A 515,320-nucleotide genomic window follows, 5' to 3' on the forward strand; every position below is an offset into this window, starting at 1 on the left:
GGATTACCCAACAGTCTCAAAAGGAGAAGTGACTATTAAGCAGACATCTCACATCTTCTGGGAGAGTGAATCTTAGGATAACGATAATTATAATATTCTTATAATGAGGTATAACACTGTAAATAGTAAACCCAGTGGGATTTGGGGTGCCAAGGGATTATTGATAATGGAGATTTAAAAAGGAAGCCCTGTGGGGAAAAGTTAGGGATGAAAAAGCAGAAATGAAAAGAATGTATCTCTGTATTGTAAATACGTCAGATTTTCACTGGTTTATTCAGTCTTGATCATGCTATGACAATAACTGGGTTTCTTTTAGAGACTGGGGTTTCACTCAATTGGTAGGAAGGTAAAAGTAGTTCTTTCTCCTTTATTTCCTCTCCTGATTGGGAAAAAAGCTGATTGTATATGAGATTACTGGGAAATAATTATTTACTAGAATTTTATTAGGGTCTGGTGATTTGAGATCTTCAGGTGGTGTATTTTAGGTAAAAGATTATTGGCCAGGGTTCCAAGTATAGAGTCAACAATTTGTTCAATAATGTCCACTAAAACTCAAGCCATTCTGCAAGTTAGGTGACTTGTGGCTTACTGCTTCACAGCTTTCTCAAATATTACTTGAAGTTGAAAGAGTATCTTTTTCAGTGATCACTGTATTTCAGGTGGACAAGTGGCTGCTTTGTGATGTTCAGCTACTTCTATATAAGCATTGCTCAAATATTGCTAGATGGGATATTTTATAAGGTCTTGGGGTGCCTTATCCATTCAACATATGTATACAACTCAGCTAACAGAGCAAATACCAGTATCATGAGGCATAATTTTTTTTTTTCGTGAGGAAGATTGTCCCTGAGCTAACATCTATGCGAATCTTCCTCTATTTTGTATATAGGCTGCCACCACAGCATGGCTTGATGAGCAGTATATAGGTCCACACCGGGGATCTGAACTCATGAACCTTGGGCCGCTGAAGTGGAGCATGGAAACTTAACTACTACACCACTGGGCCAGCCCTGGGATGATTTTTTTTTTTTATTACTGTTGCATATATCATTGCAAAACCCAAGTATATCAGATAAACAATTATCTGAATAAAGTCTATATTAAATTCTGAAATCATATTGAAATATATCATTTTAGGAGCCTTGCATGATTTTTCAATTCCATGTTTTTTTGCTGTATGGTACCTGGCTGAGTCACTTGGAATACCCAATATCTGCCTAATAGGTGCTCTGTTTGTGGTTATCTGGTAATTCCTAGAAGTTTGGGGAAGGAATTTATTGTTGCAATTTTGAATGATGGAATGTCAAGCCTCCTCTTATTTCTTGTGATAATAGAGGATGATGTAATCATAAATATGTCCATCAATGATAATAGTGAAATCTTACACAGCTGATTCAGTTCATAAAAGCATGAAATGTGGACACTAATACAGTTTTCTGGTATTTTTCTTGTTCTGGAAAGATGCTACCATTTTGGCATACTGTCTCAGGATGCAGTAAGTTATGAGGAAGCTTCTACTACCCGTGTGTCGGCTCCTTTGTCTGGTGGGCACATTCTAGAACAGTGTCTTTCCCAAGTTGCCAAGTTGTATAAAAGCTCTCAGTTTTGTACACATCTTTTCCTGACTTATCATTAAGCCATACTGCCATGCTCTCTCTAAAATAGCTAAAATCTCTTCTAGCTATTGCCAGCGTTTCTTATGTCCTTCTCTCTCAGAGTAATACATCCACAAGGATAGTTGTTTTTCCCTTTGTTAAATCTTTTGAGCATTTTCTTTCTACTTCCTTTGCCACTGCTTAGGCTAAGACCCTTGTAACCTACTACTCAGTTTATCAAGAGCCCATTAACAGGATTTTCTGCTCAGTCTATTACAACATTCCATGCAAGTTGTTCCCTACATCACGGTCCTTCAGTTGTCTCCCAGTGCCTGTACCACATTTACTGTCTGCCTGCCCAGTCTAATTCTAACTTATTTTTCCATCTTTATTGTTCATAATGTCGTTACACGAACCATCGATTCCCAGTAAATTGGTTCACTAGAACATGCCATGCAGAGTCTAGACTGTCACCATGCTTTTGGTTATTCAATACCTCTTTCTAAAATATCTTAATTCTTCCCATCCTTCATGGCTAACCTCAAGCCTTATCTCCTCCATAAAGTCTTTCTAAATCCATCATTGCTGGCCTAACAAAAGCTGCATTCATAATAGGCTTTAAATAAAATAATGTGGGAGACTAACTGAATTTATAACATAGAAAGTGGTCAATACATTTGAGTTTCCTTACCTCCGCACTTTTCATTATATGTCTCAGGATGATGATGCATTTCTAGTTTAACCTTGTAGGTGACTATCTCAAGGACTTTTGAAGACTCTTAGAGCCCTACACGTAATGTGCGAATTACAGTTAGTCTAAAAGTGGAAACTGGATTGATTAAAATTGCATTACCTGGGTGAGGATGTGAGGGCTGAGTGGACTCAGTGCTCTCATGGAGTGTGGTGATTCTAACTCATAAAGTTGAATTTAATGAGTAACTATCAAACACATACCTGTGTATTGTACTTAACAACTTTATAGGGTCAATAAATACAGAACATTATCTAGGAGTATCAGTCTTTTGCCTTCAAGCAATCTGAGCTATACATGACATTTAAACATAATGTCATTGTATATACTCTCCTAGATTTATTGTTGAGTACTAGTCTACTACCATTTATCTTTCATGAAAAAATATTTATTGAAACTAGTCCCTGTCCTTGTTTTTTATATTTCTGAAATTCAGAATACCTTTTCTTTATAATTATTCTTTTGTCTATTGTGTTTTTTTATACCAAATATGTTTCTCAACCACTAAGTTTAAAATGTATGCAATTAGTTTGAACCTTTGTATTAAATCCCAGATATCAATGATGGATATTTTTAATGTAATAAAACGGAGAAAAATGAACATTCACAGCCTCCCTTTTCTTCAAATAGGATGATTCCCGTAAATATACTGAGACATGCAGTTGGGGTGGTAAGGGTGGTGTTTTGTTTTCAGTGCGGAAGAAAGAGATCACAACCTAGCACCGAGGATGATTCATACAGTGCAGTGTTTCCAAGAGCTCCACGGTCATGTTTATAGCAACTGAGTGTATCAAGGTTCTCAAGGAAAATGAGAAACTAAGCACAACTGGTGGAGTGTGAAGCCCAAGATTGGTTAAATCTCCTCCGGCCGGCAAGAGAGTTACTACCCCAGACTCTCTCCCCGGCTCACTGCGGGGATTGTTCTCGATTTGGTGGTAAGGTCGATACCTCATTTATAATATATTATGAGCAGTGGTGTTTGAAATGGAGATATTTGTGCACATGTCTCAGTACTTGTTGTTTCTTTGCTTTTATACTGACTACACCAACTAATGAAAGTGAAATACAGCCTCAATGCACACATATGTCCTTGGCCAAAATTTGCAGACTGAAGGATAGATGAGGATGTAGACTAGAGTGTTATATTTGATTTTTTAAAAGTATTGTTGTCTTGAAACTGTAGCATAAGGTGCACTATTTTTCATAATAGATAAAAATGTATTAATATAATTGTGCTAAATTATGTCTCTTGCTTCTATCATTCTAATTTTAAATTTCTGTGTCTGCAACACTGTGACTAGATAGTGATATATAAACAAACATTGCATACTATCGGGAGTTTTGTATTTAAAGAAAGCTAGTTGTGAATCTTTTTGTAAAGTGAAATTTTGGTAATCTAAAAAATATCATTTTATTAAACATATTCAGAATTTCAGACTTTTCTGAGAGATTTGCTTAAACCTTGGCTCTAAGATAATCACTAAAGGTTGGCTTTAATAAAATTTATGTAGTCATATATATATGCGTATATATTTATTTATTATTAAATATATATGCTTAACAGCATATTGCTAATTTCCAAATAATAATTTATATGAATCAAGCATCATTAGGGCAGCATTTCAGTTCACTGATAGTCACATGAGACATAACTCTCAAATAGATTCGTAATTTACATGTAAGTAAGGAAACCATAAAAATATCAAACAAAAAAATAGATACACCATTAACCTTATGTTTAATATAACTGTTGCAAATAAGTTCCACAGTTTAAGTTCTGTGCATGTAAACATATGTATGACTGTAAACATATACCTGAGAATATATGCATACAGTTACTTTTCTAGAACTTTGCCTTGCAGACAAGTTATATAAAAAGTGTACATAAATATATACCATATCATATTTAATATCATTTTAAAAATTTCAATATTTATCTTGAGATGTCTTTGTATTTTCCAAGTTTCTTCAATGAACTTGCATTTCTTTTATAATAAAAACAATTTTTTTAAGGAGGATAGATGCAGAATGTTTAATTCACATTTCAAATCCAGAAGAAAATTTTGTGGTTAAGAAAACCCATTAAATTAACTTTTAAAAATATTTTTCTTTTGGAAATTCACTTCAGTATTGTTCTCATTATTATTTTTAAAATGCCAAAATATAATAGTGCTTTTATTTATCTTAGCTTCACTCTAAAATAGAACATTTGGTGTATTTAGTCACATTTGGATGCAATGTAGTTGTTATCAGGTAGTTTGTTAAAAAGGAATTTTCTTCCTTTTTTTTAATCTCTGCCACTACAATTTTGTGTCAAAAAGCCAATCAATTCTGTCAGGGACCAGGATGGTGCTTAAGAAATTGAAAACATTTCTGCTGGCAGCTTTGCTATTCATTTCTGACACTCTGCTGGTACAATATTGAGCACTTTAATTTATTGAAGTTGCTATTCGGAAAATACAAGCTATACGTTCTCCTACATGGAACCTATTTCAACATTTCTTTACACCTGTTTGGACACAGTTCATAGCTTTGTAATAAAACATTGCACATTAATCCTTTTTAAAGTGCAATATTAATGATAGGTAAAACTATTAACTATTTTGAATCCAAGATTCACTTTTAACATTTGCATAAATCATGCGATACCAAACTAAGAAGATTTTGCATGTGTGAAAAACTGAACTTTTGTTTGATTTGGTTTTGTTACGTTTTCAAAATTTGGATATTTTGAATAGGATTTAAAATGTAGATGCCTGCTTTTAAAAAGCCCACTTTACTTATTTGATATCAAAATTACGATCTACTTCTTTTTGCAAGGGATGAGGCAAAACCTATAGATATGCTAATCACTGGGATGAATGCTAAGAATGAGAAGGAAGATGGTCAGAAATTGAATCTGAGCCATTACTGTAGAAAGAGCCAAGGTCAAGGCAGGGGAACCAAGATAAGTCCATAAAGCTAGAGACAGAAGCATGTGGTAAGAGCAAGTACAACTTAAAAAAGGAGTGAAGGGGGCCAGTCCAGTGGTGTAGTGGTTAAGCTCGGGCTCTGCTTTGGCAGCCCGGGTGACCTTGGGCACAGACCTATGCACTCCTCTTCAAACCATGCTGTGGTGGCATCCGGCATACAAAATAGAGGAAGATTGGCACAGATGTTAGCTCAGGGACAATTTTCCTCAAGCAAAAAGAGGAAGATTGGTAAGGGATGTTAGCTCAGGGCCAATCTTTCTCTCCAAAATAAACAAATAAATAAAAATAAAATAAAAAAGGAGTAGGGGAAGAAGACTTCTGAGCGATTTTAATGAATGGCATTGAAGTTTAGGACTTACCTTTATGGCTATTCATTAGATATATATGGCAGATTAAGCTGGCATAAGGGCAAATCTTCAGGCATATTCTACTTGGTGGATTCTGGTTTGTTTTGTTGGAGACAGTATAAACAAACATTTTTTTCACTACAGTTTTCTAATTATGAATAAAGCTAAGAAAATCTATCCAATTTTGTAGAGCATGTTGGTGAATTTCTTTTCAGTACTAACTTGATTATTTTGTAAAAGGCTCAATTTGAAATTATAAAATCTTATACTCATTGCATCAGACATTAACAATCCTTTATTTTGATGTGATATCTGAATCATTAACACTGTATACCATTATGTGACAGGATTTTATTAAATTTTACCTATACAGGTTGCTGATTCCAACTAAATTGGACACTACAATTGTTATTCACTATGTAAGATAAAAACGAATTGTTTTAGAAACAATAATTTAATTGTAATCCATAATTTACATGCAAAGATCTGTTAAAAATATCACCCTTGTAAATGAAATAAAGTAGCTCAAAAATTTCTATTGTCGTTGCCATTAGTGTCATCTTTAAATGCAAACTGGGTATACATAGATTTTAGAGTATGTGAAGGCAAAAACTCAATGTGCTGAATCCAAAAATACAAATTACTATTTTGTACCCATAGTTAATCTCCTCTGTCGTTACCCACAACTGTAGTGATTCTGAAATTTTAGGGTGCAGACTTACAGGTACATACAAATGTCCATTCCTGACACAGTATGCCTTCTACATACATGTTGTTACATACATGCTGGTGCAAGACATCCACAGACGACATTTTGAGAACATCACAGTACAGACAACAGTCTACAATTAAACTGTGGGTCATGAACAGTGTCTCCTGGTGGCTGACAAGAGGAAGAATTTAACCTAAGTTTGAACACATAGCACGTTTTCTTTTTGCCCATTCAGAATGCCATTTGCACACTTCCAAGAGTGTGGCTAAATCCATCTTAAAAACACTTTTATTGCTTTGTACACTTTTGTCCTTCATCTTTTTCTACTGGTTTGCCTCGTTAAATCAGGAAAACATCACATTCTAATTTCACTGGTAAGAAAAGAAGCAACCCTTACCACAACTGAAAGCATAAGTAGTTTTAGTATTAAAATTTTATTAGGAAAAAATACAGCCTTACATTTTGAAATGAATTAAGGTATAATAATCAAGTACTGCTGTAAAGAAGCACTCAAAATTCTCTTTCAATTTTCCATGAAAGTTTCTAGCTACCTCCTCCACATGTATCTGCTTTTCTTATAATTATAGGTAATAGAAAATGAGTTAAAACATCCAATGATTCATATTTAATTCATAAAATGTTTTTTATTTAAGCCCAAATCAACTGGAATAGTAGAAGGTTATATATGAGGAAATGTATTGGGAAGTGTACAACATTGATTTTTACATACTTTAATGTGCAGAATTTGTAATTTAGGAACTGTTTTATTTTGCCAGATACAAATAGTTATGTAGTAAGCAACTATTTTGCTATTAATGGTGGTGAGGAATATTTAAAGCTTCTTTGTTTGATTAATGATATGAGCAGAGAACATCGTTGCTAATCAAGGGAACTTGAGTTTGCTTGCTGTCATTCTAGATACAGACTAAGTTTTTTGAGAAAATCTGTTTATTAGAAATGATCTACGTCAGTGGTTCCCAAAATGTGGTCCCCAGACCAGCAGCATCAACTTCATCTTGGAACTTCTTAGAAATGCAAGTTCCTGGGCCTCACTTCAGACCTACTGAATCAGGAACTGCAGGCGAGGTGTAATGATTCCGATGCATATTTAAGACTGAGAACCACTGATCTCCGTAAATGGAGATGTCACTTATGATGGGGAGTGTATGACCAGTTGTACCATAAGAAAGCAAGAAAATTCTCAATGAATCATCTCTCCTAAATGATACAGGGAAAATTCTTCATTAAGGAAAAAATCAAGGATCCAGCAGAAACCGGCAAGGCACAGGAGTGTGGAAACCACATGACGCAAATGGAACAGAGATTAAAGTCAGGTGTTAATCAGTCTTGGCGGTTGCCATGCTTCCGTACACACAGCCGATTGTGATCCATGAACAAAATCCAAAAGGACAAATAGAAAGAAAAAAATCTCTGCTTTCCTTTGTCAGAGTGTCTTACTGCTTAGCATTCTTGGTGACTATTCATCTGTTTCCTTCTTGTCAACATGCTGACAACCAGCACCAATCAACACTTATTCTTGTTTCCTTGTTTTTCTCCCTCCTTTGTTTTTCATTCTAAAACCTTCTTTGTCCCAAATCAGAGTTTTAGATTCTAAGAAAATTACCTGTCACTGTAGCAGAGATTTTTAAAAAATAAATATATATTCCACAATTCAAAGCTTCTAATATATTGTAAATCCTCCAAATAAACTATTATTTTTCCACTTTTGACTTTAAAAAGTCCTTAGACATTGCATGACTGGCGAAGATACAGTGATACATAAGAATATGAATAAAATGCAATTAGTGCCATGAAATGTGTCTATATTTTGCCCTTTTTCTATGCCTGCCTTTCTTTTCTTTTCTCACTTTCTTCATTTCTGCCTACCTACACACATTTACTTCTTGTGACTCTAGGATGTTATCTTTCATTTTCACTTCATTATCTCATATCCTTTGTTCCCTTCTTTTCCAACCTTCTGTTTTAAAATGAAATTTTTTTCCCCAAATGTCAAGTATTCTTGCACAAAATTGGGATTCTCTTGCCTGATATGCATTAGAAAATGCCCAATTATTACAGCATCAGCTTTTGGGAAAAGAAATCAACTTTATTCTGTGAGATCAATCTTCAGGGAGACAGAGGGCATGCACCCTCAGATCTGTCTCCTCCATTCAGGATTTGGGGTGAAATTTAAGTGGTTAGGGAGAATGCGCTGCCACGGGGAAAAGCTGGTGGGACAGGTTTTGATTGGTGGGCTTCAAGCGTTTATGGTGAGGTTTAAACATTTATGATGAGGTTTTAAACATTTATGGTGAGTTTCTAAACATTTATGGTAATGTGGGGGAGGAATTTTAACGCCATATCTTCCTGAATGATTGACCCCTCAGTTCTGATAAGAGTCCAACTTCCAAATGATGGTCATCCTGATCCTTTGGTTCCATGGGGAGGAGAATCTTTAGTTCCATGGTCATTTCAGGTCAAGATTTCTTCTTCTGTGCATGCTCTGGCTACATGACTTTGCAAATTTTCTGAAGACAATTTCTTAATCACTCTGTTGATAAGAGATGGGGTCTGTTTGAACTGGCTCTAAATGTGCCTGTGGTTACACAAGTCTAAGATTCTTTTTTGATTCATTGTCTCATTTACTCATCCACACATTCATTTCTTATTTCTTCATGTTCATTCATTTGTGTCCCTGTTCTTTCATCCACATCCTCTTGTCTCTCCCTGCTGTGCTCTAGCCTCCTCTTTCTGCTGGGCCTTCCCTAATTATCTTTTCATCTTACCCTTCTGAGCGCCTTCTATATCTTAACTTTTTTCTCTTTTTTTTACTTTCTTTTCCTTTTCACTCTTTTTCAATAAAATAGTTAATGCTCTGAGCAAAACGCATATGGTATGCAAAGTTCTAAATGTATATTCATCATAGCAAGATGAATAAGGCATAATTCTCACCCACAAAGAAGGCAATCTTGACAATGACTTTTGACTCATGCCTCTAAAGTGTATCTTTTCCATTGTCAGCTGGACCCTCAATATTTGATGATAATGATTTTACTCATTCTTAAAACAGTTTCTCATTTGCCTCGTTTTCTTTTCTCTCCTTGAGCCCTGTCTCAGTGTTCTCTACTGTTAAAAGGTGGCCTTACCTCCAGAGTCCCCCAAAATAGATGCCATTGGTCATATATTTTATCAATTTTTCTACTCCTTCCCCTCTCTCTCCTCAAGCCCAACACTTCACCAGGTAAACCTTCCAATATATGTCAAGTTGGATACATTCCTACTCCATTTTCTATTATTTCAGGGAGTGGCCCACTTTATTTCCTGGGTCAAACTTGTTTTGGTATGTCCAGTGCCTGGTTCACAAGAAGAATTTAATAAGTGTTTGTGGACCCACATTAAAGTATATTTTCCCCAAACTGTACTCTCCATACCATTTCCTCCCATCCTCTATGTCCCACGTGCTTATCCTTGCCAAGTTGCAGTTTACTTGACTCTTATTTTCCTTAGTTTTTGAGGGCAGGATTTCCATCTCTGACTCCCAACATCTTAGTATCTAGTACATAGCAGAAGTTCTCAAAAACAGTTTTGCTAAATGAAAGAATAAATATTGAGTGAATACACCATTTTTCCTGCTATAAAAACTGAAGGCATATCTACCTAACTCCACTTCTGGCACTCCTACCATTCTTTACATTTTTACCTGGGTGACTGGGAGTGATGCTGAGCTATAGTTTGTGTAGGCTAAAGACTGGAATCCATTTATAGCTAAGTGTTCTCTTACTGTCTTCATACACACACATACAGTTGGACAGCAGTTGTATTTATATTTTGTGTAAGTATTGATATCAGCTCATCTCTTCATTTTCTTTTCTTTGTCCTTTCCAGTTTTCATACCGTGTACATTGCTAGAATAAGTGGAATCAAAATATGTGTGTGACCCTCCTAAAATCCACTGTTGTTTCTGGGAGCATTGGGTATTATTTTGATGAACAATGTAGATGGCCTTAAAGTATTTTTTAAGAATGCCTCATAGGTGGTGGAAAATTTTCCCTGGAACTTCAAATGTCTGAAATGTAACAATAATAACAAAAAAATGTGAGCTATAGGAATTTGCTTTTCTGATGAGCATTTCACTGTTTCTGATTTTTTATTTTAGCTCAATAACAGACTCCAAAACAGTTTTGGGATCTCTTGACTACAGATAGTTCCTGGGCTTCAGAGAATGAATTACAGTTCAGGAGTTAGAACCAGAGACTTGTATCTAGGATCTTTGCCCACTTCCCTTCCTAGATTAGGAGCTGCAGTCTAAGAACAGTCTTGGAGTGGGAAGAGATCAGAAAGAATTATGTTCTTCCTGCCCTTTCTGTTTGGAGCATTTGGTAAAGCTGCCTGGAAACCTGGCTTCAAAACTAGGCAAAAGATTTCAGTTATGTTTCATTTATTCTCACTAAAATATGAAGAGCTTATTTTACTGTGAAAAGATCAGAGACACTGGCTTTTGCATATCTGTTCTTGTTGTTATGGTCGCTGCTGCTGTAATAATGATGTTTCTCCTAATCACCCCTGGTTTACTAGATGCTAAACAGAAGATATAAGAATATCATATCTCTCAGGGAGCTCATATTCATAATATGAGATAAAAACATACACACACACATAAAATGCCTTTTGCTGAAATCTCAGAGAGAAAAAAATCTGCCTTGTCTTTGCTGTTTTTGAATCTCTTGTTTCTTTTATTTCTTCTCAGTGGGAGTATAAAAACAGATTGCCCAGAAATCTCTAAACCATAAAGATGAAGGCATACCTACTAATATGGCACACAAAAGAAATCAGGGTGATAATAGTGACAATAATTATCAACTACCATTTAGTGAATGACTTTGTAGTGCCTCTAACAACATGTACTTACACAAAACAGCAAGACAGAGATAGTTATCCCTAATTTATATAGCTCAAACTGAATCTCAGAATGATGAAGGGACTGGCCGAAGGCTACACATATGTAAGATTCCTGTGTATCTTTTGTCTAGCAATTTGGAAAACATCAGAAGAAAGCAGAATTGCTTGCAGAGAACAATATTGGGAAATGTCTTATCAAAGACGCATTGTAAAGTTCGAGAAAAATTTTTGAGAGACTAATAATTTTGAAACACTATAATTCCTTCTCTAAAATGAAAATTGGCTCACTCTGTGTACAAGTATAGCAACATCTTATTTATGAAGTGTTCAAGTGCTGGCAGTGGTGGCTCACCAACTTGAGATCACATACAAAATCAAGTATACTGATGCGAAAATTTAAGTCACCTCTTTGGCTCCAAAACTTTACTTTTATACAGGTGACAATAGATAAGAAATTAGAATTGGGAGTTAAAGGTAATATGCTAACAGTGAGTAGATTCAGATGTATAGAGTAGTTTTGAAAGCACTGTAATGTGTTTTATGTCACTCAATTATGTACAAAAATGTACAACAATCCTATGGGATAGTCAGGATTTATACATGCAGAAATGGAGAATATGAATAGCTAAGCAACCAGACTATAAATGGTGGACCTGGAACAAGAATCTAGATCTTCTGATGTCTACCGTGGGCTCTTCAAAAAATATATGACCATGAGTCATTAAGAAAAGATCAAGTACAGTGTTTTGGTTGTCTGTTATCCCAAAACATAGTGGCTTAGAAAAACAGCAATCGTTTATTTGCTCCTATGTCTGTAACTTGGGCATGACTCTAGGGGCTAGCTCATCTCTGCTCCATGGGAGGTCAGCTGGCTCGGCTCAACTGGGACTGGAGGATGCACTTATAAGGTATCTTACTTATATGCCTGGCAAGTTGTTTTTGGCTGTTTACTGGAAGCTCACCAGGGGCTGCCAGCCAGGGATTTCAGACCTCCTCACTGTGGGTTCTCCGTGAAGCTCAGGGTAATTGGACTTCCTATAGAGTATCTGGCTTACTCAAGAGCCTCAAAGCGAAAGCTGACAGGCCTTCTGAATTCTTAGGTGTAGAACTGATACAGTATCATGTTCGCCACATTCTACTGGTTAAACTCGGTTACAGGGCTGGTACAGTCTCAAAGGGAAGAGACTACACAAGTGCATAAATAAATGTAGGTGTGGTCCTTTGGGGACCACTGATATAACTGACTATTACATCACATAGAGTTTAGAATATTCTGATTAAGAAGGTTAGGGACATAGCATACATTTTTTGAAAGATTTCCAATGTCAGATATTTACAAAACTAAATTTTAGTTAATAGGATATAACCTTTACTTCCTCCAATGAGCCAGGTAAAAGAATCCACTATAATTTGAAAAGGATTCTAAAATATTATGTCTTAATTATTATTTTTCCCTATTATCAATTTGGTAATCTGACTTCAAGTAGATCTTTTCAGTGGGGCTGTGATGGATTACCCATGGCTTAGTTTTGGATCTTCTTTGGGAGAGTGTCCAATATTTTCCAGCATTCTGTGCTAGATATAGAGCCAGGAGAATAGCCTCTTAGTCATATTACTGTGTTGCTTTGGAGAAATCACTTGTATTTCATCGAGGACACATTTTAGAGAATAAGCTAATAAAATATCTTAGAGATGTAGGTTTATGTGTTATGTATTTGGCTCTATTCAGCAAGAGGAAACTGCAATTCTATTAAGGATTGAAAAATCAACTATTGTCACCAACTTTATATCTGGCAAAGGCAATGAGGTTCTTTCCAGTTAAACATATAGACTGGCTATAGACTGGCCCTGAAGGAGTTTGACCAAGAATTTGAACATTTATTTGCCAACCAAATAAAAAACCACCCTGCTCTCCCCTGAGTAAGACTAGCGTTTTTCGTGGGATATTCATCAAATGCTATGTCTCCCTTGCTAACATTCCCTTACACTATTCTAGTCATTCTTTAAATCATAAATAAGAATCTCTGGAGTGTTGCAAGGCATAGCAAATCAAATATAACAGGACTTCAAAAGCAAGAATTTTCCCATTTATTCTTCTACCAATCTTGTGAGCAGGAAAAAGAATTTTCTGTCAGTTAACACTAAACTGGAGCGCTTTGCTGTGAATGCTCCTTCTCTTAGCAGCCAGGCTGAACAGCAAGAGGACCCAATGGCTATAAGGAACACTTTTCTCCAAGAATGAGAAAAGTACGACACCTTCATCTCAAGTAATCTATAGACCAGAAAATGTGATGATTCTGGAAGCAGTTAAATAGGAGCCTGGAAAAAACTAATCTGAGAGAAAACTGTCTTCTGAAGTGTATGACCAGTGTGCTCAAGTTCACACAAGTTTCATCTTTGGGTGCCTTGAAGTTTTGTCCCAATTTTTTTCTTTTATGGCTTTGCTTAACAGTATAAGAGATGTGTAGTTTAAGTCCAGAAGCTATTAAGAAAAATTAAATTCTATCGAGTCATTATTGGTGCTGAAACGTAAATCCTGAGGGTTCTATTTAAATTTCAGAAGCCTTGAATCTGACAGTCTCACCCCGTGATTTCCATGTGCCTTCTCCCTATTCCCTTTACCCGGGTCCCTAGATGGCAGGAGTAGCTAAGGCTGTTATGCTCACATCATGGTCATACACAAGCTATGTAAGTAAAATAAAATTCTCAGCCAGCATTTGCTGTACAAGGTTCAGACAACCCTCGTTTTCCAGTTCTGTGAGGGTCTGGCGCTTCTGTTGCTCCTATTTGAGTAGTTTGCAGAGAGCATCACGTTCACGTGAAACACCTGATTAGGAAGTGTTAATTAAGACTTTATATGATTTACAATTAAGTCTCTAAACTTAACCTTGTGTATGTCCAAATAAATGTTATCCTTACTGTCTTGCCTTGATAGGCCTGCTCTGAATCCATGCTCCTTTGAATCTTAAAAACCCTGCCTCTCCTCTGCCACAATGCAAAATGCTGCAGTATTTTCATATGGCCATTACTTATTACTTCTCCCTCCCCTGTCAGTATTCTTAAGAGAGTAAATGGGATGTAGAGCAGCCAGTTTAAAATGAAGAAGCTCAACAATAAATCAATTATTTACAAGGAATTCACTTGACTTTTTTATCACAAAATTTACTTTTTCAACCCGAAGTAATAAGATATTATTGTATTGGATAGATACAACTCATATCTTCTGTGTGTGTGTGTCTGTGTATGTGTGTGTCCTCGGCGCCTTTCAACAGGAGAAAGACCGGTCTATTTTTGAATGAGCCTAGCTTTGCACACAGCAGGGCCTCTGGGTGCTGGTATGTCCATAACAGAATATACTATCTCCACAATCAGAATAGTGGGAAAGAGTGAGGAGTGGGATATTCTATGACTTTGAACCACAGTGTGGAGAAATCAAATCACAAGTTGCTAAGTGTTTGTAATATCTTATATTTACTCATTGTGTTACAGATGGAAGAGGTTTTAGCAGGAAAGGGTTGTAGCATAGGCATTTTATTTTGAATGATAATAAACAAGATTAGAGTTTGAAGTACTGCATGGAGTAAGCTAGGGATTGGAAAATCTTTGACATCAACTCACAACCACATCAACTGAGCTGTGAAATAGTTGAGTAAAAATATATACCTCACAAAGGTAGTGATAGTAATACTCAATTTTGTTTTAACCATCCAAGCATAGATTGGAGTACATTAGTAGAGGAAATGAGGCTGGGGGATCTTGTAGATCTGGAACAGGATTGCTTTTAGTTTCAATGCTGTATGTGCAGCAGCCAACAAGAAAAGGACTATGTGATATTAAGTATAGTAGTGATTGTGATTAAATAAAAATCAATTTTTAGAGAGTATCTTAGCAGGATCATATTGGACCAAGGAGCAAAGTGAAATTCAGCATCGTGCAGATAAAAATATTATCCTTCATGGAAGTTTTTAAAATCTATTTATTTATTTTTAGAAGGTGCTAAAGAATTTTTTTATTGCACTAGTTCAATTAACAAAATAAACCAGAAGACTTAGTTCCATTACTGAGACTTGGTAATCCTCTATGGGTTTTTATTTGTTTGTTTTTTGGTTTTTTTTTAAATAATGGAAGCAGTGATGGTTGAAATTAACTGTAATTAAATGCAAAGCAGGTTAGTGTTAGTTTTTTTTAAGCCAAAGTTTCTATTACTGTACAAATGTTAGTGCATTCCCATTGCTTGTATTATGAGATTTTAATATAGTTTACAATGATTATGTGAACACCTCATTACTGTATATACATAGGAGTTTAGTTTCGATTCCAGTCTCTTAAAAGACCAAAATCGTATCCATTTAACTGCTGAGCCTGTGCACATGATAGTTCATTTTGTTAAGCATATTTCTTGCGGAAATATATTATACCTAATGGCAATGTCTGCAGGGACTGAATGACAGAACCAAGAATTCCTATAATGCTTTCATTCAACAAACATTAACTAAACGCATACTCTGTACCAGCCCAGTGCTAGGCCCTGTGGGAAGAAAGTGAAGACGATACAGCCAGCCCTCCAGTAGAGCATACACACACTCAGGCTGTGTTTTGGTGCATTTAAGATGGGAAGTTTAATCTAACGGAGGAATTATAGAGTTAAAGGATGGCTACTTCTGGTAGAAGGACATTGAGGTGGGGTAAGGGAGTGGAAAACATAGGTAGATATAATGGATAATATTCTAATTATTTGGGTTGGGGATTTTATCTCCATGGCATTATTTTTTAAAATAAAAGAAAATACCTAATTGGTCAATTGCATGAAACAATAATGAAATTGTATCATCAACCCTGAATTACACAATTTCAATTTTATGCACCAAATATTGTCACTAGGAAGTGGGGCAGCAGAGATGTAGTAGAGATGGAAGGAAACAGAAAGCATAGCAATCAATGGAAAGGGTTATTGCAAAATTTCTACTATGAGTCAAGAACGTCCAAACTAATTCACTTGTCTCGTCCTTCTCATTTGCATTCATGAGAATATTCACTCTATGTGGGCGGGGTTTTGTTGTATATTTTTGTTCACTACTGTATCTTTGGTGCCTCACACATAGTATTTACTCAAAAATATTTTTGAATGTTGACATAGTATGTCATAAATTTTTTAATCTTTATAAGTCAAGCATCTTTAATTTTTTTCAAAATTTAATAAATATGTTCCTCTACTAATGTTTCTAAAAAGGCAAGACTTAGATCTTAAAGATCTTGTTTGGCTTTTAATAGCAATGCAATTAAGTAGATAATACTGACTCTCCCCTCCCTATATATGTTGATAAAGTCCACAATTGCCTAAGATGTTCTTGTGAAGTACTTTAGAAACTCTCAAAAATAGATTTAATTAAGATTATTGGCAAGCTAAATTTATTCAAACTTTAGGCAAAGCATTTAATACTTTATCTGAAGAATGTAATAGCATAACTTGGAGTTAAGAGGCTATCATAGCTGTGTGAATTCTTAGAGATTATCTAATCCAATCCCTTCATTTCAAAAATTAGGAAACTGAAAAGAAGGGTAGAAATTATGAATTGCCAAATTACATGTATTCTTAAGAGGAGAAATAAATTAATGCTTTTCATAAGTTCTTATGGCTTAATTCTGAAGCTCTAATAAGAGAAGAAATATTTAAACAATATTTATGCTATATCAATTCTAAAATTTCCAATCAGAGATGAAATTTTTGGAAAACTAAAGACTTTAATACATTTGGTAACATAAAATAGATTTGATCATCTAACTTTTAAATATAAAGATTTTGCAATAATTTTTTCAAAATTGGTAGTCTACTATAAAAAGAGTTAAAAGATATGATTAAAATTATAAAGTAAAGTTTGAAAAATATTGAATGGAACTTTATCTATTAAAGAAGCTAATTTTATAATAAAAAATATTCCCACAGAGTCTGGATAGTTTTATTGGTTAATTCTCTTTGCATTTAAAGAAGAAGTAATACCAGTTTTACACAAACTCTTTCATTCTTTTATGAGGACAGCATAAGTTTCATAACAAAACATGAATAAGTCATTAAAAGAAAGGAAAATTATAAACCAATATCCCTCATGAACATAGATGGAAAAACTCTTAACAAAATGTTAGCAAATTGAATCCAGCAATGCATAAAAAGGTAAAACATCATGACCAAGTGGTATTTATCCCAGAAATGAAAAGCTAATTTAACATTCAAAAATAACTTGCTATAGTTTGCTATAATTTACAGAATAAAAGAGAAAAAAATATATAATCATTTCAATAAATGCAGAAAAAGCATTTGACCAAATTCAATACCCCGTTATGGTTAAAAAAAAGAAAACCTGTCAGAAAACAGAGACTAGATAGAAGTGTCCTCAATCTTTTGAAGGGAATCTATGAAAAACCTGAAACTAATATCATAGTAAATGGTGAAATATTAAACGATTTCTCTAAGACTGGGGACAAAGCAAAGGAGTTCATTCTTACTACTTCTACCTTTTGTGGCAACTCAAGCCAGTAAAATAAGGGAAGGAATAAAAGGCCTACAGATTGGAAACAAAGAAGGAGCAAAAACATGATGGTTTATTTAGAATGTCTTAAAGAGTCTAAAGAATAACTTCTAAAATTAATGCATGAATTTAGTAGGATCAGTTTAACCAGTAAATATACAAAAATCAATTATATTTCTATATATCAAAAGCAATTAGAAAATGAAATTTTAAAAAGTCACATACAATAATATCAAAGCAGAGGCATTCTTAAAAACAATTTAACAAAACGCATGAAAGGCCTATAAACTAGAAACTATAAAACATTGCTGAAAGGAATTATGAACTACCTAAATAAATGAAGAGTTGTATCATATCCATGGATTAGAAGACTCAATATTGTTAAGATGTCAATTCTCCCCAAATTATTTCACAGATTCAACACAATCCCAATTATAATCTCAGCAGACTTGTTGTAAAAATGTATGTCTAAAATTTACAAGGAAGTACAAATAACCTGATCTAAAATAGCCAAAACAATTTTGCAAAAGAAGAAAGTTATAAGACTCATACTACCTGATTTCAAACTTTAAAGTTACAATAATAAGGACAGTGTTGTATTAGCATAAAGATAGACAAATATATCCATGGAATACAATATAGAACCCAGAAATAGACCTACACATATATGGCCAATTGATATTTGAAGAAGGTTCCAAGGTAATTGCATTGAGGAAAGAACATCTTTTCAAGAAATAGTTTTGAAACAATTGGATAAGTTTATGGGAAAAAATGAGTCCCAACTCTGCTACACATCATATTCAAAAATTAACTCAAGATGGATAATACCTAAATTTAAAAGCCAACTAATTTGAAGCTTCTAGAAGAAAATATAGAAGAATATATTTAATCCTTAATATATTTAATCCTACTTATATCCTTTGCGATAGACAAGACACAAAGCACAAACCATGCAGGAACATAATTAATAAATTGGATTTCATCTAAATGTAAAACATCCGCTCTTTGAAAGACACCATTAAGAAAAAAAGTGAAAAAGTAAGCCACAGGCTGGAAGAAAATATTCTCAATATATATATCAGGCAAAGAGCTCAATATATACATCCAAGAAAGGACTGTTATCCAGACTATATAAGTAATTCCTATAAATCACTAAGAAAAACAAAGACGAATCAAAGAAAAAAGGAAACAAAGGACTTAACAGACACTTCATAAAAGGAGCTTAATATCATCATGGTTTAAGGAAGCAAAATGAGGATAAAATTAGAATTCAGGTGTTGACTTATAAATGCTTTTGTTTTCATGTATTCTTTTCCAAATTATACTCTGATTTATCAGAAATATCTGAAATGATCTGAAATTTTCAGTGCTGGCTGCATATTGAAATCACTTTGGGAGCCTTTAAAAACACCAGCGCTCAGGCTCCATCCCTGACCAGAATTATTGATGGGAGTGTCCTGGGGACATCACCATTTGAAAGGTTGTTCGTGATTCTAATGGGCAGTCAGAGTTGAGAACCAATGCTCTAACTGATACTTACAGGATGTGTTACACTCTGCCTCTAGGTTTGAGGGAAGCTTACCTAAACCATGCTGAATTGGTACTGTGAAAATCTGATTTACCATTGCCAATTTTATGAAGATATATTAGGCATTATACTACAGGAACCTATGGGGAGCAAGTAACATCAGCTGTTCACCAGAGAGGGACTGTCCTTTTAAGGATCACATTAAAGCCTTTGCTGTGTTGAGGCTGCAAAATTGGCAACCAACGTATCATTTAATGGTTTATTTACCTACAATTTTGATCAATTTGTCTTTCTTACTCTGATGATGTAGACAGCAGGATCCTGTTTAAATTTGGATCAAATATGTTGGGCATAGTCTATTACCCCAGTAACCAGTGCTGCCAACTGTGTTTTATTGGAGGTTGATGGTGTGAGCCAAAGGTGGCCGGTTGTAACAACGGTAACAGGCATAAGTTATTGGGCTTAAATTGAAGCTATTCATTTTACAGTTGCAGGATGTCATTTTCCCATATCTCCATTTACAGACTTATCAAGTCACCTTTAAGTGCCATTTATACAATGTCAGTGATTCCACCATTAAGTATTTTTTTCTCACATGGCCAAACTTCATTATTGTTGTTAGAGTCAGTGGTCCAATCCCAGTTTTGGCTCTAAAGCGCTTCTTATTTCCATTCTACCCTGCTGCATGAGTTGTTTTCTCCCTTCTTTGTTTTCTTCCCTATAAATTTTTAATGAACCCTCTCTTAACCCCTTCACTACCTTTCTATTACTTTTTTCTATAATTAAGGATGTTTCTTTGGGTTAAAAATTGTATTTTAACTGGGTCCCTGCCTCTTTCTCTCTCCCTCTTTTTCTCCCTTCTTTCTTTCTTTCTTTCGTCCTCCCTCTGGCCCCTCATATATTTGTTAAGAGCTCCTTTAGGAAGATCATTCAAGATCTAATTGTGGTTTTATCTTGGAATGGAAATTAGTGGTTTTAAATCAATCAGTTAGAAATAGAATAAGTGGAAGGAACTGCAGTAAACTATATTCCTAGACGTTAAATTTGATGAGTATGGTACATGGAAATCTAGCCAACCTTCCTTGCAGGTGAAGTGAAGGAAGAGTGAGGGTGACAGGTAGAGAGGGGAGCAAGTCATGTCTGAGTTTTCATGTGTGCCAAATATTGCTAATACATCATCAGGGAGGATTGCATCTACCTAAATCTTAGATGCTGTACCCTATACCTATTTATAGCCACCTTCTGGAGTTCCTAGGTTCCTTATGTATACACTGAAAGGTTTGGATTCAATTCCCTTCCAACTCTAGCAATTTATAATTCTATGTGCAGTGCCTTATTTTGACCGGAATTCATTCAGTAACTTCTTTACCAAGCATTGCCACCGGGGGACAGGGGCACCTATGGTTCAATTCCGAGTAATTTCTAATCATAGGAGAAACAGCTGTTCAAGAAAGGAGCTCCAAAGTAAGTCAATATGATGGGTCCAAATCAGAGATCTGTCCAGGAAGTAGGAAGTTTCCAGAGAATGGGAAACAGGCCTTGACAGTTCCCACTGTTTAACAATATGCTTGCCCAGCTTTCATCCGGGTTAACTCCTACACATTTTTCAGAATCAGGTCACCTCCTCTGCAGGCCTCCCTTAGCTCCAGAGGCTAGGTTAGGAACCACTCCTCTGAATTTTCTCCATCATCATGAGTAACACATGGTATTACAGTAATAATTTCTTGTGTACTTTTATGACTTCTCTGCTGGATTGGGATCAGAGATCATATTTTTCAGCTCTGAAGCACCAACATATAATGAAACACATTGTAAATGTACAATATGTTTTTTAAAACAAATGCATGAGTATCCAGGTATTCAGTCTGTCCACAGTTCCCTTCTTCTGGTGGTCACTTCAGTACTGGTGAGCCAAGCACTTCATAGCTGTTTGGTGTATAAACCTTCAGTCATTGCTGATGGCAAAGTTTTTCTCCACAAGTTCCTAATGCAACGCTCTCAGGTTTCAGGTTTTATGATTAACGTTTTACATTGTATGGCTAAAGTTTTTATTGTGTTTTAAAATGTAGTATAACATTACTAAAACACTTTTTAAAGCAGATGTCATACTTCTAAAATGCAAAATATTTATATATGCATGTTCACATATATGCTAAATATGTAGTTATAGTTCGAAACAGTATGCATTAGTGTAAACAGCACCAGCTCCTTTGGTAATCAGCTATTTGGACTCAAGCAAACCTTTCCATTTTAGTTTTGCAATGCAGTCATGCATCACTTAACAACGGGAATACATCTAAGAAATATGTGTCATTAGATGATTTCCTTGTTGTCCGAATATCATAGAGTATACTGAAGGGGAACAAAATTTGCCATCCCAAAATGTACCTCTTTAACGTGGGGATTATTTTCAGCTGATTATTTTTACAAAACAAAAGACTGAGAAAATTTGTCTTGTTACTGCCCCTTGAACTGCCTAAAAGAATTCAGATGAAAAAAACCCGTCTCAGGAAGTGAGCTATCACCTTAGCATAACATGAACTAGGTGGTGGACAAGGAGGATCCTAGAAAAGCAGGTTTGTTGGGCTCCCTTCTGTGTTCTTCTGTTCCTGTGTGGCCAAACACTTATTTTTCAAATGTTTGCCACTTTTACCTACCTGTGAATTGCCTTCCTTCCCTTTGAAGTCCCTGACTCTCCCCACCCCGAACGTCTTTTATCTTTAGTTCATGATGGTATTTAAGATGAGGGCTCTGGCCATTTTGGAAAGTTGCTCAGTTTTCCTGAGTTTCTCCCATGTGTGCATTTTATTAAACTTTCAGGGGTTTTTTTCCTGTTAATCTGTCTCATGTCAATTTAATTCTTAGACCAGCCAGAAGAGCCTAGAAGGGTAGAGGAAAATTTCTTCTTCCCCTACAGTACTTACACAAACCTAGATGGTACAGCCTACTCCACACCTAGGCTATATGGTATTAATCTTATGGGACCACCATTGTGTACGTGGGCTATCACTGACTGAAACATCATCATGCAGCATGTGACCATGTTAGTGACAAAATCTGATCCTTTTAATGGATGGAACGTAGCAAAGCTTGGATGAGATAATGAATTTGGAAGAGTTTGAAAACAATGAAGACCACACAGTATTAGTGAAATGGCACTGTCTGATGATCTTTTCTGGATTCTTAAAGATTTGGAACAGTACCAGAAAGCATCTGCTTCCCTGGATAGTACAAACACTTGCTTGGTAAACCTTGTTTACTGAGACACTACAGTTTCCCTTGAAGAAACTAACATATTATGTGGTGAACATGTGTGCTTTCTCAGGGGATGCTCAGGAGATCCCATAGGAAGCTTGGGCAGTTTAAATTCTAGACTATTATTTTCAAAATCCTCTCTTGAACCCCACCAACTCATTCCCTTGTACACACTCCTATGTTCCCTGATTTCCTTGTCAGAATTCATTATCCCAGTCAGCTTCCCAACCTAGAAACCTCTGATCTGTCTCCCCTCCCTCCTTATACCAGTCACTTGGTTCCTCCATAATGTCTATCTTATTATCTCACTCTCTCCATGTGCACTGCTGCTGCTCTACAGCCAGCCTTCCACATCCTCTTCCTGCACTATTGCCATAGGCCCTGCTCAGTCTTCCTATAAGCAACTGGCCTTTCCTTTCTCTCATCCATGCCATCAGACATACTTCACACCTCTCACCCATGTATAAAATCTCCATCTCACCAGTTTCTGTGAAATAAAATCCCAAACTTCATCTGGCCCAAAAGTTCCCAAAAGGAGGTGGTTGGTCTCCTTTTTAATTTTTCAGCCCCATCTTCCTCCAAATCATCAGCATTGATATTGATATCCTCAATATCATCGACATCATTCCCACCACCACCTCAGTAACAACTTAACCATGTGCCAAGCACTGTGCTCAGAACCAGAGTCATCTCATTTAATCTTTGCCATGGTCAGGTGCAGGGGTGGTGCAAGGAAGGAAACTGAGACTTGAGGAGGCTAAGTAAAATCTGGGAAGCAAGACCCCAGATGGGGACTACTGAGACCCCAGAGCCAGAGATTTAACACTGCTTCCTTGCCATTCTCCAAAAAGAGCAGGCACTCTTAACCCCACTCTGTTCATCCAAGCTGTCCCAAGTACTCTCTCCTCTTCTCTACCTGTCAACTTCCAACTCATCCCTGTAAGATATTGCCAAAATTCTACCTTCCTTGTGACAGGTTGTGGAAATTGCCAAAATCCACAGTGCTAGGAAATAACATTGGAACTGAAAATGAGACAATGTAACTATAGCTTTTTTTCATCAGAATAGTTGCTTTGATGGTTGCCACTAGCACAGGTTTGGAAATCTATCCAAGACAAATTGTGACTACTGTAGAATTCTACTTTGCAGTCTAATCTCAGATTTCTTGGAGGATGACCTTTATAAGAGCCATCTATCAACCCATCTCCCAAATTTTCCATCCTGCAAACACAGTAATGATTGGAAGGAGGGCTGTTTATAAATTTTCATTGACATTCTTGAGGAACATGTTCCAGGTAAAGCAAATGATATCCAGTTTCTTAGGTCTCTTTCCTTTCTTACTTGTCTTGCAGTATGCAGCTGTTAAGTCAAAACAGCTACAAGAGGACTCCAAGCCTTTAGTGGCTTTTGCTAATTGAGATAGACTAGAATTGAGGTAGATGCACAGTGGGAAGTCCAGTTACCTTTTATTCAGCATAAAACTAACATTATTGTTCCTTAGAAGATACTAATAAAGTTCAGCTAGGTTTTGAGAGCTCTCTTGGTGCCTGGGCAGGCCATTTTGTGCAGGATTGCACTGCTCATTCTTTATGAAGGAAGTTCTTTAGTGTAAAATGAAAATTCTGCTTCCCAAACCTAGTTGAGTAGATTACTGCAGGTGGTGATATTAATTTAATGATGGGAAGTCAAATAAAAAACTAAGGAGTGAAAACACATACAACAATAATGCAAATAATGCTTCTTAATTGAAGGTGAGCAGCAGAATAATTTGGGAACATGTTTTCAAAATATATACCAACACAGCCATCTCTCCTTTCCTCCGGATTCTGACTCAGTACACCTGGGATGTTGCCAGGAATTGAAAATTTTTTTTCCAAAAGCTTTTAAAGTAATTCTTATATACTTATACTGTCTTATAAATGGGAATGATGGTTCTCAAACCATGTTACTAACCTTATACAGCCATAAGATTTCATCCTGTAATATCAAATTTCAATACAATATCACTGTGTGACATGCAAATTCAAATCTCCAGTCAGAGGTTTAGGACACAGGACCTAGGAGCTTAAATCCTATTGTAGAATGTCTCTCTACTTCGGGAATTGGACGAGACTTTGGTCCATCTTTATTTTAATGCTGTTTCAAATTAGTTAGAAACTGAAAACTTTTTTTTTTCCTAATAAATGCAGTCTTAACCATAAAATAGATGAAAGAGGAGATGAATTTGATGAAGTGGGGGCTGCATAACTACCCCTCCACTTCCTCTGGGCTTTGAGTGACCTTCTTGATTCCATTAGAGCTCCACAGTTTCAACCACTGGCAGGCTAACCATCCCATTTCAGAGGTGAGGAAACTAAGGCCCAGTGAAATGAAATGATTTGCCTTGGAAACCATTGTTAGAACATGAGAGTCCTCACTGCCAGTCTAATGCACTTTCCGTTATTGTATTTATTTACTTCTGCTAAGAGATGACATTAAGAGGTATAATGGGCTGCCTTGGTCCTCATTAACATTTTTGATCAACAATAAGCCATTCCCAAACTTGGGTTTATGATTGCTAAAATAAATGGAAAAATACATGTAAAATTAAATTAGTTTTATTATCCCGTTAAAGGAACTATTTGATTTTGTCAGTTGGGAAAAATCTAATAAAATCAGATGTTAGATTAATTAAATAGAGTAATATAATGAAGCTTCAAAATTGTACAATTGGTTCTGGATAGGGCCCTGTAGAGGAGGCAATACGTTATGTCATCATATGAAATCTCGTGGGGGTTTCTCTCATACATATTCTACTGTGTAGAAATTAGTTAAGTCCCTTTCCCTCCAGTCAAAAAAGACTAAGGAAACATTACCAAAGGAAATTATGATGGTGGGGAAAACCAAACCATTTAATTCAGATTATGTCCTTACTTTAACAACTTCCAGGCTTACCTTAAAAACTGCCAGAGAGGCTGATTCAATTTAAGTTGCTACGAACTTGCACATTTCATTTTTAAATACACTTATTTGCTAGTTAAATCATAGAATGTGTCCATTTACATGCATTTAATTAAGATAGAATATGTCAAAACCTTATAATATTGTAGACGTATTTTATTTGGAAAAGGGAAAATGTAAATCTTGACTGCCAACCCTCTCCTAAAAGGCTAATAATGCTTTCTTTTCTGCAGGTGGCAGAATACAGAATATTACATTTCAAAATTCAATTTTCTTTATTTCATGAGAGCATTGAAGCATGCTTGAAAGGAACATATGTAACTTAATGGGATGCCACCTATTACATCACTAGTAGCGTTTCTTAAAGAGCAAAACTTGAATACAAATATGAAACAAATATCGAATATTTTTGAATAGCAGGTGGCATTGGACAGAAAGATACCTTTTCTGTCAGCAGCATTAAATATAATTTTTTAAAGAGAGCATTCTAGATGGAGGAGAGATTGTGAGGCATTAGAATGCTAAATCCTGCATTTATTGGGAGATGCAATATGACGAGATAAATAGATATCACAAAATAAAGGGAGAGTGGACTTGGTGCCATGTAATTCACTGAGGAGGGGAGAATACACTTTACATGGTAGGACTTGAGATTGCCTTGAAACTCACTGAAGGCTTCTTTGAAATCCGAGAGAAGAATCTGGCCTTAAATCATCAAACAAATTAAAAATAGCAAAATGTTTTGTGAAGACAATCCATCTGTTCCAAAGCATCAGAAGGAGAGAGACTGAGGAAATCTCCAGGAAGGCTCCTGGATTTAGGAATAAAATGACGGTCACAGTGCAGCTGATGCTCCTCTGGACCTTGCTCAAGTTCGTCATTGAGCCTAAGCTAGCCAGCCGTAAGGGGAATACCTGGCCATTAGAAGGTGAAAACACTTTAGGTCAATATTCTGTCCCGGTAACCAGGATTCCAGTGCTCAATTACAAAGAAAAACAGACACAAACTGACCCTGTAGCCATGGTTCTCAACCCTGGCTGCACAGTAGAATTGCCTGGGAAGCTTTGAAAAACAACCCACTGCCTGGGTGCCACCCCAGGTCATTTAAATCAAAGCCCCTGGAGGGTGACACATAGGCATTAGAAGCATTAGTTAAAGACTCTGCAGGTGATTTAATGTGCAGCCAGCCTTGAGAACTTCTGTTCTATAATAAGAATACAATAGCAACACATCCCGTAGAAACAGGAGAGCCATCTCCCTAATAAAAACGTACACTGATATTTAGCAAATTTGACTTCTATAAAAATAAGAGAATGACAAAGAGGCCTTGTCCCTTAAGGGAGAATGCGTCTGTTTCTTTTGTGGACAAAATAATTTCCTAGAGTGTAAATTATCTTTTTTTCTTTTAATTCTGGAAGAGACATTTCCAAGAATATATCAGCTTTTTGGCTGGCAGGAAGAAGTCACAATCTGGTTACAGAGAGAGCCAGTATGTTATATAAGAAGAACATCTTGTTATAGACTTAATTCTGTCATTCTGGTGTGCCCATGAATATTTTTGATGGTAAGGACAAGTCTTAGATTATTTTTTCCCAGCACATAAGCTTTGGCTACAAGGAACTTGAGATTTTTCTGTGTTAAGCTTTCTAGTTCTTCTGTTTGCAAGTCAGAAAATAAATTCAGATGTATAGACCTTAGTAATTTCATTCAGTAGAAAGCAGAGAAAACTGGAAAATGTCAATGAACCAAGCACTGATGAGACTCAGGTGGTTTTCAGTGAATTGGTGCCATTTTATTATAGTCACATGCTGCACAACTGTTTCAATCAAAAACAGACCACATATACGATGGTGGTCCCAAAAGCTTAGTACCATATAGCTTAGGTATGTAGTAAGCTACACTATTTAGGTTTGTGTAAATACACTCTATGATGTTTGCACAATGACAAAATCGTCTAATGACACATTTCTAACAACATATCCCCATCATTAAGAAACACATGAGGGGCTGGCCAGTGGCATAATGGTTAAGTTTGTGCACTCCGCTTTGGTGGCCTGGGGTTCACAGGTTCAGATCCTGGGTGTGAACCTGCACACTGCTCATCAAGCCATGCTGTGGCAGCATCCCATATACAAAATAGAGGAAGATTGGCACAGATATTAGCTCAGTGACAATCTTCCTTAAGCAAAAAGAGGAAGATTGGCAATGGATGTTAGCTTAGAGCCAATCTTCCTCACCAAAAACAACAACAACAACAACAACACCTCCAAAAAAGGAAGAAATACATGACTGCATTTCAGTGTTAGTTTGAGTAACTGGCATGCCTGTTAACTACTCTAAGAGTAAGATGAGCCACATTCAAAAGCATCTGCTGAGGATTGTGCAAATTAATCCGCTGGTGATGCTACCTAAAGTGAGGTCAACCAAATAACTCAAGGCATAATAGAAGGCAGCATAGGAATATCCTATGCATGAACAGGACCCAGAAATGGGAAAGTCTGGGTGATTGTATGGTCAACTTCAATTGCATCATTGTTGTAGGAAATTTGCTTATTTGTAAAAGGAACCTAGTCAGAGACCAGTGGCATGAGAAGCAAATTCCTGCCACCTACCGGAAAAGGCAATGGACAGGTGAGTTATCTAGAGAACAACCCCATGAGAAGAGGTTCTGGAAATGGCCCCATTCCAAGAGAGACAGCAGCCATATTAAGGAGAGATCAAAGCAGAATCCCAGACCTATACATGGGACCATTGTGGAGGAAAGGATGAAATATCAATGAAGTAGAGCCCCAGGACTAAGGTTATCAATAGCCTCCAAGCTCCAGTAGAAGGTAAGACTAAGGCTATTCACATGCTTGCTGCTCCACTAGGATTTATCCTGTGGACCGGAACTAGACTTGTGTGCAGCTGGGGCTAAATAGTTGATTCAAGTCTGAGGGGGTATAGAGATACAGAGGAAATGAGGCAAGAGCTAATGGAGTTGCTCCCAGTGTACATGACCCTCATCTTGCCTCTTCCAGAAATTGCCAGCAGTGGTACACCACACTTCTTTGAAGAAAATGAGCTTGTTCTCTCCTGCCAAAATAATTTACTTTTTTCCTCTCCTGCTCTTCTGATTGCCAGTGGAGACGGAACATCAGGTATATTGAGAGAAGAAGGTTCTCTTTAAAGCTCTCAGGCTTTGACCCAGGCTCCAAGCAGAAACCATCATCAACTGGAGTGCACATAGTAGCATCACGTTTGGAGATTGTTCAAACTAAACATCACTACCTTCTCTTTATCACCATGTTTTTCTGGATATTCTGTTCTTATGTCCTTTTCTTCTATCCCTCAGCCCCCCTATCCAGGTCCTGGGCAAAATGGAAAAATCTTCTCTATTTAAGATCCTTTTTCTATGTAATTCATGGCACTGTAATTATGTATGTATATGTAATATATGTACAAATACATATATGTAATATATAGGTATATGTAATATGAAACTTGCTTTGAGACAAAATTTCTCTCCTCTGTCATTGTGAATTACTGAAGGGAGAGGAATGTAAATACTATGTGAAGGAATCTGGTTTGTTGGCTTCCCAAAGATGGAGATTATTATACTCAATCCTATCATCTACCCTCATAGGCATGACTAAGTTCTATTGTATTGTAGAAATTCTGTCCCTCAGAATACAGCAATGCTATGCAGATGAGTGAGCGAACTGGATAACAGTATATTTATGTGGCAGTTGTAATTATAGTTCCATGGTTACTGTATCATGATTATTTTTTAACTTTGTGAGCTCCCTGGAGCTTGTTTTTTGTTCCTTTAGTACAGTTCACTTATTATTCAGAAACTTTTACATAACAGTTTCACTGCTTTGATAAGACTTAGAATTACCTTATAATACTGGGTTTTAGGCCTAATAAATCAGTTGATGAAGAACACTTGTACGAATCTTGGGAATAACTGATGAAAGAATAATGAATGTCTTTAATGATAGCTTTCATTAGGTGGGTGTAATTTTGCTAAAGCTCAGTCTAGATTAACTGGATCTAATAGATTTTTATGGCAAATGTGAGCTTTCAAAGTTTCCTGTTTTTACAGGATCAATACTGTAGAGCATTGTCCTCCCAACTACCATTACATTTTTTTGGTTCTTTGTCTATGAGAACTTAATCCCCATTTTTCCAATCCTAGTTGTGGTTTATTTTGCATCCTACTGTAAATGGACTGTAACTTCTATAGGGAGAGTGGGATCTACTTTGTCTCAACTTTTGATCTCTGGCACCTAAAGCAGACCTTGGACAGTGAAAGCGTGCAGTAAATGCTTGTTGAATTGTTAAATGATGTAACCTTAACTATCATCCCACTTTGAATAAGGTGAGGGTGAATCTGATTAGCAAGTGTACACGTTTTAAAAGTGACTAAATATCGACTCTATCCTACAAACTTCTCAGACTTGATTTTTTGGTCTCTGTGGAACTCCATAGTCTTCGTCAGTCCTGTGCATAGAACATTCTTCTGTGGCGTTTGCTCTGTGCAGCCAGACCACCGTTGTTACTGTGACCTTCTCATTCCTCTCTTCTTCCCCTAGGCCTGCAAGTAACCTAGACGAGAAATACCTTTCCCCCCCTGCTCTGCAACTGACAAAAGGGTCGGGAATATGGAAGAATCTGAAAAAGGCCAAGCAAAGAAAAAAAAAATCCCCCAAATATGGTGCTCTGTCACTTTACGGATATATACGTCTTTTCAGTGGGTTGATTTGCTTCTTTCATCTCTCTTGTTTAGAATGAAAGCTCATTGTGCACAAGAATGTCATCCATTATATCTCAAACTGCTCTGGGTAATTTTGATGCTCAACTCATGGTAAAAAAAAAAAAATAGTCTCAGTGGTTGTGGCTTTAATATTATCCATGGGAGGGAAAGGTCAGAGTTAAAAGAATCATTATAGATTTTAATTTTTGAAACATATCTTGAGATGTATTATCGTTGTTCTAAAGTTGAATTATTTTTAAAATCAAATGAGATGTAATTAAAATTACTTGGTTAATAAATATTTTTAAATAGCTACTCTATCTTAGACAACTTTAGTTTTTCGGAAAACAACATAAAATAGCTCAAAAGAACATTAAAACTTAAAGATAACAGAGATGGTATTTTAATACATTTTTTGACTCAGCATATTGCTTTTTATTTTAATTCAACATAAATCAGTCATGCCAAAAGTAATTTATAATCCATATGATATCAATGGATATCTCATAACATACTCTCCTTTAGAATGAACACTTCTAAAAAAGCCATAAATTTCTAGACTGGAAGCGAATCATTAAGAAATATTTCTATTGGTGGTGGTTTTTGTGTTTTGTTTGTTTGTTTGTTTTATAAACACATCTGTGATCTGGCAGAAACCCTCCTAAGCACCAAGGTTCATTAAGAGTGGTTTAGACAACACCAAGATGTTCAAGGGCAGGGAGAGTGTGGATGCTTAGAATGGATTCTGGGTTGGAATTGGACATTGAAGTCAGCATGGATCTCTTTCACATTTTGTTTCTCTCCTGACAGAAACATACCATGAAACAAAGACATAGTAGAAAGCAAAACAACCACAGGTCAGTCTACATAGCCCTTACTTCTTTTCTTTAACATAAATGCCACTGTACAAGCCTTTTTAAAAAGGTAAATGATTATGAAAACAATTTAACTTCCTACATTCCTCCTTTTGAAATTAGGGATTATTCTGTCTCACTCAGTAAAGATGCTCTGCTTTCAACGAGACAAACCCACAGTGTAACCTTTTGGAGATCATCTCAACAAAATCTTCTGACATAATGTGGTATTTTTTTCAGCTGCAGGCCTATGTATAACGCCTGTTAATGCTCATTACATAGGATAGGAGTTTAAGGCAATAAATGGACTGGACATGTTTTAAAGCCCTTAGCCACTTCTTGACTTTGTTCTAATTTATTCTAAATTGGATATGGAGTGAACAATATTGTCCTTTATCATTATATTTAAATATAATAATTTATTTTTTACAACTTATTACTCTGCATATGTCATACGACCAAATTTCCCCTTCTATTACTGGAGCCAGCTTGTTGAATTAGAGGCAGAGATGGCTCCCATTCCACAGACGTCACAACTTTGTTCTAGTTACAATTCTTATCTAAAATAAACAAGCCGTTCTTCTTATTCAATTCTAGCTGTGAAATTAATCCAAAGTAAATAGCAAAATAAATTGCTACCTTAGTGTTTACCTTTGAACAACGAAGGCTCCATCTACCTCTGAATTTAAAAGATTTGCAATGAGGTTGTATCCCACAAATATTTGGGGTCAGAAAAAATTTTTAAACTAACTTCCTCCTCCTTTGATTTAAACATTCATAGTTTTAGGTCAAACATTTTGTTCTCTGTATCTATGCAGAAGAGTTTGGGCAGTTCTAAATTTCGTGTGTCATTACAAAAGCCAGATTATCCCAATGTAATCATCTCATTTAGTTCAGAAATAAAACTGCCCTAACCAAATTTTTTATTACACGAGGTGTGCTCTGCTGTGTTTCTGAAATAGTATATAGTTATAGCGACAGGTTTTTAAAAAATGTATTACTCCAGATGTGTACCTGATATTTTGCTACTGCAGCTCTGATGCAGCCCTATGGAAGCCGGGGTCTTTTTATTGGGGGGATGCTTTGAAGTGGTCTTTTTGCTAGGAGCAATTTGATCTGAGGACATTTTTATACGTTGTACATTTTTTTAAAAACCAAGCATTATTTTCAGCATTTTATTAGTATGTGGTAGGCAGAATAGGCATTTTCCTTTTATCCCTGAGGCACATGCCACCAAATACTCCCTACTCCCCCTCCCACCCTCATGGAAATTGGGAATGAGGTGGTTTAAGGGTGGAGTAAAGACCCAGAGGGCAGAAGTGCAAACCACAGAGGATTATTCCCAGCCACTGAAACCTAATGGAGTTTACCCAGTTGGATTTGACATTGCTTAGGACCAGTGATTCCTTTCTTTCTTCCATTTTCTTTTCTTTGGAATGAGGATGTCTAGAACTGTTATCCTGTGCTCTTCTACTATTGTATTATGGGAGAAGATCCTTTATTCTCTAATTTCACAAGTCCATAGTTAGAGAGGAACTTTGCCCCAGAATAGCTCATACCCAGAGTCTCATCAATACCTGATTTAGACGATTTAGATGATGAGATTTGGGACTTGTGAGCTGATGATATTTAGATGAGAGTTTTTACTTTGAGTTGATGCTGTAATAGTTGAGACTCTGTGGGATATTGGAATAGGAATAGAGGAGGAAGAAATTTTCCTCTACACTTCTAGGTTCTTCTGGCTGGTCTGAGAATTAAATTCACATAAGACAGAATAATAGGAGAAAATCAAACAAAGTTTAATAACATGTATACATGAGAGAAACCCAGGAAAACTGAATAACTTGCCAAAATAGCTGCAGCCCTCACCTTAAATATCATCTTTAGCTAAAGACAAAAGAAGATGTTAGGGGTAGTGATTTGGGCCTTCAAAGGAGAGGAAGGCAATTCACAGGGAGATGGAAAAGCAAATGTTTGGTAAACAAATGCTTGCCATGCCTTGCATGCAGAGACAAAGAGACCTGGAGAGGACTTTGATCAAATGGGCCTTGCTAGGTTCCTCCCTGTCTACCACACCCAGTTCATATTATACTATAGTTATCTATGGTGATAGCTCCTTCCTGGAACAGGCTTTCTATTTCAAATTCTTTTAGGCAGTTACGAGGAAGGTCAAAGTTTCTTCCTGAGTCTTTTATTCTTAAAAATAAGCCAAAGAGATACTTTTTGGGGTGACAAATTCTGCTGTCCTACAGGAGTGAATGTATTTGCGTGTAAGATGGATGTAAATCTTTGGTAGCCAGAGTGTGGACTATAATTGACTAAATAATGATGGATATATCTATGTCCCAGTCCCTGAAACTTGTGAAGATTACTTTATAAGGCAAAAGGAACTTTTGGAAGTAATCAAGTTAAGGATTTTGAGATTGAGATATTATCCTAGATTATCTGAGTGGGCCTGATATACTCACAAGGATCCATGTAAAAGGGACCTAAGAAGAGTCAGAGTTAGAGGAGAAAGTGATGTGATGATGGAGGCAGAGAGTGGCATAATATGTTTTGAAGATGAAGGAAGAGGCTACAAGCCAAGGAATACAACTGGCCACTAGAAGCTGGAAAACGCAAGGAAGCCAATTCCCCCTGGAGCCTGCAGAAGGAATGTAGCCCTGCGGACAGCTTAAATGCAGCCAGTGAAACTGATTTCAACTTCTGACATCCAGAATTCAAAGATAACAAATTCTTATTGTTTTAAGCCACTAAGTTTGTAGTAATCTGTTACAACAGCGATTGGAAACTAAGAGAGAGGGTCTACCTGAAGCTGATTTATAATGACGGATTCTGGTAGAAAACTGATGATTCCCCGGATATTAACTTCATACTTCTTGAAAAACTTCAAATACAGAAAATAAAACCCTGTGTAATGGAGGTGGGAGCTGGAGATGAAGTAAAGGTCAGGGATGTCCACTGTATACATTATAGGGTAATAAAGAGGAGGAATTTTACAACTTGACAAGGCTGATTTGACTAGTGTCCAAAAAATTGCATCAGCAACCATTTTCATCTTGGTTTTCCGGGATATCTTCTGTCCTGAGTCATCCACCCCCACTCCTCCAGAGCATTTCAGTTGGACCCGCAGAGACCCTTTTGAAAGTTAAATGAAGTTCAAGGGCTCAACTCTTAGTTTCCCTGCTGAGACAAAAGATACACTAATTAATGGTTTTTATGAAGATTTGGCTTTTACTGGAAATAAAACCAAATAATTCCTCTGAAGAGTTTATAACTAATTGCTATTTAGCATAATTTGATTTGAATTTCTCATAGAAAGCAGTTGAATGGAAACAGAGTTGATTATTATAAATCCAGCATTTTCTTCATCCTAAGATTAGTCATGCTATAAAACCAGTATGTCATTTATACATTTTATTGCGCAATACATTTCCTGTTTTGCTGTACCCTACATGTGGGACTGCTTATTAAATAGAATGAGTCTTTGGAGGAACAAAGGACTTCCTTCATTAAATAGACTAAAACCTTTACTACCTGGAACTCTCAGAAAAATAAGTTGTTCCGGATTAAAACATTTTCTGGGTAGAATTTTTCCTTTTAATCAAAAGCCCTGTATATATATTTTTGTGTTTGCTTTTTGATTTTAAACATTTTAGAGGGAAACCCTTATAATATATAAATCATAGTTATTTGTGATTTTAGAATAAGATATGGAATATAAATTAACTTTTCTTCACTGATACCATATTAGCAATAAGACATATTTCCTTGGACCAAAGCACAAGAACATAAGAACAAGCCAGGTGAGATGGGTAAAACCTGAGCATACACGAGGTCTGGGACACGTCCAAGGAGAGCCACAGATACGGCTGTGACCTTTCTAAAGTGTAGTACAAGGAAAAATGATATCATCATTGATATCATGTAGTATGTATGAAGATAAAGGAGAAACACAACTTGTATTGTTACTACTTGGTGAAGAAACTCCTTCAGATGGGCCTCATAAAAATGTCACGCTCTAATGCAATGAACAAAATCCTCAATAGCATCCTTATGGTTATTATCACAAAGATTTTATAGGACTTTTTCAAATAAAGAGCCTTCATATTCTCTAATGGTTTAAAGCCAAAGTTTAAATAAAACAATCTTTTTTTTTTTAAAGATTTTATTTTTTTCCTTTTTCTCCCCAAAGCCCCCCGGTACATAGTTCTATATTCTTAGTTGTGGATCCTTCTAATTGTGGCATGTGGGACACCACCTCAGCGTGGTTTGATGAGCAGTGCCATGTCCGCACCCAGGATTCGAACCAATGAGACACTGGGCCACCTGCAGGGGAACACACGAACTTAACCACTCAGCCACAGGGCCAGCCCCCAAATAAAACAAACTTAATCAGCACCTCCCAAGTCTTCAAATCTAAGACTTCCTAAAAGACTTTGAAATTGTATCTTTTTAAAGGTAAAATGATATTTAGAATAAGATTTGTATTTGTTGCAATGAAATCTGAGTTTTTTATCCTTAGTCATCTTTTATTTAGATTGATGTTCCTGCCTTCCTTCATTCATCTCTTCCTCTTCCCTCTCTTCCTTTTTCCCTTTTCCCTCCTTCCCTCCACCCTCCCTTTTTCTTTTCCTCTTTGCCTTTGTCCTTCCCTCTCTTCCTTCCTTCCCTCCTTTCCATCCTTTTTTTTCTTCCTTCCATCCCTCCTTCCTTTTACTATCTAACAGGACAAGTCAAAGTTGAATCTAAAATACTTAGCCCATTTTTCTGTGGCAAATATGAAGAAAACTTTTAAAATGATTCTGAAGTCATTGAAGAGGTGAAAAGAAAACCTTATTACTCTCAACTCAGAAAGCATTGTGTCAAAAATCTCATTAATATGGTTTGAAAACCTCTTGGAACGTCTTATTCTCACTGGCTCCCTAATTGCACTGACCAGCCCTCAGTGGAAACAGACTCTTAGACAGTTAAGAAAGGGAAAGGAGGAGAATTAAGGGGGAATGATCATTTTCTACTCAAATGTTTCATATTGCATATGAAATGAAAGTTATTAAGAAATATATCAGTGTCTTGTCTTTTCTTGATATTATTGATTAATCACCTAAAGAATGAAAACTTGTTTTCCCCCCTGCATGCCTTTGTGTTCTCTGGTTCTGGATTTTTTTGTCCTGTGGGTGGATTGAGTTTACCCTTAATCCACCCAAGAACGTCTTCATCAATTAAAGACAGTAGATCAATGAGCAGAATGTCCTCTCCCCATTTTCCAGGCAGTGTAATCCTAGGTTCTGCCACAACCTAAGAAAGAAGGAAAGAAGCTCTGAGACTGGGCTTTTTATTAAACTAGATAAATAGCTTCAGTTCTAGCTTTGATTTGATTTTTACAAAGGCAAAGTACTGTGACATTTCTTGCACCTCAAGTGTTGTGGAGCAATTAATTCTTTGTTGCCCATACAAAATAATAACAGGGAACATTTTGATATACTCTTTCATTTGAGATCCAATTCACTGGCTTGTAACTATAAATAAATGTATTTTATTCACTAACTTGAGCAAAGTTTATGGTTCAGTCTTTGGGGATATAATCAAGGTCAGTTCTAGCTAATAGTAGTTATACAATTGAATGGATTAGAGTCCAAGGAATGACCAAAAGTCTTGGCTCTTCACACTCTTAGTCTGGGCCTGGCAGTTACAAATTCCATTAGGTAATGAGAGAAATACTTGATTTGATTTTGCCTCTCTAGTCTCTCTCTTCTCTCTCCCTCTGTTACTAGTGCTATATCTCTCCATCTCTACCTCTATCTTTATTTCTATCTCTATCTCTCTGTTATTCTCAAACTCTTAAAAAATAATAATAAATAGCTAATCTTTATTGAGTGTTTAATGTGTGCCAGGTATAATTCTTACATGAATCTTATTTAAATTTGGAGGAATGGTAAAATGGAGAACAAAGCAATTGTTGTACTTTAAAGTGTTATGAAAAGTCAATGTCAATATATGTTTTAAGTGTTAACCATTCGTAAGAGGAATACCCAGTAAGAATATTGATGAGAGGAATACACACTAAGGTTATAGGTCTGACTAAACTAACTATCTAGAATATTGTTTGCTCAGTCACTCATTTAATTTATCCCTCCACCTCTTCATTCATCAAGCATATCTTAGGTGCCCACTGTGTATCAGGAGTTAGACCAATACTTGTAGCTACAAAACAAAAGTAACGTAGTTTTCACCCACTACAATCTATGTCCTGTAGTGGGTGTTGCATTTCTATGCTAGAGCTCTGTCTTCAGAGATCTCTGTTCTGACACCAGTCTATCTAATGCCAAGGTGACATCTGCCAGCACAGACCTTCATGTGCTAAGACTTTAGTGACTGCAATCAATCAACAGGGTTCAGAGCTCCCAGCAGTTTGAGGCCCTCTAGATGTGGCAAACTGCCATAGCCATGTCTGGCAGAAGCATTTTTAACACCGTTACAGGACAGGCTTCTCATTTAATTGAGATGCCTTAGATAGCAAAGGTGCAGGTGGCTTCATTAGGTGTGTTATGGAAGGCAGTCAGCCACAGCCCTCTGAAATTCTAGAAACACGTGGGCCAGCAGGCGCAGCCCACACTATTAATTGAGTTGAAAGCCCCCCATCAGGAATTATCTTCAAAACAAGTAACAAGTGTTCCTTAGAGTGAACCAAATATCTTCTGTTTCCTAGAGGTCCAAATAGTTGTTAATTTATAGCATAAATAGAAATGAATTGGATAAAACAAAGCTTAAAAACATTTTTTTCCCTCTAAAGTGTAAATGAGGCCATGTAAGTCTAATGTAATAACACCTGTGCCACTTGAAAGTACATATTTCTAGCATGAAGGCCAGGAGGCTCATACTCATTGTTTTTCTCTCTCTCCTTCATTCTACTTTTTCTTTTACGTTCAATTGTTTAAAATCGTGATATGTTATAATTATTTCATATTTAAACACATTGCTTTGCTTTCAGTTTTTCCTGAGACTTTTTATTGCCATTGTCTTTTCTGATTCATACAAGCAATATATCCCTTTATTTATTCTTGAAAATTATTCATTTTCAATTCTCTTATGTAAGGAATTCTTGTTCCTCCCAGTGAGATCTCTTCGGTAGTCCTTGATCTCCTGCTCTACCATGATTTATTTGTTTTCTAGGCAAGCTGCACAGTTGTCATTATGAGGTTTCTCTTAGATTTATTTCTGTGTTAGAGGCACTGTTTCTGGGATTTTGTACTTTCTTCTATCTTGTTTGGCCCTCATTTTGCTAGAATATATACTCAAGTTGGTTTCTCAGATGCAAGTACTGAGGAGTAAAGAAGTAAAAGTTTGATAGTTGCATGTCAGAAAATGTCCTTATTGTACCTTTATCCTTGACTAATAATTTCATTGGACATAAAATTATAAATCCAAAATCATTTTCCTTGATTCCTATTGATTGGAAATTCCTAATGACTTGGAATCATTTTCCAAATTCCTAAAATTTGAACATGTAACTCCAGTATTATCTAACATTTATTTTTGCTCATCAGAAGTCTGATACCAAAGTGATTCTTATTCTATTACAGGAAATCTGATTCTTAGTCTTTGTAAGTTTCGGGGATTTTCTATTTCTCCTGGGATTTGTGAAATTCATAAATATGTGTTACAATGGGACTGGCCTCATCATTTCCGCTTGGAAGTTGGTGAACCATTTCAGTCTAAGGATTTGCTTTTTTCAGTGCTGTGTAAAATTTTTTTCTCACATCTTTCATAATTTCTTCTCTATTTCTTCTGTCCTTCTTTTCTTGAAGTCTTTTTAGTGAGATCTCTGATCTCTTGAATGAACTCTTTCTTTCTTTTTGTATTTTGTTCACATTTTCTATCTCCTTTGACATTTGATATAAATTTTACCCTTATGTTTTATCCATCAGCACCTCTCTCTCTACTTCCTATCTGCTTTTCCTGCTGATTCTCTCTTAGGCTTTTTAAATTAGGGGTTGGGTGGGGGGCTATGGGTCCCAGTACTCTGACTAGACCCTGGAAATATACCACTTTCAGAAATTTGTTGTAAACTCATTCAGTGAAGATCTCCCTCTTAATTCTATTTTCCTCACTGTTGTAGGTTTATACTCTTCCTTGTGCATCTTTACTGTCAATTCAGTGGGATTTGGAAAGGGCTGGAGGGAAATCTTGTGTAGCAATTTGGCCATCTTGAACCAAATAGGCTGCATAGCTTCAATAGCTTAATTGGATGAAAAGCCTACTAGAAAATCTGGCTTTGTGTAGGAAATCTATCCCAAAAGATTGCCATCACAGACAGGAAATAGAAACTGCAACCTAAACTTTCACAGATCTGAATTAAATAGGAAATTCTCATACTCAATCCAATAGCTAGAACTTCTAGCAGATTTGCCAATGACTGATATAGAGTGAGAATTTTATTTTGCTTCAGTCTGTGTTTTTAGTTCCCCTTTTTTCATGCACACATATGTAATCAGTTTGCGTAGGCAGGTCTCATAGGATATAGTTAGAAATTATCGTTACTTTTGTCTTTCACTGTGTCCTTAAATCTCCTTAGTGAGTGACTATATGTTCCTGACACTGGAAAAGCCCAGGCCAAACCAGGAGTCACTTTAAATTACCAAGAGTCTCGATTAAATAAGTAAAATTACTTGGTCCTGGATAATATGGAAAATCCCAAACTTTATTTAAAATTACTCTTCCATCTTTTCTTGCTCCTCTTCTCTCAGGAGAATAACCTCAGTTTTCAACCGAGTGGGAGTTAGAAGAAAGCAAGGGAAGGATGATCTTGTATTCTCTGAGTTTGGCAGATATTTAAAACTGACTATCTCATGGAAACTCTGGTGATTCTGTGAAGAATCCCTTACTGGTTCTCTTTCCTTGAAACTGCCTTGAGGTGGGCATCGCTCCTCCTTTGCCCAGCTTCTCCTGAGCTCCCAGCTTTGATCCCTACAGGATAATCCACAGGCTCTTGCCATTGAGTCCTCTAGCCATGGCAGGCTGCCTTCTTTAGCATGATCCTTTTAACAATGACCTTCTCACTAATCCACTGCCTCCACCTCTGCTGGGATGCGCATCAGGTACTGTGAGCGATCCCTTAGAATTCTCTGTTACTTTTGCTTAGGGTTAGAAGATAGCACCTCCTTGACCTCTGCCTCAGGGGATCAACTCCCAGTCCCCGTTCTCTTCAAATAAATTCTCTCAAATTTCAGCAGTTGTGGTGATTGCTCTCAGAGCTCTCTTTGGCCAGCATTGCCTATGGCCTTCACACCTCAGCCAAAACTGAGGGGAAAGTCACATTTTAACAGCATGTTACACACAGGTCAATACTTCTTAGGATGCAGTATTGAGGACAAGTTTGAATTACTTTTGGAAAATTCTGTGAACTAAGGAAGATGACTTAGGCTTGAATTCTGTAACTGAAGTAGAATCTCATTAAAAGCAAGGAATTCAATGGAAATGAATGACTTGTTTCCAGTAAATGGTTTGAGATAGCCACTAATTTGGAAATAAAAGGTTCTGCATGAAAGTTGAGAATGGACTGGCTTTTAAGAAATTTAGACAGCAGATATTTGAGTAAGAATTCGCTCTGAGTTAAATTAAATTATAAAAATATAAACAATTTCATTAGGGGAGCTAAATGGAAGGAATTGTTAAAAATATCTGCTAATTAACTTTATCATTAATATGATAAAATAATTTTAATTTCTAGAAAAAGTTCATAAAGAACTATGCTTGATTTTGATCTTTATAAATAAAGGAAAATCATCAGCTTAGAAAATTCAGAGCTGTAACAAAAAAATTTCTGTTGGCTTGTGTGCCTGTATATACTACTTAAAAAAAAAGTCAAAAGACCTAACAAATCAGCTGGAACCTGGAAATAGGCATTTGGTCAAGGTGATTCATAAGCATAATAAATTCTGAGAAAGGACGGTCTTACATAATACATAATTGGACCAGTATTCTGATCTCAGTTCTGACAAATTGGTTGCAAGTTAATAGCTAAACAGCTAAGGCTTGCTATGTACTAAATGCTTTCTCATTAACTAATGTATTTTATTAAATGAATCCTCACAAAAAAAACCCTATGAGGCAGGTATTACTGTCATTTTCATTGTACAGATAAAGAAACAAGGCATGGAGCGTTTCGTTAAGTTCTCAACATCATACAACTAACAAGCAGCAGAACTTGAATTAATGATCAGGCTGTCTGGTGCCAGAGCTCTGATCTTAATCATTATGCTGATGGAAGTGACCAGACCCTGTGAGAAGTGGAAGTTAACATGACATTTGAGTTGGCCAACACATAGGGGTCATAAGTCAGATTTCTGAAGTTCCAGAGTTAGTCACATTTCCATGGCATGAGATTTTGGAAGATTATTGGAAGGTATTGGGAAGCACTTAGCAATGCAATTCTGAAAGTGCAATTAAAATTCGAAAGTTTCTAATAAGCGCAACATGGAATAGTAGGGAGACCTCCTACCATTGCATTTGCCTGTAAATAATGTGAGATTTGGCCAAATAGAAGCATTAAAAAAAAAAAAAAAGGCAGCATGTTTAAAAAAAAGCAACTCAAAGATTAGGTTGCAGGAATGTGACTTCAGTTGAGTCTTTGTGAAGCCAGAGAGTTGTGTGATCAATATTACGATGTGGCCAACATAGTCTGGTGATGGCTGTATGAAAGTAGCTAGAACCGGGTGACAGAGGGCCTGCTTGGTCTGCACTGGAATGCACCAGAGTGGAATACCGCACACAATTATGGACAAGCTGGACATAGTCATAAGGGAGACGACTCAATGTGGAAAGAACCTGAAACCACGTTGGTGAGGGATAGTTGACTAGTATCTTGGAAAGAGTGGAAGGAAAGAGGAAGACATGATTTTTTGTTTTCATATGTAAAGGTTAAGGTCTGTTCATGAAGAAGGATTGGATTTTTTTTTTTTTGCTTGATCCCAAGAGGCAAGGACAGATGAATATAAATTAAAAGTTTCCAGGCAATACAGGAGGTACTTTGTCACAGAGTTGACAAAAATAAAAGGGACTGCTTCGAGATTAGTGATTGTTCAAGTATTAAGCTGGAGAAAATTTTGGTTAATTAACAGGTTGTTCTGTTTTGTTGTTTTGTTTCTTCACTGTTCAGTACAACTTGTTTGCCTGGTATTTTTTGGCTGATATGCCCAACTTGACTAATTATTTTGAAATCGTGAAAATGCATCACAGACAATATAAGTATGTTCACTGTAATGTAAGTCCTCTTTTCATACTGAAAATTGATGTTAGGTGGCACAGTCATTCTTCACTCAGTGTAGTTTGCTCAAAGACATCTCCGTTAACGAGTGTCTTACCTGAGCGTAGATTTCAAATGCTTTGGTGATTTGTACTGTGCTTAAATAAAGCACATCCTGGCGTGAAAATAAATGAATGCCTCCTGGCACTCTGTTCGTGTATTCCTCAGAGTTTATGATAATTAGGATGCTTGTTTAATTGCTGTCCTTTTATTTCCACTGGGTTGTGGCAGTTAAAGAGCAGCTTTCAAACAATGTGTGTTGCATACACAGGTAATTTATAAACTCGTTTTTGCTGTTATGAACACAGGAAAAAAAAATCCTGAATGTCAATAAGTCAATGTTTTAATCATTTTGTGTTCACTATTACTAATGGTACATTTGTTCTACTCCTTAGACAGGAAGGGTGACCCTTTGAGTGACTGCATTTCACGACTGTGTCACTTCAGCCGTGATAAGTAAGCATCGTATTACTGCAATAATTTTTATAGAATAAAAGCTCTTGAGATTTCTTATAGTTGCAACCAGTTTACAAATGCAGTTATTTAAATATCTGTATGTATAAAGTAGCTTTCAATTACATTAGGAACAAATGTTCTATTCTATATTGGTATTATTAAATAATTATCATCACTTAAAGGGACCATATTTTAATAATACCTTTAGTAATTCTAAATATATCCACTTTATTACATTAGACCAGCTTAAAAGGTACCAAATTTCTGAGTGTTGTTAATGTTAACTATTACAGTGCAATAATTATTTTGCAAATACTATTCTTATTATAGCAATTATTTTTTTATTATAATGAGCTCAGTTTCCTGTGGTGTTATTATTGGATCAGAATGGATTAAAGCTGGCGTGGTGTTGTTCCTTATAAGGAAATCATTTGCAAGTTCATATTAAAGGCAGGATGAGATCAAGATAAAGAAAATCTGACTGTCTTTGTTACATTATCAGACAAAGGGTTTTCATCATGTATATACATTTAGAGCTATAGAATTACTTAATGATTAGATTCCTCATGCCTTCTCTTTTTATGTGAAATATTAAATATATTGTGTCTTTTGATTCAGTGTCATTTTAAACTTTATTTTGCTTTTGGCTGTGATTTAAATTGAGTTTCCCCACAGAGAATCAAGAAATAAACAAAGCAGACTATTATCTGGAAAAGCTCAAGAAAGCCGTATTGAATTATACACTTTACAGACTCAAATAGTAGAATTCTATTAAAAATTATGGTTGAATAAATGAAATATGTAAACAAGTATGGATAAGTAAGTTAAAAGAAAGAAAGAAAAAGAGTGAGAGAAACAACGGGAAATGAAGCAGCTGCTGTGTATAGATGGTATTTGGGGAAATATTTTTATGTTAAGTTTTAGCATTTTTATGTTAAGTTTTAGCAAAATTGAAATATTTTAAAGTAATCATTTAAAATGAATACTTAGTGCAATGTCTTGCCTTTAAAGAGGGTGGCATCAAAAGCTCAAGGAGGGAAAAGGTTAGAACTGGAAGGAAAGATCTTAGCAGGGACCTGGATCAAAACCCACAGATGTCATGGCTGAGGACAGTGATGTCCAGAAACTGATTTGCTTCAATTTTGACAGCTGTGGTAGATGAAGGATCACGTGATTTCAAGTCCAGCACACTATAGCATGTCCTTGTTCAAAGAATACTGAATTTTATGAGATGATTTCTAGGTTTATGCTATTTTTGTTACGGTATTTTATACTGATGGCACCATGCAGTATTTGCTTCAAAACTGAAAGTAATACTTAAAGCTATACCCCAACTTCACAAAATTGTAAGTTTAAAAAAAAGGGGTATGTTGACTCTACCTTATACCATATACAAAAAGCAACTCCAGATTGTAGAAATAAATGTGAAAGGTAAAACATTAAGGCTTTAAAAAAATCATAAGGGAATCTTTTCATGACATGGTGTTGGCAAAGATTACTTAGTTTATGAAAAGCACTAACCACGTAGAAAAAAATGAACTAAACTGTTACATTTTAACTACAAATTTCTGTTCATCAAATGACAGCATTCAGTAGTGAAAAAAACAAGCCATAGAACTGGAGAATGCATTCACAATACCTTTATCTAGAAAGGACTTTTATCTAGACTATGTAAAGAATTTCTACAAATCGATAATCAAAACACAGACAAACACATAAGTGGGCAAAATCTTAAACAAGCACTTTGCAAAAAAGGATATCCAAATGACCAATAGAAATGTGAAAATGTACTCAACTTCATTATAGAAACAAAAATTGAATTTTTAACATAATACCGTCTATACTCACCAAGTGGCTACTACAAAAACGAAAAACCATACCAAGTGTTGGCAAGGATATGAAGCAACTGAAACTCTCGTACATTGGTAATGAGTGTGTAAACTGGCACAACCACTTTGGAAAACTGTTTAGTATTATTTACTAAAGTTTAACATGTGTATACCTTATAACCCAACAATTGCACACCTATATAAAGCCAAAAGAAATATGTATGTCTCCTTACAAAGTGGCATGTACAAAAATGTTTGTGGAGGCACTGGCACTGCCACTAGCTATAAAGAACTCAAATGTCCACAAATACCTTGTGGTATATTTAAATACCTTACAAAAATGAGAGTAAAATAAAAGGAAAAAAATGAGAAACGTACAAACTGGATGGATCTCATGAACATAATGTTGAACAAAAGACATCAAAAGCAAAAGAATACATATTATATGACTCCATCTATTCTATTAGAAATCAGGATATCCCTTGCAGAGGCATAACATCTAGAAGAGGATAAGAAAGGGGCTTCAGGGGCCAGCCCTGTGGCCGAGTGGTTAAGTTCGCAAGCTCCACTTTGGTGGCCCAGGGTTTCTCCAGTTTGGATCCTGGGCGCAGACATGGCACCGCTCATCAGCCATGCTGAGGCGGCGCCCCACATAGCACAACCAGAAGGACTCGCAACTGAAAATACACAACTATGTACTGGGGGGCCTTTGGGGAGAAGAAGAAAAAAAAAATTTTGGCAACAGATGTCAGCTCAGGTGTCAATCTTTAAAAAAATAAGAGGCTTTGTGGATTCTGGTAATATTCTATTTCTTGTTTGGAAGACTGGTTACACTGATTTGTCCATTTTGTGAATACTAATTGAGTGTACAATTTATGATTTGTGTACTTTTCTATGTGTAGCTTGTGCTACAATGAAATTTACAGATAAAGGGAGTGAGGCAGGGAGCAAGGAAGGGAGAGGGAGAGAGACAGAGACAGAGGGACAGAAAGAAAGACAATAGATGGGAATGGAAAAAAATGGAGAACATAGCATTATACTGATCTTTCGTAATTTACTAAGGCTTTCTTTTTGACTTTTTAAGTGGCCAATTTTGTAAATTTTTATGTGTGCTTAAACAGATTGTATATTCTGATTTGAAAGACAGAATTTCATATATATTTAGTGGCTCAAACCTAGCAAGAGTCATAAAGTTGTTTTGTTGAGGTTTTCTATATCACTGCATATTTTTTTTTGCACGATCTATGTTTTAGGAGAGGAGTATGATAAAATCTTCATTCCAAATTTTTAATTTATCACTTCTTTCCTCTTATTTTGTCAGTAAATCCTTTACATGTTTTGAAGATATATTGTTGGAGGCATATGTATTTATGATGAATGTACCATGTTCTCTATTGCTCATTTTTCAAGTATATAACGTCTTTCTTTGTACCGTATTTTTTGCCTTAAATTTTATGTTTTCAAATATTACTATTACTAGAGCTTTCTTTAGGTTCATATCTGCCTCATATATCTTTTTTCAATTTTATTAATATCAGTAGTTTCTATGTCTTTTTGTTTTATGTCATTTGCGTATATTGTAATCGCTGTTTTATTAGGACTCAGCTTTGCTTTCTTGGCCATATTTTCAACTTTTTTTACTATCATTTTGTTTCATTTTTACTAATTTTTGCTTCTTTAGAATAGCTCAAGTTGTTGGGGTTTTTTTCTGATGGTTTAAAAGTTATGCATTCTAATTTCGTTATAGTTGCCATAAACTTAAGAACCATAATCAGTCTATTTACCCCATTGTTGTATTTAACATGTCAATATCTTACTCCTAACAAGACAAGCACTTTAGTAGTTGAGGGAAAGTATTGTTTAGTGATTTGATATTGATGTGCATTTGTCTTGGATCAAGATGTGAAATCTATTTCTCATTGGGGCTGACGATCAAAAACTTTGAAAGCCACGAATCTCTTATATAGGCCATTTTTAAAAGGTTGGTATATTTCTTCTGGATCTTTAGTTTATTTCTCTGCCTTGGTGCATTATCAAGATCATTTTTATTCAGATATTTACTGCAGCACACACGCAGCAGGGAGTGGTTCTCAGGATGATTGATGAGCATTCAAGTATAAAACTTACAATAAGAATGTCTCAACAATCAATCTGCTGTATTTCTTTAACAGAGCTCTAGACATTCCAAGTATAATGACAAATTATTCAAAAGAGACAAAGAAAAGCAAAAATTATTAAAAATTAAAATTGTTTTACTTCTTATGTTTCTTTTTAAAAAAAATCTGTATCAATGATCTGAAAGAGTAGGAAAGATATAGCCAACCTCCTTATGCGTAATCAGTAATGGTTAAGGGAAGCAAGATGACATTCAGGTTAGAGGGTGATTTTGATGAAAGAGGAATGAGAAAGACTTACTACTGATACCTAAGCATTATGTTTACATTGATTTCTCATTTTGCAACATCATTTTAAAATCTTATCTTTGTGTAATAAGTTATTGCACTACGTATAATTCAGTGACTTTAAGAATTGGTAACATTAATTAAAAATTGGAACAAGTAAAGTTTTATTTATAAGTAATAAACATGATTGTTATTCACTTACTAGGGAGACTGAAGAAAAAGGGAGAAATTCACATTTTCAAAAACAGTCCTATTTTTCTTATAGATAATACAGACAGTGAAGACAATTTCTTTTTGCCCAATCTTGGGTCAATGAGTTCTAGCAATTCCCATGAAAAGCCTGAATACCACTAGTTTCTTTTTCTACTTCTTAGAAGAACACAGCAAATAGAATGAATATTAACTTTGAATTAAGAAAACTTGAGCTTAAATCTTGACTTGACAACTGGCTGACCATGTAATTCTGGCGAACCGATGTAACCACTCTGAGATGTAAAAATTTCCTTTTGCTAATTAGCTCTAATTTATAAGGTGCAAGTAACCAATTAGGTTATAACATTCACTTTAAGAGTCATTTTTGTTCACTGTGTATTACATTTCTCCTAAAGTGGCACATAATTAACTATGTGTCCTCTTGTTGGTTGAGTGCTTTTTATAAGATCCACAATAAATTAAAGATGCCAAATTCTAGATTTCAGTGCAGAAAAGTAAAGTGGGCTTTCTCCCTAGAAGCCATTTATATGAACTGTGGGATCTTAAAAAGATAAGCTATGTTAAAGATTCGTTACATTTGAAATAAATGCGTACTCACTCTTACGAACCTAGGGTAATGCCCATTGTAAACACTGCTGGAAACCATCAATCGACAACTCCTTTGCATGCCACTAAGTTGACAGTGTTATGGGTTCATTCAAATATGCTTTCATCTTTCACCAGGCTTTCAAAAATATTGTATAACAGTCTTGGCAGCCATAAGTGTGAGAAATATGAGGTATATTCCCTTAATGCACAGCCCAAATCTCTGTTTTAATTTTTTAACAGACATTTTTCAAAGTAATATACATTTAATGCTTTTCAAATGAGAATAAAATCCACCTTTACTGAGTGTTCATTACATGTCTTACATGCATTATCTCATTTAATTTTGTAGCAAATCAATGAGATAGACATATTTTATCCTACCTTTTGTAGATGAGAAACTGCATCTCAGAGTTATGTCACTTGGCCAGATTTACATGGTCAGTCAATTGCCAAGTCAAGATCTGTGGTCTCTTAAGCAGTAAAGGAAACTAGTATTATTAGAGTTTTCCTGGAAATTTCTAGAACTCATTGGGCCACCATGGGAGGTAGCTTCAGGAATAATGGTTAGTCTACAAGTGAATAGTTTCATAATTTTGCTTAACCTGTTAGGCCCAATGAATCAACAAACTATCATAGTCATGGTTACTGAAAGTATTAAATACTCAAACAAATACTAAGTTCTCTGGCAAAACCACAGTTTTCCTGTTGCAGTGGTAACTCAGATGCTATAATTAGCATTGTGCAGATCTTGATCCAGTAATGATACAATATGAGTTTCATGGCATAATCAGTTCTGTGTATGGCAATAGTAATTCCTGATGCTTTTATGATGTTAAGCACTATTTACTCTGTTGCAAAAGTTCCAGTGTGTTCTGCAGTTTAAAAGAGTTTCTTAACTTTTGAAAATGGCAGATTTGGGTCATAGTTTAATATTCACTTAGACAGAGTTTGCATGCGACTTATTTCCATTTTGAACCTCCACCTTGTGGCCACTTTATGCTCCTTTGGTTGAAAGTAACTTCAGGATAATCACTTATATTTGTTTTCATCATGCCACTGATTCCCAAAGTGGCACACAGCTCTTGGTACTCCTGCTTTCCAAGCACCTCTGGAAAGCTCAGATCTCCAGAAATCTGTGAATTAACTCTCCGACTATTCCTACTTTCTTTCACTTTCTCTCGAGTGTGAGTATAAAAGCAGTGACTTACCTAGGGAAAACAGCTTGATGCAAAGTCTAATGTTGTCCTCAGTACATTGGGGGAATCAAAGGGCTATAGGGTATGAGTGTGGAGAAAGGGTGATGAAAAAGGAAAGCTAATGTTTTTTCTATGGTGGTTGAAGGGAACTTACCAGAAGAGAAGCCAATTGCCTCAGTGCCATAGAAAACCAACCTTCCATTATTTTCCAATACCTTAAATGGTATTGCAGAGCTTCCATAGACTCCAATGATCCTAAAAGCAACTGTAGAATGGAGTTTGTACTTAATAGTGCTTCCCCAACCTTCTCTCATACACAGGATTGTTATTTTACCAAAGGCTATAGCTGAAGCCCCTTTCCCAATTTCTTCCTCCTCTCTCTTTTCCACCCATCTGAACAAGGAGACACAGGATGCTTTATTGAAGGGTGAAGTTGCTGTGGTGGCTCTCAGTCCATTGGAGAGTATTGTGTGTTTACTTTTGATAAGTGGCACAGATACCTGTTGGACACAGATAGTCCCTGGGTGCCAAGGTTGCCTCCATTAGTGTCCCACTGTAGGAATGGGATGGTTCTATGTGTTAAATAGTTTTCTTACTTTTCCAGAAAAAAAAAAATCATTAGGAAAGTGACCCTGTGCTCTCTGCTTTAGGAATGCTACAATGAAATGAAAAAACAGGTTGACCAGAGCTCAGGAAAGTATCCCTAAATGAAAAGGAGATCCATAGTCTTATCAAATAAAGAACTAGTAAACAAGCCCCAGAATTTAACCTCTTGTGAGCTACTGTGCTTTCAAATACGATCACACAAAAAGACAGTTGCAGTTATTTAAAGCAGAGTACCTTACATGAGTAAGTGAGGTGTTAGTGCTTAATCACTGCCCATAAAATACAATGACTTTTAAATCTAAGTTCTCTTTCCGCAAGATGGTTGTCATTATACTTAATACTGATAAAAAAGTATTTATTGGATGCCTTTTATTTGCCTAGCACCATGCTAAGCACTGTGAAAAATGTAGAAAATGTGTGAGGCATGTCCCCTATCCATAAGCAGAGTTCGTGTGTGAGCGGTGATAATAGAAGACATCATTAAATTGCCAAATTGTATAATAGCGACAAGTACCACAGGAATTTAGAAAATGTAGAAGGCTAATACAAGATGAAGCAGCTGGGACGGTCTTTCAGAAAAGCTGGGACAGAATGCCTTTATTCATATCATCATTCATACTCAAAGAATGAAAAATTTTAAATTATACCTGAGTTAATGTGCTATAATGCCCCAAGATGCGTCTGATACCTTCTTCAACTCTGAAAATACTCAGTGAGAATTGTGCTTGCTATCTTCAGTGGCTGTTGGCTTTTTCACCACCTTTAGTCTGAAACAGTCCTGTGGGCCTGATTGTGTCAAAAGCAGTGAGTCTGATAATAATGTTATTTCCCAGCAGATTCCACCAATACTGCATCATATAAGTTATCAGAATAGACTAACACTACTGCTATAATGAGAATACTCGGTGTTAAGAGAAACATTTTTTTTTTCCCCTTTGGAACTTGTTCTGAGGATTTAAAAGACTATTAAATATCAACTTGATGGGATACCTCCTATAAGATTAGTCCCAGAAAATTGATATCTGGTTTCCCTCCATGCCTTACAGCATAACTCCAAAGTGAAGTTCTAGAACAAATTGAAGGTTTTTTTGCAGCAGTCTAAAGGGCTGTAAATATTGGAGATTTAGAAATGATTCAAAATTTGTATATGACTTCTGTGCATTGTCATCAGTATTACTTGTGTGTCATCCCTTCTTTCAAATGACAGAATTAGTAACCAACGAAATCCTGCAGAAAGCTTATAGCATATCCACTGAAGCTCATTGTCAATGACATTGTACTTGGACTGATGAATAATGAATAGAAGCTGGATGGTTTGGCAAACTAACAAACGGTAACTACAAAAAATAACAAGAAGCAGAAATACTGTACATTTGCTAGATGAGCTGAAAGTAATGTGAGGGGCTCCCAGGAAGCTTCAGGAGTAGCTAGTTCAACATAAAGTAGAGTTATCCGAAGTAGGACAGTTTTGTTTGTATGAAGATTAGGGAGCACTGCATGACTTAAGCATGTCCTTTGCATTTCTAGAGCGTTTTGAAATAGATATAAATTACTTCGTGCCCAACATGGCCATTGCAATCCATATCTGCCAATGGTGATTGGCCTTGGAAATCATATGAGCCGTTGTATCCTGGTCCATTCTACCAGTTGCACATACACTCCATCTCAAAATATATATAGTCATTGCTCGAAAGCTTCTTCTTTGAAAAATAAATGATGCACACTGTGTTAAGTCTTACCTTCCAAAATTACTTTATTTCATGACGTAGAAGAAAGACAGAGGCATAGTTAGGTAACAAAATAGAAAGGGACATCATTTAGTAGTGGAATATTATCAAAAGTAAGTGGCTTGTACTACTATCATCAGCTATACATGTTTAAGTACTAATCTTTGCTAATGTGAAAATGATGAAATAATAGTCATTGAGTATTTACTGAGTAGAATAATATAATGCACTCTAAGGAGGACATCATTCTGGGTATTGCTGTACAAGGGAAAAGAATTAGAGATCAAGATCCCAGTCATTTGGTACTGCACTATCTGATATGGTAAATACTAAATATATGTGGCTATTTAAATTTAAAGTTAACTTCCTAATTTTATTTAATTTTAATTAATTTTAACTTAAATTTAATAAAAATTTAAATTAAATAAAAATAGAAATTCAGGTCTTTAATTGCACCAGCCACATTGCAAGTGCTTACTAGTCAAAAATGGATATTGGCTACCATGTTGGACAGGGGAGAACTTTCCATAATCACAAAAAGTTCTATTGGACAGATTGTTTAGTCCAGAGCTAAATGATTTCTATATACATGAAAAAGACAGGGAACACAAAACAATAAAGCAAATGCAAACAGTTAATATCACATATAAAAATATTTAGGAAACTCTTAGCCTTTGCTAAGCTTATTGTGGTTGCTCTGTGTGTGGATTTTGTCTTGAAAGACTTCATAAAGGTGGAGATGGATATTGATATCTAAAAGAAAAGACAAAACTCTACAAATGTAAGGAGGTTAGTTTTTCAAATAGTCATACGTTTAAAAGGATGTTGAAATGTTATTCTTGTCTCAGCGTGTCAGAGGAATCCACAAAGCTGAGAAAAATGAATCTAAATACCTTCAACAAAAAGGGAGTTCCTAAAATGTACACGCCGTTTGAAGAACAAGCAGTTCTTCAAAAGCAGTGATCAAAAGATGGTTTTATGAGTGTTAGCACATCACCCTCTGCTACGGAATGAATTATGTTCCCCTAAAATTCATATGCTGAAGCCCTAACCCCCAGTCTGATGGTATTTGGAGATGGAGTCTTTGGAAGGTAATTAGGTCATGAAGGTGGAGCCCTCATGATGGGATTAGTGCCCTGAAAAGAAGAAACACAAGAGCTCTCTCTCTCTCTCTCTCTTTCTGTCTCTCTTCCATATGAGGACACAGCAAGAGGGCCACCATCTGCAAGCCAGGAAAATGCTCACCAAGAACCAAGTCTGCTGGCACCTTGATCTTGGACTTCCTAGCCTTTAGAACTGTGAGAAATGAATGTCTGTTTTTTAAGCCACTCAGTCGCTGGTATTTTGTTATGGCAGCCCGAGCTGACTAAGAACGCCTCCTTCTGGCTTGCAGGTTGATGAAGCATGGTAAATAGACAGAATTTCTTCTGAAACAAGCTAGATGTAATGCTGTGGCATTTCCCATCTTCAGTGTAGGGGAAAGGGTTCTTTCCTCTTTACTTCATGCCAAATGACGGAGGATCCCAAAGAAACCTTGGGCGTGCTTCACTTGAATCTCCTGGAGATTGGGGGATGAGGTTGTGGATATGTGATTCATGCCTACAAAAGTGTAAAGGTCAGTGGCTGGCAGCTGGCAGGGCAGCTCTGCTTTGACAGCAGAACCAAGAGCACCGCTTTGGGAATGGCCTCCCCTTTCAGAGATTGGCAGGGCAAAGGTGCATTTTTCCCATCAGCCTGATGTGGACTCCACAGAAGGGAGCCAAGCTGAGGCCACGTTGAGGTGGACACCAGCCAAAAATCATGGGGTGGGATCACCTTTGAGGGTGAGGTGTTATACTGAGGAAGACATGTAGGGTAAACTACTGCAAAATATGGCTGAGGAAAGACACAGAAGCATTAGTCAGAGGAGACCCTTCCATGTCAGAGAATTGGAGCTAGAAGACCTCTAGAATATAAGTCTGAAAATCCCTCAAAAGCATCCAAGAAGAGAAAAAGCAGCATTTGGACATCAAAATCCATAGGACACCTGTACCAGTCAAGTGAGACCTATCTGCTTTTTGCTTCTCGTTTGTCTCCCCACACTAACCTGAGAGATTAAGAGGCAGCATTGTAAATGAGGGAAAAGCCTAGAAGGGCCAGAGGTGGGAATCAAGAAGTTAACTGCACCTCCTATCCATACGGGGGTGTTGAGTCCAGGCTTCAGATGGGAGAGGGGAGAAATTTTCAATCGAATGGGCAATTACATTAAACTGGACTGATCTTTGAAATACCAGAGAGCTACTTAAAGAAGCAGAAGAAAGGAACAAAGATGTTATAGAGGTTGTTGTAAGGGGACTTAGAAAGAATCTATTTGCTTTCTGCTCACAACCTACCAGGACCAGGTTATGCAATAAACCAGACACATATACCAAAAGCATTTCTCCCCAATACAATAAATACTTCTAGATTCTTTAGTGTAAAGAGCATTTAAAAATGCAATGACATATTGTCAAGCACATGCTGGGGGTTTCCATTCAAATTAGCAATACTGAATATTTCTTCTCAGAGTTTGTCATGATCATTCTCCGCAGCAATTAGCACCAATCCAAGACAGGTTGTGAGTAACCTGGGAACCAAGAGCAGGACCCAGAAGACCTGATTACTACTCGTGTCGCTGCAACTGCTTACTAGGGGCCAACGTTTAATTCTCGGTGCTTCTGTTTCCACATTTGCAGATTGGCGATGATAACCTCTAGAATATAATCCCCCTTTCTTAAAACAGGGAAGTTTCGTTTATGCATCTCTCTATTCCTAGTGCCAAGAACAGTGCCTGGCACCAAGGAGATACTCCGTAAATATTGAATGAACGCCTTTCCTGCCTAGCTCACAAGAATACTGTGAAGATCAGATGAGGTAGTAGACATGACAACTTGTTTTCAGCAATATAGCAAAGCCAAAGGTATACACAAAGTATCGTTTTGCAGGATGGAAATGCTTTGAAATGTCCAGATGCCATCTTTCCCAGACACATTTGGCATCTCCAACCATTCAACTACAATTTATTGAATGCCTAACATGTTAAGTTTTTTGCTTTGATGTGTCTATTCCAGTCTTTCTTGAGTACTAAATGTGCCATAAGTGAAAGGGTCTTTAAAGGAACCAAAGAGGAAAAGAAAAAGAGATTTTGGAACAAAAAACGTCTCCCTAAGAATAAAATATGAGGGAACTTCAGGTAATTCTCATGCTACAAAATGACGAAAGGTGCCAGAAGACCTGGTTTTTATAGGCATCTAAAAATGATGGTGACAATAATGTAATTCTAGATCAGTGGACTGGCAGACTAGCAAAATATACAAGGAAGCGCAGATGCCAGAGCTTCATTGATCACTGAAATGCCACCTGCTAAAATGCCAGAAGGAATACATAATGAAAATTATGTAATCTGAGGAAGAGCCTTTTTTTTTTTCAACTTGAAACTTTCAGAGGCGTTCTCAAGAGTAATGTGCGTGTATGTGTGTGTCTGTGTGTAGTGATTTCCAAAATGATGAAGCAAAAATAGTTTGCAAGCCATATTTAGTTTGAGGCAAGTCTGTAAGTCTTAGGGCTCTCTCATCCCCTGCTCGTTTTTCTATAGTTGACAATGAGAATTTACACTTTTGTAGCAGCCATTCCCTTTTATAGCCAGGGGGTTGTTATGAAGCGTTGTGGACTTACAGCAATAACAGAAGACTTCCGTATACTACATCTGATTTCTCACAGCAGACAGACGATGAAATTTGAAACTATCCTGTTTAGATTCTGTGCCTTGGGGTGGCATAGGAGAAGGAAGAGAATTCTTTTCCCATCATTTTGAAGTCAACATTGCATTTTAACCAAATGCACACACATATGCCTGCACTTCTTTCCCCAGCTGCTCCTTCTGGTTGATTTGTTTACTTCTACAAGCTACATCTTGCCAGTGGTTTTATCAGCTTCTCCTACTGCAATAAATCTATCCTATTACTTAACATGCTGCAGTAAATAATTTGTATTTGTGACTGTGAACAGTGCTGCCAACATTTCTGAATGAGAAGCACTTGACGGAGCCTGCAGAGTCTTTATTTGTCCGTAGCAGACAGAACCCTGCTGTTTGTGCCCTGTATTGAGTGCAAATCCACAGATGTGAGGTTTATACATTTACCTTTCTAAACTAATTTTGAAGGCCACAACTGCTTTGGTTGTTATTTTGTATGCAACTCGTATTTTTTTCACATTTTTTGGAGTAATACAGTGACAAGTTGCATGGAATAACCAAGAGATTGCATACAGGTTTAAATGTCCACCATGGAATATTAAAGAACAAATCTCACCAAAGGAAAGAAAACCCACCTATTTAAAAGAAGCATTTATCTCAAATAATATGTTTTAAAGGATTAAGAACAGTGTGGCAATATAGTTAAGAAAAATCACTTTTTCGACCCTCTCCAGATGATATATAATTCTCCAACTGCATGCTGTGCGGTCCACTGCCAGACTTGGGTTATTGGAATTAACTCCTCTGGCAAATTAGTATGGGAATAGGAGAATTGCTATGCTGCACAGTCTTTTACTTGATATTCAGTGCCAGATTTTCTCAGGTTCTTTTTTTTTCCTTTTCATTCTGCATTTAGACACACAAATGTATATTTGTATCTGAGTACCAAAGCTATAATGATCCAGTGCCTTTGTACGTGATTTATATGCACTAATTTTGCAATTATGAGCACAGTAGATGCATGCGCAAAAACACAGGCACTCAGAAAAGTGTGCCTATTGAATTTAAATGAAATCAGAATTCCTATTTAAAAGATGAAAGGATTAAATATTATTCTGACATGAAGCATAATATCCCATTCGTTGCTGCTTTGAGGCACCTTTTCTTCATTCCATCAGTAATTTGTCAAGCTAAGACATGTAACCTATAACCTCCAAAGCAATAATCCAGGAATTGTTTCCTGTGACATGAAAGAAAAATATTCCCCATATTAGATGCACATCTCCAGCAAATGGAAGTGAAGCTGCTGGAACTGCTGTTGATATGATCTCTAATCATTATCAGGACGACGCGTTAGACTCCTTACCTCCGCAGTAGGACTCTTTCCTGGAAAATCATCTTCATAGTTTATTGGCCCATTTGAGTGTGAGTAGAAATTTGAATCCTAAGGGGCATTCAGGATTTATCATTATTTCAGTTTATAATGGACACAGTAAAACAGTGTCTGTTGTACTCACCTTTTTTTTTTTTTAAGATTTTTTTATTTTTTCCTTTTTTCTCCCCAAAGCCCCCCAGTACATAGCTGTACATTCTTCGTTGTGGGTCCCTCTAGCTGTGGCATGTGGGACGCCGCCCCAGCGTGGCACGATGAGCAGCGCAATGTCCACGCCCAGGACTCGAACCAACAAAACACTGGGCCGCCTGCAGCAGAGCACACGAACTCAACCACTCGGCCACGGGGCCAGCCCCTGTTGTACTCACCTTTTGTTCCCAGTGCCTAGCACACTGGCTGGGACATAGAAAGCCTTAAAAATTATTGAATGAATGGACAGATGGATGAGTGATTGAGTATAATAGCCTACGTAATCTGACAAATTTACACATCTAAGTAGTGACAGATTTTCAAGGATGTTCATGCACTGCTGATAAGTGTATAAATTGGCAAAACCACTTTGCAAAAGGGTGTAGCATTGTCTGGTTACCTTGATGATATGTATCTCCTGTGACCATGCATTCCACTCCTAGATATATTCCAAGAGCAATGCATGGTTACGTGCTGCAGAATACAAGGAAAAATATGTTCATGGCCGCATTGTTTAATATATCCCCAAGCTAGTTTCAACCTAAATGTTCCCCAGTACTGGAATGGATAAGTAATTGTGGTATAGGCACATAGTAAATTATTGTACAGCAATTAAAATGAAAACTCTGCTATGGCCCAATTTTCCAAAAAAAACAAAATTCGGTTTTATGTTGAATAAAACTAAAAAACACAAAGGAACACAAAATACAATTACATTTATACAAAACTAAAAAATAAGCAAACTATATCATCTAGTTAAAGTATATGGGGGCAACACAAGCTAACGTGGATATTGAGCATCTTTTCATGTATCTATTGGCCACCTGAATATCTTCTTTGGAAATGTCTATTCAGATCTTCTGCCTGTTTTTTACTTGGATTATTTGTCTTTTTGCTATTGAGTTGTATGTGTGGAAGCCTCCCAAGGAGAATAAAAGCACCAAGACTTGAGTTGTACTTTCTTCATCTATGAAGAAGATAAATTAAAAAAAAATAAGAAAGTACTGTAAAGTCATGGTAGTGACTATCCCTACGGGAAAGAAAGAACTGTGATTGGAAAAGGATCCATGGGTTGAGGTGGGGATCTGAGTGTCAATGATGTTCTGTTTCTTGACCTGATTGGTTGTTACACTAGTGATCACTTTATAATTATTGACTAAACTCTCTATGAAGGTTTTATGTACTCTGTTATAAATATAACATATTTCACAGTAAAATATTCAATCCAACTTATATTTACCAAAATCTATTTAAAGCAGTTGGAAAGTTATTGGTCATGAACTCCCCTGCAAGGAGTTGTTGGTAAAAAGCAGCATTTTTTCATGGCTTTATTGAGTTGTGATTGATATATAACCTTGTATAAGTTTAAGGTATACAACACAATGATTAGATGTATGGGTATATTGCAAAATGATTACCCCAATAAGTTTAGTTAACACGTCCATCACCTCACGTGGTTATAGGTTTTTTGTGTGTGATGAGAACTTTTAAAATCTTATCTTAGCAACTTTCAAATATACAATACAGTATTGTTAACTATAGTAAATGACAGCAACAGATCACTAATAATTTTCTCTCAACTAACATTATACTAAAGTCATCGTGACCACTTTTAATGTTGGGACCGTAAAATAGTAATGTCAACAGTCAAATAATCCAATCCTTTATACCACTACTCAGATGAAGCCATTGAGACCAAAAGGAATTGGCTAAGTTTAGAAAAATCTGAGAAACAAGCCGCAGTCTTGTTTCTCTCTAATACTGTGGCATGTTATTCCTAAATTTCTCTCATCTCAATAAAGTTAAGTGAAAAATACTCATCCTTCCTTCCCAATCTGACTCCAGGTGTCTTCTCTTTGAGGCCATGTGGCTATTCATCTCATAATATTTCTTATTTTTCCAACATTTTTCCCTCTGTTGTCTATCTGCAGTAGGATAAATAGGATGAGGCCATGGTTTAATACTACTTACTGTTTCCGCTATAAGCTAAATTGTGTGCAAAATAAATCATTAGTGTTTTGGAGTAGAGAGGGGTTCAGGTGGAGATTTTGATAAAGATTGAGATTGGTGCAGAAGTTCTTGACCATCAAGAAGCCCATTAGACTAGGAACCTAAGGTTGGAATTAATAGTTTGAGAATTGACCCTATAATCCTCCTTCTTAACAAATATCCACAAGATTCTGATGCTGTGGTCCAAGATAAACACAGATTGGGTTTAGTTGGCATGGAACACAGTGGGTTGAAGAACTCACCATCAACAAAAAGTTTCTTAGTCTCTGAGTTAGGGAAAATTTCTCTAGAAACTTTTATGAAGTTACAGATTGACCTTAACCTGAAGAGTTTAGCTTTTTATTTTTTAGTGTGAATTTCTACTTATTTTTTTTTTTTTAAAGATTTTATTTTATTTCCTTTTTCTCCCCAAAGCCCCCCCGTACATGGTTGTATATTCTTCGTTGTGGGTCCTTCTAGTTGTGGCATGTGGGACGCCGCCTCAGCGTGGTATGACGAGCAGTGCCATGTCCGCGCCCAGGATTCGAACCAACGAAACACTGGGCCGCCTGCAGCGGAGCGCGCAAACTTAACCACTCGGCCACGGGGCCAGCCCCAATTTCTACTTATTTTTGAATCTCAAAAAATATATAACATGACATTATAAATTTTAACATTTATAAAAGGCACAAACCATGGAAATGACAAATAAAAATGCCATTTTCTACTACAATAGCTCCTCTAGAGTTTCTATAAATAAATAAGAGAGTTTAGACCTAAAACTATAACCACTTTGAATGTTTTTAGAAAGTCTTTATGTAACATTAATTAATTTTTTAGCTTAGCTGTTTCATTAAAGAAAACTAAACTTTAAAATGACTCAATAAACTGCCTGAAAGCCAATTTATTCTGAGACTTTTTTAAACCGGAAATCAATATAGGATATTTTGGCAGCGCTGTACAAGACAATGGATCTCAATTTTCCTTGAAAAGAATTGTGGGCACAGGTAAGAGGACAGTACTGTGGTAACTACATTTTCCAGCCCCACATCCCTAAGAGAGATCAAGAAGCAAAGGCAGATTGCCCTAATAAAACCAGTGAGAAAAGCGGATTTTATCTGTGACCCTGCATTCAGGGAATGTGCTCTTCCTGCTTAATGGAAGTGATCTAGCTTTCAGACGTAACATTCCAGAATGATACTGAAAGTGGAGTTAGAAAGGTACTCAAAGGGCTATAATGAGCTTGCAAAGGTGTCTGTTCTAAGCATACAGGAGACCAATGTTTATGTGACTGCTGTAATAGTAAAATGCATGTTAACATGGGATATCATGTGATCAATTAACCTAGCACATGATGTCATCGTTATTATTCAGTTCCTCATGTGCTGCAACCAGTCTGAAAATATGTAATTAATAATAGTAACAACTATCTACCAAGGATTTAGATTAATAAAGTGGTTCACATTAAATTATTTGTTGTTCCTCACAACTGCATTAAGATGTATAATATATCTTGCAGGAAAGAGAAATTTGATAGAAGAGAGTTTAATTCAGCCTTCAGGGTACTCAATAGAATGTCATTTAGAGACTATACTTCAAACCTTCAAAATAAAATCCCTCTAACTCCAAATTTTTTATCTTCCACTTACATTGCTTTATTTTCATGTTTTTTCATGGTTTATGTGTTTATTTGTCATCGGGTTGATTGGTTGGTTTGGACTGTGCCTGGTTTCAAAAAGAACTTGTAGCAACTTACATATATGTAGGTCCACAAACACAGTTGTGCAAAAATGTGACTTTTTAAAAGATTATTTTCTCTGACTCAACTCAGTTTCTGAGCCTGAACCCCTAGGACCTGGTAGAACAATTAACTTCAGTGCTTCCCACATTCTCACTCATCCCTGGGATGATGGCACAGCTCCAGTGTCTTTCAGAGTGCCATAGCGGTTCTTGGCAGGTCATCTGAACAGTTGGCTGCAGGGAAGCTCCACTGCCCCTGCTGCGTACTCGCTCAAGTCCCCACTGCTTCTAGGTTTACCAGGGACCCTAGAGATTTTGGTGATGCTGCGTGATCTAGCCTGCCTCGAGCTCTCTGGGGTCTGGCTACCTTCCAGTGGGGCCACCAGAGGCAGGGCCCATTTCCGCTGTTCTGGGGCTCATTGGCTATTCTGTAGTTTCCCTCATTCCCCTTTTTTCATCCACAAAAGCCTCTCCTTTCCTTTTCTCTCTTCTACAAACCCCTCTATGTTCTTTTGAGGGTATAGACATCTGGAAGGAAAAAAAAAAGCAATACTTGCATACTATTTCTCTTTTCTGTTCTGCATGAAGTACAGAGTGTGCTACCTGCTAGGATGATGAAAGGGACACAAGAACACCTTGGGAGAAAAAAGTGAGGTTTTGGCTCTCACCTGGTTTACCCAGCCATAGCTAAATATGGATAATACTGTGGGATAAAAAAGAAAGTGAATGAAAGATCAAATTTATGGGAAAATAAGGATAGGCAAGCAATATGGAATTAGAAATAAAGTTAACGCTTTTAACAAGATCTTACATAACTGTTAGAGGTGAACAGGAAATTTAGCTTTGAATAAAGAGCAAAGCATACAGCTGTGACAGCCTGTGAGAGAAAAGTGTACCACTTACTTGGGAGGCTCTGCAACACATAAGAAATTTACCCTGGCACTCTTCATTCAACAGAATACTGGTATTAAGTGGACAAGGTGCTGTACGACATTTCCTGCATAAATCGAACATACACAAAGGTGCAGTTTACTATTTCTGTTGCTGTTGTTTGTTTATTTTTGTTTCATGGCTGCTCCTTCTAGTATCTCAGCCACAACAAAGCCAAGAAATAACGCTAAAGGACAATCGAGGAATAAGCAGTTTCATAAGAGGTCAAAGCAATTTCATGCAAGAACACAACTGATTTCATTTATAAATAAATGTATTTCTTTCCATGTCATCTCATCCCAAAGGGGATTTGAGGAGTTTACACAAATACTGCGCACTACAAAAGATAAAATACATAGTAAAGGAAATTGGAGTGTTTGTGAAAATGGGAGTTTTTAGAAGGTATTATAAAGCCAAGGTTAAGATTGGCACCCAACATTACATGCTAAACCTTAGTGCAAAATTTCTCTCTGGGTTTCTTAGTGAAGAACCCAGATGGGAACACAAACATTTAGATACTTAAGAGGATCCAAAAGATAAAAATGAGCCAAGTATATAGAGAAACATAGCTTGTCTGTTCTTGAGACCTAAGAGAAATCTCTTCCATGGATCTACATGAAGCAGAAACTCTCAAATGGTGAACGATGTCCTCTACTTAAAACACACACACACACACACGTCAGGTGTTGTATGAGTTTCTGATAAAATCAAGGACAATGCTGTGATTAAGAAAGTGGAGGCTGGGGCCGGCCCGGTGGTGCAGCAGTTAAGTGCACACGTTCCACTTTGGTGGCCCTGGTTTGGATCCTGGGTGCAGACCTACGCACTGCTTGTCAAGCCATGCTGGGCAGGTGTCCCACATATAAAGTAGAGGAAGATGGGCACAGATGTTAGCTCAGGGCCAGTCTTCCTCAGCAAAAAGAGGAGGATTGGTGGCAGATGTTAGCTCAGGGCTAATCTTCCTCAAAAAAAAAAAAAAAAAAGAAAGTGGAGACATGGGAGACAAAGAGACTACTTATGGATTTCATCTCTGCCACTGCCACCTGGGTGACCTCAGTTAAGTTTTTCCTATGGAGAGCCTCATTTTGCTCCCAAGGAGACTAAATGTAGCACCTTTATAGGTTTGTGAGTGTAAATAATTCCTGTAAGAAATGATGTTTGGCCAATAGAAAAAGGCAACTTATATTAGCCTTTAACATTGTCATTGTTTTTCATAGTCATTTATTCAACATATATTTATTGAATGCTTGCTATATGCAAGTCACCATAAGACACAGGGAATGTAACAGTGAACAAAACCGATCAAAATCTCTGCTTGTAGAAAGCTGAAATTAAACTAGGAGGAGGTAGACAACATTCAAAATATAGAAGTAGAATGCATAGTATGGTAGGGGATCATAAATGCTATGGGGGGAAAAAAAGTAAGAATGAGGATAAACAGTGCCAAGAGTGAGTGTGCGTGGTCTCAATTTTAAATAAGGTAGCTGGGGAGGACTCTCCTGAAAGGTTAGAGAGAAGGCATGAAGATATCTAGGGGGAGGCATGCTAGGCAGAGGGAGCAGGATGGCTGTTCATGAGTGTTTGAGGAATGACAAGGGGACCAGTTTCGCTGAAGCAATGGAATGAGGAGGAGAGTTACAGGAGATGAGCCAACAAGGGGCCAGACCCAGTAGGACCTTGGAAACCCCTGCTGCTTTCTGAATGCGATGGGGGCTACTGGAGAATTTGAGCAGAGGAGCGATATGATCTGATTTTAATGACTCATCTGATTCCTCTGTCAGGAGGCTCTTGATTTATGCAGGTGAGTAGCAATAGAAGTCTGCATCATGATGGTGGCGGGGCAGGTGGTGAAAATTAGTCAGCATTTGTATTTTTTTTCTGAGGTTGGAGGCAACAAAATGTGATGAAGGATTACATGTGGGATATCAGAGGAAAAGAGGAGGCAGTGATGGCTCCAAAGTTTTTGGTCTGAGCAAATAGAAGGATGGAGTTGATACCAACTGGATAAAATCAGAGAGGTACTAGGGGAAGATTGTGGGAGTAGCCAATTTCAGGGACGATAATATCAGCATCAACATTATCATTGTTATTGTTAATACTTTTACTATTTTTCTCAGAGCAAAGTGATGACATATTTCCAAAATGTAATTCAGGAAAAGCGCTTCAGCGAGGATCTGAGAGAATGCAGTATAAGTGTGCAGCTTTTTGATGGTCTAACTAAAGTGAGGATAAAGTTTAGGATATTAGTTGGAATTTAACAAACTGCTTATCCTTCAGGCAGCCTTCCATGTTATTTCTTGCAACTTCAATGTTGATAATATTTGGACAACAGGGAATTCTTTGGCATGAAACTGTCTTGTTCTTTATGCTACTGCTAGGGAAAATCCATGTGCTTTGATGGTCAGTTGAGTGGACTGCGTAATTAATTATCTACAATGAAAATGAAAAAAGAGTTGCGGTTGAAGAGATAGTCATTCTACCTTCACATAGAGGAAAGTGAGGGAATGAGTGGTCAGGGTAAATATTTTCCTCATAAAACAACACTTAGATAAATGGAAAAATAAAGTCCCCCAAATTCTTTTCCATGGAACTTTGCTTTAATGACTTTGGCCTGGCAAAATTTCAAAGCAGTATTACCAGCCCACCATAGAAGAATTTCATTAATGGACCCATGAGAATTTTAATTTTAAAGTAATGTAACTTCTTGATGAATTCTCTGGGACTAATTAAGTTGCAAAAATGCATCTCCGAGTAGCTAAGTGGCTTAACCTTCTATAAGATGTTATGTTTACAAGACAATTTAGTGTTGAAGGACATCTCTTTCAATAGAGATATTTTGCTTTGGAATATTAGTCCTTAAGTCATTTTTCTTGACAATAATTGGATATCATGTTCAGTTGTCTATTGGGACTTCTCTTACTTTGAGATAATAAAAATGCATCATTAGCCACTTTTTATTTACTGTAGTAGCAGGTCTGGGATTCAAATCAGCCAAAAGTAGTTTCAAGTCATTAGGATACCTGTTAAGAAAAGATGGGCAAAGTGCATTGCTCTTTTAGACTACTTAAAATTATTATCTGATATTTGGTCAGTCTTTCTGGAAAAAATGATTGCTCGAGAATTTTTTGGGAGGAGTGTTTCCTTCTATTTTTAGAATAATATGTAGAAAATATAAAATTAGAGGGAAATCTACAGCAACCCTAAAAACTAGGGAATAAAACCATAAAACCGCCACTAACTTAAAGTGCTTTCTGCTAGAATCAGTGTAGATGGGGCATGAATAAAAAAAACCTACTTGTAAATCACTGGGCCCGAAAAGAAGGATTGTCTTGTAGGAAGTTTGCAATTGACATCCTGGAGGACATAAGCCTTCCTGGGCTTGGAGGAATGAACTGAGAGACTGACCAGGCAAACCCCAGGAGGGCCCTGTTGAATCACATGGGTCAACAGAAGTCCTTTACGTTATAGTGGCACTGGAGCTGAGAACTCAGAAAAGTAAAAAGAACAGAAAAGCTGCGGTAATGATGACTGCAGTGAGTTGGTTCAACATTCCAGTGGCTTCCAGATAAAATTGAATTGTCTCTCCAGAACCTCTTGATCTGGAATAGTGGTTTCCTGATACTGAGTGGGAGATTTTGTTAACTGGAAAGTTAGTAAGATTGGTCCAAAGAAGTAAGACTATTTGTGCACCTCAAAAAAAGCTAGATCTCGCCACATCTGGCTACTGACCCAGAGGCTTCTGCAAAGACAGAGGAGAAAGCATACAGAGATGAAGTTGGCCTGCTGGGATCGTTCATAGCCTTAGAGGCCCCACTCTTACGTACTATGTCAACACATTAGCAGCAAGCTCCCCCATCTGAGCTTTAAAAGAATTTCTCTAACAGCAGGCAAGTGGAAAATAAGGAAGCCTAGGAAGAATCCCCTTGCCCTGTTTTTTTGGGGAAATATCAGGCATAGATAGCCTTGCCATCTTTGAAAAATAAAAAAAGTTCAAGGAGGGGCCTATAAAAAGATTTTTTAGTAAAATGGAGCATAAAGCATTCAAGAGGCAGAAGAAAAACATTTTTTAAGAAGTAGACTTTATTTTTTAGAGAAGCAAAATTAAGCAGAATGTACAAACATTTCCCATATACCCCTGGCTCCCACTCATGCACAGCATCCCCCATTAACAACACCCCCCACCAGAGTGATACATTTGTCACACTTGATGAACCTACATTGACACATCATAGTCACCCAATGTCCATAGTTTATATTATGATTCATTCTTGGTTTTATACATTCTGTGGGTTTGGAGAAATGTATAATGACGTATATCCATCATTACAGTATCATACAGAGTATTTCCACTGCCCTAAAAATCCTGTGAGCTCCGCCTACTCATCCCTCCCTGTACCTCCTACATCCTCTGGCAACCATTGATCTTTTCCACTGTCTCCATAATTTTTTCTTTTCCAGAATGTCATAAAGTTGGAATCAAATAGTATGTAGGCCCTTCAGATTGACTTCTTTCACTTGGTAGTATGCATTTAAATTTTCCCCATGTATTTTTGTGACTTGATAGCTCATTTATTTTTAGCACTGCATAATATTCCATTATCTGGATGTACCACAGTTTATTTATCCATTCACCTACTGAAAGACATTCTTGGTTGATTCCAAGTTTTGGAATTATGAATAAAGCTGCTATAAGCATCCAAAAACATATTCTTGAAAAAGATTTCGTACATGAGGAAGAAATTTCAGATTCCATTTGCTTTGTCATTTGACAAAGGAGGAAAGCATAGACTGTAAGGCAAGAGATAAAAGCTAAAAGAAGAGAGACTGTTAAAATGGAGCTGTTTGCGAGGCAAATAAGTGTGAAGAAAGATCAGTAATATAGATGAATAAGGTCATGATATTACGAAAAATTTTAAAACGTTTTAAAACTAAGAGCAGAAACTATACCACAGAAAATTGAATGTGTTATACATCTTAGAATGCAGATAATAGCAGCAAACATTTAACTGAGCAGAAATAAGCTAAGCCATGTGGAAAACAACATAGAATTGCCAAAGAAATCAGAACATATTAAAAATAATATTAAAATATAATAGAAGAAAACATTTCATAGCTGAAGGTATAATTTGATAATTAACAAAACTTATAGAATTAATTTTAAGAGACTAAGACATGGATGTAGTAGAGATATTGAAATTTAAGCAAAAGAAATCCAACAAGCATTACAGTATCAAGTCATGAATAAATAACTTCTTTCTTGCCAAGGCAGCTGTATTCTTAGATCTCTCCTCCATGATTGTAGAAAAGAATAAACAATAGCTAGCCTTTTTTTCTCTTCTTATGCCATTATGGAAATTTTCAAATATATACAAAAGTAGGAAAATTTGTATAATAAACCCATATGTACCCGTTCCTCAGTTCAAAATTTATCAATTCATGCCAACCTTGTTTCATCTGTATCTCCACTCACTCTCTCCCCAACCCCCAATATTGAAAGAAATTCCAAGACATTGTATTACTTCTTTCATAAATATGGCAATACATATCTCTAAAATAAAAGGACTCTTTTTAAAAATGTAACTAAAAACCATTGCCGTAAAAAAAACCCTCTGTAATATCATTCTATAGCCAATCAATGTATAAATCTTCCACAATTTTGTATATTTACTTTTGGTATGTTCAAATCAGGATCCCAAATATATTCACAAATTGTTTGGTTGATTAAGTCTTTAAAGTGTAATTAAATCCATAAATGTCGCCTACCATTCTTTTTTCCTTAGAATTTATTTGTTGAGGAAATAGTTAGTTATTCATTCCACAGAGCTTGAGGGAAAACACTGATTTAAAAATTCTTAATTTAGTCAGTTAGTCATTTATTTGTCCATGAGATTAGAAAATGTATCATCCATGTATCTTTCCTGAAGTGCAAGCAAACAGCAAAATCTTTGAAAATAAAGAATCTCAAGTTGGAAACATTGTGATATAGAACTGGCAATGGAAATAAGATTAAGTCTTAAAATTACAAGTGTACCTTACCAAATAAAATGAAAATATCACGACTGGTTCTTAAAAGCAAAGATACATAATGTATGAGTCTGCAATCCTAGATGATTTCAATAAAACCACATTAAACTGATTTTTTTCTTTCATAGTAGATAGTCAACACACTTCTTCATGCTTGAAGTGGATAATTAGAAAAGCAAAGTTTAAGGAACTGAAAGCAGATTTTAGGAAATATATACTTTTTTTTAGTTTTTTCAATGGCGTTTGCTTAACACAAGTACAAACATACTGAAAAGGATTTATCTAGTTGTTTATTACTAGTTTCCAAATTCTGGACTCAAGGTGTCTAAGAGTACCACATCTTTATCCTACATTTTTTTCAATACTAGGTCATTCAGCAAAAGTCAGAATTTTCTGCACACTTGAGTGATAAAGGGTTTTTTTTGAAATACTCTTTGGTAAGGAAGATTGGCCCTGAGCTAACATCTGTTGCCAATCTTCCTCTTTTTTTTTCCTCCCCAAAGCCCTAGTACATAGTTGTATATCCTAGTTGTACGCCATTCTAGTTCTTCTGTGTGGGATGTTGCCTCAGCATGGCTTGATTGTGTGTAGGTCCTTGCCCAGGATCTGAACCGGTGAATCACAGGCTGCTGAAGTGGAGTGCACGAACTTAACCACTACGCCACCAGGCCAGCCTCTAAAGGGTTTTTTAGTTGAGTGTATTCCCAGTATAAATATTCTTATGTGAACTCCAAATGCAATTTTTCCCCTTGACTTTAGAATTGATATATCCTCAGTGTGAGATCTTTAGTGTTGACTAAGGAATGAGTGATCATCCAACCCATCCTTTCATTTATGACACAGAGAGCGTTTTATAATGTGTGGATCCTCACATGCTCTACAAGTGATGCTCTGGGAGTAGTGAATTCCCAACGTTTACATCACTGAATTGCTTCTCCAGCATGAATTATATGGTGTTCCCCAAGACAATTCCCTCTCCTGATAAATAGAACTCACATAGGAGAGAGAGCCTATGTCTGTAAGAAATGTGGTAAAGCCTTCAGTAATCATTGATCCTTCAAGTGACATAAGTGAACTCATACTGAAGAGAAACCATACAAGTCTCTATGTGGGAAAGCATTTAAGGTGTGCTCTGTCCTTAGACAACGTGAGAAACTTCACACTGGACAGAAACCTTATAAATGAATGTGGAAGAACCTTCTTCCAGCGTGAGCACCTACATAGACACCAGAGAATTCACATGGGGAAAAGTTATATAAATACCTTGAATGTGCAGAAGATGTCGGCCAGACAGCTAACCTGTTTTCACACCAAGAACACATGGTAGAAAAACTATATCTGTAATCATTGTGGAAAGGCTTTCATTGATAATTTGTCTTTTAAAAAACATGAGCAGATTTGCACTGGAGAGCAGCCCCAGCTCTGTCATCACTGTGGATAGATCTTCAGTGGAGCTCAGACTTGATGTGCACAAGAGAACTCTGAATCAGAATAACATGGAAAGTAGGAAAGAAGGAAGGGAAGACTTTACCAAGAGATAGACACTTTAAAAACATATACTTACCAAAAAAAGAGATGTATACTTTTAAAAATACTGAGAGATAGAGCGTGGGGAGAAATCACAAGAAGTCCTGGACTTGGGGGAAAAAATTGTACTGAGACACACACCTGAGAAATGTACGCCTCCCAGTTCTGCAGTCTTACTTGACACCTGGTGAACAAGAGGACTGGCCACATGGATCCTAGTTTAATAAGGACTGTCAGTCAAGTAATAACCTAAAACTTATACAGATGACTTATAAAAATTTTCCAGTGGGTTAGATTTGTCATCTAGTCTATCACTGTTAATACTGAATTTAGTTTCATTGTGATTGAAGAATGTTGCCTATTTTTATTCTATTTTTTAGAATTGATTTTTAATTGATATCCTAGTACATGATTAATTTTTATTAATGTCTCCTAATTGCTTCAAAAAGGATGTGTAGTCTCTGCTTGATGAGTATGAATTGCTCCATCTTGGTCTCTGTCTTTCTCCATCTCTACCCTACACAGACACTCACACACATACACATGTGTGCTTGCACACGTGTGCATGGCTTAGTCCAGGTTACCATTGCGTACCATCTTGACTACTGCAATAGCATTTAACCAATCTCCCTGCCTTATACTTGACCCCTGTAATATACAAGATCAGAATAATCCTTTTCAAAGTGGCTCATGTCATGTCACTTCTCTGCTCAAAACCTTCATCTCAAAATAAAATTCAAAGTGCTTACCAAGATCTAGAATGACATACACTATCTGGTGCCTGATGACCCCTTTGACCTCTCCTATTACTTTTCTCCTTTTGCTAGCTGCCCCACTCACACCCGCCTCCTTACCCTTCCTTCAGCCTGCCAACCTTCTCACTTCTCTTATTTTGAATGTACCACTCCCTCTCTGCTACGCTCTTCCCAAGACATGTGTATGACTTGCTTTCTGATTACTTTCAGGTCCCCACTAATGTGTGACCTTACTCAGGGGTCGTTTGACCAACCAAATAAGAATAACATCTATCCATTTCCTTACTCTGATTTAATTTTCTTCATTACTCTTAATCACCACTTGGAACACTGCATATTTATTTATTATCTTCATATTTTTTATTTAACATATTTGCTTATTTTCTGTCTCCTTCCACTGGAATATAAACTACATTGCTATATCACAGGTCCTATAACAATCATTTACTCAATAAATATTTGGTTATTGAATGTGACCCACTCTCATCTCTCACTTAGCATGCAGGTAAAATCTGCACCACCCTAATTGAGACATGCTGTGGGCTTCTAGTTGTCATTCATTTTGCTTTTACACTATAGTCCCCAATTCAGGAGCATTCACTCTAGTTTGATACCATGGTCAAGTAGCCCAATTTCTACATTGATACTTAGAGGTGTTATTTCTGAAATTTGCCCCTGAGGCTAGCTGCATACTGGTTTCTTGTATCTAATTTCCATCACTCATACTGTACAGATAAATGGCAGCTGAGGTATGTTCTCCAAAATGAAAAACAGAGGTAAAACCAATGGCATAGTTCTGGTGGCATTATGGAGGAACACTCTGTATTGTATCCCCGAGATATTTAGTAGATTTTCATTAAATCTCTTTGGGGATGGAAGGTTCCAGATTTCTGAACTCCCACTAGGTGGAACACTTTGCACAGCAAGGGATTCTGGAACTCTTCCTCTATGAGTCAGAAGCTCATACAGTCTCCTAGGATAAATGAGCATCTGTTTGTGCCTTCTGATCTTGGGTGGGATAAATTGGCTCTAGAAGGTGAAGTGTTCAGCCACTGTAAATGTAGTCCCTGGTTAAGCACAAGGGTCTATGCACACTAATTCCAAAGCTTCCTGTTTGAATGGTTTTCAAGTTAAGCTGCCTGTGTGGGCAGAGCATTCTGCTAGAAGCAGCAGGCGCAAGTTTTCCATTTGGATCTGATAACTTCTGTAATTGGGGAGTGGGGGGAATCACCGTGTAGATTATTTTTAAAATTTTTGTCCCCATTCAGATATCTAAAACCGTCATGTAATATTCTCAAAATCAGGGAGATGCTTATGGAGTAAGGCCAACTCTATCCTCTGACCTTGAACTGAGAAAGGCACAGCTTATTTATGAATTCACTACTCAAGTAACATTTTAAGTTGTCCTGATCTATTTGTTCAAATAGTTTTTCTCTTCTGTTTATCACCGGACATGATGGAGGCAATGGAGATTTTCCCAGTGTCACATATTTCTCTGTCATAGTCAAATCTCCAAATGCTCAGCTATTCCTTCTTTAAGATTATCACATGCTACCATTGAGTCCTCGATTGCCTTGATTCTCATGGGAAACAACTTCCATGAGCTGAGCTGGAGAAATTCACATTGTCATTGCTGCTGTCTGATCTACAGTAGACGCTGGAAAATTATAGTCTGCAGGAGTAGACCTGTTGACGCCAGTACCAACTCATTCTTTAACAGGATGTTAAATGGAATGTTAGTCTTAGTTTCTGGTGAGGCCAAAATGACAGAGTAGAAAACAATAGGTGACAATTTCTCCCATGGTCTAAAGTAAGGTGTTAGACCACTTAACCTTGCACTTGTCTTGCAAAGGAAGGTTTCAACTTCTAGCTGATTGACCACTTATAAAAGAGGATAGAAAGGATGAAAGGGGGTTGGAGATTGGAGAGAGAATTTCTTTGTAAAAAGTCATTGGAATGCTGTGGCATGTCCCCACATATAACATGATAGGAGTAGGGAGGCGCTCCTCCTCTAACCTCAAGTAGATTGTGGGAGGTTTAGAAACCATTCAGGAAACGTCATATTTCTCTGGAGGCTTGAGCAACACTGTTGATTGGTGCCTGACGTGCCTGAAGGAACCAAAGAGCAAGAAATGGAAGTCTCTTGATTTCCCATAGAATGCTATGATTTGGAGAATGCTTTCTCAAAGATTGATTAAAAATGTGTGTTTCTTATGAATATGCGCCCAGAGAGATTTGCCTGGGGTTCTCTTATTGGTATTATTTCCAAGAGTGCAACCTGGAGATTTGGTGGAATTCAGAAGGAGAGCCTTTTGAGTGAACTTAGACTATTGAGAACCAAAATATCTCAAGCTGGGGCAGTGGGTGGTGGGAGAGCGAGGTCAGCATAAGCAGCCGGCTGGAAAGTGCATTAAAGAATTTCAGTGAGAGATTCCAAAAAATGAATATTCTTCATGGAATCCACAAAGCACACTGAGGAGTGAAATTCAGTATTTAACATATACCAAGCTAAGAGAGTACTGACTCTAGCTTACAACTCTTTCATTTTAGGAAACTATTCTCTGCTCTTTGCTTCTCCCCACCACCTTTCAAACTTCAAAGAGCATTGACAATCTAGCAAATTGATATAGGGGAGAGAGACAGTAGCTTCAGGTGGAGTCAATAGAGAAGAAGTAACTATGCCCCCCTTTCCTTTTGAAGTGTTTCCGTCTATAGCACACAGAAGGACTTTGTATTGTCAAAAAAGGAACAAATGAGAGATGAAGTCTGCCTGAGATTTTATCCAAGGACAAGGAAAGACCTAGCCCCAACAAGTGAGTTTTCAGAGGTGAAAATTAAGTTGCTTTATTTTGCCCCTTTCTTCTGCCCTTTGAATATATCACATACATTATATATAATACATGTATTATATATATATGGAATATACATATACACAATATATATTATATATACATTATATGTTGTATATTAAACATTGTATATATACACTTTATGTATATATATACAGAGATAAATGGCAGCTGAGGTATGTTCTCATATATATATGTATCTCAACATTGTTCATTTTGTTATTCAAATACTTTATATCCTAAATAGGTTTTTGCCTTCATATTCTGATACCTGAGATAATGGTGTTAAGTTCAATATAATTGTTGCTTTGTCAACTTTCTTCTACACTAACAGGTTTTGCTTTCTATACTTTAAAGCTATGTTGTTTGATACATAAAGCTTGTAGTCATTAGATCTTCTTAGGCCACTTTAATTCCTTTGAATCCTAATTTTTATATCAATGTTATCAACTTCTTTTTTTCTATTAATATTTTCCTAGTATATTATTTTGCGTTTACTCATTTTCAAATTTATATGTTATTTTGTTTTAGATCGCTGGATTTGGGTGTAAATGTATATACTTTCTCCAATCTGAGAATGAATATTTAAAATTGCAGGTATGTTTTGGTCTTATTTTTGCCATCTTATACGAGCTTATTTCTCTACTAGTAAAAATTACCTTTAATATTTTAATAGACACATTTAAACATACTTTTGGTTATCAATACCTATAACTTTGCCTATGAATGAGAGAAGATGTTTAGCAAAATTTTTACCTGTCTTTTTCTCCCTCTTTATTTACCTTTCAGATTTTGTAAGAATTGTTTACAATTTTAGTTCCAAAATTTGAATAGTTATACTGTGGTTTTCCATTATGCCTCTTTTATGAATTCTTATGTAATAAAAGCAGTATATTTCACAGCTACAATATAAATAATTATTTGGAATTAAATAAACATTTTCCTGAGCTCTTGGCTTACCTTTCTTTTGCCTCATATATTCTTGTATCTTGGATTTTTATTTTGTTATTTTCTCAGAAATATTTTTCATCAACAAGAAAAAAACTTAAAGCCCCATAAATCATAACATTTTAAGGTGTTAAACGCATTATGAATATGAATATGAATTCAGAATACTAACTTAACTAGGCACAAGAGTTGAGGTTTAATTTTTTAGTTCTTGGACCTAATAAACATTGTACTATGTTTTTCCTGAAATTTCAGGTTTTAGTTTACCTCTGGAAATAATATATTTTTTAAATTTATATGGTTTTATGATGTTTTACTTTATTTTTTTGGTTCATAATTTAACTTAATTATGTTCAAGTGTTTTCTTTTTTTACTGTGGGCCTTTATTTTTTCTTTGATTATTTCTTCCTCTCTATTAGCTCTATCTCCTTCTGGGATGACCATTTTGCTAGTTATAAGATTTCTTCAATTGATCCTCCATATCTCATGGGTTTTCTTTCATAATTTTCTTTTTTTCTTTCCCTTTGCATTGTGTTCTGACAGAACTTCCTATTTAAGCTTTCCAGATCCCTAACTTGATTTTTTTTAACTTTAACTTTTTTTCTCTATTTATTTCTTTCCGACCATAGCCATTAGTTTATTCAACCTTCTTATTGGGTCTTTAAAAACAATAACCGTGATTAATTTTTGAGAATTCTAATTAAACATGATTGTCATTGATATTATAAAGGGTAGAGTCTAGATTGCTAGACGGGGTTTATTTATTACCAGTGGCCTAAGGGCAGTGGATCTAGACTCTGATTACAGGATCCCTGTCTGTCATGGGTTGGACTGGGCATATGTTTGGTCAGGTGGACTCTAGTATTATATGCTCTGAGAATAGAATTTCAAGGTTCGTGAAGAGATCCAGAAGTTGCCTGGACCATGACTCCACTTCTAGCTTTGGTCCTAACACCCACAGTCTGAATCTCTGGTGGCAGATGATTGTTTACTTTTGAGGCTGTTTCATCTTTATTTGGATCAAACTCTAGAGCCAGTAATTCTGACAGCAGGGGTATTAAACAGGTTTGTGTAGCCTTTTTATAAATGGGTCCACTGATTGCTCCCAGTTCTTGCTGCCCCATCTTGTGTTTGTTACGAGGGTCTTCTGAGAAAGCTCACTTTTTGGCAGTTTTGTTTTTACAGCATTGTGAGTTCTTAAATTTTGCATGGTTTTCCACCAATCTTTTATCACATATATGTTATCTTCCAGAAATTCTTCAAGATTTGATTTGATGGTACCCTTCTTTGTTAACCATTAGTATACTGGACTTATTCTTACTTTTATTTATATGTTAACATTTCAGTGGGGTTTGGGAAGAGCAAATATAATCAGATGCTCTTCTTGTTTTAATCATCCAGATTATTGGATTTAGACATCTGATTATTAAAAAGCAGATACATCTTTTTTTTAGTGTTAAGGAGTCTTGTATTATTTACAAAATAATCATTTGGAACAATTGTGATTCTGATATCTAGTTCATTAAACTATTTTACTTGTATTTAGTTGAAATAGGATGTTTTGCTATTTATGGCTTCTTTTTCTCACATTTGTTAACTTTTACTGGGGAATTACATTGAAAATCTGCCAGGATAACATATTCAGAAGCAGAGATATTCAGGAAGAATATCAGCTGTGTTGCCTTTGCTTCCTGAATTCAGATCAAAATAGTCAGTCAGATGCTTCCATCCTACTCAAACAACAGAGGTTGCCAGGGTATATAGAGTGGAGAGAATCATCCTTCTGTTGATTCTACTGGCAAATAACGGCAGTGACCCCTCCTCATAGCTGCATCTTATAATTCATTAAAACAACCAAACATTAAAGTTATGACAAGATGGGAACTCTACAGGAAAATGGTCATGGCATGGCATCCTAAAGATAATTATTCTGTTATCAAACAGTTGTGTTTCGGGGCATCATATCCACAAAGCTTGTTTTCAAATCATTCTCCAATGTAGCTCTTTCTTTCTGAGTCACTTCATGGGTCAAGTTCATGGACTCCTACTGATGACCAGGTGTTCCACTTTTAACTGTTCTCTTAAATGATGGGAGGATCTTTTATTCCCTTGCTCTACAAAAACATGAGCATTTAGGGACTTGTTATCTACTGCAGAAGAAAGAAAATGCATGAGCCCTGTGTAATTTCTGAAGTATATCATCCTTTTCCTGGGAGGAACTCCCAGCCATGCAACTTCCAGAATGTAAACAAAAATGAATGAATGATTTAGCAGTAATATTGTTTTCAATTTTGACGTGAGTTAAAAAGTGAAAGTTATTTAGAATATTCTTTCATTCAAATTAATCTTCCCTGGATCCCTCATACATTATTCAGAATGCTGTGGTAGAATGACCAATTCCATATGAATGCTGAATGGTTTATTTTCTTCTGAATAGAGCCTTTAGCAGCTGCATGAATAACCATAACTCAATGACAAATTTTTTTTATGTAAAATATATTTTTAAAAATATTTTTCCTATTCCTTTTTAGTAACTACTTTTATGGCCATGCTGGTTTCTAACTTGGTGAATAACAGCATGGATTCATCAAAGAGAGAATTACCACTCTTTCAGCATTTTTGAACTAGATGATTAATTTTAAAGTATTTCATATTTTGTAAACAATTCATGATCATGATTATCTGTGTCTCTCAGGAGTATTTGAAATATTTATTGATGATGAAAGAGAAAGAGGTGACAAAGTAATCACAGTGGAAACCTGCCTGGCTGCAGAGTCAAGGAGCTTATTGTGTTCAGTCTGGGTGGGGCTCAGGAATGTATATTTGTAGCATTATTCAGATATACAGGTGTAAGAATTGTATTTTGAGAAATATTAAAGCAGAGTGCTTTTCAAACTTAATGAGAAAACCAATCAATTAAATATCTTGTTAAAATACAGTTTCTGATTCAGTATGTCTTTTGTCTGCCCTGAGATTCTGAATTCTAAAAAGCTCCCAAATAATGCCAACACTGCTCATTCAGAAAACCACACTTTGAGTAGCAAAAGGTCTAGAGACTAATCTTCAACTCTGCAAATCCAAAATCTCAGTTTTGCCAATTCATATAGAATTTGGTTATGAAAAGACAACACGCAACAACCAAAGAGACAAGAGGCTGATGTATAAGCCAAATGACCAGTTTAATTACGGCACTGGTTCTTAGCCATGAGTGCCATGAGAATCATGTATGGAATGTCAATGCTTAGACCCGGTTCCAGAGAATTCTGATTTAATTGGTCTGGAATGGTCCTGACATCCATATTTAAACATCCAGGTAATTCTAATATGCAGCCACATTGAGGATCACTGATTTACATTGAGAATTGTAATGTCAAGTAGATAAAATACCAATCTTAGTTGATCAGCACATTCTCTTTCCTGAGAAGACGTCTATATACGAAGCCAATATGAAGTTGGTGGCTTGCTTGAGGAATACAGAATCACAAGGGAAGGGGTTAAATAACCTGAGCAACAGCCTCATCGAGCCCAATAGGTACATCTTCACGAGAGGACACACTTCCCAGGGAGGCAGGTGTGCAGGGAGACCCTTCAGTGCCGGTCTCTAGCTGATAGATTCTTGCATCCTGAGCTCCCATTTTCTACACTAAGGCAGCCTATCCCACTCATGTTATTTTTCTCCATTCTTTAAAACATATTTTCAACATTTTACACACTTTCACTTTATTTACTTATTCCTGTTTACATAAATCATCTCTTTCCAGCTCCCTAAAATTCTTAGTCCCATTGATTTGAAAGTAGATGCTTTAGCATTTCCTCCATGGTTTGTTTCATAGTTCCTGACTTAGAGTGAATTTTCTTTATATATGTCTAGTATTTCCTGTTATATTTTCTACTTTTTAAGTTTTTTCCCTAGAGAGTGAGCCTTATTTCCAAATTGTTGGACAGCCCTGCTGACTTTATATTTCTTAAATCATTTCTTCACTGTCAGGTAGATGAGTGTATGAAAGGCAATATATATTCTGTTAATTTTCACAAAGTTAATGCAAGAGCTATAATATCTGAAGACAAAGCTGAAATGAGGCTGAGCAGAAGATTTTTTGGTTTAGGGTCATAGAACATTCCTACATTTCTCGGTCATTTAGGAAAAAGTGTTTAACATAAAATTGAAATTATATGTACAAAGGCACTTTCTTACAAAGGGACTTCAACCTGAAAACTGGATAGTTGTCAGTGGAATGTTTAACTGACTTTCTATTTTAAGTGGGGTAATGTTTGACCAAGAATTATTCTCTTTTGAGGGGCAAACTTTTATTATCATTACACTCAATGGAAATTTTAACAACAGATCATTTTGGAAACATGTAAAAGGAAGGAGGTAGTAATCAGGATATCTTTGTGCAGTTCTGTCAGACTAATTGAATTTTCCTCTCTGTCAGAATGATAGGACTGATAGATCAGTTTAAGTAACAGCTGTAATTTACCTTGACTTTAAATGAACTTCAGCTTCTACTTGTTTGGCATACAAATTACAGATTTTTAAAGAGTAGTCTAGACTGGAATCTTTCATGGTTAGAGTTTTGTTTATCCACACCAGAGATTTATCCAAAATTATGTAAGATTTTTGTATCTGTGCACTGAATTTTGTTAATGTCATAACCATGCCTATATTTGTATATTCTTGACACATAAACTGGAAATGAACCACAGTTATCAGATACAGTAATAACAGAATATTGTGTGTGTGTGTGTGTGTGTGTGTTTGTGTAAACCACAAAGCCAAGGGTCTGTAAGTGAAATGTTAGCTTAGCTTGGGGTATCAGGACTGACCTTATGGAGAATACATAACATATGGTAATACAATAATATAGCCCATAATATAGCCCATAATGGACATATATATATGTGTGTGTGTGTCTGTGTGTGTGTGTGTGTGTGTTAATCAGGTTTCTCTAGAGAACAGAGCCAATAGGATAGATATATGATGGAGAATAGCATTGTTATTTTGCTTTCCTATCTTGAAGCCCACTCAAATCAACAAAACTAAAATATATGGATGCTTGGGGGTGAGTGAAGCCTAAATATTGCCTGGAAAGTGGCAGGCATTCAATATATGGACGTTAAATTGATTAGTTTTAGTAGAGTAAAGATATATAAAGGAATTAGCTCATGCAATGATTATGGATGCTGAAAAGTCCCACAATCCGCCATCTGCAAGCTGGAGATCCAGGACAGACAGTGGTGTACTTCAATCCAAGTTCAAAGACCTGAGAACCAGAGGCGCAGACGGCATAAGTCCCAGTCAAAGGGCAGGAGAAGACTGATGGCAAGGCTCAAGCAGTCAGGCTGAGAGTGAATTCTCCCTCCTCCACTTTTTGTTCTTTTCAGGCTCTCAGTGGATTGGATGATGCCCTCCCAAATCAGGGAGGGCAATCTGCTTTACTCACTCCACGGATTCAAATGCTCATCTCATCTGAAATACACACATAGACACATCTAAAAATAATGTTTAGCCAAATATCTGGGCATCCTATGACCCAGTCAACTTGACACATAAAATTAACCGTTACAGATAGCTACTTCCCTCCCAGCTCTCCCCAATGTCCTTCCACTTCATTTCCTGCTGGTCCTGGAAGACCTAAAATCAACCTCATCATTTCAGAAAAGAAAAAAGAACCTGGGGAGCTATATGGAAGGGAAAATGCTTTAAGAGTTCAGAGACCAATTTCTCAAATATCACTGACACAGCAGGAGAGATGTGGTTTGGACTTATGCCTCATGTAAATATCATCTGCTTATTTAAGTGTCAACCTTGTTCTCCTGGAAAATTGAATATGCTAAGAGAGGAAAGCAATGTTAGAAATAATAACCCCTTTAAATAGGATTTTATAGTAATAAATAAAACAAAACTCCCATCTGTTATCTCATTTGCTACTCAGAACATCCCTCTGAAGTGAGATGGCAGTTGTTACTGTGATACCAGGTTTTCATATGAGAAAATCAGGGTCAATAAATGTTAGTCTTTACCGTGCTAAAAACAATCAATTTAACGTGCAAATACTGAATGCCTGCCTCTTTCCAAGCAATGTTCAAGCCTCACCTACCTCCAAGGATCGAGAGGCACATGCAGGTTGTGCATTCCTGTACCTAAGACTAAATAAAGAGCAGCAAAAGTCAGGGGAATCTCCCTGTGGAGAACATGTTTCAAGATGCCAAACCTTTATTTCAACTGACTACTCTGTTTGCAAGAATTTCATGTACCTAAGTTCAACATTTCCAAACTGAAACTTAGCCACACATGAGTTTCCATGCATTGGACATTCCATACTTTTCCTATGTCCCAATATTCCCCTAGATTAAGAACATCTAAAAAATATACTCATGCATTGGACATTTCAGAATGAAGACATTTACTTTTAGGGAGAATTGTAACTGGATCACAGTTAGCTTTTAGTGTTTTCCCGGATTTAAATCCAAGTTTCACCAGATTTGGAAAAATATACCTAATATCATTTGCGGGATAAGGTCAGTGCCTTATTTCATTAAATATATATATATATATGTATATATATATAATATTACATGTAGGCTTTTTTAGTTTTGTTGATTTTGGTAGGCTTCAAGATAGGGGAGCAAAATAAAATTGCCATTGCTCCATCACCTTGAAGCAGAATTCAGTCCTTTACTCTTAATGAGTCACTCTAAATGCTGTACTCTTAGTAAATGTCTGTAGAATCATTGAGTACAGCATATCACATTCGCTTAAAAATGAGGTCCAACCAATATATGATATATGATCACCTGATTTATGGCAAAGAGACCATATAGTACAGTGGAGAAAAGATCATCTGTTCAATAAATAGTCAATCTGATATAGTAGTTCCCCCTTATCTGTGGTCTTGCTTTCTGCAGTTTTGGTTACCCATGGTCAACTGCCATCCAAAAATATTAAATGGAAAATTCCAGAAATAAACAATTCATAAGTTTTAAATTGCACACTGTTCTGAGTAGTGTGATAAAATCCTGTGCTGTCCCACTCCATCCCGCCCACGACGTGAATCATCCCTTTGTTCAGCGTATCCCTGCTGTATATGCTACCCACCCATTAGGCACTTAGTAGCCCTCTCAGTTATCAGATCAATTGCCACTGTATCACAGTGCTTGTGTTTAAGTAACCCTTATTTTACTTAATAAAGGCCCCAAAGTACAAGAGTAGTGTTGCTGGCAATTTGCTTATGCCAAAGAGAAGCTGTAAAATGCTTCATTTAAGTGAAAAGGTGAAAGTTCTTTACTTAATAAAAAAAGAAAAAAATCATATGCTAAGTTTGTGAAGATCTACAGTAACTTTTATCACAGTATATTGTTATAATTGTTCTATTTTATTATTAAATTGTTAATCTCTTACTGTGCCTAATATATACATTAAACTTTATCATAGGTATGTATGTATAGGAAGAACATAATATATATATAGGGTTGGTACTATTTATGGTTTCAGGCATCCACTGGGGATCTTGGCTCATATGGCCTGCACAGAAGGGGGGACTACTGTATAAGATAAATAAATCTGACCCTTAACTCAAACCATACATATAAATCAACTACAAATGATTTCAGATCTATATACGATAAGTAAAACAATGAAACTCTTAGAAGAAAACATACAAAACATCTTCCTGACCATGGAATAGGCAAGGATTTCTTAAATAGGAAACAAAAAGTGCTAATAATAGAGGAATTTTAAAAAGGTAAATAGGGAGTCTGTGTGGTGGTGCAGTGATTAAGTTCACACGTTCTGCTTCTGTGGCCCAGAGTTCACTGGTTCAGATCCCAGTCATGGACCTATGCACCACTTGTCAAGCCATGCTGTGGCAGGTGCCCCACATATAAAGTAGAGGAACATGGGCACAGATGTTAGCTCAGGGCCAGTCTTCCTCAGCAAAAATAGAGGAGGATTGGCAGCTGATCTTAGCTCACGGCTAATCTTCCTCAAAAATAAATAAATAAATAAATAAAGTAAATGGGACCATACTAAGGTTAAGAACTTTGGTTCATCAAAGTTCTTAAGTTCACTAAGAGAGTGAAAAGGCAAGGCACAGACAGAGAGAATACTGTAGATATATTTGGCTTGTAGACTATGGTTTGCTGACCCTTGGTTTAGAAAATGGAAGGAAAGGAAAGGAAGACAGAGAGATAAAAGCATTTTGTCAAAGAAAGAAGACATTTCCTTACTAAGCCGTTGGAAGAGAAAAAACTTGAGAAGGACTGGCTCTTCAAATATAAGCCCATCATGTGTCTCAATGGAGATAAAAAACCCCACAAAATTTCCAAGGTTACCAAATTTATAATCAGTCTGTTTATGGTGGAAGAGTAGCATTTTTTTCCCTCAAATGAATATTATACCACAAAGTTCAAGACATATCTTCAGAAATCCACTTTACAAAAGTCAAGGGTTAAGTTCTTTTGTTAGAGTGTGTAATCCTTAAGTTTTCATTTATTTGGGCAACTTCCATTATTCAAAGTGATCTTGTTTTTTTTGTTTTTTCTTAGAATGCAAAATGTAGATTCACAGTTGGATTGTGATGTGCACACTTTTCCTTATTGGCAGCAAGACAGAATGTTAGTTTTGCATCCACTTATGAAGGATGAAAGGCCCCCACAGTAATATCTCAGTTTATAAAGATTATTGCAAAAAGCATAATGGTTTTAGATATATTTCAAGGGATTTTTAAATACTTTCCTTCATCAAGGATATAGGTATACTAGTTAAGATGGTTTTCACTATAAGGAAAAGAAAATTCAACTCAAACCAGTTTAAACAATATTGAGAATGCTGGGGGTCTCTACTAACTGAATAAAGTCAGAAGCGGTTCAGGGAACAAGTTCATTTCTCTGTTCTACTATGGCTCTGCCTCTTCTGTGTGTCAGTTTCATCATCAGACTCTTTACAACAGACACTGTACTCATCTTTCACATTTATAGTAGATCAAATGCAGAGAGAGTGACTTTCAAAATTTGGCCCATAGTTGAAGCTGCTTTCCCAGGAGCCATCATCAAACCTGCCCTTATATGTCTTTGTTCTGAAATCTATCATGCATCCTTTTCTTGAGCAAATCCTTGTTACCAGGGAATGGCCCTGGCTTAAGCTGTCCATCTTGAATGAATCCCTGGAGCAAGTGGCCTGGAGTTAACCTGAGTAACTTAGCCCAAGACTTCTCAAAGTGTGTGCTCCCTGAAGCAGCAGCATCAGTAGCACCTGAGACTTTATTAGAAATGTAATTTCCTGGACCTCATTCTAGATCAACTGAATTAGAAACTCTGAGGGAGGACCTGGGCAATCTGTATTTTGTCAAGCCTTCCAGGAGATTCTGTGTACACTAAAACTTGAGAACCACTGTTTTTGATTCATCAGAGGCTACATCTAGAGCTGGACTCAAACCCTCAAACTAGACAGCTACTGATTAATTGGGAAGGTGTGAAATGTATTATAGTAATAGCCATGGAGTCAACCGCACATGAAGTATTTATGGTATATTTATTTGATAGTAAAAAATTTCTAAAAGCATTATGTTTAATCAATTAAAGTTGTAAAATATCATTTCTTGGAGGAGATTTTAAATGGGATAAATTCTTATCTATTTGGATTAGTTTATTTTTCATACTTTGGATTATGACCCATTTAGATGATTGTAGAAATTACTTTATAATCATGACCAGATATTTTCATTTATTAGATTCAGTATAGAGAATAGAATAGAAAATAGAGTGCAGCAATGTGAAATTTTGATTCAAATGTATATCTACATTTATAAATATGTATGTGCTAGTAGGTTGCAATATAAAATCCTTAACAACGAGCTGTCTGGGGGCCAAACGCTCTAGTTTATAGTTTGCCAACTTCTATGATGTAAATCCTACCCCCACCCCATAGCAGACGTCAAGCTACCACTGTGACACCATTGAAGGTGGAGTTGGGCAAGATGTACAATACATGCCATTATATAGTATTTTAACCATGAAGGTATAATATATGTAAATAAATTCAAAATAAATTAGAAAATGGTACGTTTGGAGTGTTTATTACCTTTATTTTTAATATATTGTATTTTATTTAAAATTATATAATTTAATGTTTAATGATGGCCATCTTCAACAACTGTCTCACAACATTCCTGAAAATTTAACAATCATCTTTAATGAGCTGATGTGAGCCAGCTCAAATACACAATTAGACTGTGCCAGAACGTTTGAAAGCTGCTGGTTTAGGCCACTCCCCATGCTTACTGCTGACTCAAAATGTGTGAGAAAAAGTGGCAAATGTAATAAGCCATTTCAAGACCTTTATCCTTTCTCTGGACTACCTAAGCATCTCTATTAAAAGAGGAAAATCTGATGTCTATCTACTCCTCTTTTCCATAATCAAATTATTTTCTCCCTAAAAATTGACAACTGTATCTGCCTTTATCCTAATGTACCTGATGGATTGGATTTGGGTACCACAAGGAAGAGAGGAGTTGAAAACCATCTGATATCTAAAGGTTGGTGTAATTTTGTCATTAACTTCAGTGAGGAATACTAATAATTTAAATGCAGTTAGCTTCTGTTGGCTGGATTGTGTTCACCATGCTGAGAATTCTTTCAATATAAACTTTATTCACAGTAATATTTAGTTCATGATAGTATATTATAAAAAAATAAATAAATACTAATTAAACCCATTCTGTCTACATATTGTCTCTAATATTTCATGTAAAGGATATCAAAGGAAGTTACCTTATTCAGGGAACAAAATTTCAACTATGACAAAGCAAATTGCCATATAAGTTTCTTCTTTAGCACTTCTCCTTAGAATTTTTTAAGCCTGTTAATTATGAGACAAATGCAAATTTATTTGTGAGTGAAATTCAATTTCTACTTAAGCTTCTGGAAAACATCATAAGCCTTTCTCTCAAGACACAACTTAAGTCCTATCTTCTTTGCAAAATCTTTCCTAATGACTTGCGCTAGTTTATTTACTTTTTTCATTTTCTGACATCTAGTACACTTATTTTCTTTGTGGCAAAATTAGAACTCCATTGTTCTCTCATTACCATCTTACCTTCATTAAATTTTAAGATCCATAAGAGCAGCATCTTTTACTTTACTTTTGTCCCTCATAACCCCTAGCAGCATCAAGAACACAGCTTTACCCAATGCCTTTTAAAGTTTATTAGAAATAAGTGTAAGGTTCTGCACATGGGTCTCTATAGAAATCTCCCCAAATCATCTTAATAATGTATTAATAGTATTATTTAGTGCTTATTAATGCTAAGCACTATTCTAAGTATTTTACATGGATTATTCACATAATTCTCACCACAAATTCTAGGTAGTAGGAAAAAAAATTATTCTTTGTTTGCATAGTTTAAGGACTGGCATCCAGGAAGTTTGACTCTAAAATATTCACCAATAATCGTTTACTATACCACTTCACATACAGATATGATTAATCAGTAGCAGCATGTTTCAAATGTCTGCCAACAAAAACTCCAACATTGATGGATTTCAATGCTTTTAAAATTATCTAAAAATGGAAAAAGGGAATTTGGAACTTTGGAAGTTCTCTAAGATAACCCAGTAAAAGATATGAAAATGGCAAGTATAAGACCAAATGTAAGTGTAGATGTGAGAATAAACTATGAATAATACAGACATTTGATTTGAGCTCTTTAGAAAGTAAGAAATAAGAGATGTAGGGTACTTCATTGAAAATTTACTATAAAGACTGGAAGCATTTGTAAGATCAGACCTGACATTTTAAGAACTATAGTTTGTGTCTTTGGCAAGGCCTGTCTAACCCAGAGGATGTAAGCAAGCTGAGCTTTGGGCTGGGCTATCCTTTCAAAGCTCTGCCTTATTCAGCCCTGAGAAACTTAATTATTCCATCTTTAATCTTTAATATAATTTCTAAAAAAAAGTCAAACTGAAAGAGAGGGGCTTTCTGAAACATAATTAATTTAAGTGATTTATATGAGGATTTCATTACTAGAAACCAGGAGTCCTATGTGGTTTTTTTTTGTAAAAGATCTCTTTTTATTTAAAATAAGGGCTTGGAAAACCCAAAACATCAAGATAATAATCATATAATGCCCTTATTACACTGCTTCAGCTGTTACTTAAAGGAAATAACTTGAAAATAAAGACAATAGAAATGCAAGTTTTGTCCTCCAGAAAGTAATCATTCTTCTTTTCAGACAAGGATAGAATTTATAATGTTTAGAATGGGCTATTTTCTCCTTGTAAGAAGTTAAAATTGTGGTTTCATGCAGCAGATTTTATTTGGCCATCTGAAAGTTCTATGACTTTCCAAGTAAGAAGAAAAATGTAATCCAACCTCTTTCTAAAAAAAGAGAAAACTTTGAGTGCTAATAGTGACCTGTCTTTATCTATTTTGTAGCAGGTGGGGGTAGGGGGTCAGTTGAAGTCAGATAATCTTAAATTAGAAATTCTGCGTTTCTAATTATTAGTTGAGTGACCTTAGGTAATTTTCTCTAACCTTCGCTTCTAAATCTTTGACTTGGATATGAATGGAAATATTGACTCAAAGGATCATTGCGGGAAATAGATGATCTCATAGATATGAGGTGCTGAGTGCAATAAATGGAAGTTATAATGTTATAATATAAACTCAACACTCTACTTTTCATTCATGTATTATTCACAGCATAATTGATTACAAGAACATTTTTCAAATTTGTATTGGCATTGTAGTCCATTCTCAATTCTTTATGTGTTGACATAAATAGCATACTAAAGTGTTCAAATGGTTCTTGAGAGGGAAGTTCTTTTAAGCACAGATAGATAGATAGATATCTTGGTTTTCCATATAAAGCATTTCCTCAGTTACTTTAGAGGTACCTACTAACTGCTCTATTTTAGTCCTTTGTATGAATCCAAGCTTTTCTTTCCATTCTGGAATGTGAAGAGGAAAATGTTTAAAAATATTTAAGTATTAAGAAAGAGGAAGGTATGTAAGAGAAAAACATCAGTCCATTCAACTTATTTGAATGTGTGTTTTTAATATGGCTTAAAGTGTTCATAACAGGATCAAAGATGTGTGTATTCAAATGTATTTCAAACAGAACTCCAAAAAGCAAATATACATTATTTTTAATTATCTAAAACATTGTCCAGTAATTGAGATTAAACTGTAAAACAGAATAGTGCCAAGTGATAAAACAAAAATAACTTCCTATCACCTAAAGGGACAGTGGACAACTTAATGAAGATGTCACTAGATTTTTTTTTTCTCCCTCCTTTCAATAAGGTTATTTCTTTTCATCTCCAAGGGCCTTTCTCACAATGACCTTTGTGAAAGAAAAGCTCAATGACATTGCCTGCAGAAAGCGTCTGCTGTTTCTAAGTCAGTCACAGGTTTTGCTTCAAGGCAAGATAGCACCTTGCTCCCAGTCACTCCTCAGCGTGCTGTCTTCAGAGAGCCTCACCCTCCTAAAAATGCAAGCCCATCGCTCCCAGTCAGACTGAAATATTTCAGTGAATTCCTCAAAGGCAGTGTGACTTATGGCCTCGTTTCATTTGTATGTCTAGGGAGTTGTGGGGTTTTTTTTAAGAAAAGAAATAAGACACTAAAATATCAAAAAAGAAAACACTAAATTTGATAATCAAATATGGAGATATTCAGCATATATTAAGAAATATGTATGTTATTTATTAATATTTTAAGCAGGATGGTCTTGAAAATTTTAAAAAGCTGCTAACTTGGTCTCAGTCATCTTTGTACCTTATTTGTATAATTATTAACTACTATCATGTTCTTTTATATTACAAAACTGGTGCCATTATGCAGTAGCAGTAGGCCTTTGGTTGGATGCAAATTCATCTCCACTTCCCTTTAGTCAATCTAGTGACCAACATGAAGAGGACACATTCACATTCTGGAGATGAGAAGGCAGATTTGAAGGGAAGGGAGGCATGCTTAGCAAGGAAAAGGGCAAAGCTGCCTCACCCACTCAGGGCCTCATTAGTATCAAGCATCTTCCTCTAAGCTAATCTATAACTATTCTTCGTTCTCCTAGGAAAAAGTAAAAAGAAAAGTACAGAAACCCAGGTATTCCCTTGGCTTATTACTTAATGTAGGGCCACCCTCAGGCCTTGCTTTTGATAACTCATAAATAGTCCTCAGCAACCAAGTTGAGTTAATGTATTCCTTAGGAGAGCAAACAGTAAAGAACAAATATGTCACATTCAGATTCTCAAAAGATTGCCTTATTTCTTTGAATTATTATTCCCACCTGTTTGTGAACTCAATGTTATAAACTGTCGGCTGGTGGTCCTTTGCTTTGTCCTGTCAGCCAGTGCTCTGACATGATGACATATGCCAGGCAGAGTTGTGTTCCTTGTAGAGGATGAGAGCAGAAGGCCATTCCATGGTAAAGATAATGAAGAGATTAATAAATTGGTTTTTACCTCGAAATGCCATTTGTGTAGCGTTTGTATTTTGTTTGTCAGAAATATTTGTTTTCCACAACTGGAAAAAAGCAATCAAGTAAACAGATAATAACCACACACTTTATAAACTTGGTACAACATACGTGCATATATACAATCTAGAGGATACAGTATGAGATTAATGTATTTATTCAAAAAATATATATTAAGTGTCTAGTATGCCCCAGATGTATAAGGCATTGGGGTAAACCAAAGGCCCTACTTCATGTACCTTCTATTCCAGTGGAGGAAAATAGACAATAATCATCCAAACAAATACACATATAATATGTTAGTTGGTGATAAGTGCTTGGAAAAAGTATAAAGCATAGTAAGAGGGTAGAAAGGGACAGATTATTATTGTTCCCTGGGAGACTCCAGGGCCATGAAATCGTGGAAGCGTAAATCTTTCTGGAATAATGCCAATCTTGGGAAAATTCTATGGACTACTGATTTTCACTATCTGAAGGACAGTAATATTATAGAAAAAAATTTTATGCCTTTAGGTCTATGATAAACAATTTTCAATATAAATTACTTTTGAGAATGGATTATAAAATGGTTTTTTAATCACATCTAATCAAAATCTGACAAGGACTTACAAGAAAAGATAATTACATACTACTCTTTCTCATAACATAAAAGCAAAAATCTTACCCAAAATATTAGCAAATCAAATTCCACGATATGCAAAAAGGATAATGCATAGTGATCAAGTTGGGTTTATTCCCATGATGCAAGATTCAAAAATTAACCTTTACAAGATTTACAAAATAAAATTTACACATTTATAAAATAAACAAGAAATGAGATGTTCATCTCAATAAATAGAGAAAAGGAATTTGATAAAATTCAACATTTCTGTTTAATAAAAATTAAAACTGTTAAACTAGTAATAGAAAAGATTTTCTCAATCTGACAAAGTATTTCTGACATTATGCTTAATGACAAAATGGGTAGTATTTACCCCATAAGATCAGGAACACGGCAAGGATACCACTACAGTCATGCATCACTTAATGACAGGGATATGTTCTGAGAAATGTGTCATGAGGCGATTTCGTCAGTGTGCAAGCATCATAAAGTATACTACAGGGGAAAAAAATTTGCCACCTTAAAATGGGTCTCTTTAACATGAGGATTATATTAGGATGATTATTTTTAAGCAACAAAAGACAGAAAGTTTGCCTTCATTACCTCCATCTTAACTGCCTACAAGAATTCAGATAAAAACATCTGTCTCAGGAAGTGAGCTATCACCTTAGCACAACATGAACTAGGTAGTAGTTAGGGAGGAACTTAGAAAAGCCTGTTTGTTGGACTCCCCTGTGTGTTCTTCTGTTTCTTTAAGATGTTTAAACATTTCAGATACAACAAATAATGTTGATATGAATTGCATTAGTTTCCTGGGGCTACTTTAACAAAGTAACAAAAAGTAGGGGGCTTAAAACAGAAATTTGTTTATCACACAGTTCTGAAGGCTATGGTAGAGCCATGCTCCCGCTGAAAACTATAAGGGAATCTTTCCTTGCCTTTTCCTACCTCCTCGTCGTTTGTGGGCAATCGTTTGTGTTCTTTGGCTTGTGGATGCACCACTCCAGTCACATGGTCCTCTTCTCCCTGTGTATATTCACATCATCTTCCTTCTGTGCATGTCTGTCTCTGTGTCCAAATTTCTCTTGTTTTTTTCCTTTATTCTTCTCCCCAAAGCCCCCCAGTACATAGTTGTATATTCTAGTTGGGAGTGCCTCTAGTTGTGCCATGTGGGACGTCACCTCAGCATGGCCTGGTGAGCAGTGCCATGTCCATGCCCAGGATCCGAACCTGCGAAACCTGGGCCCCTGAAGCGGAGCACGTGAACTTAACCTCTTTGCCATGGGGCTGGCCCCCAAATTTCCCCTTTTTATAAGAACACCAGTCATCTTGGATCAGGCCAACCCTAATGATCTCACTTTAACTTGATTACCTGTGTAAAGACCCTATTTCCAAATAAAGTCACATTCTGAAGTGTTAAGGGTTAGTGTTACTGGAACATTGGGTTCTTATTGTCCCCCATGGTGGAAATCAAGACAGACAACAAATGGGAGTAGAAAAGTAAAAGTTTATTAGCTTGTGCACAAGGGAGGCACAAGGGAGCTGGTGCAGAAAGGAAAGGGGCAGGTGACTGGCTCATTAGGGACCGGGATTGTGGAGCTTTTATTAGGCAAAGGTTGGAGAGGAGTGCCTTGTCCTGGCATGTAGAGGTGGGGTTGTGCTTGCGCCTGCACTGTTGTTCAACATGCCACCACATGCATTGCATATATCATTAGCATGCTAGCTCTCCACCCCTGGGTGTGATTTTTACTATGCCAGTGGGGCTAGGGTCACCTGGTCAGTAGACTCCTGGGTACTAGGGTCCATGCATAAGCACAAGAAAGTCCAGAGGCTGTGGAATGTGTATCTTGGTGGCCTCTATCTGATTCTCCTAGCTTGTCGATTGATTAGGGGCCTTATCTTGTTGGGTCAGCAGCTGGTTCCTGTCTCATCAGAAGTTCAACATTTCTTTTTTATGGGACATAATTCAACCCATAACAAAATTCTTGTACATGTCACATATACGTCACACACACACACATACACACATATATAGTTGGTGACCATCTTTTCAAATTCATTGCAATGTTATATAGAAATATAAACTTTTTTAGATGTTGACTTCAGGTCCAGAGATCCTGCTAAATTCACTTATTAATCTAATAATTTTTCTATCGATTCCTTTGTCTTGTCTTCTTATACAACCATGCCATCTTTTTTTTTTCTAACCCCTTGACATTAGTTTCTTTTCATTTTATTCACTGGATGGGTCCTCCAGTACAATGTTGGATATAAGTGGCTATACAGTCATGTACTGCATAACAACATTTCAATCAATGACAGATCACATATATGACAGTGGTCCCATAAGATTAATACCATATAGGGGCTGGCCCCATGGCCGAGAGGTTAAGTTCGCATGCTCTGCTTCAGTGGCTCAGGATTTTGCCAGTTTGGATGCTGGGCGCAGACCTGGCACCACTCATCAAGCCACGCTGAGGCAGGCGTCCCACATAGCATAAGCAGAAGGATCTACAACTAGGATATACAACTACGTACTTGGGGCTTTGGGGAGAGGAAGAAAGAAAGAAAGAAAAAGGTTGGCAACAGATGTTAGCTCAGGGCCAATCTTTTTTTAAAAAAAGAAAAGATTAATACTATATAGCCTAAGTGTGTAGTAGCCTGTACCATCTAGGTTTGTGTAAGTAATGTAGGGGAGGAAGACATTTTCTTCTACGCTTCTAGGCTCTTCTGGCTGGTCTAAGAATTAAATTGACATGAGACAGATTAACAGGAGAAAAACAAATGAAAGTTTAATAACAAGTATACAGGGGAGAAACCCAGGAAAACCAGGTAACTTGCCAAAATGGCTGAAACCCTCACCTTAAATATCATCCTCAGCTAAAGACAAAAGAAGATGGTGATGGAGAAAGTCAGGGACTCCAAAGGGATGGAAGGCAATTCACAGGTAGGTGAAAAGGAGCAAACATTGGGAAACAAGAGTTTGTTTGGCCACATAGAAACAGAAGAACACAGAGGGGAGCCCAATCAACAGGCTTTTCTTGGTTCCTCTCTAACTACCACCTCATTCATGTTATGCTAAGGTGATAGCTTGCTTCCTGAGACAGGTTGTTTTTTTTTTTTTAACCTGAGATTTTCTGGGCAGTTAAGTGGCAGGTAACAAGACAAGCTTTCTGAGTCTTTTGTTTCTTAAAAATAATCAGCCTAAAACAATCTTCATGTTAAAGAAACACATTTTGGAGTGGCAAAATTTGTTCCCCTTCAGTACACTCCATGACATTAGCACAATGATGAAATCGTCTAACGAGGCATTTCTCAGAACATGTCCCAATTGTTAAATGACACATAATGACATATACTGCCTAAATATTTATTTAGTATATATTTATTAAACTAACATTTAATATGTATTTATGTCTAGTATATATTTATTATGCATTTATTGCATATTTGTTAAATAAATAATATCTTGGAAAAACAAAATTTCAACTATGAAATTTTGAGATTTCACGTTTAGAATTAAATTGGTTTTCTCCATTTATCTAAAGTCTTTACCAACTAGTAAGCAGTACAGGGGTACACTTAAGCACTAAGCAGTACACATGAATAAATATGTCTATGATAAGAACACATTCTAAATCTTAATAAAATGTATCTTAAATCACTATTAATAGTACTGAAAATGTGTTTTAACAGTTACTGGCAATTATTGTAAAATAAAACAGTTAAAAATATTATCTATATAGAGTAAAGAGTCTGATAACATGCTGTCAAATTATACTTGTCTTTCTAGAAACATGAAACTATACTGGAGTGCAGTTTCTAATTATCATTCATATTTTTAGATATCAACACTTGATTTTTTTAATATGTGTGATCATTAAAAATTCATGGCAAGTAAGAAAAAACTATTGCTAGCATTAAAAAGTGACTAGCCTTTTACATCTCCAAAACCTACACAAATTGTCAAGTATTCTCTATTTCCTTATTAGTAACAAATTGTGTAAAATTATTTCTGTAGGATTTGCAACAGAAGACTGTCTTCCCACAGTGTAGATTCTCAAGAATAGAATTATTATTTTTTTCTGAGCACTCATTTTGTCCACTTTCAAAAATAAGCTCCCATCACAGTAGCTTTCCTCTGAACCATAATCCTGATATATATTCATGAGTTCCAGGACCAAGGGCTCAGCAGTACATCTCATCAACTTCAAACCCAATGTCTCTCTACTTGATTCCTGCTCTATCTCAAAGGGAGTTTATTTGGTGCCATTAATTTTATAGTGGCAGAAGGTCCACTAAGTTCACTGGTATAATCATGTCCAGGAATGGGCCCATTAATCATTTTCTGCTGTCAGATCAATCCATGAAAAACTAAAAATCAGTTAACTCATTTTTATGGGTTCTAGCAATTAAAAATTAAATAGAAATAGTAGCGTGAACATGTTTTGTCTTCCTTTTCTCTCATTAAGAAATAGATTTTGGTCTCAACATCATAACTTTAAATTGTAAATAATATATAGATATAGCTGTAATCTAATGAAATTTATTGGAATGTTGTAAAGATTTGGATTTTAGATAATACTTTATAGAGTGATATGAGATTGTTTTAATAACTACAATAGTTATTAAGTATTCTGGGTTTTTTTCTTTTTTAACGTTGATTTCTAAATTGCAGTTGGAAACATAAGGAGCTGGAGAGGGATTGGAACTCATCTTTATGAGTTGAAGTTGCCCCTACCCCCATAACCTCTACAGCCCACCCCCACTCTACTGACTGCACAGTATCACGATTCATTCAACTCATGGTGAAGATTTTACAGTGTTACTTAAGATTATATTCACTAGTATTTTAGTTTTACTTTGTGAGATATAGTAGACTGGTTTCTGGGAGCTTATTTCTATTTACTGAACTTTGAAAAGCATTGAGGAAATGTAAAATTAAAAATAAAATATGTACCTACTTTACCAACTAGCTTAATTAGTTTCGTTTAGCTATTGAAGGGAACATTCAGAGCCTCTGTCCCAAGGATTCATTATTCTACATAGAAAATAGGCTTCGTGGCTCTTGGCAGCTTGATATTTTGTTATCCTTTTTGCAGGTAAGAAAGAGCGGGCTGATTGAAGAGATTCATTATAATGTAGTTTCAGCTCCTTGATCCCGTCCATTGGGGAAAAGTAAAGAGGAATCTGCTAAAAATAGATAAGCAGAATACTGGATAAACAAGATGAAGAAACTCTTTCTTGTTTAGGTTTTTCTCCTGAAAAAGCCTGTGGGAACTATTACGTCTGAATAGGACCTGCTAATTAATTAAAACACATTAAATACACGTGCATTTTGTAAATAAAAATCAACACTTGGTTCATTTATGTCACATAAATAGAACTAAGACTTAGTGGAAAGACACATTCTTATATTCAAACTATCCTTTTATAGATAGAATAGTTTTATCCCTTCACAGTTAGCTGAGAAGGAAAAAAAAAATAATATACTAAATCCCATCTTCCAAATTACTCCCATTGAAAATGAAAGATGGGTTTTGGAGTTGAAGATTTAACAGAGCAGATGTAGAAACTGAGATTTTGGCAGCCTTTGTCAGAAACTAATGAGCATTGGGGAAATCCAGCTGATACAGAGTTTGGGTAGATTGCTATCAAAGCTATAGGGTGTCTAACACCTACAGTGAATTGGTTTCAAGGTGGCACATGGAAACTGACCAGAGGTAGCCTTTCCAAATAACTTATAGGATTATTGAACATTACAAAAAACTACCCAGTGTAGTATTATTCAATATATCTAGAATTAACATTCCTGTTAATATATACACCACACATACTCCTCTTGAAGCAGGAGTAAAAGTTCCTAGTACTTTAAACTCTTGGTAAGTGCCCAAATGATCCATTAGTCACTGTAAAACTATGGATGACCTTTCATTCATGGTGGCTATCCAATTCCAGGGCTCTCAGTGAGAGGCCCAGAGTCTTCAGCCAGGGGTTAGAAGAGCAGAGGCATAGTATGAACCACTGTAGTAGGAGAAAGTGCTATCAGACCATGAAAGCTCAGGGTTCCTATACTCTATAGTAAGGAACTCCCTTTCTGTAATCGGCTCTTCTAGTGGTTTTGCTGTTCACTTTCTTGCTATGATTGGCTATATACTAACCAGCTAGTTTCGGCGTTTCAGTGTCTATTTCAATATGTTTTCACTGTGTAAATATAATTAGTGCATATTTAACTCTGCTATTCCTACGCATCTGGGTGTAGGTTTTACAGGATTTACAAATTAGCCAATCTTTATATGCTGATGCTGATAAGATGCTGTCATAGGACTTCAAGTCAGAATTCATACATATACATTTTTCAGTTACTCCTATCTCAGTGCATATGTTTGGAAGGCTGCAGAATAAAAGTGGAGTAGGAAATGTTTACAAGAATGAACCGGAATCTCTTTGCCAAAGGCTTAGCCTCTGAGTATATTAGACCTTTCCAAACCATCTCAGCACCCTCCCACTCATGAACTCCCAATTCATGAGTTTAATCCAGTCTTCCCCACAAAATCTAATCCTCCTACTTCTTGGGTCTGGTGGATCCAGCTTGGTGACTCACACCCTGCTGAAGGTTCAATGACTTCCCACGAAACTTTAGGATAAAGTTGAAATCCTGATCATAGCCTAAAAGATCCTACACAGATTAACCCATCCAGCAAACCCTCACTATTGTCTGGGAAACACTAAATTATCCTTTCTCTTGTCTGACCTTTCCAAGCTCCTCCTGTTTCAAAGCCTTCCCCTTGTTTTTCCCTCTGCTTGCTATGCTCTTCCTCACTCTTCATTTTTGTGACTGAAGTATAGTCTTTATTTGGCAGCATCAAAGGAACAGAGCTGCCATATACGTGTGGTCTAATTGTCCTTCCTATTTTTTGTGTGAAAAAAATGAAGGAATGTTAACTCATTTTCTGTGTGAAACATTAAAATTGCCAAAAGCAAATTTTGCCTGAATTTGACTACTTAATTATATAATTAATTAAGAAATCAGTATTGGGTACATTCTGTATTCAGAAATCTGCAATGAGTTCTACTTAGGGCCTTAAAGTCTATTTGCAGAGGTTAATTATCTGCAAGCTCAAATAGTATAAATTCATTCTTTCAATCAATAAATATTTATTGAGCAACTACTATATGCCTGCCTCTCTAAAAGTTAGCATAACACATTTCCAATTATCATATATATTCTAAAGAAACAAGACTCAAAGGAACTGACACATTGGGAATAAGCTGTGGAGATAACACTTTCTTACAAACAGTACCTGAGAAGGTATTGTGTGCCCATCACTATACTAGGCACTAAGAATATAGAGTCCCTGATTTCAAGAAGTTCACATACTTTGGCAGAAACAGACTTAAAAAAAATAAATTTCAATATATTATCAGCAGTGCAATAACATAAACATGTTAAAGGTACAGAGGTAGTAAAAAAAAAAAAAAAAAAGGAAGGGAGAGTGATCAGTTAATGATGAGAGAGGCAGCAGTGGGTCATTAAGGAGGTTTTCCTGGAGTGTCTGAGAGTATTTGGGTTCTGCAAAGAGACGAAGCATGTATTATCAACATAGAGTGTCCCCAGCCTTTCCCTTCCACCTGGAGCTAAAGGGGGTGTTGTTAGTTTCTTTCCCTCCGCTGCCCTCCTCGAAAGGTTCTGCCTTTGGCTGATCAGTTCTTTGATTACGCAAATCAAGTGAAGGAGGAAGGGGAATATATGAGAGAACCAAAGCTGCGGGAGGAGTTTGAGGATAATTTAGAAGGAAGATGACTAGGGATTGCTGTTGCGTGTGAGGAGAATAAACAGGAAAGAAAGGTGGAGACTTTAAAGTGTCTCTTCTTAGACAATGTATCACATTTTATGGGTTCAAGAACATAACTATCCTGGAGTAATGTAGAGTAATGAAAAGAAATGGAAGCTCAACCCATTATTTTAAGGTCTGGGACTGAACCATATGGGAAAGGTAAGTAGACATTTACTGGGAAGACAAAGAGGAATGATAACCAAAAAGAGAAACTAGAAAGGACAGAGGTGTAAGCACATGAAATAGCACAGGTTGTTTAGCTGACCTTAAAAAGGCTCGGTACTGAATATTCTACAGAGGGAAAAGGACAGAATGGAGATGTTAGTATATGAAACTGTGTCCATGAGATACCCAACTGGAATATGGAGAATTTCTAATCAATCAGTTGTTTCATATTTCAATAGCTGTTTTGACTTACTGTTTGCTCTAAATTGCCAAACTGGACCACTAATTGATTTGGCTTCTCATCAACACAGTCTTACTCATTGTCTATAGAGCACAATTGCTTGTCGAGAAATGATGACGTGAGATTAGGCTGGATTGATCTGTCTAGAACTTTTGCAGTATCTTTTGGCATCATTGTCTGTCTTTTCCCTTGTGTTTCCACTTTTGTTTATTTCACAGTTATAGTCTAGCAAAATTGTCTTACATTACTGCATCCCTGTGAAACTGGTTGTGTGTCTCTGGACCGTGTTGTCACTGTCTTATCTCCAGAGATTGATTTAAGGTGAAGTTAATCAAGACTAAGCTTCAAGGACTATCACTACATGTGTCCATTCCATATGAATCTAACTTTTGACTTATAATCTTGTCTTTTTTTCTTAAGTAGAGATCCCAAAGTTGTATAAGATTCAGACCCCATAAAACCTGGATCCACTGCAGTTAGCTCAGATGCAAATGATGTGGCACAAATTGAACTAGCTGTCAATAATACTTTAATTGGTTCTTGAAGCTATCTTGTAGTTTCTTTCTATCACTATTTGGTAGACTCTTAAAATTTGATGGGATTTTGACCCAGATGTTAAAATGTAAATTATTCATGGTGTAATTTGTTCTCGAAAGGAAGTACATAAATGTGATTCTAAAAATTTTGGATTGCCAATTCAGTATAATTACTGGATGATTGAAGATTTTATTTCCTTGTAATAACAAATAAATATACATGCTATGCTTTGTAACTATCACATCAGATTTTATATATCTTCTTACTAAATAACTATTAGCTTGCTAGGGCTGCCGTAACAAAGTACCACAAACTGGGTGGCTCGAACAACAGTAATTTATTGTCTCACAGTTCTTGGGTCTAGAAGTCTGAGATCAAAGTGTGGGCAGGGTTGGTTTTTTTGAAGGCTGTGAAGAAGAATCTGTTCCATGCCTGTCTCCTAGCTTTCGGGGGTTTGCTGGCAATCTCCATTGTTCCTTGGCTTCTGCTGCATCACCCCGATCCCTGCCTTCATCTTCACATGGCGTTCTCCCTGTGTATCTGTCTGTGTCCAGATTTCCTCATTTCACAAGAGCACAGTCATATTGGATTAGGGGCCCACCCTACTCCAGGATGACCTCATCTTAACTAATTACGTGGGCAACAACCCTCTTTACAAGTAAGATCACATCCTACTGTACTGGGAATTAGGACTTCCACATATGAATTGTGGGGGAAAGCAATTCAAACCATAACAACTCATGATAATAAATGGATCAGAAAGAACACTATGGCATTCATGCAGTTGGCTTACTTCTATTGTGGACAGTGCTTAGAATTCAAATTAGCAGCTCTAGGTATTTATCTTGGATAAGCACAGCCAGAGTCAGGACAGCTAGAAGTATTGAGAATTTTTCTAATGTCAGTGGATGTGGTTATAAGTATTTATTATTTTTATGATCTGAAGTTCAGAAAATATTATATCTTGACCACATGGTTGTGGCCTCAAGTCACATTTCCCTTTTGGAGTCTGCAGCTTTACAAAAGCAACTGATGTTGAAAGATACAACACATGATCCTTTTTGTCCTGTTAAGCCTTGACAGCTTCTTGGGCTTTTCCTTTAAGCCAGGAATACTGTTGACAGATTTGAAATTCTATCAGCTGTTTTAGGGTCTTAATATCTTAATAAAACATTCTATGAAAAAGTCTATTCCTTCATTTAAAAATATAGGTACTTATTAAAAATAAAATTTTGAAATTCCATCCTCTACATGTCTCACTGAGATAATAACTTCCTTAACTTTTTGAGCAAAGTTGAGCAACTTATTTTATCACTTACAATTCATATTTAATTTTAATTGATGAAATGGAATCATTAGCAAGAAGGAAATTAAAGAAGAGGAGGCAAAGAAGAAAAGAAAAAAGAGAAAGGGAGGGTGACCAAATATGAAGAAAAGCAGAGAAAAAAGTTTCTTCTGAATATTCAGAAAGCCTCTCTTCAGTAAGTATTGTAGTTTTGTAAATAATTCTGTCTGCAGAAGATAAAAGGAACAGATTGGCCAATTACTTTAAAACTGTTTGATCATATCCATGTTTTCATTAATTCTTCAAGCTTTAGGAGTCATCAAAGGATCTTAATGCTCAACTCAAAAGGAGGAGCAAAAGCTAAGACCTTGGCAAATGCTTTTCATGTTTAAGATTTCTCCACTTAGGAGTATATGTGCTTTTGAATGTTGGGCTGATTTAAACCCTGTACGTGGGAAGGAGGGTGACATGTTAGCCTTTCAGAAAAAGTGGAAGAAGGACATAAATTAAAAGTGCTTAAAAAGACATGTCGGCAAGTAGAACTAGAGGGCAGGATGAAATGACATCCTTGGTGTTATGTGACCCACTCTCAGATTGGCCGCACTGTGTTCACATCCTTGACTCGGCTGCACATTTGTTGCTCCAGGCTAAGCAGTGATTGACCATAAAAAATAACAGCACCGAAGTCTTTAAACAAAAACTAGCTGCATGAACAGTTTAAGGATGATAAGAAGAATGAAATGAGATTAGACAGAAGAGAAAGGATGATACAGTGAAATCCTAAAATACTGTGAAAGTGAGTTCCAAAGAAACATTTTTACGAAGTCTGTAATATATTACTTTAGTTTTTTTCCCCAATTGTAAGTTATCAGACCATTTTATGGGCACTATAATGTCACTAGAAGTGCGTGTCTAACAAAATAATAGAGTGCATTACCAATTCTTCAGTGATGACCACTGCAAAGAAACTATTAGACCCATTTGTCAACGTACCTTGGTGTCTAATAGTTTTAAAGAAAGGATGGTTGTAAAAACTATTCAACATTTTAAAGATATCATTTCTCCTCATACACATTTGGTTGAATCATCAGTTTTGAATACATCTATTTGTTCACCCTGCTTTTTGAGTAAGCTGATTGAAAATAAACAACAAAAACACATTTTGAATGACAGAATAGAAAACACCAACATGTGAGTGGCATGTGGAAGATCTATTTATTATTTCAAGCAGAATTGATCTTTTATTATATTTTAGGTATTGTGCAAGTTGACCCAGAACGTTAAAATAGAATATAAACAAAATAGATCTTCAAAATAGGAAAATCTGCTTTGCAATAAAATAGCCCAGAGGTCCAAGATAATAGTATTCCTGCTATATGAAGAATTCCTTTACGATGGATAGATTTGACAAGCTCTTTAAAAGCATAGCTTAAGATACTATTTTTAGTACTATATTTATGCAAAGGAGTTTGCTTTGCCAATTCTAACTTCAACCTTCATCGACTGATCTCTTGTTCTCAATCCTTCGCAATCCTAAACACCACTACTCTTCACCACTCCAACTCTTTTAACAATTAAAATGGGCAAGGAAAAAAGAGAAAATATTGAAGGAAAATAGATTAGCAAGAGGGTTTTTCCCTAAAGGAAGAACACTTAGTTTGTTCTGTGCCCTTGAGTGGGTCAATTCTATCAGTTGTTAACTAGGAGACTAAACCAGGTGATTTATATCTAGAGTCCCTCCCAGATCTGCCATGCTGTGATACTAACCGAGGGCACTAAAATAAAAACTGTAAAGACAAAAAAAGCAAATGATAATGTGGTACCAACTTTCCAAAATTGCTTCAAATATTCAAAAACAACTTTTTTTTTTTTTTTATCAAGAGTCACCTCTGTAGTATTTCAGATTGTGCACTCTTACATCCCAGATATGCTACTTACTAGCTCTGGGATCTTGGGCAGGTCATTTAACCCCTATAAACCATATTTTCCTACTCTGTTAAATAACAATAACAATATTACTTACTATATAAGTAGGTGAGGATTAAATGAGGTGGTACAGACAAAAGTTTAGTACAACTAAGTGATCACTAATATTAGCATTTATTATTATTATCCAGATGTGTATTGGCAATGATTAATTTATTCTTCAATTACTTATTCAAAAATATTCATGCGTATTTTATGTCAAGCATTATGCTGAGGATCCAGTAATTGCAGAACAATCTCTTCTGCTCTCTGTTAGTTACTATTTGATTATTTAAATGTGGATTATTATGTGTTTGTGGGAGAGCATATATTTTGTATGTATTAGCTTTTGTGTTAAAAAATATGTGTGACTGAGAAGGAAATGTAACAAGTCACAGATTCAAGTGTGTAACAAAACAACTTTCGTTTGTCTATTAGTAAGTGTAAATCAACTCTCTGGTCCTTTTTTGATTGGCAGGAGAAAATTTAATCTTGCCAGTTGAAAGTAACTTGGTCATCTCTTATTTCAAGCTTACTCACTTTTGATTTAATTCACAATTTTCCATCACCACTTTTTCCTACCCCTTCCTTCGTTTTCCTACTGAGTTTTTATATATTATCCTAGAATCAGGATGTCTGATCTATGGTTGCATCTCTGTCATCTGTGGTTTTGGTTGTCATTTGACTTCTGTCGTATGGGCGTTGATAACATGGAAGATGTTCTGTGGGACCATGGAATTCTGCCCCTGCAGACCTAGGCTCTTGTTTGGCTTTTACTGGCTTTGTGGTACTCTGGGACTTAGCAGCACCTTCCGTCTGACCCCTAGCTAGAGCTGCCCATCCTGCAAACTTTCTTCAGCTCTGGAATCCCCCCACATCCAGTAAAGTAACACTTTAGGCTTAGTGATTCTCAACTCTTAACTATCTTTTGTTCCTCAGTCATGATCTTGAGAAATCTGTTGTTTTCTTCATACGTCTTGACAGCTGAAGGAAACTTGGGTAAGATAGGGGTCCTTCTCAGTCGCTCTCCTTCCCTAGATCTGCCTAGCTGACATTTCTACCCTCTGCAGCTAACTAGTTCGATGAAGGGTAACTGGTAAGATTATTTTCTTCTCAAATTCCAGAGTAGATATGGGATGAGTCACCAGTGCAAAAGTTATTAAATATTCTGTGGAGTTTCTGTCACCGAACTCTCCAGAGTTTCAACCCAAAAGTAGATTCAGAGAATATGGCCATTCATACTATTATAGGAGGTCAGAATTGGTCATCCCAAAATGTGTCTCTTTGGCTTGAGGATTATTTTGGGCTGGTGACTTTTAAAAACTGCAGACGTGGAAGAAGCTCTGAAAATCAGAATTTGCCTTTTGTAAGAGATATTTACATTTGTAAGGGAAATCTCCATCTGTAAAGGTATCTCTCTCTAGGTATCAGGAAGAAGGCCACATGACCTTATCTCTAGAAACTCTCATCAATGCAGAAGGCAAGGACTTAAATCTGCATAATAGCTTTACTTTTGCTTACTGTGCTTTTCTGGTAATCTCCCATAACTGACCCTCCCCACCTCCAATATCCTCCTTTGTCTTTAGCTGAAGATGGTATTTAATATGAGAACCTCTGCCGTTTTGGTGAGTTGCTCAGTTTTCCTGAGTGTCTCCCATGTATATGTGTTATAAAGCTTTGTTTGATTTTCTTCTGGTATTCTGTCTCATGCCAATTTAATTTGTAGTGCATCCAGAAGGACCCAGAGAGTAGAGGATTTGTCTTCCTCCCCTACACTATCTATACTCATTTTGTTCTCCTTTCCCTATCTCTCTCTCTTTTCTAGTCCAGAAAGATTTTTATTTTTATCACCTCTCTGTTTTGTAGGAAAACTGTTCCTATGGCATCACTGATTTTTTTCCACCCTCTCTGTGGCCTAAACCCTTTGCTCCAAGTCCTCCAGGATTTGGCTCTTGACATTTAAGTCCAGGCTTTGGAATGTTTTTCCTCTCAAGCTGCTGGTGCTTGCAACTCAAAACCGTGGTCTTAAAGACTATTGTCTACATTTTTGACTTAAAAAGGTCAAATTAATTGCTCAATGACCAAAACTGTGATTCTTTTTTCTCTCTGAGGCAACCATACCCTGAAGCATAGAGAAAGTCCTCTCCGCTACTTAAATATAGTGGGAAAATAGAACTAAAAGAAACGGAAAAAATCAGCATTTAGTTTAATAGCAAAATACCCCACTACAGAAAGAAATACACAATTGAATAAAATGATAGGTGTGACTGTATATTTATCTATGTTTGCCTATCTTCACGCTAAAACAAAAACAAAACAATAAATGTGCCAGTTATATATCTTTATATTCTAACTTAAATAATGTTCTTCAATTAAAACACAATTAATGCTAAAATATTTTTGTTATAATAGAGCTGCACATGCTATCACTAAGTTTGTTTTTAAAAATCTTCTAACATGAGCATGCTGTCTTGGTCGAACCCTCCTAGTTGTAAACTGCATTGATTCATTTATTGAATGCCTACAATGTGCCAGGAACTAGGGATAAATAAGTACAAAAGAAAAATGGACATGTCTCTAATTAGCTAAATGCTGGGGATTCCTCAGTCACTGGGTAGATATCAAAAATCCTCAAGCTTACATTCCACATGGTATTATCTCCCAAACTCTACCTTTCCAAGAAGTTGAAAGCTACACCTGGAATCTTTACTTGTTCTGTCTGGTGGAAGATTTAACTAGGTATTTGGTATTTCCTTCTTCACCACTAGAGAGAACACTCTTTTAGATCCCCAAAAGAGTCAACTCAAGATATACAATTTTAAGACTGAGTTCTGTAAAAGCCTCTTTTAAGTGAAAAGTAGAAAGAAATGTATTTTTTAAATAACTAAAACATACTTCTCACCTAGTAGCTATCATTTCCCAAGAGGCTATTGGTTTTTAGAAGAGTAGAAACTGACTGTATTGGTTTAAACAACACAGATTGGTATGCAGTCATGTGCCACACAATGACGTTTTGGTCACTGACGGACTGCATATACAATGGTGGTCCTATAAGATTAGTATTGTATAGCCTAAGTGTGTAGTAGGCTGTACCATCTAGGTTTGTACAAGTACTGTAGGGGAGGAAGAAATTTTCTTCTACCCTTCTAGGTTCTTCTGGCTAGTCTAAGAATTAAATTGACATGAGACAGATTAACAGGAGAAAAACAATCAAAAGTTTAATAGCATGTGTACATGGAAGAAAGCCAGGAAAACTGACTTGGAAAACAAATGTTGTTTGGCCACACAGAAACAGAAGAACAGAGGGAAGCCCAACAAACAGGCTTTTCTAGGTTCCTCCCTGTCTGGCACCTAGTTCATATTATGCTAAGCTGATAGCTTTGTTCCTGAGACAAATTTTTTTAACTAAATTGTGGTAGGCAGTTAAGGGGGAGGTAGCAAGAAAAACTTTCTGAGTCTTTTGTTTCTTAAAAATAATCAACTAAAAATAATCCTCATGTTAAAGAGACACATTTTGGAGTGGCAAATTTTGTTCCCTTAAGTACACTCTGTGATGTTTTCACAATGACAAAATCGGCTAATGATGCATTTCTCAGGACGTATCTCTGTTGTTAAGATATGCATGATTGTATTTCCTTTCTTCTTGGGTTTAAAATGGATACCACATCAGTCCATCTCTCCTTGCAGTTCTTTGCTAATAAAATAATCTCATACTCTAATTCTAATATTACTAAACTCAAATTAATAATATATCAAAATCTGAAGAGATGAATGATATTTTACAGCTACACAGGAGAGCTTTCAAAGCTCCATTATGACTAGATTTTTTAAAAATAGTGACATTTATTTTGGGCCTTCTTTGTTCTTATACTACATGATCTGATGGGTACTCAGGAAGAATCAAAAATGATCATGAGATTGAAATAAATTAACTCTTTCAGGACACCAGAGCTTAATCTCTTAGATGCTAAATTTCTGCAAATGTGAAATTTGGAATATACATTTTCCACAACCTTTCAAGCCAGTGTTTCTTAGACTTGTATAATATGTAGAGTCTTTTTAAGGGGGAAAAAAAAACAAGGGCAAAAATCTTCTCTTCGAACTCCTGTATAAAATCACTTTTATTGTAATATTACTTAATAATATGCAAACATAAAACCAGGCATAAATGCCTTATGCTTCTGCCTCTTACAAAACATAATTACAAATAAAATACAAATAGATCTACAAATCTGAGCAATTCAATTTCACAATATTGGTTTTTAATGTAACAGGAGAAGTTGTACGGAAATGAAATATCTGTACAGCATGTGAATATGGCATTGTCTTTCTATGTACAGATTCTTGTATCCAGCATGGCAATAGTGTACTGCATGGCGACAATTCTCCTAAAATTTTGTTTGTGGAAGTGCTCTTTGTACGGGGTTATCATTGACGTTTTCCTATCTCTATTTTTATTAATACTTCTTGGTGCCAAAATGATTGTATCTACAAACATGAACACTGGGTTCATATAGCAGTACTTGGTTATAAGGTAGTAGTCTAGAAGACACAGAAATCACTTAGAGATTTTTTTTAATTATTAGGGGAAATCAAAACATGAATATAAAAAAATATGATTAAATGATAATTTTTTAAAAGCACCCTCAAGATCGTTACACAAATATGAAACAACTGTCAAAAATTTTAACTCGGTTATTAATGAGGAAACTAATAAGATGTTGACTTGTACATACATAGTTGAGCCAGGAATGTTGAAATGAATCTACAAATAGATGCAAAACTAGCTTTTCCCCCTAGGGTTGGAGCTGGGAGAGAAATCAACTTTCTTTTTACCAGAAGGAATTTGTGCGTCTTTGGATAAGTATCCTTTTAACTGCTATCAGTTATCTATAATGTACAGCTTTGCAAAACAGCTCAAATTGCCCTCCATAGAATCAAATAACTCAGAAGTGTGTGCTAGATAATGCTTCCTTTTCACTGAAGAATCCAGTCTTCTTTTGGTCCATTTCAAAGCCTTTCACAATTTGTCTATCCATTATATTTAAGAGGAATATACAGACCCCATAGAACCTATCCATGGATATCTGGAAACCTTGAAGACCTCCTCGGCTCAGCTATCTCCCCTGAGAACTGATCTCTAGCCACAAATGGCTCCATATGAGACTTTAGTGTTAGAGGAATATGTAGCTCTCCCCTCAGATATAGACACCAAACAACTTATTTGGACAAGTTGAATGTCTTCTGAGGAAAGAAGAACTGTGATAACAAATCCCATATCTTTTATGCATGAAAATTTTGCCCAAGGGCAGACAGCTAGATTGACAAGCCAAATCTTCAATAAGTATGGCAATTACTACATACCAGGTATTGCACTAAATATTTTACAAATATTATTTCATTAAATATCACAATAACCCTATAGGTACTTGCATTTTCTGGGTGAGAAAATTCTGCCTGAAGTAGCCACATGGTAAATATTAACGAAAATATTAAAGAAAAGATTATTGATTGAAAAACAGGGCAAAACCAAGTGTGTATGTGTCTAATGAGATATGCAGCTAATAATCAGGACAGTATCTTAAGGACTGGTTTAGGTGACACGTTATTGTCCCTAAGTTAGACACTCAATCAATATTTGTGGAACCCATCCTAGTGCTTCCCACCTCATCTGGGAAATTGAGTGTCCAACCTACATTTTTTTCATAGTCCAGTGTCACACATTTGTCACAGCACTTGCCAAATGGCATTAAATTATCTTTTTATGTGTTTTTTTCTCCTTACCTTCATTGTCTTAGCTATGAGTTAGTTTAGAGGGAGGGCTATGTTTTATTCATGTTTCTGTAGTGCCTTGCACAGTGACTGGCACATGCTAGAAGCTAAATATATACTTTGAACTTATCTAACGTGTGCATATGCAGTAAAGCTCATTCCTAAAATTAAACCTGTGGAAAAATTCAGTCCTAAGTCACTAGTTCCAAAGATTTTAGTTCCACTTTCAAACTGTTTCAGTGATGTTAGATAGATTTTAGTGTTTAATAGATTTAACAAGTTTGGAGCTGCTTAAAATTTGCTCTAAGGACCAATGGAGAGAGCTTATCTTATTATTGGATGCAAGCCTTCAGACTAAATGTCATGATGTGACATCTTTGAGAGTTAGTGGGGAAGAAAGCTGTAACAATGTAAAAACCATTAAAAATCTTCTAGAATTTTGCACCAAAATAATGTATCCAATGGATTGACATTGAGGAAGTCTTATGTGCCAGTACTTATGTGCCAGGGTTCTTCAAATCTCACAAATTCAATATCACATATTTCCTTAAAGTATTCCTTAAAATACCAGTAAATATCAAAAGATGACTAAGAAACTAAAAGCACAGGGAGCTGATATTCACATTGGCAGAAGGAAAGAATTGAAACCAAAACTATCTAAAATGGGGTTGGAAGAGTAAAAATTGGAGAAGTGGAAGGAAAGATTATATTAAAATGCTAGGAAATTGTTCCATTGTGTTAACTATTCTAATCATCAACTATTTGGTTAAAATAAAAATAAAACATGGGATTTTAAAAAATGTATTACTTGGTCAAAATATAAACATTTCTTAAATATTAAATATGTTAAACCTACACAAACAGGAACCATAATTCCTAAACAGCAATAGAGGATTTCTGAATTTATCACTGACCAGAGTAGGAAAGTAATTAGAGTGTCATTCTACAGTTTGGATTGCAATCTGACAATGTTTTCTGTGGGTATATAGAATGGTTCTCATATTAACTCTCTAGAGAGAGTTATTTAGAGTCCCAGTTACTTTAGGGTTTAGTGGCCATTTTCTGTCCTGCCAGTTGAATGCAGCCCACACCCTAAGTTGTCTGGTCAGAGACTGGGAAGGTCAGTAGAGAACAGTAAGAGGTAATGTTGTGGATGTTTGGTTAATTAAATACAAGGCATTCAATATCCGTTATGGTCTTGGTTTAAAGTAAGCGGCTCATTCCAAAGCTAATTTTTTAACTACTCACTGTTTCTAGCATGTTTCCTCTTAGAGCGATCTTTAACAGATCATGTTGGTTTTCTTCTAGACAGTTTTACAAAATAAATAGTAGCCTAGTCTTCCTTAGAAGGCTTGGAAATTCAATCATTTGATTATATGGTTCGTGTTTTATTTTTTTGCTTTTTAATTATGATCTTTCATTTATTTAATCTTATAAATTTCTCCTCTCATTTTGGAAAGAATTTTGGACTAGAAAGCCATAAAAAGGAACAAAATGATTTTTGATACCAGTTAGGCCAAGGAAAATGTTCATGTGCTTTAAAAATTGGATTTCCCACAGAAGGACTTCATTTAAAAGTGTGTTTGAGGGGTTGATGGTGAGGAAGATATATTTACCTGAAAGCATTTTATAGAGGAATGCTGCTCTGTTCATGGTTATGCTTTGTTTGTATATCAAATACTGCACCTGTCACAAGCTTGGATTTATCATGAGTACGCAAAATGCTTGTTGTTGGGAGAGGCAGCAAATCCTTCACTGGCAGCGGAGTCACCAGAAGTAAATGCACCTGTCTTCCCAGCTGGGATCTGCTCATGGGAAAGAGGGTCATTTAACACCATGTTATCCTTGTGGACAGCTGTGTATATAAGCTGCCTTAGGGAGTAGAAGACCTAAATTTTGTTTAAAAAAACTTCAATGTCCAAATGAAATTTGACATGAAAAGTATTGTGATGTTTTGATTCAGTAGATTTAGAGAATATATAGGCTTGATTTAATAGAAAAAACATTATCTGGTTTGCTTTGGTCTGATCACTCTAACAGATTTTACAGACTCAGTGAATACCAACGTTTTCAGCTCAGACTGGCATGGGGTTTAGGATAAAATAGTTCATTCTGTTTTGATGCAAGCCCTTGGTTAAAACATGGGCCTTCTCTCAATGCTGCAGCCATAACTCGTTGTCCAGTTTAATTGTCTATTTTCCCCAACAGATTCCAAGCTCCATAATAGGGGTGGTTTTTGTTTTGCCAACTATTGTTTTCTCTAGCACATTGCCACTGTGTTAACTCTGGATATATTTGTGCTTAATGAAGCTTTGTTAAGTGGATGCACGAATAAAAGAATGAAGAATTGTTTTTCACTGTCCAGGAAGAAGGTAAAGATGCCATCTTAAAAACTTCCTGATTCAAAATAATTCCAAAACTGACAGGTCTCTTTGAGTCCCATTGTTTGTTTTTATTGAGGTATAATATACTTATAATAAAAGGTACATTTTGAAGGCATAGTTCCATAGAGTTTTTTCAAGTGTATGTACCCAGGTAACTACTATCCCCATCAAGATATAGAATTTTTCCATATTCCAGAAAGTTCCCTCTTGCCACTCTCCAGTTAATCCCTTGCAACACTGTTCTAATTATCACCATAGCCTTTTCTATGTTTTTGCTTTTCTAGAACTTATATAAATGTAACCATAAAATATGTACTTTGTTGTGTCTGGATAATTTCACACTACTTTATGGTTTTTAGATTTATTCATATTGTTCTCATTGGCATTTAATTGGGTTAATGGGAGTCAAAAAATTACCCAGGTTAAAAATAATAAGATTAATAAGGAAGGACTGCATATTTAAAAAACTACTGAATGCCTCTGCTGGGAGGATTTGTTGGTCCCACTTTCTCCAATCTCCAACTATTTGCTCTTAAGAATTCCAAATATATATAGAATATGATTCTTAGAAATAGAGTTCAGAAACACTGTCCAACCAGTATCATGAGCCTCCATAGGCAGATTATTTGACAAACCAAACCCATAAAGAGGGGCACATTTTAGAGTTGGTGACACAGCCTAGACTTCCCGACTTCTCTGGGCCTTACACAGCAATACACCACTGGTTTCCCTTAACCTTGAGACAGTTTTGTCGGTAAACACCATGTGCATAATAGGTTTCAGAGGTTAAGATGGATTTATCATGAGTACACAAGCTTGTGTACACAAGATCCAAAATTAGGTATTTCCACTAAAAGTCTTCTTTAAAATATATTTTCAATAGCGTATAACTCTAGGATGTAGAGGGAAGTGTTTGGGTAGAATTGCAAAGGAGGTTTGCAAAGAATCATAGTCAGTTCACAGGCAGTGGAAAGAGGCTTGCCAAGCAAAGCCTGTAGAAAATGGATTCATCGAATTAGAGTGGACCGTGATCGACTGCCAAAGACAGCTTATTTTCTTTAGTAGTTCCAAAAAAGAATGCCTGAAACTTTGTGGTGAGGGAAGGCAATCCTATTGAACATGCAGGCAGAGCACCCTTTCTCACTGGCTCAGGTCAGTGTTATTATAGACTTGATGGGGTACTTAGAGTTCTGGGAGGGATTTTTAGGTCAGAAAAAAATTAGGCATAGGAGATTAGAGACCAAAATGTGTTCGTTTATTTTGTAGCAGAGTAAAGCAATAACACAGTTTTAGCGAAACCACTGACAGGACTGTTTAAGCCTACCAATTTTTGACTTCTCTTGCAAAATATTTGCTATTATTCAGACCAAAGAGTAAAATTGTAATTTAGGGAAAAGTAAGTAAATTGCGCAAAATAGTTAATATGACATTATAACAGGTAAAGAGTCCATTCATTCAAAGATGGATAAGGGGGGGTTCTAAGTGATTTAAAGAAAGAAAATTTCCTCTTCAAATTGTGTTCTTTAAATGCTGATTATTTTGTATGAAACAATTTGATGCGAGATACGTGGAAATTTCATGAAATGGCAAAAACAGAATCTGAACAACTTGAAACCGAGTGTTAATGTTAGCTGAAGCGTCTCAAGAGGGTTATTTATATATTTTTCTTTTTCCTTAGACCCAGTAGAGACGCTTCAAGAACTGCTCAGTCCTGGAGTGGAGGAATTGTGTGAAGACGCAGACGCTTTACCCTGAGACGAGGGCAGAAGTTTTCGTTACAGGGTAAGAGCTGATTCCTGCTTTTGGTTTTGCAATCTTTGAAAATTAGCAAAACTGTGAAGTAAAAATAGGCAGTATTATCAAAAGCATTAAGGGTGCTCTATATTTATTTATAGCTTCGTGGTAGTTCACGCTTTTTATCTTTCATGTGAAGATGTTTGGAAATAGTTCCCTGGCAAATATTCTTATGTTTGAAGTAGAATGATAGGTAGAAACAATGAGAATCGCAAAGCACCAATCTGGCCATTTTGGATTAAAATATCCTTAAGCACAGATACTCTCTGAAGATGGTTCTCCGCCCTTTTCTTCTTCAGCGCACATGGAAAGCACGGTATTTCCACAGTACACAGCAGAGGCTGAGCACAGCCAGAGACTCCTGGCACGGCTGCGCAGCTCCAGAGCAGCTCCGGGGCCGAAAGGATCAAATCTCACTACATCTGTTTGGGGGAGCTCTGCGGGGAGCAATAGAAGCTTTCCTTTTTGAAAATCCTAAAATGTTCCCTGCTTTTTATGCATCTCCGTGATTGGAGTCTGGGTTTAGAGGAGCTTTTCTTAGGGAAAAAAAAAAATGATACTTTGGGTCTTAAATTTTCATGTGAAGTTGATTTTACCTCAAGATTGAACAGTGTCCCTGATTTTATATCAAGAAACTTGAACTTAGACTGTTTTCCTCCTTCCCATCCATTAGCACAGTGACAAAGAAGCCCTCTGCTAGAGGATTCACGGAGGCATCTCAGTTCTGGCAGGACTCCTTGTTGTCCTTGGGCTCTGGGGAAGTTTCCATAAGACAAAATCTGCCACAAAGGTCACCAGGAGTCCCCATGGTCTGGGGTAATTGTATAGTTTAGGCCTTACCTCAATATTTGGTCTAGTCTAGGTAAGTCCTGTTTTTGTTATTATCTTAGTAATTATGCAAAAAATGATTGAGATTTTCACAGATTCGAGGCCTACCTAAAACTCAGACTTCATATTACAAAATCATAGGTTTCAGGCTAATGGGACCTGAATACTCTCTAGTGTTTCCTCTGTGCCTTATTCCAAATTTGTTTCAGGTACCACCACAGTGACCACCCAAGAAGGCGAGATAACAGCTGAGCTGCCCAGCAGCATCACCATGAAAGACTAGCATAAAATACCCTTTGGCCACAATTCTAGAAGCAGTTTTAGCTTGCCAGGATTTTTTTCTTTTGTTTTGATTTGGTTTGATTTATAACCTCTGTGTCTTAGGTTTTTCTTTTGTTTTGTTTTTCATCAACAGACATTCTTTAGAGAATTTTAGAATTACTGAAAAATTAATTGCAAGCTACAAGTTCCTACATACTTCCCTCCCTCAAATGCACACAATTTCCCCCATTATTAACATCTTGTATTAGTGTCAGGTGTTTGTTGTAATTGATGAACTAATATTGATACATTTTTATTAACTAAAGTCCATTATATAAAGGTTCACGCTTTGTATTGTACATTCTATGAGTTTTGAAAAATGTATAATGACATATTTCCATCCTTACTGTGTCGTGCAGAATAGTTTCACTGCCATGGAAATCCCATGTGCTCCTCCTTGTTTGCCCTTCGCTCTCTCGCTGAAACCCTGGTAACCTCTGATCTTTTTACTGCCTCCAGAGTTTTGCATTTTCAAGAGTGTCATATAATTGAAATTGTATAGTATATAGTCTTTTCAGATTGGCTTCTTTCGCTTAGCAATATGCTTTTAAACTTCCTCCATATCTTTTTGTGCCTGGACAGCTCATTTCTTTTTATTGCTAAATAATATTCCATTGTACAGATGTACCACAGTTTGTTTATTCGTTTGCCTATTGAAGGACATCATGGTTGCTTCCAAGTTTGATAGTTATGAAAAAAGTTCTCTGCATACTGTTGTGGAACATAGTCCTGAACTCATTTTGGTATATTCCAAGGAATGTAATTACTAGATCATGTGGTAAGAATATGTTTAGTTTTATAAGAAACTGCCAAATTGTATTTTGAAGTGGCTGTACCACTTTTGCATTTCCACCAGTAATGAGTGAGCGCTCCTGTTGCTCCATAGCCTCTCCAGCATTTGCTGTTGTCAGTGTTTTGGATTTTAGCATTCCAACAGGTTTTCTCATTATCTTAGGGTTTTTTTTTTCTTTTTTTTGAGGAAGGTTAGCCCTGAGCTAACATCTGCTGCCAATCGTCCTCTTTTTGCTAAGGAAGACTGGCCTGAGCTCACATCTGTGCCCATCTTTCTCTACTTTATATGTGGGACGCCTGCCACAGCATGGCTTACCAAGCAGAGTGTAGGTCCACACTCGGATCTGAACCAGTGAACCCCGGGCTGCCAAAGCAGAACGTGCCAACTTAACCACTGCACCACTGGGCTAGCCCCAATCTTAGGTTTTTAATAAAATTAATTACAAAAGAGATTGTTACTGCCCAGAAGACTCTAGAAATACTCTAGAACGTAGCCACTAGAAATTTCTTCAGTATTTACTTGGTAATGACATTGATTAAGAATCTGAGGGCCAGCTGTGGTGGCCTAGTAGTTGCGTTCGGTGCACTCTGCTTCGGCAACACAGATTTGGTTCCTGAGTGTGGACCTACACCACTTGTCTGTCAGTGGTCATGCTGTGGCGGCACTCACATACAGAGAAAGGAATATTGGCAGTGGATGTTAGCTCAGGGCAAATCTTCCTCAGCAAAACAAAAAGAAGAGGAAGAAGAAGAATCTGAGCTTTCCCCTGGCAACATCCACTGTGGTAAGGCAAGTTTATGAGATAAGTGTGTGTGTGTACATAAGTGTGTATGTATGTATGTCTGTGTATACCTATTATTCTCTATTATAGGAAGAGGTCATAATAGGCAAAGGCTTTTCTAATAATACACCATTAAAGTGAAAACATGCAGAGTATATCAAAGATACTTTTGTTTGTTTCAAAAAAATGAAATATGCATGTTTTATAGATTCTGATATTAAAACAGGCCATGCTTGGTGTTATTTAAAGCTAGCTTTCAGCATGAACAACAGTGTTATATATAAGCCACATCAAATTAGGCATTTCTAATTTTTGTATTCAGTTAAATTCAGCTATGCAGATATAGTCATAGGAAGAGATTCTTCACAATCCTTTCAAGTTATAGTAATTTTTCTGTATGCTTGGTCTATGTTTCTGCTTTGGATTTGATTGTATTATTTTGTAAATGTTTCTGATAAGATAAACTTTCATACTAGAGAGTTATTCTTCAGGATAAGGACTGCTCCTTTTATCTTTCTATCTTCAAAATATAGCATAATGTCCGTGTTAAAGAAAAGATTTTCATGGCAGTTGTTAAAGGCAGAAACGAAGACTTTATTCAAGAGGGACTAGTGAAATGGAGTTTTCCAGTAGGGAAGAGAGATTGGGCTCACCTCCAAATACAACAAGGATGAGTGGAGATTTACAGCCAAGGAGCTGAGTGGGGATCAGTGCATGGAAAATTACTGAGAGACTAGGGGATCCTTGCTAGACTGACTCAACAGGATTCTTGCCGAAGGCAGACCAGGTGATAAGATATGGAGGGTGGGGATGGGGAGTGTGATCAGATGTCAAGGGAAGAGAATTTTTGATAAATTGACTCAGCAGGATTCCTTGTTAACACTAAATTAGGCAGGCCAGAGAGAACCCAAGGTCAGGGCCTGGTCAAGAAGAGAATTCAGAGGCTGACCCAGATAAAATAGACATGTTCTCAACTTTCTAAAAAACATGCATTGTAGTGGAGGGGAGTTGAGAGAGAGAGGAAAAGGAATTGTGTTGTATTAGTAGTCACATTAAATACGTATACGTATACAGATTTTTATAGAGAAGTAGAATGGTAAGAGGTGTGTTGGCATTGGATGTACCTTAAATCTAGGTTCCTAATTCATTGCTATCATGGTATATGGAAGACTGGTTTTTCAAACAGCAATGTGCATAAAAATTACCTTGAGTCTTTGTTTAATTTTCGTTCTCTTAGACCCCACACCTAGATGTCTGAGTAATTGGAAGTGTCCATGATTGTTCACTTTTAACAAGCACCTAGATTATTCTATTACAAGTGACCTGTAGGCTGCACTTTAAAAAACATTGATCTGTACCATTTACAATTCTCCCTGCAGTGTGGTTGATGTTAGAAAGTACCCCTGAGAACTGGGTGAGAGGGAGATCAGGCCCAAATATAGGAGCCAAGAGAATGTGCTAACAAGATTGAGTAACTTCATGGCCCCTTACAGTGGAGTGGTTGATGAAGGACTGCCTTAAGAGTCTGAAAATGAAAAAACAAGCTAATTGGAGAAATCAGCACAAAAATTGTGTCCAAGATTACAAAGTTTAAAAAAAGAATGAAATGCATATTTTGTAAAGAGAATATTTTCTAAAAAGAAAAAATATAATAAATCATATTAATATTCAATGAAATGTTTATTTCATAGGTATCAATTATGATATTTACAATTACAGGGAAATGATAAATATCCAAAAATTCCAAAAGTGGAGAAATGATTAAGTTAATCATCCCAAAAGACTATTATTTTCACTGTTTTGAAGAATGATGACATTTAGAAAGTGTCTAACGTGATGTTACATCACAAGAAAAGTGAGAATCCACAACTATATGTTTGATAGGCTGTTTCCACATAAAATATGTATGTACATGTGCTGAAATTTCAGATATTTTGAATTCTAAAATTTTAGAAATAAATTTCTAAAATTCATGCATCACTTAACAATGGGGATATGTTCTTAGAAATGCGTCATTAGGCGATTTCATTGTGTGAACATCATAGAATGTACTGAAGGGGAACAAAATTTGCCATCCAAAAGTGTGTCTCTTTAACATAAGGATTATCTTAGGTTGATTACTTTTAAGAAACAATAGACTCAGGAAGTTTGTCTTGTTACCTCCCCCTTAACTGCCTAAAAGAATTCAGATAAAAAAAAAAAACCTGTCTCAGGAAGTGAGCGATCTCCTTAGCATAGCATGAACTAGGTAGTAGACAGGGAGGAGCCTAAAAAAGCCTGTTTGTTGGGCTCCCTTCTGTGTTCTTCTGTTTCTATGTTGCCAAACACTTGTTTTCCAAACATTTGCTCCCTTTCACCTACCTGTGAATTGCTTTCCTTCCCTTTGAGTCCATGACTCTCCCCACTCCCAAAATCTCCTCTTGTTTTTAGCTGAGGATGGTATTTAAGATGAAGGCTTTGGCCATTTTGGTGATTTACTCAGTTTTCCTGTGTTTCTCCCATGTATACATGTTATTAAACTTTTGTTCATTTTTCTCCTGTTAGTCTGTCTCATGTCAATTTAATTCTTAGACAAGCCAGAAGAACCTAGAAGGATAGAGGAAAATTTCTTCCTCCCCTACACTACTTACACAAACCCAGATGGTGTAGCCTACCACACACCTAGGCTATATGGTGCTAATCTTATAGGACCACCGTCGTATATGCAGTCCGTCATTGACCAAAATGTTGTTATGCGGTGCTTGGCTGTATTATATGGTACTCACAAAATCAAATACTAGAATCTGAAACCTAGATGAGATGAATCAATAACATCCAGAATCACAAGCTTTGGTCATGAATTTTTAATGGTTAAAAGTAAATAATTTTTAAGTCAAAAGATGTTTTGAGATTACTCTACTATTGAGCCCCAGGTAAATTATCTAAAGCAATGATACCCACATCTGGCTGATGATCAGAATCATTTGGGGGCTTTTTGAAAATATGGATTCCATAGAAACTAGATAAATGATCCAATTCGTGCAGGTCTGAGTATAGGGTCCCTCAAATCTGAATTTTTCAAATGCTCTACTGTTAGCTTTATTGATTACCAAGGGTTTGCAGCCATTGCTGTGGGGAAAAAAATTTATGTCTCTAAGAATTTCTGCAATGATCAACATGTGACAAAATAAAAAGATACGACAAAATAATGTGAAATTCTAGAGTGTTTAATGTATATAACATAGTAAATAAAGTTGAAGTTCAGAGGAAGGGAAGAGTAGCATGAAGAGGATTATTTGTGAAGGCCTTCTAGAAGAAGAACATTTTAAGCATTAGTGGCAGAGGTAGGGTAATGCTGCAGAAACCCAAAGCTTCATATCGTCTTAACAACGTCATGTTAAGACAAGAAGTGGTGAGAAAATGAGACCTTGAGACACTTAGAGATGGCAGTGAAAGAGTGATACAATTAAGGGATGCCAGTTTTCTCACCAGTCCGAAGTGTAAGCCCTACACTCCTTCCCTAGAGGCCCAGGTCCCTTCTCAGCCTTTTCTTCCCAAGTGTGATGCTGGCTTTGGGCAAAAGATGCCTTCTGGGAGAAGAGGCTTCTCGGCATTTTTGGATGGAAAGGCATGTGTATTCTATAAATCAGTGTTTTTTAAGATGAAGGGAAGGAAACTAAGGAAAGGCACATTTGAATATTTGTGGGAGGACGAAACATTTATTATTTATGTTTATTAAAAGGAATTAACACTTTTGAAAGGCAGAGACTCAATCACGGAATAAGTTGAACTTGAACCTTTACAAATAGGTGTGGTTTGCTTTCCAAGAACTTGAAAGGTGGAGGGGAGAGGCATTTCAGTGATGGGGACCACAGGTAACTGAATAAGTCAGCCAAGTGTCTTTCTTCTCTGGGCTCAATTTCTTCTTTAATATAAATGCTGTTATTTAAACCTGCGTTCCTCTAGATCATGTTGCCTAAACTGTCAGTAAATTAGTTTTATGCCACATATGACCTAGGAATAGGAGGTCAACAAATATTTCTTAAATGAAAAAAGCCAATGCTAGCTTGACTAGAGTTAATTGAGGAGTGGGTGTAGATGAGGTTGGATGTGATTGGTAGTCATACTGAGCTCGGCCTCAAGCCCCAGAATAAGGAATTTTGACTTGGCCTTATAGTGAAAGTCTCTGAGAAGGATGATGAGAAGATAAATGTAGGTTTTGGAGAAAATCAGCCAACAGTGAAGGAAATGGATTAAACAGAGGGGGAACAGGAAATGAGATTAGCATGGTAATTAACTAATTATCATGAGAGGAAACCTGGACTTGGCTGTTGGCAGTCAAAAGAAAAAGAAGGTAGTGGATAATAAAGGGAAGTTTTTTAGCTTAATTACAGTAATATTGATTAATCACCTGCTAAGTACCAGTCACTGTTCTAGGCCACTGGGACGTGAGTGAACAAACTAGAGCATATATTCTATCAGGGAAAAAAAAACATAAGGAGCAATAGCTAGTAAATAAAATAAATAATTTGTATAACATGTTGGAAGTTGAATATGTTGTAGAAAAATGCAAGTTTGAACAGAGTGTGGGGACTGGAATTGGCCACCCCAAGATATGGCTCTTTGGCATGATGATTATTTGAGGCTAGTTACTTTGCAGACAGGAAAGCAACTGAAAAGTAGAATTTACTTACCCTTTGTAAGAGACATTTACATTGTAAAGGAACTCTCCATCTATAAAGATATCTCCCTCTGTACCAGGAAGAAGGGCAGATGACCTTGTCTCTAGAAACTCTTAATCAATGCCAAAGGCAAGGACTTAAATCTGCATTTTGTTTACTGTACTTGTGCGGTAATCACCCATGATAGACTCCCCTTCCACCCCCAACATCCTTCTTTGTCTTTAGATATTTAAGTGGTGGTTTCGGCCATTTTGGCCAGTTGCTCAGCTTGCCTGACCTCTCCCATGTATACATGTTATAAAGCTTCGTTTAATTTTCTCTTAATTTGCTATTCTGTCTCATGTGAATTTAATTCATTCTCCGGCCAGACGAACACACATTAGGTAGAGGAAAAGTCTTCCTCCCCTACAAGAGTAAAGCAAATCAAGGAGAAAAAGGGCAGCAGTTTGCAGTATTACATAGGATGGTCCAGGCGGGGGGTGGTGGAGGGGAAGTGCTCATTGAGAAGGAGCAAAGATTTGTGGAATGTGTAAGAGGGAGTCAGTAACCTGAAGGAAGAGCATTCCAGGGATCAGGAAAAGGAAGCGCAAAGACCCTAAAGTGGGAGTGTGGTTAGAGTATTCCAAGAACAGCCACATTTTGAATTTAAAATCTATCTCAAGCCAAAATGCTGGATTATACAAATCACCAACTACTGAAATGGAGGATTTTGCTACTGGAAAGAGTCTTCCTCTGCAGTTCTGCTTCAGGCCAGATGGGATTAAATTTCTAAAGGACAAAATAGATGGAAAGAAGAGTGAATTAAAGAGTCAGACTTGGGCCATGCCATGGTTAAAGTCAGTTAGAGAAAGTGAAGGAGATTGGAGAAGTCAGAGAAAAACCAGGATCCTGTCTGTCCTTAAAGCTGTAGAAAGAGGGTTTGGCTAAGAAAAAGAGGCTCACAGGTGCCAAATGCAGCAAAACAATTAAGGAGAATAAAGATAGCAGAAACACAAAACCAGTAGGGTTGAGAGAAGAGGCAGTGGGGTCACAAAAGCCAGTGACGACCCTAGAGAGAGCAGTTTCAGTTGACTGAGAGCATGGGATTACTAAGTACCCAACTGGTCATGTTCCCTATACAGACACAATGAAAAATCTGCACTGTTAGGAATTAGTAGTCTCCTAGACAAGGAGTCTATTAGTTTTCCACTATGCATTAAAGATATTTTAGTAACATTTTGAAATCTGTCTTTGCTAAAAAGTGTTGACAAGTTTGAAAGACGAAAATTAAATGTGTTGGGCTTCAAACTGAAGTAGTATGCACGCGACTTCTCATCCCCTTTGCTCTCCTCGTCTGCTCTGATTTCATAACAAGGCGTAGAATTGACATGTTGAAGAACTGAGGTCCCCACATGCTTTGGTGGGGTGATGTTGCAGTACTGCTCAATTTGCAGAAAGCCTCGGGCCTGAAGAGTGGTTTTTTTCAGGTCATCACCAAAGCTTGTATTTTATTAATGCCTCGAGCATTTTTTTGTTAGGACACGTTGATGTTCTGGTTTCAAAAAGTTAGCAGAAATACATGGTTATCATAGCATTAAGAGTGGAGCCTGTCAATATTTGATAGTCTCTTCAATTGCTCCCCTACTGGATATTTTTAACAAGTTTGTAAGAATTAAAACATAGCAATAAGTAATAACTCAATATACTTCTGTCAGAATGTTAATAAAAAGGTATAGAGAAGTCAAGAATTTATAAAATTGGTACAGTCAGCTGTGGTGTCTGCTCTCTCTGCTATGACCTAGAATTCATTTTTTGAAATATCTTTTTATGTTATGTAGCGAGCCTACTAGAAAAAGTGCTTTGAAAGCAGTGGGAGATTGGACATTTAAAGAACGGAAAAAATCTTAATATAAGAAAAGGGATGGGCTTGTTCCTCTGAGAAACCAATTGGGAGAGTGTGTTAAAGTTGATGTGATAGATGGCGGAAGTTATTTGGAATTTCAGGACCCGTTGTGAGGAACTTTCTGAAGGAGATCAGATTCACATTTAAGGCCAAGACTTTGCCCCTTATTCTCCTTTTTCCTCTTCCTTCCAGATTCCCATCATCCTGCCCCTATTAAAACTTGCCCCCAGGAAAGGATTCATTGTCCCTCTTTTAACTTCACATGAATTTAAATCACTATGATACTTCTCCCAAGTGTATTCACATCTTAAACAGGAAAGGAAGGTTGTGTCTCCATTTAAAATAATTACAAAACAACCTGCTCAGTTTGTTTGTAAGACCTGGGGAATTTATGGGTGGTTTTCTGACTTGGTGGTTACACTTTTACAGTAGTCCCCCCTTATCCATGGGAGATATGTTCCAAGACCCCCAGTGGATGCCTGAAGCCACAGATAGTACCAAACCCTATATATACTATGTTTTTTTCTATACGTACACACCTATGATAAACTTTAATTTTGAAATTAGGCACAGTAAGAGATTAACAACAATAACTAATAATAAAATAGAATAACTATAACAGTATACTGTAATAAAAGTCACCATAGATCTTAGCAACCTCAGCACACAGTTTTTTTCCTTTACTTATTAAGTGAAGAACTTTCACCTTTTCACTTAAAGGAAGCACTTTACCACTTCTCTTTGGCATATCTGAATTGCCAGCATTGCTACTCTTGTGCTTTGGGGCCATTATTAAGTAAAATAAAGGTTACTTGAACACAAACACTGCAATAGCTGTATGGTCAATCTGATAACCGAGACGGCTACTAAGTCACTAATGGGTGGGTAGTGTACACAGTGAGGATATGCTGGACATAGGGATGATACATGGACATAGGCAGGATGAAGCAGGACTACACAAAATTTCATCACGCTACTCAGAACAATGTGCAGTGTAAAACATGAATTGTTTATTTCTGGAATTTTCTGTTTAATATTTTTGTACTATGGTTGACCACGGGTAGGTGAAACTATGGAAAATAAAACCATGGATAATGGGGGACTACTTTATATTTATTTTTGGCATCCGTTTTATATTAAAGGAAATGTGTAGTTCCCATAATAGTAACGTGATGATATTTTTGTTGCTTTTCATTTACCTGCCTTTTTCTTTCTCAACTCCACAATTAATCTGGTTAAATTTGTTAACAAAGGAAAAATTCTAACTGTATTAATTGTGTGTGCTTTTACTAGTTACTATTTGATACTTCATCATTATATTTCAGATGAGAAATATTTTAAAATAAAATCTAGACTTTATATTCTGTGATAAAAATCGCCACTTTTTCCTTGAAGACATTGTCTCAGAATTTTTTTTTTCCTGAGGAAGATTCACCCTGAGCTAACATCTGTTGCCAATCTTCTTCTACTTTGTATGTGAGTCACCACCACAACACGTCTGCTAATGAGTGGTGTAGGTCTGTACCTGGGAACTGAACCCAAGGTGCTGCCAAAGTGGAGCATGCCAGTCTTAACCACTAGACCACAGGGCCAGCTCCAAGAAATGGTTTTTTAAAAGGTAGTGCTATTGGTTTCATTTTTTGGAAGGGGAAAGCATCAGTTAGAGTAGTAAGATAGTAATCTAGTATATTTGGCATTGTGGAACTCAAGGATTTAGCAGTAAAAAGAAGCCTTTGCTAAAGAAAAAATTGACATATTTTGTTAAGAGGACAAGAGTTGAATTGCTATATTTGACTGGAAATCTGCAACACTAGAAGTAGTTACTTAGAAGTAAAAGCTTTTCTAAAACTTTTTATTTGAATTAGTCATTGTAATTGCATAAATAACAGAATTTTTTATTTTTATAAGCACAGAAGTATGCAGGTTTTTCTAAATCTTCAATATCCAAAAATACCTAAGACATATGCTTTATAGAAACAGAATAAGAAAGAAAATAACATTTTATCAAAGTATCTCAAAGTTCTACATTAAAGAATGAAAGAAATTATGTTTTCCCTTCCCCAGCAAAGAGCAGCAAATGAACAATTTAGATGAAAGAAATAAGCAAACCAAGTAAGAATGTGTGGCTGGGCTGGAACCTGGAGATACTATAATTAAATTAAATTGATTGTTCTGGTATTTCAGTAGTTTAAGTAAAATCTTGGGGATGAGGGATAGGGGTTAAGGAGTCTATGTGTATGTGTGTGTGTGACAGAGAGAGAGAGAGGGAGAGAGAGAAACAGTCCAAGAGATGGACACTGAGAACAAGCTCAGAAGGAAGAATTCAAGTTCCAAGCAGAGGGAGATTTTTGATTATCTTTCAAGTTTACGATTTGACACTAGCAATGGCCTTTGTTGCTTTGGAAACATCATTTCACCTTCCTGCATCTGAATTTTTCTGAGAAAAACATCTCCTTAATGTCACAATAGCCTCACAGAAACAATTTAATAGTTCCTGCTAAAAGCCTCTAAGAACTCTCAGGATAGGAGATGCAGTTTTGCAAAGGCATTCTCAGCCTCTGTCGATCTTAATTTAGCAGATTGAAAACATGATGGGTTTATTTACCAAACCATCAGTGGTAGAGAATAGGAGGCAAGAATAATTCTTTCAAAATTGTTAAAATGCTAGTTAAATAATGACCAGAAAATTACAAGTTGACCTTCTTCAGTGTGGCACTTCTAAAATATGGCTTCTAAACGCCCAGTTTTATTTTACCACTTTAAATGATAACTAATCAGGAAAAAATCCCATTGGGTGCCATTGATATGATCTTCAGAGAAAATTTTCTTCCCTACTATATTTGTTTTATGAGTCTGGGGTCCTCTCTTGATTTGACCATATCTGGATGATCTGGCTATATCTGTCACTTATAAGAACTGCAAGCAACTAAGAAACTCTGTGCCACACTAGGACCCCAGGCAGAACTTCACTTAGGCAGGAAAAAAAATGCCCATATTGTGCTTGTTATAAAGATAAGAGTGTTTTCCCATAGCTACATTTTTTGTGAGCATCAGTCATTCTTGAACACATTGCTATTACATAAATCTAAAGATGGATAAGCTGACCATCTCTTGGCTAATGTTATTGGAATTTTTAATTCACTTGCTGATTCTACCGTATTCCTGGGGTAAAGGTAGAAAACTCTTTTGAAGAATGATTTATAGGAAGATATTGATCCCAATGAGATATTTATAGGCTCTTTAATAATAGTTGATTGTTTGAACCACAATCATTTACTCATAGTAGGTCTGTCATACTATCTAAGATGGTGAAACTATTAACTATCAATTGAATAATTAGATTATTTCATTGGTTTGCTGCTAAATTCCTAAACTAGAATAATAAGATACCCTTTGAAAATAGACATGTAAGGAACCACTGAGGTAAACAACTTCATGCTATTTTAATGAATTAAAGTGCAGCAACCATAAAATTATTGCCCTTTTAACTAACTTTATAAGATATTGTGTAGTGGAAGCAAACGAAAATGAGCCTTGAATTTACAAAACTGAAAAGCTCAGGGCCAGCCCCATGGCTGAGTGGTGAAGTTTGCATGTTCTGTTTGATCGGCCCAGGGTTTTGACAGTTCGGATCCTGGGCACAGACTTAGCACTGCTCATGAAGCCATGCTGAGGCGGTGTCCCACGTAGCACAACCAGAAGGACCTCCAGCTAGAATATACAACTATGTACTGGGGGGCTTTGGGAGAAAAGAAAAAAAAAAATGAAGATTGGCAACAGATGTTAGCTCAGGTTCCAATCTTAAAAAAAAAGACAACTCCTTAAAGTGGATTTTTTGAACTAATTTGTTTTTCCCTTTTGACAATGTATCTGTTAAATGGTAAATAAAAGCAAATAGAAAAAGTTTATTAACTCAAAATTCAAAAATATTTATGTTATTATCACTTTATAATTGTAATAATAGTGTAATGTTTTAGTCATACTAATATATAAGATATGCAATAACTATATCTAGTTTTCAAATCTCAACCTTTCAGGTTTTTACACTTACACTTTTAAATACGTTTTAAAGTTTTTTCTGATTTTAACTTCAAGTTCAAACTTTAAAGAGCAATGAACCAAAATGAAAAACACCAATACGTTTTAGTTACAAAACAAAACCAATGTTTTAAATGTTATGCAACAGTTTATAATTGCCTCTTAGTTGTAATGTAAACACGAAATCAATTAGATCTCTTCCAAGTTTGGAAACCTTTTTGCCCATAAAGACAGCTCTCAGAAATATTTATTCACTCATCTGTAGCAGCAAAAAGAATATCAATGAGGTTGAGCCACCACTGGGCTGCTTTTGCAGTAATTAAATATCTTGGACTTTACCTTGAAGTGCCTGCTTATTTATTGGCATTTAGCCTTCAAAGTAGTGTTGAGTTTGAGACAAGTACGTGAATAAATTATGTGTAACATTTATGGTAAGGCTCTAGAGTCTCATTTCCGCTCTAAAATCTTCAAGTATTAATTCCTTTGAAGTTTTAAGCGTCCTAGTGAAATAAACTTGTCTTGCATCACCTCTACATGCCATTTTTCTCTGTTACTATAGAAGGAAAAGACAAAGGACCACGAGTGGTTCATTCATTCATTCAAGGAACATTTACTAAAAGTCTCCTTTGTGTTAGGCAGTGAACAAGGTGGTGAAGGCTTATATTTTCATAGTGAAGATAGACTAAATGCAACATTTCACCTATCTTTGCATAGGTACAATTATAAGAAATAATTATAAAGCAAAGAACAGGGTGAGAGAACATATAACAGAATGCCTTAACATAGTCAGAGGGGTCAGGAATCTCCGGGAGAAAGGTGAAGGTAAGGGGAACATCCCAGGAAAAGCAACAGAATGTTCCAAGGGTGTATTCATTAGGATGTTTCCTGGACAAAACTATAGGGCCACAAATATAATTTTATAGATTTTAATAAATACTTTATAACAAATAGATTGTTTCATGATACTTTTAGAGTTAAGGTTATTGACATACTGCCCACTAAAACTTCTTAAATTTCTCTTCATAATCTCTCTTCCTATCCAATCTCATGAATTGACTCAACTCTTAAGAAAGTGTGTACAAGCAGTGAATAGACCTTATGGGTGTTCACATGTGATTATTTGTGAAAAATCCAGGGGATCCGTATACTTCAAATCAAGATCTGTAGCGTATCTGGCTGCCTCAACGCCTCTCTTCACTTTACTATCACCCAGGCTACTGCAGGATCCTGAACACTTGCAAAAAGTGAAAAAGCTTATTGTTAAGTTTTTATTATGTTAGACTCTTTAAAGCTTCCAATAGCTGATGCATTTTATGTGATAATGTCAAAATATAGTAGCTTGGTGCTAAAAACTCTCAACAATCAATGTGATTTCCAACCTCCATTTCTAGCATCATCATCCACTACTTCCTGACACAAATTCTGTGCTTCAGCCAAAATAGTTCATTTACTTTCCTCCTAATGTACCTTAAGTTATCTTGCTTCTAAGAAGTTTACCCCATCTTAAATGCTTACCCAATTTCTCTTCTTCAAAAATTTATTGTCTTCATAATAACGTCACTGACCACCTTACTCTAGAGTGCTTTTTTATCTAAATTTGAATTTTAGAAATCACATAAGCTCTCGAATACTGTTCCATATTCCTGTCTGCCCATCTGCTTGGTAACACTTATGAAATTGTCATTACTTTCCTTGCGTTAAAATTTCAAGTGCACTTTGTTATCTTTCTTTTAAGCATAGGTTCCATTTACATAACAGGTCTATATTGTCCTATATTCTAGGTATCGTTTTTATATTTCAAATCCATCTTTATTTTGTGCTTAGGTTCCATTTACATAGCAAATCTATATTTTGTCCTATATTCTAGGTATACATTTTATGTTTCAAATCCATCTTTCTAGTTTATCTTTATTTTTTATTTATTTATTTATTTTTTTTTTTTGGAGGAAGATTAGCCCTCAGCTAACTACTGCCAGTCCTCCTCTTTTTGCTGAGGAAGCCTGGCTCTGAGCTAACATCCGTGCCCATCTTCCTCTAGTTTATACGTGGGACACCTACCACAGCATGGCTGCCAAGCAGTGCCATGTCCGCACCCGGGATCCGAACCAGCGAACCCCGGGCCGCCGAGAAGTGGAACGTGCGAACTTAACCGCTGCGCCACCGGGCCGGCCCCTCTAGTTTATCTTTAAATCTTTAAAGTCAGGGTGCTTTTCCCATATTCAGTGTTTAATAAATGCATGTTTTTGGTTGACGAAAAAGAACGAACTCTTAGGAATAATCACCAAGCAGAGTAACTGCTGTATCATCACCAAGAATTTTCTGGCTCCCTGAATTAATATGCAGTGGGTTCAATTCTATAACAGGTTAATTGCTACCAATCATGAGGAAGTTAAAATACTCTCAGAATTTAGAAGCCAAACTTGAATCATAATGAAGCTTCTTAATTCTGTGCCAAGCCCACAGATTGAATGTCTACTATTATTTAGCTGGCCTTATTTATTTAGTGGTAATCATTTCCTGAGACTGTGCAGAACATTGAATTGGAATGGATACAATTCTAGCCTAGAATCCATATCCTCGTATTAGTTATAAGTAGTTCACAATTGGATATTGTATGCAATTGTATGTCAACCATGAAAAGAAGCACTAGCTAGTTTTCAGGATCTCAAAATAAATCATCTCAAAATTTAAGGTACTGCTTTTTTCTGTTTTCATTGTGATTGGTTTTCATGGCAAGGCAGGTTATAAGACTATTTCCTACATAAAGATGCCTCTTTTCTCTTAAACTAGTGATAAAGAAACAACAGAAATAAAATGGCTCATCAGAAAGGAGTAGCTTCCTTCAATTTCCATTGATAGCTGGCCGATTAATTAAATTATGATACATCTATGCAACATACTATATACAGCCATAAAAAAGAATGAATATGTAATTCTCTATATACTGATATAGAGAGATCTCCAATATACATGAAGTGAACAAAGCAAGGTGCAGATCAGTGTGAAAAATATGCTACCATCTGTATAAATATAAATAAAAAAGAATATGGGTGGATCTACATGCATGAGCAAAGGATGTATCAGGAAGACGATACAATGGGATGATTATGCCACTGACTCTGGAGGAGAGAGGAGGTGATTAAAATGAAGAAGTGAGAAGGAAACTTTTCACTGAATACACTTTGTATTTTCTAAATTTTGGACCATGTGAATGTATTAACTATTGAAAAATAAATAATATTTAAATTTTTAAAATAGAAATACAAGAAGAGAAACAAAGGAAAGGAATAATTTTCTTAAGTGTGATGTAGCCAATGAAAGTTTTCTGAAAACAATAGGCTTATATCAAGCCTATAAGAATCTGAAAAACATCTTCAAAGCTCCTCTTTTTGATATTGTTAATACTCACAAATGCTTCAATGTCAGGTTCAAGAAATGTGATCAGAGATTCGAAGGAGAAGGGAAATGGAGCAGAATCTCGTCAACTCCCTATGGAAGAGCGTGAAAGTAGTCATCTATAAAGCCAGCATATTTGATCATGAGATGTTCAGTCAGCTTGGAGTTTGACCATGTATTCAAGTCTGATGGAGAGCTACCCAGAACTCATCAACCCCTACTCCCTTCATAAGAATGTACGTTAGATCCAAGTATATTGAGCACCTTCTATGTATCAACCACTTCTCTGGAATCTGAAAATAACAATAAATGATATAGCAAACAACAAATAACAAAAACCTGCTTTCAAGAAGTTTAGTGGGAGAGACAGATAATAAATATGATGTATAAGGAAATATATGGTATATTAAAGAGTGATGATTGCTAAGGAAAAATACGAAGCAGGGAAGGTGGATAGGAAATGTTGAAGGTAGAATTGCAGTTTTATTAAGGTAGCCAGAGAAGACCTTTCTGAGAAGGAGACATTTAATTAAAGTCCTGAAGAAAATGAGACATTAAGCAAGCCATGCAGAAATCCAGCTAAGAGCATTAGCAAGTGCAAAGACCTTGACATGAGAGAATACCTGCTATGGTCAATGAACAGTAAATCCAGTGCAGCTGGAGCAGTGAGTTTGGGGAAGAGCAATAGAAAATGAGGGCAGAAAAGTGAAGATGCAAGAGATTGGAAATCACATAGGCCTTTGTAGTTCTTTGAAAGGAACTTGGCTTTTACTCTGAGAGAGATGGGAAGCATTTGGGAAGTTTAGAGCAAAGGATTGACGTGATCCATTTACATTTTTTAAGGATTATGACTCTGCTGTGTAGAGAATGGAATGAAAGAGTTTGAGAGCAGAAGTAAGGATGCCACTTAGAAAACTACTAAAATAGTCCAGGAGACAGATGATGGATGGTCTGCTGGGAAGTGGAGAGAATTAAGAGAATAGCAGATACGTTTTTAAGGTGGACCCAGTAGGAGGTACTGACTATCAGATGTGGAGAATGAGATAAAATTAGTGTCAGATTGTCAAAGCAGACTCAAGATAAATTGTAGACCTTACCCCGTATCAAGTTTACTCATAATTCATGGATACAGACAGTAGCTAAACACAAGCCAAGCATTCTTCCTGTGGAAAGGTGTGGAACCATCAGTGCAGCTCTCCATAAAATGTCCTTTTCATGCATGGGGACATGCTGTGGTTCATATTTAACGTGAGAGGTTTAAATAATGTATGGGATGTATTGCTTGCACAGGAGTCACTTCAGTTGTGAGGCATCTTCATTTTATATCTCTTTAATTACGTAATGTAATCTTTTTCATGAAGCCATACCTTACAGAGCGTGGAAACTCATAAATTCCAAGATGTTTTGTTCTGTTGTGGTGATAGTTTTCTCAACATAAACAATCCTAGACAGGCCAGATGCATCCTACTAAAATCATTCCATAAGTGAGGACTCTGCTACTAGTAAATACTATTTGTATATTTGCTATGATTGTCATTGGTGTGTTTACAAAGGTCAACTGGGCCGTCTCTTTCTTTCCCAGATTGGTTAAAGGGGCAAACAGATTGCAAGCCTGATGCTACCTCTTGCCTTCCTAGAGAGTCAAAGATGATTTCCAGGGGTTTTCACATCAAAAGAAAGAAGGACGGAGTTGTCATTTACTGTGATGGGGAAGAGAGAAGAGCAGTCCCTGTGGAGTAAAACTGAAGAGCTCAATTTTGCACATTCTAAGATGTGAATTAGGCATTCATGTAGAAATGTCAATGAGTCAGCTAGCTATATGAATCTGGAATTCAGAGAAAAATCTGGAATGTAGATACAATTTGGGAATCACTAGCTTATAGACAGTATTTAAAGCCATGAGATAATATGTGATCACCAGAAGAATGAAAATAGATAGAAAAGTAAAAATTAAAATAACAACATTAGAATCTATAAAAAAGGGAAGGGTAAAATATTAATTAAGAGCCTTAAAAATAAGCATACTATTTCTTTCAGAACTTTCAGATAAGTACTTTAGCCTGTGGGATAATCATAGAAGTGCAGAGGGATGTTTATTGTAGAGTTATTTTAAAAAGAAGACATTGAGGGGGCCAACCCCATGGCTGAGTGGTTGAGTTCACATGCTCCACTTCAGGGGCCCGGGGTTTCGCCAGTTCGGATCCTGGGGGCAGACATGGCACCGCTCATCAGGCCGTGCTGAGGCGGTATCCCACATAGCAGAACCAGAGGGACCTACAACTAGAATATACAGCTATGTACTGGGGGGCTTTGGGGAGAAGAAGGAAAAAAAAAGAGATTGGCAACAGATGTTAGCTCAGGTGCCAATCTTAAAAAAAAAAAGAAAAGAAGACATTGAAAACCACAAGTGATGGATGATGGTTTCATGCATTAAAAATAATGGACGCATGGAAAATGAAAAAAGTAAAATAGATGGGAATCTATATGACTTTAAATAGACCAAAAATATAGTTTTTCACCTAATTTTTTTTTAGTCAGGAAATTCTTCCAAATGTTAGCAAACAATTACCACTGAATGGTATGTTTTCCTTTTGCTACTTTTCTGTATCTCCCAGATTTTCTACATAAATTACATATTCTGAAAAAAAGTCATCTGACAAGAAGGGAACAGTGAAAAACATAAGGACAACTAATCAGGTGGACTTGAATTTTGGTAAAAAGAGCATTTTTGACCTTAGTACCTTCACTCACTCAAAATGCATTTATTATTGAGCACCCACCATGGTCCAGCATGGGGAGTACAGCAGTAAACATAAAAGAAGATGTCCCTTTCCTCACGGAGCTCACAGTCTGAAAGTAGACATAGAAATAAAGATAAGATCTATTGGGAAATGATAGGTACTATGAAGAGAGCAAAGCAGGATAGAGGGCAAGTTGTCAGACTGATGATACACTTTGAATTAAAAGTACAATTTGAAATAGAAGCTGTGACAGCAAGCATCCTTTTCTCATTCCCCATATTAGGTGAAAAGATTTCAATATTTCACCATTAAATATGATGTTTGCTATAGATATTATTGTAGAAATTTTTGTTGATTATAGAGTATTCCTTATATTCCTAGTGTGTTGTGAATTATCATGAATGAATTTTGAATTTTATCAAATTCTCATGTATTTGTTGTAATAATCATAATTTTCTTCTTTATTCTGTCAATGTGATAAAATATATTACATAATTTTCAAATGTTAAACCAACAATGCATTCCTGGAATAAAGCCACTTTGGTTTACATTTGTTATATAAATTTATGTAATATTTATGTATATGTATATTTATAATATAAATGCTAATTTATATTACATATATGTTATTTATTAAAATATATGTACTTATATTTTAATTTTTAAATATATTCATATTCAGTGGGAAAAGATTGAGTACAATTGCTGTTATTTCTTCCTTAAATATTTGGAAGAATTCACAGCACCATCTATGAAGTACTCTTGCCAAAAACCAGAAAAGTTAAGTGAAACCTCTTAAATCTCTAGATCTAACTACCAGTTAACAGAAAAATTTAGGAGAGTCAGGAACAAGTTAAATGACACATGAAAAAGTAATCAGCTATTTATAAAATAGAAATATTGCAAGATAAATGACCTGGTTTCTTCATCATATTTAATGTTGAAATATTAAAATTTTGCTATCACAGCTTCTATTTCAAATTGTACTTTCTACCCCCAAATACAAAGAGAGGGAAAGGCAAGGAGGAATAGCTACAAATGCAAGTGTAGACTACATATGGGATTTAATTTGAGCAAATCAACAGCCGAAGACATCTTGAGACAATGTAGAAACTTGAACATCAACTGGCTATTAGAAGACATTAAGAAATTATAATTAATTTTATTATGTATATTAAAGGTACTATAGTTTTTTAAAATGATTATCTTTTAGAGATACATATTGAAGGATTTCAAGTGAAATTATATAATTTCTGGAATAAGAAAACTTTAAAAAAAGTAAATAGAATAGAAGTGGAATAGATGAGCCAAAGTTAGCATCATACTATTCTTTTCTATTTTTGTGCATACTGAAAATGTTTATCATAAAAGGTAATTTTTTTATAAAAATGAATAAAAAGTCATTGTTAGCTTACAAATGTACAGTCTTTGCTTCAATCTTATTTCTACTGCTGCTATAAACTAACACACCTTCTTCTTTCCTGTTATACATGGTTTATTCTAAACTTTGAGAAAATTTTCAAAATTGGTACATATTTTATTAGCTACTTTTTAAAGACATTTTAAACATATTTTACAGAGGATATCAGTCATCCCATTTTGTAAAAGAAAAACATAAATGTTTAGAACAAATGAGTAAAATCACGGCAGTTTTAAAAACATTTCTTTTTGAACGTTGGATGTCTGTCAACCAGCAATCGTCCCCTGCAGACACAGGAAGAAGGATTGTCCTTTCTCTCTTCTTTCTGCCCTCCGATCTGTCTTCAATGTCCCTATTGAAAGACTCTAATCGGAAGCCATGAGACAAAGGAGAAATAAAGTTCACAGAGCCCTAGTCCCAGCATCGCAGAGCCGAGGACAAAGGGGTGAATTTGCGACTGAGACTTAAGAACTGGCAAGCAGGGTACCTATTATTTTATGCACTAAAGTTTAGTCTAGTATTATTTTTTTGTTGTAGTCAAATGATGTAAACTATATAGAATAATGAATATTAATGTAGCCTTTTTCTCAAGCAGCTAAATCCTGGCTCCTATCTGTGGAAGTATAAGTGAATTGCTGAAACTCTCCGAGCCACAGTCTTTTCATCCATAACATGGGAATAATAAGCACACCTACTTCACACAGTTGTGAAGGAAAGGGGAAATATAAAATGAGTGGCCTGGTCGCATAGTACCTGGTTAATAAATGTAAACTGCTATAATTTTTTAATGATCATCATTTTGCTGTCATTATCATCATTGTGATTTGTATTTTTAAGTTAAAAATACACAGAAAGCTTAGAAAAAAATAAATGGGCACGAATATGTTGATAATTTAGTAACTAATTTGACTATTTTTAATATTGTCACTCACACATTCAATTTACAAGTTATTGCTTTGAATGATATTGTATTTAATAATCAAGATAGTACTGAGGACACAAAAATAATTGATATCTTCAGCTTGAACTAACCTAATATTGAGCTTGGAAAACCCAGAGATTCATAAGAGATTTTCCTCTGGAGGTAAGGGGATATGTAGATTTCAGCTAGGTATCTCTAGATTTGATGTACGTATCTACTTCAAATGTTATTATTTCATTCAGGACGTTTAAGGTCAATCAAGCATCCTTCAAGAAACAAACTTGAGATAGAGAAGATGTTCACTTCAAATTGTACTCATATTTATGTTGGAGTTTACAAAACAGTTCTTAGTGATGTGTGTTAATTAACATAGCCTTACTGATTAAGCATCAGCTGAGAAACCATAAAATTATAGTGAAGCATAAATCGAAATGCTGAAAAGTACCCCTGTGAACAGATTATACTGTCTCAAGGATGATGCGCAGCTATTCATTGCTCTGCCTTTATGCTGAGCGTAAAGCTACCTCCATTACTGTTTATTAGGATGGAATATTTGTGTTGTCTTTGTTTTTGATCTTACTACCTTCAGTTACTTTATTTTCCTAGGGTAGTTAAACTCATCATAAAGCAAGTTCATCTAAAAATTTTATTCTAAAATGCATGATGTCAGGACTTAAAATTCACAACATATTTATATAGTGAATCTCCTTGTCCTTACTGGGCAATCAAGATATTTTTATTATAAAGTAAATTTTATGTTATATAGTTGAAGAATATTCTAGTCAAACAAGCGACTTTTAAAATCCAACTTTATTTGGTCACAAGACAAACTATATAAATTTTCCAGGCCTAGCTAGGTATGAACATATTGTCACAAGACCTATTCTGAAGCAAAGATTTGGCAGAATGGACTTTATCTTCTATTTGCCATTAATTTTGTGTTTTTTTTTAAGATTGGCACCTGAGCTAACATCTATTGGCAATCTTCTCTCTTTTTTTTTTCTTATTCTTCTCCCCAAAGCCCTCCAGCACATAGTTGTATATTCTAGTTGTAGGGCCTTCTGGTTCTGCTATGTGGGATGCTGCCTCTGCATGGCTTGATGAGTGGTGCTAGGTCCATGCCCAGGATCCAAACTGGCAAAACCCCCGGCCACCGCAAACCCAACCACTCAGCCACAGGGCCGGGCCCTATTTACTCTTAATTTTAATCATATTTTCCCACTTATGGTTTTGTCTTTTGCCCTACTATGTCCTTTCTAGACACCCCTATTTAACTGCTGCGATACTATACATAGCTAGACGATTCTGTTCAATATGCTGAAAAATTAAACGGAATTTTTTTTTCTGCCAAGGGACATTTGTCATCTGCCATCAGGCCCTTATTATTTCTTATTTGGACTGATGCAAGAATGTCTTTAATAATTGCCCTGCCAGTGTCTTGCTTCCTTCCAAGCCATCCTCAACACTTCTGAGAGAGTTCTCTCAAGTATAAATCTGAATTCTTTCTTTTTTTTGCTTAAAATTTTTTAGTGGTGCCATATGACCCTCGGAATTAATTTCAAACTTTACTGTGATATATAAGGCCATGCTTCCCCTCTAATCTTGAACTCAGACCAAAGTGTCAAAGGGAGCTTAAATTACACTTCAGTAATTAGTTAGCAGAGTCACCTTTGGCAAATCATTTAATCTCTATGGACCTCTATTTCCTCATTTGTAAAATGTTGGAAATAATAGTACTGTTATTGACAAGGTGTTGTTGAAAAGAGAGAATGAGTTAATATATGTAAAATGCTTAGAACAGTGCCTGGTGTGAAATAGAAACTATATAACTTCAGCTATTATTATTTTGTTGTTGCTGTTGTTGTTACTTTCTAAAATGTTTCCTGTCACGGCCCTATCAAGCCCTTGTACAAACACACGTTACACTGCAGCCACGATGATCTGACACACCCACTGAGCACTCTTTGTCTATCTCTATAACGTGACTTGCTCCTCAAGATTTGCTTGATTTTTCAATCCTGTGACCACTCCCCATGGAGTTACCTCCCTGTTCCAGATGCCATCTAAATATTTATTTTAAAAGATAAAATTTAATCTTCTTGATTATCTATACTACAAGATTGTAAATACTTTAAAGACAGAAATTGGTTGTTTGGGATTTTTAAAATTTCTGTATCTCTAATAGAACAGACACCAGCATATATTGGGTGCTTTATAAATATTTGAGGAATTGATTTTGGAAATGGAGGCAGATTCTCCTCGAAAGGATTTTCTTCTTTCTGTAATATAAAGGAAGTTATCACTTCCTACAGTGGGATGTTATTACTGATGGGTTTTTTTCTGTGCATTTAGAAAGAATAAAAGAACTTCATATACAGAAGCTGCCTTTCTCTTTAAGGCTGACAGATTAGTAGCAGGAAGCCTAGGTCATGAACAAAGCAAGCTTTTGTAGTTTTCTAATGGCGACATTATTTGTTTCTAGGAGTTATAAGAAAATCTTCTCAAAGCAAATAGTTTTCAGTCTGAAAGAGTTAAAAATATAGCAAATATTATGCTGAAGTAATTTCTACTGTTAACCAATTCTAGCCAATTAGTAGTATACTGCCCAGATAATCAAAAATTGCTTTCCTGAAATTTTATATGCTCTTTTTGTTTCCTATTTCACAAGTAAGCCTCTTGCTTTTTCATTGATTTCCAATATAGTGAGAAGAGCAATGGTCCAGAAACAACCCGTGAATTACAATATCTAATTTAATTAGGGTGAACTAGATATTTCTCTAAAGATTCAACAGTCACCAGATAACTAAAAATGAAACTTTAAATTAGTCTTGTAGTGGACATAAGCTTGTTCCATTTACCATCATTGTCTACTCTTACATTCCTTGACAGGATTTTGTGAATAATTCCACAGACACCGCAATGCTGGATTTACATAAGCAAAGCAGATGTTTCCACATGTTAGTCTACTGCTTGGTCCCAAACGATCCTAGGAAAAAATTGTTATCTCTAACTTTATGAACCATACCTCTGATTGTGTGGCACTCAAGTCTGTAGAAACTATTTTATTATACCAATATAATTTCATTTGATCCGAGTATCTGTGAACTCTCCTTGCCATAGGGTTTCCTGGTCAGAGGATGCAATGTGATTCCATCAATAGAACTTTGATCATAAGTGACTTTCTGGGAAAAGATAAGTTCCTGGGGCAAGGAGAAAGGTTAAGGCTGTAAGAAGAGAAAAGCTCAGGCGTTAACTATTTTCTTTCAAGTGCATTCATTGTAGCAAGTTGGCACACCTGGGAAATCCTAACAAATGGAAAGTCAGAAGTTGACTGATCGACTGCAAATCATGAGATTTTGCTCTAGATTTTCATCTGAATATAACAGACACCCATCTTTCAGAGATAAAATATTGCAAAAACAGTTCCTAAATTGATGTTTATATTACCTACAGAATGCTGAATTCTTACCAATAATTTGCTTTCTGTTCCCTAGACAGAGCAAATATTCAATATCTAGTGTTTATTTGTTTTACCTCTCTCACATTTTACCCTAATATCCCAAGATTTTTCTTTTTTATTCAGTTATTCTTTAAATCAATTTTTACATTTATTTCTTGTAAGACTCCAAACTGCATGTGAAAGGGTCTAGTAAGTTCAATATCTTTCATTGTTGTAAGCCTTTTGCTGGAAAGAATAAAATGAGTAGTGTGAATTTATATTAAGCTTGAGAAAATAATTTTCCATTTGCTGGTTTTTGAATAAGTAGACTAAAGTCAGCTAAGTTGGTTAATATATGGTGCTAATGAGATTAAAATTGCAGGTTTGATTCCTATATAGGGTAATTAATCTTATGTGGAAGAAAGCTATTCAGAGGCCATAATTTTGGTTCCCAATGGAATTCTTATGAAAGGAGGACCAAGATATGAGTTGTAAAGGGCTCATAGCAAAGCAAGCTTTCCTCCTTGGGTAAAAAAAGACAGATACAAAAATTTAAAATAATTTAGAGCATGTAGCTTGTCACCTGGCCAATAGCATCATCATTTTATATGAGGCTAGATATCATGATTTAATTGAACACTTAGATGCACTATGGACTCAGCTCATTTCTCCTTTATCTCCACACCATTGGAAATAACTTAGAATCAGCAGGAAGACCAAGCACAGATCAGAGCTGCAGAATGCAAGGAATAATTAAGAAATGGCCCCCTGCTAGAAGAATTGTTAAGAATTATTCTTTAATTGCTGCCAATGTTCCATAGAACTGAGTAATACCAACTTGAAAAATGTATGTATATTGTCATTAGATACGTATACTAAGAATTATATTAAATGTAATTTTACCTTGTTTTTTTCTGATACGGCAAATCTTAGCTAATCAACATGGATATTGTGAGTATAGTCTCTATTTACCATATGTTTTATGCATATTAGCCAGCTGTTGTGGTACTAAAAGTAAGATTGACAAACCCAACCTCATTTTAGGCTTGTTGAATATATTAAGTTACTTTTCAATTATTTGATAATTTAAATTAAAAACTCTATAGTTTTATTTTAAAAGAAATATGTGATCATTGTAAGGAATTTGGAAAATATATAAAAGTTCAAATAAAATGAACATATGAAATATTTATAATCCAAGCCAATAAGCATAATCATGTCATTGTATTTCTGTTTGTTTCTTTTACTTTTAGAGGAAAAATGTATTAATGTGAAAAATGGAATCAAATATACATGCAAAATTGTAATCTGTTTTTTTCCCACTTTCCTATCAGTTGTTCTTCAAAAACACTACTTTAATGACTGTATATATTTCCTCTTAGGTATATACTATAATTTGTTTACTGTTATCCAAATCTTAGAATTTATGGTTGCTTATGTTTTTTCATCATTAGAAATAATGCTGCAGCGAACATCTTTGTCTACAAATCTGCCCAATTTGTATATAACATAGTCTGCATTGGTTTTTAGATAGTTTTAGGGCTGAGGTTGTTGGGTAAAAAGGTTTGAATGTTTTAAAGTCTTTTGTCACAAATTGGAAAATTTCTTCCCTCCCCCTCAGATTGTCCCAATTTGTCGTGCCACCATCAGAATACAACGAGACAGTTCTTCACAGTCTCACACATCTGCTATCATCATTTTTAAATTATAATTGCTACGATTTTATATAATTCCTAGAATTTGCTTTCCATAACCCGCTTTATTTCTAGGCCAATTTATGTTTTAAAGGCCATATAATTTATGTATATTTATTTCATTGTACTAAAATCCTACAGGTATTATTTAAAAAGATCTATTCTAGCCACAAAGCAATATTGGTTTTTTGTAAATTGATGAACATAGACAAATTATCAACAGAAGATGTATATGTATCTACGTGTTTTAAAAGGTAAGATTGTTTAAATGTTGGCCAAGATATAGGAATATTAACATAGCCATTGTACCACAAAAATGACAGCTTGTAATGTGACTTCTGCCGTAAGATTTCTAGAAAGCAAACGGCAATCTACCTTTTATGAGATAAGCTTTTGGTATTTGAGTAGAGTCATTAAAGACACAGCCTCTTGAAGAACAGGTCTGAGAAATCTACTAGGATTCTTTGAGGGGACAAACTAAATGTAAAATTCTTCTCCAAAGTTGGCCAATCACGTATTCCTCAGTTTTGCCTCTTCCAGTTTTGTTCACTTGTGATTAAAAAGCATAGCTCATTATAAATGCTTCATTAGCAACAGATTGGCACATTTTCCAGATTTCTCTAGAATTTTTCACAGCTGCACCCCATGATGTTCACAAAAGTTTCAATGTTGGGCTAATTTTTTGATATCCAAAGATATATTTGATCAGAAGGAAGAAAGAATACCCAATAATATGTTTTCCAGTGTTTCTTGTGTATTGAATTCACAAATTAAATTACCTTGCTAATTAGCAATTTTTAAAAGTTTATTTCAAATGAAACGTAAACAATTTTTTAGAATCTGAAGTAGAAAAACATAGCATATGTTAAAAAGAACAGACCAAGTCCTTACATGATCTTCCTGAGTTGAAAATGGAATGTATTTCCATCAATTGTTATTAATGTGAGATTTTAAGCGGTTTCCAATGTTTTTCAAATTAAAGAATGAGTTTCCTTTCCCGAGAATAGGTTCACTGGAGTCCTTCAGGTGTGCCAATACATTCCTACCGGATGTAAAGTAAAAATACTGTAAAGCAGAACAGTAATATGTTTAAGTAGGAGGAACTCTGTAAGTGCTTTAAAGAGGATTTCGGTCTAGGATTAGCCCAGAGCATAATGGTAAACCAGGGTTGTTCACGTTGGTCATGTCTTGTCCCTTTTCCCTTTAAATGCCCTTGAATACCTGCAGCTCCCTGTCAGATGCGCCAGCTGTCCCATGGGCACCCCATACACCACACTTCTTTTATTCCCCGTCTTAATCCTATCCCAATTTAATCTCATTCATAATTCCATACTGTTAAAACTGAGATGTCTAAGATTTTTAGCATGACATCTTAACCCCAAAAGAATGACTTCTATGATGGCAATTGTAATCTCATAGTCAAAGATATATTTTGGACCAGTGCTTCAAATCACACCAATTACAAAAGAGTATACAGGTGAAAAGTAATTCTCTCTCCCACTCTTGTCCCCTAATCATTCAGTTCCCCACCTCAAGAACAACCACTGTTAGAAGTCTCTTGTGTATCCTTCCAGAGACATCTCGTTCATTTGCAAGCATTTATGTGAATTCCTTATAATTTTTACACAAAGGAGACCAGTATATACATAGTATCCTATACTTTACTATTTAAAAATGTAACAATATCACGAATGTTTTTTATTTTATTACATATAGAGCTGCCTCATTCTTTTTAATGGCTTCATAGTCTATTGGATAGATTCAACATCATTTATTTAATCTATCATTATTAATGGCTTTTATAAACAATACTGCAATGACTGCTCTTGTATAAAGGTAGGATTTTCTTGATCATAAAATGTGAATATTTTTCAAACTTTTACTATATAATGTCAAATTTCCCTCCACTGAGATTGTTTCAATAGATCACCAATCAAAATTTGTCTTTACCCTCAACAACTCAGCACATCAAACATTTTGATGTTTGGCAATGAGAAGCAAAAATTACATGTTATATTTAAAGTATGAATTTCTTTTTGTGAGAGGTTGGACAAATTTTTGTCATTTTTTTTCCCTTCAAATCATACCTATTTTAAAACTGACCTTCTCCATGCACCCTTAAGGAGAAAATTTCATGATGTTTTTTGGAATCGAGGCAACCATTAACCACCATAGAAAGAATGCAGATCTATTGTGCATAACAGGGGAACCAACCACTGTTTAGTGACTTCTTTATAACATGAAAATACGTCTCAACATTTTCTTCTCCAGGATAAATAATTCCTTTCCTAGTGGTTGTAAGCTACTACATTAATTCAGTTCATGGCTAATTAATTAGTTAAAGCTGTTAAAACATGTGACTGATATGTAAAAATGTGTACTCAATTATCTAACTTGTCAGAATACTAATCAAAACTTTATTCACTTTATTAAATAAATTGTGTGTTTTGAAGAGATTGTGTTGAGATTTTCAGTTTTTAAAATAGTTAATCCATGCACATTTTTCAAAATTCAAGTATGAAATAGCGTACAGTGAAAGGAACTCACCCATCCTTCTCAATGCCCCATTGGTCAGTTCTTCCAGAAGAGAAATACGTTTAACCAGTTTCTTAGAGAAGTGTGTGTGTGTATACTGTTATCAAGCCAGATAGACACACTATTAGCACCTTGCGTTTGTTCCTCTAGAAAATGTATTTTGGAGAAATTTTCTTTTCAGTATATATAAAATCATATCATTCTTTTTAACAGCTATGTAGTAGTATTCTATTGGTTTTATATACTCTAGTCCATAATCATGGGCATCAGGTTATTTGCAAACGTTGGATATTACCAAGATGCTGCCGTGAATTTTCATGTGCACATGCCATTTCCACATGTTATAAGGATCTCTCTAGGATAAATTATTAGAAGAATTCCTAGGTAAAATAGTAGGGGCATTTTCAGATGATATATATTGCTGCATGTCCCTCCATAACACTTTATGCCAATTATACTTCACCCTCCCCATGTTTCTGTGAGAATTCCTGTTTCTTCATACCCTAAACAACTCAGGATTATCAATATTTTGACATTTGTCAGTCTTGGAAAAAGGAAATTGTGTTTTGTTGTAGTTTTTGTGTTTGTTTTGGCATATTTTCCTAGTCATTTTTTAAATTGGTATCGTATTGTTTATTCAGTTTTTCAGTTTACTTTCATTCATTTAACAAAGTATCCAGAGCATTTCTCATTTATTAAATATTCTTTATAAACATTGTTTTTATAAACATTACTTTGAAATAATTTTAAGTTTACAGAAACATTGCAAAGAAACATTTATCTTTTGTCTCTCTATTTATTCAGTCATTTATGTGTATCAGTATAGACAATTATATTTTATACTTTGGGGTATAATCCAATACTACATTATCTTTTTACTCAAATTCTTCCAGATTTAGCCATTGGGAGCTCTTTCAGGTTGCCCCTTTGTCCCTTTGACATAGCCCTCAACCTTTTGTTAGTTGACCACATCCTTATTCTCTGGTATAAGATGCTCCAAGCTCATCTCGCATTTTTCTTGCCCAGGCCTAGAATCAGCCATTTCTCCAAGGACTCTCAGTTCTTTCAGTGGAAAGCAGTATCTAGAAATGAAGATTGAGGTACTGAGTATGTTTGTTGCTACTGGAGTGTCAATGCTGCAAGGCCCTCTCAGTGGACAGAATTGGGTAATATATGTATATACATATATTTATAATTATTTCTCTATCTAGCCCTCCGTGTTTATATTAAGGTAAACATGAGTTTGTGTTTATGTCTCCAACTCTAATCCAGTGGTGAAGGGTTCACTCAAGTCTTCTTTTCTTGTTTATCTGTGGCTTCTCTCTCTGACGGTGTGAATAACCTGGCTCTCACCACCCGCCATCCATTTACTTATTTGTTCAACCCCAGAGTATACAGAAAGCAGTTTCAGAATTATTAACCTATATCCAGATGAGAAGCAAATTTACCAACTACAATTTTTGTTGTAGTTCTGATTTGCATTTTTCATATTATCCATGAGACTGAATATCTTTTCATATAAGAAACATTTGATTTTTCTTTTCTTTTGTTATACTTAGTGCATTTGAAAATTTTGAGATATTAACCTATTATTATTCATTTGTAAGTACTTTTACATTAAAGTAGTTAACCGTTGATCAATGATGTGAGTTGCAAATGTTTTTGTAGTTTATCATTTGACGGTATTTATGTATATATTTTATTGATGTAAATACTTTTATTTTACAAAGTTAAATACAGCAATCTTTTCTTTTATGCCTCTGGATGAAACATTTTTTTCAACTTGACCTTTTTTTTCCATTTGGAGGATATGTTTATACACAATCTTCTGAATGATTGAGCAAAACAACTACATATACTATATTTTTTCAAGCCAAATTATATAAAGGGATAATTTCACCTCTTTTATATCCTCAAATCTTATACTTTCATGTATGTGTCCAAAAATCCCCCTTATATAAGTGAAAACTGGTGTTTTCTTGATTTATACGTTTGTGCTTATTGACTCTGTTCCTGGCAGAATATATCCTAGTAAGAGCATAAATTATTGGAAAACTTTTTTGTTGAAACATTGAACCAACATTATAACTGATCCAACTCAAAGCATGAGATAGCTTCGTTTCTAGGGGGAGACACTGACAGTCTTCATTTGTAAGGTTTCCTTCTATGCATAATTACTTAATTCTCAGGGCCACCCACGGCATCTTCTGCAAATTAGTTGCTCCTCAATCACGTACTGCAGTTACTGTATTTTGCAGCACAGGTTCGATGCCTGTTATGGCTCTGAATTTTTATTACAACAGGACTAAGCAGTGGTTAACTATTAGGAGATTTCTTGTTTGACAGGCATCTTACTATCATGGATATATCTTCTATGTTAGCACTCCCATACCTTCAAGAGATTTTTAAGCTTAGCTTATATAAAATAAGGAAATCCCTACTCCTATACGTGAAGTATATAGGCTTTTTTACCTTAGGCAACGAAGCTATGCTCCTGTCAAGTGTTCATTTAAGGCCTAAATACTGAACTATGGGTTGTAGACAAATAATTAAAAAGTTAATTGCTGATCGTAAGTTATCTATTATCTTTCTTCCCCTTGGCTTCTTTTAAACATGAACTTATGCAGCATACAGTCCTTAAAGGGCTCCAGTACAGACGCTTCATTTAAATTTCCCTATTTCCCCTCAAGAATAAAACCTGTTAATAAACTAGCTAGCATGAAATCATTTAATTCTCTAAGCTAATTATTTAACATTCAGCTATTTCATTTTTCAGTCTATTCTTTAATTTCTAAAAATGAACTTTGCTTTTTAAATTTATGGGTATGCTACAAAATGGATCTTCTTGATGTTATATCTTGAATTTTATTTTTATAATGAATTTATTTAACATTTTCTCTATTGTGAAAGCTAAAGATATTCCTTACGACATATTTGAGAAAAATAACCTGAATTTGGAAAAAAAAAAAAAGAGAGAGAGGGACATCACTCATATTCCTACCTCTCAAAAATTAGCACTGTTAATATTTTGATGTATCTTATTTCAGTCTTTTTTTATTCATAGGATTATTATCTTTTGATTCAGTTATGTATACAATTTTATGTTAGCTTTTTAAACTTAATATTATCCTATAAATATTTCTCATGTTATTATAACTATTCATAACTTTATTTTAATACATATACAATAGAAATCATGTGAAAATATCTTTTTCAGCCTATTTAATATCATTAATTTTTACTTAGGGGGATATATTATAGATCAGGTATACTGTTAGACCAGGAGTTAAAATATACTTTTTGTAGGGGGCTGGCCCTGTGGCCAAAAGGTTAAGTTCCTGTGCTCCACTTCAGAGGCCCAGGGTTTCGCTGGTTAGGATCCTGGGCATGGACAGGGCACTGCTCATCAAGCCATGCTGAGGCAGCGTCCCACATAGCAGAACTAGAAGGACCTGCAACTAAAATATACAACTGTGTACTGGGGGGCCTTGGGGAGAAGAAAGAAAAGATTGGCAACAGTTGTTAGCTCAGGGCCAATCTTTAAAAATATATGTATATGTTTTTCATAAATGACCAGATAGTAAATATTTCGAGTATTGCAGACTATGAAGTTCTTTGTCACAACTGCTCACTCTGCTGTTCTAGTGCAAAAGCAAATATAGATAATGTATAAACAAGCCATTGGCCAGATTTAGCTCATGGGCCATCGTTTACCAACCCCCCTTATTTTCAAGCTATTAGAGAAACTTTACAGTAAATGGAAGTTGAGATATGCATGTCTATAAAAAACAGTTAAGCCTATTTTATGATTTAAATGCTATAAATATGTATTTATATTTATATAAATATATAAATATACACAAATATATATTTATACAAAAAATACAATATCTATATAAATACTATATATATAAATACTATATATAAAAATATACAAATATATTGACATGTGTGTGCACATACAAACATAATTTGCATTTCTATTTTTAGGGCTCCTTCAATGAAAGAATTCAATGTAGCCAGTTTCAGTCTTGAAACTGAGAATTTTGGCTACTTCACTTTAATAATTTGTAATCATACACCATTTTTTCCTACTGTTTAAAAAATAATTCATGGTCTTTGTTAATGTTTTAGAAAATAAAATAAAGATAATACAAATTACCAATATTTCTACCACCTACAGATAGTCATTAACATTTTATTGTATTTCCTTCTAAAACTTTTTCTGTGAATATACATTTTTAATGGATTTTATTGTAAAATCTGCCTCCAACTGTATATACAGCTTGTAAATACTATTTCTAATTGATGGTGAATACAAAACATTTCTCTATTTTCTTCAAATATATTTCTTTAATATTTGGATTTTACATCCTTTGAATTTATCAGAATTTATACAATCATTCCTATGATACAATGTTTACATTTCTTCCACTTTTTTTTCCATTTCTGATTTCTTTGGGGGAAATTCCTAAATGTGAAATTACTATGGTCAATTGTATGAAAGATTTATGTCCTTTGATATAGATTACAAGATTTTATTGCAAAAATAATGTTTCGTTTTGCAACCATACCAATGGTTTTTAGGGTTGCCCATTTCACACGACCCTCTCAATATTGTAAACTTGGAAGAATCTATTATATCTTGTGCCTATCTTTTTCTACTAAGGCTTCAGTATTTGGTTGATTTGAATCCTTTTCCTTCTTATTAAGGATATTAAATCTCCATTGTTTTTGTTTGTTTGTTTTTGGTTTTTTAAAGGATTGGCACCTGAGCTAACAACTGTTGCCAATCTTTTTTTCCTTTTTCTGCCTTTTCTCCCCAAATTCCCCCAGTACATAGTTGTGTATTTTAGTTGTGGGTCCTTCTAGTTGTGGCATGTAGGACACTGCCTCATTGTGGCCTGACGAGCGGTGCCATGTCTGTGCCCAGGATCTGGACCAGCGAAACCCTGAGAGGCAGACGCAGAGCACGTGAACTTAACCACTTGGCCACGGGCCGTTCCCCATCCATTGTTTTTGAATGAGTAAGTTTCCCCTTTTCGTGATTTACACCTTCATTTTATGGGAATGGAAAAAGGCTAAGGAATTTATGATTACTTTTTCAGACTAAAATTGAAGATCATATTTTGTCATTTAGTTATAAAAGATTGATTTATTCAGATGACTTTGACTAGTAAATTAATTGACCTCCTTTTCACAAGATAACAAATAATAGAACTTTATTTCCAAACACAAGTATACTCACCCAGGAAAATGTATTTGAATCCATATTACAGGATGCACAATAATAATTATAATAGTGTACTTTTGTACATAATTTAAAAAACATTTTTCATTCATAATCTTATCCTACCTCCCTACAACCTTGTGCTTTTGATTCCTAAGAATTGAAGAAATGAAGGCACCATAAATTTAAGTAGCTTTCCAGATTAGCTGCTGATGTAGCGGCAATAACAAATTTAGAAACCAGTCTGCCAACTCGATCCAGAAAAAGAATTTTTTAAAGATACCTGTTTGTAAGTTTTTCTCGGAATTGCTTTAAAAAAGGAGGCAATTCAAGGGTCTGGCCTAGTGGCATAGTCAAGTTTGTGCACTTGGTTTCAGCCCCCAGGGTTCGGATCCCAGGCACACACTTAGCACTGCTTATCAAGCCATGCTGTGTTGGCATCCTACATGAAAAAGAGGAAGATTGGCACAGATGTTAGCTCAGGGACAATCTGCCTCAAGCAAAAAGAGGAAGATTGGCAACAGATGTTAGCTCAAGGCCAATCTTTCTCACCAAAAAAAAAAAGAAGGAAAACAATTCAAGAAATTGTTCTTTTTGGATTTTAAGTTAAGGAGAAAACTGGATGAGTATGAAAGATAAGATTAAATCTGATGTGAGGTTAGAAAAGAAAAAGCATGTTGCAAAATACTATATACCACAGAGAGATGGGCCGTCCATTGTGTTTCCAGCTTTGTAGCAGCCAGCACAAAGAAGTAAACATGACCTTCCACCTGCGCTTAGAATAGAAGCCACTCTGTTTACTGTGGTCCATAGGGCAGATGTAGTCTAGCACCCCTCCATCTCTCTAAGCCCATTTGTTCCACTTTCTCACTGCACTTTCATTGTTCTTCAAGCTCCCTGAGCTGGCCTCTGCTCTTTTTCAAGAAAATGTCAGCTTTTTTCCTGTATTAGGGACTTTGCATTTGCAATTCTTCTATCTGGAGAACTCCACCCTCAGGCCCCTGCATATCTGGCCTCTTTCTATCCTTAGGTCTATTTTGTGCCTCTGGAGTCCCTCGCCCTCTATAAGGGAGCCTCTCCTCCACTTATTCACTATCACATTGCTTTGCTCATTTCCTTCACAAGGCTTTCCATGATCAGTTAGGGAAGGACCACATTCACTCCTTCAGGGAGACACTATTGATTAGTGTGAAGAGTGTATACTCTATAGGCAGGCAACCTGGATTTTAAATTCTACTCTGCTGCTTATGGTTGTAGGACATGAGGCAAGTCACTTTCTCTGTGCCTGAGTTTTCTCACATAAACTGTCCTGTCCTTTACTAAACACTCTTACATGAAAAAGAACTACATACTTGTATATGGTTCTTTTTGTTGTTGTTAATTCTTCTTTCATCAGTGCAGGTCTGTGAAATAACGGGAAAGTACAAAGGAGAAACTGTGTTCCATTTGACATCAAATAAGGCAGTAATTGTTGCAATAGCTTTTGTTTTGTTTTGTTTTGTTTTCTAAGCATGAAAATCCTAGGATTCCTAGGACCCTTGTTTTCTAGCTTTGTGCTCTTGTCTCTCAATCTGCTTCTCTCTTCTCTGACCCCTTTTCCAGTAAAACTCTTCCAAAGGGTTGTCTGTCCTCCCTAACATTTCCCTTTATGTCTTGATCCCATTTCAATTGGATTTTCTTTCCTACCACTCCATTAGAACTGCTTTAGTCAATGTCTCCAGTGGTCTCCACATCATTGAAACCCTTATCATTTCTCAGTTTTCGTTGTACTTGACCCGTCAAGGATTTGGCACATTGATTACTTGATCTTTATTGAACAAATCCTTCACCTAGCCCCCAGGACACATTCCCTCTTGGTTTTCCTCCTATTTCATTGGTTGTTCCTTCTCAGTTTTTATTACAACTTTCTCCTCATCTTCCTAACTGTAAATGCTGACATTTCTCGAGGGTAAACCTGTGATTCCATCTATATCTGCACTCACTTGCTAGGTGATTTCCTTGTCACATTTCTTAAAATATCTTATCTATGCACTGGCAACCTCCAAATTAATACTTCCAGCCCAAACCTCTACCCTGATGCCACATTCTTAACATTTGCCTCCTTGACATCTCCAAAAGGATATCTAATAGAAGTCTCAAACTCAGTATCTCCAAAACTTAGTTCCTGATCTCACTCTCTTCCCAAATGAGTACCACCAACAGCCACCCCCATTTCGGTTGGTAGCAACTCCCTTCTTCTCATAGCTCAAGCCAAAACAGAATCGTCCTTGGTGGCTCTCTTTTTCTAATCCAATCTTTTAATAAATTCTGTTGGTTGTTTCTTAAAACATATCTGGAACTCATGCACTTCTCACCCCACTTAGTTACTACCACTCTAGTATGAGTCAGCATCATTTCTCACCTGGATTATTTCAATATCCTCTTATATGATCTCCTTGTCTCCACCCTTTCCCTCAAGTCTATTCTTCATAAATTGGCCAAAGCAATTCTTTTAAATGGGGAAGCAGACCATGTCACTCTCCTTCTCTTGGCTCTCTAGTGGAGTCCCATTATATTTAAAATAATATCCAAAACCTGGATTAGACTGAATGATCCATTTTATTTGATATTTGATGTTAGTTTTAAGTGAGGCTATGAGGCAAGCTACTAAAACATGTGAGAATTGAGGCTAGCCCAGTGGCATAGTGGTTAAGTTCGGTGCATTCTGCTTTGGTGGCCCGGGTTTGTGGGTTCAGATCCTGGGTGCAGACCTACACCACTCATCAACCATGCTGTGGCACTGACCCACATATAAAGTAGAGGAAGACTGGCATAGATGTTAGTTCAGGGCTAATCTTCCTCAAGCAAAAAACGAGGAAGATTGGCAACAGATGTTAGCTCAGGGCTAGTCTTCCTCAGGGGGAAAAAAAAAGTGAGAATCCAGGATGGAAGAGAACTCAAAACCTTGTGTGAATCAGCTACCACCTTCTAGCCTGCATAGCACTCAGGCAACCATCCATCTTTATTGAATGTTTGTCTTAGTTTTACAACTCTTTCAGCATTTCACAGCCTCGATAGGATACCTTTTCCAATATTTAATTATTCTTTCAATTGAACATCTATTTTTTAAATCAGACCAGATTTGATCATAGCAGTTTAAGCTCATTTCTTTTGGAGATCTTCTGGAGAAATAGAAAATTAAGTCTATATACAAAATGCTTAAGTAGATTATCCTGAATATTCAGTATAGGGGTACATAGTAGGAACACTAATGCTTGAATGTTGTTAAATGAATCATATGTGAACAAGAAATATTTTTTGAGCCATTTTAAGTACTTTAGGGTTTTTGTGATGAGACTTGTTTTTATTTATTTAATTATTTTTGTTGTTCAGCTTTATATATTCTCTGTTTCATTCTCCTACCAAAACAGAAACACCAAAATTCACATTGGCAAACGACCAACATTACCTTTAAGGTACCAATTGCAAGATCTTGCATATCAAAATAATAGTTCATTTCAATGTCATGTTATAATCTTAAATACTAGGTCTTCTGTTTGGCTCGTGGAGGTGCTCAACATAAATCTGTTTGGGGAAGGGCTGGGGTGGAGATAGCAAGGGAAAGGAAAGGGAAGCAGAGCAGAAGAAAAGATAAGATGCATGTTTTGGTCTCATGAATTCCTCACAATTTTATTTTAAATTGCTAATTTGAATATATGAATTGATAATTGTCGGTCCCTTTCTATGTTTGTTACCTTGAAAAAATTAAGGGGAGGGTAAGACCTCTTTATAATTCAGCCTTTTTTTTTTCATAATGTGTTAGACTAACCCAAATAGATGATCGGCCATCAGATAGGAAGATTTAAGCTGACAGTGTGAGTAGAGCTACCCTTTGGGGACTGCGTCACTAGAGCCAGTCACAAAAGCATATTTCAAGGAAAAGAAAGTCTAAGGCAATTATTTTTCATTTAAATAGTGCATGGCTTACTTCTGATAAATAAACACACTAAAATAAAAATAATACATGTTGTTACAAAAAATTAAAGACAATTTTTTATTGAAGTAACGTTTGTTTATAACATTACATAATATATAATATTATATATATTATATAGTATAATATATAAGTTTCAGGTATACAACATTATAATTCGGCGTCTGTATATACTACAGCATGCTCACCACCAAAAGTCTAGTTTCCATCCTTCACCATATAATTGACCCCCTTTACCCATTTCACCAACCCCGTAAACCCCTTCTGCTCTGGTAACCACCAATCTATTGTTTGTATCTATGAGCTTGTTTTTGTTTTGAAAAACATAAATTTTTGAAAAGAAAGTAAAACACTATGGTGTCACCACCTAGATAGAATCAATATTAATATTTTTGCACTTCCTTCCTGTCTTTCTCCTATGCATATTTTAACGTGTTAATGAGAGTATAGCACTAACTATACTCTATAATTATGTATCAGGACTTTTAATTAATATTGCAATACATGCCTTTTCCTTAAAAACCCCTAATTTTAATGGTCACTTAATAGTATCTCATAATTTATCAAGGTATGTTAATTTACTTAGCCATTTACTTGTGAATATTTTGATTACTTCTAACATTTAATGTGATACCTTTTTGCACAAAATTTTAAAATTTTTTTTTGAGATAAGTTTCTTTAAAAAAAACAATGTGAGACAAGCGTTCTGAAAACTTACCTTCATACTAGTAGTGGATGTTTTGCTCTCACGCATTTCTCACAATTTCATTTTAAATTGCTAATTTGAATATATAAGTTGCTAATTGAATCTGATGGTTACTTTAATTTGTATAGTTTTGCTTACTGCTGGAATTGAACATTTTCTCATGTTTATTAGCCATTTGTCTTTCTTCTTTGAGGACTTTCTCATGTAATATGTCAATTTATCTATCTGTGTCCTAGTATTCACATTCTTCAGTAAACAGTTTCTGTAATCAGGACAAAACTATCTAGTCCACCATCTATTTCTTTTTTCTTTTTTCTTTTTTTGCTAATCAGTTTAACTTAGTATTATAGAATGGTAAAGAAATATTCAAGGCCATGTAGCACTTAATAGCTTAGAAAATATTCTTTTTTAAGGCCCTATTCAAACATTTTCTAAATAAAATGTCAAGAATCATTTTATTTATAGGCAATACTGTTCTACCTAGATTTATTTTATAAGATAAATCTTTTTTTGTTTGTTGTTTCAGATTAAGTAAAATAATATGGTTCTCTGTCCACATTTTCATATATTTTCTTAATCCACTCTGTTCTCACCCACAGGCGCACATACAAATTATGCATTTATTTACTTCTCTTACTTTTAGGAAAAGAGGAAAAATAAAAATAACATTTATACTCACATATATATTGCGTTCATATATAAAATGTATATGTTTAGTACTCTTTTTTAAATGAAGATATATGATGTTTGGGGAGGAAAAGGGAATAAAGGATAGGATATTGAAATTTTGGAGGAGTGGAGGATAGAAAGGAATTTGTGCAGAATCTGCCTTGTTTTTAGATGTTAAATATATTAGTTAGAAATATTTATGTGGGTGAGTATTTTTTTTTGTTTTGTTGAGGAAGATTAGCCCTGAGCTAACATCCACTGCCAATCCTCCTCTTTTTGCTAAGGAAGATAGGCCTTGAGCTAACATCTATGCCCATCTTCCTCTATTTTATATGTGGGATGCCTGCCACAGCATGGCTTGATAAGCAGTGCCTAGGTTCCAGGTCAGGGATTCAAACTGGCGAATCCCGGGCCGCTGAAGCAGAGCGTGCAAATTAACTGCTGCACTACTGGGCTGGCCCCTGTGGGTGAGTATTTTTAATGGAAGAACCTTTATAAGCCATGGTAAAATGAAAAATCTTTTCCAAATTGAGACGATAAATATAAGAGTATCATAGGGAATGGATCAAAGAGAGACCCCAAGATAGTAATCAAGCTGATTCATAAGCTACACTAGGACCTTCAATATCTCTGTCAGGCAATCTATGAACACAAACACACACACAATATATGTGTGTGTAGGTATGCATATTCGAGGATACAACTGCAGTTAAATTGGGTGGTCCTGGGGAAGTTTGTTAATTGTTATTAATATTCGTTTTCCTACAATTTTAGTAATCCAATCTGGACTGGCAAATATGACAGAAAATGAAATCAATATTCATTAAGCATTTATGATGTCCTGCATTTGACACTATATAGATTTAACCTTTACAATGGTCCTGAGAAGATTCTGTTATCCTCATTTTACAGAAGAAGAAACTCAGCTTAGAGGACTATAGACACTCATGATTACAAAGCTAGCAATTGGCAGAACCAGATTCAAACCCAAGTCTGACTTTCACACAACCATAATGTTTTATCATTGGTCCTATTCCCGAAGTCATCAAGGAAACCAAAGAAAGAAAAAAAAAAGATTATCCTAGAAAAGTTAGCTGGAGAGTGTAAAGAATCAGAACAGTAAATCACGGAAATATAGATTTTTTTGTATTGGAAGAGACTTCCATTTATGGTAGAGATGAATTGGCAATAGGCCACAGACCACGGCTGCACAGGTAGAACTCTGTACGTATCTAGGGATGTGGTGAAAATGGTACTCCCTTGAGTTCTCCAGTCTACAACCTACACAGGGCAGCCGCCCATCATGGGAAAATCGTGACCATCTGGTCTGCCTAGCTCTGAGGTGCAACTTGCAATGTAATTTCAGGAGTGCACTAGAGGTGGGGATGCTGAGTCTCAGGGAAAACCAAGTTTGGTCCTCTGAGAGAGTTAATTTAGTGCTTCAGTGTTTTACTGTCTGGGCCTTACAGAAAGAGATAGCTTAATTCTTTGAATTTGTTCAGTCTGGGAAGAAGGCAAAAAGCACAGCAATATGAAGGAGAGGTATATCTCATCATCCCCCCAAATTTAACCAGGGCTGTGTTACTTCTCAGCAATAAATGGCTGCTATAAATGGTGTTTTCAAAGCAATTCGATTAGAGAACTTTTCTTCTATATTAAAAAAAAAGATGCTGTTTATATAATTTCTACTAGACAATACTTATTATATAGAATACAATAATGAGAGCCATTATGAGTTAAAGTACATTTTGCACTTAAATAGTATGCAAGGTCAAAAAGTTCCAGTTTTAAAAGTGTCTTGCTCAACAAATTTTTCGATGTAGCAGCATTACAATTTTATACTGCAATTTGTCCTCGATATGCACTTTTTAAAATGTTAGGAAGGAAGGGAGAGAGGGAGGGAGAGAGGAAGGGAAGAAAGGAAAGAAGGAAGGAAGGAAGGAAAGCAAAAGGAAAAGAGGGGGAAAAAGAAAGAGTACAAGAGAGAGAACAGGAAAGATAGAGATTTGGGAAGAAGAGAGGGAAGGAGGAAGGGAGGGAAAGAGAGATTAAGAGAAAAAGAAAGAGAGTGACATGATAAAGAATTCTTAAATGGCATCAAATCAACTGAGGTATTTGTCGTTTAAAAAAAATATAATTTCTTTTGTAAAGCAGACTGCAAAATATTTTATTTGCCCTAAAATGGTAAATGTGCAAAAAGAAAGATAAATATACCATCTCATCCATCATTGTTCTCTAAAGTCTTCCAACCTATGTTTGAATTGGCCTCAGGGTCACTTCCTGCCTCTCTGTCTCTCCAGCCCTTAAGGAAAGCAATTCTTGTGTTAGGGACAAAGATGTGCTTGTGTATTGAGAGGAGGGTGAAGAGAATGGAGAATGTGGCAGAAAAACAAAGCATTTCTGGTCCCTTCTATAAAGGATATGTCCTCTGAAGACTCCAGGAGAGTCCTGTAGAAACCAGTACACCCAGGCCCTTTCTCCCCGTTATCCTAACCATGTGGACTAAGGAACTGGAAACTGACCCAGGATAGTTGCAGAAAAAATGAAAGTTTTAGCTACACTTTTACCTCAACATTATAACATCCTCTTTTGGAAGGCAGACTTCATTTGCCTACTTCTTGCCAAACTTGGGTGTGTAAAAGCCTGCAAAAAGTCCCAGATACCTGATGCAAGTAACTGGAGGCTGACACGGTGACCAAGAAGTCAGGGGAAAAAATCACAATATCTATATAGACAGTACATCTCCGAGAGAACGGAATGAAGATAGAGTGGGAAGGGATACAATCAAGAAAAGGACTTAAATCTGGAGATGGTAGTTAACTATATATGTCCTTCCTTCAATTTCTCCATCCACTATTTCTGTAAATGGAACAAAGATCCACCGAGTGGCTGAAGCCAAAACATCAGTCATTCTAATCCTTCTCCTTCCCTGTCTTCAAGCCCCTCCCCCACCCCATTACCAAGCATTGGCAAATTCCCTCAATTCGACCTCAAAACCTTTCTGACCTCTTCTCACCATGTATCTAAACTGTTTCCCTGCTTCTTCTCCCATTGGCAGTTCAAAGTAATCCAAAATCTGTGATCTCTAGGATTCAGAAGCCTTTTCCAAACATTTTTTTTTTAATTCCTTGATGCTTGTTCTGAAGTCAGCTCTGCTCCCAGCTTCTTGCCTTTGTGAATGCTTCCTCTAATCCACATGACATTAACTCAGACATATTAAGACTTATGCTATATCTGGATAATAGAGAGCTAACAAACAAAAGATTTAAAAAACTGTACATAAAAAACTTGGTATAGATGAGTAAACCACTACATGTATGCATACATATATGTACATATGTGTCTGTGTATGTTTTTAAGATGTGCATATCCATATGCACGTGTGTATATACGTATATATGTATATGCATAACATATATTTGCAAGACTTCAAAAACATATATGGCAACATATATATGTGTGTGGATATAGATACATATGTTTTTAAAGTCTTGTGAATACGAGGTGATTGAGGATATAAAACCTGCAGTAATGGTGAGAACATATTAAGGGTGTCATTGTTGTCTCCAACTGCTTAAGGCTTTAACACGTTTGTGAGCATCTTTGCCTTGAGTCACCCTGCAGGGGGCAGCAATCTTCTCACACTGTTCACAGAAGACATCTTTGCGTATTCTCCAAACTGAGTTTACTTTGCTCACCAAATAAAAAATTAAAAGAGAAAATAACTTAAGTTCATCCTGGTATAACCCGAATGGTATTTGAGAACATTGTGTAAAATAGAAACCGCTGAGTTAAATATGAAACTAAAGAGATTTTTAGCAGGAACTTCTTAAAAATACTTAACTGAGGCTTCTTCATTTTCATGAAAAAAATCTATATCTGCTTCCAGAGCACTGATAGATATTATAATTGATGTCAGACTAAATAATGTGGAAATGTAATTTATCCATTGGACCTAATTGTACCTCAAACTCTATGTGACAAATATTTTTTCTACTCCAAATTATTGCCTTATTACTGGTAAAAAGAATCCAAAGGCAACAGATCTGATTATACTTAATTTATAGCAGTTAATGTAAAAATGGTAAAAAGATAAATATACTTTTCTTTTAATTGTTTAAGGCACGGTGCTAAAATTAATGAGAAATGAAAGCAGTCCAATAAAAGTAATGAAAGTAGGTTAAGCTCATATGAATTATGTCAGCCTCTATTCTTTCCCCAATGGTATAAACATGATTAGGAATTCTCAAAAAGAGCTTAAGCAAAATATAGTCATTTCTTTTTCTATTTAAAAAAGATTTGGACCAGACCAGAGTTAGCTTTATCAATGAAAAAAATCTTTGTGATTCAATACAAAGCAGACAAATGAGACCTCCAAGGACAAAAAAGAAATCCAAATATGCAAATATTTGCAATTTCCCAGAGTGGTACAGGTCTACACTTCAAGCAAAGGTTATACAAAAATTATTTATTATCCCAAAAAACCAGAACAATACATTACTTTGCAAAGACAAGTTGCCCTCTTTAAAAAAAGTGATGTATTTTGAACCTCAGCCTGATATGATTTATGGTACTGATATATTTTGTGAAAAGAGAGGATAGTTCTGATTATTCCTTGACATTAGAGAATAAACTGTAGGTCATATAAACATGTGGAAATTTAATTATAGTAAAATCACTTATAGAACTATACCCATTTTCTTCTCATATAACTCTGTTCATAGTTAACCCCAAAATAGCCTTCATTCTATTTTTACAGCTTTATTTTTGAGATGGTCAGAAGATAGGATGAAGCAAAGATAATATAACTTTGTTTACACAAATATTAATGAAAACAGAATATCATCAGGTATAATTTTAAATTGAATTTAAGTCAAACAATTTTTTGGGAAGCCTTTAATTATTTTCTGTTTTCCAAACCTTGGCAAATAGTCAAATCAATAAAGACTTTCTCTTTCTCCAACTGTTAAAAAATAACTTTATTCCTTAAAGGAGAAAGGGCATATTGTATATGATTCAGATTTTTATTTATTAGGAACAAGTAGAACCCATTAAAACAGATTAGTCTAAAGCAATTACAAAATGGTCATTTCCCCACCCTTGTGGTTGGTAGAACACCAGTCATCTTTTCTCTTTCCAAAAGAACCCTGCTAACTCTAACTTTCTTTCCCCTCTGGACACTTAGACACCCTAGGGCGATGCCAGTAAAAAAACCATTTAGGCCAGAAGTTGCCCAGATTGCCTCAATCCCAGGTTAGCTCATTCAAACCATGGACCAAAACAGCACCTGCACCTGTTCCTACTCCATGTCATAGCGCCCTGCTTCTCAAAAAGTGGTTTCCAGAGCAGCAGCATCCTTCTCTGATGGAAGCTTGTTGGAGATACAAAAATCTCAGATCCCATACCACCTATTGAATGCAAATATACATTTTAACAAAATCCCTAGGTGATGAATATGCTCATTAATGTTTGAGAGGTGCTGCTCTAGGCTATTTATTTGGGACCTTATACCTCTTCCTGGTAATAACACTAATGCTCATTGGTTTTCTTTTAAGTATTGAAGCAATGGATTATGCTTTTTAGATCCAAATTATGGCCAAAACTAGAGAATTACTTTCTGTTACATCTTAGAGATGCCAATTCATGTTAAACTAGCCTATCTGGTTCTTGTGGTTGTTTTGTTATCCTAATACCATTGTCTATAAATGGTGGGCAAGTGTGTTTCACCTCACATATGTCTATTTCTAAAGTCACATTAAATCTACTTTTATATTTTATCTCATTCCCAATTAAATCTAGTTCTGAAGAATTAAATTATTTTCTCTATCAAACCTTGAGAAAGAGGATGCAGAGATATTGTGAATATGAAGTGACCTCATTCAAACAAGGCCACCAACCAAATGGCAACAATTGGTATTAATATACAATCATTGAAATGATCACTTTTCAATCTTGGCACATATAAATTAATCATTATAAAAACCCAATATAAAAGCATGCTTTTATTTTGGTGAAATTCTGAAATTCCTTTGAAACAGAATTATTTGTTATTGCCAAGCAGTGGCATTTTTATAATTAATGGCTGGTTCTCTTTTTTTAATAGTCTCTTCATACATATGATTTTTTTTACTGAAGAGTAAGTTCTGAGGCCTTAGTTTTCAAATATTCTATTTATTTTGCTTTCTTATCCTGCATCTTCCCTGTAAGGTAGAAAAAAAATTTATTCCCCTTTCTGATTTTATTCTGAATATATGATCAAGAGGATAGACTGTTAGTTTTAGCTTTTCTGACTTATTTTGATTAAAGGTGCTGCTTCTTACCCAAGCTATGTTTCTTTTATTTCTATTCTTCTCATCTTTAAGTACTAGTTTATTTTATAGCAGCCAACTTATATATAAACAATAGCAGATAAGAATTAAAAACTCTTTTTTGGGTGACTTGACCTTGTACAAGTTTTGTAGGTGGCCTTTTCCCTGTTTCACCTCTTTCTTGTAGATATTTAAAGTTGTCTTACAGGATTTAAACCATCTGCACACAGTGAAGTAGATGAAGTAATTCAGGTTTTTCTAGAGTAATCTATATTTCAGTTTTGACTTTTGGAAAAGCCTGAAATATTTAAAAATCACTTCAATTCACTACTTCCTTTTAATCCCTCCAGACAGGTTTTTTTTTTGTTTTTCAAGCTCTGCAGTAGTCCTGCAGAACATTTATTGAAGTTCTATTAGATTTTTATATGTGATGATTATATCATCCTCCATGAATGTCTCCCAGTTGACCACACTTCTAGTTGTGGAGTTACACAATTACATCAGGCTGTAATTATTTAACTCATTATTCCTAATTAACCTATGCTTTGAATTTCCATAGTGGTTAATCTCTTTAATATGACCTATTTCCTTAAAAGACAAATCATCTAGTGGAAATGCAATTGGGTTCAGAGGTCACAACACCAGGCTTTTGGTCCTGAATCTGCTATGTGCTGACTGATGTCCCTAGAAGGAGCTACCTGAGCTCCCTTTTGTTAGGGCAATGTGAACTGATGGTGAAATTAGAGGGATATTTTGAAAAGACATTAAGTGCATTTTTATAAGTTCTTCTGAACCAATGTTTAAATTAATCCAAGTTCTTAGCTGTTTTCTACTGCTTTTATTGATTCTCTACATTTCTCTCAGTACCCTTTTAAAATGTGAGACAAACATGTTTCACTTGCTATCTTGTATAAATGATGTAAAATGATTTTTCTACTCTGATAGAAGAGGAAGGATCTACCCTTTCATAATTTATCTGTAGTCTCTTCGTGTTAGCAACAATTTCGCTCAGTTGTATTCAATTTTCTTTTCTAAGTTTGAAGATTTAAAACAAGGCTTAAGGAGTGATTCTGCTGTGAGGTATCCTGTAAACCATGTAACTCTTTGTGCTGGGGAACCCAGATGGTGGTTTTGCTGTGTGCTTGTTCTGTTAAAATGTGGGCAAGTCAGGGTCTATCTTTTCCACCTGAAAATTTCCATATTTGGAAGAAGGAAAAAGCAGTGGCACAGTTTCTTCCTTATGGACAAAACTATATATAGCGATTTAGAAGCTTTTACTTGTTTTTATGCCAATAAAATGAGATATAAATTCAGCAGAATGCTTTTACAAAGGAATGCAAGAGTATTTGGAAAGACTCTAGTGATCAGTGACTGGTCTACTTGTATAAGCGTACTTTATTCTCAAAGATATAACCATGATGTTGATGGAAAATCAAGTCCACAAAGTGGAATTCTGCTTTCCCTGTCTTGTTTTTCAAATGCATGAGTTACATAGGTTAGGTGGAATCTTTTCAGTGCTGTAATGTTCTAGAGATCTGTGTATGATCTGGCATTAAGACCTTTTCTTTTGTAAGATGAAAAGAAAAAGTCAAGGAGATTCTAAAATTGACAGTGACATTTTTTACATGCATACAGTCTCTTAATTTTTACACTGCACGTTTAAAAAATACTCCAGAGTAGAACATTTTGAAGTGTGAATTTAAAGTTCTCGGTGTGGAAACATAGCTGTAAATAGTCTCATAGGAGGTTTCCTCATTAAACATTAATATTAAGAGATTAGAAAGACTGAAAACTGATTGATTTATTAGTTGTTATTTAGTTCAGACATTTTGGAAGAAAAATATATACTAATTATGCTCTCAGCTGGGTCAATAACAGAGAGAAATTTTAATTTATGGGATGTATTCTCTAGAAAAGGCGTGCCTGTTTTTGTAAATGAATAGAACATGGTCGAGGGAATCTATTTAGTAATTACTTAGAAATGCAGTGAATTTAATATTTATTTTAAATCACATAAGAAACAAATTCATTTTGAGCAATGCTTTTAGGCTGCTGAGATCAGAATAATAAACTTTTTAAACTTCTTTGAAAGGGTTGATACTTTGGCGGATGGGATAAGATTTTAATACAAATGAATATAATGTGATTATACACATATGCCACATGTGAATCCATAAGGTATGATGGGATGGGAGCTGGTAAAAGTCAAGAGAAAAAGATGTATTAAAAAATTAAGAAAATAAAAATTATGAAAAAAGCAAATCGATCATTCAATTTAAATTGCTGTTTTGAGGGTCTGGTAATGGAACATTGAGCTGTATATAATTTCAAATGTTTCGATAACTGGAAGGTTATTTCATTTACCATACAAAATAGTATGTAGAATATTAAGCTCGTTATGATCCGTAAGATAAGGGACAAAAGAAAAGAAGAAGCATTGGGAAAGGCATTGGGGTGGGAGTCAGGAAAACAGGGCCAAGTCTTGGTGCAACCTATGACTTCGAACTTGTTGCTTCACCGCGTTCTTCCTTCTGTGGTGATTTGTACCTGTTATATGTACATTTGGCTACAAATAATAGAAAACCAGATATACCAGCTACAAACAAATGCAAGTTTCTTCCTCTGGATTGCCCCAGGCTCAATCCAGCTCTCCTTAGCTTGTTGGCTTGTAGCCTTATGGTCTGCCCTCCAGGCATTATGTCACATTCAAGGCAGACTAACTAGCAACAGGAAAAAAACTGTGTACACCCTCTTATCAGGAAGGCAAAAACTTCCCCAAAATACGTGCACTCCCAGCAGAAATCTGGTTAGGGCTCAATGGCCAGAACTGGGTCTCATGGAGACACATAGGTTAAAGAGAGAGCAGGAAACAGAGTTGTTATGATTGACTTTGACCAAAGTTGATCCAACACCTGTCCACATAGGTATATTGGCTGCCCTTAAAAGTGTCAAGAATAGGGCAATGAATTTTGAATGGGCAAATAACAGTGTCAACCACAATGATCCAGCAGACCCTAAAGAGAAAGGAGATTAGATGAGAGGTACCTAGAGTTATTCAAACTGAGTTAAGGGCACAGGCCTCCAGACTGCCCCATCGGCAGAAGACATCTGACACCAACTACAACGAGTTTGCAAAACAGCAACAGGGTACAATCCTCCGCAAAACTGCTCTCACTTCAGAAGCTGTCACAAGTTTGGAGGTCTCCAGGGCTACCCTCACTTCATACCAGCTGGCTACAAATTTGGGGTCCCCACAGACTCCCTTGGGTTAAATAATTCACTAGAATGACTCAACTAAAAGAAAGTGCTATAGTTAAAATCACAGTTTTATTATAGTGAAAGGATACAAATGAGAACCAGCCAAAGGAAGAGACACGTAGGGCAAAGTCAGGGAGGAGTCCAAACACAGAGCTTCCACTCATCGTCTTCTCCCCATGGAGTACTGGATGGCATTACCTCCTCCCAGCTACTTGAGAGACTCAAGACTCAATTCAATGACTCAGAGTATTGGCAACCAGGGAAGCTCACTTTAGCCATTGGCGCCCAGAATTTTTACTGAGGCTTAATCACACTCTACCCACTTGGCTGACTTTTAGTCTACAACCCCTCCTGGAGATTCTGGATACACCTTTAGTTTGTAGTTCCTCCAGAGGTCAAAACTGATATGTTACGTCTCCATCATATACCACACTGCTAGACTGTCTGGTGACCCCAGGCAAACAAAGACACTCCTAACAGGCAAGGACATTCCAGGGGCATAAAGATCACTTCCCAGTAGCCTAGGGCAAAGGCCAGACCTCTTGTAGTAAAGGTCATCCTTCACTACACCTAGGAAATTGAAATGAAGGTCTGATGCAGCTCTCATACAATTCTGACATCTAAATGTACCGCCAATTTACAGTGTTAAATTCCTGCTTAATTTAGAATGCCTGTCTCCACATCACTGCTATAATTATTTTGACCTTGAATTTTCTCTACCACTCACATTTCCCCTGTGGTGCAATCAAGCATCTTCCAACAACACTAGCCTGGAGGAGTATGAAGCATTCTTAGCACCAGAAAACAACTGTCATTTTACTAGAGTGTTTCTGCGTTGAGCCCAGCCTACTCAAGGTCAAGATGAATCCTCATCCTTCACATTCCTTTGCCCCACCATGCCCCCTGTCAAGTCCCCAGCATTCAGCATCACATCCTGGACTCTGCTACTCAGCCTCCTGTGAGCTAGGCACACAGGCTGCTGGAAATGATCGCTCACTAGCTCAGAAAGCTGAGCTCTTAGTTGTGCTGGCTCAGTTCCACCACTGCAGTGCATCCCTGGTCTTCTCAATGCCATACAGAGTTGCTCTGCCTCAGATGCCATCCTGCTATTGCTGCCACTGCTGTTACTACTACTGGAAGCTTCTACCTAAGGAGCAGCCACATGGTTCGCCAGATCATTCAGTAGTCATTTTGTTTCCCACATGGCCAGCCTGTCTGGTACATCTACACATTAAAATCTTTGTCAAATCCCTGAGTAGGAGGGAGCGAGACCTCTGGTTCTCTACACTATTTTGTTGGGATAACTACAAAAAATTTGCATTTAGTTAATCTGAGACCCAAAGAAGTTAAATGATTGAGTGAAAGTCCTGGAAGTGGTGAGTGGCCAAGCCAGGACAGGAATCAAGGTTCCCTGACTTCTTTCCCTGCTTCTCCTAGGCTGCCTGCCAAAGAGAATTAGATCCAGCACACTTTGCTGCATGAAATTTTCTGCTTGCCTAGGCTCATGAAGCATCAAATCAACAACCTCTTGATTGTTGTTGTCACTGCGGACAACAATTTCCACTGGCTGCATGTAATAGGACCAAGATCACTGAGGAAGGAGAACCACTTCCTTCATGACTCTGGGACTGTAAATGTTTCTCTAGAGCAATGGCCTAATCCAATCTTTTAAGTGTGAAACCCTTGAGCCTTTTCCCTTTTATAAAGTCCCTGGGTCCATCAGTGTGCTTTTCCCCATGATGGAATTATAGCGTTTCAGGTCAGTTAAACTATCTAGCTCTTGTTTTACAGCTGAGAAAAGGAAGTGGAGAGAGATGCAACAACCTTACATACTTAGCGAGAGAATGAGAATGGAAGCCCATGCCTTCTTTCTCTCTGCCCACTGTCTTCTAGGGGCATGTTTTAGTTTTCTGCCTCAAGAAGGAAAAACAAGATAGAAATCAAGCTTACCAGGAACTCACTATCCCTGCTACCTCCTACTCTCCCACCCAATATCCATTCTTTTTTGCTCTCATAAATGCTTAAAGACTCCAGTTCCCAGAGGCTTTGCATCTCGATATTGGTCACAGGACTAAGTTCTGAAAATGAGAAGTAGATGGAAACATAGTTTATTTCTAGAATGTCTTCTTTAAAGAGGTAGTGTGGGCCCTTCTTCATCCTTTCCTCTTTCCTGCTGTCTGTACTGCAGATGTACAGCGGGAGCTCTAGCAGCCTTCAGGGCCGCAGAAGTAGAAGCATCAATATAGAAAGAACTTGGGGTCTGACAATGAGTAGAAGCCATACTAGCCCTGGATTGCCGATCCAGATGTGTGTGTGTGTGTGTGTGTGTGTGTCTGTGTGTGTCTGTGTGTGTGTGAAAGAGAGAGAGAAAAAAATTTTTGTCTTAAAGCAGAAATTAAATTACTCTTATTTGGGTCTTCTGTCACATGCAGCCATACCTATCCATCTAAATTTCTAGGATTGAGGTAAATCTAAAAGGACTTAACGTGAATGGGCTCCTTTTAAAATTTGTCTCTTGCTTCTTAATTAATATTTAATATCTCTTGTTCAGGAATATATTTCACCCAGTTCAAATCCTGCCTCTCATTTTGTGTTATTCGTGATCTACATCCCACATTCACTCTTGATAACATACGATATTCTATTAATACTTATTGCTTCCTGAGTATATCATGACTCCTCAAATAGTTGTACTCTCCTTGAGACCAAGGCCCGCCTGCTTCTTAGAATCACTTATAGTTTCTAACTCGATACTGAGAACACATAAGCCTCTCAGTAAATACTGAGAGAATTGTGTTTAATCACTAACGTTTGCTGTCAGTGTAAGTTATTTGTACTAGTTAAAACCAGCAATGTGTGTGTGTGTGTAGTTCACAAAGTTATGAGGCAGATATTAGTATCCCTATTTTGCATAGAGGGAAACAGAATCAAAGAAGTACATAAGCTGTGTAATAAGCTTCCTCAGAAGCTCTTCTTAGAAGACAGAGAACTGGAACCAAACCCTGGCCTTCAGAACACGCATGGACTTTCCACTGCCCCCTGCTGCCTTCACTTCACAAATGACTGTTTATGTCCTTCACTTGGTGCAGCATACCTTGGATGGGGTCCCCGCCATCCAGGAGCTAACCATTAAAATCATTAATATGATAATTCCTTCATATTATCAAATAACTATCCCTTTCCCTTGTCGTGTTCCACTCTCAGCCACATCCCTGGGGACAGCAGCAGAAGTGGCTTAGCCATAAACAGCAAGCATGCTTCCATGTCCCAGGTGTGGAGCTGTCACTGGAAGTTGGTAACCAGCTTCTCTCCCTGCTTGTGATGCCATCCAGTCACTAGGCTGCCATTTTTGAGCACCGAGTGGTCTGGGGTCCAAACGGTTTCCTGAACCTCACATAGACATAAGTGTCAATCAGTGAGTATTTTATATAATCAGAGACAATGAATCTCTATGATTTAAAAACCTTACAGAAACTTGCTGCCTTCTCTCAACTTAATTTTAGTCTCAAGTATTATTACCTCTAAAAGTTTGTAATTTCATTTTCTCTTTTAGTGTTTGTATTAGGTTATTCCAAAACAGAAATAATTCCAAGGAAAAAATACTTCAAAAGCACTCTAAACTCTTAGTATTTGCTCTGATGAACAGCTGTGCCAGACCTACCTTGCAATTTGATATATTCTCCATAATATTTTTAAAGATTTTTGGTTTTTAGGTCTCAATTTTCAACTCTAGTCTTTGATTATCTACAGTAGAATTTCCTTCCACTTTCTACTTGGTTGTGAACCTACTTATCTTATCACTAGCTCAAAATTAATCATAACAGGTGGTTCTAATCTCAAAAGTAAACAACCTTCCCATTTCTTTGCATCACTATCTACTAAAAAAAGTGTGAGAAAGCAGATAGAATATGCAACTTAATCTCAGATAATGAGGTAATTCTGTGTGGTGTGTACAATTTCAAAAAAAAAAATCATTAACTACATTTATTATCCTTGAGATGAAAGTCTGACTTCTTGGTGGAGAAGTTGTAGGATTTAAAGCATACTTACTGGATTTTATGATCTAAAATTCAGACAGTCTCTGGAAACTTACTTTTCTTTCAAGAATAGCCTGTGGCAGTAAGACTGAGAACAGAAAACAAACTCCATGTGTTCTTTGACAGTTGTAGGGAGGTACCTCAAATCCAGAAAGCTGAGTCAATTCTATGATGTCAACAAGGAAGGGTAGAAATTGCTTGATGATCTCCCAAATGTTCATTACCTTTTAGCCTCAATGTCTTTGGGGGTAGAATGAGAAGGCATCATATCATTGACTTTCCTGTACCACTTAAATAGGCGCCACTAATGGTTGTCTGACTCCTCACTGGAGCCTAGTAAGTGTAAGAAAGTGATGCATTTTGCAGGGGAGTTTTGGTGGCCTACTGTAACAAATAACTGCAAAATTTCAGTGATTTAACCCCAAAATCTTTTTCACTTCTATTACAGTCCGGTGAGGGTTGGCATGGGTGGTCAGCTCTACAGCTCTTCAGGGACCCAGATTTCTTTGATCTAGTGACCCTAGCACCCCAGCGCCCACAGACCTCTACTGTGTCTTCTGCTCCCAAGAAAAGATGAAGAACATGGTGGATTGTGCAGGAAGTTTTATAGGCTAGACCACATGTAGCTTATATGTTTCTGTCCACCTGCCCATTTGTCAAATCATAGTCATAAGGCACATCTGACTGTAAGGGAGGCTGGAAAATGTGGTTTACATGTGAGCCTAGGAGGAGAGGGAAAGAGTGTTGGTGAACAGCTAGCCAGAATAATTATAAAGAGGAAAGGAGTCAGAATACAGAAAAATGTGAAGATAAATAAACAAAAACAGACTGTTTGATTAAATTGGGAGGAGATGAGATAAAAGGCATTGGTGGAGATGTTGCCTTTGAACAAGGGGTAGAAAAACACATTCTCTGAGCCTAGAGAGAAGACAATGTAATGTTAGTAGGTACTCAATAGAGGACTCTAAAACCACAATATTTTATTCTAATCATCCAAGGGAACTCATGAGGCAGACAACAGATCCAAAAGCAAGATCACTGCAAAGAGTTGTGCAGTTTGTATATTGCATAAAAGTGCCCTGCCAAGAAAGCAAGAAGGGATGAAAAAGAGCTATTGGTCGACTCTCTAAATAGTGTGCTCTGAGAGCATCTGCATCCTCCTGGAAGAGGGGTACATTTTCTTGGCACAAAATCGTCTTATGTCTGAGGGGCTACAAATCGCCCACATGAGGTGCCTTTTTCTAATTTAACCACCGAGAGGGGCCACCTTTTCCTGAATTTACACAAGGCACCATATGGGCTAAGAGTAGGAGTGGCTCCACTCAGGAGTAGGAGTGACTTGGACCAGACTGAAGCAGATATGTAAGCAGTGTTGCTGTGCCTCCCCTATGTGGGGGTGGAGAAGGGTTCTCATGTCCCCAGAGCTGGGTCCTTACATTAACTTTATGATGTTATTTGAAATTACTCTTTTTTTCCAGTATTTTAGACAGACTAAGGAACATTTCTGTAATGACCTAAGGTTTTAAAGATTTATGGTAAGGAGGCTGTTTGTTCTTCTTAGAATCTTACCTTCGTTGCTAGTTCCTACTAAGAGCTTGCAGCTACATGGATTTTGCTTGTACTGGAAAATTCTTAGTGCTGGAAGTGAAGAGAAATAGATCTAACTTTGTTCCTAACTAATTAGATCACCTTGAGAGTCTTTTCACATCTTCCACTCTGCATTGTCTCAGCTGTAAAATACTTTCATTTTGTTAATACTATCGATGACTTGAGTACATGATTACCAATTTCCCCTTCAGTTCTGACATTTCTAGATTCTAGAGTACATAGTAAGCACGATAGTTTAGACAAAGATATTTTCATATAAAAATTTAAGAAACCTAGAAATGTACAACCTTGCATTTATCAGGTTTAATGAAAATAAGCAAATCTACTTGTTTAGAATACAAAAGTAAAATATCTTTGTAAAACCTTTGTAAACTACTTAATAGCACTACTATAAGGCAGGTAGATAGTAGAATAAATTTATAGCATGAAACTTAATCTCTGTTTCTATATATATATATATTAGAATAGTACTTATCACATAGTAAACACCACGTCGGTGTATATTATTGTTATTATCATTATCATTATTACTATTATACCTTTTTCTCATTGAACCCAATATTATAGTGTAAATAGTTCAGTTGTAATAAAAATATTTCTTCAAAAGCGAAGTTGCATTTTAGTGAAGTTTGGAATGTGTTTCTAGGTCTCTTCATTCTGATGCAACTTTGGCCTTCTACAAGGATACTAGTGAACTTTTACTGAAATATTTTCCTTTGGGAAAACCAGTTGAAATGACAAAAAAATATTAAAATGGCATGGAGTTCCAGGGAAGATACTCTCTTCATGTTTTTAGTTGTATAGTGTATCTTATTTTGTTGTTCTTTTAAATGTGCTTTGAGTCTCTGAATTTCTCCAGTGGTCACCTTTCTCTCTCATTTCTTATTCCTTAATAGCAGTCTTAACCAAGCCTTCAGTACTTGAATATGTTTTTCAACATCTTCAGGGGGGTACTATTTTATCCCTGATTGTGTGATGAAAACATATCATCAAATATTTATGATATCATCCTTATTAAGATTTTTAATCTCTATACCAAGGAGAATTTTTAAGCTACCCCAGTAGATTTTTTAGAAGGCTTCAAGAATAGCCAAATCCAAAACAAAACTCAGATCTTAGCATAAAAGCTATTTGTATCAAAAAAGCAAATGAGGGCAATATTTGCATTATGAATCAGAATGGTGGTAGGCTGAAACTTGAGTGAATAATAGTGATAGACACCATTATTGTACGGTATCATACATATTGTGTGATATCAGACTTAACCAAATTGTGATGAAATTCAAGATTAAAAAGCGTTAGAGTTAGAAGCAAACTAAGAGAGTAAATAGTAAGAAACCTTTCTTTTCATACTAGGAAACTGAGACCCACAGATCGTAAATGACTACCTGAAGAGAGCCCAGCTATTAAGGGGCAGAACATGAACTTAGGGGACCCTTGACTACTTGTCAGGCTTTCTTTCTATTTTATGCGCCTCCAAGAAAACATGCAGAATCCTGTGGCTGCATTCCACTCCCAGCTCCACCTAACACTGGGACCTGGGCACAGTCAAGGAATGCTTCTGGCCTTCCGTCCTCGTCTGTAAAATGATAAGGCTGGACCAGACAGGGACTTAGATCTGTTTTAGCGCCAAATTGCTCTGATTCCCTGCCGTGGTTCATTTTTCTTAGTAATGTAAACCAGATATTTTTCTTATGCACAATTTAAACTTACAATTTTGGAACTATAACTATGAATATGAGGCTTTTAATCATCAAGGCATTTTTTTCCAAACACTTAAGCTGATGCAATTTTCAGAAATTCAGAAAACAAATTTTGCAATCACTTTCCCTAGTGATTGAAAAGAAGGTAAAAAGACAGATATGAGAGGCATAATTATATGGTACATTTAGTCAACAACTGTGCAGGCAAAATGTCAAAAAATAAGGGCATCCATCAGGCATTTGAACTGTACCATGACTCACTATACAGTGGATTTTCCTGGATGGGATCTATGTTGATTGGGAGCATGACCTCTGGTCACTGTCCTGGATTCTAATTCCAGCCCTTTACCTGCAAATAATATGACTTTGAGCAAGTGATGTCTCTAAACCTCAGTTTTCTCATGTGCAAAATAGGACCAAGAGTAGTATTTACTTCATGGCGGTTAAGGGAATAAATGACGATAATGTATGTAAACATTTAGTATGCTTAACATGTAGTAAACACGTGAGAAACATCTTTTCTGAATAGTTCCAATGCTGTAGAAGTTGTTAAATAATTTGAACATCACCCTCTGTCTATAATGAAGAGTACTGGGAAGAAAGACAACATCACCAAGCAGAGAAGCTCCTGAGCCGGTGACAGCTCACTGGGAGAGTGCTCAGTAAGTAGTGACTGGATGAACCGAGGGTTAGATGGCCAGCTAATGGACCGAAATAACACTAAGGATTGCTTCAAAACCAATTCTCTTTTAGGAACAAGTATTAAGCAGATAATCTGCCTATTGTTTTCCTCCTTCGTATATATACTCTTAGTTTTCTTCTCTTCCTTCCTCTTCAGTTACAGAGCTGGTGTGAAGAAAAATGAGTGTATGAAATGAGAATATATAATATTTTATAAATTTATATTTTACACTTGATTTTCATTGCTAATCCATAAAACTCCTAGCAAATCTTCCGTAAGAGATATTTAGCTTAGTTGCCTGAAAATTAATTTAAACTTATCATTTATGTCATCCTTACCAGAGTATAAAACTATATTGCTAGTCAAATTATCTTTTGAATTACTTGGAAGGTACTTAGTACCTTTAGTCAACCGAGCTAAACTCTTCTGTTCTTTCATAGTGTTTCTTTATATGTCTTGCTTTGCAGTTGCCATTCAAAAGATCATGCAATTCATCATAGAACTTTTATTAAATAATTACACACATGCAATTGGGCAATGAAACACAAGCCAAGAAGCATGTGCCTACCTTCTGAGTCTTCTACCTTAAAATAGATGACACAGAGATGGCATAATGTGTTGAGTGGTATACAAATCCAGATTTATATGGTAGACGTATTTCAACTAACTGGACTATGCCAAGACAATGCACAAGAGATTTCTATCTGTGTAAGCTTTGGTTTTGAAAGTCACAGTTTCTATCCAATGTATCCGGGAAATCCCAGGGAAGCATTAGAGTGTGGAGAAGGCACGGGAACAGACAGCTATTAAATGTATTGCCCTCGAATCTTGTGCCATGGCACTATGCTCTGGAAATTTTGTACACAATATCTTACATAAATTTCACCACAGTCTCATAAAGTGAGTGTTCTTATCTCTTAAGTTCGGAAATAACTTTCCCCCAGGTCACGCAACGAGTCATAAGCTGAGAAAGAACTGCAAAGTCCCTGTTGTTTCCACTATATCACGTTTCTAGGATAAAGTAAAATTCCATCTTTTATGGGCATTTTCTTCTTACCAGTGTATAGCTCAACTGCTTGTCACTGAATTACCACATCTGGAGCTATTTCATCTTTTTGCTTACATTTTACTTTTATACACTGTTATAAAAAAGCTGCATTCCAGGAAGAAACACAGGCTTTTATTCAGACATAAAAATAGGCTAATAGCAATGACAGGGATGACTGTGAAAGGCGAAGGAAAGCAAGCGATATTGCCAAATCTATATTAGGAGTTACAGTGTTCATCAGAAAAGAACTTGAGCATGTCATATTGTGAAATAGCACATGATAGAAGATACAGTGTGGGGCTATGATTGATTCCATTTACCATATGGTGTATGGCTATATCCTATTTCCTTGGGGAATGCCCTAAGGATGAAAGGAGAAAGGAATCCTTCGAAAGTGTATTGAATAATCATCTGAGTCTGAATGGATTTTGATTATACCACCACGCACAATGACTGCATGAGAATAATGAAATACCAGACTCTTTGAATGCATTTTGAGGCATTCTCCAGCTATTGACATCAGTAAAATATGAATTATTTCAACAAGATGGAATCTCCAAGGATTATTCTCTGGATCCCGAGGACAATGTGGAAGGGATCAAGGCCAAATGATACTTATTTGTAAATTGCTGTTTTTATAATTATAACACAATAAAGCTTCACATTTTCATTGGTAATCTGAGGAACAAGTAATAAAAGGAAAAATTCCCTCCATATGCAAAGATTCAGCAACATTGTATAGAACATATTCCAAATCATAATTATGGAACATTCACCTACTCAGAAGTTAGATAAAAAGAATACTGATTTAATCGTGATGCTTAAAATTTAGCACAAATGAGGCATTGGAATAGAAGAGGCTAAACATTCCTGTAAGAACTGAACAAAGCTCTTAAAATTTGTTTAATGGGAAGAAGCTCTACTTATCTATTTATCTGTCTGTAGTACACAATGGTGGGAAGCTATGATTTTTTGGGAAACAATTGTTGTCAAGCATGCAAGCTGAAGTATTAAAAATGTAATATAAGGACACCATGGGGAGATTAACGTAAGGAGGTCTTTTTAGAATCTTTCATAAATTCTACTTTTTAACAGATTCTCTTTATTTCAATAAAAAATGTTTTATTTTGACCAAGATATTTCAACTCAAGAATCTCACTGCTTTATTAAAGTCTGGAGCTAAGACAATGAAGGAGTATTCACCAAAGCATTCTAGAAACAGACATAGTGAGTAGACTATTCGTCTTTCATCTCCACTAGTCAATGATGCCCTTAGTTGGGAAGTTTTCCTTTGCTGCAGCTTCAATGAGGTATGCACATTTTAGGTACGCCTCTCTTCAGGATGCGATTTAGGAATAATTGTTCTCTTGTGGAAAAACTGATTTACTCCTTACTACGTAAAGTTCCTATAGGTAATATTGTGCCTGTTTTACAGTTGAAGCTTAGGGAAGTGGAAAGACTTGGAGAAATGAGGAAATGTGCCCTTGGGTCAGGCCAGGGTTCAGTTCTGGATCTCTGCAATTCCTGAGCCCATCCATTAAAATAAGCCATTTGGTTACACATTGTAGATCACTCTTCATTGTAGAATAATAATCTATACCTACTGCCAGAATTATTGACGGTACAAGCTAGCTAGCTATATAACACACACAACTTTTTTTTTTTTTTAATTCTGTTAGTATACCACTAAATGAATTGTCAAGTGAGTTTGGAGATGAATTATCTAAGCCAAGACATTTTAACTTAAACACCTTATTTCGTGTATTTTTATGAATTACAAACAGTGACCAACAAGTAGTCTTTGTTGCCAAGAATTTCACCTTTCTTAATAAAACGTTATGGATATTTTTACCTTCTGAACTAAAACCATATCATCTTAATGCGAAGTAATAAAATACTTGGCTACAGAATGGAAGTTACTTTACCTGATTGAAATTTTACGTTGGTTATATATTATTTAATATCCAAATTGTTTGGCTCTAAAAGTTTCAGTAAAGCAGAGAAACATTGTATCTTGATTTCAGAACAAACCAATATTTGGAAGAACACAGGGCAGCCCCTGTTTTTTCTTTCTTCTCTTTAGAGGGCAGGATACAAGAACGGAGAACCCTGTGTTCTAGCCCGCGTTCTGCCGCCGAGTATCAAGGTGACCATGGACAAGGCTCCATCACACAGCCCACAGATGCTTGTTGTGTTTCCTTGGTAGCTGGTGTAGGAGACAAAGGGCATGTGTTGGTTTCTTTAGCTCACCAAAACAAATGAACATTATGTACTTCTCTGTTCCACATAAACAGACATCACTGGCTTGACTGAAGACCAAGAAGAATGTCCATTGAAATTTTATCCTTGGAAAGGAAAAATCAAACCTATTTGCTGGTGTCACTTTCACAGTAGTTTTAAATTCAGTCTAAATCTTTTGCAAACTATGACGTTGCACCTACATTCAATTGCTTTGCCTGCGTAAGAAAAAGGGGGAAAAATCCCTCAATGCATTCAATCACTTTTTTTACATTTGTTGTTTCCTGCTTCAGGATACAAACTTTTTTTCTGGCCCAGTGGACTTACCTAGTCATTCATGAATCCAAGTGAGGACAAGAGGAGTAATACTGAGTTCTGATTAAAGTCGCCATGCTCTCTAATTTTCTAAATTTTTTTGCATCTTATTTCTGAAAAAGAATGGAGACAATGTGTGGGACTGTGAAAAAAGACAAGTCTGGGGCTGGCCCGTGGCCAAGTGGTTAATTTCGCATGCTCCACATCAGCAGCCCAGAGTTTCACCGGTTCAGATCCTGGGTGCAGACCTAGCACTGCTCATCAAACCATGCTGAGACAGTGCCCTACATAGCAGAACTAGAAGGACCCACAACTAAAACATACGACTGTATACTTTTGAGAAGAAGAAGCAAAAGAATAAGATTGGCAACAGATATTTTAAGATCGGCTCAGGGTCAATCTTAAAAAAAAAAAAAAAGACAAGTCTTAAGTTATCAGTAAAACTGCCTTTAAAGCTCATTTTGAAAACATATGCTTAGATAAAATAAGAGAGAAAATGAAATGAAATATCAAGGTTTGCAAGTGATTCACAGAATTTTGAAGCTGATTGTGATTTTGGGAATAATGTAATCCAGTCTACTATTTGAATAACATGAGGTTTAGTGACACTATGGAGTTTGATAATTGGGCCATATAACTAGTTAACAACAAGGCTGGGCTGGAACCTGCATTTCCAGGTAGAACAAAGTGTGCTTGAGTATAGATGGAATGGGAATTAGAAGGCTTTATGAAATAAAGAAGGGTGGGCATTTCTATGCTGAAGTCCTGAGTGACCTGTAAGTCCTTTCCCAAGCACTGCTGGTGGCTGTGGCCTCTTGGAGTGGGAGGGAAATTCAATTTAAACGCAACTAAAGTTGGTCTCTCCTGGCAGCATGCTTTTCAAAGCAATTTTTGAGTATTGGACGGTGGTTCATCATCTGAATCACTTGGGGGACTCAATAAAGATGGGGATTTCTGAACATCATGCAGCCTTACTGAATCAGAAGCTCTGGGAAATGTAGAGAATCTACATTTTTAACAAGCCTGTTGGTGATTTAGTTGGACAAAGGTTTGAGAAAGTACTTGTGAAGAAGCTGAGTTAAAGGAGTATGATGTTCCCCTCCCTGCATGGGATCTGAATATATATATATACATTTTTTTTGCGGGTGGAGGGGAAACTGAAGAGAGTGTGGCTATATTAAATTTATATTAGAACAGTGGCCTTGGTGATTAGGAAACTGTATTTTAAAACTTAAAAAAATAGGAAATAGAATTAATCTGCAAGACTGTAGTTAATAATACCTGATTATTTTTCAAATAGTGTTCCAATGAATGTAATCCTTTGATTTAAATATAAGAGTTGTCTTTTGTTATGCATGGAATTTTTATTTGCTTTGGATAATCCAAGGCCATCTCAAGGATGTAGTAAGCTCTCTGTATCATTTGAACAAAGAGGTCATTCTTGAAGTTTTGTGTTTTAAATAAAATGAAATGATAGTGACAGTGATGAGTAAATTCATTTTTGAAAAAAAGCTGCTGTCACTATGCATATATTTTGTAGCATTTTCAATAATGTTATAAATGTTTTTAAAGTTGCATGCATTTGTACCTTATTTTTGTTTTCAAGATATTGTGGTGGATAATGACAAGAAGATTATAATTTTTAATGTTATGGAGGAATCATATTAACTAAAGAGGTATTTTGATACTCTGATTGAGTGATATATTTCGCTTTGGGCTTCTTAGCAGTTAAGGGAAAAAGGGAATGCAAACAAGTTACATCCTAGTATTCAAAATCATGCTTTTTATATTTTTCTTTAGTTTTTTAATTATTTGGAGAGATTTTAATGGTGTTCGGAAAACAAGGGTTATATCTTCTAGTGAGCTTGGGAAATGAGGCTATTAAATCTCCTTCTAGGAGACTCACAGTACACATTAGAAAATCAACATCTTGAGAACATCCTACAGTTAAAAAGAAACCTGTTCAATTTTTGAATCTTGGTTCAATTGTTAAACAAATGTAGTTTCACAGGCATAGACTTTTTCACTTTGCACACATAATAACATCCTCCATAATAATTTTCTTTTAAGACTATTTTGGAAACTGTTAAGTTACATAACTCTCTGTCTAGTGAAAGGAAGCATTCTATTTCTTCAAGAGATACATGTCTCCCAGGTATCACACTGTCAAAGAAATTTACCATAGAGGGGAAAGGAGATTAAACAACACAGCAGATAGGAACTTCAACAGAAAACACAGAAGAATTTTGCACCTTTCCAATCACGAAACTTGACGTAAGACTGGAGCTCAGACCACCTAGGAACAGGATTTTCCCTAACTTTCTTTATTAAGTATCACTTCTGGTAGCCAGACGTTTGATAGGCCTGGAGCGAGCAAATAGACTACAGTCTCTGAGTGTTCTGTGTTTCTGATTGAGGGGCAACAAGCAGACAAAGGCAGGATTCATACTGAATTAGGAAAGAAGAGAAATCTCCCTGGGATCTTACCCAGAGCACCTGTCACAGTGGGGTGCTGCAAAGTTTCCTCAGAAGCACGTGGATTCTGATCAGGTACCTGGATTAGGGTTCAGTTAAGACCCCAAAGTTCCAAGCTGTGGAACAGGATTTTTTAACCTGGAATTTTCAAAGATCAAGAGTAACTGGGAGTTCTAATCAACCATAACAATGTCAGTACTACTTCTACGACACTTCTGAATGTAAGCAAGTTTTTTTTGTAGTATTACTGCCAGCATGAGTTGGCCAAAACATATAACTCCAGACAACTGAAAACAATTGACCTGCTAATTGAATAATTTTGACACTTGAAATTTTATAAAATTACAATTATGAACACTGTAGGAGACAAGGAAGAAGAGAAAAAGAAGAATCCAAAATCAGAGTAGAACTTAAGTTTTGAAAGAAATAAACAAAAAGATACCATAAACTACTTGTGTCAGAACCATAAATAACAAGAAAGAAAAGGTCATATTATATTGATGCAACTTGAAAACAGTGTGGAATCTAAGTCTTGACCATTACCTCATTGCGTTATTATAAGTCAATCATGAACACAAACACCATCAGCAGAAATGAAAGTAAAGGGGAAAACAATAATTAAAATGAAGGTCATCCCATTTACATTATCAATAATAAAGGCAATTAATATAATGTTCTTTCCTTCTCTAATTGTCTGCTTGCAGTAAGCCCCTTCACTTTGATAACACTCCATGAAAAATATAAAAATGCTATGCATTTAGAAATATTTCTAAATAAGTAACTTTGCTATGTCTATTCAAGTTTTTAATTATAGGGCATAGATCCTTTTTTTATTCTTAAGTTGTTGACATTTTCAGCTTTATGGAAGACTCTTCCAGAAAACATTTTCCAGATTTGGAGTTTAGTGTGAACAGATGCTTTACTTCCTTTCTTAGTTTATTGAAGATTAACTATCCTAGTACATTAAACTTGCCACAAACTCTAAGCATATAAAATGAAATAAGACTTTAGAGTCAAGTCTCACCAAGCAACCAAGGATTGGGATTCATGAATGTTTAAGTAAAGACTGTGTGTCTGATTAAGTATCTGGTACACATGCGCCTATTGAGGTCACAATCTCTGCTTTGCACAGTGTTCATTTATTTGGAATTGGATCTTTTGTTGTTAATGCTGCCTTTCATGTGATCCTCTGCTAGGTGGCATAGCTCAGTTTACAACAAACACATTCATTTGTTTCAGTCTTAAGGTCACAGTCTTGGTGCCAAAAGGAGCCCTCCAATGACTTTTGAACAGACTTGGTTGGTTGGTGAATAATGCTGCTGTATGCATGCCTTAGGTTAGAGGGAAGGAACATGGCTAGTTGCCCCATTAATTAGCAATAATGAGGGAAAGGAAATTAAATCCTGCTCCCTCCTTGCCCCGATTCAAAGAGACATTGATCAATTGAAGCTTCTGAAAATTCCTTCTCAAATTATCTCAAGTCCTAATGATGCTTACTCAAGTTCCTGCTCCCAAGATTTTCTTCCGCATGTATAATATTTGCTGTGTCCAAAGGTGATCTATGAGTCAAAAACATGTGCTGAGATAAGGCAAGTGGGAGGTGAGATGAGGAGCTTTTCCTTGTCTTCAAAGACACAGATTTATCCTGAAAATAATTTCAGAAGAAAAAGAAAAGCTTTTTAAACCAAAAAGATGCAAATTCATATTTTACATAAATACACTTTGGGTGTTACTTGATTATCCCAGGAAACTGCTTTTGGTTTCCATTAAGTGAATTGAAACATAAAAGGTATAAACTTTTAAAAACTATTTAGAATATTATTGAATTTTGTTTGACACTAGAGATGACAGCAAATGTGATTAATTGCCACTCATAATTGCAGTTTCATTCCAGTGGTTATTGCTTGTCAGTATCAATTAATAGCTCAACCAAAACCTCATTCATTCCAGAATATTAAAGAATGATGGCTTGTGGGAATTATGCTAAACTAGCACTTTCAATTAGATTTTGAGTTTTATAGGGTACTGAATAATAGTTTATGAGTTTATAATAGTAAGTACCAGCGAGTTATTGTTGAATTGTAATTACTATAATTATGTGTGTTTATCTAGAGAATTGTAATTAGTATTGTCTTCATATTTAAAAATAGACTATTGTACTTAATTTTTCACTTAATGTATAGTTTCTGAAGTTCATTATATAAGGGAATGGGCTTCAAAAATAATGAGTTCCAATAACCTGGAAGAATTGTATTGATCATGACTATTGGCTTATCGGGGGAAAGAAGATTGAAGGGAAGCAACTCGATGAGGTGCAATTCAAATGAGGCTTCTGTGCATCTTATGAGTAGGCTGAACTCTGTGTTCAAGTTTTCTTTTTCTATTGTATAAGTAATTTGCCATATGACTTTATAAAAACAAGGATATATTAAAAAAGTAGCAAAATGGAATGCAGTACAACTTCTTAGTTGAAAGGATTGAACCTTGAATTTCATTTTACTTCCAGAATCTTTTTTAATTTGCTTCCAAAACTATTTTGTTTACAGAATTCAGATCTTCAGAATATTATAGAAGGTATATAAATTTCAAGTTTGATGCCACAAAATGTAAGATTTGCACTTACTAATACTGTGTAAACAGCCTCATGAGTGTTTAGCATTTAAATATCTTCAAAAAGTAGATTGCAGAGAATTCAACAATCCAGTCATGAATTTAAAATTCAAAACTAAAATCTGATAAAATTGTTAATTTGGAATATTCAGAATAGATTGAAGCCAACTAAATGTAGATCCAGTTCCTTTTTTCTTAGCATAATCGAATCACTAGCATTCAACTATAAAAAAAGAAAAATTAGGTAGTATATGATCAAATGAAGTGAATGTTGAAAGAAGGTCTGCTTATTTGGGAAACAAGAAGATTGTCTCAGTTCACCCAGTTGATCCAAATGACTGTAGTGATTGTAGGTTAATGTGATTGAAAAAGAAATGAATGGACTAAGTCACAGGCTTCAGTTTCACTTTATCTAGATTGCTGCCTTCATCAACTTGCTTTTTTGAATAATTGCTCAAACTGTTTCAGAATTTTGTGTACTGAGCTCAACTATGCTATATTTTATTTTATGTTATTATTCTTCATTAATGAGTTAAGTACCTTTATCAGTGTCAATATAAATGCAGGAAGTGTGGAGAGCATGAAATTAGATTATGGATGAATTTGAAACAGGATGACACCATATGGAAGAACAGGAATATTATCTCTCTTGTTCTAGATAAATTTCTTCCACAGATGCTGCTAGAGATACCATTAACCATTCTGGCAACACTGACACTTCATGTTGAACTCTCTGTCAAGGAAGACTTTCACTTACAGGCTGTTAAACGATATCTCCCCTTGCAACTTGGGCTATGTATTCATTTTTTGAAACCTAAGTGTGAAATTTATGACATAGTGCTCCTTGAATTACATGGCCTGTGCTCTATTCTCACCTCCTCTCTACTTACTGGTTCTATGACTTACAGAAAGTAGCTTTACTTCTCTTTGCCTTGGTTTTCTCATCTGCAAAATGGGAATGACAATAACAATCTCATAGCTCCGTTTTAAGAATTAAATGTACAGGTAAACATGTGGAAGAGTACCTGCACACAGTAAGGGTGAAAATAAAAGTTGTCATTATTATTACTGCCTTTTCCTGTTATATTAGGGATTGGATTGTCAAAAGCTGACTGTACAATCTTGGCTTAAACCTGGATATGGTCTCTCTCAGAACCTGATACACTCCTGTTAATTTCAGCCTGTTATTCCAGCCTGTCAATTTGCTTTAGGACTCCGATGCTGTTTTACAGTTTTTAGCTCTGTGAGATCTGCAGAAATGACAAGATTGCCTTTACATCTTCATACAAGTCATTCGTAATAAGGTTCAGCAAGACATGGCTGAGTACAGAGCTCTTTGGCACACCAAGAGGGGTGTCCTTGCCAGGGTGAAACTGATCCACTCATCTCACACTCTTTACACAGTGGTTCAACCAGCTTTGCATCTGTTTAAACAGATTATCATTCTGCTCACACATCTATCTTGCATATCAGAATATCATGACAGATATTGTGGTATGGCTTTCTGAAATACATTTTTATAAAACTAACAATGCCTTTCTCCAAATCACCTCTTAACTGAAGTTTAATATAGGCAGTTTGTAGGTTTACTCAATTATCTCACTCATTGCAGAATATCTCTATCCATATGCCCCACATTAAAAGAACAAAAGAAGCTGAACCAATGGAATTGTTATTATCATTATTATAACTTGACTTTCATGGATTCCCAAATGTTTCAAAAACAGGAGCTTAGAAGTTTTTAAAAAGTTTTTAATTTCTAGGATACACATGAAATACATGTGTATATCTCTTTGTTTTGCAGTGCCTATTCAACCATGTATAATTATCTCTAAATAATCCTATACTTTTAATAAACCCCTTAAATGAAAATTTCCTCACCACCCTTGTATGATGGTACTATTCTCAACCTCCAAATCACACAGCATGTCAGGGGAAAGTGCTGGAGAAAAAAATTTCTCCCTCTGATTCTTGCACCTACCAGTACTCAAGATCCCCAGGAGCACCAATCTTAGTGTACTCAAGGACTTTCATCATGTCATTGTCCCTTGTCTCCCTTCTTCCTCCTCTCCTCGTACACGAAGTACTCTCTTCTTGAACAGGCTACCACTTGGTCACATAAACAACTTGTGAAACTGATGGCTCTTTGCTATCAGTAAATATGAAAGCTTAATAACGTCAAAGGGCAATAATGAAATCTTCTCTGTCTTCGTATGATATATAATACTTTCACCACCTTCTGCACCAAACTCATCCCCCCACAATACTTAATAAATGCCTGGTATAGAGAAGGCCTTGTATGATCGGAAGACAATTAAATTGAAACCAAGAGATGAGAATTCTAATACTGATACTAACAGTATCTGAATTACATTGAAAAAGTTCCTTCTCTGTGTCTCAGGACACATTTATAAAATGGAAAAATGAGACTAGATCAATGACAGTATATCAATCAATTAAAAATGAACACTTTTATTTTGATTTTGATCATCAGCATCTGTATAAAGTGAGACAACAATATGCTGAAGCTTAAGAACAATAAGAGCAATAAGGCATTGCTTTCAATTAATTAATCCATATGCATAAATTGATCACTTAATCTGTACTTCATAATGCGTTTCATGATGAATATATTTCTTTTCCTGACTCACTTGTGCCTCGTTAAGCTCAATCATATTTCTGATTTGTATATGATGTAGCAATATTCTTTCATATGGAATATGGCTTCAGGGATTACAAACATTGAAATGAATTTCCTACAGGTCCCAAAATGTTTTGGAAGGAACGTCAAGCAGCATGCTAAGTTTGCTTCATTTAAGAGCATTCTTAATCAGTGAAATTAACTTACAGTCCCCATAGTAATTTAATAAAAAATGTTGAGAGAGGTCAAGCAAGATGTTTCCTAGTGAACAACAACAACAACAGAATCTGCCCCTATAACCCTATCAGACACTTAACTTTCAAATTGTTCTTTGAAAATAAGTATATAAAAATCCTGCATAAATGAAGCAATCAAATATGTCCCCTCTCATGCACAATTCTATTCAGAGATTTATTATCTACCATAAACTTTAAGCATCGGAATTGTTAGTGAATACATTTCATTCCTTTTTTTTTTTTTTTTTTTTTGGTGAGAAAGATTGGCCCTGAGCTAACATCCATTGCTAGTCTTCCTCCTTTTGCTTGAGAGAGATTGTCCCTGAGCTAACATCTCTGCCAATCTTCCTCTATTTTGTATGTGGGACGCTGCCACAGCCTGGCATGATGAGCAGTGTGTAGGTCAATGCCCGGGATCCGAAACTGCAAACCCTGGGGTGCTGAAGTGAGGCAGGTGAACTTAGTCGCTATGCCACCAGGCCAGCCCCTATTTTTTTCTTTTTGTGAGTGCTCAGAATTATATTGGCATGTGAAGAATCACTATTGTATGCTTTCACACAGCATTAAGTTAATGGAAGGGACCATTCCAAAATTACCTAGCCTTGCTTCCTGGCAAGAACTGGCCCAAATCATCTCAATGGAATAAGAGGAAAAATTGCCCAATTACAGATGTGAAAACTTGGTGAAGGAAAAGTTCTAAGTCTTTCCAACAACAAATGAAAATGCGTTGGTGGCAATAGGTTGTGTCCGTGCTGTGTGTTCTGCAGACCCACATTCTGTACATTGGCATTACTTCTCTGATGAGAAATAGAATTTTAAAATGCCACCGGAATGATGTCTAAACAAACATTAGGCCAGGATTTTTTCCTATTTGCATCAATACAGTCGTACAAAATTTTCCTTGCAGTTTTTCGGGGGAGAAAAATCTTCCCTTTCAAAATCAAGCAGTTATCTTCAGCTTCCATAATAAATGTATTTGCTGCAGAGAACAGAGCAACTGAAATCAGATGCCGTAATACAACTTCTCTTAAATTCATAACAGGTGTCCTGACAGAGGTGAAGAAACAAAAATAGCCTGGGTTGGAAGGTAGGTATGCTCATGAGCTTTAACATAATCTTTTTTCTCCTTTCTACGTGTTTCGGGAAAATCCCAGAAGTTGAAAATCAGTGATGCTATGGAAGTTAAAGAGTACTGAGAGCTGTGGGGACATTTGGAGGGCAAATATGCTGCCTTTTACTTGAAAAACTCTGATATTCAGACCACGAGATGGGATGTATATAACAGGAAAACTAATAATATGGTGGGAAGCATTTCCTTTCAGCAGAAAGAGAAGAACATACAAAAGGAGCAGATGGTGATAAGTTTGTGGTAATAGGGCGAAGCACTAAATAGTCTTTGCCGGAGCTTGCCCCAGACAGAATGGCAGTGGCGGGGCTTCAATCATTTTTCACATTGCTCATCAACTTTCTTTGCCTACTAATAAGTCTTCAGAGAATAAATTTAGTTTGCGGCATGACTTTGCCTTTCTCTGTTCCTGTTACATGTCCTATGCTGAATTTGTTTAACCCTATGACCCCAATTTTGGTTTCAAGACCCTCTTTTCAATCCTTTCCTCTCTTAAAATGAAATTTTATAGAAAGCAACTATTTCCCTCAACTATTCGCTTTTAAAATTTTATATAATATCCAGAAAAACCTGGAGAAAGAAGTGGTTCTCGGCCTTAACTGCACAGCAGAAACAATTGGGGAATTTTTTTCCCTTTAAATGTTGATGCTCTGTCTCCAGTCAAGAACAATGAAATCTCTAGAAAGCTGTAGATTTCTCTCTAGACTGAGCAGTCTGGACAAAAGGTATGTTTTCAAACTGTCATCAAGGGATGCTAAAGTTCAATAAGCGCTGATAACCTTTGGCTTCAAGACCTCAAAAATGGGAAGCTGTTTACACAGATTATAGTAACTGGCCATTTGCTGCACTGCTGGGAAAAGAAGGAATTTTGCTGAATTGGAAGCCATTCTTCCCTGATGTTACAGTAGCTTGGAGCTTATTGTATCATAGTGCTTAGCCTGTTTTATTGCAATTGTTGCTTTCTTTGTCTCGCTCTCACACTGCAGAGGGCAGGGATTAGATTTTAATATCTCTGTCTTTCAAGTTCCTAGTCTTTACAAAACATTCTTGAAAACCAACTCCCAAAAGGCAGGGGCTAGGGTTTTTTTTTTTAATATATATTTTTTCTTTCAATTTTCTAGCCTTTATATAGGTGATTGATGCTAAGTAATCGAAAAATAGCAGAGTTCAATTTTTTTAACTGAATTTAAGCTGTTGCAAATGACAAATTAGATCAATGCTTCACAAAAATCAATCATGTTTGCATCCTCTTTACAATTTTCGGAAACACAGTGCTGAATAAAATAAAGACAGTTTGACGTAGTTCCTCAGTATTGTATTGCATCTTCTTCTGTAGCCTGGCGAGTCCTATGGTCAGCCACAAATGGACTCATGAAAGGACAACTTTTGAAATATGTTTCTGCTTTTACTTAAATTAAGTAGGACAGTAAAATTTGTAATCTTTTTAGATGATGAAATTGAAACAAAAATGCTTTTGGAAACATCTTTTTCTTTATTTCCTCTCAAATAAAACCTGATCATTAAAGCAGACGTAGCCTATGGATCGGACACCGTCTCCTTTCCCACTCTTTTCTTGTCTAACTGGACATTGAACTGCTCCCTTCTTTCCTTCTCTCAGTCTTAGGGACAAAGACCAAGCTCCACACCTCCCTTTTCTTATACTGTTCCCCAGCCTTGAGACTCTAAGGAGAAAGTCGTTTTAGCCCCGGTGATAAATTGTATCTGACTTCACAAGGAGAGAGAAGCCCCTGCATCCTCCCCACTCAACCACAGTGTAGAAATGCAAACTACTTGTCACTGGGTCTGTCCTTATATCACCATATTCATAAGCTTTTGCAAATTTCATTGCTTTTCAATTCTGTTAGCTTCATTTCAACTGATAAAAAATTTACTTCCTGGCACCAGACCCATGGCCTAGTGGTTAAGTTCACCGTGCTCTGCTTCAGCCTGGTTTTGGTTCCCGAGCACAGCCCTATACCACTTATCAGCAGCCATGTTGTGGCAGCAACCCACATACAAAATAGAGGAAGACTGGCACAGTTGTTAGCTCTGGGAGAATCTTCCTCAAGCATAACAAGGAAGATTGGCAGCAGATGTTAGCTCAGGGCAAATCTTCCTCAGCAAAAAAAAAAAAAAATTTAATTAATTAAAAAAGTGTACTTCCTAACATGCAGGGTGAGGGTGAGGAGAGATTGGATTTTGTTCATCAGATCTCTGTAGTCTTGTTTGAAGGATACACTCATGGTCCCAGATGAGAATAGAGTAGGGGTCCTTCTAGGAGACTTCTAGCCTTGCAATCATGCGGCAATACGATGGAGAAGGCTTCAAGGGACTAAAGAGGGAGGTCTGTAGAGACTCTGAGAAATGTTCACTGCAGTTTCTATTTTTATATATATCTGATTTAAAAACTGAGGGGGATCAGAATGGCCTCTTAAATCTTGTTATAAAATGTGCTCTCCTCTTCCATTCACCCCCTTCTGGGCTCAATATAAGAAATACTATATTCCTTTTACCCAAAAACATTTCATCTTAATAAGCTTTTAAAATTATTCAACAGTATTCCAATTTGATTCATCTCAAAGGTTTTCCATTCCTACAGAGCAAAGGAAAATGTGTTATCATTCAATAGCATTGATTGAAGGCCAGCATCATAAGATTTAAAAAACTGTCCTTGTCCAAAACATGCCTACATTTACCTATGGAAACCAGGATGTAAATAAGTAGCTTCAATACAATATCTTATGTACTGTAGTAGAAGTGCATACAAAATGTTTAAGGGTGCTATGCCTTAGAAATGCTAGGATAAATTGCTAATCATCATTAGAATCATACTTCTCCTACTGACTGCTCTATTATTAATTTAGTCAACAATTTATAATCTTTCCCTTATTCTTCCTCTGAGATTTTTAATCCACTAGAAAATATACTTGCCTTGAATACAACTGAAACGAACTAAATACCTCCGCTGGATTAGCTGTTGCTTTAAAACATGTCTTAAGCAGATATGTTTGGACATCATTAGATCTCATAGTTCTTGTGAACCAAGCATTTTCTGATTCCAGCCCTGCCAAGCTTCCTGCACCATTCATGCAATTATATCAAGTGAAAATCATGAATATCAAGGTAATGACAGAGAACTGTCAAATTCTCTATTGCAAGACTGACATAATGTCCATTAAATTAGAACATTAATTTCAGAAACACAGAGGCTTCTGAAAAACCATAAAGGGGTTTGCAAATTGCTTGAGGAGCCACACTCCAAATATTTCCAGAAGGTAGCTACCCTTCCTATTTGTGTATTTGTCTGTTGGGAGTCACATGGGTCCTGCAAATTAAAGCACTCAGAAATAATTTTGGAGGTCTGCATTATGTTTGGGTTTGTTAATAACTGTCGAACTCGATGTGCTTTCTCCTCTGTGCATCTGTGTCGTGGTGATACAGCAGGGCTCCCTCTCTGCCACAGGTTATCGGCAGCTTGCAGAGTGACAGTACTAAGATAGAAGGATAGCTCTTCTCCAGTGAACTGATTTAAAATGAGACTAACACCAAGCCCATGTTTTTGGTCCATCTCCCAGATTATAGAAACTGACTATCTCATTAGTTATTAAAACAGCAGCTGTTAATGTCTTGGAGCTGGTTGGCCAGTTTAATTATCTTGGAATCTGGCTAGATTCCTCTCCCTTTAGCCAACATGAGAATTTCATTCTCTCTAAACTCACCCCAAAGCAAAAAAATTTCAAATGGTCCTGAAAAGTGAGTGTTGTTGTCTGCCGTGGGATTACAGACTTGGTGTGCTATTGTTTTAGCAGTGGTAATAAGTGTTGTGCAACTGGCTTTGTGGTTAATACTGCAGTGGCATCATAAATTTACTCACACTATACTCAGACGTGCCAAGAAAATACAGTGTTGTTATTCTGTAAAAAGGCTCTTATCTCTTTCACTAGCCGCTACTCACTAAGTAGTAGAAAATAGAGACACACTAAAGTCAGTCCAAACATAGCCTGAGCCAATAATTTAGTTTTTCTAGATTTAGCGGTTTCTTTTGAAAAATTATTTAGTCCCACCATTTTCTCTCTTTTTTATTTTGATGCTTTGTAAGATGGTGTTTGGGCTACGGGAGGGTTAGGTGCTCTAGCACAGTGTCCAGGAGGGCTCCTCCAGGCCCCTGCTGATCCTTGGGTTTCTGCTGACAGGAGTCCACAAACAAATGACCCATCCAGGCCTGTCTCTGGGCATCGTCCAGGGACGTGCTGCTGAATTTAGAGAACGGTACATCCATGGTCTAACCTCTCACGTCTAGATCAAGGCACAGGGGTGATCCCTCTGTCTCATATTCATGTTGAGCTTTGGCCATATTCTCCAAAGTGGCTCACTGGTTCTCAATCGGCATTCCTGCCGTGTGGACACTGAAAGAGCCATGAGACTACACAGAACTCTGTGGCTGGCCATTCCATCCCACCCTAGTGACCTGGTTGTGGCAGCTCCCTGTTGGAAAGATTTTACCTCAGGGTACATTTTTTTCCCAGGGCACCTTCAGGGAGAGAGACAAGAATTCCTCTACTCTCAGTCTTCCCTTAAACTTCTCTAACACACCTGCAGCTTCAGCTGAAGAAGCAAGATTAGGGCTCAGGAGTCTGCCATTCTACCACCTTTATCACTGTTTTTTCCTTTTTTTTCATCATCCCTTAAATGGCAAGGGGCAAGCTTTTCTTTTATTTCTGCATGTCATTTCTTCCTTCTACCACATAACTGCAAACTTCATGGTATAGTTACAAAAGGAGCATCTTCTCTACATTAAGGGAGAAATTCTATGATCTATCACTTTCATGATGAGATATTCCAGTTCATATGTTAAAAAAATTTAAGAAATTCATTCTCTTTCTCTCTCCCTACATCTTCCCTCTCTCTCTCTGCTCGTCAAGGTCATTTTTTTTTTTTGTTAAAAGCATTAAATACTTGCCCCTTCTCTGGGATGTCAGAAGATGGAGGGAATGTTTTTTAAAGGATAAATTACAATGCACTAGAATATATTTACAAATATTATATCTGTTACCTTATTCTACTTTCAGTATCATCTTAATATATCAAAACTTAAAACTACTATGAATTTCTCCAGATGGTATGAACAGCATCTGAGATATTTGATATTTCCAGACTTGGTATCACTATACTTAAGAAATTGTGTTTGTTATTGTAGGGGAGGGAAAAATTTCCCCCTCTACCCTGCTGTATTCTCCAACTGAGTCTCTGGAAATGAGACTGATAAAAACAGATTAATAAGAGGAAAGCAGAGTCTTAGTAACATGTGCAGCATGCATACCTGTGGAAGAACTCAGTGATGAATAACTCTAAGGTGTGGTTAGAAGTTGGGGTTTATATAACATCTGAAAAAAGAATAATAAATTTTTGGAGGAGTGACAAGACAAAAGAAAAGGGTTTAGCCTCTTAGGGGTGGCAAACCGTGTAAAGATTAATATATAAGGAAACTAATAGAAGGTAAGAGTTGTTTTATTAAGGTTTCTTATTTAGATTCCTCTCAGTGCTGTCTCTGGGCTGATAAAAGTCTAGAGTTCTCTGCTGTGGTTAAGAATCACCTTCCCATCCTGGTAGAAAGAGAACACAGAGGTTCTTTTGTGTGTCTGCTTCTTTTCAATTGCCTTTAGCTCAAAATAATCCTTATGTCAGAGTGTCATATTTTGGGGTGGCGTACTCTGAAACCCTTCACTCCCACATCTGAAATTTTAACAGGTTTCGTATGTTAAAAATCATGTTGGTAGCTAGGGAGAGAGATTTGAGTTAGAAGTTGTAACATAAGAGATCTATAAAGGAGGAGAAAAACATAGATTTGAAAAAGCAGAAAAGAACAAATCTAAGTATATTTCTCCTCATCTTATTGAATCAGCCTCTCAGTCCTGGGAATAGGTCAGTCCAGATAAGCAGTTGTGTCTCGTTTCTGGAGGCAGTGGTGCAGTTGGGAATCGGACACCCACTTAAGTTAGACTTCTATAGGGTGTGAGCATTCAGGCATTTAATGAGGGGCATTTCTGTGAAAACAGAAGAAAAGCAAAGTTAATGGTTAGAACAAACTGTAAACCTAGTTTTTTAATCCAGAGGGAAATTAATCAAGATTTCTAGATGTTGGCCTTGAGACATCCTTAGATGGTATAGTCAGAACAAGTAGTGACAATCTGAAAAATTTCCTGTTTTGCAGTTTAAATGTCTCTGATGTCACATCAGTGTCACAGTCATTTTTTTTTTTTTTTCAGATCACAGCATGGAAGCACCCAGGGTCAACTTACAGGGATTTTTTTAGATAGTCGCAATAAGGATCCAGGCAGTCAGATTTTAGTTCCCAGTGACACCAAGTTAAGAGGATGAGAGAAAAATTTGAAACCTTAATTACTGATAAAATGCACAAAGATGCAAGATTCAGTTTACAAAGAGATGAAAACAGCTCAAAGATGTGAGCATACATAAGGGTAGATTATAATTTTTCACTGAAACATAGAATTCCTCCCTACAGTCACCCCCCATTTCATTCAAAGATAGTCAAAATAAGACTAATTTGTTTACAAATACATCTATTCTGATTAAACTTGGCCTTATTATTTACATAAGTGCAGTAAGCATGGGGATTGGCCATATAGACGCTCCTTATTTTTTTTAAGTATGCTTTTCTGGAACTTGTAATAAGGAATATCAGACTAGATTTTTAAAAGCCTCTTGAGGGTGGAAAGTCAAGCCAAGAGCTTGCCCTCAGACTTTTCCTTCAGTACGTATAGATTTGGTGAATTTCTCTCTTCTCGAGGTCCCCAAAATATTTTAAGATTCTTGAGCCAGGAAGTGACCTTTCTTACTCACTTGTAAGTCCAGGAACCCTGTAAGCCAGTACCAGACAGCTCAAAGATATGAGCTTTTTTTTCAGGAGCTTTGTAAACATTGGCACCATAAATTAATGTTACTTCCTTAAATCTGTCTGCTCATGTCTGATTCTGTGTACATCATTCTCAAAGATGACATTTTGGTCAAAGCCTTGGTAATATAAGCAATGTTTTCAATTGTGTCCTGTTACAAGGAGAACAGATTCTTATTGAATTTATGCAAATAACTATATTACCATAAAGCCGAGAATATTTAATAAGAGTTTTCTGAATTTTGGAGGGATCAGGCAGGGAGAAAAATGAATGCTTCATTTTTGTTTATAAAACAATAATCCACCAGTTTTTGTAAGCCATAGATAGCCTAAGAGGAAAGAGCAAAAGGGTCCCTTAAATCTGGACAACAAAACATTAAAGAGCCAGTAATGTTTTAAACAAAAAGTCATAAAAGTTATAATCATCTTCATTAGTCATTCAATCTCATGTAATTAATCTTTATTCTGCTTGATCTTGAGTTAGCAGTTTTGTGGATCCATCAGTTTCTTCACCAGAGTTCTGGAAATTCTTACCAGTTCAGTGGCATGATCATAAATGTTATCAGAAATCTGTTCTCTAGAGTACTTGTCAGAGTTTTTTCATGAATCTCTTTGAAGACAAAGCACTTTTGGAATATAGCTAATTGCAAATTCTTTCAGAGAGAATTATTATTTTTGTGGTATATATCACTTTAAGATAACTGGAATTATGACTGATAACATTATATCAGGACATATGGGCAGGAATGACAGTGACAAATTTCTAGGAATTTCACAAGAGTTTTGAAACACTTGTATTAATAACATATATTCATGCAAATATAACCTAAATAAAGTTAAATATCACTTATTTGGCAATGCTTCCCACATAATTTAATATATCAAATAAACCTAATTAGTTTAACATCTCTCTTTTTACAAAGTGAGAGAACAAATCCTTAGAGATTTTCCAAGGGCCTTCAGGGAAATCTCAAAATCAGTTCAAAGTCAAAAAGAGTGTTTAAAATTTGATTTTATCAAACTTTAGAATTAGAAGTTTGTTTAAAATGTCAAAAGTTTTGAACCCTTGATTAAATAGGATCACAGATCACTATGAGACAATACTTGGTTATCTATTTAACAAAAGTGACAATTAAAGAGTTCAAATGCTAAGATAGTAAGTAACATATTTGAAAAGAAAAACAAAACCTTAGCTCCTTCAATAATAAGACTTCGTAATCAAAGACCTGATAATGACAACGTAAAGCACAGAGAATTATCCTGATAAGACACAGAATTTTGTTTTCTAGGCAGATTATTCAACAGGTAAAGAAAAAAACAAATTATGTTTCTGGCAGATGAAACAAGTTAAGCTGTTAAGAAGTCAGCTGTTCAGTGAGGGATAAAACTTTTTACCAATATTTGTGGAGAAGACTTAAGATTTCCATCTACCCTGATATGTAATCTTATGAAGACTGGACTAAATTTTGGGCTAAGGTCCCTTTGGAAATACCAAGTAGCAGTGTGTTTTCAAAACCTCTTCTTTCCTTTTCTTTTTTTTTCCTTTGGTATCAGGCAGTTGTAGGTGGTTGCTTTGCCAGGTATTGTCTTCTTGATGTTTACATTTTAAAGACATGCTAAGATTTACATCTTAAAGGACAGAGAAAGGCTCTAGGTGTTTTCTAAGGAGTTCAGGGCATATTTCCTTATTATCAGAAATCTAGGGCAGTTGCAATTTTCCTTTTCCTTAAGTGTAGTGAATTCTTTGCATGGGAGATGATTCAAAATACCTTCGCAAAGACCTTTTTATGGGAAGGACTGAAGCTGTTGGGGTCTGATTATAGAGTAAGAGACAGTAAAACTAGGTTTGCTGTGTGTTCCCAGGACCTTAGCTAAAGCTATTTCTTGGCTATCAGGATGTGCTCACAACTGCCTGAGTGCTTTTTGCAATTCCTAACTTTTCTCCTAAGGCTGATCTCCACTTCCTAAACTTGTTAAGGGCCAGGAAAAGGACTCCCCTGTGTCTTCCTTTCCTTTGTTTTTTTCCTTCTTTTAATCTGATCTTCCCATAGGTACCAATAGGACACTTGTTTAGATTGAGAGCTCTCTAAAAGTTCTTCTAGATGGTTCTAGATATCTCTTTCCAAATCGAAGATCCATCATCAGACCTTCAGTGAGTAGGATCTTCAAATGTATACCCATTCCAAATGCAGCACAAACCAGAAAGCCTTTTTATGGGAAGACCCAGAGGTAATTTCCAGGCTTAGAGTAAATTTTTACCATGGATGCAAGAGGTATCCTGGAATGGGTGCAGATAAGGTAGCCCCATGATCGAAAAATGTCACTCCCAATGATAGTAAAAGAAAACAAAGACTTCGTCATCGCAGGCAGTGAGAAAACTCCAATCTCCCACAAAAATGAGATTGTTCAACCACAGACCCTTTAATCTATGATACCCGGTAGGCTATACAGGGATGAGGTTTTCCCAGCACTGACAAGGCAATGAAAGGAAAAGATGACAAAGGCCCCTTATGAGATGAGACCACTTCTTCAGACAAATTCCCCTGTGGGCTCTCACAGACAGTAGGGACATGTCCTGGGTCCCCAGCTTGACAAATGGCTACCTGTAGATGCAAACCCAACAACCTGTACCTCCAAGCAAGCAGAAAAATCAGGAAGAGTACACTTTCACTGGATCCAAGCGAAGCTCTCAAGACACAAAACAAGACAGAAGGAGAATCGCATCTTTTTTTTTTAATTGGTGACCCACAGAAAAGTTTGCACAACAGACCCCAGTCTGGGAGAACCGTAAACTCACCAGTCTGTGAGCCTGGCTCAAGCAACAGGCTTGTGGGATTTATGCCAGTGTGTTATCCTACGATTCTCCCCCTTATGAAAAGATGACACAAAAGACAGAGACAAAGAGACCCTGTGGCTATCCAAGAGAGAAATGGATCAATAACAAATGGCCAAAGCCATATACACCAAAGAAAGTAGCTCACACAAATATTTTCTCCCGTTAATCTCAATTTGGAAGGGAGAAATTTTTACCGCCCTTTTTCAGCTGGACCCTACAGACAGAAATCTGGGAGGCTAGTTTTGGTAAGAATTCTTCCCTTTTGCCAGCTTGATCAGTTGTCCTCACATTTAGCTGTAGCCTCTCGGGTAAGTGGAATGTCCCAGGCATCCCATCAAGGTCACCAAAATTGTAGGGGAGGAAAAATTTCTCTACTGTCTTAGGTTCAGTGGCTGAGCCTTCAAAATAAACTGATGAAAGCTAGATCTACAAGAGAAACACAAACAGTTTATTAACGCATGTGTTACACATCAAGGGGCAGGTAGAACTTGGGGCTTATATAGTATCTGAACAAAGAACAATAAATTTTTAGAGAAGTGACAAGACAAAAGAAATGGGGTTTAGGCTCTTGTGGGTAGTAAACTGTGAGAAGGTAAATAAATGAGGAAACTAATGGAGTTAGTTAAGAGCTAGCTAGTAAGGTTTGTTATGTAGAGTATTCTAGTACGTTCTTCAGGCTGATAAGAGTCTGAAGGTATCTGCTGATTAAGAATCATCTTGTTCTTTCTGGTAGAGAGAGGGAGGGCATAGAAGTTGTGTGTATGTGTGTCTCCTTCTTTTCAATTGCCTTTAGCTCAAAATAATCCACATGTCAGAGTGGCATATTTTGGGGTGGCATACTCTGAACCCCTTTGGTGTTGAGCATATACATTCTGTTTATGAGATTTTAATGTCACTTTTTAAATATCCACAATAGTAATTCTTAATTATTTTTTGTGTCATAGTATTTTCAAGAATTAATTAAAAATTATGGATTTTCTGACCCCCACAATATTTTCACACTCACAAAATTCTGCTTAAATTTCAGAAATAAAACCCAAATTATGTGTTCTACATTGAGTGTCAGCTCCCAATCATGACAGAATAGCTTATATTAAACTACCCATCCCTCTAAAAAGAGCTACAGTAGCAAAATAATAATAATAATAATAATAGAATACCCAGCTGTCTGAAGGCATTGGAGAACAACCAAGACAGCCAAGAACAGGGGTATGAAGATCCTGTGGAGAAGGGAAATGCATTTAACTGAACTTGGAATTTTTTCCCTCTTTCCATCCCAAGATAGTTGCCATTCCTTAAGTGTCATGAGCTGAGAGGTGGAGCAGAATGTGATAAACTGGACCTTTCAGCAGCTTCACAGGACTAGGGACATGAAAATTAGAATTCAGAGCAACAGTGATACCAGGATTTATGGGGCCAATAGTTCCTGGAAAAAGGAAACACAGAGACATGAGCCGTTTTCCCACTGAGGCATTTGCTAATAACTAAGCTGAAAGGCAGAGCAGAGCTCTTCGTGGTGTCATGGTTCTGAGCAACTGAAATTGGAGTTCATGGCTCATATTCAGGATGGACAGAGAATTCATGTCCAAAATATGTTAGTAGGTCCCACAAATCAATTAAACATAAACAATAGAAAACCCTTTTAAACATTAGACAAGTAATTTGACCAGGCACTTCACACAAGAGGCTGTCTAAATGGTTAATAAACACAAGGGACAATACTCATCTCATTACCTTGTTGGTCATTGGGAAATTGCAAATTAAGTCCAAATTAGATAAAACTATGCACCCACCAGAATGGCTACAATTTTTTCTAAAAAGACAGTTCTGAGGATTTGGAGCAAGTTGAACACTTACACACTACCAGTGGGATATAAATTTGTCTATCCACTTTGGAAAACTGTTTTGCCAAATCTATCAAAACTGAACATTCATTTTATATGACCTTATGCTGTACCCAACAGCAATGAATGGCTCCAAAGGAGAGATATAATTTTATAATAGCATTATTCATAATATTGAACAATTGGAAACAACTCAAATATCCACCAATGACAGAATAGATAAATAAATTTTGGTATATTCACACTATGGAAGAACATACAATAAAAATAATGTAGGTGCTTGTCTTGAACTTAGTGTTGTTCAGGTTAAGCAAACACATAAGAATTCATACTGTATATTTATATGTATGAACTCAAAAACAGACAAAACTGATCTACAGTGAGAGGTCAAAATCGTTAGTTCCACTTGGGGGGAGTAACTCTCAGGACAGCACAGGGAAGTATTTGGGTTGTGGACTGTTTCTTGAAGTGGGCAGTAGTTATACAGGTGTGTTCACTTGGTATATTCACTAATAAAGCTATATACTTTTGATTTACTCATTTTTCTTTCTTTATATTATTATTCTAATTTTAAAAAGTTTTTTAAAAAGAGTTTTCAATTTACAGGAGACTATTTGTTTTGAACAAAATCCTTTAATCCTTCTTTATTCCAGGAAGCAATGAGCAAAGTCCAGAAGGCCCTTTTGGGGCACCCTGTACAATGATGAAAAAAGCCGTATTTTCATAGATGCCTCTGAACTATACATTTAAAGTTGGTCAGGGTCCAGGCCCAGTGGCTCAGCAGTTAAGTTTGTACCTTCCGCTTCGGCGACCCGGGGTTCGCCAGTTTGGATCCTGGGTGTGGGCCTATGCTCCACTTGTCAAACCATGCTGGGGCAGGCATCCCAAATATAAAGTAGAGGAGGGTGGGCACAGATGTTAGCTCAGGGCCGATCTTCCTCAGCAAAAAAGAGGAGGCGTGGTGGCAGATTTTAGCTCAGGGCTAATCTTCCTCAAAAAAGTAAAAATAAAAAAAATAAAGTTGGTCATAACAAAGAGCCCATTGTTGAATGTTATGTGTTAATCAGTACGTTACATGGAACAAGACTGTCAGAATATCGATAATCAGTTTGAAGCTGAGTTAAGGAACATTATATTATTTTTCTACTTGTGTGTGTTTGAAACTTTTCCTAAATTCTTTTTAAGGAAGGAAAACACAAACATCTGCCTATTCAATAACAAAAACCAAATCATACCACAAATGGATTCCCGTAGAGGAGAAGAAAGAAGAGTCAGAAAGAGAAATAATATGCAGTATTAGATGATAAAATTTGGTTTGCTTCAGCTACAAATTTCAATTAAACATCTTATACTCCTACCTTCTTTCTAGTAAATTAAGTCCTGTTCCTATTTGTAGGGCTTGTTTTAGCCTCACTTTCTCAAAGAAGCCTTAATTACTACTCTTGCCTCTGAACTCCAATTGCTCAATTATTACTTATCATTAATCGATCCTCATTTTATTATACACTGTGCTGCCCTAGTTATGTTTTTATGCATGTTATTTTTGTTTGAAATATTTTAGTGCATGCCTGGGAACCTTGTCGTGACTGGGAATATTAAATATTCAATATATTTTTATTTGTAATTTATCAAACTTACATTATCATTTTATTGATTATTTATTGAGTACTTATTTGTCAGCACCTTTTTAAACGTGGCTTGTTTTTCTTAGATGGCGCATATTAAATATCTTCATTAACTTACCCCTTGTAAAACCTAAATGAACTTGCTATTATTATCCTTACTTTATGAATCAGATAACTGAGACTTAGAAACTAAGTTATAGGATGTCACACAGTAAAGTATAAGACCTTCAGACCTAAATTCTTAAATCTACCTGATGCTGCCTCTTAATTGTTTATTGGGCCCAGTACAGCGCAGTAGGAAAAGAAACCTTCCAAAGTGCTTCAAGAATCCAAAGCATTTTCTTTAGAGTGTTGATTTTTTCTTAATTAAAGCAAAATTTCCTTTACTTCAGAAACTATGGGGCGTAGTGTCTGTTCTCATTGAATACTGAGTTTGTATTTTTTTCACAAGACTATTTGAATTATATTATTAAAAGTTAGGCCTGAATTTCTGCAACTGATATTGAACTCCTCATCACTAATTATTCTATTTGCAAATTCTCTAGTCTTGTACTTCAACATATTTATGTTACCTCAGAAAAAAAATTCTACAACCTTGTGAGTATAAGTGAAGAGGAATCTTAACTAATTCTTCAACTGTCCTTCAGAAAGAGAATTCAGATCCCGTTGTGGAGTTAAAGAAAAGCTGCTATGCTGTATCACAAATGGTCCTTTGATGGAAATTTAGTGCACTGTTAAATATTTGAGGACCAGAAATTGACTGGCACTGATGAGAATTTGCTCAGTGATCCTGATGAAGTCATTGCTCCTCTTTAAGCATGCTTTGCTCTTCCTAGCTGCCACATACTAAATGTGCTCAGGAAATCCACCAGGCTTCTGAATTTAGCCATCTCAGGACTATACCCAGAGAGGTATGCCTCTTGTTTCAAAATAAGGCTTCTAGTCCAAACATAAGGGCACACAAATAGAAAACTAATTTAAGTCACCTGAGATCTCAAAAACCCATAATTACCATGATAACATTTTGGCATATACTTCCTATCTCCTTTTCCTACACAAATATGAACCTTTATGTTAATTAAACCAAAAGAAAAAAAAGATTATCATAGATTTCATAGGTTCCACATAATAGCTGCATGATTGACAAATTATTATGTGTATTAAATGCTAAAAGACTTATTAGAACCAATGCAATTTTAGGCTTTATGTAGACACTGTTAAATTGTTTTCCTGAAATTTTGAACGAGTTTACACTCCCCACAATAACATAAGAGCACCAGTTTCCAATATGCATACCAGCAAGGGTTATTATTATTCAATATTTATCATATTCGATGGCATCTCAATATTTTACTTTGCCTTTATTTGATTACTATGGTAGTTGAATGTTTCCATGTGTTTCTTGACGCTGTAATTTCTTTTGGGAAGAATTATTTATGTCATTTTTTTTTCCTGCTATGCTATTTAGATTTTTGGTATTAATTTGCAAGCTCTATTTCACTTGTTCTGTCTCTCTCTCTCTTTCCCTCCCTCTGTGTGTGTGTGTGTGTGTATATATATATATATATATGTATCCATATGTCCATTTATAGATGTATATATATGTATATAGTTATCTATATATGTATCCATATATACATATATCCATTTCCTAAGTATGTCAGCCATTTCTTTGTTATGCTTCCGATATACAGAAGTTTTAAATTTGTAAGTGATTAGACCTATCACTCTTTCTGTTATGGCTCTGGCCTTCATTGTTATGTCTCGGAGACCTTTCCCTACCCCAAGTTTTAATAAAAGTACACATTACTTGTAATTGTTTTATGATTTTATTTCGAACTTTAACTTGACTAAAATTTATTTTGTTACAAAGTGTAAGGTAGAGATCAAGCAATTTTTGTTTTTTAAAATAATTATCTAACTATTCTAATGCCGTTTATTAAATAATCCATACTTTGCCCACAAATTTAATATCCCAATTTTATCACACACTTTTGATATAATTGAATCTCTTTCTAAACTTTTATTTCATTCCATTAATCTGTCTTCCTGTCCTGACACTAGTACCACTCGTTGGGATTTTTATTAGATTGCATTAAAATTATATATTATTTTGAGAAAAAAATCACCATAACCTACTTTAAATTTTTATTACAAATACAATAAAACACTGGCAGATCTCAAATAGCACAAAATAGAGAATTCTGTTCTTATTTCATTGGTATTGAAGGCAATAATACTCTGAATACTAAGAAGCTTAGCAAGAGAACTTGGGTCCATCTCCATTGACTGTGCAGGGCTTTAAGGAACACATTTTGTACATCGACACAATCCGTAACTTCATCATTTTTCCCATCTTTATTTCTTCTCCATCTCTGTTGCCTAATTTGATTATTTTTAAGAACTTTTGTATTGTGTTTACATCTGCTAACCACCTTACTCCTGTTTTGAAATGAACTGCAAGTACAAGTAAAAGCTTTCAATAGATTCTCAAAGGAATTGATGACCATAGAGATTAAGAACCATTGTTCTAGACCATTTAAAGTGATTCAGTGACCAAATGAATACAATTTTACTAATTTCCTGACACAAAATTATTTTAAAAATCCACATGACCCATATGGCACTGACTTTATTTGAAGAAATATATGTGAAATTAAAATGTCTATGTCTAGAAGGCTGATGCTGAAATAAAATACCACCCACAAAGTCCATAGCATAATGCTTATGTTTCAGGATAACTACAATGAAAACACTCAACTCGAAAAAAAAATAGAATATAAAACAAGAGAGAGTGGTATCTGGGCTGTATCACATACCATAACCTGGCTGACAGGACATCATTCATTCATGCATACATAAAACTTATGGAGCTCTTCATCTGCCTCACACTGCAATAGGCACTGGATTTATGGCAATGAATGAAACAGACAAAAGTCTCTGCCTCCTTGGAAATTTTTTAAAAAACAATAAATTCATATGTATTTGTGTGATTAAAAATTGATCAGAAACAAAATTACTGAGGTAAATTGATGATAGTAGAAAAGAAGAAATAGGTACAAGAAGCAGTGGAAATCAGAATCCACTAGCATGTGGTGATGTGGGGTGAAGAAGGGGATAAATCAAGGGCAGTGCCAAGGTCCTCAGCCTAGATGATGGGTGGTGTGGTCCAAACACAGTGAGTGTGGGAGGAGGAGCCAATTGTGCAACTGAGTTTCAGGAATGATCCATTTAAAGTAACGCAGAAAAACTGAAGTAGAGTGAAGTTGAGGGAGGAAAGTACCTGAGATATAAATTATCGGGAGGAGATGGGCTGAAGCCATAAGAATGGATAAACCACCCAAGGGATAGAATTGAAATGAAACAAACAAAACAGTCAAATTCTCCACTTACTCCTCTTTGACCATAACTATGCATTTATAACATGAAAATGAACACTTCATATGTTCCTGGCTCACCAAAAAAGATCCATTTCTTTAAAGATGTATAACACAAGAAGAAGAGTAAGACTAGAAAGATAGAACACAATATGTTAATAGTGGTTATCTTGGATGAAGATAATTTTTGCTTTGAGAGGCTATATAGTGCAGATGTCAAAATCATAGACTGCTACCTCCTACTTGAGTGGCATTAGACAAATAGATGCAAAGCAAGTCCTTAGTATATAGTGCTCAATTAATTGCATATTGTTTGCTAGTTTTATTGGATATATATTGTATATTTCCATAAGTTTCTTTTTCAATGAGGACAGTATCATTATAAATACTATTCTGGATTAATTGATTGACTAAAATACTATGACAGTATAGTAAAATAATGCATATGTTTCCTGATATGTGGTATGGCCAAACTATGATTTGATGTATATCGTAGAACCTGATTTGTCATCATATCAAGACAGTTTTTCCCAGAGTGATTTTTAAACTTTCTGAAATCAAGTAGCCACTTAATCTCTTATGCCTTCACAGCTTTACATTACAAATGTGTATGAAAAACCTAGATAATGAACAAAGGTGTAGGCAGCTACTCGCTCTGAACTTTAATGGTGGAGCTGGAAGCCAGGCATACAGGAGAGGATGCAGCAGGTTGAGTCAGAGGCAAAGCAGGGGAACTAGGACAGGGTGCCCATGTTGTGGGGGCGAGGAAAAAATTGTGATGGAGGTAACAATGAAAGATCAACACCATGGGGCTAAAACTGGTTGTAAAGCTCTCTAGGGGTTATAGAGAAAAAATATACAAAGAATAAGTCATTGTAGCTGTCTGCTGTAAACCACTCACCCACATCATGTCTTGTCTCATTAATCCATTTTTCTATTTTAATTCTTCTTGGAATTTAACATGATTAAAGCAAAGACGGTCCTGTTAAATCATAGGTAATTAAAGCCCTCAGGTTGCCCAAGAATATTTTGAAATATTATGCCTTCATCCCTGTGTGTATATAGATATATATATATATATATATTTGGCCAATGTCTTTCACTGATGCAGAGAAGGAAAAAGGTTAAATTAATCACTTTAGAAATATAATTTCCAGCATTAATCCCACCAAAATGGGACTAACACACCATTCAATACTTATGTGAATTGAAGTATAAGCTTATGTATTTGGGTAGAATAAAAATGAAAATTGTTCTATGTTTTAAAATATCAAAGACCCATGCAAGAGAGATAAGAGGGCTGTTTTGTCTCTTTCTGTGTTGGTATATGCATGTAATGGTTATTCTCATTCATTCCAGGGGGATTTAAGCTTTTCAATTCTTCTGACTCTGTCTTTGTACCTTCTAATACTGCTGTTTTGTAAGAGGAAGAAAAGCTCTTAGGATCTTTCCAAGAGAAGATAATTGGGCAGGACTCCACAGTCTCCTTCTTCAGTAGTGTAATGTACATCAGTTGGTAATGGTTAATTAGTTTGTACACTTGCAGTTTGGTCTCCTGAGGAGGGAAATTGAATTTCTTCCTTATAACCTAGAAAAGCATAGATACTTTGTGAATGTGTTTATCTTTTCTAGACTTTAGGGCAATGCCTTGAACATCCATTGAGGGGAATGAAATGAGACCAACCTGAGCTCAGAGAATGATGGGTCGTTTACTGAACACACCAGTTGTAATAGGAAATACCCAAGATGTTAGGTGCCTTATTTAACTGTGTCTGTTGGATTTACCATTGGACTCCATATATAATCACATTTTCACATATTTGTTCATATGATTAAAAAAGAGAGTAGTGTGCCATTGTTGAGAGAACACCAGCTTCCGAGTGATTTTTATCCAAGTTCCAAACATGGCTCTACCACTTACTAGTTGCACAGTCTTTGAAAAGGTACTTACATTTCAAGTCTCATTTTTCTAATCTGCAAAACAAGGATAATGTTATTACACATTTGAAGAATATTTGAATTAGAGAGAATCTATATATAACATTCAGTATAGTATATGCCACAGTAAGTTTTCAATAAATTATTGAATTTTTATTGTTATTGTTAATTGTGATCCACCTAATTTCTCTTTTCCTTATTTTTTCCCTCTAGTATAAAAATTAACAGAGAAGATTCTAGAAAACCTAAGACATTTAAATAATAAAACATGGATTAAGATGACCACATTAATGCCCAGAGCAGTTGAATCATTTTAAAGGAAACTTAGATGACACGTTTATTACAAGGTTTTCTTGGAGGAGGCCTCGATGTAGTTATTTATAAAATAGGAATGGCATAAATTCCAAAGAGTTGTATGAGTTAAATGGCATGAGATTTGTAGAAATATTTTGCAAGCTAAAAAAGATTATGTGAAAGTCAAATTGGTCCTGGAAAGCACTCCAGAGTTCATCCAAATCCCCGTTTTTTTTTCCTTTTGAGGAAGATTAGCTCTGAGCTAACATCAGCTGCCAATCCTCCTCTTTTTGCTGAGGAAGACTGGCCCAGAGCTAATATCTGTACCCATCTTCCTCTGTTTTATGTAGGATGGCTGCCATAGCATGGCTTGACAGGCAGTGCGTAGGTCTGCACGGGGGATCTGAACCGGCGAACCCCAGGCCACCCAAGCGGAATGTGTGAACTTAACTGCTGCGCCACCAAGCTAGGCCCCCAACGGCCACATTTTAAGGATGATAAAAGTGAGAGAGAGAAAATGTATGACTTATCCAAGGGCCCACAATTAATGAGTGGCAGAGCAGAACTCTAGATTTACTGACTACTCTTCCAGAGCATCATCCACTATTGTTGATAATGTATGTCCATTGTCATGTTTTAATGGGCCATTCAGTATCCTTCTAGTTCTCTAGTACTCCATTGCTATAGCTACATTCAGGGGCAGAATGTGTAAAATGTGTAAAATCAGAATGAAATAGTGCTGTCAACTGACGTTAAAGAGGATCTGGTTTTGTCTCAGAGAAATGAGGGAGCTGGGGATTTCCATATCTTGCCACATCACCTGTCTTCCCTGAATTAGCTCCAGTTTGCAAAGCTATTACCACTTGTTGTCTGGTACTGTTTTAGAATGAGGTGTTATTGAAGCTAAAGCCCTAGGGTTCCGTAGTTTCATTCAGGAGAAAAATTTAATTCCAAATCTATGCAACCATTTGTGGCTATATGCTGAGGTCACTCTTTCTGCTACTGGGGAAAAAAAACACATAAAAATGAAAGTCCAATAATGCCATCTTTGAATATTAAGAACAGCTTTGCTTCTCCCAAAGCAATTAGCATTTCCAAGCTATGTTCAAAAACTTAAATCTCATTAGATGTCTTGATATTTGTGTGAAGGTGTGAGTAGCGGGAAGAAGGTGGGATACAAGATAAGACTGCTTACTGAAAGCTGCCTGTACGAACTAGACCATTCTAACAGATAGCAAATGGACAGACTGACAGATGGGGAATTACATTTATTCCATTACTGGAAAATTGAGGCAAAACTGAGATAGATAGCCAGATAAATCAACAGTGTAAGCCACCTCTATGTTTAAACACTCAGTGCTGGTTTTGCCCGTCTTTGCTCTCTCTCTCTTTCCATTGTAAATGTACATGAATACATTATGTACGTAAGTATACAATCCATATCTAATATACATGTATTTTTATGTGCATAAAAGTTAGGGAGACACAGCCAATGTGATTGGCAAAAAGAGTCAGTGTAAATTGCCTCAGATATCAGATGTGATGCAGAATTTAGATTTTATCCCTAATAAAAAACAATACTTATGAAATGGAGAGAGAAAACTATTACCAAAGAAAAGAACCTCAAAAGCAATATTTGGAAAATGTTTGTATCCTAGACCTAGATATAGACTCAAGTGTAATCAACTTAGTCTGCTCAGAAGAGCTAAAGCCAACTGGTTTCCTCTAACAAATTTTCAGGTGGTGTGTCCGGTGTCAGTGTCTTGTGAAATAGGATTTCCTTTATTAGCTTTAGGTGTTTATTGCATGTATAATAATCCTCTTTGCAAAAATACCTGAACTGGTTGCAGTTATTCCATTTGTGTTGACTTAAAATCATGATTGCTTAAAACTCTTAGCAGATAAACTCTATATATTATAAAGGTGGCTTAATTAAATGTGGTAGAAAAGAGCGTGGAATCTATTTTCTCTGTTAATCTTTTGGGCTCTCCAGTGCCACATCAGAGAATCACCGACTGCCAAAGCTCAAAATAAGCGTTATGTTGATAGAGGCCATCTGGTCCAAATGGGCTTATCTTTACAAATGGGGAGAATGAGCTCAGAGAGGGATGAGTTGCTCAAGGTGAGCAACACAGTAAGTAAAATTAGGGCTCCTCAGTTCACAATTCTCACTATTGTCCAAGTTGCCTGTATCTGCATGTGTTTTCGACTGGTTATTGGCTGCAAAGTATTCAGTTCTCTCTGATTCAGAAATTACTATAACTAATAATATTTTATGATGAATAGGATTTAATTCTTTTTCATTATGTTTTGGGTGACTTTTGGAGTTCGTAGTATAACTCATAATAGCAGATAAAATAATCAAAGAAGTGAAAAATAATGAGATTCCATTTTATAAAGATAAATCCAAAAACAGATCGCATTTCAGCGTTTGGTTTTCAATGATATTATCAAAATCTCCATCTGTACAGCACATTTAGGAGCCCATTACAAGCTTTGTTATGAATTAGACTTCACATTGTATAGGTAGCAAAAGATGGGCAATTTTTCATGAGGCATGTGTTGGAGAAAGCTGTGATTTTTGTTTTATTTTTTTTTCTAAATGTCATAAGAATATCCCCAAATTAAATATTTTTGTTGTGTGTCACCAAACTATGTGTCAGTTTGTAGTAGAACATTTCATTTTACATCTTATATATTCCTAATTTTAGATAAACATAAACTAAAATCAGATTTTTTGTCATAATGTACGCTGCTTTACTGCTAAAATTGCTATTGCCACAGAATTCAACAGTTCTGGTGCTCTACCAACTGCACTCGTGTTTTTTCCCATTTTTGACAGGTTATTTCTGTAGGAAAGTTAGTTGTACCCAGGGTATTAAGCACTTGGTTGTAGATCATTAATTATAGATATGGAAAAAGACAGCAATAAGCAGAAATGGGACATTTATCGCATTTTTATCTGTATGTACCAGAAATGTGTCTCCATATGATGCATGCCTTTGTAAACATTTGATTTGTTATATATTTGTTATACACTACCAATCTGCTTTTGTGTTACTTGATGCATTATTTATTTCTCTTCTGCATGGAGAGAACCAATTCGGGTTAATAGTAAGGATAATATCCTTAAAGGGGGAAAATTCTATAAGTATGGTCAAGAGTGAAATGATCTACAAAACCAAAGTAGGATAAAATTCACCCAAATACCCACAAGAAATACTCACAAAGGCAACACCCCAGAATCAGTCATCGCCCCTCTTTTACAATTTCAAGGCCGCCGTGTTGTCGAGAGGGGCCAGCCCTATAAAGTATTAAGGTTTTATAGCTTATGTAGCCTTTCTCAATGTTTGGCCACTATTTTTTATAACAATTTAATTGAAATATAATTCACGTATCATGCAATTCACCCATTTAAAGGGTACAATTCAATGGTTTATAATATGTTCACCGAGTTGTGCAACCACCACTACAATCAATTTTCAACCACTCTCATCACTTCAAAAAGATACCTGTACCCTTTCACTATTACATCCGAATGCCCCCATTTCCCCAGCCCTAAGCAACCACTAATCTATTTTCTATCTCTACATATTTGCCTATTCTGGACATTTCACATAAAGGGAATCATATAATACACGGTCTTTTGTGACTGACTTCTTTCACTTAGCGTAGTGTTTTCAAGGTTCATCCAGATTTGTCTATAGTATATATCAGTATATATCAGTATTTCATTCCTTTTTATTGCCAAATAACATTCTTTTATATGCATATACCACATTTTGTTTATCCAATCCATTGTTTATCCATTTAAGAAGTGTTTTTACCTTTTGTCTATTATAAATAATGCTGCTAGAAACACTCATATACAAGTTTTTGTGTGAACGTGTTCCCATTTCTCTTGCATACATATATATATACCTAAGAGTTGAAGTGCCAGGTTGTGTAGCCACTTTTAAATTTTTTAATAAAATTTAATTCTTATATCTAACTAAATTCTCTTCCTGTCAGATAATGTTGCTTTGAGGAGGGGGGTCCCAAATGACAGTTGCCACAAAAATAGGGCAGATAAGGGCAGTGGTACCTCTTATATAATATTCCTTTAGCAAGAATTATTCTTGTTTGGCTGTGCACCACATCCATGAGCGAGGTCACCGCCTTACTCACTGATCACTCATGATCAGATAAAATGGCACTCTTGCCTGATCTCCTGTTTGGAGGGCTTCCTCAGCTTTCCTCCTGACAGCAAACATGGATTGCACACAGGTGTAGTTTTCAGGGCACATGTCATCAAGATTTTAACAAAGAAGTGTTTGCAAAATATACCTCCTTTTAAGGTAACCAATTCTTGTAAAATGTGATCTTTCATGTGATTTCTAAACTTTATCCACCTCCACTCACAACTTTCTATATCCCAAAGTTTGAGCCATGGAATGATGTGGTAAAAGGAATCTGAGCTCAGAAGTCAGAAGACACAGATCAGTGCCAGTTCTGTCTTATTAGCTATGCTTGAATTGCCTCCTAATGAAAGTAATAGTATTAGGAAAGTCAACAATCTCTCTGGAACTTCAGTTTCCTCACAGAGCAAAAGGGAAAGCATAACTATCCCAGTCTCAATCATCAGACTTTTGTAAGAACTGAATGAGGGGCTGGCCCGGTGGCCGAGTGGTTAAGTTCGCATGCTCCGCTGCAGGCGGCCCAGTGTTTCGTTGGTTTGAATCCTGGGCGCGGACATGGCACTGCTCATCAAACCACGCTGAGGCAGCATCCCACATGCCACAACTAGAAAGACCCACACGAAGAATATACAACTGTGCACCAGCGGGACTTTGGGGAAAAAAAGGAAAAAAATAAAAATCTTTAAAAAAAAAAAACTGAATGAGATAAAGGAGGTGGAAGTTCTTTGTAATTTGAACATTTCTACACAAATGTAAGGTGAAAGGAACCTCATTAGGCAGCCCCTTCCTTCCCAGTTGTGATCCTTACAAGCTACTCAACTAAATATTTCTGCCCATGATACTAACAAGTTGTTAGAACTGCTTTCTTTGCCTCCCTGTTCAAGACCATATTGACAGCCAGTTACCTCTAAATGTGAGCCTTGCCTCTTTGGTTCCCTGGATCTCAGCTCGAATCCCCTATCCTTAGAGTTTGAATTGTCCTCATTGGGTGATGTGCTATTGTCAAATGCAAAAGACTGCCACCATGTAGATCGAGGCAACTGAGACACGCATAACTGAAGAGCAAATGCGTAAAACGTTTCTTCAAACTGAAGTCTTTAAAAGACAAAGAAAAAGTTCAAATCTACATAGAACAAAAACTGCTGCAATTTTGAACAATTTAAAATTTCTATGGCTTAATTGAGTTATCTCAATTAACACAATGAGAAAATTTCAATAGAAAAATTGCCAGAAAAGAAATAATTAAAATAATTACTGTGTTTAAGAGGAAATTTCCTGAACTGAATGTATTGTTCGTACTAAAAATCTTAAATCATTATAATCTACAGTAATCATTTTCTTCACTTTGCAAATATACAGTAAGTACTCTGTTCCTAAATTGGTTGTGGCCTCTTTGTTAAAGGAAAGGTAGTTCTCCAAAATAGGGCAATTTTAAAGGACCGATGCCAGGCATACCATGATAATTGCTCACCTGCCCCCAAGTTATTAAATTTGATTACAAACTCACCAAAGATGGCAAGTATTTGCTCCCCTGGAAGTAGGAACTTTCAAAGGATTCAGGAGGTTGGCTCTATATCAAAAACAGAGTATGATTGGTTACTGAATATGCAGTTGTATATTTTCATACTATCGCCTCTGTTAGGAAATTTACCTAGAATCATATAATCATTTTGTTTTGTAGATTACTGTAATTATGATTCATGTCCTGGGGAAGGAAGACATTGTGCATTTATACACCTGCAATTAAGATAATACCATATCTAGTGCCACACTGGGCAGTGCAACAATGATTCGGCGTAGGGCAAGAAAGGCCAATACTGGAAATCTAAAAGTAGTGTCGATTAGTTGTAGTAGATCTAAGGAGATAACCAGTCAAGGTCAAGGAGCGGGGAGGAAAAGAGACAGTAAGCATATGGAGAAGTTTAAAAAATACTATAAGGAAGATAGAGGAGGTCTACAAATGTGGGAAATGGGGGCAGATGGGCAAGTTTGGTGCTCGTTCTATGATGTCCACAAAGATAGATGGGATGAGGATCAGGGAGGCAAAGAGAATATAAACCTGGGAAGGACATAGGCAAGGAAGAGCAAGTGAGTCTTTGAGAGCTGCACCCTTTGAACAGGTTGTGATATCTGATTTTAGGACATATTCTCTTTTCCACAATTTGTAGTCATGTAAGAGTTCACAGATATGTGTGATATAATGAGAGGATATGCACTACAGTGAGGATTACAATAGAAAGAAAGCACTAATCCTTCTAGAGGTCCTTTATATAAGTAAAATTTTCCTTCTTCTTCTTCTTTTTATTTTTAATTTTTGCAAAGCATCTACTTTTTATTTCCCCAATGCTTTGGCTTCAAGTAGCAGTACAGGATGTATGGACCCTAAAGTCTAAGTAGAGCAAAGAAGCACCAGTGTATGCTATTTTCCCTCATCACTGGGGAAAAAAATGATAATTTCTCCATTTATTCAGTGCTGTTTGGGCTATCTATTGCTATGTAACAAACTTAAAAACTTAGCGGCTTAACTTAGAATTTTGTTCCTTAAGAAAACAAAACTATCATCCCTTGAGTCTGTGGCTCGACAAGGCACAGCTTGATGGTTCTCCTTTTCCAACTGCCTAGGGCTGCAGTTATGTAGAGGTTTGACTGGCCTGGAGTGTCCAAGATGGCTCATTCACATGGTTGGGGCTTGATACTGACTACAAGCTGAAATGGGTTGTCAGCCCAAGTACCCTGAGTCTCCTTCACATGGCCTTTGTATGCCGCTTGGTGGGTGGGTTCAAAGAAGGTGCCTTCCTAGGATAAGAGTGAAAGCTGCATATCTCTCAAGGCTCAGCCTTTGAAATTATGCAGCAACATTGTTGCTGAATTGTTTTGGTAAAAGCAAGTCTCAAAACAGGCCCAGATTCAAGGTGGGGAGAAATAGACTCTGTTGTTAGATGAGAGGAGTGGCAAACAATGTGCAGCCATATTTTTTTTCACCACAATGATCTACTATGTTCCAGGCACCCTGGTAAATGCTTTATCCATTTTATCCTGTGCAAATCTCAGAATCACAGAGTGGGTTAAATATCCTTATCATCAGTTTGTCATTAAGAAATTTGATGATCAGAGATATTAAACTACAGAGTTAATAAATGGATGAGATTGGATTTGGATCCAAGTCTGTCTGTTTCCACAGTCCCAACAAGTCAAAGAGAAAGAGTATGGGGATGACAACTGCTTATGCATTTGTTAGGTAAGTTGTATGGCTCTATTAGTGGATCCCAAACTGTTGGTTGAGTTCCTTTCCCACTCCTATTATCTTAAGATTATTAAGACATTTTTTTAAGCCTATAAGGCTAAGTTGGTTAAATTGTCTAAAAATTTCCATGGTACAATTTTCTGTACTAGCTCACTTTTCTTCTCCATAAATGAGTGTGTTCAGTTCTTACCACTCAGACAATTATGAAGATAGATTAGAGCAAATATGCCTCTAAGTTTTTCAATCATGTCCATTTCTGGTGTGATCAAATATGCTTAATTGATGGACACCTAAGGGGAATGTGCCAAGCTGAATTGAAAGTAACTGTTATTACAACTAAATTAAATCCAAACAAATTGTACTGTAAACTATGAATAGACACCTAACACTTTAAACCCATAAAAAATTATTCCCTTAAACTCATTCATTACAGTTTTCCTTGAGTATTCTGTCTGTTTCAGATTCTATTCTTTAAGGCTGTAAAAACTATTTGAAAAATAAGGAGCATTCAATCAAAAGTAGTTTCATCTATATAAACAGTTGGTTAGATGGCTTTCTTTTCTGCTTCAGTTTACTTTTCCACCAAATAGATCAATTATGTGACTATGGCTTATGAGAAAGAGAAATAGAAATTTGGAACTGTTTGAAGTTTTGAAACTCATTTGTAACGAAAGATTAAAAGACTGGTGTGATTTAGTTTAGCTCAGAGAAGAAAAGATTGGGGAAAACAAAGTATTCTTTCTGATAGAAAGAACTATGCCCTCTTGAAAGTAAGACAAATGAGAATGTGTTGAAATGACAGTTATGGAGTGGTTAGACTCTTTACAGGTAAATTTCACCAAGAACAGTATTGTAAATACTGTATTAAACTCTGAAATAAGGATCCAGACTCTTTTACCATAAGCTTCTTTAAAAACAGTAAAGATTCTCATATAGTTTGTAGCCCTGAGGGGATGGAGTCTACAGGAACGTATGGAGATGGAGTCGTCTGCCTGCAAAGTCCTGTGAGTCATGGTTTTGTGAAAGGCTTGAATACGTATCCTTGAGTTAATGACTGGGAATATGAAGCCCAACAAAGTTAAGTAGCTTAATCAAGGTCATTGACTGAATCAATGATAACAAAACCTAGAGTATTAGGAGATGATTTTCTTCCTTCTTACTTCAGTAGGTAGAGTCTACCCTTTGTGGAAAGATGAAAGAAAAAAAGGAAGGAAGGAAGGAAGAAGGAAAGTCAGGATTATCTAAGTGCATTGCAATTAGTTCTACATTCACAGAAATTTAGCGGGATAATTTTTCTTTTTTGCTAAGAATGCAGTATGCGTATTCAGCAAGCAATAAGCTTTGGAGTCTTCTTCTGGGTCTTCTGTTTCATGCAGAAAGAATATGAACAGAACCTGTACAATTGTGGAGCAGCTTATTATGGGTCATGACTTCTGCCCACATTCATTAGTCAGAACTCAGTCATGTGACCCTACTTTACTGCAAGGGAGGCTAGCACATGTCACTTAGCTGTGTGCCCAGGAGTGCGTGTATGTGAGCATGCAAGCAGGAGGAAGAATAACAAAGCTAAGAACTGATCCAAACAGCATTTCTTTCAAAGCACTTGTTAAGCGTGAACTATGGCACTGCCCGTGTAATACCAAAATGCATTAGTGCTTCAAGCACAAGACCATTTTTAATCCTTTTAAAAATATACTTTAAGAACAAATGTTGAATTTTTTAGTGTGGACTCCTATTATAATTTCTCTTGAAAATCAAACTTGCTGTGAATTCCACTAGAAATTCTTAGGGCTGAGCAATGAAATAGTGTAATTTTTAGCAAGTGCCAACAATTTCCATGTGAATGGGGCCTTTATTAAACATATTTTAACACTCCTGTGGATTAATAATGTGTTAGCAGAAAAAGACATGTTGAGCTTAGCGCAATTATCCTTCCATCCCAATTATACTGTGACATTAAATCTTGTGACATTTAATAAGAAAGGCCATTTCACCCGTGGCTACCTCTAGCGCAGACGATTTATGCAACAGTGTTCCCACAGACAAAATTATGAAAAGAAGGCATTCCAACATGCTGGTATGTCTAACTACCCATGTAAACTAAATAAGGTGTAGCAAAATATATAAATTGATAATATTATGATTACCTGGTACCTGAGACAAAAGAAAGGGAAATTAACAACACTGGCTTTTAATAGATCAAAATTAAACAAATGTAAATGGATAACGAATAGGAGAAGAAGCTGCTTAGTAAGTAAGGATCAAGAAGGTAATTTTCCCCATGGGAGTCTTTTAAAGCTTTTTTCATAATGTATATCCATCTGGCATATTTGACCTATAACATAGCTTATTATTTGTTGAGACAAATTAATTTGACATTAGAGTTGTAAGACACCTTGATTATCTTAGAGAACTGAAACTCTTGTATTTAAGATTGAATTCTTGATCTTTTAAGTTAGGGTGTTTTGATATCTTAAATGTCTAAATTTTATATTTTTGTGTATGTGTTTATGTGTGTGCTTAATCTGCCAGTGATGGTATAACATATTCCCTTCCAAATTGTTGGTATGTCTAATACTGATTCTGAATTTACTGTGAGTCTTACTATTAAACTATTCCTATAGGATTAAACAATAAAGAAGAGGAAAATATAAGAAGTGCTGATAAAATATTTATTAAGGTACATATTTACTCTTATTTCTGATCTTAACGCTATTGACATGATGGAAAACATCAAATGTGATAGAAAGCAAATCATCAAATCAGACATTTAGAGGACTGCATTAAATCTTGAATGACCAGAATGAATTTTTTATTTACATAAATAAATTTCCCAATTGTTTTCAGTTTGAAATGCAGAAACAAAGTTTTCAAGAAAAACTACTAGATTTACAAAGAGCTGTATTTTTGTTAAACTAAAAGATATAAGGGAAGAAGGTTTTTCTCCTCTACCCTCTTAGGTTCTGTGACTGGGCTTGAGAATTAGACTGACAAAAGACAGATTAACAGAGAAAAGCATACAAATTTTATTTGTTGTTGATATTTTTTTTTTTAAGATTTTATTTTTTCCTTTTTCTCCCCAAAGCCCCCCGGTACATAGTTGTGTATTCTTCGTTGTGGGTCCTTCTAGTTGTGGCACGTGGGACGCTGCCTCAGCGTGGCTTGATGAGCAGTGCCATGTCTGCGCCCAGGATTTGAACCAACGAAACACTGGGCCGCCTGCAGCAGAGCGCGCGAACTTAACCACTCGGCCACGGGGCCAGCCCCTGTTGTTGTTGATATCTTTACATATACACTTCATATATAAGAAATGAAGACCCAATGGAGCAGGTGGGTCTAAGAGCTTATATACCATTTTAACAAAGAACAGTAAATTGTGGAACTGTGATGGGACAAAGGAAAAAGGGGTTTGGGCTAGGGGCAGTAAATTGTGGGAAAGTGTCTAGGAACTATATGGGGGAAATATTGGAAAATAAGAGTTATTTTAGTGGGTTTGTTTGTACAGATTCCTCTTGGTGTCCACTCCCCATCTCTGTGATAAGCATGTTCACCTCTTCCTGGTACAAGGAGGGCATCTTTTTCATGGGAAATTTGCGCCCTGCTTTTAAGTATAAAGGCAGAGGTCAGAAAGCCCTTCCTGCATCTGCTCTTTCTCAATTGCCTTCAGCTCAAAATAATCAATATGCCAATGTGGCATATTTTGGGATGGCATGTTCTGATCCCCTTTAGAGTTTTGCATTATTTAGTTAGTTAGTTTGTATGTGTGTAATTATACATACATATAAATAGATAGATAAGAAAGATAACCAGTTGAATAAGGGCAAGTCTTAATCAAATGGTCTGGAAATTACTATCTTCAAATTTAAAACCTTTATGAATTTTAGACAGTGCTCAGATTCAAAGACAAGAAATGGTCTTAATCACAGAATCTTGGAATTGAAATAGTCCTGGTAGCCCCAAGTATGTTAACTATTCTGATAGCAGCCCATATCTATGATAGAAGTACAGGACCATAATCTTAAAATTAAGAACTGTCCTCTACTATCAATCCCATTATCCCAGTATCTCTCTCTCATTCACAAATATAAGTAATACTATGCCCTCTAGTTGGATTTGGTCTCACCTGGCAGATGAAAGTCTCTCACTGACTCAGTGATGGGATTGGCTTCTAAGGATCTTAGAGTAGTTCATCATAAGAGGAGCAGATTATTTATTGACATATCTCTTGCCGATTTTCATCCTAAATGCTGCTTCTTAAGAATAGGACCCATGGTTTACTTATCTTTATAACCTCATAGCTACTGTCTGGTTTACTATTGTTGACCTAACCACAGACTGACCAATTGTCATGATCATGTAAATATTTTTGAATATTCAAGCTGTTTAGACATAGAGACTAATAATAATCTATTTTCTTCTGTGTTTTCATGACTTAGGTTTAAAGGGAAACTATAAAGAAGTAAAACGCTAGCTTCCACTGAAGACTGTCCTTATCACTGTGACTTTTTTCTGTTGTTCCAACTAGTAGTAGGTGGAGCAAAGTGTGTCAGTTTGGGTCCTTTGGACTACAAATAGCAGAAAAGCCAATTCAAGTTGACTTAAGCAATAAGGAAGCAGAACATAAGATAGGTTGGGTCCAGTAGCTCCATAATGTCCTCAGGTCCTCAAGGTTTTCTGTCTCTGCTCTACCATCCAGTGTTGTTTTTATCCTGGGGCTCCTTTCCCTTTGATTTAGAATGATTTCCAGTGGCGTTTCCATACTCCCTGTGCAAGTCAAGAGGGAAAAAGAGAGCTTAGCTTCCACTGTTCTCTAGTAAGAGATAGGGAGAATGTTCTCAGAGGTTACCAGCACACATCCCCTTAGATCTCATTGTCCATCATCGTGTCGTGTACTGCTCATGAACTCGTCACTGGTGAAGAGAATGGATGCCCAAAGGCCAATCACAGTAAAATTAATTCCCCCAGTTGCTCTTTTGCTTCTCCAGGGAAAGGAATGGAACAAATGTTGTGACCAACCACACACAGTATTTACCACCATGAGATAAGTGCAAGGAAAATGAGAAGGGGGACAATGGAGAAGCAGATGTGGAATGAAGGCATTGGAGGCCAAATGGGACCACCCATCTGCCAGAGACAAATAGAAATAACACAAACTAAGCAAAATAGTGAAGTTAAAAGAGGAGGTGAAATAACAGATCAAAGATAGATAAGAACTATTTCATTAAAAAAAAGTGGAGTGATAAACTTTTGCAAAAAATTTGTTAATAGAGATATTTTATTTTTCTGAGAGGAAGATGAGGATATACTTAAAGAGGATGAGAGAAAAATAAGGAGAGAGTGCTGTCTTTTAGTTAATGTTAATTCACGATTTGGGATAAGGCTTACATATGAGAAAGACTAACCTATTGATCCTCTTTCTTTGGAGGTACTTTGTTTGTATGGAAAGATTTAACCACACAAGTGTTGACATATTGGATGGTTTGTTACTAGTAGGCAGAGCATAGATAATGGGAAATTCAACTGTACTTAAAATCAGTGGGCTTGTCTTTTTAATGGGCTGTAATGAGCCTTCTACTACATTGGAAAACGCACGTTCTTTATAGAAAGCCTACCTCCACGTCCTTTGCTAGATTTCTGTTCCCAGGGAGAGATTTACCATTTCATAATCAAAGTGACGTGCAGCTACCAGCACCAAAATGTACACTATCACTATCCAAAAGTGGCAATACATAACCCTAGAAGACTGACAAATTCTCCTGACCCAAGGAAGAACTGTCACGAAGGCCGGCTGTAGTGAAATACAGATAACCACAAAGTTTCCTCTAACAGCATTGCTAGTGGGAAATAAGAACCCACCTGGTAGTGGCAATCATTCCAAAATGTCTGCCTATTTAGCAAGTTTAATCCTGAACCAACTCAGACCTCAAAAGCTAGGGAGAGGAACAGATCCTTGTGTTTGGAACAAGTGTCTGTGTCTATTGATAGGACCAAAGAGGAAACCACATCTGCCTCCAAGACAGAATCTGGGACCAAAATCTGTGTCACAAGCCAAGCAAAGTAAGATGCCAGGGGTCCCAGAGCCAATCCTAGGGCAAAAGTTATTTTTAGGAAATTCTCTTCCTGCTTTATTTGGACAAAAAGGGAAAGCTTACTACTGAGACCTCAATAGTCTGGTTAATTTTTATATTGATTGAGTTTGCTATTATAAGTGCTTCCCCTATCATATTGCCTGTGTAGAATAATCCTAGGCATATATACAGTTTCACAAAACATACTTATTTTAGAAACTGGGCCTTTTATGATATAAGATTTTATACCTGTTAAATTATAGCAAGCTGTCCTTTCTGGAGGTTACCTGGAGGCCTTCATCATTTCTTTCATTTTCTTAAAATTCTCCTTCTGGCCAAATCCAGGCTGCATGTTGGACTTTCACTTATGAAAATGTTGAAAAGTCACATAAAATCATTTTTGCATTAAGGCCCTAGCAAGATAGCTGGTTTCTGTAGAAATATATATATAAAGATTATTTATGGTGTAAATAGCAATTGCCAGGGAGTTGTAGTTAAGAAATGGTGTGGCCTGCAGTGCTCCATAAGAGGGATATCTGTGAGAATTTCCATGTACCAAGCAAATTTTCAGGTAGAAAGGCGCCCTAGGGTTACACAGTTCCATCTTGGCCAAACAAGCTGAAGCTTTGTGGAAATGAATTAACGACAGTATCACAGACCTGCAATTCACCAGAAGGCAATTTTCGTTACCTAGTAAAGCCTAATCTTTTAATGTTAGAAACTCATGGTTTCTAAGATGAGCATCTAATATCCACCTCTTAGTTCTCTCATATTCCATTGCTGCTGTGGAAAATTGGGCGTGTGCACCTGCAGCACATCTACTTTAACCTAAAGGATGACTTTGCCTTACGAAAGTTATTTTTTTTCCCCTTGTCAAGTTTAAGCAGAAACATTTCAGACGTGGAGACTCAAAAATCATTTATGGTCTGGGAAATAGAATCCATCGTATTTCTTCTCTGATGGAAAAGAACATACAACAGATTGTTTAATTTGAAAAAGGGAACAAGTCACCTGTTGATGAATTGCTTTAGTTCCTCATGTTACTTGGAGAAGGCTGATAAAAATGGCTTTATAGATAATCATTAACAGTGGGACTTTTTTAGGGGGTTGAGGATAGCCTGTGGATAAACAAAAGAATTAACTTTATTTCATTCTAAGGCTGCGTGCAAATCCATCTTTCATTGTTAAAGGGCAGTTAGGAAAATTACCAATTTCTTTGAATGATCTAGTTTGTAGCCTTTATCACCAGATAGTTAATTTATGAATAGTGGACCTAAAAAATTCAATATTTTCTTCCCTGTGGTAATATGTTTGCAATAAATGAGACATTAACCTTTTAGAATCTTTGCCTGAAACCAGGATTCAAATGGTTTTAACAGACATTATTGGGACCTTTTTCCTTTCTTTTTTTCTTTTCTTGTAGTGGCAAAGTATGCTTCCTACTACAGCTGGATCACTGTGCTTTTGCATTATGAATCAGTATAGAATTCCGTAATGCAAGCTAACCGGTTCTCTGATAATCCTCTATGTTGTAATTCTCAGTTAAACACTGCATCCACTCGGCTCTATGCTTGCTTTGCACAGGATGAGTGATCCAGGTTTCTTTATGTCTTGAAGTCTGATATTCGAAATTCCAACATCTTTTTCATTTTTTTTCAAAAATATCAAATAATTTGTGCTGTTTTTCAGATATTCTGTAATACTTATGTGTAAGTCTTACAAAGGGAAATTTTTTAATATCCTTTTTGCCTTGAAGAATAACATGTTAGTATTGATGACAATGTCAGACCCAGACAGTAGGTGGGAGAATTCAGGAAGATTTACCAATTTGAATGTCTAAACCTTATTTTTGCATTTTCTACCATAACTCTTACTTTTTTATCCTGTTTAGAAAGCAGGATATAAAATATATAATTCTATTATAGCATATTTTATACACATATATTAGAAAGAGGAAAGAAAATATATGAAAAAAAACACAAAATATTAACTAGTAATTACCTTTTTTAAGAGAATATGAGTTTTTGCTTTTCTTTTGTTTATATTTGTAATAAATAATGGACACATGTTATTCTGTAGGGAAAAATAATGTTTTAAAATTATTCTTAAGCCATTTTCCTCTGGGGATGTCTGTCCTAATATGTTGGATGGGACACCCAGATTTGACAGACCTGGTAAGTGGAAATTAACTGATTTCTTTCAGTGTTTTATCTTTTGGGAGGCACAATAAAAATAGATTAAGATTGGGGCCAGCCTACTGGCATAGTGGTTAAGTTCACACGCTCCACTTCAGTGGCCCAGGGTTCATGGGTTCAGATGTTGGGCACAGACCTAAACACCACTCATCAAGCCATGCTGTGGCAACATCCACATACAAAATAGAGGACGGTTGGCACAGATGTTAGCTCAGCAGCAATCTTCCTCAAGTAAAAAGAAGAAGATTGGCAAAAGATATTAGCTCAGAACCAATCTTCCTCACCAAAAAAAATAAAAAAATAGAAAAGGTTAAAATATTGCAAAAATTCTCTATACTTTTTATTTTCTGAAATATTTACAATATAATAAAGATCTTCCAAGAATTTAAGATAAACATCAAGATATTTTTAATTAATTATAAAAACATCAACATCTATTTCCATGAATTTCTTAGTAAACCATGAATAAGGTAATTTTTCTTGAAATTATAATCTACCAGAAACCAAGAAAGAAAGAAATATTAAAGCCATGTTCATAAAAGGTGAGGATAAGACCAAGCTCCCATTAACACTATTATCATTCAATATTTTTGTGGAAGTTTTAGCAAATGAAATAAAATAATAACAGTAAATAAATGTATAAGTATTGGAAAAGAAGTGGCAAAATTATAAAAATTATTATTATAGATGATGTAAATGTTCACTGAGGAAAACCTAAGTAGATCAGCTTATAAATACGTTATAAAATAATTGAATAAGTTGGCTTTACTTGATTACACAAAAATTCAGTACTTGCCCATATGTTTTGTTCATAATGTTAATAATAAGAGAATGAAAAAAAAAAGCTCTCCTAAACATGTGAAAAATCTAGGAAGAGACTTAAAAGAAAAGAGGCAAAGACTCTGTGAAGAAAATGGCAAAATCTTGAGGGCAGACATTAAAAAACAAAACTGGGAAGTTTAAATATTTAAAAGCTATCAATTCTCCCTGAATCCATTTGTAAATGAAGAGAAATCTTCATGGACATCTAGTAGGATTGTGGGGAACTGCAGAGTTCTTAGAAAAAATGAATCTAAAATTCATCCAGCAAAATAAATATTAAAATAGTTAAAAATTCTAAAAATAAGATTAACACATGTGGGCTTGTTAAAATGTATTCTAGAGTTCTAATAATTAAAAACAATGTGGAACTGATAGATATTCAAGAAATTCATATAGTTCATTGGGACATAATGCAGTATCCAAGAGTTGACTGAAGTTCAAATGCAAATTGACAATGTGATAAACATAGTTTAAATATAGTAGGAAAAGATGAAATATTTAATATATCAGACTGAGACAATTGGCCAACAGTAGATAGATAGGTAGATAGATAGATCAAGAGAGAGAGAGAGAGAGACAGTTATAGTTGTACCCATAGGTTACTCCTAAATAACTTCCAGATTGATCTGAATGTGAAAAATAAAAAGATAAAAATAGTAAAAGAAAAATATAGGAGTTAAAAAATAAATATTGGACTGAGAATGAACTTTCGAAGCCAGTGCTTCCATAGTACCAAAACCAGAGATGATAAATGAAGATTGTTGATCTAACCAGAGGAAAACGCAAAATTTTGTGTGTCACATATGACACCATTTAAAGAGTTGAAAAAACAAGTAATACACATTAACAAGATTTATGACAGAATACTAATATCTTCGATAAGAGTAGTAATAATAATACCTAGCACTTAGGTAGTGCTGATCACATGTCAGGCAGTATTCAAAGTACTTTACATGTTGTAACTAACTTAATCCTCCTAGGAGCTCTGAGTGGAAGGTGAATTTGAACCCGGGTAGACTGCATATAGAGACTGCGCTCTTCCCACTCTGATGTATGCCACTTAACACTGAAGAGTTGTTAACGATCAGTAAGATAAAGATAAGTGTTTAAATAGAATAATGGGCAAAAAAGGGCATTTACCAGAAAAGAAATACTATAGTCAATAAACACTTAGAAAATGTTAAACAGTAATGGCAATCAAAGAAGGAAGACTAAAAGGGGATCGAATATTTGATTTTCAGACTAGTAATGATTAAAATGTTGATTAAATCTCCCGAGGAGTTAGGTGTGAGGAAACATGGACTCTTATGTTGTGTTGATAGATGGGTACATTTCTGGAGGGCAATTTTGCAAACTGTATCAAAAATAATTTTTAATCACATACTTTGACCCAGTAATTATTGCCCTAAGGAAACTATTAAGCAAAGTTTTGCTTATGTGTGTGTATGCATCATGAAATAAACATCAATTATATATCTACTGATACAGAGATATGGCCATATTATATTAACTGAAAAGGCAGTTTACAAAGCAGTATGCGTGCTTTTGTGAATATATATACACATGTGTGAGTGTGTGTAAATATATATGTATGTATATAAATTTTGTTGTATATTCTGGATTATTTGCAATGAGTGTAATTCTTATATAATCAGAAAAATATAGCTACTTTAAACATATTTTTATTAGTATTTTGAATTAATTCAAATCTCCTCTGTCTAGAAATATTATTTATTAATTAAAGCTTTGAAGCAGAGAACCGTATCAGTTAGGAATGCTTTTGGCTAAAGGAAACAGAATAACCAAACAATGGTGACTTACAAAATAAAAGCATTTACTTAACGTCACATAATTTGACCTTTGGAATTAGGCATTTCCATGTGTGGTCCCGTGGCTAGCAATGTCATTAACTTCCCAGGTGTCTTAGTTCGGGCTGCTACAACAAAGTATTACAGGAGGCTTATAAACAAAAGAAATTTATTTCTCATGATTGTTGAGGCTGGGAAGTCCAAGATCAAAGCACTAGCAGATTCAGTGTCTTGAAAGAGCTGGCTTCCTGGTTCATAGATGCCATCTTATTGCTCTCAAGGGTTCCCTTTTGTAAAGGCACTAATTCCACTCACGGGAGCTCCACCTTCATAACCTGATTACCTCCTAATATCACCATGTTGAAGGTTAGGATTTCAATAAATGAAGTTGTGGGGGCACAAAAATTCAATCCATAATACCAGACATTTTCTGTTTCTCTTTCTCTCACCTTCAGCATTTTGGCTTGTCTACTTTAACTTAAAGCCTCATGGTCATAAGATGGTTGCCTCAGTTACAACCATCACATTCACCATGCAACCACATTAAAGGCAGAAAAAATAATGGAGGGGGGGATGAATGCTTCCAGCTTGTGTGTTTCCCTCTTTTTATCTGAAAAGAAAATCATTCTCAGAGTCACTGTCTCAGCAAACTTCCCTTATGGTCTTGGGAAAACTGGCATGTCCACCATTAGACCTATAGCTGGCACAGAGGCATGAGATTCACACTGTTTGCTTAGAACAATCATGAGTCAACCCTTGCGGCTGGAAGAGGATCCACTTTCACTGTAATTAAGGGATAGCCCGTTACTCCACCCTCACCTATACAAAATTACGATTCTGTTAGCAGTGAAAAATGGGTGGAGGCTGTTAGGTAGGCTACTAGTAGTGTCTGCTATAAAACCTGAATCTTCTTGTTAACACAGTAAAACAAAACATAACAAAACCTTTGTAAGACTTTTATTGGAGAAATAGGCTAGCCCACATTTCCAATTAACGACGTTCTTTTCTCATTTGTAATTTGGGAGATACAGAATTACAGAAATTTAGAACTAGAAAGCAACTTAAAAATTACCCAGACTAATTTACTTAATTAATTGATGAGGAGAGTGGGGTCCATCAAGGTTAATCAACTCCACATCACTTGGCTTTATAATTAAAGAGCCAGGCCCAGCCTCCTCATTTCCTCTTCAACACACTGCCTCCCATGTTTTTGCTGCTGGCATGCTGGAATCTAGATAATTAAAAGCAATGTTTTAATGGACTTCTCTTCATTTATCCTGTTTTGTCAGATTTTTTGCTATTGGGTTAACATTTTTTATTTACCATTTCATAGCTTTCTCTTACTATGTCTTTATTAATTCCAAATGAAAACTTGTTACATTTTACCATGGCAAAAAACAAATAAACAGAAGCAAAGGTATAAACACTTTGGAACTTCCTTTTCCTTCTTGTTACCTGTCCCAGTATGAAAATCTCTTCTTTGAGTCTCTATTCCACCTCTTTGCTTGAGACTTTTCCTGAGTTTCAGATACTTAATAGTTATTTCCATAATTTCCTCTAACAAAATTTCCAAAAACATATTGGACCACAGAATATGTTTTTAACTTTTTATTAAATTGAAACTTACAGAAAGATTGCAAAAGTAGCGCAAAGGATTCCCATGTATACTTCATCCGTATTACCCAAATGTTAACATTTTAGCACGTTTGCTTTATGTATGTATGTATGTGTGTGTGTGTATAAATTTTTCTGAATCTTTTGAGAATGTTAGAGACATGATATCCCTTTACTCCAGAATACTTCAGTATGTATTTCCTAAAACAAGGACATGGTCTTACATAAACCCACACAAAAATAATCAAAATCAGAAAAGTAACACAGATACAGTTCTACTATCTAATGTACAGATCTTTTTCAAATTTTACCAATTACTCCACTAATATTCTTCATAATAAAAGAAAAGAAATTGTTCTACTCTAGACCAATCCAGGCTCACATGTTGCATTTTGTTGTCATATCTTTTTAATCGTCTTTTATCCAGAGCAATTCCTTAGTCTCTCTCTCTTGTTTTTGAAGCATATGGATCCTTTGTTTTGTAAGATAGCTCTCAAATTTGGTTTGCCTATATTAATCATGATTGGATTCCAGTTAAGCACTTTTGGTAGAAATACCAGAGAAGTGAAGTTGCATTCTTCTCAGTGCATGAGGAAACAAATGATGTCAACTCTTTCCTTTATGGATGATATAAATATTGATCATTTAATTAAGGAGATGTCTTGCCAGGTTTCTCCACCCTAAAGTTACTTTTTCTTCTTTGTAATTAATAAATATTTTATGGGGAGATACTTTGATACATAAATATTCTGTTTCTTATCTACCAAACCCACTACTTTTGCCTAAAACAATTATTGTTATGGTGCTTGTCAAGTCATTTTCTAACTCTGTTATTCCTAGTACATTTATTAGTTGGCCTTCACTATAAGAAAGAGCTTTCCCTTCTCTCTCATTTATTTATTTATTTGTTTGATCAGTATGGATTCCTGGATTTTTGTTTTTGTTTTACAGTTTATAGTATCATTATTTAATTTGACGCTCAAATCGTCCCAGGTTTCGCCAGTTGAAACCCCTTCAGACTGGCTTCTGTGTCCTTTCCATGTGTCTTAATCATTCTTTGAGCACTTTGCCTCCCACCCCTCAGCTCTGAAATCAACCATTTTTTAAGGGTCCTTATTCCTTTTAATAGAAAACTGTGTTTAGAAACTAATATCTGATTGGTAGGTGTGTTCATTGTTACTTCGGTGTTGCTGCTCATGGCAGTTTTAAAGTATAATATACCAATGGAAAACCAACTGGAGTTCTTAAAATAGTACGCATGCTTGAATTAAAGTACACAGGGAAATCTCCTTAACGAATTAATTGGTGAAAGAAATGTTCAAAATTTTGTTCATGCAAATTTCTATGGCATTACAATTCCACAAATTCCATAGAATCAAATCATGGAATAGAAGATGGAAGGATAAGTGGATGGATGGATGAAGAGAAGGATGGATGATCAGGCATGTTTTATAGAATATTGTTTGGAAACTAATCACCAATTCAATCCCAAGCTCTAAACCAGTAAAATGCTTTCCAGTTCTTCCCCTTTCCTTCGTCAGCATGTGAGGGTCGAGCTGACAGCATGTTCCATCCTAATGTCCCTCCTTCTTTTCTACTTCCCCAGTGTTAGTTTAGAATTGTCATTGCCTCTCTTCACCACTAAAAGCTGGATAAATAAAATTGTTTTTAAAGCTTTAATATTAAAATGCATCAGTGCTTCTTTTCTCAAGCTTTACTTTATGGTAAATGATCCAGCAATGATTTCAAATATAGTAGGCTTTAAATTCCAAGCTAGTAGAAATGCACCTGTATGTTAATTAGGTGTTTATTGTTTAAGGTCAGGAAAAATAATATTTCATGGATAGTTGAGACACTTGTATACGTATCAGAAAAAAAAACGCTATGTAGATATCCTTGTTCTAAAGATTATTTTACAATAATATCTTTTAGAACTAATTTTTGGATTCTCAACGTTGCAATTTTGTTTAAACCCTTTACCCTACAGCTACTTAACTAGATCTTAAAAAGTATGATTCCTTCATAATGCCTTTTACTAAAATCTCAATTTTATAATACTTGGTAACATGTTGACAGCTGTAATTCAGCACACATGTGCGCGCACACACACACACCTCAATAAGAAAATGGCAGAAAAATCTCCGTTTTCAGATGACCAATGATTTATTGCAATTACTGAAGACTGTGGATTGTGGCATCTGTAGGAGATAGGTTCCCATCCCAGCTCTACCCTTTACTGGCTGTATGACCTGGGCGTAAATTAATTAACTCCTCTACACTTCAGAGTCCTCATCCAAACGGTAAAGTGATTCAATGTGTATAGCACTTAACACTATCTCAAAATATCATAACAAAATAGCATGACATCATGCATATAAACAGTTGGCTCTAAACCTGGCTCATTGCAAATGTTCAACAGTCTTCATTATTAGTATTTACTAAGGATATTTCTGTAGAAATAGGGCTGGGATTAATGAAAATTCAGCTTAAAGGTGAGCAGGCTGATTTTTTTCTTCCACTCCATGTCCTGTACATTTTCAGAATTTTAGAACAAGCTGCTATTGGAATACTATAATCCAGTTGCTAGAGGCCTAGCAATGTCCTCCCTTGGGTACTTGTGGAAATTTTTGCCTTAGTTCTATTCTGTCCTACACATGCTTATTAAGAACTTACCCTCTCCCATGGCTTTAAAACTAACCACCTGGATATTGATGATTCTCATAAACACCACCCCAACTCAGAAATATCGTTGGTTTCCTCTGCTCCCTCCACATTGAATGCCCTCTTAGCACTTTTACTTCACTCTCTAGCACTTATCACAATTTGCAATTATATATTTATATATAATCATTTGTCTAATAACTGCCCCCACCATCACTGTAGATGCTAAGCTGCATGAGGTCAGGGACAAGATCTATCTCAATTACCCAACATCTAGCGGAGTGCCTGATCATTGCAGTTGCTTTTTGGAAGAACCCTTCTGTGTTTGAAAATATTTTAAGGATGTAAATTCACATGTTCATTGTTCTGTGCCTTTTCTTCCTGTTATTATTATTGAGATAATATGGCTTGAAGTGTAAAGAAACAAATTAAGAGGTAATATTAACTGGTTCCATCTATGTGATAAGGTGGAATCTGCCAGATATTTTGTAGTAGTTCAACCAAGTGTTTTTATCTGTGGAGATCCCAAACTATAGAAATAACAACATTGTTTCTTGCTATAGTGCAACATGATATTGGTGAATTGTTTGTGTTATGTTCTATCCTCAAGGCCTAGCACAGTGTCTTGAGAAGGATGGTGCTCAGTAAATATTTGTTGAATGACTAAGTTTGCACATGAAGCTCAAGAACTTTTTGGATAAATGGCAAGGGCAGGCATATATGTGTGTCTTCCCTTAAAACAGCCATTTGGTTTCAGATAATTTTACTCCATCGTGTTCTGTCTGTACACCTTATTCTCCAGCTCTTAGCAGTAATGATCTTTACTTGTTGTAACAGAAGCACAGTGCAAAGCAGGTGCCTGTGTGATGGCATCCTTCTTCCAACAGTATTAGTGTCCCACTATTATATGTTGCAGATAAATGTTACCAGCTCAAACTTCTGGGCTGTGTGTAGGACTGATGAATGGTTTAAGTCTTACAAAGATGAGTTTCTCCCGGCTATTAGTTGTCAATTGCCAGATTTTCGTGTGGTGAAATAATTAATCCTTTAAAACACTATTCTGTTATCCAGTCAGTCAGTTGGTCAGCTAATATTTATTGAGGGAGTACAATGTCTAGACACAATGTTAGGGATAGGCATACACCAGTCATCCAATAGGCTATCTTCATGGAGTTTGCAGTCCAGTAAGCGTGCTAGGCATTAAACAAATAAATACCTAAGTACTAATTATGTTAAGCTGTTAAAAAATCTCAAAAAGAATATTATGAGAGATAGTAACAGTAGGAACCTACGTTAAATTGTATGGTTAGGAAAATCCTTTCTGAAGAGAGGATATATTAGCTGAGTTTTCACGTAGGGCATCTCATGATTCAAAATACAGTCAGTCTTCATTGTTCACAGATTCTGTATTAGCGAATTTGCTTGCTTGCTAACATTTATTCGTGACCACAAAATCAATACGAGATGCCTTGACAGTCATTGTGGGCATGTGCAGAGTGGTGAAAACTTCAAGTCACCCAACACACAAGTTCTCAGCTGAGATCAAACAAGGCAATACCCTTTCTTCAGCTCTCATTCTGTAAACAAGCGTCTTTTTCACAGCGTGATCAGTGCCACATTTTGCTCATTTGGGGGCTTTTTATTGGTGATTTTGCTGTTGAAAGTGGCTCCTAAACACAGTGCTGAAGTCCTGCCTAGTGTTCCAAAGTGCAAGAAGGCTGTGATGTGCCTTATGGAGAAAATATGTGTGTTAAATAAGCTTCATTCAGGCATGAGTTATGCTGCTATAATCATGAGTTCAGCGTTAATGAATCAATAATATACATTAAATAAGGAGTCTTTAAACAAACACACATAAAACAAGATTATGTATTGATCAGTTGACAAAAATGTGACCAGAGGCTCCCAGAAACCTAACCGTGTACGTACTCTAGGAGCAATGATTCAATGTTTGCTAATTCAGTGTTTGCAGTGACTTTATAGACCTTAACTACTATGAATACCATGAATTGCCTATATCTGTTTAAAAGATTACCTTGGCTGCAGTATGGAGTGTGGGGTATGGACAAGAGTGGAGGTAGGAAGCCTTATTCAGAAATATTTCAATGGCCAATGTGGGAGATGAAAGTGACTTGTACAGGGATTATGGTGGATATAGAGAAAAGAAGATAAATTTGAGAGACTAGGATTACCTGAAGGTAAAGTTCATCATAAGGTTTCTTTGAGCCCCTTTCTGACCTTGTCGCTTTCTCTGCTTCAAGTACCCCGAGTGCTCATGATTCTACCAGCCCATTCTCTCAAGGAAGTTCTCCATTATATAATAGCAGTTATGTTATAAGCTAGTCAGATTCATGCCTGTAATTTAACTGAATACTTAACTTCATATGTAAATATGATTCTTTAAAAAAATCCTTCAAAGAATGATGCTGATATTGACCATTTCAGATAGACTATGTTTGATTTTATTTTTTAATTAGTGTGGGCTCAATTAATTTATTCTTTTGATATATATTTAATAGGTTTTTCAATGGCTTACAAATCATTCTCTATGAGGGAATGTCTTCTTCACTAACTTGTAATACTGACACCAACAAGCCTATAAAAGCATGTTTTTTACCATACCTTCATCTAGAGAGCCTCAAAAAGGTACTCTTCCTCTCGCCATCAAGTTGAAGGATGCTCTTCTTTCCATAGTGGAGGATTGGCATATTAAAAAAAATAGTTAATGCTAGGTACAATTGTGACGCTTATGAAGTGTCCATCTGTTATATTTTTATGAGTTATCAATCATTTTCATTAATTTTTAATTTTAGTTTATTTGATCAGAGGGATTTCTAAGAAGAAAGTACTTGTTGATGAGTCTTTCTACTATAAATCATAAAACTTCCTTTTTTGCTTCAAATAAAATCCAAGAGCTTCCAGGTATAAAGATTAAGCAACCCATGCAATCATATTACTGTAGCAAACAACTGACTTTACAAGTATATAGAGAGAGCAGAGACATAAATAAACAGACTGCAGCAGACACTTGAGTACGTACTCAAATAGATATCCCCTATATTCTTGTTAGTAGCACCTCAATATTATGCACATGGTTTTCTCTTCACATCCATGTTCTCAGGAAAGACGATCTTATCACCAGCCCTAGAGGTTTGGAACTTGAACGGCTTTAGCCGATGATGATCATTTCATTCCCTTTGCCAGGGATTGACTTGGGAAAAATAGTGTAATTCAACTCTGCCCAAAGTACTATGAGGAGAAGTCTGCAGGGGTAGCTTCTGACAAAAGTTTTCCACTGTTAAAAACAGACATCTGAAAAACAACATGTCTCCGACTGTGGGGCTGAGTGAAGCAGTTGTGCCAGAAGATATGTAAGCCATCTTGCAGCCATAGCACCTCAAGCACAAGGACAAAAGCTAATGCCCTGAGGAAATATGTTAAAAACCTGGGTGTGTGATGTCACTGCTGACCCATTTAATTAACTAAACCTATCAGAGGAATTTTGTTATCCGAAGTTTATTGTTATTAGCGTTTAAGTCATTTTCAATTAAATCTTCTGTAACTTGCAATCAAATCATCCTCATATGGACTACCATGAAAGAATTTATTGTTTCATACTTCATCAATTATAAGAAGTGCATATTTGCACATTGTAATATCTCTGAAAAGAGATGCACCTTATAATTGATAGCATCTTAAATTCAATGAACTAAACAAATTTTTTTCCTTGCCAAGTTTAATATTCAACATTAAAGTATACAAGAGTACTATGTTAAACAAGGAGGCCCTGGTGACATTCTGAATTTTATCTAGTCATTGGTAGAATTTGAGGCAGTCAATATTAACCTGATTTAAAATGAGATAATTCATCATCCATTGCGTTAGTTACAAAACATGACTATAGAGAGTGAAATATAACAGTGAACTCAAGATAAAGCAATCAAGATTATAATATCTTTTCATTCTTCCCAAATATATTTTTATATTTAAGTAACATTTCTCTTACTGATAGCTATTTGCTTTGAAAATACAAAGTCATTTCAGATTAAGTGAATATAAATTATCAAATGCCAACTGTGATTACTATGTAGCAGGAGATTTTCACTGGGCATAGGGGATGAAATCGAATAACTCAACATTTTAGGGAAGCTAAGACATGCAGACAGGTAGCTACAATACACAGCAGCATTTCAATCACAGTATTAACTGCTACCAGAACACCAATAAAGTAAAAACAGATACTCTGCAAGGGTATTGGGAAATATTCACAGAGAAGAATCATTTGAGCTCAGTTCTGGAGTAGGCACATAATTTAGACAGGTCAAGATGCAGCAGGATAAGGATATTCCAAACAAAGAGACCTGTCCCAACAAAATCATAGAACCTTCAATGGCTGGAGTGTTTTCCAGGAAGAGAGAGGCCTAAAACTAAGATGTTAAAATGGATAGAATAATGGGAGATAGGGTTGACAGGTAGGCTGAGGATAGATGTATGCTCACCACCAAGTTCTTTCTTCCAGGTCTTCTACAACGACTTAGTAATGAAATTCTAATCTTTGACCCCTGGCTACCTTTCCACTCTCATTTATGTTGGAATCCTTCAAAAGGAAGAACTGGGCCTTCAACTTTCTTTAATATGTTTCCTTAAAATTTTCCCGAGAAAGTTAGGACAGCACAGTGCAAAACTGGAAAGGAAACTACACTTAAACACTCACAGTAATTATAGTTAAAATGAAAATCAGACAGTTCATGGGACCAGCCCAGTGTATGCATAGTGGTTAAGATCATGTACTCCACTTCTGAGGCCCAGGTTTTTCAGGTTCAAATCCTGGGCGTGGACCTACACAACACTCATCAAGCCACACTGTGGCAGCATCCCATACAGAAAGTAGAGGAAGATTGGCAGCAATGTTAGCTCAGGGACCATTTTCCTCAAGCAAAAATAATAGGAAGATTGGGAACAGATGTTAACTAAGGCCCATCTGCCTCACAGAACAAAACAAAACAAAACAAAAAAACAAGTTCACTTATGTTATGTGCCAGCACTGTTCTAGGCATTTTATGTATTACTTCATTTAGTGTTCAAAACAACCTTACAACATAGATGTAATCTTCATTTTATTTGTGAGAAAATTGAGTTTAAGTACTTTGCCCAAGCGCAAACAATGATAAAATAAGAACTAGAATTTGACTTCAGGTCTGTCTAACCCTTCAATTTAAATTTACATTCACTGTATCCGTGTGTTACACTGTCTTCCAATCTCTTTTCAAGCATGGCTTTAGGTAGGCGGGATTAGCTCTTGGGTTTGCCATGTTGGAAAAAGGATTTGGAGGAATTTTTCTCTTTCAGTTAGGCGTTTGGAGGCGTTTTTCTATTTCTTTGTTCTTCTTGCAAAATCTTATTTGCTTTAGCTTGCTATTTGCGTTAAATTATATGAAGAATGTTCATGAGAGACATCTAGTATTTCTTACTAGGAAATAACCTATAATTACCTATTTCATTAAAAAAATTACTGAATAGCTGTCTAAAGATTGGTCAATGCCAACTGATCAACCAGCCAGTGATTTTCTATCAAGTTAAAATATTTACCATTCCCTTGGGCCAAATTTCACTCCGTAAGGAACAGAGGGCAGAGCCTAATTGGAGAATAAATCTCAGGCATGCATCATGAGGAATATAGATTTTATTTTATTTTCTACAAATAAATTGTCATGGAGATGCCTTGAACTTCAGAAGAATGTTGGAGTTTTGCAGACTAAAGTGCAAGTAACATAGAAAAATCTGAACCCTTCCATCCTTTTCTTTCAAACAATTTAAAATCCAAGTCGTGTACTTTTTTTTTTAAGTATAGACCAGTCTGCAACTCCAAAGGCCACAAAATGCCATAGAAATAAAAATGGATGGCTAACCTTTGAGGCAGTGCCAACCTGGCCACTATCATTCTGACCTTCACCAGTTTAATCCTTTTATAACAGCTTTGTTATTCTTTATTTGAAGTGCTTTTAAATATTATATAGTACACTAAAACATTTGTTTTAACCAAACAGAAGTATTTAATGCAGCAATACAAAGCAGATATCTGTGCTCACATAATATTATTTGATCAGTAAAATAAAAATAAAAAAAGCTAAATATCAGAGGAAGAAGTTGGATATTAAACATTAAACCAAATCAACCCACACACTGATTTGTACTTTCACATTCAGGAGGAAAAATCTACTAACACTCATATATTTTTCATGTCAAATGAGAGCTTTATACTAGTGTTATAATCAAATGGATGGCTTGATTCATTCCAAACTATAGTTTCTCTGCACTTTGCTTGTAATTAATTTTTTCTTTTTAATCTTTGGAAACTGACTTTGTTTTCTTTCCCCATTTAATTTCTCCACCTTATGTAATGACTGCCTATTGACTTCAAAATTATCTCTGGGTGTGATAAATTAAGGTGAGGCTGTAGAAATCAATGAGTATAGAGATATTTGTAATGTTTGCTTTCTGCTTGAACCAGGTTATATAAATCAGAAACCACCAAGGTGACAGAAAACTCAACATCTAAGCTCCTTTATATGTATATATAGACGTATATGTATATGTATATATATATATTTTGTTGTTGTTGTTGTTTTCACATCAGGAATTTCAAAGTCTAAGCCGTGGCAATGGTTGCTGAAAACTCTAAAACAATTTCATTTGAAGGGAATAATTTTCAGCTCAACCAAAACTGCAGCAATGGGGTTAGAAAAAAGAAAAAGAGAAGGTGATTTGAAAAGAAACATAAAGTTGGTTGTGAGTCGAATCAAAAATATATTACTAAATACCATATTTTTCTTTACTTTTTCAAGTGAAAGTGACCCCCAGCCATATCAATAATTTTTTAAATTATAAATTTATAATGATAGCTTTAATATTAACCCAACCCTTCATGGATCTTCTCTTCCTTCCCCCATTAAGTATTTGTCTCTTCTTTATCCCACAGTAAGAAGCTCTGCACTCAATAATATTGGTATATTAACTTATTTCTTCCATCCTGCAATATACCACAACAACAAACCTATTAAGTTAGAGTCAAGATCTCTTAATGGTTCTATATCAAGAAGTTTAGGGGCCGGCCCAGTGGTGCAGTGGTTAAGTGCACACGTTCCGCTTCAGCAGCCGTGGGTTCACCGGGTTCGGATCCTGGGTGCAGACATGGCACTTCTTGGCAAGCTATGCTGTGGCAGGTGTCCCACATATAGAGGAAGATGGGCACGGATGTTAGCTCAGGGCCAGTCTTCCTCAGCAAAAAGAGGAGGATTGGCAGCAGATGTTAGCTCAGGGCTGATCTTCCTCAAAAAAAAAAAAAAAAGTTTGGCATCTGGGTATTATATCTTGAAGCTGAAAATGTTGCCGAACAGGCAGGTTTCATCAGAAATTGATCTGGAGAAAGTACACAGGTTTTTTTAGTTCCTGATTCATTCCCTTATTCAAAGACCAAAAAACAGAGAAATATTGAAGAAAGGTATACTTTTTCCTCCTAGTGGTTTTGGCTTGCCTTCTATTTTTTCATTAACATCAATTTAGTGAAGAAAATTACAATAATTAAAAGATATGATATGATTATTTATTCCTGTGTTTCTTTACATATGGTATTCTGTGAGACGCTAATAGACAAAAAGCCAAATACATTTGGTAAATATTCCATTAATGTATTTGTAGTCACTGTAGAGAGTCTTGGGCTTCTTAATATGTTGATATGTTAATAAAGGGAGAATAAAAAGGTGTGCATGTGGCGTACAGGGTCCCTCAGACTTAGTTGACCGTAGAACCCTTTCCTCATGCAATTTTCTTCAAAACACAAAGCAATTATTACAGTGTGTGGTTTCACATTTATACAGTTATTTAATTAATATCTCTCCTCCGCTAGATGAATGCTCCAGGAGGGCAAGCACCGTGTCTGCTGTTCCTTGTCATTTTATCTCCAGTGCCAGCATAGTGCAGGGAACATGTCCTTTTGATGACTTCATGATAGAGCTTTACAATACCCTCCACCTCCATGCCACTGGCTCTCCTACCCCTGGCTCTGCTTTTTCTGTTGTCTCCATTGCACTTAAGACCATCTGACATAAAATGGATATCATCTAGGTCATTGTTTGTTTCGAGAGCAGAGGTTTTTGTCTGCTGTATTCACTCTGCCAACTAGCATTAAAACAGAGCCTGCCATGTAGTAGGTCCTCAATAAATATTTGTTTAGTTAATAGTATATCCTCAATTTTCATCCTTTTGGCCAGAAAAGGAACCTTAAAAATTAGTAATATTTTCTCAGTTCCTTTCTTAACATTAAACAATAGCTCTCCCATTGGTCAGAAAACATTCCAATCTCAAGCAAAAAATGACATAGATACTGTTGGTCTGCTGTTATTGGGGGTCAATAAGGCTCACACCTCAATAATGCAAGTATATCCATCTGTGATGGCGTGTATGTGTGTGTGAGTGTATTTGCATTTGTGTTCGTGTTTGTCAGATTTTTAGGTATAATTTACATATAATATTGTTTTGCCTTTTTAATATATAGTTCTGTGGGTTTTGACAAACCTATACAGTTTGTAGTCATCACCACAATCAAGATATAGAATATTTTCATCATCCCCAAAAGTTTCCTTATACTCCTTTATCATCAATCTCCTCCTCTCCTCCATTGTTACTCCATTATTCTAGATAAACAACCACTAATTCATTTCTGTCTGTATCATTTTGCCGTTTTTCAGAATGACCATATAAATGGAATTGTACAGTACATAGCCTTTGGAGTCTGGCTTCTTTCTTCTAGCATAATACACCTGAGATTTATCCATGTTGTGACGTGTACCAGCAGCTTATCCTTTTTATTGCTGAGTAGTATACCACTGTATGAGTATATATAATTTGTTTGTCCCTTCACCAATTAATGACATTTGAATTGTTTTCAATTCGTGAAAATTATGAGTAAAGCTACTATAAACATTTGTGTACAGGTTTCTTGTGGACATATATTTTCATTTCTCTTGGATAAGTACCTAGGAGAAGAATGGCTAGGTCATATGATAAATGTATGCTTAACTTTTTAAATAAACTACCAAACCATCTTCCTATGCGGCTGTACCCTTTTCCATTCCCACCACTAGCAATGTATGCAAGTTCTAGTTGCTCTTCATCCTTATCAGCATTTGGTATTCTCAAAATTTTTAATTTGAGGCATTCTAATAGGTGTGTGGTGATATCTTGTGATTTGAATTTGCATTCCTGTAATGACTGATAATTTTGAATAACTTTTTAGGTGTTTATTTTCCATCTGCATCTATTCTTTGGTGAAGTTTTTTCTGTTTAATTTATTTGCCATTTTTTAAAAACTGGGATGGTTGTTTTCTTCTTATTGAGATTTGAGACTTCTTTACATATTCTGGTGAGCAGTCCTTTATCATATATATGATTTCCAAATATTTCCAGCCTGTGTCTTGTCTTTTCATTCTCTTAACAGTATGTATTGTGTTTTTGACCTCACGTGATTTTTCTAACATAGTATCCTGTTGTGAATCGGAGATAATAAACTAAAACTATTTTACTGAGGGGCCCTTTATATGTCAATATACATATTGATTCCACTTTCACTCCATTTAAGTCTATGAGAGCAAACTTTTGGGGGCAGAGCTGGGATAGTTGCTTCTACAATCAGTCCACTTAGTTGGAAATTTGGCTTACTATTCCATTCAATCAAAAACTCAGATTGTATCTCTAGCCTCTGCCCTAAACATAAGTCGATATGTGGCCAACATTTGAAGATGGACATACCTGGCCTCTAGGTTTCATCTGGATCCACAGCCACCAGCCGCATTTATCTCAAATGGTAAAAATAAAAGACAAACTGGCTGGTCGATTTAACAATCTTCCATTTTAAATCTTTCGAATGAGTATAAAGAGTTAGAAGAATTCCCTTAAACTCCTTTTGTAATATCTATTACTGAACTAGGTAAATGTAACAAAAAAGTGGGAGAGGGAACAATAGCGGGGGACAAATTATTTAAACTTTGTGGGACTACGGTAGCAAATTACCATGCTTCCCTCTTTATTGTATTAACTATAATGGTGTTGAGCATCTCTTCATATGCCTGTTGGCCATCTGTATATCTTCTTTGGAGAAATCTCTGTTCAGATCTTTTGCCCATTTTCTACTTGGATTGTTGGTTTTTTTGTTGTTGAGCTGTATGAGTTCTTTGTATATTTTGGATATTAACCACTTATCTGATATGTGGTTTGCAAATATCTTCTCCCAATTGTTAGGTTGTCTATGCTGAGTGAAATAAGTCAGAGGGAGAAAGTCAAATACCATATGATCTCACTCATAAGTAGAAGATAAAAACGACAAAAAAAAAAAAACACATAGCATTGGAGATTGGACTGGTGGTTACCATTGGGGAAGGGCGGAGGGCAAAAGGGGTGATTAGGGTCACATGTGAGGGGATGCACTATAATTAGTGTTTGGGTGGTGAACATGATGTAATGTATCTAGAATTTGAAATATGATGTACATCCGAAAAAAATAAAAATTAAAAAGAAAAAAAAGAGTCATTTAAATAATTTTCCTTGTTTTAATTTTGAGGTCTACCTACAGGCAGATAATTTACCTGTACATAGAGGAGAGTTCCAATGGACAAAACAGTTTTATTTCTCATCGTGAATTAATAAATGTACACTGTCATTTCATACATGATTAGGTTAACATACTCACCCTGAAAGACAGAGCTCCTCTATGGAGTCATTTCTCTCCATCATGCTGATTTTTTTGCCCTAACTATATGCCCTCTGTACCATTATTTTTTTTTAACATTTTTCTTTAAAGTGACTTGAAATTAACTCACTTTCTTTTTAACTGAGACTCAGGCTAAAGAATGATATCTGAGGTTAGTGGATCAGTTATATCATTTCTCTAACTACGAAAATAAAAATTGTGCCTGGACCTAAAATTGCCTTGGATATCACACTTTGTAAATACTGCTCTGCACCTTGGCAGGTTTACAAACGTAACACCACCCTGTGAGAAGCCAGCTGACTTTCCCCAGTGATACCAGCTTATTAAGTGCTTTTTACATTTGAAAATTATGTACTAAATAATTACATGACTACGCTATCACACAACTAGTCTCCCCAGGCCTCTTTTTCTTCTGTGTAAAATTAAGGCTTTTCCAAGTCTAAATGTTACAGTACTGGACAAAACTATGTGAGACACATAAAGAACAGAGCAGAAAACACAGACAATATGTGACCGTAGAGATTTGAGTTTATCTATCTCACTAACCTCCATTTTCTCATCAGTAAAATAGATGTACCGGTATTGCTAGTGTCTTAAAGCTGTTGTAAGGATTAAATGAAATTAAATGCATAAAGTATACTTAGTGTAGCCCATGAAATGTAGGCACATTGGTTAGTTATGAAGAAGATGAGTGAGTAGAGGGACAAGTTAAACAACACTCTGAGGAAACAACCAAACAGTGTTCCAGATTATAAGAGATTTAAAAGACTTGACATTCAAATTCAAAGTGTGATTCTTAATTAAATACAAATTCTCAAAAAAAGCTTATTAATGACATTTGGGAAACAACTGGAGACATTTTAGTAGTCACTGAATATTAGATTATATTTGAGAATTACTATTAATTTTGTTAAGTACAAAAATGGCTGTACAGGGTAATGTTCTTATTCTGAAAGTATTCAGAAACGAGGTATTATGATATCTGCAGTTTGCTTTGAAATGATTCAGCAAAAATATAGAGGTAGATAGGTAATTGAAAGATGGAATAAAGAAATTTGGCAGAATGTTAACAATCTTAATCAAGATGGGAATATTGGGAGCTTATTGTACCAAACTTTATACTTTTCTGTATATTTGAAAATTCTCATACTAAAAACTTTGAAAAAAATGATCTAAATAGGGGAAAAGTTCCAAGATATATTATACAACAAATAAAGCCAAATACCAAGGAGTGTGCAGAATAATCCCATTGTATACATCTTTTTCTTTTTGCTGGGAAAAATTTGCCCTGAGATAATGTCTGTTGCCAATCTTACATTTTTTGTCCCTCCTCAAAGCCCCAGCACATAGTTGTGTATTCTAGTTGTAAGCCCATCTAGTTCTTCTATGTGAGCCACCCCGACAGCACGGCTACTGACAGACAAATTGTGTGGTTCTGCGACTAGGAAATGAATCCAGGCCACCGAAGTGGAGAGGGCTGAACTTTAACCACTAAACCATCAGGGCTGGCTCTACACATCTTTTTTATTCCTTCCTTCCTTCCTTCCTCCTTTCCCTCCTTTCTTCTTTCTATTTTTCTCTTCCTTACTCTGGAAGAATAAACAAGAAACTTTAAAGTCACCGTATATTTTTCAGGAGAGAATTAGAATTGGGGAAAGAAGATTTTACTTTTCATTTTATTTTTTTCAATATTGTTTGAATTTTTATCATATTCATATGTAGATTTAACTTAATTTTTTAATATTTAAGTAAAATAAAGTCACAGCCAGAAATTTTTAGGTTTATTATTACTATTAGCTATTTAACCAAAATTATTAGTGTTTCTCTGAACTAGAATGTCGGGGCACCAAATTCTGAAACCAAAGCTTTTGTACAAAGTACTGACTGAAGATGCTGATTTGACCCTAAAGAAAATGAGAGTTTAATTAAAATGCAAACAGCTGAGGAAGGGAAACTATTGGCACTACAACACTTGCCATTTATCTGAATACAAGAAATATCCATATTCTTGCTCTTTATTTTCTATAATTTTCCTTAAAATATAGATTATTTGAATGGTTGTTTTTCACTGTTTCATTGTAATTTTGACATTTCTCTTGTGATATAGTTTCTTGGCATCTAAGTTGAACAGCAGTTCGTTTAGAGTGTGTGTAGCACAAGTATCTTAAGCCTCTTTTCTCTCTCTCTCTTTCCTACCTCTCCTTTTCTGAAGAGATTAAAAAAGAAATTGAACTGAACTATGTGGTAATGGGCAGACTAAGAGCAGCTTTGTCAGCAGCTGAAGAGATTGAGACTCTCAAGGCAATATTAGCTCTCCATCGCTGGTTCTTATCCTGCCTGCTCTAAGCGTGGGAGGGCAGGAGCAGGCACCTTCTGGGAGCAGTGGAATAAAGAGGTTCAGTCCAGCCCCACTGAAAAAGCAGAGAGGACTCTGTCTATACCCAACTGAAAACATCCTCTGAGGCAAGGTGGATATTCAGCAGTAAGTCTCTATGGCTGTTCCCACCCACTCTGATTGGTTAGGACGCAGCCTATTCCAACATGTTAGATATTTTGACTAGTCCCCGTGTCTGCAGGAATGTATCTGGGGAACAAAATCAGATACCCACTCACATATCAAGATGGATTTCTCTTGCTTCCATTTCTTCTAGTCTGGGGTGCATATGGTGCTTGAATGGCATAGAAGGGCCTGAAATTACTCTGTCACATTTTAGGAGACTAAAACATTATAGGAATTCTTCTGTCACCAATATCCTGATAGCCCCACCCACGAACAGCACCATACTGGTGCTCAGAATGGTCAGATGCTTCCACCTTTGATTCGTTCCTGGTTTGTATGCCTACTCTGTACCATCCTCTCTAAAATCTCTGCCCAAAGTCACTAGGTGGATAACGGAAGTAAATTAGAAGATAAATCAGTAATAGTGCCAATGGTGACCAAGGCAGGAAGTCAGAATCAGGCAAGCTGCTTCCTTTATTAACCTGTGACAAGTATTTGTCACGCACAGGACACTATGTAATACTTCTTTGGATACCGAATAAGAGCAATAAATGGTATATCTGTAAAGTCCAGACCTGTAGCTGTGCTATCGAAGTGTATCCATGGATAGAGAAACCTGTAGGATTTTATTTAATCAATTTCAAAATTAAGCTTGGGGATCTATAATTTCATGGATATTTCCACAAAATGTAAGTAAAATGTGTTTTGTGCTATTGTATTTTAAAGAGACATTTTTATATCTTCACTGCTAAGATAAAGTAGCATTGGCATGGCAGTCATATTTCATAAATGAAAACACAGTTTAATGAAATGACATTTTATGAACTTAAAGCAAACTGACTTTTAAATGATCTTATTTAAAGCAAGCTGCTGTGCTCTTTGGCTTTCCATGGTCAACAACTGTCCTGTTTCGTGTTTCGCTGCACCATGCAATGAGATTCATGTTTGAGGCCTTGTAAGTCAAAGAGAGAGGAAAAGAAAAGACAGGACACATTCTTGAATAGCTCAGAGGCCTGATGTGGTTGAGCTCAATGTAGAATAATTTAGCCATCTTCCAAAATGATAGTGATGTAACATGCTAAACTTTTGCTTTTTTGATCTATAATTTTGAAATCACACTAGATTCAAGTTTTATGATTTTAATGTATATTTTTGTGCCTTCATCAAGGAGAACAGTTGGGCTAATATCCATAGCAAATAAAAAAATTAAATTAGAATTTTATTTCTAGTTTTCAAGTCTTTCTTAAATATCATGTTTTTACTTATAAAAGAGTCAGTTAACACAGTAAAAGGAATACCAATCCAGGATTCTAGTTGCAACCCTGCCGTTGATTACCTGCAGAAACTTGGGCAAGTTACTTTTCTGTCTCTCGATTTCCTGGTCAAATGATTCTGTTCTAACAATCTATAGTTATATTCTTTAATTCCATTGGCCTGCCTATGGTAAGAGCATATGCTTGGCTAATAGTCTCACAAGTTTAAACTTCTAATTGACACCTAAATTTTATATATGCTTAAAAATGATTAGAGTTAAGAACTATCCGCAGGAACCCAAGCAAGTAGTTTGTATGTATTCTTTCCTTCCAGGACATATGTTATCGCTGGGAGACACAAAGATAGAAAGTTACACATTGTATGTATTGTAAACCTTGATGGGTCATTGTATATAATATTAGACCTAAGAAATGTCATGTTACAAGTTTGACTATTTTCACAGTACTGTACTAGGTGTCTAACACCTGATTTATGTATGATTTCAGAATTAATCTACATTTTAGTAATCAGTTTGCATTCTTAATTTGAACTTTGAGGCTTATTGAAATTATTTATTTTTAAATATCAAGTAACAAATCTATAAAGATTATTCAGTCAAAATGGAAACACATTAAAGAAATAAAGCCATTTCTTTTGGATAACTTCTTCACATTGTTCATTCATAATCAATTTGTGAGTAAATTGAAATTCCATGTTTATTTGTTCATATATTGTTATTGGCTTCATTTAATCTAGAAATTATATATTAAGCAATTACTGTAACTTAGACAGACAGGCAGAGGGATAGATAGGCAATCTTTCTTTGGTCTGTCTGTGTGTAAATGATATATCATTCTACGGATCCAGACAACAAAGCACACTGCTGCCTTGTTGATCAAAAGAAATAATTTAGTTGACATCCAAATTGTTAAAGAATTAGCTGGTCCCTGCATATAACACTTCAGTTCCACTCTCCCTTGATGTCAAACCCCAAAGATCCCACCAGGAGAAAAGGTGCGATGTGTGAAAGTGGATGAAAGAAAACCTCTTTTGAGGTTACCTGGGAGACACTGTAATTTGAGATGCTAAAAAAAAAGTCATTTTAAGACTAAGTGATGGATTAGAATGTTATTTGTCAGCATTGCAACTCGCAATAGTTTTGTATAATATGATGTTCTAAATTATTTTTCTGTAGGTATATTCTTTTGATCTAAGCAGTATGCTATGAGATGTGCCAAGCAGTTATAAAATATTTACCTGACGATAGAAGGTACTTTTTCCCTTAGAAAAAGTTGACCTCACACCCTCCACTTCTGTGAATGCTGCCTCAGGCTGTCACCTCAACTGGGAGAGAACAATAATACATTGTATGCCATACAATGGTCCTCAGAGCCATCCCCACTCATTGAGGTTTTCTTTGGATCACAGTTTTTCAGGCAGATCTGCTTCAAATACTAATTATGACAGGTTACCTATGCTTTTCTTTTCTACTCTCATTGAAGTCCTTGAAATATAGATTTTCCTCCTGTAGCTTTTGTTTTAAACTATCGGCTGTCCTACTATCTAAAATTCTGATACACTGTGTCAGAAAGTTCTTTAATTCATGTTTTACTAATCTTTCCCTAGAATCAACTCTCTTGATTAGCTGGGTTGACAGTGTGCAGACCAGAAATCATAAATTAGTGCCCTTTAGACTGGGTGTATCCCACAGACATATTCTTTTTACACTGAACAGTATCATCAAAAAATTGAATAAGATGCCAGCTTTAAAAGATGGGGAAGATTTCATATAAAAATTCATGATTTCTGACTTCTCTCTGGTATGTTCTTATTCTGAAGCTTACAACTGGCTCATTTTATTCCTTTGCAACCTGATCTCTGTAGATTTTGGAGCTTTGGACCTCAGGTCTAGACAGATAGACCTATCATCTTATAAATGAACATTTTGGAAAAATTGTTGACTTAACATTTCATAAAATTTTATATATTGAGCTCAGCAATAGTCTGAGCATGTTTGGTGATATTATATGACCTTCCTATCTGTTCAAACTCTACCTGTCTATAAAGCCATTCCAAAATGAATTTCTTCCATTAACCTCTTCCTTACCCTAACCCTAATCAACACTAACTTAACACTTAACAGATGAGAGAAATTGGGGTAAGGGCTGAAATATAGAGGTAAAAAATACAAAATGTGCCTTCAGAGTCCTCACAGTTCAGCAGAAAAGACAGTTATCTGAAAGAATATTGTTAGCATGATTTTAAGAATAGCATCAATTATTGAAGATTCTAAGCAGTAGGCATAGTAACAGTGGGTGTCTCTACATCCACTGTCTTCACTTTCTCATTTCCATTTGCTCTGCAAACCACTCCAGCCAGTCAGGTTCTATGCTGCTCTGTTGAAATATCTCTAAGTCCATCAACTGTCTCCATCATCCTGAATGCAGTAGTTGGACTGCATGCCCAGGGGCAAGTTATTAGTATTCTGTTCCACAGTCTCCTCATCTGTAAAATTATGACAATATCAGTACCCACCATGTACAGTTGTGTGGGATAATCCATGTGCGGATGGAGTGTATGGGATATTGTGAGGATTGTATGGGATAATCCATGTAAACCCTTAAAATAATGTATGGCAGTTAATAAGGGTACAACATGTTAGCTGTTATCATTAACCATTACATTATTACTATTGCTAGTTTTAGCAGCAGTGTTTGACACAAATGGGCATTCCCTTCTTCTTGAAACACATTGTGTCCTTGGTTTGTCTTTCCCGACATCACATTCTCCTGGTTTCCCTGTGTGACTGGTCTCAGTTTTCTTTCCTGGCTCCTTTTTGTCAGACCTGCAAATATTAGAGTGTTCCGGAGCCTGGTTTGGGGACTCCTTCTCTTTTCTATCTACTCTCTCTCCATAGTAATCATGTCCAGTGCATGCCTTTAGATGCCATCTATGATCTCATAACTATAAAATTTATATCTTCATCCCTGATTTTTTCCCTAAATCCCAGGCTTACATATCCAAGTGCCTTCTCAACATCTATCAGGCATCTCCAACTTGAATTCCTGATTCCCTTCATACATCTGTTTCTTTCAGTTTGACTCTTCCTCCATAGGGTCCATTCTCCATAAAGCGGCAGAATGGTTTTTTTAAAGTTTCAAATTACTCGGTGCATCTCTGTTGGTTGACATTGCTGTGAGCACCATCTAGTTTGCTGACATCTCTGCTGGTGTGTGACAGCTACTGACTCTTACTGCAGACTTGGGGAGACAGAATTCAACAGCAATCACTCTTTCCAACTACTCTCTGGGCTTATCACTTCCTGCTGGAATTCTAGAATAGAAAACAGTGATAATCACCAAAGATGATTCACTATCAGGAGCTCCAGCCATGGATTTTTTTTTTCCCCTGGGAGCCAGTGAATCTAAGGCTATATTTTACTTTGTATTCACATACCATAAAAACAGCTGGTGTAAAGAGTGAAAATTTTAGATGACCAATCACTTGTTTTGTCTCTGTTTATTAGACCAAGTAGTTGATTTACTTTTATTTTCTGATCATCTTGTTGGATTAGTGTTGTGTAAATACAACCTGGCAGAAGATAAACCTTCTTTCAGTGAATCTCAAACTTATCCTTCCTGAGAACGTCATTCAAGTCTCTACTTCAATATCACCGTATTAGGGAAGCTGTCCCCGATGACCTCACCTGAAACCACACCCATCAGTGTGCTCGCTCTCCCTGTTTTATTTGCCTTCTAATATATTATATGTTTATTTTTTGATCTGTTTGTCACTGCAGTTGTTGTTGTTACCTGTCTCTTTCCTCAAGAATAGAAGCTCCACAAGAAGAGGGCTTCATATTTTGTGCTCCTATTGTTCCTACCACCTCAAACATTGGCTTATAATAGGCTTACAATAAATGAGTGCTCTCAGAGGGCTCATCCTGCATCATTTTCTCCACGTAAGAATCAAAGCCTATAGGGACCAGCCCCGTGGCCAAGTGGTTAAGTTCGCGCGCTCCGCATCTGCAGCGCAGGGTTTTGCTGGTTCGGATCCTGGGTGTGGACATGGCACTGCTCATCAGGCCACGTTGAGGCAGCATCCCACATGCCATAACTAGAAGGACCCACAACTAAAATATACAACTATGTACTAGGGGGATTCGGGGAGAAAAATCAGGAAAAAAAAAAAAGAAGATTGGCAACAGTGGTTAGCTCAGGTGCCAATCTTTAAAGGAAAAAAAAAGAATCAAAGGCAATAGTTACGTGTAAGGACGTAAGTAACCTACCCATTATAGCATTGGTTGGAGCTGCAGTTTACTTTACAGTATTTTTTAAACATACCTTATAATCATGGAATGGGATAGGTTGTATGAAAATAATTCTTCATATAGAAAGCTTTGTGCACATACCATCTCTAAAATTCTCAGTTGAAAAGGAAATATAAAACTAACTTACATTAAGTCTATCTTGAAGATTTATGGGAAAATGGCTCATTTGCATTTAGAATGAGAAATTCACAGCCTGTCCTTTATGTTGATGACTCAAATATTATTAGTATATTATCTCTTTTTATCTCTGCTGCCACTAATCACATTTGGAAGTGGCATGGAATACAGATTTGGATTGGATCAAAATCTGTGACATCCATTGTTTACAACATTCCCCATCTATTGCACTGGCACGATTTGTCCTTCTCTTGTGACGTGGTAGATGCAAGAAAAGAAAAGCATTAAATTAAAGTTGTCTATGGAGAACTGGAGTGATCATACTGAAGCTTGAATTTGGAATGCTGACCCAGGCAACTAACAACAGAAAAAGACAGGAGAAGAAAAATGCAATAATACCAACTTGCTAGAGACTTATACAAACATGTCATAACTCCTTCTCCCACAGTTGTGATGCTAAATCAGACAGATTCCCACACCTACCTAACTCTTCCAAATATAACACACTCTCTCTTTCATCAGGTTCATCTGAGTTGAACTTGTCTTTTTACAAATGTATAAGGTGCGGGTAACTAAGAACATGATTTACAGAGGTCTGAGAACCTCAGGTGCCACGTACAGACTGGATTGTATTATCATAGAAGTTTTTATGGTTAAAGTTCTTTGTGCAAAGTGGACTAGAAGACTGAAGCAGTTTTTTTGAATTGGCTTGTCATTACCTTCACCTCTCTTTCATGTATAGACCCGGTCAATGTCTATAAATTGGGTGAGATCATCTTCACAGGAAGAAGAGAGGAGAGGAGGAAAATTCAACCTAAAACCAAAGTGTAAAGTAAGATAAAAGAGCACAAAATAACCACTAGAGTCCAGGGTTCACAGCTCTGAATGTGGTCTTTAGAATTGTTAGCAATAATTGTTTTTTATATTGTTGATTATTTGTTTTGATGTTGGCAGAAGTGGGCAGTCATTGGAATGCCAATTTTAGAGTGAATGGCCAAAAGTCCAAAAGTCAGATCTAAAGCAAGAATGTGGAATGTGTATGAATGAGCTTAATTGAGATGTTTCAGATAAGAGAGAACTAGTTCTTACTGGTAGAAAAGAAACAAAAAACCCTTATTATTTGGCTAGAGGGTTTGAAAAGAGTGCCACCATTGATTTGTCTTACATCGTTCTCCAGTAAAAAGCCCTGAAGACCCCGTACACAGAGTAACTAAAAGAAACATCTTTCAAGATCACCTATTGAGCTGATCTTAAAACATTTTACTGGCTTTTCTTCTGACTAAAATATTCCTAATAGATTTTCTTTTGCACTTCCAAACAGGAGTCTTCTTTCCAGAATTTACCATATTGATTTTGTTATCTAAGCTTTATCACCATTCAGACTCAGAGCCGTGTTCACCTAAAGTGCTTAATTGCAACTGAATATTTACTGGAGAAAGTTTGAAACTTCACTTTCATCATATTTTCCAATGTATTTCCCATTTATTCTGAGTACAGTACTCCAGAGAATACTAGGCCAAGAGCTTTCTTTATCTTCCACCATAATCCGCTCCTTCTGTTATCTTTAAGCAAAACTCCTGTTGAAGTAGGCAAGGCTTAAGGGGCTGACTTGAATTGGACCCAGCCATCCACTGCTGTTTAGGAAAGGCTGCCTGCAAATTGACCACCACATGCTCATCACCATGATTTAGTCTTCATAGCCCTTCTGGACCTTTTCTAGCAATAGTTAAAAATAAATAGAGTTACTATAATGAAACATAAATGTTGAAAATTTGTGGTAATATTTTGCATAAATTCTTCCCTAAAAAACCACTAACAGCTTTTTGCAGAAGCAGAGTGATGCAGACAAGATATAATATTTAACTGTGAAATTATGAACTCAGAAGGTGAAAGCTGTGGACATTATCAGACATAAAAGGCACTGCTGCACTGAGAACTAAGCTGTTAACAAGTTTCATACAGTTTCAATGGTTTTAGGAGTCTTTGCTCATGTTCTACCGTCAGCCACTACTGATAAAAATTTATAATTGGGGACTTGTGGCACTTGTGAAATATCTGTGGGAGTTTACTATCAGGAGATGGTCTGAATGAAAATGCAAAATTCACTTCTGAGTAAATTATATCTGCCTGAATTCCCTTTCCTAGTGAACAGTTTTCTGTACCTTTTCTGAAATCATGGAAGGTTAAAATTGAAAGAAAGCTTAGAGATTCTTTCTTCTGACCCTTTCATTTTACAGAAAAGCACCCGAGGCTTGGTGAAAAAAGAATGGTTGGGTACAAAGAGTAGATTCAGTTTCCCAAAGATAAATTTTGAAAGGCTACCATAAGTTCAGTAAGAGCCACCACAGGCCTAATAAAGATCTGAGAGCAGTTCTGCGTGGACCAGGCAGGTTGGGGTAAAGAAATAGAAGGCCTCGTTGCGTAGACTCTTCGGTCTCTCATGGCCAGGACCTGAGATTTTCTGCCAACTTTGTCTCAGTCTGTCTTCCTGAACAGAAAGGAGCTGTTCCCTGAGGTGAAGGGAGCAAGAGGGAACTGTTTTATTATTGCCCTGTTCCTCTCCCTTCTCCCGCCTTCTCCTGGTCCCTGTCCACTTCACTTTCTGTTGACTACCCCCGTCCCCCACCCGCCAGTTATAATACAGGTGATGCTACCTTTTTGTGAGTTTCTGATTGCTGTTTTTGTTTGTTTCCCACCTCGACCACATCCACCATCACGTGATCCAATTAAAGCCGTAGCACAGCAGTGGAAAATCAGATTTGCAAAGATGCATTCAGCAAACAAATCTGAATTGGCCCAATTCTAAAGCCATCCATTCATTTAGGGTGAATGACGACCCACCCAGGCTCGTGAGAAAAAAATAAATAAAAACGGCAAGGGAAGAAAGAAATAGCATTAGGCTAGTCAGTGATCATTCGTTTGCTAAAAGTGCCATTTTTGTAACAATGACTTTTGAAAGCTGATGAATTTTATTAACAGATTTGCATGGCATTTTTTGCATCATTTATAAGATCTTACTCTAAAAGTTTGATTTTCCGTCTTCTGTTGACTCATTCAATAGACATTGTTGTGCCACTGGGTCTTCAGAAGTGTTGTAGAGATCCCTTCTTTGAAAGCCTAAGTGTAAAGTCATTTGTCTTAGTTTAGTTTGTCTTACTGTGTTTGCTTTTGACACTCAGTGTCCTCATCTCACCTTCTATACTGGAAAACTGCCTTGATTAGAATAGACTTCTCTCAAGACCCCTGCCAGATAAGCCAGCTTACAATTGGACATGAACCTTCTCAACTGCATTCAATGTACATCTCAAAGAGGAAATAGTTGGGGCCGGCCCAGTGGTGCAGTGGTTGTGTTCGCCTGCGCTTGGCTTTGGCCCGGAATTCACTGGCCCTGATCCTGTGTGTGGATCTCACAACACTTATCAAGCCATGCTGCGACAGGCGTCCCACATACAAAATAGAGGAATATGGGCACAGATGTTAGGTCAGGGCCTGTCTTCCTCAGCATAAAAAGAGGAGGATTGGCAGTGGATGTTAGCTCAGGGCTAATCTTCCCTCACTCCTACCCCAAAAAGAGAGGAGGTGGCAATGTTCCCCATGAAGTCACCCCACATCTTGCATGATGGGGCAAGTAGGGACTCCAAATGCACTTATAAATTTTCCTGAAAATCCAACTAGATTGTATACATTTGAGTTTATATTTCCTATGTAGATTTTCTTTCTTACTGTATCAAACACCGTCTTACACAAAAGGCTTCTCCCTGGTCTTCAGAACTGAAGGGAGCCTGAAAAGGAAAGCAGGGAAGCCCAGGAAAGGAATCCTTTAGGAGAAGAAGCAGCTTACCTGTTGGGTGGTACTCCGTGGCCCCACTGCTTTCCATCTCATAACAAGTCTCTTTTTCTTTATCATTTTAGTTAGAATACACAAATGGAAGAGTAAAGGCAAAGAGTCCCTCCGTTAAATAATGCTGGAATACACTTAAATCACTTATGACAGTATCACTAAAATTTGAAACCCCTTGAGAGTACTACAAGCAGCCAGACAATGGCTTTCAAATCCATATCTCCTGACCTGAATTCTCTCTTTACTTCCTCTCTAGGATGTTTGCCCTACAGAAAATCTCTACTCTGATAGGCTCCTGTGATCTCAATTTCTGAATGTCCAATTGGACTCATTGTTCACGCCTCAAATCTAGTTCTTCTTCCCAATCATGCCATTTTTTTTTTTTTGAGGATAATTAGCCTTGAGCTAACATCTGCTGCCAATCCTCCTCTTTTTCTTGAGGAAGACTGGCGCTGAGCTAACATCTGTGCCCATCTTCCTCTACTTTATATGTCGGACACCTACCACAGCATGGGTTGCGAAGCAATGCCATGTCTGCACCTGGGATCCGAACCGGTGAACCCCAAGCTGCCAAAGCGGAACGTGCCAACTTCTCCTCTGTGCTACCGGGCCGACCCCTAATCACGCCTTTTTTTAATAGTATTTCCACTGTCCTTCTAGTTTTCGTCTTATAAACCTTGGAATCATGTAAGAATTTTTCAGTCTAACTCATCCCTTAGTTATAGGTCACTAAGTTTCACATCCATATAATCCTTCCTTTCAATCTCAGTATAATCATCCTAGCCCCATGATGATCTTGCCTGGATTACTATCAAAACCTCCTAACCAGTCGTCTCCTTATTATGATTTCCCATGTTTTTAATTCATCCTGAATACAATTAAATTTATCTTTTTAAATTCTGCTTTTATAATTTCATAGCCTTGCTCAAAATTCTCTAATGGATCCCATCTACATGTAGGATAATATCCAAACTCTTCACACCAGCATTTAATGATGTCATTTGTCTGGTCCTAAAATGGATATCTAACCTTAATTTCTTACCCTGTACAACATAAACGACTACACTTAACGTCCTCACTGTCTCATCTATCTTCCCTGCGACGTCCATCTCATCCTGCTCCTTTCTTGCAAGTAATGTCTCTACTCATGCCATTTGTGACCAATTCCTAGCCATTCCTTAGGATACAATATAAATTCCATTTACCATATGTATTATTCTCACCCATCTTTACCCCACACTAATCTATACATTCCTCTTGTATTCACCAGTGAAGATATCTGGTTCTGAGCTTTTCTTTCTTGGGAGGTTTTTTATTACTGATTCAATCTCTTTACCTGTTATAGATCTGTTCAGATTTTCTATTTCTCCTTAAGCCTATTTACTAATTTCCATGATTTTTGGATCTTTTGCTTTCCTTAAGTAAAGTTTATTTTTTATTTTTCCCTCTTATTTTCTACATTTTATTTTTCCTTCCATCTTCAGAGGTTAAATAAAGCTGAGAGAGGAAAGATGCTCCCCCTTTGAAATTAAATCTAAATGGAAATACGTTAACTAGAGTTAAGCCAGTTTCCTCACCAAAACCAACTAAATGAGACAAGAAAATGTCTCCACCTGCCATGTAATAAATGCCCTTCATTATATGTTCCTTATGTTTTGAAACAAAATTCCTAAGGAAAACAGGTGTTAGACTTGACCTCTCAAAGCCTTTTCTGGATCCATTGTTTTCTATAAAGGTGAAGTGTCCTTAGATTCTAAGTGAGAAAAGTACTCTTAGTATCTTACGCAGTGAACTTTTGCCAGGGAACTCACACCACAGTTGCTCCAGAGCTTTTCTTGTCATGTTACTTCTGCTGGAGCTTGTATATCAGCTTTATATGCACGTGCGAACGTTCCTGGAAGAGCAAAAATGGTCTGTGTGTGTGTGTGTGTGTATGAGAGAGAAAGAGAGAAAAAGAATGACTTTATTTGTGATTATTAGTCACCCTGAAAAGAGATAGACTTTAGTCAGGATAGTATTACCCACACCCTAAAATGTCTTCTGATCTAACCTAGGTCTTCATTATTTTCACTATACCTCCATTACTTCTTATAGTCTGAGGCACCTAAATTATCTTTTAGTCTGTGCAATCAGCATAGATAATTATGTTTCTCCATTCACGGGGAAAAGGAGGTACGTATCTGCTGAAACATACACACACATATGCACACACACACACACAGCAGCTGCTTCTCCAACTTCATTTATTCAACATACATTTATTGAATACTTACCGTGTCATGCATGTACTATGTCAGGCTTTGAGTACACAGTGTGAACAAAACAGACATGTTTTGTCAAAGATTCAGGTCATGATTCCTTTCATCAAAGATCCAGTTCATGAGAATCTTACTTTTATCATGTGCAGAGTTCAATAGTGCAGTTGAACAAAACAGTTGAGGGCTCACATACCAGTGTAAGTTAAATGGTAATTCAGCAATGACCCCAGAGCTTCTGCTGCCCGGGAAACATTTAATGGTGGTACCCAGGGAGTATCATGACACCATACAAAGGGGCATCTGTTTGCAACTCTAACCTCGACAAAGAAGCAATTCTTCTTGCCAAAGGGAGTAGAATAAATCCCTTCCCTTTGCCCCAGTGTGCCCCACACCGCTGATCCAGCGGAGAATGCTGAATGCTCACAATAGACAGAAGGCTGCAGGGTCAACCAAACCAACAAGAGCCACACCAGGGGTTAACAAGGAAAGCAGGAAGCCAACACTTTGCTGAGCATATTGAGGGGAAGCAAAACCTCGAAGCCACTGGTAGAGGCTGTACCCAGCACAGTCACAACAGCCAAGAGTGAGATAATCTACTAGCAGCTCAGAGTGCAGAAACGAGGAAGCCCCCAATCTCAGAACAGACAGCCTGGGAAAAGAGTGGCCCTTGCTGCAGAAAAGGGGATCAGCAGAGCCAAGGAGGGTTAAGCTTGTTCTTGCTTTAGTGATGTGGAATTGTGGCTAGATGTAGGATTGAATTTCAGCTCTGCCACTGACCTGCTGTGACATTGTGTAATTCACTGAACCTTTCTGAAGCTTAGATTTCTTTGCCTGTAAAACTAGCTTAGAAGATCATGAGAATTAGAGAAAATGAATTTAAGTAGGCATTCAATAAATGACAGCTACTTTTATTTTGAAGTGCATATTCAATCATCACAAATGAATCCCTTGATATCCAACATGTCTTTGGCTGTTAAGAGTCTGCTGTCAAATGAGGATGCGTGCCTTACAGTTGCATTTTAAATGGCTTATCTGTGCCTAAATGTGGTACACCTGATGATGCCGTTATTATATATTAGTTATACATTTATCTGTCTCCCTCACGTCTCCTACCTTCTGTCCCCTTCCTACTAAAAGCTCTTTGGGATCGGACCCATGCCTCATTCATCTTTGTCCCCAGTGATTGTCATAGGTTATATGCATAGTAGGTACTCAATAAAATTTAATACTATGTATGCCTCTTTCATCACTTTGTGTGACATTTTCATATATTTTTGACTCAAAAAGTAAGATCATAAGAAAAGTATTTTGTGTGTATATGTGTGTATGAACATGTGTATGTATGTGTTTCAAAAATAAAATGCAGTCATTTAATGTGTTACTATTTGTGTATTTATATCTTAAAAAGAATTTAATACAAGAAAGTCTAAAAAGATTAGGATTCAAACCAGCAGGCAGTTACTCAACTGTGGCCAATGTGGACATTAACCATTGTGCCTCATTTTCAATTCATTGTTCCTAATTTTAGTCTTCAGGCTCACATATAGCAGTTTTGAAACCCTGAAAATTCCATGAACTCTTTTGTTAAAACCCAGCCTTGCCTGTGATGATGTCACTGTTAATTATTTTTTAATAAGTAGCTTCACTGCAGCATTCCAGAACCTGTTTGAGCTGCCAACATTAAAAGATAAAAACTGCAGAAATATCTCCCTAGAATCAGAGAATTGTCGAGCTTCTAAAATGAAGGAACTTTAGAAGTCAGAAGGCTCAGTTTTTCTCCCCACACTCCAACATCCTCTACCAGGTTATTTACAAGAGATGTGGCAGACCCAGGCTCCTAATAGGTGTTCTCATTTGCTGAGCAGTGCCTGCATCCAGCATTGAGGGTCCATGCTTGAGTCTCCTTGAAACCACAAGAATTAAAGTATCAAAACTATTGTAGTAGCCAAAATTTGTGTGTGCCACTACAGCCCTTGCTCTGGTGGGAGTTCATCAGTTGGCTCCATCTAATCCTTACTTGCCCAATTCATCACCACTGCCAGCTATCCAACGTCCCATCCTGCATCCTCGGAGGTTTATGAATGATTATCCTGGGCCACTGGAATGAGAGCTATCCACACACAGTAGACCTGTGGGATTGGTGGGCAAATCTTGGGTGTCACTCCTACTGGATGAAAAACAGACAACACATGGGCTGGTTACTTGAATGGACCATCCTGAAGGGGTGGTAGAGTGGTGGTTAAGAGCGTGACCTCTGGAGTTAGGTTGGCTGGTTGACAGCCTGGCTTCAGTGCTTATTAGTTGTGTGATCTTAGACATGTCACTTTTTGTGCTTCCGTTTCCCCTGTCATAAAATGGAAATAACAATAATAGTACCGGTTATAGGATTCTTGTGAGGATCAAATGAACTAATACTCATAACACACTTAGACTTCATGGCATTTAGGCTATACTTAATAATAATATTAGCTATGTTGATCTCATCAAATGGAACTGAAAAGAGCAAACCATATAGCTGCTTATTATCAACTTCTGCTCTGTTGGCAAGCTGTGGTGCTGGCTATATAGGCTGAGCTCTGAAGTCTCAGCCTGTGAAATCTTTTCCAGTCTTTGTGCTTACCACCTCTCCTAGCCCAGGGATGAGATAGAAGTGGGAGTTAAAAACTTACTCTCCAAATCTGCATCAGAACTTTTTCTCTTCTACCTAAACCAACTTCTTTTTTTTTTTTTTAACTTAGGACTTTATCATTTTTGACTGGGAAGTTCTGTAATGACACCTTTCATATTCCTCCTACCTTTAATAATTGGTGCCTCTTTCTAATTGTCTGTGGAAGAAGAAAGCGCCTCTGTAGGGAAATTAATGAACAAATTCCATGAGTAAAGGGAGACAAAGGGAATTGATTAATATTCTTGGAAACATTATTCTGTCATATAAATCTGGAACTATATTTCTTACTCAGAGATTTATGTTTCATAGTCAAATCTACTTAATCCTAAAAATTTTTTACTATACTCATGGAGATACACAAATCCCATTTGAATACTGGGACGGACTACACATGTTGTTAAGTTGTAGCTTAAAACAAGCAAGAAGATCAACAAGACCACTTAGCTCTGTAATCTGGAATCTCACCGTAAACAACATTCAAGCCTGAGGCAGGCTGGCATGTGTTACATTCCATAATATAACTCAGGATAGTAGACATTAGAAACCCAATGGAAAAAGGTGAGCATCCAAGAATTCAGAAAATAAGTAAAACTGAAGAAATAGCCCCTGCATTTGACCTGACTAAATCACTGCCTTTTGTTTCTCAGCCACAAACAACACTGACTAAATTTGATTATGCAGTCTTGAAAAATAATTTGAGTCCTGAAAATTGGCATATTGTGATACATTTATAGAAATTATAGAACCACATGGAAATAACATACCACCTCTGCAAGGGAGCTCAGAAAATGTATTTGGGGCATTAGAAATTTTATTTTGAAGTGAGAGCATGAGAATACATTTAAAATTGTTTATTGGCAGTTGGTAAATCATTTTTTTCCCCATTTTTTCTCTGTGTGGTACAGATGGGAGGCTAACATCTTCCAAATTCCTTTCTCACTTATACATATGTGTAAATTACTCTGTGAAAATTACAAGTTTTCTTTGTGTCCCTTATTAAATTCTGTCAAAGCTGTTATTAAGACTGATTTATATTGTCTGGTACTTGTGAAAATTGACAATGTAGCTTTGTGAATTAGTCACACCTGAAGAGTTTTAAGTATCTGATCAAATGTCAGCAAACTAATGAAAATGTTTGAGTCTATAAATATCCATGCTCTCACACCACTAACATTTTCATTCATATAAATACAGTACTCAACTTCGAAAGAGTCAAAGTATTTCATCCGTTGGGCCAGCCGCTCTGTTTCTCCTCTCCCGCTGTCGACACAGACAGTGAGTCTCTCTGTCAGTTTAAATATTAGGCAGTCTAACGGACTCAGATAACCCTGTTGTTGTCTATTCCCATCCCTTACATACCTTCTAGATTTATGTGAGGGAAAAGTGTTAGGCATTCTAAGACAGTAGAAGTCTGCAGACTGAAAATCGCTTAGTACTCGTTCTCCTGCTCATAATTTCGCTATTCGGATAGTGTTCTCCCACCAGCCCCAGGTTATCGCAGAGCCCAGTTTCAATTTGAGAAGTTAATCATTCATGGATCTTCCCCATGGCTCAACATTTGGGTCTAATCACACAGTGGAGACTTTACAACAAAGAGCAAAAACAAGCAGAATACCGCAACAAATTTAAAATATAAAACCCGTTGTTGAATAGAGAAATTTTTAGAGTCTGACTTTTTTAGAATTGTACTTAGCAGAATTGAATTTTCCTATGAAGTATTAACAACTTTTTCAATCCTCTTCTGTATGCATTTCCCTAATTCTAAAGAATCTAAATTTAAACCACCATGACATTAAGGAAGAAGAATTGTACTTCAGTATGTTGTGTTCAAGCATGTAATTGGAAAGAAAAAGGCATCAAAAATGAGAATAATGACAAGGCATTCAGGCATTGAATTGGCATATTTGAAAGTTGTGACTTATACTGGATTAGCCATCCTAAAGCTTATTGTTAGAGAAGCCAAGGGAAAACTGATTATAGTGTATAATCTATACAGAATTTGACCACATTCCCTTAATAAATTCTCAATTTTGGCACTTCCTTAATAGATGCAGTGTCTGGATTTTGGAGAGAGATGGAAACCTAAAAGGATCCATAGATCTTTTCTCTAATACCTTAGGGAAAAATAGGTTTCAATGAATACTTACTGAGAACCTATATTTGTTAAGTACAGTGCAGGGTGCTGGAGATATCACAGTGAAGAAGATAAAGCTCAACTCTCTAGTGAGGAGATAATAAGGAAAGAGGCAACCCACAAAGAGTGTGATAAAGTTCCATAATAGGGGGGAAAATGTTTTTTCAGCTGGATAGAGGGTGGTACCATTCCCTGAGATAGACAAAGGTGGGAAATAGAAGTATGCTTAGTGGGAAGTGGGGGGAGATGTGTTCAGTTTGGTATCTGTTCCTTTGAAATACACATGGGATATTCAAATGGAGATGTCTGGTAAACAGTTGAGTTTGCAAATTTTGAAACTCAAGAAAGATATTTGGGCTAGAGATTAATATCTGGGGAGTTGTCAGCTTTATCATGGAAACCTCAAGACTGGCTGAGATCAACAGGGGAGAGTGTGCACAGAGCAAAAAGCAGAGAGCTCAGGAAGAAGCCTTAAGGGTCACTAATACTTAAGGAATGGGATGGGGCAGGAAAGCCTACACAACAGCCTGAGAGGGGGCAATAACAATGCTGAAAGATCCAGCCAGCATGAATCCACAGCAAGAAGGGAGCAGGGATCATCTTAATGAGTTGTTATGTAGTCATCTGTTACCAAAATGTTTAAGAAAAACTGTCTGCTTGGAATTCATATAAAATTTTATCAGTTAAATTTAGTTTCTAGTGTGAAAACATACAACATTAAATTTGGACAAATATCTCATAATTCATTTGTCAAGAGTTATTACCAAGGAACAAGTAATAAGTCTTTCCGAAAACTTTCTTCAATTGTCAGGACATTTACCAGTAAACATCAATTAAATTAATGTGGTATATTTTATAAGAATGTATAATATAAGAATAGGTAAGCATGTATTTTATTACTTTCAAAGTGATATGATTCCCTCAAGTAATTGCTTAAAGTATTTTGATGATCCGTCCATACACTGTCTTTTCCCTACTCTTTAGAGAACATTCATGCAAACTGTATTCATTTGTCTTGATAGTCAGGGCATATATGATGCCAGCATGTAAAATTAAGAGATAACTCATCCCTAGCAACATAAAGAAGAAATTTCTCACAATAAGTGCTATCAAAAACAAGACACTCCCCTGAAGTTTTCTATAGTTTCCGTAAATCTGCAACTATTTGTTGAGTATGTACTATGTGCCTAGAATAGAACTATTGTAGGTTCTAGAGATAAAGCTGTGACTAAGACAAAAGGGGCCCCTGAACTTGTAAGGCTTTCATTCTAATTAAGAGAGACTGAATATAAATACAATTAAAATTTTAAACACACAAGAAAAACAATCAAGCAGTAATGAGGGTTATTGAAAGAATAGAAGATGGTGCTCTGATCATACATATCATGTTAGATGCTGGTAGCAAAATTCCTCCAGAGATGGACAAATTGATGATTTAGGAGAGAGGAACTTTAACTGTGAGTGAAGTTTTGAGAAAATAAGAGGGGATTGGATCCAGAACTTGAGAGATTGGCTTTTGACAGAACAACCTCATCAATGTAACAAAAGGGAAGGACTGTTTGCTCAAGAGAACAGATTCTGTGCATCTCTTCCCAACTCCACTGTCAGGGTACCTGACTTCAGTATTTATACCATGGGAATCAGCAGATGTTACAAATCCAGACTTTTATTTTTCACAGACTACTGTTTGTTAAACATTTACCAGCACATCACAGGCAATGTGTATGAATAGGTTGATATATTTTATTACAAGAAGATAAGGCATTTCCTGCCTAATGATATCTGTTTACTTCTATGAAGTATGAAAGGTTGTCAACAGAGTGGTATATGGGAGATTTGAGACATTTAAATAAAATCTAACGGCTGCTGTCCTTAGTTGCTATATAGATTCAGGGATCTGGTAAGAGTTTGAACGAGATGATCCTCAAAGTCTTACCCAACTCTAAAGATAGATGATAATATTACAAAAGTGATTGCTAAAGGGCAAAACAATTCTAATTCACTTTGTATTTTTAAACTAGTTTTCCAAATTTTCTCCCAGAGCCATAGATACAAATATAAGTATCATTTGTCATTTTTCTTATTTTAGTTATTTTTTATCACTACTATTCAATTGCTTATTAAGCTTCATTTTGAGAAGTCTTTAATTCTATGATTCAAAACTTGATTACAATTTGGAAAAACAAAAGAACCAAATCAGAGGCGGAAACAAGAGGTGATATGAATGGTCAAAATTTGTGGAACTGGAATAAAAGCTTTAATTAGAAAAGCATCCTGGACTAGTTCCATATATTTTTTGTTTTTAACTTATTTCTTGTCTGTATTTTAATTTTTGGCCATTGTCAACAGTCGCTTTGTTATGCTTCTTTGGCTCAAAGTTGCAATGCAATTCTACAGGGTAGTTCAACATGTGTAATTACACAGTAGTCTTTTGCCAAATGACCAGTCAGGTGAAAACTTTAATATTGAAATCTTACTAGATAGAAGCATTGAAATTTTATCAAAATAAACCGTAAGGGAAGCTTTGAAAATTGAGACTATACATATTAGAAATTTTCTTCTAACCCGTTGTAGAATGTTTATTTTATTTACTATTTCTTCGACACTGTCTAGATGGCCTTCATTCCTCAGATATTTTGCATAAATTGTAAAGACTCAGGAGAAAAATAGTAAAGCAACATAATGTTTTCAGTGGGTTGTAGGGGGTGATGCAAATGCTGAAAATTCCACCTGTGTTAGGTTTGCTTGTCTTGCTCCATTAGCAGCATATGGTGAGTTCAGAGAACTATTTCCAAATAGACCATTTTAACCATTCCAGTGGTAAAATATTTTTGTAGTATAATGTAGATTACTTATGTGAGGGGTCTTTTGCAAAAAGACACTTATAAATTGATATCCCTCCCAAGTCACCAATAGTTAAGCCCTATTAGGACATTTCAGAGAGAGAGAATCTCCTCCCTTCTTCCTACAGTGGAGAAAAAAAATTGCTCCTACCCTAGAACCAGAGCCGCAGCTGTTCCTGCTGGTGAATGATGATTAGTAATGATGGTTCCCCAATTCCAGAAGTGAGTGGTACCCAATTCCAATTTTTATGCCAGTTTCAGGAAGTCTGTTTTGTCTTGCTCTGAGTTTGGTCTTCTCCAAGAAAGTTATTTCCTGGGAAGAGCCCTTACTTTCCTCCATATAATTGGCCCAACTCCAGATAGAAGGTCTTCCTGTTTGTGAACTAAGTGACATTTCATAAACGTGGCAATGCTTTTTGCAAGGAAATTTGAAGTTTATGTAGCATGTTTGGGAAGTGGATTTTGTCAATTGAGCATTTAGAGCTGTGTCTTCTTATGGCTGTTCCTAAGTCAGAACAGAGATGCAGACCTTGGAAGTTACTACAGGAAACTGCCTTGAGTGGTGTTCCCTCTCTCCTACTTGTGTGGTTCTCTACATTATGGAAATGAGAATAATGATGGGTACTGTGGGATGTACCTGGCCTGTGTTTTATGGGACCAGAAACAGTCCAGTAGGTCAGGGAAGAATGGTAGTGCAGTTCAGATAAGTTCAAGTGAGATTCAGCAGAAGGAGCAAGTTTGCTATTCTCTATTCTTGCAAAGGTATCTTGAGGGAAGATTCTATTATTGTGATCTGGCTTTTCAGGTCTCAGAGGCCTGAGTACTTTCCATATTCTAATTGCTTGCCTACTATTTCTAGAATAATTCATGAAGGGACTGTGTGAGTTAATAATCTATGAAGAAACTTTCAAAATACAATTTGTGAGGGTCTGAATCCTCCTTTCGTTGTGCATGTGAGTCTGACTGTGGCCAGAAGGTGTTGGCTATTCCTCTTAGCAGACTTCTAGGGAACCACCCTTACTTTATCGAATGAAAGATACACTGATTTTCTTTATCTCATCTGAAGATTTTCGCATAACAGCAGCATGACTGCTACCTGGCTGACAGGATTGCACGATGCATTACATTGTAAGATAAATCTTGTTTCAGAAGGTTAAAAAGTGACAATATGCGCAGCTGAGAATCGATGAAATAAAGTGATGAGGGAGAATTTCCTGGACTGCCCCATCACATTTACAAATTTGATAAACAGCCTTTGAAGAATTGTTCCTGATAGTTTGTCGTTGTTAATGCAATTTGTAGTCTTCAGATGTGTGTTTGATCAACTGGAATGAAAAGAAAGAAGGATACACTATAATCTCTGGATTTTCTTCGTCATGTGATGGAGCTTAAATCTGCCATGCAGGATGGACATTTACCATCATCACTTGGGCTACAAAAGAGATTAATTGAATAAGTGGGAAAATATTCCTTTAAATCTGGGAAGCAATGTTGTCACCCTCTTATCCCTCAATTACAATGTGCGAAATCTCGTTAGTATTTTATTGAAGATGCTTTTATGGCTCCTTGTGTTTCATTAAACCCCAAAGCAATTTCTGTAATCTACCATGGCAGGTGCTGAACTGCTGCTTGAGTTACTCTATGGAAAAGCCCATTGTGAAGAGCATTAACTCACTGTAGCCCCAGGAGGACCAATCTGTACAGTTTGATTTCTTCACACTGATGAAACGTTCTGTCTGCTTGGAATGCCACCCACCCCATTCAAGTGCTTCAAAGCTGTTGTTCTAGAGCATGGTTTCTCAGTCTCACTACTGACATTTTTTGCCTTTGTTAGTGCCTTTGAATTAATTCCAACTCTTAGCACTACTGTGTACAGCAGAGCAGAACCCTGACCGGTCTTTTTGCACCATCTTCTCATCTTCCAGTGTGATATCAGACAATTCTCCAAGGCTATAATGGTGGCATAGCTTTCAGGCTCGCAGCAACACACAGCCACCAGAGAAAGCCAAACGACAGATGGGTGGTGTGGTTCTCTGTCCAGGAAAGGAACCTGGCCTAGGTGGTGAGAGCACCGTATCTTAACCATTGGATCACCAGGGCTGGCTATTGACATTTGGGGCTAGACAATTCTATGTCAATGTGAGCTGTCCAGCACCCAGTACGATATTTGGTAGAATTCCTAGCTACTAGGTACCAGAAGCACTCTCCCCAAAAGTAACAATCAAAAGTGTCTCCAGAGGGGCTGGCCCAAGACACAGCGGTTAGGTTTGCCTGCCCGGCTTCAGCGGCCCGGGGTTCGCTGTTTCGGATCCTGGTGTGAACCTACGCACCGCTCATCAAGCCATGCTGTGGCAGGCATCCCACATATAAAGTAAAGGAAGATGGGCATGGACATTAGCTCAGGGGTAATCTTCCTCAAAAAAAAAAAAGTCTCCAGACATTGTCAAATGTCCCCTGAGGCACAAAATTGCCCTGGTCGAGACCATCGTTCTAGAGTGCTTTTTTCCAAGCTAGAGATGCCCTGAAAGGACAAGGATCAAATGCTTCAAGAATTAGTTCTCATCCATGTTAAATGTGGGGCCAAAGGAAGAATTAGGCAGGAGTTACAGAAAAGCAGTAAAACAGATGTTTTCAGCTTATGGACTTGATATTGCAACATGCGGCTACACTATGAGATCATCTAGTGTCAGGGGTGGGTTTGAAGACATGAAGGATGACATATACTTCTCTCCTTCTAACACAATTTCTGTAAAGGAAAAAGGGAAACTTTAATAAGTGTGAGAAAATTGCCAGAGGCACACAAAATCAGTGTTATTCATTGTAGACTGTTTCTATCCCACGTATATTTTTAAGAGATAGTACAAAACTATAAATTTTCATGAACATAAAGAATGAAAACAAGGAAAAATAATGCACTCTGTGGCATAATTCAAATGAAAATGTTATGGTAATAGCATTACTCCTCCCCCATTAGTGCTTTTCTCATCCACATGAAAATATTTGTCACCTAGATGCTTGCCCAGAAGTACAGCTTTTTGTATATAAATGACCTATATATGTGATGAATATTTATATTTATAAAGAGATTTATTATAAGGAGTTGGCTTATGCAATTATGGACACTGAGAAGTCCCAAGATCTGCAGTCAGCAATGTGGAAGCCCAGGACAGCTGATAGTGTAAGTTCCAGTTAGGAAGCCAGCAGGCTCAGGCCATAAGAAGAGTCCATGTTTCAGTTCAAATCCAAAAGTAAGAAAAGGTCAATGTCCCAGCTCAAGCCATCAGGCAGGAAGGGTTCCCTCTTACTTGAGGGAGGGTGGTCTTTTTGTTCTAGTCACAGGCCTTCAACTGATTGGATGAGGCCCACCACATTAGGGTGGGCAGTCTGTTTTACCCAGTCTACAGATTTAAAGGTTATTCTCACCCAAAAATACCCTCACAGACACACCAGAATAATGTTTGGCCAAATCCCTGTGCACACCGTGGTCTAGTCAAGTTGACACATAAAATGTACCATCACATGGGGTTCCAAATTTCTTTACAATTTCCTAAATACTAAAGATTTTTTTAATAGTGACTCTAGAATAAAACTGCATACATCTTCATTGTCTTCAAAAGTAAAAGCAATATGTTGTCTATTATGGGAGAGATGATATTTCAAAAACTCATTGATATAATGTCAAAAAATTATCTTTTTAAAGATCTCTAAAGGTTTTTCTATTGAAAACCCTTCATTTAAAGAAGAATGCAAATTCTGAATGGAAGGATTATGACAATTTTAAGATTGTAATTATGTTTCATTGTAAAATCAGTAGAAATGTAATACTTCTTTTCAAAGGAGGGGCTTGTATATTATTAAATTTTATTTTCGTTTTTTATACAATACTTGAAAGAAAATTAAATTTCACAACTATTTTTTAAAGGAGTGACAGTCAAATATGTGAAAGAATTCAGTGTCCCCAAAACAAATACATTCCCACAAATTGGATTTTCTCAGAACTACACAAACTTCAACTTCTATAAGCACGTTCTTTTCAGTGCTCATTCTATTTCTTCAACTGATAGTTGTGTTTTTGTTTGTTTGTTTGTTTTTCATGAAATCCCTTAGTCTTAGAATCACTGCAAGCTGCTTCGGTTCAGTTAACCCTACAGAGAAACTGGGTCTCCTTTTACCCCCCGTGTTGCTCAATAACATACCCAAACATCACAGCAGGGAAGAAGGACTCTGTGACTTGACTCTGAAGCAAGAATGGATCTGTATGGGGCAGTGTTCAAATCTTTAACAACTGGTAAGCCATAGATACCAACCACTCAGAACACATGTCACTAAGTGGACGTGCCTGGAGTTCTCAGTGGAATCTTGGAAGCTATTGTCACATAAGAAATTAATCATGTTTACTAATTTAATCTTGCCTATACAAATGTTATACTTTCTTTGGTACGTCATCACATTTTTGCATTTCAAACTCTAATTTATAGGTCCTAAAGCTTTCTGAGGATATAACAGTTTGAACATGATGTTTGCATTGTTGCTGAATTTATAATGGAAATTGATGTTTTATGAAAATACTCCAAACTCAATGCATCCGAAAAATTAAAGCTAAAATTACTCAGAAAGCTTTGTTAAACCACAAATAGGTTCTGTTGAGAATAGGCCAGGAGTGTGTGTGTGTGTATTGAGGTGTTTGGTTGGAGGGGTGAGGGTTCTAATAAGGGTACATAATAAAAACAGCCCAGCCCTCAGAAAAATAACATTAGGAGTTGGGAAATATACATACATAAAGAATTAGAAAAACAGATCAAATGTGATGATTCTTGTGAAGTGATATGGAGAATGTAGGGAATATCAAGAGGAGAAAGATCCCTTTCTACGAGCAGACCTCAGAAAAGTCTTCATGGAGAAGGTGATGGCATGCAGTATGAAAGGAGAAGAGGAAAATGAATGAAAAAGCAGGTTTGGGATCATGTTGTTGTGAACCATAAATGGTAAAAAGGCACTGTACTTGTTTATGTGGAGTATAAAGAAAATTGAAAGAGTGTTATCCCAGGCAGAAAATAAGCTAGATTTTTAACAAGAAAAACTGATACTAAGTCTTATAAGAGATCGAGGTGATACTCATTAGATCCTGTGATCCTTGGAAAGAGTAATTGCTGTTAATTAGATTAAACTCCCTAGTTCCTTCCATTTATTCCCAATGAGCCCCTCACTTAGGTATAAACTTGAATGAGATTAGCACTTTGCACACTGCCTTGCTCTTAGTGAATGAATATTTTAAAAATGTGTATTTATAAAATTAAGGCCTAAATCCTTATATTGGAGAGCCCAAAAAACTGTCTAAGAAATATTTTTTCAAGATACCAAATTGTCTAATTAGAATTCTTGAGTCACAAGAATTATCTACTTCAGAATTCTCTAGTTAGATATTTAGAATATAATTAGAATACAGTTAGATATTATTATCTAGTTAGTTATCTAGGAAAGCCTTTTTCCTTTTGGGGTGAACTATTTCTAAGCACCTCTGAATAGTCAGAAAATGTGTTCCCCTCGTTACATGGCTGAACAAAGATTAAAAAATAATGACTGAGTATTGTAACATTTGCTTTGCATGATTAATCCTAATAGATAAATTGGAAGTTAGATATTAACTAGTTCTAATTAAGCTTTGCTGTTCTATTTATCCATGGAAATTATTGTTTTAATTAAAGATACAACCACAGTAAATAGCGATAAGTGGTCTCAGGATCTACACAAACTACCAGTTACCAGGATTGCGTATATATTAGACACAACTAATACTGGTATTAAAAGGGGAAGAAAATTTACATCCACATTCAGGATCTCTAGGACTGTGAATCAAGTATTTTTACTTGTTATTAAGATAGTGCCTGCCAGCAAGCTGTTCAGAAATACCCATTAGAGTTATAAAGCCAGAATTTATCCTACTTTATTAAGGGAAAGTTAATGAGTAGAAAACATGGTCTCTATCTCTGCCTCTGCCAGCTTCCTATCCCATTAGAGATGCACATCTTTTCTTCATTTTCTGTTAGAAAAAAATGTTAATAAATGTTCCAATTTATTTTATGTAAGCAAAAGATTAACACTTAGAAATGTCCTTGCATAAGATGACCAGTTAGTGAGCATGAGGCCGCATCTGGACTGAAAAACATTTTGACGCAGTCTCCGGAGAAGCTTTTGTCAAAGAAGAACAAGCATATGAAATAACCAAATGGTCCAGGCTGAGTTCAATTTGTTCAGAGGTGTATAGACACAAGTTAAATCAAAAGAGTCGACGGCATCCTGCTTTGATGTATGGGAATGACATGTGGGTAAATGCATTATTGATAAATTGGAACAATTTGATGAAAATATTAGGCCAAAGAGATGAAGAACTGGAGAAGTAAAACCAAGATTGATCTGTTTTTTAAGAAATGGTAATTTTTTAAAAGAATTTGTATTTTGACTATTTTTAAATGCTGGGCAATTTGGCCTTAAATTTAATGAATAGTTGCAAATTTGTGATTATATGGATACAAAACATATTAACAAATTATTAAAAGCAATTTGCCTCCAATACAAAAAGGCAAAGTTGTAATATATCACTTCCTGAAATTACTTTTGACTGGGTGTCAAGACAAGCAGCTGGCCTGGGACCTGACGCTGGAAATGTGTTTTCCCAAATTACAGACGTACAATAACTTCAAGCATCTTGCCCAAGACTGTGGTCTGGACCCCTCTGCGCCTTGATATTGGATCCTTGTGTGGCATACCTGAGGGGTCTTCTTGCTTTTGGCGTGCTCTATCATCTTCCATTTTCTGCAGCATTTGAATCAAAATGGGCTCTGCTTGGAAAAGTAAAAGTCAGATCAAGAAATGAGCTTGATTCCCAATCCACCGTAAGAGAAACTGAGTGGTTTGAAAATGCCTTTGTGTTCCTTTGACACATGGGCTCTCAACCCTGACGTGCTCTAAGCCTCATTTTTTATAGCACATATTGTATGAGACATCTTTATTCACCTGAAAGAAATTCCGAGATACCCTACTTGCACAGACTATTCCAAAGAAGCAAATGCAATGGCCTACATGTAATATAAAGGAAAAATATGTAAGTGCCCTGGAGCTCAACAAAAGTAGTGACATAATGAAGTAGCCAGACACTTACGTCTCTTCAGAGGCAGACTCGCCATAGGCTCATGGCAAATGTGACAGCTACAAAGGCTGACGGATACAGGTGAGAGTGTTGGGACTCAAATGCCATGAGCAGTGTTACTACCTCATGATATTGTTTTCAAAAACAGGAAACAACTCCTGGCTAAAAAAAAAACAAAAATAACTGAACAAAATACAGTGTTTCCTCCATTTCCACAGTAACTCCGTTTCTGATAAATTTGGTATGTGTTCAAACTATGCCGAAAATACTTTGTAGGTTAAAAAGTTTGGCCTCTAAAAAGTTTGTCATTACAGGCTTCTGTAATTACACCAGGTATAATTCATTCATGCAGGATGGGGAGCTACTTTATGCATTGCAAGGTGTCTAGCATCTCTGGCCTCCCCACTCGCTCAATAGCAGTAGCACCCTCTCAATTTGTTTCACAACCTAAAGCATCTGCAGAGATTTCCAAAACACCCCCAAGGGGTGGTACCCATGCTGTTGAGAGCCACACCTGGCTCTCAGCATGGCAGGCGACCACCCATCTCTTCAGCCCCGCCCCAGTCCTGGTAAAGTCTAAACTCCGCCCAGACTGACCTCCTGTCTGTCGAAATACCTCCTACCGAGTCCAACACGCAAAATAGTGAAAAATGGTGTTATCCCCCAGTTTTTTATAAGTGTGCTCTCACAAATACGTGAGGAAAAATGTGAGTTTGGAAGAAGCAGAAAGTACCGATAGTAAAGCGCTTGTTTTTTAAGCGAATATGTAAGGGCTCTCAGTGCTAAAGGCGCTGAGATTTGGGGGAAGTCCTTCGTCTTATTTTTTTGCCTCTTCCTATCCAAGTTCTATTAATTAATATTCATAAAATGTTTAAAACAGTCTCTGGCACATTGTCAATGCTATATAACCTTTGCTAAATAACTAAATAAGCATTCCCAAAGTTACCATTCTAAGATTCGAAACTTATATTTCTTCCTTGATCAAAAGCTTCGGTAGATCTTTATTTTAAATTCAAATTCTTTGAAAGAGCAGATCCTTTTCTTCAAATAAAAATCTTATGAAGAAGCACAATATGTGAAAGAGATAAAAGCAGTTCCACTTGGATGAGACCTAGGGAGGGGGCCCAGCATCATGCCCACCCAGGCCTTTCCTTAGCAGTGTCTGAGGCAATCCCACGACCCGTCCACCACAGGGCTCTAAGGAACACTGTTTGGAAAACACTGACCCACAGGATTCACAACTAGCTGTTATTATGGCTCTGTAAGGCCTTGAGGCTCTGGCCTCAGAACCCCTCCCTTGCTGTAGACATGCTTGCACTATAGGATCCAACCGTACTCTGCCGAAGACAGGTCACTAAATGCCTCCAAATATCTCTGTCTTTTACTTTCGGTTTCACTGCTCCTTTCCCCCTGGACCCCTCTTGTCACCAATCGCTCAGGTAGAGGCCTACCCATCTTCTATCAGCTCTCAGCTCTCTGGGATGCTTTCCTTCAAACAGCTAGAAAATCAGCCTCTCCACCCTTTGTATTACCATCCCACTCTGTTCTGCCAAACATCACAGGTTTAGTAAGATCAGTTGACATTGATTGATTGCTTGCAGTGTACTAGGGACTATTTTAACCCTTTTCCTGTTTTAACACAGTCTTCCTCTTAATAACCCTACGAGAGAGGTATTAATAGTGTTCCCATTTTACAGATGAGGAAACTGAGGCCGAGAAAAGCTAAACAACTTGCCCAAGGTTGTTCATGACTAGGAAGTGGGGGCACTACAATCTGAATTTACATAGTCTGCTTGATCAGATTATCGTGTGTGTGTGTGTGTGTGTGTGTGTGTATTTTTAACATGGCTATCTTCCTCCACACTGGGAACTCCTTGAAGCATCAGTCACATTACTTATCTTCCTGTACCCAGCACTCAACTAGCCTCAAAAATGCTGTTGGAAGATTCAAAACGAATGGGCTCAACCTGGTGAGAGACTTTAACTCAAAAATCTGTTAAATGTTTATTGGCTTTCCTATAACGGTTTCTTCTTTTCCCACTTTCACATAGAAAGTGATAAAATTAACAATGCTTGATCACAGTGCAGCAGCATGCAGCTCAAATGGTAATAGAAATTGAAAATATTTAAAAGCAAATTCAATTAACAGATTTATAATTGTATTCTGAACAAACAATGTTAATATATTAAACATGCTTATTCAATAGGGAATCTGTTTCGTGTAATATATATTTTTCATGTTGTTATATTAAATAAGCTTTTTCCTATAAAATATCCTAAAATAAGGAATGAATATATTTCTATTTCCATTTCTCCAGAGATTCATTTTTTATCTTTATTGTGTGTAACTTCAACTTTTCCAACCTTTTATACCTATTCTTTTGCTCACCCACTTATAGCAATTATGTTCCTTTTTTCCAGAATATCTTCTTAATTCACACCTTTGTAGTGCTAAGAATTTTCCAGATCTTGAGATTGCAGAGCTTCCAGTAGTTAAGACTGTGGGTCTCAGAATCTGTCAGTCTCTGGCTCTGCCTTTTACTGGCTGGCTGACACCAACAAAGTTACTCAGCATCTCTGAGCATCAGTTTTCTCATTTGTAGAATTGGATAATAATTGTCCCTATCTCAATGTCTTTAAAAATGCTCAACTCAAGAGTGGCTCATACTAGATGCTCAATAAATGTTAGTTATTTTTAATTTTCGTGTTTATCTTCGGAGGAGAGGGTGCTTTTTAAAGAAGTGTCTCAACTTTCTATTAAACCGACCACCCTTTAATAATTTCCCTTGTGGCGAGTGGCATATATTTCTTTCTCAGTTTCCCCTTATCGATAGAATGTGTTATCTGATATTGGTCTTGCTAACTCATAAGCAGATAAGTTCTTTCTACTTAATAAACCATATCAATGTCTAAATTACTTTTTTTTTCACTGCTCTTTGGTGAAAACTTGGAGCCTGGCATTTTCTAAATGCTAATTGCTTTCTTTTCTCATCCTGCTAATTTATTCCAAACACACACTTTTGATGAAGAATTAGATCTACATAAATATTTTGTGAATGAAAAATATCACGTAAAAAGTTAAACCTTTGTTTTGGATGTAGGGAACAGATTTATAAATATGCATCAATGATTTAGCGTTGAGTATTGTCAAAAACTGAGAAAGAGGGCATTTCTCTTCCTACAGTTTAGGAGGCCAATATGTAAAAAGTTATTCGCAACAAGTCAGTCTGTTAAGATGTTCTGCGTTAACATCCAGAAATAAAATAGAACTTTCAAAACACACACACAGAAGATAGTTCTTTGCATACCGTCATAGGCACACAGCAAAATCTACTAGCGGTTTGCCTGACCCATAGGGGCAGGTGAGAAGGTACACTTCCTAATGGGTGAATGACTAAATAACCACCTCTCCACAGCATTCAGCTCACCGGATGAAGATTTTTTTAAATGGGGAAAGGGTATTGGAAGCCTGTTCCTTCCATTTTTCTCTTATGTTTCTGTGTATTAAAATACTTTTCCAATATTCTCTAAGTTCACAGATTCTGAAAGAGCTAGGTATTTATGATTCATGTGGTTTTTAGTGAGTAAAATGGATATCTCAAGAGGTTAAGGGATTTGTCTAAGCCAAGGCAGCAGAAAATGTCAGGGCCAGATCTGGAAGGCAGACTTGGAGACATTTCTCATATCTTCCCTGATTATTGGTGCAGAATTTACTTCTTTCAAAGAACGGAAAGCATTAGGAAATTTTTCTCATTAAACTTCTGGTAAAATAAAGTATATAAAATATAATGAAATATAATATGAAGTAAGTTGTATGTATTTGAGAAATCTGATCTAATATATAGAAATAAAGTAGTTTTTTGACTTTTCAAGAATGTTTTCAGTCATTTAAAAAATTCTGAAGCTAAATAATTAAATTTTTTTGTTTATAATTGCAAAGTTGTTGATGTGTAGTTTAACCTGAGGGTGTAAAATATGACAACAAAGGCTGTGACAAGGAGCCCTGCCTGACCAGAAATGGGGTTATGAAGGGGATGGAATGAAAGTGAGAAGAGGTCGAGTCAACTGCACTGTGGCAAGCGCAAAGCTTGCGAAAGGGCCGTGTGATGTGGAACTATTAACCTGGATATAACGTTTTGCTTTCAAGGAGTAAAGCTGCAGCCACAAGATACAATATTTTTCCATCCATCTCAAAAATTTGTTTTACATCAGCATTTTCTGTGGATAAAGCGGAGAGTTTGAGTAGAACTATTTTTCCCTATCTCTGTTTTAATGATCCACATAGTCTATGAAGCCATCTCCATTGTGAAATATCTCCCAGCTCTCTCACTCTCTGTGAATCTTGTTGACCCTCTGAGAGAGGATCCACATGACAGCAATGGGCTTCTCAGGAGTTTCCATAATGGGTAAGGGTGGGGACTGTGAGGTCACGAAGCCTCGGGTCCTGAACCATCAAACGAGCTCCGTCACTTTTAATGGTATGACCTTGACAAGTTATTTAATATTTCTGGGCCTCAGTTTATTAGTGTGTAAAGTGAGAATGATCTTACTTACCTTGTACGCTCACCATAGGATTAAATGTGAAGATATACATGAAAGACTTAGTACAATACTAACATTTAAACAAACGGTAGCTACAAATGCTTTTCACTGACTTGAAATTAGACCCACTGAGTCATTTTCACTGGACCATGAAAGTTTCTTTCTCACTTTTACTATGTACCCTGGATACAATTGATTTACATAGAAATGGACTTGGTGTTCACCAAATAACCAATAATGATATTTTCTAATTTATAGGGAAGTCACTCCATTTTATTGAACTTTATTAAGCCCAAATCATGGAGAAAATAGAGATGAGCACTAAAGAAAGGATTTTAAGAAGAAATGGGCGATTGGAATAAGTGAGAAAGTAAAATAAGCACTTACCCAAAATAAACCTAAAGCAGAAACCTTATCCATTGGACAAACTAACATAGGAACTGGATTCTGAACCTCTGCACTAATGAGCCACAGACCTTACACATCTCACCCAGCTTGTGTGGATCCGAGTTTCCTCATTTGTAAGATAGGGACTGGACTAAATCACCTTCCAGATCCCATTCAGCTCTAATATTCTAGAATTGCCTTGAATTGAAGAATGTTAGCAACTAAAGACTTGAAAGCAAAGGCGAACTTTAGAAATTCTTATATTTTTAAATTCTATTAAGCAAATATAACTGTAACATTTACACATAGCAATACTTTTGCTTTTTTATGTAAAAGCTTTGCAAAATTCCATCTGAAAGACCATAGGCAAACCCAGGTCAGTTCTCCAAAGTCAAACTAATGGCAGCTGTTAACCAGGAAAAAATATCTGGAAAGCCATCTGCTGTAGTTCATGCGGAGGCTCTCAGACTCACACAATTCCCTGATAGGACATACACTATCCTAACTTACTGTGTGACTGGCTAGAGCACCTTTCATTTGGATTTTCCAGGATAAGAATACTGCCAGGATAAGAATACAGTGTGTTTAGGGATGGCCTTGTTGGTAAGCAGAGGTAACCACTAAGGGTTCTCTGGAAGCTATTTTAAGCCATAAAGTACTACTTCCAATCAGCACAACAATTAATTAATCAGTTTGTGTGTTCTAAAACCAAATATGGAGGGCCTCCTATGTGCACGTCACTGTAGTGATAGAAGAGCATGGATGCTACCACTGAAGTGCTCATAGCGCAGTGTAAGAGGCAGGCACATAAGCACACACCTGCAGCACAGCGTGGTGAGGCCCAGAGCAGAGGAGCAGGGCTTAGATCCAAAGCTGACGTCCAGACTCTATCATCAGTGCAGTCCGTTTTCAGAACAGTGAAGGATGATACCGAACTATACTTTCTTTTGGCCTGCCTTCCAATGAACCACTTCTATAAAGTATTCTCATTAAGGAAATCATATTGAGTCAGTTACATATTCCAATAATCACAAAATAATGAATTTTTATGTTTTTAAAAAAGGCACAGCCAGCTGGTTTTGCTCCTTGTCTTTTCCGTCCAATTGGAGAACAAGTCCTTTCATTCTTCCCTTATGGTTGTATGATTTCCTTCTCCTCATCCTGTTCTTATTGCCATAGTTGTCATCCTCTTTAGCTCTTGCTTAGACTATTACACCTGCCCTGTCTCTATGCTTGCCTAGCTCCAATTCATTGCTGCCTTCCTTACCTGATATTTTAACTAATGCTTTTTGATCCAATTGAATAAGCTTTTACAAAAAGACAAAATATTAAGCTTTAAACTAATTAAAATTATTAAATAAGATGTGAAACTAATTCTTCATCTGAGTCCTAAATGTTGGTTCATCTCTGTGCATCTCCCCATCCTTCATCCCATAATTGATGCCATGTGATCAAAATGGTCCAGTTTGCATTGCAAGATTAAAATGTCCTGCTTCCCTCCACAGGGCTAGCAGGGCACTCGTCTTAAAACACTTAACCTCTCACCCTACTCTTCCTTAAAACTCTTCAATGACCTTCCATTGCCAAAGCAAAGGTTCTCAAACTTGAACATGTGTGGGAATAACCTGAGGAGTTCTTTAAAAATGTAAGTTCTCAAGGCCAAACTCTCCTGAGATTCTGATTCGTAGTTCTGGGGTGCAGAGCCTAAAGGAGCCAGCCCACCACAGCACGGGGCCCCTCTTTTCTGGCAGCTTCTCTACTTCTTCCCTCCCCACCCTCCAGTCTCTCCCTCTTGCTGTAAATTCCTTGCCTGTAGGAACCTGACTAAGCTCCCAGTACCTAGCAGAGTTCTTAGGAAATGGATGGCTCTCCATAATTACTTTCAAATGAAGGAAAGAAGCAATATGTATACTCAAAATTATTCTGCCTGGTTTGATAACACTAGAAACGTGAGATTTTGACAAATATCTGAAATGAGTGCATCAATTGATCAAAGATTGAAAGAAAACATACAGAGCATTCAGCTTTGGTTTTAACATCTATTTCTGATTATCCTTAGGTAACAATTCTTGGGAGAAAATTCTAATTTATGATTATTATGATTATTGTGAAGATGGTTCATAAACATGTAGATTTTTAGAAAAACAATTCACGTGCTTTTAATTTTCAGTGTTGTTAATTTACAAAGGCACAGATTCCCTAAATGCTTTAAGGCAGTTAGAGCAAGAATAAAATTGCATTGCTCATTTTTGACAGTGTATTAATAGTGTCAGACACAGTGCCTCCTCAATGTGTTTATTTTTAATTATATAGTGGTAGCAGGCACCAAAGGCTTTCTGAGGGTGGTGTGGGGTGATCTTGAGGAATGCGGATCTTCTTCAAAGTTCATCAAGGCCTGTCTCTCTGCAGTTCCGGCCAGTGGAGTCTCGCTATAGCCCTCTTTGCCAGGGTGTTGAATCTGTGATAAAGTGATAGTCCAGACAAAAACATGACCAAAGCGATCGAGGTACTGAGGAACTGTGGTTCACAAGATCACAGAAGAATAAGAATAATGTTATTTTATTTTTGTGTTTTGATCATGGTAGATGGGAAGATGCACTGATGCATCCACCTTGATGTACATGCTCTTCTCTCGACCAGGAACGTTTTCCCTCTCCACACAACTATTTCTTGTTGTCCTTCAGATCTCAGCTTTGAAGCAATGTTCTCCAGGAACCCTTCCTGGCTGCCACCACTTGGATTGGCTGCCACTTCTCTGTTTTCCCCAGTGCTTTTCTCTATCATAGTACCTAACATAGTGCATTGAAATTACGCATTCACTGATGCTCTCCCCATTTGACCATGAAAGAGAAATGCTATTATATTCCCCATGGTACCCCCAGTGTCTAGAATAGAGCCTACAATAAAATAGTCATGGAATAAACATTTGTCAAGTAAATCAATGATTTATGTATATTTACTCAATACAAGTCACTGGGTATTATCACAGCCAACAAATTACTTAAATTTTTATCTTGTTCTCCTTGTTTTCATACCTCACGGTCTTAAAAAAATTACCTGGTGTCTGAGTTAATTTCAAAAGAGGCATGAATTGCATAGCCTGAAAGGACTAGGGGGGCTGGCCCCATGGCTTAGTGATTAAGTTCACCAGTTGGGATCTTGGGTGTGGACCTATGCACCGCTCATCAAGCCATGCTGTGGCAGCATCCCACATAGAAGAACTAGAAGGGCCTGCAACTAGGATATACAACTATGTACTGGGGCTTTAGGGAGAAAAAAAAAGATGAAGGTTGGCAAGAGATATTAGCTCAGGGCCAATCTTCCTCACCAAAAAGTATACTTTAAAAAAAAAAAGGACTGCAAGGGCACAATCTGTGTTCAATCCTGGCTCTTCCACTAACTAGAAAGTGATTTTTTTTAAAAAAAAAAGAAACTGCTTTTTTACAGATCCCTATGCCTTTCTGTTTCTTATTTTCCTCACCCAGAAGAGCTAATTTCTAGCCCAATGGTGCTGTGAGTCCCCAAAGAAAATCTTTACATTTCAGGAAAGTACCTACTTCAAATGATAAGTATAAACTTTGGTTGTTCTCCTAGGGTGTGATAGAAGTTTTCACGATGATGTTTCGTAACACTAATAAAGATCCAATGGCTTTGAAGCACATAGCATTTTTTTTTTCTTTTATTGTAAGCAGAATTAATATAAAAGGAGGAAATGGTGACTTTGTGCCCAATGGTGGTGGCAATGGCTTGGTGGTCAGATCAGGTAATGCTGATGCCATATGCGGGTGGATTAGTTAGGAGAGTCTACACAGTCATCTGTGGTACATGTGTTGCTGTCATCAGTTAATCATAGCCATCTGAGGCTCTCGAAAAATGGCCAAAGGACAGTGAAGGCCATGAAATTACCATCAACTACACCACTTAAATCTAGACAGGAGTCACAACATGGCCAATTCCTACTCGAAACTGTAGAAATTAGTATAATATCACCTTACCTTAATTTCCTCTGAGATTGTATAAAGTTCTAACAATATAAAAAGATATTGTACATGGAAATCTTGGCAAGTTATAAAATGATTATTCAAATGGTAGTTGTTAGACAAAATTAGACTGTCACAGAATCTTTGAAATAACCTGAGGATCAGTCAGTCTATAAATATTCATTGAGTACGTAATGGGTCAGACACAGTTCTAGGCATGATTCTAAAAGAAGCTTATCCAGTTTTCTAAAGTAAACAGAAAACAAACACATAGGAAAGCAATCAATAAACAAACAAATTATCAAAATAACTTTCTGAGCTTCTGAGAGAGCTGCTTTAGCAGTGAAACTCAGGAAAACCTAAAAGGTATCACTTGATTTGAGAGCTGTGAAGATGTGAGGAAGAGCATCCTACACAGATGCAAAGGCCCTGAGGCAGGAATGAGCTTGGTGTGTTTCAGGAATGGAAATAGGCTGCTAAGTCTAGAAAATAGAGAATGATGCACAGGAGGTGGAATATGAGTCAGAGAGAGAGGCGGGGGCCAAGGGCAAGAGTTTGGGATTTATTTCATGCAGTAGAAGATCATTGGAAAATGCTAAGGCAGTGTAGTCGTATGCTCGGTATTCCCAGACTGCTGCTCTTTAAGCTACTTTTCCACTTTGGGGGAAAGGGCCAGGCAGACCGGGAGGCTCTCAGGCAAATTCAAACCAACTAAGGACACATACTATTCTGTTTGCTTCCATCAACCTCTTAAATATTTTACTTCACCTGCTTCACTCAAATGAAAAGGTCACTTTTAATTTATATATTGTTGGTTTGCTTTATGGAAAACAAGAATAAGATCAGGAGTCATTTGCAATAAGTAGTGACCATCAGGCTGTGATCCTGGAATTCAAAGTGAAGGATTATTAGAATTCTTTTTGTCTTTGATTTTTTCATTATTTTTAGTATTCTGTTTTGAGAGAAACTGAAGGTAGGAAGATTAGACAGTACATTAGGATTTATGAGCAGCTCATTTTAATAAAAACTTTTAATATTTGACTTTATGCAAAATTAGCTTTCCTAATAAAAAACATATGCTGCATGTCATCTCAATACACGTGGACATTTATCTGCAGTTATTTATGGGGACTTACAGTTTTATAGCTATTTAGAATTTGATCTTGTAGTTTTCATCTAGGCAAAAAACTCATCTCTTTCAATTAAGATTTCTTAGTAGAGAATGAAATAATATTAGAAAATTTAGCAATGCTTATTAATTTGTGTATATTTCTCTCTGAGTAGCCATTAGAAGAATCTAGAGATATTTATTGTGTTTTAAATGCATAAAACTTAAAGAAATATGTTAAAGATCAAATCTAAGAATTATCAACATCAATTTTTTCTTCTTGTTATACTGTTACTTATTTAAAGGTTTTGTTTTGGTTTTCAGTTGGAAAGAATAATATTTGAACAAGATTAAACTCCTCCTCAAAGCCAGTCAAGTTTTTAAAAAAATAGTATTTAAGCAATTTGAAGTATGCAAAATCACCATGTAGGTCCTATAGCAAGCTTATTCCAATGTGTCTGCACACACACACACATACGTGCACACACACAGGCACACACCACACAGAGTAAATTCATATCTTCATTCTGTACAAGTGCGGTTCCCAGAAAAGAAGTGACCAAGTATAAACTCTTGGGTGCTGACTATTCATCATTTGGGGCCACTGCTTTCTCTCTCTGCAAAGCTCACCCCTGGCCAGCAAGTTAGTGTGGGCTCCCTGCAGTGTGCAACAATCACACCTTCACACAGAGAGGGGATGAATGGGGGCCATGTCCAGACAAATATTTCTAAATCAGCCAGGAAGAGACCTTTGTTGTCATCTCAGGTTTTTCAATATTCTGGTGTGGGTGTGGGGGTGTGTTTAAGAAACCTCAATATCAACCCAGCCATCTTGGAATGTAGGAAAAGCTTTCCAATTTATTTCACGATTCATAAATTTTGCCGTGTACGTGAGTGACAAATTCCTATATAAAGTTTGAAAAGCTCTCTTAGACAAGGGTTGGCCTTTTTTAAAAAAACTGCCTTCGGAGGAATTATGAAGCAGAATAGATGTTTTATAGCCAGAAACTCTCTGGCATTATTCTCATTAAAAGCGTAAACTTGAGACTTATCATATAACCAATGTTTTAAACAAAAATTCTAAAGTATCTCAAATTGCTTAAGCTACATCTCTAATTTAAGTGAACATATTTAAATGAAGATGAGCTAAGGGGTTTGGTAGTCATAGCAACATGATGTGAAAATATATCATGTCATTCAAGTCTATTAGAAAAAAATATATTATCATTCCAAAGGTTTTGTTGCTACTTTAAATACTGACTGTAGAGAAGGAAAGAAAAAAGATGGGAGAAGACAGGGGCCATGGAATATAGTTAAATTTTTTGGTCACAAAAATGATAGTTTGAAAATAATGTGATCTAACTTCTAAATAAATTTGACTGCAAATTGATATTAAAACTAAAGAATATGAGAAAATAAACATAAATCAAATTTGCTACCTTACAAAAATATGTTATATCTACTTCCTGCAAGTAAGAGTCTAAAAGTCAAGACTAATTTCATTTTTTTAACGTTTAAATGAGTTACTTTTAGAGCACAGAATTTGTGACTATTCATATGAGAAACAAATCCTCAAAAACACAACTTCAAATGAATTTAAACAAACATGCAAGATATTCAGAGCTTTATTCAAAATCATAATATGGACAGGTGATTAAATTGAGATTATTATAGACAATTTAAGGCACAGAAAGACAAAAATGGAAATCATCCAAATATTATATTCATTAAAAATTCCAGCTAAAATTTTGAGGTTTATTCTTAAATTTTTTTTCTCTACTAGAACTTCATTTCTAGCTGTACAGTTTTTCTTGTAAAAATAGAATCACATAATACATATTTGTCTATAATTTGAGAGCTTAGGAGCATGTCTTTGATGTCAGATACACCTGGATTCTGGTTTCAGCTCTCAATTCCGTTCCCAAAGATGTGTTTTAGGACCCATCTGAGCCTCCACTCCCTTATGTGAAAAAAAGCCATAATAGAAGCACCTCTAGCAAAGGACCATTGTCAGACCAGAAGATATCAAACTGAATGAAAAAGAAAATCAATAGATACCAAAACAGATATGACAGAATCTTAGGACTTTCTGCGAAAGATTTTAACACAGCCATCATAAAAATGCTTCAACAAGCACTTATAAGCACACTTAAAATAAATGGAAAAAATAGATTCTCAACAAGGAAATCGAAAATGTAAAGAAGAACCAAATGGAAATTTTAGAACTGAAAAATGGAATAACTGAAATTTTTAAACCTCAAATGGTGGACTCAATAATAGGATGGAGGCGGCAGACGAGAAAAAAAATCAGTGAACTGAAAGATAGAGCAATAGAAATTACTCATTCTGAACAAAAGAGGGGAAATTGGGGGACCTGTATGACTAATACAAAGATTTAACACTCATATCATCAGATTTCTGGAAAAGAAGGCAGTACTGAAAAAGTATTACAAGAAACAATGGCTGAAAATGTCTCAAAATTGACCAAAAGAAAACCCCCCAAAACAGGGGCCAGCTTGGTGCCATAGTGGTTAAGTTCGCATGTTCTGCTTTGGCTGCCCAGGTTTTGTGGGTGCAATTCCTGGGTGCAGATGTACACACCACTCATCAAGCCATTCTTTGGCAGCATCCAACATACAAAACATAGGACGATTGGCACAGATGTTAGCTCAGTGACAATCTTCCTCAAACAAAAAGAAGAAGATTGGCAACAGATGTTAACTCAGGCCAATCTTCCTCACCGAAAAACAAACAAATAAACAAACAGACATAAACCTATAGATTCAAGAAGCTAAACAAATCCCAAATAGGATAAACCTAAAGAAATCCACACAAAAAAAATCATAGCCAAACTTCCAAAACATAAAGACATAAAATAATCTTGAGAGCAGCAAGAGAGAAAAACCTTACTTATGGGGGAAAACAATTTGAATGACAGTGAACTTCTCATCAGAAACCATAGAGGTCAGAAGTAAGTGGTACAACATTTTTAAAGTGCTGAAAGAAAAGAATTATCAACCCAGAATCCTATAACAAGTAAAAATATCCTTCAGGAATGAAAGGAAAATCAAGACATTCTCAGATGAAGGAAAACTAAGAAAACTTGTCAACAACAGATCTACCTTAAAAGAACGGCTACAGTAAGTTCTCTAAACAGAAAGGAAACAATAAAAGGAGGAATCTTGGGGCATCAAGAGAGAAGAAAGAAGATGGTAAGCAAAAATATGGGTAAATACAATAGACTTTCCTTTTCCTCTCAAGTCTTCAGCAAGGGGTGAGGGCTAATCTCCTTGTAAGGATTTCTGGAGTCCAAAAGATATGGAGAGCTGCTGGAAGGTCTAATGCAGAGGAGTGATGTGATCTGACCTGGCATTTAGGAGGATCTTCCTGGCTGCTGTAGGGACACCAGAGTGAAAGCCAGAGTGAAATGATGAGACCTAGACCAGGGACTATGCAGAGAAGTAATACGAGGTGGTCTATTTCTGGATATATTTTAAAGGCACAGTCAGCAGGATTTGCTATTGATGACTGTACAGCAAGAGAGAAGGAAGAGCTTCATCATGGACGATGCCAGGATTTTTGTTCTCAACAACTGAAAGCATAAGGTTGCTATCAACTGATGGAAATGGCTACTAGTGGAGCAGATGTGGAGGAAGATCATGAGTTCAGTAATAAGCCAATGAGAATTACAATCTGAGAACACTTAAATTCCCTGATTATCTTCTCATACAAACATCCAAAAGCTACATTTATTGGTGCACCTTAAAATTTAGAGATTTGAAAATATCAGGACCATTAACTATGATTTGAGCAATATATGCACAATGGTGCAATACAAGAGAAAAATGACAAAACTTGAATTTTTAAAGATTATTTTATTGAGGTCATATTGGCTTATAACATTGTGTAAATTTCAGGTGTACATTATTATATATCAGTTTCCGCATTGTGTTTACCACCAATGGTCTAGTTTTTATCAGTCACCATATATATGTGCCCCTTTACCCCTTTCACCCTCCCCATCCCTCCTCTCCCTCTGGTAACCACTAGTCTATTCTCCTTATCCATGTGTTTATCTATCTTCCACATATGAGTGAAATTATACAGTGTTTGTCTTTCTCTGTCTGGCTTATTTCGCTTAGCATAATACCCTCAAAGTCCGTTCATCTTGTCGCAAACAGCATGATTTTGTCTATTTATGGCTGAGTAGTATTCCATTGTATATATATACCGCATCTTTATGCATTCATCCATTGATGGGCACTTGGGTTGCTTCCATGTCTTGGCTATTGCGAATAATGTTGCGATGACCATGGGGATGCATAAATCTCTTTGAATTGTTGATTTCATGTTCTTTGGATTATACCCAGCAGTGGGATGGCTGGGTCACATAATATTTCTATTTTTAATTTTTTGAGAAATCTCCATACTGTTTTCCATAGCAGCTGCACCAGTTTGCATTCCCACCAGCAGTGTATGAGGGTTCCCTTTTCTCCACATTGTCTACAACATTTCTTATTCTTTGTCTTGTGAAAACTATAATTTAAAAGTATTTAGAATCCACAATTTTAAAAAGCAGTGAAAATAAGTATTTAATACTGTTAAAATATGAAAATATGAAAACATTATAAAACATCAAATAAAAACTAACTATAAATATGAATGATAGGCATACCTTAAGATTCTAATGAAAATAATTATTAGGTTAAAGTAATTACAGTAAAACGTTCAAAAATAACAAACTATTTACAGTGTAAAAATGAAAAAAATTCAACCAATAATTTTTAAAAAGTGAGATAATATTTATTTTTCCAAAAGCAAAATCCTTAAAAAACAAAGGGAATTAATGGTGTAATTTTTGAGCTTCAAGTATATCTTTGGCGAACATTTTCTAGCTCTTGCAAAAAAGTCTTTCTGAGTCTAAAAGGGTTTGGGGAAGAGTGAGGACACAGTTATAAACCACCACCAAATATTTTCCTTTGACTTTTCCAAACAGTTTTGTGCCTTTTTTGATACCTTTGAAGACTGCTTTTTAACAACCTTTTGCTATTTGGGAGAGCCCAAATGTTTTTCTTGAGTGAAGGTTGCAATTTGTGTTTCAAAGAATATATTACAATTTATCTCCTTTAGTTTCATCACTTACAGATGGATATTCTACCTTTCAGAAAGCCTTTGAACTAAAGTAAGAATTGTTTGTGCAATAGAAGCTTTGCTCTGTCACTTTTCATTCTTCTCTTCCTTTCGGAAATTATTTACATCTGGAAGAATGCTTTAGCAGGTGCACTTTTGTTTATGTAAAATTTTAATCATTTTAAAACTGCTGAACTGTAAGATGAAAATGATTCAAATTTCAGCTCTTTTAAAAGAGCTGAAATAAAAGTAAGAATACCAACAAGAACATCAGTATTTCAATTCGTTAAAATAGCACAAAATATCAGAACACTTGATTATAGAAAAGTGATATTTAAGTTCACTAATAAATAACTTTCTCTTCTAGTGTCTTTTTGAGTAATTACAGTTAAGTTCTAAAAAACTAAATTCCTCAGTAGTAAGATAGTATAATACACTCAGTAGTGTAAGATAGTGTTCGTTTCATTTTTTTTCCTCTTCAGGGCTAGTAAAAGCTCACCTTTATAGTTTGCATCAGTATCACTTTTGTTCCAAAGCGTATTGAATTTCAACCGGCTTTAGCTGGCCCGTTTAATCCCTCCCACGTGGAATGGGGGCTCTTTTTCTAATGACAGCTAAACATCCCATCTGTAAATGTTACATTTACCTATATTGAAAAGTTACGTTTTACTTTAACTGTGTAATCACTTTGTTTTCACCATGAAAAAACACTTAAAATGTAATTTTAGGCTCACTTGTATTTCTTCACATCTAGTAAAGATTAATACAAACAAAATAAAGATGATTATGAGAAAATCTTTTAAAAAAATATATTGTCCCATCACCGTGAATAAAAAGTTTTGACCACTCAAAATTTATTAGAAGTCTTTGTCTCTTCACTCTCCACTGAATAAGCAAAACTTTTTGTCTGTTTTGTTCTCTGCTCTATCACCAGCACTTGAATTTTGCCTAGTACATAGTAGATGTTCAGTACACACTTGCTAAATAAAGTGTGCGATGTCCGTTTGCTGTATTTGAGAATATTTAATTCTGCTATGGAAGACAAGAAAATGGAATGGATATGTTAAACATAGATAATGAATAACTTAGTATCTTATAAGGCATAGGCAAAATTCATAAGCTGTGCTAGGTAAAAATAGTAAATAATAAGCAAGTAGCTTGTGAAACAGGCAGAACATAGATCTAACTATGGACATCGATGTAGACGTAGACATAGACATAGATATAGATGTTAGTTACCTATGACACAAATTAGTTATGGATAAAGTAAGTAAAGCATGTGAGTACTAAACACCTAATATGCATCATATGCTAAATATATGTGAGACATATAGGGTGCTCAATATTCAGATGTATTAAGTTGGCCACCTCTAATGACATACAGTCTAGTAGATAAAACCTGTTGCTGCTCGTCAGGCTAATTGGCCAACCTCACAGGCTAATCTTTAGCTGTGGCTGGGCATACTTGCCTCTGTTATAAATTGTGCATGTGTGTGTTGGTCTAGGCACCTTCCACCAGCCAAGCCCCTTTGCTCAAACAGCATCCTTGGGCCTCATAACCACATCAGCAGCAGCAAGAGAGATATAAGAGATATGATGTTGCATAATCCAGAATTCAGGTAGAAGACTCCTGCTCTGCCCTCACTTTTCCTATCTCATCTTTTGCCTCTTTCTTCGTGCTATGTGTTTAAATTGATTTAATGAACCAAGTGATTCAAGAATCTTAATTTGGTCTATGAGTCTTTCTGCTCCGTGGCCTTTAGGGTAATTTACTTAATCATGTACGTAGAGTCTACCTTGCATCATATTCATATGGCATAATTTTCATAATATTAGTGTATATGGGAGTATGTATTACTTTATAATAAAAAGAGCATGCATACTCATTTTTAAAAATTTTAGAGCCCAGCACAATTCCCTCTTCTTCTTCCCAGTGAGTTGGTTTGAGAAGCAAAGTGTGCTCATTATTAATGTATTGGTACAAGTTTTATAAGTGCCCCATGGTTTAAATTTTATGTCTTTCTTTGCACTTAGATCTTTTCACTTTAATGAGTTTGGATATATTTCTGACTAAAAATAACTTTAAAATAATAGAATTTTTCATGAGTTTTTAAGTTACCCCAAATCATAAAAATCAAATGCCAAATGTCATCTAGTTGATAACTATAAATAAATGATCCTAAATGAAAACCATATCTTAATTTTTTTTGTATCGTTGGGCCCTGCTATTTTAACTCACTGAAGACATCATAGCCTGTGGTAATCCAGTAGAAAACTGATGAGATGGGCTCTTTTTTCGAGTTCCCTAGATATGCAATTCAGGCCAATTTCCAACAAGATTGATGAGCCAAGAAAAGGCAGGAAGTCTGCAAGAGCGAGACTGACAGCATGATAAGTAAAATTATGGCCCTTAAGGAAGCAAGATCAACAGAAAGGGTTGCTGAACTTGTGATTGAATTGTCTGGGGCTCTCAATGGGAGCATTGAGATGTTGGTAAGCCAAATGAGAATTCACAGCACAAGAGTGCCCAAGGTCCTGGTGAAAAACCCTGTAAAGAGTATGGGTAAATGGTTATCTAATCCCAGTCATTTGAGAGGATTTTTTTTTTAAAGAGCCAGCCTCACAATTGAATACCAACTTGAATATCAGCAGGAGATAGAAATAAAGAAAGAGAGATTAGTAGATGCTGCACCAGATGCTAATGAGCATGGTAGCCTCTCTGAGCTTAGAAAGCAGAAACCTGATATTTAAAAGGTACAGACCCTTGGGCTCATCCCTTGTTTAAGCCCCTTAGTGGAAGACTATGAGTGAACTTGAAGAGATAAGGCAATCGATAGAACTTCAGGCTTCATCCAGTTTTATGAAGAGTTGTGGGGGTGGGGGAGGACTGTCTGCTAGCGGGTGCCCTATCTACAAATGCTCTCTTTTGAAAACAGTAATTCGAGGGAAAGGAATTGTCACAGTGATGCTTCATTCAGTAGGTGAAAAAAAGAAAATGCCCCTTTTACAAACTGCATACACTAATGACAAGTTTAGGTATTTCACTTTGCTGATTGGTACCACAGATAATGCCTATGCTTCCTAAATGTGAGATGCTGTCTGATTTCTTCACAATGTTTGATACTGTAGATTGTCCCCTACTTGAAATGGTTTCTTTCCTCTGTTCGCATGACACTACATGATTCTGATCTACCTCCAGTCCTCCTAGATTTCTGTATCTTCCACTATATTAGTTAGCTATTGCTGCATAACAAAGCACCCCAAAATGTAGAGGCTTAAAGCAACAATGTATTCTTTCTCACAATGCTATTGGTTAGCTGCTCTAAGCTGAGTGGTTCTTCTTTTCCATGTGGTGTCAGTTGGAGTACCTTACACAGTTATATTCACTAAGAGCTCAGGTGGAACTGGAACATGCAAGTTGGCCTCACTCACATCTTTGAAGCCTCATCTTTGGTGACTGGGATTGGTTAAGTTGGCTGGGCCTTTCTATCCATCAGAGTATCAAGTATAGTGATGCAGGCTTCTAAGATGTCAAGAATGGAAACTGCAAGACCTTCCAAGGTCTAGGTCTGAAAATCCTCCAGTGTCATTTCTACCACATTCTATTGGTAAAAGGAAGTGACCAGATTCAAGGGACAGCCAAGATTCAAGGTAAGGGGCCATAGACTGTACCTTTTAATGAGAAGAAGGGCAAAGAACTTGCAGCCCTCTTTAAGACAGCACATCCATCTGTTCCTCTTTGTCTTCCCATCCAATAAGTATTTCTATTGTTGAAGAGTTGGACCCTAGCTCTCTACTTCTCTTTTTAAATTTCTTCATCTAGAGAACTTCATGTGAAAGCTCAGGTACCCCCAATACTTTCTATGCTCTGACCCTGCTTGATTGCTTTTGTTCCCAGATGAGCCGTGCTGTCTGACATGACCTCTGCTCCAAAAATTCTCTACCATATCACTCTTTTCTCCTCCTGTGACTCACTCCTAATCACGCTGTAGGTCTCAAATTAAGCATCCCTTCTTCTAGAATGCATTCTCTGATCATCCAAGTCAGAGTTAAGTTTTATCCTGCACACTCTGATAACTTTCCATCTTCTCTCTTACTCTCAAATTCAGTTCATTCTGATGAACTTTCTAATCTATATATCAACACTCCCTAGTAGAGATCATTTGTATCAAGATTATTGAATAATCTTCTAACTTTCATTTCCATTTCCTGGCCATTTCTTACTATTCATTCCCCAAATGATTAATTATTAGTTATCTTTAATTAATGATTCATCTTTAAGAACAGTTTTTAATATATCAACACAGAATAGATAATTAACACATATTTGCTAAATGAGAGAGCTAATGAATTAATAAATATACAAACCCTTGCTCAAAACCCTTCAATTGCTCTTGTATACTAAAATGTACCTCCTCAGCCCAACCAAGGAAATCCTTTCACTACTTGACCCTGCTATTTATCTCAGAAGATTTCCCGCTGTTTATCAAATGCACCTGTGGCCTTAACTCTTTTCTCAAACACGATTATGTTTATTGCTGCTTCTGCCTCTTATCCTTACTTACCCTACTTGATGAGTCCTTTCAGATGCAGGTTCCTGCAGTATTAAAGTCTGAAATGACAGCAACTTAAACAAGTTAAAAGCTATTTGTTTTTTACATAGTAACAAAACGTAATGATTCCACGGCTGATACTGCAACCCTGTGATGCTGGAAACCTCTCTTCCTCTCACCATTCTCAACATGCAGCTTTCATCTCACAACCTGAGGTGGCTTCCCTAGATGCCACCAGCATGTCCACACTCCAGCCAGAGGGAAAAGAGGCAGGGGAAGTGAAGGTTGTATACTTTCTCTTTTAAGAAGTTGCACACACCTCTTAGCTCATGTCCCACTGGCTAAAATACAGGCACATGGCCATATCTTGCTGCGAGGCATAGTATACCTGTCATAGGTGTACCTGTTAAGGCTAGTGAGAGGAATGTGCATATAAAGCACCTAGCAGAGCATCTGACATGTAGTAGGTGCTCAATCAATGATAGTTACTATGGTGACTATGTTGTACTGCTTCCTTCGTTAAAATTTGCTGAACGCTTCAGCCCTCAGGGAATCTCTTGTCCTTACATCCAGTTTCCCGCATGAAGCAGTTAGTTCCATGACACCAAACAGATTTGCCCTTGTGTTCTATGTAGTATTTGTCTCTCCAACTAAGAACAGAAACTATGTCATATTTTTGTTCTATAGACTTTCTCCACATTGCCAACTCCACACATAATAAAATAATTAGTCAAACAATTTCATATTCAAGGTCAATGTAACAACCTGAAGCTGGGATCAAGAGACAAGAATATCAGCCACATTATAGGTTTTCCACATTATACTGAGAAACATGTCAAAGTCATGATATAAATAGGAACATAAGTAAGAGCAGTGTTGTATATCAGGTTTTTATAGATATTAATACTTTGAAGAAGACCTGTCCATCTCTTTTATCAAGAGATAAGAAATCTTGGCAATAATGACCTTTGATTTACTTAACCCAAGTTAAAACAGTTAGTATGTACAACCACAGAGATTTAGTTACTTTCTCTGGGCCTCTGTTTTATGATCTACAAAATCAAGTATAATGATTCCTAATACATTGGGTAATTGTGAGGATTAAATGAAATAATGCACATAAATTGCTTTGCACAGTGCCTTGAACACAGTAAGAGCTTAATAATATTGAGCAGTTGTTACTGCTGCTGGTGGTGTTCATGCATTGCTCTCATGATGGATACTGACTTAATTGAGTGATCCAGGTGTGATAATTTCCAAAAAGCTGAGAATTGCCCTGGATCAAATAAAATTTAACATGTTACACGGAAATGAGTATATTATAAAATTAAATGATCGTAACAATTATATGCCCATTTCCAAAGTTAAAATATGATAATTGCAGTCACTCATTGGAGGGTTAATAGAGATGAGTAAATAAGGAGTCAATCAGATAGGAGAAGAAAACCATGCCTTGAACAGCCAGGCAGTAGTGAAGCACTTACCCTTCCATCCTAGCACCAGAGATTTTTTCTTCTTCTTCTTCTTCGATTCTACTTTATTTAGTAAAACTTAGAAACTAACAACAAATTCACACATACATGCCCCCCACTTCTCTCTGGAGAAGGCAGTTCCCCAGAGACAAAAAAGCTATGGCTTGGGATCATCTACCATCTGCAGGTTTTGAACCCAGGCAGCCACCACCTGGTGGTCAGGCCTCCATACCCAAAGCTCTCAGAGGCAGTAGAAGAAAGTAAAGAAAGCTTTCATTTCAAAAACAATGAAACCCTCCCACCCCTTTTCTCCACTACCCACAACCTCTCCACACCTACTAATAAAAATATAATAGAAGACATTGCATGCATGTGAGACATGCACACACACAGAGCTTCCTTTCAGCCAAGCAGCCACAAACCGCGCCCCCCTCCCCACCCCGCCGGAAGAAGGACAATTGGCTACACCAGTCAAGGCTTGGAGGTCCAAGGTGACGGTTGGAATCATCCATCCATGGGCTGTGATAGTTATTTGTACTTCAATGTGATGGCTGAGCTGGCCAGTTTGTGGTCCTGCTCAATGAGGTAACCCACTGTCACTGGTTTCCTATGTCAGAAATGCATTGAGTCCCCTACAGTGACAGATTTCTTCCAAACAACTTGTTGTCTCTTAAAGCAGGTTTCTCAGTGAGTCCTACTTGATCCGCCTGTGTAGGTAACAAAGCTTCTATTTGTCATTAAAGTTAAAGCTTAATTCCTGCCCCCAAGGAGTTTACAGATGGTGAGAGAGTTAGCCAAGTAATCAAGCATTATGATACAGTGATGTAAGAGTAATAATACAGGTAGGTACTTGTTCAGGGAATAAAAAGAGTACCAGGGGTGAGGTGCCCTACGTTTTTCCCAGGAGAGCCTAGTTCAAGAAGGATATTAAGTGAGGGCATTAATTAGGTTGCTACTGGAAAACAAAAGAAGTGCCCCCATCCCCCAACCCCCACTCCCCCCCAAAATAGGGGAAGTTAGCTCGGCAGTCATCAGGAAGACACAGTTTTACCACTTGATTTGATATTTCACTTATCAATATCAATATGTTTACTTCAGAAACACTTCAGTTGTGCAATTTCAGTCTTGCTTCATCTGCTAGGGAAAAGCTTTTAAAATTTAAATTATATAGCATTGAAAATATATTTACTTGCTGGGAATTATCGTGATTGCACTTCATAACTGAATTTTTAAGATACTATGTTCATTTATGCCTGCTCTGTGCTTCCTGGGCTGGCCTTCAAAAGTTTCACTTTTTATAGGGAGTTAGTTACATCACTTAAACATGTGGGTTTGTAAATTAGTAGTTCTTATGGAAATAAGGAAAGTATTTTGAATTCTCTTGGTCATTGTGAATATTTTGTTTATAAGCAACTCAAAGGTTTGTGGTCGGAATTTTGTTTATGGCTCATTAAGCCATACTTTCAGGTTCAACAATGCTCAGAGAAATAAACTTAGTGAGGACAAAATAGAAAACGATTTTTAAAGCACTTATTTTAAGGTCATCTGCTTCCTATTCTGCAATCCATTAGTGTATAAATGGATTTAGATTTAAGAAGATATAAAAAATGGGGCATTAGAGATTATGTCCATCTAAATCCCTCATTTTACAAATTATCTCAGGAATTCAAAGTCAAGGGACCCCCCCCAATCCAGGCAGAGGCAGAAGCTGAATCACTGAGACCATCACCTCCCGGTCTCCTCGGCTTTTCTCCACATCAACTCATCATTCCTGATCAAGGAGAAAAGAAGAGTAAAATGGACTCAGTGGCTCTTATGAAAGTTGTATGAAGGACAGGACCTTGACAAGTTCATTCAAGGGTAAAGCACTCCAAGGAAATTTTGTTAAAACAGATATATTAGAGAATGATTATTCACAATTAAAAAAAAAACTAACAAACACTGCTGTTCAATAAATCTTTGGATTTTGGAGGTTTAGCATTTGTGTTTTTAACCCTGTAGACTCATAAGATGGTGTAAGGCAGGAATTTGGGTCTATTCAGTATGGCTGTATTTTTCTTCACCTATCTTTGAATACATAGTAAATCTTCTGTGGATGAAGATGTTATTTGTGGAATTTCCAACCCAAAAGGGAATCCATCTTTAATATTCGGAATGAAAAAGAAGAGAGTAAAGAAATCTAAAAGAAAGACTCTTCTTAGTTTTAAAATAATTTTTAAATTATTTTATTCTGAATTTAAAGAATCACTGGGACCCAAAGGGAATCTCGAATATTTTCAGTTAAGGGGAAAATAATATGTGCTAGAGTTATTGTCATTTGCAAAGATCTGGATTTTTTCCCTGTTAAGATATAATCATTCATTGTGTTTATAATGATATTAAGATAATAATTTAATTTTTTGTTTTTCACACAGTTAAAAAAATACCTGCTTAATAAGGGCATATCTGTGTAAGGATAAATATCATCATTTTTATAACATTGCCTTACTAAAGTTGCCAAGACATACACAATACATAAGTACCTTGTTGTTGATTTTTTTTTTTGGCCATTATTTCTAATTTTTTTAAAAAAACTATTAACTAGGGCCGGCCCAGTGGTGCATCGGTTAAGTTCCCAAGTTCCGCTTTGGTGGCCCAGGGTTTGCTGGTTCAGATCCTGGGTGCGGGCATGGCACCAATTGGCAAGCCATGCTGTGGTAGGCATCCCACATATAAAGTTGAGGAAGATGGGCACAGATGTTAGCTCAGGGTCAGTCTTCCTCAGCAAAAAAAAAAAAAGAGGATTAGCAGCAGATGTCAGCTCAGGGCTAATCTTCCTCAAAAAAAAATATCTATTAACTAAAACCTCAATTATCCAGAATATGATATACTCTGCTTTTAGGTGAAAGGGTAAGTGACCTAAAAAGGTGAATATGAAACTTTTGCAAAAATTGAGGAAAATTTCTCATACCACCATACCAAAATTTCTTATACCACCATAAGGACACATTTAATCTGCTATAATTTCTATGTCTAAATCTTTAAAAGTAAGATTGAATTTCATGAAATTACTTTTAGTCACTGTAGCATCTTGATTATTAATGAAATATTAGGGAACATTTTAGTACACTTAACCTAGAAAGGCAAAATTATAAACCAAAGTAATTAAAAATTTAGACAAATTTTTCATTTGAGTCTAATATAGAGTTATTGCTATATAATATTTTATCAAATATAACATTAGTATAAAAATCAATATGACAAAGGTTAGTTTTTCTTGATCACTTAGATTTTTTTTGTTTGTTTTCCTAGTTTGTCATCACTATAGAAATAATTTAGAGAAAATAAGTCCTCCTCATTCAAAAGGAAGAGTATATCTTTATTATTGCCCATATAAAAGATGTGATCTCCTTTGGAAATAACAACTTCAGGGATAGATATGCCTAGAAAAAAATGTGCATTTTTCTGTGATTTAACATATAATTCTCAATGGATAAGCTTCTAAAATTTATTTGGGACATAAAAATTTATTCAAAGAGAAACACAGAGAATAAATTAATGGAACACTTGTTTACTCTCACAATGCATGTGGGTTCAAAAAGCATGTTGGATTCTCAGTAGAGAGTCAGAAAGGTCAGTGACCCACAGGCTAAGTCAGGAGCCACACCTGGTCCAGCTTGGCAGTGATACTCCAGGGGTCACCTAAGGGTCATGGTAGGAGTGAAGAGGGGTTCAGAAGAAGGTATCTCCAAGAAAGTGTAGCATTGGTATTCCCATAGGGCGTGTTTGTTTTTCAGTGAAAACATTCTTTATTGGTAAACAGACACTTAAAACTTTTTGATTACATATATCATGCAAGACAATTGACCTCACATATGGTTATCTAACTGCTCATTGTGACATAATCTTTTTTGAGATGATTATAAATTTTAAAAGTTACAGTGACTGCAGTAGTGAAACAGGATGAGCCAGCCCAATGGTGTGGCTAAGTTTGCACACTCCGCTTCAGCAGCCCAGGGTTTGCAGGTTCAGATCCTGGGCACAGACCTACACACCACTTATCGAGCCATGCTGTGACAGCGTCCCACATATAAAATAGAGGAAGACTGGCACAAATGTTAGCTCAGGGACTATCTTCCTCAAACAAAAAAAAGCATAAAAGAATTCAGGAAAATGGCTCTAAATGAAACAAAACATTATGTAGCACCATAATTCAACAGGTTGTACTTTCTCAGAATCAAGATCTTAGCACCTGCCTTCATAATAATAATAATTTCTTGAATTTTACCATTTACTGTGGATTGTGCCTAGCACTTACATGAACATTCACAACAACATTACGAGACAGGCAGTCTTGTTGTTTTTATTTTATCAATGACAAAAAACAAACAAACACAAAAGATAAAGAACCACCATGAGGGAGCGGAGTATGCAAGGATCACACAGCTTGGCAAGGTTCCACTAGTGCAATGAGTTCTAATGGGACGGGGGCTAGATGGAAATTCAGAAGTGTCTGGAGCCTGGAGGGGCATGAAGAAAGCTAATGCTGAGCACTTCATCCTCATCCTTGCTCATGGGAGGATGAGGGGTATGGCTATCAGAAATGATGTGTGGGAGGAGGTTCGTGAAGAATAGCCTTGGTGCTGGGGGTGGTGGAGTAACTAACTGAATGTTTCCAGTGCAGCAGCCCGTGGGCAAAAAGACTACAGACACGGATGCTTGTAGTAAGCAAAGCCATCAACATTTTCTTTAAGAAAATTACCAGCTTCCTATGAAGATACATATGATGGTCATAAAGTTTCCTTTCTAAGTGCATCGACAGAGAAATGAATGCTGGGTTCCATAATGATAAAAATAAATTATGTCATGAACCTGATTTTTTTCTTTAGGGTTGTTAAATTGAAAAAAGTTTTAAGATCGTACGACTTCTTTATGTTCCTTTGTTTTTACTGAAGCAGATGCCCTTGATCAAAAATTAATTAGTCCCAATATAAATCTTTTGGTTTTGATGACTGCAAATAATATGCAGCATGCAAGGTTATCTCCTTCTTTGACTAAAATTCAGTTTTGTGTTTAATTTAGCATAAACTTTTCCAGCCGGGCGTTTTGAGGACAGATACTATTTGACAGACATCAACACACCACTTCCAGCCTCTTTCAAGTGCTTTGTGAGAGCTTGGGTGCTTTACTACTGCATTGCATTTGGACCTGTTAACATCTGTGATAATTTCTCATCCTTTTCAAATGGTGCCCACTAAAATCTGGCATGTCCACTACCAGCAGAGTTATGATTGAGTTTACAAAGAGTTGAGGCTTTTGGGAATCTTTGCAGAATAAACGTTATACATTCGTAACATTAGGACCCGCAATTCTTTCAACTAAACTCCGTAGCAGTGGCTTAGAAGAAGCTCTATGTGGTGCAGTCCTCTCTTTAATGGAAGTTCCCCCTTAGTGGCTTCCTGAGGAGCTCTTAGCCCAGTTACTTTCCTAACATGCCAAAACCCAGAATCTTACCTGGTCACTTACCAGCAACTCTGTGAAAAAGCAACCAGGGCAGAAGAGAAAAGATTTCATTTGTCAAGTCTAAGTCAGATCCATTCCTGTATCCACCAAATATTGTACACTATCTCTGCATTATATTATTCTTTCTGAGAAATGTTCTACTCAATGAAGCAATATGCTCTCATCTTCAATTTCGGGGAGAGCGTAATTAAAATAATGTGCATATATGTGGAAGGGTAGAGGAAGGTATTGTGCAATATAGATGAAATAGTCATCGGTTTGTTTTACATTCTATGCATTTTTAATAAGCAAATTCCCATTTACAGGAATTAAATGTTCCAGATATTGATTTCAGAGGAATAATATATAATAAGGAAATAAAATTTGGTAACATTATGTGATGATGTGTAATTCAATATAGCTAGAACCCTGGAAAGTGAAAAATGACACTATTCTTCTTGAAATAGTTCAGAAAATCAAATTCATTCCCTGAAGTACATTGTAATAAAATTGAAACAATATTACATGATTTATAGTCTTCTAATTCTGATTTTTAAAGTGATTTTCATGTCAAAAACAAGGCCCCTTTTAATCAATCATGCATAGATTCTATTATGACATAAAATCTACAAAAGAAGCAGATGTATAAAGCAGATGTGCCCCAAAGTTTGCTCCTGCTGAAACTTCAGTTTTAGGTATCCTGTGGATGTGAAATAGTCATGTAAATGACATAAGTGGATCTAGTTTAGAGCCCAGTCACTCCTGGGTTTTCTCACAAAGTGAAATACTGAACTGGAGCCTATCCATTTTTAGAGAGGAAAGATTCACTTGGTGGATTTTGTACTAATCCTTTCAGGCCACGAGGGGGACAGTTAATTAGTAGAGAAGCATTAGAAGGATGAAGGGTTATTGGATGTCCCTACCAGCCAGTCATTGTCCTGGATGCTTTTACATGCCCTCTTATTTCACCCTCATAGGACCCGATGAGGTAAATGTCATTTTTACCCCCACTTTGCAAGAGGCAAAAATGAGGCTCAATAAGGTTTTAGTTACTTGCCAGGGGTTACACAACCTAGTAATGGAGAGAGACAGGTTTCAAACTCAGGAATCAAAAGGCCTGCTCTGACCACTCTCCTCACCATTAAGATGCCCAGAAAGAATGCAAATGGCCAGAGTAGGGGGACTGACTCCCATGAATGGTCAGGAATTTGATTTATGAAACCTTGACACAGGTTAAAGTGACCAGTGAGGAGCCCGGTCCTGGGAAATTTGTGTTTTGTAACTTTTCTTTTTGAGAATTGGTACTGAAGGATTGAGATTATTTTAAGCTAAAATCAGGAATGTTTGAGCAATGCAAAAAGAAGCTTTTACTGTTAGAAGAGATGACATTTGTTGCCTGGCTACAATTCATTTTAAGATGACACAAAATGATGGTACAGAGACCATAGAGCTTTCATAAAGAAACAGAAACTCTTGGTCATTTTTCCTCTAAGCGACTTCCCTTTTGTGGGAAGCTGAGCTCAGCCTGGAATGCTTAGAAATGGTTGCAAGGATGGATCATTTTAGAGTAAGTGATATTTAGAAATCAGGGACTAAAGAAAAACTCAATTGAAACTGGAGAAATACAAAATAAAATCTCCTACTGAGTCCTAAAAGACTCCCACTGACAGCTCAAAAGCACTCACACCTCTTTCTATCCTCCTCTGAAAAGGCAACTCAAAATTAGAAACTTGTGGAGCCAGCCCCGTGGCATAGTGGTTAAGTTCGCACACTCTGCTTCAGCTCCCTAGAGTTTGCCAGTTCAGATCCCTGGTGTAGACCTACACACCACTCAATAAGCCATGCTGAGGCAGCATCCCACATACAAAAAGTAGAGAAAGATTGTTACAGATGTTAGCTCAGGACAATCTTCCTCATGCAAGAAGAAACAAAAAAACCAGAGGAAGGTTGGCAACACATGTTAGCTCAAGACAATGTTCCTCACCAAAAAAAAGAAAGAAAAAAACTTGTAAATAATGGAAATATGAAGTTTCTTTCTATCCTACCAACCATGAGAGCCTGTCAAAATATCTGAAGTATGATGATATGGTTTTCACTTTTAACAACTTTTTGTCATAAAAATAATACTTGCTTACTGAATAATAATCTAAGAATATGATAGTATGTAAAGGATAAAGTGAAAATGAGATATCACCGCCTCTCCCCAGAGGTAACCAAGACTTCCCGATCTCTCTTAATCACAGGGGAACACAAATATTATTTATATAAATAGTGTCATTCTATTTATCTATCTATCTTTTTCTCTAACCTACTTTTAAAAATAACAGTACCATTAATATTAAAAATTTGTCTTCTAAAAATTTTGAATGGTTCAGACCAAGCTGGAATTATGTTAGGCAGATGCCATAGAGCTCCAGGTGGGGCAGCTCCAGAGAGACTGACTGTTAAGTTATTTTGTTTGTTTCTAACTAAATGGACATCACAGGCTTTAAGAAAAAAAGAAGACATAATAAAATTGATACGTTAAGATTCATTCTTCTGTCAGATCACATTTAGAATATCAAATAAGCTATTAAAGGTCACAATTACTAAACAAGTTTCCAGATAACTAAATTTCTGATGCATTTGTCATAAAAAAAGTGACAAAAAAAAATTTCCCAAAGATGGAAGTAAAAAAGAGGGGAGTCAAAGCATTGTCTTTCCAGATACAGAAAGAGTTTTTAAAAAGCATTGAATTTTTTACCACTACCAGAAAAGTGTGTGTGTGTGTGAGAGAGAGAGAGAGAGAAAGAGAGAACAATTGAGTCTGAAGTAAGTGTGGTACATAGAATTAGTCATCTTAATTCTTCCCTTTTTGTAGTAACGTTCTACATCCATACCTTCTCCATGACTTCACAGTGGGACCAGAGTACCTCTCCACCCTTTGAGTCTTGACTTGGCTATGTGACTTGCTTTGGCCAATGAGATATTAATCTATGTGACTTGAGCAAAGACTTGAAATGTACTTGCAAGCCTGGGCTTTCTCTCTCAAGCTTCCAATGTTTTTCTGAGAACATGTCTACAAATATGCAGAGCAGACCTGAACCTATCCTGTAGCTTAGAGGCCAACTCAGCTGTATTCAGTCTAGAGCAGCTGAACGCAGCCAACCTATACTTGTTTGTGTTGTAAGCCAGTGAGATTGGGGGCGCTGATTTGTTACACAGCATTATTGTTGCCATAGCTGACTTATTGGTAGTTATAATTGACCTAGAATAAAAACTTGTCTCAGCTTGAAGCCCTGAAGAACTCTTCTTTGGACTCTGCTGAGATGGTCATCATGTTAGAAAAATTGAGAGAAAGATGATGCAGGCCTGAGGCAGATTTTGCCAATATCAAAGCAAGATTTGGGGAGCCGTATGAGAGGAATCTGGATGCTCTTTCTAGTAAAAGCAGCCATGAGATCTATGATCACAAGATAATCAGCATAGCCATAGCTTTCGTTAATGAAGCTAACCTTACAAAATAAAACTGGTCAGGGATAAAGCCAGAGTCCAACTCAACTTCTCATACCTTTAAATTCAGAGGCACAACTAGAATCAGAATCATACATAAAAGCCTTACATGCTTCCAAATCTTCTTAGGGATCTAATTGCTTTAAACCTCGTACCTTGGCTGTGAGGGAGCTTTCACACTAGAAGTCACACTAGGATTCCATCATTTAGAGTCATACTATCCAATATGGTAGCTAGTAAATACATGTGACTATTTACCTTCAAATTAAATTAAATTAAAATTTTAATTGCTCAGTCACACTAGCCACATTTCAAATGCCTAATAGCCACATGTGGCTCGTGGCCACCATATTGGACAGCTCAGATATAGGTGACTTTCATCATGGCAAAAATTTCCACTGGAGCATTGACTACAGGCGAGGACACTTTCATTAGTCATCTTCTACAGTCAGGAAGCTGAAGCCATTTGGAATTGTGGCCAAAATTTTGTAGGCCTGTGTTTGAAAAGGAAAAAGCCCAAAAGAAAAGGGTGGTTATAAAGTGTGAGATCTCCAAGTGGAAGCTACTTTAATTGACATAAAAAAGCACAGGATATAAAAAATTTAATATCTTCCATTTTACCTATTTTATCTAGCTGAGTCCCCCAGCAAGGAAAGTCAAAGATAAAGATATTGTGTCAAAGATGGCAGAGGAGACCTTAACCCCTGTAATTGCCAATCGGCTAAGAGTAGGTGGGATCATGCACTTTGAGTAATTAAATTTTCCAAAGGCTATCTAAATCTTAATTCTGTTATTGTGAGCCTGAGCCTAATATATATACTTCAGAGTTCAACTAGGTCTTGACTTGTTAGATTCCATTTGCATAAGAGACTGAGGAGCTTCTTGAGAAAATAGTGTGCTATTGGGTATTCCTTAACGTAACAGCAAAAACAGAGAGATCGAAAGCTGCCGTTCCTCTTTTGTTATAGCCTAACGTATGCATTTGGCTCCTCAAGAGTGATAATGCAGTGGGAATAACAACAAACCTTCCATTATCCAGAAGACACAGCCGTACTCAGAAACAAAGCTTGGAAGCATGAGAAGAGGAATAAAACTTCATGTATCAGATGGCACATACAAGGCTTATTTTTAAACACACATGGGAAATACCTTTCAGTCTTCCAGAAATTATTTGGGGAGATAGCTCACAAAGGGCTGAGATTTCACATAAATGAGAGTGTATCTTTCGAAGATGGCCTCACTAATATCTCCCATCTCACAAACTAGAAACTTGACACTCCCTGTCAAGAGGTGAGTCTGGGTCGTCTCCCCTTAATCCTGAGCTGGTCAATCGAGTATGGCAGAAGTGAAATTATGTTACTTCCCAACCTAAGTCATGAAAATGTCATGCACTTCTGCCTTGTTTTTCTCCCTTGTTCTCTTGGGCTGCTTGGTCTTGCAATCATCTCACATCATGCCATGAGAAACCCAAGTGGCCTGTGGAGAGACATATGTGGGAAGGGAATGAGTTCCCAAGCTCACAGTCCCAGCTGAGCTCCCAGCCAAGCTCCCAGCTAATACAACTTACTCTGCCACAGGAGTGAGCCATCTTGAAAGTAAACTCTCCATCTCCTAAAAGAAGCACCAAGCTGACAGTATGTAGATCTAAGATAAAGTGCCCTGTTCAGCCCTGCCCAAATTGCAGGTTCACAAGCAAAATAAATGCTTATTGTTATGTCACTGCATTTTCAGGTGGCTCATTATGTGGCAATAGATAACTGACACATATATATTTTGCTGTCATAACAAACTTACGGCTTAAAACAACACAAATTTATTATCCTGTTTTTCTGTAGGTTAGAAGTTCAAGATGGGTCTCATTGGGCTAAAATCAAGATGTTGGCAGGGCTGAGTTCCTTTCTGCCCACATTCCTTGGCTCGTGCCTTCCTTCCTCCATCTTGAAAACTAGAAATGGTGTGGAGTCCTTCTTTCACTGCATCTTTCTGACCCTTGATTCTGCCTTCCTCTTCCACTTTGAAGGACCCTTGTGATGACATTGGGACCACCCAGCTAATCTGGGATAATCTCCCTATTTTAAAGCCAGCTCATTAGCAACCTTAATTCCATCTGCAAACTTAAATCTCCTTTGCCATGTAACCAACATCTCCATAGGTTCCAGGGATTAGAATGTGGGCACGTTTGGGGGGCCATTACTCTGCTGCCACAACAAGTAAGGACAGGAATCAATGAAATCTGTATCATAATTTTAAAATAGCAGTTACATTAGTTAATGGCCTCTAGATATTAACTGAGGCACCCCATCCATTGAGATTGAGGTGAAATCAGTTCAAACATCATGTACGGTGAGAGCTTCACATTCTTTACAATCATGCCAGCAATTCTGGTGGAGGAGAGGATGGCTTACATTGTTCCTTGTCACCTTTCTTTTTACACTCCCACATCTCCTAAATTGGTTAAGTTTATGAATTTTCTCACTATCCCACACATAATGTCCCTGCTCTGTACTGTGTCTCACTTAGATATAATAGCCCTCCTTTCCTGGGTTGCCACCAAAGAGCAAATCAAATCAAACCAAATAAAATTTTAAAAAAATAAAGGACACAGATTTTACGAAAAGTTTGAGGAGATAGAAGGAACACACATTCCAAGAGAAATTTAAAGTTATACTTTAGACATTCTGATCAAATGTCAGTTCTACCAACTCAGGTCATCCTCCCCACATGGCATAGCTCTCCCTTCTGGAGCAAAACAAAAGAAAATGGCATCATCTTATTACTTCATGCAGAACAAGGCAACTCCCTCCAGCTTCTGAGCCCAAGCTTCGCTCCAGCCCCCCCATATATACACAAAGTTCATCCATGTGCCCCATTTCTCATTTCTCTTTCCATCATCAGTGTCTGTGAGAGGATGGGAGAGAGAGACTTATTTCCAGAGTAATGTAAACAATACCATTACTTCCCTCTACCCCCTTAGAGGGCAGGAAAGCTTATTGTCTGTTTTGCTTTAAAATGTATTTTCCCCTCCATTCAGTTATATGAACATAAAGAAAATATTTATGTAACACTGATATTTAGGAAATCCTGTGAACTCAGAGATCTGGAGACCTCGGGATAAATGTTTTTCTGACATTTTTGCTCCTGACCACCTCATGCCCTGCAGTCACCCAGAGACCAAAAAGCAGACAAAGGAAGCCAACAAGGAGGCTGCTAATAAGCACAACAAAGTACCTGGTAATGTGTGCTTGAGAAACAAAAGGAGATGCTCCTGCCAGGAGCTGGCCTCTGCCCAGAGCAGTGTGGTGCCAAAGGCAGGAGGCCTGACAAGCCCAGATGTAACCCAGTCTGCAGGAGCACTTCAGACTTCCCCAGGAAAATGAAAAACTAATAACCAGATAATACATTCTGAGCTCTGTGCCCTGTGGACTTCTGCAGAATTTCGGATAAGGTTAAGGAAGAGGAAAAGAAACAAACCTTTCACAAAGGCCAAGGGTGGAGCATAAACCCTCTTCTAAGTGGTGCCCAAGGGCTCAAGAGGTCACTGGGGTTTTCTGTATGCTAAAATTGTGTTAATATTTGTTTGGGAAGATGTGCTCAGCTTTGATAGAAAATTTCAGCGGGGCAGAGTTATGAATAATTTGAAAAATTTAGAAAGACTGCAGCCTCACAGAGCATAAAAGGCATAGTGATGGCTGCGCAGGAGGATGCTACTTAGAACAGCTCGAGAATCTACCTGGGAGGGAATGAGCTTGGCCACGGTGTCAGGCAGAACTGGCCTGAAATCCTAGCTCACCTGCACGCTGAGGTTCCCTTACCCGAGCTGTGAAGTGGGATAAATATGCCAACCACTTCTCGCCGTGAGGATTAAATAAGTTCCTATGCGAAAATCACTTATCACAATGCAATGTGTGACCCACAGCACATGCTTAGTAATGGCAAATATATGTTACATGATATGTGTGTAAGTATAGATAATATGTATTTTCCACTCAGGAGTTGATCCTGCAAGAAAAAATAAGTGCTTATTACAATGAAGGGAAACCTTCCAAATAGGGTTTATGTACCTCTGAAGAAAATAGTTTTGTCCCAGGTGCAAAGACAGTCTTAATATTCAAGCAAAAAGGACTTTACTTGATATCACTTCAGAAGAACTATAAATGCTAAACCAAAACAAACATATTTTTAAAAATCCAGAATTAAGTGTAGGAATGAAACAATAAAAAACACCTGAAGTATCTTTATTACTGTAACTTACTTATTATATATGACTTGTACACCCAAGATCCTGGAACAGACCCAGCAGGGTTTCAAAACACAGGATTTTAAAATTAGAAGTAACCTAAGAGAACATCTAATTTAAAACTTCTTGCTTTACAAAGCAGCTGTGGCTCTTCAACAGTGAAACTCCTAGCTGTGTTTCACAGCTACCCACTGGGTGGTAAAACCGCTGGAAAAGTTTCTGTTCGGAGCTTGCCCTGGCTGCCTTTTAGAATTGGGTGTGCTGCTCAAAGTGCTGTGTATGGGCCCTCCTCAGCAGAAGGCAGACCAACCTCCTGGGGCATTAATGTCTACAATAAAATGCATCTGCCTAATGCAATACAGACATTGCCTCATTGGAATTTCATTAAGTGCAGCTCCCTATTTCCCGTTAGTTTTAGAAAGTTGGGAATATTTTTCCTGATTTTTTAAGTATATTTAACAGGATCATCCTTGATTTTTCTCTTTCTTTTACCCTTCACCACATCAAATCAACCAGCAGACCCCGTAGAATCTGTCTTTAAAACACTTGGCAAACCCATCCACTCCTTTCCTACTTCCTGAGAGGTTAGCTGCCCAAGTTGAAGACACTATCATCTCACACTTGGGTTCAAACAATAGCCTCCCAGCTGCTTTCCTTACTTCCATCTCATTTCCCACAGTGACAGCGATCTTCTAAATGTAGATCACATTGTAGTGGCTCTGAGTAGTGGCACTGCGTACCCCTATGGTTTCCCACTGTCTTTAAAATAATATCCAAATGCTTCCCACTGCCTACAAGACCCTATGTGATCTGGCCTCTGTCTCCCTCATCAAACTCATCTCCCACCCATCTTCCACTCAATCCTAAACTCCAGCCATACTTGCCTTTGTTCTAGTCCTTGAACATCCCCAGTTCATTCCCACCTTATGGCCCTGGTACTACGTTGCTTCTACTTGGAATGCTGTTCCACCCAAGTCTCCCATATCTACTTACTTGTTAATCACATCTCCACTTATATGTTTTATTTATCTGTTTGGTTTATCATTGTAATCCCAGCAGCTTCATCAATGTCTGACAATAGCAGATGTTCAGTAACTTCTTGCAATGAGAGAATGAATGAATGAATGGCAGTACAGATAGAAAAGGTGGTACATGAAACTTCTCTTGGTCACTGAAGGGGTTCACAGACTGACAAGAATGTGTGAGAAAGAGACTTGGAGCACAAATGGAATTCTGATTTAAGGGACAAAATAAAATTACTAGGTACTGTTTCCTAAGCCTAAACCTGCTAAAACAATTTTCAAGTGGTAAGAAATTTCATCACCTTCAGTTCTAGATAGGAAGCCTAAATCTTGTTAATAAAAATAATAATTTAAAAATTTTTCAACATTTCCTTGGAAATAGAATGCAAAATTTATTAGCTCTTCTATATAGAATTTTTTCCCAAAGTTCAGTTTATTTTTATGTTTTTGGCTTTCATCTCTTACTTGTTTTAAGCCTTTCAGAAGCATTCCTTTCTGAATGTTTATAGCTTTCAAATGTGGGTCAATTTCCAACTTTTAATCCAAACTTTTAATAATGGACAGTGGGAAAACAGAAAGAGATCAAGGAAATAGGACCCAAACCTGGATTCGCCTCCTTGATTTGACCTACTATTTGCATTTTAAAGAAAGCTTCTAAATATACTGCAGAATGAAATAGCATGATGGCTGCCAGATGGTTTCCAAAGTACAAACCAACACATGTGATTAAGAAGTGAGATGAAGACATGAGAATAAAAATAATGTGGAATCCACAGAGTTCACCTGCCTGCAAATAGCGCCTCACATTCAGAGTTTCACAACAGCCAGCCCTACCGTAGACTGCAGCCTGCCATCAGCCTTGAAGAAAGCAAAACCCAGCACTTCCTCTGACAAGCCTGAACCTCAGCTTGGCCCATGCTTGAAAGAAGACTTCCTTAGTCTTAAGTTTTGTGAGTTTTATTTTTGTGCTTTTTAAAAAATTGACTCTTTTTTTAGAGCACTTTTAGGTTCACAGCAAAATTGAGGGGAAGTACAGAGATTTCCCATGTATTTCCCACCCCAATACATGCGTAGCCTTGCCTATCATCAACATACCCCACCAGAGTGGTACATTTGTTACAATTGATGAACCTACACTGACACATCATAATTACACAAAGTCCATAGTTTACATTATGGTTCACTCTTGGTGTTGTACATTCTATGGTTTTGGACAAATGTATAATATGTATCCACTATTACAGTGTCATATAGAGTAGTTTCACTGCCCTAAAAATCCTCTGTGCTCTGCTTATCCATCCTTCTCCCTACCCCAACTCCTGGCTGCCACTGATCTTTTCATTGTCTCCACAGTTTTGCCTTTTCCAGAATGTCATATAGTTGGAATCATGCAACATGTAGCTTCTTCAGACTGGCTTCTTTCACTTAGTAATATACACTTCAGTTTCCTCTATGTCTTTTCATGGCTTGATAGCTCATTTCTTTTTAGCACTGATTAGCATTCCATTGTCTGGATGTACCACAGTTTATTGATCCATTCACCTACTGAAAGACATCTTGGTTGCTTCCAAGTTTTGGCAATTATGAGTAAAGCTGCTATAAACATCCATGTACAGTTTTTATGTAGACATAAGTTTTCAGCTCCTTTGGATAAATAGCAAGGAGCACAATTGCTGGACCATACAGTAAGAGTATGTTTAGTTTTGTATGAAACTACCCTAGTGACTGAACAATTTTGCATTTCCATCGGCAATCAATGAGAATTCCTATTGCTCCAAATCCTCACCACATTTTGCATTGTCAGTGTTCTGGATTTTGATCATTCTAATAGATATGCAGTAGTATCTCACTGTTGTTTCAACTTGCATTTCCCTGATGACATATGATGTGGAGCATCTTATCATATGCTTATTTGCCATCTGTATATATTCTTTTGGGAGGTGTTTGTTAAGGTCTTTGGCCCATTTTTTTAATCAGGTTGTTTGTTCTTATTTTTGAGTTTTAAGATTTCTTGGTATATTTTTGATAAGATTCCTTTATCAGATGTGTTTTTTGCAAATATTTTCCCAAGTCTATGGCCTTTCTTCTCAGTCTCCTGAGAGTGTCTTTTTCAGAGCAGAATTTTCCAGTTTTCATGAAGTCCAGCTTATCAATTCTTTCTTTCATAGATCATGCCTTTGGTGTTGTATATAAAAGTCGTCACCTTACCCAAGGTCATCTAGTTTCTGTCTGGTATTAACTTCTAGAAATTCTATAGTTTTGCATTTTACATTTAGATCTGTGATCCATTTTGAGTTAATTTTTGTGAAGTATGTAAGGTCTGTATCTAGATTTTTTTTCTTTTTCTTTCTTTTTTATATGTGGATGTCCAGATGTTAAGCATGCTTTGTTGAAGAGACCATCTTTTCTGCACAGCACTGCCTTTGCTGCTTTGTTGAGGATCAGTTGACTATATTTATCTGGGTTTACTTTTGGACTCTCTCTTGCTCCATTGATCTGTTTGTCTGTTCTTTTGCTATCACCAACTGTCTTGATTATTGCAGCTTTATAGTAAGTCTTGAATTTTGGTAGCATCAGCCCTCCAACTTTGTTCTACCCTTCAACATTGTGTTGGCTATTCTAGGTTTTTTGCCTCTTCATGTAAACTTTAGAATCAGTTCATCAATACCCACAGAATAGTTTATTGGTATTTTGATTAGGATTGCATTGAATCTATAGATCAATTGGCTTGACAGTATTGAGTCTTCCTATCCATGAACATGGAATGTCTCTCCATTTATTTATTTCTTCTTTGATTTTGTTAATCAGAGCTTTGTAGTTTTTCTCATATAGATCTCGTATATATTTTGTTAAATTTACACCTAAGTATTTCATTTTTGTGGTGCTAATGTAAATAGTATTGTGTTTTAATTTCAAGTTCTACTTGTTCATTATCAGTATATATGAAAGCAATTGACTTTTGTATATTAACTTTGTACCCTGTTACCCTGCTGTAATCACTAATTAATTCTAGGAGTTTTTTTGTCAGTTCTTTTGGATTTTCTGTATAAGTGATCATGTTATCTGTGAACAAAGTCAGTTTTATTTCTTCCTTTCAACAATATATATGTTTTATTTCCTTTATTTGTCATATTGCATTAGCTAGAAATTCCAGTACACTGTTGAAAACGAGTAGAAAGAGGGGACACCTTTGTCTTGCACCTGATCTTAGCAGGAAAGCTTCCAGTTTCTCACCATTAAGTAGGATGTTAGCTGTAGTTTTTTGGGAGATATTCTACATCAAGTTGAAGAAGTTCCCCTCTATTCCTAGTTTCCTGAGAGTTTTTATCATGAATAAGTGTTGTGTTTTATCAAATGCTTTCTCTGCATCTATTGATATAATCATGTGATGTTTCTTTTTTAAGCTGTTGATGTGGATTAGTTGATTTTCAAATGTTAAACAAGACTTGAACACTTGGGATAACTCTTACTTGGTCATTGTGCATAATTCTTTTTAATCTGAAGGTGGCTTGATCACTAGCTATGACAGACTAAATCTCTAGCAGATTAGATTACTCTGTGCCTTCTTGAGAGAACCTGAACTTGAAACAAGGCCCTTTCACTTTTGTTCTTTTTCCAGAACCTCTTGTATATTCTACTGCATACGTGTTTCCTTGGGCCATGAAGAGTGCATGGGTCAAGGGGTGGGGTTGTCTCCATTGCAAACTCTAGGGAAAAGTGTTGCTTCCTGTTGGGAGTGACCCCATCTATAGTAGCAGAGATTTAGGGAAATACTGTGTTCAAAGTTAAATTTGTTTAAATAACTGCAGTGAATAGTGAATAATTTCTCTGCTTTCAATAGAAAAAATGCTGTATTAAGGGGTGAAATTAGTGACCATTTTGATAGAAAATGTCCATGTGAAAATGATTAGATAACTAGTTATTGGAGAAGGAGGCTCCGTGAATTTTGCAGGTGTATACATGGCAATTATTATCCTTTCTGAGCAGAATAGAAAAATGCATATATGCATCCTCAAATTTTAGTCACAATACTTACTATTAATGAAATCCAGGATCCATTTACAAACTCTTGTACTCATTTCCAAAATCTAGGACTAAATTAATGCACAATTTATTAACTTATTACAAGTAAACTGATAACTATAATGGAAGAACATATATAAATTTCAAAAATTAGATGTAAATAAGGTATTATGAAAATTTTCTTGGAAGTGGAGCTATTTGAACTGGGAACTGAAAAGCAAATTCCAATTATTATAATTAATTATTATCATAAAATGACGTGAAAATATTATAGTGTTTGGAAAATATGCATAATTCCATCATCCAACAAAACTATTATCTGTGTTCTATATCTTTCCAGCATGTTTTCATATGTATACATGTTTTATACAGTGATAATCACACTGTATACATACATTTTTAACTTTTTAACTTAATTATAAAAAGTATTTTCTTTGTTGCCACACCTTTCCTCATAATCATCATTTTTTGGTTGCAAACAATATTCTATCGGGTAGCTTTACCATAATTTAATTAATATTTCCACTATTATTTGCCATTTAAGTTTCTTTCAATATCAAGAATGATATTGAAAGTGGACACCTTTACAGGTAAGAATTTTTCTCCTCCTTTGGTTTCTTTCCTTAGTATAAATTTACAAAGTGAGATTATCAGGTCTATGCTTCTGAATATTTTTTACAACTTTTAGTATATTATGCCAATTTATTTTGCAAAGGCAAAAAATCTTTTCTCCAGCCATGTAAGAGGGTTCCAGATTCACCTCAACCTCTCCAGCAAAGAGATGTCTATCCACCTGTTTCTCTGAAATTTAATAGAAAAAAAATGGCATTTGATTCATGCTTCCATTTCCATTTCTTTGATGACCAATGAGACTATTTTGACATGTTAAGTAATAATTATATTTTCTCTTCTTTGTATGATCTATTAGAGTTTTTAAATGAGTTTTTCCAATTGTGAGGAAGTCTTTTAAACAGAGAGTCAAGACTGGTGAAGGCACAGGGGCATAAATGCACAGTGCATTGATTTGTTTGGATTCCAGCGTGCACAAGCAGGGAGAGCAGAAAACAAAGATTTGCATCAAGCTGTGACCAAATCACAGAGGTCAGAGAAGGGGGAACAATTTCCTCCACAAGACTTAAGGCTTCTTTTCTTGCAAGAGTTGTGTCAGATATGAATTAACAGTTCTGAAGATTTATCCACCTTGGTTCATAAACAAAAAAAGGTAATAAATCCCCAGTTTCCTTTCTGCTTCATGACTCATGAAACAATTAAATATGTTCTTTGTTCTCCAGGACAAAGGTGTTATAAAAGTATGTTCACATCTTTCTGCATATGGTGAATGTATTCTTAATAAGTATGGTTTTAGAATGTCAGTGTTAGTTTTTGAAATCACTGAAATTTAAGTGTAGGTTAAGCAGACAAGAATTCTAGCTTCTAGCTGACAACATAAACTGAATTATGTAACATATGTGAGTAATGCAATATCATCCCGGTAGTAGATTAATTATCAATATATGAAACAACTTTAAAAATAGCATTAGTTAGAGCAATCAAGGTCAAGTAAAATAGTACCATTTCAGTATGGCTACCAAAGCACCCCTACTCAGAGAGAGTTTGAAATTCTCTCAGGCTCCATGACTATAATTTAACTTGATGTTACTCATTTTCTATGTTTTCCTGTCCAATGTGTGTGTGTGTGTGTGTCTGTGTTGGTTTTGAGATGTTTTTAAAATGACATATAAATAGGTTTTGCTACCTTAGGTATTAATTTTATCACGTAATATAATGTTTGATGTACAGGCAGATTTGGTGAATTTGTTCTTGATGTGTTGTAAGAGCAACAATAAACACTAAATGATTACAAGTCCTCTTTTTGCACTTTAGTTCACATAATATAATTTAACATAAGCTTATCAAATCTATATAAAAGAGGATTCATTTCTATGATTGCCATCTGTTATAACAGAATCCCAGTCCCTACCTCATACCTCAGAGGAAACATTTGTTGATCATTAAACACAACTCCTTTTTTGAGAAGCTTGGTTATTTATCAGAGCAGTGGGTGATAAAGGTGGAAAGAAAGTCTAAGAAGTCAGGCTTGGTGACAGTTTCCTTGGTAAAGGAGAGGAAACAGCCTCTGCTCTGGAGCAAAGTGAGTAGTACTTCTGCTCTTGATTTGCCCAAAGATGTAACTATCAGTACAATTGCATTATTGAAACTCATGAGTGAAAAACAGCAGTGTTATCCCATGTCTTAAATTCTAGCACCCTAATTCCCTTTTCTCTTCAAATGGTGGTTAAAATGTAATTTTTTAAATGGATTTTCTTGGTAATGCAATTCTGGAGATACAGTGGGACAGACCATTTTGATAAAAATAGTACTTGTTTTATCTCAACATTTGCCACTTAGGAATTGGCTTTTATGGTAGAATTGTTTTTCGTTCACTTGTTTATTTTCGTGGTTTTATATTGGCTATTTATTAATTTAGTCACTTATTTGGTCTTTGCTGGTAGAGGGTATATTCTGGAGATATCTGCTAAATCATCTGGAAGGAAATTGAACATTCAGTTATCTGAATGCTTCACCTACATCATGCCAAATATCTGGGCACTGGAAGTCATTCTCAATTTCTATTCAGATGATTATAAATGGTACCAAACTCAATCACTGTCAATAAATATTGTTTGGATTAAAATGCTGGGGTCATTCAACTTGTAAGGCACCTATGAAGTGGATCCCATTTGGGGAGTTCAAGAAAAAGAAGGCTGCTGAACAACTGCGGAGTCACCAAGAATTCTAGGCACAGGACATGGAATTCTTGGGACTTCTTGGCCCTCATTTGATTCACTCATTCGCTCATCCAGTAAGGATCTGCAATACTGTTGACACCAGAGTTTGGTTTTGGAAATGATGCATTGGAGTGTGACATTATTTAAATTTCCTCCTAAAGAATATTTCTTTGCTATACATTTACCCTCCTTATTACCATTCTTGAACTTTTAGTTTGGTTAGTTTTTGACTGAATATATTATTCAGGCTTTCTGACTGGCAGGTTCCTATTCTTTATGCACTGAGAATAAACACATTATTCTAACAATTACGTTAGAGAAAAGGAGCAAAGGATGTGCTGAGGATCTCAAATGAGTCATCTTGTAGGATCAACTTTCTGTTGTGTTTCGTTGTTGTTGTTATTGTTGGGCGTTCTCTTGCTTCTTCTCTCTCTCTCTCTTACATCTCAACCAGAAAATGCTGTGCAGGTGTTATACATCATTGAAAATACATTCTGTTACAGACAATTTAGTTTATGTGCTAGTGCAAATACACAGAGTTACAGACAATTTATTTAATGCAACCAGGAAGTTTTGGTATCTTATCCCAGCTCCTAGTTGGAGCAAGAAGAGCTAAGGACAACAGGGAAAAAAAATAGCAGGTTTATATGCAGTTAAAGCAGAGGAGAGGGAAACAGTCTGTGAGCAGCTGAAACAATGTAATGTCCATACTGCCTTTGATCATTCTCTGTTGTAGAAATTCTTTTCGTGGACAGACAAGGGCAGAAGAAGAAAATAACAGCATACAGTAGATTTTTTTCCCCTGTTAAAGAACAACAGCCATGTCTTAAGAGAAGTATACAATAGTGTCTGTTTTCTGGATGAGCAGCCTATGGGAACAAGAATCCAGGCAGCAGCTAAGAATTGGTAGGACTAGAATCAGACCTTAAAATGGGGAAGGAAGGAAAAAATTGGAGAAAGCTTTGTAGAGTACCAGGGCCCAAGCCAAGTTTTCAGAACAGGAAAGATCCTACTCAGGACGAAAGAGGAAATCAGGGTACAATCTCAAGGGTCCACCTGTGACTGACACATCTCAAGACTCATAGCTGCCCAGGGCTCCCCAAACACACTGGCCATCAAGCAGAGCAGGGTGGTCCTGGAGGCAGATAAAATCCAGTCCTGTAGTAAAGTAGAGGTTGAGAGCAGGCAGGGACTAGCATGAGTCATACTAGTGGCTTGATCTTTTTCAATTTCTGATCTCTTTTGGGGTAGCCTTATGTGCCCCCAATCTTCTTCTTATGACAAATCCTATCTTTTTCACTCATTTTGATTGTCTTCCTCAGGAATATTACCCTTGGCTGTAGTATTCTCTCTATTTTGCTTTTGTGGAAAAAGAACTCTGTTTTGTGTAAAGAGGATAAAGGAGTTGACTAATTACTCTTCTCAAATGTTAATTGTAGTACCAGTACATGTTTACTTGGGATCTTTGTATAATAATCATAGGCTTTGATGTAGGCTACTGTATTTATGTACTGTCATGTCGATATAAATTCCGTTTGTATTAGAGAATTCCCTGCACAGCTACTCTAAAGTTAATGAATCTGTACATTACAGACTGAGTATTCCTTCATCCTTTTGATATTATATGAGCGGATTATAAGTTATATAAACAATTGATGCCCTCTTCTCAAAGTCAGGAAGCTGACATTATCCCAAGAAAAAGACTTTAATGTCTTTTACCTGACATTGACCACAGTTTCCAACTTTCCAGATGTACTGACTAAGTAGAGAATATCAGATATTCAAAAATCCTCATTCCTTTTAATTAGCTTTTAATTAACTTTCTATGTTCTTTAATGAAGACTTGAGTTTCTTGTAATCATACAGAGTTCATGACTTCTGCATATCCTTAATGCCACTGAACTCAAACTTTTACATAATAATCAGTTACTTAAAATGCAATCGCATAGTGAACAAGCTTTAAGCTGATGACTTTGAATTAGCATGGTCTGATAAGATTTTTATTCCACTGCCTTGAGAATCATGTACTTTAGGAAAGGGTTGTTTGGAATTGGATAACACCCAGAAGTAGTGAAAACTGAAATTCCTAAATCAAGTGACAGAAATTTTTGTGAACCAGAGAAATAAAAATTGAATTGGCCCAAGAATTATTCCTTCCCCTCACCTCTACCTCTACTCTACTCCCACCATCCCCAAGATAGCCCAGCAAACTATGTAAAGGAAAAAGAATACTCAATGATCAAGTGAGTCCAAGATTATTTTATTGAAAAATCTAAATTCTTTACGGATAAAAATTCTACTCTTACCTGAAATATCATAATTTTCTGTGAAGATAGTCTTGAAGCCTTCTACAAAATGTCACTGAACTGTTCACCGTTCTCTATTTTGTGATGATTGATCTAAGGTTGTGATGAATTTTCCCTTTGAACTTTATGGTAAAAATAGTTAATAGGGTAAACAAAAAGAATTATAAGATTCTTTTTCTGTCAGCAGGTGACATTTTTACTACATGAGAGAACAAAATGTACTTAGGAAAACTACTTGATTTATGGCCTACTGTGAATGAATGATTACTCATGCATTCTCCACATTTAGTAGATGGAAAAACTGAGAGACTCAATGACTTGCTCAAAATCACAAAGCAAGAGTTTTGCTTTCATTAAAGTAAGTCCAGGGTCCGGCCCCGTGGCTGAATGGTTACGTTCCCGTGCTCCGCTGCAGGTGGCCCAGTGTTTCATCGGTTCAAATCCTGGGCACGGACATGGCGCCACTCATTGAGCCATGCTGAGGTGGCATCCCACATGCCACAACTAGAAGGACCCACAACTAAGAATATACAACTATGTATTGGGGGGCTTTGGGGAGAAAAAGAAAAAAATAAAAAGTAAATTTAAAAAAAAAAGTAAGTCCAGTAATACATATATTTTTTAAAATTCCATTATGTATTAACTGGAAATATGACATATATTCCAAAACATTAAATTTCATTTTTTAACATTTTATTTGAAAGTATTTTCATTCAAAATTTATTTTCATATATTTACTTTGGACTTCATTTCAATTAGCCTAGTTTACTCACAATCATTCATAGCCAAAGATAAAGCTTAAGAGTATTGTTTGCTTTTTCCTGTAAAGTACACTTCAATGAAATATTGAGAGATATGTTTACATTTGATACATCTAAGGGATAAAGCTTCAACCAGTTACCTAGAGATAATATTTTAAAATGTAATATTTCTCACCAACATCAATAGATTTTTCCTTCATTTATCCGAAATTTTTTTCATTCAATTCAATCATGCCTGGTTGCAGGATACTTTCTTTCATTAGTGGGTTCGTCTAGAGGCTGAAATGTAGGTGAATAGTGTGATGCCCATTAGTTTTACCTGTCAAAACTTACTCCAAAGCTCAAAGTCAGCTCAAGACGGACAGACTCAAAGCCCTGAAAGGGAGACCTCACATGCTTGATGGGTCAGCCCACATCAAACCAACAAAAGAACTCAGTATCCTGAGGGCAGCCCCTACATCTCCCAGACGACTTAACATCTTGTATAAACTCAGAGACGACAAATCTTCGCTCAGTTTTACTCTGTTATTAAAAATAATTACCTATTCAGAAAAACTTGAATTCTAATGTCTCTGCAACAGTGGCTGTCATACATTTTAATCTCTTTACCCTATTAAAAAATCATCCAAGACTTATGAAGGACTTTGTATTCTGTGGGTTATATTTATCCATATTTAGCATATTAGAAATTAAAACTGACATTTATGACATTTTGTTTAATTAATTTTAAGAAGCAATAAAGTTGTTACATATTAAAAAGAGGTAACATCTTTTTTTTTTAAAAAAACTACATTTTCCAAAACAAATTAGTGAGAAGATGGCACTGTTTTGTATTTTTGCAAATCTCGTTATTATCTGGCCCAAAACAACTGGATTCTCATATCTGCTTTTGCAGTCAATCCGTCGTGATCCATTATTTTGGTTGAAGTATAAGAAGAAAATCAGGCCTCATAGAGATATGTAGTTGGAAAAGGGAGGATATTATAGACCTCCTAAAATGATATAAGAGACAGACAGGGGTCCCAGGACCACACTTTGAGAATCGCTGCTCCAGTAAATACAAGGCCTTTTTCCATCCAGTGCTTGGAGAACATGACAACTGAGGAGCCCAAATTTCATTATTCAGAAGTGACAATAAAACTTTTTTCAAAAAAACATGAAACCTCATCCACCAGCCAAACATTGCTTTGTCAGAGGGGTTCCTGTAATTCAAAGCTTGTGTGTCCCCACAGGGTCATTTTAGCCCACAGCTCTCTCCTGTATTCTGGTACACTGCGGTTGAGACATTTTGGGCTTTATAAGACTCTATGTTCTGTCACCTAGAAGCCTTGAAACTTGGAGGACAGTTTTCAATTTAAAGCAATAATGTAAAGAATGTATTTCTACCAATTCCTCATGTAGAAGATCCGAGGGGCTACTCCAGTTCTAAGATGTCATAGTACTTTGCAACCAAATGCCTCATGGTTCTTTCATCCCCTTGCCAATGATACCTTGATTTTTTTGTGGTCCTAGAAGTGCTTGGTTGAGTTCTCATTCTGTATATCTTTGCAGCTGTTCTCTTTTTCTTCAGGGATATATTTTGTATCTCTGGAGTCTCTGAACTAATAACTTTAAACCAAACACTCCAAATTACTTCATTTTTTATAATAAAATGGAAGATAAGGTAAGAAATCTTCCCCTCAGCTATTATAGTTCAATGCCTTTATCTTTGAGATAAGAAAACAAACACCAAGAAGGACCAAATCACTTTCCCAAGGGTACATAGAAAGTAAAGCAGAATATTTATCCACTCCTTTATGGACCCTTAGCAGCAGTGTGGCTAGACTATCTAATGGGCTAGAATAAATATGGCCCTAGAAATACACACCTGGGAGCTGTCTCCCACACTCATGACCTCACATAGTTGAACCATTTTACAGTTGACCCTCCAGTAACCCTAAATTCCAACATTGTACTAGTCTTAAGGGGGTGGGGACCTTCCTGATGGAACCATGAATTGGTTCAGGATCTCCATGAATGAAGAGCAATCCTAAATTAAACCAATTAAGGTCACAGTAGATTCTCCTTCTCAGTTCTGAACAGGTCTATCCAGAAATTATGCTATTGCTGACCTATATTTAGAAATACTGAATGGATAAAAATTTCCTCTGGTGTTAGGGATGAAATATACCTTAATAGATCTTGGTCCTTTAAGGCAAAGAGATATTGGCTACTCCATAAAATTGATTTGCATAATCCTGAGTTGCCTCCTTTTCAGAGAGGAAGAAATGGCTTCTCTTGGAACTATCCACGGTGCTCATCTCAGGGCATCATTTTTCAGCCTGCTTTGCCAGCTTAGGTCTACCCTGCTGCCAAGTATTTCTAGAACACCAAGCTTCTTTGTGATTCTTGCTATGATTATTTCTTGACACGGTACCTGTGTTTTTCATACTCAGAGAGCTTACACTTCAAGTTAATATTAGCAGTCTACCTCCTACCTGTTTCTCTTCTTCTCTGTGGAAGATTTATCTTTCTCAGGAATCTGCGCACCTTCTTCCGCTCCTGGCTTGGACACCACTGGTCCTGGCACATTGCCCTGCCTGAGACAGAGCAGCAGCCAAGAGTCACCTTAAGAGCAAGCAGTAAGCATGATTTAAGGATGACAGAAAAACCTGCCTTGCCCTAAAGCATCTCTCCCTTGTATACATGAAATGTGGCAAAACTCACATTTGATGATATAGCATCAAAGAACGAAAGTGACTAGATTTACATAGGGCACTGGATTAAATACTGTAGATAGGTATTTTGTCTAATTAACATTCACAACATCCCCATGAAATACATACCATTATCCCTCAATTTACAGTCAAGAGAACCAAGATTCGAAGTAGTTAATAACATGTTGAATTTAGCACAACTAGTATGTGGCAGAGGCAGTTTCATCCTTAGGTCTATCTGACTCTATACCCAATGCATGCTGCCTTGCAGAATGGAGTCTAAAAGAACCTCAGGATCCTTAAATTCATTGCTATTTACATGTAAGCAACATTTGGCATTTGGCCTTTAGGATCTCTATGATTTAGGCACTTTATTGTTTCTACGTCACGTGTTCATTCACCCTTGACTGAGGGTAGGAAAGGTATATGTTCTTTACAAACCAACTGATTGAGTGCAGGTCCAAAGCTATGTCATCACAAACATCTAACCTATTTCTCTGTACTGGGTAACAGGTAATTAAATGAGAGTGATTTGCTCAAGACCAGAAGCTCATTGACCAGCACAAGGCATCTGTACTTTTTTTGAACTTAGAGATACCACTAATAGCACAAAGCCCCATAACCAGAGTGAAAGAAAGTTTTGCAAGTGACGGATTTAAGCTTTGTCCGATGGGAGCTGCATGTGATTATCTCCATCAGCTTTCTTCGCACTTCTAGAGATCATCTTCTAGTTTCACTTGATCTTCAGCCTCTTCTAATTTCAAAGTCCAAGGGCTCAGTCCAAGGCACTTACTTGACCAGCCAGCCTGTATTTTAACCGGCGATATAATGCCATTGATGAAGAGTCTTCCTCATTCTTCTTTAAAAATATTCAACAAATGGCCTTTGGTAGATATACAGAATCCTCTCTCGCCTCATTTTATAGGGCTTTTATTTTCTTTCTTGTACTGTTTTTCTTAAATATTACATATCCACTGTAAAAAGAAAAAAATGTGAAAGATGGCATCCATTCTCCTCTGTCTCAAGCTGAGGACTTCATTTTAACTGCCAAGTACGGCAGTCAGAGGTTATCCTCACCACTCCCACAACACCGGTACAAAGGTTCTCCCTACTCTTAAAGTACCGCAGGATGTCCTAACGTCTCTGGATGGTGGCAGAACAGGGACTTTTGGTATCTGCCAGACATGGCTCCCATTCCTGTGGTATAATACTCACCCAAAAACCTTGTAGCCTGCTGTCCCAGATCTGATCCAAAAATGTCTCTAGGACTCTAAAACAGTGCCCCTCTGTAAGCAGTGGTCACACTTTCCGCACACTGGTTCAGCATTGTTCCCTGTTATACTACTCACCCTGCTGGGATTCCCTCTCCCCTCACCCTTCTTCCGCAGCCTCCCTTTCTATTCATACTTTCATTGCTTTAATCCCTATTCTCTTATGATTAGTGACGGTTGGGTTATCTGGAAATATCTGAAAAATCTATTAAAACCAGAGAGGACATCATTAACAACACAAAAAATTTTTCCCCTTCTCAAGGACAATGAAGCCTTTTCTTCAGAACATAACCTTTTTTCTCTGTAAAGTAAGAGAATTGCCTCTTTTCTTTCCTGGAGACTATTGTATTCCCCCCTGAATAAGTCAGACATCACTTCAAAGGAAAGAGTTATTTTCACATCAATAATGGGTTAAATATTCACGTCCCACTATGTATATACATATAAAAGAAAATGATTAAATATCACCTAAACTCTCAGTTTCCGGAAATATCATGTAATATGGTATTATGGACTGAATGTTTGTGTCTGCCCAAAATTCTTATGTTGAAGATGTAACCCCCAAAGTAATGGAATTAAGAGGTGGGAGATTTGGGAGATAATTCGGATTAGATGAGGTCTTGAGTGTGGGGCCCTCAGAATGGGATAAGTGTCTTTGTAAGAAGAGGAAGAGAGGTCAGAGCTCTCTCTCTCTCCTCCATGTGAGGACAAAGTAAGAAGACTGCAAGCCAGGAAGACGGCTCTCACCAGAACCAAACCATGCTGGCACTCTAATCTTGAACTTCCAGTCTCCAGAATTGTGAGAAAAAATTTCTATTGTTTAATGCCCATTTCATAGTACTTTATTATGGTAGCTCAAGTAGACTAAGACATATTTTCGTCCAGATGTATCCCTTTATTTTTTATCCATTTATTTATTTGTTACTTTTAAATTAAGATAGCATTATACTACAGTGTCTTTTTAACCTTTTTTACTTAGCAAGTCCTAATAATGCCATACCATGCTATTATATACCCCTGTCTTTTGCGTTAGTTTCCTGGGGCTGCTGAAACAAATCACCACAAACTTGATAGTCTAAAACAACAGAAATTTATTACCTCACAGTTCTGGAGCATGGAAGACTGAAATCAAGTGGGGACCACACTCTCTTCTGAGGTTTCAGGCAGAAACTGTTGCTTGCCTCTTCTAGCTTGTGGTGGCTACAGGTATCCCTTGGCTTGTGGCTAGGTCACTTCAACCTCTGCCTCCATTTTCGTAATGCCTTCTCCACCGTATGTGTGTGTCTATCTCAAAATCCCCTCTGCCTCTCTCTTAGAAACATGCTTGTGAAAAGCTTTAGGGCGCACTCAGATAAACCAGGCTAAACACCTGTTCTCAAGATCCTTCATTTAATCACATAGTTTGCCATATAAGATAATACTCACTCTTTTGCCATGTAAGGTAATATTCACATGCTCTGAGGATTAGGATGAAAATACACCTTTGGCAGGGAGTGGCATGTTTTTCAACCTACCAAAGTCAGTCCTCTGATCCCCAAAGATTCACATCTATCCCACGTGCAAAATACATTGCAACCCGTCATCCTGCCAAATTTCAACCAATAGCATCATCTTAAGTCCCAAATCTCACCTAAATATTATTGTCTTGGAAGTGCTGAATCTCATCATATAAATCACCTAAATTGAGTATGTGTGAGGCTAGAAGTGTTCCATCATGGGGCAAACTTCCTCTCCATCTATGGACCTGTGAAACTAGAAAAAAATTTTCTATTCCAAAATACAGTGATGAGACAGGCATAGGATAACAGATAATAGAAACTTCCATTCCAAAAGGGAAAAAAATGAAAGAATTATGGTTCAAGCCATTCATAGTCATAAGCTTTTGCTTGCCATGCTGGCCACCAATTGTTCTGTGTTGCTTCCCAGTGTGACGCTGATTCTCATAACGCAGGTATTGACATCTTTCCACCTTCAGGATGGATATTACAATTTTAAGGCAAATCAAAGGCCCCCCAAATCCTCATAGGCTGTGTTTTTTTTTTGGGGGGGGGGCAGGGGTTGCTTACTTTAGTTTTGTTTTCCACTTAATTGTATTATAAACGGATGAAAGTTGAACAGCTTCTCTTGAAAGTCAGCCAGAAGCTTTGATATGTTGGCGTGCAAGTGAGAGTCCTCCATGATGTATGAATCAATCACACTAGCTTTTCCTGGCTTTGAAAATTCTGTAATCTGTTCTTGGAGATTTGGCTATTTCTAGTGCCTTTAATTGCATTGTCTGGCATGCAGCAGACACAAGCTTCTGCGTACAATATTTTTCATGTCAAAGCTATATCAAAGTGTATTTTAGAACAATTAAAATGACAGCCAAAATGACGATTAGAAGTACAAACTTAAGTTAAAATTCAACATATATGATTGTACCATTACAAATAACTCAACCAAAGTGACACACAGATAAACAGAAACCTTTCTCTTTAGATATAGCTGCATTTACACAAGCAGGTGACATATTAAGTCACAGCTTACTCATCTGCTTAGTAACTTGAATTGTTTCAAGATTGTGAGATACTTCCCAGTTTCAGAAATGTCAAAAAGCAAACCATGTCTATCTTAGACTTAAGGTAATATAGTATTTCCATATAATTAAATATTCTTTTATAGTATCATTTTTAATGGCTGTATATTATTTTGTTGTATACAACCAGTCTTTTCTTATTGAACATGTAGTTTGTTTCCAATAAACCTTCTCTAATTAAGGTTTGCAATAAATATCCTGGTACTTAATTTCAATGTACTAGAAAGGCCCAAGGAATGGGGCTTGGCCATGGTGACTGTGGGAGACGAGGGATTAAAAAGAAGAGCCTGGGCCGTGAGGGAGTGTCAGTGAAAGTTAGTCCTGCCCACTCAGAGGGCCACCTAAGGATCATTAGGGGATGAGCTTGTTGAACGGACAGGTGGTGCCAATGAGAATGATGGAGGATGGTGGAAAGCAAACTTTGCCTACTTGTTATACGCTATGGATTCAGCTGATCAGCATGCATAACACACTCAGCACTACCCTTTCTCTACTGTAAAATGGCAGGTGCAAACAGTGAACACAAAGGATGATGTCAGGGAGTTAGGGAAGAGCTGTGGAAAAGTGGAGGAAGCGTCTAGGTCCCTGAAGCACCAGATTGGTGAGTGTATTCATAAGTACAGGAGGAAAGTGACAACCTGGGATTATGTACAGGGACACACCTCACCAGGGACAGCCATGGATCTTCCTGCTGAGGGTAAACGTTATCTGATCCATATATTTTTCCCTCTCCCCATTATTTAAGGCTTTTCTTTAAATCTTAAATAAATAAAGTCTGGGTTTATTCTTCAACATAGTGCCTCACCAAATGTTAGTATTCATTTTTATCAATCATTATATCCCTCCAACCTTAATAATGTTTTCTCAATGGTCTCCTCTTTCTTACTCTCTTTCTGTACACTTAGATCAGGTTCAAGCACATCCAAAAGAATCGTGTACAGAGGTGACGTAGGCAAAATCCCTTTCAGAAAAGCACAAAAAGAGCTAAATGGCATTCCATTGACCTGCAGAGCTGCAGGAAGAGGCCAAGCCCTCCCCAGGTCTTCCTCCTCCAATTAGACCCATTTCTTGTTCATAGACAGAATCCCAGGTTGTGTGTGTGTGTGTGGTGGATGAGGTATCCACACACTGGCCTTATGGCTGACTTGCAGTGCCCAGAAGGGTGCTCGGCCAGCATTCTCCTGTCCAAAAGGAAGAGAGGAGCCCATCGTCTCTTGATAAAAGCCTAAAACAGAACTGCCCTTTTAAATGGTGCATGACATTGTAAAAGCTCAGATCTATTTTCTGACTTACTATAACCGCTGTGTCGCTCATCCACAATGTTGTTCTCTAGATTACTCTGAATCTGTTTGAGTCCTTTCTTCATGTATACCATGTTACATGTTTTCGAGGTTGAATCACATTTTTTTTTGTTTGTTTTAAACTAAATTTAGTATAGTGTGTCTCAGTTCCTAACGGTGCCTGTAACAATTCCCAAATTAGAAAGCTCTTCAAACTTCACTAGCGATGTGTTGTTTTCTTGCTTTTTCCAAACCATCTCACTGTGTTAATATAATGACTAATATTTGTACAGTGCTTTACAGTTTACCAAATATTTTCAAACCCATCATCTCCTCAGAGGGGGTGTTATGAATATCTCTTTTGCCAAGGCAGAGACTGAGGCTCAAAGATATAACTGGGTTGTCAAAGGCTACTCAGCTACCAACAGAGTTGAGATTGAAGCTGGTCTTCTGGCTCCAACACTAATGCCCTTTATACTACACAGTGCTGCCTCCCTGGTGCCTGTCTATGTGTTTCCACACAAGAAATTCTAGATAGCAAATATAAGTATTATTAAACAATATTTCCAGTGTCTAGAAAGATGTTCCAACCATAGGTTTTGGTCCAAACTATGTCTTTTTGTTCCTGTTAATATGAAAGCAATACACACAAAAGCAGTAGCTAGTGCTTTTAAAGATAGTAATAGCTATCATTTATTAAGTACTTACAATGCCCCATAGTCCAGACTTAGTGCTTTGCAAATACTATCTCCATCCTTATAACAAACCTAAGAAGAAAGTACTAATGTCTTACTCAGTTTAGGCTTTTATTACAGAATACTGAAGACTGGGTGGTTTAAATTATTTATATATATATATATATATATATATATATTTTTTTTTTTTTTTTTTTTTTTTTGAGGCAGATTAGCCCTGAACTAACATCTACCAATCCTCCTCTTTTTGCTGAGGAAGACTCGCCCTGAGCTAACATTCGTGCCCATCCTCCTCTACTTTATATGTGGGATGCCTATCACAGCATAGCGTGCCAAGCCGTGCCATGTCCACACCCGGGATCCGAACCGGCGCACACTGGGCTGCCAAATGGGAACGTGTGCACTTAACCACTGCGCCACCAGGTCAACCCCTTGTTTAAATTAACTATTTCTCACAGTTCTGGAGGCTGGAATTTGGAGGTCAGAATGCCAGTACGACTGGACTCTTAGTGACAACCCTCTCCCTAGTTCACAGACAGCTGCCTTCTCACTGTATCCACACATGGCAGAGAGAGTGCACACTCTGGCCCCTTCTTCTTCTTATAAGGACAGTAATCCTATCATGAGGGCTCCACCTTTTTGACTCATCTAAACCGAATTACCTCCAAAGTCCCCTCATCCAAATACCATACTATTGGGGCGTAAGGCTTCAACACTGCAACATAGGAATTTGGGGAGTGGAGGGAGACGCAATGTAGTCCATAGCAACTGGTATCATCTGCATTTTGTAGATGAGGAAACAGAGGTGTAAGGGATTATGTAAGTCACTCAAGCTTGTAAGTAGTGGGGTCAGGGGCTAGACCCCAGGAAAACTGGCTCCTGTGAGCGCATTCCTAACCGCTAAACCCTGGGGATTAAGATGTCTGGTTCTATCAGCAACCTTAGGTTCCAATTTCAGCTGCACCAGTGACTAGTCACGTTACCTTGGGCAAATATTTAGTCTCTCTGAAGCTTAGTTTTTCCATATGTAAAACAATTAAATAAGTTAACGAAAATTAGCACCTAATTAGTAGTCAATGAATATTAACTAGTATTGTTCTACTGATGCTACCTACAGCTTCATTTATTTCTCAAATATATATTGAACCCCTGCTATGCGTGACTCTATATTTCTCTGCACACTCAGTTTTTAGAAGCTCCATCTCCTCTGTACCCCCAGGATCAACTACATCCAAGGCTAACCAGGCACCTTCCCTTCTTTCTTGCGTTTGAGCAATTCTTTCACCATATGGGGTCAGGATTACTCACTTTTAGCCTTGTGTTGTTTCAAATGATTCTGTAGCTCCAGCATCTTTTGTTTTGCAGCATTACTACTACTCTGTCTTCTGCCAATATCTCCTTCTTCAAAATGCCCGAATTCCTTTGACTATTTTCTAGGGCTGAGTATACTCTCTCTTGTACATGAAGCCGGTCTGTTTCACTGGAGACCTCTCCCATTTACACAACGTGATTTAAAATCAAAGGCTTCCATCTCAAGGCCCCTTTTTTTTCTGTTCCACTTTCTTTTCTGCTATTAGACTGGATCATGAACTATTACGTCAGAGGCAGAACGGTGGTACTTGATGATTCTCTACACTTAGTGGATTTGTTTCCAGGCCCCTTTGCCCTGACTGTGAAGTGTCTTTTCCCAAAATTCTGTTTTTCCCATTCCTCAGCCCTTAGAACTTACCTGACAAAATTTTGCTTTGCTTTTGTCCTAAGACAATTTGGTGAAACACTTCTGTTAAGCCTTGCTGTACTCACTCAGAAAGGCCATGTTTTATACACAAGATTGCAACTTATTTAATGCTTTTCTATATAAGTATGGCCAATAACAAAAACTCTAAGCTCAATGTCAAACCTGATGCCATGGTGATAAAACAAATACAAAATGCCTCTAATTGGAACAGACGTTTTACGTTCTGAATATTTCTGTAAATTCAGTCCGCACAGCCAACGAAGCCAGAAGCAGAATACATTAAGAGACATAAAACTGTAAAGTGGACATGTGGATAAGCTTTATTGATACTCTAAAATATTGTGATAAAACTTTCTCTCAGGTCTGCTCATTTTGGGGCACCACATAAAACAACACACACACAATAAGAATTGTGAGTAGTACTGACACCATTAGAAGTTCAACCTATTTGGACCCACAGCACTCACTCTAGACAACTGCAGTTTTAAACTTTGAGCAGATGGCCAGAATTAAGTCCTGGTGATCCTTTTCCACAGCAGTGAAGCCGACATGCAGTAAGAACTACAATGGCGAGGATTTAACTTCACCTGGAAATAAGCTAGTGGGACGGAAATGGCAGGATCTGATAGTGATGTGGCTGTAACTTCAGCAGAACAGCTGCTTCCACTATAAGTGCCTAGTGCCTCTGCATAGGACTAAAACGATGGTCAATTTGGTGGGAAAACTATAATTGAATAGACTAAGGGAAAGAGATAGAAAACGGAGGTAAATGAATCGGTTGAATTGGTTATTTACTTTGGGTAAGCAAAATAAAATGTTCTTTAATAGAAGGTATTGCACTTATATACATGTAGCATTGGTACTCTGTTGACATAACAATAATCTATGATGACCCTGCATTGAGGATAATTAAATGAAAGGAAAAAGAGGGAGCAAAGAATATTCTCTTGGAAATTCATGAAAATTATGCTGTGGTGACAGTCAATACTGTTTGAGTATTTACTGTACGCTGAGGATAGTAAAAGCTCTTTAGATATATTAGCTTTTTTAATCCTCATAACACCCTGTGAGATAGATACTGTCCTTTTTTCAATAAATTTTATTTTTTAGAGCAGTTTTAGATTCACAGCAATATTGAGCAGAAAGTACAGAGATTTCCCATATGCCCACTGCCCCCATGTGTGCACAGCCTCCGTGTTATCAGCATTCCCCTCCAGAGTGGTACACTTGTCACAATTGATGTACCTACATTGACACATCATTATCACCTAAAATCTATAGTTTACTTTAGAGTTCACTCTTGATATTGTGCATTCTATGGGTTTGGACAAATGTGTTAATGGTATGTATTCACCATTATTAGAAACTATTTTTATTCCCATTTTAGACCTGAAGCAATTAAGGCAAAGGGAGGTCACACAGCTGGTAAGTGGCAGAGCTGGACTGAAAAGGATCTGCTGGATCTTGCCTAAGGAGGTTTACCTGAGACCCGTGGAGTTTTAGGAGAGTTGGGTGGGGGTGGGAGGAGAGCCTGATTTTCTTATTAGCAGGAACTCTGGAGGAGGCACCCGAGGGGAGTCAATGAGCGCCTACGTATTCACATACAGGGATGACAACCTGGATGTTTCTCATCCAGGGCGTTTGGCTCCAGTGTGCTCTTAACCATTATGGCAACCTACCTCTTGGAGCATTATTTGTTTAAATAGTTCCTAACTTTCTAAAACCATTTCAATCAAATACAATTTGATTGCCACAACAATCCTGTAAGACATACTATCTCCATTTTACAGACTAGTAGCAAAGGTACAGAGAGATTTCAAATGACTTGCCAAGAGTGTAAAGCTGGTTGCTGGGGAAGTCAATATGAGAACTCAGGAACAGAATTATGCGATTGAACTTAACCTGCTTCAAAGCCATTAATCTTTGTCTCAGGTTTCCACAAACAAGGCTGATGGGGATGCCTCATGTCTCTCATGATCTTGAGGAGATCTTCCGTGGTGACTGACAGGATCCATGAGACTCTGTCGTTAGCCCCACCTCCCACCCTCAGTGTGCTAGGCAAAGGCTATTTACATGGTGACGTTATTGAACTAAATTCACTTGAAAGCACCAGGAATTTTAACGTTTCCTGGTTTAACCTAAGTAATATCACCCAGTTTACTAGGCCAGGAAAGTGAGAAGAAGGTGGTATAAGTTCAAGGTCATAGAGTGAGTCAAAGAGAAGAGCCCAGGCTGCTCAAGTCCTTAAGAAACATGTCACTCCTTCTTGTGCACAGGCAGACCATTTAACTCATTGGTTTATTGGCATCTGAGAGTCATATTTATGGATCTATAAAAATTATCCATTGCTACAAAAATTCAGGAACGTAAGTCCAGGGAATGTTAAGTGGAATAAACTTGCCAGTGATATTTTCTAGAGCCAATCAGTAAAGAAGTAAACCTATATTGATCAAGTCATTATTCACCCAAGCCAGGATGAAGAAAAGTGGCAGTGGTCTTTGATCTCATTTCCTACCAGTTTACAAGTTTGTTAGCTTGTGGCTGCTACTGTAACATCCAGTTAAAGCAATTTCCAGGCCATTATTGCTCTAAGGCAACAGCAACTTTTCAGTTGATGTTGACGTGGCCTGAATGTGTGGGAAAACTTCAGAGATTACTCAGACATAAGAAAAAATGAATTATATGAGTGAGAGTCCCATGCACCACACCAGTCCTCAGCTAGGAAATCAGCGGCATGATCCAGTTGTTCCTAAGGGCACCAAAAGTTGTGCAGGCAGTCCCCACAGCCTCAATGGTCGCTCTTAAAAAGTACTCAGATGTGGATCTCAGAAAACTGAGAATGAATTATGAAATGTTCTCTTTTAAAATTTCCTTCTCTTTAACAATCTAGTACCTCAAATATCGTTCCTACACCTCTTTTCTATTAAATCAAGTAAATAATGTAAAGAGGGGATGGAAAGATGTACTCATCTTTCAAAGTCAGTTGACTTCTTTGTATCGCATTATTTCTGCATCTTTGATTCTCCCAATTTTTCTCTTTCATTTTTGTTTTTCCATCCATCTTTCTTTGCTCGATTTTCAAAGACCTCATTAATACTTGCCATTTTTCTGCTCCTTCTCGTTTTTAATATGTTCAGTATTTTATTTCTCTTCCCTTTCTGCTCATGCTGCCATCATCTTCTTAGTCTTTGTCCAAGTAACTGAGTTTGCACATGGTTTTATATTTTTAAACAGTCGCTCTGACAATATTCCAACTGTCTCTGGAGAAAGGAATACCATCTTAAATATAAATCAGCCTGAGCCAAATGAAAGCATACTCAAGCAAGGCATCAAATCCCTACTCTGATTTCCAAAACCATACTGAGAAATAGCTTAGGTCAGCTGGAGAGGATGTGGCAAAGGTGAAAAATGATAGTGTGAAGAGCCCCTGGTTATGTCAAATTTTGCTTTTTTATTACTTTAGACTCACCAATAAATTCTGGGAGCCATGCCTTTTTAATATATTTCCTTGGTCTCTGCTAACTCCAGCATTTGGCAGATAAAATTCCAGTAGACTTTCTAGAGACCTCTTGCCCCTACAGCAGCTAAACTTCTCAATGCACCAACCATGGAGCAAGAGCAATGAGAGTGTGAATTCCGATCTATTTCTACCCTTGCCTTGCTGTCTTAGCAGGGACTGCTTCTATTTGATAACATGTAGCATAATATTTGAGAAACGTTTTCACTGGCTCAAAGCTAGTTGTCCAAAAATAGGGGGAAAAAAAGCACATCTCTCGTACATATATTCCTACAGATATAGACAGATGATGAGATGTAGATATAGATGATATAGATACAAATATAGATATAGTTATAGATATAGATAAGTGAGGAATGAAAGATGGATTGAGGACAGGGAGGGAAAGAAATGTATGATGATTCACTGAGCCTCTACTCTGTCCCCAGTGCTTTAGATATATTACCTCATTTAATCTTACAATTATCTTATGAAGTACTTATAACTATGCCTTTTAAAAAGATAAGAAAATGGAGGCATAGGATGGTTAAGTAACTTGCCAATGGTCAGCTAGTAAGTGGTGGAGTTATCTATGAATCCAAGTGAGGATGGTGATGATGATGATGTTGAAGAAGGAGGAGGAAGGGAAAGAGGAGGGGAAGAATTTTATTGAGCCAGACTCTGTACTAAGCATTTCATACATGTTGTTTCATTTGTAGCAACTTTCTGAAGTAGATAATATTATTACTTCCATTTTATAGATGAAAGACTAAACGGTAGCATAGATAAAATAATTGGTCCAAGTCACAGAGCTAGGGGGTGGAGGCTCCAGGATTTGGACCAAAACCATAGCCAACTGACTTTATATCCCATACTGCCAACTCCAAATCCTCCTGCTTTTCAGTATGTAACCATGTCTCTTGAGACATTTGAAATGGAAATTTAACACTAAAAATATATTTTAGTGCCATATTTAAGAAAAGTAAAAATTCTGTTTCATTCGAGATATGACTAACGTGCCAATGTGCCCAAGTATTGAAAGGGTTATGTCAAAAGATAATTCAGCCTGCCTGGGAAGTGTTCACGACATCTTGTCATCACTGCAGTACATGTAGGACTTCTTCAGCATGCCTTGGGGGTTCAAGGTAGTATCGGTGGGAGAAGGAGAGAGCAGTCTTACAATTGCAGGGTTAATGCATCCAGTTAACTCTATCACTCTTATAGAATTAGATTGCTGTTGAACTGGATTATTAAATTCAAAGGACTGCATGAACTCAGCTAGAATTAATTTCACGTTAGGACTCCAAACTGAATAAAACCAATTAATTCATTTTAATAAATCCCTTTTACATGGTTAAAGCAATTAATGATGGTCTCCCTTTCCTTTGATAAAACTATCCTTATAAGTAATGCAGATAAAAATATATGTTATTCCAATAATTATTTTCCCCTTTAATTCTTTAGATCTCCTTGTCTTTTACAATGTCAATTTTGAATAGGTGGGAAAGTATGGACTTACAGGAAGTTACATTAATTATTTAGGATGTGCCAGGCCTTGTGCTAAGTACTTTACTTGCATTCTGTTATGTGAGGTAGGTACTACATAATCTCTAGTCAATGGATGAGGAAACAATGGCTTGATGAGATTAGTTAATTTTCCTGTGTTACATAACTAAAAAGAGCTTGGGTTCAAACCCAGGTCTTTCTGACTACAGAGCTGAGCTCTTAATCAATATTCATTGAATTTGGGGCCACCCCGGTGGAGCAGTTGTTAATTTCGCACATTCCACTTAGGTGGCTCAGGTTCGCCAGTTCGGATCCCAGGGGCGGACATGGCATGGATTGGCAAGCCATGCTGTGGCAGGTGTCCCAGATATAAAGTAGAGGAAGATGGGCACAGATGTTAGCTCAGGGCCAGTCTTCCTCAGCAAAAAGAGGAGGATTGGCAGCAGATGTTAGCTCAGGACTAATCTTCCTCAAAGAAAATAAACATATATTCATTGAATTCATAGCTAGTCAAATGATCATATCCAAAGGTGTAGACTAATAGGTGATTGTCAGCATGGGAGGGCTGTGTATTGTTCAGTTCTAGGTCTTACAGTTTAAAAGAAATATAGATCAATTGGAGTGTGTTCAGAAAAAAGCAACTTGAAGACCAAGGGTCCACAAACACTTCCTTTCAAGGGGGATCTTAGAAGCGAGCAATGGTTAGCCAGGAGAAGAAAAGACTCAACATAGTCTTCTCTTCAGAGATTTGAAGAGCTGAACTAAAGGAAGTGAAATGATCCTGTGAATACAGGGGCCTAGAAAAGACTGTTTCCAAGGTTCTTTAACATTCAGTGATTCTATGATATGTTCCTCATTAATTAAAGGAGTATGTCTTAATCAGTTCAGGCAGCTATAACAAGATACCATAGACTAGGTGGCTTAAAGAACAAATATTTATTTCTCATGGTTCTGGAGGCTGGAATGTCCAAGATCATGGCACCAACAGAAACATATTTGGTGAGGACGTTCTTCTTGGTTTGCTGTTGGCCACCTTCTCTGTGTATCCTCGCTTGGCAGAGAGCAGGGAGGGCTAGCCCTCTTCCTCTTTTAATAAAGACACTACTTCCTTAGGCCCCGACTCCCAATACCATCTCATTAGAGTTTCAACATATGAAGTTTGGAGGAGACACAAACATTCAGTCCATAGCAGAGTAGAGGCAGTGGAAGCTGCTGGTCAGTTCAGCTTGAGGAGGAATTCTCTACTAGAGCAATCTAATTGTGGCAGTTGTGCCTCATCATTGTGATTCCTAGCCTAGGTCAGAAAAACGCTTGGCAGGAATTTTGTAAAGGAAATTTAAATGTAGGGTGATTGAATAAATTAGCTGCCTTTCCCAGACTGGCGAGTCCATGAATTGACACATAGACATTCAGTTTTGCAAGATGAAAAGTTCTGGAGATCTGTTGCACAACAGTACAAACATACTTAACACTACCTGACTGTTCCCTTAAAGTTAGTTAAGATGGTAAATTTTATGTTATGTGGGTTTTTTTACCACAATAAAAAGTAAAAGAAAATCTATGCAAGAACTAATGAGATAAATCATAAGAAAATGTTTTGAAAAGAGCAAAACTCCACTCAAGTTTGAGGGAATGTAAATAATATCAACAAATTAGAGGGGCAACATTCCTAATTGATAGGAAATCTTTCTTGGTTAAATGCAATTATATATGGATGTGGGTTAATGAGTGAAAAGTTCAAATTAATTGATAAGATCAAATTTATTTTTAAATTGCAGTAAACAATCTTAATAAACACAATGAGAAGGATAGGACCCACTTAGCAAATATCCTAAAGCTGGGGTCAATTTAATCATTAGCTTTACTCAAGTGATATTTTCCTAAAGAAGAAGTCTCTACAGTGGTGTTCTTTTTATAGTTTTTCTTCTTTCAATCTCAAATACCCCTAATATCTTCTACGTGAAACAAAGTCACATGGATACGCAAACACGAAAAATAGTTTAGAATCCCTCTCCAGAAAGAGAGGGTTATAATTCAAACCTGTGAAAAGAGAGATTTCAAATAACACTTTGAGGTTTCTTAGCCTTTCAGAATAGCTAGAAGTTTCAGAGAAAAGTCAAACTCTCTTTTCTGATTATCTTGTTGTTTGTGTTCTTTCCATTGTGGAACCAACTCTTGCCTATATTTGAAACCAAGAAACAATTGCCTTTGAATTCTGTGTATCCTTGACATCTTCCATTTTCTGACATTCACTTTCTTTCTAGGTTTCCCTTGATAGCTCTTGGACTGAAATGTAGAAGTATTTAGATAGTATTAGAGGCAGTCATTCCTTTATAGTTAGGCATGAAATACTCTGTCTCCCTAAGCTCAACCTACTCTGCTTTTCAGTTTCATAAGGGTTAATTCCAGTCCAAATTCCATTCCTTTGCCCTTCTTTCTCTAGGTTGCGTTGATTTATTTTCAGCTGCCTAAGCTATAACAATTGGGGGTGTGCAATGAAGGATAAATTAGCTGTGATTCTAAATTGCACCGGATCAAATGGGGATATTTTTAAATTAAATCGTTGTTCCCAATTTTTTTTCTAAGCAACTATAATTTCTAAATTTATGACTCACATATAGCTCTGGTGTAACTTACAGGAAAGTTTGATGCAGTGATGAAAAGCTTAAATCATCTCTAAGATAAAAGATCAGAGAGCTATCCGTAAGGTATGGTAGCTTCCTTAGTCCAAAGCAGGAAAACATGGGGGAAGACAGTGGAAATGGGAATCAGGAAACATTAGTCCGTAGTGCCAAGGCTAAGGACTTTTCCTGAAGGCTATTGTCAAAAGGATTGTGGTCCAAATGGCTTTATTTACCATATTTAGAAAAGCAGGGGAAAATGATTTGTGTACCCTTCAACAACATATTTTCTAGATATTTAGCATTTTTCTCCCTTCTTTCTGATTCTAGCCTACCTTATTTTCTCCATAGCACTTTTATCCACCTAACATATGATATATTTATTATATCTTTATTATCTGCCTCCATATCACTAGACTATAAACTCCCCATCATTCCAAAGATTCACCCCATAGTTGGAGTTCAATAAATATTTGTCAAATGAAGGAATGAATGAATGATGAGACAGCCTTTTTAAATTATAATTCACATTGCATTAAAAGTGATTCTATTGGGGAAATTTATAAACAAATGTGTTTGGTACTACTCAGAATAGGGTAAATGGAACACACTTAATAGTTTCTCTGATGTGTTCACTTTTTCCAACAGTGAAGATGGATGATACCTACAGTCTCTCTAACTTCATGCCAGAAAATGAAGCATGTATTTTAACATATAAATCCAGAAATTTTAGAGTTCTTTGGCCTATTTATTTCCAGGGATATTTGTACATGCTACTCTTGAACACCAGTGAAAACTCGTAGAGTGAGATGTCTTTGGCCTATCTGGTATTATTGGCTTGGATCCAAAATAATACTGAATAAAAGTCTTTTGTGGACTTTCTTTCAGCCGAAGTCAAATATGGCAATTAAAACAATATTCTTACAGTATGATAATGAATAACTTTATTGTTTTTAAGATACCTCACAAATGCATTCCAGGAATAGCCCATATAGTAAATTGGAATAAAAAGGGTACAGAGTGGAAATATCTTTCCTGGTTACCCCTCTGGATGACAACAAGGAACAGATACTATCATCTTTATGCAAATACTCTGAAAAGTAAAATATTACCACTATAAATAACAAATATATAAATAATAAAAAATTTCCTAGGAATGGTTCATATGCTTTTGATAATTTTTTGGTTTTGCCCAGTATCATAAGCTCTGTTCCAAGCCAAAACCTGCCTTCCAACCCGACTATACAACCAACCACACTTCATTCCTTTGGTGGGCACTGTGGTAGCCTCTCAACTTCCATCATACTTCACCTGGTAAGTAGTCCAGTTCTCCTTCCCGTCTCTAGGAGGAGTTCCCTTCTTCGCCGGCTTTAGGTGTCGTTGATTCAGGATTGAGCACATGATGCAGGCCAGGGCAATGAGAACGGAGAACAAGATTTTGAAAAGAAGCTTCCTCGCTCTCCTGAGGGTGCTTCTGGAATTGCTTTCTTTATTTCTCTCTGTCATGAACAAGGACTTGTACCCAAATTTGTTGGCAGCCGGTTTGGCTCTATATGGGTGATCTGACACCCCAGAATGTAGAGTAGAGAGGCAACAAAAAAGTAGGTGGTTGATAATATTGCTTGGACTGAACCAAGTTCTCTCCAGAGTCAATGTATTTTTGCTTCATTGTTAATATCAATGTAAATCAGATGTTTGGTTCCTTGTCACCAAGAACATCCTAAGAAAGGAAATTCCTTTCTTCAATAAACACCTGCTAAGAAACTACTAACTGTAATGCTTTGCTGTCCAAAAGTAATCAAGATCTTTTTCACACCCTCAAAGAACTCACAATCTGGCAGGAGAAACAGAAAGTAACACCAAGCTGAGGTGGTGATGCAGTGAGAGTGGGCCATCACAGATGCAGGCAGTAGGTGGGTGCATTGTTTAAAGAGAATTTTGAAAGTAATAAAATCAACTAAAATTTAAATTTCTTTTTATTATCGCCATGCACTGCCAATTCTAAGTAATGTCAGCACAGGGATAAAATACTTCTCCCTGCCAGGGTGGACAATTCCCACTGCCTTCGGGCCTCCAAACCTTGTCTGTTAAATGACTACCTATGAATCACACTAAATCATCTTCGTAGCTTGGAGTTCACCCTTACGTAAATAAGCCTTCTAAAGGATGCTGCTCTTGGATCATGTGGGAACCAAACTCTTGATTGCATTAATGGGCTAGAGCTATCTGATTATAACCGTGTCAGCAACGGGGAGTGTTTAATTCAGTACTGTATGAAGGCAACTTAGGAACTTATTGAAACTATATGAAGGTACATCATGGGATAAGGAAAATTACATGACAGAGAACATTAATGTGATGAAATGGAGAGCTGATATATACTTCTAATTTGTTCTTACTGAGGAACTGATGACATCTCTCAGCCAGATGTGGCTAAGAGAACAGACTCAGTAGTGACTCCAAATGACTCCAGAAGTTTCTACTAAGGTAGTTTAATCCGTTGCTAGTCTTCTGTGCACCTCTCCTTCAGGCTGCAATCTAACCCTTGTTGGGAGGTCACTTTATCTGTGCTTTTTCTCTCACTTTCTGAGGAAAAATGGTTCCAAGATTGCTTTAAGTAAAGTCTTTATCCATTGTGGTATGAAAGACAGCTGTTTTACCATTACTGCTTGGCTATTTCCTACCTGATTACACTGCAATGTAGGTACAAGCAATGTGGAGCAGGATAACTAGGGCTGGTGAAGTCAGTCCTCACTCGGGAGGTGAGGAAGAGCTGGGTCCTGACAGATGAGAAAGCTCTGTGTAAGCAGGGGGAGAAAGTGAAGGCATTGAAAGCCGAAGAAATAGTTTAAGAAAAGATACAAGAGTATAAAAATGTATTGTATATTATGTATTCATTAAAGGACAATAAAGCAGCAAGACTTTTTTCATGGCTGAGTAGTATTCCACTGTGTATATATACCACATCATCTTTACCCAATCATCCGTTGATGGGCACTTGGGTTGCTTCCAACTCTTGCTATTGTGAATAATGCTGCTATGAACATAAGGGTGCATATGTCTTTTCAAATTAGGGTTTTCATGTTCTTTGGATAAATATCCAGTAGTAGAATAGCTGGATCATATGGCATTTCTATTTTTAATTTTTTGAGAAATCTTCATACTGTTTTCCATAGTTGCTGCACCAGTTTGCATTCCCACCAACAGTGTATAAAGGTTCCCTTTGCTCCACATCCTCTCCAACACTTGTTATATCTTGTCTTTTTAATAATAGCCATTCTGATGAGTGTGAGGTGATATCTCATTGTAGTTTTGACTTGCATTTCTCTAATAATTAGTGATGTTGAATACCTTTTCATATGCCTATTGGCCATTGTATATCTTCTTTGGAAAAATGTCTGTTCATATCCTCTGCCCATTTTTTGATTGAGTTGTTCATTTTGTTGTTGTGTTGTATGAGTTCTTGGCTTAGTCACAAGCATATAAGGTTACAAAGTTTCATTGAGTACTATTTCTGTATAACATTAACATTCCGTTTAAATAGTTTAATTTCCATTAAAAATGTTTTGACGTAAGTTATTCAGAAGTGTGTCTGCATTTAATTTCCAACTACATGGAGATTTTTATTAATCTTTTGGTTATTATCTTCTAATTTATTTGACTTGTGGTTAGAGTAAGTGGTCCGTACTGAATTTCAACGTTGAACTTTGCTTAATAGCTTAGCATGTGAATTTTTTTTAAATGTCCCAGGTTTTTTACTAAGAATGCAATATCTCTGGTTGTATGCAGGATTCAATAAATCAAGTTTGTTATTTGTATTAATCAAATCTTTTATATTCTCACTATCTTTATCTGCTTGATCTATTAATAATTTAAAGGTTTGTATTGAAATCTTTTATTATAATGAGAGATTTCTCCTTGTAGTTCCAACACTGTAGCACTAACATTACTAAACTGTAGCTCTACTTTTTTCTTTATGTATTATTTTGTTGTTTTATTAGATACGTACAAGTTTACAGCTATTATTATAGCCCTCTAGTAAATTGATCCTTTTTATCACTAGGTACTAACACTTCTGATTTCCCAAAGCTTTTTTTCTTTAAGTTTAAGAATACTTTATATTCTCCAATCTTTTCTTGGTTAACATTTACCAAGTATGCCTTTCCCATCCTTTTATTTTCAATTTTTCTGTTTCATTACAGGCGTGACTTTATACACAGTACATGGCTGGTTTTAGGTTCATCTTCATTCTAATAAACTCTCCTTTTAGTTGGAAATTTAAGATTATTTACATTTATTGTGATGATTAACATATTTGGACTTATTTTTATCATTTTACTTTACTCTTTTTCTATGCCTCTTTTGTTTCCTCCTCTTTTTGGACCGTTATGTTTTGGATTGGCAGAGGGTATTTTTTTCTTATTGCTTTGTTTTCTGTCTACTAGTTTGGAAATTATCTTATTTATATTATTTTAGTGGTTGCCCTAGAAATTTTATCATGCATACTTAATAAAGTCCAATGCTAATCAGTATAATAATCCTATCCTAAAACTATACAAGGATCTTGGAATATTTAATGTTGATTATTGCTTATTCTGTCTCCTAAGTTTCACATTATGGTCTATCTTTTTTTAATTATTATTCCCTACATTAGACATGACTACTGTTATTTATAAAGACAGTGTTTGTTTGCAGAGCATTGTCTGATACAGCGCCAGAAGGTGAGCAGATAGAGCAAAAAGACTGGGCAGGGTTCTGCTTTGCTGTACACAGGGTCACTAGGAGTTGGAAGAACTCCACGGCGCTAGCAACAAAAAAGTATATAGCATCAATATTAGCTTCAATATAGCTTCTCATATTAGAAACTCTATTTTGTTGTTTGTTTTGTTTTTTAATGAAAATGCCTCTATTTTTATCCTCATTCTTAAAAGGTAGTTTTGATATTTACGTTGAGAATTATTTTCCCTCAGCACTTAGAAGACATTATTTTATTGGTCTATGGGTACCATTGTTATTGGGAATCTTACCATTAAATTTTTATCCTGCATAGCTGTTCTGTCTTCTCCCTCTGGCTATGTGGAGGACCTTCTCTATCTTTGGTGTTCTGCAGTTTCTCTGGATATGTCTAGGTGTGGATTTCTAAATGTTTACTCATTTGGCATATGGCATGCTTTCATTATTTGTGGAGTCATGTTTTTCATCAGTTCTGAAAAATTTTGATGCAAATATTCAATTTAAATATTGCATCTCCTCCATTATCTTTAGTTTCTCTAACTGCACTGCAGTTGTATATATATGATTAATATTCTCATATTATTCTCCATACCTCTTAACTTCTAATAATTTCCATGTCCTTGTGTCTACATAACTGTATCAAATCTAAGTCTTCTGCATCTAATCTGCTTAGTCTCGTTAATTTGTTGTAGATGGAAATGGAGAAGTAGAGTAAAGGAGGATTTAGTAAGTGCTGGAGTCATTTCAAAGATAGAGAAGATAGATTGATTCCTAAGTAACTTACATTAATAACCATTATCCTTACTGTTCTGTTTGTTTTAGAATATCTATCAAATGCATGCTGTACAATTAACTAAAGTTTTCACTTTAAAAGAAATTTTAACTCTTATATTTCCAATTGTTCCATTAATTTTCCTTTTTAAAAAACAAATAAATTGGGATCTTTAATAAGTTTCAAAGTTCAGTTAAGAAACTTAAGAGTCAGTGCAGTAACACGCATTTACAAACTCACTGCATTGATTTCTTTGATGCGGGATCCTCTCCCAAGCCCTCTCAAGCCTTTTACCCACGTCTCTAAGAGGGTATGCATGACCTAACCAAAGGCCAGCACCATGTTCTCTGAGTGCACTACTTATTGTTTTCCAAAAAATCAAAAAAGCCATGAGTTCAACAATAGCAGCTGAATTCTCCTGCTATTGAGCAAATTCATTTTTTATTGACTCTCTTCAAAAATATGTGACTGTAGAACTGCTGTCCCACTATTCTTAGCAAGGACAAATTGATCATACACTTCAATTAATAATCATTTGATGCAAAGCCCTGAGACTCCTGTTTGTCAAAGTTAGTTTCCCTTGTTCTACACTAACTTAAGATGCAGAGCCACAAGTGTGAAATTAGTTTTTAAATGTTAACACATCACATTTAATAGCCCTTAAATTTGTTGGGTCTTTTAAGTCCCCTTTCCCCACAGATTGAGAATTGATGTTTTTTTATTTTATAAAAGATTAGATTAATACATACAATTTGATCTCAGAAGTGATATTAAATATACGTACATTCTATATATCTGGTAATATATCGTGATCACATTCAGAATAAAGACACACTTCCTTCATTCCCTATGTTGATAGTCCTTCTCCTTTCCTGCCTTTCTCCCTCCCTTCCTGCTTTCCTTTCTTCCTCCTCCTGCTCCCACCAAATACAGAAATTATTTGCAGCCACTGTGTTGACATTTTTCCCTTTTATAATGAGTTCAGCATTTGCCAGTATGAGCATTTGGACTTATATAGAAAATAACTTCTTGATTATTCATAATGATAAAGGGGGACAGCATGTGGGAGCAGAAGTCCTCTGCACTTTTAGAGCTGACAACCGGTATGATGGGGTTGGAAGGCTTTCTGACCCTTGATGCGATCCCTGAAGGCTTAAATTCTACTACTAGCAATTTGATCCTTTGGGTTAGGGCATGGCCCCTTATCAAAATGCAAATCCCTCTGGGCCAGAAAATGCCTTAAGCTGCTATCATTCATTAACATCAGATGACTAATTCATATATTGGAATCTTTCCAGCAGAACTATGCTGGAAGCTGATTTTGTAAGGAGAACTAGACACATTCAGTGTGAAAGCGATTCAGGACTAGATGAGGTCACGTAACATCCAAAGCAGTTGGAGCAGTGGGAGACCATTGCAGGCAGAAAGAAAGAACAACTAGAGATTGAGGAGACTCAAAAAAACTGATCTAATTCCCATTTTTGCCCATCCTTATTCTTAAGTATAATTTTTTATTTTTTAATGAAGAAAAAGATCCTATGAACCTAGACCAGGGGACATAGGTTCCTGCATAATTTCATCTGAGATCACATTAGGCAAAAATCATGGAGAGTGGGAAGCATCAATAGAAATTAACTTGTAGGTGATCAAAAATATGAAGGAGTGTGGGCGTGGGAGGTAGAGGTTATTTATTGCATTTATAGGATTTTAGAACACATTTGTATTTCTGATAAGTGACTGCTAAAACTAGGCACAAAAACTGGTCAAACATCTCATTTCAATCCAATATTTAAATATTCATTTCACCAAATTAGAGTTGGATATGTTTGCACATGCTCTCTTTTTCTCTTCTTACATTTAGTAAGCAGTTCTAGTTTCCTTATTCATACAAGTTTCATTGCTAATGTTCTGGGGAACACATTGAATGAGGAAAAATAAAAGAGCTGTCCCCAAGTAGCTACCAAAGGGCTGCAAGAAGGAAATAAAGCAATAAATATAACGCAAGCTAGACTATGATGTGAGCTCTCTGGGAAGTACAGGTGAAACACAATGTGGTATGCAGAGAGTGTTAAACAACCTTCGACGCTTTAGTTATAAATAACCTGTTTGGCCATTGCTATCAAGATTGGCAGTTGGGGTGACAGTTACTTCCATGCAGATCACCTAAGGCAAGCCATCAGTTATCCACTGAGGTGAGAGTTAACCAGAAAATCCTGGGAACTCATCATTGATGAAAAGAGTCTCTGCTCCCAGCTTTGCTCTTGAAGATTTCTCTGAGACTATTCCTTCTGAGTCAGGATCCTTTCTTATCATAAGAGTAGGGTTGGGGGTTGGAAGATGCCAAAATGCTAGAAGTTAGAGGGACTTTTTGAGCTGAGGTGGCAGAAGGCACCAAGGCTAAGGAAAGGTTCAAACTGGACAACTATGTGGAATTGCGTGATCCAACTTTTCAGAAGGAGAAACTTCATGGACCGCAAATTAGAAGGAGCCAGAGGTGGGTATTGAAGCCAGGGTATGAAGCCAGAATTCTGTGAGTTAGTCACGTTGGATCTCACAATAAATGTTAGTGTTTGTGACTGACTTTTACTTTTACAGAGTATATGGGAGAAAGGTCTAAGGTCAAACTTATTGGGCCAGGAGTTGTGTGGACATTGCTAGATATTGCCGGAGCCAATCTTCTCTGGACAAGTCAGACTCTCTATCTTTGCATGCTCACACTGCTTAATAATAAGTGATGAGAATCATTCTTGCCTCATCTATGCCACATGCATTTATTAAGCAACTACTGTGTTCCAGATTCCATGATGAGTGTGCATGGAGAGTCAAATGGAAGTAGTTGGTGCTCTAGAACCTAGAATCCAAAGGGAACATACAAAACACTGGCAAGCCAGACAGAGCTAAATTACATGTATTTTTGTGAGGTTGGCCAAGGGCTGGCTTTAGAAGACTAGCTTCAACTTTTAAATAGTCATAATTAAGCTTCCCACAGAACTCACATGATAAATCATGAAAGTCCTTTGGTTCACAGCCTTCTCATAGACTGATGTATTGTAACAAGTTGACCTTGAGAGCACATGCCTTTAAAGTACTGATAAGCAGAAAGTAAGTGGGCTCTTTTCAGTTAACACTCAGGAACCTTTTGGATTTTCCTATCTGTTCTCCTGCACCTACATATGCCATCCTCCTGCCCATCTGTTCCTTTCACTCAAGGTCCTGGAACCCTACACTGTGGGCAGGATTTTCACTTCTCAATATAGAACCTTGTACCTTACTTCATGGTCCAACTGACTTCCTGAGAATAAATCATTGTCCTTGTATTTTGTAAGAGACAACAAACATTGATTTTGTTGTTAACGTATGTGAGCCTCTGTTCATTCAACAGACTATATATTTTAATCACCAATAAGTGTCCTAAAATTACAGATTATTATGCCCCGAAAGATCAACTTTTAATGAGTTATTGGTTACAATCTGAGGGGCCCTGTGTCCGGATTAAATGCAGTGTGACTTAATCCTATGGTAAGTAACTTCTCTTCATTTGAAGTCTTGAAGTTGTTTTAAATGCTTTAAACCAAGTTTCTCCAACAGCAGTGTCAGGATTGTGACATGTTATGCTAGTTTTACAGCGAAAAGGATTCTTTAGCAATGTGTTGAAAGGCAATGTGAGTTCACTCTGAGTCTTTGATTATGTTTAATAGCTTCGCTGTCAGACAGTGAGTCATGATCTTTTTCTTCTTCTTTATAGTTTGTATTTACACCTCCTTGCATTTGGTAAAAGCAATGTAACAGGCTCTGCCCATTGACAATTACGACTCCTTTATTTTAATCAGTGCAAAGGAAAAACATAACACTTGGTACAATAGGATGTAAAACCTTTTCTTTCAGCCATTTTAAATTTTAGTAGTTAGATGTGTAACCTTGGAGAAAGACTGCTTTTGAAACTAAATGTCAGCATATCCAGTCATCTGATTTACATGAAAAATTTTGCTTTCTTTCTATTGGGTTCAATTTAGCAAGTAAGGCAAAGACTTTTTTTTATGTTGTCTATTTACAAGCCTTGGTGATATAACCATTTATAAGCACGCCTTTGTAATATTTTATTTAATGGAAGAAAATCAATGCTAATTATCTCTCTTATCCAGTGAGGCTGAATTTGTCTGGCAGCAAGCTGTGGTCAAAGTAAATGACCAGAAAGAGGGCATCCACTAAGGCGTGGGATTGGTATTTCTGAATCCCTATTGGACTACAATAGTTGCTAATAATTTGTCTCGTTTGCCTCTCTAGGCTGCATTTTTTTAAAGTAATTTCTTCTAGAGCTCTTTGAGCTTAGTTTTGCAGGAGTTTTTTCCACCTATGCTAATGTCATTAGTCAGATGTCACTAATTTGAAAATAGGTTTCATCTCTTTGGGTGAAAACAATTTGGAGTTCAACCGAGTTGGTACCCGACTACCTGGGTTCTTGCCCCTCAGACAGGACTCTATTTAGGATCCAAACAGAGAGATGAAGTAATGGGTGAGTATAAGGTGAGCATTGGCAAATTTTTTTCTATAAAAGGTCAGGCAGTAAATATTTTTGGCTTTGTGAGCCATACAATCTCTGTCACAACTACTCACCTCTGCTGTTATAGCACAAAAACAGGCATAAACAACGCGTGAATGAATGAGCAATGATTGTGGCTGTGTTCAAATAAGACTTTATTTACAAAAACAGTGAGCAGGATAGATTTGGCTTATGCACCATAGTTTACTAATCTTTGGTATAAGATAACAGCCCTCTTGGGGTCATATTTGGACACGATACTAAAGAAATAGTGACCGCATAAATTTTCTTTACGTGTCCATACAGAGAAAGTGTTGGGGTTGCTTTGGATGCCGAAGTTATTTAATTTTGCCCTAACACCAGCAAGCCCTTGCTCAAGGCTTACAGGGTCCTAGGCAACAGGTATTTGAGTAACAGGCAGAAGACAGAAAAGACCTGGGCAGAGGTATCAGACAGTCATACCCACCCGATATGTTTTCCCAGGTATTAATAATGTGAGGTGGAATGCATTGAAGTGAGAACAGAAGAGGGAACCTGGCTGTGGAAGAAGTTCAGACCAGACACTATTGCCAATATGTCCATTCCAAATAAGAATCCATCCAAAAGCTTAGGAAAGTAGGAGTTATCAAGATAATGGGCTCCTAGCCTACTAGACAGTTCAGAGATGAGTGTCAATCCCAGTTGGGACATTGAATTGCTTGGTAGGCATCACTGTGGACTGATAGAAGGTATCTGTGTTGGAGGAGAATGTTGGGGGAGCTGATGGAGGAGAAGGCATGGAAGGAAGCAAGGAGTGGTTGATGAGACATTCAGAAAAGTAGAAACATGTTATTCAGCAGCTATATCAGACACCCAAGTTTTTCCCAGATAATTTACACCTGGGGTATTGCAACATTTAATTAAGGCACCTCTGGAGTGTGTGACCACATTTGTGACGTACAGATCAGGTATGTGTCTGCAGATAGCAGTGCAGAGGCTGGGGTAGGGGGTCATCAAGACCTAGAAACTAGGCAGCAGCTGACCAAATTAAGGTTGTAGGCATAATGCTCACATAGATCAAAAACTATGAGGGCCAGAAATGAACTCTTTCTCTATAAAGTCTCGATTATACCTCTGCAGGAAAATCAGACACTTTCCCTAACACTGCATTGTTCCCTGAGAGTCTTAGCTCCTGAAAGCCATGTTGTCTACCTTTTTTTTTTGACACATAAAGAACTTTTACATTGTAAAAAGATTTTAAAATATGCAGTGAGAATTTAACTTGAAAATGGAAGTATTTTCAAGATGAAAAGTAGAAACAAAGATCAGCATAATAGATATTATGTTCACCAGACATTTCAAGTTAGGATGAGTTATTGTATTGCAGAAAATTTTTAAAAATAAAGAGAACAGTACTTTTAACCTTTATGTGTATATTTAAACAATCATAAAACATTTCTACTTTTATGACAAGAATTTCAATATGCTTACAAAGGAAAGTAAAGAAGAATACTTGATATTAACTGTATAAAGGCAATGTAAATGTAAAACATATTGCGTTTACAGTCTCGAGGAGACCCATGTGACTTTGTATACCATTTGTGTAGGTTTATTGTAAATTTTTCTGAAAGAGGTGCTTTATTTGTTCTTTAATAAAGTACAGGCTTGGCCACTGGTGGAGAATAATAGCGACTCTTTAACTTCACAATTGGTGGCTTCTCTCGATAAGATTTGCCTGAGAGGAAAAGTGCATTCCAAGTCTAAGAAATTAACATCTCCTGGGTGAACAAAGCTCTAAAAAGAAAAAAAAATCTTAGCTCAGAACGTCACAATAGCTGGAAACAACAGGAGTGATGCCTAAGTCACGTGGCTCTTTGGCAACTACATTTGGGGAGCTGCTGTTTGACTGACAGAAGCAGAGGAGCTGAATTTGAGATAAACAGAACTGAGGTGCTTCCTAAGTGAGCCAGGAGAGATGAGACAGCTAAATGCAAGCAGCGCTGATTGTACTCAGAACCCTAGACTCCCAGGATAAATCTACATGTGAAAAGTGGGGTCTGGGTAGGAGCCATGTTAGAAGGTATACCTACCTACCTGTCCAAGGCTGATTCTGGAAAATAACCATCTGCCAGGCAGCCCACCAGCATTGATGAAGGTCCTACCGCATGCAGAGCATTGGAGAGAGGGGCCATTTCATGGAAACTGAGAACCCAAATCCAAATTGACACCTGAATTTGAAATTTAGGAATGTGCACTCACTTTATGTAAAGAAGAAAATTGAAAAACTAAGGTAATAGCAAAGGCCACTCACACTTGTCCAGATTAGAGGAATACCCAGAGTCAGGCCCCTCTGCAGAAACTGCTAGGGAGCCCAGAGTCCGTCAATGTGTGCCAGCTATTGATCTAAAGTCATGCTAGCCTAAGAGAGTCACTGACCAGCAGGTGAAACGCAACCACATAACCTGCTGAGTGAAAACTTGGGTCCACCTCTGAGGTTCCCAGTCCTCAAGACACTTGTTTAACTTCCCATTTTCCACGCAGAGGGTTGAGTTCAGGCACTGAAAACACCCTAGTGAAGTGTTTACATTTCCAGGAGCATTGGTGTCTCTACTCAGCCAGCATCCTGTAGAGGTTCTGAAATGCACTCTACCTCCACAGTCTCCATATTCCTCCCTCTGCCCTTCCCATGAAAATGTGGAAAAATTCACTTATTCAGCAGGTGGCAAACAACTCACTTGGTAATTGGTTTAATTGCAATAAATTAGCTTATCAATGATTTTGGAAGAGTTATAGCTCGGTATTGCAGACTTCTTCACTCAAACTGCTTCCCCACAGACCCATTTGAGGGCCCTTAGAGAAGACGAACTCTTCTGATTGCTAATCTGAGGGGGAAACGTGCTAGATTGCGTTCACTTAGCCTCTCTGTTCAATTGCCACTGTGATGAACTGGGGTTTGCTAGTTTTCTGCCTGCTTTATACAATAGGGATAATGGAAATAAAATGAGTACTTCAGAACAAAAGGCAGTAAAGTATTATTACAGCTAATGAAGGAATGATTTGTTTTGAATGCCGATTGCTTAGAGGCAAGGATTTTGCAAAAATCAAATAACAAATGGTTACCATATTGGCAATGTAAATATTCCCTTATTGATCTTCTATGGAAATCAGATTTCAAATAGAAAAATGCCCGACATACTGGAGAACAGTATGCATCTCTGATGAATTGTTACCAAGCTCCTAACTTGCTTACATTGCATTTTCAGAAGCCACCTGATGCTTAGATTTATAATTTTTCCTACGTTATTTTAATTTCTAGATTCCAAAGGTTAGTAAAATTGAAAAGGGAAAGTTTCATGAGTTGCAACAATCAGAACGAGGCTATCAAGCACAGCACTAGACTCACCTGGAGAGTTTATTTAAAAGACAGATTCCCAATAGGTGTCCTCCAGAGACTTTGAGTCAGAAGAGCTAGGAGGGCCTAGGAATCAGCATTCACACTACACATCCAACGTGTTTCTATGCTTGTGGCCCTTGATCATATTTTCAGAAAAACTGCAATAGAGTACGTTCTGCTTTTGAATCAGGCTTCACAGGACACATATAAGGAAGAGGACGGAAAGTTAAGAGGCTTAAAATAGCTGAAATCAGAGCTGAGATCAAGCCTCTGATTCCGAGTAGACTGCCAAAAGGAAGGAAAGGGATAAAAAGGAATATATATAGCCAGGCCATCACCTTACTCCCCTTTTCCTGATCCACATCAAGTCCACAACTAACAAGGGAACACAGAGCTAATCCCCCACAGTCTCCAATGCATCCACTGAATTCAACACACTCTATTTGTCGGGAATAAAAGCAGCTTTTAGTTAGCAACACTGCAGTTACAGAGACTAGGGCTACCCAATATCAAAAAAAGAAGAAAAAGGTAAAAACGTCAATTGCACAAATGCATTGTCTGTCCTACTAATGATTTTAAAACATCTGGATAGCATACTTAGGCTATAGTTCATCCAGATGTTTCAGCTTTAGCTACAGAGCCATGCAGTGCATTCAAGCCTTCTGTTTTCGTGTGTGTTTGTTCCCATTATTTCAACAGGCAGTGTCTGATGAGCATGTTCTGGGGTAGAGGGTAAAGACACAGCCTGAGGACACTCCCCAATTTCAAACAGATTCTGTCCCAAAGCTTGGTTTCTAACTTAGATGTTCAATATTCAGAGCATAGCTTCCTCTGGAAATCATGTTACATGCAGTGGTTAACTGCTCAAGCCAGTCCACAGAAGGCTCTTTAATCCATAATACAGCTAAAGTTGGATGTGGATTAAATTACCCTGCTGAGTTATGGAAGCAGGCTGCCCCATGAAGCTCTCTAGAAGAGGAGGAGGAAAGGAAGAATTTTTTCTCTTTCCTGCACTCAAGAATGACCTTGGGCTACAAAATTCATTGCCTTCCTCCCCCATTCTCTGTTAAAACTCATGTTCTTAAATTCAATTTGTCTGAACCAAATGTAACGGCAAGAAATTTGGTCAAATTTGATTATTAGACAAATAACCCCAATAACTCCTTACTTTCCAGGAGACATTTCCCTTTTAAAAGAGGTTGTTTATTTTTGTTGTATTAATTTCTAATTGTTGAAATGGCAGATTATTAGAACTACATGAACATAAGAGAAATATTCAGATTCTTTTGGAGAAAGGGAGATTATAAGCAGGCTGGACTTGCCCAGGAATCCCCTCGAGTCTATGCCCCAGACATTTATACCAACAATTTCTATTTCTCCACTTCCAAATATTCACATTTTCCAAAGGTTATACATTATGTTTTCAAGCGGCCAAATAAAGACAATTAGACCACCGATGTGCACATGGTGGGAAGGGATTGGGTAGAGGCCAAAAGGACAAGCATTTGATCACATGGATCATTTCTGAAGTGAATTCTGCCACTACTGGAAAGTGTATTGGTCTACGTAGACAAATGCCCATGCTGATTGTATATAAATATACTGAGCGTTGATGGTGAATCATGTTAATTAACACAGACCAACACTTCTTAGTGATAGGCTACAATCATTGCTGTTCTATTATGATATTCATCTCTAATTAATTTTGGCTCAGTAGGCTAACACTGCAGACTGTGGCTACTCAGGGAATGGAATTTGAAATATGTATTGCTTTTACTTGTGGACTAAACTAGTGAATGACTAAGCTTTGGAAGCTAGAAGAAATTATTTCACATCAGTGCTCTCTGTTGATGAGTTTCAACCAGAGAACAGCCACAGAGACAATAAAACAAAATCACTACAGGATTACTACAGAGGTAGAAAGAGAAAGAAATGACGTATATTTCCAAGAAAATCTTGAGGTTTGATTAGAAATCAGCCAGAAGGACTGGCCAATTTACTGGCATTTACTGCAGAAGCTGGACACTCATTGGTTTCACTCCATTCTCTGTGTAAGAGAGTAAAATACGTCTTTCTAAAGTCGGAAAGCAGTGTATTAGAAGCAGTGTATTACCCTGCCAATAAATAGAGGGGCTTCCCAAGTCCAAATGAGTGGATTTAAATCCCATCTCTTCACTACTAACCAGCCATGTTGTTTGGGACAAGTTATTTATTTTCTCAAGTATCTTTTTTCTCACCTGTAATATGGGGCTAATAATAGTTATCATCATCCACTACTTCAGAAGAAGTGGTAAAGAAGAAGACATGCCTTCAAGGGGCCTGGCACTCCATGAGCATTCATAAAGTGTAACCTGTTATTAGGTTGAGGGACATAATTTGCTTTTGTGGCCATTCAGTTCAGTGTAATAATGGGCTTTGTGTAATAGCTTCCTAGTCTACCCATCCCAACAAAACCATTACACTATAGTCCAACTCTGACCCCCGTCACTCTGGGATTCTAGAGTGGCAAGATACACTATTTCTCAAAGCTGCCCTTCAGTGACTACAGGTTTCTGACTGTATAGGTAGCTTGGTCATAGCCTGGGAAAGAATGACTAGTTAAGTTTCTGGAAGAATGTGGCCTTGTCCACCATAATTTTAGGACTGGACAGATCACAATCTGAAAGAGGAAAAGGCCTCTTTCTTACCCAGGCCTTCTATATACAAAAGTCAGCCTGTGGTTGATTTTATTTGATTTCCTATTTACTTCATAACCGTGAGTCAGGTCCAGCATTGGGACATCCAGGGAGCACATTTTAAAGCCAAAGTAATTCAGGGTGTGATTTCAGTCCCCCAGATGCAGGAGGGGAGCAAATTCCCCAGCTCAGGATTGAGGAGTCATCACAGATTCCCTCTTCATTATGCAGTGCTATAACTCATTTGCTATTTGTCCCTCACTCTAATGAGCACTGAACTCCCTCAAAATATACTAAGAGAGAGTTTTTATTAAACATGATATTAAGAAAAAGGTTAGGTTTTCTTTTAGCACTGCAGGCAATTACTGAAATATATGAATTCAAATGGGATCTGAATTATAATAGGTTTTCGCTTTTTTAGTTTCCTAGATTCCACCCTTTCACTTCCTTTCCTTTCCCTCCATCCCCAGCTCTGTCAAATAAGCCTGAAATTAGAACATGTAACAATGTCCCAGGAGCCCTTTGATAGATAGTCCAGCCCATCCAAGCGTATTTAGCCATGGATTATAATCACCTGAGAACATCTCCGTCTGCCTCATTAGGTCATAGCTCCTTAAAGACTGGCATCATGTGTTTTCATTATTTCCTTACTCCTGGCCCCTCACCCCTTCCTGCCTTGGCAACTGGCTCTGAGACATTCTGAATGATCACAGTGATGGGGATATGAAGGAAGGAAGGAAGCTCAGGAGGCAGCTCAGCGCCTGCAGCCTGGTGCTTCCTGGAGAATGGGCTCGTCAGTGGGGACACTCCAGCCACTCTGCGGGGCCAAACAGCAACCCCGCCTCCTTGTTGACTTTGCTGTCTCTCCTTCTGCTCTCTACCTCTACGCTGCCCAAACTCCCGCTCCCTCATGTCTTCTGTTGTCTCCTAACCTCTGTTTAGTGCATTTTTTTCTGTATATCTCTTGGTATTAGTTCCTTCTCTGTGTGTCTCACATTCAAACTCTCCAGGAGAGGATTTGATGAATGTCGTTATTACACAAGGCTCTCACATCAAGTTCTCTCATAAGCCACACGCTGGTCTACACGTGGTGGGGCTCAGATCCCTAACCCAGTCAGCTGTGGTTCAGGGTCACTGTGTGACCTGTGACAAAACATGTCCTCCTGGGCACAGTGCACTCGTGGCTACTCTGTACGGACAGAAGCTTTCGGTGTGATAGGTCCTCAGCCTTGCAGCACCTTTCCTCCAGCAAAGAAGAATAAGCCTTCCAAAAATGTTTCCCAAATGGCCAACTGGCTCTGGGGGCTTGGCCTTTGTTTTGGCCATAGCCAATAATAGATTTTTTGCAAAGATGAGCATAGACTGAATGTAAATGCTAAATTGCAACACTATGTAAGACACAAAGGAGAGCGATTGACTAAAACGCTGTCTCCATTCTCAGTGTGCCCACAGACTAGTAGCAAAAGACGGAGAAGACAAAAGCCACTCAGAGCGGCAGTATAGAACAGCAGTTAAGAGTACGGGCTTTGGATTCCAGTTCAAGCCATAGGGTTTCTATTTGCTGGAAATAGAATAGGGCTCCACGGCCACACAGCCTGGAGCTTTGTGGAGAACTGGAATATGGGGATAGTAATTCTTTACTTGAATGATGTTATGGTACATAAATTTGTATGTAAATCACTTATACAGTGCTGGCACACAGAGAGATTTTACTAAAAGATAGCATATATTTTCTAATGTTTGCAATAGAAATATAACCTAAATGTTAAAGTGGAAGTATCCATAAAGTATCATGGAAAGGAAAAAAGGAGAAAGTGGAGCTTAGAGAAGCCCCGACTGAGAGCTAGTTATTTGGAGCAAGCCAGTAGCTGGCAGGGCCAAGGCTGAAACCCGGGAGCGCAGCAGTGGTTTTTTTCCACGGTGCCATCCTGAGCTACTGCAGCTTTTCTCTCCATCCTGACAGGAAGCAGGAGGCAGTCATACAGGGAAACACTGAGGCATGCCAGTGTGCTAAGGGACAACTGCAGCCGTGTCTGTAACAAGTTACTCCGTTATCTTGCAAAATACATAAGCTGCTATAATGGGAAAGCTCAGAATTTCTGTAGATTTACATTGATTTGTGTTCATTTAGGCCCATTAGGGTGTTATTATAGCTGAGACACCATTTTGAGGGTTTGTTTCCCTAAGTGTAACTGCTCCTGGGGAAAGCATAGTACAAAAAATACATGGCTGTGCTCTTGGATTTATTTAGCTCTTTTTCTATCATCCTTGGAGTCTAAACACCAGGTAGTAGTTTGAAAGCCTAATTAACAGTCAAGGTCATTAGAAAAGGACTTGAGAGTTCATTAAAGATACAGACATACTTAATTCACTTCACGTGAAAAATTGAACACAAAAGTAATAGAAAGATTTGTTTTTCCTACATGATTGTTTTAGACCAGAGCGGGGACTAATACTTGTTTAAGCTTCTGATTAAAGTAAGAAATCCGCTTTCATAATAAATGAAGAGAACTATTTTTTGACTAGAGGTCACAATTTACAGTATTAACGTTCCTGGATTTGTGGTAGCAGGGACGCTTTTGTGGATCACTAAGGGTATAAAGACCCCAGATATGGGGACGCAGACTGTTCTGAGAAATGAAGAAAGCTGGATATCACAGCAGCAGTTGTCCTCTGTAATAATCAGGCCAACCTACTACCCGCAACATGCTGAGCAAGTGGGTAATCAGGGACAGTGCCATGCATTAAAATGACAAGTAGGACCTGCTGAAAATCAGGCCCGCAATATCACAGTCACCCTTTTTTCTGAGATAAAATGAAATGCTGAACTTTTTTCAGCTCTTATCATCTTCCTTTTAGACATTAGGAACTTATCTTCTATTACCAGATTAATTTTCCCTTATAAATTTATTAAGACATTGGCTGATGTAAAGAATAGAGGTGGACAATTTGGCCTTTGGCTTCTCCAGTAGTTTCTTAAGCTACCTGATAAGTACAACTCATTCTTATCATCTTTGTAATGATGAAAATAAATTCATGTTTGAATTTAAGCAGCAGTTTTTTCTTCTTCAGCAAAAATTAGATTTTCAAATGATGATGCTGGGTTGATAAAATGCACCATTTCCCTCAGGACATTGCTGCTACTGGCTTATCAGATCCTCCCTCCTTAGGGACATGGCATATGTGAAAAAAGAGTACATTTATAAGTTCAAAATACAATTACAGTTTGAACACATGTTCCTAGGAAGAATGCATTTCAAGTCAGTGGATTCACAGAATTTTGTTTCTCTATATATGTATTTATTTAATTTCACCATTGTTATGGTGTTTTTGATGATAGTATAAATCTAAGTATTTTTTCCATTTTGTCCACTGGATGTTTAAGGGGAAGCAGAAGCATGAGATTGTTTGAAAGAGGTCTTCTATGGTACCCCAAGGCTGTGAACCAGTACTTCACAGATTGGTAACTAGCCAGGGCAAGCAAAGCCCCTTCTATTTCATAAGCATCCTTCTGGTTCTTTGTTCAGAAGTTCAAATCTTTCCAAAACAATGAAATTCAACATCTGGAAATAAAGATAAGAAATTGATTCTCTCTGCCGCCAGCATTTTCACAGGTTAAAAAGTCTCTGACTCCTACAAATACATTCAACAAAAACATTTAATCTACACATATTTAAGAATGAGGTCAGATCTCATGAGTCCTCGTGTCTGTTAGATATTCAAGTTCTAAACAATCTGCCTCTTGGTCATAGATGACCCTGCACCACAATGCCTAGCACATAGTAGGCACACAATCAATGTTAGTTGAATCAGCTTGGAAATTCGAGAGGGTGAGTAAGCCCAGATTTGAAAGGGAAATTATCAGATTCCAACTTCTCTTTTTTCCTTTACTAATTAAAAATAATATATGTGGATAGGGAAAGGTACATAAAATATATATGCATGGTTTAACAAGTAGCTCAAAAGCAACCACCCTTGTAACTACCACCCACTAGTTTTCAACCTCTTTGTTTTAGATTCAGAATCATTTAGTTTTATTCCCTACAGTTCTTAGTGCAGTGACATGTCACTTGATATTTAATCGAAATGAAAATAAGATTTTAAAATATTTTCATGATAATCCATTAAGCCAATATCAATACTTATCAATACATAAAATTCAGATTACTAGACAAAGAATATGGCATTTCAAAATAGAACTAGTCCTTCTTCTACTCTGATTCCTTTGCAACTACAATCATCTTTTGAGGAAAAATGTACCATCCCCATGACAATGCTGAGATTATAACTCAGAAATTTCCAAAAGAGTGAAAATACGTCTTCGTCCTTTGGAGCAGGCCACCACTCCTGCCACTCAGATCAACCAATTGCCCTAGGAGTCTTAAGACATTTTTAAAGAAAAAAATTGCCTTGTGAATACAAAAGAAGTCTGGACTGAAATAACCTAATAAACTGAAAAGGTAAAATTTAAGAAGACAGCTATTTCTTGCTTAATGTTTTGTTTATGTGCTGATTGAGCTGGTGCCCTTTCACATTTACAGTTTGGGATGTGTCCAGGCTCCTTTGTGAAGAAAGAACTCCACCAAATTTTCCCTGAGAGGCTAGAAAGGAATTCAGGTTGAACATTTTCTGTGAAGGGTTTCATAAGTAGCTCAATTTAGCTATCTTAAGGTTGAAATACTGAGAAAACCAATAAGGCCCCAAAGGCAAAATTCCTTTTCTGTAAAAACTAATCTTTTGCCCAAAATGCTTGCTTTAGAGCACAAAAAGAACTCTGTTAGAGGTGTGATTTTAAAACAGTTGTTATCATTCTTGCCCAGAAGGTGAATAAACCCAAAACCTATCAGCCATGTAGTAAAATTAATCTGTTAATAAAATGCATTTTTTATTCATAGAAAATACTAATATATACTTTATAAAGGATCTCTAGTTTTCGTGATAATTAAGCTGCATTTCTGTTTAAAGCAGTGAACACTTATCAAGTACCTAGGTTGTACGCAGAAGGATACTAGGTATTCTGAAAGTGCTGTCAGTGGATAACCATGCAAACTCTGTCTTGAAATATAAAATAAATGCTGAAAATATTCATGAAAGTAAAGACTGGGGAAACTAATACTTCTTTCAACTTTTAGTTGACATTTCTACCATTAATGATTGGAAGGGTATAAAGGGACAACTTTGGTTTAATAAGTTTATCAATAGAAAAGTAAATAAATACTTTGGAATGTACATAACAGCTGCATGTTTTAAACTAAGCATTGACTGGACAGCATCTGTGGAAACAAAAGAGGGAAATTATGGTTTGTTTTCCTTCTCAATAACCTCCTCTGTGTCCAACAGAGTCATTTGGAGAACTCTAGTAAACTACTCAGGTGTGAAATAGAAGCTAGTGTATTTGTGTTAAAAAAAAATAAAAGATTTTTGATCACTAGATTCATGTCTAGTCCCTAAAGAAACATACTAAATAGTCTTAAGAGGAACAAAAGAAAACATGAGCTGCAAGCATCTCCTTGAAGAAAAAGGACCCTAGTCCTGAGGAGTTCTCATACAGAACCAAAGGTTTGGGACAAAATGTGGCCAGGAGTTATTTGTGTGGAAGTACAGGAGATGCTTTGGAAAATGAAAGCACTCTATGCTTAAAAGTTATGGAATATAAAGGACTCAATTTGTAAGTGCTATGGGAAGCGATACCCTGCATTTATATATGTAATTACCTCAATTTTCAACAGTAAGGTTTGTTGCAATGGAAAAGTTCCCCTTTTTTAGGTTTAAGAGCTCCAAACAACACTGTAGTCTCCATTAAACATCAAGTGCCCATTTTCTTCACAAAACTCCTCTAATCTATTCAAATAGTTGAGTTCCAAACAAACCTCTTTAGGGTACCAGCATTAGTCCTCATTATCATATTCACAAATTAATCCTAAATAGATTACAATTCTTCAAAGTTGGCTTCTCATTTTTCCCTTTTAATTATATGGTATAGTCCACATTTTTCACTAAATAGAGTTGTTAATAATATAAAAATATTGGGTAACAGTTGTCTGCACGGTTGAGGAGGAGATGCATCCCCAGGTGGTGTAATATGCAGATGCATCCTGAAGCACAACGCCATGATTGGGTTAGTCTCAGAAATAGTCCTACCTTGTTATTGTTTTATAAATGTCTAAATTAGGTTGAGATAAATACAAAAAGCTCTCATTTTTATTTATGCATCTTGAATACACTTTTATAAATATGTAAAATGAACACATTTTCAGTTATTTAATGAGTTTAAAAATGCTATTCCTAAACACACTTTTTGAGGGAAAGAAAGAAAAATAATTTCCTGATTTATTTCAAATTAGCTAAAGGGCCCAAAACATAACAGAGCAAATAATGAATGCAAATACGGAAAGATGCCACATCTTGCTTTCCTTCAGCCCCAGATTATTAGAACATGAGGTATGAAAATAAGTAACGGCTTTCTATACTGGATCTTGAGTCGTGCTGGTAGGCTGACTTTTTGGGTGTGAACTAAGGAAGCCTTGGCAGTCCGAGCTTTACAAAGGCCAGGGAAAGCAAGTTGGGGATACAGTTGTATGGGCTGTACCCACTACCTTTGAGTGAGCCATCACCAGATAATGTGAAGGCAGGAGCATTGACCCACCTCAGAAAACACTTCCCACTGGCATTTTGAAAGGAGCAGGGACTCCATCCAGTTCTGAGGTCAGTAGACTTGGTTTGATCATTGTGACTGTGTGAAGTGGCTTAACTAAAAATGCAGCCTGGGGACCCAATGTGCGGTGTGAGGGCCATTGCTGCCTGTGATTGGCCTGCCCCATGATTCATGATTCATTATGGATCATGATGTGGCTGAGTGTAGTCATTCTTGTTTGAGCGTGTGTATGGAAGATGAATCGTTACACTGAAAGGAAACAGAATCCCAGGTGGCAAGTTTAATGAGAACCCCCTCCCCTCTCGTTCCACTTGGAGCTATGACAAATTCATGAGTCCAAAAGAAAGTGGGAGCCCCTCAGGAGTAAGCTCTGTCAAGGTTGGTTGGAACAAATGACGTGTTGCTAGTGGGAAAATAGAAATGGTCAATAAATCTCTTCTTCTTGATCCAAGGTAATTCAGGATAGATTTATTTCTAAACAATTGGGTTTATAACCAGAATTCGCCTATTGGCCAAATGAACATTATTCTTTTCTTATTTGGCTTACCTCTATTGTATCACATAAAATATGTCATTTGTATAAGGAACAAATACATTTTCACAACAATGTTACAGGATACCAAATTTGACTAGACAGTACGTACACTTAACAGTGCTTTAAATCCTAAGTTTAAACTCAGATAACACATCTTGGAAAATGCCTTTTCTTCATTGAATGAAGACAGAACTAACAACTTGTGGACATTGACTCTCTAGTCGAAACTGTATTTTTTACTCTCAAACCTTATAGCACCATAATAAGTTAACACCTCCTTGATACCAAGCAGATAATCTGGCTAAGGATCTTCCAGAAATATTCAAACTCTGTTGCCATCTATAAGCACATTATTTTGAGAAGTGAATGACACCTTTGTGACCAAGTGAAAGTGTACTTCCTTTACCAGTCTGCCAGCTAGTTTGCTAACCTCCTCTGCCCAAGAATAGGAAGTGAGGTGGAGAGGGGTTATTGAATAGGATTCTCCTAAACATTAGATGGATTGTTTTTTAAGGAAGATTGGCCCTGAGCTAACGTCTGTGCCAATCTTCCTCTATTTTATGTGGGATGCTGCAACAGCATGGCTTGACGAGCAGTGCTAGGTCCATGCCAGGGATCCGAACCCACGAGCCCCAGGTGGCTGAAGTGGAGCACACAAACCTAACCACTACGCCACTGGGCTGGGCTTGATTTCACAGTATTTTAAATGACTCCCACTACACACATAGGCTGGATGCAAAGTGGTCTGACTCCCATAGGTTACTGACATGCTAAAGATCTTTGTACCTACTTCGTTCTGTATCCAAAGAAGGAAGGTGCACATGACTCAGTCTACAAGCCTATCAATGGGAAATAACATTGGAACTAGTGTCAAAGAAGCGGGTTGATTTGGCAGGAGGATCACTCAAAATTCAGTGATGTGAACGCACTACTGGTGCAGGAGTCTCCTAGCGTTACTTCTATTCATTACTCCCAGGAAATGAGATCCGACTCAGAGAAGTAAACCTTTCTATAGAAACTTCAGCCATGTAGCAAAATCACATGTGTCTGTTAACTTGCCAGGTTGAGGAGAAAATCAAGTAATTTAGTTAAATTTAGCCTTAATTAAGTAAATATCATTATAAAGTATCTTCTCAAAAGAAGAATTGTATGAAAAAAGTTTAGAAATGTTTACAGTTCTAACTAGGAAGGCCATTTTTTAAATAAATGAAGAAACCTCTAAACACCGTAGTATTATTCCGCTCCGTGCTTCCCAGCAACAAAAATCTTTCCCTACACTGACTAGTAGGACTTGTTGCATCTGGCTGAAGTTCCTTTTTTTGTTTTCTAAAAGAAAATAAAGTCATCATGGTCTGAAAAATGGTGGGCGGAAGGAGTTCCCCACTCAGTATTTATGACCTTATCTTCTGATGAAAGCCTGTTAGCTTGTATGGCATATGCACCCTACATTGCAGAATATGAATGATGGTGCAGTTACAAACTCCACTCATAGTAGACGCAATTATTTTGATGACAGGAGCACATTTATTCTCAAAGATATCAAAACATAAATTAAAACCTTAGATATTCAAACTGACATCTGAAAGAACAAAGGTTATTCCCAGTGTGTAAAGTAGATATTTGTGTCTGACAAGTTCATAAAATGCATCTTTTTCTTGGTGTTCTCACCAGCAACTCACTCAGAGACCTAAAATTTCCCTAACTTCAAAATGTACTCAAGTGGCCTGAAGTATACGAGAGACGTTTGGAAATCGCAAAGTTTGACTGTGTTTGATAGTGATTATGGGAAGATTCTAACAACAGCCAAGGTGCCTTTGGATCCTGTGCGCTTTAACTAATGCCTTGGTCGTAAATTAGAATCTTGTTACCTTTGCTATTGCATTTAGGAAATTATTGCTTCATAGGATCCTAGTCATCTTAGAAAGGTAATATACTTCCAGAACTGCCTAATTGCTGTTAGTACTAAACCTAAGAAATCTTTGCCTAACCCAAGGTCACAAAGATTTTTCTCTTATGTTTTCCTCTAAAAGCCTTATAGTTTTTTGTATCTGGGCCCTCTTTTAATAAGGCCATTAAGTACTTTGTAAATTCTGAGTATTGTAAATGGACATCGAAAACTTAAGATGTCAGAGAAGTTTTTAAATGCCCATTCTATTTTGAGCTCCTTGAAGTCAAACCCTGCATCTCACAGTGACGTCACTGTGCCTCACCCTGGCTCCATCCTTGTCAGCAGCTAGATGCTCGATAAACACTTATGGTCATATCCTCTCAGAGAGGGTAACTTATTACTTCAGCATTGTGCAGTATAAGAAGGCTAGGCTTTGCGGTCAGCTCTGTATTCAAATTCCAGCTCCACATCATGCTGGCTCCCTGAGCTTGGGCAGACATTTTACTTCAGATCTTTGGGCAGGGCTTTTTGTTTGTTTGTTTGTTTCCCAAATCCCTAGTACATAGTTGTACATTCCAGTTGTAAGTCCTTCTAGTTCTACTGCATGAGCCATTGCCACAGCATGGCTACTGACAGACGAGTGCTGTGATTCCACACCCAGGAACTGAACCCAGGCTGCCGAAGTGGAGTGCAACCAACTAACCAATAGGCCATCAGGGCTGGCTCAGGGCAGGGTTTCTTGATTTAAAAATATGACTAATAATGCATTCTAAGATTTTTTATAAGGATTAAGTGTGGTAACATATGAAAGTGACTTCCCAGTGCCTGATACATATAGGGAACTCTGAGAAGAGTTATTGTCTCCTTTTTTTCTTTTTTCATCCAATCCTAAATATGTGTGTTTAGCAGTCAAGTACCTCTGGTCCAGAATAACTGAAATCTCTATCATGATTTAATCAATACATTTTGTATCTGCTATTTGAATATATTCTTTCATGTATGCATTAATCTCTAACAAAGATGGCTAAAATAGTTCCATGTGGCCATATTCAACAGGTTCTCTTCTTAGAATTACTCTTCTACTGTACACAGTAGAGGGAATGTAAAGGGCCAGGTTGGGATGGGGAGCAGGCAGAGGAGAGTCCCCTCTCACACATATTGTAATTCGGCAAGGCAGTCTTAATCAGGACCTGGCGATCAATAAGCTGACTAATGATTAAACACAAACTGGAAAAAAATGGTTCTCCTCATGCTTTGTTTGCCAGATCATTACCAATAACTTACCAAATGAAAGTTATGCTACATTTTATTTATCTCTCTAATTTTTATTAAACTGTAAGGATTTTTCTATTTAAAATAGCTCGTTAATGACTGAGAGAACCAAAAAGGCTGGCATAGTTTCTAGTCCCAGACATTAGATCGATAAACTGGATAATCATAATCATGTTGCTTGATTGACAAGCTACAAAGTAAGCTCCCAGATTAGTTAGCTTAGAAGCTCAGACCAATGCAATATCTTGAAGTGCTCTTAAAACTGGTTATTTTGAGAAATGACCTAAAAAAAAAGTCACGAGGATATGTTTTCTAACAATAGTGCTATTTATTAAGCACTTGCTCAATGCCAGACAGTGCCATTGAGGCTTTTTGTACAATATCTAATCTAATTCTCATAACAACCCTGTGAAGTGGGTATCATTATTCTCCTTATTTTATGAACAGAGAACTTACAAGCTTAGGTTAAACATCTGTCCCCAGGTCATCCTACCAATAAATGACTAACTCAGAACTGGAACTCAAGTCTGTGAAACTGGGAAGCCCTGTGTTTAACTGCTATATTATCACCTTGCCCTGCCTGGTTTTCAACTTGTAGAAATGCTCTCTAAAATGTTCACTCTCCACGTTGGAGGCCCAATGAATCAGTAATGTTCCTAACTTTTAGATATGCAGCACAAGGCCTTTTGATTAGGTGCATATGTATTTCAACTTGTAATTACAAGATTAAAGGTCATTCCAGTTTTGAGTTTCCTTATTAATCTGCTAAACATTTTAGCACTTTCAAATGCACAACATACCAAGTATGTTACTCTTCTCAAGCTCATCTAAACATATGCAGTAATACTGATTAAACTTTATTGATACCTGTCAAGAGGTAATTACCATTAATAGAGCTGTCCAAATGTTTCCTAATTTTCTGAATGCAGAATTTCCCCAGTCAAAAGAAAACATTCCCTTAACCCCTTAAAGAAGATCTGGAGCCACTAATATCACTTTTATCAAAAATTTCTATGAGCCTCTTAGGGAAAGAACAATATCCTATTTACCACGGCACAATGCATTACTTGAAGAGGGAATCAATAAATGTTTTTTGTGTTGATGAATGAATGAATGAATGGGTCTGTCAGCAAATTTTAACTCAGTAAATGTTTTTAAGATGGATGAATTAATTAATGAATTAACCTATTTACAAATAGTTTTGCCCATTTAGAATGAATTTTAGAACTAGATAATTTAGAAGCAACTTTTTTTTTTAAAGATTTTATTTTTTTCCTTTTTCTCCCCAAAGTCCCCCGGTACATAGTTGTATATTCTTCGTTGTGGGTCCTAGTTGTGGCATGTGGGACGCTGCCTCGGCGTGGTTTGATGCGCAGTGCCGTGTCCGCGCCCAGGATTCGAACCAACGAAACACTGGGCCGCCTGCAGCGGAGCGCGCGAACTTAACCGCTCGGCCACAGGGCCAGCCCCTAGAAGCAACTTTTGATATTATATACATATTTGAAGGTATAAACACAAATATTTATATGTATTATGTATGTATGTATGTGTACATATATACATGTTTTTAGGGAAAACAGTAGTATCAAGTTTACTTTGCCCTGATTTGCTATACATTTTCATGATACTAAATTTGTAGTTCATGGATATGTCTCCCAGACAGGCACTTTTAACTATTAAGTGGTTTAAATGATTTTCAACTAGATTGCCTCTACAAAGAACTGCATAAAAAGCGCATGGAATAATAGAAGTCACAAGCAACAGATATATGTCAGGTCTGGGGCATCGTATAGGCCTAATGATAAGTAAAAAATAAGAGGAAGAAATTAACTGCAGAAGAGCAAGACTTTGCCTGTAAGGTAATGGTCAGACCCTTCAATTCTACGTGACCCTCCCCATTCTAAAGTGACAAAAATCAGTGAGCGCATAATTCTAGGCTCCTTTGGCAGATTTTTCACTCCTCATAGGCTGCTCAACTACTATACTTCTGTGTTTCTGGAAAGAATTCCAAAGGCAGTGGGAGTCACATCCAATCACATGTATATTGACCTCTCATCCCTCTTTTGCGCACTTGTTAGCTGGTTCCAAAGTAAAAGAATGTGGGAGCAACCGAGCCACCGCAACCAAGTCTAAGAGGTCATTCATGCTTGCCGATTTACCAATCCAGAGGAGATTTCTTCTTCTGCCATACAGGAGGCCCAGCCCCAAGCCTGCATGTAGTGTTAATGAACTAATTGAAAAGTTAAACAGACAGCTAGCTATTCTGAGTGCTCAATTTAAAGACCCATGCTTCAGATACTCCAACTGAAATGGCGTCCCATTTTTTAAAGTATTTGAAAGACTACCATTTATGCCTAAACTTGTAGTGCCTTTTTTCATAACCTAATGTTCACTTGTTGATTTGTTGAACCATCCTGTGGCTGTTAAGCAGGTGATAATGCAATCACTGAGAAAGTAATTTCTATCTGGCTCAAGAATCCCGTATTACAATAAACAAACTATGCGTCTCAGTATGTTCAAATTCTGTAATAATCACCGTTTGAATACTTGCCGTTAGTCAGCGTTAGAAGAAATATAGATTGAACAGCCAAAGTCCTCTACCTTTGTTATAACTTCACACTGGCAAGCATCTATAACCATTATCAAAATGAGAATATTATTGAAAATATAGTAAGATCAAAGAACCATTTTCCTTGCGATTGTCATTTTAAGAGTTTTATCTTCCTGTGTGAACCTGGAGAAACCACTGTCCTTTGGATATTTGTTTCTGTAGCATACCTGTGTCTATTCTTGAAACATGAACTTAAGCTAATGAACTGAGTTTTCTTAATTACATTAATAAACGTATTAAAAAGCAAACTTAACTAACAATCAAAGGAATGCAAATTAAAGTAGCAATAGGATATTATCATTTGCCTCTCAGAGCACAAGCACTAATTTTTAAATGATAATGTTTACTGTTGATGAGGTTACTTTAGATAATCCTTCCCATGTGTAACTTGTAGTAGTAAATTTAACCTTCCTGGAAAGCCTTTGAAATGTTTCTACTTTTTCACCCCATAATCTGAGTTCCAGAATTCTATAAGAAGAAAGATAAATATAGATGCAGATGAAGATTTGGGAATAAGGAAATTTGTTATACTGTTGTATTGTTATTTGAGATAAAAATTTTAATCTAGCTAAATGTTTACAATATGAAATTAGTTAAATTATAGTATATACAAATGATGGCATATTTTTTATCTAGTAGAAGATGTGTTTGCAAAAATAATGGAATGCTCATAATATAATGGGTTTATAAAAATATAAGCTGTAAAGAGAATAATTCCAATTTGTTTTTGAAAGTATATACACCCACACGATAGTGACAGAGACAGAGACAGAGAGAGAAAGAGCTAGAGAGACAGACAGACTGTGTACGTGCATGCATATGAACATGGAAATCAGACTCCAGAGCACACCATCAGGAAAAGCAATAGTGGTTACCTCTGGATTATAAATGATGCTCTTCTTTCTTACGATTTTCTGTAATTTCTGGATTTCCTACAATAGACTTGTAACACATGCTAATTAGAAAATGATTGTTTTTAATTAGCTAATGAAACCTCAGGTTTATATAAATGAGTGGCATGGAGTCTAAGATCATCAAAACACAAAAGTAGGAAGATACCAAATTCAAAGGGAGACTGCGAGATATACTTTTAAGCAGAATTATTTTATAATTTCTAAGAAGGCCTCTTCTCCCAGTGCAGGATTTTTTACTCTGATAATAGCAATGTTTTAATGACAAGAATTTTAAAATAGCATATTTTGAGCATTTCCCAAGTTTCCTGCTATCTATACTGCAGATAAGATCGTGCAACATTGGGTGTTTTTTTCATTTAATAGAATTCACAGGGATCTTTTGAAACACAGGGATCGTGTACATAGGCATGAAGAAATACTTTTACGTGTATTACCAATTTCTACACCACTGATTATTTGCATGACCAGCAATGTCTTTATATAAATCAGAGAATAATAGGAAATGTGTTTCACCACATACAGAGCTCTGCTCTAGGCACTGTTAAAAGACCCGAGAAAGACAATCAATAGTCTTTACCTTTCAGGGGTCCATAATCAAAGGAAAGAAACCAGAATACAAAAAGAACACCAGAAAATTTATTAGGTGACTATATAAATAGATAATTATGTAACTATGCACAGACACACACACACAGAGTTACAGGAATCTAGGATGTTCTCCAACTTTCACAGAGACTTTTCTGACCTCTGTGCTCACCCTCAGCACCTCCAAACCTGGATCTTCTCCCTCCCATCTTTGAGCGTTTATGTCGTTCACGTGACTTGACCACAGATGTGAATGATGAGGGATTCTGGAGATGTAAACCATGTGAGGGAGTATTTTGTCGGGAAAATACCACACCATTTTTCCCCAATCATCCCCCCCATAGGAGTTAACATGGTACAGAGGAAAAACCCGGACCTTAGAATTATAAGACCCCTGTCTACATCCTAGTTCTGCCTCTTACTGAGTTCTTTGAACATGGGAAAATTACTTTACCTTACTAAACCTGTCCTCTTCCCTAAAGTATGAATGACAGAACTGATGATACAAGGTTTTCGGAGCAGTGAATTAGAGAACACAGGTGAATAAGCGGGGTGCAATGCAGACCCTGCACTCGATAAGTTTGGTCAAAATTGGAGTCATAGCCAGGATGTGAATTAACCAGCAAGGTAGCAGGCCAAGAACTCCACTCTCATTGCTTCTCTCCATCTGATGTACTTCTTGATGAACATGTCACAAGAGTTTGTTTTCATCGGCCCGCAGCCTTGATTTCCTGGTCTGTGAAATGGGAACATTACATAACTTCAATTTCTGCTTTTTAAATATCTGGGGGACTATAGTGGAAATACAATTTAGATCATGAAAGAAGTGAGAGTGGTTGAGTAGTATTCCGTTGTATATATATACCACATCTTTATCCATTCATCTGTAGAAGGACACTTGGGTTGCTTCCAGATCTTGGCTATTGTGAATAATGCTGCCGTGAACATAAATATTTAAATTATTTGAGAAATCTCCATACTGTTTCCCATAGTGGCTGCACCAGTTTGCATTCCCACCAGCAGGGTATGAACATTCCCTTTTCTCCACATCCTCTCCAACATTTGTTGTTTTTTGTCTTGGTAATTATAGCCATTCTGATCCATGTAAGATGATATCTCATTGTAGTTTTGATTTGCATTTCCCTAATAATTAGTGATTTTGAGCATCATTTCATGTGTCTGTGGGCCATCTGTATGTCTTCCTTGGAAAAATGTCTGTTCATGTCCTCTGCTCATTTTTTGATCAAGTTGTTTGGGTTTTCTTTGTTGAGTTTATGAGTTCTTTATATATTTTGGTGATGAACCCCTTGTCTGACAAATGATTTGCAAATGTTTTCTCCCAGTTGGTAGGTTGTCTTTCCATTTTGTTCATGGTTGCCTTTACTTTGCAGAAGATTTTTAGTCTGATGTAGTCCCATTTGCTAACTTTTTCTTTTGCTTCCCTTGCCCAAGCAGACATGATATTCGAAAAGATGTTGCTAAGACCAATGTCAAAGAGTGTACTGTCTAAATTTTCTTCAAGAGGTTTTATGGTTTCAGGTCTTACATTCAAATCTTTAATCCATTTTGACTTAATTTTCATGTATGATGTAAGATAATAGTCTACTTTCATTTTTTTGCATGTGGCTGTCCGGTTTTCCCAACACCATTTAGTGAAGAGATTTTCCTTTCTCTTCATTCCTTATTGTATGTTCTTGGTTCCTTTGTCAAAGATTAACTGTCCCTAGATGTGTAGTTTTACTTCTGTGCTTTCAATTCTAATCCATTGATCTGTTTCTCTATTTTTTTTAGCAGTACCATCCTGTTTTGATTACTATAGCTTTGTAGTATGTTTTGAAGTCAGGGATTGTGATGCCTCCAGCTTTGTTCTTTTATCTCAGGATTGTTTTGCTATTCGAGGTCTTTTGTTATTCCACTTAAATTTTTGGATTCTTTGTTCTATTTCTGTGAAGAATGTCATTGGAATTCTGATTGGGATTGCATTGAATCTGTAGATTGCTTTGGGTAATGTGGACATTTTAACTATGTTTATTTTTCCAACCCGTGAGCGTGGAATATCTTTCCACTTCCTTATGTCTTCTTCTATTTCTTTCAATAATGTCTTATAGTTTTCAGTGTACAGGTCTTATACCTCTTTGGCTAAGTTTATTCCTAGGTATTTTATTATTTGTTGTTGTTGTTGTAAATGGGATTGTATTCTTGATTTCTCTTTCTTCTAGTTCACTGTTAGTGTATAGGAATGCTACTGATTTTTTTAGATTGATATTGTACCCTAAAACTTTGCTGTAGTTGTTGATTGTTTCTAATAGTTTTCTGGTGGATTCTTTAGGGTTTTATATAGAGAGAATAATTGTTCAATTTGCAACAACATGGATGGAACTTGAGGGCACGAAGTTAAGTGAAATAAGCCAGATGGAGAAAGACAAATACTGCCTGATTTCACTCATATGTGGAAAAACAAATACATGGATAAAGAGAACAGATTAGTGGTTACCAGAGGAAAAAGGGGTTGGGGCGGATGGCCAAAAGGGATAAAGCGGCACACATGTAAGGTGATGGATAAAAATTATACTACTAGGGGTGAGCACGATGAAGTGTATTCAGGAATTGATAAATAATAATGTACACCTGAAATTACACAGTGTTATAAACCATTATAGTCCCAATAAAATTATCTTAAAAAAAACAAAGAAATGGGAGTAACATTTAGAAAAAAATTTCTGAATCCTTTTACCTTTGTACACCTTGCATTTGGTGTTATTTGGCTTTGTTTTGTCTTTGGAAAAAAACATCCCCTTAAAATCCTGTCTTTGGGTTTTGGTCTCCACTTATGTGTGGTACTTCTCTGTATACTCACTGACTAAGGTTTTTGTTTTGTTTTGTTTTTTATCTGTTTTTTTTTTTAAGGTCAAGTAATGATCTACAAACATGAAGTGAAAGTAGATCACAGGAACTTCCCAATGACTATTTGAGAGAAGAAGAGTAAGAGACAGTTGAAATCACATTTAATTTTTCTGAGTATCAAGCACATACCAGATTTAACTTGAAACTAAAAATATACAGTCCCACTGTTTAATAAAGCTTAGGGAAAACAGTTATAATAGAGTTTTTATAATAACAGAAATGTAAAATGAACAAGTAAGCAAACCACATAGATAATATGGCCATGACACTTGATAACATTTATCAGTATACCGACTACGAATGATCATTATGAATCATCATGGCTACTAACTAAATAATAGTCTTTAGAAAAACAAAAACCTCCGATGATATTGTTACAGCATTCCTTCAAAGGAGGACATTGATAATCCCCTTAGAATAATTAAATACCACAATTTCTTAGCTGCAAAATGAGTTATTTTTATCTTGGTGTCTATACAGTTTATTTATTTATTGTCATTAATTATCAAGTACGTTTCAGAGCACTGAGTAGGTATATTTCAGTGCACCTGTGTGCTGAGAACAATGGTTCTCATCCAAGGCCAGTTTTGCCCTCAGGGGACATTTGGCAATGACAGGAGACATTTTTGTTTGTCACAACTGACAAGGAACATGATGCTACTGGTATCTAGTGAGTAGAGGCCAGAGATGCTGCTAAACATCTTACAATGCACAAGTTGGCACCACAAAAAAGAATTATCTGGCCCAAAATGTCAATAAGATGAAAAATACTGGCCTAGAGCAAGAATGAATTTAGGGATGATCCGTGACATATCCATTCATTCGATCCACATGTGTTGGATGCTAATGCAAGGTACCACAAATAGGACATTTGGTGGATGGACATCTGCAGTTGAATAATAAAATTATAAAGAGCTTTTTCTCCTTCTCTCTGAATCAGTTCACCACTTGCTTTACCTTCTGATGTTCTACTTTACTTCGCTCTACTGTTTCCTCTGTATTTTGTTTTCTCCTTTTCCTCCCCTACTTCTCCCTCTGTCAACTCCTCCATGTTCATTCTCCTTTGTTTCCCTACTACCCGCTCTACACCAATTCCTTTTGTTTACTTTTCACCTTCTTGTCTTTTTTTCCCTCTAAGATTGAAACGTTTGAACGTTCTTCCCTATCAATGCATAAATGCTGCAGAAACACGGAACTAAGTTTTATTTGTAGTAGACACAGGGAGAAGGGACTGCATGCTTCTTCCAGCAGCACATAAAATAGACACCCCCAGCTATTTCCATATTTTGCCTATTCTCTTCTTGTGTTAGGATTTTGAGAAAACTTTGGATTTATAAGCAACTTATGTCCTTTCAATATGCAGAATCTTGTGTTTTCTTTTTGACCACATCTTCACAAGGAAAAGACAACTTATAAAGGAATATCAGCATGCACAAACGTGCGTGGGTGGCAAATCCCTTAGTGTGAAATTCTGTGGGGATTGATTAAAATGTTAAAGCAAGTCATTTTCTCTAACTCATCCCATTCTGCTAGACTGGGCAGTCCTGGTCAGAGAAACTTTACAGTACCTACTTGGAAAAGTCGGGGTCTATGCGCTGATTGTTACACTCATCTTCTCTTTCCTTCCCGATGAGAATGTGGCAAGGTTTTTCTGAGACACATATCAATTAACAACGACATTGAGTGTGAAGATTTTGATTACAGAATTGAGAGAAGGCTAGATCTATGCAGGTGTTCTGTCACCTGAAAGTCTAGGAAGGCAATAAGAGGTGTTTACCAAGCAAAAATATATGTTTTTTCATTTGTTCACTTTTTTTCATTCATTCATTCCAGACATAAGTGAAGCATTTGGATATCATGTCCAGGTTATCTATCTCTCTCTCCACGCACATTTTTTCAGGCTTTTTAAACAAGCCATGTAGCAGAAGAAAGACATTTGGAGCCACTTGGAATTGCTCACCATGTGTAGATAATCTGAATTTAATGATCTGCATGATGAGAAAGGAATGGCAGACTTATCAGGAAGGTAGTAGAAATGTTTCATGCTGGTAAATATTTTAAAACCAATAGGTTTTTTAAAGTTACCTCCTATGATAGGTGCATTTTATTTCTATTATGGAAAGGCTCTGACTTTCATAAAATACATCCATTGTCATTTCCTCTCTTTCTGATGCAGTTAGCCTGATCGATAACCTTTCTTTTTTGTTGTTTGGTATTTATTGATCATAGCCACTACACTGAGAATGACTGTTGAAATACCTCTTGGTTTGCGTGTTCTGAGGGGCCACTAGTGCCTCGCATTAATTTGTAGGTACTGACCATTTCATGCATCCAGGGCCTCTGTGGCTCAGTGCCTCACAGGCAGGGCCAAATCTGAATGTCTGTTTATGAAAACAACAAAAAGAACAGTAAGAACTGGAGCATCACATATTGTATTGTTCTCACAGTGCCACTCAAACTCATTACTGTTATTAATTTCAGAGTAATCACTGGATGATAGACTTCTATTCATCTGTTCAGAGAATTCAGGAAAACTATTAAAAGATTTACCACAAATGTAGTCCCTTCCACTTAATATCACATATCCTAAAAACATTCAACATTTTAAAATTTATATCAAAATGTCGATAATGTTAGGAAAATTATTTGATTGCTAACTGCCAAGGTATATCTCACAGCATGGATCAAAAATCTCAGTCAACTTTCAAAGAGATGCAAGAAAACATAATACAAGAGTTTATTTTTTATCTTTGCTATGTTACCTCCACCACATTCAAGACGGTGAATCAAGATTCCAAAGCAGTTTTTGCAAACATAGACTGTCTGTGACTAAGAGAATTTGGAATGACAAATACTTATGGACTATATCGCATTGCACGCAACATTTTAGATCAAAGCCTCCATGCTGGTGTCCTGAGATATTGAACTCTGGGCAGCTCTTAGGGCCCAGGGTGGCCAGAACCCCTGCTCCAGTCATCTCCAAGCATGGTCAGCTTTGACCGTTGACTCCAATATGCCACTCTAATAACATTCTCTGTGTCTATTGGCATAGAAAAGGTTGAGAGCACTGCTTTCAACAACTTCAGTAATCATGCTCTAGAGAAGGCATTTTGTACTTTGCAAGGTCCACTAAAATTGTAAGAACTCACTAACAAAGAGAAGACAGCTATTATGATGACATCTATACATAGCTGTCTGTTGCCAGGCACTTTCAAATAGGCAGTCAATTCCAACAACTATATTCTGCCCCTAAAGCTTCTAGGGACCCTTTCACATCTTTTTGTCAGTACATCATGACATACTCTTACAGATGCACACTTTGTTGATAAAGCCCTACTTATTGATGAGATTGCTCTATTTTGGAACCACAGTTGTCCCCTGGAATTGTTTTCTGACGCTACCAAAATGTCACTTTTCTGAAACTCGAGAAGTGATCCATGCTGAAGTTTCAGTGATGGACTTCAACTTGATTTCAGCTCTGCAGGTGTTAATTGTACCTGACAGGCAGCTGATTTAGTGTGGGAGGTGTCACTCTATGGTCACTGACAGAATACACCAACAGGGACCAGGAAAAGGCTTTTCAGAGTTACCTACAAGAGTGACTGTGTTCTTGTATGTAAATCACAGGGCTGAAGACCATGGAAGAAAGCTCATTTAAACAAAAGAAGAATTTCAAAGTTGAAGATCTCCAAAGGGTATAAGTTATTCATTTGTTTCAGTAACACCAGGAATGGATGGCCCAATAAATGGGGATGCTATATGATGGAAGGAAGCATCCTGCAGCTCTTGAGTAAACATATATGTTCCACAGTACTTTGGTTTTCTAGAAGTTTTGAATATGAACTATGACCCCATGGACTTGTTATGTTTTCATTTCTTTTTCAATGCAAATTCTTTTCATATTTGAAAAGAATTAGAGTCTTATGCTTATTAAAAACACACGAGGGAATGAAGTACTGATACGTGTTATAACATGGATGAACATCAAAACACCATGCTAAGTGAAGGAAGCCAGACAAAAAAGGTCACATATTTATGATTCCACTCATATGTAATATCTAGAATAGGTCAATCTATAGAAACAGAGAGCCAATTGGTAATTGCCAGGAGCTGGAGGGAGGAGAGAATGGAGAGTGACTGCTTAATGGGTACAGGGTTTCCTTTTGGGGTGATGAAAATATTTTGGAAGTCAATAGAGGTGGTAGTGCACAACATTGTGAATGTACTGAATGTCATTGATTTGTTCACTTCAAAATGGTTAATTTTATGTTATATGAATGTCACTTCAATTTAAAAATTAAAATTAAAAAAAAAACACACACACACATTTGGAATCAGAGAAATGCAACATTAGAGAGAAATCAGAAGCCACCTAGTCCAGCATATAGTTGATGAAGAAAACCCCTCAGATTACTAAAGTTGTACACAAGTATTTTTTTTAAATAGTTGACAAATAAGAATAAGAAAGTTTATTAGTCATCTGTAAGAAATGAATGGCTGTAAATAAGTCCTACTAAAGATTTGTTAGTACTTTTAGTACCTAGGGCTCTGTAAGATTATTAAGTTTAGGGGTGAAGAAAGAGAACGATTGTGTGACCATTTTTTGGATCAAGCAAAGAATATATTTTTTCAAAATATTTTAGACAGTTTGCCCTCCTAGAAGATATGGTGCATTCTCTCTTCTCTGGCCAAATCAAATTGATTTTTTACAAACTCTTTCCAGAGCTAGGAGTTTGTCTCCTGTTTCTCTCTGAAGTTAAAGACTACCCAGATGGGTACAACACACCATTTAATAAAGCACATTGCTATTCTTCTGAAAGTTATGTCTATATATAAAGTTTCTGGAACCAAAGAGGAAGAGGAAGATACAAAGCATCTGAGAAATCAAAAGGATTTTGGCTCAAACTCCAGTGTTAATTTATCTCCATTTGATGTTTGCAGCTTATTTCTGAGTGTCTGTCCCCTTCCCTCCTCAGGTAGGGAATGAGCTATCATTGATTTCTCCCGGTCTGGACCCACTGTGCTGTGGGGGATGTTGACTGCCTCTTGCCCACGGCTATGATGGGGGAAGGCAGAGATAAGAGACTAGAAGCTACTAAGGCTACAGAATGCTGAAGGCTAAAACTAAAATAGCCAGTCTCATACTAGCTCCAGGATGCAGGGTCTGGATGGAGTATATGAACCCAGATTCCAGGGTTGAGGAAGAAGCTGAGAAGATGCGAGCAAAAGTGGAGCAGGCAAATGAACATGGCTGAGGAATATTCTGAAGAGGAATGACAATGCCCCTGGTGGCTTTATTTAACATCCCTGCATGGGTCTGGATGGGTGTGCAGGGCTTGTTTAAAGGGGCCCAGGATAGACGTGGGGAACTCTGAGACCTAGCAAAGAGGCCAGGAGGCAAGACTTGGCATCTTCTACGTCCACATCAAGAAATGTCAGCATCCATCTGATAAGATGGGGTACCACTCTTGATATTCTAGGCAAATAGTTCACGTGTTTTCATAATATGAATCCCACCTTACAAATTTCCTTTCCAAACAAAATCAACTCTAGACTTTTAAATACAACAACACGACAAAAGGATCTGCTCATCCAAATGAGTGTGGTATGTTATCTTGATTGTCCCATAAACAAAATAAGTAATTATGTACCCTTCCCAACCCCTGGAGGGGAAGTTATTTTAACAGAGTGTGCACTTTAAGATTCTCAGTAGAAAAGTATGCAAGTATTTTTCTAAAGATAATCTCTAAAATCCTGAAATTGTGAAAACTTCCTAAATATGTGAGTAAAATTATATTTTCTAAGTTCCCTTGAAAGCTATCTTTATAAGGCCATGAAATTATCTTAATAGTAAGAATAAAGAGAGAGCAATAAGAATACATTAAAGAAATCAACATTTTCGATTAAATACCAGACACAGCTTCTGACTGTATGATTCATTTGATTACTAGAGAGCTCTCCCAAATGCATGGGTATAGAGTCCGGTGGGATGTGTAATTTATGGTGGTCTGGCAGAGACCAAGAAAGCATGCTGGCTGCTGCAATTCTGCAGTCATGGGGGACGATTTTAAGGTAGACAATTTTAAATTTACCATTTCTGCCTTCTGTTATGCCCCTGATCTCATGCCAAACAAGTGGAGTTTGAAAGAAAAGGACAAGTGATTAGAAAGAATAAAGAGAGTACAAAAAATGTAATACCTCTTTCAGTGAGGTTTAATCATTGAACTCAACAGGAATATACAGAGGAAAAAAATGCCAAATGTTTGTGGCCCACCAGGGGACATTTTTCTATTTACTTTCGTGTCAACTACAACTGATGATGGTGAGGGAGAAGATGGTTAAAGCTGAGAGTCCATGCAATTATTATTTCCTCGAGCCAAGTGAGGTGCAAGATCCATTCTATTCCCTTCCCACCTCCACCTAACGCCTGACTCTGAGTCACTATGTGGTGATTCCACCAGTAGAGTGGGAGTTATTTTTCTGGGATCTGAAAGAAAAAAAAAAGTATAGTCATTTTCCACACATTTTCTTACTGTGAAGCTAGCTGGGAATTTATTTTCTTATTCCCAGTAGAGCTGATACCTTTGAAAGCAAATAATAAGGAAGGGCGAGGAGACTACTTAACATGGGGTGGATGAGAGGAGGAAGAAACTCATGATCCTGTCCTTATGGCTCTCCAGCGACTCGGGAGGGCAGGAATAGAGGTCAAAGAGATGATGTGCCCTTCTAGCTAATCTTGGTTTCAAATGCCAAGTCTTGCAATCAGGTGAAATGGAATTCAGCAAAGCTGCTGTGGTCATTAACTTCCTCTGTCTTGAGGACAACACCCACCTCATTAGATTTAAAAGCAGTTTTTCCAAGCCAGTAACTGCTGGCAGAGACCAGGGCTGATGACTGCATAGAGCAGAAATAAGCATGGCCATTTGCAATGGCAACAGTGGGAGAGTCGGTCTGGGGAGCAACCAACAGTGGTAGCTGTAAATGGATATGAGATAGATGGCATGAGGAATCTGAAGCTGAGAGCACTGGGAGAATTCCAAGTCACCTTATCTAGCTTGTTTCCTTCTCAAACTCCAAACCATTGCTCTGTGATTCTGTTCCCCAAGCTGTCCCCAGAGTACTGAATTCCAGCAGGCCAGCTAAAACACACTCAGGCCATGAAGCTGAGTGATCAGTATACACCCCGTCGCCTGTCACTGGGCCTCCAGATTGGTGACCAACCACAGGGGGATGTAAGCACCTCTGAGGAGTCCTGTGGGCACACTTGGCTGCAGAAAATGTTGTTCATAGCCTATGGATTTTGTAGCGATCTGAAGCTATGTCATTTATTTCATGACAATATTAACATTCATGGAGATAAAAAAATGACAGAGATGCCCAGGTGCCCTCTTTCATTGACAGTGGCACTGCTAATTAGTTACTTTTAGAGAGCATGCTGGCATGCCAAGAGCTAAATAAAATGATCATGCCCTTTGAGATAGTATCCCCACCTTGGGGAATTATCTAAAGAAAATAGCTTTTAAACCTACTTGTACTAAGATTTTTATAGCCACCTTATTTGTAAGAGCAGTTACCTGGAAACAACCCAAATGCTCAACAATTAGGGAGCGATTAAACAAACTTTGGAACTTTAATATGGTGAGAAATTCTGTGGCAATGAAAATGATGATATCTGGATTATATAAATATTTAGAAAGCCTATGTAAAACAGTGCTATGTTCAAAAGGAGAGCACAGAGTATTCTAAGCACAATATGACAAAATGCCATATGACAACATGAAAACTACACTTGAGCAATGATAGGAACAGAAGAGACCACCCTCTCATATATGATTAATGCTCAGAGTGAATAAGGACTTTGTATTTTTATGGTAGTCTAAATGGGGATTTTTTTTTAACATAAAACTGTAAAGCTGTTTTAAAACACAATATTCAAAGACAGTATTTATTACTGTGGTATAAAAAGCATTGAAATTGTCCACAGGCAATAGTCTGCCCATTCATTTGACGTGTACTTCTGACTCATACAACAAGATCAACACAAATTGGTGGCCCTGGAGAAGTCAGTGCATTAAAACAATATATATTTGTGTTCTTACCAAAAAGGAAGTGCTAACTGTGCTTTCAGGAATGGTCAGCATTTGACATAAGTCAAGGTCAAGAATCCCATAGCTGAATAATAAAACAAAGGGAGTTTCAGAGCCAGAAGACCAGATCTAAGTTAGCAGCACAGGTGAGGGATCTGTGGGAGGATGGTCAGGATGACGGGAGTGCAGAACTGAGACACACAGAGAATTGACCAAGGAGCAGATCCCAAAAGGGCTTTATGTACCAGGTTGTCCCCCCAGGGCCAGCTTTTATAATCGTTAGTCCTTGTTTTCAGATTTCACACGATAGTGACACAGCTACCCCTTGGACAGGACCTGTCTTAGGTTTTCTAGAAAGAGTTCACGTATCGTTCCAATGAGGTTGTGTTGCAGTTAAGAAGTCATGTAAATGCTGAGTTTCAAATAAACGGTATAATTTTCAGTGATGGACACCCACAATACAGTGGTCTATGTCATATCATTAGAAATATTTTAGTTCCTATTGTTGGAATAAATCAAGTAGCTAATTGGAGCAAAATGCATAAAATCCTTGAATGTCATGCTTCGCTGAGCATTTAACAGGAGTGCTTGGATCTAGAATTATTCATGTAAGGATTTCCTTATGAATTTAGCAGCCAAGCCCAGATTCCTTCTGACTATGGGATTCTCCTTTAGGAAGTGGCATCTGTTTTCACTCTGCTCACTGTTCATGAAGTCAAATGAGAAGTCAAAGCCCTCAGCGAAGACTGACAAAGCACCCTTCACCCCTAGGGCTTTCCTACCACTGCTTTTCTGATTGTGTATCAGTAAAATTTTCTAACTGTTCAAATCAGCAAGAATCATCGATTCATGGGTGCTACTTTGAAAGCAGTTTCCCCACAGATGCAATGGCAGGTCTGCTTCCTCCTCTGAATTTGCATCCACTTTGACATCATGAAAGATCTGTTGAATCTAGATCATCCCTGTTAGTGCAAAGTAGTGGAAAGAGAACAATTTTCAGGCAGGGAACCTGGGTTTTAGTTCCACCTTGGGTGAGTTGCTCACACACACAGTCTCAGGATCCTCACCTATTACACAAGAGTAATAGCATCACTTGCCTTTCAAAGATGTTGTGAGGATCAAATGAAATGTAATTAACGGGGAAATGTTAATTAAGCTCTACAGCAGTATTTGATTCTCTTTAAAGAAATGTTGCTTTGGTAGTTGATGTGTTCATTTCCTATGTTGGCTGCATTCTTACTACCCTTGTCCAGGGCTTATTTCATAGTGTGACCTCAGGTTATTGCCAGAAAAATCTTACTTCTGTTTTTGGTCTTCTCTCTATATTATAAGTATTTTATTAAGTTAAATGGTAACTTGAAGCAAGTTAAGTGGCAGGCACTAAGAAATATAATCTTCATTCCTTTATCACATCCATTAGCACAGAGTAGCATTTAGGAACATGGACTATTTATAACTGAGCTATCGAGGATGAGCTATTTTCTAACTTTCCTTTTGATGATATAGAAGTATCTCCTAATATTTCTTTTTCAAACTTCCTGTTTGCTTTCTCAGAGACAGTGATTCTGACCTACGGCCTAGGCAACTACTTAAGGTAAACGTTATCTCTTTGTTCAAATGAGTGGTTCTCAGGCCTCCCTGCAACTGCAAACACCTGGAGATTCAAATGTGCAGTCAAAGCTGAGAATCACTGCTTTACATTTCAGTTCACTAGAAGTAAGAAATTCTTGGGCCACAATTATGGCCTGGCCAGTCCATATTTTGGCTAGCTAGGAGACCATCGTAGCCACAGTACCTAAACTCAGCCACGAATGTGGGATGTGAAATATCAGGCAAAGCACAGGCTTTGGAACCAGTGTGGGGCGAAATCTGGTTTTGCCACATTCGAACTGTTACCATGGGTGAGTGATCTGACCTCAATGTCCTTGCATGTCACATAGAGATATGAACACCTATCTTCTAGGGCTGTGTGAGGTTTATATCACAAAGCATATGTTCTAGCAGGTACTCAAAAAGGATAGTTCTATTGCTAATTAATGCATTAAATAAGGTCCCTGTTTCCTCATCAGAAGTGAACACATTGAATTAGTAAGGTCAGAAAACTTACCCTGATGCTAAAACTGGGAATGAGGGTGTGCCTGCTAAATCAAGTGAAAACATTCTGGTTTTATATATTTGATCGCATTTCACTTAAAATAACAAGAGATTAAATGGGACTTTTCTCATTGTCTTAGGTCTCTGCTGTGACCTCAAAGTTGACCCATTAGGAATCATCTATGATCACATTTCAAAGAGAGGTGCTTCCCCATCTATGTGAGACATGCCAAGGTGTAGTGAACTTGGTTCTGTAACCCCTTATTCCATCACCTGTTCCAGAACAGGGCATGTGGCTAAGTCCAGTTTGCCTAGAGCCATCTTTAAAGGATCTTTCCAAGAGGTTCCCTTGAAGGCAAGGCAGCCTTAACTCAAAGATCAGGAGCTGAAAGGAAGTCACCTGGAGAGTGCATCACCTCTGTCAGTGATGAATGCTGTGCCAGGGGGTTCTGGTGGTGAGGAAAGGGTGGCAGGCAGAGACCTGAAGAAATCACGAACCTGCCCCGTGAGTCAAAGAGCCAGCATTTGGGCATCTACCATTAGAAATAATATTGCTGCCAGATTACAGAAGCCCCATTCTGGTAAGACCTTGCTGTCTTCCTCTCATCCCTCCCCTCCTTGCTAACCCTGGTGGAGCCAAGAGCAGCACAGTGAGTGGGATGCAGAGGAGGGGAGAGTGATAGGAGATTAAAGTGGACTAGTGAAGCAAAAACCGTGTCCCCCACCCCTGTCTGACTGCCTGCTAGGTCTGAGCTGGGAAATAGTTTCCTTAAATTGGATGAGAGATTAAACTGGAAGTTCTGAATTAGATGACACTGACTTTTCAGTAACTTGAAAATGAAACTCTCCTAAAGCCCCAAAGTGACCAGAAAATCTATGGGATGAACCCAAGATAATGATCAAGGGAGGGGAAGGGAGAACGAATAGAACAGATTTGGGGAAATAGTGTGAGAAAAATTAATGATATTTCATAACTGCCTCCTACCCATTCCAGCCCATATCATATTCCTGTGTATATTTCCTCCCAGGTGGAGGGGCCAATGCCCCCTTGCCAGTGCTGGAGTCTAAGTGCACAGACAACTTCAAATGGCATCAGGGCCCTTCTGACACAGATCGTTCTAGTCCTGTAACAGCTCCCTCAATTTCTTTCAAATTAAAGAGTTTTCTGGCATTTTTCAAATTGGTGCCAGTTATTAGCTCACATGTTATGTAACTTGTTCAATTCTTATGATGCATCAGGAGACAGGTCATTGGATCACTTCTAGCTCTTCTTGCAGCCTCAGCAGGAAGATATCACTATGTCTTTGTTGTATAACCCATTTCTCCTGATGGTCTTGACCCCCTAATATACACAAGAATGTAGAGAACATGAGGAACACAGGCTTGGGAGTTAGACTGTTCTAGGTTTAGTACTGTCTCTGTCACTAAATACGCAACACTGGTATGTTTCTTAACCTCTATGGCCTTAGTTTTCTCACAAACAAAATTGGCATAATAGCCGCTTTATAGGATTAATTTAAGGATTAAATGAAAGAGTGTAAGTAAAGTCTTTGGCACAGTGCCTGGCACTTAAGTGCTCAATAATGGTAGATTCCAATAGAATAATAATTATGCTGATGATTGCAATAATAACCATTATTATTGCAAGGATCTTTTCAAAGCAAACTGTTATGTTTATTATGTTACATTTATTATTACCCCAACACCAAAAAGACGCTTTCCTCTAGCATTTATTGGGGAAGAAGAATATTGGTCATAGATCCATCCAGAATTTTCCATCCCTTTCCTCTTCTTCTCTACATTCCCTGCTCCTCCCAAGGCTCCCAGCTCCACCATGGACCAACAATCTCTCTGTGCCCCGTGGTTACAGTGTGGAAATTATAGACAGGCGATCCGTGGAACAATATTACCAAATCTGCACAAATGCCAACAGAAGAGTGAATGTGGGGCAGGCCCATGTCCCTTTAGCCTTATTACTTTATTTTCTACACAGCCACCACCTGGTGAGAATTGACAATTGCTTCAGACTTCTCTGGGGTTTAACAATAACTAAAGAGAATTATGAAAGAGGCCGGAATTTTTTTTTTAACTATGTGCTTCATCAAGCTATCCCCTCCTCTAAGAAAATCTCCAGAAGAATCAATCCTTTCCCTGCCATCCCCTTGAAGCTACACTCAAGTTCCCAGTCCTGCTCCCCTGAACTCAAGTTTGCCCACCACTCCTTGTACACATCTACTAAGAACATTCGACTCACCATTTGTTTGGGAAATCAAATTCTACCCAGTAAGTTTGTCTCCACTGAGGTTTTGGCACCCTTTTCGGAAGTGTTATTCCCCCAAGGCTGAGTTGCTCCATCCAGACTAATATTCCACTGGGGCCTAACTAGGGCAGTCAGAGTAGATGGATATTCTATGCCCCCTGCACTACTGAGCTAGGATGAGTACTGTAAGTCTGGTTCCATTTGAGATCGCTCCATCTGGACAAGCTGTGGCCAAGCTTTCCTATTCTTCTGAGTCTCTAAGAGATAACTGTTGAACCTCCCATTCCCACCACCATCCCCACCCCACCCCACCCATACCACCACACACTTCCCAAGTGCAAACTCAGAGGCAGGGCTTTGAAACTGATACAGAGGAATGAAAGCTTTCTTTGCTGAAAGACTCCATCTCTCTCACCCTCCTGCCCAAAATGGGGTCGGTGCCCACGTTCCTGTGCAAAGCCTGGCTAGCTCCTCCCACCAACCCTCTGTTCCTCCTTTTCCTGTCTAATCGTGCCAACCCTTGTTCTATCAGAAATTGCTAAAAATAGCGATTTTTCTACCTTTTAATGGCTGTTCCCTTGACTACAGAAATACCCAGCCAAGGCTTTGAAATTACCATTTGTATTGACCTAATTAAGTTCTTAAACAAGATGCCTCCCTTTTCTCCTAGTTACATTATTACATTATTTTCTTCTAGTTGCCCTTTTATGTAGCCGTTGCATAAATGCAAAGATCTCCACTTTAGATTTTTATTTTCCGGAACTGTGTCAGGAGATGAATACAAATTGCTCTTTATCCACCAAACACTTACATAGCACTTCCTATGTGCCAGGCAGTGTTCTAAGTGTTTTGCAAACATTAGCACATTTAATCCTCATTATAACCTTATATTATAGGCATTATTATCACCCCACTTACAAATTGGGAAACAAAAGCACAGAAAAGGTAAGCAACTCAACCAACAGCACACAACTACTGAGTGGTAGGATTCATACCCAGGCAAGCTTGCTCTGGGGACGTTTTAACCAGTAGGCCATCCTGCCTGGGTGTGTCAAACAAGTCATTTTCTCATTCTTTATGTCACTGAAAAAAATTCCTGATATAGGTGATTTTATCATCATTTTTAGATGTGCAAGGAAACTGGGCTCTAAATGGCTGAGTGGCTTTTGCTAGTCACAATTAGGCAGATCTCAAATTCAGAGAAGTCTTGTAAATCCAAAATCTGGTTTCAATATATTGCCTTCTGCTTGTCTGGATCTCCTCAGGTAGTCTCTGAGGGATGGACATGAAGAATTTTTGCTGTAGGGCCAGCCCGGTGGCGCAGCGGTTTAAGTTGGCACATTCTGCTTTTTGGTGGCCCAGGGTTCGCCGGTTCGGATCCGGGGTGCAGACATGGCACTGCTCGGCAAAAGCCATGCTGTGGTAGGCATCCCACGTATAAAGTAGAAGAAGATGGGCATGGATGTTAGCTCAGGGCCAGTCTTCCTCAGCAAAAAGGGGAGGATTGGCAGTAGTTAGCTCAGGGCTAATTTTCCTCAAAAAAAAAGAAAGAATTTTTGCTGTAGAATTTTCTTTCTTCACTGACTTTGCTGTCAATATAATCATTTGATCAGGCCTCTAATGCAGAGCACACGTACCCAGAGGGTCCCATAGTGAACCCATTTTGTAAATTACAGAGAAAGCCATAAATTATCTCCACTTAAAGCAACACGGATCAAGGCTGTCGTATTTCTATGAACATTATGGTACACTCTTAACCAAAATTGTATTTTCTCCTTGTAAACAAGGATAGAAGGTACATTGTTTTGACTATGGATCATTGGATCTTGTATTTATTTTATATATTTTTCAAAAGAACTCGCAAAGATTGATGGTCATTTAATCTGCTCCTAGGAAAAAAAACATGAAAAAGGAAAAATATTTGACACAGAGCAGACATGCAGTAACTAATTCTTTATGGATTGAACTATTGAACAATTCATACTTTGACCATTATTTAGTGCATTTTATGACCTCTGAAAGGCCATTTATCAATAGGACCTGAATGATTTTTCCAAACAAATGCAAATTTAAAAAAGAATAATTTATTCTAATCTCTTTGATAGGATCCTGGTTATTGTAGCATTGATCACCCCCATATTATGACATAGGCATTTTTAGCTCAACATAGAGAGAGCATAAATACTATATACGTGTCTCACACTGAAACTTAAGCACTCTTGCGTTAAGATTTCCCACTTTTGTATTGTAGACCTCACAATCAATCACAATATACTTATTAAACACCTAGTATGAGCAAATCACTAGACTGAGCATTAGAGATTTAGAAACAAATAAGGCATGGCCCCTGGATTCAAGTTTGTGGTTTATAGAAGACAAACTTACAAACAAATACAAAGAATACTGATATAAGTATTGGTAAAGTGACCTACAAGATATTGAGATGGCACAAAGAGAGGGCGATTGTTTGACCAGAAGGGGTCAGCAATAGCTCAGAGGGGACTTCTTCCTTTTTAGCTAAGTCTTGAAGGTTGAGTAGAAGCCAGGTGAACAATGTCTTAAAAAGAGCATTTCAGGGTACAGAACTTAGCAAGAATCAGATTATAGAACACACCTTGTAAACATGAAAATAGTTTGGACTTCTCGTCACTATTCCCTACAGTGAGACACTGTTAATGATTGACGTGGAAGAATAATGTGACTTAATTTCCCTTCTAGAAAAGTCAGGATGGTTGCAGTCTGCTGAATATATCCAGAGACCAAGGCTGCACACAGGGAGGTCAATTAGAAATTATTGTAAGAGCCCAAAAGAAAGACATTCAGAAATAAAACCAAGAAAGGAGGACACAATGATGTAGATAGATAGATGATACATAGATAGATAGATAGATAGATAGATAGATAGATAGATAGATAGATATGATTGGGGGATGAGGAAGGGGAAGAAATGGAAGCTGACCACCCACCTGTGAAGTTCAGGGGAATAGAAATGTATCAATTAAGGTGCTTTAAGGGAACTTATTACCTCAGAGAACCACAAGTGTGGAAGTCAGGTAAATGCAGGATTGGTTAATTCAATCATGTCCATCAGAACCAGGTTTCCTTTCCTTCCATCTTTCCACTCTCCCCACCACTCACAAGGACAATGGGGTGCTCACTCACAGTTGCAAGCATTACATGTGGACACATCATATGGCAGCATAAAAGGGAGGATGTAGACCTGAATGCCTCTTTTTCAGAGTGAGGGAAGCCATTCCCAGAATCCTTCAGCAGATCTCCCCTCAAGTCTCAAGGCTAGAATTGAGTCAATGCCCCTGCCTGACCCAATCACTAACAGAGGAAATAAGGCCACCGTGGAGCCTTTCGTGGAGTACAGGAAGGGTACAGATGGGAACAAAGCCCTGTTACTAAAGAAGAGTCGGAAAAGAATGAGGACCAGGTAGGAGCTAACTTTATCAACTGCCAAGAAGATGATTGGTTTGGCTTCCTTTCTTCCACAGTCTAGTTGTGAAAGCAAAGTAGGTGGGGAAAGACAAACTATAAAAGTAAGGTGCTAAGTAAAATTTCCCAAATATAAATAACCCGACAATCCATGTTTTGGTGACTGCCAGGGTAAAGAAGACACCTTCCATTATTTTTATTTTTGGAAATGAAAAATTCAGCCACCAACCTGATGTTTGACCTGCATGGCATCCAAACCAAAATACTTCGCGAACATCTGAATGATAGATATTCATTCACCTTTTCTCAAACGTTAGGATTTCACAGGCTACAAACTGTCTCTCTCTATAAATTCCCTGAACTCTCTTCCTCTTTTAACCACAGTTCCTTCACGCCCTCCCCACAGGGGACAGATGAAGAAATCAGACCTGAGATTTTAACTCTCAGCTGATTCACTTTTTACTTCAAAACTAGCTGGTTTTTCAAATGAAATTTTCTGAAAAGGAGGAATTTTAAAGATTCTCCACTGCGAGATGGTTTAGTAGGAAGAAGGAGGATCCCCAGGCATCTTAAGCACTTTTTGCTGCTTGAGGCCCAGTCCTCTGAGTCCTTCTTGTATTCCGGAGGTCTGCGTCTAACCGCTTAGAAATAGTCTAATGTTTCTTGAGACATAAATTTGTTCTCCTGTGTTTAACGCTAGTCCAACTCAATTATTTTTCAGCTTTATTGTCACTGAATAAACTAAAAGCGAGCCTAATGAATGTATGTCTTGTTCAAATAAGTCTGGTTGAATTTGATGTTTTTAATAAAGAAACACGCACTCTGGAACATGTGGCCTTGGTTCATAAAGTAAAAGAAGAAAATTCTTTCTGCTGATTCACCATTGCATAAAAAACCATAGGAGTGCCAGCTCTTTTGTTTTATGTTGCATAACATTAACCAGGGCATTTAATAAAGAAGCTATATGTTGAAGATTCTCTCATTAAGCAGGCACCCAATTTAATTGATAGTTTAAGATTTTGACTCTTCTCTAGATGAGCCAACAGACTGAGAAACCAGAAAGCTTTGCTGTATATCGGGTTTTTTCCTCAGCCTTGAAATTTATCCACAAGGCTCTTAGTAAAGCCCTTTTGATGTAACAGAAAGGTCAACTTCATTGTCACTGTTTTTCTAACATGCTATTTGTTGAACAAATCCTTTTTATTTCCCCCTTTTAAAAAGTTTAAGATGGAATGCACTAATGTGATAAACTGTTGACTTTCATGCTGGTCACCCAATTCCACAAAGTCAAATGATCAAAGACTACACTCTTTCTCACCTTGCTTTAATCTCACTGCCTCCCTGAAAGACGATGGGTAAACAGCCACACAGAGCTCCAATTACCAATATCAAGATTTTTAAAAAATGGCTTTCCTTTTTCCAACTTTGAAATTATGTGTGGACTGATGTAAAATAAATTTCAGAGCCTGGAGTACTGCTTGCTTTCTGATTGCAAACAATGGGTTCTGAACAAGAACAAATAACCGAGTAAAGGAGGAGAGGTAACCTGGTGACTAGGCAGTCTCAGTGAGTACCACACGGGCAGGCTTCCACTATCAAATTCAGCCTTCCTTTGCTTTTTGATTGCTTAGATTAAAATTCTGCTGGCAAACCATAATTTCTATTTTCCCAAAAATCTAGGTAGCAGATACATGGTTAAGAGAATTAAAAGATTACCAAAAAAAGGGGCTGGCCCAGTGGCGCAGTGGTTCAGTTCACGTGCTCCGCTTTGGCAGCACAAGGTTCACAGATTCACAGGTTCAGATGCCAGGTACAGACCTACACACCGTTCATCAAGCCATGCTGTGGCGGCATCCCACATACAAAATCGAGGAAGACTGGCACAGATGTTACCTCAAGGACAATCTCCTTCACCAAAAAGAAAGACTGTTAAAAGAGATACAAAATTATATGGAAAGGAAGAAGCAATTTGATATTACATTGATCTAGAACAAAAACTTAAGGGGAAGAGTATTCTGGGGCCCTATGAGAACAATGCTCTCTTTTGAAAATTTTAATTAGAAAAAAAAGCCTTTGAACAACTCTCTTTTGCATGTGGGTTGCTTTATTTTTGTCCTGGTTAGAGTTATTATTACTTTTTTTGGCAGCATTCCCCCTTTATTTGCCTGAATTAACTAAAATAATTGGTTATTTTCTATCTGTCTTAAAAATAACTCCCCCCATAAAATCATTTTTTTCTCTGTTCCGTAGTAATATTTGACATATTTATTCAAGTCTTAGAATCAATCCAACACTGTATCTGAAGAGAATCCTGATTCCTTTAGCTCATTTCTGTGCTAGGATGGAGTACCCCCGCATCCTGTACAAGCAGAGATCAATGCTGGTTTGTTTTCTCGTCTTTCACAGTAAACTGACAATCCTACCACCCATTAATTTAAATTCCAAAGCTTATAGACCATCTATCCACCATCAAACAGCATTATAGAAAACCAGCCCTCCAAGGTTTTTTCCACATAATTAACCTTGAATTGTCAGCGATGCAGATTTTTCTAATACCAGATAAAGAGTGATTTGAGGGAAAATGGAAGGCAATTGATCTATCCATGTATTCATATCCTGGGCCATGTGTTCATGTCATAATCATCCAGTTGCTTCTGGAACTGCCTTCACCAAATTGTTCTTCAACATTTGTCCTTAGCTTTTAGTGGACTTGATTTAATAACTTGTTCTATGAAATATGCTTCAACATTTGGATTGATGCCACTATATAATTTAATCTCCCCTCTCCTTGTAAAAATTATTCTAGATGTTAATGTCAAAATAACTTGATCTCTCCTGAGAAATTAACATGTTTATTCCTTTCATATTTTAAAAATATTATGTAATTAATTTGTCATGTTTCTCATTTTTGCACTGGCTACCAGGAAGCTCAGATGGAAATCTAAGAAAGGCATCTAGCTGTTAGTAGCAATAAATCTTATGGCTAACATCTAATTGTTTTATAACTTGGATCTATTTTTCCATTCTTTTTTATTTGCCTTATGATTATATCTTCTGCTTTATGCCCCTGAAATCTTTGTTGGAAAGAGATGGTGTATAAGTAAATTCAACAATTAAAATATTGATATTTTGGTATGACAATTTTCTGATTTTAAAACATATGAAGGGTTTTATAAAGAAATTGTAATCAGATATTCTATCTTTTTCTCTAAGAACAGGGTAAAACAGAAATGAACATGATGGATTGCTCTAGACATTAAGCAGTAATTAATAAAATAAAGGTTGTTCTCTAATTTACTAACTTTTGCTGCAAATGATTGTTCAGCAAATGTAAAGAGAGAGTTTGAACAATTGTTTCAAACCAAATCATTAAAGCTGATTTTAAGTTTGGTGAAGTCACCCTTTCTAGAACACTCTAAAAGGCTCTTCATGGTTTTTTATTCCTTGTGCCCAGTGCCTGCTCTTGTCAAGCTGTGAAAATATTGTAAACTCATTAAGAAATGAGGGAGAAAGTTTAAAGCAAATGTTAAAGGGCAATCTAATTACTTTATGAAATCTGAAATGTGTACAAGACCCACAGACAAAGGTTTTTAGTTTAACAAAATTTCTGTCTGACTTCAACGGAAGTTCTCTTAATGCATTGTGTATATGCACAAGGTATGTAGACGTAAAGTTTCTTCCTCTAGAACGTAAGCTTCACCAGAGCAGGGCTTTTTATGTTTTGTGCACTGATGTATTTCCAAGTGGCTAGAATAGTGCCTGACGCAAATTCTATTAGGCATTTGTTGAATGAATATAAAAAGTTCATGCTGAGTGAATGACGGTATTTCATTAGTAGCTCTATTTCGGTCCAATTAAATTTTCTCCTATCTTTTTATTTCTTAGACATAAAATCATTGAGAGACAGGAAGCACAGGAGGAAAAACATGGGACACACAAGTAGCTCCCAGAACAGTCAGTGTCGAGCATCCTTGTGTGATGCCTTCTAAAATTTAGAAACTCAAGGTTATTTATTCCCATGATCAAACAACCTCTGGAGTCTTAATACCATTAAATCAAATGTTTAGGAAGGGAAAACTGCCACCTGTACCATCCTCCCCAACAAGCCGTTATCACCCCATCCTATCCACGGCCCTCCCCCTAAATCCTCTTTCTCAACAGAGCAAAATCAAAACAAAACATAAAGATGGACAAATACAAGTCTCAACCTAAAATGAAAGCAGTAAATACACTGAAAGTATTATCCATAGCTCAGCTTGTCTACCTAACCACATAGCTTTGAGACTTTGGAATTACTCCTTAGTATTGAAAAGCCCTCAGGAAACAACCTGGCCTCACTCTCTGTTTAAACTCATCTTTTCACCTCCATGAAAGAGAGGTTTCCACTGAGGAAGCAGAAGGAGTCTATTGCTCCTCGTTTCTGTCTGTGCCTGGGGATGGGCAATTGTCTGAATGGGATCTGTCCTTGGTGAGTCCTTGCAGAGCACCAAGAGCTCAGATGCACAGCTTTTATGCCCTGACCGCAGCGTCCTTTGCTCCCTTAGCTTTGAGAGGTGGAGTCTAGAGAAAGCATTTGCAGAAAGGAGACACCATCTGGACCTGAATTTAGAAACCATACCTGAAAAACAATTTCAAAAGAGCCACTTCTGAATATATCCTCTGAGGGTTGTTTCTATGTGACAAAAATTCATCATGAAGAAAGGTGTAATAGCCAAACATATGAATAATGAGTTGATGCACTGGCTACTTGACAATACACACTCTTGGCTAGATTACATAATCATACTGTGGGGGGGGCGGAATATATATATATATGCACGTTATATATGTGTAAAGTCTTTAGTACTTTATTGCAAACATCAGGGCCTGAGGCTCTGATTAGGTCCTTAAGGACAATAGTGAAAACAAAGCCAGTTGGTGTATATTGGTCCTAAATCAAAGAACCCATCAATCAGGAAATTTACCCCATTGTGTTTGTCCTCCCTTTGAATGAATAAGGAAAATCATTGTAGACATGGGAGACTGAAGAGAAAATGTGAACATTAGATTTAAATAATTCACTTCCCCAGACTATACTTAAAATTTAAAGCTCTGGTTTATGTATAAAATACAAAACTAGAGTCTTATGTTTGTGATGTTTTATCCACTTCACATATGCATCACTAAAATTGGACTAAATGTCTTAGAAAATATAACAGTGCATCTGCTTTCCATGAAACATCCCTAAAGGATATAAATGTTTTTGCTTATTACAATGATCTACCTGAATATCATGCCATAATACAACATGACAATGCTTAACCTGGGGTAATTCAGCATGGCAGCATTTTTTTTTGGGCAGAACTTAAAGTATTTTAGGTTAACTTACTGCATTACTAAGTGTTGCATGAATTTGCTACAGCTTTTTGAGTCTAAACACATTAACTATCACATGATCCCTGTGAATCCCTAACGCCACATACCAGTTCCCTAAAACCAGTCTCATAGAGTTATCCAGGGAAGAAGACCCCATGGCCCAGTCAGCTGTAATCTCCTCCTACAGGAGGACAGAGGGGGATTTAATAAATACTCCCCAGGTTGTCCCAACACGTTTGGTGGCAGGAGGCAATAATCATCCTTTTCTCTGCACCCATAGGCAGCTGTACCGCAAGACCCAGTTGGGTGGGAATATCCTGTAGTCTCGTAGCCCCCATCTAGACGTGTTGATATGGCAGTTTCCACTGCAGTCCTCCCGGTGAGCTCAGACTTCCTGTGAAGTGTGCAGCCCAGTGCACAGCATACAGTGAATAGGATTGTCGAGTTGGGAGCAGCCTCCAGAGTTAAGAGGAATGAGAAGTAATTCTCAGCCTCCTAATTCAGGCCTGGTGGAAGAGAATGGATGTGCAAGAGGCACCCAGGAGCCAGCACCTCACTAGGCTCCCAAGAGACTGTTGATCTCATTTTGTGTGGTAATTTTTATTTTAATCATTTTTTAAAATATAAAAGTGATATTTGAATTCACGATTGTTGTAAACAATTCAAGCAATATCAAGGTATAAAGAACAGAAAAAAACGCCTTCGCACTGGCTGCTCACACAATTCCACTCCTACCCCCAAAGGTAATGGCTAATTGTTTGCTAAGTGTCTTATTTTGAGGCTGGGTCTAAACCTTTAAACTTAATATAACCAAATGGTTTAATGATTCTTATAATGGTACTCATTCATAATTGAAAATCCCATTATATCTATCATATCCCCACTATATTATATATCTCTAGTAAATCCCTATTATAACTGTTTTATCGGAACTCTTAAAATACATTACCACAGTGCATCTAATCCACGAAGGAGAACTTTTTCATAACATTTAAAATATCCAGGTTGCCCATAGGTAACTGCTGATTTATAATCCACGGATTGAAAAGCAGTAATAATAAAAATCTACAATGAAGTTGACAACACTTCAGAATGAATTAGTGTTTTTCATATCACAAGGGCGCATATACACATTTGAAAAAATAATAGTACCTACATGTACAAGACATTATTTATTTAGGTTGCAAATAGTGATTGGTGCCCAGATGGACTGTCGGATCAGAACCCTTGAGGAAATTAATTCACCACTGCATCACTGCTGACCACATCCTCTCCCCTCAACCCTCCCAAAACACACACACACCCCAGGTTGGGAAATCTCAGTATCAGACTATAGAAACTTTCCATCGAGCAAGAAAGTTCACTTAAAGTAAACCCTTAAAAAAATTGCACTGAAGCAATACTGTTCTAAATGGGTCACCGTTTTTTAGATATTTACATGTTTTGAAGAGCAAATAGACTTTCTATTCCAAAATAGCTCAATTATGTTTTGATTGCAACATCAGATTTTTCCAGGGATCTTGGATCTCAAATACCGTAATCATTTATACATAAATTAATAATTGCTTTACAAAAATAAAAACTGTTCCTGTGGTGTGGTGTACTGTGGGCATTTGTGGTGTTTTCTGCCATCCTAGAGATTTCACGACATGCTCAGCCGTATTGATTTTGAAAAGTACATCGTTTGGTTCTGCGTGATCTCAGGTATCTGCAGTCCTCCAGGTAAGGAGAGGAGAGAATGGGCTGGTGCCTGTGCCTCCGGCAGGGCCGCATCCTGCAGGAGACCCACAGCAGCTCACCCATCTCTTTGACCTTTAGCAGATGGTTTTGCTCTGAGTACTTGGCTTCATCGGCTTCCTGAGCAAAGGCTTCCGAAGTGAAAGAACATTCAGTCCATTTATCCAAAACTCTCCCAAGGAATACTTTTATTTTTAGTAACCCATTTACACTCTCATTTCATTACATGTATCGCGATCCCAGTGAGTAGTGAGCAGTTCCGGGTCTGCATTTAGCCCCATGAAAGAGTTGTATTTTACTTTAATGGAGGAATATTTCACAGGTCATTTTGTATTTATTACCATTTTTTTCCAGGGAAAAAATGTATTACGAGGAGTACACACAGTTGCCCTGATTTGCGTCTTATCTCAAAATTTCTTTTTCAATTTTCACTGAAAGAGTGACTGGTTTTTAGATGCTGGACCAAGAAGGTTTTAACAGAGGGAACAGATGGACTGCTTAAGGTACCGTATCACTGGGGCTACCATTGCACTATGTTTAGTGAACATAGGTAGAATAAGGTGATTCATAATGCAACTTTCAACTCTAAAATTGATCATTCCAGCCATCTGTGCACTACAGAGCACATCTTTGTTTACTGCCTAAAGTTTAAGTAACATCCCAGCTAAGCTTGCTAAGCTTAGTAGGTCTGACTTCTTGCCCCACACAAAGAAAACAACACACAGACCCAAAGGTGGCTTATCAGATGATTTTTTAATAGGATTCCAAAAAACTCTGCACATATTGCCCAAGGTCGTCGATTGTTATCTTGGGAGAAAAATAGTTTCTTTTCCTCATATCTCTCTGGTTAAAATTTACAGATTCCTTCTGGGAAGAAGAAATCAGGCAAAAATAATAACGTAAGAAAACATGAGGATGTAGCTTGCTCCGCCTGTTTTCAGTGCCAGAGTGGGCTGCCTAAACATCAGAGAAGTTCAAGGCAACAAAGAATGGTAAGCAGCCCAGGTGATATTGCTCTCAAGGGAGTGAGGTTTAAGTGGCTTCCAGGACCCACAGTGAGCAGGGGATTCTAGATCTCAAAACTTGAAAATAAAATAGCCTTAATTGAAGTACTAGAATGACAGGCATAAAATTGCATTCATGTAGCATAATTATAGTGAAAATTGCAAGCTTTTTGAACCTATTTCTTGAGTGTCTGACATTCAGATTTAGTTCTTCTATGAGATCTCTAGTGTACAGGCTTCACTTATCTTTGTTTTCCAAATAAAAAGACTTGTGTGTTTTAAAGTGAGTTCTAATCATTCCTCTGTTTACTTATGACATCTCCTAACTGGTTTTTCTCACAGCTTAGCCAAGGCATGGAAAACACTTTCATGACAGCAGGTTTAGCTCCCTTCCTTTGGGAGTTCTACTGAGGAAAATGTGCCCAATCTGGAAATGTGCATTTTCTTTTCTTATCTAAAGTGCCCAAAAACTTAGGGTTAGAGATGAGCTTTATGTTTCAGAGGAAAAGATGCACTGCTCCCACACTGGACCTAATGTTTGCCATGCCACAACTTCATCAAGTCTCATTGATCTTGGAATACAGAAATCCCCATTCAGTCTGATCCGTTAAGGGCAAAGGGTACCTCTCTGCAAGTCCCCACCTCCCACCCTCTGCAGGAGCTGCTGCAGGTTCTCTGTCATGTCTCTCTCTGGTCAATATGGCTGCAGGCACCGGCACCAAATGCGCCTGGGTATGGTGGGGAACCTCTTAAGTCAGGAGCAGGATCATTTCCCAGGTACATGTCAGGTCAAGATGCTACCATTTGAATTAAGAGATGCTGTTGCTGCTTCAACTGTCTGTAGTGCACGCACTTTAGGCTGTTGGTTTTGTTTTATTGTTTTCTAATGGTGGTGATGTATTTGTACAGACACTGGTCTATTCTCTCACCCATTGTCTTTAGTGACAGATGTCATATCTATTTCTAAAAAGACTGACCTAGAATAAAATGTATATTAAAAAAAACAACAACAAAGCAACTGCCCACAGATGGGTCACATTCAATTCTCACTGGAGCTAACAGGCTGCAGACAGTCTATGTCAAAATCAGAAGTCACGTTCAAATTCCATGAGTTGACATGGCATGATTTACTGTAACGGTATTTGCAAGATTTGCTGAGCATGACCTGAAAAATCCAGCGAGGCAGTAGTTGATTCGGTCAGTATGCAAGCTTTGCAAAATTCCTTTGCACAGAAGCCCTGGTATGGTCTTAATTTTCAGAACCAGCTTCTGCCATCTATCAAGGCAGACACCTAAGGCTGTAGCTAAAAAGTCTGACAGCCAAACACAAACAAGGATCTATTCCATTGTTCTGTGTTTACTTGTTATAAAGGTAAATCCACATTCTACTGAAATCATTTGTAAAACAATTGATTCATACAGGCTAAAATTTTGTAAGTAGACATAAATTAGAACATATGTATTCCTGAAAAGTAACATGAAATTATATCAAACTTTAAAGGCTGATAGCGTATCAAATATTTGGAATTTCTCGCTTAGTAAGACTTTGAAAGAAACTTGGATTTTCTTCGTTCTTCTTTAAATCCCCAGGACCTAGTATGTGAATTGCACATAAAAGGAAAATAGAAATATTGCTGAACTGTTGAAAGACTAGCTCAGATGTCTTTTAGCTTAAAATCAGGAAAAATAGACCAGATTATTTTTAGGGCTTCAAGCTACACTACTTCATCCTCACAATATCCCCCATTTGATTAACAGAAACCTTAGCCGCATTCATTTTTTCAGTCAGAACAAGTGAAGCTGTTACTCTTAATTATCAATATTCTGAACACCTCATTTGTGAGAAAAAAAGCATTTGATCATGCACCAAGACACACACACACACACACACACACACGCACGCACGCGGTTTGAGGTCTCTCTGTGCTTCAATATCTCCATTATTAGACTTTATTATCTGAACTTCATCTGTCTCAAGAAGGATATGAAATCCTCCATACTTTTAGCTCCTAGTAGAATACCACAATATAGAAAATACTCAACATAGTTTTGTTGAATGAAACAATGGGTATTATAGAGAGGAACTAAGAAGCTGATTACAGACCCCAAATGTGGCCCTAGCTCTATTTCATCAATTCATCTAAGAACAAGCTATTGAGAGGGACTGAGGGCCCACCATGTGCAAAGCCCTGTGCTAAGTTGTGATGTAGAAGACAGAGTTTGTGTCCAATGATTTTATGTCATGAAAGAACATTAGTTGGAAACCTCACTTCCTGTCTGCTTTGATGCCTGTTGCAGAAATATGATAGATAATAGAATAGATATAATCAGTATCGAGTCACTTTTAAATCACTGAATTTCAGAATCATACACACTTTTCTTTCTGAGTTTCCTAATTCTAGCCTCATGTACTAAAATCATGGCAAGTTCTCCTCCATTTGGCGCCTATTGGATGTGTGGGTGTAGGATGTAAGGTGCAAGGCTGAGAAGAACTTTAGTAGAATCTGTCTCCATTCCTCAAATCTTGGGTCTTTCCTCTTGTCTTTTTTCTATGGAGTAAAGGACTTAGAAGAAGAAAGAACTTTGAGAGACATGCAGCTTTGTTCAGAATGGTCCCCCTAAAAGTTTCTGCTACCCCAGCTAGTGGTGAACTCTCTCACACAAACTCTCTGAGTTTCCTAAAGACAACTGGTATTTGCAAATAGAAATTGGCTTAGTTCATCTTCTTAGGAATTAACTTTTTAAAAAGTTAGAATGATTTTGATCCAAATTCTTCGTGTGGCTTGGCTAATATATTTAAAATACTCTCCCACCTTATGGTATACATCCTAAACTGGATCCAGAAATATTTTATAACTTCATTAAACAAAGATGTGCTGCAGTTATTATCATTCTACTTTATTGGTATGAGTAACCATGTTTACGAGTAAAGAAATGGCACTAAATCATATCAGCTGGCTTTTTTCTAAGTATTTTCTCCGGGAACTTGTCTGATCATGGGTGGTACTTACTCCTTTGATAACTGTCACTTAGACTTAGGCGGTCATATCACTAAGTTGTGTCTAAGTTGTGTCTAAGTTGTATCTCCAAGGGAGCTCAATTGCCTCTTTCAGGAAGGCAACAATAGGGGTTGGCCCTGTGGCGCAGGGGTTAACTTTGCATGTTCCGCTTCTCAGCAGCCTGGGGTTTGCCGGTTCGGATCCCAGGTGCCGACAGGGCACCGCTTGGTGAAGAGCCATGCTGTGGTAGGCGTCCCACAGATAAAGTAGAGGAAGATGGGCATGGATATTAGCTCAGGGCCGGTCTTCCTCAGCAAAAAAGGAGGCAGATTGGCGGTGGTAACACAACAGGGCTAGAAATCTGCTATTAGAATAATACTCTGTGTAGAACAGAGGAGACCTATGCTGGAGAAGTTACAGCAATGTAAGACCTGGGAGTGTAGTCTGTCGTTCCCTCTGTGTATCACTATGTGCAGTTAAGAACTTATCACATGGATCTGGGGACAGAGATGTGCAATCAGTCCTTCTTAACTGGGGGTTTGCTGGTAAACTGTCTCTCCAGGGGTTGAGGACTTGGGAGAGGCGAGTGATAGAAACCTGATTTCTAGCATTTGCCAATTACTGTATTGTAAATGCCCCAAACACCTGCCTCCAATTTCAAGTTATCAACACGATGTCCCTGACTGTGGAGTTGGGAAGAGATGTGCACTGTCAGCTCTGCCCAAGCCCAGGCAAGCTGGCTGTAGCACACACTGGACCTCTGCAGGCCCATCCCAGCTCCAGAGCTCCCTAGAGGCTTGGCTCATTCAACCTCTCCCTTCTCTCATCTCAGAACAGTGTTGCTCCTGAGAACGTGCTCTGATAAACTTCCTGCATGGGTATCTCAGGGTCTCAAATCTGTCTCCCAGGGACCCGACCTATGACAAAGAGAGATGGAAAGTGGAGTTCATTATCATCGAAACTTACAGAGTGAAAACTCCCTGTTCTCTCGCCTAAATTCATTAACTAATTAGATCAACTGTTACCTCTACCTGATTTCCTAATGAATCAGAATTTATCTTGATAAGTGAATAAATAAGCAGCTCAGCAGAGCTTTCTGTTTTGTTCTGTTGGTTTTTATTCAAGTCATTGGCTGCAGACAGACCACACACAAACCAGGATCAAATGTGGCCGGATGCTGACATGAGAGATTCACAAGGCGAATTCTTTTGTTGCCACAAAGAGGGCAAACCTGAGGAGACGAAATCCAATATCCAAATATTATAGCTATCTTATTTGTCTTATTCTGTCCCTAAAACACTTCATAGCTAACTCTGGTGTGGAGGCACAACAAACAAGTGGATTCCGTAGACATAAATGGCACTGGCAAAATTCCTTTCTGCTACATGGAGCTAAAAAGCAGGGAAGATATTAATGAGATGTAATAGAATAATGTACTAGAGTAGCTGATAAAACTGTAACTTAGATTAAAATGTGGGTGACAAATTTTGAGTCTAGATTATTTTCCCAGAAAAACACAGCAATTTATATAGTCAGTTTTCAAGTATCTGCTCAAGGAGAAATAGCAGTAATGGCAATTATTCAAAGAGTAGTGAACAAATTCATTTCTACTTGACTTTGAAATATTGTTTTGTATTCTAAAACCAACATTTGAATATGGGTGCACTTATTCTGGGAAGTTGAAATACCTCTAACTTAAATACTGAAATTACATTTTAAAAATCAGACTGAAGAAAGTGGCTTATATTTTTTATCTTGTATAATACATTCCTGTTTTCTATATTATTACTGAGAATGGATATCATTATCTCTTAGCATAATATTAAGTTCCTCCTAAAGCAGAGAAAATTTGCATCTCTGTGTTTCCTACTTTATACTTTCCCAGAACTGATTTTGGTTGAAAGGACACTCTCCTTCTTTGCCCTTGTTTGGCTAAAGTTAATTAGAAAAATACTTTCTGTCAAAAAAATTAAACAGGGGGCCAGCCCTGTGGCATAGTAGTTAAGTTCACGTACTCCACTTCGGCAGCCCAGATTCATGGGCTTGGATCCCAGGCGCAGACCTACACCACTCATCAGCCACACTGTGGTGGTGACCCACATATAAAATAGAAGAAGATTAGCACAGATGCTAGCTTAGGGGCAATCTTCCACAAGCAAAAAAAGTGGATGATTAGCAGCAGATATTAGCTCAGGGCAAATCTTCCTCAGCCAAAAAAAAAAGGTAAACAGAATGGGCAGTCAAGGTAAGTAAGGAGTGTAATGTCTAAGTAAGATTTGAGATTTCAACTGAAATATCTTCCCACAGAAAATTGACTTTTCTATACATACATTTTCCATATGTATTTTGGTCCTGGTGTGGAGACTTTTCATTCACTAAATGCTAGGAGGTATATAAGAGTACCTGGCATAGCATCTGGCTTATGTTAGCAGTCAGGAACTGCTCATTTCCTTCATTCTTTCCTTTTCTTCACTCAATAATGTTTTATATAAAATGCTTTGTATTAATACTTTATACACTTTAATAAATGCTTATGTTTTATTCCACTCTTTCTTTGTATAGAAAATTCTATAAAAGTGAGGACTTTTATAAAAAATATGCTAGAGTAAAACCTTCCAGGTGTTATTTTCCCGTTAACATTCAATATGCATTTTGGTTCCTAAACGCTACCTCCATGGAAATAGATTTATCAATATTAAGCAAATAATCTATTAAAAGCCATAGCATTTTAAAAGCTAAGAACGGGGGCTTGCCCCGTGGCCGAGTGGTTAAGTTTGCTTGCTCCGCTGCAGGCAGCCCTGTGTTTCGTTGGTTCGAATCCTGGGCACGGACGTGGCACTGCTCATCAAACCACGCTGAGGCGGTGTCCCACATACCACAACTAGAAGGACCGACAACAAAGAATATACAGCTATGTACCGGGGGGGCTTTGGGGAGAAAAAGGAAAAAAACAACAATCTTTAAAAAAGAAGAAGCTAAGAACAAGGATTGATAAAGACTGAAAATTGCCCACACGCTCTGCTGTCTTACTCTTAGTCCTGTGGCACCCTCCCATTCCAGAACAACACATTTTGACATAAGGCAGAAGGTTACCAAGTGTTGGAGTGCTTTTGATTGTTCCAGAACTCCTTTGCTTTCCTATTTGACTTGATAAGTATTCAGCGTTTAACCAAAGTTGATTTTCTCTCCCTTTAAAGATCTGAATCGTATCTTCCATTGAACACTGACAAGGCACAGGAGAGGTGGGTTAAGCTAATATCTCGGCTGAGTAGGCCTATGTTCAAACGCTTGGCTCCACTGTATACCAGGGTGACATTAGATAAGAGGCTTGATCTCCCAAGGTCATGGTTTTCTCATCAATAAAGTGAAGTTAATAATATTATTATTATTGCAGAGGATTGCAGTGATGATTACAAATAATAAGTGCAAGTAATTAGTGTATAGTAGGCATTCAATAAATGCTGGTATTTGTTACAAATACTAGCAAACATTTACTGAGTGCCTACCTTGTGCACATACCATGCTAAGCACTTCATATATTGATTCATTTAAACTTCACTACAACTCTATGATTCAGGTACTGTTATTATCACTATTTTATACATGAGACGGAGCAAGTTTAAGTCACAGTAAGTGGCTGAGCCAGTATTTAGACCCATCTCATGCACTTAGGCCAGCCCTGGTGGTCTAGTGGTTAAGATTTGGCACTCTCGCCACCATGGCCCGGGTTCCTTTCCCAGTCAGGGAACCTCCCTACCCTTCTGTTGGTTCTCATACTGTGGTGGCTGCCTGTTGCTGTGATGCTGAAAGCTATGCCACCACTATTTCAAATACCAGCAAGGTCTCCCATGGAATCGACTCACTAACAATAACAACATGCACTTCATCATCACACAACACCGCCTCTCACGTAAACAAGAGCAGCCTTTTAGCAGAAACTCGAACCAGCAGATGGATCCAGTGGGACCCACTCATGCCCCCGCCCATACCTGCCTCTGCCCTTACCCCTCGCTGCCATTCTTCACATGTGGCCACATTGCCTAACACCATCCCAAACGAATGCCTGTAATCAGAATATTATTTCATATGAGGGACCATCGTATTTCAGTCACTGAGCTTTACCCAGATCTTCTTCCATAATATGAATGGTGAGAAAACAAAATTATAGCTTTCATGAAGTTTTATATAAATACAGCTTGAGACCCAAGGATCAAATCAACCAAAGGCGGCTTCTGGTTGGCTTCCAATCTGTTATTGAAACAGGTCTGATGAGGTTCAGCCAGTCTTAGAGTGGCCACAAGAGAAAGTGAAAGGTCATAAGTGAAAGGGAAGATCCTCACGCCTAGAAGGCCCAGCTCTGCCTCAGCTGAGTGTCTTTGCCCGCGCAGCTTCAGCCGTCTGGATCCTTTTTCGTCATTTGGAAATTGACGATGTTGCACCAGATCCTAGATCTCATGGCCACCCAGGAGCTAATCCTCACCCTCAGATAGACTTTGCCTTTAGCTTTGTTTGGCCTGCACAAAGTTTTGTTTTGTTTAATTGAATTCTAAAATATAAATTCAAGAGATTTCATGTAAAAATCTGTCTTTCTGTCTTCCCTTGAAAACTTGAAGTTGTGTATAATTGAGTCCATTTTTCCTTACAGCATCGATGAAAACCATGAGCTGGACCTGAGCAGTGGCTGCCCCCTTCAGAAAGGACACAGGCTCTCCCCTTCCCGGATGTCTCATACCAGTCTGCTCCCTCATTTACCTGACTTGCCTGGTCTTGTAGGCTTATGGGTTCACAATACTAGGACCAGCTCTGACTTTCAGTTGTTCATTTATTCACTCTCTTTTTCATTCGATCAACCTCTATTCGGTGCTGACCCACATGCCATTCTATGTATTGTACTTAGAGATTAAATACAAGTCTTTTTTTCTGAAGGACCAGAATGCTGTCTTCATTTCTCAGAACCTGATGGATTTCCATTGTTTCTAAACTTGTCTCTCTGTTGTTATCTATGTAGGATCCTGTAGTTTGCTAAGCAGCAGTTTCTCCCGACATGAGCCACCACAAATCTCCTCATCGGACAGATTGAGCCCATGCTTTGTGCCCTGCAACTGTATTACGAAGGAGGCGAACACAGAAAGCTTGGTCCCACAGGTAGGAGAACACACTGCTGAGTTACGCAGCCCAGCCCTGTGGAAAAATAGCCACAATCCTACACAATCAGAAACCAATGTCCAAGGACTAATAGGCTAGAGAGAATAGTTTAGGTTTTTTTTCTTTTATTAGTGTTTACCTGCTATAGTCTGTAAAATATCCTTTCCAGGAAAGCCTTGTTGCTGAATGATACAGGAGAAAAGAAAAAATGATAGCTGAAAAACAGCGTCCTTCTTTTTAAACAGATTTTTAAAATTATTTATTTATTTATTTATTTTGAGGAAGATTAGCCCTGAGCTAACATCTGCTGCCAATCCTCCTCTTTTTCCTGATTAAACTGGCCCTGAGCTAACATCCATGCCCATCTTCCTCTATTTTATGTGGGACGCCTGCCACAGAATAGCTTGCTAAGTGGGGCATGTGTCCGCACCTGGGATCCGAACCGGTGAACCCTGGTCACTCGAAGTGGAACGTGTGAACTTAACCATGCGCCACTGGGCCAGCCCCCAAAAGATTGTCCTTTTTTTAAAAATTCATATTTACAATTTTCTGTGAAACCTTTGATTTTAGTGGTGGCCTCTTTTAAGATGAAATATTAGGGAACTAAAGATATGCCTTAGGTGAGCTGAGACAATGCCTATTTAAAAATCCATTTCTCCAAGGCCATAGCTAATTGATTCTTGAAATTTCTTTGCTGAAATAACCTTGTCCCATAGGCCATTGTACGTCAATTATTTCTTATTTCACTTGAAAATAATAGTATTTTGGGGCCGGCTCCATGGCCGAGTGGTTGAGTTCTCGTGCTCCGCTGCAGTGGCCCAGGGTTCGGATCCTGGGTACGGACATGGCAACGCTGGTCAGGCCACTTTGAGGCCTCGTCACACATCCCACAACTAGAGGGACCTGCAGCTAAGATATACAACTATGTACAGGGGGGGTTTGGGGAGATAAAGCAGAAAAAAAAAAAGATTGGCAACAGTTGTTAGCCCAGGTGCCAATCTTTAAAAAAAAAAAGGAAGATTGGCAACAGTTGTTTGTTAGCCCAGGTGCCAATCTTTAAAAAAAAACAAAAAAGAAAGAAAATAATAGTATTTTATATAGAAAATGATGGTATAGTTATAAAAAGTGTCTAAAATAAATAATCATTAAAATGTTTTTATTTAAAGTGATAAAAAGTGAGACAAATCCTTAGAATATTTCTTTAAACATTGCCTTTTTGCCCTAAATAGCATACTAAGTTTATAAAAATGTTTGCATCCTGGCTGGAGTGTGACTCAGGGAACAAAGCACCATCCTGACCAGAGGAGTCTTGATTCATACTTTTCTCTTTCCCGCCATCACTTCTGTGATTTGGGCCAATAATTTAATCTCTCTAAACTACAGTTTCTTTGCCCATGAAATGGACAGTTATCTCAGAGTGGCTTCTAAACAGCAGGCTCAGTGCGGTGCTGAAGCACAGCTCTGAGCGGCGGCTGAGGGGGTGGCCCTGAGTTAATTCCAAGCAGGCTAATTTGCCAAAAGTAAATTCAACAAAATGCCAATTCACCAAATTCCTTTCTTCTCTTCATTATTTACAAAGTTTATGGCAATTTTCACTGGATACGTTGGTTTTCCTTGCCTCTGGAGATTTCTTTTGGGTGTAGTTGATAGTTTTCCAATTTGCTTCATGACAGCATTTGAAGTCGTGCCCAGTTTGTCTTTGCTTTAGCCCTGCCATTGTGTAGAGAGTGGATCCTCTGATAAGGAGGGATGGAGAGGTGTCAACACACAGCCAAAAACGACTTAGACCAAGAGACATAACATTATCACCATGAGGATTCTCCAAATTCAAGACAAATCTATCCAATATTTAAACATATTAGGAAGAGTGACCATTTTGAGAACCGTTTCGAGGAATTAGCCTGCTCACATGGTCCTTTCTCTTAGGGATCTTGTAGTTCAATGATGGAAACAGACTAAGAACAAAACAGGAAATAAATAAATAATACCATTTCAAATTGTGATAAGCCCTATGAAAAAACAAAATGGGTGCTAAGGCAATGAAGAGCTAGAATCTGCATCTTAAAGGGTGGTCAGGGGAGGTCTAAGAGTCAAGAAAGCTCTTCCCATTCCCTTCCTTTTCCAGCCATATGGCAGGACTGCATTGCCTTGGTCTCCCTGAGGTTCCTTGGGCTATGGGATTTGGTCTGGCCAATGGGTTGTGTGTAGAAACGACATGTGTCACTTCCATGCTGGAGCATCTAATTGTAGTTTCCTCCAGCTCCCTTTCCCTGGGGCGTTCTGACAGGTGATGTGGTTCAGGACATGGTTGCTCCCTTAGCCCAGAACTTGTGTGATTTCAGAGAACAGAGCCCCCTCAGCCAACACACCCTGGACATGTAGCATGAGCAGACAACTTTTATTGTCTGAAGCCACTGAGATATGGAAGCTATTTGTTAATGCGGCTTACCTGAGACAATCCTGACTATTACAAGATGCATCTCTGAAGACACAGAAGGATGATTTATAGAGGCTTTAAGAGAAGAGGCTTTGAGCTTGGCTTGTTCACGGAACTGAAAGAAGGCCAACATGGCTGGATTATAGTGAATCAAGAAGAAGCAGCAAATAATCTTTAGAATTCCTTCAACTCTCTCAACTCTTGCCTATTCCAGCTCTGAGGCTGTTCTGATGTTTATATTCCTGGCAATGCTTTAAAATAGATTAAGTAGCTTGACTCTAAATGCCTTTGATTTGTTTACACAAATCAAACTCTCATATTTTATCTCTTGCCTCTGGATTATGATCATTTTTATCAAGAACTTTACATGTGGGCTATTGATATGATAATGCAATCCTAATGCTTTCTCAGGGGCTGAAGTACTCTATCCTTTCAGTCAATACTGAGATGCGCTTGGGTGTATGGGCCAATCACAGCTGAGCTGAGGCTTGGGATGGGCAGCTCACAGCATTTTGCAATCGAATAATATGTGAATATTGTGCAGTTTTTAAGCTCTCAGCTTCTCATATCAATTTCTAAAATTCTGGCAACAAAATCTAGGGAAAAGTCCAAACTTTTATGGGACTCATAGCCCCTTTAACGTCTGTGTAGGAGAGATTGTCTTTTGCACTGAAGACCTTGCTTGAAACCAAAACAAGAACCCCTAGCAAGAAGCAAATTGCATGAGATGCAGTTTTTCTTCTTTGGAAGAAAAGAAGAGCTGAGTCAGCCCTCCGGGGATTTGACAGCTAAGGTATTTCTTTTTCCTTGACACTGCTCAGATAGAGCCACTGATATTATAACTGCCTTTATTGAAGTTTGGTGGACTTAGAGGAAGTACATCCTTGTGATATTACAGTCATTCTTGTATAGCTCTTAAAGTCTTAAGGATTTTTATTGAAGTGAATGAAATCCTGCCTAAGAAAAAGAAAGTAGGAGAAGGGAAGGAAAATGGAGCTAAAAATAAAAACTGGGTCCTTAATATAGCCCAGGCCTAGTGTTAGGTGCTTCCATATGTGTTAATATCCCCATATAGCGGAGGAAGGAGCCCACAGAGGTATGATCATCCAGCCATTGAGTGGCAGACTAAGGAAGGGACAGAGGTCTTCTCCCTGTAAAGACACTGCTCTTTCCTCTCTACCATTTAGACTAGAGTGTAAACATCTCCCTATACCATCACTACAATCAAATCCAAAATGGCCTGGTTCTGCATTTCTAAAATCTCCAGAGTTGTCCTCTAAAACACTAGGTCACTCTTGATTTATTACATATCTAGGTTCAAAAGAGCCTCTAAACAGAGCTGGTTATAATAAGCTGTGCTCTGCTAATTGTACGTCTTCCCTTTGTTCAGCCTTATCCTGTATAATTAACACAGTCTTGAAAATAGAAGTTTTCCATGACATTAAAATTCTTACACAGCACATCCTCTAATTATTTCATATCTTCACATTAGGGACTAACATACTCATAGTACAGGGGGTAATTCTGTTTGTTATTTAATTACTTATAGAAGGGGTTCAGGAAAACCAGAAAAAAGATATTATTAAAATAATTTCTACTTGACTCTGAGATATGTGCACATAGACCAAGGCACAAGCATACATTTTCTCTCACATCCTCACTCCCTCCTGGCTTCAGACCTCACCATTTTGGCATCGGTCTCAATTATGCTTGTTAGGACCTCTTTCCATCAAAGACTTACCTATCCTTCAAGACCCACTCAAAATCCCCTCCTCCACAAGCCTTTCCAGATGCCCACCATTAGAATTAAGCTCCATCTGCCCATACCCCAGGGCACTTTGTACTAATCTTATAGCATCTCTCTGCTTTGTATTATAGGGATGGGAGGTGAGGCAGAGATATGCTCAAATATGTTTTCTCTCTTTTCTTCCTGCGTGTATAACTAGACAGTATTCCTTGCCTTCCTTAGAGTTGGGTGTGACCACATGATGAGCTTCTAGCTATGGAATATGAGTGGAAGTGACGTGCTTCATTTTGGGTCAAGATTTTGAGGAAGTTGGTGTGCCTTCTTCATGCTGGTTCTCCCCTGCTGTCAGCCACGTCAGAGAACTCTGAGGCCTCCAGGCATGCGGGCACCATGGATGGAGCCCAGGTTCCTGGATCTCCCCATGTGGAAAGCTGTCTGGCCGAGCAGGAACATCCCCATTAGGTTGTTACACAAATAAGAAATAGCCATCTATTGTGTTAAGCTGGGAAATTTAGGGTTTATTTGTTACAGCTGCTAGTGTGGACTTACTGCAGCATACACACGTTTTTAAGTGTGTCTGAACATGTGTGACTCTATTTTAGAAGCCCTGGAAGGACTGGGACAAAAAAAAATCATCCTTCACTGTGAGCAAAATTAAACTAAATTGCTGCCTCATTTGGAAACGGAGCAGATGGTCATCAAAATGAAGAGTGGAGGGTACTGTAAAACATCTCTAGTATTGGGAATGCTATTTTCTCATTTGCAAGCAACTGTCTAAAATTTTGTAAATAATCTCATAGGCAACTAATCTAGGGTGGAGAATGAAAGGAATACCCAGTTAGTTTCCATATTAAAATATGTCCTAGTTCATTACTTATGCAAATATTCATCATTATTTCAATCAACAAGTAGGTATTGAACACATTCTACATGACAGGCAGTCCTCTAACTGTGCTGATCAATAACAGGCATGAGCCCAGCTCACTCCAAGTACACAGTCCAATGGGAGAGCCAAATATCCACCAAGTCATCACATCACTGAATATGCACTTAGCTTCCCACCCAGGTTCTCAGGTTCCTTGTCTTAAAATAAAATAATAATAAGACCTACTTCTCAGAGTTTTTGGGTTTTTTTGAGGAAGATTGGCCCTGAGCTAACATCTGCTGCCAATCCTCCTCTTTATGCCAAGGAGAACTGGCCCATAGCTAACTTCCATGCCCATCTTCCTCTACTTTATACGTGGGACGCCTACCACAGCATGGCGTGCCAAGCAGTGCCATGTCCACACCTAGGATCCGAACCAGCGAACCCCGGTCCACCGAAGTGGAATGTGTGAATTTAACTGCTGCACCACTGGGCTGGCCCCTGTATTTTTCAATTAGATAATATTTAAATATAATGATTATAAAGTATTTAGCACTGTGCTTGACTTGAACTTAATAAGCACTCAATAAATCTTAGCCATTATTATTTGCCTTAATTTAGATAAATACTATGAGATTGTATAACAAAAGAATCTGAGTAGACTGAGGGAGGGGTGTGTGGAATACAACATCTTTACCTTCAAAGTCACTCCTGATATGAGAGTTGAGAGGTTCGAAATGTGCCCCGCATTTTAAAAAATAGAAACAGGATGTGCAAAGGACCAGTACTGTGAGGAAGCATTTTTGAGGAACTGGAAAAAGGTAAGAGCAGCTGGAGTGTAGAGAACAAGGAGAACACTGCTGCAGACATGCAGAGTCATGCAGAGCCTTGGGAACCACCATGTCATCATGCCAAGAATTTAGCCTTCATCCTAAGCACAATAGAAAGTCAGTGACTGGTTTCACACAGGGAGTGGCACAAAATGATATGATTGGCTTTATTTTTTAGAAAGATCACTGTGGCTGAAGTGTGAAGAAAAATGATTAGAGGGGAAACAAAGAATATGCGTGTAGACCACTTGAAAAGTTACCATAGGAGTCAAGATAAGATATACCCATAGGTTGAGTAAGGTGGTGGTAGTGGAGATAGAGAGAAGTAAAAAGATATGAGAAATTTCTGAAGTGACATTGGCAGGACATGGTGATGGGTTAAGCACGGAAATAAGGGAGAGAGCTGCTATGAATGGCTCCTGGTCTCTCAGATAGATATGGGTACATTTCATAGAGATAGGGAATGCTGAAAGAGGATCAGGATTGTAAGGTCCTGAATTTACCTTTGTACCTGCTGCATTCAGGTGCCCCTCAGCTATCCAAGGACACATGCCAAGTACGTAGGTGCATATGAGTCTGGACCTCCGTAGATACATCTGAGCTAGAAGTATACATTTAGAGTTATTGGCATATGGGTAGCAACGAAGGCCATGGGCAGGAAAAAATTGCTTAGAAAATAGACAAAACTTAGGCTGAGAAGAAAAGAAGGCCTAGGAACTAATCTTGAGGAACTTATTAGAAAAGGAGACTGTATAAGTCACAATTCTCAAGAAAAACAGAACCAATAGGATGTGTATATATACTTTTTTTATATATTAAGGAATTCGTTTTTATTTTAAGGAAGTTTTATTTTAAGGAATTGGCTTACACGATTGTGGAGGCTTGGTGAGCTCAAAATCTGATTGGGGAGGCTGGCAGCATAGAGACACAGGAAAGAGTTGCAGTTCAAGTCCAAAGGCAGTCTGCTGGAAAATCAGGAACAGCAGACATTGCAGGTGAAGTCTGAAAGCAGTCTGCTGGAGAATTCCCTCTTGCTCAGGGAAGATCAGCATTTTGTTCCATCCAAGACTTCATCTGATTGGATAAGTCTCCTGCCCTACCCCTCAACATTATCAATAGCAATGTGCTCTACTCAAAGTCCATTGATTTAAATGGAAATCTCATCCAGAAACACCCTCACAGAGAGATCCATAATAATGTTTGACCAAATATCTGGGAACCATGGCCCAGCCAAGTTGACCCATAAAATTAACCATCACAGAGATATAAAAGGAAAACCAGAAGTAGTGACTGCTTCCCACACACTGTACTAGGTGCCAGGAAGACAACCTGTGTTGTGGTTTACCACGTGAGCCTGGGAGTCAGACAGCTGGGTTTGAATCCTAACTTTGCCATTTACCTGCCCTGTGACCTTACACATAATATTCAACAACTCACGCCTCATCTTTAGAATGGGCATAGAATTCCCTACCTCTGATGGTTCTAAAAACTAAATCAGTTAATAAACTTAAAGGGCTTAGAAAACTGACAAGATAGTAAGTGTTCAGTAAATGTTCTCTCTTCTGTTTAAGACAGAGACAGTCTTTGTCATCATGGAGTTACAGTCCGCAGGAAAGTGTCACAAGAAGACAACAATGTCAAGGGAAGCAAATGTGGCAGAGGTGCCTGGCCGCATCTCAGATGAGGTTGGATGTATAGACAGAGCGGGCAGCTGTCCACCTGCAGGGATTTAGGGAATTCTGGAACTTGCCCGTCCTTTTCCTCCATTCAAAGATACTTACCATGTGAATGGCTTGTGACACTTGGGAAATAAAGTCTTCTTCACTGTTTTCTGATAAAGCCCAAAAGGACTCCCTGTTAAAATACAGATGTTACCTAAGAGACTACCAGTATCAGCCTCTACCAGCTTTATGTGAATTTCTTTTCAGATAAACTGCTCAGTTCTGATGGAACAAGGCCTTCATCTGGTTGAAACATAAACCAGGACTGAGGAAGCTCCCAGTAGCTAGGAAGTAGTTGGGGGAGAGAGAAGAAGGCGGATGGGAAGGAAAGGGGAGGGAGGGTCAAGGAGGGTGTTAGGAGAAAGCCAGAGGACAGCAGGGCCTTCCTGCTCCCCATACCTGGGGTTTCCCCCTTGTTCACTCTCCTCTTTGCCTCACGCCCACTCACACCTGGCACCCTTGGAAAGTATTTTTCCAAATCCTTTATCTCTTTGTTTCAAATAAGTATTAATTTTAAGGGTGGTTTTTAAATTTTTCCCTACTATGGGCCAAAGTAGTTTGTCCAGAAATAGGCTGCCAATAGAAGTCAATTCTCTTGCTAATTCCACTTTATCATATGCAGAGTACATGATAAATAATCTTCCCCCTTAGGACATCCTTTTCATTTTCACTTCTGAGAGGGCATCTACCCCTTTTCTCTGCCCCACACAGGACAGTTGCTTAGAAAGCCCACCGTGCTTTCCTCCAGCCCCTGTAGCAACTGGAGAAATGGTGACTGTGCATCTTTGTCCTGGGCCTGGGCAGGGGGTCTGTGCAATGGCGCTTGGATTCGCTGTCTAATCTCTTTAGACTTTGCTAACGCGTTTAACTAACTATGCATCTTGTAATCAACATCCACTGTGAGGTTGGCACATTGTTTTATTTTTCTTTTTAAATTACATGCTGATAAAGATCTTGGACCATGATGAATTCAGAACTAATTTTTCAAATGTTTGCCCTCTGATTCCTTCTCTTTCAGTGCTTCAAGCTAAGGCTTTAATTTAGGCATTATTTCTTTTTATTTATATGGAGATTGGGACTGTACAGTTTCTCTCAAGATGGGCTTTTCTTGACTTTCTTCAGCTGGGCAGAGTGGCAGGCGGCATTTGCATTTGGTTCCTACATTTCTTGGACACATTCCTCAAGTGGCCTGTGGGCAGGCCTCAGTCACACAGCTGGGCATGAGTCTTCACTTGACTGGGCTCTGCACCCTGTCCAAAAATCACCGGCTCCTGGCAAGGTTTCCCTTCCAGCCCTGGGAAGAGGAACTGACAGGAAGAGCACCAGTGTCCTTTGGTCTCTGATGGACCTCTCCCAAGGCAACTTTCCAAGCAGCTGAGCCAAAGCTGAGGAAGAGGAGACACAGGAAAATCTGGGGTAGACTCAAGCCTCTACACTCTAGTTCAGTGGCTTATTGCCTTTCTCTGCCCCTGAGGAGATCTCTGAGTCCCAAACCCTCAAAGGAACTCAAAGAAACTGATTATGACATGCCCTGTCAGGAATGGGGTGAAGGTAAGGGATGAGGTGCTGGTCTGATACTGAATGAGACTCAGAGAAGGGACAAAGGTCAGGGATGGGGTGAAAGTCAGGGATGCATGGAGCACACATGAACATTGGTCAATAAAACACACAGTCTTACGCTGCAGTCTCCCAAATGACCTCCATACCAAAACAATCATGCTTCGTGTTCAGAGACAGAACTCCAGGCGCCAACAAGACCCATGCAACAAAATGTACACCATCACAAATTATGCATCCTCCCCATGTCAGGTGCCTCACAGGTCATCTTATTTATTACTCAAAACAGCCCTGCCACCTGACATTTGAGGAAACGGGGCTCCGCACAGTGAGGTACAAAGAACAAGACAGGTGCCAGTTACAGTAAGCAGGATACAAGATGGTTCAGTTTGTCACAAAGAACGAAACAAAATGTAGTTGGTTCTAGTCCTAAAGGCTGAACACGTGGTCAGTTGGAGATTTGACAAGATTCTCAGCCACTGTGTCACTGGCCTCACGTCCCCTAAGTTCTCCTGACTAGGGAATGGGATTGGCCTAGGCTAGCACCTGGCTGAGACTGAATGAGCACATTGAAACTAAGCAGCTCCAGCTGTGGGCAGTGGAGGGCTGAGGAGCAGGGAGCCAGGCACAGTGTCTGAAAATGACACTGCCCCTGCCACCTCTGTGGCCACAGACATGGCAATTCCCCTTCCTTGTATGGCTGCTGCCCAGGAGTTTGCTTTTCTATGCTGGATTTGTTTATGGCCTTGGATGCACTATAACCAAAGTCCTTCCCAAGCTGTGCTTAGCCACTGAACAGGCTGGAATGGAAACCAGAACAGTACACGATTCCCAGGTTCAAAAAAGGACAACAGAGAAATCCCCAAGGGCAAGAGTTGGGATTAGGGTTGGCCACATCACAGTGCTCTGTGCTGGGACTTTGTGGCAGATATCCTCAGCGGATTTCGCTAAGCCCTGGAGAGACAGCACAGAGGGATCTTTAAGCACGGTAAGGGCTTCCCCAGGAAGCAAACCTCTCACAACCCAGAGCAGTTGCTCCCTCCCTGCCCCTCCTAGAGTAGCTTGTTCTTAGCTCGCTACCAGACGGCATTTATGATTCAGTAAGGGCTGATTTCCCAGTCGCCTCAACAAATATTTATTCAACTGTGTGCAAGGCCCTGTGCTTTCTCGCCAGGCTGTGACATGTCTAATGCACCTTTGACTCCCTGGCACCCAGCCCAGAAGCAGAAGGTAGTGGATGCCCTATAGATATTGGTCAAATGAATTAGCATAAACCGTATAGTTCCAGGACTTTGAAAATGTCCTATAATATGAAATGGTCAACAAATCCTCCTTCATCAATAAAGTCTAACTGCCAGCCTGCAAATGGCTTCTCATATCTTTCCTAATAGCACAAAATATCCCTCAAACCCTAGTGAAATAAGTCTAGCATATGATGAACTGCCTTATAAACTAACGAACACCATTCTGTTGAAAAATGGTCCGTGGGCATTTGAAATGGCCAGAAACATGAGAGTCAGAGGTCATACAGTTGATGAGAAACCTACCGCGGTGCTTCCTGATATTTTTCCTGCCACAGTCCACATAAGAGATGAATTTCTCATGGGTCACACTCTCCCAACAGGTTAGCTAATCCAAACCCGTTTCTTTGTCTCTCAGGAAAGTAAGTGAGAAGGCAAGTGAGCAAAACTGATGTTTTGATAAGGATAAACTTGAATCTGCTCTGATTTTAAAAAGTGCAACCCAATAAGGAGCAGTCTTTATTGAATGCTTACTATGCGCTAAGCACTGTGCTATGAGCTTTGCATATCTGATCCCATGTCAACTAGGAACAACCCTGTGTGGTTGGTTCCATAGGATCTTCATTTCTCAGATGAGGAACAAATGCTTGCAGAGGTTGAAGAACGTTTCCAAGATTAATACACGTCTAAGACCGGAGTCCAGCTTTTCACATGTACACTCTCCTGTCTCCAAAATCATCAGACTCAACTTTCAGTACTTGATGACTATTATTATAAATTTCCTGGCATCTCTCACAACTGACTGCCACAATCTATATATTATAACATAGAGAACCTTTTACCAAGAATACAGTACTGCCTCTATCAAAACTAGATTTTGCTCCACAGTTTGAACTCAATTCTCCTATATTTATTCGAGTCACTTTGAGTCTTAAAAAGCAATAAGGTAATAACTATCTTTTATTGAGTGTCTATTATGTTGCACTCACTATGTGCATATTACAGAAATTGTTTCTAATATTACGTTAATTAATAATATTAATTATTTCTCATATATTATATTATGCTCATTCATGTATTTTTTATATCACAGATATACAAACTGTTATATATAAAGTTGGAGCAGGACAGAAAAGCCAAGTCTTGCCCCATTTGTTACTTTCAACTTCCAGCTCCAGGGGCTTCTAATTTCCCCTTTCCCCATTTCTTTGCAAGTCTTTTCTGAGGCCTTTCCTCCTCCTTTGTCAGCTTCCTTCTCCACCGGCCTCATCACCCCTCCCCCTTGCTGAGACTCAGGCCTTGGCTCACTGATGGCCAATGAGCTGAGGTGTTCTGGGAGAACAGTCCTCAGATGTGCAAGAGGAAGGGGAGAGGACAGGAGAGGAAGTGTTAGAGAAAGCAGTGTAGGAGGGTAAGTGTTCCAAAGAGAGGAGTACAAGTCCCAAGTAGGATAAATAAAGGAGAAAGGAGAGTGGGTGAGAGGTGAGCAAGGGGAGAGCACAGTCAGGCAGCCAGCTTTCTCTGATGAGAAAATGGAAAAGGCAAGAGAAGGGACTACAGCCTACCACAGAATCTTCGGGGAGGAGAGGAAAGGGAAAGAAATCTCTAGAGAGCGCTGGTGATTTTTTTATGAAGAAGGAGAGCCACACAGAAAGAAAAAAAGCAGCTTTTCCCAGCCAAGCTCTGACATTTGTGTGGGAGTCCTACTGACAGACAACCAGATCATTTCTCTCTGTGGTTCTCACCAATCACCACCGGTGTCTGGAAGGTGTGCCCCAGGGAAATGCCTTGAAGGACTAAGCAAAAATGAATTCTCTGGAGCCTTTGCCACTTGAACAGCCTCCTGAATGACAAGGCTCACTGAGACCAGGCCTTTTTCACAGACCAGGGAATAGGGGTCAGGAGTGGGCAGGCTGTTGGGCAAACACACTATCCTCCAGATTTGGATGAGAAAAGACATTAAGCTGAAAAGGGATGGAGTAGGGATCAATTCATGCTAAAAAAAGATAAAAAGTGTTGGTCAGAAAGGAAAAGCAAGGACATATGCAAGTTTTTCCCAGCCTTCAGCGAAATGCTGTCAAGATTTCAACTGAGTTTGTACATCCTTTTATTTCAAACTTGCCGACAATTTTAAACCATCAATATCAGTATGGGCACGTTGTTCTATGTATTTGAGGATGATGCTACCAGTGGCGATTATCCTGGACGTATATGGATTTAGTTGAAAAGACTGGCACATGTCTGGCAGTCTCCAATGTTGCACAAAGAATTGATTTCAAACTGTAGTTATTTGAAAATATATACCACCAAAACCAAGAGTTTGATGTAAAAATAAACAAATACTTCTTAACCTATATTTACACAAATAACTGATTCAATCACTTTGATTTTAAATTAGCAGACCAAAATTTCAGTCAATTTGATTAAAAACACAGTCTAATTGATTTGTTGATTGCGCTATTTGCTTGAAGAAGCAGTGTGAGGTGACAGTAAGAGAAGCTTGAGAGTCAGGCAGCCTAAGCTCTGTTTCAGGCTCCACTACACACCCCTTGTAAGAACCTGGGTGACCTCTGAGCCTCAGGACACTCTACCTGCATCCTGGATTCCAGTGAGAATCAAATGGGATAATGTAGGTAGAAATGATTTTGTACACTGGAAAGTTCTCTGCAAAATTCAGTTACTACCATCAATAACTGTCATATAACCCCAAAGCCAAGAATTCATCAATCCTTTGAGATGCTGACACCGTATTTGATATGCTTACTTATGGGAATCTTCCCCTGTTTGACACTTTCTGTCCCTCTCCTGTCTGAATCATACTTTCTCATAGTTTTCAACACTGCCCTCTGTTACCAATTTAATTCAGCACCACTGAAGATAATAAGCCCAACTACTGCTGTAGTTAATAGAAATTCTCCTTTAAATGAGGTGCATCTGCTGTGACATCTGTTTAAAACCCATGGAGAGGATTCAATGTTCACAAGCAAATTGAGTAATTACTATGTAATTACACCATAAATTGTGCAGTCTTTGATTTGCTTTCAAAATTCATATCTTTTGGACATACTCAATATTAAAACCACCTGGGTTCTTCCAAAATGTGCAAGTCTGTTCTTAAAAAGGCCAGTATGAGAACTTGAGCTAAAAACACCTGTGGCCAAAAAATTAGAGTATTATCTCTAGAAGAGAGAAAGTGTTGGAAAGGGAATAAATGCAAGTGTGGAAAGGAGATGTGAATAGAGTGAGAAGGAAAGGGGAGGGATATTTTGAGGGCAGATTATCTAAGTGCTTTCTCAGTCATCTCACAAAACCTGTGAAATTGCTGAGCCTCGCTGGCAGAAGAGAGAACACGGGAGTAAGACATTCAAGGTGCAGGATTTCACCTGTTCCCAAAAAAGCCCATCCCAAGAGGTAGCTATTTGGATGTTGGGAAATTGTACCGTACGTACAGAGTAGAGGAATTAATGACTCAAGAGATAGTATCTAATAGCCCTTTATAACCACCCAGATTTACAGTGGTAAAAACTGAGACCTCATACTTTGCTTAATGGTTACAAAACATAGCTCTAGGTGCTTCCCCTAAATCCATTTTTAAAAAGCCAATCAACAAATATTCATTAACCACATATTATATTGAGTACGTAATGCATACAAAGTGAGGTTCTTGAAACAACACAGAATATAAATAAATAAGACAGCAGCATGGCATAGCGGAAGGAAGGCTGACAATGCCTAGCTGACTTGAATTTGAATCCTAGCTCTCCTGAATAGCTGCTGGGTTGGGCCATATAAATCTGCTGATATCCAACCATTTTTAAGCTACATAAACAGCAATTTTGTGTGGTTCAACCAAAAGGAATTGGAAAAGTCTCTTAAATACTCTGGGCCTCAGTTTCTTTATTGCTAAAAAGGAAGATGATTATTTAAGAATTAGAGAAAATGCTCATAAAATAGTTAAATAAATGTTTAGAAAACGTTTATGGTAGGAGGGATATAGAAACCTCCTACCCTTGGTCCCCAAAAAATGTGCTAAACAACACCATAACTGTACAGTGGGAATGGGGACAAAGTTAAGACAGTGATGCAAAAGTCAAAGTTGAGAGAGTCTTTCTTTTGACCACTGTCTGTTTAAAAGTACAAGTTTCACTAAATATCTAATGTTAGGAATTTTATTAAAATGAGGGACTCTTTTGTTAAAACAAAGGCATTTGCTACTGCACAAACATGCAAACAGATATATGTTCAGTTTCTAAAACCAAAATTCTATGCCAAACACCCACTTTCAAAAAAACAGCCAATTAAAATCAAACTCTGCAATTACATTAAAATCAAATGGTTCAATTTTAACAGCACAGTACTTTCTGAACATATTTGTTCTTCCACAGTCTTCACAAGGTAAGTCTTATTTAGGGGTGGGATGCAATTTGACAAAAACAAAGTAAAAATACTGCCCCCGCCCAAATCAGCCAGTTCCATTTACGTTGGTTCCTTTCCTTTGGGGGAGGAGCAGCTTGCTCTCAGCAGCATCAGAGGCGGCAGCAGGGAAAGAGCCAGTGCTGGTAGTCAGTTTGCTAAGTAGAGACAAGAAGCAAGTTTAATGGAGCAGAAAGCTCCCTGCCTCTGTGGCCTTGATGGAGAGAAGGAATGTGATTGGTTTCTTAAGGGGCAGGCAGGGGGGCAATGTGCAATTTCGTCTCCCCTCACTAAACATGCCTGTCCATCAGAGATGAATCAACACCTTAGATTACACATTATGCAAATGACAGTGGCAGTTTGGCACCTAATGCAGGCTCCTGTCAGAGTTTAGATTCACTCCTACTGTGGTCTGTGAAAAGTGAAAATAAACGTGTCCCCTGCCCCTCCTTGGCTTCCTTGTCTCTGAAATATAGCTTCCTCCAAGCCCACAGCTCAGAGGCTAAACTATATGGCAGATGGCTGTGTCTCTTTTCAGAGATTATGAGCTCAAAGCTCCCCAACTAGGAAATTTATTTAACAAAAGCAAAAATAGAGGCACCAATGACTCTTGCAGTCCACACAGTGAGGATCTCAAGGAAATTCAGTTCCTTAAACAAAACTCAGAAAAGATCTTGAAGATGTTTTAATGCAATGAGTCAAATGAAAATCACTACACAAAAGTAGCTATTTCCTGATTGCTCATTGAAAAGTGACACTGGGCAATAATGGAGCAACTAGATGTAGTATAAACTCTTCTTTTCTCCCACCATTGAAATGGGCATGTCTTAATCTGGGGAAAGGAAAGTTGAAAATTACTGATCTATCTTCACATAGGTACTATAGAAGAGAATTGATTTGACTACCTCCACCAAGTCCCAGGGTAAAACGAGGTGATATGCACCGAAATTATAGGACTAACTAGTCTGTACATGAAAAATAACATCTTTAAGTGACTGTGATCAGATCCAAGTACAAATTCCCAAGGGAAATTCTCGAAACTCTCTTCCTGTATTTCCTAAGACACATTCATATCTAAGATGTTGTGATTATCCCTGGGGTAGATGATTGACTTAAATCATCTCTTAAGACTACTTCCAACATTGAAATTTAGACTGTAAGCATGAAATCAGAGTTTTTAACAGGCTCAGTGTTGGACTTCTATATTAATGAAGAGTTGAACTCTATTGTAGAGTGAATTATTATCTAAAAAGAGAAATTTGCTGGACAAAATAGGGTGTGTTGGTTTCCATTTTGAAAACAGTCTCTAACACAAGTCAGAACTCAAAAATAAAGAAAATCAGCCCAGGGCAATAGGGTTCTTATGGGTCAGAGGATCTTTATATCTATTCAGATTAGACCATTGTATAACAGGGAGACTTAGTGCATGTAGCTGTTATCTGTGTAAACACTTGTGCTCACAGTAGGAAACTTAAGCTTGAAGTCAATAAATAGATGGCACCCAAATGGAGCCTAGATTTTTCTTCACAAAAAGTCAGTCCTGTATGAATAATGGTCTTCTTAGTGTGCATCCTTTGTAAGGACATAATGTAGGAAGGTGGAGAAAGACCAGCTTACCCTGCCTTGTCTGTCCTTGAAAAGTACAGGGCGGTCTCTTCCAGAAGATAGCAAGTCTCTTCCCGCTCAGAGACCCGAGTTCTAGCTTTAGATTCTATTGGTTCGTTTACTTTTGTCACAAATGGTTAATCTCTCAACAGGCTTTCTCCCTATAAAATGTAGTAATGAAGTTTCTAAACTAACCACACTTATAGACACACTGAAATCCCTCTTATGTAAGCTAAGAAACTCTGCCACTGCTTTACATGCTGTCATTCATTTCACTGAGAATGACAACTTGAAAAACATACCTATATGATACTCAGAACCTCCTTGAACAGCTTTTTTTAAAAGAAAAAAGCTATTCTAGAGCAATCTCCTCCATCCAGCGTTAGAACCCTGTATGGATCAGCTCAAGGTCTTCACCCTTAAGACAAGAAGTGTGGCTTTTGCGGTTCATTCACATCAGACATTGGATCATCAGGAGACGTTCGTGTCTTTCTATGCCTAAACTTTGAGACAGTGCCTTTCTTTGCCTTCAGGATAAGAAAGACAATGGGATTAAACCTCCAACTGGGCAAATCCCCCAGAGACACTGAGATTATATGGATACTCTTTCACATTCTCCAATTAGCAAACCTGGCCACAGTGGCATTGCTACGCTTGCCTGAGCAGCATCTTCAAAATGTACAAATGAGACTTATCAGCCATCTAATGAGGACCAAAGGCCCATTCCAGCCTCCTCCTCTTCCTAACGAGCTGAGAAGCAATACCAGGTTGTTTTGTAGCCAGCAGCCACTGAAGCCATGTTCCTAATTAGGAAAGTAAAATGCCGCAGACAAAGATATACAAGAAATCCCAGTGGCTACAGTGAGTACAGATTTTGAGATTCTGTATTTGTCACAAGAGAATATCTCAGGGAGAAGGAAAACTATGGTATACCAGAGGAAATAAGGACGGAAGGCTAATATATTTAAGTAATTTTCCCTACTGTAACGTGTTTCCTTTAAAATATAGTCTCATTTTTTTTGCTTGTTTTTGCTTAATTTAACACCAGAAACTATTAACTTGACTTGGTCTAGGTTTTTAAATACTTGAATAGAATGTGGTTTGGTGTGAATGTTAAAGAAGCTGAAAAAAACCCAAATGAATTAAAATTTATTCCATGAACTAGGCTATACAAAGATACACATTATTACAAAAGTTACTTTGTACAGAGAATAGTAGGGACTTGTTTTATCACATTTTCTGTAAGACAACAAAAGCCAATGGTCAAAACAAAACACAACAAAAACACTTGAGGTCTCTCCAGTTCTTTCAATTTAAGCCCGAGGTGAAAGCGCTGGAGGGGAGCGGTGACCACACGGGTTCAGTAACCCATGCTGATGCCCAGCATGTAAGATGCCCAGGAAGTAAAACTCTACCATCCATGCCATGTGACCCAAGCAAGCCTTCCCAACATCTTTCTACACTGAGTGATGCGTTCTCACAACATCTCATACATACTTTATGTCATTTATTCCATCGCTTACAACGCTACATTGAAATAAACTACAAATGAACTCTCTAGACTTCAACTCCTTAGAGGACAGTGTATTGTTCAACTTTCTCCCCCCAGGAACTAGCACAGCACCTGCACATAGTAGAGATAATTAATAACAGCATCCTTATTGATGATAAATTATATTTAAATATTTAAATATATTTATAATTTTTTAAATATTAAAATTAATAATAATATTAATTAAGCACTCATGTGTGCTGACACTGATATTGAGTGCTTTCCTGATATTTATTTCATGTCATTTTTATGAATCTGATGTAGGCACACTTTTCCTGTCTTCCAGCTGAGGAAATGATTGCAGAACAATGATACAGCTGATAAAAGGCAGAATTTGAACTTGAGTCGCCTGACTACACAATCTATAGTTTTAACAATTTACTATGCTGCCTCCCAATACAAGTTCCTTGAAAAGTGCTTTTCAAAATTACTGACAAAATCCAAATTCCTGAGAATCAAAAAATAAAAGTTTATAGCTGCAAATTTTTACAACCATTTGACATGTAGAGATAGACAAGGTATATCTGGTCCAATTCGACTTCCTTTATGTGAAGTAGTACTTCAAGGTGCTTTACAGTTAGGGCAACTAGGATGAAAGGCAATCAAGTTATTATTCTGACAAGATAGCACGCCTGGAGTAGAGCTCCGTTTAGACCAGGGAAATTCAGCTCCCCAGGCTCTCTCATGTCACGCCTGACCAGATGCCTGGAAGAACTTCCATGGTGAATCTCCAGATAGGAATCCTCAGTACTTGGGAGTCAGCTCCAATCATTACTGGCGTTGGCTCATCAAACAGACTACCAGGAGGTGCTGATTTCAGCCTCTCCATAATTGCGCCTATGGTGCTGAAGATAATCTCTGTAGTTTAAATGATGTGGGCATTCATTCCAGAACAAGCTCTGAGATGAACAACCTGGAAGACTTCAAACAAAACAGGGAACAGTCTCATGCTGCCATCCTAAAGACCCCCAGATCTCATACTATTCTCATCCCGAGAGCCGAAAGGGTTGACTTCATGCTGTTCTGTGGATTTGGCCCATAAATTGTAGGTTTTGATTGCTTGTATGGTTCCTCTGGAATACTGGTGGCCAGGGAATAAGTTGTAGTTGCAGATTGATGAGCCTGGTTGGGAAGTTACAACTGTCAATAGCACCATGAGTGTGATTTCCGGGACCCCAGGCAGCAGATCATTGTTGGTGTGTTTGTTCTCTGACACTGCGGTTGAGACATGAAGTTTCTAGGACAACGCTTTATAAAACTGAAAATGCTGTCAACTGTTCTAATAGTCACATCCCTGAAGTCTCTAAGAATGCTAACAGAGTAAACCTGGGAAGAGCAGGAAGCTTGTTAGACTAAATATCCAACAGTGGAAGGATGGTTACAAAAGTGCAATATGGCAGGCATTGGAAATAAAGTGGCGTGAGAGTAGGTAATAGCATGCGAAGGTGTTGCTGATGCTCGCTAAGTGGGAAAAAAGCACACAAAGATGTCTATACAACATGATCCTGTATTTACCAACAAAAACACATAAAACGCAAATTGAGAGAAGATTTACATCTGCTTGTCAACAGAGTTATATCTGCTTGATAGGATTATGAGTGATTTTTATTTCCTTCTTTTTGTTTACTTTGATCCTCTAAATTTTCTGTCTTGAAGATGCATCATTTTTGTATTAATAAAACAAAAGCTTTCTCGAAAGTAATAAAGCCCTAAAATACATTGTTAGAAAAAGAAAAGTTGAGAAACTTAAGAGTAATAAGGTACTAGGCTAACAAGCATATTTAAAAAAATAGATGCTCTAATATTATTATGTTCACCCCATAAAGTAACCATGAGCCTGTGACCAGTCTGCCTTTTTTGAGACGTTTTTTTTTTTTGGTGAGGAAGATTGGCCCTGAGCTAACATCTGCTGCCAATCCTCCCCTTTTTGCTTGAGGAAGACTGTTCCTGAGCTAACATCCATGCCAATCTTCCTCTATTTTGTATGTGGGGTGCCTCCACAACATGGCTTGATGAGCAGTGTGTAGGTCTGCGCTCAGGATTCGAACTGGTGAACACCAGGCCGCCAAAGTGGAGCATGTGAACTTAACCACTACACCACCAGGATGGTCCCTAGACCTCATTTTTAAGAAACAAAAAATGCAATAACAAAAATGTGGTGATAGTTATTTACAATTCCAAAAAGGAAATCATGGAGCATCTTAACTGTCTGATAGGGCACAGCATCCCAAGCTGTGTTCCCATGAAGCTCTCAGTAATAACAAAATTCAGTGAGCCATGTTATATCCCTGTCTTAAGATTCTCAAAGGAATAGATCACATCAAAGGCTCTGAGCAGTCCTGCAGTACATAAATCTGAAGAAATTCATTTAACCCAGTATTCCTACCCATTAGTGTCTCACAACCCAAAGTAATAAGCATTGGCATATACTCTGGCTGTAAGGCAGCACTTTGAAAAGCTTCTTCTTTCAGACCACGAGAATACATTACTCCTATTGTGCATTTACATATTTTCTTAGCTCTCTGACACAAGTGGAAGATAAATAATAATCCTGATTTCTGATAATTCTCTAGAGTTCCCCAGGAACCTAGAAGCATTGACGTTTCTCTATTAGTCTTCTGGGAATGTCCTATTAGTCTCTGAGACTGAGTCTTCTGGGTCTTCCCATAGAGCCCATTATTGCTGTTGCACTTCATGCCTTGAAAACTTCCCAGTTACAAAAGGGTTATTCTTCACCCCATTCCTATTACCCAAAAATGCAAATTATCCTCTTGAATCTGACAACACATGGTCTCTATAAAGAATTTCCAAGCGTATGAAAATCAACCTAACAATAGCTCTGAAGATAATTTCCTGGAAGGGTAGTTTTGGCAGTGAAGTTATGTCAGCTCCAATCTTTTCAGTATGTATACTCTTCTTAGTAGCTTGGATGTGACATGAGGCGAAGCATCTTGTTAGGAGATTTCATAGAAGAACACAGCACAGTAGCTATTGCAAATAATGACTGTGGCTATGGTAACCTGAGGTGAAAAGCACTATTTGCATCACTTTATCACTTCTTAGAGATCCAATTTACACGTTACTGCTGTAACTGGACAAGATAAATGTAACCACAAATGACCCACCACAACGGCAAGCCAGATAATTTATAAAAAGTCAGTTCAGAAAGACATTCAGGAAAGAGTAATTCACGGGTTTGACAGCTGGCAACTTGTGAAAAACCCTGAAAAATATTCACCCCAGAAAAGGTTTAGATTCTGTACTATTTCCTGAATTTCTCTTTTATTAATGTTGGGTTATTGTGTGTGTGTGTATGTATGTGTATGAATATGTACACGTGTGTGTGTGTTTATTGTCATCCATAAAACTATCTTTTTTCCAGAAAATTTATTTTTAATCTAGAATCATTACATGAGTTCAGGAATTAAATCAGAGGTAGAAATTTGCCTTGAATGGCATGTGAGAAGATATCATACTCTTTTAGTGTATCTTTCCAGCACATCACATAGATACTTGCTCTGGGATACAGTTCACGTACCTATGATATCTCAGCAAAGGACTGTTGTTAATGCTACTATTGGATGACAGATTACTGTTTATGGCTATCTGGAAGCCATTTACTCAACAATTATTTATTCATCAACTACAGTATTTCTTGCACTCTGCTGTTATGCTTAGGCATAGTGATAAAGATAGACATAATAATGAGAGTAATAAAAATAGTGATAAAGCCAGATAAAATCTTTGCCCTTACAGAGGTTACAGTTTATCAAAGAGACACAGTTAAAAGCAGCTGAGGAAATTGGCCTATTGATTGAGTTGTCTTTCCATATGGCATAAAGAAAGAAGCAACCTAAAATACAATCAATGGTAAAGTTATGAAAGTATATTGAAGATGAAAAAATGATGAAGATATGGTGGAGAAAAAATACACTCATGAACAATGACTTCCTTTGCATTCTCAGTTTTAACTACAGCCTGTCATGAATCCAACAGTTTGCCATACTGAACAGCTCTCTATTCTGAAAATAAATCAAATAATTTACGCTTTTGTCTCTTTGAAAATGCTTTCATTTTACCATTGACTGTCTCTTCTTTCCTGCTACCAATTTTTGTCCTATTGAAATTTCCCTATTCATTTTTTAAAATTTGAGATCTAAGTCAAAATAGTCTCTTCCATGAATTTGACCCAATCATCCTCATCAAAAATTAACTATTTCAGTTACAGTAATTTCAGTTGCAGCATAACTGTAATTACTCCTTATTTCTGCCCACATAGATTATAGTTAATATAACTATAAGCTCCTGGAAGGTAGGGAATTTACATTTTAGTTTGTATATTTAATATAACATTTTCTAAATTTTAATCGTAGGATTGTCAAATATAGTGAATGAATAAATGCAAACAAAAGCACAGTGGTCTTTTTTCAGTACCAAAAATAAAGGACAGAGAATAACAAATTGTAGGCATGTCTTCAGACTCAAGAGTAGGCACATGTATGATGCCATGTGTAATTATATAAGTAAAATTAACACTTAAAAAAACAGAACCAAATGAATTTTCAGCAATTTCTGAGAGCGTATTTATGGTGGCCTATTTTTAAATGAAAGCTGCGCAGTTTTCAGTAATTCACCTAGGAGAAAGGGGCACAAGAGTTCCCTGAAAGAGATAATAAGTTGTCATCCAGGGCATCTTTCCCTAAGTAAGATCACAATAATAAGGCCACGTGACACCCAGTCAAAAGACACATGACATACATTTTTAGAAAGCATGGAGTGAGAAAACAGGGTTTTCAAATGTAATCCTCAAATCAAAAGGCTGCTCCTCACTTGGGCAATGCTGTGTAGCATTTTCCAAGATGAATACAGCAGGGACTTATTTATTTATTTTGTGGTGGTTGGTAGTTCTCTCAAGTAACGCTTAAGTGGCCAGCAATTAGCAATAACAAAAATTAAACTTTATTTGCCAATTTAAAATTTACTGTGTACCTCACAGCCAGCCTGAAAATTATATTATCATCAACTCATTTTATACCTAAAGAAGTAGGGAGAATGGTGTATGGTTTGGGGATCTTATTACAAACAACAGAATCCACTCTACCAGGTTAACAAGAAAGGGACTTATCAAAGGGCATTAGATAGCTCATGGAATCTCTGAGAGGGCAAGACCCAGGTTTGGTTACTAACCAGCCAGAACAGCATGACCGTGAACAACGAAGTCCAAACAGTGCCTGACAATTCTTTGGAGCTGTTTCAGAGGACACGTCATTGCTTCCACTGCCTCTACTCACACCTATGCTGTTCACATTTGGAGCCTGGAAATTCCATCAGGTGGTTCCAGAAGAACCAGATACCTTTATCACTCCATGTGCTTTCCAGTCAATCCAAATCACTGGCGAGCAACTGCCATCCTGTGCTGCTTACTGCTGCATCTATGTCTTGCCCAAAGGCATCTGATTGGTGGAAACTAAGTCATATGCCTTTATCCTAGTTGTAAAGGGACCTGGGAAATTTAGTTTTGGACTTCAGCTGCTTTCACAGCTTGCCCATTTCCTGGAAGAAAAGCAAAATGGAGATTGGAATAGGAAATCAGTTAGCTAAACTACCAAATCTGCCATAAGTGGAGAATTCCCTTGACTACAATCGCATAGCTAGGAAGTGGCAGAGCCTCAGACCCCAAGTCTTACACTCTCTCCAAGATAAAATGATTATGACAGAGCTAAGCATTCATCTGGCCTTCAGAGCTTAATGAAAATATCCCTTAAGAGCAAACTTTTCCTTTTGACCTAAAATTTCGTGAGCTCTAAGCATCATTATTGGTTTGGTTTTCCAGATATCTTAGTATTGTGAAGGAAGTAGCCTTGTGAATGGAGAGGGTCCGTCATTCTTTCTCTTGTTCTCATTAACAAATTATGACTACACCTCTACATTATGAAACTGAGGGTCTCAGGACAGGGAGATCCTTGAGCTATGGTGGGATGCAGAGAGGCTGTGAGTCCATTTTCCCCACCTCTCACATTGCCCCAGGGATAATTAAAGAAAATAAGAAAAACAAAAATTTTTCACCTGACTATCATGTAAAATGTGAAATGCAGAATATAGTGTATGGATCCACACCTCACAGGTTAACAGACTTGTGCTCAAATCCAGGTTTAATCACTCACTAGCTATGTGACAGTGGAGCAAGTTGCTTAGTCGCTTTGGGTCTCAGTTTCTTCTTCTTTAAATGGGAACAAGAATGTCTATTTCTTATCATTGTTAGTAAGATTATATGTAAGTTATAGAGAACATCATAGGGGTGAGCAGAGGCAGTAGAAGCAATGGTGTGTTCTTTAAATAGGTAAATTATATGTACAAATAGTTATTTATAAAGTACTTTATATAGTCCTAGCAACTTATAAGTATTGATTAAATAGAAACTATTGTTCAAAAATGTCATTTAAAAATAATTAATTACATAATGTCATAATCTGCATTTAACAAATCTTAATAATGATGTGCCATGATAATCTACCCAGTCATGAAAATGGTTATACTTTTGACTGAGTAGAGATGGTGGAGAATGGCAAGTTAGATTTTTTTCCTCCAATATCTGGTGGTTTTACATTTGTACAGTTCCATTTGTTTAAAAAAAAAAAAAAGACTATTCCTTTCACAACTGACCTGTTTCCAATTATACTTAGAGACCGTCCCTTAACTCTACTTTTACAAAACTTTCAAACTGTCTGATAGGTTTTCAAATTATATAATAAGGGAAAGAGAAAGAAAATAGCTTGAAATCTCTTAGAAAAGTCACCTGTACCAACTGTCTAGGAATTACTGAAAAAAATGACTATTAAAATGCAGTCTTTAAGCAAAAAAATAGCCTCAGAATTTCATGGAAAGTCATCTCTAATGGGCCAAGTAAAAACACACTTTGAATGGGACTTTACAACATTTTAACAGTTTCAGAAACAGTCTGACGTCTCAAATATAAAGAAAAGTAAAACTGTCATAGATGCAGGTGAACAAAAAGCACAAAATCATTTTTTACCTTTTGTTGTCATTACTAAAACCTGTCCTATATGCCTGTTAAATTTGTCTGACACAAACTTCTCAGTTTAAGGAATTTGACTCACACACATGTTCTGAAATACATTTTCTACAAGGAAAAATAAAAGCAAAAAGCAGAAGGAAGGCAAATGTCCCCCACTTTGGTATAAACTTACATTTATACCCTGTCTGAGAGAGAGAACAGTGCTGAAAACGGGAAGGGATGTCAAGTTCATTGGTCTCTGACCCACCTTTCTGGTGAACACTGTTGGAAAGTTGATAGCAGAAGCCTTTTCTCGAGGGAATGAGCTCCTCAGGCCAATGAGACTGGAGGGAAGGCTGCGGACTGATTTGGACAATGTGAGCAGCAGGCGCAGGAGGGGTGCAGAGAAGAAAATGCAAAGGACCACCAGAAACGTGAGCAGAGAAACATGAGAGCACAGTTCAAGGAATCCTAGGCAAGAGCCGAAAGAAGAGAGTGACTAAGTGGGTCAAGGAAGGTGCCATGCTGATAGATTGCAAGAGTTAAATGGGTGAGGAAATGGAGAAAAACAGGAGACAGCACTTATTTAGGGGTTCTGAATGTGAAATAACCTATGACAATAATTGAAAGTGATACCAGGGTCAAGAGAAGGTTTTGTTATTAATCTTGTCATTTTCCAACCAAAGGCGGACAAACACTTCTAGAAACAAAGAGGAGCCAATGAAAATGAGAGACTGAAAACGCCAAATGCTATAGAAGAGTCGTTCATCACCTGGGTTGAGAAAACATGGACTAGTGGAAGAATTTCTGATCAGTGAGGATTAATGCAATTTTAAAACTAAGAGAGATTTTTAGAGGGGAAAAAATGTTTCCAAAGAGATCTCAATGGCAGAGCTACAACTTGAATGTTTTTCTGTTGACTGTCAATCTTGGGCTTTGTCCAGATAACAAATCTCAGTCTCTTTGATAATGAGACCTTACTCCACAATATTTAAAGGTGCAGGAGTAAGAATAAAGAGATGGACAAAAATGGGGAATTTATGCAGTGGGGAAGAGAGAAGGGAGTAGTGACCCAGGAATGAGAATTGAACTGCAACGTCCTTGGGAGACATTAATATTGAAATCCTTGCCCGTGGAATCCAAGTTAGAGGAGTCCAGTGTAGCCTCAAATGGATTCAAGAGCTATGTAAGGTGGATTGTAGTAAAGAGTTCAAGGCACAGTAGGACGAAAACTGGCAGGCTGGGTCTCTAACCATTGGGAAAATAAGAATCTTTAGCAGAAAGGAAGTTGTATAAAGAAGGCACTGTGTAGAAATAGAAATCTCTAGCATAATATAGTGTCTGGTGAGGGTGAAGTCAAGCAAGTGTTTGATGAATAATGGTGCTGGGGACTGGCAGAAGTAAGGACTGTGAAGAACCAACGTAGATGACTGAGGATGAGAATGAAACAAAGAGCAGCATTTTCATCTGTTTGGCTAGTAGGTGCTGACTTAAGAAAATTATACACAAAACCACAGATTTCAGAAACAAAAGGACATGGTTGAAAAGCTACTCTACAAATAAAACTGTCATTGACACCCAGACTTCCTTTTGGGTGCCTTTCTAGAACAAGTCATAAAGCCGATTCTAACGCTGAAAATTGATAAGTCCTTTAGCTAAATGATGAAACAATGATAGACTGGATAATACTACATTTCAGGTAGGTTCTATTACAACCTTGACAAGCCTAGGAAGAAAAAATTGATGAATATTATATTGGCTTTGTCTTAAACATCTGTAAAATGAGCATGTTGTAGCCATCGCGGGCTATCTTAGTGTACCTAGAAAGTTAAAAGTTATATTTGAAAAAACTCTAATTCTACATCACATTAGTGTTAATAACAGTCATAATGACCTTTCCTCTAACTTATGCACCCTCTTTTTTTATGGAAGTGCAGGACCTTTTCATATAGGCATTATAAAATGAAATTAAAACTTCTTATGAAGACAGTCAACTGGAAATGCCAAGCTTTTTCTTTTCCTTTTGAGTAACAGCCAAGTAAGAAAACTCCTTTAGCACCAATTAATCAAGATGCATTGACTGATCATTGCTCATGACACATTTTATAGGCACTTCTCTCTGGATTTGTCTTTATTTATCATGTTTATATTAATAATAATACTTTTCATTCATGTAGCACTATTCAGCTTACAAAGTATTTTCAAATACAGTATCTTATTTGATCTTCACAATGACCCTACAAACTACGTCCAGATGTTATCACTCTCACTTTAGAGAGGGAGAAACAAAAGCAGAGAGGTGGCCAGTGTTCAGAGCTGATGACTTAAAATCTGAAAGTTGAATCCAGGTCCTCCGAGGCCATAAGATTGACTGCCTACAAAATACTTTCCACTGACAGCAGCTACACAAAATTATTTTTGGCTATTTTGTATTCCAATAAATTGATGTTGTATCAAGGGGCATTTGAGTTAGAAAAGCAAAATAAAATTGCAAATTGTTTTCCATATGTTATCAGTTGTCTCATGGTAGACTAATATCATTCTTTGAAATATCGCCTAGAATAATATTACTTCTCTGTGATGGGCTGTCTAAGAAATATCTCCTTAGACTTTGTAAATTTTAGACAGTAAATATTATAACATCTTTCTGGTTTCTAAAAATATCCATTTATATCAGCTTCCCCCCAAAATAATGGGCTAAATGAATACTCTTTTTGATATCACATGGCTCATCATTTTTAAATTCTCCCAGCTGCTGTTTATATTAGTAGGACACCATTCCTCTCATCCTCTTCCACATCTGTAATAAAACATCCTGCTGTTTCCTTTCCCAGTGGAGAAGCCTTACCCAAGGCCCACCGTATAGCCAGGCTCCCAGGCTCCCAGGCTCCTATGATTAAATAAGTAATGGCTTTAAAAACGGGTCTCATATAAGGCAGTCAAGTCACAATATCCATCACTGCAAAGGAAGTATTTATTTAAAATAATGAGATATTCTCATTTTCGTTTTTCCCTGAGAGGACTGTAGCGATGTTTAAAAATTCTCTGAATTCTGGAACTAGGGCAACACATTGGTTTGAAGAAAGCGATAATCTTCCCTTCTAATTTGAAGTGCGCTTCTTCTGCAGTGAAATAGAGTCTAGCTTTCAGAAGAGCAAGAGCCCTAAGCCCGCACAAAGGCATCCTCATCCCAACCCCTGCTCTTCCACATTGGCCCCATTCTTCTGAATGCAAGGATTTATAAAGTCCTTTTCAATAGATTTCAAGCTATATTGAACTAAAAAGAAAAAGGCTTAAATAATTTTTTCCAGATTTGGGAGGGAAATGATTTCAACTGCCGTGTCATGATGAATATTACCTTTTGCTTTCCACCACTTCCTCGTTGCAAGTGATCTGTTCAGTGAGCTCAGTTATGGGGTCTCTTTGAAAAGATTCATAATTAAATTTTTAAAGGAACAAATTAGCTCTTTGTCTTTCTGAGGCAGAGAAGTCAGAACACTTACTGCTATGAGCATTCAGGGATTTCGACTTCTGTGCGATGGTGCCTTCCATGGCCAATGAGGCTCACTTCAAGGAAACGCTAGGAGAAAAAGCCAGCCCTCTGTGATTTGAAGAGATAATAAGTTAACAAGCTGTATAACATAATGACTTATGAAATTCTTCCTTCAAGGACCATTATCTAGTGTTAACAGCACTGTATTTCTTCCTCTCCTGTGCTTATTTAGAGCATAATTACAAAAGTGAGAGGAAGGAACAGTTGGACATAAGGGTAACCACTCACCAAATTAATACACCCGAGTAGAATCTCTGGCCTTTGGGGCTTGTTTATCAATTAGTTCTGTTGTGGTCTGAGTTCCTGTATTCCCCCACAGAATGAGGATTCTTTGATTTCACCGATACACCAGCTCTGAGGAAAGTTACTTGAGATCACAACATTTTTCAGGTAGGATCTCTTTTACCCTACTCAATATCCTGATGGACTATACAGCTAGCTGCTCATCCATTTCAAGAGCCATTCATAAGCACCACTAGTTAGCCCTTTATTTCTCTCTGTCTTTTCCGAATCTCTGTCTTCTTTACATTCCTCTCTTTTAACTGGTTAAAATCAGACATTTTTTCAACTGGTTTCTCCTTCTGCACCATGTTTTTAAAGTTATTATGTGGATTTTAATGTTAAAACCACTTCTGTAGTGCCATATGATCTCTGAATATTCAAAACTGGCTCCGAATAATGGAAATGCTGGCAATTTGAGGTGACACAGGAGAATTACCCTTATTTTCCAGAAATGGAGGAGTCAGTATCTCAAGAACTGTTGGCCCCAACTTTTGGAAAATGTGCCGCAGTCCTGACTTATCTTTCTCAACTAATTAGAGCTTTTAAGGGGGTCAAAGGAAAGAGAAAGTGGCAGGTGCAGAGTACTGCTTACAACTATACATATTCTTCACCTAGTCTTAAAAAATAATCTGAACTAGTTCTTTTTTTAATCTAAAAATAAACCAAACTTTGTGTCCCTTTTCACTTTCATTTTCTTTCTTCTTTGAATGCTAGTTACAAACTAAAAGTTGATTTACCAAAACCCAAGAATTTACCTACTCAAATCAGGAAAATAAAATGTGAAGGAGTGAAGTCTTGTAGAGCAAAATATTTCATCTTGTTGCTACCCAGGAAAGTAGGTATTATGGGTGGAATTGTGTCCCCAAAATATGTTGAAGTCCTAACCCCAATACATCAGAATGTGACCTTATTTGGAAAAAGGGTGTTCACAGAGGTAATCAAGTTAAAATGAAGTCGTTAGGGTAGGCCTTAATCTCATATGACTGATGTCCTTATAAAAAGGAGAAATTTGGACATAGAGACACACACAGGGGGAACACCAAGTGAAGATGAAGGCAGAGATCTGGGTGATGCATCTACAAACCAGGAGCACCAAAGATTGCCAGCAAACCACCAGAAGCTGGGGGAGAAGCATGAGATAGAGTCTCCCTCACAGCCCTGCCAACTTCTTCTCAGACATCTAGACTTCAGAACTGTGAGACAATAAGTTTATGTTGTTTAAGCTACCCAGTTTGTGGTACTCTGTTACAGCAGCCCTCGGAAACTAGTACAGCAGATAACCTATGTCTCTAGAAGCTGAGGGCATTTGCAAGAGTGGGCGGAATGGCCACAGTGGGAAACACGAAGCCAAGAAGATCCAAAAGACCAGGGAGGAGCAGGGGTCAAAAGCTAAAATGATGCTCCTAATGAAGCATTAATCCCAAAAAGCCAAGCAAAGAAACAAAAACTTAGTAAAAGAGTCAAAGACTGAACCGGAAATCACAAGGCATTCTGTTCTCAGCTCAAATGTCCCCCCATCGAGAGTGGCCAATTTATCTAAAGTATCCCCCCGCCCCTTCCCACCTCTGTTCATTCTCTATCCCATTGCCCCACTTTATTTACATAACAGCAGTTAGAACTACCTGAAATTATTTTTGCGTTCATTTATCATATGTTTATCTTCTGCCCCCCTCTCCCAGAAAGTAAGCTCCCCATCTGTCTGATCTGCTTGCAACAGGTGGTAAGACTGGCCCAGCATCTAACAGGTGTTCAGTGCCTCTTTGATGAACAAATGAAGTAGATTTGAAAATCCAAGGGAAATCAGAACTTGGAGATATATTCCTTGAGACACTAGGGAGTGGAAGCTGGCCATTTGCTGGGGCCCCTTGCAGCCTTGCCCATAGGGTTTAGGGAAGTTGGAATGATTGCCAAGGCAACTAGGTGGCAAGCAAGGTGTAGGGAGTCAGTGTTGACTTGTACCTGCTTGAACCATGATGGAGAAGGACATGCACTTGGCACCCTCAATTATGCACAGTTCACCCAAGAGGCACTACCCACTTGCTCCTAGGACTTACCTCTGGCGATACAACAGAAGAACTTTAGCAAATTTAGGGGCTTTTTTTAAAAAATAAATTACTCATAATAACAGACTATCTGCCATGCAGTTTCTAGGAGAAACATGTTCTTCTTAAATTGAAAATTCTGCCCCGTTAACTTCCTGAAGGTGAAGGTGGCGGTGGCTAGTTATGGAAGGAGGCTGCGAATAAGGTAATCTGCGACACAGCAAGGCCTCCGGGGGAAGAATCTTTCAAGAGTTCTAGTTGAATGTTTCTATTTGGAGGGATTTGTATTTAATGGATGACAATTTAATGTGTCATCAGTGTCTGTGGTTGTGGTAGGGCTGCTAAAAGGAATGACAAATGTTATAAGGGCAACTTTCTATTTTACTGATACATTAATGTCTGTTAAGCAGGATTTTTTTTTTCATCTTGTAAAACTGAAAGAACCCTCCAGAGGATTCTGCTTTGTGACACTCAGCTCCTTCCCCAGGACTTTGAGCTAACTTATTTTCTTTGCTTTTCTGCGGGCTTTTGGCTTTGAGTTTTCCAGAAACAAAACAGAATTCTCTACCAGGAAAATTTGTACAGTGTAGTCACTAAACCAAAAACTGACAACAAACCTGTATATTTAGAACTGATGGACATATGTGCTCTGGATCCCGAATCATGAACTCATGAACTGATAGAATCTCCTCGTCCCCATTAGAACTGGCTCTTTGTATCAAAATACCACCTACCTGTTTAGCATCCTTCCCCAGAAACTCAAACAGTTGGTGATGACCACTAATACCCATAATGTATTTAGAGATAAAGCAAATGTTGTTTTTAACCCTTATTTTATACTTAAGCTTACTGAGGCACAGATGGCTGCATAGCAAGTTAGGACTACTCAAGGAGTAAAACATGGACATCTGGCCCATTATCAACTACTTCATCCAAAATATTTGAAATTACTCTTTAGGGCTAACTGCACCGTGCTGCTCTCTCTTGCCTTTACTTACATTAGAATTTCTGGTCCAGAGGCGTAATTTTGTGCTTGTTTGGTTGTAAACAAAAAGGATGTTTTTGCTTTAGCTCTGCCTTATCTTCGGCCGCTCTTCAGATTCTAGCCTGATTCTTTTTGCCTGTTTCAAATCCTCTGTTTTTGTTGGTGATAATTTTACTAGTGACCAAAATGTAATACTGTGCCTACTTTTGTTCTCAATTCTGAAAAAGAAAAGTCAATAGAGTCATTTTTTTCAGCATATGAGTGTGAGTGTGTATGTGTGAGTGTGAATGTGTGTATGAGTGTACGAGTGCATGTGTGTGAGTGTGTAAGTGTGTGTGTGTGTTTCCGGACTTTAGAGAAAGGGAACTGTAAAGTGTTTCTGAACCTCAACAGTTGCAGCTCTCCCCTCTCTGCCCCCAGCATCTTCAAACTTCAATATGCTCTTTGCAAATCATTTTTTCATGATCAATGATCCCCACAGAATTCATGTAGTGCGATGTGTAGCAAACTAGAATGAACTTGAAAACAATTCAAGTAGTGGTTACACATCTAAGAAAATAAACATCTGGGTCCCTGGGAGAATAGCAGCCTGAGACGCTCCCTGCCTCCCTGGGCTTTCCCATGCAAGACTTTGCCTGTTGTCCTAAAAGGCCTTGGGAAGCTTGGGACGACTACTTACCTAGTCACTCACTAGCTGTGTGATGTTGAGCAAGCTACTTAATATCTCTGAGTTTCCATTCTCTCATCTGTAAAATGGAGAAAATGCCTCTCATAACACTGTAAGGAATGAGCTCTATAAAATACATGGCATAGAATACTGCATGCAGCACAGTGCCTGGTGCACTATACACGTTTTAAAATGAGCCCTATAGTAACAATGGTGAGAAGCATCATGTTTGTTAGCTGTCTAGGAAAGAATGCTCATTCTTCCAAGAAAAGTGTTTATAAATACATACTTTACTCATGTTCTCCCCTATTTCTCTTATATTTCTTCCTCTTTTAGCTCTTTCTAAATCTCCCAGGTACCTGTGTTTATGAAGTCCCTTCCCCCAGAAAATCATACTGAAAATCATCAGATAAAACAAATTTTCACTTACTCTTTTGGGGCATAGAGCCGTGAGAGAAAGAAATCCTTGATACAGAAGAGTGAATTGCTATTGAAATCAGTGGACAGGACTCCGGGAAGGAAAATCCTCACTTACAATCTTTAGCTTGCATAGATGGGTAACCAGCTACTCAGGTCCGAACAGTTTCTGAGAGCCATCCGCCATCTGATCTCTGCCTATCTCGATAGCCCCAAACCTCACCAACACCACCGTCCTCCGCATCACCCTGTCCTCTTCCTTTGCTCCACTATTTGCAGTCCTAGCACACACCATGCTCTCTCATTTTATGCCTTTGCATATGCTGTTGCCTCTGCTGGAGTGCCCAACCCTCATCCAGATAATTCCTAGTTGTCCTTGATGACTCAACGTAGATAACTTTTCTACACTTTCCACGGCATCCTCCCCAAGGCAACCTCATTGTTTTGTTTTGTTTTGTTTTGTTTTTTTAATTTTTTTTTTTAAAGATTTTATTTTTTCCTTTTTCTCCCCAAAGCCCCTCCGGTACATAGTTGTATATTCTTCGTTGTGGGTCCTTCTAGTTGTAGCATGTGGGACGCTGCCTCAGCGTGGCCTGATGAGCTGTGCCATGTCCGCGCCCAGGATTCGAACCAAGGAAACACTGGGCCGCCTGCAGCGGAGCGCGCGAACTTAACCACTCGACCACTGGGCCAGCCCCAACCTCATTGTTTTACTGTGAGATGACATGGAGGAGTGGGATCCACATTGCAGTGTGTGGAATTGTGCCCTTTGGAGCTGTACTGTGCACAGTCTGCGAGACTATACCTGCTTCTCCTCTACCCTGTCTACCAGCCCACCTCTCCTAGGTACTCCAACAGCCTCATGATGAAAATTTTATCCCACTGTTTTAATCATTTACTTGAAGTCTTTACTTCTAGACTGAGTTCCTTGAGGAGGAATACAGGTTCTATTTCTGTTTTTCCAATACTTTGCATACACCATTAATCCTCTATTAATAGCCTGATTAGTGGATCCAGAAGAGAACTTGACAGGTGCCTCTTCCAGGTGACACATTTTGGGAGTCCCTTAACAGCTTAGTAATAGGTGGCTCACAATTTAGCAGGAAAGTATGAAAAGAGAGAAGGGCTATCTGATGATAAAGGTAGGCTTATAAGAATCAGATGCTAGGCTAGGACAATAGTGGAGAAAGTTTGGTTTCCAGTACCATCTTGAGACTCACTCACATCCCTTTGGAATTCAAACAGAGTCAATGTCTGTATATCCCAAGTTGGGAAGCCCTTTTCTGAACTCTCTGTTGCTCATTTCTCTCACTTCCTTTTGCCTACTGTTTGAAGTTTCAAAGCTTGCTGCACATCACAGCCTCCATTTTGTCAACTTTGGTGCACCTTAGAGCACCAAATTTCCTCCAGGAGGCCAAGGATACTGGAGCCTATATTTCAAGAGTATTTATTCTGGGTTGGACAAAGCCCAACTATGCCTAGAGTCATGCTGCTTGAAGCCATTCTAATATTCCTTTAGTTAGAACCGTAACCACACTGAGTTATTGCTGGTGTCATATAGATCATATATTCACAGTCCACTCCTGGTTTAGACAAGAGGATGTGTATTATCTCTGCTGTTGCCCATGATGTCTTTTCATTTCATTATGACCATTGTGCTTAGGAGCATGACTTTCAATCTATAATCTCAGTTAAACTCTTTAAACACAGTTTGTACATTTAAGCACATAGTTTTCTTTGAAGTAGGCTTTGTCACGATTGATATCCATTATCTGCTATCTCTGTCTTCCGGGACTACCACATTTTGCTGTAAGTAGAAAGGAAGAGACCATTTTTTCTATGAATGGACTTCATAACCTGGCATATATTTTTAACTGGCATGATAGCAGCTGAAGCTCTAGAGAGGATTAGGGTTCCAAAGGACAACTTTTTAACTTGAACACCAGTTCAAGTGCTCTGTCACATCTTCATTGAATTTGTGGCCCCCAAGCTCTCTTTTTATACTCCTGCTATGTTTATAGGCAAATGTAACTAAGTAAAAAGAATTAAAAGGGGGTAGTATAATTTCATCAAGGGACTATAAGGGTGAATTGTTGAAAACCACAAACAGCAATACCATTTAGATTAATTCCAAAATGAATGTTGGAAGCTGTCTGAAAAGATGCTCAGGGATGGTCTCCATACCTGAAGGGTAAGAATATTTTCCATATGAAGCCTCATAGAGAACTGAGAATCAGGAACCAACCTTTGTAAGAGCCAAAGTAAGGAAAATGTGAGGAAAAGTTGGGAATTACTTCTAAGTCAGAGCCAAGAGAGACAATTTTAGCAGAGATTTTCCAGTGGGGATCGACCCTTTTTCAAATACAGTGCTAGAGACAGCAAAGAGCTGTTGAGAAGTGGTTACTTCCCCAGTCAAGCAAACAAAAACCTAGACTTGGAAAAATGGAAAAGAGAGATGAGGCCACACGTGAGACTTTTCTGCTTAAAAGAAAACTTCAGTGTCAGAAAGAATTTAATTGCAAAGAAGGCCTCTTGTAGAGACGGGGAAACGTTTTAAAATTCCTAATGCTCAGTTTACTTCATATTCACCTAGAGTGTATAATCTAAATACTTGTTAATTGGGTATAAATATACATAAACAACTTCTATTAAGGGCAGAAAAGAGAGGCTGGTTATGTCAGGAAGTTTTCAATACTGATGGAAATGAATGATTATGTTTATTTTAGTCATGGCGGGTAATTCTTATACCCTTATTTTGTTTATTTGAGGATGTAAAATTACTAAATAAATCTGAACGACAACTGTACTTCATTGATTTTGCAGAATTAAGAGGAAGACTTATGAGGCATGGAATCTTCCATTGGGTTTGGAAGAAAGTAGACTGAATGCAGAGATGCCAGACTGCCACTAAAACCCACGGACAATTCTGCACTCACATTTCTCTATCGAACTTTAAGATTTGTTAGTAATATGCTGCCTTTGCAAGATGAAAAGAAACTAATGCCAAGCAGGCATATTCTTCAATATTTGGAATAGACGTGCTTTCAAGATCATGGCTTCAAAGGTCTCCTGTTTGTATGTTTTGACAGTTGTGTGCTGGGCCAGCGCTCTCTGGTACTTGAGTGTAACTCGTCCGACTTCCTCCTACACTGGCACCAAGCCATTCAGCCACCTAACAGTTGCCAGGAAAAACTTCACGTTTGGCAATATAAGAACTCGACCTATAAACCCACATTCTTTTGAATTTCTCATAAATGAACCCAACAAGTGTGAGAAAAATGTTCCTTTTCTTGTTATCCTCATCAGCACCACCCACAAAGAATTCGATGCCCGCCAGGCAATACGAGAGACCTGGGGGGATGAGAACAACTTCAAAGGGATCAAGATAGCCACCCTCTTCCTCCTGGGCAAGAATGCTGATCCTGTCCTCAATCAGATGGTGGAGCAAGAGAGCCAAATCTTCCACGATATTATCGTGGAGGACTTCATTGACTCCTACCATAACCTTACCCTCAAAACATTAATGGGGATGAGATGGGTGGCCACTTTTTGTTCAAAAGCCAAATATGTCATGAAAACAGACAGTGACATTTTTGTAAACATGGACAACCTTATTTATAAACTACTAAAACCCTCCACCAAGCCAAGAAGAAGGTATTTTACTGGCTATGTCATCAATGGAGGGCCAATCCGGGACGTCCGCAGTAAATGGTATATGCCCAGGGATTTGTACCCTGACAGTAACTACCCACCATTCTGTTCGGGGACTGGCTATATCTTTTCAGCTGATGTGGCTGAACTCATTTACAAGACCTCACTCCACACAAGGCTGCTTCACCTTGAAGATGTGTATGTGGGACTGTGTCTTCGAAAACTGGGCATACACCCTTTCCAGAACAGTGGCTTCAATCACTGGAAAATGGCCTACAGTTTGTGTAGGTATCGCCGAGTTATCACCGTGCATCAGATCTCTCCAGAAGAAATGCACAGAATCTGGAATGACATGTCAAGCAAGAAACATCTCAGATGTTAGAATTTTTACTGATGTAAATACGTTTGTTTTCTTTTTTAAGAAATGGGGCCTAGGGTGTTGGTATTTTACAAGCGTCACCAGTGGATATGAACTGGTGAAGGGGTTTTGTAAAAAGTTTTCTTCTTTCCCCTCCTAGTTCCTTTCTTGGATTATCAATTTGCAAACATTAGGCTCTGGTCAGAGAAACAATACCTGAGTTAGAAGGGCCAGATTTCATTCTCAGGTCCTAAGGAATTGCATTTATCCCAAAAAACAACTTCCTAACAACTGCTAGGATTTCCATACTGTGCATCTGAGATAAAAATGTGGTTCTGGGAAACTGAAACTCACGGTAATGTCTTCACATCGTCTCTGCAAAAATAAATAAATAAGTAAATAACGCTTTTTCAAAAACAATTCAGAAATAATGCACTGTCAGGAAGACACACTGGATGTGATTATTAATACTGTGTGTGCTGTTACATTGAATTTTTCCATATATTGCCATGTAATGTGTACAGTATTTGCGATTCCACCAAGAAATGAACTTAGTACTGGCAGGGAGGCTGCAGTTAAATAAATGGAAATTTAAACTTGAGTATCAAATATTCAGTATGTTTGGAAGAAAACTCTGCTTGCTCATCCAAGGATTAAACCTGGTCAGTGGGTGGAATGTATATAAAATGCTACTTAACAAAATAAAAGAGAATTTTTTTTTCTTTTTTGCTCTTTCAGAACAAACAGTACATGGTGCCTCCAAGGAGACTTTGCCAAATATAATCTCACCTGCTCCCTCCATACAATGCCGCTAAGTGCATTTTACATTTTCTGGCTCAGGCGAGCACATGTGTAGAACTAAGTTGGTAGCAGGCCAGAAGAAGAATAAATCACACAGAGAAAATACAAATTTAAATATGCATTATAATTACCATAAGCTTAGCAATAGTATAAGATGCCCCTCCCACACATTTGCAAAGCACGTGAGAAACTCTTTTAAGGGGTACCAATGTTATCAAATGGATTTAGCCCTACAGCTAATAGATGCAATTCTCTGTAACATCCGAAACATCTAAGTATGTCTAGCAGCTATGCTGTTAGGAGTGTTTTACAGGCCTTGTAATTGAGGTTCATGGGAAGGAAGGGTGGGGAAGCCTGGGTTCAGGTTCTGTTGATGCCAACATACTTATTGGGTCGTGAACAGACATCTTAACCTTGCTCTGTTTCAACATATTCATTTATAAAATGGCTGGAAAAAACACCTACCTCACAGGTGCTGTGAGAGAATTGCATTTGCTAAGTATTTCAAGATCCTTAGTTTGAAAGGTGCTACGTAATGCAATGTATCATGCATTATGCTAAATGCTAAAATAATTACATAATTAACAAGGATGGTGATCAGTAGTAGTAACATCATCTTAATATAAAATCTGCCAAAATAAAGATCAAATATGAACTATTAGTGCACCTGATTCTCCTAAGACTGATTTTTCCTTGGATATAAGTTAGATGTTTGGGAAGCTTCCATTTCTCTGTCATTTCTTCCAGTTTCAATGAAGAAGTTATCACTTTAGTGCAATGCCTTGATATCCCAGGATGCTAGAAGTGAAGACAGCTGCCTTCCTTTGGGGAGGAGCCTCTGTCTGGGGTTATAGCACAGTAATTGAAGCACATGCTTTGCAAATGTATCACATCAACTTAGATCTCAAGAAACATTTGATCTGAATTCTCAGTAGAACGTTAAGGACAGGTAGAGCTCGTCCACCTCGATCAGAAGAAGACTAGGCACTCAGCAAACCCACACACTGCACCTCGTCTACCATTCAATTCATTAGAAAACTTGTTTGTTTTCATTCAAAGAAAGCCCCACAACTGAAAGAGTAGACCTTTTCTTTTTTAACCCGACCCTTGGAAGCTCCCCTAGATGTTGATAGCAAACAGGTAGACAAAATGAAGAAGTGGAAGTCATGGCCTATTCTTGAAAACACTGGATCTCTCATCCCCAGCCCCAAGAACCCAATATGAGACAGGCCTTCTCGTCCCTTAATATAGCTTTGTCTTACACTCAGCAGGACTGCTGAATTTGATTAGAAAATAGCATTAGGTAGCCTGGGGAGCAGCACAAGGTGAGCCACTCTCCAATCCCCAACCCTCAACTGCTCTGTGTTCTGATCACTGGGAAAGTCTCATGACTTTGTATTTGGTTCGCCTTTCATTCGTGCAGCCAAATCCAGCCTCTGTTTCATACCACCATCTTGCATCTACTTTATGCTCAGCCAAGCCACCTTCAGTGTCAAGGAATTGCACAGTATAAACATCATACATGTACATTTACAAATTGTTTTATATGTGTGTGTGTGTGTGTGTGTGTGTGTACATTATGAATAGAGCCCTAATCTTAAAAAGGAGCAAAAATCAGAGAATCGAATATCTTAAAGAACTATTTCCTAACTTTTTTTATGCTAGGTAGTGCCCATGTGACAAACATGTAAATATACACCAAAAACTATATGTATATATTTTGAAGGCATTTTTTTTTCTTCTCCTCAACTGTTCGTATAGCTAGAATCTGCTTGCTCTGTAAGATTTTCATCTGCATGGAGCTTGGTGAGGCAAGGCCATTCGTCCAGTGTTTCAATAGACTAAAGCATGTGTGACCTTTGTTTTTTGAACGTTCAAAAAATGTTTAAGTCAAATGATAAGAAAAAGCTCTAATTTTCTACTTTTGTTAACTTTATGATACTGGCAAAATTATGGTTTCAACTATTTGTTGTCATTTTTTTAAAATGTATTATCATTTCTCCGACATAAAATAATGGTTCAGACAATATTGTACCAGGAGTCATTCACACAATTTTTACAAAACCTTCTGACGGTGCCTGCACCTCTTTTGTTCATTGTGCATTGAATAACAAAAGGTATCAACAATCAGTCTCTATAGTCTTAACATTTCTTTTTTAAATTTATTTTTGGAAAAAAAAGTTTTATCTTTGGTGGCTAGTTTGTGTGGCTTTGTGTCTTCTTATATTGGAGCAAATGCCAGTTTCAATATATAATATTGTATTTTTAAGTAGCCAGAATCAAAAAATGAAGATCATTTCGATTTGGATTAAATTCAGAAGAACAAAACCCCTTTGCGTGATATGGGGAAAACAAACTCTTTACAGAGAAGCCAAGGAAGGAGTTTTTCAATCAAATCTCTTCTATCAAAAGACAATGGAATATTTACATAAAACACCTGGGACTCATTTTCTACCTTTCCTAATATGTAGGTTTAGTGGGGGAATTGATTATGTCATTTCTTCTGTAAAGGTGTTGATAGTTTTTATAAGCAACAAGGTAACTTGTGAATGAAAGAAGAAGTAATTGACTAGAAATGCTTGTTGATGATTATTGACCTTTAGGTATATCGTTATATATGAATGATTGTATTTATGTATTTATTTGTCAAAATTGTACATACTATTTCGCCAAATGTAATTGTCTGTAAAAGTGCATTCTCCAGGTTTGTAGTACGATTTAGGGTTACATGGGTTGCCAATCAAGCTGCTAATCAGAACACTATTTTTTGTATCAATGTTATAAAACTGAAAAATGACAAATAGCTGCTGAAGATGTCAGTTTCTTCACCTTCCTCCTGAAATGTAAACTGTTGATTGAAAGCACTATGCTAATGTATAAGCCCATCTGTCATGAGGAAGATTATGGTTCCATAAAGCTGATTTTTTAAACCATTGGGACAAATAAACAGAAGGAGAACACATTTTCCACCTTGCTTCTTTTCTGAAAGAATCTCTTTGGTGAGTTGTGATCATTAAAATTAGTCGATTTCCTGTCATTTGTCATTGACCTTCTCCACAACCTCAATATAGGTAATAATGCAAACCATTCAGAGCTCATCTGCAGGAGCCCAATGTGACTTAACAGTCAACTTAGAGATTATTTGACCTAACAGGCTATGGGGTACTCCAGGATTTAGGAAACAGGTATCTTGCTTGCCCCTTGGCAGCTCCAGGAAAGTCTCTGTGTTAAATTCTATGGGTTAAACATGCCAACAAATTCCAATCCGGAGGGCGTTATATTGATAACATGCGTGGTGAATTAGGACATGCTAAATCTAAGGCAAAACTGTCATTCTTAGGTTTCACCCACATACATCCTTAGCAGTATTGCATACTATTTTAAAGTTTGATAAGATTAGAAAAATGTTAGTCAGCCATTCTTTACAGCAGACGAGTAGATGCTGACTGCTGATGCCTGACTTTCTAAGCAAGAAACTAATAGCTATTTAACAAACAAAAGTTCCTTTTCTTACCATTCCTGATCTAGCTAAATAGGTCTTCACTTTTTAGTGGAGATTTGACTTTGGATTTACTACCCTTTTATCTAGGAATTCCGAAAGGCAAAGTGTGTCAGGTAAGCTGAATATGTGAGTAAACGATGAAAATATGCAATATATGGATTTGTATTCAATGTGACTTCTTAAAAGGACCAACATCAAGAGGAGAGTTCTAAAAATATGTGCCAAGACCAGGAGCATCAGCATCATGTGGGAACTTGTTAGAAATGCAAATTCTTGGGCCCCACCAGAAGCTTGGAGGTGAGGTTCAACAACCTATTTTAATCAACCTTTTGGGTGCTTCTGATGCACACTAAAGAGAACACTGATTAAAGCAGGAGTTGGCAAACTACACTCTGTGAACCACATCTAGCCTGCTGCCCATCAGCTAAGAATGATTTCACGATGAACATTTGCAATGACTCAGTGATGGGGCATGCTAACATTGAACCCCAACTAAGCAAAACATTATCCTAACAGTAAGAATTCCACTTTCTCAGTAGTAGATGTGTATTGCAAAAAAGAAAAAATTGCTCTCAATTATTATTTTGTTAAATTTTTAATTTTGTCAATACAGAAACTGTGGAAATTTGTTGCTTGTTATACAAGTACTTTCATATATCTTCAATTTTGCCTCTTGACCTGCAAAGCTTAAAATATTTATTATCCGGTCCTCTACAGGAAAAGTTTGCCAACCTCTGACTTAGAAAAACAGAGAAACATCTGAAAAAAGGTGCTACCTGCAAAATTCTCCAGCTGTAAATGAGAAGTCACATCAATAAAGAGTACTGGAATTGTCTCCATGCAGCCAGGGAAATGACAATGTAGTCGTGATAATGAATTGCATTAAAAATCAACAGCTGCATATATTTTTAAAACATTTCCTTTTCCTCTCTCAGAGTGATTTTTAAAATTTTTGGAAGCTTATTTCTAATTGTAACAATTACCCAAAGCTTAATTAATATATTGCTTAAAGATGGGTGGGTATTAGACCAAAGAGGGTGGGTTTCATATACAGTAGCTTGATTATCATAATTACAAGCATTCTATTTTCTCATTTACTTAATTGTCATAGCTTTCTGGATGAATTCATCCTGCTGGAAGAGAATTGAATACATTTCTGAGAGGAAAAAAAACCCACAGAAATGGGGTTCTTTAGAAGAGTGATGTATCCCAGAATATAATCCATGTGAGCATGAAAAATTGCCCTCGAGAATATCTCCTTACCTCTTTGCTGGCTAAAATAGGCATTTTTGTGAAATGAAAAAAAAAGAATGAAAAAGTATTATTGATTTAACTACATCTATAATAACACTGGCTCCACTGTCTCTTCAGCCAGAGATGCCTAGTGCTCAAGAAAAATTTTCCATTTAGTTTTCCTTATAGAATCTATTAGTTTGGTACATTATGTCAACTATTTGTTATGCCTCTTGCAATGACCTCAGTCCTCACCTGGAGGGAGCATGGCATGAGAGGTGATTTATTCTCTCTCTGAGGTTTATTCCAGAGCGTTTACTCAGCAGTGGCTGCCCGATATGGCAAGCCGGGCAGAGTTACAAGGAGGGGTTTTGTGATGACGAATATTTTTCAGCAGAGACAAGGATGACCTCACCCAATGAGAGGTGAGGGAACAAAAAACATCAAAGACTTTCTCCCATTGCAAAGCCTTACATTTTTAGTGTCCATTCTTCTCTTTTGTCATTGTCATTGTTGTTTAATCATAACAATAGCCCCTTGAGGTAGACACTGCTCTTATCTCAATTGACAGATTAGGAAACTGAGGCAACAGAGAATTTTGTAATTCACAGGGTGAACTCAGGCCCTCTGGCTCTAATGACTATGTTCTTAACCGCTACAGCACGTTGCCTCTAAAAAGTAAGAACACATACCACACTACCACCACCCCTACACCCACCTCTGTTCCTATGGAACTCAGTGTAACTATTTTAATTTGTTTTCAGATTGGAACTTCCCCCTTTTCCTCCCTTTCTTACTGAGTCATAATTTACATACTTTGAAATCACCCTTTTTAAGTGTTCAGGTCTATGAGTTTTGACAAATGCATACATTCAAGTAGCTACCACCATAATCAAGATATAGAACAGTTCTGTCACCTCCCCCTGACACAATTCTCTCATGCCCTTTTGTAATCAGCCCTCTCCTCCACTCTCTGGCAATCGCTGATCTCTTTGTAAATTTCTATCTTGCATGAGATTTCATTTTATTCAGCTGTTATCATATACAACGTTTAATGTTTAGAAAAATACTCTTTGGATAACTTATTATGACAACTTAATACAAAGAAAAGGAAAAACTTGAAAAGGAAGAGAATAGAAAAAGACAAAAAATCCTAGGAAAATAGTTAAACAACATGAAAGTACAGGTAAAAGATTCAGGAATTTAAAAATAGACCACTATGGATTTGATAATATCCAAATCTAATGAATATTAATAAGAAGTACAAGCCAACAATCTATAACCCCCCTCACTCAGAGGCTGGCCCAACTCACTAGGAACTTTAATAGAGCTTCTATCCATTAGAGCTCACACACACATTTCTGTAGAGTAGAAAGAACAATCTATAAGTTCAATTATACTTTTTTCCCTCTTGGAAGCAAAGGATCCTCTGGAGAGGCATCCATCACTCGCTAGCTCATTAAAAAGCCGAGCCCTCTCTGCACTCGGGGATTTGTCTCTGCACCTGTCTCAAGCCACACTCAGATGAGCTTGACTTCTGTATCTGCCTGTGCTTCCTTTCTATTGGTTTCTTCAACATATGCTAGTTCACATCTCCTTTAGGAAAAGATACCTTCACAACTACAAAATTCTCTCCAAACTTTATCAGCAGAAGTATCTGAGTCAACTTGAAAGCACACCATTTGTAACAATATGCTCCCCAGTCCTAGAGGCAATCCAAGCTTTAGGCAGGATGGCTGTGAGACTGAAGCAGGAAGCTGGAACAGGAAGGGCAGCATAAGCTGCATGTATATTCTACAGCAATGCTTCTCAGATTGTAATGTGCCTAGTAATTACCTGGGAATCTTGTTAAAATGAAGATTAGTAGTTTGGGGTACCACCCAAGGTTCTGATTTTCTTATAAACTCTCAGGCAAGCCTGATGCTGCTGGTAGATAGACTGCTCTTAGTAGCAAGACCCTGATATTCAAGGCTGGATTCTAGACAGGGATACTAGCATTGCTTAAGCATCTATTATGGACCATGCCAAGGGCTTTTGCATACATTGCTTCTTTAAATCTTCACAAAAACTTGTTGGAAGTTATTAAGGATTAAGGTGAGGTTTGAGTCTCTAGTACAGTCTTAGGTTAGAAACTCATTCTTTTTACTTCTTGTATCTAGCTGTCTTGAAGACCTTATGGGAAAAGGTTGAGGTCCTAGAAGAAGCAATAAACCCAAGAAACAAAAACAATGGGAACCACAGGATTATTTTGCTGATACAGTGCCCAGTAGCCCAGTACAAGATTCTATCTTAAAACCAGGTGGGAACTTACAATTTAGGTCCAGGTCAAAGATGGCTTCATCTTCCCACCAACTACCAAACTCTTGCCAAGCCTAAAGTTAGGAATACTACACAACACGTAGAGGAGAAAGACAAGATAAGCATGTATGCCCAGGCTATGGGGCTCCTGGTACTAGAGCATGGAGACAACAGGAACAGAAGGAAAGCAGCAGAAAATAAACATACATGTGTTATCTGTCGACAAATAGTGACTCTGCACAGGCGTAAGTGTAGCCTAATCATTGTCACAGAATATGACCATTCACACAAGTAAATAGACCTCCTGAGAAGAAGCAATGATTAGGGTGGGAGAAATGAAGCTTTATTGCCATGAAATCAGAAGCTGGGTGGCCCCTCTCAAGTAAGGAACACAGCATTTATTATTGGCACTATTTTGAGGTTGTGGAATCCAAGAGTTAGAGAATTAAGTGATTCTTCCAGTGTCAAAAATTGATAACCAGAAAGATAGTATTCAAACCCCAAACTGTAGTCCAAATGCTATTTTCTATTATATCAAACTGTTTTCAATTCCATTCACAATTTTGGAAACAAAGTAGGGGGAAACCCTGGTTTTGATATTAGAATTAGCAATATATCCAAGAGCAAATGGGCAGTCAGTTCTTGAAGTAACAAACAAGTCTGGAAAGTCAGCATAAAAAAGAGATCCAGGGGAAGTGATGTCAGCACCATGGCAGAGTGAGCTCTTCCCTTAGACTCTCCCCCCAAGATACAATGAAAAGGACATTCATAAACCAACAGAAGACATTCACACAATGTAAAAGACACCTGAGAGACCCATGAGGTCATACATCTGAAGGTGGAGGTGCTGGGTTCCCCAGGAGGAAGTGGAAGGAGGTAAGGGGATCTCCTCTCCCTCCTGCAATGGCAGTGACCCAGGGTGAAGGACTGCACATAGCTCTGAGAAAAGAGCGTGGAGGGGTTGCTCACCACAGGAACAACTTTGCTCTCCAAATTTCCTCACAGCCCATGGGAAAGCCCCACACAGAGGTGGCTAAGCTATTTCAAGGATGTCTTCATCAAGCCAGTACCCTAGGAGAGCAGATAGCAAGGGCACAGTGAAACACCCCAGGGATTATGCATGAAAGATAGCGCCCCTCCCCTTCCAGGCACTCCAACTCAGCCAGTATGCCAGAGCACCTGTACATACATTAGAAAAGCAACATCTGTGAGTGAGCTCGTTGGCAATTACAGAGGGCACAGTCAGCATAGATTCTAAGGACAGGCACAGATGCCAGGGATCATGTTGGGCTCAGAATACACAGCTCCTGACTTGCCCCCACAGTGGCAGCAGGTGGAATCTGTGACCGGATACTATGACTATGCAAAGGCACAAATACATGCCATCAAACAGTATGAAGAAATGTTTTAACACTCCAGACCAGAAGGAAAATGACAGGCACCCAGAAATCAGCTCTGAAGGCACATAAATTTACAATCTAAATAACAGAAAATTCAAAAGAGTTATCATTAAAAAAAAACACTTGCCAAATTACAAAAAAAATACAGAGAGTTCAATGAAATCAAGAACAAAATTAATGAACAGGGGAAATTCTTCACAAAAGAGATTGAAACTATAAAGAAAAACCAATTAGAAATGTTGGAGATGAAAAATACAACAAATGAGATAAGGAAAAATCCAGACTATGAATAACAGAGTTGATGTTATGGAGGACAAAAATATAGAAATGCTTCAGATGCAGGAGGAGGAAGAACCAGGATTAAAAAGACATGAAGAAATTCTCTGCGAAATATCCAACTCAATTAGGAAATGCAATATAAGGATTATAGATATTCCAGAGGGAGAATAGAGGGAGAATGGAGCAGATAGCTTGTTCAAAGAGATAATAGCTGAGATCTTCCCAAACCTGGGGAAGGAGCTGGAAATAAAACTAAAAGAAACTAATAAAACTCCTAATTATATCAATGTAACAAAACCTTCTCCAAGGCATATAGTACTAAAACTGGCAAGAGTCAATGACAAAGAAAAACTATTAAGGGCAGCAAGGCAGAAGAAAGTAACTTACAAAGGAATCCCTATTAGGCTTTCAGTGGATTTCTCAGCAGAAATTTCACAGGCTCAGAAAGAGTGGAATGATATATTCAAAATTCTGAAGACAAAAAATTTCAGCCAAGAATATTCTATCCAGCAAAACAATCCTTTAGATATGATGGAGAAATAAATACTTTCCCAGATAAACAAAAGCTAAAAGAGTTCATCACCACAAGACCCCCGCTGCAAGAAATGATCAAGGCCCTCATACCTGAAAAACAAAAAAGAAAGGGCTTACAAAGCCTTGAACAAGGAGATAAGTAGGCATACAAAGTCATAAAACTGCAGCTCTCTATCAGAACAGGTTAGCAAACACTTAATTGTAACATTAAAGGGAAGGAAAAATATCAAAAATAACTATAATCATCATTTTAACCACAAACTCACAACACAGGATGGAATAAGTTGTGACAAAAATAACTTAGAAGGGGAAGAGACAGGAGAGGGAATTGGCTTAGACTAAGGAAATAAGAGGCTATCAGAAAATGGACTACCTCATCTACAAGATTTTTTTATACAGACCTCATGGTAACCACTAAACAAATAATCAGAACAGAGATGCAAATGATAAGTAAAAAGAAAATTAAGAAAACCACCATACAGAACTGCCAAACGGACTTGGTAGTCCAAAATACATGGGAGGAGAAACAAGGGGAAAACAGAATAACCAGAAAATGAGTGATAAAATGGCAGCATTAAGCACTCTTATATAAATAATCACCTGAAATGTAAATGGATTGAATTTTTCAATCGAAAGACACAGAGGGCTGGATGGATTAAAAAACAAGACACAACAAATGCTGCCTCCAGGAAATACATCTCAGCTCTAAAGACAAACACAGGTTCAGTGTGAAGGGACAGAAGACGATACTCCAAGCTAATGGCAACCAGAAGAAAGCAGGTGTTGCCCTACTTATATCAGACAAAGTAGACTTCAAGATAAAACATGCAATGAGAGACAAAGAGGGGCAGTATATAATGATAAAAGGGACACTCCACCAGGAATACATACCACTTATAAATATCTATGCACCCAACAAAGGAGCACCAAAGTACATAAAGCAACTACTGACAAACCTAAAAGGAGATATTAACAATAATACAATAATAGTAAGGGACCATAATACCCCACCCACATCAATGGCTAGATCATCCAGACAGAAATTCAGTAAGGAAAGATTGGCTTTCAATGAAACATTAGACCAGATGGACTTAATAGATATATATAGAACATTTCATCCAAAAGCAAAGGAATACAATTTCTTCTCAAGTGCACATGGAACATTGCCAAATATAGATCATATGTTGGGAAACAAGGCAAAACCTCAATAAATCTAAGAAGATTGAAATCATATTAAGCTTCTTCTCCAAATGTAATGCTATGAAACTAGAAATCAACTACAAGAAAAAAGCCAGGAAATTGACAAATATGTGGAGACTAAACAACATGCCACTGAACAACAAGTGGATCATTGAAGAAAATTCAAGAAAAATTTAAAAATATCTGGAGACAAATGAAAATGAGAATATACCATACCAATGCATATTGGATGCAGCAAAAGCAGTCCTAACAGGGAAATTCATAGCAATACAAGACCACCTTAACCAACAAGAAAAATCTCAAATAAGCAATCTTAAACTACACCTAACAGAGTGAGAAAAAGAAGAAAAGAATCCATTGGAAAACTATTAGAAATAATCAACAACTACAGGGGCTGACCCAGTGTCACAGTGGTTAAGTTAGCACATTCCGCTTCAGCAGCCCCGAGTTCACAGGTTCTGTTCCCAGGTGCAGACATATGCACCACTTGTCAAGTCATGCTGTGGCAGGTGTCCCACATATCAAGTGGAGGAAGATGGGCACAGATGTTAGCTCAGGGCCAGTCTTCCTCAGCAAAAAAAAAAGAGGAGGATTGGTGGGGTGGATGTTAGCTCTGGGCTAATCTTCAAAAACAAATAAATAAATAATCAACAACTACAGCAAACTTGCAGGGTACAAAATCAACTTACAAAGATCAGTTTATTCTCTATACTCTATTAGCGAACTAACAGAAAGAGAACTCAAGAATACAATCCCATTTACAATTGCAACAAAAAGAATAAAATATCAGGGAATAAATTTAACCAACTAGGTGCAAGACCTATACAATTATTGTTATTGAAGGAAATCAATAATGACATAAAGGAATGGCAAGATATTCTATGCTCATAGATTGGAAGAATAAATATAGTTAAAAATGTCCATACTACCTAAAGCAATCTACAGATTCAATGCAATCGCAATCAGAATCCCAATGACATTCTTCACAGAAATAGAACAAAGAATTCTGAAATTCATATGGGGCAACAAAAGACCCTGAATAGCCAAAGAAATCCTGAGGAAGAAAGAACAAAGCTGGAAGCATCACAATCCCTGACTTCAAAATATATTACAAAGCTACCGTAATCAAAACAGCATGGTACTGGTACAAAAACAGACAAAAAGATCAATGGAACAGAACTGAAAGCCCAGAAATAAAATCACACATCTATGGACAAATAATCTTCAACAAAGGAGCTGAGAACATACAATGGAGAAAGGAAAGTCTCTTCAATAAATGGTGTTGGGAAAACTGCACAGCCACATGCAAAAAAATGAAAGTAGACCATTATCCTTCACCATACACAAAAATTAACTCAAAATGGATCAAAGACTTGAAGGCAAGATGTGAAACCGTAAAACTCCTAGAAGAAAATATAGGCAGTACACTCTTTGACACCAGTCTTAGAAGGATCTTTTTCAATACCATGTCTACTCAGAGAAAGGAAACAAAAGAAAAAACAAACAAGTGAGAGTTCATCAGACTACAGAGCTTCTGTAAGGCAAAGGAAACCAGAACTAAAACAAAAAGACAACCCACCAACTAGGAGAGAATATTTTCAAATCATATATCAGACAATGGTTAATCTCCAAAATATATAAAGAACTCACACAACTCAACAAAAAAACAAGCAGTCCAATCAAAAAGTGGACAGAGGACATGAACAGATATTTTTCCAAAGAGGATACACAGATGGCCAATAGGCACATGAAAAGGTGTTCAACATCATTAATCATCACGGAAATGTAAATCAAAACTACACTAAGAAATCACCTTATACCCATTAGAATGGCTATAACGACCAAGATAAAAAACAACAAATGTTGGAGAGAATGTGGAGAAAAGGGAACCCTCATACACTGCTGGTAGAAATGCCAACTGACACAGCCAGTATGGAAAACAGTACAGAGATTTCTCAAAAACTTAAAAATAGAAATATCATACAACCCAGCTACCCCACTACTGGGTACCTATGCAAAGAACTTGAAATCAACAATTCAAAGAGACTAAGGCACCCCTATATTCGTTGCAGCATTATTCACAACAGCCAAGAAGTGGAAGCAACCCAAGAGCCCATCAACTGATGAACGGATAAAGAAGATGTGGTATATATATATGCAATGGAATACTACTTAGCCATAAAAAAGACAAAATCATCGCATTTGAAACAACATGGATGGACCTTGAGGGTATTATGTTAAATGAAATAAGCCAGACAGAGAAAGACAAATACCATATGATTTCACTCATATGTGGAGGATAAACTAACACGTGGACAAAGAGAACACTCTAGAGGTTACTAGAGGGGAAAGAGGTTGGGGTGGTGAGCATAAGGGGTAAAGGGGGACACTCATATGGTGACTGAAAATTAATAATGTACAAATGAAATTTCATGATGTTATAAACTATTATAGCCTCAATAATTATTTTTTTAAAGAGAGATCCAGAATCCAGATATGCAGCCAAAATCATGTGCAAATAAACTGGTGCAGCCACTATGGAAAACAGTACGGAGATTCCTCAAAAAGTTAAGAATAGAAATACCTTATGACCCAGACATCCCACTACTGGGTATCTATCCCAAGAACCTGAAATCTGCAATTCCAGAAGTTCCATGCACCCCTATCTTCATTGCAGCATTATTCACAATAGCCAAGTCAGGGAACCAACCTAAGTGCCCAGCAACTGATGATTGGATAAAGAAGTTGTGGTATATATATATATATATATATATACAATGAAATACTACTCAGCCATAAAAAAGGACAAAGTCGTCCCATTCACAATAACATGGATAGACCCTGAGAGTATTATGTTGAGTGAAATAAGCCTGACAGAGAAAGACAAACTCTGTATGACTCCACTCATAGGTGGTAGTTCACATATGGACAAAGAGAACTGATCGGTGGTTACCAGGGGAAAAGGGGGTGGGGGGAGGGCACTAGGGGTGAAGTGGTGTACCTACAACATGACTAAAAATGATGTACAACTGTAATTTCACAAGGATGTTACCTTTTATAACCTTAATAAAAAAAAAAAAAGCATGTGCAAATAGCTGGGACAACAGCCTCAGAATCTAGGCAAGAGGCAGAGGAACAGGTTCAGAACGTCCATCAGGATTACTTAATATTAAGTGGCAAAACACAGAGAACCAGATTTTTTCAGGCAGAAACTCTCACCCAGGAGTACTTTTAACTGCCGTAAGCTAGATTGGCTATGAGTCCTCAGAGGGAAGGCTGTACCTCTGCTTTGAATCTAGGAGTAACCTAAATCAGATGTAGCCACAAATAAAATAAATATATTTCAACAAGAACAAAAAAAAAAATACTTTGCAAAGGTTTTGCACGCTCTTTTTTACTTCCAAGGTAAAGGGAGGGAGGAGGAAAAGACTCCAAAGTAACAGAGGAGAAGAATCAGCAATAGAGACAATAAGAACTTTAAAAAGAGACAATAAGCGCAAGGAACAGGAAGAAAGGGAAGTAAGAGAACAGAAAGTAGTAATTCAAGGTGAGGTGGAAGATGAGGGAAGAGTCACACCTGTTTTCAAATTATGTTGACCAATGTTTCTTTGCTTTGGCCATTGTAAAAAGTATCTTCATATGATGGATCTCAAACCACTTTCCATCAAATTCTCTCTAGCTAGACAAGTGAAAAGAAGGGGGATGGGTTCCTCAGAGTCAGTTGTCAATCCATGCTTTTTTCTAAGGTTACATGTTTGTCAATGGTTACATTTTCTTGTGCATCAGCTTGATTTTTTGCTTGTTTGTTTGCTCATTTTGCTTTGTAATCATTTCAGTCAGTTCTGATGCCCGTACCAGAAACACTACATTCTTTTTGATTAAATTTAGCAGGAGTGCTATAGAGTGGACCTTAGAGCATGGATTTCCACAGGCATGGATTATGTAACAAACGAAATCCCTAACACTTTAAGTGGAGAAAGAGATTGTTGCATATTTCTCTCTCCGCATTAGAAGGCAGGTACAAGCTAAAGCAACCTAGCTTTAAAGTCTAGCTTTAAAGTTAAAATAAAGAGATTCACATTAGGTTTCCGATAAACTATAAAATCAATTTCAATTGAGAAAGATGTCATTTTGCTTTATTACCCTTGGGTAGATGGCAGAATGCTGATGGAAGTCCATAGAGGCATATTCATTCATTCAACCATTCACTCAATAAATATTCTTTGAAGGATACCTAGGAATAAGACACAGTGTTAACACCAAGTGTTATACATTTTAGGAGTGGTTTGTCCAATATTCTTTTCAAAGCTCAAGCTTCTTTGTCATTTAAAATCAGAATATGCTTCGTGGAATTCCTAATCCAGAATGCCTTAGTGGGAGATCCTTCACTCTAAAAGGACTTGTGATTCCACCACCAAGCCAGAATTGTTTATAACTTGGTCCACGGAATCAGCAGTTTTATTCTTTCATGAATAAACCTACTGGATTCGAATAATGGCTAGATTAGGGTCTGTTAACTAGAGAAGAAACATAGTAATGCATAGGTAGTCCTGTATGTTTGAGTCTCTCAAATACTAAATCCACTCTCATTGCAACATAAATTGTGTTTGAGCCCCAGTCCCAACTAAGAATTGGTAGGTTTAATTTACATTATGTGCTGATATTTTTGTTTCTTCAAACAAATGGAATATTACACAGAACTCCAAACAAGTTTAATAACTTAAATTAAAATGTACTTCTGTGAAACTAACAGAAGCAGATTGTACGACAGGCAATAGAATTTGCTGAAAAGCTTTGGGAAAGCAGATCTGCCCCAGCCCCCTGTCCTGAGTCAGCAGCCATGTCCAATCTGTATTCACAACTATGTATGTGCAACTTGACATGGTTTGAAACCTCCAAACCATTCAGTACTTGCCCCACTAGGGCCGAGGAATCTCTCACTTAGCCTTACTGAACTCCACATAAATGTTCCATAAGGGCTTGTTTAAAGTCTTCTCTCCTACAGCAACGTAGTTACTCCATGGTCTGGGATGATCTCCCCCCACAACCACAGCTCCATTTTACCCAACTTCAACACTCAAGTCGAATGCTACTCACTGATGTTCTTTATTGCCCTTCCGTAACTCAAAGAAAGAATGTGGGTATGGGCAATCATATATTAGGAGAGTTGTAGGGCTTCTAAAAATACAAAATCCTTCAGAGATGCATTTGACGATGCTATGTAATCTCTCCAAATATGAGGTTCTCCAAATATGATGCTGAAATCTCAACTACCCCCTAGTATCAATTCACTGGCATAAAGGGAAGATTTCCCAGATCATTACCCATCATGTTTAAAGAGCTGATGAGCTCCTTTGGAATGGATCAAAACAATGCTTACCAGCCTTGGAATTTGCAGATATTATTTATCTTCTTCCAAAATCTGCTCCTTCACCAATTTTCCCATCTTAGTAATTGGGCCCTCTAACCCCAGTTGCTCAAGTTAGAAATCTGGGAACCACCCCTGACATCTGCTTCTTTCTCATCCATAGCTTGAATCTCTCACCAGGTCCTCTAATTTTATCACTACGATATGTTTTATTAAATACAATATGTTTATTGTTTTAACTATGCTAGTAGCTTGCTTGCTCATCTCTCCAATCCCGCTCTCTCTTCTCTAATCCCTTATCCACACAGCAGACAGAGAGGTCTTTTTAAAACAAAAATCAGATCATATTGTCCCCCTACTTAAAGCACTTCATTGGTTTTCCAATGTACCTTGAATAAAATATAAAATCCTTACTGTGGCCTACAAGGTTTTGCATGATGAAGTCTCTGCCCATGTCCGAGACTTTGTCTTATATCCTCACACCCTCCTCGTGTTCCAACCACGTTGACCTTCTTTCATTTCTATGAACCTGCGCAGCCCTCTCCTTCTTCAGAACCTACTCTCTGCTCTGCTTTCTTCATCTTCTTTCTCACTGTTCTCGCTGGACTTCAATAAATCTTATTTGCCATTCAGAACTCGGTGTGGGTATCATTCCTCAGAAAGACCTCCCTGGACTCTTCCATGTGAAATTAGTTCTTCTCTCACTCACTCACATATTCTTTCATTGCACAGGCCTTGGATTGGGAAGGTGCTTAGACATTCAAGGAAATGAAAGACAGACCATGAATGTGGAGCATAGTGAACTGAAGGTGGAATTAGAGATGATGCTGGATTAGGAGGGAGGACCAAGGCATACAAAACCCTGTATGCAAAATTGGTGACTTACAGATTAAAATCTAACTCAGTGGTTCTTAAATTTTATCATGTGTAAGAACTGAGAGAGGAGAGTTTTGAAAAATAAAGATTCTAACAAAGAGATTAAAATCTTCTATCAATCTGTATTTTTAACAAGGAATTTGTTTGGGAATGTACAATGTTAATAACAATCTCAGTGGGCCACAGACTGCACTTAGAGAGCCTTTAAAGAGTTTCAAGACGGGGGATGACATGACTTGAGTTGAGTTTTAACCATGTCAAATGCTGTATAGAAAATGGACTAGAGAGAGCAAATTTAAAGCCCTTGGGTTTTTTGAGGGGTGTGGGAGTGGGGGAAAGACGGATGGGGCTATCATTTTCTCCATTAGTTTTCTATTATAACCATGTGAATTTTTTTCTTTATTGACATAATTCACATACAATAAAGTTGGCCCCTTTAAAGGGGCTTCAGGGTTTTTAATATATCCCCAAAGTTGTGTGTCAAAAGTTACTATCTAATTTCAGAACATTTCTTCACCCCCATATAAAATTTCCATGTCCATCAGCAGTCACTCCCCATTCTCCCCTCCCTTCAGCACCTGGAAATCACTAATCTGTTTTCTATTTCTATGGATTTATCTATTCTGGGCATTTCATATGAGTGTAATCAAGAAATATGTGGCCTTTGGTGTTTGGCTTCTTTCACTTAGCACAATATTTTTAAGGTTCTTCCATGCTATAGCACATAAAACAACTTCATTCTTTTGTGGTTGAGTAGTATTCCATTGTACGGATATACCACATTTAGCATAAATTTTTCATATTCTTTTCTACAACCCTTTTTAATTTTTACAGTTTTGGTAGTGATGTGCACTCTTTTATTCTTAATTTTGGTAGTTTATGTCCTCTCCCTCTTTTTCCTTGCTCAGCCTAGATAAAGATTTATCAATTTTGTTGATCTTTACCAAGAATGAAGTTTTGGCTTCATTGACTTTTCTCTATTGCTTTTACTTCCCTATTTTGTTGATTTCCATGCTGATCTGTATCATTTCCATCCTTCTGCTTAATTTTGGTTTAATTTCTTGTTTGTTTCATTTTGTGTTTTTAATTTCTTTTGGTAAACATTAGCTTATTTATTTTAGACCTTCCATCTTTTCTAATGTAGGCTTCTTGGGCTATATATTTTCCTTAAATCACTGCATTAGCTGCATCCTATAAATACTGACATGTTTGTTTTTTGTTTCCATCCAGTTCAAAATATTTTCTAATATCCTTTGTAGTTTTTTCTTTGACTCATATATTATTTAGAAGTATATTGTTTAATATTCAAATAGTTAAAGATTTTCCAATATTCTTTCTGTTGCTGGATTCTGATTAAATTGCATGGTGATTGGCAAGCACACTTGGAATAATTTCTTTTATTTTTTTATTTTTTTCTTAAAGATTGGCACCTGGGCTAACAACTGTTGCCAATCTTTTTTTTTTTTCTGCTTTATCTCCCCAAACCCCACCTGTACACGGTTGTATATCTTAGTTGCACGTTCTTCTAGTTGTGGGATGTGGGACGCCACCTCAAGTGGCCTGATGTGCAGTGCCATGTCCACACCCAGGATCCAAACCCTGGGCCGCCACAGCAGAGCGCACAAACTTAACCACTCGGCCATGGAGCCGGCCCCTAATTTCTTTTATTTAATTGTTTTGTAATTTGTTGTTTTACTGCCAACGATATAGTCTATCCTGGAAAATGTTTCATGCATACTTGAAAATAGTTTCTATGTGGTTCTTTTTATAATTCCTCTCTATTGGTTTTCTTTATCTGGTGAAGCATTTTTCTCATATTTTCTTTTACTTCTTTAGAATTTCCTTTAGTTCTTTGCACATATTCATAAGAGCTGATTTGAAGTCTTTACCTAGGAAGACCAATAGCTGGGCTTCCTTGGGGACAGTTTCTATTTGACTGTTTTTGTTCCAGTAAATGGGCAATATTTTTGTTTCTTTGCATGTCTCACAATTTATTGTTGAAAGCTGGATATTTTGAACCATATAATGTGCCAATTCTGGAAATTAGATTGCTCTCCCCTCCCCAGGGTTTGTTGTCATCGCTTTTTGTTGTGGTGGTTGTTAACTATTTGTTTAGTAACTTTCCTGGACTAACTTTGTAAAGTCTATGTTCTTTGTTGTGTGTGGTCACTGAAGTCTCTAATCAGTAAGGTTAGTGGCCAGCTGGTGATTCACAGAGATTTCTTTAAATACTTTGAATCAGTGGTTTCCAGTCTTTCCCAAGGGGCTCTATGTGTGTGTGTTGGAGCACACTTTCAAAGCTCTGACAGGCAGTTTACAGCTCTGACTTTGCCTCCATTTCCTGCTTGCACAGATCTTCCAAATTAGGCTGAGTTATGACTTCAGGTTTATCAGGTCTTTCTTGGGCATGTGTACAGCCTAGTAGATGAATGTTTCCATTCAGATTCTCAGGAATATGCCAGGATTTTTCAAAGCCCTCTATAGACATCTTATTCTCCAGGTTTCCGTTTTAAAATGTGTTAGTCCTACCTGGTAACACTGTCTCAGGAAGCTGTGATGTTAAACAATTGCCACTGATTGTATTTGAAAAATGCTCTGTGGGTAGGGCGTTTGCACAGTGAGATCTGTGTCAAGTTCAGTAAAGACAAGCCCTGAGAATGGAGCCCATCAGCGAGTTGCCAGACGGGTCAAATACTGACAATTCTCTGATGATGGGGTATTTGGAGAATTCTAAACCCAGTGGCTTTTAGGCTGCTGGTTTCCACAGCTACCATCGCTGTGAGGGTGTTGGTTTTTAAGATTACTGCAGAGCTAGGGAGAGGTGGACGGTACTGGCAAATTAAAACTCCACAAATCTCACTGCTCTTATCAATATTCAGCAATATTTCTTAAACACTCCTCAGATTGTTGCAAGCCTTAAGTTAACTTACAGAGTTCTGAAAAAGTTTATTTTAATAGCTGACAGTTTTTTCCAGTGTTCTCATTGCTTTTATGGAGAAGCAGATTTCCAGAGGTCCTTATTCCACTATTCTGGAAAATGATTGTTGATAGTTCACTCATGTTGATTCATTCACATAGTAATTGATAAGTGAATGCTTTTTCATTCAATAAATATTTAGCGTTATTTATTGTACCAAAATTGTAACAGAATCAAAAATTGATTACTGTGCTGGATATACAAAGATTAATAAGGCGGGGTCCCTTCCTTAGATGGTTTGAGTGTGTGGGGACAGATGAAACAAGCATTGTAAGTAAATCCTGATGATACAACATGACTGTATCTGATGTAACAAAGGTATGAAAAGGGTATAATGGAAGAGCAGATGAGAACGCACATTGCTCTGGAGAGGCTTTGGGTGAATGCTGTAGAACAGGTTACTTCCAAGTTAAATAAAGTAAGATGAGTAAAGCTAATCAAGGAAGAAGGAAGACATGCCAGATAGAACAGTATGAGGAAAGACAGAGGAGATGAAAATGTCATGGAAGTTCATTTGGCTGAAACACAGTGTTGGAAGGTGGCTGCTGTAGAATATAGGGAGTAACTGAAAGATTTTAAAGAAGAGTAGGCAGTGATAGTGGGGTAGCAAAGTGGTGGCAGTGGAGATTGGATTAAACTAAAGAGCCATATTTGGACTTAAATACAATAGGTATAGATGATCATTTAGGCGCAAGACTGAAGGAGCAGGCAGAGCAACATTTTCAGCACTCATGTGTCAGAGTCCCTCCTTGTCATCACAATTAGTCAATATCCTTTGTAATATAGATGTTCCCAAACTTCATACAATAGTGTAGGTGTGCTCAGTGGTCCATCATCCTTAAATCACCTAAGTTGGGACAGCCAGCCTCATATTAAGCCTGCAATCAACTCAAACCCCCAACTCTTTTTCCCATATGTGAACACTTGCCCACTTCCTTTGTTACTCTTTGACTGAAGGAACGTGTGGGGAAAGGGAAGACAGGGAGGTAGACATGGCTGCTCAGACCATTAGATGATTTTCACCCAATTAGCATCCATTCTTAATTAACCATGGTGATATTTTAATATTTTTAAGACCACTTTAAAGAAAGTCTGAAAAATTTTAAAATCAGTTATTAACCCATCATTCTAATGCAATTATTATTGTTCTATGCATTTGCTTCAAATAATTTTCCTATGTCTATTTTTACTTATTAGTAATATTTTCCACACTATCTTGAATCCTATCTTTATTACTTAAGGTTATAAACATTTTACGTGTTGTTCCACTCACATATCATAACAATCAAAATGTCTTCTATGGTCAGATTTTTTTGTCAAACAAAGTGGTTTATCATTCCAAGAAGACTAAGAATCACTGGGCTAGGAAATTATATATTAAAATTATTTATTATATTCTTTTTTCAAAATAGAATTGCTACCTACTAAAAAAGCATCAAGTTCACTAGGATCCATGGAGAGGGAAACTCAGTTCTACTTGGAGAGCAGAGCACATCTCTGGTGCTTTGGGAACAGCCATTGTGCCATGCACTGGGCTTGCCTGGTGAAAGCCTAATTCAGAAAATATTGGTTTTGGCATCTAGAGGAAGTATTCTCCTCTAGCAACACAGAGAGCACTAGCAGCTTCAGACCATAACATTGATGTCAGTTTCATTCTCAGAGACCCAGGTGGGTCTCTTTCTCTCAGACAAAAAAGAATCAAATGCCTGTGTATCAGCATGAATGTTTACATGGCCTAGGCAACTATCTGCCACACTTTCCTCAAAGTTTATTTCATTGTATTCCCAGGAGAACAGACTGTGGAATTGGTTAAGAAGAGTCCTGTTCACAGTACCCAGTGAACTCTCTTTGCACGCAAAGTCTTATTCAATTTATTTTAAAATAAGCTCATGCTGGGATAGGTGGCTTTTCTAAAGGTTGGAAAATGAAAGAGACAGTAGCAGACACTCACTTGCAGGTTCAGAAAGAATAAAGTGATCAAATACACTGCCAGCCTCATTTATTAGATAATTAGCAGTTCTCTACCTATATCAACTGTCAGTCAGTCAAAAGAAGATTTAAGTTTCCTTTACCCATTTTCATTTCTCATTACATTCTTCACCCTGGCGGGGGGGGGGGGGGGGGGTGGGTAGGTGTGAGACCTAAGTTTTGTATGACTCCACAAAAACAAGCAGAAGAAGCTATCTTTTCTTTTACCTGAATAAACTACATCTTCAAAGACTTACCTTCCCCACACAGAGATTTGGGGTGACCCTGGGTACATAACCCAATGAAAGTTACACTTTTGCTGAGAAGAGCAGAAGAGAATAGGTTTAGGACTGAAAGGGGCCTTTGAGATCATCTAGTCCAGTGAATCACAAATGCCATCCAGTCCAGCTGACTACAAAAAACAACTCACCATTGGAGCTTTTAAAAGTATAGGTTGCCACACCTCAAACCCTGGGGATTCTAACAATGGGACAATGTTCATAGGTGATTCTCCTGCTCAGCCATGTTTGAAAACCAATAAAATAGTCCCACTTTCTCATTTTAAATGAGAAAATGAAAGCCCAGACAGAATGACCTTCAACCAGTTATTGACAGAGGTGAATCAGAATCCCCAGTCCCAGCTTCCCCATTCTACTACACTGTCTTCCTGAAACGACACCTACATGCCAAGTGCCTTCAACAACAAACTGAAGATTCACAAAATAAAATGCTAATGAGCTAAATGATCACTCATTTTGAGAGCAAAGCAGTACTTTCCTAAACAAGGAAGACCCTAGTGACTAATTATTTAGTGGTAGAATTCTAGTTAAAAATGCCTTCTCCATTTCCTAGGTTCTTCTCTATTACCTCAACACAGCCTCACCTACATGACAGAAGGAACGGGATAGGGGAAATTTACCTGTTTACTTAGCAAATATTTAAAAATGAGTCTAAGCACCTCAATATATCAGATTGCGCTAGGTCCTAGGAATATAGCTGATAACAAGAGAGACATCGTCCCTATCATAAGGGAGCTTACAGGTTAGAGAGGGTTAAGGATAATTAAACAGACAATTTGCTATTTACTATGGAAAGTGTTATGATAAGTGCATTATAGGGAGTTACCAAGCTTTTAAAGCCTTTACACAATTCAAAGGAAGGATTTTGGCCAACAGTCACTTCCTGTTGACTCAAAATGTTCAAAGAAAATAGAAGATAAGAATATATCATAAGTGGATATAATAATAGCAGTTTAAATCACCCAACCAGTGCCTATGGTACAGTGACTTGGTTGGCAAATCCTCTTCCCCCAAAACAGCTATAAAACCTGATCGAATTCTCATAAACACTCATTTCAGGGCTCTGGAAATTGGCTACAGGCAAACAACAAATTGAGGAGTGTTTATCCGTAAAGACCTGCTGGAACTCTACAAGAACAGAGATAGTCTGTGGCTTTCTTGCCTGAGGTGGTTCCCATTCCCTCCTCCATTTTCCCCAACTCAGTCAGTGTGGTAATTTCACTAGGGTGAGGCTAGCCATGAAAACCACGAGCTTTATTGCTGGAGCTGGCTGACTTAATTTGGAGAAAGTGAAAACCCATGCTTTGCTATGCTATCAGTAAAGTATCAGTATTGGTAATCAGCAACTCTGCTGGGGCAAAATCGGTAGTTTTGTTTGCCTGAAGTTGCAGATCCAGTTAGAGAGAATAGGATGACCAGAGATAATCCAGAACTTTAACAGGGAGTTTTTGGAACAACAGTATTATTAATGGCTGACTTTTCACACAAAACAGTGGGGATCAGAAGGCAATGCAATGACATTCAAAATTCTTTTTTCAAAAATTGTCAATGAATAAATCTATATCCAGCAAAACTATCCTTCAAAAATGAAGATGAAATAAAAACATGCCTAGATAAACAGAGACTGAAATACATTGCTAGCAGTCCTGCCTAACAAGAATACTGAAGTCCTTCTGGATGACAGGAAGTGACATCAGATGTTAAAGAGATTCTACAGATAGAAATGAAAATTACTAACAGCTTGTATAAATAGTTTTTCTTCTCTTGACAACTTTAAAAGATATAAATTTGGAACAATTCAAAAGTGGAGTTAAAAAGATAATTCATTTATAGTAACATCAAAATAATGAAATACTTAGGAATAAATTTAATAAAAGAAGTGCAAGATCTGTACACTGAGAACTACAATGAGTTTCTGAGATTAAAAAAAAAAGGATCTGAATAAATGGAGAGATATTCCATGTACATAGATTGGAAGATTCAATATTCAAAACTCCAGCAGGGTTTTTGTTATAGAGAACTTGATCCTAAGATTTGTATAGAAATGCAAAGAACCAAGAATAGCCAAGATAATTTTGAAGGAAAAAAAAAGGGAAAACCTGGAGGATTTACTTACTACAAAGTAAAAATGGTGTGGTACTAGTGTAAGGATAGAAATATAGATCAATGGAAGAGAGTTGAGTTTAGAAATAAAGCCTTACATTTATGGTCCATTGATTTTCAACAAAGGTGCCAAGGCAATTCAATAGGGAAAGAATAGTCTTTTAAACAAATGATCTGCAATAGTAGGATATCCTCATGCAATAAAAATGATTTTAGACCATTACCTCACACCATACACAAAAATTAACTCAAAATAGATTATAGACCTCAATGTAAGAGCTAAAATTCTGGTCTGAAAATATAGATCTAAGAATTATCAAATTGGGATGAAATTTTGATTGTGTCAATAAGATATTGTCACCAGGGAATCCAGAAACAGTGAAACCTTGTCCCATTAACACTATCCTGGGGAAACTAAAAACACAAGGAACAATAGCTGAAGAAGTTGCAGCACCATTTTATGATGAACTGGTTATGGACCCCAAATCTGAATGATGAAAATTCTGGTAAACTGAATTGGAGAGCCTGGAATCAAATCCCCCTTCTTTTATTGGCATTTTCCCCATTTTAAGTGACAGATGATCTCATCCAAACCAGCTTAAGAGGAGAGAATTTATTGGGTTGGAATGGAACAGTTGAAGGGTGGGGCTGGCTTCAGGACTACTTTGTGCTGCAGCTCAGTCTCCAGGGATCTTTCCACTCATATCTTTACATATCCCTGTGTATTGGCTCCATTCTCAGTCAGCCCGTCCCCTTGTGATTGAAGATGACTGCCAGAAGTTCCAGTATCACATCTTCCCATCTCTAGTCTGGTGGAAAAGAGCATTTTCATAACAGTCCCAGAAAAAGTCTCATTGGTTCCTGATCCCTGAAAGAAGCACTGTGGCCAGTACAATGCTCTGATTGCCCAGGCCTGAGCCACATGCCCCATGGGATAGGAGCTCCACCCGAAGAACATGAATTGAGGGTGGGGAAGAGGATAGCTTCCCAGTGATAAACTGGTCAACTATTTCCAGGAGAAGAGTGAATGTGTGCTAGGAAGTAAAAGCAACAGAGGTTCAGGACAACCTTATTCTTCTAAGCTAATAAATCTCAATTTGCTTTATGCAAAATACAATTAGAAAACACCCATCAGATCAAGAGGGAGAGAGAAAAAGACAGCAGTAAAAAGTATATTTGAAAATCAAACTAAAAAACTAATAAATAAAGGAAAAAAAGAAAAAAAATGTAAAGGACATTTGTCCCCAAGTCCTTCCTGTTGCATAACCAGACAAGGCCCCAACTACAGCAGCTGCCATAGCTCAGCGGCTGTGTGGGAGAAAGAGAAAAAGGAGAGGGAGAGAGAAGTTGAGAGAGAAAGAAGTGAAGGGTTGAATCTCTACTCCATGCAAAGTGGACCCTGGCCCTAATCATCCCAATCATAGTAAAGAAAAAGAAGGAAGTCCAGGAAAAATCAACAGCAGCAGATGTTGGCCAGGTCTACCTGGAATCAGCAGGCAGTGGAGCAGCCAACCAGGGCAGCTGCTCCAAGAAGAGAGAGAGAAGGTGGCTGAGCCTCCTCTCATGAATGATTGAGAATTGGTCTTTAATATTCAAGCCCAGAGAAAAGAAGAAACAAATGAAAGAGATACACCCATGAACTGAGCTTTCAATATGCAGTGATTCTGCCTAATTTTGATAAGGGGCCAGTCATCAGATGAGCATTCCTCTGCCTTGTAGAGGATTAAGGAAAGGGTAGAGACGATCCCTCTCCCAGGTACCTATTTAGAGATGGTGTTTAAGCAATGGATGTGAATGCAATTCTTAGGAGTATGTAAAGTGAGGAAAGGGGAGGAGAGGAAAGAGAAATGGAGGGAGACAGAGATGGGCCCTGGTGATCTAGTCGTTAAGATTCAGTGCTCTCACAGCCACAACCAAGGTTCACTTCCAGTCAGGGAACCACACCTGTCAGTTGTCATACTGTGGCGGCTGAGCGTTGCTGTGATGCTGAAAGCTGTGCCACCAGTATTTCAAATACCAGCAGGGTCACCCATGGTGGACAGGTTTCAGCAGAGGTTCCAGACTAAGATAGACTAGGAAAAAGGACCTGGCCACTCCCTTCTGAAAAAACTGGCCACAAAACCTCTATGAACAGCGGTGGAGCATTGTCTGATACAGGACTGGAAGGTGAGAGGATGGTGCAAAAAAACCACGCAGGGTTCAGCTCTGCTGTTCACAGGGCCGCAAGGAGATGGAATCCACACTATGGCACTAACAATGAAGAGAGGGGCTGAGGACAGCTCCTGGAGGAGCCACAATCTTTGAGAAGGGGTAGGCTTTCTTTTCTTTCACAGGTTTTTTTGGCTCTGGTTTTCAGAGTCTTTGAAGGTTAGTAGCAGCTGGACACAGGCTTGTCTCTTTGTTCCTGATTAGCAAACCACAGGAGACTTGAGCTTGCCCTGGAAGCACACGAGGGAGGTTTGGCAAATGACTGAATGGCTTCATTTATCCAAGACTGATGACACAGTAGACCATACAGCTAATGTAGAACACTAGTCCTATTTTCTGGGTTGGACAGGAAGTATTTTCCTATTTGAAATCTGGTTTGGCCATTAAAAACCTCTTGTTAATATAAAACTTTGAGAAATTTACCAATTAAATTCTTGCCAGAATCCTTGACACGGATTTCCTGAGTTAGCAGGTACGGTGAGGTGCTAGGGGAAGGAGCAGCTGTAGAAAGAGAAGGGTGCTCACTCTCCCATGGGAGAGAAGTGTCGGAGTCTAAGGATTTAATGCCACAGAAAGAGGGAACCTACCAGACCCGAGCCATCTGAGCTGACTACTTTTCCTAAGGGGATACATTGTCTGATCAGGGAGAACAGATTGGGAATGAAAACTGCTTTTCAAACGTGGAGTCAATTACATGTAGACAGACTGTACAAGCCTTTGGGAATATTTTGTTTGAAATCCTGGGGCAAATTATATTGAGCATAGGAAGGTATGGTAAAAAGAAAGTTGGTGAAGAAATCATTCCTTAAAACCCCAAATCACCCATGCCCTTTGCCAGGCATCGTTATACTACTTTACTTATATTACCTCACTTAGATTCTATTAAAATCCTACCAAGAAGGGGCTATTATTATCATTGCTTCTTTACAGAAAGCCAGGCGGTCCTGGTTTCGGACTCAAAACCTGAAACCAATGTGTTAACGAAGCCTGAGGTTGTCTTAGGGGCTTATATCAAACCTAACATCAGAGAGGCTAAGGATGGAGCAGATACCTGTCCACACCCAGCAAAGATCTCTTGGCTAGATACAGAGTTTGAGTGCCTTGGAGAAGCTTGCCTAAGACTGACAGACTGTTGGAGAAGGAGCTTTGTGGGGTGGGAGGAGGTGGGGAGAGGAAGGAAGAGAATGATCCTCGCTTTGAAGAATAGGATGCGTTTCAGCCACAGCACCAGGAATCAGACCCACGTGATCCTTTCAAGATCCGTTTTCCCTCACTGTACACACTTAAAGAGCAGAAAATGAATTCTGCCCATTGAGAAAGGGCAGACTGTAATGAAAAACAACTTTAAAGACACTTCAGCACATAAAGTCTTTGAGCTACATCACTGACAATGGTTTACAAGTTTATTTTCAATTTGCGGTTATGCTGAGCAGACATTTCAGGCGGTGCAGCCGTAATTCAGGCGGCATGCTGCAGCCTTATCTGCTGAGCGTCCATCTATACAGGAGCGCATTGTCACAGGCAATCAGATGCCGATTTATCCAGACACATCATCCGCAAAATGGCCGGCCAGGAGAGTTTTCAAAATTATTTTCCTCACCATTTTTGCTAAGTATCCAATTCTAATAAAACAGATTTCTTGGCAAAGACTTTTTTTCCCCTGAAGAAAAAACTTTACTTTGAACAGAGCAAAGAAAGCACGGGCTTTGGGTCCATGTTTGAAGCCCGTCCTGGCACTTGCTAACTGGCAACCTTGAGCAAGTTATGTAACCTTCTGAACTTGACTTCCTTATTTATAACGTGGGGAAAAGACTTCATTGATAAAACGGGGCTGTGGGGGGAAATTAAAGGAGATAATAGTCATTATCTTCTTATGCTACAGTAAAAACAGGCTATTTTTTGGTTCACTGTTGTGTCCCCTCACTTAGTATAGCAATGGTGCATAATAGGTGCTTAATAAATAAGTGCTAAGTGAATGAATGTGTGAATAACACCATCCACTGAAACTGACATTTAGGGGCATATCAGAGCTAATTCCTTCTTAATTATTTCTCTCAAAGGTAAAAAAAATAAGCTCTCCTTCTCAGTCTCTGCTCCTTCCTAAGGTGATCACCTCCCAAGACTGTTTGCATGTCTGTTATCCTAGGGATTTCTTCAAATCTTTTCTTGGTTTGGGTTTTTTGTTTCCTACGTCCTGTGTCTTCTGCTTCATTGGCTTTTCCCCTTGTTTGTAATAAATCATTTTCACTGAGCTTCCCACAAAGGACAAACTGAAGCTAAATTTTTTAGTACTTTCATGTCTAACACGTCTTATTCTTGCCTGCTATTGATAATTAATTGGATGGGAATAGAATTCTAGGCTGAGCATTTTTCCCCTTGGAATTTTAAAGGCAATTCTCTAGTGTTTCCTATAATCTGGTTTCCTTATTAAAGAAAATTTGGAAAATGCTGGTAAGTATAAGAAAGAAGATTAAAAGCATGAGTCATCCAACCACCTGGAGACAATCCTGTTAACAGGACACATACACACACACACCCCCTCACACAACACACACATACACACACACACACACACAAGGCCATATTATATAAATATAGTTTCACATCATGACTTTGTTTAATTTATATCATGCAATCCTCATGTCACTATATACAACTAAATTACTTTTAAGGCCCTTTTCAACCCTCAGGATCAATGATTCTATGACTTGTTAAGGAGAGATTGTGACATATGGTTGCTTTCAATAAAAGTAGCAAACAGTTTAGGAGTTGGTTTCATTGATATAAGCATGAAATAGAACTGTGGCAAAGGAAGATAAGGTTAACTACCTGCCAAGAGCTTTTCATTTAGGGACAGAGAAGGTTCTCAGTGAGTATAAGGGAATCAAAGACATATTAGAGATGAGGCTCAATAAATCATCTGAGTATAACCTACCATCAGGAAAAGCATGTTAGGATGGAGAAAAGGGCACAGGAGGACCTCCTGGGAGAGGAACATCCTGTGCAGCCTTTAGGATGAAAGGGGGCCACATATAAGCCAAATGCTCAAGGTGCTGAATTGGAGTCAGGCAACCAGTGCCAGTTTCAAAGCCCTGCAATTACAATAGTAGAACACAATTGCCTAGCTTAACACAGAAAGCCTTGGTGCTGTAGGAGCTCACAGCCTAGGTGGTGGGCTTCAGACAGAGACAGAAAGAAGTAGAGAAGAGGAAGGTAAAGGAAAATAGAGCAAGTAGCTAGGGTTGGAAAAGTGGTATGCAGAGATGTTGGGTCCAGCTAAGGATGAAAACAAGAAGCACTTAAGCAGCAGAGATATCTTTGCGGCGCTGACTTCTGGGTTATAGTAGTGGTACCACTTCACCCTCCCCATCTTCTCCATTGCATTAACAATTAAAGGTTACCGTGAGTTACAAAGCTGTGGCAGCACTGCAAATGAGAAACAAATATCAACAATTTGACACTCTGAAAGGAATTTCTGCTAGACAAAGCTCAGATGAGGTCAGGTGGTAAAAATAACAGTGGCAAGGAAACGCATTACCATGTGAGACAGAACAGTAGTCCATACAGGAGAGAGGAGTGGGAGGGGGAGAGAAAGAGACTCCTACCTATGCCCTTTGTTCTATAAGAATCCTAACCTCAGAGATGTAAGTCCTGAGACAGAGATTAAAGCATGCGCACACACACGCACACATTTACAGAAATTTCATCACTACCTGTTTTCCCATGTACTGAAAGATGTCCTATTGTGCAAGGAGGCAATGATAAAAGCACACAGGTGGTGGACGACATGGTAACATGTGAAGTAGGCTTATAAACAGGAAGCTTCAGGGATTAATGCATTCTGGAGATTGTAGTTTTCACACTTTTGCTAGAAATTTCAGAGAAAATTCCAGAGAAAAATTTCAGACAACTTCTATTCTGAAAGGACAAATTGCTCTCTACTGAATCAGAAGAGCAGGAAGCAGTAGACAATCCTTCCTTAGTTCAAGAGAGCTGCAGTAGATCGCGTTTGTTAGAATCAGCACCGGGTGGTCCCTCCAAGTCAAGATCTGCCTGCGAGATGCCACCAGTCTCCACGCGGAAGGTGAGGGAATCATTAGTTCCTAACATTTTGTACTGATGAAGGCATCTTCTATAGAATGTAAAACCCAAGAGAAATGAAAAGGTGCCATGGATTTGAAGGAGGGAGGAGGGAATCTGTCGTAGAAAACAGAAGAAAAAATTAGAAAGCATTTACTTTATGTTTTCCTATTTGTTTCTATGCATCAAGAGATGAAAGAGAAAAATAAGCTGAAATATAGAATTATTTGAAATGATCAGCCTGGGGGAAAAAAAGGCCAAAATACACACACACACACACACACACACACACACATAAGGACACTAAAAGCACAATAGTGTGTTAAAATCTACATTGAAAGTAGTAAAGAGCAGAGATGATATTAGAAAAATAGGGCTCAATGATTTCAAAGACAATGTGAGGGAAAAAGATAATGTGATGAAGTCTGAGGATAGGAAATACTTCACAGGGAGAGGCCGGGGGCTGTGGAAGCAACGCAATGCTCTGAAGACTAGCCGGGGGAGACAAAGAGGAACGCAGACAGGGAACCTCGGTGGTTAGGGATGTGGGCCCTTGAGTTAACAAACATGGACTCAAAACTGTTTAGCTCAGAAAAATTACTCAACTGTTTTAAGCTTTGGGTTTGACTCTGTAAAATGGGGATACGAATCATTCCTGCTTGATATAGTTGTTTTCAGAAATTAAAGGATTGTGCCTGACACCAAGGAAGAACTCCACAATAGCTGAATTTGTGAAAAAAGATCCCTACGTGGACATGTCCTGATTTGTGTTTGATTTCAAGAGTGATTCTTGCTCTTTTGTATTTTCTATTTTCTGATTGGGCAACGATAGAATTTTTTTTTTTTAATTTCAAGGATGAAGGGAGAGGGAAAATCACACCATTAGGAAAGTAGAAAAAATGTTACTTTCAAAGGAAGAGAATCACTCTAATCTCAGTCTTTTTTCCTATATTGAAGAATAGATGGTGATGTGCCAATATCCATGGAGGTTTACTTTTTTCTTTTCTCATCTTTATCTGAATTTAATTCAGAAAATAAATAAACACTTGGGTTTTTAGAGAGACTAGTTGGAGTTTATTCTGTTCCCACTCATCTGCTCAGCCTAGTCCACAGTCACTGTATCCTTCCAGTGCTGTAACAAATGACCATACACTCAGCAGCTTAAAACCATACAAATTTATTATCTTACAGTTCTGTAGGTCAGAAGTCCTAGCCAGATCTCAATGGGCTAAAATCAAGGTATTGGCAGGTCTGTGTTCCTTCTGAAGACGCTAAAGAAGAATCAGTTTCCTTGTCTTTTCCAGCTTCTAGAGGCATCCTACATTTCTTGGATTAGGGCTCCTTCCTTCCTCCTCAAAGCCGGTGGCAGCAGGTAGAGTCTTTCTTACATCACATCACTCTGACTTCCTCTCCCATCTCTCTCATTCCCATTTAAGAGCCCAGTGATGACACTGAGCCCACCAGATAATCCAGAATAACCTCCCCATCTTAAAGTCAGCTGACTAGTAACCTTGCTTCCAAGTGCAACGTTAATTTCCCCTTGACATGTAAAGTAACGTATTCACAGGTTCCAGGTATTAAGAGGAGGACATCTTTGAGGGGCCGTTATTTGGCCTACCACAGCCACTAAACAGGTTTTATCAGTAAAAAGAAACATTCTGAACCCTGGGAAGGGAGCCTTCAAGAAGCATTCCCTCCCCATCAGATACAAAGCCTCTCTTACTGGGAAGTAGGAGAGGGATTTTGGGGAGCGTAAACACCAACACCATCGACTCACTGGGTTTGTTCATTTTGTTAATGAATTAGTAATACGTTCTCATGGCTGAAAATTAGACCATAAAGACAAGTATCCAGTGAAAAATTTCCCTCCCAATGCTGATTCTCACATCTACGTGTTCCACACTTCTACTCTCTTATAACTACTATTGATATATTCCTGTGTATACTATACTGTTTGTCCATTTTCAAGTAATTACAAATACAACTATATTTTTCAACCCATTTTTTTACCTTGAAGTTTTTGTAGTCTGTACCATGATTTTTTTATTGTAATAAAAAACACGTGACATAACATTTACCATCTTAACCATTTCTAAGGTACAGTTTGGTAGTGTTATATACATTCACATTATTGTGCAACCAATCTCCAGAATTTTTTCATCTTGCAAAGCTGAACTCTGTATCCGTTAAACAACTCTTCATCCCCCGCCCCCAGTCCCAGGCAACTACTATTCTATTTTCTGTTACTATGAATTTGACTACTCTAGATACTTCATATAAGTAGAATCATCAATTATTTGTCTTTTTATAACTAGCTTATTTCATTTAGCATAATGTCCTCAAGATTCAACTATGCTGTAGCATGTGTCAGAGTTTCTTCCTTTTAAGGCTGGATAATATTCCATTGTATGTATATACCACATTTTGTTTATCTATTCCTTCATGGATGGATACTTGGGTTGCATCTCTTCCTCTTAGCTATTGTGAATGGTGCTGCTATGAACATGGACGTGCAATGTACCATGATGGTTTCATTTCATCAGAGTTATAATTTGGAGATATTTCCATATTATATATGGAGAGATTTTTTGCTCTTTTTATTTTATCTTATTTTTGCTGAGGAAGATTCACTATGAGCTAACATCATTGCCATTCTTCCTGTATTTTGTATGTGAGCCACTGTCACAGCATGGCCACTGATAGACGAGTGGTGTAGTCCACACCAGGAACCAATCCCAGGCCGCTGATGTGGAGTGTGCCAAACTTAACCACTAGGGCACCAGGGCTGGCCCTGCTTCTCTCTTTTTAAAAAATAGTGTCATAGTATTTTGTTATATTGATGGACTACTATATAGTTGACCAACCCCATGTTGATGAACATCTGTGCTCTCCCCATTTGGTAGAGTTTTCAAGGTGAAAAATTTCCATCCCCAAAAATCTTTTCATATCCAAGTCTTGCTTAGGAGTCAACAGTAAGAGATTCCCAGGTATTTTAACTAAATTTCTCTGATAAAATTAAAGATATATTTGAGTTGATCTAGAGATGGATAAAAACATTGAACTCAAGATTGGAAAAGTCTTGATGGTTAGCAATGAGAGTGTTTAAAGAAAGGATTAAATGAAATGATTGTTATAATATAGCTATATAACTAAACATATTTCAAAAATAGAAATTAAGAGAAAACACATAAGACTAATAATGATTTGAAAACAATACGAATTGAAAGAGTTCAGATATAAAAAGTACTAGAATGTATCAAAAAAAGAGATGAGAGTAAATAAAAATTTTCTAAATTCCTTAGCCTGTGTAAACAAAGGTCAAAGATCTTTATGTTTTTGATTTTTTTTAAAGATTTTATTTTTTCCTTTTTCTCCCCAAGCCCCCCAGTACATAGTTGTATATTCTTCGTTGTGGGTCCTTCTAGTTGTGGCATGTGGGATGCCGCCTCAGCGTGGTTTGATGAGCAGTGCCATGTCCACGCCCAGGATTCAAACCAACGAAACACTGGGCCGCCTGCAGCGGAGCTTGTGAACTTAACCACTCGGCCACGGGGCCAGCCCCTGTTTTTGGTATTTTTAACAATTTAAGAAATATAAACCAAAACATGTTCAACATAAAGATTACCAGTAATCAATTTTAAAATTATATGAATGCATGACAAGTTATCAGAGAATAATGATGCATCTCTGCTCAAAATCCTTAGGGAAGGAAGAAAAGGGAAAAGCATTGAGAAAAATATCAAAGAAAATAAAAATAATAAGGCAGGCTATAAAAGAAATATAAACACATGAGAAGAGAATAACACAGAGCCTTCAGTAAGGCAGTTAGAACTCAAGGAGTCAAAATAAAAGAGTGAGGTCAAAGGAAGTCTTAGCCAAATAAATAAAAAAGCACCTATGCTGGACAAATAATGCAAACAGGGTAAGGAAGCTCAAAACCGCCAATGCTCTTAGACCGTGAGAAAACCAAGTGGAAAATGTCATATTTGAGAAAGGAGAAAGAAAAATTTACTGGATACAAGAAGACTAGGGACTGAGATTTGCACCTCCTCCAAATGTGTTTTAGGAAAAGAGGAACCTGGGGAGCTTATTTCTGGTGAAGTTTTGGATTATCAGTCAGATAATGGAAGGTCCATGACATCTGCATTGGAAAGAGAGTGCTTGGATGTGAATTGGGAAGGGCACAAGATCAGATTTGTAAAATGCCTGTAGTCCCAAAAGAAAGAAGAAGAACATTATTAAAGCTCTGTTGTGCTTTATGCATACAAGAAAGATAGCATAAGAATTCCACTGCCTTGAGAAAAATCTGGATGGGAACAAAAATAACCTCCAAAGTTAAATATTTAAAATCAGTGGTAAGATACACTTTTAGGAAAGGATATATTTTAAGGTATCCACTTTAACAGTCCAGAATAAAATCACATAAAAAGAAGTTGGCTAGTAGCATTGAGGCAATTGATTTGCAAAATAGGAGAGAAGTTGTAAAATGTAAAGTGAAAGGCATTGGTTTTTTTGATGATGCTAAGAAAATAACCAAAATTAATTTATTAAAATCCCTGAATTCATTCAAAATTTATATGGAAGAGGAGCAAATTCCCTATAATCATGATATTTCAGACTAAAGGCGACCTTAAAGAGCATTCTGTACGTCTGCTATATTAAAAAATGAAGACATTAGACAATCTATGAAAAATAACGAAAGGGCAGAAAACAAATCAGCCTTAAAAAGAGCCAACAGTGGTTGGCAATGTCAAAAAATCCCATTTTCTCGAAGGAAAGAGTAAAAACAAAGGCTTGGAGATCTGAATTAGATATTCTTATTTGCAAATAAATTTTATGTGTATAAATAGAAAATATAGATTAAGAAATTTGGGAAGAAATATAGAAAAAATATTTTTTAAATTGGAGGTATTCTTGTTTACAGATTGTGGCACAAAGAGAAGAGGAAAGACAGAAGGCAAACAAAAATAAAAGCGTTTCCATTTAGACATCTGAGAATAAGAAGAAAGAGCTGTGAGCCAAAGAAATAAAAATAAATGTTTTCAGATGGCACAGAAGGAGAATCCACAGCTGATGTGGGAGGTCACCTGCCGCAGGTGAGGAGAGAATGAGACCGGAGATGTGAGGGGAGCTGTGGCATGGACAGCTTATGTGATGACAAATAAAAGGACTGATGAGCCAGGGCAGAGACACAGGTGAACTGAGCCTGAAATTTTAATGATCTGATCTTGCAGTTTGGTATCTTTTTTTTTCTAGTAATGCTCAGAGGCCCAGAAACTGGAATAGAGAAAAATGGGGATGAGTTGCCAACATGCCACTGGAATTTCCCCCAGAACAGGAGGATTTCAAAATAACTTTTGTCACTTCTGCCTTATGCAGCCCACTTCATTAGGACTGATGGAGCAGATCCCTAGGACCGATGGTTCCTTCTCTCCTGGCTTCCTACCCTGTGATTCTGGAAACAATCAGCCTCAGAAGTCATCAGGATAGGCACCTGGCTCCTTGGAATGACAACTGGGAAGTATCCCAATCTGAAATATCTCCCAGTCTCTGAAATCCCCATCAGAGATTCCTCACTTAGATCCAGGACGCTGCTCTGCCTAGCTTCACACATGTTCTTCCTACGACCTAGGAAGCTCTCCTCTCCTCCTGAATCTGACGGAGTCCTACTTATTCTCCATAAATTAGCTTAATGTCATTTCTCAAGGAGGCCATACTGAAAACTCTCCACAGCACTGTCACCACTGTAAGTATATATCTGTGTACAAATTGAATAAGATTTTAAAATTTTGCCTTATTATCAAGGCAAGAACCATATATATTTGATCCCTAATGAATCTTCAATATAAAGCAAAGTACTTTGTAATAAATGTTGCGTATATGACTGAATGAATGAAAATATAGATATCCCTCAGAGGAGCAATACCTTAGAGCAGTGGTTCTCAAAGTGTGGTTCCTGGAACAGCAGTATCTGCATCACCTAAGAATTGGTTAGAATGCAAATTCTCAGGCCCTGCCTCAGACCTACTGAATGGAGGTGGGGCTCAGCCATCGATGCTTTAACACACTCTCCAGATGATTTTGATATGTGCCAAAGTTAAAGAGCCACAACCGTAAAGTTAAGTCTTAATCAGTTTCTGCTTTGGGGGAGGGGACACCAGCTCAAATGCCTACAGGAGTAATGAAAGTTGCATAAATGGGTGACATAAAGGGAACAAGTGTAAAACAGCAAGGAGTGGCAGGGACTGTAGCAAAATAGAGAGCAAGAGCATATGCCCAGCCTGAAGAGGTGAGCTGCGAGTGACATCACCAAGATGGCAGAAAAGGAGACCCCACCTTTGTCCTCCCAAAAAGAACAGCAATTAGCTATCCATGAATGAAGATAGCCCTGGGAGAGCTCAGGAGTCCACTTAACAAGCTTCCACAACACAGTGGAGCAAAAAACCTGAGAATAAACACACAAAAGGGATGCGAAGTACAGTTTATTTTGCCTGCTTCATCCCATCCCTCCAGGCTGGCACAGCTCAGCACCAAGAGGGAAGTCCTCCTGCCAGGAAAAGGAAAGCAAGGTGAGCAGCCAGCTTCCCCAGCCTTTTTGGGCACTGAACAAAGGACCCACTTCAGTTTCAACCCACCCAGAGACCACAATAGCTGAGACCTCTAGAGACGGCCAGGAGCAAACAAGAAGGGCAGGGCTACCAGTATCAGCCATTGGGAAGCGACCACAGTTTTCAGGGGCCTGCTCTTCAGAGGATCCCAGCAGCCTTCACCACTGAGAATCTCAGCAGCCCTTGTGGATGCAGTGCACTCCACAGCTTTCATTACTGAGGAGCCCATCACGGACCCTAGCAGACTGCTCCACAGAGAATCCTGACAGACTTGCTGCTGAGGAAACCAACAGCCAGCACAGCTGCTGCAGACCCCCCCTGGAGCTCCCACTGCTGAAGGCCTCACAGGTTTTTGCATTCGCAGACTCCAGCTGCCTGAGTTCCTCTCTGCCCCCTACCAGAGCCACCCCAGCCAATGCTGCCATGACAGTCCAGGCCTCAGACCCCACACAGCCACCCCACCCATAGCTAAACCAAGATTCTGTAGCTGTATGTGTGCGCAATGCCAGCCCAGGACCACACACCTACTCCAGTGCCCAGAGCCAGCTCTGAGTCCTGTCACTGGCCTGCACTGCCATGTGTGTCCTCAGCTAAACCCTGAAGCCACCCGCCCACATGCCACCAACCCCAAATTCTGTCACTGGCCCCCACTGCCATGTATGCACCTGCAGCTAGCAGGTGCAGCCAGCAGGTGCAGCCACATGAGTACACAACAACAGCCAGGGCCCCCATTGCATAGATGGTTGGCCACAGCCCTTGCCACTGTGTGTGTACCTGCTGCAGACCTTGCCACTACACAGGTGTACCTGCAGCTCAGCATATGCACACCACCAGCTCTGGCCACCACTGCAGCTTGCCCTGGTCCACGAGCACAGAACCTGGAGGAACTTCTAAGAACCCCAACAGCACTTGCAGCCACTGAGAATCCCTTGCAGCTCTCTCTGACAAGGATCAAGCAGTTGTTGATGTTGTGGACCCCAGCTGCCCGAGCCAACAAGACACCACACCCTCCTGGACCCAGAGTCACCACTTGCCCTTATATTTGGCACCATAAACAACTAGACCCAAGGCCACAGCATGCTCTAGCATGCCCCATCCACAAGTGAAGGTTTTTCTTTACCAGAGTCAGTCTATAAAGTCTAGAAGGGGTAAATGCTTCTTCAAATGTGCAAAAACCTACATAAGACTACACAGATCACAAAGAATCAGGGAACCATGACACCACCAAAGGATAAAAATAAATTTCCAGTAACTGATCACAAAAAATGGAGATCCATGAATTCCCCAAGAAAGAATTCAAAATAATTGTTCTAAAGAAGCTCAGAGAGCTACAAGAGAACATAAATAAACAATCTAACAAAAGTAGGAGAACAATATAAGAACAAATGAAAAGTTCAACAAAGAGATAGAAAATATAAAAAGGAACCAAACAGAAATTTGGAAGCTGAAGAATATGATCACTGAACTAAAATATGCAGAAGAGAGCTTTAACAGGAGATTCAATCAAGCAGAAGAAAGAATCAGGAAACTTGAAAACAGGTAATTTGAGATTATACAGTCAGAGGAGTAAAAAGAACAAGAATGAAAAGAAATGAAGAAAGCTTCCAGGACTTATGAGACACAATCAAGCAAAATAATATTTGCATTATGGAAGTCCCAGAAGGTGAAAAGAGAGAGAAAGTGTTAGAAAGCTTCTTTAAGAAATAATGGCTGAAAACTTCCCAAATCTGGGGAAAGATATTGACATCCAAATACATGAAGCTCAAAAGTCTCCAATCAGGTTCAACCTAAAGAAGACTTCACGGAGAAACATTATAATAAAACTGTCAAAAATCAAAGACAGAGAGATTCTTGAAAACAGTGACAGAAAAGCTCATCACATGCAACAGAACCTCCCACAAGGCTATCAGTGGATTTCTTAGCACACACATTACAGGCAGCAGCAGAATATACATTCTTCATAAGTGCCCATCGAAAATTCTCCAGGATAGATCATATGTTAAGCCACAAAACAAGTCTTAACAAATTTAAGAAAATTGATTGAAATCATATCATATATCTTTCCCCCCACAATGGAATGAAACTAGAAATCAATAACAGGAGGAAACATGGAAAATTCACAAATTTGTGGAGATTGAACAACATGCTCCTGAACAATCAATGAGTCAAAGAAGATATCAAAAGGGAAATTTAAAAATATCTTAAGACAAACAAAGATAGAAATACAATATACCACAACTTATGAGATGCAGCAAAAGCAGTTCTAGGAGGGACATTTATGGTGATAAATCTTACATTAAGAAAAAAGAAAAATCTCAAATAAGCAACCTAACTTTACACCTTAAGGAACTATAAAAATGAAGAACAATCTAAGCCCACAGTTAGAAGAAGGAAGGAAATAACAAAGATCAGAGCAGAAATGAGTGAAATCAAGACTAGAAAGACAATAGGAAAAAAAACAATGAAACCAAGAGTTGGTTTTTTGAAAAGATAAACAAAATTGGTAAACCTTCAGCTATACTAACTATGAAAAAAAGAGAGAAGACTCAAATAAATAAAATCAGAAATGAAACAGGAGACGTTACCACTTAGAAATACTAAGGATTGTAAGACACTAGTATGAACAATTATACGCCAACATATTGGATAACCTAGAAGAAATGGATAAATTCTTAGAAGTGTACACCCCACCAGGACTGAATCATGAAGAAATACAAAGTTTGAACAGTAAACCATTAACAAGTAAAGACATTGATTAAATAATCAAAAATCTCCCAACAAAGAAAAGTCTAGGACCAGATGGCTTCACAGGTGACTTCTACCAAACATTTAAAGAAGAATTAATACCAATCCTTCATAAACTCTTTCAAAAAACTGAAGAGGAGGGAACTCTTCCAACTTCATTTTACAAGGCCAGGCTTACCCTGATTCCAAAGCCAGAAACAGACACTACAAGCAAAGAAAATTATAGGTCATTATCTCTGATGAACGTAGATGTAAAAATCCTCAATAAAATACTAGCAAATTGAATTCAACGGCACATTGAAAGGATTACATACCATGGTCAAGTGGGATTTGTCCCTGGGATGTAAGATGGTTCAACATACACAAATCAGTAAATATGATATACCACGTTAATAGAATAAAAGATAAAAAATCATGTAATCATCTCAATAGGTGCAGAAAAAGCATTTGACAAAATGTAATATCCTTTCATGATAAAAACTGTCACCAAAGTGAGTATAGAGGAACATATCTGAACATAAATAAAGGCCATATATAACAAGCCAACAACTAACATCATACGCAATGGTGAAATATTGAAAGCTTTTCCTCTAAGATCAGGAAGAAGACGAGTGTGCCCACTCTCATCACTCCTATTTAACATAGTATGGGAAGTCCTAGTCAGAGCAATTAGGCAAGACAAAGAAATAAAAGGCATCCTAATCAGAAAGGAAGAACTAAATTGTCTCTTTTTGCAGATGACGTGATCTTATATATAGAATACTCTGAAGACTCTAGCGAAAAACTGTTAAAACTAATAAATTAATTCAATAAAGTTGCAGGATACAAAATCAACATACAAAACTCAATTGCGTTTCTCTACACTAGCAACGAACTATCCAAAAAATACATCAAGAAAACAATCCCATTTACAACAGTATCAAAAAAGAATAAAATACTTAGCAATAAATTTAGCCAAGGAGGTGAAAGATCTGTACACTGAAAACTATAAAACATTGATGAAAGAAATCAAGGAAAACACAAATAAATGAAAAGATTTATTTGTTCATGGACTGAAAGAATTGTATTGTTAAAATGTCCATTCTACCTAAAGTAATCTATATATTCAGTGCAATCCATATCAAAATTTCAACAGCATTTTTTTACAGAAATAGAATAAACAATCCTGAAATTCATATGGAACCACAAAAGACCTTGAACAGCTAAAGCAATCTTGAGAAAGAAGAACAAAACTGGAGGCATTACACTTCCTCACTTCAAATTATATTACAAAGCTGGAGTAAGAGAAATAATATGGTTCTGGCATAAAAACAGACACATAGACCAACAGAAAAAAATAGAGAGCCTAGAAGTAAACCCAAGCATATACAGTCAACTAATTTTCAACAAAGGTGCTAAGAAAATACAATGGGGAAAGGAAAAATGCCTTCAATAAATAGTGTTGGTAAAACTGGACAGCCACATGCAAAAGAATGAAGTTGGACCCTTATCTTACACCATATACAAAAATCAACTCAAAATTGATTAAAGACTTAAACATAACATCTGATACTGTAAAACTCCTAGAAGAAAACATGGAGGAAAACTCCTTGACATTGTTCTTGGCAACAATTTTGTGGAACTGACACCAAAAGCACAAGCAACAACAGTAAACATAAACAAGTGGAATTATATCAAACTAAAAAGTTTCTGCACAGCAAAGGAAACAGTCAACAAAATGAAAAGGAAACCTATGGAATGGGAGAAAAGATTTCCAAGTCATGTATCTGATAAGGGGTTAATATCCAAAATATATAAGTTACTTATACAACTCAATAGCACAAAAACAAACAAGCAGATAAAAAATAGTCAAAGGATTTAAATAGATATTTTTCCAAAGACGACCTACAAATGGTCAACAGGTTTATAAGAAAGTTGCTCAACATCACTAATCATCAAGGAAATGCGAATCAAAACGACAATGAGGTATCACCTCAGACATGTTAGGATGGCTATTATCAAAAAGTCGAAAGACAACAAATGTTGGTGAGAATGTAGAGAAAAGGGAACCCTTGTGCACTGTTGGTGGGAATCTAAATTGACACAGCCATTATGGAAAACAGTCTTGAGGTTCCTCAAAAAACTAAAACTTGAACTACGATATGATCCAGCAATCCCACTTCTGGGTAAATATCTGAAGGAAATTAAATTACTATCTTGAAGAGATAGCTGCACTCCCGTGTTCATTGCAGCGTTACTGCCAGTAACTAAGATGTGGAAACAACCTAACTGTTCCTCAACAGACACATAGATAAAGAAAATATACAATGGGATATTATTCTGCCTTAAAAAAGAAGGAAATTCTACCATTTGCAACAACATGGATGAAATGGGGGACAGGTTCTAAGTGAAATAAGCCAGACACAGAAAAACAAATATCATATGATCTCACTTACATGTGGAATCTAAAACAAAAAATTGAACTCATAGTAAGAGAGTAGAATGGGGAAAGGAGTGATAGTGATCAAAGGATATAAGCTTAGAGCTTTCACCTATAAGAGGCATAAGTTCTGGAGATCTAATGTGCAGCTTGGTGTCCCTAGTTAATAATAATGCGTGGTATACTTGAAATTTGCTGAGAGCAGATCTCAAGAGTTCTCACCACACACACAAAAAGGTAACTGTGGGACGTGATGGATATCTTATTAGTTTCACTGTGGTAATCATTTACAATGTATACATGTATTAAAGCATCACATAGTATACCTCAAATATACACAATTTTTATTTGTCAGTACTAAATAAAAATCAAAAAAAATCAAAAAGAAGAGGTTAACTGCTATTCTGCAGGACTCTAAGTTCTATTGGCCTAATTTTTCAGTTTTCCAAGAGATTCTGATACTTGAATTTCGTTGTGACTTTTACCAATTGTTAACTGTGTACAGGTCTCACAAAATACATCTGCTGGGTGAATGCAACCTGTGGGCAGTGCTCAGTTTAGGAGGTCCTCCAAGGCAACACAGATTCTTAGGGTTTCTTGCTGGGGACGCCAAGCAAGGACCAAAATAGGAGGAGAGAGAGTAACACTCTGTGCTCCTTGATATTTTTTTCTAGGATTGGTTCTGGGTCTGAGACAAAAAGAGAGAAGTATTTGGTTATATCAGCTAGGTCAGTTTCATCTCAGTCTAGCAGTAGATTTGATATAAAAACTTAATCAATACAGCACTTGCTTTAAGAACTCACTTGGGAATTGGATATGGAAATTTAACAGAAGGAAGGAGTATCATACACTTACAACAAAATTATAGGGTTTTACTCTAAATAGCACCTCAACCCCAAATTATAACGAGAGAAGGTGAAATTAATGGTTTGTGAGACTGCATTTTGTTTTGTCTAGTTTTGTTTTGAGACAGTGCTTTTCCTTTACTGGTTATGTAATTGCCAAAACCTTTATGGAAATAGCCACATCTTTAAAAACAACAACAAAACAAAGGTAAAAATCAAACCAAAAAACAAAATCACACACCGCAAGTGCTTTCATGACACCCCTCCCAAAATTAGAAAGACAACTGAAGTGCCAACAAACTTCATTTGAGCCTTAGAAGCTGACAAATGAAGAATTTAATCCAAGAGAAGTCCTGCCTGAGATGTAAAACACAAATCTCGGGAGTTCTTTATGAAGACTGCTTCAGAGAAATGGTTTAGTTTCTTAAGAGGCCTTATAATGATAGCTTGTGTCTCCACATCAACTGGTAAAAGGACAACAAAAACTCAAAGGAATTCTAGTAAAATCCACACATAAAAACACTAATGAGACAGTTAAATTACCCATTGAAGGAGCTGAAAAGCAGAATTGACAGGTTTTTAGTCAAAGGAATGCTCATGTGTTCCAAGTAAACAAAGACTAGCGAGCAAATAAAAGGAAGGAAAAGAACATCCTGTTCTTTTGGGAACTATTCTGTGAGGAATTCTTGGAAACAAGCAGCTACAGAAATCTGTAGGTAAAATGAGGCTACAGGCACTGGGCCTGAAGGCAAAAACAGGGACCCTAGGAAAGGAGTAAGCCCCTCCGACCCCGTTCCAGGAAGTCAGAAGGAAGCCTCTAGGAGAAAGGAGGAAGAGTGATGGAGTTTCCTTCAGGTGCCAACGTCTTGAGGACTCTACTCAGGGAAAACCATACAGCTCTAGAGCTCTGCCAAAATGCTGGGGGAGTACGGCAGGTAATAAAGAGTCCTATCGCTAACTGATGCCAGGACTTTAGTGTCAAATAATTAGACAATGAGTTTTTTATTTTTCTTTTCATTTTTAGAAAAAAATCACAATTTTTACAGTTTATAAAAATAATATATGTAAATATTAAAACCAGAAAATATAGAAAAGCACAAAGAAGAAAATTAAAACCATCTCCAATACTACCACTTAGATATAACAACTGTTAATATTTTATACATGCCTTCGAGTCATTATATAGCTATACTATATAGATTTATATGTTTGGTTAAAGATATGCAAATGGGTATTTATGTTGGAATCGAACTATACAATCTATTTGGTAACTGGCTTTATCAGAATATATTTTATACAGAAAATAAAATATCTTTATATTTGAAAGATTTTGTTAAGCCATTAAGTATTTTTATTCAATCTGATTTTAATGTTTATATGTTATTACATATTTTGAATATAGCATAATTTATTTAATAGACCCCTATTTTAATGATTATTCTTGCACGTCAATCTTTGTAAATACATCTGATTTTTTTATTGTATAAATCATTTGAATTGGAATTTCTAAACCAAATTCTATGTTAAAGATTTGCAAGATATTTCTTTCTTAAAAAAAATAATTCAGACAGATTGAAAATGAAAGAAGAGTTTAAGACACCAGAGACATGAAAACAAAAAGAAACAGGGGTCACAATCTTAGTATCAGAAAAGATATCATTCAGGACCAAAAGCAATAAATAGAGCATAGATGGGTACTTTGTAATATTAAAGGTGCATAATAAAGTTGTAAGAAGTGTGAATATCTATGAAGCAAATAACTTGGCAGAAATATTCATAAATCATAAGCTTCAGAAATTAAAGGAGATAAAGGCAGAAATACATTGATAAGAGAAAACTTTAATTCATTTCTCTCAGACAATGACTGAGAAGTGGATAAAACAATAAGTGGATATGAAACACTGTATCCTGGAAACAGAGAACATTTCTACTTTCAACAATCTATAGAATGGTCACAAAAACTGATAAGTCAAAAAGAAAAACTCTTCATGTTCTAAAGGCAGAAATAGTATAAGCACTGACCATAATGTGTTAAAACTTGAAATTAATAACAAACTCAGAAATATACATGGAAATTTAAACATTTTCTCTTAACTAACTCCTGGGAAAAGAGAAACTCCAAAATAAATTTTAGACTGTCTTGAAAAAAAAGAATAAAAATACTCCATGTCAGAATCTGTGTGATTAGGTAGAACTGCACTCAGAAGAAAATGCAGTGAATTCAATACTTATATTAATAAAAAAGAATAAAAACAAATCCACTAAATATCCAACATGAGAATTTAGAAAAGGAGGAACAAATGAGCCAAAGAAAACCAGAACAAAACAACCAATAAAGAAAAATGCAGGAAGTAATAAATTAACAAACAGACAAAAAATAGAACTAATAAATACAAAAGCCAGTTATTTGGAAAAATAAAATAGGTAAGTCCATAACAAATGTAATCAAGAAAATAGGAGGAAGCACAAATACCCAAACTAAGAAATAATAAGGGGGAAGTAATTATGTTTATAGGAACAATTAAAGGAATCATAAAACATAATTTTACTTAATTTCGGTCAACTAAATTTGAAAATCCAGATAAATTAAATAATTTTCTAGGTAACTACAATGTTTTATAACAAAATAGATTCAAATACAGATAAAATATATAAACATTAATTAAATAGGAGAAATAGAGACCATTTTCAAAGAGCTATCCCCAGTTCACTCCCAAAAAACACAAAGATCAAATGGTTTTGTGGTGAGTTTCTTACAAATCTTCCAAGAATAAATAATTCTGTAGTATAGAAAAAGGAGAAAAACTTCAATGTTTCCTCTTATGAAGCAAGAATTAATACCAACATTCAACAAAAATTTCCCCCCAAAATCTTTAAAGGTCAATCTCCTTATGATTATCAATGCAAAATAATTCTAAATAAAATACTAGCAGACTTCAGCACCACATTAAAAGAAAACTGCATGCTAGCCAAGTAAGATTTGCCCAGTCACGTAAGAATTTTCAGTCTTAGGAAAACTATTTCTGTAACTCACTACAGGAATAGATCGAAGAAGGGAAAAATCACGTGAACATCTCCAGATTTTCTGGAAATGCTCTTGGTAAGTTTCAAAGTCCATTTGTGATATTAAAGAATTTTAATCAACTAGAAATAGATAAATATTTCCTTAACTAGTTAAAATACATGTATCATTAGGCGAATAAAAAAATGCTAAAATCATCCCCTCATATTTGGGAATAAAACAAATGTTTTCATTGTCATCACTATTATTTAACATTTTTTACAGGTATTAGACAACAAAATTAGAGATGAAAAATAAGTTAGATGTATAAAAACTAGACAGTAAGAGATAAAACTAAATATAGATGGTATAATTTATAGGTACCAGAAAATAAACCTAAAATTGGGTACAAACAATGAGAGGATTCAGTAAGATGTCTGACCATAAAGAAAACAAACAGAAATTAACAGCCTTTAGACAATAAATAAGAACTAGGTAGTATAAAATATAGTGAAAGTAAACACCTCATTTATAATTTCAATTTAAAATTGAAAATTAAAATTAAAGACAAAAAATAAAGTTAAACACCAAATAATTAGAAGTGAAATTAACAACAAATATGTAAAATCTCTATGTATAAAACTTGAAAATTCTCTGAAGAGAAACCAGTAAAAAATTTTTGAACTAGTAGAAAAGTCTAACTTGTCCTTGGATAGAAGAGTCAACACCACAAATAAAGAGATCTCTGCTCCCTAGATTAATTAATAAATTTAATGTGATCTCACTATAATTTGATGGAGAGCAAAATAGGGGAAAAAAATTAATTTTTATGAATTTCAAATTTTAAAATGGACATGCAGAATATAAAGCAAGTTTCTGGGGGAAACAAAAACAACAAAGAGTTAGTGAGATAGGATTAGTTCTACCAGACATGTAATCACAAAAACTGCAATAACAAAAAATTATGGTGTGTCTGTGCAATCAGATCAAAATAATGGAAGTCCAGGAAAAGAATATACCATGTAGAGAGATTTCATCTATTATAAAGGTGGTATCTCAAATCAATGGAGAAGAAACTTTCTATTAAAAGTTTTTATTAAAAGTTATTTGAATAGCTGGTAAACCATCTGAAAAGCAAGACATGAAATCATACCTCTTACTTTACTAGGATAAATTCAAAAAACACCAAAGATTTAAATGTTTTTTAAAAATAAACTTACAAAATCACTACAAGAAACTATGGGATTTTTAGAAGAAATAATTTCAGAACAGGAAGACCTCTTTAATTAAACAAAACTCAGAAGTCAAAAAAATATTGATAAATTTGACTATATAAAAATCAGAATTGTCTATATGGAAAATGAAGTATCATAAAAAAAGGCAAAAGGCAAAGACAAACTTGGAATACCAGGCAGAAGTGTTTTCACTGATAAGTAAACAGCTCACAAATCTATTATTTAAAAGCCCCAAAAAGGATATAAGATAACTCACAGGAAAAAAGTCTAAATTAAGCATAGGAAAAGATGCTCAACCTCACTCATAACAAGAGCATGGACTCTGGAGCCAAACTTTCTAATCCTAGTTCTACCTCTTACTAGTTGTATTACTGTGTGCAGGTTACTTAACTTCAGTGTGTCTCAGTTTTCATGTCAATAAATTGAAGACCATGGTAGAACCTACTTTTTAGAGTAATTACACATATTGAATGAGTTGATATTTATACAGTGCTTATAACAGTGCCTGCCACATACTAAGAACCATATAATTGTTATAGAAATTAACTAAATAAAGGCAAATTAAAAGTATCTTGATCTGCCATTGTTTTGTCTATCAGATATGGAAAGGTTAAAGCATTGATAATGCATTGTGTTGATGAGGGTATGGGGAAACAGACATTCTCATACATCACTAAACTTCATGGGAGGCAATTTGGCCATACACATTAAAATTACTGGTATGCATATCTTGTGAACTAACAATTTCACTTCTAGGAATTTATTGTACGTATATACTCACATGTGAATGAAATGAGGCAAGTTCAGGATATTCATTATGGCAGCGTTTGTAATAGCAAGTGCTTGGAAGCAAGCTAAATATTTACCAATCAGGAATGGGTTAAATAAATCATTAGACATCCACATAAAATGCTGCCCTAAAAAACTGAAGAAGCTTCTTTAAAAAATTGATATGAACAAAAATCAATGTATTTTAAGTGAAAAGAGCAAGACCAGAACAATGTGTATAGTATGCTACCATTTGTGTAAAAAGGAGGAAAATAACATCTATTTGTGTTTGCTTAAATATCATGAAACATCTCCGGAAAGATATAAAAGAAAGTGATTAACATTGATGGCTCTGGAGAAGGTAACTTCTGGTGCCTGAGGGACATGGGTTAGAAGGAGACTATTCCTTCTATAATTGCACTGGATGCTGTGATGTACCACCAGCTTCCTCTTCAGATCAGAGGCACTCATTTCCCCAGCTGCTGGAAGTATCTAGTTCTCAGTTGAATCCCTCTCTGGGAAATGCACTCAGCTGGCCAGGGCAGCCTGCCTTAATGAAGATGATGGAGAGAAGAAGTCACAGAAGATGGCTTCCTTACCTCAAGGCAGGACAAATCTGAAGCAACATCTCAGCTCCTGGACTCCCCATGGGTCATGGGATTGTGTTATCAGCTGAAGCCTTTGTTTTTAACTGCATCACTGTTCAGCTTTTTCCTTTGCCCAATCCCATTTCCTTCACTCCCCCACTGATGGAGACACCCAGTCTTGCCCCAACAAACTTCCTACACACAAATCTCCACCTAAGAGTCTGTTTCCCCACAGAACCCAACCTAGACGACACTTTTCTGAAGCTTTTGAATTTTAAATTTTTTCTTTTTTTGATCATTTATATAAATGAACTAATGAACAAATTTTAAATTTAAAAGATTTTTATGTTTCCCCCTTTATTACTGATGTTAATTCTTGTTCTTTTCAATATGACAATAAAGCTTCCATTTTATAATTTGTCTTCTAATTTTATTCATGGCTTTTTATGTTAGGAAATTTTTATTTTTGGGTAGCACATATTTCAAACAGCCATATTTCTGAGCACTAATTATCTTCAAAAGCTATACTGGGTACCGTGGAGTATACAGAGAGAGATAAAACTGGATCACTGCCCTCAAGGCAATAGAAAGGACATAATGTGGGTACAACAGAAAGAGAATGGGCCCTAGAGTCACTTTCCCGGGGTAATATCTCTGTTCAGATTCATGTTAGCAGCATCCTTAGCCAATTTACTTAACCTCTCAGAGACTCAATTGCCTTATCTGTAAAATACAGATAAAATACCTACTTCTCAATCTTATCGTTAAAATATGGTGACTTTAAAACACCTAATGTAGTCCCCAGACTCTAGCAACTGCCTGATGTGTTTTAAAAAAAAAAATAGTTGGGGAGGAAATACACATCACATGAAAATATAGGCAGGAAAGGCTTAGCGCTAAATTGATAGCATAGATGATCATTACTGCAGAATTCAGAGGAAGGAGATCATCTCTAGGGGAATGTGGTCATAACATATTGATTGAAGAAATGAGAACTGAAGCTAAATCCTGAAAGGTAAGTAGTCTGTGGAGAAGAGCGGGGGCATCATCCCAGGGAGGGAGAGCAATGGTGTGGACACAAGAGTGAGCTGAAAATGTTTGGATACAGGCAAGAGGCCACCTGGAGTGGAGGAGGGAGAGTTGGAAAGATAAATTGTGGTCAGATTGGAGAGGGCATTAAATGCCAGGCTAATGAGCTTGGGTTTTGCTCATAGGAAGCCTCTTTAGATTTATGAGCAGGGAAATAGTGTGATGGAAGTAGTGTTTCAGATTGATGACATTTTGGCAGCTAGCCATATAGATTGGGGTCAGCAAGAGAGGCCAGAAGGTCAGAGACTGGCTTTAGCTGTAGGCCAAGCATTAGCTAATAAGGGCATCTTCTAGGGTGCTGGCAGTGGACAGAGAATGGAATGGGGGAGAAAGCTGTGAGAATCATGAAGAAAGAACTGAAAAGACAATTGATTAGATAATGCTAAATGGTGACGACAAGGGAGTCTTGAGAGATGATGTCTACATTTTAAGCCATGATTGGATGAGTAATAGTACCATTGAAGAATGCTTTAGCAATTTGGGGAAAATATGATTCACGTATATTGACTCATACTGAATTTGAAGTGAAGATGAGGTAATCCAGTGGCAAAGTCCACCATGCAGTTAGAAATCCAGGCCAGATGTCAGGAGGGAAAATGAGGCTGGAGCTATAGAACTAAGATTCACTGGCAGATGACACAAGTGAGGGGTAAGGTGAGAGACTTTATATCAACGGTTGCAAAGTCTCAATGACTAAAATTTGGGCCATGCTTACATTTATTAAGAGAGGAAAATGGAGCCGGTGATGAAGACAGAAAGAAAGGTCAGAGAGAATGGATAAGAACCACAATAGTATGCTGCTATGAGAGCCAAAGGAGAATAAAGGGTCAAAAAGAAGATGGGGACAGAAGACCAACCCTATGAGATACTGCAGAAAGGTCGATGAGAATGAGAAATGCATAATGTCAATGGGTTCAGCTCGTACAAGGTCAGCGCACCTCCTGCTTATGGATTCCGAACGCTGGAAGGGCTGATTGCAGAACAAGAGTGAAAAGCAGTACAAGATAGTGATGTAAACTGTGGGCCCTGAGATCAGACTACCTGGTTTTCAATCCTATCTCCGCTACAAGCTTGCTGTGTGATCTTGTGCAAGTTGCTTAACTCCTTTATGCCTCCATTTCCCCATCTTTAAAATGGAGATAATATTGGTAATAACAGTCTCTGCCTCACAGGGGTACTGAGAAGCTAAAGGACGATGTATGTAAACTGCTCAATACAGCATAGACACAGAGTAGGTACTCAAATGATATTTATAATCTCTTGTTATTAGCATTGCTATTACTGGAAGTGGATACTGGGTGGCATTTGGGCAAGGGGCTTGATAGAAAAAAGCAAAAGGAAACTAACAGGATAGCTTGGGAAATTTTCCCAGGCACAGGTGTGTGCATATCTGCAGGCAACTGGGAAGGGGAGCCAAGGCAGGAGTAGAAATTGAAGGTGCCAGGGGAGAGGAAATGTAAAGAAGCAACGTCACTGAAGGGAAGAAGAGAGGAGTGGGGCTTTAAGAATTCACGTTGACTAGTTAGCCTTGGAAAGAAGGGCCAGACACCAACTGAGATTGAAAAAAAGAAAAGGATTTACAAGGAGATGGAATTTTGAAGAGGCTAGAGGGAGAACAAGAAAACACACACCTGAGGACTTTTTTCCTCCCAGTAAAGGAAGGAAGGAGGCCATTCGCCAAAAGTGAGAAGAGGAGAGTGGGACAGAGGTCTCTATAAGTGTATGCAATGTGTCATAACCAATTCTACTTTCTTCAAGTTTAAAACTTCCTTCAGACTTTTTTTTACCCTGTAATGGCTCCAAGTTGAAAGTAAAGAACAAAGAAGAGTTAAAAACAATTAGGAAATATTGTAGGATTAGCCTAGTGCCACCCAGCAGCATTGATACAGGAGCCGGCAGGGGAAACAAACTTCAACCTAAATCAGCTTGCCTTCCTTTAGGAGGCAAACCAAGGAGAGCTGACTACAGCAGAGGCCACAGCTCAATCAAAGACCTAAGTGAACCACACCAATACCTTTCATTGAATGGTTTGAACAATAAGCCAACAGCCTGGAAACTCTGACTTCTCCAGGTCTCTTCAAGGTCCTTTTAGATCTGTTGTTTTAGAAAGCTGTCCCTTTGCACCTAGAATAACCTTTGGTACTGGGTGGTCTTCCAGGTTTAATTTCTTTATAGAACCACAAATCATCAAAAGTAAGTGGCCCTCTCAGTAAAAAATCATTTTCACCAAAGTGCGTATCTAGTATGAATAGGCCAACTATACCTAGTGGTCTGGTCCTTTGTTTCCCAGATGGATCCTGGACAATTGGAAGGCAGCATACGGTAATTCTCAGGAATGGTGCTGGTAGAGCCAAAATGTCATCCATATACGCCTTCCTGTGCCTTCTGCGTTCTCTCTATGCAACGATTTCTCCTGGTGCAATAGCTTCAAATACTAACCCAGTGTGGAGGGAAGACTTTGCCCTGCAGGGCTACAAGCCTGTTTGATCCCAAGGGAATAGGGACATTTCAGATGCTTTAAACAAGCAGAGGGAAAAATCTGATGAAGATTAAGTGCTGTGTGCCATAGTTCGTTACTCAGAGCAGCTTTGAGGCTGCCAGGCCATTAGACTTGCTTCTGTTTTTGCCATCAATATCACTCTTGAGATGGCTTATTTGTAAAAGGAGCAGGATCTAGGATATGCATTCATTTGTAAAAGATGCCACCATACACATTCTGCAGTTAATACCGTGTTCATGAACTTTACCTGTGACTAAATACATTTCATTTCTTACAGCTGAGCTTCAGTAATTGGTTTTTGCAGGCACAAACACATCCAGCAAGGAAAATATGTGAAGCCCAGCTCTCTCCCAGTTTTTTGAAATGGCTTTTGCTGCAGGTGGAAAAAGCCGTCCCAGCTCTGAGTTGGCAGTTCCCGAGGTCAAATCTTAGAGAGCTGGCACCTGGGAACTCAAAGGTGAGGAGGAGCAGGTGGCTTTGGAAGAGTAAATGACCTGAAGATAGGCAGCAGGGGAGGGAGAAGCAAATGACAGCGGAAGGAAGGTGGTGGTTAGGGAGTGGGAAGACCGGAGTCTCTGCAGAAATGAGCCTCACATCCATGGTTCACAGCAGCTCAGTGTGGTTTTTTTTCCTAGGTCTAATGCCATCATGGAGGTCTCTCAAGTGATTAATAAGCCACCAAATCATATAGTGCAACCAGTTCCAGACTAAACTACCATTGGGGGCTGGAGAATCGTTATCGTGTTACGTGGGATTTGGCTGTGAAAATGAAATGTGGGTTCATCCAGTGGATTGATTAGTTAATTTATTCAGAAACAAAAAGGCTAAATATGCAGCATTTGTTTTGGCCTTGAAAACACTGAATTATACACTTCAGCACTGGTTCATTGGATCCCACATTGCCAAGAGAATTAGACTAGTTAGTATAACTCTGATATCTACACATAAACTTGATACTAAAATAAGTACCAGATTCCAAAAATGCCTCAATGGGATATGCAGAATCATATTTTTCCCTTCTAGGCTAGTTCTAGAGACAATTATGATGTAAGGAAATTCATTTGAGATCCACCCATCCCCTTCATTAACCCTTCTCTGCTTTATCTTCCCAGACACTCAATGTCTCTGGCTTTTTCCCTTCTGCCTGGGATAACCCGTTGTGGGCACCATCGCATCCCAATCTTTCCCAGTCTCTTTCTTCCCTGAAACTTGCCTTTTTTTAATCATTTCATCCTAAACTGATAGCTATGGGCTGATGAGGAATTCTTTTCCCAATGCCATTTGCATTTTCACAAGTCCTTGATTATGGGAGAATGTCACATTCAGAAGCAGGGCCAGGAAGGACATTTAGGGAGACAGGAGCATTATTCTCAGGACCTCTTGAATCATATCATAAAGGTGTTAATGGCATTATCTGCCTCTCATTCTCACTTTCCACTCTTGTTTTTTCTTCATCAACCATAGGACCTACTATGTGTAAGGCCACTATACGCAGTGCAGAGGCCCAGAGATGGATGAGGCACAGTCCTTGTCTTGGAAAGGCTCATAATCTGGCAGAAGAACAAGTAGATAGACAATCAATTACAATGCAATTTAGTAAGTGCTAAAGTAACCTATGGTCAAGGTGCTGTGAAAACCCAGGAAGGGGATTCTGTCTATTGCAGGAGAAAAAGGTATCACAGAGTTGGTATTTTAAAAATAAGTAGAAAATTGACCCAGTTGTAAAGGGCGGAAACATGGATCCAGCAAATAAGAACTCACAACCGTTCTAGAAGAAAAACACATTGATGGCCTTTGACCATCTGTGCCAAATTCTTCCCCATCTATTGATAAAACTTAGAGATTCTAAGACCCTGGCTATCGGGCAGCTCCCTGATAAAGAGAGAGCAGACTTTGCCAGATTCCTCAGAGCACATGGGTAAGACTGTGAATGCATCAAGATGTTGAGCGTGGTGACAGATTCTTCTTTGAGTGATGTGTAATTAGAAATCCAGTACCAACCTAGACAGGGACACTTCTCCCTGTTGTTCCGTAGGTTATAAATGTAAGCTCCTGATTGAATTCAAAACCAATAGTCCAGCACGCCAGAGTCATCTCTTTAGATTTGTATTCGATTCCATTCTGTCTCTGGAACATGAGATCCTGACAAATTTGGGCATGTGGCGTAAAGGCACAGACAGAGAATTGAATTGATTTTTCTCCAGTTCTGTTTGCTTGGGTATCGGGTGCTGTGAATAGATACATAATGTCAAGCTCTCCCTGCCTTCTCTCTGCTCACATTCTTGGGAACACCTATCCTCTAGAACCCGGACTTGAGCCCTTGGCACCATATTTGAGGTGCTAGAATAGTTAAGAATGCAGGCCTCTGGAGACAGATGACCTGGTTTGAATCCAGACTCCTCCAGTTACCAGACATATGACCTTGACAAGTTATTTAACATCCTGTGCCTAGGTTCCCTCATCTGTAACATGGGGATGATATTAGTACCTGCCTTAAGTGGTTGTTATGAGGATTAAACATCTTATATAAAGTGTATATAAAGCACATAAAGGTGTACCTGGCACATTATAAACTATCTATACCTGTTAGCTATTATTATCCTTCCTCCTGCTGGGCACATATTCTTTCTCATGTTTCATTCCAGCTTTCAGGAAGAAGGCAGCAACGATACTTTCCAAGAACCATCAAGGATGTCCTGGACAAAGGTAGGGGCCACCACCGAGGGCAATGACCCCCTTGTGCCCTGCCCAGGACTGGAAGGCAGGACCTTTGGGTAGGTTTGTAATGCAGACAGTCTGGAGGGGACAACTCTTTTTCCTCTGCTGCCTACTGAGAGGTGAAAGGTGGCCAAGTGTACCCTCTTTTTCAGATCCCTCAGCATGGGGGGTGGGTTACGGGTGGGGGGTTATTGGCCTCTTGGGAAAGAAACATGGGGTCTAGCTTTAGGCAGTCTTGTAAAATACTTAAAGGGATCCTTAATATTCCTACATGGTTTAGAACAGTAGGCAGGATGCTGAAAACAAGCCATAATAAGAAATAGTCTGTGCAGAGTTGTGCTGTGCTCTGCACCATGGTTCTCTGTAACTATTATAGTGTAGGTAATGAGATTCAGGCATTAATATTTTTAATCCTCTCTGCTCCCCCTACCCTCCTTCACCGACCTAATCCAGACTCTTCATCAATTCTCCTAGAATCTTAGTAGCCTTATAGCTGCCCAGCTCTCCCATTGCTAGCCTCTCTCCTTTCCAGTCCACTTTCCCCAGCGCTGTCAGATTGATCTTCCTGAAGTATTGCTCTGATCACTTCACTTTCTGGCCAAAAAATTTCCATTGGCTCTCCACTGGCTTATTTACCTACTGGGGCCATCAACTATCATAAATGACCAAAGTAGGCTGACAAAGTGGAAGGGCACACTTTGGATCTGAACACTTGGGAACTATTGTAACTTCCATAAGGAGATGTACTTCCTCCCATTTATCTTGAAAATGGAGGCTTCTAAATCTACAATTTGTTTCCCACTTTTAGTTCACACTTGGTGTAAGAAATATCACTTCACTCTTAGCTCTTTTTTAAGAAAAATAACCCTGCCCATCAAATGATTGTCTTTGTTAGAATGCTGGTTTGATTGTTTAAACAGAGAACAAAGTGCAGTGGCTGACTTGAGATAGAAGATTTATCATTCATATGAAGGTTTATGTTGTAGGTCACCCGGGTGTAGCTTAGAGGGTTCTCTTCCATGTAGTCACATTAGGACCCCAGCCTCCTCTGTTTTGTCCTCTGCAATGGTTCTCAATGTCTGGTCCAGGAACTCCTGGGGAGTCCTTGAGACCCTTTCAAGGGTTTACAAGATCAAAATTATTTTCATAAGAATATTAAGACAGTTTTGCCTTTTTCATTTTCACTTTCTCAGTAGCATACAGCAAAGTTTTCCACAGGTTACATGACATGTGATATCACGATAAACTAAATGCAAAAGCAGACATGACAATCTAGCTGTCTTCTATTGTCAGACTTTAAACATTTAGAAAAATCTAAAAATATTTTCACAGAATTGGTTTTTAATGTATTAAATTCACTAAAAATATGTTATTTAAATTAACACATGTGAGTTCACTGTTATTTTAAAATAAATAAATATTTTTAAATGTTCTCCCTTTTCATTTCCAATATGATAAATATCAATACACATAACCCACATAAGTCAACACTCTTTGGGGTCCTCAGTAATTCTTAAGAGTGTAAAGGAGTCCAGAAAGCATGAAGTTTGAGAATCACTGCCCTGGGATGTTGCCCTCATCTATAAGGTTGAAGCTGGCTCATACCACGTCCATGTTCCAGCTGGAGGGAAGGTGGACAGAGGAAGTGGAGAGCAAGCAGCTTTCACAAGGATGTTGCCCAGACCTGCCCTCATTGCTTCTGCTTACATCTCTGGCCAGACTATCATCACACAGCCATGGCTTGCATGGAAGAAGATCGAGTGTTGCAGCAGCAGCCAAGGAACAGAAACAATTGCCAGCAAGCCACCAGAAGCTAGGAGAGAGGCCTGGAACAGAGTCTCCGTGACAGCCCTCAGAAGGAACCATCCCTGCTGACACCTTGATCTTGGACTTCTAGCCTCCAGACTGTGGGGAAAATGAATTTCTGTTGTTTAAGCCCAGTACCCAGTTTGTGGTACTTTATGGCAGCCCTAGCAAACTAATGCAGAAGGGAAAGCAGCTTAAGAAAACTGCCCACTAAACTAATGAAAGTGACCCTATGTGGCCAAAATGCATTGGAGGAAAAAGATACCTTCCATGTTAAAAAAAAGTTCGTGTAGGGGCCAGCCCCATGGCATAGTAAGTATGTTGGGTGTGCTCTGATTCAGGTGCCCAGGTTCAAGGGTTCAGATCCCAGGCACGGACATACACCACTCATCAGCCATGCTGCGGGGGCGATCCAAATAAAAATAGAGGAAGATTGGCACAGATATTAGCTCAGGGCAAATCTTCCACAGGGGAAAAAAAAAAGTTCTGTGTAATACCTACGTGTATTCAACTGGTTTTGTTGATACCAAAAAGGCAGCTGAATGTCACTCCACTACCAGTTATGTGTATTTATACCTATATGCATTTGCTTTGCCTTTTCTTTGGCTCCCGGACTAAGTATAAATGCAGGAATTAGAAGTCTCCTTAAAGTCTCATTTGTCTGTGCTCAATTCCCTGTCAAGAATTTAACGGCTGACACATGCTAATATATTAACTGCTATCTCACTATAAACTTGTTATGCTAAACAAGCATAACTGAGCTTCCAAAGGAAAAATATCAACTCTTTCTCCACATTAAAATATGCCTGGTAAAATGTTTCTTCCTTTTGCTACTTTAGCACTGTCATTTTGGAATCAATATTACTCCTTAACAAGATATTTTCTTTCAGGTTGAACCTGTTGACATTATAAACCACCATAAAAATGTTTACCATATTGATTATCACACAATATATATGTATATCAAAATATCAGGTTGCACACCTTAAATATATACAACTTTTAATTATCAGTTATACCCAAAAAAACTGGAAAAGTAAAAGAAAAAAATGTTTACTATGCATTCAGCTACAGAAACAAGTCAAATGTGAACAGATCTGGTACCAGTGTTCAACTTGATGGGTCCATTCAACAGCCTGTCCAACATTCAGGACTGACTCTGGAAGAATCACAGGTAATGTGATGCATAACGATAAGTTGCCTCAACTTACACAGTCATATAGTTGAGGTGCCCACTTTACCAATACCTCAGATGACTTAGCATTTATAGAAAGTCATCGGAGTAACATGGGAGGGATAATGTAGTTAAGGCTACCATACTGGTCACAGTAAAGAGGGGGCAGCATGGCCCAGTTGGAAGAGTGTGATCCTGGGGATAAAGTTATCTGAGTTCTAATCTTGGCTCTACCACTCCCAAGCTGTGTGGGCTGTGGGCAATGAGCCTTATCTCTCTGGGCCCAGCTTTCTTCATATGTGAAGAGAAATAACTAGGGTATAGAGTTTCTCAAATTCGTGACTTCTATGGGAATGTTATCCTAAGTCTAAGCTCTCAGCTATTATGTGTTCATTATTTTCAAGAGCCAAGAAATGGGAAAAAACACCTTTTTTAAAGAGCTTAGTATGACTGTATAACTATGTTTGTCTACGCCTTCTTTTATTCATAAATATTTGTTGGGTGTCTACTTACTTAGGTTAGCCCACACTTATCTTGGGAAAACTTGATTTCTACATGAAGAATCTATTTTGTCTCCAAAGTTTACTCCAGTTCCATGTTCGTGATTGAGATTGTGGATGAGAAAGCAGATGTCTAGCTTCAGTTCCATCTTTGTGGGATTCCAGCAAGACGCCTTGAACAGATAAGCAGGTTTGTGGTGGAGTATGTCCAGTTTAGAATTTTTTCTTTCCCTACTCTTTCAGTCAAAACTGAAAATCTTGACCTTTTATGTTCCTTTTTGTGAAAAGGAGAGCTTCACTGGCAAGGTATTTTGTATTTCCTACAGTTCTATATATATGTTTCTTTTTATGAATCAAAGATTCCTGGCACTCAGTTTGGGTGCTATTATAAAAATAATTCTTGGCTACACACTTTGTAATATAAGTAAAAAGAAAGTATATATCCACCAATATACATAGACCTGGTTCCACACAAGGATTACAGAAATACAAAAGGAGTGAATGAAGGTCCTCATTTAGGATCGTCACAGAGACAAAGGGCTTAATGCCCTCACTAGGGAACAACGTTTCACTAGCACCTAGTTAGTTTGACCATTTGATGGAGTTTAGAAATGTGCTATTTATGTGTTGAATTTTCAGAAAAATTAATATACTTGGAAATATATGTTTCATTTCTGAGTTGTGGGCTTTTCTGGTTTTCATTATGGATTGTTTTTTATGACTAGTTTTTAGCAGTAAAAAAGCATCCTGTGCAGCTATACCATGTAAATAGCACCAAGAGAAAAATACGGAGTAAAGAAATTCTTCAAAGAACCATTCAAATGGATCCGGGGCATTTTATGGTCAAGAAAAAAATTCAACTTCCCTCCTGTGATACCCAATGGCATAAGTGCTTGCTAAGTTTACCGTAAAAGACAAACATATACTTAATTTTTAAAGACATGGCTCTTCTCCAGAAGCACTTCCAAATTACAGCACACTAGGGCTCTTACATCCTGTCCCCGTTCAATCAAAGACAAGCATTTATCTGAGATGTTTTCCAAATTTTTACCCAAATTATTCATTTTCACTTCCCTGAAGGCATTTGGTGACAGAGAAATGTAATGTTCATTCACATCAACCATTTTAAAAACATTTAAGGAGACAACGTGAAGTCGTCTATTTCCCATATCAGTGCTACCAACTAATGACAACTCTCCGGATTCTCACTTCAGAAGAGAAAACATTTGGTTCATTTTGTGAAGGAAACAAACCGAGACCTTGCCACATCTGTTTCATCTTTTATTCCTTAAAGCTTGCAGGGACCAAGGGTGAGGGTGCTTTGCTAAATGAGACAACTCTGGGGGTGCTCAAAAAAATTTCATTTCTTGATGGGGAAGCCAGACAAACCTTCCTGATCATGAACAGCCTACTTTAGACCAAGAATAAACGCTTTTTATTTAAAAAAAAAAAAAAAAAAAAGCTCTTCTCACTCTTCCTATATTAGTGGAATATACAACCCAGTGAATTCAATTATTTTTAATATGAACGCCTTTATCCTCCACCAAACACACACCACTTTCTTTTTGTTCACTCAACTCTTTTTTTCCAGTTTTACTGAGAAATAATTGAAAGACATCACTGTATAAGGGTTAAGGTGTACAGCATGATGGTTTGATTTACATAGATTGTGAAATGATTACCACAGTAGATTCAGCTAACATCATCTTCCCATATAGATACAATAAAAAGAAAAGAAAAAAATTCCCCTTGTGATGAGCGCTCTTAGGATTTAGTCTCTTAACTACTTTCCTGTATATCAGAAAGCAGTGTTAACTACAGTCCTCAAGTTGTACATTACATCCCAAGTGCTTATTTTTCTTATAACCGGAAGTTTGTACCTTTCGACCACCTTCCTCTAATTCCTCCTCCCCTCATTCCTTACCTCTGGTAACCGCAAATCCAACCTCTTATCTCTTTTTCTACGAGTTTGGTGTTTTTGTTTTTGTTTTAGATTCCACATAAAAGTGAGGTTGTACAGTATTTATCTTTTCTGTCTGACTTATTTTACTTAGCATAATGTCTTCAAGGTCCATCCATGTTGTCACTAATGGTAGGATTTCCTTTTTTTATGGTTGAATAATATTTCAGTATATATATAGCACAACTTCCTTATCCATTCATCCATCGATGGACACTTAGGTTGTTTCCCTGTCTTGGCTATTGTAAATAATGCTGCTATAAACGTGAGAGTGCAGATATCTTTTTTAGTTAGTGTTTTCATTTCACTTGGATATACTCCCAGAAGTGGAATTGCTGGATCAGCTCTATTTTCAATTTTTTGAGGAACCTCCCTACTATTTTCCACAGTGGCTGTACCAATTTACAATCCTACCAAGAATGCACAAGTATTCAATTTTCTCCACATCCATGCCAGCATTTGTTATCGCTTGTCTTTTGGTGATGGCCGTTCTAACAGGCATGAGGTGATATCTCTTTATGGTTTTAATTTGCATTTTCCTAATGACTAGTGATGTTGAACATTTCTTCATGTACCTTTTGGCCGTTTGTATATCTTCTTTGGAAAAATGTCTATTCAGGTCCTTCGCCCTTTTATTTTTCCTTAAGATTTTATTTTTCCTTTTTCTCCCAAAGCCCCCCAGTACATAGCTGTGTATTTTCAGTTGTGGTCCTTCTAGTTGTGGCATGTGGGATGACACCTCAGCAATGGCTTGATGAGCAGTGCCATGTCCGCACCCAGGATTTGAACCGGCAAAACCCTGGGCCACTCAAGCTGAGCGCACGAACTTAACCACTCAGCCACGGGGCCAGCCCCTGCTTCGCTCATTTTTTAATTGAATTATTTGTTTTTGCTCTGGAGTTGTATGAGTTCTTTATATATTTTGGATATTAACCTCTTATCAGATATATGACTTGCAAATATTTTTTCCCATTCTGTAGGTTGTCTTTTCACTTTGTTCATGGTTTCTTTTACTGTGCAGAAACTTTTTAGTTTGACGTAGTCCAACTTGTTTATTTTTTGTTTTGTTACTTACGATCTAGGTGTGATTTCCAAAAATCATTACCAAGACCTATGTCAAAGAGCTTTTTTCCTATTCCCTTCTAGAAGTTTCATGTCTTATATTTAAATATTTAATCTATTTTGAGTTAATTTTTGTGAGTGGTGTAAGATGGGGTCAAGTTTCATACTTTTACATGTAAATATCCAATTTTCCCAGCACCATTTATTGAAGAGACTGTCTTTTCTCCATTGAGTATTCTTGGCTCCCTTATCAAATATTAGAAGACCATATATGACGTATCATGTTAGCTGTGGGCTTGTCATATATGGCCCTTATTATGTTGTGATATTGTTCCTTCTATGCCTAATTTATTGAGTGTTTTTATTGTAAATGGACATTGAATTTTGTCAAATGCTTTTTCTGCATCTATTGAGATGATCACATGATTCTTTCATTCTGTTAATGTGATGTATCACATTGATTTATTTGCTTATGTTGAACTATCCTTGCATCCCATGACAAATCCCATTTGATCACAGTAAATGATCCTTTTAATATGCTGCTGAATTCAGTTTGCTACTATTTTGTTGAGAATTTCTGCATCTATGTTTATCAGGGATATTGGTCTGTAGTTTTCTTTTGTAGAGTCCTTATCTGGCCTTGGTATCAGGATAATTCTGGCCTCATAAAATGAGTTGGAGTATTCCTTTCTCCTTGATTTTTTGGAAGAGTTTGAGAAGGATTGGTGTTGATTCTTCTTTAAATGTTTGGTAAAATTCACCAGAGAAGCCATGTGGTTCTGGGCTTTACTTCATTGGGAGATTTTTGATTACTGATTTAACTTCCTTACTAATAATTGGTCTATTCAGATTTTCTAGTTCTTCCTGATCTGGTCTTGGTAAGTTTTATGTTTCTAAGAATTTTTCCATTTCTTCTATATTGTCCAGTTTGTTAGTATATGGTTGTTCCTAGTAGTCTCTTATGATCCTTTGCATTTCTGTGGTGTCAGTTGTAATCTATCCGTTTTCATTTATAATTTTGTTGATTTGGGTCTTCTCTCCTTTTTCCTTGGCTAACCTAGCTAAGAGTTTGTCAATTTTGTTTACCTTTTCGTAGTTTGGTTAATCTTTTCTACTGTTTTTCTGTTCTCTATTTCATTTATTTCTGCTATAATCTTTATTATTTTCTTCTTCTGCTAACTTTGGGCACAGTTTGTTCTTTTTCTAGTTCCTTAAGGCACAGAATTAGGTTGTTATTTGGGGTCTTTCTTGCTTCTTGATGTAAGTGTTTATTGCTATGAACTTCTCTCTTCAAACTGCTTTTGCTGTATCCCATAAGTTCCATGTATTGAGTTTCCATTTTCATTTGTCTCAAGAAATTATTTTATTTCGCCTTTAATTTCTTCTTTGATCCATTGGTTGTTCAGGAGAGTGTTGTTTGATTTCCATGTATTCATGAATTTTCCAGTTTTACTCTTGTTATTGCCTTCTAGCTTCATCCCATTGTGGTCAAAGAATATATCTGGTATGATTTCAATATTCTTGAATTTGCTAAGACTTGTTTTATGGCCTAACACATGATCTATCTAGAAAATGTTCCGAGTGCATTTGAGAAGAAGGTGTATTCTGCTGTTATTGGATAGAATGTTCTGTATTTATCTATTAGGTCAATTTGGTCTATTGTGTTGTTCAAATCGACTGTTTCCTTATTGATTCTCTGTCCGGATGATATACACGTTGTTGAGAGTGGGATTTTAAAGTCCCAACTACTACTGTGTTTCTGTTTATTTCTCCTTTTAGCTCTGTTAGTTTTTGCTTTATATATTCAGCTGCTCCAATGTTGGGCACATAAATATTTGCAATTGTTATATCTGCTTGATGGATTGACCCCTTTATCATTGTATAATGACCTTCTTTGTTTCTTTTTACCATTTTTAAAGTCTATTTTTTCTAAGTATAGCTACCTGTGCTTTTTTGTTTGTTTTGTTTTCAGTTATCATTTGCTTGAAATGACTTTTTCCATCCCTTCACTCTCGGTCTGTGTCTTTAAGGCTAAAGTGAATCTCTTGTAGGCAGCATATTATTGGATCTTGTTTTTTTATCCATTCAGCCATTTTATGCCTTTCAATTGGAGAATTTGGTTCATTTACATTTAAAGTAATTGTTGATAGATAAAGACTTACTGTTTCCATTTTGTTAATTGTTTTTTTTTGCCTGTCTCATAGGTCCATTGTTCCTTGTTTCTTATCCCACTGTCTTTTTTCATGTTTTAGTGTCTTTTGGTATCAGTATGCTTTGACTTCTTTATTATGTTCTTTTGTGTAATTATTACAGGTTTTTCCATTGTGGTTACCATGAGGCTGACATAAAATATCTTAAAATTATAAGACCCTATTTTAAGTTAATAACTTCAATAGAATTCCTAAACTTTACACTTTTACTTCTCCTCCTCTTCACATTTTAGGTTATTACTGTTACAATTTACATCTTTCAAATATTGTATTACTAATAGATTGTTGTAGTTATGGTTATTTTTACTACATTCATTTTTTTAACTTTTAAACTAGAGTTGTAAGTGAATTATGTTCCACCATTACCATATTACAGAATCTAACTTTGACTATATATTTACCATTACCAGTGAGTTTTACACTATCTTTTTATGTTTTTATGATGTTATTTAGCATCCTTTTACTTCTACCCAAGGAATTCACTTTAACATTTTTTTGTGAGGCGTGTCTGGTGGTAATGAATTCCCTCAGCTTTTGTTTGTTTAGGACAGTCTTTATCCATCCTTCATTTCTGAAGGATAGCTTTCCTGGGAATAGAATTCTTGGTTGACAGCTTTTTTCTTTCAATATGTTGAAGATGTCATCCCATTCTCTCTTGGCCTAAAAAGTTTCTGTTGAGAAATCTATTGATAGTCTTATGGGCGTTCCCTTGTATGCAACTTCTCTCTTTTCTCTTGCTGCTATTAAAATTTTCTTTGTCTTTGACTTTTGACATTTTAATTATAATGTGTTTCAGTGTAGCCCTATTCAGGTTCACCTGTTTGGAGTCCTTGGGACCTTATGAATCTGGATGTTAATTTCTCTCCTCAGGTTTGGGAAGTTTTCAGCCATTATTGCTTTTAATATATTTTCTGTCTCTTTCTTTTTCTCTTCCCCTTCTGGAATTCCCATAATGTGAATATTGTTTCTTTTCATTGTGTCCCATAAATCTCTTCGGCTTTCTTTACTCGTTTTTATTCTTTTCTGCCCCTCTGACTAGATAATATCAACTATCTTAAGCTCCAGGTTGATGATTCTTCTGCATGGTCATGTCTGCTTTTGAAATACTCTATTGACTTCTTCAGTCCAACTATTGTATTTTCAACTCTAAGATTTCTGTTTGATTTTTTTTGATGGTTTCTATTACTTTGTCAAACTTCTTGTTTTGTTCATGCATTATTTTCCTAATTTCATTCGGTCGTCTGTCTATGTGTTCTTGTAGTTCAATAAACTTCCTTAAGAGGAGTATTTTGAATTCTTTGACAGTTAATAAATGTCCATTTCTTTAGGGTCAGTTTTTGGAGCTTTATCAGTTTCCTTTGGTGGTATCATATTCACCTGATTTTTTTATGATCCTTGATTCCCTACATTGATATCTGCACGTTTCAGTAATCAGGCTCCTCTTCCAGACTTTACAGATTTGCTTTGGCAGAGTTAGATCTTCACTAGTCAGCTCAGTTTGGGTTTCTGGGCATATCTGCTGGTAATATCCGTGGTCAGGTGGAGCCTACTATTAAGGTCTATTTTTAGGTGAGGCAACTGTTCAACCTCTTTGGTCAGGGATGAGGGGATGTCTCACTGGCTTAGAGCAGTTAGATAGGACTACCAGCTTGGTTCTCCACCCAAGTGAGGCTGTGGGATGGGCTCTACGGTTGCCTAGACACTCTAGTCAGGCTTACTAGATGGTCAGGACTGGGTACTACATTCAGTAGTAGATGGGGCTTTGAATTAGCTTCTCTGCCCTTACAGGGCAGCAGAACAGGACACAGGACCTGCAGGGCTCATTGTTTGGGGACCTGGATCAGGCAAGAGTATGCACTGAATTCCCTGGTCAAGCAAGGTCACCAGTTTTGCTCTGCAAATGGGAAAGCCACAAGCTGTACTCTCTGATTAAGTGTCACTGTAAGCAGGGCTGTTGGGTTGGATACACAGCTTCCCATGTGCTCTGTTGAGGTTCCCTGGTCAGGCAGGTTGAAGGCTGTACTCAGTAATAAGCAGGGCTTTGAATTAACATCCCTGCCCAGGCACAGCAGGAGAAGGCCATCAATCTCTTTGTTTGTTGTTTTAACTCGAGCCACCCACATTCCAAGTTTCCTGGCCAAACAGAGCCACTGGCTTTGCTGTGCAGACTATTGGCTATGCCTGCCCTTCTCTTGGCTCAAATGTTGCTGGCTTACACAGTTCCCAGGTGTTCTCAGCAGCCCTTCTGGTCAGATGGCACCAGTAGACACTCCATAGTAGGTGCAGCTATGTCTTACTTCACTTGTCTGGGTGGAGTGGGGAGGGGCCACTTCAGGAAACTCCCAATTTTTTCCAAGCAGGCTCTCTGGTTGGGAGTAGTCAGAAGCTACCATCAGCCTTGGTTATGAATTAATCCCTCAGCCTGAACATAGCAGGGAAACCCTCCATGCCTGGTACTGGCCTGGCACTGGGGGCAATCCACTCTGCCTACCCACCCCTCAGCTAAAGTGATGCTGGACTGCACAGCTTCCAGGTGCTCTCCCCAGCCCCTCTGGCCAAATGGGGCTGGGAGACACTCTTCTCAGAGTATGGGGCTATCACTCAGCTGCTTGCCTGGGCAAGGGAAAATCAGGCTCTAAGCCTGGAAAAATTTCTAATTTGAGGACCTGAATCAGGCAGATCTGTACTCCAACAAGTTCCCTGGTCAGAGTGTGTCGCCGACTTGGTTCTGCAGATGAGCAAAGCCCCTGGTTGGGATTACTACTTGGGCACTGCTGGTATAAACTTGGTCTGCCAAGATCTGTAAGCCCCTCCCCTTCTCTGTCACAATCAGATTCCCAGCAGTTGAACCCCAGAGATTCCCCTGCAATCCCCGTGGGGCAAACCAGAGTAGAGGCTCCCAGGAAGTGACCCACAATGCTGGGGGGGGGGGGGGGTGGTTGCTGGTTGTCCCCCTGGGCTCTCTTTTCCCACTGGAGGAACTAGAGGATCAGGGGATACCTCTTGACATGGTGCTGTGCTTGCCTAGCAGAGGGACAATGTGGTCAATATGCAGTCACTTCTCTTACCCTTCTAAATGCAGTATCTCGGTCTCTGTGGTGCAAGGCAGTGCTTCAGCCTCACTCCCATGTTCTAGGATTCTCTCAGTGGTGTCTTGTTCATGAATAATTGTTAATTATTCTTCTTATGAGGGGGAGCAACGTCAGGAAGGACCTATGTCACCATCTTGGTGATGTCACTCTCTAGATATAATCCATAAACCTCGCCATGTTGAAGCTTTGCTCTGAGCCACAAAGAAGAATGTGTGCTTTCCATGGGCAGCTGGCTGCCCAGGTAGGAGCAAGAGGCTGAGTCCACACTACTCTTTTAGTCACAGGGCTTGATGAGAAGACTAGGATGGATGGAATTCTCATTCTAAAACCTAACCCCAAGCTCTAATGGAGGAAATTTCTGGTGTAATGTGAGTATTTGAAACATTCTCTCCACAGACAGAGCCAAGAGACCCAGATACCCCTTCATGGATCCTGTGTGGAGACAGTATAGTAAAGAAGGGCATGGGTATTAGCTCAGCCACTGGCTTGGGCCCTGATTCTGCCCCTCCTTTACTTTGGGAACCTGGGCAGACATCCAATGAGCTGGACCTTAGTTTTTTCATCTGTAGAACAAGGATAACACCCCTCTCCGGGGGCTATTAGGATTAAATGCAATCTTGTGTATACAGAGCTTGGCAAGGAGTGAGCATTCAGTAAATGGTAGCTATTATTATTATCTATTGTAGAAGATTTTCAATCTGTAAGAGTTTATAGAAGAATTTTCAGCTTTTCTGTAAAGATACCCTCTCATTTGGCTCACAGGGGCACAGAGGGTCAATACGTTTCTCATTTTATTCTTTCTTCCTTGTTTTCTCAAAAACCTCAAAGTATGCTACAAATAGTCATTTGGTTTTCAGGAAAGATGGGAGGAAAATGATTCAATTAAGTTTATATAGCCCTATAGAGTGTGAATAACTTTAATGGCCACAAACTTTTAAGCCTGAGCTCTTCAATGCACCACTGCTTATGCCAACGCCACACAGCCCCTCACCATTATCCCAAAGTTGTTTGGTTCAGGTCTTTGATTGGATCTGAAATCTCTGGACCCTAAGGGAGGATGGGTTGAGTATGAAAACAGCTTGACCATCAACAATGTAACAATCATAAAACAGCCATAAAATGATGTTTGTGTGGGCTGTAATATTGGCACTATTCATGGTGGCCAAATAAATTATGGAAGCGTCACAATGTTGGGCAGTGAAATCTCCATAGCTAATCAGCTAGACCAGCCTGTGGAGAGCTGCAAGGGAAACATAGAACCATTCTTTCTAGATGAAGCAAATCTGATAAGCATTGTTAGTCTCCTGGCAAGAGACACATTGAGAGATCCAGGAAACCAAATGTTCATCCTTGTTCCTATTTACTCCTTTAAACAAGTTCCTGCTGGGCACATTTTGGGATGCCAGCTCTGCTTGGCCAACAGATGTTATCAATTTAAGGGAGGCGGTCATTGATCCAAACAAGCTTTTCGGGGGGGGGGGGGGGGGTGAGATTTTGAAAAGGTATCATAGAAGCTAAAAATTAATATATAAATGTGGCTTTACCATTCCTCTCTCTTCACATCAAGCCCTATCATGCTGCCTTTAGCCTCCCCACTCTGGCTCCCATCCAGGATTTCCACACTCCCTAAAATGATCCATGTTCCAAAATGTCCTAGCTTCCTCCACCATTCTTGTTCTCATCAGGAAGCTGGTCTCCATTAGAGACTGGGAGAGAGTGACGAGCGCAAATCAATTCATAATAATGTGTTAGTAACTGACAGTCCCAGCACCACTACCATAGTATTTGCATTTTAAAAGATAACATCACTTAAGTCAAATAAATCCATAACTAGTAAAATTTCAGGGTACGTGTAAAGGGAAAATAAAATGTTCCAGAAGGAAGCTCTCTTGGATAGCTTCTCTGAGCTTTTGCAGTTGTTTCACAGTTTTTCTCATGATTTTCCTTAAGAATTCATTCATTTATTCATCAATAAATATTTACTGAGAGCCTAAAATATCCTTGTTACTGTTCTTGGAGTTTAAATACATCAGTAAACAAAACAAAGACCTCTAACCTTGGGGAGTAGAATGAGAGACTATATACTAGACATAATAAGTACATTTTAGAGACTTTTAGATGCTGATAAGCTCTTTGGAAAAAGAAAAAAGTAGCAGAGTAAGAGGGTATGAGAGTGCTAGGTAGGTGGGTTGAAGGTTGCAATTTTAAATGTGGAGTTCAAGAGGCTTCATTGAGGAAGTAACATTTATACAAAGACTTGGAGGAGAGGGAATTAGCCAGGGAGATCTGGGAGAAGCTGGTCTCTGAAGCTGGTCTCTGAAGAAGTAGCTAAAGCAGTGCTGGAGTCTTAAAGGAACAGCAAGGAGGCCAGGTAGCTGAAGGCGAGAGAGCACAGAGGGGTATAGTAGGAGATGAGATCATGGAGGTTACGGGGAGCCAGACAACTTAAAGATCCTTAGCTCTCCACCTGTACTCCCAGACAGCCAGGAGGTCTCTGGTAGAGGACAAGATGGGGAAAGGGAGGCAGAGGATTCAACTCGTACCTAAGAATTTTTTTGTAGACCAGGGACTGGTTGTATTTTCTCAACATCAATACAAGTTAATACAAAGCTTTGTATTCAAATAAGAAAAGAAAGTTGAAGAAAATTATCAAACCCTACCCTCCCATCCTCATGTGTTTTGAGCGAGGTGGTCAAAATGCTGCTCTTCGAGGAATGTGTTTGAAAAAAAATCATCATAGTTAAGAGCTTGGCTCTCCTTTCTCATTTTGGATGGGCTTTGGTCAAAGGGGTCCTTTGAAATTGACTTTCCAACATCAATTGCAAATTCAAGGACAAGGAATGAATACAGAACCTCAACAGTCCTTAGCAGAGAACATAAGAGTAGACAAATTTCCCTGGCTCAGTCATTGTTGAAAGACTAATCATTTCTCTGCAGCTAAGGGCTTCAAGATGATTTGGTTAATATCAAATTTATATTAAATTTATATTGTAAATTTATCAAATTTATATTATAAATTATAAATATTTATAAATTATAAATATTATATTATAAATTTTATTTATATATCAAATATTTTTTTGTGTACTCATTATTCCAAATCGGGTGTCTTTGGGGATGACAGTTTGGGGATTATCCTACATTTAGTATATTCTCTCTGTGATTGAAAGCTTCAGAAACACAAACCCTGTTCCCACCCCGAAAACTCATGTCTCATATTTGCATGATATTTCTTCTTTAAAAATAATAGAATTCCTTTCTATGAAGAGTATAAGAAATGTAAGGCTGAGAGTTAGAAAGCTTGGGCTCCAAGAAAGATTGCCAAAAGATGAGATCAGATCTGAAATCCTGTGATCTTTTAAAAAAAATATATTCAATGAGCCTAAATTTGAGGGAATTGGTACAAATCAATCATGACATTCATTCATTAGTCTATTCAACAATTATTGCGTAATTACCCTAAGTCCTACGTATATAGTTGTTAATAAAATAGACATGAGGCTCTTGTTTTCATGGTTTAGCTCTCTTCATAATTTACTAATTGGTTGGGGTTGTCTGGATTGCTGTGTTGAAAAATACTCTGAGGCTCAATGAGGATATTGCCTGTGATTGATTAGCCATGTCTACCAGGAGCAAAAGCAAAGTCTCCTTGCACAAATGGAGCATCGACATTGATGATGCTATTTTTAAGAGGCAAGACAGAACTATTTCCTGAAATTTACAGGGCTCTACCACCTATAGCCCAGCAATATATCATTGTTGAAAAACAAGTCTCCTATCTTCCTGATGGAGGGCAAAACGCTATACAAAATGAGGGTCAGAAAGGATTTAGACTCAAAGGTGAACTTTTTATGGAGTTGAGTATTGTCCAAGAGATACTTCAAGGAGAAATCTGACCTTATTCTATACCATGCTGACACTGAGAAGTTCAAGAAATACTTGACTGATCCCCAAGGTGCCTGTAGTAATGGACAAGTCAACCCTTTCTCTTTTAACCCACACTAAAGTATCATTCTATGTTTCACAGTTCCGAGCTGATATTTTTACAATTTGCTACTTCAAGTCTACTTATCTGTCAATCACTCTTAAATTCATTTTGTGAAGCTGACTGTGGTGTTATCATGGTCTTCCTTATACTAATCCATTTAATAGTTGTGTGGCTTTGAAAGGCTGCCAACACAGAGGAACAGCTGAAAATGCTACTACCCAGCCTGACAGTCTTTTTCTTGATTGGCTTGCAACTGTCATTGGCAATGCTTATAGTCTAGATTCTTTGCTAGTCTGACTGCAGTCATTGCTTTTCAACAATATACTTCTCCTAATGGATTTTTTCTTTTTTTGCCAGTTATGTTATTGGATTTTCCAACACATGTTGAGTAATGGTCTATACCAGACAATTTAACATTACCAAGCTTCATTTCAAAGAGCTCCTGTGAGATGCTTATATGCTATTGGTGGGTTGAGAAGAAGTCAAATAACATTATAATAAATATAGGGAAAATGCAGATTTAACTGGGAGGCAATGTGATATGGTTGGAAGACACATGTGAGTTCAAATTCCAGTAGTGCCATTTACTAGCTGTTGACCTTGGATAAGTTACTTCCTTGAACTTCATTTCCTTTATCCGCAAATTGGACAAAGGCATACCTACTTGGCATAGTTACAATAAGATTAAGAGATATAATACATATGAAAGGCACCCAGAATACGGTTAATCACTCTGTGATTACTATTTTTAGTAATGTTAACTATTTTTTAATAATTTTAATTAGTTATTATTAACTATTCACAAAACAAAAATGCCAGAAATATTAGGCATATATAATTTTCAAGATTTTTGTTTGACTTAGAACCTAGGAGTCAATAAGGACACTGTGGCTGCTTTTATCCACGTGTGGCAGGGTGACATTTGTCACAGTCTCCCTCCTCACCTCTCCCTCAACACACTTCCTGCCTCTCTTCCTGTAAGGGGAGCTTTGTGGAGAAAGAAAGAGCTTGGAGGAATGGCCCCTGAGGAGTGCTGTGTGTTTAGGGTACGTCGACACAGATAATCCATAACCAACCTATAAATCAAAATTGAGATGAGTTTATTATGAGCCAGAGTGAGGATTATAACCTGAGAAGGCCTTAGAAGGTAGTTCCAGAGAAGCATGGGCTTCAGTACAGTCTTATATCTTTTTAGAACAAAAAACATACATTTAAACACACCCAGGATACATTTTCATCAAAATTTCCAAGAGATATTCAGTTACAAATTAGCAGGTCAACATGACTGTGATGTCAGGAAAGGAACTAATCTGGGCGTTACCAATAGGGTGTAGGAGGGGAAGCATACATTCTTATCCTATGAGAGTGCATTCTTTACTTAAGCAGATGTACAATGTATGTTTGATAGGCCATAAGTCAGACTTTTTAGTTCAAGCCAAATCAGTTTTGAACCCGAATTGTTACCCCATATACCTCAATATGTGAAAATCTCTTGTCAGGTATAACCCCAGAAATAGAAATATTTTAAATATTTTAAGACCACATCCACAGGCTAATATAGTATCCAGAGAAAATTCCTGTGAAAATAAGAAAGAAGCCTAGAGCTGTCTGATGCTTCCTGAAGCCTGGAAGACTGCGTTGTCTCCTTCCCGCCCCTTCTCCTCCTACCCACCAGCTCTCTTCAGGAGACCCAAGGGAAGAAGCAGAGAGCAATAAAGCTGCCTTATAGAGTTATGACCCTCCACCTTTTTTTCTAGCTCTATTGAGGCCTAATTAACAAAAATTGTATACATTTGAGGTGTAGAACTTGACGCTTTGATATATGTATACATGGTGAAATGATCACCACAATGATGCTAATTAACATAAACATCCTTTTAACTTCCAGTAGGTGGGTCCTGACTCCCGGTACAACTCTTTGCTATAACAAAAGATCCTAATTAGCTGATTGGAATTTCTAAAATCCAATTCACCAACAGCTCAACTGTTACAGCTGAATGGAAGGACCAGTTCAGTCAAGCAGCAACTGGTTTATTCATTCCGCTGCTCAATTAGGCCGACAGAATGTTCATGTTGGAAAGGAAGTTAATGATCAACTAATTAATCCCCCTCAATCTAAAAATGAGTACACTGAGGCTTAGTGAAGTGAAATCAAATTTGGGTGAGGTCACACTGACAGTCAGCAAGAAAGCCTAAGCAGAAGCCGCTTAATTTTACAATTTATTACTGAAGAATGTAATTTGTTTTTTTATTTAAATTCTTCTAGGTTTTTTTTTAAAGAGGCATTTAAGATAAAGAATCAGATTGAAACTGTCCCTTCTCAAACAACTATTTCTGGTTCTTTGATCTTAGAAAAATTACTTACCTCCCCGGATTTGGAAGCCACATCACAAAAGGCTCTGATGAACATAAAGTTAGTTATCATACCAATCGTGAATGAAAAGCAAGTGCATTATCTATAGCTCAGAGGCAGAGTTACCAGGAATAATCTTCAGAGCCCTTTGCAAGACTCAGTACCTAGTTTTCTGCAAATTTTATACTCCAATCTTAAACAGTTCCTACCCCAAACTGTATAAACTTTAGGCCCCACAAAATCTGGATTTGCCCTTTGAGAGAGGCCGCTCTCTAGTATAGTGGAAATGCTTTGGAGTCAGACAGACTTGGATTCAGTTCCCCTCTGCCATCTACTAGGTAGCTGACCTTGGAGAAGTTAGTTAAGATCTCTTTACATCTATCTCCTCTCTATAAAGGGCAGATAATGAAACTGATTTCCTAGAGTTGTGTGGCTTAGCAAGGTAGGAAAAGTCTTTGGTTTAGTGCATTGCCCAAAGCAAACCTGTAATAAAGTGTATCTTGTATTATGTAGGGAGGTTGTCTGGCATAATGATTAAGAGCATGGTCTTTAGCACCAGATACACCTAGACTCAAATTCCCGCATCATATTCTGATACTTATTGTGTTATCTTGCACAACTTAGACTTTCCAAGCCCTAGTTTTCTCGTCTTTAAGATGGAGTAAGAAAACCTAATCAACAGAGTTGTTTAAGATTAAATGAGATGATATAAAGTGCTTAGCAAAGTGACTGCTTTTGGCTGCAAGTAACAACAACAAAAAACATTCAAAATGGCTTAAAGCAGTGGCTTTCAAACTTTTTGACTATGACTCACAATAAGAAATAGATCTTACATTGTTACTAGTATTCATATACATATTATCACAGGACAATTACATGAATAAAATTTGATAATGCAGATGACTAAGCTTCATACAATGTTCTAGAGTGGGAAAATAAAGAGTATTGGGTCTGAACTCAGGCTTTCTCAATAATGTGCATGAACAGTCTTGGCATTTCAGTACACCACACACTTGCTTCTACTTTTCCTCACTCCTCTATTTCATTTTGATTGACTTACTTCCTTTTTCGGAACCCCATGGAGTTTGGAGAAAAGAGAAAGAAAGACTTAAGTATGTGAAAAATCCACCTGAAAGTACTCAACCTCACTTTGATCACCTGTTCATTTTGAACTTAATGTTACTTAACACATCTAAGTGCTGCTGTCAGAATTGTTCAATACCAAATTGTCTGGTGAAGGGTGGACCAGAGTATTGTCTACACCATTTTTTTAAGTGAATGTTTGCTTTTATTTATTTATTTTTTTTATTATTTTGTGTGTGTGTGAGGAAGACAGATTGTTGCTGAGCTAATATCTGTGCCAATCTTCCTCTATTTTATTTGGGATGCCACCACGGCATGGCTTGCTGAGTGATGCTAGATGCCAAACTGAGAACCCTGAGCCACTGAAGAGCAGTGAGCTAACCTAACCACTATGCCGCCACTGGGCCAGTCCCCTACACCATTTTTTAAAGAGGCACACTATCCTACTTCTCTCAGACCATGGACACATTAGTTTACTGAACATTCTACCTGAACAATAAGCTAGTTTCCTCTGTGATACGTTTCAAGTCTTAGTTTCTCAAGCAAGTATTCTACATGAGGAATAAATCCACTATAAGAATGATCACTCTATTACTGGCCTTCCATCATTCTGTAGCAAATTCAAATAAGAAATACATAAGATTGCAACTTTTAATAACATTCCTTGCCCTTTGATGAGTTATGAGCTAAATTATATCATATTAGCCTCTCCAGCTAATGATGCTTGTTTTGTTTGCTACAACTCATGTAGGGGGAAGTTTTATGTATCTTTCTTAGCTTGTTCACCTGGGGATGCTTGAATAGAAACAGCATTCATTGCTTTGGCTCAAGATGCACAGTAGCCAATAACCTACTTGTGCGAATTTTTCTGCACTGCTCATAGATCCCCACACTAGCCCTGGCTAGGTTTGGTGAGCAAGGCACAAGAAGGCAGGAAAGGGACATCTCTGTTATTTGATGGTGCATTTTCTCTGTAGCAAAAATAGCATCTGGGCAACCACTGGGACATGGTGCAAACAGGTGCTTTTGACCATTTTTTATGGTTTCTTAATTCCAGTGGAGGGCCAGCCCTTTTTTTGGGTGTTAATTTATAGATATGGTTATCTAGCGCCCCTGAGGGGGTCAGTCACTTTATCATCTTTTGAACATAGCCTCTTACAGTCCACACACTTCATATGGATTACATATTTTAATCATTCCTGGTAGTGCACATCCCAAGCAGCACACTGCAGGAAGTATTGCATCAGTTTAGAGGAAATACTCTCTTTTTTTTTTACGCCCCCCCCAGTTTTATTGAGAAATAATTGACGTACATCACTGTATAAGTTTAAGGTGTACAGCATGATGGTTTAATTTACATATATTGTGAAATGATTACCACAATAGGTTCAGCTAACATCCATCTTCTCATATAGATACAATAAAAAAAAAAAGATAAAATTTTTTTCTTGCGGTGAGAACTCTAAGGATCTACTCTCTTAACAACTTTCGTATATCTCGTACAGCAGTGTTAGCTATAGTCATCATGTTGTACATTACGTCCCTAGTACTTATTTATCTTATAACTGGAAGTTTGTACCTTTTGACCACCTTCCTCCAATTCCCCCTCCCTCTGCCCTCTGTCTCTGGTAACCATAAGTCTGATCTCTCTTTCTATGAGCTTGTTTTGTTTTGTCTTTTTAGATTTCACGTATTTTTTTTTTTAGATTCACATATAAGTGAGATCATACAATGTTGTCTTTCTCTGTCTGACTTATTTCACTTAGTATAGTACTTTCAAGGTCCATTTATGTTGTCACAAATAGGACCTCTTTGGTTTTTATGGCTGAATAATATTCCATTATCTATATACTATAACTTCTTTATTCATTCATCCATCAGTGGACACTTAGATTGTTTCAATGTCTTGGCTATTGTGAATAATACTTCTATGAACATGGGGGTGCGGATATCTTTTTCAGTTAGTATTTTTGTTTCCTTTGGATGTATTCCCTTTTCTCCACATCCACACCAGCATTTCTTATGTCTTATCTTTTTAATAATGGCCATTATAACAGGCATGAGGTGATATCTCTTTGTGGTTTTAATATACCTTTAATATACATTTCCCTAATGACTAGAGATGTTGAGCACCTTTTCACGTACCTGTTGGCCTTTTTTATAACTTTTTTGCAGAAATGTCTGTTGAGGTCTTTTTCCCATTTTTTTAAGTGAGGTATTTGGTTTTTTCTGCTATTGAGTTGTATGAGTTCTTGATATATTTTAGATATTAACCCTGTATCAGATATATGGTTTGCAAATATTTTTTTCCATCCTGTAGATTTTCTTTTCACTTTGTTGATGGTTTCTTTTGCTGTGCAGAAGCCTTTTAGTTTGATGTAGTCTCATGTGTTTATTTTTTATTTTGTTGCTTGTGCTTTAGGTGTCATATCCAAAAATTTATAACCAAGACTCATATCAAGGAACTATATTCCTCTCTTTTCTCCTAGGAGTTTCATGGTTTCAGGTCTTATATTTAAGTCTTTAATCAATTTTGAGTTAATTTTTGTGAATACTGTAAGATTTGGGTCCAGTTTCATTCTTCTACACATGAATATTCAATTATCCCAGCACCATTTATTGAAAAGACTGTCTTTTCGGGCTGGCCCCGTGGCCGAGTGGTTAAGTTCGCGCGCTCTGCTGCAGGCAGCCCAGTGTTTCGTTAGTTCGAATCCTGGGCGCGGACATGGCACTGCTCATCAGACCACGCTGAGGCAGCATCCCACATGCCACAACTAGAAGAACCCACAACGAAGAATACACAACTATGTACCGGGGGGGCTTTGGGGAGAAAAAGGAAAAAATAAAAAAAAAAAAAAAAAAAAAAAGAAAAGACTGTCTTTTCTCCATAGAGTATTCTTGGCTCCCTTGACAAATATTAGTTGGCTGTATATGCTTGGGTTTATTTCTGAGCTCTTGATTCTGTTCCATTTGTCTATTTGTAGGTTTTTATGCCCGTACTGTACTCTTTTGATGGCTTTGAGGAATAACTTGAAATCAGGAAGTGTGATGCCTCTTGCTTTGTTCTTCTTTCTGAAGATTTCTTTGGCTATCCAGTGTCTTTTGTGGTTCCATATAAATTTTAGGTGTGTTTTTCCTACTTCTGTAAAAAATACCATTGGAATCTTCATAGGGATTGCACTAGATCTATAGATGGCTTTTAGTGGTATTGACATTTTAACAATATAAATTCTTCTAATGCATGAACACAGAATACCTTTCCATGTATTTGTGTCTTCTATTTTTCAGCAGTGTCTTGTAGTTTTGAGATTAGAGATCTTTCATCTCATTGGTTAAATTTATTCCTAAGTATTTTATTGTTTTTTATGCTGTTATAAATGGGATTGACTTCTTTATTTCGTTTTCAGAAAATTTGTTGTTAGTGTATAGAAATGCTACTGATTTTTTTAAGGTATAGTTGACACACAATATTGTGTTAGTTTCAGGTATACAACATAGTGATTTGACATTTGTTTACATTAAAAAATGATCAGCATAATAAGACTAGTTACCATTTGTCATCATACAAACTTATTACAATATTGTTGGCTGTATTCCCTATGCTATATATTAGATTCTATGACATTTACTTTGTGTCTGGAAGTTTGTACCTCTTATCCCCTTCACCTATTTCACTCTTCCCTTCACCCTGTCCCCTCTGGCAAGCACCAATTTTTTCTCTGTATCTATAAGTCTATTTCTATTTTGCTTTGTTTCTTCATTTGTTTTCTTTTTTTTAGATTCCCTGTATAAGTGAAATCATACAGTATCCTTTTTTCTCTGTCTGGCTTATTTCACTTAGTGTAATACCTTCTAGATCCACCCACGTTGTCACAAATGAGCAGATTTTATTCTTTTTTATGGCAGAGTAATATTCCATTCTAGATATATGCCACATCTTCTCTATCTATTTCATCTACCAATGGACACTAAGGTTGCTTCCGTATCTTTGCTATTGTAAATAATGCTACAATGAACATAGAGTTACATATATCTTTTCAAATTACTGTTTTCATTTTCTTCAGATAAATACCCAGAAATGGTACTGCTGGATCATATGGTAGTTCTGTTTTTAATATTTTGAGGAGCCTCCATACTGTTTGCCATAATAGTTGCACTAATTTACAATCACACTAACAGTGCACTAGAGTACTCTTTCTCTGCATCCTCACCAATATTTGTTATTTGTTGTCTTTTTTTGTGGTAGCTATTCTCACAGGTGTGACGTGCTATCTCATTGTGGTTTTGACTTACATTTCCCTAATAATTAGTGATGTTGAGCACCTTTTCCTGTATCTGTTGGCCATCTGTATGTCTTCTTTGGAAAAATATCTGTTCAGGTCCTTTGTCTATTTTTTAATCAGATTATTAATTTTTTTGATATTAAGTTGTATGAGTTCTTTATATATTTTGAATATTAACCACTTATCAGATATATCATTAGCAAGTATTTTCTCCCATTCACTAAGTTGTCCTTCTGTTTTGCTGATGGTTTCCTTTGCTGTGCAGAAGCTTTTTAGTTTGATGTAGTATCATTTGTTTTTGCTTTTGTTGCCCTTGCCTAAGGAGACATATCCAAAAAAATATTGCTAAGACTGATGTCAGAGTTTACTACCTACGTTTTCTTCTAGGAGTTTTGTGGTTTCAGGTCTCATGTTTCAGTCTTTAATCTCTTTTGAGTTTATTTTTGTACATAGTGTAAGAAAGTGGTCCAGTTTTCCCAACGTCATTTATTGAAGAGACTGTCTTTTCGCCATTGTATAGTCTTCCCTCCTTTGTCGTAGATTAATTGACCATATAGGTGTGGGTTTATTTCTATGCCTCTATTCTGTTGCATTGATCTATGTGTGTTTTTGTGCCAGTACCACGCTATTTTGATTACTATAGCTTTGGAGTAAATATCAAAATCAGGAAGTGTGATACCTCCAGCTTTGTTCTTTCTCAAGGTTGCCTTGGCTATTTGGGGTCTTCTGTGATTCATACAAATTTTGGTATTATTTGTTCTAGTTCTGTGAAAAATGCCATTGGTATTTTAATAGGGATTGCATTGAATCTGAAAATTGCTTTGGGTAGTATGGACATTCTAACAATATCAGTTCTTCAAATCCATAAGCATGGTATATCTTTCCATTTACTTGTGTTGTCTTCAATTTCTTTCATCAGTATCTTATAGTTTTCAGTGTACAGGTTTTTCACCTCCTTTGTTAAATATATTCCTTTGTATTTTATTTCACTTATTTATTTTTTTGCTGAGGAAGACTCACCCTAAGCTAACATCCACTGCCAATCTTCCTCTTTTTTGTGTGTGAGCCAGCACCACAGCATGGCTACTGACAGACAAGTGCTGTAGGTCTGCACCTGGGAACTGAACCCAGGCCACTGGAGCTGAGAATGCCAAATTTAACCACAAGGCAACTGAGGCTGGCTCGGTATTTTATTCTTTTTGATGTAATTATAAATGGGATTATTTTCTTAATTTCTCTTTCTGATAGTTTGTTGTTAGTGTATAGAAACACAATTTCTGTCTATCTATTTTGTATCTTGCAACTTTGCTGAATTCGTTATTAGTTCTAATAGTTTTTTGGTGGAGTCTTTAGTTTTCTATATATAGTTATCATGTCGTCTGCAAATAATGACAATTCTACTTCTTTCTTTTCAATTTGGATGCTTTTTATTTCTTTTTTCTTGTCTGATTGCTGTAGCTAGGACTTCCAACACTATGTTGAATAAAAGTGGCATGAGTGGGCATCTTTGTTTTGTTCCTGATCTTAGAGGAAAAGCTTTCAGCTCTTCACAATTGAGTATGATGTTAGCTGTGCGTTTGTGGCTTTACCATGTTGAGATGGAACATACATAGGCCTGTATCACCTTATACTTTGTTGAGGATTTTCATCATAAATTGATGTTGAATTTTGTCAAGTGCTTTTTCTGCATCTATTCTGATAATTGTATGATTTTTATCCTTTGTTTTGTTAATGTGGTGTATCACATTGATTGATTTGTGGACAGCAAGCCATACTTGCATCCCTGGAATAAATCCCACTTGATGATGGTATATGATCCTTTCGATGTGTTGTTGAATTTGGTTTGCTAATATTTTGAGGATTTTTTCATCTATGTTCATCAGGGATATTGATCTATAGTTTCCTTTTTTGTGATGTCTTTGTCTTGTTTTGGAATCAGGGTAATGCTGGCCTTGTAAAATGAGTTTGAGAGCGATCCTTCCTTTTCAGTTTTTTGGAATAGCTTGAGAAGGATGGGTATTAACTCTTCCTTAAATGTTTGATAGAATTCACTTGTGAAGTTGTCTGGTCCTCGACTTTAGTTTGTGGGGAGTTTTTTGATTAATGACTTAATTTCATTACTAGTAATTGGTCTGTTCACATTTTCTATTTCTTCTTAATTCAGTTTTAGAAGATCGTGGTATTCTAGGAATTTATCCATTTCTTCTACATTGTCTAATTTGTTGCTGTATAGTTGTTCATAGTAATCTCTTATGATTCTTTGTATTTCCATGGTGTTGGTAGTAACTTCTCTTTCATTTATGATTTTACTTATTTGAGTCCCCTGTCTTTTTTAAATGAGTTTGGTTAATGGTTTGCCATTTTTGTTTATCTTTTCAAAGAATCAGTTCTTAATTTCATTGACCTTTTCTATTTTCTTTTTTTAGTTTCTATTTCATTTATTTTTACTCAGCTTTTTAGTGTTTCCTTCCTTCTGTTAACTTTTGGCTTTGTTTTTCTCTTTCTAGCTCCTTTAGGTGTAAAGTTAGATTGTTTATTTGAGATTTTTCTTGTTTCTTGAGATAGGCCTTTATCACCCTAAACTTCGCTCTTAACAACTGCTTTTGCTATGTCCCATAGACATTGCACCATTATGTTTCTGTTTTCATTTGTCTCAAGGTGTGTTTTTATTTGTTCTTTGATATCTTGGTTGACCCACTGGTTTTTTAGTAGCGTGCTGTTTAGCCTTCATGTGTTTGTGTTTTTTCCAGTTTTCTTCTTGTAGTTGATTTCTAGTTTATACTGTTATTCTTGGTAAAGATGCTTGCTATTATTTCAATCTTCTTAAATTTATAATTTTGTTGATTTGGGTCCTTTCTGGTTTTTTGGTGGTTAGTCTAGTAACTGTTTGCCAATTTTGTTTATCTTTTCAAAGAACCAACTCTTAGTTTGGTTAATCTTTTCTATTGTTTTCCTGTTCTCTATTTCATTTATTTCTGCTATAATCTTTTTTGTTTTCTTCCTTCTGCTAACTTTGGGCTCAGTTTGTTCTTTTTCTCACTCCTTAAGGCATACAATTAGGTTGTTTATGTGGGGTCTTTCTTGCTTCTCAGTGTAGGCGTTTATTGCTATGAACTTCTCTCTTAGAATTGCTTTTGCTGTATCCTATAAGTTCTAGTATGTTGTGTTTCTATTTTCATTTGTCTCAAGAAACTTATTTCTCCTTTAATTTCTTCTTTGATCCATTGGTTGTTCAGGAGAGTGTTGTTTAATTTCCATGTATTCATGAATTTTCCAGTTTTCCTCGTTATTGCTTCCTAGTTTCATGCCATTGTGGTCAGAGATGATACTTGGTATGTTTTCAATCTTCTTGAATTTGCTAAGACTTGTTTTGTGGCCTAACATATGGTCTATCCTAGAAAATGTTCCATGTGTGCTTAAGAATGTATATTCTGCTATTATTGGATAGAATGTTCTATATATCTCTGTTAGGTCCATTTGGTCTATAGTGTTGCTCAAATCCACTATTTTCTTATTGATTCTCTGTCTGGATGACATATCCATTGTTGAGAGTGGGATTTTAAAGTCCCAACTACTATTGTGTTTCTGTTTATTTCTCCTTTTAGCTCTGTTAGTTTTTGCTTTATATATTTAGATGCTCCAATGTTGGGTATAAATATATTTAAATTGTTATACCTTTTTGATGGTTTGACCCCTTTATCTTTGTATAATGACCTTCTTTGTCTATTTTTACCATTTTTAGTTTAAAGTCTATTTTGTCTAATATAAGTATAGCTACCTCTGCTTTTTTTGGTTACCATTTGCTAGAAATAGCTTTTTCTGTCCCCTTCCTCTCAGTCTATGTGTGTCTTTAAGACTAAGGTTAGTCTCTTATAGTCAGCATATTGTTAGATCTTGTTTTTATTTTTTTTAATCCATTTATGCATTCTATGTCTTTTGATTAGAGAATTTGATATGCTTATGTTTAAACTAATTACTAATAGGTAAGGACTATTTCCATTTTGTTAATTGTTTTCTGGTTGCTTTATATATCTTTTGTTTTTGTTTCTTATCTTGCTTATTTTTGTGTTTTGATGTCTTTTAATATCAGTAAGCTTTGACTTCTTTATTGTGCTCTTTTGCATAATTACTACAGGTTTTGTCCTTGTGGTTACCATGAGGTTTACATAAAATATCTTACATTTATAACATCCTGTTTTAAACTGATAACAACTTAACCTCATTAGAACTTATAAACTTTACACTTTTACTTCTTCTCTCCCTCACATTTTAGGTTATTGCTGCTATAATTTATATGTTTCTATATTTTATATAATTGTGTAACTAATAACAGATTATTGTAGTTATGCTTACGTTTACTATATTTGCTTTTTTTAACTTTTGATCTAGAATTGTAGATGAATTATGCACCACTATTACCATATTGCAGAATCTAACTATGACTATATATTTACCATTGTCAGTGAGTTTTATGCTACCTTTTTGTTTTTATGATGATGATTAGCATTCTCTTACTTCCATTCAAAGAACTCCCTTCAGCATTTCTTTTAAGGCAGGTCTGGTGGCAATGAACTCCCACAGCTTTAGTTTGCTCAGCAAAGTCTTTATCCCTTCTTTGTTTCTGAAGGACAGCTTTTCTGGGTATAGAAGTCTTGGTTGACAGATATTTTCTTTCAGTATTTTGAATGTGTCATTCCATTCTCTCCTGACCTGAAGTTTCTGTTGAGAAATCCATCGATAGTCTTATGAGGGTTCTCTTGTATGTAACTTCTCACTATTGAGGTTCAACTTATTTGGGGTCCTTTGTGCCTCATGGATCTGGATGTCCATCTCTCCCTAGGTTTGGGAAGTTTTCAGCCATTATTGCTTTAAATATATTTTATTTCCCTTTCTCTTCCTCTTTTCCTTCTGGAATTCTCATAATGCAAATATTGTTTCTTTTCATTCACTCATTTTTTATTTTTTTCTTTTTGCTCCTCTGACTGGGTAATTTCCAATGCCTTATCCTCCAGGTTGCTGATCCTTTCTTCTGCAGGGTCGTCTACTTTTGAAACTCTCTATTGAATTCTTCAGTTCAGTTATTGTATTTTTTAAATCTAGAGTTTCTGTGGAGGTTTTTTTTTTTTTTTGATGGTTGCTATTTCCTTGTTGAGTTACTCATTTGTTCATGCATTATTTTTCTGATTTTACTCAGTTGTCTGAGCAAATCTGAGTTGTCTGAGTGTAGTTTGTTAAACTTCCTTAAGAGGATTATTCTGAATTCTTTGTGACAAGACATAGGTCGCCATTTCTTTGGGGTCTATTATTGGAGCTTTATTAGTTTCTTTTGGTGGTGTCAAATTTACCTGATTTTCTGTGATCCTTAATTTCTTACATATCTGCATTTTGAGTAATTGGGCTCCCTCTCCAGACTTTACAGGTTAGCTTTGGCAGACACAGATCTTTGCCAGTCAGATCAGTTTGTGTTTCTAGATGTCTCCTAGTAATGTCCCTGGGGGGTAGGCGACGTGTGATATCATGGTGTGTTTTTGGGTGAGGCAACTGTTTGAGCTCTTTGGTCAGAGATTGTGGGGTGTGCCACTGGCTGAGCACAATTGGATGGGACTGCAGGCTTGGCCTCCTACCCAAGTGAGGCTAGAGGATGAGCTGTGCAGTTGCCTGGATTCTCTGGTCTGGCTTACTAGATGGTGGGACTGGGTACTATGTTCAGTACTAGATGGGCTATTAAATACCTTTTATGCCCTTGCAGGGCAACAGGACAGGACCTGGGCCTGTATAGCTCATTTTGGGGGGATCCAAATCAGGGCAGAGCATGCACTGAAGTCCTTAGTCAGGTGAGGCTAACGGTTTGGCTCTGCAGATGGGGGAAGCTACTGGATGCGCTATCTGGTCAAGTGCCACTTTAAGTAGGGCTGTTGAAGGGGCTATGCAGCTTCCTATGAGCTCTGGTTAGGTTCTCTGATGGGACAGTCTGAAGGATGTATTCAACGATGGGCAGGGCTATGAATTAGATTCCCTCCCTGGGCACAGAGGGAGAAGCAGCTCTAAGGCTAGTAGAGCTCTTTCTTGTCTTAACTCAAGCTGACCTGCACCCCAAGTTCCCTGACCAAAGAGGGCCATTGGCTTTGCACTGCAAACTGTTGGCTCTGCCCACCCACCTCTCAGCTTGAGTGCCACTGGGCCACACAGCTTCTGGAAGTTGCCACCAGCCCTTGTGGTCAGATGGAACCAAAAACACTCGCGACATTGGGTAGGGCTATGTCACTGCTCCTTGGCCTGGGTGCAAAGGGGTGAGGCTCCTCCAGGCTACTCTCAATTCCCCAAACAAGTTCCCCAGTTGGGAGGGGCCAGGAGCTACCCTCAGCCTTGGCTATGAATTAATTCCCCTGTCTGTGCTACCACAGGAATGTTCCATGCCCAGTACTGGCTTTGTTCTGGGGGTGATCAGCTCTGCCACCTGCCTCTCAGTTTGAGCCCCACAGGGCTGCATTGCTTCCAGGAGGTGTTCCCTGCCTTTCTGGTTAGATGGGTCTGGAAGATATTCTCCACAGCGGGTGGGGCTATCACTCAGTTCCTTGCCTGGGAGTGGGAAAACCGGGCTCTAGGGCCAGTAAAACTCCTCCTTTGAGGATCTGAATCAGGCATATCTGCATGCCGCCCAGTTTCCTGGTCAGAGCACTCCCCTAATTTGGTTCTGCAGATGAGCAAAGCCACTAGTTGGGATCACTACTTGGGTGCTGCAGGTATGAACTCAGTCAGCCAAGATCCATGTACTGGTCATTCCAAGTCCTTTCCCCCTTCTCTGTCACAGTCAGATTCCCAGTGGTTGAGCCACACAGATTCCCCTACAATCCCTATGGTGTGAAATCAGAGTAGGGACTTCCCCAAAGGGACCCACAATGCTCGGGGGGGAGGTGTTGTATCCCCCCGGGTTCTTTCCCCGCTGGAGTAACTGGAGGCTCAGGGGGGACCTCGTCACATCGTACTGCCCTGGCCTGGGGTAGGAATAAGGCAATTAGCACGTAGCCACTTTTCGTACCCTTCTAATGCAGTATCTTGGCCTCTGTGGTGCAGGAGGTGCTTCAGCCTCACCCTGTGTTCTAAGGATTCTCTCAGTAGTGTCTTATTCTTGAATAGTTGTTAGGTTGTTCTGACTTTGCTCCCCCTCATAAGAACTATGCTGCTATCTTGGTGACGTCACTCCCCAGAACTGCTCTCCTACAATCAAACTTATTACATTTGAATATTTACTTCGTGCCAGTACATAATGGAAATTATCACTTGAAAGCCATTGATAGCTATTCGGCCTGGTAATAGAGCTCTTGAAACTTAGAACCCTAAAAAGCATTACATAATTCTAGGTTGGGACATTCTTGCCCTGAGGGAATTTTCTAGTACCATTCACCGTGGCACATCACTTAAACTTATACAAAACCTGCACCTTTAATATGCTGGTAAGAGAGTTTTTAGGTAGGATTTCGTATTTAACAATAAATGTGTGCCTCAGAAAAACAGGGTTTTTCCACTTTTGAGCTCCATTTAAACTGAATCATTATTATATCAAGTCACTCTTGAATGAGGTAGAAGCATGCTTTCAGCTATAAGGAATGGGTAAACATTTTATTTTAAACTGATCATATACTTTTACTATCACAAACTAAATGGGCCTCACTCAGCAACCGCTTCTCTTATTATATATACTTCCAAGAAAAAAGAAGACCTAAAATTATTTACTATCAAATGCATATCCTAATTTTTGGCAGTAGTCCTCCAATGTTAATTGGCTCATATTCACTATCTCTGTAATTTAATTACTTAATGGTAGATTCTGCTTACTAACTGAACTTGGAGGGTTCGCTAAGAAAGTATATTGCTTAACACTAAACAGACCATAGGTGCATTATTGAAATGAGTGATTGAAAATCCTGGTATGAAATTTTTCCATGCTAAGATCAATATATATATAAGGCTAGATATGCTTTTTGAGAGAATTCTTGGCTCTTCCCCTAAAGACTACTGCTTCACCCTACTCAGACATGAAGATGAGGTGGCCATCCACCATATTTATCAGCACATAAGATATATAATACATAGTGAACTTTACAACTTTACGATGACAATTTTTTCGGAAAAAGAAATTAAGAAATTTTCATCACACATGATTTATAGGCATCTCTAAAAGTTGTTTTAAATACAGAAAACCATTTTTGTTTACATAAGAATATATCGGAGTTAAAACGAGATAATGAGAACTTCCTTCTATCTTGCAAACTTGTGAGTTGGTCACAGTAGAGGCACTGGATGCAGAACAGTTTTTGTGTGTGTTTAGGTATGAGACCTGGGTGCCTT

The 515,320-nt window shown here is 37.3% G+C and overlaps 1 protein-coding gene and 1 long non-coding RNA gene across 8 annotated transcripts; both read left to right on the forward strand.

The window, feature by feature from the left end:
- The first annotated feature begins 3,144 nt into the window (after window positions 1-3,144).
- LOC111768850 (uncharacterized) lies at window positions 3,145-73,091 on the forward strand. 2 transcript variants are annotated; one of them, XR_011428251.1, is made up of 3 exons: window positions 3,145-3,281; window positions 72,397-72,509; window positions 73,077-73,091. It is a non-coding gene; the product is annotated as an uncharacterized lncRNA (long non-coding RNA). The 2 variants fall into 2 exon arrangements; XR_011428252.1 differs by having other exon boundaries at window positions 72,397-72,523; window positions 73,077-73,087.
- A 37,345-nt stretch (window positions 73,092-110,436) lies between these two features.
- B3GALT1 (beta-1,3-galactosyltransferase 1) lies at window positions 110,437-431,582 on the forward strand. Of its 6 annotated transcripts, none has more exons than XM_014732518.3 (4): window positions 110,437-110,540; window positions 382,594-382,725; window positions 390,745-390,881; window positions 426,634-431,582. In XM_014732518.3, the coding sequence occupies exon 4, from the start codon at window positions 426,863-426,865 to the stop codon at window positions 427,841-427,843; it is 981 nt and encodes a 326-aa protein (XP_014588004.1). In that variant the 5' UTR covers window positions 110,437-110,540; window positions 382,594-382,725; window positions 390,745-390,881; window positions 426,634-426,862; the 3' UTR covers window positions 427,844-431,582. The 6 variants fall into 6 exon arrangements, with proteins under 6 accessions (XP_014588004.1, XP_070097264.1, XP_070097263.1 ...); XM_070241163.1 differs by lacking the exon at window positions 382,594-382,725 and adding an exon at window positions 393,970-394,111; XM_070241162.1 differs by lacking the exon at window positions 382,594-382,725.
- The last annotated feature ends 83,738 nt before the right edge of the window (window positions 431,583-515,320 follow it).

Source organism: Equus caballus, chromosome 18 (genome assembly GCF_041296265.1).
Source record: "Equus caballus isolate H_3958 breed thoroughbred chromosome 18, TB-T2T, whole genome shotgun sequence".
Taxonomy (NCBI): domain Eukaryota; kingdom Metazoa; phylum Chordata; class Mammalia; order Perissodactyla; family Equidae; genus Equus; species Equus caballus.

Coding starts and splice junctions, on each gene's coding strand:
- B3GALT1 (XM_014732518.3), top strand. CDS start 426,863: ATGGCTTCAAAGGTCTCCTGTTTGTATGTTTTGACAGTTGTGTGCTGG.